This window comes from Polypterus senegalus, chromosome 7 (genome assembly GCF_016835505.1).
Source record: "Polypterus senegalus isolate Bchr_013 chromosome 7, ASM1683550v1, whole genome shotgun sequence".
Classification (NCBI taxonomy): Eukaryota; Metazoa; Chordata; class Cladistia; order Polypteriformes; family Polypteridae; genus Polypterus; species Polypterus senegalus.
Window position 1 is genome coordinate 56,217,201 of NC_053160.1, and position 576,716 is coordinate 56,793,916.

General features: G+C 38.6%; 2 protein-coding genes across 2 annotated transcripts in view; one reads left to right on the top strand and one right to left on the bottom strand.

The window, feature by feature from the left end:
• The first annotated feature begins 56,754 nt into the window (after positions 1-56,754).
• On the top strand, positions 56,755-367,877 carry adamts6 (ADAM metallopeptidase with thrombospondin type 1 motif, 6). The gene is made up of 25 exons (XM_039758682.1): positions 56,755-57,229; positions 89,687-90,090; positions 90,880-91,244; positions 93,464-93,635; positions 99,120-99,331; positions 99,922-100,005; positions 105,854-105,999; positions 193,165-193,208; positions 200,460-200,565; positions 223,088-223,234; positions 242,703-242,844; positions 254,652-254,759; positions 270,566-270,711; positions 284,143-284,206; positions 301,545-301,647; positions 304,794-304,927; positions 311,426-311,549; positions 313,750-313,830; positions 324,631-324,794; positions 326,780-326,918; positions 335,307-335,436; positions 347,255-347,459; positions 349,795-349,971; positions 354,848-355,004; positions 364,085-367,877. Exons 2-25 carry the CDS (start codon positions 89,994-89,996, stop codon positions 364,192-364,194), a joined length of 3,357 nt encoding a protein of 1,118 aa, XP_039614616.1. The 5' UTR covers positions 56,755-57,229; positions 89,687-89,993; the 3' UTR covers positions 364,195-367,877.
• A 200,191-nt stretch (positions 367,878-568,068) lies between these two features.
• cwc27 (CWC27 spliceosome associated cyclophilin) overlaps positions 568,069-576,716 on the bottom strand; it is a 232,162-nt gene continuing 223,514 nt past the window's right edge. Inside the window, exon 14 of the mRNA XM_039758683.1 lies at positions 568,069-572,278. Within this exon, the coding sequence (XP_039614617.1) occupies positions 572,116-572,278 (163 nt within the window). The 3' untranslated portion in view covers positions 568,069-572,115. The remainder of the gene's footprint in view (positions 572,279-576,716) is intronic.

Consider the following 576,716-nt stretch of genomic DNA (forward strand, 5'->3'; position numbering starts at 1 on the left):
GTGCCTGTGGCTTTCTGAAAACCAACTTTTTTTGTTTCAAGTACAGTATTATGTTTGTCTGTAAATAAAAAAATAAAAAATGGTTTTATTTGTAAATTTATTTGTAACATTATTTAGAATGTTCCCATCATGTCACATTTAAGAACTAAATTAAGAAAAAAATTAAAATTTAACAAATTGCACAATTTGCTCATCTTCAATATTGTTCTAAATCAATTTAACATGAACATATTTAGTTAATCTAATAATTTAAATATATGTAAAGAAAATAACTTTTATTCATTGACATACATTGAACTTCTCAAGTTTTTGTCATTTTTGAATTTCCTTGATCCAAAACTTTGTTTGGTGGCCCATTGTGTACTTGTACATTGTTTTTGCTGTGTCCCAATGAATCATCCAGCGGTAGACTGCCATGAAACTAATATCCCAAAGTTCCTGGTTCCTTCTTTCCAGAAGATTTTAAGGTGAAAATTGACATGTGAATCCAAAAAGTGAACTTTAAGATACATGTTGCAACCATTTACTTTACTTTATTTCTTCTTCATACTTTCCCACTTCTATGTGGGGTCAATGTACTTGATCAACCTTCTCCAACCAGCTTGATCCTGCACCTCCTTCTCAGTCAGACTCCTTTCCTTTAAATCTTTTTTTACTTTATCCATCCACTTCTGCTTTGGCCTCCCTCACTTTCTTTTCCCTTGTACGCCCATTCCCATCACTCTTTTGCCTACATATTCACTCTCTTTCCTCATCACATGCCAATACCACTTCAGCCTACTCTTAATGTATTTTATTACATATCTCTCTCACTTTTGTTGCACCTATGATTGTCTCATTTCTTATTCTATCCTTTTTGTAACTCCACACATCCACCTCAACATTCTCATTTCTGCTACATTTAACTTCTTCTCCTGCACTTTCTTTAATGCCCATGTCTCAGCTCCATACATCATTGCTGGTTTTACTATTGTCTTAAGGAGAAGGGGAAAGTTTTTTAATTCATTTGATCACACAGTCCTCCTGATAATTTCTTCCAATTGTTTTCTCCCACCCTGTATTGTATGTTATGGGTTATCTGTTCATTTTATATTTCATTTTGGGCTACCACTGATCCTAGATATTGGAATCCTGATCATCATTAAACCTCATATATTCTGTATATTTCCTATTGATCTTCAGTCCATTATATTCCAAAGCCCTTCCCCATTCTTACAACTTTCCCTCCACTTCATCTTTTCTGGTGCCTCACAACACTATGTCATCAGCAAAAAGCATGCACCGGGGATTGATCTTTTATCCTATGACTCAACACCTCCATAACCAGGTCAAAGAGGTAAGAACTTAGACAAGAACCCTGCTGCACACCTACTTTAACTGGTATTTTGTCTGTTACCCAAACGTTGCTTTTAACCGAGTTGTCACACCCTCATAAATATCCTGGACAATACTCACATATTTCTCTGGTTCTTCTTTCTCTCTTATTTACCACCAGATCTCTTGATGTGCCACTCTAGCATAAGCCTTCACCAAATAAATAAACACCATATGCCAACCATTTTGTTTTTCTCTGTGCTCCTCTATGAGCTACCTTAATGCAAAGACGGCATCAGTTGTTCCTCTCCCTGGCATAAAACCAAATGACTCTCCGTTTATGGTGGTCTCTTCCCAAAGCCTTCCCTATCTATCTATCTATCTATCTATCTATCTATCTATCTATCTATCTATCTATCTATCTATCTATCTATCTATCTATCTATCTATCTATTCCCAAATTTTCATTTCATAAGATTTATCCCACTGTAGTTTACACAATCTTGAATATTACCCTTCTCCTTATAAATGTGTACAATCACCCTGTTCCTCCACTCCTCTGATATTCTCTCCTGTTTATAGATCTTCTGCATTAGATCTTACAACACATCCACTCCCTCCTCTCCTAAACCCTTCCACATTTTTCCTGTTAAATCATCTGGCATGTAAACTGGCAGCACCCAGCATCAAAGCAGTGCTACTGTTCCTGTGTGGTTTCCCTTTCTTTTTTAGATCCACATCCCTGATGCGGCTTTATAAATACACTGAAATTAACCGCATATTGTTTATTAGTTTAATGCATCTGATTGTAATTAACCTGTAACGATATAATGGTCCACAGAATGGTCAAACTATTCTAAATACCATAGCTGCTTTATCGTTGTTACTCTCACTGTGCCTTCTTCTTCTTCATTCATCTGTTCCTGTTAGGGATTGCTACAGCAGATTATCTTTTTCCATATTACTCTCACTGCACCACTCGGAGTATGTATATCACTGTATCTGAGTGGGGAATCACAGCTGTACAACAGCTGATTGGAAAGAGAATTATTGGTATACAGCATCAAGCACACGCTACCTCAGCCATGCTATCTATTGAACTGCTCTCACATGGCAAATGCTTCAGAGCCTTTCCTGTTCGGAACTAGCGGTTCAGAAACAGTTTCATCCCAAAAACTATAAATGCAATCAATCAAGTGCTCCTTGTAGAACTGTTTGTACTTATTAGTACAATCACCTCACTGTAAACTTGCGATCCAGTTATAATATTGCACAACCTGAGCAACTTTATAAAACGCGTATTTACATATGATGATGATGTTATTTTTAAGATGAAATGCAGCAAAATATGTTTATTATATTATACAGATAAAACTTTAACTTAATTTAAATAATCTATATTGTTAATAATTAAACATATGAGGACACGGTATCGTAGCGCTAGCAAGGAGCTGGCGCTCTGTTCACGGATTGTTCCTGCCTCACACTGTATTCTTGCTGGGGCTGACTGAAGAATCAGCGTTTTAAGCTTACAGAAGGCTTAATGTCTATTACAGAGTTGATTGTGTGGCGATTGGGTATTTGGAGAAAGAAAAGTAAGGACAGGAATTGGGGGTTAGTATGTTTGAAATAAACAGTACTGCTGCAATAAATTATTTCGTCGAAGATCGCATACGGCACAGCAAGCATCTTGCGTGAGGCATGAACAATCACTGCGCCACCATGTTCCCATGTTTAATAACATGCTTTAAGTCCTATCATCACGAAAATTATATCAAGTATACATCTCAGTATTTTAATTATTCAGAGAACTGTAATATTACAAATGTAATGGATTCTGTGTCCTGTCGGAGGAAGAGAAAACCCGTTTAAGAAGCACATAGTGATTCACACACATAGAGCACATAGAAGATCAAATACAAAACAAAGCATTTAACATGCTACTTTAGTAACGATGGGATTTGAGAAACTAGTACATTAAATGATTTTGAGATGAAGTTTATGATGTTCTACTTTAATGACAAAATAAACTATATGTGATTAAAGTGGAAATTTCAAGATTAAAGTTGACATTTCGTGCTTTTTCCCCACTGTATTTTTTTCCTCTGTACCCTAATAAGCTTTCATATGACACTCAGATTGTGGGCTACGACTCGCCTTTTCACGGTGACTTTGATATCTGACAGCTTCTTTTTTATTTCGAGCACTGTGTGACTTTATGAACTTGAGCTTTCGAGTTTCTCTGACATTCAGTGTCACTCGATCAACTTCCTTTTGTTGTTTATACCACTGTTTAAACTCAGTATGGTTTTCCTTGCCTCCACTTGGTATTTGCTGAAATTCTTCTATTTCCCCCGTGCTTTTGCCATTGCCTTTTCACAGAATGCTTATCTTAAGGGCTATTTATATTTATTTGCATATTCAAAGAGGCATAATTCTGGGAGGAGTTTGGGGAGTGGCAGCATGCGCGTGCATGTGCATTACTTTTCACGCTGACCGGGATTTATGGAGCGGAAGAACATGGAAGTTGGCGAATGCACAGATCTATGCATCTGGATTTTTTTGTGCGTGCAAACATTTCCTCTGTTGTCCTTAAGTCATGTTTTAGTGTGAATTCTACACACGGCATTATGCATGAGGCCCATGGTCTTGTTGCCTTTCCATTTTTCTATGTTTTTTCACAATTTCTTTATAATCTGTATGTTTATCGTTACCTAAAAACCTGGAATTTTTCGTTCCAGGTCGTTTTTGCACCAGCAAATTATGCATCAGAAATTACTTTTCTAATATGAAAAATGTTCATAATTTTAGCATCAGACAAACCTGGAAACTTTTGACACAAATACGTCAAACGGACTCAGCCTTTTAACAAAGCACTTTATTACACCAAGCTTAGATAAGCAGCAGTGGTTGTAGCACTTTATCTGGATCCATCAAGCTAGGCTGTGTGATGTTTTTGCCACCAAGTTGTTGCTTTTTTCTACTTTGTCATTTCTTGTGAACACATTGTACAATCTTGGCTCTGCTGTGTCACTCACAGAGAAAACATGGGAATTTTGCTGACCCAGTAAGATACACAGAACCTTTAGGGTTCCACATATGAAACAAATGTGCTTATTTTATAAACCTATAATGGACTTTAAAAAGAAAAAAAAACTTTAGCTTTAAACATAGTTTATTTGAATTTAATATTTTCTAATATAAAAAACTATCATTAAAATAAAACATTGATATTAAATTGATTAAAATGTAAAAACAATAAAAAAAACTTTAACTGACAGGCAAAAAATGTGTTTTTGATAAAATACTATGTGATAGAGAAAAATGATGCTATCAGTTTGTCTTGTTTAGAATTCTAACATGATGGAATGTAATGGTACATTGAGGTCCTTCTGGCCTTTTTCCTAAGAAGTTCTGGCCTTCCAGCTGTGTGAGAAGTGACCCACCCCCTTCTTGCAGCCCTCTTTTAACACAGTTAGTGTGTTCATCCTTTTTTAATGCATTTTCTAAGGAGAAAAATAAAAATAAAGTACATATTAAATATTATAAACATTTATATTTAAATGTGAACAATGTAGTGCTTATACATGCAAATTAAAATGTTTCTGCTACTTAAACTACAGGCTATTTAAAGATGAAATATACATAATTTCTGTGTTCTTTGTTCTGTTTTAAAAAGTCTATGAAAACACAATCACTTTCAAAGAATATTACTGTTTTATGAGTTTTACATTAGTAGTGTGCCCTGTAGTTTCAATTTAATGTACTTTAAAAATTGTTTATGAAACTAACATTTTAAAATTAAATTCATGATTCAAATATTTTCACATACGGGCTCACAGATAGAACATAAAAAGAAATGCAAGTGTAATTAGCTCCAGATTGTGCAAATTATAAGAAAGGACTAACAAAAAAGGAAGTTATATTAAAATAATCAAGCTGTTAAACAATAAGCTAGAAGACAGTGTATTTTTACAATAAGGCTAAGACATTATGTGCAATTAGCAATAGTAGAAATATAATACAGTATATATATATATATATATATATATATATATATATATATATATATATATATATATATATATATATATATATAAACTGCTCATAAAATTAAAGGAACACTTTGAAAACACATCAGATCTCAATGGGAAAAGAAATCCTCCTGGATATCTATACTGATATATACTGGGTAATGTGTTAGGAACGAAAGGATGCCACATCGTTTAATGGAAATGAAAATGATCAACCTACAGAGCCCTGAATTCAAAGACGCCCCAAAAATCAGAGTGAAAAAATGATGTGGCAGGCTAGTCCATTTTGCCAAAATTTAATTGCAGCAACTCAAAATTGTACAGCACTTTGTATGGCCCCTGTGTTCTTGTATACATGCCTGACAACATCGGTGCATGCTTCTAATGAGATGACAGATGGTGTTGTGGGGGATCTCCTCCCAGATCTGGACCAGGGCATCACTGAGCTCCTGGACAGTCTGAGGTGCAACCTGGTGGCATTGGATGGACCAAAACATAATGTCCCAGAGGTGTTCTATTGGATTTAGGTCAGGAAAGTGTGGTGGCCAGTCAATGGTATCAATTCCTTCATCCTCCAGGAACTGCCTGCATACTCTCACCACATGAGGCCAGGAATTGTCGTGCACCAGGAGCCACTGTACCAGCATAGGGTCTGACAATGGGTCCAAGGATTTCATCCTGATACCTGATGGCAGCCAAGGTGCCTTTGTCAAGCCTGTAGCGGTCTGTGTGGCCCTCCATGGATATGCCTCCCCAGACAATCATTAACCCACCACCAAAATGCTCATGCTGAATGATGTTACAGGCAGCATAATGTTCTCCATGGCTTCTCCAGACTCTTTCACTTTTCAGGGTGAACCTGCACTCATCTGTAAAAAGCACAGGGCACCAGTGGTGCATCTGCCAATTCTGGTATTCTATGGCAAATGCCAATCGAGCTGCATGCTGCTGGGCAGTGAGCTCAGGGCCCATTAGAGGACATGGGGCCCTTGGGTCACCCTCATAAAATCTTTCTGGTTGTTTGGTCAGAGACATTCACACCAGTGGCCTGCTGGAGGTCATTTTGTAGGGCTCTGGCAGTGCTCATCCTGTTCCTCCTTGCCCAAAGGAGCAGATACTGGTCCTGCTGATGGGTTATGGACCTTCTATGGCCCTCTCCAGCTCTCCTAGAGTAACTGCTTGTCTCCTAGAATCTCCTCCATGCCCTTGAGACTGTGCAGGGAGATACAGCAAACCTTCTGGCAATGACACGTATTGATGTGCCATCCTGGAGAAGTTGGACTACCTGTGCAACCTCTGTAGGGTCCAGGTATCGCCTCATGCTACCAGTAGTGACATTGACTGTAGCCAAATGCAAAACTAGTGAAGAAACAGTCAGAAAAGATGAGGAGGGAAAAATGTCAGTGGCCTCCACCTGTTAAACCATTCCTGTTTTGGGGGTCATCTCATTGTTGCCACTCTAGTGCATCTGTTGTTAATTTCATTAACACCACAGCAGCTGAAACTGATTAACAACCCCCTCTGCTACTTAACTGACCAGATTAATATCCCAGAAGTTTCATTGACTTTATGCTATACTCTGATTAAAAAGTGTTCCTTTAATTATTTTGAGCAGTATATATATATATATATATATACTAGCAAAATACCCGCGCTTCGCATCGGAGAAGTAGTGTGTTAAAGAAGCAATGAAAAGAAAAGGAAACATTTTGAAAATAACGTAACATGATTGTCAATGTAATTGTTTTGTCACTGTTGTGAGTGATGAGTGTTGTTGTCATATATATATATATATTTACACACACATACATAAACATATATATATATACATATCTATACATATACACACATATATATATATACATATATATATCTACATATATACACATACATATACACACACACATAAATACATATATATATACATACATACACACACAAATACATATATATATACATACATACACACACACATATATAAACATATATATACATATACATACATATCTACATATATACACACACAGCTATTTCGTATCAGTGCAATACGCTGCTTGTTAAAACGGATAACTCCCGCTCTTACGTGCAAGTCTCGTGGATATTATGAACTATCGTATTTGTTCAAGTTCTATTTAAATTTTAAATAGAAGGAATTTTTATTTAGTCGACAGAAATATCTTTGGTAGGAATGGTAAAAACAGACAGGAATATTATTCGTGAATAAATCAACTCAAACCTTAAACAACTTATAATATTTTGCTCTCCATAAAAATTTATCCTGTCTAAATTATACAAGTTAGAAATAAAGTAAGCGTTAAAAGAACAAACATTCAAATTTCTTTACTCTTATGTAATTTTATATAAAAAATAAACTTAGATTTTAAATATCCCAAAAGATTTTGCTCTCCATAAAAATATATCCTGTCAAAATTATACAAATTCAAATATGAACATGCTGCATAACAAAACCTAGAAATATAAATGAAATGTGTTCTTTTCAGCAATAACAAATCAAATCATTCAGTTGTCTTTGCTCATATGTCATTTTAGAGCTGGACGCCTGGCATCTTTTTTTGGCCACAAGTTCGTTTCTGTTTGGTGTGAGGTTCTGTGTTGTGGAGATTCTCAGGATGGATTGCAGGTGCTCATCAGTGAGGCGTCTCCTGTGTGCTGTTTTGTTAGTCTTTATCACTGAGAAGAGCTTCTCACACAGATATGTGCTGCCAAACATGTATAAGGTTCGAGCCGCATGTAGACGGACTTTTTTTGTTCTTCGAAGTCACCAAAGCGCCGTGCAAACTCAGTGCGCTCAGTTTATCAGCAAAGTGCGTATTTGGGAACACCGTAGTGACGACTTGGTTTAACATTACTTGGCAACAGGGAAAGTGAGGCAAGGTGCACTGGTGCATTTGTGTCTCCCATAAAAGCAGCTTCACTTGAAATCACTTTGTGATTGTGCACGGGTAAAAACGTCCGCTGAAGTGTCAGATTCTTATTTAATTATGCTGCTTTCTGTATCTTCTGCAATGCATTCAGGTTAACCTGATGTTTTGTCTCATAGTGCCGTCTTAGATTAAATTCTGTAATTACTGCCACATTAGCTCCACAAATGAGACACACGGGTTTAGTAAACATATACTCAGCCTCCCATCGGTTTTAAAGGCTCTATTTTCAGAATCAACTTTTCTCTTCAGCATCTTGTGAGCTAGCTTCGCAATAACTTGATTAACTCGGTAAGTGTTCGGCAAGGCAGCTGAAGCGCTGCATTATGGGATCTGTAGTTTATTGTGTTACCAGCGCTTCATATACCCGGGCTTTAATAACAATAATACAGTATATAAAATGATCTCGCGGGCCGGATATAATTACACGCCGGGCCGGATGTGGCCCGCGGCCCTTGAGTTTGACACATATGGACTAAATAGAACTTGAAAAGATATTTTTTCAAATGTGATCGCGCAATTCAGATAGAGTTGACGCGCACTACAGCCTGCATGCCTCAATAAGTCATCCTTCCTCGCTCTTACTTTTTACCGTTCATCTAATGAATACACTGAGTATGGCTTTACCAAAACAATCATTGATGGCGAATAAAGTATCCATTATTCGAGTATGTAGATCGGGTTATATATATATACATATATATATATATTGTAACAACCCGGCAGCAAGCGCTGGCGGAGTGACGCCTCATGGGTAATTTATGTAAATAGTTTGCGGGGAAATTATGGGTAATTTATAAAAAGCTTATTGTATGTCGGAATTTACGTATTGTCATTTGTGTTGTAAATAATGGTGTGTTTGTATTTAATTGGTTGGGTGGGTTTGGGTTATCGCCGTCCGGGGGTTATTTATTTTGTAAAAAGTACCAATTTATTGAAATGTGTCTTCGTGCTTGACCTTGGCAATGGCCGCGCAATAATGTTGAGCTTTTGTTTCTGACTATCTTCTGTAATAAAAGATACAACAGGACAGCGCTGTTTATTTGCTAAGATGTTATCTAAGCAAACTACCGAGACACTCGGAGTCGTGCGGTGTATGGGGCACGAGTGTTCTCTTTCTTAAAGAGCTGGGTGCAGTTGCGTGCATGACGCTGGCAAGCCGCTAGCCGACAGCTTCGGAGAGGTGCACGGCAGAGTTCGGCTCGAAATCTTAAAAGACTCCTCCACGGGTCGCTACATTGGTGTCAGAAGTGGGAGACCAGGCTGTTAAGAAGACGCCGTCATGGAACAGAGTCTTGAAGAAATAGAGCGTGCCATCTCGAAAATAGCGTTATGTTGGAGCGCCTGATCAGCAGAACTGCACGGAGAAAAAGGACAAACTGGCCTGAGGGTGCCAGTATTCCCCGGACAGTGTTGCGATCTTCTAGGCACGGCCGGAATGAACCTGTAGCTGCCGCAACGACACCCCAAATCACCAGTCGGCCGGTCCTCCCCACACGGTCACCCGCTAAGCTGCCACGATACAGCGGGTTGGCGCCCTAGAGCCATACCTTGCACAAGTGGATCTGGCTGCTCTTCACAATGGTTGGAGCTGCGAGGAAGCTGCAACACACTTGGCCCTTGCCTTGGAGGGTCCCGCACTTCAGGTACTCATCGACCTGCCGCCTGAGGAGTGTCGTGATCTTCAGGCCCTCACCGATGCTCTCACCCGTCGTTTGGACAGAGAACCTCAGCGGAACACAACAGGGAGGAGCTGACAAACCGACATCGGCGTGAAGGTGAGAGTGTGGGAGCATTTGCAGCTGACATCAGGGTCTATGTACGGAAAGGTTACCCTACTTTCTCGACAGCAGCAAGGGAAGAACTCAGTGTTCATGCTTTCCTGCGGGCCTTACACCAGAGCGTCTCCGTCAGCACGTCTGTCTGCTGTCGCCCAGACATTTGAGTGAGGCACTACGGGAGGCTGAACGGGCTGAAGAGGTACTACAGCTTGGGTCTCCGGCACGTCAATCATCACGCCCAAGCCGCTAACGAGCAGTTGGCGAGTGGTAGAAAGGGACCAACCTGAGGGTGTGGAGGTCAGTCGCCCAGCCATCATCATCCCTCCGCAATGACTGCCCTAAAGTGGGGCTGTGGGTTTTCAGGTGGACTGTACCTAGACTGCATTATAGACGGACGGCCATGCAGTGCCTTAGTGGACACGGGGTCCACTATTTGTCTATTACAGAGAGGAGTGTTGCCGAAACAGCTGGTCCTCTTCCAAAGACTGGACTCCTTCTAACATCGAACTGCGCGCGTTACGGGTGAACGGACAAAAATGCCGGAAAGAAACTATTGACTGTAGTAGTAGGGACGAGCCAGACCAGCCACGAATTCTGGCTCATGGACATTAAAGACAAATGCATAATTGGGTTAGACTTGCTGGCCCACTGGGGAGCATGTGTTGATGTGTCCAGGGCCATCCTCCGTAGGTAATGAGACTGTGTCGCTCCAATCGGGCTGGAATCATCCTGGAAGGGCTGTTAGCTTGGATTTGCCTGGACACCACGGCTCACCGGCTCCCGACCGTTGTTCGGAAGATGCAGGGACTGAAGAGACCCCCAGGAGAGTATTGCAGCTCAGACCAGTGCTCCCCAACGGTTTTCCTCACACGACCACCCATCCACTGAGACGGTTGCTGCTGTGGAAGAATTGGGCCATCGAAGTGGTGAACAGCTGAGCACGCCACAGCAGGAGCAACTCCAGAAAGTATTGAACGACTTTGTGGACATTTTGCGGCTCGAGAAGAGGACTGCACCAGAACCTCGTTAGTCAAACACCACATTGACACTGGCCACGCCGCCCCCATTCGGTTGCGCCCCCACAGATTGCCTCTTGCAAAACGCCAAGCTGCCGAAGAATTGATTCGCGAGATGGTAACCAACGACATCATTGAGCCTTCTGACAGTCCTGGGCGCACCCATGGTCATGGTGCGGAAGAAAACGGGGGGTTGGCGCCCTTGTGTGGACTTTCGTAAATTAAATGCAGTCACTCGAAAAGACTCTTACCCATTGCCTCGCATCGATGATGCATTGGACTATGTGGCTGGATCCCGTTGGTTCAGCACTTTGGACTTGCGCAGTGGATATTGGCAGGTAGAACTGGCAGCAGAGGACCGACCCAAAACTGCATTCACCATCGGACAAGGGCTGTGGCAGTTTAAGGTAATGCCGTTTGGACTTTGTAATGCGCCGGCCACGTTTGAAAGACTAATGGAGCGGGTCCTAAAGACATTCCCCGAACCCGTTGTGTGGTCTATTTAGATGACCTGCTGATTCATGCCAGAGACTTTGACCAGGCGGTGCACAATTTAAGGGAGGTCCTGACCGCCATTCGTAGCGCCGGGTTGCGGTTAAACCCTGAGAAATGCAATCTTCTCGCCCGACAGACTCAGTTTCTAGGGCACGTAATCAGCGAGTGGGGTGGCTACAGACCCGCGAAGGTGACTGCCGTGAGCAACTGGCCCCACCAGCCAATATCACTGAACTGCGGAGCTTTTTGGGTTTAGCCTCCTACTACCGAAGATTCGTAAAAAACTTTGCGACCATTGCCAGCCCTTTGCACCGACTAACGAGTAAGGGCCAACAGTTTGGGTGGACGGAGGATTGCACAGCCGCCTTCCAACAGTTAAAGGCTGCCCTCGTCAGCGCGCCGGTCCTGGCGTACCCTGACCCCAACCAACCTTTTGTGGTGGACACTGACGCTAGCAATGTGGGGATTGGGGCGTGCTCTCACAGAAGGGGAGGCTGGAGAAAGAGTGATAGCTTATTACAGCTGCAGCCTCAGTCGACGGAGAGGAATTACTGTGTCACTCGGCGGGAACTGTTGGCAGTGATCCTAGCGGTGCGGCACTTTCGGCCCTACCTATTGGGCACTAGGTTCACACTGCGGACTGACCATGCTAGCCTCACCTGGATGTTGAATTTCAGGCAACCAGAGGGCCAGGTGGCAAGGTGGATGGAGATTCTACAAGAATATGACTTTGAGATACAGCACCGACCGGGACGGCAGCATGCCAACGCTGATGCCCTCTCCAGGCGTCCATGCCTCAGCAATGAATGTCGATATTGCGCCGACAGGAAGAAAGGGGGCTGGGGCCATCGTCCGCATCCGCAAGGATAGATGACACTGTTGGAGTAGGGGAGCCGTACACTATTGACCAATTTAGGCAGTTACAGGCGAGCGATCAAGCACTAGAAAAGGTAAAGGGCTGGTTGGAGACACAAGAACGTCCCGACTGGCAAACCGTGTCGTCACAGGGGCCTGAACTCAAAATACTCCACTCTCAGTTGGGCAACTTGGAGTTGCACGATGGCGTATCTACAGGCGGTGGCACGCACCGGGGAGGAATTGACCGGCTACAACTACTGGTTCCCCAGGCTTTGCGCGCGAGGTCCTCCGATGGGTCCACGGAGCGGCTGGATCCGGACATTACGGGAACGCTAAGACAGTGCGTCGACTACGGCAGCGGTTTTATTGGCCCGGGTGTCGGCAAGACGCAGAGCTACACGTCCACTGCTGTGACGTCTGCACTGCACAAAAAGGACCTGGTCAACGTTCTCACGCGCCATTGCAGCGATACCTGGTCGGGCACCCATGGAGAGAATTGGCGTGGACATACTGGGTCCTTTTCCTGTAACGGAAGCGGAAATCGCTACGTTTTGGTAGCAATGGACTACTTTACCAAATGGCCAGAGGCGTATGCAGTTCGGATCAGAGTGCCCCACAGCTGCCCAAAACTCGTGGATGAAATGTTCACTCGATTTGGAGTTCGGACGAGCTCCACAGCGATCAGGGCGGAACTTTGAGAGCCGTTTGTTCAGAGAGGTGTGTCAGCGACTGGGGTGAAAAGACCGGACCACCCCTTCACCCACAAAGTGATGGATTGGTCGGCGATTTAATCGCACCCTGGCCACTCAACTGGCAATTCTGACCAGTCAACACCAGCGGGACTGGGACCAACATCTGCCTTTGGTCCTATGGGCATATCGGACAGCAGTGCAGGAGTCGAGCCAATGCACGCCAGCGGGCTGATGTTTGGAAGGGAACTTCGCGCGCCGGTGGATTTAGTGTTTGGCTCACCCCCTGAGCCTGAGATTATTGGTGGGCCCGAAATGGATTATTTTAGACGGCTAAAAGAGCGGCTGGACACCGTTCATCGACTGGCCAGGGAGGCCCTGGAGGGAGCTGGAGCACGCCAAAACGGGCTTATGACTCGCGGGCTCATGGCCCGGCGCTGAAGCCAGGGGACAAAGTGTGGGTATTTTGCCCGCAGCGGAAACGGGATTGTCCCCAAAACTAGCCCACCATTGGCAAGGACCGGGAGAAATATTGGACAAAATATCGGAGGTAGTTTTCCGAGTCGAATGCCTGGGCGAGGCAGGCGGGTGGTGCTGCACAAGGACCGTTTAGCACCATACCACCCACTGGCCCCAGAGCAACAACAACTCGAAAATATAAGCGGTTCTCCACCCTCCACCCCCGGCACCGAGTCAGACAGTGACAGGACTGAGCCCGACACCAGTGATGGCACCTCCGGCAGGACAAAGCGTGTCCGTCGGCGGCCAGGACATTTACGTGATTTTATCTGTGATGAGTAGGGTTGTGGGGACACTAACCCTCTTAGGAGGGGCTGTGTAACAACCCGGCAGCAAGCGGCGGAGTGACGCCTCATGGGTAATTTATGTAAATAGTTTGCGGGAAATTATGGGTAATTTATAAAAAGCTTATTGTATGTCGGAATTTACGTATTGTCATTTGTGTTGTAAATAATGGTGTGTTTGTATTTAATTGGTTGGGTGGGTTTGGGTTATCGCCGTCCGGGGGTATTTATTTTGTAAAAGTACCAATTTATTGAAATGTGTCTTCGTGCTTGACCTTGGCAATGGCGCAATAATGTTGAGCTTTTGTTTCTGACTATCTTCTGTAATAAAAGATACAACAGGACAGAGCTGTTTATTTGCTAAGATGTTATCTAAGCAAACTACCGAGACACTCGGAGTCGTGCGGTGTATGGGGCACGAGTGTTCTCTTTCTTAAAGAGCTGGGTGCAGTTGCGTGCATGACGCTGGCAAGCCGCTAGCCGACAGCCGGAGAGGTGCACGGCAGAGTTCGCTCGAAATCTTAAAAGACTCCTCCACGGGTCGCTACAATATATATATATATACCCGCGTATCAGGCGGAGAAGTAGTGTGTTAAAAAAGCTATGAAAAGAAAAGGGAACATTTTAAAAATACGTAACATGACTGTCAATATACAGTATTTGTTTTGTGAGTGTTACTGAGTGTTGCTGTCATCAAGGATTTGATTATCATTATTTCTTTCAATCAGGTTCGTATTTGTAGGATGTGTTGTGTTCAAGTTACATTCCGTGTTTGTCAATCGTTGTAAAGATGACAGGTTTCATTCATCGATTCGTTTCTTACTGCATCAATAAACAGCTCGTCTTCTTTATCTGAGACCTGACACACTGCATGCACGGGTTTTTTACACTGTCTTCCTTTAGCGGGACATTGACTTTTCCAACGTGTGCTTTGTTTTGGATTTATGAATATGCTTGTATGTATGAGGCGCTTCATATTTTTTGCTGCCTTTTCAATTGTGTAATTCGGTTTTTGTTCAGCTCTTTGGAACTGTTGCTTTTATCTGTGCACTCGTCAGTTCACGTGAGCCTTCGGTGTACATGCATCGAAGTTTCCCAGCTGTGCTGGTGCCATCTCGTGCTATGTCCATGGCTGTATTTAATGTTACCTTAGTCCTGGCACTTAAAACTTTCTCTCGCAGTTTTGCTGAGTTTGTACCAAACACCACCCTGACCATCTCATTAACCCGTGAATATTTAGTGAGAGTTTGCTATTGGATTGCCGCGGACGGACGGCTTTATATGGGCAGGCACTAAATTACAAACGCCAGCGGCAGCCTGTCTATGAACTTAATTTAAAGTGTAGGTTTACATCGTGCTTTGTTTCGTAGCAGAAGTCATGAATATGGTTGTATATGTCACTTTCGCGCTTCTTATTGTTTCGCTGCCTTCTCAATTATATAATGCATGTTTTCTTCAGCGCTTTTTTTAGGTCTTCCTGGTTTTCTATGTACTGCGTGATTACGTGGGAGGCGTGATGATGTCACACGAAACTCCGCCCCACGGCGTTGAAGCTCATCTCCATTACAGTAAATGGAGAAAAACTGCTTCCAGTTATGACCATTACGCGTAGAATTTCGATATAAAACCTGCCCAACTTTTGTAAGGAAGCTGTAAGGAATGAACCTGCCAAATTTCAGCCTTCCACCCACACGGGAAGTTGGAGAATTAGTGATGAGTCAGTGAGTGAGTGAGTGAGTGAGTGAGTGAGTGAGTGAGTGAGGGCTTTGCCTTTATTAGTATAGATATATATATATATATATATATATATACGTCCGTCGAATAAACACACTCAGGAGCCGCTTGTCGGGAAGTCTTCCAAATGCCGACTGGCTTTTTATTCAATATGCCATGATATAAACGGTGCCCTACAACCGCCCGTTGTCTGGGTCACGGGGACACCTCCAAAATAACAAAAGACTAATCACCTTTGTCCTATCTACCTCTTTAAAAAACAGTTACTTCCCTTCTTTACACCTTATGCTGTTCTCCTCACTTTCTCCAGCCTCTCCAGCTCACACTTCCGGCCACACCACCTCTTTTTATCACGCCCCATTAATTAACCCGGATACCTGTCACTCATCATCTCTAGGAAGGTGCCCCAAGCCCTTACAAACAGGGTTCCCCCAAGACTCCACCCCAACACTGCTTCCCTTCCCTTCCCTATTAGCCCATGCAAAGGCAAGACACGTCACAATATACATATATATATATATATATATATATATACACAAACATTATAGCAGTAGCGGTATGAATCTGATAGGACAATTTTATTATGTTTAATTTTAGGACAGTAAAATAGCTTAGTTAAATATAGCATACTTACCTACTGTGAGATGCAGTGTGTGGCCAAAGCACTGCAACCTGGTCCACTTGTTAAGGGATGCAATTTTCACCATGTTTACTGTGTTGTCTGTTGTTATACAGAATAGACGTCTTTCTTCTAGATGCCAAGCAGCCAATGCTTCTCTCAAATCTGTTGTGATGTTCTGGCTTGTATAATCCTGCGGGAAAAATGCTGTTTGCAAACAGCGACTGTTTAGTTGGAAGTCCCCATTAATAAAGTGGATGGTCAGACTTAAGTAGGGCTTTATTGTGTGGCTGGATCACAAAGCTGTTGTTGCTGCAAAATATTCCACTTTTTATAGCTCTGATTGATATGATAGATAGATTGATTGATCTGATTAATTCCCATATAGCTCTGGGATGACAACATGAGAAAAATAGTTGTGTGATGGTATTACATATCACTTGGGGAGTGACTGGACCGTCTTTTTAAACCCTTATTGGTAATTGTTGTAATTGGTACCGAGTCTTTTGTGAGGTCAAATGTTATTGCATCAGCGATATCTATCTGCTGTTTAGAAACCCTCTCCTATGGTGTAACACTGGCAAACATGTCTGCAATAGTTTTTTTGCTTTGGGTGGCATTCAGATCTGGTTTTTCACTTGTCATATAGAGTTGTGTCATTCCTATTTAAATTATCAAACAAATTATTTGCATTGCCTTGTGTTGTGGCAACGATTGCAAGGCATTGTCGACAAAGTACCTGTTTTTGGTCTACATCATCCTTTCTGTAGCCAAAATAATTCTATATGACTGACGTTGCATTTCTGTTTACTGAACAAACAAATCTTCCTTTCCCGTGTTTTTGTCCTGTTCATCACTCATTTTCATGTCCGTTGCGCTCAATGACTACCGGGGCCTGCTTTGTATAATCGAGAACGATTGTGTTAGTTCTCTGTTCATGCATAGCCTTCATGACACTCATTACCCAGCTCCATGTATCCAAAAATCCATAATCGTAGTAAATTATGGTACATCACACACATGTGTTTAGTAGATAAGTTGGGAAATTAGAACCATTGTATCAAGCAGCAAAAAAGTTGTATCATGACTTACTGTATTTATTTATTTATTTTATTTGCTTTACTTGACAATACATGTCCTGATGCAAGTATCTGTATGTGACTTGCTTTTTATTCTTTCAATTCTGTTCGCATACAAAGCGCTTAGTAAATTAGATACATACCAGTATGTATGTGTTACTTGTTTCTACAAGTTATTCTTGTGAGCTGAATTTGCAAAAAATAAATAAATAAATTGCACGTCCTGCGATGCAGCTATTGTTCATGCACACATCACAAGGATGATGCTGAAATGATATATATGTGCAGACCAACTCTGTATTGTCTCTATTTTTATTCAATTTTTTTGTGTATTCATTTTTAATTGACAGTATACTGAAAATGCGTAACTATCATTCTTGTACTTAGTCTCATTATACTCTAATTTTTTCTTTAAATAGATAAATTGCTATAATGTTTCTTTTACATAACTGCTGTATATTTTAGTATTTCTTAGCCAATAACTTAACAAATATTTGCAATACTTGAGTGTTGTGGATGCGGCCTGGACACAGACAGGCGGACATGTTGTTAAAATACCACCACACATTTATTTACAATATTTACAAATATAATAATGGTCACTTAGACCCAATCTAAAGTCCATAAAGTGCACAAACCCCAAAATGACACTCAGTCCTAGCCACAATGCCTTCTTCTCGGGCCGCCTCCACTCTCTTCTGCCTTGTCCTCCTTCCACCCGACTCTAGCGCTGAATGAATGGAGACGGCCCCTTTTAAACAGTCCCCGGATGAGCCCCAGGTGTTCCCGGCATTCCTCCTCTGGCGACGACCCAGCGGCAGCTCTCCGGGCTCCGTCCTAATTCTTCTCCCAGCACTTCCTGGTGTGGCGGAAGTGCTGGGGTAACAGGTCCCCAAGGCATTGGGGCGCCTCCTGGCGGTGACCATGGGCCCCTACAGGGTGGGGCTTCCATGCCCTGTACCCGTGGCCCCCAGAGCAACCAGGAAGGCGGCCCCCATGTGATCCAGGGTGGGCTTAGACCCACATCCGGTCCCTCATGGCGTCCCGGCCGGGTCGTTGCCCCGGCATCCTTGACAGTGTATTTATCTCTAAGTACAGTAATCTCTGCATACATCTACATATATCTCTAATCTCTACATTAATCTCTAAATACAGTATATAAAATTTAGATATGATTTTTAAATACCAAGATTTTATTTTATACACTCAATAATTAAGAGTGCTCATGTGAATTACCTAACTTGAGTGATAATTAGTTGTAATAATGTGTAATATACAGTATGTTAGTAATTTGGAAATGTGTTGTATCACTACCTAGTGGAAAAATGTAATCATGTTAGTAAAATTTTGGTAATTGTTATGTAAATGACTGGCAGGGTGGCTTGTCTGTTTAGCTCAATGACATGTCAGAGGATGGAGACGTTGAAGTGTTTGATGTTGGCCTCAATTGGAGAGACATGTTTGGACAGGGAGAGAAGAAAGAGAAAGCCAGTCTCATTTATTTTATTTAATATCCACGCATTTTCTTTGTAGTCTTACTGGTTATGGGCTCAGTATCTGAAATACCCCGTTATTTTAAGCCAAGACAGCTTAAGAAGGCAACTTCCTCTTTTATCATGAATACAAAAGAAAAAAAAGGCACATCGTAGCGTACTGACCCAGGCTCAAAAATGATAGGATTGGCCAGACATTTTACTCCAGCTATAGTAAGAAGACTTGAGTGGTGGAAATATGGATTCATGAAGCAAACTTGTGCATAGTTACTGAGGTAAATTTTGATTAAGATTTTGATTTTGATTGGCGCTACATTTAGTTTTCGGGAGTCATAATGAAACTAAAATAATCTTGGATAAAATATATAAAAGAACTTGGAATGACCAGCAATTTTAAAGTAAGAGTTCTCTTTTTCATCCCGAATGTAAACATTCATAAATTTGTAATCATGGCAGATTTTAATTGTATATTAAATACTGCCTTAGGTAGATCATCTCCAGCTCTAACCTTATTCACATTTTATACAGAACCTTAAATTTCTTTATACATATTTAAGACAATATTTATAATTTTCTTCTGTGCAGCGCAACTATTCACAAAGTACATACTTTTAAAAAGTAAGGCAGCACTAGGAAAGGAATCTTTCAATAACAATCTTGCATAAAGAAAATAAATCCTTCGTTGACAATCCTCGTCTGTAAATATTTTTTTTTAAACATACTCAAATTGAGATGCTATCTATGTGCAATGCTGCAAGGCATCAGCTTTGCTTGATAACATGTTTTGGGACTGCTCTACCCTCAGACTATACTGCTGAATTTGATTATGTTATGAAATATTGTATTTCTTATTATATGTTCAATTGTTCTGTACCATACTTACTGTAAGTGAATTTGTATAAGCTTAATAAAAGGGAAAATACATTTTGCCTGGTTTTATAATTTTCATTTGGTGTATTATGATTGTAAGTGCTCTGACTCTGTACTTGATTATGGCTACAGCAAGATCATGTATAATGCTATCTGCTAATATTATTAGGTTAGTGTCACATCTTCTCCTGATTAAAATACTATATATATAGGCTGAAGCTTTAAATAAAATAGCAAAAGACTTGGTAATGCTGTTCCCAGAATATACCAGATGTTTTCACCCTGCAAGTGATGTGTCACTGCTGCATATAAGGGCATCTTCAGAGGCTTGAACTTGTTAGGCACAAAATAAGAGCAGAGGTACTGAGATATGTTACCATTGGCTATTTTGTACTGTATGTAAAGTTCAGATTGTATTTTTCAGTGGAAAAGGAGGTATGCAGGATTAACTTTTCTATTTTATCAAATTGAATTTGCATAGCCTGCCCTTTTTCATTCATTCATTTTCCAACTCTTATCCAAGACTGGGTTGTGGGGACAACAATCTTGGCAATAAGGACCATATGTCCCTTTCTCCAGCCACACTTGCCAACTCATATTATGGGATCCCAAGGTGTTCCCAGGTGATCTGGGAGATATAATTCTCCTAGTGAGCTCTTGGTCTTCACTGGGGACTTCTCCTAACTGGTTGTGCCCATAAAACCTCTGCAGGGAAGAGTCCAGGGGACATTCCTATCAGATGACTGAACCATCATATTTGACTCCTCTTGATGTGGAGGATCAGCAGCTTGACTTCGAATTTCTCCCAGATGTCTGTGCTTTCCACCGTATCTCTAATGGAGAGCCCAGCCAACCTGAGGAGAAAGCTCATTTTGGCCAATTGTACCTGCAACCTCTTTCTTTCAGACTGTACTTAAAACTTATGACCATAGGTGAGGGCAGTGACATAAATCGACTGGTAAATCAAAACTTTGTCTTCTGACTCAAATCCTTCTTCATCACTATGGATCAGTATTGCACTTGTTTAACTGTGCCTACCACTCCGTTCCATCTGTTGATCTTGCCATCCCTTCACTTGTGAACAAGACTCCAAGGTACTTAAACTCTTCTGCTTGAAGCACTAACACACCTCCCACTTGGAAAGACTAGTCCACCTTTTTCCCACTGAAGACCATGGCCTCAGATTTGCAGGTGCTGATCCTCACCCTTGCCACTTCACACTCATTTGCAAACCACCCAATGCATGCTGGAGGTCACAGCATCTTGAAGCCAACAATACCATGTCATTTGCAAGAAGCAGTGACATAGTTCTAGGGCCACTGAACTGGACACTTTGCCCTCCCCGTGGGAGATCACTAATAGAATAGGATACAAAACACAGCCCTGGCAAAGTCCCACTGTTCACTGAAAAATGTTTTGATGTTTTTCTAAGTATACAACACAGCTCTCACTGTGATTATACAGGAACCAAATAGCTCTTGTTAATGGCTTTGGAACTCTATAATTTCCCAGCACCCACTACACAGAATCCCTCAATGAACATACTGTATGCTTTCTCTCTATGTCCTCAAAACACATAGAACAACTGGGCATACTCACATACCCCCTCAAGTATCCTCATGACGGCAAAGAGCTGGTCCTCTACTCCACTGTTCCACTGGCTAAACAGATATCCACATGGTTCCTTCTGGATCTAAGGTTCCACAACTGGGCGGAGTTTATTTTCCACTACACTTGCATAAATTTTCCCTTGGAGGCTGAGGATTGTGATCTCCAGTGCCCCTTTTTAAAAATGCCACTCCAGGAGCACATTGAAAAGTTGTGTCAGTTGATTTGCCCAAACAATGTCCAGAGCCTTCAGCACGTCTGAGTGCATCTCATCCATCACAAAGGCAGCACTCTTGTTCTCCAGGACCAACTCTAACATGGCATCCACCAGGAAGGGGCTCAGTAAGAAGCCCACTCCCTATCAGCATCTTTCTTCCTCGGCAATTCAAGAGTAAAGGCAAGTCCCTCCTCTTTCTAGAGTTTCAGTTCCAGAACTAAGAGAGTGTGTGAATGTGAGCCCAACTATATCTAGTAAATATATCTCCACCCCAGCCACCAGCTCCGGCTACTTCCCTTCAAGAGAGGTGACATTTCCACTTTCTCCATGGGAAGTAGTGTAAAGATGGCAGTTATTATTCTAGACAGCATGGTGGTTAGCCCTATTGCCCAAATGCCCAGTGATTGTCTATGAGTACTTCTCAAGTTCTTTCTATAATTTTATTGGTCATTTCTTCAGATGCTCTGGTTCTTCTCCCACATCTGAAAGTAGTAAATGCAGGGTTAATTGGAGACTCATACATGTACCTAATGTATGAAATTAATAATAAATAATAATAATAATACATTTTATTTATATAGCACCTTTCCCATGCGCAAGGTACTTCACAGAGTTTAAGAAAGAACGGCAGGGTATACAGTATATAGCATTGTGCAAACCAAATAAATAAATAAAGTACAGAAAGATAGTTAATTAAAAAAAAATTCAGACAACATAATTGATGGTCTAGCACACACACACAGGTTACATGAGCATCTTGATAGAGAGGTAAACTGAGAGAAGGGTAATAAAGTCAGGCAGAGCTAAAAGCCTTCCTGAACAGATGAGTTTTGAGTTGTTTTTTAAAAGAATTCATGGAGTCAGCTGACCTGATTAATTTCGGTAGGTCATTCCAGAGTCTGGGCTATACAGCTGAAGGCCCTGTCACCCATGGAGTGTAGATTAGTGTGGGGCACAACAAGATTGCCAGAATCAGAGGACCTTAGTGGGCGGGCAGGCACATAGTGATGGAGAAGGTCACTGATGTAGTTTGGTGCAAGGTTATTTAAGGCTTTGTAGGTTATTAGTAGGATTTTATATTCAATTCTGTAAGACACAGTGAAGTGAAGTCAGCCAGTGAAGGTGGAGCAGGATGGGTGTGATGTGCTCGCTGTTGCTGGTTTGTGTAAGGACTCTTGCAGCCGAGTTTTGATAAGCTGGAGCTGTGATATACGATTAGAACGGGCACCTGCCAGCAACGAGTTACAATAATTGATGCGGGATGTGATAAAAGCATGGACAAGTTTCTCAGCATTAGAAAAGGAGAGGAAGGAGTGAACACAGAATATGTTACGGAAGTGAAAGTAAGAAAGTTTCTTAATGTGATTTATGTTGGCGAAATAAGAAGGGCAGGAATCAAAAATGACACCAAGATTCTTTGCAGTAGAGGCAGGTCTGATGAGATCACCGCCAAGATGGACTGGGAAGGAGCTCATTTTATTAAGTTGCATTTTAGTCCCAATTTGCAGGAGTTCAGTTTTGTTGCAATTTAATTTTAAAGAGTTCTGCTCCATCCAGGTTTTAATTTCACTAAGGCAGGTTGTGAGCTGAGAAAGCTCTGATGAAGTTCCACTTTTAACATTGAAGTAGAGTTGAGTATCATCTGCATAAAAATGATAGCCCAGTCCATAGCTACAAATAATATGGCCAAGGGGAAGCATATAAATACAGAAGAGAAGAGGGCCGAGGACAGAGCCCTGAGGAACTCCTTGTGTGACTGGCGCTGTGCTGAACCTGCTGTTGCCAAAACTAACAAACTCTTGCCTATCAGTCAGATAGGACTTAAACCACTGGAGGGCAGTGCCAGAGATACCCAGCATGTTGTCCACTCTAGACAGTAGAATGTCATGTCTGATAGTGTCAAATGCTGCACTGAGGTCTAACAGAATTAATATGCTGGTTTGTCCAGAGTCTGCTGCCATAAGCAAATCACTGGTTACCCGTAGCAGAGCAGTTTCACAGCTGTGCTGCGCCCTGAAACCAGACTGAAAGGGTTCCATCAAATTATTAGAAGTTAAGCAGCTCAAGAACTTTTGACAGAAAAGGTAAGTGGGAAATAGGCTGAAAATTGTTAAGATTATCAGCATCAAGACCAGACTTTTTTAACATTGGGGTTACAGAAGCGATTTTAAAAGTGAGTGGCACAGAGCCAGTGTCAAGGGATGAGTTTATTATTGTTGTAATAGTCGGGATTATGGCATGAAGGCAGGATTTAAGTAGTGTGGTGGGGATGGGGTCCAGTGCACAAGTAGTCGGCCTCATCTTACAAAGCAGGTCATTAACAAAAGCAGACTGGTGAGAACTTAGAGAAGGAGCTGGATGGAGTGGGAAAACTGGGAGAAATATAAAAAAATGATGTATTTATGTTAGTTGAATTATTTAGATCTTTAATTTTGTTACGGAAAAAGTGGAGGAATTTCTCACAGACTTCAGTAGAAGAGGTAGTTGGGCCAGATGCGGGTTCGAATAGTTTATTAACTACAGAGAACAAAACCCTTGGGTTGTCATGGCCACTTTCTATTATTCTGCCTTAATGGGTGTTCTTGGCAGCAGTTAGTGCTTCTCTGTAAGCTCTTTGGTGGTCAGAGAAAGCTTGGATGTGCACGGTGAGGCCACACTTACGTGACATTCTCTCAAGACGTCGGCCAGCTGCTTTCATAGATCACAATTCTGAGTTATACCAAGGAGCTGAACACTTAAAGGAAACCTCCTTATGTTTTAAAGGAGCTGTTTTATCTAATGCTGAATGAAGGGCTGTGTTATAGTGGTCAACAAGACTATCTAGTGTTGATGGAATAGGTGAAGACAGTAAAAGATCAGAAATGGATCCAGAAAGGATAGAGGGGCAGATATTTTTAAGGTTTCTATAAGAAATTTGTCATTTACAGGTAAGAGGAGGGAGAGGTAATGAGACAGTGAAAAGTACTGCTTTATGGTCAGAGAGTCCCAAATCAGTGCTGTAAGTGTTAGTCCAGATGTACAGATCAGATCCAATATATGACTACCAGAGTGGGTGGGAAAATCAACATGTTGTGTCAAGTCAAAACCATCCAGTAGGGATAGGAATTAATTTCTCAGTTTAGATGTGGGGATGTCAATATGGATGTTGAAATCACCAAGAAGAATGACTCTCTGGGAAAAGGAACTTAAGTGGGTTAATAGTTCAGTCAGTTCAGATGAGAAGGATCCATTATATTTTGGAGGACTATAAAGAACAATGAGTAAGACAGGACCTGATTCCGTTATTAGTTTAAGAGCCAGACACTCGAAAGACAATGGACAATCAATTGAGATTCTTTTGATGTGTAAATCCACTCTGACGATTACTGCAAGTCCACTGCCTTGTCTTGAGCTACGAGGCTCTGTGAGGAAAGTGTAACCAGGAGGTGTCGCCTCTGTGAGAGACATAAATTCATTCGGTTTTTGCCAAGTCTCCGTTAAACACAGTACTGTATATCAAATTTGGTGTCAATGATGAATTCTGACAGCACCAATGCCTTGCCATTAGCAGATCTCGAATTAAACAATGCAATATTAGTTGATGAGACTTCTTTTTGCACAGAGCCGTGACCGGAGTTTATTTTCACATACTGTAAATTCGGCACACTGACACTTCTATTTCCAGAGCCGTGAGTAGGATGGCGTATTCCTGAGCAAATGCTGCCTGTGATCTTTTCATTCAGGTCGGTGGTGGCGACCTGATCCGCAATGTATATATTTCGGGCTCCGCAAAATACCGGTGTCTTTTAGGATATTTCATTCAGACCATTTGCTCTGGACAAACTGTTTAATATGAAGGAGCTTGTCGCGAGATTATTTTAGCATGATACTGAGCAATACTTATCTGATAGCAGTGGAGAAGCAGCACAGCACAGCGGAGCCGGTGGGATTGGCAGGTGCGGTAGCGTAGATGAGTGGCGATAGCAAAGCAGCGTAAAGCATAGCAGGAGGAGGTAGCAGGATTTGGAGGTTCCAACATACAGCCACAAACAAGTAACGCTGGATGTTACAGGCGTGATCACCCCAGAACCACAAGCCAGGTGGGTGTGAACATCAGATCAGTACTACTGTTGAATCTGTTCTGTCACTTGAAGACCAAATGTGCACTTGACCTTCCAAATACGAGTTTCAGAACTGCATTATATAGATTCAACATAACCTTTCTACACTTGGAGTATGTTTACAGAGAAACATAACCCATCCTCATCTGAACACTGCTTTAAAATATCAGCTTGTAGACAATGATGAGTCCAATGTGACTTTAATATTTCTCAGACAACATACAATTTTACAGTAATTTGTGCTTAGTGTTATCATTTTGCATTTAATTACACTAATACTAACTTGTCACATTTGACAAATTACTGCATTAATGAGTTGTATTCATCTACATAAAAACATTATATCTATTATACAGTATAATAGATATCTTATATGCAGGTTAGTGCGAAGATGACTGTCGTGAATCATACATCGGGGAAACCAAACAACCACTGGCGAAGCGGATGGCACAACACAGAAGAGCTACCTCGTCAGGCCAGGACTCTGCAGTCTATTTACATCTACAGGACAGTGGTCACTCTTTCAGTGATGAAGATGTGCACATCCTGGACAGGGAGGAACGCTGGTTTGAGTGAGGAGTCAAGGAGGCCATTTTCGTGAAAAAGGAACAACCATCTCTGAACCAAGGAGGGGGCCTAAGGGTACATCTTTCACCATCTTACAATTCGGTGATTGCAGCCATTCCCCAACTCTCTATGAATGGTACTCATGGCCATTGATCAATGGACAATTTGCGTATCATTGATCACACGGCCCATTGTTAGTTAATGGTGCTAGTTCGATCATTAGGCCAAGGTACTGTTTATAAGGTTGGAGAAACCTGCAGTCAACTGAGACTGAGGAAGTCACTTAGATGAGTGATGAAACATATCGGAAAAAAACTATGTCCAGATGAACAGAATCAACTTTCTAGAATTTCCTTACCTGGATTATTGAGCATACATTGAGACATTATATCTATTAGTCAAAAAAATTAAATACTACGAGGAAATTTGAGAAATTTCAATATTTCATATGTATATCAATCATTCTTTTAGTTTTTACAATATGTAAAGAAGTAGAAAGGAAACAAAAGAAGGGCTGGGGCTCCAAAAGGCACCACATTTAATGTTCAAGTTGTTAAATACAAAAATAGTGAATTTCTTAAAGAAATACAGTATGTCACGAGTGATGTTGTGTTGCCTTTGGCAGCCTATAAATGACTTCTATAAACAGAACAGTTCCATACTAGTGAGAGGTCTTGTCAACAATAAATGCTGGTTTCCTGTAGAGTAGTGGTGAAATAGTGGAGGAAGCAGAAAGGGAGCAGCTGGCACTGTTTAGACAGGAAGTGATGTCAGTATTCTTCCGGGGAGTCCCACTCTAAAGGAAACAAAAATTGCATTAGTGGCAGTGGTACACCTAAAACCTTCCCTGTATTTTAATTTGAACCCAGACCCATGAGACATTTTCAGTGCTTGTGTGTGAAAAGTACTGTATTAATTAAATTACTTAAGCATTATATACCCTTTTTCTTTCTTAGTGCTGTAAAGACTATGGACTTTAGGGGGTACTTGAGAATTGTCCCTGAACCTAAATGATTAGAAAAAGAATTAAAGTAAAAACAAAATGAATGAATAACAGCAACTGGAAAAATAAATAGTACAAAGGATTAAAACTACCATAACTAAACAACAAAGGTACCTAACTACCTTGTGGGCTTGTCTGTTTGCCCACTGTTGAACACTTTCCTCGGCTAATGTATGACAAATCACCCATTATTCCAATGCTCTGGCCTTTCTTCCTTTCATCATTTGAACCATTGCCCAATAGCTATCTCCCAATTCCAAGCTCACCAGTAGAGTGGCTGTAAGTGACTTTTTAAGTTTAGGACCAGGAAGTCTCCTAGCTAACACTTCAGGTACTTCAAAAGCCTAGGAACACCCTTCTAGTGACACCAGGTGTTCCTGCAAGTTTCTTGTACCATAACATTAACTTGGAAGTTCTCCCCAGTACTTTTGTGTGGATGAATTCCTCTGTCCTTAAGTAGAAATGGGAAGAATTCCAGTATTAATAAAACTACAAATTAAACAAGTTTATTATGTGATTTTATAAGTTTGAGAAAAGAACACTTCTAATCAAATTGCAAACACAAGAAACAACAGCTTAGCTTAAAACTAAGATGAATCTCTTATAGGCCATGGGAAATGCTTCCAAAACACCAAATATGCATCAAAACACTGAGACAATTTGCTGCTTGTTGTGCTTGTGTCATTTATAAATGCACTCGTGAGGATTGCAGGTCTCACTCACATATCGCAATCTTCTTTTCAGTGTTAATGACTTTTGCCTCCTTGTTATCTCCTCTGCACACTGTCTCTTTTAACATCCTCCAAGAGTGTAACTTCCCATCATTCATCAAATCAATACTTAGGAGTCCCCATCCAACTCCTGTTATCACCCCAGTGGTGTTCCTCATACAGGCTTTCCCAGTTGCCTCATGCCATTGGAAACATTGGGTTACCTGATAATCGTAACACTTGTATTTCAAGCAGTTGCATCATGGAGTGCCCATCACCTAGACTGGGGTGGGCAAAGTCAGTCCTGGAGGGCCGCAGTGGCTGCAGGTTTTTGTTTCAACCCAGTTGCTTAATTAGGAAGCAATTCTTGCCAATAATTTAATTTCTTGGCTTGTTAGTGCTTTAACTCTGCTGCGTCAGGTAATTCTCATATCCTAGATTTTCTTCCCCTTTCTAAGGATATCATCCAAATGATTTGAAGGCTAAAATGGATGAGCAATTCTCAGTCCTTCACTTTGTTTTTTCTTCTCTTTCATTCCAAGCATTTAATTAAACCCAATAGTGCATGATAAATACACACAGCTGTAAATGGTAACAAGCTAAATGGAGGAACGCTTGATGCTAATTGCTAATTAGGAACAATTAAGAACCAAGAATACAGCTATTTAAGACTAAAATAAGCAATAAGGGTTCAAAATCTTAGTGAGCGAGACAACTAAAGTGAAGTAGAACTGTTACTTGACCAATAATTGCTTCTTATTAAGCAATTGGGGTGGAACAACAACCTCCACCCCCTGTGGCCCTCCTGGAATGACTTTGCCCACTCCTGACCTAGACAGTGCACCTTAGAAAGCCATGGAATGCTTCAAGTAACTTTACTGTCAATCAGGTAGATGAATCCACCCCCCACCCCCCATCTGTAAGTGCTTTGTCCTCTACAAGTAAACAAGAGCAATAAGCACTTTTGTCTGCATGGCCGCTAAAGTATCCATTGAGAAAAGGAATTTATATAAGCTACTGAGTACTGTAATATTTTGTACTCAATACAAAAAGAAGATCTGAAATGAAGACATACCTAACAAGTACAAATCATTTTTCGTTCATAATATTATTATGATTTTAGTAAGTAGAGTCTGTGGTGAAGTGCATTAAGGTGTTCATGGCAGTGTGTGATTTTACAAATAAACACAGTGCAGCAGTCCAGGATGAGTGGGTGTGGGCAATAAAGCTGAGTGGCTCCAGGGTGTTGATTGGGTAATTAGCTGATTGCACATTCACATGCAGAACTACATCCCTCATTAGTGTTCTGTGGGTCATCATCAGGACACCTACACCCAAATGGTATAAAAAGGCTGAGAAAGAACAGGGAAAATGAAAAAAAATGAAAAGAAAGACTAGATATTAGATCTATAGAAATTAAGGGAAGTGCTGGTGTTACTGAGAAGAAGATATGTGGGTCAGGAAAGAACGACCTTGCAGAGCAGGAGTGCCTAACCATTCCAAGAGGATGCAGAGGGATAGTGGTGGGGACACAATCTGGTAAAGGTTAATGACGCTTGCCAGAGGGTGTCTTGCACTGTTGAGCAGACCTTAAGGGTGAGCAGAGGAGACGTAAAGATGGATGGATGTACTGAGGTTCAGGACTAATCCTTATGTTTTAGCTATCGATTTGAATCTTTTTATTGATATTATTTAGTAATGTTTTTTTATCTCCAAAAGGGCACTGGATTTTATTGGATCATTTATTTATTTATTTATTTAGTTTGCTTTGAACACTGTTGGGAATAAAAAGCACAGAGCATTTGAACCAGCATATGTTTGTTTGAGTTCTCATTCCACTAGTCCATCTTGGTGCATGACTATCAATGACCTAGGTTCAAAGAGGAGCATGCCAGCTGCAGGCAACACAGGCATTACAGAGATATGTCATTTCTGCACATTAGGATCCCAGATAGAGGACAAGTGATATAGTATAGACTGCCTGGCCCTTAAAATGCAAAATAGGGACAAGGGTTGTAAGGACACCAAAGGTCTGAAAGGCAAACTGTAGAGGTTTAGTCCCAGGAATTCCCTAGGTCAACCCTGGCTCCAGAATTAGTTCACAAAGTTTTTCCTGTAAGTATTTGTCTTGCTAGGACTACATTCTGGGCATTATGCCTTTGAGAATGACATTGGGGAGAAAGACTTGTCAGGTGCTCAACTGGCAGAAGTTAGTGAGGCCCGATTTTAGAAGTGAAGAAAGTAAGAAGGAAGTATGAATGACAGAAACCTTACCTATAGTCAGTCAATAAGTAGTTAGGTATGTATTTTCTTTTTTTGCCTTGTTCCTCCTTATTTATTACTCCTTCGTTCTATTATTAATTTAATTAATAAACCACATTTTATTTATTTTTGATTTCACTGGTGTTTTCTGGGTTTGGAATTAACTCGTGAGCACCCATCTCTGGTCACACCCACAATAAACAAAGATTCATATACCAACACTAAATATACCAAATACCTTTTCTGAACATTTCAGAACCTCACAGTACTCAAACTGAAATACGTATAAAACTATTTGTAAACAGATTTCTATTAATTATTTGAAAGTAATTAAGAAGAAATGTTTTTAAAGATAAATTGTAAATATTCTTTGAGTGATTGCTACCTGCCTAGCTGACGATGGATTGTTTTTGCAGAGTGGAAAGCATTACCTTTCAACTTCCTTAAGACCTGGCTTCGATTTTTGCTTTTGGTGTTTAAAATTGTTTGAATTGTGGATTATTGGTTTAAAATTTATTTTGTTACAGTTTTTTGTTAACTAATCCCAGATCTTAGTTGGAGTTTTTCTTAATTTTGAATTTATTAGTTTGGATTTTTTTGTAAAATTATTCTATTTACAGTATTCCTGAGAGGGGAAAAGTCATAACAGTAGCAATCCTCTGTAGTTAATGTAGTCTCCTGAGCAGCTTAAAATAATGAGACAATTGTATTTATGTGCTTTGTGAATTTTACCATCTTAGTTTTTAATTACTGTACCTGGAGTAGTTAGTGAAGTTCAGTCTCTGGTCAGTTTCTAGGCACGTTAAAGGATCTTTGCTTCAGCTGAAGCTGCTAGGTACAGTAGATCAAATTGACTGGTAATTAGAGGTATTTAGCATTCCAATACTAGTAAAGTATTTAAGGAGTGGCAAAGAAAAAGCACAAAAACAAAGTCAAAATTAATGAATCAAAAAACAATACATATACCTACTCTTTAACAAAAGCATGTATTAAATCAATGAATTTGAGGATTTTAGTTTTCTCAGCTACTAAAACACCTTTCAACAAAAATACTAAATTTATTTACAAAATGGACTGAATCTGTTGTAAAAATGAGGAATATTCTGGGAGTGAATATCTAAGTATACCAACATTCTAACTAGGCCTTATACTTTTTCTTCTTCTTTAAGCTGCTCCTGTTAGGGGTCGCCAGAGCGGATCATCTACTTCCATATCTTTCTGTCTTCTGCATCTTCTTCTGTTGCACCATCACCTGCATGTCCTCTCTCACCACATCCATAAACCTTCTCTTAGGCCTTCCTGTTTTTCTCTTGCCTGGCTGCTCTATCCTTAGCATCCTTCTCCCAATATACTCAGCATCTCTCCTCTGCACATGTCCAAACCAATGCAATCTCGCCTCTCTGACTTTGTCTCCCAACTGTCCAACTTGAGCTGACCCTCTAATGTACTCATTTCTAATCCTAACCATCCTCGTCACACCCAGTGGAAATCTTAGCATCTTTAACTCTGCTACCTCCAGCTCTGTCTCCTGCTTTCTGGTCAGTGCCACCATCTCCAGCCCATATAACATGGCTGGTCTCACTACTGTCCTGTAGACCCCTTTCATGCTTGCTGATACCCGTCTGTCACAAAATACTCCTGACACTCTTCTCCACCCATTCCACCCTGCCTGCACTCTCTTTTTCACCTCTCTTCCACAATCCCCATTACTCTGTACTGTTGATCGCAAGTATTTAAACTCATCCATCTTCGCCAACTCTACTCTCTGCATCCTCATCATTCCAGTGAACTTCCTCTCATTCACACACATGTATTCTGTCTTGTACATACTGACCTTCATTCCTCTCCTCTCTAGAGCATATCTCCACCTCTCCAGGGTCTCCTCAACCTCCTCCCTACTATCGCTACAGATCACCATGTCCTCAACAAACATCATAGTCTACGGGTACTCCTGTCCATCACCATTGCAAATAAGAAAAGGCTCAGAGCTGATCCCTGATGTAATCCCACCTCCAACTTGAATGCATTCATCACTCCTACCGCAGATCTCTCCACGGTCACACTTCCCTCATACATATCCTGTACAACTCTTGCGTACTTCTCTGACACTTCTGACTTCCTCATACAATATCACAGCTCCTCTCGAGGCACCCTGCCATATGCTTATTACAGGTCCACAAAGACGCAATGCAACTCCTTCTGGCATTCTCTAAAGTTCTCTAGCATCCTCAGAGCAAACATTGCATCTAGGGTGCCCTTTCTTGGCATGAAACCATACTGCTGCTCACTAATCATCACCTCACTTCTTAATCTAGTTTCCACTACTCTTTCCCATAACTTCATGCTGTGGCTCATCAATTTTATTCCCCTGTTACTGCACATCCCCCTTATTCCTAAAAATTGACACCAGTACACTTCATCTCCACTCCTCAGGCATCCTCTCACTTTCCAAGATTCCATAAAACAATCTGGTTAAAAACTCCACTGCCATCTCTCCTAAACACCTCCATGCTTCCATAGGTATGTCATCTGGACCAACGGCCTCTCCATTCTTTGTCTTATTCATAGCTGTCCTTACTTCCTCCTTGCTAATCCGTTCTTCATTCACTATCTCCACATCATCCATCCTCTTCTCTCTGTCATTCTTTTCATGCATCAGTCTCTCAAAGTACTCTTTCCATCTGCTCAACACACTCCTTTCGTTTGTGAGTACGTTTCCATCTTTATCCTTTATCACCCTAACCTGCTACACATCTTTGTTAGCTTGGTCCCTCTGTCTAGCCAATCAGTACAGGTCATTTTCTCCCTCCTTAGTGTCCAGCCTCTCATACAACTCATCATACACCTTTTCATGAGCCTTCTTCACCTCTCTGTTCACCGTGCACCTTATCTCCTTGTACACGTGTCTACTTTCTGCATCTCTCTGACTATCCCACTTCTTTGCCATCCTCTTCCTCTGTATACTCTACTGTATTTCTTCATTCCACCACCAGGTTTCCTTTTCCTCCTTCCTCTTTCAAGATGACACGCCAAGCACCCTTCTTGCTGTCACCCTTACTACATCTGCTGTAGTTTCCCATCTGTCTGGTAACTCTTCACTGCCACCCAGTGCCTGTCTCACCTTCTCCCTAAACTCAGCCTTGCAGTCTTCCTTTTTCAACTTCCACCATTTGATCATTGGCTCTGCCCTCACTCTCTTCCTCTTCTTGAGCTCCAATGTCATCTTACGGACCACCATCTTTTGCTGCTTAACTACACTTTCCCCTGCCACCACTTTGCAGTCTTCACTCTTCTGCATAGGATCTAATCTACCTGTGTGCATCTTCCTCCACTCTTGTATGTAAACCTATGTTCCTCCCTCTTCTTAAAATAAGCATTCACGACAGCCATGTTCATCCTTTTGGCAAATCCGCTCCAATCACCACCTTTTGTCCCTTGGGTATACTGTTCACCACTTCATCCAACTCACTCCAAAAATCTTCTTTCTCACCCATTGCACACTCAACTTGCGGTGCATATGCACTAACAAAATTCATCATTACACCTCAAATTTCCAGCTTCATAATCATTACATTCAGAATAACTCCTACTCCATTTCTCCACCCATCCACACCATAATAGAACAATTTGAATCCACCTCCAATCCACCTGGCCTTACTCCCCTTCCATTTAGTCTCTTGCACGCACAATATATCAACCTTCCTTCTCTCCATCATATCTGCTAACTCTCTCCCCTTACCAGTCATACTGCCAACATTCAAAGTTCCTACCCTCAGTTCCACTCTCTTTACTTTCCTCCTCTTCTCCTGCCTCCAGACACATCTCTCCCCCACCTTCTTCTCCTTCTTCATTCGGCCAACAGCACAATTTTCACCAGCACCCTGTTGGCTAACAATACTGGTGGCGGTCGTTGTTAACCTGGAGCTCAACCAATCCGGTATGGAAATTTGTACTGTTGTCTGCATATTGATTTGGCAAAATTTTACACCGGATGCCCTTCCTGACATAACCGTCCCCATTTATCCGGGCTTGGGATCGGCACGAAGAAACACACTGGCTTGTGCATCCCCTGTGGCTGGGTTAAATACAAAAAACAAAACAAAACAGACTGATCCAAATAAACAAATATTTAGATAAAACTACAAAATCTAAAATTTCATATTTAAAAGTTTTACTCTTTAATTTTGTGCCCACTAGAAGCAAAATACAGGACCTAAAGGCAATAGTAATGGGTACAAATTATATAAGTGGACTAGTTAAATGTCAATATTAAAGTGTTTGGTGAACCTATAATAGTGGCTATACCTCTTTAAAGTAAAACAGATAATTTGTGACAGAAGGTGTTACACTACATGTCAAAAAATATTTAGGCTCAAAAAATTAACATAGAAGAATGTAGCTTGTCATAATAACTGTTAGTAATGAATACGCCCAGAGATTTGAGTTTGCTACAGGTCAGAAAATTCTGGTAATATATTATTTAATCAAATAAGATGCACAAAATCAAAAAGATGTAACAGTGATGAGAAATCACAACATTTTAAATCTAACTTGATAATACAGAGGAGAAAACTAATAATTCAAATAACAAGTGACTACCCTCTGACCTAACTCCTCTCAAGCCCAATTTGGGCAGCATCTCTCTAGATCTCATCTGTTTTCTAACAATGAAGAGAGTAAGAACAAATATGTGAAAGAAAACATTTTTACTATCAATAAGAAATGGTGTACAGTCAGAGGCATTTTGATTAATCCCAAAATAAATATATTGCAAAATTAATTGACTTGAAAACACAAAATGAATAGTCTAAATGAATAAATGAAGATATTGTTAAAAGCTCATCACTTTACAGAATAACTACAGAATCATTAAAAAGAGCAGGGATACCTATAGAACCAGATAGATAGTGTCACACACGGAACGCTTTACAGTCTCAAATAATGTTATTTGTCAGCCAGGCCAAGTGTTGGCACCTTCACATTCTGATTCTCTCTCCTCTTGTTCCTCTGCAGTTCAGCCGGAGACTCTATCTCCTAATGACATTGTCTAGAATACAGGCTTGTGAATTGTAGGGTAAGACAGAGCACTGTCTACGGTCAGATATAGGTGGCCTAAACTACTAAACACCCTCCCCAATTTTCTCGCCCAGCCAATCTGCAGACAGGCATTTAAAAACATGGACGCCCTCATTGATATTATAGAAAGGTATAGAGTGGCAGCCCAGCTCAAGTGTTCAGAAAAGCCTAAGTGCCAAAGTTTTTCATCCCTTCAGAGCCTATACTTATGGAAGCCATGGTCCATCCCAGGAAGAAGTGAACATCCACCCTCGCTGTTTCAAGTGCAGGGTGGGTGAGCATACCATCAAATTGAACTGCAGTTGGACTTGAGGTGACAGTTACTGTGCTAACGCTAACCCCTTATCTTTTCCTTGGACAGGAGTGATGGTAGTAAACAAGTATAAGGTTACCGCATTAATAGACGCTGGCAGCGACATTTCCTTTGTCGCTCGTCGTTATGTGTTACTGCAACAATGGCTTAAGGGGCAGACCAGTTTAACCTGCATTCATTGGGAGATACAGTGGTGTCATTCTGCCCCCTGTATCACCAATTTTGACAACTCCATAAGGATCTTACAGGTGGTGGTGATTCGAAATCCACCCTTTCCTGCGATCTTGGGTAGAGACTGATCAGAAAGTAAAAGTGGTTTCACACAAACCACAAAGGTACAATAATATAACACAAACAAAGACAATCAAATCGTTGGGCCTAGTAATGGAGATAATCTACCCCAAACTGTCTCCATGCTGTGTACACAGCCGGCAACAAAGAGTCACGTGACTTCCCACTGTGACGCAGTGGAAGTTGGACCGGATCCTCTGACACCTGGGCCGTCAACATCACAGATGGATGCTCCACCCTCTGAGGTCAGTCTGGATCCTCTTAACACCCTACAGTTTCAGTTTAGGCAAACACTGGTGTCCTTTAAACAGGAACAGTGGAAGGATGATTCCCTTAACTTTGACAAAAATGCAGTAGTCTTAGTAAATGTTCCACGTACCTTACATCCTATGCCATCGGGACCCCACTTTGTTATAGAAAATGATTTATTATACTGGGTAGCTGAGCATGAGGGGGAGGTGAGGTCACTATTACTAGTACCACAGACATTTCAGCAGCAGGTCTGTGAACTTGGACACATACACCTCCTAGGTGCCCATCTGAGAACCAACAAAACACTGGAGAGAATCAAGCTTCAATTTTATTGGCCAGGAATTCAAGAGGAGGTCCAACGTTTCTGTGCTTCATGTCCGAAGTGTCCGTTACGTCAGATACCCAAGAAGGACCGTGCTGCATTGGTTCCCCTTTCCCTAATGGACATCCCATTTGAATGCATAAGGGCCAACATCCTCGTTGATTATGCTACCCACTATTCCGAGGCTATCCCCTTAAGAGTAGCCAATTCAAAAACTATTGCTCAGGAGCTGGTAGGTGTCTTTGCGCGAGTTGGCATCCCTAAAGAAGTCTTAATGGATCAAGAGATGCTTTTTACCTCTGAGACATTCAGGGAAGTTGCCAAGTTCCTCAAAATTAAACACTTAAAGACTGCAATATACCATCCTCAAACTGATGGTCTTGTAAAGAGGTGTAATCAGACTCCAAAAAATATTATGTAAGGTGGTCAGATAGGATGGGAGGAACTGGGATCAGCTCTTCCCCCTCATACTTTTTGCCTATTGGGAAGAGCCTCAAGCCTCCTTGGACTTCTCTTCTTTTGAGTTACTATATGGACGTCAACCTTGAGGAATATTGGACATTCTAAAAGAAGTAGTGGAGGAACAGGTCCTCCCTTTCACTAACATTCTGGAGTATATTGTACAATTATGTGATAGATTTGCAAAATTTAGACCAATATTAAAAGAGAATATGGAAAAGGCTCAAGCAGCGCAGGCCTGATGTTATGATTGTGGGACAGTACTTTGGGAGTTCCACCCTGGAGGCCCTTTCATGGTACTTGTGCTTACCTCGCACTCTAAATTAATGGCCCATTGCCAGGGCCCATACATAGTCAATGAGTCTTTTTCACTTCTTAACTATCTAGTGAAACAACCAAATTGTGTACTGAGTGAACGAAAATATCACATCGACCTGCTGAAGCCGTGTAGGTACAGGGAGCCTGATCCTTACTCCGGCCAGCCCCGTTCTCTTTTTGCTTATAAAAATGACCATAACTTCAGCCCTAATTTGACACCCAAACAGAAACAGGCACTCAAAGCAGTAATCCTGTTCATTCCTGAGGTGGTAAGCGAGAAACATGGTCGGCCCTCACTGATTGAACATGATATCATAATGGACCCCAGGGTAATCATTCGGGAGTGGCCATACTACCTCTTGGAGGCAAAACATGATGAAGTGGAGCTTGAGATCAAATGTATGCTGGAAGCAGTTGTAATTGCTGAAAGTCATAGTGGTCCAGCCCAATTGTATTGGTTCTTAAGCATGATGGAAGTTGGACATTCTACAGTGAATTCTGCTGCCTTAATCAAAGCTCCCAATTTGGGGGTTGGCTGTTTCACCTGATCCTCTCTCCAATTGTTCCTCTGCAGCTCAGGTTAAGACCCTAACTTCCAATGACTCCACCACCAGCCTACCCACTGTTGACTCAACTTCCGTCAACCCCCCAGATGATGTCATTTCTGGTGCCCAGGATCCATCTTTCTACCACATCAGTTCCTGTTCCGACTGACCTGACTCCACCTCTTCCTCTTATCCACCATATTTATAGCCCAGACTCAACCTGTTAGTCAGTTCAGGTGTGAACTCTGCTTCTGTAAAAACATGTTTCTTTTATTTTTCTGATTTTTCAGTATATGGTGTTGCCATTCCCAAACCATTTCTGTCTGCTGTTTATTTTTTACCATGATAGATAAGTAGATAGTTTATTGATCCCGAATACTGTAAATTACAACCCGGAACTGAAAGAGAAACTAAATTAAATGTTCAGTTTATTAAGGTAAACTGCAAACAAAAAATACAATTGCAAAAGACAGTTTCACAGGCCAAAGAAATTAAATTCATTTAGTTTAACACAAATATTCAAAACTGTCAGAGCCAGCAGTAAAGCTGGTGAAGTAGAATACTCTGAATTAAACAATGAATCACATACTTGTGGATAATAGTAAAAAATAAAGCGAAATGCATTCAGGACAGAAAACAATAATCTAAAACAAGCTTGTGTGCAGTTTACTAAAGCCTTGATATATTTTAATATGTTTCTGCATGTCATATTGGTACAAGATTAGCTAATTAAACGAGCTTACTGGGTTTATGATCTCCTCTTCTGTGTCATACTTATATTCTTATGCTTCTAAAGAAATCTGATATTTTACAAGGGTGTTCCAGACTGTGAAGCTTATGCAGTTTAAGTATCCTAGAAAACCAAGACAGAATTACAATTGCCATTGTATTCTTTCAGAAAATGCTTGAAATTGAATACTGTGACCAAGACCTAATCGTTACATTTCTTTACTTCCAGTGAGAAGAGAATATCCTTTGTTGTGCAAAAGAAAAAAAGGAAACACTGACATACAATATGAAATCAGAAGAAATAGAATATTCCCAAACCACAACACAAGCTTGGAATATAAACATGCCTCTTTTAAAGGTATACAACAGCTACTTATATATCAGTTATGCATTATTGTTTCATTTTTGTTGATAAAAGCAATGCTTAATAAACCCTGAAGATGCTGAGATTTTTGTGAAAAGATACAATACTGTATACATTGCTTTCTGAAGTAAGCACTGTTGCAGTTACATGACATGACAGTATTTTATAAAATACTGTTTACTAATCAGACAAAAAATGTATAAGGTTGTATAGCCTTGTACTTCCCTTTAAACCATTTACTTATTCATAAACTTTTTATCCTTTACTTATTACACTATGTTAATATGTTAATATTCTATATTACATAGAATGCTGAACTATAATCTTAAATTTATGTACAGTATATGCTATGTGATCCTTTTATGACAGTATAGTAAAATATGCAAATAATGAAGGTGTCTATTTAAACTATAATAACCATAAATGAATTTATCATAATATTTAAGAAATTCAGTACAAGTTTCCAACTATTGTATTATTATTTTTTTTTTTTTTTGTGTTATTTGTGTCATGATTTGGGATTTCGCTGTCATCCAAAATAAGGTGTGCCTACTCAATCCCACTGTAATTGGCAAAATATTACAGGCTACATCTACACTTCATTTATACTGTATTTCTTTCATAATTAACAAATTTAATAAGTAAGAAATAATTTTTGAATAGAAAAACAAAAAGATGAGCAAAAAAGCAATTACTTGATTATTTACCAAACAGGAGAAAGCCTTGCCTAGAACAGAATTTTATTTAAAAATAACAAGAATGAAGGTATCTAGGAAGAAAATAAACACAAAAACACCCTGAGAAACAGCTGCACTTTTTGCAAACACTAATATGGAAACTAAAAATTAAGGAAACATAAATAATACCAAATACTTAAGAAATTCTTAAAGAATAACAGAATGTAAAGTACAGTATCTTACAAATAACATTACATTTAGTGAAACATAAGGAATGTAAAAACCAGAGCACACAAAACCATGAACTGCTAAAACTACAAAAACAGGCAAGGTACAAAGGCTAAATTACTCATAAAGGATAATAGCAAATTCTTGTGGAAAGCCACCTGGCATTGGTCTCCCTTGCACTGTGAAGACAGTGCCTCTGAAGTAATTGTCTTGTCATCAGTTAAGATAAGGCCACCTGGGAAAGACCCAGAACAAAAGGCCTAAAAGTTATAGTGGGAAGTACACAAAAAAAGGGCAGAAAGATGCCGGTGTTTTTCACCACACCATGGCAATTCATTTCTTTCTTGTTAATGTATGGATTGTGTTTGCCATTCATTGATTGAGGGAGGCACAGTGGTAGCGCTGCTGCCTCAAAGTAAAGTGATAAGGGTTTGCATCCCAGTTCCTCCCTGCTTGAAGTTTGCATGTTCTGCCTTCTGCCGTGGATTTCCTCCGGGTGCTCCAGTTTCCTTCCGCAGTACAAAGACTTGCAGGTTAGATGGATTGGCATCCCTGGCCTGGCACTAGTGTGTGGGTGGGTGTGCTCACCCTATGATGTACTGGTGCCCTGTCCAAGGGTTATTCCTGCTTTGCTCCCAATGCTGGCTGGGGTAGGTTCCAGCCTTGTATGAGCCTGCCCAGTAGATAGATAGATAAATACTTTATTAATCCTAAGGGGAAATTCACATAATCCAGCAGCAGTAAACTGATACAAAAAACAATATTAAATTAAATAGTAATAAAAATACATGTAAAAGCAGACAATAACTTTGAATAATGTTAGCATTTACTCCCCCGGATTGGAGCTGAAGAGTCGCATAGTGTGGGGGAGGAACGATCTCCTCAGTCTGTCACTGAAGCTACTCCTCTGTCTGGAGATGACACTGTTAAGTGGATGCAGTGAATTCTCCATGATTGACAGGAGTTTGCTTATTGCCCGTCGCTCTGCCACAGATCGAAGGGGTTAGAAAATGACATGACGTTAATTGATTGAATTATTTTAATTACTCTTTAAAAAGTTTTTAAATCTGTGTTTTAGACAAGAGCGAAGAGGGTTTCTCTCAAGCTTTAGATCACTTTAGAAAACATGGAGTTAGTTAGGTTTAGCATTTTCCTCATCTATGGATGTATGCTCGAGGGATGTGTAGCATGTTATGGGGGATATTCCACTTTTATTTATCCTTTGTCCAGTCTGTTTGCATTCTTTTAATTCCATTGTTCTGAGGACAAGCTACACAATATTATTGATCATTAGAAGAGTATTTAAAGCTATTGGCAAAAAAAGTTTCGCTTTCTTTGCATTGTACTATTGACTAGTGTATTAAAGGGCTGAATCATGTCTCAAAATGACATGCTGGTCTCATTCATTACAGAAAGCTGATACCCATATTTGCAAGAGACCCGCTTATACACATAGCGCAATCTAAGAATGAAGAGTTAATTGGCAGCAAACATCTTCCACTGAATCCACTGTATCTGTTAAATCCAAAACAGAGATACTGATATAAAAGTCACTTGTCTCGTACAGTATTAACAGGTGCCTTCATATCAAGGTAATCTCAACTGAGGGGCTGTATTAGACGGATTTGATTTTGTGTAACACAAATGGCCCAGTTGGTGTGACAATGCAATTTTATACTTTTTTTTTTCTTCTTTTCCTTCTCATAAATGTATACTTGTTGTAGATTTCAAATGCAATCTTAATATAACCATGGATTGCTCTTCAGTGTAATTCTCTGCTTCTAATTTTGCTCTATTAATTTAAAATACATGATTCTTTCTTGTGATACTAACTCCATCCTTGTGTACAAAATAAAGTGTGCAGTTTTGTTGTTTTTATACCTCATGCAATTCCTGTCTTTAGTAATACTTTGAACATAGCATCTGTTTGTGAATTGATCTGTCCCATGCTGCAGTATATCTGTGCTGTATGCTCTAGTTTTCAGTTTATTAACTTCAATGCGTTTTTACATCTGGTTCCATCTTTTTGGAGCAAAGTGTAATTTAAATGAAATGTGCTATTTGCTATTACCTAACACCTGCCATGTCAGAGCTGCAGCAAACATTACAAAGGCTTTGACTTGCTTGGCTTGTGTGTAGACAAACAGTTTGGACTCGGGCAAGCATATGTGTATTGAGATAAGCTATTTCAATATAGGTAAAATATATACTTGTACTTATTGAGAGAATTCTCAAAAGTGCATGTGAGAAGGTTGAAATTTACATATAATGATAATTTTAATGCTAGAAAGCTCATGATCAGTCATAATCATTTCTTTAAATTTCCAAAATGTTCCATAATATAAAAGTAGTCCAATAAAAGTTCAACACTATTAAAAGTCTATAGCCTTACTCATGGCACTGTTGTAATTTGCACCAATAACAAAGGAATGCAATAAAGAGCAAAATCAGACCTTAATCTTTAATGTAATAAGAAACTAAACAAACCAAATTACTTGCACAAGGAATGCAGGGGAATTTCTCTTTTTATTATCCTTAACAAGTAATGAGTGTCCCCAGGTGCTGACCATAAACAGGGGAAGCTTTGGGCTGCAGCTCTTAAAAAGAGAGAACAGTTGCAATCCAGACAAAGAAGGAGGGACAATGGGTGCAGCCCAGGCCAGTTTCTGACAGCCAAGAGCTTGCTGTGGGCTGAAGGGTGTTATTTGTTCCAGTGAGTATGGGGAGTTGAAAGGGAATGCATGTCTTATTGGAGAATATTTAGTGAAATATCCTCTTTTTTTAATTCAAACATTTATTGATGTCTCACAGGCCACAATATCTTTACACTATAACTATAGGGTGGTCCAGATCTAATTATGCAATTTTCATTACGCTATAACTTATTAAATTTATTACATAGACAATCACCCGAAAAATCCCGGACCATCAAGAAGTGTGCGAACTGACGACATGAAGAATCGTCTTCGTGCTGATCTGGAATCGTCCCCGTATAAATCAAAGTCATCCAGACGATCTGGATCTGCATAATTAAATCTGGACCACCCTGTATAAAAAACATATATGCATATTATATGTGATTTGAATGCTTTGAATCTTTGCTTTTATTAACAGATACTGTAGAATTAAAACTTCTATAGAGTATGATAAGAGGGTGTGTGGAAGAAAAATAGACGGACTGATGAAATTCTATCAAATAATTGAGAAATTTTGATAAGATTCCTACTTTATTGTCCTTACTTTTCTCTGTGAATACAGATTCCTAGGGTTTAGATGTTTATCTAAGTAACTGAACGGCACTCATTTTAGGGAATCAAATTATTGCAATTTATTGGTAAACATGAGTATTATAGACTTAGGATAAGCAACATATGTAATTGGCTTTTTTTTATGTCTGTTCAGTTACATCTTTGCATCACCTACAATTCTAATTGCAGACAGAAAATGTTGATGAAGGGCTAGAATGTAGAAGATTTTCACTAAGATTAGAACAGGAAAACTTCAAAGCTATAATGCTGACATCAAAAGAATACCTTACTGAAATTGTAGATTAGGGTCAATGAAAATAAGTGCAGATAAAGGTCCAGGCCCATTATCCTGGATCTCTAAACATTATGTAGAGAGAGCAATGCTCAAGTAAAGACATACAAATACAAGAGTAGGAAAAGCAGAAAAGTATCATTTTCAAAATGGTCAGAGAATGAGGACACTTCGCTGGTCATAATGTACAGCATGGACTTACCCAGACCCTCAGAAAAAAAATGGTGCTCTCAAGAGGCAGAAGACATGAATCCATCTCCAATGACATCCCAAGGTTTTTGTATCAACAACCTAACCTATTTATCTTTTCGTGTACAGTAATTTACTATCTGCTTATGTAGCAACATAAAAGACCAGGTGCAAGACCAATGAGAGACAAACACAAAGCTTGTTTAATGCTTGTTTCCTGAGGTTTCTTGATTTCAGAAGCTTTTTCGTTTGGCACTTTTCTTTGAAACTTCCATGTGAAATCAGTCAATTTACCTTTTCTTGTTCAAATTAATAAATTCATTTTGAATCTCTACTCCAAAGCTTAAAACATTAGAACTTTTCTTGGCACAGTTATTTCTGTGCGTGTTACACAATACCAATTAAAACATGAGAAGGCAAATCTTTGGCTGGCACTTTACTAACTCCTGAAGTTCTTATTCATCTTGTCCCAAATCAATGTTAAAGATACCAGGCTTTATGGTCTTATCTGATGCTATGTGGAATGGCATTTTTATTTCTTCAGATTGAACTAAAAAATTTTGCTTTGAGGTGGAGTGCACTTGTTACTTTTCTGAGGTGTAGAATAGTTTCCCTTGTCTCACTTTAGATGGCTGGCTCTTTGTTGTGTCTTGTGGAACTTTGTATAGAATGTGTGACTCTTAAGGGGTCATTGAGACTCAGTCACTGGTTTCAGTCACTGGCACTTATGTGGAGCTTAGAATAACTGGTCTTATGGCTAATGGTCCTCAAGGGAATTCAGAGGAATTTCTGGCAGTGTCCAAACCCAAGAGCGTTCAGGAGAGAGAGTGCTTACAGTCAGCCCTAGATAGAGTGAGACACCTGAGCCCATATAAAAAGACATAAATGTTTTATGGGAAAGTGTAGCTTGTGTCGGTTCATTCAGACACCACTTGTAGGTACAGGTCAATGTCTGCTTGTAGGTGCCTGCTCTACCCATCAGAACAAGAAAGGGTTTAGCTTTGGATTATAGTCTTAAAACGAGTGTCCCTCCAATCGCTTCTTGGTCTGGCAAAGTATGCAGAGAAATTCATTCATCTTGGATTCACAGAGCTAACTATTCAGATACAATTCAGGGTAAACAGATGTTGGCTAAGGCTGTTGGTGCACAAGAATGTTAGTTCAGCTAGCAACTCAAATAATTATCAATTTGGAATGCAGATTGAGATATGGGGGGAAGGTACAGCTGTCTTTCTACGTCTATCACGTCTCTTCTTTCAGCATGGGGGTTTATGCTTTCAAAGGATAACAAAAAATGATAACAAAAATGACACCTTTATTAAACAAAATACTAAAAGGAAGGATGAAAACATGGTGAACAAGAAGTACAAAATAAAAAGAAGTAAAACAAAATCACACTCCCCCCTCTGGGCCCTCCTGATATAGCTAATGAGGATCCTTGAGGATTCTACCATGACAGGAACCAACTACCAGTAGTATTCATATCAAATTAGCATTTTTCAATTTACCATTTGAGAGCAAGTCAAAGAAATTATCTCACGCAAATGAAAGTTACAACAGTTGCCATGGAAAGGCAACAACAAAACCACACTCAAAAAGGGAATGGTTGAACAGGTGGTAGACACAGATAATTTCTCTCTCCTTATCCTTCCTGACTGATTCTTCTCTAGTTTTGAGTTTTGCTAGTGTCCTTGTCACTACTGTTAACAAAATATCTGTAGCTGATTCAGGTTGCACAGGTAGTCTGGCTCCTTCAGTATGGCACATCCATACATACTGTCACAACAAGGTTTACTGTGTCTCCCAGCACAGTCTCAAGAGCATGGAGGAGGTACCAGGAGATGGGCCATTACATGAGGAGAGCTGAACAGGGCCATAAAAGGGCATCCACCCAGCAGCAGGACCGGTATCTGCTCCTTTGCTCATCCTACAAAATGACCTCCAGCTGGTTACTAGTGTGAATCTTTCTCACCAGACTTTCAGAAACAGACTCCATGAGGGTGGCATGAGAGCCTGATCTCCTCTACTGGGACCTGTGCTCACAGCTCATCACCATTCAGCTTGATTGGCATTCACCAGAGAATAAACAATTGGCAGCTCCGCCATTGGCACCCCATTCTTCTCACAGACGAGAGCAGGTTCACACTGAGCACATATGACAGACTTGAAAGAGTCTGGAGACACCATGGTGAACATTATGTAGCCTGCAGCATCATCCAGCATGACCATTTTGGTGGTGGCTCAGTGATGGTCTGTGTTTAAGTGTTCCCTTAATTTTTTTGAGCAGTGTATTAATAATCATAACACCTACTAACTCCCAGGCTGCTCCTCTAACAACACTGACCTAACTGCCTAAAGGAAGCAAACATGAAGAAAGCTTGAGACATAGATAAAAGCAAAGATGAAGAAATTAAAAATATGGAAAATGAGTAAGGTTGAAAACTAATGGAAAAAGAATTTAAATCACTTCAAAAAGGTGCAGCTAAAAAAATAAGCAAGCAAAAAAAGTGCAGTGATTTAATTTTTTTATCCTTATATTTTAGGCATCTACTGTTCCAAGCAGAAGGCTGGTGCACTTTTAACCCTCATATACTTTCAGATGTGACTCATTGCATGTCAAAACTGGACCTTGTTAGTAATATTGTTTTAGCTTTCACATAGACAGCATAACATGTTGTTTTTTAAAAAATATTCTACAATGTGTTTCAGGCTCTTAAAAGAAGCCCTTTCCAGCTAATTATATAGGATTTTCATATTTTCCGCAAATCACCAAATTAGACTCAATTTCAGCTTATTGCACATCATGAATTTTGCAACACTGTTTTAAGAAAAGGTCCTCAAAGCCTAGTGCCATATACAGTATATGCAGTGTCTGTGGAACAGAAGGAAACAATATTGGGCAGCAGCTCAGGGTTGTGTAAAGTTCAGTGTACTGTATTTTAAATTAAAAAAATTAATGCAAGTCCAGTTTTTATTATGCTTTCCTATAATTCTTGTCTAAAGTGTTTGTCAAGATATGTTCAACCTAACTTCTCCCTCTCACATTATAGCTTAGTTTTACATGCCATAAATGATAAATTATCTTAGTAATGGTGAGAAACATAGATGAATTGGAAAATTATTTGTTTGCAGCAATCATTCTTCAAAAGAACTACATTTTAATGTACACATAAACTAAAGGAAAATTTGTGTCTCATTCCTTATCAAAACACATTGAGGAGATGTAGTCTGTAGAAGGTTCTGTTCCATTAACTTCTGGTTATATACCTGGTGTCAGATTTATAAAACTTTTGTATGTACTGTAAGAAACTTGACACAGAGTCATGGAAAGGTTTGGTGCAGCCACCCATATAATTGATTTCCTGGCTGCAAAGTCACAAAAATGAATATCGCACTGATGTGCACAACACTGAGTCCAGAACAGAACTGAGGGAATAGGGAAAAGGTGGAGGCTTTTAAAGGGGGAGACAGGAAGTGAGATCATAGGGGTCGGGCTCATGAAGGTCTTCAGCGATTGGTTCGAGCCCAGACGAGACATCACAGGGGCCGGAGCCGGCAAGGTCTCCTTCCATAGGCTCAGTCCCAGAAGTGACATCAAGAGAGCCAAGTGGAATCTCCCATGAATGGTCCACAGGAAAGGGAGAAAAAGAGTCAGTGCACTCTGCCACATTTGGGATGACTCGGAACTGCCCTTACTCAAGCCCTTTAGCTGCCTCCCATGCGCACATGTGTGACAGTACATAAATATGCACAGACAATTTTCCACAGAAAAGTTGGGATTTATAAAAAAACACTTGATGGGACCCATCCAAATGCAACAATCTTGAGAAAATAGAAAATGACAGCACCCTTGATCAAATCGGGAAATGCTGCCAAACCAGCTAATTGACAGCTTACACATATAATAATTCATTTCAATGAGCCATTGAAAAAATATTAAACCTCAAAAATGATGACCATGATGTACAGACTCTTTTTTAGTTTCCTTTTAAGAGGGCAAATGCTGCATATTTGCACTGAAGAACATTTTTGTTTTTTTCATCAGTTTATATAGCCTACCTGTTGTCACTTCATAGGATTACAAACCAAAGCACAGTAAAAACATAGGCATGATTCACTCCCTGAATACAGAAAGCTATAAATATAATGCCCTATAGCCTATTTATAGCCTAATAGCTTGACACAATATGGCTTGTTTGGCACTGCTTGAACACTATGCAAATAGTTGCATATGAAGGGAATGAGCTTTTAGGGACTGGTCTGATTTTTTTGCCCATGATGATGACTGGCTTTTGGACCACTCTTGACTTTCAGGAGCCATTTTCTTGGAAATTTGTGTTGAGTTGGTCCCAACATTGGAAAGACTGTCCTGAAATTTTACTCAACCTGTTTACATCCATGCTTTAAGAATGGCTGGCTTTATGTTGACATGAAGCTACCAGTGGGAACTGGCCACAGGCCAGGAATGTATCAGCCAAGCTTAAACTCCATGATTCCCACTGTGGTGGGAGCCAAAAACTGACTGATAAGGTGCTCCATTCTGTTCCCGTATGGTTTAATTATGCATGTCAACATAAAAAGGAAATTTGCAGCTGTCTCTGATTTTCCTATTCGTGCCAACTGACAGCACTCATTGCAAAAACGATTGATTGAAACAGTAATTATGTCATTACATGTGCCAGGTGATAGTGGCTACTTTCTCACATGCTGGCACCCTTCGCCTTTCCCCGGTCCCAGAGTGCAGAGGAGAGGTTCTACTGTATATTGGAGGACACCATAGGACTCCTCAAATGCAGGTGCCCGTAGCTGAATGCATCAGGTAGAAGGATGTTCTAGGTAGAAGATCTGCAGCATTGTTATTGCATATGTATGAGTTTCATTAGAATAGTCCATATTTGGTTGCTTCAGGGTGGTAACTTTGTGGGGTTCGAAATATGTTCACGTTTGGACACCTACAAGATGATTACAATTTATAAAGGGTAAATTACAGAGAAAAGTGTGTACAGCAAGTTTCATGACTAAATGCATTATTTTACTTTTTGGTAAAATGTGAAAAAAAAATTTACTATTAATAATAATGGACTATTCAGGCGCTAGGGTCACAATCATATAATATAGGTTGTATAGTATGCCATATTTATGTCTGATCCAACTTATAATAATTGTGCAGTGACATCTCCAGATTACCTTTTGCTACTAATTTAGAATCAATTACAAATTAAAATTGTCGCCAAGTCCTTTCTTAGAGGATACCTGAAGCCCTAGATGTACAATTCTCATCAGCATTTTAACTTAATGGGAAATTGTCTTTTTTGCTGATGAGGGAGTGAGCCAATCAGTCTGTCAATTTTGCATTTCATATATATTTGATCATTATTTGATAACATTAGGTATGCCCCGCTCCCACCAAGAAATATTTAGTTAAGATTTATATCTATGAGTCATCTTAAGAACATAATTTCATAAAGATGTATTAATATTTAAAAAAAAATACAATTCAATCCTGAGCTTGCAGATGCTGAGTTTAAAAGGTGTATAAGGACACCTTAGCTGGCATCTGCAGTGGACGCACTATGTTACTCAAGTAAGTTACTCAAGTTACTAAGTCTCAAATGACGGGTACTTTTTGCTCATTTATTAAGGCCACAATTAATGTAAATATGTTAATAACCAGCGAATGCCAGGTGAGTGGTCTAATCCTAGGTGCATGTGGACAATAATGGACTATAATTGTCAGAATGACCATATATAGACAAACAAACTTAAAAAAGCAATGTTTTATGTCATTTAAACACTGTTAGTGTATTTGTGTACTTTTTTGTCATTTCAAAATTTTAAATATGTTAATGTAAGTGAGGCATATTTCATATTGTAAATTTATATTAAGAACAATATTTAACATGGTATGTGATGTATACGTCGATTATCCACAACATTAAACCCACCTGGCTAATATTGTGTAGGTTTCACTTGTGCCATCAAAACACTTCTGATCTGTCAAGACTTCTGAAGGTGTCCTGTGTTATCTGGTACCAAGACCTTACTGGCAGGTCCTTTATGTCCCATATGTTGTAAATTGGGGCCTCCATGGATTGGAGTTGTATTTCCAGCACATACCACAGACTCTTGATTGGGCTGATATTTTGTGATTTTGGAGGCCAAGTCAACACCATGACCTCTTCGTGATGTTCCTCAAACCACTCCTGAAATTTTTTTTTCAGTGTGGCAGGGCACATTATGCTGCTGAAAGTGACCACTGCCATCAGGGAATTCTGCTGCCATGAAGGGGTGTACATGTTCTGTAATGATTTTTAGGTAAATGGTACATGTCAAAGTAACACTCACAAGATTGTCAGGACCCATGTTTTCCCATTAGAATATTGTCCAGAGCATCTAATTTCCTCTGCCAAATTGCATTCTTCCCATAATGCATTCTGCTGTCTATTCTCCAGGTAAATGACGTATATGCACCTGGCCTTCACTTGATCTAAAAGAACACATGATTCATCAGAACAGACAATCTTCTTCCATTGCACCATGGTCCAGTGTTGAGGCTCACACCCCCATTTTAGGTGTTTTTGGTGGTGGATAGAGGTCATCATCAACTAGTCTGTAACTACACAGCCCTGTCTGTAGCAGATGTCGATGTACAGTGTGTTCTGACACCTCTCTCTCATGGCCAGTATTAGGTTATTCAGCAAGTTGTGCTACAGTAGCTCTTTTGTGGGTTCAGACCAGCTGGGCTATCATTTGCTCTCCATCTGTGTCAATGAGCCTTGCACACCCATTACCTTGTCACTAGTTCACCCTTTGTCATTCCTGGGACAATTTTTGGTAGGTACTAATACTGCATATGGGAACACCCCATAGGACCTGCCATTTTAGAGATGCTCTGACCCAGCTGTCTAGCCACCACAATTTGGTCCTAGTCAAAGCAGCTCACATCCTTACGCTTGTTCATTTTTCCTGCTTCCAACACATCACTTTCAAGAATTAACTGTTCACTTGCTGTCTAATATATTCCACTCCTTCACACCCCTTTCCACCCCTTGACACCTCTTTTACAGTTGTGATTTTAAAAAATACAATTGTTTTTTATGATCCGTCTGCTAATGAATATAAACCACAAATTACACACACTCCTATATGAAACTGGATTTATAAAACAAGCAGCTGTTTGCTAAATAAAAATAGTAAAGCTTAAATTAAATCAACAAAACTTAATGCTACCACAAGCTCTCTTCAATTAGAATGTCAAACACACTTGCTAAATGAAGAACAATGAAGCTTGCTTACCTGTAAATATGGACAGTATGCATTACACAATATAATATACTCTGTACGAAAGGCATGCTCTTGTAACTACTTTACTGTAGATTAACAAAATATTCATATATATGCTTAATTAAGTTCACTCATAAACACATCCACAGGTACAGACTCACAGGGATAATTTAGAATGGTCAATTAACCTAACACATATGTCTTTGGAGTGTGGAGAAAAAGACATGTAGATGTGATGAGACTCTGCAAACTCCTCACAAGACTATCACTCTAAATTAATAAATTAAAATATTCATGTTTTATATACAGTAGAACTACAGGTAACATAACAATTTGGAAGCCTGATCTTTCTAAAACATTTGCATCAAAAACTACTAGCTGTGATTTAATGGAATTTGAATAACATACTTGGTACTGTAAGAATGCAGAATAAACCCCTTGTGGTCACAGCATTAGTAAAACGTTTAGGACTTGAAAACTTCCACCTTTCCCTTTTTCCAAGGATTCAATTGCTTTGCTGAAAAAAATAACTCACATACAGGTTTTTACATAGCCAGTACTGAATATAATATTTATAGGATATTATTGTTCCAAATGTATTTTACAGTTGTTATTGTTAAATCTTTGATAAACCAATAAAGGTTAAAGCCAAATGGTTTCAAAAATAAAGACCAGTGTATAATTTACTTTTTTTCTTAAACTGTAGGGACTATTGTACTTTAATAACTAATAACTCAAATAATACCTGAGATAACACAATCTTTATAAGGAAATTTATGGGTGCTTTACACCCAAGTCAGAACACAGAAACTGACATCCCTAATCTATATTCATCATATTATCTGTTGCCACAGTGATTAAGTATTTACCTAAAAGCTCTTCTTTTAACACTGTTTACCATAGTATTCTACTACACATGTCTCAGAATTTAGCTGGATGGCACTGACTTATTTCCATTTGCCATTGTAGTGTCTCCCAGGCTATAGAGCTGGGAACACTTTTTTTTCTTTTAATATGTAGCTGTTAAGAGATGCTGTTTGGAAGCAAAATACTTCATTTACTCTTTATTATGATGAATTTGACAATTATACAAAATTATATCTGTGTAGTTGTGTTTTCAAATAGATACATTCCTGAAGTGAGGCACAGGATGAGTGAAAATGTATTGTCCGCAAATTTAGAAAAATCAAGGTTTTAGTGTGAGGTAATTGTGCAGATGGTAAAGCAATACTGACATGTCTTCATGGGCTTGAACACTAGTTTGCTAAAATCCACCTGAAGTTTAGGGTTACTCTATTAATCTATGACACTAAATTTACCTTTGTTGATCACATTACCATACTATCTAAAACGTTTGTTTTTCCAGATAAGAAATATGACAAAATTAAAGCAGTTTCTTAATATACAGTATCTTGAAAAGCTACAAGTGGAATTTACTTATTGTATTACTTTTAAATTAGAGTTTTCAAATTTAGATTTACTAATATGAAGGTTATATAAAACACAACAACAAGGATCATATAACTAAAACTAAGCAGTACTGGCCTTAGAGTTAGGTCTAGTTGCCATTTTAAAAATGTGTATTTGACATAGAAAGGTATTAATGGCAGGCCCCCTCTGACCACGCATAACTTATTAATAATTGACTATAGTCCAAAGTGTACATTGTAATCTCCTGCTTACAATTCCAGGAATAGCTAAACATATTTCAAAAGGCAGAACTTTTAGCTTTATTGCCCTGAAATTCTTGAATTATTTACCCATTAGCATTAGGGAAGCCCCATCCACCTCAATGTTAATATGAAGGATGTAAAATCCCTGCCTTATGAGACTATTCAGTAATTGGGTTAGGGTTAGGGTTGCATGTTGATGGCCCATTACTACATCTTGCCCAATTTTCCTTACTCTTTCTCTTCCCTATACCCTACTAAGAAAATATATGTCATTTCCCCAATTAAACCATTATCAGACTTTTGTGAGTATTCTGATGATGACTAATTGACTGAACTTTGAGAGTTAGAATCTGGGGCTAGCATCTGAATTTGTTGATGATTGTATTAATTTTATTCTAAAATAATGCCGTACTCTGTCTATTTCTGTATATATAATGCTTGTTTCTGCCATGTCTACTGTATTTTTAGCAGTGTATATGAAGGTGGGTCTATTAGTGGAGGTGTACTCTTTCAAAATAAAGTTTAGCTTACTGTAGTATAATTTAACACAGAGTGTATTAGAAATTTTAATTTACAAATGAGGATATGTTTGGTAGGTGCAACTGTAAATAGAGTCCATCTAGTCAAAATAAAATGAATGGAATGTCTCTAAGGACTCTATTGAAGTCATACAATACTGAAGGTTTCCTCAAGTTTGAAGAAAATCTTTATTTAGATACTACCTGAAATTATTTATAGTAAAAATGACATAAAAGTAATTTTAATATGCACAACATCAAGTGGACAGCACTGTGGAGCAGTTAGAAGACTAGGGTTTATGTCCCGTGTACTCCCTTAATGAAGTCTGCATGTTCTCCCGATACTTGTGTGGGCTTCCTCTGTGTGCTCCAGTTTCCTCCCACAGTCCAGAGACATGCATGTTATGTGAACTGCCAATCCTAAATTGTCCCTATTGTGTGCTTGGTGTGTGGCTGCGTGTGTGTGTTTGCCCTGCAGTGGACTGGCGCCCTGTCCAGGGCTTGTTTCTCGTCTTGGGCCCTAAGCTCGCTGGGTTAGGCTCCAGCAGACCCTCGCAACCATATTCAGGACTAAGCGAGTTAGAAAATGACTGACTGAAAATATCACGTTTGAAATTTAATAATAATAGTACATTTTATTTATTTGTAGGTGCCTTTCTAAACACTCAAGGACATTAAACAATAGACAAAACAGATTATAAACAAAAGTAAAGTACAGACGTTAAAATCAGACAGAGCAATTGTAATCAAAGAGAAAAAGCAGTTTTAAACAAATGAGTTTTAAGTTTAGATTTGAAAAGTGAAAATGACTCAATATTTCTAAGCTCAGGTGGTAGTGAGTTCCAAAGCTGGGGATCAGAGCAACTGAATGCTCTTCTCCCCATAGTGGTAAGACGGACGAAGGGGACAGTCAAGTGGATGGAGGAAGAGGATCTAAGGGTACGGCAGGAAATGGCAACATGGAGGAGGTCGGAGAAATATGGAGGGGCAAGGTTATGTATAGCCTTAAAAGTTAGTAGGAGAATTTTGAATTGAATTCAGAACTGAACTGGAAGCCAATGAAGCTGCTGCAAAACGGGAGTGATATGGTGAATGGAGGGGGTTCTAGTAATGATGCGGGCAGCTGAAATTTGGACCAATTGAAGCTTATAAATTTAGGAAAATTGACTAATCCCTAAAATATATATTTATACCAGTTCAAAAATGAAAGAAGGAAGGTTCTTTCAAACTTTTTTATCTTTTTACTTGTGATGATGCTTTTAAACATCTACCTTTTCCCATTTACTGAACCCATTCATCTAATTTTGAATCTCTTAATCAGTTTTCACTTTTGCAGAGGCTACATCAACCACCCCCAGTCTATAATGGAGGAGAAACATATCCAGACTCGCTCACAAAAAGGCCAGTTTAGATTTGTTAATTAACCTAAACTAAATGTTTATTTGATATGAAATGGAAAACGGGGAAAATAACCCACATGGACACTATAGGTAAACACAAATACCTGTAGGATGTTTTTCGGGGATGGTACATATTCGAACGAAACCTGAAATTATTAAAATCATAGATTGGCGATTGCCTTTTTTTGCGTTATATTAGCCACAAGATGGCGCACGGCGAACAAGTAATAAAAAAATCAGATTATACTGCTAAATAAGCTCCTGTTATATAAAAAATAAATTGCAATTTAATGTATTTATTATTTTTTTATGTGCCAGATTAGAGTTAATTCAGATATATCGCTGAAACATTTTAAATGCTTTGTCGGATGAGAAGATAAATAATCTAAATGCGTTGTCTAGCGAACAAGATAAGGTTGGCTAAATTGTTCAATGAAAAATAAAGATGTTTCATCTAAGTCTTTTCTTGGCATTCCTTTAAATTGTTTAATTATTTGAAATATTCATTGGCTACCCTACATTTAATTTTAGGTGATATTTATTGTCAAAACAGAAACTTCTTCACATTTTCGAAAAACTTGGTTTGATTTGTTGTCCCGGTAGTGTCCGTCTGGCATTTTCACATTAACTTCAACTGTTGATTTTTTCCCGCATCCCACGGATGTGGCTGCTCACGTATCCTGTAACAGAGAGTCGTTCAGTATAAGAACCCCATGTTCGAGTTAACCAGCATTAAGAATGAATCCCGTTACGCAACTCTGGGGCGCAGAGTACAGTAGTTAGTATCAGTCTGGTTCAGTTCCTGATTTTGGTGGCCTCTCTGTGACGTTGACCTGTTCTTGGTTTCACCTGGAGTTGTTTCCACCAAAGTAGTGTTTTGACGATTTTTGGCAACACAAAATTAAATCGTCGTGACCAAGTGTGCCCTTCTTTGGAGTAATGTCTCTTTCCGGACTGGAAAATTCAGGCCCATAAATAGGAAAAGTTGGTCGTGTTAATGAGGCTGTTAATGAAAAGTCGAAAAATATGTGGCAGTTAAAAATACCACATGTGGAATGTATTTGCTAATATATAGACCGGGGTATTTTATCCTCCAATACTACATTTCCATCCATTCTTCCCTCCGTCCATACTGTATACTTTAAAATAAGCTCGGTCCAAATGATGGTGTTGGATTTGTTTAGCGGAGGTTTTGGATGAAGCATAACCCGTCAGCATCGGGCGCAAAGTAGGGACCAATAACAGGAAATGACTTTATTGTTCATGCACATACCAATAAAAAGGAATAAGATAAAACGCACGCTTTTTTAAAATGAAGAGGATTTCATTAACTAATGACATTTAAACAGCAAACAACTGTTTTCGTCCATTTAAAACTTAAGTTGTTTCTTGAAATTCAGGTCAGAAAAGATTATTAGTGCAAATAAAGGGGCATGTCCGGGTGAAGCCGGACCCCGGGTAGCCCACAGTTAAAAGGCAAGTGGGCTTCATCTTTAAATTATTTTCCAAGGAATGTAATCACCCAAATCCTCTTTAAATCTAACCGAACAAAGAAAAAACACGATCGCCATCAATCTTCTTAAAGGATAAGCAACACTGTGTTGTAAGTGTAAAGCCGGACAATGAATTTGAAGTGCCTACTGTAATTGACAAGACAGCACGTTTTTTTTAATGCGATGTGACATAATGTCACATTGTTTTCTGACGAGCGACATAAATGCTGGTTTTATGTTCATCTGATTGATTTTACTGCATGAATGCCATTCTGAGTATAATCTCACGTCACGTTCCCGTGGGTCTCTTGCATACACTCTTCCTATAACACTATAACATTTTAGTTTCTATGTACAAATGAAAGAGAAAGGAAAATATCTAACTCTATGGCAACTAGTAGTTTTATTCGAAACGTTTGGTGCATTTTGCCGTGCTGTCTGGGCGCACAGAATGGCAATGAGCGCTGGGTCACGCAACACCGGACGCACACAGCTGAAATAGTAGAGCTGGCAGCTCTGAATACGATGAAAGAGATCACCGCTGCTTGATTTGGACAGTTTTATTTCTTTGGCTACGCGAGCGACAGTATCCCCTGGTGAACTTCAGAACGTTTCGATACAATATGAACTGCCGAGTGTTGGCTCAGGAAGGATGGACACTCGTTACGGGGAATCACATTCGATCTATCGTAGTTAACTTGTGTCTATCTGAATGATTTTTTTTTACCCTGTTTGTACCCCCGATCCCCCCTCCCCTTCACGTGACTCTATGTATGAACATGCGCAAATCACAGACATAGGCAGAGGGATAGCTAACTTCATGACGTCAGTTTGTACCTCCCTGCCAAATCTCTGCAGCGCTAAACTTGGCTATAGGCCGGTACGATAATGAAGGCGGCCGCGGCACTGTCTTGCATGCTTTCTTACAATGTACTTTAATACTGTATTAAAGTTTGGGGTAATTCTTTTTTTTTCCAAGGACAAGACTATACAAGCGACTTACTTTGTGATGGTTGTCTATTTTTTGATTCTGAAACTCAGCTTCTAGTTATTAAGGGAGGGAGGAAAACAATATTAAAATAATCTGATTCAATTTATTACTGAACTGATGGAATTACATTGCTGCCAAGATATCAACTCATGTCTATAGACCCATCTGTCTCCCTGCCGTCCCCATTTTTTTCTGGGGAAAAAAGCAAATTTCTGAATTCCTCAGGTCTGCATCAAATTTACCCTGATAAATTTAAGACGAGAGGAGTAAAAAGGGAAGAAAAGCAGTGAAACGGTTCGGGACCTCATATGCTGACAGACCCCATTGTCTGTGGACGTCTACAGTGCAAGTCGTGACAATGAAGATGAAAGCGGTAACTGAGTTTTCTTCTGCAGTATTTATTTGCCCGTAAACGACTCTCGTGCATGTCTGTCTGTTGTAATGCACTGTACATTTTTAACAAAGCAGTAGTCTGTAGAACATACGACGTGCCAAGACAAGCTGGCCTTCGAGATATATGAATTGACAAGTGTCCGTTTGCAAGTTTCGTTTGGTTTGCTCGACTCTCATTTTGATTTTAGAAAGAGGTGTATGCCTTATAACTGTGATGACGATAGCCAGTTTAAACAGAATTGTATTGGCAGTTTGCTTTAATAAACCTGTAAGTACTGCATCCAAAATTCGCACTGAAGCATAGTTTTCCATTCATTGAGTCTGATCAACAGAGTGCTACCGATGTAACCTATAGCTGATAACCTCTAGATTTTTTTTAACCTGTTAATGGGCTACCGTCGCTCTTTTTCCAGTCCTAATGCTGATCGGGACTTGATGTAAATGTGGTCTGAGTGAATATCCTTTAATTAATGGTTTAGAGAACAACTTGACTGGGTTTTGAGATTCCTCTTCTTTTTCTTCTTCTTGGTATTATTATTATTATTATATTTCAGCTAACGCTCTGTACCATTCTGATTATGTATGGCTAGCTGGTTTTGTGTGCTATAAAAAGAGAACCGAAAGATGCACTCCCAGTCTCTCGCTTTTTGTGGGACTGCAAAGACACTTGTTTTTATTTGACTTGCCGGTGTTATGCTTTTGGGCTCCTTGCCAACTGTCTGGGTCACACTCCTTTTTATCCAAATAGATTTAGCGCAGCTGTCTGGAAGCGGACTGTTGGATAACTTCAGTGTAACCAAACCAGAGAGTGTGTGTTTTCTGCTGCTGCTTCTTCTTATTTGACCACAACTTAATGCAGTACAACAATGCACAGTTTTTGATACCCAACGCCACAAGTGTGCAGTATATTTTCAGCCGTGGGAGACGTTAAAAAGGGTCTCTCGTTTCCGAGCCTTGTGTGACAGGAAACGTGGTTTCCTCGATTAATAACCGCATTTATCTGTCTACACGCAAAGTTCCTGGAAATTTGCACAGTAAGCGAAATCTGCACCGTGCTCCCGGGGTAAAGCCCGTGCATATGCGATGGTGAAGTTGCATTATTTTTCCAAGTACACTTGCTGTAGTCCGGATTTCACCCGAAGTCTCTTTGACGATGAAGCACCCACCTGGAGCTATCTTGTCTAGACATCCGTGCGCACTAGTGCTGCTGTAAACGTAAAGTAAAAAAACAAACACATCTGACAGCTGCATGGCCAGCGTGCAGGAGAAACATCGTGAGACTGACCATCCGCGCTGTGTTTCTCATTCTGATAATACGAATCGTAGCTACAACTTGAATAGAGGGGCACTGCTTATGTCTGCTTGGAAAAAAGAAATAGTGTGGTTTTCCCATCCACTGAAAAGTGGTGAAACTAAGGTGGTGCATTTATGTGGAAAAATGCAGACAATATATATTATTTAAATACAGCCACGTGAAAAGATGCTGGCAGTCCATTTAATTCCAATAATATTTCGAAATGAGATCATCCTAATTTCATCTGACATCCAACACATAACAGTTATTTACTTTGGCTTGTGTTTTTAAATGAATAATAACAGCATGCGAAAGCCACGAGTGAAAAGTAAGTACACACTTACTACTTCATATGAATTAAGTTTAATTAGAGAGAAATTTTGTTATTCAATGACAGATGATTAGTTGGTAATCAGGAAGTGTTTCAATAAAAGCAGAACCTTTCTTCTGAGGCATTCCAGTTTCTGATAATGTGTCTGCTGTGCAAATGTGTGTGATCATTATACTGTTGCACTAACAGTTTCAGCCAAGTCTGAATACAGATGAAGTCACATTTTCCTCTTGAAAAAGGGGGACTCAAAGATTACGAGGCGTTCATGTAATTTGGCTGCAAAAGTACCCCAGACCATCTCCTTTCCACTACTGGGTTTGACAGATGCTATGAAATTCGTTTGGTACCCTGTTTTTAGTTTTTGCCAAATATTGTCTTGTAAATATCAACTCTACTCTTGTCTTGTCAGTTCACAGGACACTGCACCAAAAGTCTTGTGGTCAGTTTAGTGTAACAGACTTTCTACTTATCACCCTTCCCAGAAAGCTGTACTTGCTCAGTGATTCTCTGATGAAACAGTCATATACATAAATTGTAATATTTACAAAGCTGACACAAGGCTGTAGATCTTTAGATGTAGCTTTTGAGCCTTTGTGATCTTCTTTAAGATCATACGATTTGATTTTTGGGTGAGTTTTTTGTGATATCCATTCCTGGAAGGTTATCAACCCTTCAAGTTTCCCCATTCGTAAGTAGTCAATCACACGGTAACATTATGAACTTCAAATTGTTTGACAATGGCTTTATAACTCTTCCCAAACTAATAAGCAACAACAGTTAGTACTTTACAGTGGTAGCAGATGTCCTTTGTCCATGGTACCACAAACTTCAACAGGGAAGAAGAATGGTTAGATAGGAGAGCAAGTTTTTTTTAAAGTGTTGGGGAGAGAGAGAGAGATGACTGCATTGGAAGAACAGCAGACGGGGAAGAAGCAGGAAGGAGTGGAACTGAAATAAAACCTTTTATTGTCTACAAGAAAGTCAAATGTAGTGTTCCATGGTGTTAGCTTTAGAGCTCATCCACATGGCTCGAACAAGGAAATCTTTTAGGAATGTAGTAGTTAGGCTGCAGTCTAATTGCTATGTAGTAAATACATAAAAATACCTTAGTTACAAAGGACCACATTGAACATTCTGAGTGATGTTGCAGTGGTGTTCTCTTGCCAGTGTTCATTACTATATTGTTAAGGTTCTTGAACTTCTAAAGTTGAATGTTGCAATTACATTAGTCCAAACACTACTTAAGATGTCATATACGGCTATAGCATCTTAATAAAGCAAAATGTGAACTGTGCCACAAGAGTTGACGATGAGAAAAGATGCTGCTGTGTTGGTGCAAAATATGGGTTAAGACTTTAAACTGAATTATAATAACCAAATTGTTAGTTATTGTGAGCAGGCTGCAACAGATTAGCACAAATATGAAGGTAAAAGACATTGTAGCAACAGACAGACAGACTGATATCATTTAAATTGGGGTGGACTCTGTGCGTGCAGAAGCAGCTATGCTCTGTTATGGTCTTTTCCATGAAAACTGCACTGGTTTATTAGTATGCTTTATTAGAGGCATTTTGTCACCTGGTGGTGAAGTCTTAGAGGACTTAAGAGAAAAGTTTGGCATTTTTTCAAGTTGAAGTTATTTCTTCACACTCAAGGTGTATATTCATTTGCCACGTAAAACTGTGTTCTAAAGAAAAGTGTTTTTTATAAATTCTATAAACGCCTTGTCTGTTCTTGCAACTTACAATGGAACTGAAGGATAGATACACAGGTCCATTGGTGAATACAAAAGTCTTAAAACTTACCAAATACACCGACTTTTCAAGCCAAAAATGTTCCATAGTGTTGATCCACATTTTTGGCAAAGAATGTTTTAAGAAGGGAAAAAGCAAAAAGCAAACCACTGTTGTGAGATTCTTCCATTTTAAAAGAAGAATACGTGTACGTGTTCATTTGCCAACTACCCTACTAGTATTTCTCTGTGGCACTGTTTTAGTTCCATTGTAACTGCTCTCGCTGCCGCCTGCTTGACCCCAGGGCTGTGGATGCACGTCAGAAAGTAATCGCCAAGCACCTGTAACTGACATTATTGAATGGTGATGCACAAATATGAATTGATGCCTCTGTTCTGTAAACAAATAGGCAATTGTAACTGAGACAGCCACATTAACGATCCCTTTTATTCTTTCACTATATGGAAGCTTATTTCTTTATGCCAAAAGATTATCTACTGCTGCTAGATTAACAATGCATGCACTTGCTTCAGGCAGAGAGAATATTGTGCAGGCATGTAGTATATAATCAAATGAAACCCAGGAATCCATTCATCTGTCCTTCCATCTTCCTAACCTGCTTATCCAGGGCAGGGCCATGTTTCAGACACAAGGCAGGGACAATTCCTAGTTCCAGTCCATTGCGGGGTGAACACACAGACACACACGGGCCATCTTAGCAATGACAATCCACCTAACTTTCATGTGTTTGAACTATGAGAGGAATCCAGAGAATCTGAGGAAAACATGCAACCCTTGCACACTCAGACTCCAGTGTCCTTCACTACAAGAAAGCAGTGCTACTTTGCTGGCCAATCATATTATTATTAATTGCTGTCCTCAATATATTCATTCCATTACTTTATTAAAATAGAGTAGCTTGTCTCCGATGCTACGTCCTGTTGACTTGCAGCGAAGAGTAGTCACTGGCAAAGACAATCTTACGCCTCAGCCCTGAGGAAAAGCAGCCACGTGGGCACCAAACGAAACACTGGCTCGATCAGTTGAGGGATGCCATATGCAAAGTCAACACGACGTTGAGGATTCACTAGATCGCAAAAAGTGGAAAGCAATGTGCTGAAAAGTGGAAGATGAATGCTAGGAAGAAATTAATCTAGTCATATTTTTTTTCTCTGCTATAAGCATAATAATAATATTAATAATAATAATTAATTCATCTTCCTAACCTGCTTATCCAAGGTAGGGATGCTGGGTAGCTGGAGTCTATTCCAGCAAGCATTTGGTGCAAGACATGTTCAAAATCTGGGCAGAATGGCAGTCCTTCACAGGGTGAACACACAGACACGCACACACACACACGGGCAACTTTAGCAATGCCAATTCACTATTATATTATTTGAACACACATCTGTTTGTTGTTATAAGCCATGGAAGACCATAACTACTGTAGAAACAGAATTACACCAGTAAATGTAGGATTATAAACAGAGATGAAAGAATGAAGGAAGAAAGGGCTGAAATGTCAATTTTATGCACCGTTCCATTATCTATCCAGCAAAAAAACATCATTAAAGTACAATGCATTTGAAGGTGTGATGAAACAGGTTGTTTAACAATGCAATGATCATCCATCCATTATCCAACTCGCTATATCTTAACAACAGGGTCACGGGGGCCTGCCCGAGCCAATCCCAGCCAATAGAGGGCGCAAGGCAGGAAAAAACCCCAGGCAGGGCGCTAGCCTACACACACCCACACATTTTAGAATTGCCAATGCACCTAACCCACATGTCTTTGGACTGTGGAAGGAAACCGGAGTACCACTGTAGCGCCCTGCAATGATCATGCTATGACATAACTTGGTATGCAAGGGTTTATGTGAGTGATCATTATGTGTGTGTAAATTTTAAAAACTACTACTACTATACAAAATGGACTAACATACTGTATCTGAATTGTTGAAATATCAAGTTTTTTGTTCAGATATGACTGGTGCCTTGAAGACCCTTCGACTAATGCAGACCATACTTTGAGAGCCACTACTCTTGCAGACAGACATTTTCCAAATTGTTGTCTTCAGATTTTCAGAGAATATATGGTAGCATCCTGGCTGAGAGACTTTTATGTATGGTGAGGGCATATATATTATATTATATTATATATATATATATATATATATATATATATATATATATATATATATATATACAGTGGTGTGAAAACTATTTTCCCCTTCCTGATTTCTTATTCTTTTGCATGTTTGTCACACAAAATGTTTCTGATCATCAAACACATTTAACCATTAGTCAAATATAACACAAGTAAACACAAAATGCAGTTTTTAAATGATGGTTTTTATTATTTAGGGAGAAAAAAAAATCCAAACCTACATGGCCCTGTGTGAAAAAGTAATTGCCCCCTGAACCTAATAACTGGTTGGGCCACCCTTAGCAGCAATAACTGCAATCAAGCGCTTGCGATAACTTGCAGAGTCTTTTACAGCGCTCTGGAGGAATTTTGGCCCCCTCATCTTTGCAGAATTGTTGTAATTCAGCTTTATTTGAGGGTTTTCTAGCATGAACCGCCTTTTTAAGGTCATGCCATAGCATCTCAATTGGATTCAGGTCAGGACTTTGATTAGGCCACTCCAAAGTCTTCATTTTGTTTTTCTTCAGCCATTCAGAGGTGGATTTGCTGGTGTGTTTCATTGTCCTGTTGCAGCACCCAAGATCGCTTCAGCTTGAGTTGACGAACAGATGGCCGGACATTCTCCTTCAGGATTTTTTGGTAGACAGTAGAATTCATGGTTCCATCTATCACAGCAAGCCTTCCAGGTCCTGAAGCAGCAAAACAACCCCAGACCATCACACTACCACCACCATATTTTACTGTTGGTATGAAGTTCTTTTTCTGAAATGCTGTGTTCCTTTTACGCCAGATGTAACGGGACATTTGCCTTCCAAAAAGTTCAACTTTTGTCTCATCAGTCCACAAGGTATTTTCCCCAAAAGTCTTGGGAATCATTGAGATGTTTCTTAGCAAAATTGAGACGAGCCCTAATGTTCTTTTTGCTTAACAGTGGTTTGCGTCTTGGAAGTCTGACACGCAGGCCGTTTTGCCCAGTCTCTTTCTTATGGTGGAGTCGTGAACACTGACCTTAATTGAGGCAAGTGAGGCCTGCAGTTCTTTAGACGTTGTCCTGGGGTCTTTTGTGACCTCTCGGATGAGTCGTCTCTGGGCTCTTGGGGTAATTTTGGTCGGCCGGCCACTCCTGGGAAGGTTCACCACTGTTCCATGTTTTTGCCATTTGTGGATAATGGCTCTCACTGTGGTTCGCTGGAGTCCTAAAGCTTTAGAAATGGCTTTATAACCTTTACCAGACTGACAGATCTCAATTACTTCTGCTCTCATTTGTTCCTGAATTTCTTTGGATCTTGGCATGATGTCTACCTTTTGAGGTAATTTTGGTCTACTTCTCTGTGTCAGGCAGCTCCTATTTAAGTGATTTCTTGATTTAAACAGGTGTGGCAGTAATCAGGCCTGGGGGTGGCTACGGAAATTGAACTCAGGTGTGATACACCACAGTTAGGTTATTTTTAACAAGGTGGCAATTACTTTTCACACAGGGCCATGTAGGTTTGGATTTTTTCTCCTAAATAATAAAACCATCATTTAAAAACTGCATTTTGTGTTTACTTGTGTTATATTTGACTAATGGTTAAATGTGTTTGATGATCAGAAACATTTTGTGTGACAAACATGCAAAAGAATAAGAAATCAGGAAGGAGGCAAATAGTTTTTCACACCACTGTATATATATATATATATATATATATATAGGGCATATATAATATATATATATACAGTATATATATATTGTGTATGGTATGAGCAGCATGGAGAACTGTGTGTAAGTGAATGGTTTGACAATGGCAAGAGAAAATGGAAGGTAAGGGGAATTTCAGTGGAGTGGAAGTGGGGTTTACGAGCAAAAGTTTGGAAAAAGGGAAACAGAGTATTTAGGACATCTCTGTTGGCCATAACATTGAGAGGTATATAGTTGGTTGTAAATTGTTCCTGTTTAATTTCCTAGTATATTTGCTTTGCATTCGCTTGTTTAAGAAACCATTTCTTGCAACCACTTCTTTGTCCTGTTGTGCCTTCCTTCCAAACATCGTATGTTGGGGGGGTGGTTACTACAATACTCTTGACATGACAGTATTCAGTCAGGGCATCGTAAAAAAAAAAATAGCAAAAGTGTCTGCAGGTGACAATTACCTGAAAGACTTGCTGATACTGCTTAAGCAAACATATAATATAAATTCCAAAATTACATAAATAAACCCTGCAGTTTTTTATTATTCTTCTACCATAAACATTTTTTTGAACTCTAATGATTATTTTTAGGTTAATTTTTCTAACAAGCAATAAGCACCTACTATTGTCATCATGTCTACAGTATCTGTATCAAACTGCTCTGTTCCCAGTGGCCATTTTTTGTCATACTTTTTCTTCAAGGAAATTTGTTGGGGAAGTCCATTCTTCTTCTAGAGTGTGCTGTATAAATTTTTGAGTTTTGCAAAAAATGCCATTTAAAAGCATTGGCAAATATTTCTAATTGCCCACCTTATAACAGAGCAGCATTCTGTGCAGCCTCAATGTATTATTAATTTACTGCTTTACGTTTACATTGACAAAGGTGGCAACTTGTATATCTATATATATAATTCACTAAGGCAAGACACCCATGGAAAGGCAAGACACCCATGGAAAGCATGCCGGAAGGGGCGTGGATTCACTAAGCTGCCGACAAGTAAGACACCTATGGCGCACACAGGAAGGAGCAACGCCCACCAACTCCAAGACCATTGGATACGACGACAACTCGCAGGGCCACGCCCACCAACTCGGACGCGACGACACAGAAAAAATGGTGTCATTTATGTTTGTCTGTCGTAGAGTCCACATGCACTTCTGAGCCACGTTGACTGTTCATAGAGGCATGTTTCTCACAGAGGTGAATCGCCATATGCAGCGTGTAAAATGGTTTGCGAGGGGTATCCCATGGGCTCCTTAAAACAATCCTTTAAAACTGAGGTTAGAACACAATGAAGGAAGCAGTCTTTAAAAACCAATAAGCCCTGTGCCTCTGTTTCATTACCGTCTCACCTGCTTCACCAATACAGGCCCTGCAGCAGTCGAAACGCTCTCTCAGCAACTGGCCTTCTCTGTGCCTGACTGGTTCACACAGAGGCACCACATGACCAGGCGGTGTGTATGCTTCGAGAACGAGGGTGGACGCGGCAGGACTATCTAAGAAGAGGCATGTTTGTCACGGATGTAAATCGCTGTATGCGGTATGTAAAACAGTTTGTTTGTCGCAGATGTGAATCGTTGTATGCAGCGTGTAAAACAGTTTTCTAGGGGTTTCCCATGGTCTTAGACTTGGTGGCCGGGTCTCTGTCAGTTGCTCTTGCGACCGGGCACATGACAAGGCAGTATGTATGCTTCGATTGCGAGGGTGGACGCGACAGGACCATCTAATAAAAATCATGTCGTGGATGTGAATCGCTGTATGCGGTGTGTAAAACAGTTTGTTTGTCACAGATGGGAATCGCTGTATGCGGCGTGTAAAACAGTTTGTTTGTCACAGAAGTGAATCGCTGTATGCGGTGTGTAAACCAGTTTGTTTGTCGCAGATTTGAATCACTGTATGCGGCGTGTAGAACAGTTTGCGAGGGGTATCCCATGGTCTTACAGTTGGTGGGCGGGTCTCTGTTAGTTGCTCTTGCGAGCGGGCACATGACCAGACAGTGTGTATGCTTTGAGAGCATGGGTGGATGCGACAGCACCATCTAAGAAGAATCATATTTGTCGCGAATGTGAATTGCTGTATGCAGCGTGTAAAACAATTTGTCGCGAATGTGAGTCGCTGTATGCAACGTGTAATAAACGTTGTATTGTATGTTGCCCTCTCCAAAGTTTCATCTTTTCATTCACCTACAGTCGTATACACAATGAAGTAAGCAGTCTTTCAGTTACGACGCATGAGTGCGTGCACCATAGCAAACTGTTTTACACGCTACATACAGCAATTTGCATCCGTGACAAACATGCGTCTTCTTAGATGCTCCTGCACTTTGTACACACCCCCCTCCCACCTCGCTACTACCGTGGTCGGGTGTCTTGGTGGATTATACATAGAAAGGCAGCCAAAACCGAACAGAACAATGAAAAGTCTACGTGAGTCACAGTTGTATCTGGACTGTGCAAAGACGACAACGACTCGAGTGATGAGTTGGAGGTGGGCACATGAGCAGGCAGTGCATACTGAACGAGAAATCAGCAGATTAGCATGACAGAGGGAGCGGAATGGATGTCCTTCTCCTCTCCTCCTGTTCCACCCTCCACGCCTGAGCGCCGCACGGACGATTGTGTGTTGGTTCGTTCCGTGCATTGTTACAATGTTGCTTTTCTTGCTGATTTATTACATTACCGATTTTTCAAATGTTAATTTTCTCCCTGTGCTTAAAAATCATTAAAAAAAAAACGGCCTGATTATACGCCGCAGGTTGGCTAGTTTTATGTATTTTTCGCTTTCACTCAGAACAAATCTCAGTGCAAGTTACTGAAGTGCCAGCAGAGTTGCTTGTATGGTAAGGAACACAGTGTCACCTCAGCAATTTGTGTAACATTCTGCTACATTAACTCACCTTACGCCTTGTTTCAATTCATACCAGATAAGATAAATGTAAATTAATTGAAGAGGAATGAACCTCCCAGACTGTGTAACTGTAATTTGTTTTGCATGCAATGTATAAACATGTACTCAATTTTTAAAATACAATATGCACTGTTTCTGTATAGCGCTCTTCACTAAGTGCAGGAAAAGACTGCCGTGGCAAATTTTCAAGTAAAATTTGTAAAATACAAGTATAGATTATACAAATTACTGAATACAGAATTAGTACATATAAAGATTCAGTTCTAATAAAACACATCGAAAACAAAGTGGAAACTGATTATCATAACAAAAATATCTCTCCATTGATTACAGTAGTCTCCTGCTTAAGTACGCAACTTGAACCAGCGAAGTTTGTGCGTACTTAGCTGCCACTCCCAAATAGCTTGCATTTTGCTACGATGTCAAAGAAACCAAACAGCGAGCATCTCAATGAGTTTCAACGCTGCGAAATCATCTCGAAGCTAAGCAAAATTGGTATTGGAAGATGTTGAAGAGCATTTGGAGTCAGTGAAAATTGTTGAAACAGTGATGGATGATGATGATGACGACGTTGATCCTCAAGACCTGAATGCCGGTTTAGAAAGTGGAGTTGTATTTCAGGGGTTCGAATCCCTTTACAAGCAGGTTCCCGACATCGAGGATCAGCTGCTCTGAAGTTCAAATTGAAGTTGAAGATACATTCGATGATCTTAAGAAATCGTTTCAATCATTTCAGAGCAAGATCCGGGCTGTCTCCCTCAAAGCCAAACGCAAGAAACTTCAAAACCTTCGCCAAATGACGATTCATGACATGTTTAACTAATAAGTCTTGAACCCAGAATTTTAGGGAAAAATATGCGTACATATCCGGGATGTGTACTTAAACAGGAGGCTACTGTAATTGTTAAACTATGGCCAGTTGATAATTTTTCTGAACACAGATACAACATAAATGTTACTTATTAGAGAGAATGTCATTATTTTACTAAGTTGGAATCACTATTAGTGTTATTGAATCAGCTTGCTATCTAGGCATTATCTTTGATACTAGCATGCTGTTTAGAGCAAAACTATTCAAAACCTGTTTTTCCTCTTATAAATGTTAGAAAATTAAGGTGTTTTCTAAATATGCAGGATACTGAGAAATGAATGCATGCATGTATTTCTAGCATGATTGACTACTACAATGTAGTGTTCACTGACTGTTCATATCATTCTTTATATAGCTTTCAGTTAATGCAGAATGCTGCTGCAAGAATTATTAGAAGAACCAGCAAGTATGAAAACATAACTCCAGTTCTTAAGTAATTACACTGGCTCTCAGTTAAGGAGATTTCAAAATCCTCCTTTTAACATATCAAGCAGTGTTTCCTAACATTTGAACTGTGGTTGCACATTTTTTGTAACCAAAAACACCCCAAGGCAAATCACTGTTCTACTGTCCACAAACATGTTATATCTGATACATGTGCTCAACTGTCCAGACTTCCAGACAGGTCAGTTAAAAAACAGCTCCAAGATCAGCATTCGCAGACACCGCAACTCCTTCATCCTTTAGCCCGCAACTTGTATGCCCACTATCAAGCAGCCCCGTGAGACTTGCTGACAACCACACACTCAGGCAGAGGCTCTGGGAGATGCATCCAAAGTGCTCTAAGTGCCGTGTCTGCAACATACCAGTCGCAAAGCTGCTTTTATGCCAGCTTCTCCAGGTAGTCCTGTGGTCCTCAGACAGGTCTTGACCACCTTAGGAGCTTGTTCCTCTCAGGCTCAGACCCAGGAGCACTACACTGTTATTTCCTCGGCACACCTGGGTAGTTCTCACGGTACACCACTGGTTGAAAAACACTGATATAAAACCGTAAATATTCAAGGCCCTGCTTACTTGTCTGAATTTATCATTACTTACAAACCAGAGTGCACATTAAGATCTCAACATGACAGCCTTCTTATAATTCCAAAGATTAACAAAGAAACAGTGGGAAGTTGATCTTATAGCTACAGGGCCCCGAAGGTGTGGAATTGTCTACCTGAGCTTTTAAATCAAGACGGGAGACTCACTAATTTAGTTTAGCATACCCTGACTAGAGATGCTGATTAGCTGTGCATACTGCATCTATGGTGTTAATCTTTAGTACTAAAATATAAGTAATACGATATTTGTAAACTGATACTAGCACTCTTCTATTACGTTTCTCTTCTTGGTAACCTCATGTGGCACTTGGTACCGCTTCCATGTTTATTGCCTACCTATGGAAAAGTCATCTCAGATAAAGGAGAACTGGAACCACTGGGTTGAAAAGTTCTTTTATCAGATTGGCCGGCCCAGCACTAACTGGCCTGTAGCAGGGAGGTGGCTAGTTGGCCGAGGTCTCCAGGACTCTGACTGTGTCTGGCTTGTCTCTGACTCCTTTTCTACAATCTGGCTGTGGTCCTAGAATTAACTGAGTACAGATATTGTTGTTTTTATTAATGTTAAATAGTTTCTACCTTCTTTTTGAGGCATCCTTATATGTGATAGTTCTGCATTTAGTGAGTGGTATAATCTATTTATGCATTTTGCCTTGAGGCACTCTGCACCTGCACTTTGTGAGGATTGCTGTGAAGAACATCCCCTCCACTCCCATTCAGTAATTGGTCAGTAGATTCAAGATGTCAAGGGTACTGGTATTTTCAGGCACATCAGCATAGGCTTATAGTTTCCCAGAGTCCGCTCTACTCACTTCCTCACTGTCTGCAGTAGCCCTTGTTTTGAGAAATACTCAATAAATAAAGAACGGTCTTGAGCCATCATTACAAATGAAATTAAAACATGGATGTCGTTTATTTACACAAACTGATGGATTCCTGTGTGCCCTTTAGTTAATGAAATTTGGCAGACTGAAGAAATCTAAAAGAAAGCTTTGTTTAATCAGCTAAGGTTCATTTTCTTGTAATGACTAGAAGGTTTTTCAATTACACCAATCAGCATACAGATAAATATTATATTGTGGAAACACCCCTCTGCCATCAAGTATTATGTAAATTCCCAACTTAATTAATTATTTATAGTTATTGGTAAATACCTGGATAAAGGAAATAACACTTCTTATAGGTAAACTGTTACCAGATAACAAAATTAAAGTTAAATATTATATATGATCTCATTTTCTAATTTAAATGTACTGGCACAAATGGAGACAGGATGTCCTACTTTAACAAGCAGGCACATTGAAGCATTTTTTTTTCTTTTCTCTTACATTCTAGAGCCCTCAGGCTTCACTTGCTTCCTGCCAGAGACTTCCTTCTGACCAACATCTCACACTCTGCTTCTCCTGCTGGTTTTCAGACACTTTGAAATCTTTTCTCTTCCATTTCTTATTTCCTCCCCTCTCTCCTTGGAGTCAGAACCTTAATACAGCAGAGTAGTCACTGCGCTACCAACACCAAGAGCCGTCAATGAGGAATCTCTCAACTGCACATTCATACTTAAATAACTAATGCCCCCCTCATTAATCGCTCTGAGGCAGCTCATCGTCAAACCCTTGCCTCACTTACACTACTGGTCCAAGTTGCCACTGTCCCACTAAAAACTGCAACTGCCACTGTCACAGGGTTGTTTTGCCCAAGGGTCATGTGTATCCATTGTCTCAGATTAAAACAAAAGGCATGGGTGGTTATGTCCAAAAGAATCCTCCTACTAGCTTATTTTTTTTTATTAAATTGACAGTATTCTTCATCTTGGTGTCAATTGTCAAGCCATTAGCTTGATTACAGTTAAACATAATTATTCTCTGGTTTTGATTTCATCTCACTTTGATCACATTACAGTATTCATGAACCTGGATCTGAGATGTATATACAGTTTGATTTGTGTTCAAGGGGAGAGGAATGGAAATTGCATTTATTGCAACTTCTCGTTATTATGAATATTAAGTAATGTCTCATTGATTGGCTAATGCATTGGTGGCCTTATAGTTGTTTGTTAACAATATATATTGAGATGTATTAGGTCATTTGGGTACTGGTTTATATCAAAGATATATCCATCTTTTTCCAAACTGGGAGCTTCGCCCCCTGCTCACTTTCACTCGCCAACCCCCATGTTTGGTTTTCCGGATAAACACTTTTAAGATTTTTTTTTTCTTTGAATTGTTGCTATTTCATTGGTTTCACTTTTATTTCAGAACTTCTGTAAAAACAATACTTGGAATCTTTCAAGTCCCAATATGCTGAATCTTTTAGATGAGGTCAGTGAGACATGTGTGTAATGACTTTGTACCATAATTCAGGACTGGTTTCTCTGTTTGGAGTTTTAGCACAGACAAAACGATCTACATCATCAGCAGTTAATCATTTTTTTTGCAAAGTAACCAATAAATGCATGTGAGGTAAACTCCGTTTTTGAAATTCTCTGACTTCAACTTCAAAGCCTTACAATATTTACATACTTTGACATATCCCCTCTGTCCATATATTCGATCTCTATTTGCCTTTTCATTTTTTCTCCAAGTAATAATTTCTCTTTTTTTGCACTAATACGATGTTTACTTTCTTTGTTTTGACACTGTCGTTTTTTTCTGCTTTCATATTCTGTAACTTGCTCTGCATGTGTTTCGCGCCTACGTTTTTTTTTAGTTTTTTGAATTCCAGTTTTCATTATCTCTAACCTGCTCTGCATGTGTTTGGTCCCCTTGTTTTTTAACCTCTTTATGACGTTTTACTTTGTTTCCTACTGTCTGTTATTTCTGACCTCGCTTTGCCCTACATTTTTTTTCAATGACACCTGGTCCGTGACGATTATTTTCCTTTTTAGAGTAATAATTTCTGTTTGTTTGCACTACTGCGATCTTTACTTTCTTTTTTTATACTTTCTAATTTTACTACTTTCATATCCTTTAACTTTCTCCACATGTGTATCACGCCAACGTTTTTTTTTTTGAGCCTTTCGAATTCCACTGCTTTCATAATCTCTAACCTGCTCTGCATGTGTTTAGCACCAGCGTTTGTGAACATCTTTATGAAGTTCTACTTTGTCTTTTACTCTTTGTCTTTTAATTCTGCGCCCGATTGGACGTGCTTTTTTTAATTCCACTTGTTCTGGCCTGATAATTACTTTCCTTATTTTCTGAATTTGCACCTAGATTATTCTTTTTTTTTTTTTACTTTTTTTTTCTCTCCAACGCTTTTGAGTCTCTTTTCTCTGTGCTGCTTTCTTCTTCACTTAGACGTTCATGTTTCATTTATAATGAATTGTTCTTATATGCTTTATATGCACTGAGAGCCCTGGATCTGTGTATGCTCAGAGATTTTACACAACTGAGTGTTTTGCTGCCCGTGGTCTTATTCTATATTGGTTTTAAGTAGGGTGTGTCTTGCAAGAATCTCATTTTCTACGTCATCGTGAGACGGTCCTGGGTCAATCTCTTGGCACAAAGTCTCATGTTTAAGGTCCCTGCGAGACGCTCCGTGGCCAATCTCTTTTGTCTCGCGGGTCTTTTAAGTGTCTTCCGTGATCTTAACGTGAAGATCATGTCTTGTATCCCGTCTTTCTCTCCCAGGATTTTTTTTATAATACAGAGATATGAAAATTCATGTAAAGTACAGCAGGTTAAGTTAGAGCAGAGTTTCTTAAACTTTGGTTGCAAGTTGCTGCTATATGAGAATAGGTCATGTATGGATCGATTGACTTTGCTCCGCTTTGAAAAGGGTCTGTAAGATACTAAGAAGGGCAAGATTGGGTTACAAGATTAAAAAAGTTAAAGAAACCCTGAGTAAGAGCTATCCTGATTAAGACAGAATAAATTGTTTGTTATTAATCTTTGGTGTAGTGCTTGGGCTATTGTATTAATAATTCTGGATTAGAGATGAATCATGATAACATCTTAAATTCAAAATCACCTAATGGTTTAAAACAGATGCAGATTTTTTTTTTTGTATTTACAAATTATTATAGACAATTTATAGAGAATTTCAGCTCTCTGATTATCTCCATATTCAATCTGACAAGTAAGTCCAATAAAAGGTTTTTTTAGCCTGATGACACTCGGGAGACATTCAGTAACTTGAAATGAAAATTTACATTGTTAGCCAGCTATTGCTTTACCCTTTAAGGCTCAAGATGATGCTACAAGTATCGGCGTTTTATCTCAACACATTCCAAACACGAATGAGATGCACCCTTAAGCATACTTTTCAACACAAGAACATAAGAAGTTTGAAAAACGAGAGGAGACCATTCTGTCCATAAAGTCTGTTTGTTTAGCCAATAACTAAGCTGCCCCAAAATAGCTCCAAGGAAGTTGTCATCCTCTGTGCGAAAGTATGATGCTGGGGACTATGAAGTGCTAGCAGGAAAATTACCAATTGTTGGAGTGGCTTCATTGATTAGAGGGTTCTGCACAACCAATTTATTATTTTCACAGATTGCAAGAATTTAACGTATTTAAAGGCAGCCGAAAGGTTAAATACACTCCAACTGTGTTGGTCACTCTGTAATTTTTCTATTACTTTTCATCCTGGTTTGAGTAATGTAACTGCAAACTCTTTTTTAGAGTATATGAACCTAAAGATGTAACTGTAGAACCAAAAATATTATTAATTTAGATAAAATTGTAGAATGGTGAAATGTGAATTGCCAAACAACATTCAGGGTTCCTTTCAGACTGCATAATGTTTGTGTCTGCTTCCAGTGAAGACACCTATGCAAAGATTATTTGAACAGATTACTGGGAATGTTCTAAACTGGGGACATTCCTATCCTTTATAATGGCATCTTGTTATTACTAAGAGTTTAGATATTTTAGGTGGCCAGCAGATGTCATAGGACATTAAAGAATTTGTTATGGCAGTAGACCTGCTCCCAACCATCCCCACCCCCACCACTAGACTTGGATGATTGCATCCGTCAGACTCCCTCTCCTCCATAATCATGGAATTTATCATGGATCTACTACAATCAAACGATCCAACTATCATTTTAGTTATAGATGGTCATTTTTTTAAAGCTCCTCGTTTATAACTATTTTTGGCTTCATGTGTTACCAAGATCTATTTTGTTAGATTGAGGTCCTTAATTTATCTAAAAGTTTTCACAAGATTTTTGTACTAAAATTGGTATTAAGGTCATAATCATTTAGGCTGTCATCATTATTGTAACGGTCAATCTGAAAGAGTCAGTCAAGATGTAGAAAAGTTCTTGTGATGTACTGTTGATGTTTTTCTAATCAGACTGGTTCGATATTATTGCTCTTGCTGAATTTTTTCATAGCATCATCTATAGTCTTTTACCTAAAATGTCTCCATTTGAGCACCAAGTTTGGTTTCCTGCTTCCAGTTTTTCCTTTTTCCACTTTTTTTGCAATATCAATTCTTTTGGAATACTTGAAAAGATTACACACTAGTTGGGTAAAAATGTGGGAGCATTTATTGATGCTTTGGGCCTGTGTCAAACATAGGGCTGACATAAATAGGGAAAGGTCACTGAAGTTTAAGTTTAGACAGAAGGTGCATACTCAAGACATCAACTTTTTTCCCAATAAATCAAACCCTATCCCATTAATAAACACATTGGCCCTGTGACTTATCATCAAGCATTACCTTCAAATTTTAGAATTTACCTTTGTTTTCACATTTCAAACCAAAAAACTGGTACATATACTCAAGAAAATATTCAGACATCAAAACACCTCATTTGCCTGAAGGGGAAGGTTGATGGTGAACAAGAATATGAATTTTAGGAAGTTCTTGACTTAAAAAGGGGTTCTTCTTCATCGGCTTGGGTATGATTCCGAGGAACATATGTGAGTACAAGCGCAACACTTGCATACCGCTCAACTTCTGAGGTATAAAACTTTTGTCTGTTAATGATTTTTGTGTTGTGGTAGGTCATGAGCTGCCATCACTGTCAGACAAGAAAATAAAAATCCTTTCCAGCTAGTGAGATACACACAAATTCTTTGATTGTTGTCTGTGGTTGTCAGTAAACTTAAAAAGGTAAAAAATCTCCTAAAAGTGGTTTCTCAGGTACGGAGCTTTGAAAATGCAGGTGCCTCCTTCATGCTTTCTTGTGTTCTTGTAAATTTTTAATACTGAATATTTTTGTGTCTTCAGTCATAATCTAGTCTTAGATAAAGAGCATATGAGGAAATAAACAGCACTGTTTAAAAATGATGTCATTTACTCAATAAATAAAGTTGTCCACCATCAACTGATGTTGCGTGTAAAAGTAATTCTCCCCTAGTTAAATGAACCCTATTAAGGGGACAGTTACTCAGTTAACTGAACATAGGCAGTCTTGTTCAATGTAAATTTTACTTATTATGTCCCTTACAATCATAGTCAGTTTGCCTGATTTAATTAGCACATAATGCCACAATCAAAATAATTTCCTGAAGAAATCAGAAAGAAATATTGTTAATATCAATCAGTGTGGAAAGTAAACAAAGCCGTTTTCAAGGAGCTGGAATTCTACTGAATCACAGTGACAGCTATATTCTCCATATTATTTTTGGTATTTCGTCATTATTTATTTTTGTCAGTATTTTGAGGTAGCTTAAGCCCTTTTGTTAAATTCAATTATGTTTTTTTAACCCAAAATAGTAAATTCTGGCATTTTTTTATAAGAGACATATTTAAGAAATATTCTTGCTGCAATGGCATATTTGTTTGCTGTGAACACTTCCATTTTCTGACAGTTACATTGCAACTTTCCATTGTAACCTTACCAAGAGACACCCAGGTGCGTGCCATGTGTGTCACCATTGGAGTGAGCATATAAAAGTTAGCATGTCCAGTTCTGCACTATCCAAGATTACAATCATTTTTTGTGTCAGCAAGCTGTTCTTTAACATATATATAGACTTAGATTTCCTGGGTAGTGTTATAGGCTCGAAATAAAGGTTAGATTTCAGGTTTCAAACTTGGCATGTTATTAGACTATGTCTCGTGTCCTGGTCCTATTACAAAATTATCACTATCTCACTCAGAGTCAGAAAAAACATATGGAAAACACTTAAGACAGTAATGAATCTTCCCAGGAGTGTCTGGTCAGGCACACAGGATTCAGAAAAAAACATCAAAAGAACTGCAGATTAGTGTTCATGGCTCAACAATCAAAACGATCCAGAGCACAAATAGGCTTCTTTGGAGAGTATCAAGGCAGAAACCAATGCTAACCAATAAGAAAATAATTGTCTCATTTGTCAGAAAGCATCTGGATAATCTGAAGTGTTTTGGGAGAATGATCTATGGACAGATGAGACAAAAGTTAAACACTTCAGATGACAAGAGACCCATTGTACCTGGCATAGAGCAAACACAATATTACACAATAAGAACATGTTAAACATGGTGGCAGTAGTGTGATGGTGGGTGGATGCTTTGATGCCTCGGGATTTGGTTGACTTGTTATAACTGAAGAAACCATGACTTCTGCTCTCTATCAGGAAATTCTTATGGAGGATCCCAGCTAATTCATCCATAAGCTGAAGTATTGCTAGGTTGAGTAGCAATAGAACGATCCAAGAACTCAAAAATAAGTTCATATCAGAATAGTTAATTGCTAAAAGAAACAGATTGTCCTAGTTTGTACTGCCTGCAATGGAAAATATTGAGGTGTTTTTGAAATAAGACAAGAAATGAAATGCAGCTGAAAATCAGTAATCTAGAAACCAAAATCAAAATGTTAAGCCTAAATTGTTGCCAGGAAAACAAAGCAGAGAATTGCTAGCCAGAACTTCAAAAAAAAAAAAACAATGAAAAAGAGCTCTGGCAATTTTGGGTGAATCCACAATCTTGGATCACCAGGAAGTGCATGATGCAGGGCTTTATACTTTTGCAACTGTGAACTCACATGCTGCATATTTCCGGTTGCCCTCCCAAAGCAATGTGGTAGCAACCATAAACAAAATTCCCAAAATGACAGCATTTGTAACAAACAAAACACCATGACTTATTTTTAACAATATTAAAACAACAACTAACAATAAACAATAGAAGATTCTCCAGCATAAAAAAATGTCCCACTACCCCACAAGGAGCAAACGAAGACATGTCAAAAATTTCCAAATCAAACCATATCGTAGCATAATGAAAGCCCATACCTAAGCCTAGTAGAGATGTTGTGGCAGGGCTGCAAACAAACAAGTCCTACCTGCGTAATCCATTACAGGTTCAGGAGTTGCCAGAGCCCATCCCACCATCATCTATCGCAAGGTGAAAACCTACTAAGAAGGAAACACCTGTCTAGTCTTGTAGGGCCCACTAACATACTCACACTCATATGGGCACATTTTGAATAACCTGATAACTTAACATGGCTGTCTTTAGGATGTGGGATAAATTTAATTGAAAAGACAGTGTATTTACACTGTACCTGTTCACCCTGAGTATTCTACAACAACCAGAGAGAGATGCAGTTTGTTAAGGGTATGGTTTCAAATAGCACCACCATCACATATTTTCATTTGCTGTGTGCATTCAGGAGAGAACTGATTAGGATTAATTAATTGTCATGTCCTTGTGAACAGTGGTGTTTCACCAATAGGGCCAGTGTGGCCGAGCCACACTATATGCCGTGTTTAGCAAGTAAAAAGCTTTCTTTGGTAATCTAGCTTTTTAAAATCTCTATGACAACCCACAGCATTGCCTTTTGAACTCATTTTTTTTCAATTTCCCATCATATGCTTAATATAATTTCATGCTTAGAACAATCACTATTTGTGTTGTTTCCGTGTTGTTTTTTGTGCTGGACACCTGTTTCGAACTTGTTAGGCTGTTTCTTTAGGCCTTGTTGTTTTCCAGGTTTACTTTTCGGTGTGTATGTGTACTTGGGCAACTTGAACTTAATTTTTTAGTCATGAGGCTTAAAGGCTAGAGCGTCTTTTACATGGTTGTTAAATGAGGACTACTTTTCATTTTTAAAATCAAGCCTTTGCATTTCTGGCTTGAGCTTTTTCCAGTCAAGGATGTGCATTTTTTTTTTGACAGCTAATTTTCATCTAGCATGCAAACTAAGTATAGCTTGCTGTTATGGTGTTTTATTTAAAAATTTTGTTCTGCATTGTTTGTTTTTATCTTAGTAGTTTCCCAAAAAACACTCAAAATCATTTTACCGATTTTTTGCAAGTTATTTAAATAAGTTTGCCTAGTGAGTTAATAATAATAGTGAAGAGGAAACACTTAAAGATTGTTACAGTGTAACAATGAAGAACATCTTAGTACATTCAATTGTTTCTTTTGTAAAAAATGCACAGTACTTTATATAAATTAGAGGTGCTTAGGGGAGCATTATGCATTTTGGCCTATAAGAGACCAAGGAAGCATAGCTGGGCAAAAGAAAAATGACTTAGTTATGACTTTTAACGTATTTGATCAGTCATAAGTTATATTGTCTCATATTCTTATGTGTATTACAGGTAGAAAGAGGTAGTGTACCTTGCTCTGCTTTCTCTTTGACAACATTAATTTACTCTCACAGTGAACCAGATTTTTGTGAAAGCCTGTGTTTTCAAGTGCCTCATTCATCTGAAGGCTGCGGTTTGTGTATGTGTATAGGAACACTGCATGAGTCATAAGAACTTTATGCTTTGTAAATACTCCATTAGCAAAAAAGTAAAAATATGGCTAAGATATAAAAAACAGCACAGGGTACAAAGGTGTATATACCACCCAGAAACTGTTTTTATTTTTTAATGTAGAAATCTACATTTTTGGCTAATTTCACAGCCCACACTTGTTTCAAAGAAGCTCAGAGATCTGGAGTCAGATTTATAAAACTTGCATGTGCACAAAAAGAGTCTTGAAATGTGCATTCACAGCTTTCCACACAGAAGTCAGGATTTATAAAAGGAAACTGGAAAGGAAAACTTGCGTATGTTTATGGCAAACTCTGACCCATCTGTACACAACATTTTGGGAAATAGGGAAATGTAGCCAAACCAAGTAAATAACAACTCGCTGGTATAGCAAGTATAAAAACAGCTTGGTGATATTAATTTGCATTGATGTAAGAGACATATTAAACCTCAAATAATTAATATGATGTACCAACTCTATTTTAGTACTTTGTATTTCGTTTTTGCCCTGAAGAACTTTTTTGTTTTTTTGTCAATTTATACAGTATTGGCTACCTGTTGTCACTTGCAAGTATTATAAACCAAAGCGCAGTAAAAACACAGGTGTGATTCACTCCCAGCATACAGAAAGCTATGATGTCCTATAGCCTATTCATAGCCTAATGGCTTCTTTGGCATTGCCTGAAGACTATCCAAACAGGCATATTTGAACGGAACAAGCTTCTAGGGACAGGTCTGAATTTTCTGATCATGATGACAACTGACTTATGAGCCAGTTTAGACTTTCAAGAGCCATTCTCTTGAACTATGTACTGAGGTGAGCCTGGCATTAGAAAGGCAGGCTACTCAAAATCAGGCTATAATTGTTCATGTGCAGATTTTTACAACGGTTGGCTTGCTGGCAAAATGCACCTACCACATGGAACTGGCTAACAGGTCAGGAATATCTCAGCCAAGCCTCAATTCCATCATGCCCACTGTGCTAGAAGCCATAAATGACTGATGAAGTGCTACATTCAGTTTCCATATGGTCTGGTTGCATACGTCAACATAAAATGGAAATCTGCAGCAGTGTCCAGTTTTCCTCAAGTAAATGGAGCAGTTGACAGCATTTACATTGCAGTAAGGGCTCCTAGTAAGAATAATGCTGCTTTTGTTAACTATAAGCAGTTATTTTCCATTACTGCGCAAGTCATCTGTGATGCCAAGATGAGACTGACAAATGTTGTGGCTCAGTGGATCGTGATTAATTTATTTTGAGGCTAAGTAGTGTTGATTAGATGATTTGTGGCTGGTGCTGTATGTTATGGCCGGCTTGTTGGTAAGGTAACTAGATGAAGCCTCAATGTTTCATATCGCCTATACAACCTAGGTGGGGCCATGGCAAAATGGGGAGCAAAAAATAGTATGATTTTGTTATTTTAGAAAGTTGTAAATAATAAAGCATTTTTCTACTTCACCTTGTATTTTAATAATATCATTGTTACTTCGTTAGTGCCAATTATACCTATTAATAAACATGTTTATACCTATTAATAAACGTGTTTTTGAAATGCTACTCAAAGCCTACAGTAGATGTACACATGTTGCATTGTGGCATTAAAGCAGTTCAGAGCAGACTAGACATAGTGCGTCGGATGCTAAAACATACGTACCAATGGACTGTTTTTTAAAAAGGAAACATTCCAATGAAAACCTTACTTGTAGTTCTGCTCTAAATTCATAAAATGAGTCATATTCTAAAGCAAAATCTAAATCTAGAAACTATGAAGCTTCATACATAGAGTTCAGATTTGTACTGGTTAAGGAAAAAGGCGGACATGATTACCCCAAATGCATTCTTCTGTCAAACAAATGTTCAAAGTCGTCTACATTGAAAGCACATCTAGAACAAAAGCATTCAGCTGATGTTGGGAAACATGTTGAATTTTTCCAAAGGAAAACAGCAATGCTTGAAACAAGTGAACATTTTTATACAGCAAGCAACGGTTTTTCAGAGAGGGCACTGCAGGTGTCTTTTTTGGTGTCATATCGCATTGCCCGTGCAAAGAAAGCTCACACAGTTGGGGGAGATCTGATATTACTAGTGACTAAAGGCATAATTCGAGGAATTGCTTGGTGAGGAATCTGCCCATAAAATTGACACTGCCCCTTTGTCAGACAACACTGTGTGTAGGTGAATATCTGACATGGCTGAGGATGTAGCAGACCAATTACTGAAGCAGGTAAAAAAGCAGTCCTAAGTTTGTGTTTCAGTTTAACGAAAGCACAGATGTAGCTAATGCAGCACGGCTTATTGCCTGCGTCAGATTATTTGGAGATGAGAAGTTTGTTCAGGAACGTTTATTCTGCAGAGAAATTCTGGGGAAGACAACAGGTTGGGACATTTTAAAAATTTTGGATGCGTTCATGCAGGCTAATTTAATTGACTGGTTTGGGATGGTGCCGCTGCATGATAGATAAGCATAGTGGAGCTGTTGTGTTAATAAAGCCCAGAGCTGCAGATGCTGTGGATACACACTACATGCTTCACATAGAAGCACTAAACAGTTAGAGGATAAATTGCAACATGTGCTGCAAAACGTTGTTAAATTTGTAGATGGTACCCTTAAACACAGGCTGTTTGCCAAACTGTGCAGTGACATGGGCGCCAGTTTTGAAAGCCTTCTGCTGCATTCTCAGGTTGCAGGGCAGTTTTATGACGAGTGTTTGATTTGTGTGAATTTCCCTGATATGAGAACTCCCAGTTTGCTAGCGTTTTTGACAACCAATCATGGGTTCTGAAGCTTGTGTATTTCACTGACATATTTTATCTTTTAAATACCTTGAGTCAGAGCATGGAGGGCCGCAATTACAGAATACTTAATTTGCAAGATAAAGTTTGTGCATTTATACGAAAAATTGGACTTGGGGAGAAAAAGCTGAGCGAAGGAAATACTGTAATGTTTCCACTCCTTCACCAGGAGCTTGGAACATCCAATGTGCCTGCAGATATAGTCCTGCCTATAATATTGTCACATCTGACCACCTTGAAGTAATACTTTAGTGACCATTTCCCAGACCTGGACAATCATCATTTAAACTGAATCAGAAATCCATTTGAGTCCAGAACTGAAGAGGATTGTCTGGAATTGAGGAATTAATTGAAATAGCCAATGATGGAAAATTTTGAAATGCAATTCTCTGCCATTCCAGTAAGAATTTTGTAGCAATTTCAGAAATGAATACCCAGTATTGAGCTGAAAGACCATTTGCAATAACAAACCGGTGCATTGAAAGTACAGAAAAACAAAAACAGAGCACTTCTAAATGTGTGTGAGATTGTCCCTAGGTCAGCTGCAATCCAGAGTGGACAAACTGTGCAAAAACGTCAAAGCGCAAAAGTCTCACTAGGCGTACGGTGAGTTGACTTTGCTTTTTATAAGCAGTAATTTTTTTTCCTTAGTAAAAGTGCCTTGTTTTGTTTAGTTTTGTTACATGCACTTAACAGGTAGTAGGGCCAGTACAGCAGTTTATTATAGACTTGTGTGATATGTCATTTTTTGAATGGAGATAGGTAGGGGGTCCTCAACCTAAGGTAAGTCTCTTAGGTGGGCCTTGGCATGAAAACGTTTGGGAACCCCAGCCTAAACTATTCATTGTAGCAGCAATCATGTCATTACATGTGCCATGTGCTAGTGGCCACCTCTCAGACACTGATGCATTATGCCCAGAGTGGAGCACTGTATATGACTCCTCCCTTCAAATTGCATATGTATGAAGGTTATTAGCATAGTCCATATATGGTTGTTACATGGTGACAACTAGGCAGGACTTGAGGTACGTTCACATATGCACATTTACAAGATAATTATGATTTATAAAGGGCAAATTGTATAGAAATGTGAGTAGGCCAGGTTTTAAAAATCAGATTTTTTTTTTGCCATATACATTTTTCTGTTTTTTGGGCGTACACATATTTTCACATCTGACTCCACTCAAAGTTCTATAAATGAGACCCAGTGATGCAGAAAGAAAAGGTAAATAGAAAATAATTTTTAAAACTAATTTCTTGCACTGAGCTTTTTCACTGAGTGCAGGCCCAATGAAAATACAAGAATAGATGATACTAATTACTAAATACAGAACTGGTACACATACCAGAAACTGATTAGTCTGTTCATCAATTAATCAATTAAATATGACCAATTTTTCAATTGTTTACTGATGTAATGCTTGCCAGCAAATACTTGACTACATAATGGGCAGTCCCCAAGGTTTGTGTTTGTGTAGTCTGCATGCACTTTCTGTGTTATTGCATTTTTTACTTTTTCACCTCAAAGCCATTTGATTCTATACTTCAGTTATTGCTATTTCAGTTTAAGCAGTTCATAGCCAAAATGTGTTCCTGGGCAGAAAGTGTTTATGAGCTTCTCAGTTTACTTAATGTTTAATCATTAACATACTGTAGGGGTATTCAATTCCAGTTTTTGAATCATATGTATTTTACTCCCCGTAAACAGTTTTTTAGGTCTTGGCCCAATCCATATTGCAAATTCTGTTCACTAAATGTTTCTGGCACATTTCTTCCCATATTTTGCAGCTGTCCTTCTTTGTCTCCTTATTGGTCCTTTGACACCAGTTCTCTCTTGTCTGTTCAGTTCTCCCCTTCTTTCCTCAGATCTTTTTTTCTTTTTTCATTCTTCTCTCTCATCGACATTCAGCAAAGGTTCCTCTTTCTAGGCACTATTGCTGCGAAGCTGGCTTTTGGCTCCCACAGGAGAATGTTGGCTTTGAGTACTGGAAATCATCCTTTTATAACTTAATTCTTCTTGAACTTGCAGTCACAAAAATTAATGGCTCCTCCAGTGTTAATATTAAGAAATGGCAATCTGCAGCAGATCGAATACACAGCTGGATATCTCAAAACAGGTGCGTTGTAAAGAAAATTATCTAGAGCAAGTGTCAGTGAATAAGGGAAGACTGTCCTGGATAAAAATAATCTGATCATGTTAAAATAGAACTTATAAATTGTAATTTATAAAAATAGAATTATAGTTACTTTCATTAATACATTTTTATGAATCATTACAATGGTTCTATAGTTTAAACTTTATTTTTGGTACTGCGAAAGTGTCTACTAGTAATAAATAAATGATTTTGTAAACATTTAAATAATAAAAGCTTGCATAAATTCTTTCAATATTACAAAGTAGCTAGACACTTGTTTTAAAGACAACAATTTATGAACAAAAAATTTGTATGTGGTTACTAAAGCAATAGTAATTGGTCTTGATATAAAAAAGTGGGTTTCTTAACATGAAAATTGTATTTCAGTCAGTCAGTCATTTTCTAACGCACTTAGCCCTGTATTTCTGAACAATAAATAATACTTTATTAGCCATATGTTAAATCATTTGTAATGTTTAAAAACACATGACCTAATAAGTGAATTATGAGTTACTGACATTTATAACAATTTAGATATACACTACATGTACTAATAACCTATTAAGCATTATATGATGTCTGTGCATTTTTTATTAATGAAAATTATTAGCAATGATTACCAATTCTCATTTCAAGAGTTTTTTTCTAATAATTTGGTAATTACTTTTTTTCCAAAGGAAATGTAGAGCCCTCACAGTTTTAGGAGTGCTTTTTAATGCATATTACACACTAGCAAAATACCTGCGCTTCGCAGCGGAGAAGTAGTGTGTTAAAGAAGTTATGAAAAAGAAAAGGAAACATTTTAAAAATAACATAACCTGATTGTCAATATAATTGTTTTGTGACTGTTATGAGTGTTTCTGTCATCAAGGATTTGATTATCATTATTTCTTTCAATCAGGTTCGTATTTGGTTACATTCCGTGTTTGTCAACCGTTGTAAACATAACAGGTTTCATTCATCAAAGTGTTCACTACCTAAATCGGTATTCGTGAATCTAAGATGTTTAACAGACATTCTCGGTATTAAGTTGTGGATTTGCCTGCGAATATTTAGCGGCAGCGTGTCTATGATCTTAATTTAAACTTAAGCTTTACACCTTGCTTTCCTATTGATATGTCTACAAAGGTTTGTTCAGTTTCAGAGGGTTGTTCCTTTCTTACTGCATCAATAAACAGCTCGTCTTCCTCTTTATCTGAGACATCACACACTGCATGCATGGTTTACCTTTCCCAGTCCTGCAAACTTTAGCGAAGTGGTTCAATTTACCACATTTTTTACACTGTCTTCCTTTAGCTGGACATTGACTTTTTCCACCCTGTGCTTTGTTTCCGCAGTAGCTGCACTTATGAATATGCTTGCATGCATCACTCGCTTCATAATCTTTTGCTGCCTTCTCAATTGTGCAATGCCTTTTTTTTCAGCCCTCTTTGGAGCTCTTGCTTGTTGTCTGCGTACTGCGTTCACAGTCAGTTCTCGTGAGCCGCTCGGAGTACATGCATCGAAGGTTCTCAGCTGTGCTTGTGCTATCTCGTGCGATCTTGTGATCTCCATGGCTTTATTTAATGTTAGCTCAGAACCTGCAGTTAAAAGTTTCTGTCGCAGTTTCGCTGAGTTTGTGCCAAACACTATTCTATCCCTGACCATCTCATCTTCGTTTGCAAAAGCACAGTCCTTCACCAGCAATTTTAACTCTGTTACAAAGTGATCAAAAGTCTCGTTTATACCCTGCGTCTTCTCATTAAACTTGTATCTCGCGAATATCGCATTCATCCTAGGCATGACAAAAGCCTCAAAACGGTCATAATAAGTGGGTGAGAGTCCATGTGTTAAAAATGTCTTTTCCTTTTTCCCCAGTCCACAGGAGCAGGTAGCTGCATTTCTCACTCTCGTCTTTGCCTTTTAGCGGGCCAGAAAACATGAGCTCCATGTGCTGTCAGAACTTTTTCCCTTCTCCCGGCAGGTTAAGATAATCCCAGTCAATTCGTGGCGAGGGAACTCCAACAAAATCCATGACTGTCCTCTATTCTGACACCATGTCTTGTTTTCACAAATTGTGAAAAATGAAATGATGGCGAGACTTTCTTTTAAAGTATGCAGGGGAACTTTATTTATTACAGCTCTTACATTCTCGGCATCCGTGCTCTAAATTAACTTCCATAATAGTAACCTTGAGGTCCCTTTTTCTGGTGCCTTCCTGATGACATAGGTGCTTAAACCATGCCTGATAATAATACATTTCAATGACATATAAATATTACAGTGATCACCTCGATAGACATCTCACCACCCAAATCGCTACTCGTGAATCGAAGATGTTTAACAGGCATTCCCGGTATTAACTTTTTGATTTGCCTGTGAATATTTAGCGGCAGCGTGTCTATTGGATTGCTGCTGACGGACAGCCTTATATGGGCAGGCACTAAATTATGTGGGAGGCGTGGGTATGGGGGACGCAATACAGTCAGGCAGCCAACTACGTGGGAGGCGTGGTGATGGGGAACGCAACTCCGCCTCACATGGCGACCGAGCTGCAGGCTATGGCCGTATATATGTACGTAAGTAGGATTCAGTTATGACCGTTACACGTAGAATTTCGAAATGAAACCTTACCTTTTGTAAGTAAGCTGTAAGGAATGAGCCTGACAAATTTCAGGCTTCTACCTACACGGGAAGTTGGAGAATTAATGATGAGTGAGTGAGTCAGTCAGTCATTCAGTCAGGGCTTTGCCTTTTATTGGTATAGATAGATAAAGGCTATTTTTTATGGTGTTAACAAATGAGTTTAGTGAATTTTGATTTTGTTTTAGACTGAGATATTTCAAAAAGAGGCATCAAGTATTTTTAAAAGCACTTTAATGAGTTTTCAAAATTTTTTAGTGGATTTCCCGAACTTTGACAATACAGCCTTTTGGCATGCTTATAATTATGACAGCTAATTTATTCAGTACCTAAAGTTGAATGTCAAAAGAGCATAGAAAGGAAGGTGAAAAAATAACAGTGACTTTACGGTCATTGTCAGCACATACACCCTCACTGTAGTTTAAAATGGTTAATTACTTAACAGCTCTGGAGGTGAGACGTACAGATTTTGCCATTGCATTTGCATTATGCTAACTTGGTACCAGCTGGGCTTGAATTAAATTTGAATTATACTACAGAGGCTAATGTTTCATCCTAGACATCTGAGTTTTCACCTTGTCTATTAATTTAAGAGCATGTAAAATCAAAATTGTTGTTCCGTGATCTGTTCATTCCACATGTCTTTACAATAGCCAGTAAAGCCATTTTAAGAAAACATTTCTGGCCTAGTCTCCTTTTTTGTATATTTTTCTATAAGTCTATAAGCTCCTTTCAACCTTTTGTTCCAAGTGCCTTTATGCATTTTCTGAAAATATATTGTTCTCCTTACATGTTGTTCATCTTTATCCTTTATTCCTAATCATATTAATCTTTTTGTAAGCCTGGTCCTTTTTTAGCAGTAGCATCTTCATTTTCTGCATTATATTTTTGTATTCTACATTTGCTATTCTTGTTGTGAACAATGAATTGTAGTCTTACCGTCTTCCTTTCATGTCTTCTGGATCTGTCAGTATCACTTCATTCTCGTCATTAGCACTTACATTTTTAAAGATTGTATTTTACCGGTATTTTACTTCACTTCTGAAATGCCTCCTGGATTAGGACATTCTGTTTCTCACAAACACACTCTGTTTTTCTTCATATACTGTATATTCTTTTTCATCTACTACATTTCTGCCTACTTTAATCAAAAATGATTTGTCTGAGGTGATTCATTTTTCACTTTCCTGATAACTAATCTCTTGTTTACCATCTTTATGTAGTGATCTTGGAAAGTTGTGCTTCTTCCTATATTTTCAATTATTTTTTACCCATGTTTTTTGCCATGTGCATGCCAGTGCTCATCCTTTCTATTTTTTGTTATTTACTTAAAGAATATTTTTCGCCTATACACTTTCTTTTTCCAATGTGATTTTATATGCTGAAGTTCTTGCATGAATAAACCTAATACTTCTCGTGTAATATTCTTAATCTTTTTCTCTCTTAAGACTTTCCTTCACCATGCTTGTTCTTGCACTCCACATTTAATTCTCATTCTGTAGAAACTTTGTGTAGTGACATCCCTAGAGGTGTTGTTTCTTGCACCATAGAATGTAATGTCCTAAGATTCCTATGGTGCTTGTTTATGTTGTTAATGTTATTTATTTTACTTGTGCATTCCATGCCTTTTGTTCTTAGAAGGCAGCTGTGGTCCTTTCCTATTGTTTTCTACAGCAGCTGTGTAAAGACTTTGATTCCTTTATCTACCACTTTCCTCTCCTGGTAGAGTCATTGGCTCACTTGAATTCCTGTGTTCTTTCTTCTCTCTACAAAACTAGGTTTCTTCTTTTTTGTTTGCTGCAATAATGAAAAAAGTTATCTAATACCAATTCCTCATGAAAAAAAACAAGGTAATTATACACCTTATCACAGTAGGCTGGGGGACAGACCCAGCCGGGACACCTGGAAGGATCGGGAGGTGGCTTATATGTCCCCCGGGTCACAAGGGGGCAACCGCTCTGGATCTTGAGGGGACCATGGGAGAGGAGCAAGGAGGCTCAAGCCCATTGGGGTCCGTGGCCATTGCCAGGGGGCGCCCCAAGCCTCAGAGAGCCCTGGAAACGTTGACTTCCGCCACACCTGGGAAGATGGAGGATCTTCTAGGGACGCCCGGAGTGCTTCTGGGTGCAACAAGAGCAGCGCTTCCACCTCACCAGGAAGTGCTGCCAGAAGGATGTCATCAGGCACCTGGAGCACCTCCGGGTGGAAATAAAATGGGCCGCCTCCCTACAATCAGGGAGTGAGAGTCGGGAGTGGGAGCAGGATGAACCTCCCGTGGAGAGAGGAAAGGCAGTCCAAGGACATTGGGGAAGAGGCCCGTGTTAGTGGAGTGTTTGGTGCAGGGCCACTGTGTGTTGTGCGAAGTAAAGAACTGTGAATTAACGTGTGCTTTTGATAAAGATGTGGCCTTAGTCTGATGGTGTCTCACAACCTGTTATTGGCACAGACCAAAACCTTAATATGGCTTCTTTAGGTAATGGAGAAATAAATCTACTTTATCTTCTACTAGTAGTTATGTTCAGCTTCACAGCTGGGATTTCTGAAATTGTGAGAGAAAGACTTTTGCTTATGTATAAAAGAGTTTTTTTAGTTAATTAATTTAATTCCATCAAAGTTAAATTTGAAAGGAATGTTATATGTATATAATGTTGTATGTATATTTATATATATAAATATGTTTAAGTTTTCTACCACATGCAAAGACATTAATGAGCTCCCTTTTTATTTTACATTTGTATCTTAAAAAGGAGTATATAGGAGTTAAGACATATTGCATATCCTCATGTATTCTCCTGGAAAATACTAAACAGTAAAAATAGCACAATATAACAAATAAGTGTTTTCCTAATGTCTTTTCCCTGATTTTTCCAGTAAATCATCACACAGGCTGAGTTGAAACTTAGTCTGGAAACCTGTGGTATAAAGCAAGAACAAACCCTGGATGGGATGCAAGCCCATTTTTCAAACTCAGTCATATTCATATTCATTCTCATAGCAACTCATACTTGGCCAATATAATGTTACTGGTTAATATAAGAGGCACATCCTTAGGAAGTGGGAAGAAATTGGAATATGCTGAGAAAAACCCGAACAGACAAAGGGGGAATCCTAAATATAATGTCTTTGGTTTAATTTTGATAGTCATATAATATTAACTTTGATGTGCAGGAAACCAATTTTATTTTATAGCATGCGGTCTTCAATAATGTCATTGATTGTATGAAGACAATATATTTTTCTTTTTCAAAGGTGCATAAATGGATAAGCAAAAACAGACCTCCAGTGTAGAACTACTGCTTTGCCTTTATTTGAAGAAATTTTCTGGAGCAATGCTTGCTTTCTACAGCAAGGAAATGAATCCAAATGCAGAAGAAATCAGAAACTCCTAGGAGGGACCACTTTGAAATTAAATTGGACAACGTGGATAATAAGCAGAAGAATACTCTGAAAGAAGTGTCCAAAAAGGCACATTATAATGCAATATTCGAGAAAAGAAAGTTGTTAGCTGTTTAGCTCAATGCTAACCCCCCTACCCCCGGTAGACTGTTTCTAAATTATGGAAATTTTGTGGAAGACGTTGACTTGGATGTTGAGCCTTGTCATGGCTGCTTCTGAATTTCAAAGCAACAACAGAATTTCTCATATTTCACAAGGTATGTTTTTTACTTAGGTATTTCAATATATCTATAAAGTGTAACAAACAAAATATATGTATTGTCAAACCTTTTTAATGCAATTCATGGCTGTGTGATATATAAAAATATATATAGAGAGATACTGTATATATGCTGTACACACATACAGTATACATACATTCATGCACACACAGTTATAATGATGTCTAAAATGTCATGGCATCTTTGTCACAAGAGTAGCATATCGCAGGGGGGCTGTGCTAAAAATTAAGAACGCTTGTCACAATAGTTAGGATTTTTGAAGACAGGCTTACTACCACTCGGCATATCCACCTTGTATTTACTCCGTGTATCTGCTGTTATGTGAATAGTAAGTACACTAACAGCTGTATGGTTTTAAATATCACAATATAACTAATCATCTTGTCCCTGCCAAGTCCTAAAAGTAGGTAAAACTAGCCTCAGGTGAAAAATACCACATAACAGACTTTATTTTGTCATTTTGTATTTAACAGCTGAATGGCTGACAATTATTTAAAGATATGTCAAACCATAGAACTGAGAGAAAGTAAACTTAATTTCACATACATTTATATATATGTATTTGTGCCAGTACCACATTAGTGTTTTTTTTAATTTACTTTAATATCCAGTGTGTTTTTTTCTCTTATTAAAAAACATCCTACTGTCCTTCATTATACTGCCCTCCCTTTTTTGAAGATCTGACTAATGTTACTAGTGCTTGTGTCGTCCTGTTTTTCTCTTTCATGCATACTTCTTGGACGTATTCAACTTGTCAACACAAAGAGGAATTCCTTTCGTACCTTGAGCACTACCAGCTCACGGTTCCTATGCAAGTGGATCAAAATGGAGACTTCATGAGCTATACTGTGAAACACAACAGACACTTGCGACGGAAGAGAAGTATAGATCCTGTTGACCAAGATATCTCAGAATCTAGGTTGTTTTACAAACTCTCTGCCTATGGAAGGCACTTTTATTTAAATCTGACACTGAACACTCATTTGGTGTCTAAACATTTTACTGTAGAATATTGGGATAAAGATGGACCAGAATGGAGACATGATTTTATAGATTATTGCCATTATATTGGATACCTTCAGGATCAACATAGCACAACAAATGTAGCTTTAAGTAATTGTAATGGCTTGGTGAGTAGTATTGTCTTTTTCATTCTTCATGGCAGATGATTTTTTTATTTTAACTTTAGCAATTTTGAAAAAAACTTAAACAGCAGTAGTGATTAAGCATTACACAGTCTTTAAACAGACGAGAGTTTTCCTTGATTTTTGATGCATGGCGTGTGGAGAGGGATATGGCATGCTTACTCTCTGCTAGAAACACTTGTTTTGAAAGAGCATACTCTTGCTTTAGAATGAGAATGTCCATTCACTGCCACCCATCCATTGTGGGTCCATAAAGAGTCGTATACTTCCTCTTAAAAATGACTATTTACACCTTAAGGTGGTGCAATCAAATACATTGTTTGAGTAACAAGTAAGCCTAGCCAGTACATATTTTGGTTAATTTATGTGGGTACCTGAGGACCTAGGGAAACTGAGACAACATGCAGCTCTAAATAGACAGTGATCAGTGCGGTTGAACGAAGTGTGAGCTAGAAGCAGTTACCACAATGCATTAAAGGTGCCCTTTATTATGTTGTTCTTATTAATTTGGAAAATAATCTTCACACAGGACAACTTACAAAATTCAATCTCAAGTAGCATACACTGAATGATTGTCATGAAAGTACAAAGTTAACAGATTCTGTAATAGAGAGCATTAAGCCTATTACTATATTTAGTCCTAATTTGGCAATATAACAAAAGAGTCAGGGAAATAATAAATATCCTAAAAAGAGAAGAGGGGTACAAATGATGAGGAAACTTGAGATGCTTCATATAGATCAGGGGTTCTCAAACTCGATCCTGGGGGACCCCCTGTGGCTGCAGGTTTTTGTTCCTACCAGCCCCTGTTTTTAATTGGACTCCTGGGCTAATTAAGTGAACTGTTGTTTCCCAGATTCCCTGTTTTGGGAACAATAAACAAATTAGAAAACTAAGTTTGGTAAAAAAAAAAAAAAAAGTATTAAAATGTACTAAGCAGTTATATGTGTTTTTTTTTCTTTTTAACAGTATTTTCATCTTGATTGTCGTTGTACTTTTCTAGGTGTTCTAATTGTTTAATTAATCCGTTATTTACTACTTTGTGGGGCTGACGCTAAAGTAGTTGCAGCCTTTCATTTCATGATTGAGTGTTGTTTGCTTGGGTTTCTGCTCAGCTTATTTTTAATTGTCATTATTAAGATTCAATGAAGGGAGCAAACTGCACAGAGAAAGGGCGAAATGTAATAAAAAGAGAGTTACGCATTTAAATCCATAGCAAAAACAGAAACATTTCTAAGTTTCTTATAAATGTAAAAATCACGCTGCTGTGCTTTTCTGAATGTAGAATTAAAGATCAATAATACCAGCTAATTAAATGAGATCAGTGCTATCAGATGTTGTCACTGGTTGGAACAAAAACCTGCAGCCACAGGGGGTCCCCCAGGACCGAGTTTGAGAACCCCTGATATGGATGTTTGTTATCAGGAGTTTTCTGTGTAATAGCTAACTGTTAAATATGGTGGCCATTTGAAAGGACACTTTTAGTGACACATATGTTCTGCATTTTGAAGTCTGCTTCTATATCCCCTAAGCTGGACATAAAGTATAGAGACTGACATTTACAGTTATTTTGCTGTATTACGGTACATATAAATATATTTAGAAACCTGTATTTATTATCCTATCAGAGCAGGTAAAATAAATATAAAAACAGCAAGGTTCTGTACAAAATATTATAGAACTGAAAAATGTTAAGGTTCACTAATCTTGTTTAGCTTACTGGATGGTTAACCTAATAATTCCCCCATCCCCTTATCTAAAGGTGATTATCTCATTACAGAGAGCATCTGGGAGCATCACAAACAAGTCAAGTTAGAATTTCAAGTCAACCTAATCGACTTGTTTTGGGATGTAGGAGGAAAGGCACAAAAAACAAAGAACAGGCTACCTCAACATAGCCACTCACTGGGCTCTAACCTGTTTTTTTGAAGTGTGAATCCAAAGCTCTAGCCACTGTGCCACCATTCTGTATGAAACAGTTCAAACAAAACCTGTTGTAGGATTAAATACATAATGTCCAACGACTAATCTTTGTTTACAAATGTCTTAAATATGTGGCAAAGTTAACAAACATTTTATCATTAATATTAATACAAATGCAACAAGTATTTTATTGTTTCTATTTCCCTGTTTTGATTATATTGTACTTATCCCCAACAGCTTTTTTCATTTTTTATTTATTTATTTTTTTTTTTTTTACCAAGCATGGTGTTATTACAACAGAAGAAGAACAGTACTTTATTGAGCCACTGAAGAATATAGGATCACAGAATGCCAGTAGTTTAAGATTTGAAGAAGGACAGCCACATGTTATTTATAAAAAATCTTCTGTCCCATACCAATTGAAGAATGATGAATCCAACTGTGGAGTTACAGGTAACTGAAATATTTTGGACTATGAAAGTTTTTTATTTCCAAAAAATGGTAAGACACTATACAAATGGAAGTTTTTGCAAAATTCCAACCACAGAATTGAATTCCTCTATAAAAAAGAAGAGAAGTTACTAATTCTTACTTGCATTTCATTATGGACTGATTTGACTGTTTAGATGGAGAAATGCTTTTGCATGAGCACTGCATCATATGGCACTTGCATAATATAACACATAATGAATATCTAAGACATAGAGCTTCACAAGTTAATGACACGGTTATCATCAACATTATATTCCACTTTCCTAGTGAGGGTCATGGTGGCAACACACCAGGGCAGACTAACTAGGTAACTTTATTCACAACAAATGTCCTCCACGCTTTCTTTGAGTAAGAGATATAATCTCTCTAGCACGCCTGTGAAGTCCTCTACTAATGGATGTAACTCATACACATCTCAAGGCAGGCACTGAGGGAGCATCCTAACTCCGTGCTCAAACCACCCCAATTGGTTACTCTTCATCCAGAGAACAAATATTTATTTAAATAGCACATTTTCATACAAATTAGAATGAAGAAGCAGACTGAATTCTAAATCAACATAAAAATGCTGCTCCAGTTTGTTGGTCAATCTCACAATTAACTCTACACTCACTTGTAAAGGAGACTGTGCTTGTATTCCACAAAACAATGAACACAAAGCATCCCTGTAATATCAAGTGAAACCACAGAGTTTTTCATTCACTGCACTGACCTGATACCTTATGCACATCTTGTGAGAGTTGCCTGGGAGCATTAGAACAACATGCCCAAACCACTTCAACTAGCTTGTCCTGATCCAGAGAAGCAGTGGCTTTACCTGCATGGTCTTCCCTTCCCTTATTTTGTTAAGCTTCTCACTGCATTGTCAGTTTAATCATTGTGATCATCACTGGTTTACAACCATTTTGGGGGTGTATGTAAGTTGGCTGGTTGTCCCCATTTTTTTCCCTCTACCACCCATGGCCTTGGGGCCTCATTAATAAACCTTGTATATGCACAAAAAGAGGCTTGAAAAGCATGGACACAAATTCCCACATAAACAGTAGGATTTATAAAAGAAAACTTGACTGGGGAACATGAGTATATTTATGGCAACTCTGACCCATGCATGTGCAACATTTCAGACAAAATGGGATAAAGCAGGGAAATGCAGCCAAACCAGCTAAATGATGACTTATGTGTATAATAATTCATTTCACTGAGCCGTTATCATAATGTGCTTTGACTCTGGAAATATATTACACCTCAAAAACACTGACTAAGATACACAGACTATATTTTTGTTCCCTTTTAATGCTGTGTATTTTATTCTATCGTAAATTTATATTGACTACCTGTTGTCACATCTCAGGGAACTGGCCAACAAGTCGAGGAATATCTCCAACAAGCCTCACTGTGTCATGCCTGCTGTGCTAAAAACCATTAACCAACCAGCGAGGCACTACATCCAGTTTTCATATGGTGTGGGTGCACATACATGAAACATAACATAAATAGTTATTTTCGACATTGTCAGGTACTCCTAACGTAATCAGAGCACTTTACTGCACTCGTATTACAGTAATGGCATTTTGTGAGAATGAAGCTGCTTTAGTTAACCATAAGCAATTCCATTCTGTTAATGCACAAGTCATCCAAGATGTGACTGGCAAACACTGTGTCTCATTTGCCTAGATCAAATAATGATTCATTTATTTTGAGTAAAGGCAGTTTGATAGACATGATGGTACTGTACATTTTAGCTAGCTTGTTGGTAAGGTAACTGGCTGAACCCCCAGTGTTTCATATGGCTTATCATACTCATTTTAATAGAATTAAATGTGTCAGGTGATAGTCGCTACCTGCTCAGACTTTCCCAGATCCTTAGATTGCAGAGGAAAGGCGCTGTAATGCTGCACATGATCTTGCGCTCTCAGTTGTGGAGCACAGCCAGATATCTTGAATACAGGTGGCGGAATCTTGATGCTGCTGGTAGCTGCTGTACAAGCTAATGAAGTTCTGCAGCATTGTGACTGCATAATTGTGAGGTTGATTATCATGCTACATATATGGATGCTTAAGGGCGGCATTGGGTGTGTATTCACGTACACATATTTACAAGGTGATTGTGATTTATAAATGATAAATTGCATAGAAATGTGTGTAAGCCAGGCTTTATAAATCTGAATTTTTTTGGCGTATGCTTTTTCTTGTTTTTTTGGTTTGCACATATTTTCATTCAGTTTTATAAAAGTTTTATGAATGATAACTCCGAGCATCCTTTGGGTGAGATGCATTCTTCATGTTTCATGTTGCCACCTCTACATATCTGCTTCAGCCTTTAGGAGTCAAATAAGAGAAGAACTGGGAGACTTCAAATATTGGAGCAACTAAATGTCAACCACCACTAACACACAAAGATAGATTTCCACCAAAATTGTTCTGGCAGCCCAAACCTTCTTTAGACTTTAGAATGTTTGGAAGACATTAGCTCTGTAAACTAGCATCAAGTCAAAGATTTATAGGTCCAGTGTACACCTCAGTTCACGACCATAATTCGTTCCAAAACTCTGGTCGTGAACCGAAGCAATTTCCTCCATAGGATTGTATGTAAATACAATTAATCCGTTCTAGACCATACGAACTATATGTAAATATATATATATATTAAGTTCTTAAGCACAAATATAGTTAATTAAACCATAGAATGCACAGCGTAATAGTAAACTAAATGTAAAAACATTGAATAACACTGAGAAAACCTTGAACAACAGAGAAAACTAACACTGCAATAGCTCGCGCTATAGCGCTACCAACCGCTGGCTAAAAACACTTTTTTTAGTTTTAAGCACAGGAAAAAAATGAACATTTGAAAAAATCCGTAATTTAATAAACCACCAAGAAAAGTAACATTGCAACAATGCACGCTATGAACCGATCGCTGTAAACAGAAATGAAAACAAAAACAAGCCCAGTGCATTCTTTAACTGCCTTCTCTATCTTATGCGTCCAGCTCTCTCTCGCGCACTGCCTGTGTGTGTTTCACTCAGTCGAGCTGCCTCTGTGTGTGTGTGTCTCTCTCTCTCGGCCTGCCTGTGTGTCTCTCTGTCGCACTGGTTGTGTGTATGTGTCTCTCTCGAGCTGCTTCTGTGTGTGTGTGTGTGTGTCTCTCGAGCTGCTTCTGTGTGTGTGTGTGTGTCTGTCACACACTGTCTGTGTGTGTGTGTCTCTCTCTCACGCTACCTGTGTGTGTCTCTCTCTCATGCTGCCTGTGTGTGTCTCTCTCTTGCACGCCTGTGTGTGTGTGTGTCTCTCTCGTGTGTGTCGCGCTCTCACGCTCTCTTTTTCTCTTGCTCGCTGCACAGGAAATGCACAGGGAAAGACTGAACACGTACAAACCGAAAGGGAAACTGGCTTGTTCGTATACCGAGTGTGTGGTCGTGAATTGAGGCAAAAGTTTGGCGAACTTTTTGTTTGTAAACTGATTTGTACGTGTACCGAGATGTTCGTGAACCGAGGTTCCACTGTATTCTTAATCCTCCTCTATGCAGCTGCAACATGGAGAACTAACAACTAATTTAGAATGTTTGAAGGATGGTGTTTGTGAAAAATCCTCAGAATCTGCTAGGAACAGCATGTCATGCAGATGAACAATTATGAACAGAATTATCAATGTAATGAAGCAGGAATGCAGTAGGTGGAGAGGCGATGTACTGTATGGATGGACTAGAACAGACACCCATATGTTGCTCTCAGATGGACACCATCAGAAAAGAGAAAGTGAGTGAGGCCATTGAGCACATGAAGGAGAACAGTTAAGGAAGAAAATAAAGTGTTGAGCAAAACCTGGAATCAAATCAGCTTTCTTGTTCAAGATCATGAGGGCTGGAGAAGAGTTGTTGGGGCCTTATGTTCTAAAAGGACCAGAAAGGATTAATATTAATAATAAATTGCATTCTGCACACCTCTCACATATTTTCAACAAACAAAGGTTGTGATTGCCTCCTTCAGACAGCCTTTCACACTACTATATGTTTCATTCACCCACTTTGGACAGCCCATGCAATGTATACTGCACATGCACACCCATCTTTTCCATGCCTCCTATCCCATTCTCTGCTTTCACTTAGAATTGATACCTGATGCATTCTCACCTTCACTTGAAACATTCACTAGCCCCATCGGCTGTCCTGAATTAATTTCATGCTATCTCATACATTGACATCACTGCATCAATGACACATCAAATATCTCAGTGTATATACTGCACCACTTCCCAAAGCATCCTGTCAAAATGCCTTCTCCGTATCTTCTTCAAATTTTGTCAGGCAAGTATAGTTTCATTATTTTCACCTGTCAAATAGCTGTACTTGCTACACAATAGATATCTCAGAAATTAAAGAAAAATCTACATTTTGATTCTTTTTTCAAGCACTCACTCAGTCATCTTTATCACTTCTCCAAATGTGCAACAGCTTAAAATGACCCATACTCCAGTGACTCATCCTTTTTTTTGACTGCAACTTGAATTGTATCACTTTTCCAATCATCAGGAAGTCTCCATTCACATAGTGCTGCACAGGTCTGACAACCATTCAACTTCTGGACCCTACACTGTCTTAAGCATTTCCATCACATGTCCAGTTGGACCTGCTGCTTTACCCGTCTCTAACTTCTCAGGTACTTATGTGACTTACATTTTTTAAAAGGTTTCCAGTGATCACCTTCACATTTTTTACAATTTTCCAATACTCAGTCCTCTTCAAAAATAATTCACTGTACTCCTTTCACTACCAGGTTCAAATGTCACTAACTACTTTTACTCTTTCTTAATCCTCTTGATCCTTACAGCTATTTCCATTACATTACCAAACTCTAAATTCCCTCATCACTGTCATATCAAAGTTAAGGCCTCTGTAGACTGCCTCATAACCATCAGCACTGAGATCAATATACCCATTCGGAGCGACACTCAATACAATCAAATCCCTAAGTCAGCCATTTGTTACCCACATCAACCTTTTCCAGAACTTTCTCCTTGACTCTTCTGCTGACTTGTGGGTCATATATTTGACATAGTAAATTACAATACTTATCAGTCATTTGCCAGCAGTCATCTTAATAACAGAAACACAATCACACATTCTCTTCATTTCCACCACTTTTTTTGCTCATTTTTCTGTCATAATTTTCATTCAGGATTTTCAAAAAATTTGAAATATCAGATATTCAAATTATTTTATGCAATGGCATTGAGAAAGATTTACTTTCCGATGAATCTTACCATACTAAAATATTAGTGTTGTTACACATAAAAAATGTAATGATACGTGTTTACTAATGGCTACATTTTATCTTAATAGACTGTCTTTAGTGGAATTTGTGAATATTAAAACATAATACAGAATATGGCAATCAATTAAATGAATGTGACATCTTCAGTTGTTACCCTTTGATTCTTTGTAGATCTTACAAGACATCCAGATCCACTGTGGATGAAACAACATTCAACCAATACCATTTCTTCAACGTTCAACTCTTCCAGTTTGTTCCGTCGCCATAAGAGATCAGTTAGTTCAGAGCGCTTTGTGGAAACTTTAGTTGTTGCTGACAAAATGATGGTTGGGTACCATGGCCGCAAGGACATTGAACACTACATTTTATCTGTAATGAATATTGTAAGTTTGATCTCCACTTTTCTAGAAATGAAAAACGTAGATAAGTCTAATAGAGTTATTGTCCTCTAGTAAAACAGCAAGTGCAAGTATAAGCAAAGATAGTCCTGTTAAATTTTCAAGAAACGTCTGTAAATGTGCAAAGCATGTTAATGCAAAAATATTGCACAGAATGTTTTGTTATTTGCTGGACTTAACTGCAGTTGCTGTTAATAGTAACTAAAGAGTCTCTTTTATTTCCACTCACTTGAACATTGTTTGCAGACTTGATTGAGGTATTAATATATTTGTCCATCATTTGCTCCTCAACCTCTTGAAATGGAAGAGAAGGTTTTCAGGAAATATGAAATAAATCTGGTTATAAACCGAGAAATTAATATAGTTGTGTTAAGAGCTAAAAATAGTGGATCAAAATTTAAATATTATGACGTATTATGCATAAGGTAAACAAGTGTTATGCATTTAAAACATTATTTTAAAACATTTAAAGTACATTCATAGTATGCATCTGATTTGCCTTTTATTAAGAAGAACTTACATGCATGATTTATTTTGTCTGACTTTATTTTTTTTTCTTATTTTCTGGAGGTCAGGTTGCCAAACTTTACCATGATTCCAGTCTAGGAAATGTTGTGAACATTATAGTGACTCGCCTGATAATTCTAACAGAGGACCAGGTAACTGAAGTGTTTTATTTTTGTTTAATTTTATATTCCATACAGTAAACCATAGTAACACTACCCTCATATTTTAAAGCATTAGATTATCTTTTTGAATGTGGGCACAAAAATTGCAGCACTTAATATTTTGTTTGAAAATTGCTATTTTGGATAACTGCTGACTAAAGATAAATTACTTCAAGCATTAACTATATTTAGCATTTAATTGTTGTTACATTTTATTGATTATTGTGCTCTATTTTCTTATAATTAAATAGCCTAAAGGAAATCATTAGACATTAGTGCAAATCTATTTACTGCTTTTACATTTTTGAACAGCTTATCATCCTGGTGATTAAAGGCAAAATATTAATTTTAAAGTAGCTATTTATTGTTTGTTCATTTTTATTTTCAGACTTTCAAAAAAATACTTTTTTGAAATTAATAGGTTTTGGATTCTTGTTGTAGCTGTTATGCTCAGCACTAAGCTCTATCTTTAAGAACGTGTGTCTTGATTTTTAAATCTGAAGCATATGTCTTAAGAAAATTCTCTATGTAAATCAGTTTGAACTCAATGGAACATACTCAATAATATTTGTAAAAATAATATATTAATTTGATTTTTTTATCCAGTGTTCTTAATCTGGATGTTTAAATGGGACAGCTTGTTATGTTTCTTTGGAAATAAAATCTACGATTTTGTAGGCATTATGAACATTCTTTGTCCTTGTAATTCTGTCCTTGTATGTACTGAAACAAAAATATCAAAGACAGCATCAGGGTGTTGGGATGCCAAAGTGGAAGCTCCATTTAATAATTAAAGAAGGTTTAATTGCTGGAAAGTACAACAAAAAATGGATGGACCATTGATCCTTCATAATGTTTTTGTTTCTACATCTTTTGGAAGATTGATACTCTGTGGATCAAAGTCTGAAGTGAACCCATACTTCTGATTCCACCATGGTTTATATAGGGGCCAGGGAGGAAGGTGCAAAGTTTCCATCTTCAGGGCAGAAGTGATGCCACAAATTCTTCCTCAGCTAGGAGTAACAACATCGAAATGGTTAGGACTGTGTTTTACCTTAATCCTCTCTGTCTGGAGAGGGATATGATTCATTAACAGGGTAAACTCCTATCTTAACAAGCAATACCTCAGTTGGTTCACTACCCATTTAATAGCAAGGGCTACCTTCTCCAATGTCTCATACCTGGTTTCCTGGTCCAGCAGTTTCTGACTGAGATACATGACAGGATACTCAGGCAAATTTTGAGACCTGGTTCAAGCACTTGAAGTTATTACAGAAACACCACAACACATTTGATTTTGGGACAAGAACAGTTGCTTTCCTGTGTAATACAAAGATCATATTTGGCCTCCAGGAGGCAGTTTGGCAATTCTCTTGCTATAAACAGGGACTTTGTGACAGTTTAATGGGTAGTAAATTTAGTTAGTCTTGGCTGGATGTTGACTACTTCGGGAACATTAGCCAGGATCACCTTTAGGTTGTGCATTTGGTTTGGGATTAAGTTATTTCCTGAGTCAAATGGTTCCTCAACTATAAAGAAAGTGAATCATCTTGCGATGCTTTCATGGTTTAAAAAGGTTTACATGATATGTTCACAATGAAGGTCAATGATTAGACTGTTTGATTATGTAATCAGCAAGACCCCAACTATCTTCAACCTCACAGAGACCCTGGGAGTGTGCTAGGAATATCAAATGAGAGGTGGGAATTGGGATCATTACATGTTTTCATGACTGAAACTCTGGATGACAGAATCTCCTTCATACAAATGAGCTTGGAAGATGAACTTTTTAAAAATGCTTGCATAGTCCTGGACATATCTTTTTTAATTGATCTTGTAATCGAGGTATGTGTTCTAATTTCTTAACTGGGGCTGTCATTTTGGATTCCCAGCCATGCAGCAGTTCCAACAGTGAAAACCAGGTGGATGCTTGTGGTAGCTCCCAATAGGCAAACAGAATGTGAGGAAGTAGCTGGTCCCAATCTTTTTCTTAACAACTTCTGCAACATCTGTTTGGCTGTTTCTTTGAATGTCTCAGATGTAAAGGGTGTACCTTGGTCCATGAGGGCTTCTTTAATGATGCCAACATACATGAAAGCACCTAGTAATTCTAAAAGGCAAAGAGACAAAATTCTTAGAATTGGCCAATCTCAATAGAATGGCTTCAAGATATCAGGTAGCATAATTAAGTAAGACTTGTGTACTTTCACAGATGATTCAAGCAGTCCGATAATGTCAGATCCAAACTTCTTGAACAGCACATCTACAATAAGTAAGAACACCAAAGGAACCTGTTTCTGCTGCGAGGTGGAGCTGGCACCCTGACCATTAGAACTATAGTTTAATGCATCCTAAGGTCTTCTCATTTCTTAAGTGTTTGTTGAGAAGATGAGCATGAACTAACTAACAAGCTTCTTCTTGATGTGGTTTAGGTACAACAACAACAACAACAACATTTATTTATATAGCACATTTTCATACAAACAGTAGCTCAAAGTGCTTTACATATTAAAGAATAGAAAAATGAAAGACACAATTATAAAACAAAATAAATCAACATTAATTAACATCGAATAAGAGTAAGGTTCAATGGCCAGGGGGGACAGAAAAACAAAAACTCCAGACGGCTGGAGAAAAAATAAAATCTGTTGGGATTCCAGACCATGAGACCGCCCAGTCCCCTCTGGGCATTCTACCTAACATAAATGAAACAGTCCTCTTTGGATTTAGGATTCTTACGGAAGGGCTTGATGATGATGATGATGGTCACGTAGACTTCTGCCTTTTAATCCGTCCATCATTGTTGGTGCATCATGAAGCTTTGAGTAGGTGGTGGTGGCGCAGGCGCAGCCATCAGCAGGCTTTCTCCAGTGTAATGTCAACTGTCGTAAAATGGAGTTTTCACCAAAGGCAGAATAGGTGTGAGCCATTCAAAATGAGCTAAAAAGCAGGTCAGCATCTTGACTAACCTGCCAAAAAGAGTCTCACCTAAACTATGCTAGACCCCATAGTCTACTTGCTGGCTTCAGTCCAAGCAGGATCTAAGAATAAGGGGCTAAGAAATGTCTACAAAAAGCCCCTCAAGAGGAAGGATAACCATCACCCCCCTGTTTAAGAAAAAAAATGGGTAACAGAGAATATTTATAAAGTGAATGTTTATTTAATAAAATCAGAAAAAAGGCCCAATACTCCATCCAGAAGAATAACCCAAGGAAAGAAGGCAATATTATAAAAAAGCAGTCAATCCAAAAAGAAAAAGCAATACTTACAGGACATCACAATAAAATATGTCCTTCTCAGCTGACTTAAATAGCCTGAGGTAAGGCTCAGGAGTAGTGATTTCAGAGTGGCCCCACCTCCTGGGGTACCACCCACAAAATACAAGGGAAATACGAGAAGAAGATTTCACACATAGAAAACACAGTAAGATGTAAATAGAACACTATTAATACAAAATAAATATTTACAAAAAGACATAAAAAGAGCATAAATAGAGACCAGGGAACTCCCCCTAGCACACACACACTACCACTTGATATAATATGCAGTGTTGGCCTGACATCTATATCAGGCAGCGGCTGTGCGATGAGAGGTGGAGTCCATCAAAGCGTCAGTCATTCTGACATCACACTGGATAGCCACATCCATTGTAGTCACTTTATCCATGCAACACTCAGTACCTGAAGGCAGAGTGGCTTTGAATATTCTGGAGACACCCACTACTTGGTTTTGGCTTTTTGGCTGGATCAGTTGTGGTATGGTGATACTACTTTTATGAAACCAGTTTCACCCCAGCATAACTATGTATGGAGATGCCGGAAGACCTATAACCACAGGTGCTTGGTCTGACATTGAAATGAAAATCTCTCATCTGGTTGAACTGTTGAGTGGAGTCTGTTGCAGCCAGGGTTTTCTTCACTCCTCTATGTGTTTTTGTTCCCAATCAGCTCCTCCATTTTATTCCACAGACTTCTTAGTCTGTCCATGGACACATAAAGAGAATCTATGTGGTAATCATAGGCAGTAGCACCCACAATTACTACTGTTTTTTCTACTGGCTTCAGCCAATGAGTTAATTGCCTTAAAATGTTCAATGCTTGGGTACGGGTAGGCTTCTCATTATTGAAGTGCCAGTTGTGCCATTTCTGTGCTGTATGGAATAATAAGCAGACAGGTGCTCATCCAAATCGTAGTATGCTTTTTGTGGTTCACCTGATAAGAATAGAACCAGAATGTGTGCCCATTCTTCTGGCAGCCAGTGATGGAGAATTGTTGTGTGCTTAAATTTAACCAGATATTCTTCTATATCATCTTGTCTGAGTGGTACAAGTACTTGTCAGGGTCAATGGTTTTTTCTGTCCATAGGGTCACCTCTGTGCCCCATCTTGCTTCAACCTCAGCAACTTAATAAAGAGATCAAACAGTGACAGGGTGTTGAGGGTGCCAAGGTAGATGGCCCATTCAATAAGTAAAAAAAAAAACAGGTTTCTTTGCAGGAGAGTACAAAAAAATGGATGGACCATTGATCCTACAGAATCTTGGCTTTTCTGTGTCTATAGGAAGGTGTGTTTTCTATGGCATCAGGGTCAGAAATAAACACCAACTTATGGTTGCAATTTTGGTTTATCCAGAGCCTGGAGTGGAAGGGACAGAGGTTCCATCTGATGAGTGGAAATTATGTCACTGCTCGGCCAACATAGAAGTGGTTAGTGACTATGTTTCACCCTTATCCTTCCTTGTCAGTGTTAGCTACCCAAGGGTTAAAAAGCTGCTCCCATGGCTTTTGCATGCGACAATACACATTTGTTTTATAATCTGGGGACATGGCAGTTCTCTGTGTGGTTAATTGGTTCTCTACATGCAAAATACTACTTTAAAAAATTCATTTTTACCATTTTGCTGGATTTTACCTGAATCAATTATTGCAGTTTAGGGTCACAAGAGGCCAGATAGCAGCATGATAACATAGTGGGTAGCACGTCACCTCATTTATCCAGTGCTCTAGGTTTGAATTCTGTGCTTTATTGTTATCTGTGTGGAGTTTATGTGTTCTTTTTATGTCTGTGTGGATTTTCTCCCGGGTATTATGGTTTTCCTTACACAATTCGATAATTGGCTTTATTTGAGTGGTGTGTTGGTGTATAAATGAGTGGGTTCTATAATTGACTGGTGCCCTGTCCAGTGCTGTTTCCAACCATGCATCCATCGTTGCAGTATTAAAAGGGTTTATGTTATACCATTTCAATGCAGCTGTAGACTTAGTCTACTCATATGCATTTATGTTGATACAATTTGACAGTGAGAGATGTTTTTCAGGACATGTTTAATGCTTTAGAGAACATAAAGTTGAGTGATTTATGTGTTATTAATACTTAAAAGTTCTAGCATTGTGCAACCATGAACTTTTACAGATTAAAAAAAATGATGGATAGAAAATAGTATTACTTAAAGGTTTTTAAAGTATTGGAGCCATCATTAACTGTAGTATAGTTTGTACATTTGAGTATAATGTCAGTCTGTTTCATTTGATATATCATTAGCTGAGTAGATCATTAAAATGGTTAATATATTTATGGACAGAAGTGTAATGAATAAATGGAGATTATATAAGACTATCTATCTAAAGGTAATTCATTAGACTAAACAAGGTAAGGTGATTTCCTTCAAAAAGCTTCTTGGCCTTTTATGGCCTACTCAAACATTGTTCAAGTACAAGCACTTTATTGTGCCACATTAAATTATTAGGGCAAAGATTAGGGCAAAATATAGCCTATTTTTAACATGGCAAAGCTTTGTAACTAACCCTAACATCTTACCTTGTCTGTATATTTTGTTACAGCCAAACCTGGAGATAAACCATCATGCAGACAAATCCCTTGACAGCTTCTGCAAGTGGCAGAAATCTATCCTCTCTCATCAAAGTGATGGAAACACCATTCCAGAAAATGGGATTGCTCACCATGATAATGCTGTTTTAATTACTAGGTAGGACAAGTTCTTCATTATGAATGTTTTAAATATTGAGGAATTTTGTATAGTGAACAGTTGGTATTATGAAATCCGTTTGTTTTGTATTTAAAAGCTGTCTTATTTTCATTTTAAACGAGTTTGCCTTAAGTTTGTGTGTCGCTAAAAACACTTGGTTCCTTTTAAATGTGTACTTAAAGTTTTCAAGTCAGGTGAATGTTACATGTAGGAGACAAAGATAGAATTGTGCTATATTTATTTTGAACTAGCAGGACTACCCGGTGTTGCCTGGGAATCTATAACCGGTGAATTTCCAAAATGGGAGAAACAGAATATAGAAATAGAACAAACAGTTTTCTGATTTACATTTTATTGCAAGAGGTAATATAAGTACTCATTCCAGAGCCTTTGGATACACCATATTTTTTGTTTTCCATTGCGGTGGGAAAATGAACAAATTCTGAGGATCACCCACTCTAGAACATGCCACGTAGAGTTGTCCGCGTGAAAAGCATTGATTTTCGGAATTTCGGTATTCTTGGTATGAAAACATCTGTATGTCTTGTGCAACGTGTCATGATAGTTGCTTCAATAACATTTGGATAGAGAGTCTTGACACAAAGGGGAGTGGTATTAGACAGTAAGGAGCGTCTGTGTTGAACTGTGCTGCTATCTAACGGACATTGGCGATGGTAACTACAGAGAGAAGTGACATACAACCGCTGCTGCGTGTGTGGAAAATGGCGGGGGAAGGATGCTGTCTTTTTAAGGCGAGTCTCTGTTCAAACTTGTACCCGCCGTTGTCTGGGAGTCTATAACTGGTGAATTTCCCAAATGAAAGAAACAGAACATAGAAATAGAAGAAACAGTTTTCTGATTGACAGTTTATTGTAAGTTCCTTCACTGTGGATTCTGTGTGCTGTGGCGTTTCAGATGCTCTTGAAATAGACCTTCATGTGGAACTGGAGTGGACCTTCCAATTCTATGTGTTTTTTTCGGTGGCATGGGTATATTAGTGAAAAGCAGGACAATTTTATAATGTGTTACATAGTATTACGTACGGAATAAGCAGCACAGTGAGATGAATTTACGTTATTTACAATACGTCGGAAAGCGAACAAGTAGCACCAGTCACTGAGAAGGAGCAACACTGAAATTGTACTGTCAGTCGGAAAGCAAGGAAATAGAACCACAAATACGAAAGACCAGTGAGAAAGAGTAGCACTGAAACTGTACTAGGAAAAATGGCAGGGATAGGTGCTCTGTTTGTAAGGAGCGTCAGTGTTGAACCGTGATGCCATGTAACAGACGTTGGCGATGATAAGTACAGAGAGAAAAGTCATACAATCGCTGCTGCATTCGGGGAAAATTGTGGGGGATGGATGCGGTCTATTTAAGGGGAGTCTGTGTTCAAACGTGCATTTCTATAACGGACTTTGGCGAATGAAATACAGCACTATCAGTGCGTGTGGGAGTGTGAAGTGCAGAAATGTGGGTGTGTCAGCTAGTCACACTTTCTGGGTCGTTCACGTTTTACATCTATGCGCAGTTCCTCTTCACCCGATCAAAATAGCCGGCCTTCTCATACTTGGACACTTCTGCCATCTCTTGGCAATTTAAAGAAACATGGGTAAAGAGCGACACACAGAGACCAAAACTACCGCTAGATGGCACTGCAGTGAAGTTCTATTACAATGTTCGGCGATCTTAAGTATGGGGACGTGTGCTGAATGTTGTGTCGGTGAAAAGGTGCCCTGCGGTTCACCACGAACATTTTTCCGAACCAAACATACCCCATGACCTTCTCCTGGTCACAAAGGAGCCCCATGCCTTGTTTGGTGGCGATTGGATGCCCGGTGCAGATTTGTATGGCGGACAAACAAACATAGACACACGTAGATTCTGCTTTATGTATTAGAATGTACTGTGGATGAGTACTGCATTAGCTTTCAATAGTAAAAATGATTTGGTTATTGTTGAAGATTGATTTTATTTATTACATTGATGTTTAATGGTACTTTACTACTTATGTGTTCTGTTCACCATTTTTATTTGAATTTCTGAGCAAACCTGTCCTTACACAGGCCTTGTAAGTAAACAAATCTTTATTTAATGATTTAGACTTTATTGTAATTGGTGTTTCTCATTCACCAATTCCGTTTTAAGATTATAGTGGCAGATGGGAACTGTACTGTAAATTACCAAGTTAGCATATTACAAGTGCCCGTTCAAAGATTTCAACACACCAGCTACAAACAATTTCTTGCTCTTTCTTTTTTGATACCAGTTGTCCATTGTTGTTTTATCGCCTGTTTTAGCTGCAAGGGTTGTTTGAGTGGCACAGATTTACTACTGTCTCATGTATCTCTTCATTCTAAAAAGCAATAGGTATATGACATGTTTAAGTGGTTGTGCTAAGGCTATTGTGAACCATCTGAAGGCTTTATCCCCTGAATTATTTGATTTAATTGTGTTTCACCATGCAGACTACCATATGCCATATAGAAATTTTCCCAGTCTAACTTTATTTTCCAACTGTCTAACTTTGGCTGGGACTTTGTGATTTGTTAGAAGGCAAGTTAACCTTTACTGAATCTGTTAAAATCTGTTTAAATAATCGGCAATTGATTCAAGTCACATTTATAAAAAAAATTAAATGTCTTTGATAAATATGTTAACAAAGATATTTAAAATGTTCATATTTTGAACCTACATGGAATAAACCATGAATGGAAACACATTTTATTATGGGGTAAAATATCGATAGCTGTCATTTGATCTGAATAGTTTTGCATAAAAAGGATTATAACATGCTTTAAAACAAATTTTACACATCAGTTTCCTATCAAGATCTGAAAAAACTGAAATTAACAGTGGCCCAGAAAAATGAAAGGTAAAAATTAACTGGAGGGAAGAAGTGGTTCTTAAGTAAGAACACATGGTTCTTGACATTGAAAAAATTAAAAATAACTTACAGTCAGTATATAAAGAATCACTTGTTTTGTTTCTGCATTGTATTTAATAAACTGTACATTCTACTTTTAAAATATTATTTAAAGCTGTAGGCAATTGCTTTTCTTTGGAACTGTTGTAATTTTAAGCACACAGCTAACTTGTTGAATGCCTGAGGCGGTAGGTATGATTTGCATCGTAAACAGAACTGATCAGATTATTAAACTGTTTTCACACGGTTAGTGCCAAAGATGAGAAACTTGAATTGCTAGAGTTAATTCCCCTAGATGTTACTAATAAGCCATAGTTCTGTGATCAGGCTCAAGGTTAACTAAGTTATGTTAACTAAGATTAATTAGGGTTATGTAATGTGCAGACAGGTTCTTTTTCAGAGAGCTCTACATTAGGAGTATGCTTTTCGAAGGAAACAGGCCTCTGCAGACCTATAAATACCAAAGTAAAAGCTTTTGTCTGATTTTTTTTTGTTGCCCTGGACTTTATATGTTAGTGATATAGCTTCTTCAAGTTAACAGATTTATTAGACATCTGCTAAAAAGTATAGTGACCAAGTATACAAATGTTAAATGTACTGCTGTTGGTTTTAAGTGTATCTTGGTGTATCTGGCAGGGGCTTACGTAGATTTTTACAGCAAGCACTTATTACAGCATAGTAGGAAACAGAGAAAACAGATACAAATAATATAGTACATTTTATCAAAACCTGTTAAGAGAAACATGCACATGGGAAATATAGTATGTTTAAACATTGAGGAGGCAGACATTTACTGTATTATACATCATAAAAAAATCTGCTTTTAGAAAAAAGTAAAAAAAAACAAAACTAATGTATTTAAAAAAGTAAAGACAAAGTCCATTTGTTCAGTTGTGACATTTCTATCTTTCGTGTTTTTTGCTGCCACTATTATTTTCAGATCTATCAGACCTTGATATGATAGTGTAGTGTGGGATTTGTTTTAAAGCACATTGTGATTCTGTTTAAGCAAAACTAACTCAAATCACACAGCCGTCATGAATATTTTGCCACTGTGATAAAACATATTTTAAACCTACATGAAATAAAAACATGACATAAGTATTTTAAATACCTTTGTTGACATATTTATTAAAATCATTTCATTTTTTATAAATGTGACTTGAATCAATTGTGACAATTATTCCAAAAAATTTAGCAGAATCTGTAATGGTTAACTTGCCTTCTAAGAAACCACAAAGTCCCAGCCAGGGTTAGATGGTTGGATGATAGAGTTAAACTGGGAAAGCTTCTGTATGGTAAATGGTAGTCTGCAAGCAATTTGTAGCTAATCACAGAGGATAATGAATCCAGTGACGTTTTAGTGCTTGCCAAGAAATAGCACAAGTTGGCTGCTCTTTTTTAGTCTTCTCTTTTTGCTTCTTCATACTAAAAAGCATATGTAGGATAGTCTCTTTAAACAGTAGCAGCCAACAGGTGTCTTTGGTTTATTATTGCAAAGTAAGGAATCTACCAGTTAGTTTTTACTGCGTTCTTTTGGAATGTTTCCTAATATTTTCTGTGGCTGGGTTCCATCCATTACTAGACCATTATTGTCTTAACAGTCTGTGCTGCCACTGTTTTTCACCATAATCACAAATTTACTGATTTGCCACAGGCTTCCTCATGGGTTTATCAGGACTGAGTATGCTTTTCCATGTGTAGTTATATTTCAGGATATTTGAAACCACAACTAAATTTTGTGAACCACATAATATCTTCTTTCTTTTGAACAACATTTGAGCTGAATTTTTATCTCATAATCTATAGAGAAGAGGAAAAAAGTCATGTTGGATTTTAGTAGTAGTAGTAGTATTGTCATTAATGCAGAATATAATTTAGAACTCTGTTTCTCAGCAAGCAGGAAATACCCAAAAAACTGGGTATTGTCTGTCTCACTGCTACGTTTCAAGTGACTGTGCAAGTTATCATGTTTAAGCTTCAGTAAAAAACCTTGCCAGACAAATGAACAATAGAGCCTCACATTTTTTAGGGAAGTCACCCCAGGTTCTCTGACAGTTATTTGATGAAAAATGCTTGCATTTTTGATTAAATTACATAATTTACCTAGTTATATCTGGTGCTAGCACCAGTAACTTTGTCACCAGTTTGGTTTTGGCTATCTATCCATTCTTTGACTATTCTTTTTCTAGTACAGTAATGGACACAAAGCAGAAAGCAGCTCTTGATGAAGTACCAGTGCACTGCAGGATTCACACACACACATTCACTGATACCAGGCCAGTTTAGGACTATAGGAGGAAACAACTATCGAATCTACACAGGAAGCACACCAATATCCAATCGCTGTGAGGCAGCAGTACTATCACTATGCTTGCCAGCAGGTCATCATTTTTTTTTCAAATGCAAGTACTGTTCTTAAAAATGTGAAAAAATTTAATAGCTTTATTTCTGCAGGATCTGTTAACACTAGAATTCCTGAAGCCTATGAAAAAACTCGTAATCCCGGCCCACCTTAAATCCCTTCACACCTCTCCATCAGTGTCTTTTGTTTTGTAAATGCATCAGTCAGCACAAGCAGCAAGCAGCCTTCTATCCCATGTCACGCCTTGACGGAACTCAGCTCTCCTAGTACATACACTGTCAGCACGGCGCTGATGAATTGCTTGCATACTGAAGTGACTTTAGCTGCAGGTGGAAGCCCCATTTTACTTATGGTGCCAAGCAGTGTTGCGTTGTATTACAGCAGTCTATTAGCCGGCGAAAGCACTGTTTAGAAGCTGTCTATTGTTATGGTCCTGCCTTTGTCCAGTCTGATAGTGGTCACGGGACATCATATCTTTGCTGGTACAACAAATAGTTCTGAACAGGCATCAGTCACAGCACTGCTCTTGTGAAAAGAATGGAGATAAATGCCATCAACTCAGAGAGGGAGAGGCAAGTTCGTTGTACCACATGAACGTCACTGAGAGAATAAAACTGAATAATAAAAACAAGCGCTAACTTTTACAAGTAGCCAAAATTTACACTGGGTGTTACAGACTCAAATCAAATGTATGTTTTTATTATATTGTAGAAATAATAATAGCAATAGCAGCTCACTACTCAAAATGTGGCGCGCCCAGTCTCGAACCCGGGACCTTCGGTTATAGGGCAGCAGTCCTTATAATACCAGTCCTTTGAACTTGAGCTTTTAACTCATTGACAGCCACATGTAAATCTAATGCTTTTTTTTCTTTGCTTATATTCTTGAATAAAAGCGCACGTGTTTATATGATATTTGGACAGTATTGTCTTCACACATTATACACTTAGTGTAACATGGAAAATGTTTCTGCTTTCGGTATGTGTTCAGCATTTCTCACATTTCCCTTTCGTCCTATGCTTACCCAGATATTTGTAGACACGGAACACACGTGAAATGCATGTATTCCAAATAATGATATACTGTATTATTTACCCTGTACAACTCCAGGAACCTTGCACACAGATAAGGAGCCTTGGCTTGAGCTGGGGGAGTTGAGTTCCGTCAAGGTGGGGGATGGGACAGCAGGCTGCTTGCTGCTTGTGCTGATTGACGCATTTACAAAACAAAAGTCGCTGATGGAGAGGTGTGAAGGGATTTAAGGGGGGGGGGCGGGGTTACGAGTTTTTTTGTAGGGTCATTGTAGTGTTAAAAATAAAAATTGCAATTCCACTTTTGTGATAGTTTTGTTCAATACAATTAAGTCATATTATGTTGTAGATTCTTTTATTTCTGGTAGAAAAAAGACACTTAATCTCGAGAAACAGTTTGTTTTAGCTTGCACAATTTAAATATTCTGGCAAGTACAAGGAAAAATTGCAGTGGTCACTGGGAGTAGGTGCATCATTGCTATAAGTTCCTTAAATGGTCAGTTTTTACTGAATATTAAATAAAGCTATTGTTTTAAAATTCATACTGTTATGATTTGGGTTCTCCCTAATTTTTTCTTTGGGTTTTTGTGCATCTTGCTCTCCAGTAACATCTGAGAGTGTGTGGTTCATTATTTCATCAATTTGGCTGTATAAAGGACACCACTGTGCACTTTCTGATTATCCAAGTGTAGCAGTAGGGGGCACTATCGCTCCCTTGAACCCTCAGGTACCATGCCAAACACCAGGTAAAAGTCCAATACTTGACTTTATTAAATTGCCACAGTGCACAAAGCACCCTCTCCTCCACTATACTCATTAAATAACCACAAATAACAATAATAAACAATCCTCCACTCCCAGACGCGTTGCCACCCTTCCACCCAGCTCAGCTCCCCGTCTGGGAGCTCCCACAGTCCTTTATACTCCCTGACCCGGAGCTGTTCCTGCCCAACAGTCCACAAGTCCTTATTCCTTCCAGGTCAGGGTAAATAGTCCTTATCTTTACCCTGGAAGCACGTAGTTTCTTCCTGTCACTGGATTATGACGCACTTCCCGGTTATAGGGCATAAATGAGTCCATTGGCCTCCCGACAGTGACTCCCAGTGGTCCCCAAGGTATCCAGCAGGGCTGTGCATAAAAACTACATAGTCCATGAGGCCCTGCTGGAATTCCGGGCCTGTCCATGCTGTCGGAAGAGCTCCTCCTGGCGGCCTGGGGGTGAGGGTCGGAATATGAAGCCGGCTATCCATCATACCAAGTTTGTAGATTCAATTTCATAACCTCTAGTGTATGTGTATTTATTTAGTGATTTATGGTAACAGCTTTTTGCTAAGAATTTTCTAACTATAACTTGTGTTTACTAATTTTGATTTGATGAGTGTTTGGTCTGTTATTTTCGCAAATACTTTGTGTACATTTCTCTATTACATGTCATCTTCTCGTCTCATGTTGTTTGATACTGTGTTACTCGCATGCATACAAATCAACTTATGTCATAAGGAAGACCTATTGCTTATGTTAGCATGAGCTTTTGTTGCCTTTTAGGCAGGAGCCATGGTGCTTTCATTTATAAGAAGATAGTTGTTGTCCACTTATGCTGGTAATTAATAGAAGTAGTGCAACACATTTCATGGAGCATTCATTCCATGAGAAAATAATAGCAAAATTGTGTTATCAGCATCTTAATTAACCAACTACGGAAATTATTTCTAGCTGACACAAGCTCAAACAGATAAATTCTATCTTTGCGTATCTGTGTATTATTTAGTACTAAATCACTAGAGTTATTCCAGAATTACATTTAATTTAATTTACACATTGCCCATGCCTGTTTTTCCTCTGTATTACTTCTTTATATTATTGGTAAAGAACTTATCATTGTTTACTTTTACTGAACTCTTGTTTACTGATGATTAGTTTTTCTCAAGCAAAATATTATATGCTTTTTTACCATTGCTTGGTGCACCAAAATTCTGTGTTCCTCAACACAAAGTTTTTAGTTTTTTGTCAATGGGTGAATATTGTGTTTTGCATCATTTTAGGATGGAATTGGTTAAAGGTCACATTTATTAGGTCATTTGCCTGTAGAATTGGGCAAATTACAGTCCAAATCATTCATTTATTTTAATTTTGATTTTCCTAGATAGGTTCTCAAGAAACACATTGAGCTGGGAAAACCGTGGTAACTTAACCCTAACAATACTTTGTAGCTCCTCCTTTGGAATTCCTAAGCAATCAAAGGTCAGTAGAGATATGTAAACCTTCTGGGTCCACTCTGGGAATACTACCAGTGTGCCATGCTGATATATATCCAATGTGCTGTGCCCTGAGTCATCCGAAGTACAGTACATGCCCAAATTGCATCTAATGGTTTGTCCTTTTCCTAAGAAGCGATGGTTCTATTCTGAGGTTCACTTTTGTAGCTGAGTTTCTGTTATACAGAGCACTAGGAAAGGCTAAAAGGGAATAAAGGTAACCATGAGAAGAAATGTTATAAAACTAGCTTGAAATTCATTACCAAAAAGACTGTCCTATCTTTCACCCTCCAGAAACAAAACCCCAACATTTAAGACTTTCAGCAGATGCCTGAAATACAATACTGTGAAAGAAAAACTTAAATGCTAACTAGACACTTGCACAAAAATTTTTATATTTTTAATCCACAAGTTTGTATGACCAAGAAGTCCACTCTTTTCATCTCATCATGATTATGAAGTCTAGTAACGTTGCAGCAAATTCAACTTCAAATGGTGACACCAATTGAAGTACTATTTTTAAACGGAATCCTAGGTAAAACATAATGAACAAAATTGATTCAGCGACCAAGAGTGGGATGTACGTTCTTACAAAGTGAAACATGAAAAAAACATTCTAAAAGGCACAGTTCATACCAGCTTCTCAACCTATCACAAAACGTGAGTCCAGAAACACTATACAGGAATCTCATTTTAGTCCCTTGTATTAGTGATCATATTCTTTCAGTCAACACTCAGAGTCTGTGACCATTGATGAGGATGGGGATGAAAATTTTCCTAAAAGTAGAAAGCTTCCTCTAAAGGGTTACCTTATACTTTACTGCAGTGGTCTGGTATGATGCCTGCAAAACCTCTGCCACTACACCAATCTTTTGTTTGGTCTAACAGCCCAGGGTAATTGAACTCCTCCACTTATTGCTCACTCCATACCTGCAGGAAACGAGCTGCTCTTCTTAAAAAGAGGATTATGATCTCAGATGTAGAGGTACTAAATTCTCTTTCCAGATGCAGCATACTGAACTGCAAACCATTCCAGTATTTGTCAAAGGTCACAGTCTGATGAGTCTAACATTACAACATATTTTACAAACAGAAGAGATCCAGCTGTTAATTTCTAAACTTGATGCTTTCAGTTGCAGCCTGTTATCTTGTCTGTGAAAATCACAAACAGGACAGGAGTCAAGACGCTTCATTATGGGAGTCCCACCGTAAATACAAGGACTGAATGGCACACAGCAGCTGCCCTGTAACCCCCTGATATTGTAACAGCTTCCTTAAAAAGCAAAGTATTTTGGAAATAGGTGGAAGTGTTGACAAACCACAAGAGTAAGTAAAAGAACCAGAAGGTGAATGTTTGTCTTTCAATGTAGCTGTGGTCGAAACAAGAATTCAGAAAGAATAAATGTCTTAAGCAGAATCACTAAACAAATTTCAAACTCAAAAGGGATGTAGCCGCAAGTATTAATACTGAGGAGAATTATTGGCAAATGTACCCAGTGGTATACAGTCTTGGATGCTGCACAGCACATGCATTAGCTTATAAAGTGTTGTGTACGTGTTGAAATGTGGCGCAACCTTTTTTGTCTTCACGTTTGCACCTGGTACCCTTCACCTCCATTTTAAAGCACATGAGCAAGCTAGGTGTTTTTTTTTTAATTTATAAAAAATACTTAATTTTAGAACACAATTTCATGTGGCAAATTATTATATGCCATAATTGTGAAGAAATAATTTTATCTTGAAAAATACCAAACAACGCATAAAAGAAAAATGTTCAACCCAGGTCAATGCTGTTTATAAATTTGTTTTGTTTGTGGGACACATTGACCTTCTTGTATTCATGTGGTGTTTTCTCTAACTTTCTAAATAGTGTGGGTTAGTTTAATAGGTAAATGTGCATTGCTCTGAGGGGCATGTTATAACCATGTAGAGAAGTGGCAACTATTTATATTTAAGCAGGATGTGTTGCTGCTTACTTATCTCTAAAATGAAAAAGTCAGTATTGATACGTTTAGTAACTAATGGGTTATGCCAGTTATTTAAAACTAAAAGGAAATATGCAATTAATGAAAATGTAATCATTCTGTTAACTAAAATAAAATGACAAAATGTCTGAAAAGTAGAACTAAATGTAAACGAGAAAATCAAAATGAAGTTGAAACTATTTTTTGTAATTTTAATTTTGATTTTCACCACAGTAGTCTTTGTGCATAATATACATGCAAGTTTTTAGTAACTGGTATATTTATTATATTAAACCACTCGGTCACAAATTTGGTTAGGAATCAGCATTGATTCATGTACTTGTGTAAGTACCCCTCGCTTTTAGCATGTGAATCTTTGGATTTCACTGGTCATTTCTTCCATCAGTCAGCTTTCCTTGTTAGAATTAAAAGTGAGTAACTTTTCAATGACTTATTCTGTGGATTTCATTGGCCACAATTGACGATCAGAAACAGAGGGCACGTTGTCAGGGAATGGCAGGCAACCTCCACTAAACTTGAATGAAAAGGTTTCTAAATTAAAACATGCAACACACTACTTTGGAAGATACAGCTAAACAGTTTGAAAGTTAAAGTCATGGATTAGTTTTAAAGGTTGAATAGCCACCATGCTTCAATTTCAGTCAGCATTTAGACTGAAAAAAAAATGCCAAAGATTGTAGATTTTTCAGCAATTTAACCTTACTTTGCATAGATTTTACTTGCTTGTTGAAAGTGTCTTCAGAGTGACAGGTCATGGAGATGCATTGCATGCAGTTAATGTTATCAACCAAGCCAGCATTACATGTTTATGTTGAGTTTTAATCAGGTTATAAGTACTGACGTTTCAGCATGGGTGGTGTGTTGTAGAGCTTCACTGATAGCAAATGGACTGCAATAATTTTATTATATTAAGAATGCTGCAGCATTGCAACATTTTCAACAGGGGATCCTGAAGTACATCATCCCGCTTAGAATATATGATAACAAGAGTGATGTTCAAAATACAGTTTGCTCTATTGAAATAAAGCAAACATTCATTGTCTAACATTGCTATGCTTAGCATATGGCTCATCAGCAGTAAAGCACTAGAACTATTTGATCCATTGCAGACTGCAATGTTGATATGTCATGCAAAAATGAAAAAAAAGAAAAAACCTTCAGGAGTCTGCATATCTAAGTGAGGTGCCTGTTTACTTGGCATTGCTGCGGAGTTCAGGCTGGGATTGTTGGATTTGAACAGAAAACAAATAGCCATTAAATGGTTGATGTCATCCAGCACTCGCTTGGCTGTAAAACTAATAATGAAATCTGCTCTAATCCTATTCATTGTTCCTTATCATTCTGGGTGACTGAAACATCTATATTTATATCCCTATATAATTATATCAAATTTGTGTTATTTGTTTAAGGCTTTCTTTTTTCCTGTTTGTTTCTTAATCTAATTCTGAACTTTGACTTTCAAATATTTATTAATGTTTGATATTAGTTTGCATCCTGTGCTATTAATATCATTATTGCTTTTATTTTTACTGTAAACTTCTATTTATTTGTGAAGCACCTTAAGCATATGAAAGGTGATACAGAAATTGAAATGTGTTATTATTATTACATAGCATCATGAGCTTGGGTTTGCTTACTAAGCTGGACAGTATCAGCATTAATTTTACATGTTCTCCTCATGTGTATGTGGACAGAGTGGGTGTAACTTCAGATATTGTTTCATAGCTGAATATTCATTAAGTAGTCATTAAGCACTCTCAATTCCACAATCTGTTTATTCTACATGTCGTGTTAAATTACATCCTCCCAGTTTAGACTCACATGGAGCTACCTAGGTTTTGCATATTGCTTATTATATGAATGATCTGAGATGTTGTTATAACAGATGTTCAGTATATAATGTAAATGTTTTGTATATAGAAATGCACTATATACATGGACAAACTTTCATTTCTATCCATCTATCCATTATCCAACTGACTATATCCTAACTAGAGGGTAACAGGGTCACACAGGGTGCAAGGCAGGAAACAAACCCCCGGCAGGGCGCCAGCCCACCACAGGGCACACACACACACCAAGCACACACCACCTAACCTGCATGTCTTTGGACTGGGGGAGGAAACCCACACAGACACGGGGAGAACATGCAAACTCCACACAGGGAGGACCCGGGAACTGCAAGGCAGCAGCGCTACCCACTGTGCCACCGTGCCGCCCCTTTCATTTCTATTTCTGTTATTATTGTTATTAAATCAGTTCAAATAGTGACTTCAATAGTATCTCAAGGAATAAGCAAAGTAAGAATTCCATGAAAAAAATCAAAAATAAATATAACAGAAGAGTGTGTGATCTTTCTGCTCACAAAGGGGATTTCAAAAATAAAAAAAAATGTTTTTGAAATTAAATAAATATTTGCTTAAACTTGTTGCAGGTTAAAGTAGCAAATGACATTAGAGCACACTTCTTATTTGATTCTTGCATTTTTTTAAGTATACTGGAGGTCTTCAACTGTCACATTATCTAAAAAAAATGTAATTCTTTTACAAATAGTAAAATTGTATGTAATAAGTTGAGGATCCGAGCAGCTAGACCACGCCAAGGGACACCCATGTAACACCTTGCTGCGGCAGACAGAGGGTTGTTTCTGGTGGGACTGGACCGCGTGTCACCCTGGGGGGTTGCCAACCGGGATCATGAGCTGTTTTGTTATGTGTTGGGTACGGCAATGCGCTATATCAATGCATGCCCCCCCAGCCTGTACTTTGATGCCACAGGGGTCAAAAGAATCTTTAGTAAAACTGATAATTTTGATTCTTAAAGAAGACAAGGTCTTTTTGAAAACAGTGTTACTAAAATATGAATTCCTCATGTAGTGTCTAAAAATTGTTATATTGTAATTGCTTCTGTAAAGCTTTATTCAAGGGTATAACATAAAGGTGTATTGATTATTTGAAAATTCATTTAAGATGCAGAGTTGGAACATGTTTAGCTGAATAGCTAATTGTATGAGGTCTGTTGCTTGAAAACAGATACAACAACAACAACATTTATTTATATAGCACATTTTCATACAAATAATGTAGCTCAAAGTGCTTTACATGATGAAGAAAAGAGAAATAAAAGACAAAGTAAGAATTAAAATAAGACAACACTAATTAACATAGAATAAGAGTAAGGTCCGATGGCCAGGGAGGACAAAAAAAACCCCAAAAACAATCCTCCAGACGGCTGGAGAGAAAAAATAAAATCTGCAGGGGTTCCAGGCCATGAGACCGCCCAGTCCCCTCTGGGCATTCTACCTAACATAAATGAAATAGTCCTCTTTATATTTAGGAATCTCATGGAAGGACTTGATGATGATGGTCATGTAGACTTCTGGCTTTTAATCCATCAATGTAGGACATCACGGTGCTTTAATTAGGTGGTGATGGCACAGGTTGCCACCACAGAAAACTGGGAAAAGAAACAGAAGAGAGAGTAGGGATTAGTACGGATTTTAGAGCCACCATGAATAGTTATGATAAAGAATTGAGTATGCAGAGCATCGGGATTAAATTAAAATGAAGTTATGTGAAGGCCATGTTAAAGTAATGAGTTTTTAGCAGTTTTCTTAAGTGCTCCACTGTATTAGCCTGGCAAATTCCTATTGGCAGGCTATTCCAGATTTTAGGTGCATAACAGCAGAAGGCCGCCTCACCACTTCTTTTAAGTTTAGCTCTTGGAATTATAAGGAGACACTCATTTGAGGATCTAAGGTTACGATTTGGAATATAACGTGTCAGGCATTCCGATATATAAGATGGAGCGAGATTATTTAAGGCTTTGTAAACCTTGAAAAGATTTCTTGCCTATTGGTTTGGTAAGCCTTTGTCAACTTAGAAGTTTCTCATTATTTGGACACTTTCATGGCAACTGGCTCTTGCTCTTTCACAGCTCATCTATTAGAGCATGAGTATGCGCGTGTATCAGTATGTAAGGTGCTGGGTATCTGGGTACTCTCAGCTGCAAGTTTAATAAAAGGCGTTTGCTGTTATGACTTTAGGGTTTTTGTCATATATGTAAAGAGAAACTTGGCCCACAGTTTAATTGTTTTCAGCTATAGTGCTTAATCAGAAATACTTATGCTAATTCATTCTGGATTTTCCTACCTACAAAGTTACAAGCTGTAATAACTTCCCAATCACAGGTATATAGCCGCAATTTACTTACTCTTTTGTCCAGTTCCTGTCTTCTCATTCCCACTAAGGGATTTCACTGCACATGTAGAAGAAGAAGAAGAAGGAAAGATAAAAGAGCAAGATTTTTTTATGCATCTCACTGTCCTTTATTTAAGGTGCACATGATATTTAACCCAAGCCTAACAATGTCACAGGCTACTTTTCACTACTAAGGTCTGGTACTAGATTATTCCTTAGAGTAGAAGAGTCACTCCATCCTTTTGTTGTGGACCATATACTAGGCAACAGATGTTTTGCTACAGATCTGGAGTTGAATCCAAGTTTAGCTCATTTACAGAGAGCAGGTAGAAAGTGCTAAAACACTAAATTAGACAGGAAGGTGTGGGCGTCTTGCCAGTGGTTTATTGAATGCACATATGCCCAGTCTTTTGGATGATACATTTGGGTTGTCTACCAAGGTTGGCAATGTTGACTTTTAGCTATTCTTTTCTCAGACCAAGGTAATAAATAGTACAAACCAAAGTTATTCTAAGTGCCCAAATATACCAGTAACAGTGGCATTCCCCTGTGGTTAATACTGCCTGAGAGATGCAGAGGTATTTTTCTGTTCTGTTCTGTGTTATGATCATCTCCTGAAAAGAAAAGACCAAAATCATTGAAAATGTTTGCCCACACAAAACTCAATGCATGTGTTGATTTAAAATAAAAATCAAAATTAAAAAATACAAAAATAGAAAATTCAAGATTTATTAAGAGAACTGCAATAAAGTAAACTACAGTCTCAGTCCACAATCTTTAGATCAGGAACACAGAAGTACCCCAAAAAGGTCAAAAACATCACAAACGTAACACAGAGCAAACAAAGAGAACTGAAGAGCAAAGTTACAAAGAACTAATGCCACAGGAAAGTAGCTGAGGTAGCAGGTATTTAGATAGGGTTCTTCGGTAATGGCTGATTCAATACCTAAGAGTCCTAAATGACTAAAAGTACAGTAAGGAAATGAAGACAAAGAGACAAAGCAAGGTAAAATGTAAACTAAGTTCAAATAGGGTTTCCGGGATTAATTAAAAAAATAATGAAAGCAACAAAAAAATTAAAATAATATTGCTTTGGCTGAAATGATTGTTCTGCAAGCAGATACAGAATTATTAGACCACAAGGGCCAGGTATAAGGACCAGGAGATGACATTGTGTACCAAAAACTAGCAGGTTCAAAAGCCATTCCTTCTGAATATGTCTGAAACACCAGTACCAAATGGTATACCAAACCTTTTTGTCAGAAATACACGAGCACTAAATCAAAATCATAAGACTAAAGAATTGTAAATGCAATAAAGTAAATGCAAAGATAATAAGTTTTCATATTTATCCACAACCTCGGATGTCCATTAGCAAACCGTGCCATCTTAAAAACTGTTGCCTTGATGACGTCATCATGCGTGACTTCGGGAGCTACATCCCTAGAAAGAGACTGCTGAGTTGCAGCAACGGAGCCACATAACAGAGGTAATCACAAGGAACAAACTGACAGTTTGACAGTAATAAACACAAAATAATAATAAAATGCAATCAAAAGATACAATCCAAACGATATTAAATTTGAATTCCCTAAAGTTTCAAAATTGGGAAAAAAATTATATAAAGTACAGGAAAATTGATTTCCTTATAAAAAATTGTAACAAATCTTAACAGAGGGCTTTTATAGCAACACATAGCCCCCTAGTGATAGGAGAATTACTATGTTTCGCTTTTAAGTAAGATGGTACAACAGCTGCCCAAGAGATTCAATGCTTTAAAGGCTAAAAATCTGCTCAGTAGTTTATTTACCCTAGGAACCTGATCCTGATAAATTCTCTTCATTCCATAAACCCTTTGGCTTTTGAGTTGGGAAATGAGTTAAGGAAAAGGCTAACTGATAAGAAGAAAAAAGGCTAGATTCTAGCGCTTTGACAATGTTTGAGAGGTTGGCAATTGACTGAGCCTCCCCATCTGGTAGACTGGATGCCAAAACATGTGGAAGTAGTGTCAGACCTACTTAGTTTAATTCCTTGAATAGCTGTCATTTTTTTAATTGTGGAAAGTTTTTTTACTTAACAAAATCAAATATGGAAATCTGTTACCCTTAGGGCTATGTTTTTAAAAGAAATAAAAACTGGATAAACACTAGTTGTCTGCAGGGGAACGGCAAATAAAACAAAGGATTATGCACATAACATGAAGGTTGAATGCAAGTTTAAATATTTTTTATAATTACTGTATATGGACTAATGAAGCAGGACTTACTCATTTTACAATTGATAATAGAAGGTGAATGAAAACAGCTGTTTGCTTCAGACATCTTATGAATCGCATTACAGTTGTGCTTAGCTTCTGTGTGGGAAAAGTAATTAAATCAAAGGGATTGCAACTATGAATCAGCTAGAGCTGAAAATGCCTTAGACCTCTGAAAACTGAAATGAAATATGAAAAGTGGAAAATATGTTTGCCTATTGCATACCTGTATTTAGTAATACCCATATTTTTTGTCAAAATTGGGTGTTACTTATACTGTATTGTAAGATTGAGGTTATAAAAGGTTTTGAGAATCATCTCAAATATCTTTAACAAGCTTATGGCCCATCTTTACCTTACAAAATCGTGACATCCTAGATATACTTTACAGTTTAGACTATTTTTATCTGGTCGCCAGTGTCATTACCAGTTACCTCTTTCATAATGACTGCATCCTTATGCAAATTCCACCACTGAAAAACAAGTGGTCCTTGATTCCAAGGATTGGTATTTGGAAGTGCTTTTGTTCTGAGTTAGCAGAAATTACTAAAGTATGTGGCGAGTTAAACAGAACACATGTAACCAAACCGAATATTTCATTTTATTTGATAACTGAATATTGATGTCCTATTTAGGGTTTTAGATGTGTAGCAAGGCTGTGAAAGCTGTAAAAGATATACAGTGTGGAAGTGTGTCCACACAGCAACTTTTTGTGTCTCTTCTGCATACTCCTACATGGGTCAACAAGTATTACAACTACTCCTTCTCTCAATTGAGCTGCAACAGTTTACTATTTCCCTTGGGCTAAACATTTAGCATACTTCAGAAAAGTTGAGCAAAGCTGGTTTCTTACCACTTAACTATGTCTGCATCTCAGTCTAATTTATATTTAACATTCCTTTTCCCTGCATACAAACTATTGTCAATGCCTTTTCAATTATTGTCCCGGATTTCACTGTACTATAGTGTTTTATTTTTACCAAAAAAAATCACATCTAAAGTGTCTCAAACCTGAAAATTTAAATTAGAACCTAATTTTCTGTTTATCCAGAAGTGGCTGATGTTCACTGTTTAGATATGTGAGGTGCTTTATATGCCTTAGTTCTTCTGTTTGAAGACTTGTTTATTCATAACAAAGTACTTCAGTATTCATATAAATGAATATGTCCAACCAGATACCTTGTGTTTAACAGGCTTTTAAATATCACTCTCTGCCTTTTTTATTAAGGTGATGAAAAGGCATGATCAGCAATTCTTCTCTTGAATACCAGTTAAATAGACAAAGGCAGGAAAATGGAAGGGTGGCCATATTTTATTGTTTTATTTTATAAATTGAATTACCATAAATGAATTACAGGTCCTACAGACATACATTCAGTTTTATTCATTTATAGTGCAAAAATCAAAGGATTTAATGCAAGGTAACCAATTCCGAATATTGAGGAATCAACCACATCCTAGCACTAGGGGTTCTCGTAAAGTTTCTTTGCAACCTTTGTTGATTTTCGTAAAGAGTTTGACTTATTTGATTGAGCTGCCCTGTAGGACATTTGTGGGATCCTTTCAAAGTTGGTGAATATCATGGCTTGCCTGTCCACTGGTACTGTGAGTGCTGTGCAGAGTGCTGGCAGAACCTCTGTGTTTTTCCTAGTTGATTCTGATGTTCGTCAGGGGTGTGTTTTTGCTCCTACTCTGTTCAATGCTTGTATGGACTGGGTGTTGGGCAAGGTCATGGGGTCCAGCGGCTGTGGGGCATCAGTTGGTGAAGAAAGATTCTCTGATCTTGACTTTGCTGATGATGCTGTATTCTTCGTGGAGTCAATGGAGGCTGTGAGCGACACTCTCGAGAGACAGCGAGGAATCTAAAGAGTGTCTGGGCTTGCAAGTGTCCTGGATAAAAACCAAGATCCAGGCCTTTAATGACCTCTTAGGCACAACCATCAGTAGTATGTCTGTCTGCGGATAGAGTGTCGACCCTGTTTGAGAGGCTTACTTACCTCTACAGTGACATTCATGTCTCTGGTGACTCTTCCTATGAAGTCAGTAGATGGATTGGGAGAACATGGGGAGTCATGAGGTCGCTGTAAAGGGATATGTGGCGCTCTCGATATCTATGCAAAAGGACGAAGGTCTAAGCCTTTAGAGTCCTGGTGCTTCCTGTCTTGCTATTTGGTTGTGAGACATGGATGCAATCCAGTGACCTGAGATGAAGACTGGTCTCCTTTGGTCCTGTGTCTCTTTGGAGAATCCTTTGGTACCCCTGGTTTGACTTTGAGTCGAATGAACAGTTGTTCATAGAGTTCAGAATGAGGCACATTACCTGCATTGTGAGGGAGTGGCAGTTATGGCACTATGGCCATGTGACACGATTCCCTGAGGGCAATCCAGCTCACAGGATCCTCATTGTTGATGACCTGCGTGGCTGGACCAGGCCAAGTGGATACCCACATAACACCTGGCTGTGGCAGATAGGGTGGGACTGGACCGTGTGTCTGCCTGGGGGGGTTACCAACCAGGATTCCGAGCTGTTTTGTCATGTGATGGTTGCGGCAAAGTGCTGTACCAGTGCATGTTCCCCAACTTGACCTAACAAATTCTCAATTCTAATTTAAGTTTTTCATTTATTGCTTTGTTGCCCCTCTGTTTCAGATGTAACTTGCTGTTGTGTTTCTATGCCACACCACGATTTTAGCCAAGCCAAACCTTTTGATCTCCTCAATCTTACCTCAACTAGCCCAGGCCACAGGCAGAACTTCGGAGAAGACTACTTTGTCAATTCTGCTCCTCAACCTGGCACCTAACTCTTTAAATGTGGATTGCAGAACTGATAAACTACCTTTTGTTTCAACAAGGAAAATGACAACACACCTGCACTGAGCAAGAACCCATCAACCCCTCCAGGGAAGTTTCCAACACACCATGCAGGACTCTCTGTCTCTGGATGAAACCTGCGCTTCAATCACTCTAATGATTAATGATAAATGATTGGACAATGACTTTGAAGTGGCCCATTGAGGCTCCTTATGTCTGCCTACCACCTCTACCAATTTCTTGAAAGTTCCTTAACACCAGAGTGCATGTCAGGAACTACATTACCACACCCCATCCAGTACAACACCATGAACTGTTGGAATTACAGCAGTCTTCTGGTCAATCTAGATGACGTCTTCTAGCAAATTAAATGCCCAAGTCAGAGCACATTCTTTATTGTACACTTCATATTATACTTTCTCCAGGTAGTATGTCCACTTTTATTCTCTTTACAATACTTTCAAGCACTCTTTTAGTTAAATAATTTAGCTTGGGACCATACACTAGGGGTGGAGTGGTGGCTCTGAGGCTAGGGATCTGAGGCTAGGGCTAGGGATCCCATAAATGCCAGAAGCGACTCTACTCCATTGGGCCCTTGAGCAAGGCCTTAACCTGCAATTGTTCAGTCCTGGGTATGGCGTTAAACTGCATCCAGCCCTGCAAGCAGGTCCTCCAACTTACAGGGAAACCTTGGGGGTTGGTGGCAGGATTTATTGCCTTGCAAATTGTTCTTCTGATATTATAGGATTCTATGTTAGTCGATACACATGATATATGTAAACAAAGTCCCAATTCTGTCAGTAAACTTTGCTGGTCGGGATGCCATTTTTGTCACCAGGCACAAGCATGCATATTGTGAAACAGGATGTGAATGCTTGGAATTTGTAAGTCTATTACCGCCAATGTGAGTGGACGATAAAGGCATCCAGTGATAATGGTCATGGCTTTAATTGTAAATCTTTTGTTGTTGAATACTGCGGGCATTAAATAAATTTCAGCTTTCACAGACGAAGGTGCAAAATTGTCATAAAACTGTCTTTGTGTCATTTGTAAAGATACATCTTCTGTTTAATTTTATTTATTAAGCTTGAAAAAATTAAGACAGGTGCTTTTAAAATTTAGTTTAATATTAAAGTTGATCAATTGATACTGCAACCTGTTCAATGTCATTGACAATTCTTTTTCAAAGCATGAGGGCAAGTAGTTTAAATTTTCTCCTCAGTCTTGCTTTGAACTGATACTTCTATAGCTACTTTATATAAAAACAAAAATAGACTGCATGTTTTTATAGTTAGAAATGAATATTGCAGTGAACTGGAGCTTGTAAAACCTCTTGTGCTTTTGAACAAAAGACCTTCCCAATTGGAGCTGACAGACCAGAATGATTTTGTTAAGTTCCTGTAATGGCTCCACTTGCATAAAGAAAACTAATAGATTTTGAGTTAGGTTTACATTTCTGTAATTAGTTCCATTTACTTTTTAAAAAAAAATAAGGAAATAAAGTCCTCTTCTGTATTATGTGGAATGGTTCTGAAAAAGGAAAGGATTAAAATGCTGTTGCAAGCAGACAAGTAAACCTGAATAAAAAGAATGACACTAATTTATTTTTGAAAGTGAAAAAATACAGTAAATTAAAATATAGTTGTTTTTATATATCTGTCTTACAGCTGCCTTCTGTATAAATGTTTTTGGACACTTTCGTATTACCCATTTGTGAAGCTAACAAGCTAAGTAAAATTGTGCCATTTCACATTATTAAACTATGTTTACAGCATTATATAATACTTATCCAATAAATTCCTAATTAAATAGTATTTGCCATATGAGGCATGGAAAAGAAGTCTTAATTGATTTTTTTTCCCCTAATACTAATAAACCAGACATTTTCCAATATTGGTACTTTTAGAGTTCTTTTGAATGTTTCTTAAATCATGTCAAAGGTTGCAAGGAATTATCTGTATTTCACAACCAATATGGTTTCATATTAAACTGCTTTTTCGTTTGTGGGTTGAAATAAAATAGTACCTAAATTGTTACAAAATGAAGTTTATATTTTGTTTGGACTGTTGTTTAATTCATCTTTGTTTTAATGTTAAATGAAGAATGTTTAGTTCCTATTTTGACTACTGGATTGTTTTAACCTGAATTTTCTGTTAACACAGACATTAAAAGCACCGTTTCCACTGAATCAATAGATTCTTAAATGGTCTTGTTTAGTTTTAATATTCCTGTTTTGCAGTAATCAATTTTTGTTTTTACTGTAGACCTAGAGTTTAAACATAAGAGTAAAGAAAATGAAGAGAGAAACACAAAATAAATCAAAAGTCAAATAAAAGAGAACAGTTATGGAATCTTTCTGGTATCAAAGTTCAGAGCTGTGATCTCTCTCTCTGAGTTTGTTCTGCCTTTTGATCAGTTAGGGCTAATTTTTGGTTCAGCTTCCTATTGTTTTCAGCAATGTTTGCAAATGCATGGCTTCCTGACCACTAGTGCATGTCAGTGTTTGTACTTTTCAGCAGCTGGCTCTTGTGTAATCATTCACAATTATAAGGGTTAAATTCAGAACAAATCTCTTCTAGGAAAAAGAACACTCTGAATAGTGCATCTGTTTAAAAACATCCACCCATTTAACCGATAATTTTAGGAATCAATTTTCTTATATACATGGACATGGAAAACAAACAGTAACAGCACTGGACAAAAAGCAGAATTGGATTTCAGACTATTGTAAGATAACTTTCACATAAGCCCATGCCTGCACCAGGTCAATTTAGTTTAGCTAATCAACCTAAGAGCATATTTCGCATTTGTGAGAAAAAACTCATACACTAATATGCATGGAGCATTCAAAGAACACAGTTGACTCCTCTTCTGTACCTAAGGCTTCTGGATTAGGGTCTGTTGTTTCCTGTGGACCTATAAAAGAAAGAGTGCATTCAGAAAATATGAAACTAATTCATTTTATTACAGAGCACAGAAATATATTAAGTTAAGTTTTGAATGAGATATCATCATACAGTATTCTTTGGCACTTTAATCTGGTACAGAAGTTTTGAAAATGCCTTTTAACCTCAGCACCTTTCACAAATAACTTCTTTCTTAAAATTCGGAAGAAAAAAAGCAAAAAAAAAAAAACAAAAAAAACAAACATAATGTGATGTGTCCAACACTTTCAAAAATTGTTATAGAAGAGACTAAAAAACTAGAGGTATTTTGTTAATGTAATGATTCTGTTATTTTTTTATTTTCCAGCAATGTCCTTAAATAAAAGGTTTTTAATCTGTATAGAGCTTAAATTCAGAGCCGTGAAGAAAATACTATATCATGCTGAACTACAACCAGGAACCATCCTTGTATAGTTACTTATGCATATTGATTCACACCCATCCTTACTCACTTTCTATTGGTTCACACAACATCATTGGACAGATCCTAAAATAGCCAGAGAAATCCCTTGCAGTTGGAGTTATCAAATATTTTTGGAAATAAGTCCAACTAGTTTAATAATCAACAGAAACTTATTTCATTTAGAGCAAAAAGAAATAAAAATCCATATCTTGCCAGCATTAGTGTCTCTCATTCATGGCCTAGAGAAAATAAAGATTTCTCAGAACACGTCTAATGTAATATCGTGAATAATGGGCCTGTGCGCTTTGCAGCCTTATTGAAGGTTTATTTTTTCTAATGGTAATTCAAGCAAATATATTGCTAATTTAAACTTCTTTTTTCTCCTTGCCATTTCTTTTATTTCAGCAATATTTTTCTCATAAAAGATATTTAATGCAGTACTGCCACTTTCTTTAGCTGATTCTGCTGACTCTATTCAACTTTCTGTGCAGTGGCACAAGAATTGTTTGATTGAAATGTGTGTCATTAACAAGGACAGGAAGTACCACCTAAGGATGTCTGGAGACAATATTTAAAAAGTTATGTGGTCCTTTTTAGAATTTGTTTGAGGCTAATAGCTGCAGTGGCTTGGGGTTTGTTACAAAGTTAATGATTATAAAGTCTCTAGACCTTTATGCTCTTAGGAATGTCGCTTTAGAAAAGACTTCAGTCATGTGGGTCATTGCTTTGCTTTTACTAACCTTGACACAGTGATATTTATGGGACAGCTTGACATTTATTACTTTGCGGCTTGAAGAAAAAGCACCTTGAGTGTCTCTTTACCAATCATTTCTCTTTCCTTTTCTACAAATCCCTAACAAAAGTATGCAATTTCATGGTCTACAAAGCTCCCAAAAACTTGCTGCCAGGCTTTTTTTTCTTTGATTTATTTTTCACACTAGTACTTTTCTTAGGGCTTCTGGAGAAAGTTTTGTCAAAGCCTAATACAAGTTAAAAAGGGAACAAAAATCTGAACAATTTAAGGTTTACATTTTAAACCAGTCTTTATAATAGAGTGGCACTGTGATAGGATGTGATGCCTTACAGTTCTTGGAACTTAACAGTAGCCTTGACCACATTTGTAAGCTCTGTCACCCTCTGTGCGGGATTTCTCCTGGTACATTGGTTTACAGTATATCTTTCCTATACACTAACCTGTTTTCGGGAGGTGTGCCAGGCACAGCCACTGAGAGAAGTCAGAGACACAGACAGAGGATATGCCAGAGGGATTATATCTCTCAGCTGGCCTGGGAGTGTTTGCAAATTCACTGTTATTTGGAAGCATTGCTGAGGATAGTGTGGACTATTTTGTGTTTTATTAGAATAAATGATAAAATGAAGTGAATGACTGCCTTTTCTGCCATAAACTGTGCATACTGTGTGTCTTTTGACATTTGTAACTTTGTTAATATGAGAATATACATTTTAATTTCTTGTATTTTGTTTCTAATATGAATTATAATTTTGATGGACAAGGTTTTCCATTTCAGATTTCATTTGCAGGGCCTATGCTTATAAATAAATGTAAGTTCTATTGTTTCCAAGTGAAGGTTGAGCTGTGTCCAATGTAGGGATCTTTCTCCTTACTTACCTCTTACTTTTACTTCTAAAATCTATTATGATTACTATGTCGTCTTATGTCAGTATGCTGGAGATAGCCAGCTTCAAGTTCTTGGGATGTCGCATCAGCTTCTTCTTACAGGTTCAATTGTAAGCAGAGCAGTTGAAATGTTAGTGCATGCAGATAAAAATATCTAGTTTCCAATGACTGAAAACCAATCAGACTACAGACCTGGGTGGTGCAGTATAAGCTGGCTAATTTAATAACTTTCTTTATTATAATCAGTAGAATTTCAGTGGCTCTTAATATTTTTAAGTCTTTTTGACATTTCTGAAAACCTGCCCATTCTTCATTGAACCATAATCCTGTAAGACTTCATGGTTCCACCTTTTCATTAAGTTACATTGCAATAAAAATAAAAAGAACAAAGCATATTTCATTAACATTACACAGCTTAGCCCTTTTATAAGGTTGTACATTTTGATTTACTGCATGTTCAGGTTATGACAATATACTGTTGCATATCTTTTGCTTTACAGGTACAGACTTTTTTTATTCTATTCAATTATTGAGTGACAAGCCTATATGCATCATTGACAATTAATGGCCAATTATCTCATATATATATATATATATATATATATATATATATATATTTCTCTTCTGGTTCGTCCTGCTTCCACTTCAAAATCGGTCCCGCCCACACGCAGCCGACACAGTGCATTTCTCGATTCCTATTCACCCTCTTCCACAGATAATTCAATCTCCTAGCCACGGACCATACTGTTTTAAAATACACTGGCAAATTTATCACCAAATCTCCCCACTATACGCTAACACTTCTACCTCTCCAGGATATAGACAGTTGTATGTTGTTGACACAGTGCAAGCTTCTGAAGTACGCTTACAAAATAAAGAAAACTCTGCATGCAGTGAAAATGTACTTCTCCAGCTAGATTCCATGCTCAGAACCATCAATCCCTTCGCTAAATCATACAAACACATGCATGAAATTGCTCAGTCCAATCCAACAGCATCTGTACGAATAGTTTTCATGGAAAACCCAGGGCAGGATTTACAATGATACAATGCCCCTACATGTCACACAGATGTTGCAGCGATTTTCGTCAGAGAAGATGGCAAATCCCCTTCCGAAAGGGATATTTGCATCTATCCCAGAGGCAACTCCTGTAAACAGATTTCCACGCTCAATATGAATTGCGATCCTATGGTTTACCCACTTTTATTCCCTTACGGAGACATTGGCTGGCAAAAAAGTGTTTTAATTGGAAATAATGTATACAGATCAATTTACTGTTTTATTGCTTTAGTCTTATTAATTTTGTTTCACATTACTGAAAAATTAATAATCTAGTAACTCCATGATAATTTTTTGTGAAGGCCAGTTCAAATTTTTTCCCAAATCAAAATATAAAATTTTCCGTCAGATGAAATGTAGTGTAAAGTCACCTGGAAATGTTTGAAGAATATCTTCGTCAAGAAGAGAAAGAAAATGCTTAAAATGTTTCTTAAATTATACAGTATCTGAGATTTATGGAGTTCAGATCATTGTCAGTAATGACTCCACAATGATCACAGAAGGGGATATAGCTCTCATATATGAGATTCTTGGCTCAAGTGTAAAGTGTATTGAAAATTGTTAAACACCAAATAGGAAACTGTTTTGTTTTGTTTTGTTAGTATATTATTTTGACTTATCTGTCAAATTTCAAGCACAGAAATCAATATGGAACACACTAAACATGTCTTGAGCTTGGCTCACATGTACCAACAAGAGGTATCCACATTGAAAGACATGTATGTGAGAATTTATAAGGCTATTTATAAGACTATAACTTAGGGCCAAACTATGATAAGAACCTTTCAAACGTTTTTCTTTCAGACATAGATATAGTCAATAAGCATTGACTGTTCAAGGTTAAAGGTCAACAGCTCAGCCAAGGAACATTATATACCTTTGTGTGCAATACCAACTCATTATTGTGGGAAAACCTCAGATATACAGACTCAGCATGCTACCTTGTTTCATAAATATGGGACTAGCAATGCATAGTATTGTCAAATCAAATGACTCAGGTGACATTTAGAGGCAGAGAAGAGGTGTTTGCATTAATAGCTCTATTTTACCAAAAAAAATGGGCGAGTAGGTTTATAGTTTATAGTTAAGTTTATAAGTAAGTTTATAGTTAACAAATCAATATGTGATAATAATGCTTACACTTTGAGAGGATTTAAGCATTTACTACAATAAAACCCATTGTTCATTATTTTAAAATATAGTGGTAACTTATTTAGCAAGTGCTTGTGTTGCTGCATATTATCAATTACTACATATTACCACTCCTGTAGAAGAGAGAGAGAGAGGTTGGGAGCATGCACTGATACAGCGTGTTGCCACACCCAGTACACATCGAACCACCTCAGGATCACAAGTAGGACCCCAATGCAGCCGTGCAACGGGTGACACCTCAGCACCACACTAGTTTGGATGGAATGGAACAGCTTGAGGGTTTTTAAAGTGGCTGGAGTGCCAGTCCTGCTGCCAACCCCTGAATTTTCCTTTGCAAGTTGGAGGACCTGCTTGCAGGGTTGGATGTAGGTTAACTTCATACCCAGGATGAACCAATTGCAGGTTAAAGGCCTTGCTCAGGAGCCTAACAGAGTGGAATCACTTCTGGCATTTATGGGTTTCAAACTGGCAACCTTCCGATTGGTAGAAAAGATCCCTAGCCTCAGAGCCACCACTCCAGTAGACTGGAGGTTTTAATTCTTCTTCCAGTATGATGAGTTAACTTCAAAAAATATGTTATGTAATATACTATGTGGCACCCAGCCGGGGGGGAGCCCGGCCGGGACGCCCAGGAGGTCCAGAGGAGGGCTTGTACCTCCAGAGGAGGGGCGTCTGTCCTGGTTACGTTGGCCTCAGGTAGAGGGCATGGAAGCCCAGCCCTGTTGGGGCCCGTGGCCACTGCCAGGCGGCGCCCCGCTACCTGAACAGCCCTTTAGCTGCCTCCCATGCGCACGTGTGTGACAACTATTAAAATGAAATAATAATTAGTGTTATTTACAAAGGAATATTCATTCAATGAATAGCATTTTACAATATTTTCAAAGTTTTAGCTATTGTGTAATGTATATGGCCATTTACTGTATATGACTCAATAATATTTCTGAATGAAGTAGCAATTCCAGGAATACTGGGCTAAAATGCCTCCATAGTGACACGGAAGACTGATACTGAATTATAGGAAATAAATTTCTTTTTGGTGCTGCCTGCTTCTCCAAGTTAAAGAAACCATTCAAATGTATTAGGTATAAGAAATTCCAAAAGTGTTCCTAATGTTGGAACATTAAGTTAACTTAAAATTTACCATGGCATAGTTGATTCTAATTGTTTGCCCTCTGTTTCTTTTTTTTTCCTATTTGTTAGAAAGTTGTCATTAGGTATCCTTGTGTTTAATGAAATGTCTAGTTGTGATAAAGAAGCAAATCAATGAACAAGAAAGCAAAAATGTCCTTTCTTTAAAGATGACCCTTCACTCTGTTTCAGTGCTCCTGATGAGACTGTCATCATAGTCAGTATAGTTTTATGTGACTTCAAGACATTCTCCTGTAGAATCTACTGGAAACAATACCTATTTTTAAAGACGTTAAATAATAAATGGCCTGTTCTTGTCTAGGTTGCTGTAATGTTCTAATGAGTTTCTGAAATGAATTAGACTGCTGTCTGTAAGCAATACTTTCTTCCCAATTACAAAATTATAGCTTCTGCATATCAGTCAATCAATCAATCAATCACTTATTCTTCATCTTCTTTCACTTTGTCCAATGTTTGTCTGTTTTTCTTTCAAAATGCTCATTTCTTTAATTTACAAAAATTTTTCTTTAGTTCAGTTTAACTGTCATGATTTTAAGCTTACAGTTTGAAGGAGTGGTAATGTTCTTATACTTCATTGTAAATGCAGGCCAGACTCTTTATTGCTCTGTTGTGAGAGAGTGTGGTTTTGCAGTATGTGAGTCTGATTGGCACTGTACGCTTGGTTGGTTTCAGCCTTATGTTTGATGCTGTAACAATCTGTAATAGTAAAACAAGTTCAGAAAATGGATACACTGAATGTAAGTAGATGACTGACAGAATTATAAGATACATGTAGATACCACAGATTCTGTTTTGATTCTGCACAAGTGTTTACTTTTAATGACAAGTGGAAGTTCAATAGAAATCCTTTTTAAAAGGGAATTTAGTCCAATAAAGCACCAAGTTCAGTTTTTTTTAAGAAAGTGTGATGAATAAAAAAGTAAACCTTTATATTGTGCTTACTATGGAAGGTACTATATAAGAATATGTTAATTGTTGATTTGTATTTATTTAGTTCATTATATTATCCATTGTAATTTACAGATTACAGTGACTTACACAAGGAGCTTTAAATCTAGCTCAGTTCATCGGACAATTTCTTGAATGCCTTGGTTTCTACAGTAGCCCCCAGTAGATGAGCTAACTCAATACCAATGTGCATAAAGTATCTGTTTAAAAAGGATATTTGGTGGTAGGACGTCACTTCAGTTCATCTCCAACTGCTTGTTTTGATGTCAGTCATTGTGCTAACATTCCAGTGTGGATAGACCAGCCCAATCAAATTACTAACAACAGTCCCCAGGTACTTAGAGGAATAGCCAGACTCCCCTAGGCTAGCCAGCATGTCAAGGGTATACCCTGTTCAGCTTGTAGTTTGTACCCACAATCCCTTCCTTTCAATCAGTACATTGATCTTTTGAACAAACGAAAGGATTAGAACATAGAATGACATGTGAACTAATTTGGTTTTCTAAATCATTCGCAAATCTGCCTTCAGAAACCAATTCAATGGTCAATGTCATGATTTCCTTTACCCTTACTTATGATCAAGAACCAGAGATATATGTGTCAGAAAGCAAGCCACTCTTTCACATTGATGACTATGTCCTTAAATTTTGAGGTGCTAATTCTCATTCTGGCTACATCATCCTAGCAGAATCAAACTGCTTTATTTTGTCCCAGAGATAAATGTCTGATGTTGCCAAATGGATGGTCTTATCAGCAAACTGCAGAGATCCTGCTCAGTAGTCCCCAGGTTCTTCAAGCTTTGTCTGTGGCTTGATATTCTGACTATAAATATCCTGACCAGGAGATGGAACAAGACAAGCACAAGTTTTACTTACTTTTAACTTTTACATGTATTTGCTTAGCAGATGCTTTTATAAAAAAAAGACATAGAAGAGGTTAACATAATTGAGTAAACATCAGTCTGGGTGACAGGACAAAGTTAAAAAAATGGATTGGATTTTCATAAGTGAAGAATTCAGAACAAAATACAAGATAGTTACAAAAACCTAACCATTAACATCAGTTGGATAGAAATTTACTAAACTAGACTTTCTAAACACATTATGAGTGTCAGAATTACTAATGGATTTGGGCAGCTCATTCCACCAGCTAGGAGCTACACCTGAAAAGAATCTGGAACAAAATTTGATGGTATGCAAAGGTGGTATCACCAGATGCAGTTCATCAGCAGATATGAGTGGTCAAGCAGGACCATAGGACCTCACACCTATGTCCCTATATGTAAATGCTGGCCCATTTCCTGCTCTGTAGGCAAGCACCAAAGATTTGAACTGCTACAGGTAGCGGTTGTAGTGATGAAAAGAGGAATAACATGTGCCCTCCTCAGTTGGTTGAACACCCGACGTGCCACTGGATTTTGAATCATCTGCAATGGCTTAGTGACACATGCTGGTTCTTCTGTCAGCTCAGAGTCGCAGTAATCCAGATGTGACAAGAACAAAGCCTGGACACAGATTTGTGCTGAATACTCTGTCATATACAGATACTTGCTGAAATTGTATAGGCCAAATCCAAGAGACCATAGCAACATGGTTCCAGAAAGATAGCTGGTTATCAATCACTACCTCAAGGTTTCATACCATTTTGGTGGGTGTTCACGATAATGAGCTAAGCTGACCAGAGATGGGGCGCTGAATTGCAGACAAGCTGGGATAAAAAGAGGGTCAGTCTTTACCAGGTTGGGCTATGCTATTCCTTCATCCAGGTTGCAATGTCAGTGCAGCATGCAGAGATTCTAGCTGATACTCTTTGGTCCTCTGGAGGAAGCAACAGGCACAACTGTGTATTATCTGCATAGCACTGATAAGAGTATATCATGGGACTCAATGACACGACTTAGTGTGGAGGTATATAGAGAGAAGAAAAGAGAGCCAGGCACTGAACCAGGACACACAGTAGGATCTCTCCAAGAGGTTGGACTCAAACCACCTGAGGGAAGGCAAGTGATGTAGAGGTCAGAGAGACTAGCAAAGAGAATCTGGTGGCTGACCATGTTGAAGGAAGAGGAGAGATCTAAACAGATGAGGACAGATGACATTTTGATAGCTCTGGCCTGTCATAACATGTTAACAGTGGTAAGGAGATCCATCTTAGTAGAATGACCCTTGTTGTATCCTGACTGATTAAGATCAAACAGTCTGTTCAGTAGAAGATTGGAAGAGACAGCATGTTCCAGTATTTTGGATAGAACATAGAGAAGAAAGACTCTCATCTGTAATTACCTGCTTCAGATGGGTCGAGAGTGGGCTTTTTGGGAAAAGGAGTTATAAGGGCCTGTTTAAACAATGTAGTAAAATTGTTTGTGCTGAGTGATGTGTTGATGATGTGTGTAATTGGAGAGTTTAGTGAGGGAAAGATAGTCTGGAGAAGATGGGGTTAAGTGGACAGGTAGTGGGGCAACTATAGAGAAGGTTGAAAACCACCTTCTTGCTTCTCAAATACAGGAACTGAATGGAACACAGTAGTTAAGGGGTAGATAGGTATTAGCTTTCCTAAAGTTTATAAATAAGATGTTAGAAATGGCAACCTCTCTTTATCCATTAAATATCACTGACAAGGTGTTGGCCCACTGTTCCATGGACAGGATAGAATTCATTTTATTTTTCTTAGATCTGAGATTTAATCATTGAATGGAATCTCCATTCTGCTAAATTGTCACCGTTTGAATATGGTAATCCTACCGTAAATAGAATGCTACCCCAATCAAGCATTTTCAAGACACCAAGACATGTTAATCAAGACACCCCCATTGTACTGCAAGGAGATGTAAAGAGAGTTCACTATGGCAGGGAATGTCTAATATGAATATGAGCCAGGAACTGACTTTAATTGATTAGTTAAACAAAATAAGCTGCACAGAAAACCTTCAGAAATGTATACACAATCTTGCATACTGAGTAGCACAAAGTACCAAGTGACATCATCAACTTGCAAAACCATAACCTGTAACAACCGACCATTACATGGTAACACTGGTGCTATAAAATAGCAGCTTCTGCAAAAACCAAAATGGTGATGTGAAGAACAAAAACAACATATCATTACATTAATAAGGTTTAAGTCAGAAGATATAAATATAATACTATTAAATTAGAATTCTTCTGCATTCAATATTACTATAAAAAAATGAAACTTAATTACTGCAGCATATTTTAAAGAAAATAGCCCAATTTCAATTAATCAGTTTTCCTTCCACCGATTAATGACATGCCCGTTGAGGTCTACATTACTCAACCCTTCCAAAGAGAAGCCTATTTGACATCCTGCTATTCTGTTTAAGAATAGACATGGCATATTTAAAGAATAACCGACCAGAATATGAAATGTAAATTAATAAAATGGTCAAAGTTTCTAACCACAGAATCAATGAAGCTTGATATCTAAAACAAATCACAAATCTAAATTACAGTGATACCTCACACTTCGAACTATTCTAACTTTAAATGTTCCAGAGTTCGAATGCCATCAAGAGCCTGGTACACTAATCACTAATTAAAACTGCACAAGACCTTCATGTTGATTATCAGAAAAACAAGCAAGGCCATGGCTTTGACCTTTATACAGCTGAAATGCTGATGTCACCGGCTGCACACCTTCAGTCCTCTGTGTATAGCAATGTGGTAGCAACTGCACGAGAAACAAACCACAAAATTGGGGGACCCATTAAAACAAAAAAAAAAATGACACAACAGAATTTATGAAAATGGCACAGCTCCTCAATTTCAAACTCAAAATTACAAATTGCCTGAAGAAGGGGCCTGAGTTGCCTCGAAAGCTTGCATATTGTAATCTTTTTAGTTAGCCAATAAAAAGTGTCATTTTGCTTGGCTTTTCTCTAAAGTAAAAATAGTTGTCAGTCGCATATTTAGAACTAACTCAAATCTCAAATGGGAAGAAAAAGACAAATAAAAAAAACAAAGAAGACGTTAGGAAACATTAAAAACAAATTCAGATCACAACACCTGCCCACCCTATCTGTTATATCAGATTGTTCTCCAGACCTCTTTGAGGTTTGCCTGAAAATCATTTTTCCTGATTTTTCACTTTGGCCACAGCAACTTTTGCCTCATTTTTGCTGGCTAAGCACCTCTAATACTAATTAGAGATCCACCAAATTACAGTTTATTCACCAAATCATGCCCCTACAGAAAACTATTCCATTCTGCTTATGAGTAATGAAGTCTCACAATAACAAAATATAGTCACTAGCATAGCAAAATGCCTGTTTATTAAAATGGGGTTAATGGTACAAAGGTAAGTCTGTCCATTTTGATTGTGTCATGTTCACTAAGTTTGCCTTGCATCCTTTTTTTTATACACCTTGTTGCCATTTTTATTGGACATTCTAGCCCTTGAATCTCTCTTTATTTGTGCTTCTTGTTTCCTTTCTTTGTTGCACATTTCAGTCCTCCTGTGGATCCCAGATGACATTACATCTGGGCAAGGGTCACGGTAGCTTAATAGATGGCTGCCTCAACACTTTATATATATATATATTGTGGAAGACTGCCGGCTTCCGAGGCTGGTCCGCACCCCCAGGCCGACAGGAGGAGCTCTCCAGACAGCGGGATCGTGCTCCGAGGTCCAGCAGGGCCTTATGGACTCTGTGGTGTTTATACACAGCCCTGCTGGATACCTTGGGCGCCACCAGGAGTCGCTGTGGGGGGACTTATGGGCTCTGTTGTGCCTTATGACCCGGGAGTACGTCACGGTCACGTGACAGGAAGGTATGGCGTGCTCCCGGGTTGAAGTAATGGACTGATTGCCCTGACCCGGAAGGAATAAGGAACTGTGGACTGCTGGGACAGGAACACCTCCGGGTCAGGGGCTATAAAAGGACGCTGCCTCAGTCCAGACACTGAGCTGTGCTGGGTGGGAGAGGAGCAAAGTGTCTGGGCGAGGAGGAGAGGTTATTGTGTTTATTAGAGTGTGTTTATTTGTAGTTAATGAGTAGTGTGGAAGGTGCTTGGTGCACTGAAAGAAAATAAAAAGAGTCTTGGACTGTTACCTGGTCTCGGGAGTCGTACCTGAGGGTTCGAGGGTGCACTACTGCCCCCTACTGCCACAATATATATATATACAGAGAGAGAGAGAGAGAGAGAGAGAGAGAGAGAGAGAGAGAGAGTTCTGTTCTGCCCAAGCTTGTTAAAGAATGGAAGAGAGAGTGAGAGTTCAGCAAGAAGCTATGACTCCTTAAAGGAGTTACTCGAGAGGGGTTCCCAATTTTTAAAAAATCAGCCGACAAAATCTTTTGTTTTCAATAAAAGAGAACTCAACTTTTCTTCCCAGTACCTTAATGATATCTGTACTCAGCAATTGTGAATTTCCCCTTGGGATTAATAAAGTATCTATCTATCTATCTATCTATCTATCTATCTATCTATCTATCTATCTATCTATCTATCTATCTATCTATCTATCTATCTATCTATCTAAAAACAAACATGTATTATGGCTGTTAATATTGGCTACACTTTTTAGCAGCATCAAAAAATAAAACTTTTAATCTATATACATACAAAAACACTATGCAGCCCCCTGCATTATTCTGAAAAACTATTATATGTAGATTAAAATAGTTTAATAATAAATGGATGGACAGACGTATCTGTAAATCAGCAAGAAATGAGCACAAACTAATATGAAATAAACAGTGAACTCTCTTTACTATAAGCTGCCAAGCCAGACAAGATAAAATGTAATTGTTCTGTCAGGAAGGGCTAGACAAGCAGTGTCTGTGAGTTATTACTAAGTGTATTTCTGTATATGGTATATCAGAAAATTTCCATAGCACATGAGCATTGCAAATTACTTGTGACTTTTTTCAAGCAAAAAAACAAAAACCTTATCTAATTAAGTTAGTACTGACTCTCTGCCACCATCTGCTGGAAGAACAATGGTCTGCAATGAGTAAACTAAGGAGGGGCATACATACCACTGCTAGAAGCAGCACTGCTGCGGTTGCTGTGAGCCATTTGTACAAGTTTTACTATTTAGCAACTCACAAAAACTCTGGCTCCTTCCATAGCCGAGAAATGATGTTTGTCAGCTGGCATCACACCAAAACCGCCAACTATTACCTTCCAGGCAAAGACCCTATAACTGCAAAATGTTGCTTCTTCAGGCTTCAAGTTTCACTAGACTGTGTGGGTCCTTTGGCCACCTTGCATGTGGCTGATTTCATAAGTAGATCCTAGTATCCATTTTTTTGTGAGAATAAACTTTGTTTATTGAGAAGCATAATACAAGTTTTATTTTAGATTGCTTTTTGTCTACTCTTCCTTAAATCAGTTTGCCATTGGTAACACTACCACAAACTAGTGTAGGATCGATACTAAATGTTTCACTGCTACCAATACCAGCTTTCACATCTCAGTACTGGTACCAAAATAATCCCTAAGTAAATAATGAATAAATCCACCTGTCCTCCCTTCCCTTCCCTCCCTCACCTGGCTTCTAGCTGCTTTTTTCCCCCAGCCCACACATGCATGCACCTCCTGGCTCCACCACACACCACTTGCCGGAGATTAGAAGCAATCCAACTCCCATACCATCCCCCAGTTCTGCCTTGACCACCTTAGGAAACTGAGTATGTTAAGGATATTATAAGGAAGACAGGGTTTCCCCCTTATAATTTCAAGATTGCTGATACACAAGTATTTTAACAATGGGGAAGAGGTGATGGAGGGGTTAAAGTTTTATCCTCCTTTGAATTTTAAGACTGCAGATATATGCATATTATAATGAGGGCACATGGGAAGTGGAATTCCGACTGCAATCATACAGAAATACTACACCGGGGAGCCTGGGGTTCAAGGTGCCAGTACATTACCACTTTAACATAGTAATGTTTTAAAAAGTGGATGCTTTGGTACTTTTTTTAGTAATGTTATACCACACAAAACTACTACAAACACAAGGTTCCCAATGACACAACTTGCTGTAAGACTAAATATCAAATAAGAAAGATGATAATAAAAGAGGATACTTAACTTTTTGTTGATTTTTATCAAGGATTCAAAATGTACACTATAATTTCTGATGAAATTGAATGAAAGCAAGAACAATCCATATGATTAAATTAAATATTTAATAAATGCAAAAACTGTGTTTTATGAAACCGGTTGAGCTGAAAACCTCCTGGGCTTTATTACACACTTTGTAGTTTGTGATGTTTGAGAATTTAATTTAATTGTTTATTTCTGATATATCAGAGATTTCCTTTTTATTTTCTCATGTCGTCTCCTTATTCTTTCTGCTGCTCCCATTAGGGGTCGCCACAGCGGATCATCCTGTTCCATATTTTTCTGTCCTCTGCATCTTGTTCTGTCACACCATCACCTGCATGTCCTCTCTCACCACATCCATAAATCTTCTCTTAGGCCTTCCTCTTTTCCTCTTCCCTTGTAGCTCTATCCTTAGCATCCTTCTCCCAATATACTCAGCATCTCTCCTGTGCACATGTCCAAATCAACGCAATCTCGCCTCTCTGACTTTGCCTCCCAACCGTCCAACTTGAGCTGACCCTCTAATGTACTCATTTCTAATCTTATCCATCCTCGTCACACTCAGTGCAAATCTTAGCATCTTTAACTCTGCCACCTCCAGCTCTGTCACCTGCTTTCTGGTCAGTGCCACTGTCTCCAACCCATATAACATAGCTGGTCTCACTACCGTCCAGTAGACCTTCCCTTTCACTCTTGCTGGCACCAAAAACAGTATAATGCTGGCATAGTAATGTTTTAAAAAATGGATGCTTTGGTACTTTTTTTAGTAATGTTATACCACACATCACTACTACAAACACAAGGTTTCCAATGGCACAACTTGCTGAAAGGCTAAATATCAAATAATAAAGATGATAAAAAAAGCAGGATACTTAACTTTTTTGTTGATTTTTATCAAGGATTCAAAATACAGTATACACATTTCTGATGAAACTGAATGAAAGCAAGAACAATCCATATGATTACATTAAATATTTAATAAAAGCAAGAACTGTGTTTTATGAAACTGGTTGAGCTGAAAATCTCTTGGGCTGTATTACACTCTGTAGTTTGAGATGTTTGAGAATTTAAGTTGTCTCATTTAGACATTTCTGCATTTTTTGTACTGGCAGGTTAAGTGACCCAGTGCCACACAGTGAGTTGTTTGTTGAGTTTGGGACTGGTGTCCTTGTTTTGCAGTGAATAACATGATTATGATCGATTGTTTCAATCCCTTTTTGAATTTCAAGCAGCGCACCAACACAAGAATGACAAGGGAGGTGGTACTGGACTGGGGGTTGGGAGTTCCCTGGTGCATTACCAAAGGGAGAAAGGAATGATAACAGCTGCACTGCACAAAAACTGCAACCTGGGAGGGAGTGTGAAAGGAGCAGTTCAAAAATGCTGCACAGCACGCTTAGAAGGAACATAGCTTGTGATAATCTGTTGGTACTAGTTTGTTTTCAGCCACCATCACTGCCAGACCTATGTGCATTACTCATTCGCTATTTTTGCTTATTGTGTGCATTCAATGATCTTTTAATCAAAACACAACATCATAGATAGAGACTGCAAGCCTGTTGTTGTTTGCTGTTGCTATTGTTTAATAGCTGATATAGATATTCTGCTGAGGTTACTGTGTACAAAATTATCTCAAATACATATCTCTTTATGCATATGCAAATATTCAAAAATCCTAAAATAGGTAAAATCTGAAAAAGTCTGTCATATATAATTTGGATAAGGGATACTCAGGATGTAGTAAATTGTTTGTATTTTATCTATTGACAAAACAAACATTTCAATAGAGAAGAATAGAATTTGCAAATAACTAAAATTAGCTTTTGATTTGTTGACCTGGAATACTTAAATGATTCACAATTTCTGGATTATTTTCCTTATCTGGGCAGCATGGTGGCGCAGTGGTAGCGCTGCTGCCTCACAGTTAGGAAACCCGGCTTCGCTTCCCGGGTCCTCCCTGCATGGAGTTTGCATGTTCTCCCCGTGTCTGCGTAGGTTTCGTCGGGGTGCTCCGGTGTCCTCCCACAGTCCAAAGACATGCTGGTTAGGTGGATTGGCGATTCTAAATTGGCCCGTGTGTGTGCTTGGTGTTTGTGTGTGTCCAGCGATGGGTTGGCACCCTGCCCAGGATTGGTTCCTGCCTTGTGCCCTGTGTTGGCTGGGATTGGCTCCAGCAGACCCCCGTGACCCTGTGTTTGGATTCAGCGGGTTGGAAAATGGATGGATGGATTTTCCTTATCTAGTTTATATAGCTAAATCAATGATATTATCAGTTAATGTAAACATTCAGAATATAGGGCATATACAGTACTGTATAATATTTGTAAAAATATGACCAAAAAGAAACAAACTGTTTTTGAATATAGTCGTCAGTAGTAGTTCACTTCTGGGTTAATTTGATTAATTTTAAGCAGCACAGTTGTTATTTTAGGTCTCAAGGTATATTTATGGCAATGCTGTAAGTGGGTAGTTATATTCAACAGTTATCCTTATTAAGTGGATTAGGGGTGCAGGACCTCCGCTAATGTGAAAATCTATGAGTATGTTTTGGGCCCATGATTACTGTATATTCTTAGATTACTGCACTAAATAAGATCCAAAAAGTTGTGAGAAACTTGAGATAAAATGATCTCTGTGCAAGGAAATCACGTTTATGAGTCTGGCTGCTGAGACTATGATGTGTGGCGTACCCCAGAAATTCAGCAATTCGTTAGTGAACTGTAACTTTTTACAAAATGAAACTTATAATAAAATTGTGCGTATATTTATGATAAAAAAACTATGAAATTATTAATATTACAGATACAAAAGATATCCAACAAAACACTAAGCACAAAACAATAAATATTCATGATATAGTAGAGTTTTGGAGATGCAGATGATGGCAGAGTAGTTATGAAGTCCCCTGTGAACAGCCTCCAGGAAGTGATATAAAATTTTGTTCTACCATGATGTTGATGTTAAGTGAAGATTTGTAGAAGTAGGGAGCACTCACCAGGCAAAGACATTTTCCAATTCATGTAAAAATCTCACGGACAAGTTGGCTCATGACAAGCACATAAATCCAGAGAAAACTGTAATCTGATGGGTGTTAATTGTAATCCATCTATGAAGTGAAGTTTTGAAACAAAAAGACACCACTGATTGCAATCCTGATGGCTTCTTATGTCTCTCTTTTAAAATTTGTTGCTATGTGAAGCCTGAAATTGTAGTATATCTAACTTTAAAAAAAAACAGTTCATTATTACCGACATTAGAGAAGTATAAAGATGTCTAATATTATATAAATATACTATTTATTTGCTTTGGGTCAGTGTTTTTATACATTTAAAATTGTTTATTTCTGATATATCAGAGATTTCCTTTTTATTTTCTCATGTCGTCTCCTCCTTCTTTCTGCTGCTCCCATTAGGGGTTGCCATAGCGGATCATTTTCTTCCATATCTTTCTGTCCTCTGCATCTTGTTCTGTTACACCCATCACCTGCATGTCCTCTTTAACCACATCCATAAATCTTCTCTTAGGCCTTCCTCTTTTCCTCTTGCCTGGCAGCTCTATCCTTAATATCCTTCTCCCTATATACCCAGCATCTCTCCTCTGCACATGTCCAAACCAACGCAATCCTGCCTCTCTGACTTTGTCTCCCAACTGTCCAACTTGAGCTGACCCTCTAATGTTCTCATTTCTAATCCTATCCATCCTTGTCACACCCAGTGCAAATCTTATCATCTTTAACTCTGCCACCTCCAGCTCTGTCTTCTGCTTTCTGGTCAGTGTCACCGTCTCCAACCCATAAAGCTGGTCTCACTACTGTCCTGTAGATCTTCCCTTTCACTCTTGCTGATACTCGTCTGTCACAAATCACTCCTGACACTCTTCTCCACCCATTCCACCCTGCCTGCACTCTCTTTTTCACCTCTTTTCCACAATCCTCATTACTTTGTACTGTTGATCCCAAGCATTTAAACTCATCCACCTTCGCCAACTCTACTCCCTGCATCCTCACCATTCCACTGACCTCCCCTTCATTTACACACATGTATTCTGTCTTGTTCCTACTGACCTTCATTCCTCTCCTCTCTAGAGCATATCTCCATTTCTCCAGGGTCTCCTCAACCTGCTCCCTATTATGGCTACAGATCACAATGTCATCAGCAAACATCATAGTCCACAGGGACTCCTGTCTAATCTCGTTTGTCAACCTGTCCATCATCATTGCAAATAAGAAAGGGCCCTAATGTAATCCCACCTCCACCTTGAATGCATCCGTCACTCCTACCGCAGACCTCACCACGGTCACACTTCCCTCGTACATATCCTTTACAACTGTTACGTACTTCTCTGCCACTCCCGACTTCTTCATACAATACCACAGCTCTTCTCAAGGCACCCTGTCATATGCTTTCTCCAGGTCCACAAAGACGCAGTTCAACTCCTGAGCTGCTCTATATTTCTCCATCAACATCCTTAGAACAACGCATCTGTGGTGCTCTTTCTTGGCGTGAAACCATACTGCTGCTCATTAATCATCACCTCACTTCTTAACCTAGCTTCCACTGCTCTTTCCCATAACTTCATGCTGTGGCTCATCAATTTTAGTAATTGCCTTGACGAAAACAGGTACCTTAGCCAGGTACAAAATACATTGTATTCATTTCTATAAATAATAATATGAATGCCAAGGAATTCTAAACACATAAACAACTTACAAGAAAAGAAGGGCAAAGTGTGTCATATACAAGGAACCAAGAAATACGGAAAAGCACATTAAGACTGCAGCACAGAAACACAATAAAAACAAGCCAAGGTATTGATTGGTGGCCTCAACTTTGGCATAAAATTAATCAGAAAAGTACCCATCTCTCATATGTTTTATAAATAAAGATAACATTTGCTGCCAGCAGATTACCCTTAAAATCACAAAATTGTTTCTGCACCCACGTCCAACAAACCATACATTATGTCAAGTTCCTCCCAACACCTTTACCACAAACATCGCATAACCGTGCTCCCACCTATTCCACTTCTCCTGCCCCTTTCCCTCCAACTGTCATCTTTGTCTTTCCTGCATTTACTTTGAGGCATTTTGCTTTCAATCTATTTTTCCATTTCACATTGTCCTCCTTCAATTCTACTTCACTTTTCTCATCAAAGCAAGATCATCAACATCTGCCAGTCCATGCCAATCCTTCATGAGTGACTCTAGTCACCTCCCCCATCACTATCACAAGCAGATTAAGCAATGGACTCATAACAGATTGTAAGTGCAGACCCAATTTCTCCTCAAAACTATCACTATACCCATGTGCTGTTCTGACCACTATTTGAGCTTTCTTATACACTTACCATTCATCCACACCTTACTTTCATAATGCCCATCTCACCATCTCTCATGGAACCCTGTCAAATGCCTTCTGCAAATCACAAATGCATAATATAACTTCTTTTCTTTTGCCAAGTGTTTTTCCTCTATTCATCTGATAAAAAAGTCTCTCTGAATCTTTTCTCTACCACTCACTAAAACACTTTCATTACCTGCTCCAAAATGTTGATTGTTCAATACAATCCACACTCTAGTAGATTATCCTGTCCTTTGTAGACTAGAATAATTACACATGTTTTTTTTTTATTTTATTGATTTTATTGTAATCATTCCTTACAAATAGATCAATTTTTACAAAAAAAAATAGGACGGAAAACAAATCAACCCCCACCCCTGAGAAAGAGAACATGGCCAATAGACTAAAACTTAAAAATAGTAAAAATAAATAAATTGATGAGTTTATTAGGTGAATACCGACAAATGGAGAAGACAAAGAAATGGGGAGAGAACCTACTTTCCCAGTGCTTTATGAGCTTATTCTAAAATATCATTGATTAGATCCTGCCACGTTTTGAAAATGTTTTGCACAGATCCTCTAAATGAGAATTTGATTTTTTCAATTTCAAATAGCATAAAACATCAGTAACCCACTGACTTAGAAGATGAGAGTTAGGATTCTTCCAGTTTAGCAAAATAAGTCTGCGTGCCAAAAGTGTAGTGAAGGCAATCACAGTTTGTTTGTCCTTCTCCACTTTAAGCCCATCTGGAAGAACACCAGACACAGCTGTTAATGGGTTAGGAGGGATTGTGACACCAAGGCTGTCTGAAAGGCACTTCAAATTTTTGTCCAGAATGATGTTACTTTGGTGCATGCCCAAAACGTGTGACCCAGTGAAGCTGGAGCTTGATTGCAGCGTTCGTAGGTTGGATCTTGCCCTGAAAATATTTTGGACAATTTCAAACGAAACAGATGTGCTCGGTATATAATTTTAAGTTGAATAATTGCATGTTTTGCGCATATGGAGCTCAAATGAATTCTCTGCATTGCTACCTTACACTCCTTTTCTGATATGTTGAGTGAGAGATCCTTTAACCATTGTCCTCTTGGATCTTTGAAAGGGAGAGACTGTAAAATATTTTTATATATTGCAGAAATGCTGTCTAAGTCCTCGAGACTGAGCAATATTTTTTCCAGCATAGAGGAAGGTGTGAGATGGTGAAAATTGGTCATGTTCTGTTTGACAAATTTTCTGATTTGAAGATAGTTAAAGAAATGTGTTGTTGGAAAATTAAATTTGGAATGTAATTGTTCATAGGATACATATATTTTGTCTATATAAAGATCTCTAAGCAATTTAATCCCAAATGTTTTCCAGATGTCAAAAACTGCATATGTTTGTGAGGGTTGAAAAAGGTGGTTCTCATGCCGAGGTGCCACATGTAAAACATTCTCCATCTTGAAATTCTTTCTACATTGGTTCCATATTTTGAGTGAGTGAAGCACAATTGGGTTATTACTATATTGACGATAATTTGCATATATTGGGACACAAAGCAGGGAATTTAGAGAAGTACTGCAGGATTTTATTTCTATTGCGGACCAAGCCTGTGTATGTATGTTCATCTATTTGTGTCCAGATTTTTATAGCTTGTATGTTTGCTGCCCAGTAATAAAACTGAAAGTTAGGTAGAGCCATTCCACCTTCTGTCTTAGGTCTTTGTAGAGTCGCTCTTTGGATACATGGATGTTATAGGTTCCAAATAAATGAGGTTATGGTTGATTCTAATTGCTTAAAAAATGATTTATTGATGTATATTGGAATGTTTTGAAATAAAAAAGAAGCTTAGGAAGGATATTCATCTTAACAATGTTAATTCTTCCAGATAGAGTGAGATGAAGGATTGACCATCTATGGAAGTCTTGCTTAATTTTTTCCATAGAGACGGCGACATTTTGTTGATAAAGAGCTTTATGTTTACTTGTGATGTTTACCCCTAGGTATTTAAATTCATTCTAAGACCATAGATCTTTTGAAATTCTGTAAGTGCTGTTAAGACTGCAGGCACAGTATTTTGTGGGTCTGATATATACAAAACCATATCATCTGCATATAGAGAAATTTTCTGTTCCAGTCCTTCTCTGATAATCCCCTTTATCAGATAAGAATTTCGATAGTGAACTGCCAGTGGTTCAATGGAGATTGAAAAAAGTAGTTGTGACAAGGGGCATCCTTATTTGGTACCACGTTCTAGTTTAAAGTAGTCTGAGCAAATGTTGTTAATACAAACTGACGCTTCTGGATTGGTATACAGTAATCCCTCGTTTATTGCGGGAGATAGGTTCCAAGGCCTGCCACAATAACTGAATTTCCGCAAAGTAGGGACACCATATTTATTTAATTTTATTTAACGTGTATTTGGACGTTTTTAAACCCTCCCTGTACTGTTTACAACCCACCCTTTACTCTATTAATAACAGAGACAACTGTTAAGCAATATGAAATCTGTAGATAAGTTTACAGTTACTATATAGCGAAGTACACGTACCTATATATGACGTGATGATGGTGATGAATATGCTGTGCAGTAAAAATGAGGACGTTGAAGGTATTGATGACTTTTACTGCGCAGCCGATGACTGTATTTTATGTCTCTTCAGACAGCGGTGCCATTTCCTGGGGCACCTCTTCCACGGTTTCCGACGGTGTATCTGTAGTAGTAGTAGGAACTGGCTCTTTTTTGCGAGGCTGCAAAAACATTGTGATCGGCAGTTGCTGCCGCTGCTTCTTTTTCCAGTCGAAGAGCAGCTTGTAGGCGGTCATGACGTCGTCGACCTTGTTGCAAAATTGAACCGATCGAACCATATTGTCGTCCCATTCCTGTGATCGCTCTTGCAGATCCTTAGCCAGTCTGCAGCTACAGCTGCGAACGTTCTGCCTTCCTTCAACATATCCAGAAGTTTCACCTTCTCAGCGATCGTCATCATTCTTCATTGGCGTTTAGGCTCAGCACCTGCCTTGGAAGAAGGAGCACGTTTGGAAGCCATTGCAGCGGGTGAAAATTGAAGCGAAGTTCAACACAAAGAAACCACAAAAAAATCACACACAGTACAGTGTAAAGTAAAATGCTCGGCAAGAAAGCTTGAAGCAAAATGGCCGCGACAGAGAGACAAGGGGAGATGCTGTGGGATCTGGGCATCAGTCAAAGCACCAATCACGGGCCCAATTAGAAAGCGGGAAGCTGTGATTTGTCGTCTCCCTCCCATGTACCAATTACAGCCCGTTTACAACGCACTTAGTCACCAAACTTTTTTTGTTGTTCTTAGACTATGAAATACTACTACTATATTTAAAAACCCGCAAAGTCATGAATCTGCGAAAAGTGAACTGCAAAGTAGAGAGGGATTACTGTATAGTAGTTTGATCCATACACAAATATTTGCGCCAAACCCAAATTTCTGTAATGTAGTGAAAAAGTAGTTCTATTCAATCATATCAAATGCTTTTTCTGCATCCAACAATAATAATAACTCCAGGGTGTTTGACTTTGCAAGTGAATATATTACATTAAACAGGTGTCGGAGATTGGAAGCTAAGTGTCGGTCTTTAATAAATCCAGTTTGATCTTGTGATATTACCGAAGGCAGCACTTTCTCCATCCTTCTAACTAGGACTTTGGAGAGTATCTTAACATCATTATTCAGAAGTAAAATTGGTCTGTATGATGCACATTGTAATAAGTCCTTATTTTTTTTAGGAAAGATGGTGATTAATGCTTGGCGAAGAGTTTGAGGTAGAATTTGGTTGTCTCTAGCTTCTGTAAATGTTGCTAATAAGAGGGGAGCTAGCTGAGTGGAGAATTTCTTATAAAATTCTATAGGGTAGCCATCAGGGCCTGCTTCTTTCCCGCTCTGAAGTGACTTTATAGCATCTAGTAATCCTGATAGCACCAGAGGTTTATCCAGTTCCTCTGCAAATAAAGTATCTATTTGTGGTATCTGTAATGTATCCAGAAATGCATTAGATTGTGTTTTGTCATCTTTGAAATCAGTAGAATATAAGGATTTATAGTAGTCTCTGAATGTGTGCATTATATTTTGATGGTCAATGATGGTCACTTTACAGTTAAATAAGTTGCCCATGACAATCACATATCTCCCTTCAGGATCAGATACTACATACTGATGCTACAAATGAGACTGTTCTATGTATGTGAATTTCCACGCCTCTAGTTTTCTTTGTAAAGCTGGGATGGAACATTTGGCTTTTTGCAGCCGGGACTGATCTTTGCTTAATAAGTGGGTCTCCTGTAAAAATATTATTTTAGCATTTAGACCTGTTAGGTGAGAGAATACTTTCTTTCTCTTGTGGACGCTAGAGGCGCTGTTGCCCCGTTGAACCAACCAGACAGACGTCCAAGACACAGGTTTAAAACACCAAGAATAAATTCTTTAATAATTCTTTTCAAATATAGTGCACAAAGCATCTCACAGTCTACAATTCTCCAATAAGCAATAATAAAGCAATAATACACAATCCTCCAACTCCCAGCAGCTCCGTCACACTCCCACCAAACTCTGGCTCAATCTGCTGGGTTTCCCACAATCCTTTTTATAGTCCATCACCCGGAAGTATTCCTTCTCCTGGTCAAACACATTCTTCAGGTGTCCCAGAAGTACTGCGGGTTTCCAGTCTCGTGACTTTGAAGTACTTCCGGGTTAGCGTCACGGTAATATTCCCTGTGTCATTGGTGATCTCCCCCTGGCAGCACCCACGGCACCCCACAGGGCTGAAGGGACTGACTCCATGTCCCATACTGCCCTGCGGGAATCTGAGGAGCCATTTCTATCCAGGGGAGCTGCCATCTAGCGTCTCGGGGGATGTAGTGCCTTGAAAAGGTGGGTTTCTTCAGTTGATGGATGTCCTGGCTGGACTGAAACGCCAGCCGTCCATCACACTCTTTAATTCGTGATTCAGGCCTTTAACATTCCAGCTCACAAAGTTAGCTGTCCCATCATGGAGACATTGATTCTGAATTTTTTATGTCATTTTGTAGTCTTAACTGGAAGTGATACAGCTTTAACCTTAATTTCCAATTCTCCCATGAGTTATTGCCATACAGCCTATTGTTATGTTGGAAGTTATAATTGTAAGGGTTAAAAGGATAAATTAGATATAGCTTGCTCTCTTTCGCCCCAAAGAGTAAGATGGAGATGGCAGAGGGACATTATTGGCTTTAAGAACTGATCTTAGTTGATGTGAGAAAAAAGACAAAGAAAAGGTATTAGAGTAGAATGTAATTGACTGGAATTTCAAAACTATGAGCTTATTGACTGGAACATCTGTCTTTGGGAAATGTTAGTCATTAGGCCATGACTTGTCCAAGGAAGGAAAGATATAGGGCTGCTACCACACCACAGGACCCGATTTAAAAAAGAAAAGAAAAGAAAACTGAAAATTCCTTCTAGCACACAATCCCAAATATTTCTTGGCCCTGTGGCAAATCTCTAGTATATAGGAAATCAGATGATCTACTTCTGAGATGTGAGTCTTAAATTCAAAAAGAATAAAATGGAGAATTGAAAATTATCTGGAGGTATCTATGTTAAATTTGATAAGAAGCCTGATGACAAAGGAAAATCACAGTGTTACAGCAGCCAACAAATAAAAAAACTACACAGAACATTCTCAAGATGAAAAAGTATAATAAATAAATAAATAGATTAAAGTGAGCATCATAAAATAGCCAAAAAATAGTCTAGGTATAGGTTGTTTTATAACACCCATTGGCAGCTGATACAAAATGCCACCAATAGCACTATGCAGAGTAGTAAATGGTGATTTTGTAATGTTGCAAAAGCTGTAGCAAGAGACCCCATATTGAGCAAAGGCACATATGATATGTTTCTTTAATGGCTTAGTTAGTCAAATGATGAAGACCTGCATGGAGTGTTGCATTTCCTTCAAGTTTATATATCTTTAATGGAGACGTTGTATTAAAAACACTCAATTATTCCAAAGTTAAAGATCGTATGCTGGAATCCTTCCTTGTCACTTGGTTTAGATAAACAGATTGTGGAATCATGGCATTTTAAAGAGCTTGTCATTATTTAGAAATCTTCCAGAAAGAATGGAAGACTTGTGCAAAAAAGACAATAATATCCTTTGTGTTATCTGACACATATTTTGGATCAGAAAATTGAGAAAATGAATATCACGACTTTCTTTGAAGTGGCTGATGTGGTAAGGAAACCTTTCTGCAGAATAAGTACTACCAGAGGAAATAAGGTTGGACAGTGGTTAACTTTGCTATGTTCCTCAGGTATCATGTACTGACATCTTAAGATCTAATTGGCTGAAAAAAGACTAACATAACCCCAGGAATCTCAGCAGTGTCTTAAAACATAAGCTTTTGTAACCTAATTTGAGAGTAATCACACATCTTAACTATACTGTGTTTTACTATACTGTATCATCTTTAATGATCTGAATGAAAAAGGAAAACAAATATAGTAACATGAAATATAGCACCCAACTAATTACTATTATATTATTATAATGGAATGTTTTCTAATACACCTTGAATACACCGTATTGTTATCTTCCAGAGAATGAAGTTGCATTCTCAAGTGACTATGAAGTAATGTTCAAACTGGGGGAAATGGGGCATGCTATTTTTGTCAGGTGGAAAATGAACTTGTTGTAGTCTAGACTTTCAATGTAATTAAAATCAGGTAGCATGTGTGTTGATATTCTTGCTTCTTCGTATTTGTCTATAATGCTTTTTATTTCATCCATACAGTAGTACATCATACAGTGAAATGAAACAATGTTCCTCCAGGACCATGGTGCTACACAGAACACAGGACAACGAAGAATCCACAACACATAACATAAAGACTGTGAACGCTGGCCCGGACACAGACAGACGGACATCATAATTTCACCACACACCGTTTATTTACACTAATATTTACAAGTCTCTACCGTGCAATCACCCCCAGTGCCTCCAGCACCGATCCCCCAAAGTCCAGGCCACACAGTCCTTTTCTGGCCGCCTCCTGTCCTCTCGCCAGCTTCGTTTTCCTTCCTCCTGACTCTCGCGCCGACTGCTGGGAGGCGGCCCCTTTTATGGGAACCCGGATGGGCTCCAGCTGCTTCCCTTGCACTCCTCCGCAGACACGCCCTTGTGTGGCGGAAGTGCCGGGTGTCACCTGTCGTCTTCCCCCCAGCACTTCCTGGTGTGGCGGAAGTGCTGGGCTCCAGGGTTGTTCAGGCAGCGGGGTGCCGCCTGGCGGTGGCCACGGGCCCCTACAAGGCTGGGCTTCCATGCCCCCTACCCGAGGCCACCAACGTAACCAGGGCGGGCACCCCCTCGTGGTCTGGTGGAGGTACAGGCCCTCCTCTGGTCCTCCTGGGCGTCCCGGCCGGGCTCCTGCCTCGGCCGGATGTGGCAGATGATGGTCTGGACGTGGGGCGCCGCCTGGCGGTGGCCATGGGCCCCTACAGGGCTGGGCTTCCATGCCCCCTGCCCAAAGCCACCAGCGAAACCAGGACGGACGCCCCCTCGCGGTCTGGAGGAGGTACAAGCCCTCCTCTGGTCCTCCTTGGCGTCGGGTGCCACAAGACACATAGTTTATAACAAGGTGCATGTGAGTCAAATGTGCAAACATGTGCAACATTGCAGAACACAACGCATGCAGTATATCAGATATCAGATATGTGTCTTTTTGTTTAGAGTACATTGTGCAAATAGATCAAAATGAATAAAATTAAAGTAGCACTCAACCAACTAATCTTTTTTTATAAAAAAATGTATAGTGTGCACAATTGCACAATTTACACAAATACTATTATCCTTAGTTAAGGGACATACAGTGTGTGTAAGAGGTTATAGTATGGAAGGCCATTAAACACCATTTTTGTACTATTTCTTTATGTTATTTTAAATTGAAATGCATTCAATGACTGAAACTGAGTAAGCTAGAGGAAATAATTTCACACTCATCAGTGTTTTGTGACTTTAGTAGTTTTTCCAAATAGTTAGGCAAAAACTTTTAAACAATGGTGAATTGGTGGACTAAAATGTTGGTGTACACATTTGTCATTTTGCGTTTTTAATAGTAAGTTTCATAAGGATTTCAAAGTAATATTCCCTGGGGTGTTTGTGGTTTCTTAAACATGATTGCCAGATAAAGTACATCAAGAATATGGAAATAATTCAGATTTGCCAAAGACCTCTGGAGTTTTTCCATACACAGCAAGGAAGTTTGTTGAAATTAACTAAAAAGCCAAAAACGTGCCTTGAGGAGATGAAATTATGGTCTTATCTCATTGCATGGTAACAGCGATGTCTTAACAGCTTTACAAATTGCTTCCTCTGATAATAAAAATGTTTTCAACTTTTCTATTGTGGGTGACAGTTCCGAATAATTTTCCTTACTAAGAAAATCTGACACTCAGGGCTTCAACCAAAATCTTTTTTTAATTTAAATTTTTTTTTTTTTAATTAAAAAATTAAAAATTCAACCAAAATCTGACTTTAGGTAAAGGGCACCAGAGTGAATAAATAACACTTTTTTTGATGCAATTGCATATAATGCATGAAGCACCTATTGTAAAAGCCCATGTTAATCTGTCTGACTGCATAAAATAAACTTGGTCCCCCTGGTCCAGTTTTGATGAAATGTGGCACACTTATGCTACAGAGAAATTCTGTTTGATTTCAACCAGGAATTAGTTTGCAGTTTCAATTTTGCCTTGAGAGTGGTGGCTTCAACTTGTACATTAAGTATTTTCCTCTTTTACTTGTCTGATAACTGCTGAGATGCCTATGTATGTTAGTCAGACACCGCAAAGAGCATGCACATGTGCAAACAGTTCACACTGCAGAACCCTTCTCCTGCTACGTTAGGTAAGTTAACTAATAGAATATGGAAAAAGTCACTTCTCTAAAAACAAATGGAAGGAGAAAGCAATTACGTTCACATACACTATATAAGAATGAATTACCGGTAAATGTTGTAAACCTGCAGCTAAATATTGTTTGAACTAACTAATAACACAGGAAAGGTGCAGCTATCCTAACTGATATAAACACAGAATGGGTTTAAAAAAGAACAGTAGTGTCGGGGGTGAGTGGCTTCAGTGGCTTAAGCCTCTGATCTCTGGTACCCAGCCCTTGATTTTTCAGTCACAGATATAAACAATCAATATGTAAATAATCACAACAACCCTTGATCTTCTTGCCTATCGTGTACCATTCATATACCCATTATATAATAAATCAGTTCCTTTCCAAGTTCTTACTTGTTTATATACTATTAATGAATGACCAGTATTAATAGCTAAATGGGGAACTTATTTCAGTTCTTTTCTCCTTTCATAGGGTAATATTTGAAACTGCTTTTATGCTAGTATTGGTAATTTTGTATTATTAGATATTTTGTAATTGATAATTCAATCAATCAATCAATCAACATTTATTTATATAGCACATATTCATACAAAAAATGTAGCTCAAAGTGCTTTACAAAATGAATAGAAAAATAGAAGACAATAAAAAATAAACATAAGTCAACATTAATTAACATAGAATAAGTAAGGTCCGATGGCCAGGGTGGACAGAAAAAACAAAAAAAAAACTCCAAAAGCTGGAGAAAAAAAAAAATCTGTAGGGATTCCAGACCACGAGACCGTCCAGTCCCCTCTGGGCAATCTACCTAACATAAATCAAACAGTCCTCTTTGTATTTAGCGTTTTCATTGAAGGACCTGATGATGATGGTCATGTAGACTTCTGGCTTTCAGTCCATCAATGTTGGTGCATCATGATGCTTTGAGTAGGTGGAGGTGGCGCAGGCCGCCACCACAAAGAAACCGGAAAAAGAAACAGAAGAGAGAGTTGGGGTCAATACGGATTTTAGAGCCACTATGAATAGTTATTGTGAAGAATTGAACATACAGAGTATCAGTATTAAGTTAAAGTGAAGTTATGAGAAGGCCATGTTAAAGTAATGTGTTTTCAGCAGTGTTTTAAAGTGCTCTACTGTATTTGCCTGGCGAATTCCTATTGGCAGACTATTCCAGATTTTAGGTGCATAACAGCAGAAGGCCGCCTCACCACTTCTTTTAAGTTTAGCTTTTAGAATTATAAGGAGACACTCATTTGAAGATCTAAGGTTACGATTTGGAATATAACATGTCAGGCATTCCGATATATAAGATGGAGCGAGATTATTTAAGGCTTTATAAACCATAAGCAGTATTTTAAAGTCAATCCTGAATGACACAGGCAACCAGTGTAGTGACATCAAAACTGGAGAAATGTGTTCGGATTTTCTTTTCCCAGTTAGGATTCTAGCAGCTGCATTCTGCACTCGTTGCAAATGATTTATGTCTTTTTTGGGTAGTCCTGAGAGGAGTGCGTTACAGTAATCTAGTCGACTGAAAACAAAAGCGTGAACTAATTTCTCAGCATCTTTCAGTGATATAAGAGGTCTAACTTTACTTATGTTTCTTAGGTGAAAAAATGCTGTCCTAATGATCTGATTAATATGTGATTTAAAATTCAGATTACAGTCAACGGTTACCCCTAAGTTTTTTACTTCCGTCTTAACTTTCAATCCTAGTGCATCAAGTTTATTTCTGATAACCTCATTGAATCCATTACTGCCAATTACTAAGATTTCAGTTTTCTCTTTATTTAAGTTGAGAAAATTACTATTCATCCATTCAGAAAAACCAGTAAGACATTGTGTTAGTGTATCGAAATTATTATGAATTTCTATTCTATTGGGTATACTTTCAAAAATGTGATGTTTATGAAAATTGAACAACAATTAGTCATAAACCCTCCACCTCTAACACACATCAGTTGATGACATGTTCACATCACTTGAATTAGAATATGCTATATATGAACTCTATTGAGCTAACAGAAGCCAATTTGAACTTTGTTTTTAACTCCATTGTAAAAAACGCATATTTAACGTAGTCTAGTAAACACATGTATTTGCACTTTATTATTGCAATTCCTTTGAATATGACTCTTTGTTACAAAATTATTTAATAAACAAAAATGTAATTAACTGACACTTGGATGAAATAAAAATTGTGAAATGATCCAACTTTCATATTGGTTAATTTAGTTGTCAAGCACGCATAAATGTTACACCATGCGTACATTGTTAAACTTGTATACTTACGTCATTTATGGAATAAATTTAATACCAACTGTCAAAATTTAGGAAAGCATTTCCCTCTTATACCTAATAAGTGATGATACCATTGCACCGCCTACAGCAACAATTACTACCACCAAACACTGTCTATTATTCAATACCAGTCTTTTACATCATTATTAAGGACTTTTAGCCTACTCTTCTTTGCAGACTGCATACATTCAGAAACATTGAGCAGGCTTTTGTGAATTAAATAATTGTTTCAGGTCTTGCCACAGGATTTCTCTTTTGTTAGGTGTGGACTTTGAGTAGGCCCAGTCTGAAATATGTATTATTATTTTTTTCAGCCCTTCTGTTGGTGTTTTGGACCATTGTCTTGCTATATTACTCAGGTACACATCAGTTAACAGACAGATAACCAAACATTCACCTTAAGAATTTTCTAATATAGAGCAGAATTCATGGCTCCTTTAATTATGCTTTATTTTCTAGGTTCTGCATAAGCAAAGCATCCTAAGCACTATCACTATTACCACCGAATAATAAGTATAATGTTCTTGGTGTGTGGATGTGTTTGTGTGTGTCCTGTGGTGGGTTGGCACCCTGCCCAGGATTGGTTCCTGCTTTCTGCCTTGTGTTGGCTGGGATTGCCTCCAGCAGACCCCCATGACCCTGTGTTCGGATTCAGCGGGTTGGAAAATGGATGGATGGATCGATGGATGGATGTTCTTATTTTGGAATGTTGTCTTTGCATTATGCTAGACATAACAGGACCCAACCCATATCACCCCAAAAAATTGAATTTTCTCTCATTTTTCCAGAAGAATCAAAAGGCTTGTTGATCACCAAGTGTCTTTTTTATTACTTTATTATAGTATCATGCACACTTTTCTTTCCTACAGCAAGTACCCTGTAGATCTTTGGATTTTTTTGGGCACTTTGTAACTTCCTGGATAATTTTTATACTGTAGTACCATTAGAGCAATTTTGGCAGGCAGACCATACTTGAAAATATTCATATCTGTTCCAGGCATTTTCACACAGTGGTTTGGTGGAGATTCAGCATTAGATATGGCTTATAGTCCTTTCCAGACTATTAGATATCAGCATAGTTTTTCAGCTCTCTTTAGGAATTTCTCTTGATGGTGGCCTTATGTGCCTGTTGAACCTTTGTGCTGGCAAATTCACTATGATAGTAAGGGTGAAAATCACTGTGGTTTATATTAGACTAGCTATAATTAACCCTAGCTGTGTACAATCGGCTTACTATAATTATACCATTTACTGGTTGATTTAACTAAGAACTTTACTTTTTCATACTGTGTCATTTGGTGTTGGATAATGTGGTTCATTAGAGAAAGAAATTATTTAAACAATTTTTATTTGGATGCTCAAGTCCCTGCGGTGGGTTGGCACCCTGCCTGGGATTAGTTCCTGCCTTGTGCCCTGTGTTGGCTGGGATTGGCTCCAGCAGACCCCCGTGACCCTGTGTTCGGATTCAGCAGGTTGGAAAATGGATGGATGGATACTCAAGTCCTGATTGTTGAATGCTTCATTTTGGTTGAAGAAATAAAAACACATTCATTGTCAAAGTTTTCAAAAGCAGGGCAAATTTCATATACCATATAATTTCGGTTGCTTATGAAGTAAGACACCACACCAGACATAGAAACAGAAGAAATCAAGTTGTCTAGGGAGTCCCTGTTAAATATAGCAAGTGATGTTGACAGAAGCCAGGAACAGACACTGCTCTGATAAAGATTTAATCTAAATTGGGGGAGTGGGTGATTTACACTACATGATCATCCCAGTGAAGTGGATAGTTCCTCACATTTAGCCTGAGGTGTTTATATTTTCTCAGCTAGAATAGTAGCCTTTTACTCCAAAGTTATCCAAGGGTCATTCACTTTTAATATATTTGAATGGATTCCAAATCCTTGGGTTAGAACAAGACAAAAACAAAGTCTTTCTAGGACTCTGCTGTTGTTTTAAATTTTTCATATGTAAGGAACATTTAAAGAGCAGTATTCAGAGGCCTGACTGTTATTGAAAAGAGGAGTCAGTTTGGGGTCACTAACTTGGATAGTACTAAAAGGTTTAGTCTCTGGACTGCACCTCTTCTTGTTTAGTGAAATTTCATTTGTGTGTTCGCTGTGACACTAACTTAATAGATGAAGTTCTATACCTAATGAAACCTTTATCTTCTGCATTATAATGGTTATTGTGTAGGGCTGAAAAAAAAGACCTTTGAATGTTTGAATGCTTCCAGTTTGGAAACTCCTTCATTTCAAAAGTTATTTGAGTGTTTCAGCAACTGAACAAGGTAGACTTTATTTCTATAGATTAATGCCCAAAGTTACAGAAATCATTTATCTACTGTGAAATAAAGCGCTATATAGGCGCCCGACCCAGCACAGATTCACACTGAGGCATGTCTCAAACCCAAAAGGCTTTTATTTTTCTTCACCTGTGGGGCACGTCTTCCCCGTGAACCCCACAAGCAATACACAGTCCCAAGCACAGTAACACAAACCTTTCTTCTGACACCACCACTCCTCCCAGGCAACCTCATCCTCTTCTTCCCGATTCTGGCCCTGAGTGGTCGTTGCTGGCCCTTTTTATAGCTCACCCGGAAGTGCTCCAGGTGCTCGATCAACTGCATCTGATTGCACCTCCGGGCAGAGCTGTAGAGTTCCATGCAGCACCCCCTGGCAGCCACCCCAACTCCCAACTGGTTTGTTGAGGACTCATCTCCCATGGAGCCCTGCAGGAGGTTGAGGCATCACTGCCGGCCAGGGAGGCTGCCACCAAGCGTCCCGGGGGAGGTATTGAGTTGCTCATGGTTGCTCCCCCGGAACATACGTATGCAGCAGGGCATCCCAGCCACCTGCCACACTACCTTGGATCTTTAACAGAGCTGGTAAGAACTAGAAATCAATTTATGTACATACACGTATTGTCTGAAGAGTCATCAAAAAGTGATTAGGTTATTTTTCTTTAGGAAATTCAGATGTAAATCAAAATAAATATAACAAATAAAACGAATCACAGTTTTTTAGGATGCTGTGTTTTGTGGCAATTAATGCAAACCATCCAGTTAAAATTAAGTTACTGTAATCAATCATTTTATAAAGATTAAAAGCTTTCAAGCTTATCTGATTATGTTTTCCATTAGCAAGAATACCGCTCCTTAAAAGCACAACCTTTGATACATTTGAAATTTCTCTTCCTTCTTTTCTTCCTGTAATTGATTTATAACTCCATAGCTATAAAAAATATATGTCCATGCCTCTTCAATATCTGCACATAAAAAAACAAACAATACGTCATTCAAAAACATTTTGACCTTGGTTTATAGAACTTGGGCTGAAGTATATGGTATGTTATCCTCATAAACTGTGAAATTTTAGTAGTTTTTTTTATAAAGGAACAGAAACTGACTAAATTGGTTTAAAATAAATGTAGTATTTTATTAATTGTTTATGGTGAGACCAACCACATATATTCTATTAAAAGGGTTGCTTTACTACTATCATCTCACCATAAAGAAATGAAAAATAGTAACTTATACACTAAATAAAAGAAAAGTAATACTACACAGGAGCCATTACCGTGGTTTAAGCCTAGAAGATGAAAAAAAAAACAAAACAATATTGCATTCTAGTTATATGTGTATAGTTGAGGGTCATTATTGTCACCTGTACAGAATACAGAGGCCAATTAAAGCAAGTGACATCAGACACATATTAATTCCTACTGAGTGGAATTCTTCTCAGTCTTTGCTCTGTACTTAAATGTGAACACTATTAAAATGAAATTAACAAAATATTTAACATTTTAGTCTATGTTTAAGTAAACAGAAATCCATACACTTTACTGTCTTGGTTTGTTTGTCGTTACTATCATGAATTACATCGATTACTTATCTACTGTATAATTTGTGTCTCTCTTTTGCACTCTCGCACAAGATTTACTGGATATCGTTTCCATTCTCAGCTGTCCACTAAAACTGCCACTCTGATCTGTGATCCCTGCATTTTCACACTTCTGGCTTCACCTCACATGGCTCACTTCTGGTCAGAGGCAAACTCATCAAAACCACTTATTTCTCTCAATTCTCTGAACAGATCCAAGCCAACAGTTTTCCTGTGATCGTTGTTGGCCATGTACCCAAGCAGTTGGATTAAAGCATAATAGGGGATCTCATATGTTCTGCTCTTGATCCTCGATCTCTTCGCTCACATTCTCACTCACACACAAACACACACACACACCCACACACACACATACTACACAAATTCTCAGAATAGTTCCACTCCAATACATTTCTCTCCATAGTCATAGTAAATGTGGACCTGTTTCACACTCTCTGTAATTTTCCCCATTTGAAGTAACCAAGACTTTTGTTTGATCCATTGCTAACCCCTTTCCGTGATTTCAAAACCCACAAACTGAACTCAATCAATGTGAAATTCACATATCTCTAATTTTATAAACCAACAATTGACTCTCAGACATTTCAGTGTATCAAGAACATGTTGAATGCCAGTTTTTGAATCTTCAGGAAAAGCGAAATGTCATCAATACAAATCACATAATGCCCAAGCCCTGAGTTATTCTGTATTTGTAATGGTCATTACTGGTGTTAAATGCAGTTTTCCATTTATCCCCATCCCTTCTTCTAATCAAACCATATGCCCATCTTAAATCCAGTTTAAAAAATGATGGATGAAATAAGTGTAAGGGGGTAGTTGTTCTTTACCGTAATTTGGTTTCACTCTCCACGGTCAATACATGGCATTAACCATCCATCCTTTTTCTTTTATTTATTTAAATTATATTTTGATTTTAATTTTAATTAGAAGCAGATAACATTCCATAAAATTAAGTCAAACTTAACAAGACAATCAAACAAAGCAAAATTCAGTTCCCTCCCAAGAGAAAGAGAGGAGATCTAGCATCCAGAGCTACTCTATAAAAAAAAAAAAACAAGAAAGGAACAGTACCCTCTTCCCTGAATTGGAAGCTTATTCTAAAATGTTATTAGATGCTGCCATGTTTTAAAAAAAGTTTTGAACAGGTCCTCTAAGTAAGAATTTGATTTTTTTCCAGTTTCAAATAGATCAGTTACCTACTGACTTAAAAGTGGTGTGGTGGGATTCTTCCAGGAAAGCAAGATAAGTGTATGTGCTATTAGTGTAGTAAAGACTATTACAATTTGTTTTTTTTCTTCTCCACTTTAAGCCCATCTTGGAGTACACCAAACACAGCTGTTAATGGGTTACGAGTGATTATGACACTAAAGCTGTCTGATAGGGATGCAAAGATTTTTGTCCAAAATGTTGTTAATTTGGTGCAGACCAAGAACATGTAGCCCAGTGGGGCTGGAGCTAGATTGCAACGTTCACAGGTTGAATCTTGCCCTGAAAACATTTTGGACAATTTTAAACAAGATAAATGCGCTTGATAAATGATGTTAAGTTTAATGATTGAGTGCTTTGCACATATGGAACAAGAGTGTATTCTGTGCAGGGCTCTCTTCCACTCCTTTTCTGAAATATGAAATAACAGATCCTTTCCCCAGTGTACTTTTGAGTCTTTGAAAGGAATGGACTGATTATATTTTTAGAAATTGTAGCGATGCCATCTGAGTGTTCAAGACTGATCAGTATTTCTTCTGGAATATAACAAGGTGGGAAGTGAGGAAGATTGGGTAGGTTCTGTTTAGCAAAGTTTCTAGCTTGAAAGCAGTGGAAGAATTGTGTTGATGAGATGTTGAATTTAAAATGAAATTGTTCACAGGATGCAAAGACATTATCTATGTTCAAGTCTCTAAGTGTTTTAATCCCAGAGATTTTCCAGACATTAAAAAGTGTATACGTTTGAAAGGGTTTGAAAAAGGTGGTTGTTATGTAGAGGTGCAAAAGGTCTTCAACATTGGTTCCATATTCTGAGAGAATGAAGGGCATTTCGATTATTAGTGTATTGACAGTAATTTGCCTTTACCGGGGCACAGAACAGGGAATATAAAGAAGTACTGCAAGATTTTATTTCTGTTGCAGACCAGGCTTGTGTATATTCATCGATTTGTGTCAATGTCCAGTTCTTTATAGCTTGTATATTTGCCACTCAGTAATAGAGCTGAAAGTTCGGTAGTGCCATGCCCCTTTCTGCTTTAGGTTATTTTAGAGTCATTCTTTGGATGTGTGCATGTTTCGAATTTCAAATAAATGAAGGTATGATTGAGTCCAATTTCTTAATAAATGATTTCTTAATGTATATGGGAATGGTTTGAAATAGGAAGAAAATCTTGGCAAGGATGGCTATCTTAACAATGTTGATTCTCTCTGCTAATGTAAGATGAAGGGTAGACCACCTATTCACGTCTTGTTTAAATTTTTCCATGCAGGCAGCAAAATTTTGATGAAAAAGAGCTTTGTATTTGCTCGTAATATTTACCCCTAGATATTTAAACTGATCTGCTAAAATAAAAGGGAAGGTATGTAGTTCGACATGTGAGCTAGAGAATTCACTAGAAAGAACACATTTTTATTCAAACTGATTTTGTGTCCAGATATCTCTTGAAAATCTGCTAATGCTTTTAGGACTGCTGGCACAGAATTTTGTGGGTCAGATATTACCATATCATCTGCATATAGTGATATTTTCTGTTCAAGTCCTTCTCTGAGAATCCCCTTTGTCTCTGATGAATGTTTAAAGTACACAGCCAGTTGGTCAATGGCAATTGCAAAGAGTGTCCTTGTCGAAAGTCCATCCTTTTTCTTAACAAAGAAAAAGCCTGCCCCCATGGGACTGCAAAAGGCAGCAATAAATCCATTCTTGCGAATGTTCTTTAATATATTCCTCCATAGTATGACTTTCTAGACAGGTTAATGGATAGATTTTTGAGTATGGGAAGGGGTACATTAGGTAAAAGATCAATGGCACAATCATATCGATGTAGAGGGGGGTTCTTTTGAAACACTTGCTAAAAATATTGTGTAAATCAGAATAATCTTTTGACAGAAGGTTAATTTGTGCAGCAATAGTAGAGGTCAGCACCTGCATGTCAAGACATTCCTCCTTACATTTCATGCCCCAATACTTAATTTCTTTGTTTTCCCAGTCCATTATGGGATTATGTTTTCTTAACCACAGAAGACCCAGAATAAGCTGAGAGTTGGAGGATGGAATAACAAAAAGGTCAATACCTCTTTGTGAAATAACCCCACTTGAAAGCATATAGGTGGAGACCCATTACCAGTCGCTTTCCTGTCCACCAAAACAACCCATGGTTTAAGTTTGAAGGGAAAAGGACTGAATTCCAGATCCTTTAACAAAGAGGCCCTAATAATATCCTCTGCTGCTCTACAAGAGCAGATGCCTTAACATTGTTCATGAATTTTGGCCCCATAAATATGTATTCACAGAAAGGTTGGTTACCTAAATTTGCTCTTCCAGTACTAAATGAGAGATTTGACTTTCCCCACATTTCCCTGTCTATTAATTTTCTATCTAAATTCTTCATTTTGTTTTCTAGTAATAATACACTTTGTTTCAAGCAATGTTTCCCCTTTCCCTGTAACTGTGTTTGCTCTTTGATTAAAAAATGGTTGATCAAATATCTTTTCATAGAGGTCATAGGTGATTTCTGAAACTTTAACATTAACTTCCCCCTTTAATTCTTTTAAATGAAAAAACTCCTGTTCTTTCTAAGGGTAATGGTTATCTGAGATTATGTATTGTATGTATAAAGGGCAGTCAGTTAAGAAAACAGAAGTGAGGCACAGGAGAAAGAACAGAGTCAAGGCAAAGAGACGGTCAAAACCAAAACTCAAAAAAGAGTAAAGCAGAGGCAAATCATGAAGCAAAAATCAGGGTCTAAAGGCAGAGCTTTCTTTCAATAACTAGTATTCAAAATAACAAGTAAAGTGAGTTGCCGGGTTTTGTCCAATCACAGATACAAAATGTCCTTTGCGATAACTTTGTAACCGCTGACCAACTATCCCGGTGCAAAGGTAATGCCCCTTACAACCAGGACCTACATTATGACAACTGAAATAACAAAATGGCCATGCTACAGTCAAAACAGAATGGCATCAGAAAGGACATTAAAAAAAATCTATTTCTAAACAAAGGCTCCAATCAAGAAAATGACTACAGAAGTAATTTCCCTGAGTGCATAAACACCAGTAACGAAACTTAGATGATTTTTATAGCCTCAGAAAAGGCCAGAAAATATTGAAAATAAACTATTCATAACAACACATGCCTATGTTGTAAAATATTTAAAAAATAAAAATGTAATATCTGTTTCTTTAATGGAGCAAATAAATAACAGAAAATGCTTAAACTTTTAAATTAGTTAACTAAGTTGCACCCAAATGATATGTTTTGCTTATATTTTGTAACTTCATAAAATAAGAAACTGCTTATTTTGTCACAGTTAAAATATTTAGACAAACAAACTTACAGTAAAGACAAAAAATGAATTATTGCCAATGGTAATTTTATTGTTTAACATGATGATGACTGACTTATAAGCTGATTTAGGTGTCCTAGTGTCATCTATTTCGATAGTGTGCTGAATTGGAGCCTACATTACAGGGACCATCATGTGGAAGAATCGCAATCCCTGTTCCATTACAGGTTTTAAACGGCTGAATTTAAAACATGGATGGATGGATGGATGGATGGACAGACATCAGAATGTGACTGGCACAACACTGAAAAACAGAATTTTGTGTTCACTTCATTGCCCTGCCTCATGTAGGTGCTAAAATGGCAACATGAAAAAAGACCGCTTTACAGACTTACTGATGGTTGAAACTTTAAGCCAGTTTCAACTTTTGTATAAGAAATGGTTTATGCATGTTTCAATGCGTAAGGAAGTTTTATGCACAAGGCCCCTGTTTTTTACTTACTTGGCTATTTTGAGGAGTTATGTCAAAATATGAGCAATTCTATTTTATATTGTATTTCCCGCTAACCTCTTGTGTAAATGAATAACAACAACTAAAATAACAAAACAAAAATTACAGTCTTTGTTGTAACAGTCCTCAGTCCACCCAATCAACACTTTTTTTTGGTCCTTTATTTCTTCTTAGACTTTGTGATGTCTGCATTAAGTGGATGTCTGGTTTCATTGGTTAGACCCAAAGTAACTTCTGGATGGGAAGGTTAAACTTTAAGTGTTCTCTGAGGCATGCTCATGACAGGGTCAACATTTTCCTTGCTTCCTGCCTCTTATAGAATTTCAAAAGGATTTTACACAGATCCAAGACAGATTCATTAAGGTAATTTTAATCATATCAAGTTTAATTAGTGATATTTCTGTATTACAATGTGGCTGTATGCTAACTAGACACCTTTTCAGAAATGGGAGGACATGTCGTGGGTGTTCAGCCCTTTGACGTTACTTTAATTGGTGGATAAAGATGAGTTAAAGAAAAGTAGTATGGTGCACTGCCCAGTCAAGCATGGCTGTTAGCATGATTAGGTGCAGAAAAGAACAAGCTAAAATGAGCAGATAAAAATCTTTGAGAGCTTTTAAATATCTTTCCCCTGCCATACCATGATTAACATCTCATTAATGTTGCATATTATCATAGTAGTGGCCAAGGGGAACTTGCAGGCAAAAGGAGAGGTTGTATTGGGGCTTCACTTAAATCCTGACACCGACTGTGTTCCAGCAAAATGTGGTAATGTTAAAGTACAGTTAAAGTATCAGATATACAGTACAACCTGTGATTTTACCTTAGGATTCTTTTGGGTATAGTTCACTAAAATAATAAGTTGACCAAGAGCAAAATCTGTAACGTCTGATGGTAGCAGACTAATCTTGTTCTTTGCTCTTTGTATACATTTCAGTGAAGCCAGACAGTGTTGCTAGTGCTGTACTTAACTTTACAGGCATTCTTAATGAACTATCAAAGAGCAACTGTTGCAATCTGGCAAGAGAGCTCTAGTCCTTCAGTGAGATGTCTGACAAAATTTAGATGGGTTTTGTTATAGACATTATCTGGGAGCAAGACAGAAAAAGGTCAGCTAGTTCTATTACTTCTTATCAAAGAAGCATTGCATTAGATGTAAAAAAAATAGGAGCTGTCCGTCATGACTTGTTAAGCCATTAAGTGCGTATGGAGCCTTGATGCTCCAATCTCAACTGCATTGACATGTGTGGGAAAAAAAATATTTTCACTAAGATGGCATTAAATTGCTCTACTTGGCCACTTGAATGAGATCTAAAAAGCACAGTGATTGTATTTTCACAACTAATAATTTGCATGTGCATTGGTATATCTCAGATTCAAAATTGGGGCCTTTACCACTATGTTAGACATAGGAAGCTCCATAATGGCACATCCACTCAGTGGTAAACATTTTAACAATTTTGTAACCTGATCATTTTATTAAAATGATCTTTGTTAAATTCTATACACAATATCTATAATACATGATTATTTTGTAGTATCACTCATGAGACTCTTTCCATTTTGCTCTAAAGAAAGCATTTCTCATTGATGCTTTGGCTTCTTTGTGGGTCATGCTTTAGATACACAGTTAGTACATGTTCAGTATCAAAGTTTTACATAATTCTTCATTATTTATTAGTAATAACTTGCCTGTAAAATATCACAGGAGGATACCAATTGTAATGTACAACCTTATCCAGTGACTCTGCTAGACATTGGTGGTTGGGCTGTTCTATGAAAGTTCCAGCTATGCAGGTTCCCATTTCCCTTCTTACATCATTTCCTCACTAGAACAATGTCAGTGTCTAGCACCTGGGTGGCACACAGCTGTTCAAAGGAACTGAGCTTCTTCAATCTTGGAAGTAGGATGCTTCCATATTTTCATCCTACTATGTCCCATTTAGCCTTTCTGGCTTCAAAGACCCCACATTGACACATTTCTGTAGGCAGACTGTCTCAGAGTCATCTTCTGACTAGCTCTTGCTCAACTCGCACTGTACATTTTGATGGAATACTTTCTCCTAACCCTAAACCTAACCCTAATTTCATGGTATCTATGTATCCTTATTTGAAGCAGTTGTCTCCAGCACTATCTGACACCCTATTACTTTCTTTGTCAATGAAAAATTCCACTTCCTGTGTCCAATACCTGAAGATGTACATTTAATTCAGTCCCAGTATAAGTTATTAAACCACTTCAAATAGTTGTTCTGAATCCATAAGAGCAGCATCAATGCTCCAAGGGTGTTGTGAAATATTGAGCTGAATCCACTGTCACAGAGTGTGAGCCCAGCAACTGTGTTTAGAAGCTTCATTTATCTTCTCATTGCCAAAGTTGAGGAATTGGCATTTGGCCTCACCTGTAAAACAAATGCTTTATTCAAGAACATGAATTCCAGTTTACCCTTCCCTGTCTGGTACAATACCCACAGAACATCTGCTGCTACTCTTTTATTTGACCAGTCTCATGATTTCCCATTTATTGCATTTACTCAATTGTAATATACACAATTTTTCACATTTTCTTGTCTTTAAAAACAGAATACATCTTATAATCAAACAGGGCAAGTTGTATATGTTCACTGGGTGCTCACTTCAGTAGATTTCATCATGATGTAAGACTGAAACAAGTTTATGCAGAAAAGCATAGAGGAAGTTCTGCAGGGCTATGATTCTGTTCAAAATGTGAATTATAACCAGTCAGATGTTCTGCAATCATGAAGTGTGTGTCTATATATATGTGCCTGCTGATTGTTAGGATCCAGCTGGCACAAAAAAAAGCTAAAAAAGCACCCAATTTGTATGTAGTGACTTATGAGATCCAAACTATATTTTGTTATTGCTAAGTAACCCCTACCACTAAACCAAACAGGGAAATGTGAATGGGAACCCTATTAATTATCCTGCAAGCATCTTCTTCTGCCCTTCAGCCCTATGAAAGTGAAGCTGGCCTTAATGTTGTCTTGCTTCAACCAGAATAACACAAATAAATGTGGGTTAGAGGAAAGCAGAGGACAACAAAAACACTCATGAACACATACAGTATAGAAATATCATTATGAAGATAAGTGAGTTCCATGAAAAGAGCATTAAAAAGCTGACAGCTTATGAGTTGCAAATTACCTGTTTTATATACAGTATCATCTCTTGTTTACGCCACACACACTTGTTGTGCACCACTGAGCATTTGTCCATGTAATCTCACAGAATCCACAAAATCTGTAGTGATTTAAGCAAACATAAGAGGTAGCAGGTTAGTGCCCACAGCACATAATGGTTAACAATAAATAAACAAATGAAATTAACAAATGTAAATAAAGCACTTGCCGCCGTTTGGGAAACTTAACGCTTGGTAGATAACTAGAATTAGATGTGCTTGCACTGCAAATGAGTCATAAATAGAAAGAACACCCTAGCATGTCCAGTAAGAATGTTTTTAAATCTTGTCTTTACAAATTATTGTGTAGTTTTTACCAATGGGTTTAGAAACATTCCTTGTTAGTTTTGATATGTGAAATTTTTGACTTTATGATTACTGATGTCTATCCTATGTTTGCAAGGCTAAAATTCTCAATAGGCAAGATTATAGTCAGTGTTAGATGAGAAATGGCAAAGTGAATGGCTCCTTTCTTTCCTTTAAGATGAATTTGAAAGTAAATTTTCTAAATGGTGCCCATTTTGGAGTAAACCCCACCACTGCCTTGTGTGCCCATAGCTTCTAGCCGGAGAAAATAGCATATGGATGACTTCTGTCTGCTGTTACCAAGTTTTCCTCCTTGCAGAGAACATGCATTCTACACTTATATAAAAAGTAACATTGCATGCATAGTAACGTAAAATAAAATTATTGTAAACATTCATGTCTCCCAAGACAAATACATAAATATTATGGAGATATATCAAAATTGTACTTCTGGGAGCTGTGAAAGTTTGGAATTCCGGAGCAAAACTTGGATTAAAAAGACTGCTAATAGGAGCGACTGATCACTCTTTTAAAGTCCTGTGTATCATGGTTCTTCTCTTTTCCCAGCTGTGTCAGTAAATAGCCACTTCATATGACTAGTTATAACAAGGAAAGTTTAAATGTATAGGTTAACATAGTTCATGAATAGAAGCTCTAATATAGAATACAATACTTTGTGACATGTTACATGTAGGCTTCAATTAAAAGTTATTTTTGTCTTCCATAAAACATTTACACTGTGGTCCCTTCCATGTCTGACGCGCTGTTCATTATCTCTTTATCTGATTATTGCAGCTCTATCTTCAAAGCAAAAAGCATCAATTAAATAAGCAAGGCCAAAGTACTTAATCTTTACGCAGACTAATAACAGCACATCTGGCTAGACTATACTGGCTTTTTGTCTTTTTTGAAATGACATCAATACTAGTTGTTTACCTTCAACTCTCTAAACACTTGTAACTTTAGAACTAGACCAGATTTACAACTAGATTTACTGCATTACTCTCATCCATGTTTGCACTACCAACTTTCAGAAACTCTCTCCTTAATATTTTTTTTTTAAATTTAGGCTAAAGGCAAACTTTTTTCTATCTTCTTACATCTTGCCCGAAGAAGGGGCCTGAGTTGCCTTGAAAGCTTGCATAGTGTAATCTTTTTAGTTAGCCGATAAAAGGTGTCATTTTGCTTGGCTTTTCTCTACATTCATAATGGCTAACACGGTACAACACCCTAATACTACTTTCTATCTTCTTATAAAACTGATATTTCCATAGTAAAAAAATATATTATTTTCTTTATGTTATATTCTGCTATTTTATTTTCTTTACTATTCAGAAAAATGAATTAAGAAATGTTTGAGGAAATATGAGGCCATTACCTCCCAGAAGGATACAAATATTTTCTACTAAAATATAATGAATTCATTTTTTACTAAACTATATGTTTTTTCACCCAGAAAAAAACTTCATTAAAAAATCATTCTCTAATCTTTGTGTTTTCTTGTGTAATAGCATTTAAATATATACAGTATGTGCAGGTGTTAAAATCAATATATGTTGAGCATTAACTTAATAGACAAGGAAAATTAAATTAAGATTATAGAGCAAACTTTATACAGACTACAAGACATCCTGCCCATTCTAAAAAAAAGCAAAAATAGGTAAAAATTCACCTTTGAGAATGATACAGTAAGTGTCCAGTATAGAAAGTCAAGGGTACAATGGATTGATCCTACAGTAGAAAGTGAATGGCCTCGAGGGGCCAGTGAAAATTCTGACCTTAATCTTATCAAGAATTTGTGTTTGAGCTTAACCTTTACATTTCGTAATCAGTGATCAAACAACTTGAAAGAGTTTATGCCAATGTGCCAGGAGATATGATCAGAAACTGATACACAGACAAACTGACACTTATATTAATGTGGATTTAGCAAAATCATATACAGCAGTTAATAGCAGGTTTTCAATCAGGTCATGTTAAAGGTCCAGAGTTTCTTCTACTTAGCAAAGCAATTTTTTAAAATAATACAAACACTCATTTCCTTATTTCTCATTACTCTGTTAAGTACTCAAGTATACCCTGTATATCATAGCCAGAAGTGGCCTGACATACTTTGTTTCTGCTGTCTTATTATTATGAATGTAAGGGGCAGAATTCTGGTTCCTGGTATTGACCTCCTTGGGCTAGACAGACACTGGAGCTTCAGGCTCCCTTCTGGGATGTGGTCTTACTGAGACAATTCTGGTCTTTTCAAAAGAGATAAAAGCATGCTGTGTGGTTTCTTGTCCTTGTCTGTTTCTTTTATGGTTTTACATATACTTGCAACTTTGTCTTCATGTGTGTCATTTTTAATTTTAAATGATTTGCTACTTGACTAATTTCACCAGTATTAAAATTTAATTTGACCTTATTATAACAGTTTCTGTGCAAACTAAATTTCACGTTAATTAAAATTCTCCCAAGCCTCATAAAAATGTCTCCTCCCTTCCTAAATTAGAAAACAGAATTCTTTTCTGGCTCATCAGCTGGTACACCTAGGATGTAGCAAAAAGATTTTCAGGGATTCTGGTTCTGGGTCAAGTCAGCTGATTAGCAAAGGTGAACAGATGTCAGTAGGTGATTTTGTTGTTTAGTGCTTTTAACAAAAGTAGGGCTAGATATTCATATAGGAAGAAACAAAGGCAAAACCTAAATCATTTAGAGGTCTTGATTTTGAATGAATCAAAAGAGATATACAAACTGACTATGTAAATAAACGTCAAACAATTAATTATTGCATCTTATGCAGTAGATTGTAGACAAAATTAAAAACCTACAGGACACTTTGCCTTGTATTTCGTGGAAAGTAGGGTGAAATGAGACATTTTATTGGCTAAATAAATACATTAAAAATGGAAGCTTTCGAGGCAGCTAAAGCCCCTTCATCTGGCAAGGTGTAACAAAGAAACTGAAAAATACTCTCGTTTATAATGGGAAAGCAATTCTATTTCGTGGTTAGCTGAGAAATACTGTATATGCATATGTGTGTAGAATCTCAGGTGAGAAAAAATACGTTTCCATACTGTAGTAGGGAGTTGTGTGTGCCATCACACTGCCGGCAGTGCCTATCACACTGTAATAAAGTTACATTGATCCCATCAAGGTGTAGAGAGAGGTGAGGTAGGGGACACTGTTCTTCTGTCATGTTGGAAATATTCAGATTGTGGAGGTGACAAACAGACAAAGTCACTCTCCTGAATCTAGCCAAAGCACTTTCCTGTGCAGCCTTTAAATCTGTCTCTGTAAAAAATAGGTGTAATGAATTGTAAGAAAATAAGTGGAGACAAAATAAAGTGCTTGTGACCACCCTGTGTGAGACAAAAGAAATGGAAGTTTGTTGAAAAACATATAATGAAAGGATACAATGCTATGTATATGTGCCTGCTGATCCTGATTACTTGTCGGATTTAAAGAGTATCCATTAGGGAAGCCCTGTCCTCTTCAAGCACGGGTTCAAAACTGACTTCCAACTTCCTGTCGGATTATCTCTTAAATACCCATCAGGGCAGACCTAATGGACGTTAGTGACAGCAGAGATCCTCGTTTGTTTTGTCCTCCAGTCTGCAGATGAAAGAGGAGAAGGTGTAAATGACCTTACAACCCCACCCTGGGTAACAACCATTCTTCTTTCGTTAGAGTCTTGTAGGTACTTACAATGTAGTCGTGTGCAACAATATGTATACAGTATGTAGACCTATATATATTGTTGCATTTGGGATTCTGAGTGCACAATAAACAGCCAGGAGGATTTCTACAGATTTTATTGTTGAGAAACAGAATTGGAGCCTTTATTAAACAAACAGCAAACTCAACAACTTCTTTAGTTGTTCTACTACAGTGATGGATTGTTCAGATTAGAGAAATTTGAAGGCGTCTTCCCTGAGGATGTAAAGTTGAAGGGAGACAGGAGCAGTAGTGCTGTTCACCAGCTGAAAGACAGAATAAACCAGCCAGGAAAATAAAAACATTATTGAGTAAGTTGCTTTCAGTCACTTTGAGATTTTTGAGTTCACTGGCTGAGCTGCAGTTATCTGCAGTTGATCCTCCGTAGCTAAACAGTTATATGTTCTCAGTACTTGAAACAGCTCTAGATGATGCAAGTGCAGCCTGATCAGTGGTAATATTTATTCAAATGAGACATTAACAATAAGGTGGCAAGACACCTAGCCTGAAGAACCCATAGCTTGTCTTTTACTTTCACTTCCATGTTCATTTATACAGCCACGTTTCTGTCTTTTTCTATTTACATTCCAGTTAACTCTCCATATACTTCTTAACCCCCTTGTATTCTTCTTACTGTTCCTTCTCTTTCTCAAACATGAGCTGCTACTCCTAGCTAGGAGTATGTGTACAACACTTCATAACTGCTGCTTCTTGTGTCGTACCGGGGGTACGACACATTTTTATCCTAGTCAGATTTTGAATGTAATTCCTAGGTGTAATTCTGAGGCACTTGATAAATGTGGGCACAGATCTGTGTTTCACTGAGAATTTATAGCTAAACTTGAATAAGACTTTTGACTTACAATTCACATGCAACCTGACAAAGTTTGAGCAGTTTTCCAAAAAAGAACTGAGGAAAATTGTAGTATCCATATGTACAAAGCTGATAGAGACCTGAGCACACAGATACAGTCCTGTAATTTCTCCCAAAGATGGATCTATTGAATACTAACTTTAATGGGGTGAATTCTTGTGTTGTCAATTATTTTGTGTTTTACATTTATACCACTTTTTAGAGATCTGTTTTCACTTTGACATTAACCAGTCTGTTACTGTTGATCAGTGTCAAAAAAAACACATTACTCTAAATGCATTGTGATTCAGTGTTGTATAATAATAAAATGTGAAAACTTCCAAGGGCATGACTACTTTTTATAATCTCTCAATCTGAATGTGATATCATTTTCAGCCTAAAGCCACTGTGTTGCTGAACCTAGCTATTGCAAGTTACTGGAATAGGTATTTTTTATTTTACAAGATTTGTTTTACAGTTACATTAGAAGAAATACATACTTATAAAGATTTACCTGACACACCTTTTCCTTAAGTAACAACAATACCCTGAAGTAAACATGCTAATACATTCTCTAGCTTTTGCTGTAGCTATGAGGTTACAAGTAGTTTTAGCCTCAGAACAGTATCTACAAAGAAGCAATGAAAACTAGTTTCTGTTGCCTCAAAGACTATATGCATTCTTGAATGAATTCTTTAGGGGTTAAAGAGAAATTTCATTGGGAAATGAAAGAGAAGGAGTGTGAGATTTGTGTTCTGTTCAGTTTTGCCTCCTGAGATTTTTTCCTGGATTTCTAACATGGTAGCAAATTGTCATCTCTTCAGTCTCAGTTTTAATTTCAGGAACAAAAAAAGTCTCATGGCGCGAGATTTGGCAAATACAGCAGGTGTGAAGTCGTAATCCCATTGTTTTTGGCCAGCCTTTTGAACAACACATTAAATGCACTATCCTGGTGCTGTGATGTGTCGAGGTGCGCTGTCATGGTGCAAACTGCCGTTTTGTATGCACGCCTGCTCCAGATGTTTTTTCCTGATGCTTATCTGCATAAATCTTAACAGTTTAGTGTAATGTTGCTGATTAACAGTCTGTATGCAATACCTAGTGGTTTAGTTGATAACTACAACTTACTCTCAGGTCCGTTTCCCCTATACATGTAGGCTTTACACCAATATAGATATGAGTGTCATCTGCCTCACAATGATAAACCAAACCTTGTTTCTTTATGATTTTCCTTAATGGTAACATATAGATGCTAAACCGATTAGGCTTTAGAACTGAATTCTGGACAACAACATGGTATACTGAGGCAAAGTGAAATTTATTATTAACCATAACAACAAACTTAGAATTGACAGATAAAAAGTACTTAAATCAGTCAAGCACTGTACCAGGTTACCCAAGCCACTTGCAATGCCGTCAATTAAAAGGTCTGGACAGACCATGTCAAAAGCAGTACTGAGGTCAAGTAACACCAAGATGTTGAATGCCTCTGAATCAGCTAAAATAAGGAGGTCATTCATAACTCCGACTAGGACAATTTCAGTGCCATGTCCAATTTTGAAGTGGAGTATGTCCAATAAATTATGAAGAAAGTGATGACTTGGTAATTGAGCAGAGACATTCAAGTTTCTTAGCATGAAGTGGAATGCTGGTGATTGTTCTACAGTTGGATAGATCACTCACACCTTCCCCTGGCTTTTTGGGGATTGGTGTGATAGCAGCAATTTTTAGTTCAGGGCGAGCTAGTGCAGTTGTTGGAGAGGTGATAATGGGACAAATGACAAAAAAAAACCCTATTTTTAAGGACAGAATGGGGGTTTGTCAAGAACACAGATGGTTGTCTTCATTATTAACACCAAATTAACATTTACAGTACTAAAACTTGAGAAAACAATAGGAAGACGGCTAATGGGATAAATATCAACTGGATTAGAGTAAGAGGCACTGGAATGAGAAGGATTGTTGTGGTTTGTTTTGTTAAAAATACCTGAAAAACATTACACTATTTAAACGAAACATATACTGGGTAATTAACCAGGTTAATAGTTTACGAGTTGTATTAAGTAAAATTTTAGGGTTGCCAGAAGTGTCATTAATAACTTGGGAATTTTATGATGGTCTGGCAGCTTTGAGAGGGTTGTTATATTCTAACTGATGTTGTTCAAATTATTGTGTATGATGAGTAAGACATGACTTTTAATATAGACATTTACAGTTAGTTGCCTTCCTGTACCTTTTAAGTGCACAGATTTCAGTTTTTAGGCATGAAAACTGTAAAATTTCATTATGTTTTCATATTTTCCTGAATGTAATACATATTTCTATGCATTTTTGTAGGTAAAACATATGTTTTTCATTTTAAGAAATAATTTGGTGAAATCAGTTTTCTTATTGAGAGTTGTTGTGTAGAAATTTATACCGTCTTTAGTTTTATTTTACCACAATGCCATTTTGTGATCTCATTTCTAGCATGTAAGCAGAAGTTGCTAGGAAACATACCTAGACTGCAATGGTTTAAAAGTGTTTAAAAATGGTTCAATGTTTGTGGCTAACTCGGTGCTCTCTGTGCATCTTATTTCAAGTGATTTTTTGACATACAACTTTTTTTTGTTTTCTGACTACAAATTTTGGCTAACCCTTTGGCTAGGCAAAAAGATCTGTTTAATTCTTTGGTTTCAAGTCCCACTTTGTCTGATAACATTTAATTTCCTGATTGTTCTATGTTCTTTCAGTCTTTTCATCTTGCTTGTGGCAGAAGAAGAACTCAGTTGAAATTTATTTTTGCCATGCCAAAGATAAAAAGAGCAATGCCACCTTTTCTTACATGCTATACTTCAAAAGGTTGTGATTATGTGAACTCTTACCATGGACATACATAATAAATTGTAGCAACAGATTCTGGGCAAAAATTTTGTTTTCAGATCTCTTTTTTGATGGCTTTATAATCTAGGTTTCATTTGTTTGGCTGCTGGTAAGAAGGCATAGTGGCTTTAAGTAATGCTAATTTGCAGAGAAACTTTGTTTAGAAGAGTTTCAGTTGTAAATTAGACATCTCTAGGAAGCGTATGACTTTATGAGGGTGTGGGAAGCCTGAGCCTACCTCAGTAGCATCAATATTAAGACAGGTACAAATCCATGCATGGGACACCAAAATAAGTGCTAGCTTCTCAATAATAATGATGGGGGTGGGGGCTAAAATTATAGGTTACAAAATAAATAATAATTAATTTTGGATACATTCAACAGCCTAATATTGCCCATGGTTATTGCTTGAGTTTATAGGTTTATAGTGTCATTATTAGATAGATAGATAGATAGATAGATAGATAGATAGATAGATAGCTAGATAGATAGATAGATAGATAGATAGATAGATAGATAGATAGATAGATAGATAGATAGAGCTTTATTTATCCCCAAGGAAAATCTGGCTTTTTACAGAAACTTGAAAAATAAATAAATAAACACTATGGTTATAACTCCCATCAGAATGACTAAAAATAAAAAATAAAAAGAAAGAAAATCTTCTGACTTGGCAGTGAGGCATTATGCAGGCATATTGCCTTTGGTATAGATGTGCTCTAATAGAATTTCTTGACACACTACTGCAAAATAATTAGTTGGCTGAAAGTACTCAGTGTTAGTTTGTGAGAGAGAGGATGTGGCAGCATTGCTCATAATAGCACTCAGTATTGTTTCTATTCTCTCCTTTAATATTACTTCCAGAGGGTCCAGACTGCAATCTGTAATTGAGCCTGCCCTTTTGTTTATCTTGATGACTCAGTGGGCCTTTGCTAAAGTGATATACTCACCCAGCACCCCACAGCTTAGAAAATTGTACTGGTCATCACACAGTAGTAGAAAATGTGAAGGAGGTCACTAACTATGTTAAAGGAGAGCAGTTTCCTAAGAAAAAAGATCCCACTCTGCTCTTTCTTATATACTTCTTCTATGTTGTGAGACATGTCCACCCTGTTATTGATGTGAACCCCCAAGTATTTGTAGGAGTGGACTACCTCTACATCCACTCCCTGAATAGTGACATAGTGGCTCCACAGTGATTCCATGAGGGTGATCTGGTTTGCAGGATCCTCATTGTTGAGGACCCATGTGGCTAGACCAGGGCAAGCTGATGCCCACGTAACGCCTGGCTGTGGCAGATAGATGGTCATTTCCAGAGGGTGGGACCGGACCGTGTGTCTGCCTGGGGGGTGGCATACCGGGATCCTGAGTGGTTTCATCATGTGGTGGGTGTGCCAATGCACTCTACCAGTGCATGCTCCCCAACCTGACCTGATCTGATCCTCCATCCTTGTTATCTATCACTTATGAAAAATTGTTAACACATCTTGCATTAGCTTCTGGCATGCTAAAATGTTCTCTGTTGTTGGCTTCTAATTTGGAGAACCACCCTGACATTGAGCATTGAGCACAGGCTCCCAAAAAGCCAATTAATATGATGGTTCCAGAAAGAATCTTTATTTATTTAGATCTATATCTGGTAACATAATGAATACATGATAACAGATTTGTGAAATACCAATGGGTTTATTATTTTTGAAGGACTTTTGCTGCATAAAATAACATAGGCTAGGTTTAGTTTTCTTGATCTGTTAGTATTGTGCTAGGTAACCTAATACAATTTCTGTTTTGTCCATATATTAGGAGCCTTTTTAAAGCACAAGGAACCATTTTCACATGCACAGAATCATTCCCAGATTTAAGTGGTTCTTTGTCAAACAATGGTGCTGTGAGTAACCACACAGCCCACTAAAATGGCATTAATGCCATAAAAGTGAAGGCGGCTACCTATGCTGCCTAATGGACTGACCAGCTCTGTCCCATTGGTACTTTTATTATGGTTCTTCGATCAGGGGTGTCTCTGGATGTACAGCCAAAGGATAGTCCTTGCCTTGCACCCATGGATGAATGCAATACCATTGTTGCTTTGTTTGTGACTGTTGTGCATCCGGAGGGTGAATGCTATTTACTTTTTCAAGATGACATTCCCACTGTTAGGTTTAATTTATTTAATTTATTCCTGTTAATTTCACACATTCACCTTTTGATGTTTATTTCTTGCAGTTATGCAAACTAAGTACTGATATGGCCAAAGGCAGGATTCTGTCTCGGAGCTATAAAGCAGTAAGGCAGTATTTCTATCACTATGCCACCATGCCACCCAACAGTAAAAAAGAAAGTATTGGTATCATTTTATTACAAATTTTATTTTGCTATTTTTATAAGTTCACATGCAGTATATGACAAAAGGTAATTTAAGGAATGCAGTGGGATTTGAGTCTGCTTTGCAGATAGCTTTTAAAACTGGTTCTGCATCAAACAGTATTGACTACAATATTGTAGATTTGTAAAATCACTGAAAATCTGGTATTTAAATCTGTGATATTGCATTGGATCAGTTTCTCTTGAGGTGTACCTCAAGCTCCAACAAAAAAAAAAAAAAATGAATATTTAATTATAATCAAGAATGACTTTCAGCAGGTCTATTTAACTGTTCTTATAACTTTAGGTCTGTCAAAGTTACTAAAATGTACCAATCAAAGTAATATTTAAGTTCACCTATATAAATTCTTAATAACAAAAAAGGATGGGGCTTATTGAGTTTGGCAGACACTTACTTTAAACAGCTGGATGTTCATTTGAAATTTAAACAATGAGGGGCGCGGGAGGAAGACTGTTTGGTCCTTAGTTATTATAGATATTATAGAAATACTTTAGTATTTCACTACAACTGTCTATTTTAATTACCAATGAATAATAAAACACAGTAAAAAGTAAAAGTTAAAAAGCAGAAATAAAAAAGTTAAATTTAATTAAAAGTAAATAAAAAATTTAATTACATTAACACCTCATCAAAAACAATATTATGAATTACTTTATCTTCTAACTTGTATTTTATAAATGTTGCTTTTTTTGCATTTCTGTTCGCATATTGTTTGGGATATTGTTCTCTTTCTCGTTTATTGGATAATTCTCTTTGTTCTTGATTTTTGTTATATGCAGCTCTTTTTCGTTCATTTTCTTTTTTTCGATGTTCATAATCAACTCTTGTCACTGTTTTTCTATCCTAATCTAAAAGCTGATGTTCTTGAATGCATAATTTGCTTTTCTGCCTTGCCATTATAACCAACTACATTGATGGCCGAGATGAATAATGTGAGGCTCTTCATTGGAAAAGGCAGGCACTGCATTCAGAGCTCAACCTCTTAACAACTAAAGAAACCGAACAACTCATTTTTAAATCAAGACATCATTATTATGAACACAGAGAGAAAGCTAATAGGCTCTTAGTTCAACAAATCCACAAGCAAGAAGTTCGCAATGCAATCCCAGCAATCACCAACACGAACAGAGATAAAATCATTGCCCAACAAAATATAATGCACACATTCAGACACTACTATAAATCCTTATATTCTACTGAGTTTAAAGAAGACAACACACAATCTAATGCATTTCTAGATACATTACAGATAGCACAAATAGATACTTTTAGTGCAGAGGAATTGGATAATCCTTTGGTGCTGTCAGAATTACTAGATGCTATAAAGTCACTTCAAAGAGGGAAAGCAGCAGGCCCTGATGACTGCCCTATAGAATTTTATAAGAAATTCTCCACTCTACTAGCTCCCCTGTTATTAGCAACATTTACAGAAGCTAGAGACAATCAAATTCTACCTCAAACTTTTCGCCAAGCATTAATCACTGTCTTTCCTAAACAAAATAAGGGCTTATTACAATGTGCATCATACAGACCAATTTCACTTCTGAATAATGATGTTAAGATACTCTCCAAAGTCTTAGCTAGAAGGATGGAGAAAGTGCTGCCTTCGGTAATATCACAAGATCAAACTGGATTTATTAAAGGCCAACACTTAGCTTCAAATCTTCGATGCCTGTTTGATGTAATATATTCACCAGCAAAGTCAAACACCGCAGAGATATTATTATCGTTGGATGCAGAAAAAGCATTTGATATGATTGAATGGAACTACCTTTTTACTACATTAGAGAAATTAGGGGTTGGCCCGAATATTTGTGCATGGATCAAACTACTGTATACCGATGCAGAAGCTTCAGTTTGTATTAACAACATTTGTTCAGACTACTTTAAACTAGAATATGGTACCAGACAAGGATGCCCCTTGTCACCACTGTTATTTGCAATCGCCACTGAACCACTGGAAGTTCACTGTCGAAATGCTTATCAGATAATGAGGATTATCAGAGAAGGACTTGAACAGAAAATTTCTCTACGATATGGTACTGTATATATCAGACCCACAAAATACTGTGCTTGCAGTCTTAACAGCACTTACAGAATTTCAAAAGATCTCTAATCTCAGGATTAATTTGAATAAAAGTGTGCTCTTTCCAGTGAATTCTCAAGCATACAATATCAGATTGGACACCTTCCCTTTTATCATTGCAGATCAGTTTAAATATCTAGGGGTAAATATCACAAGTAAACACAAAGCTCTTTATCAACAAAATTTTGCCATCTGTATGGAAAAAATTAAGCAAGACTTGCATAGATGGTCAACCCTTCATCTCACTCTAGCTGGAAGAATTAACATTGTTAAGATGAATATCCTTCCAAAGCTTCTCTTTTTATTTCAAAACATTCCAATGCATATAAATAAATAATTTTTTAAGCAATTAGATTCAACCATAACCTCATTTATTTGTAATTCAAAACATCCATGTAGAAAGAGCGACACTACAAAGACCTAAGGCAGAAGGTGGCATGGCTTTACCCAACTTTCAGTTTTATTACTGGCCAGCAAACATACAAGCTATAAAAACCTGGACACAAATTGATGAACATACACAGGCTTGGTCAGCAGTAGAAATAAAATTCTGCAGTACTTCTCTATATTCCCTTCTTTTTGTCCCAATACATGCAAATTATCACCAATATACTAATAACCCAATTGTGCTTCACTCACTCTTAATATGGAACCAATGTAGAAAGAATTTCAAGATGGAGAATGTTTTACATGTGGCACCTCTGCATGGGTACCACCTTTTTTAACCCTTGCAAACATATGCAGTTTTTAATATCTGGAAAACATTTGGGATTAAATTGCTTAGAGATCTTTATATAGACAATATCTTTACATCCTATGAACAATTACATTCCAAATTTAACTTTCCAGCAACACACTTCTTTCACTATCTTCAAATTAGAAACTTTGTCAAACAGAACCTGCCCGATTTCCCTCATCTTGCACCTTCCTCCATGCTGGAAAAAATATTGCTTAGTTTGGAGGACTCAGACACCATTTCTGCAATATATAAAATTATTTTACAGTCCCTCCTTTTCAAAGATCCAAGATGACAATGGGAAAAAGATATTTCACTCAACATATCAGAAAAGGAGTAGAAGGTAACAATGCAAAGAATTCACTCCAGTATGCGCAATGAATACAAAATTATATATTGAGCACATCTGTCTTGCTTAAAACTGTCCAAAATGTTTCCAGGGCAAGATCCAACCTGCAAACGCTGCAATCAAGTCCCAGCCTCACTGGGTCACATGTTTTGGGCCTGTGCCAAATGAACATCATTCTGGACAAAAATCTTTAAGTGTCTTTCAGACAGCCTTGGTGTCCCAATCCCTCCTAACTCATCAACAGCTCTGTTTGGTGTTGTTCCAGATGGGCTTAAAGTGGAGAAGGACAAACAAACTGTAATTGCATTCGCTGCACTTTTGGCACGCAGACGTATTTTGCTAAACTGGAAGAATCCTAACTCTCCTCCTTTAAGTCAGTGGGTAACTAATGTTTTATACTATTTGAAATTGGAAAAAATTAAATTCTCACTTAGAGGATCTGTGCAAAACTTTTTCAAAACCTAGCAGGATCTAATCAATAATATTTTAGAATAAGCTCTTAAAGCACTGAGGAAATAATTTTCTTTGCATTTATTTATTTATTTATTTATTTATTTGCCTTTTAAACTCATCAATTTATGTATTTTGACCAGCTTTAAGTTTTACTCCGTTGGCCATGCTCTCTTTCTCAGGGGTGGGGTTTGGGTTGTTTTGTTTTCAATCCTATATTTTGCAAAAATTGATCTATCTGTATGGAATAATTATAATAAAATCCAAATAAATTTAAAAAAGGATGAATAATGCTAACACGACGGAAAACGTTTAATATAATTTAATAGAGAGATAATAGTCATTATTGACATCAATATGTATACAAGATAAAATCAAATGAAACTCATTGACTCATAATTTTAATTTTTTTTTAAATTTTATGTACACACATTTCTTTTTTACTTTAACAACTCAAGAAAATCAGCATATTAATCTGAAATAGACATTTTCCTACAAATGTAAGGAAAACTGTGGATATCTTAGTTAATTTTACCTCAACGCTAATGTATTATTTCAAATGAACCATCCAGCAATGCTGATTGTTGGTGTTTGAAGACGCACTTGCTATCTTAGAGAAAGTAGTATGACAACAGTTTTGGAGCATTTTAATGTGTGAAAACATTCTGGAAACACCAGAGACTGCTCTGTGGGTCATGAGTACAAAGTATGGAACACTGGTTTAGTTTAAATCAGGGCAGCAAGGAGCCAGAACATATTGACTCAGCAACATTTACAATGCCAGACTGTAGCTGGGAAAATTTAAAATTGTTAATTAACCTGACAGCATGATTTAGCTAGTGGGAAGAAATGATAATTCTTGCAGGAAATCCACACAAAACTCACTGCAGAAAGGTGCCTCAACTCATTTTAACCAGGACCTTAAGCTCTGTGATTTAGCATCAGTATTTTATGTGACTTTGTGTCTTTTCTGTTACATACAGGAATCCGCACTAAAAACACTTTTAACTAACATTCTTCACTTTCAATTTAAATGTACTAAACATTAAAACATGAATAATTGCAGCTATTCAATTCATACATAAAGTTATAAAGTGATTTTAATGAACTAACATATTAAACTCAGTTGCAAATCAGTTGTATCCTTTTAACATGCACATACATACTGTATGTGATAAATAAAAAAAGAAAATGAGAGCTTGTCCTTAGGCAGCCTTTTAATTGTTTATTTTTATAGAGATAAAGATACTGTTAATAAGCAGTACTCCAAAATCAGCCAGTTTCTGTTTATTAAGAACACAATTCTGTAAAGTAAAACAACACTGCATAGTACACAGGGCTCATTTTTCTTTTCTTGTTGTCATGTGGTTTACCTTTTGCAGATGTCTATTACAAGAGCAGTCATGGAAAATCAATTAATATGTTGTTGGAAAAGTATAATATGATGATGGATTACAGAATGGATTACAGAATCTGATCTTGTTCTTTTTCTGGAACTAGCATGGTCTTTTTCTTATTTAATGTGTAATTTAGGGTGTATGGTACAGTATATCATCAATGCGTTCTGTTGCAGTAATATGTATAGTAAATCCTTTTAAGATGTCCTCTTTTAGCAATTCTTTGTGCATAAGAGTAATATCTTAAGCAGGTTATTTAATGTGGTACAAATGGAATTTTGATTGAGTTACTTTATAAAATCTTAGTTTTATTAGCTTGCATAAAGTTTTTGCAGGTTAATGTAAATGTGTTTCTTAACATTTATATTCATATGCTTAGCAGACACTTTTATCCAAAGTGGCTTTCAAAAGAGGTCAACATAATCGAATACATCAGTCTGGGGGACTGTTTGGGAACAAGTGTCTGGTTATAATTAACACCTTATTTTTGACTTGTAATTTAAAAGAACCTGTTTTTTTTTTTTTCATTTGAATAACAGGAACAAATTGAAAATCTACCTGAGACATTTGTTGTGCATTTTATTATTTTATGCTAATAAAGCTGTATCCTAGTATATTGTAAAAGCAATTAACTGTTAACTCGTGTTTAAACATCCTTATTTGTGTTAGGACATTATTTATAGTATTTTATTTCAACTTTTGAATTAAACAGTGAAGTATTTGAATATCACTTTTTGAACCTAGTAAACTGACATTTTCAGAGTCATTGTACCATACCTAGCATATTTGTGTTTAGAGAACACTGGACATGCTCTGCCATGCTTGCATGCTTACAGCACTTGCATATTCACTGTACTGGATGACTCTGCCAGAAGCCGACAGAAAAGACAGTAGAAACTCAACAGAAAACTACTGGATGGTATCAGAAAGAGGTAAAGACCAGTTGAAAGGGTTCCCTAGAACTGGGAACTTGATATTTAAGGTCTTTGTATACATTTTAAAGTTGTGTAAAGTTGTCATTCAAAGTTAATCGGCCCTTCATAGATGTGTCCTGCTCTTGTTAGCAGGCCCTGAAACATACTGCTGGAAACAACACATATTTACTACACTATTGTATGTCATGCAGCCGGGAACTGTCAACCTTTTTTTTTCTTGGTTGGACATTGAAGCAAGAAATTCACTATACCGTTTACTACTACTACTGCTATTGCTATCACTAATACAAATAGTAATTTATTTAAAATATAAATCACATTATAGTAAGTAAACACAATTCAATCAAAAATATAGTCATCACTACATTCCAAACATTTTTGATTAATATTAAATTTAGTTAAACTTAACACCCTTCCCCTTTTTATAGAATAATGTTATTTCATCTAGTTTTACTCCAAATAATGCAATTTAAGGATGAGTAGTCGACACAGATCCAAAGCTAACAGAAACTTTGTTTCACTCACTCCACAATACCAGAAAGGGACACACAGAATAAATTGCTGGTTTGGTGTGATTCTAGATAAACAGGTTCATGTGCATTTATCCATATTTAAGTGTCTCATTTAGTTTACAAGACAAAACTGTAACTGGTGGATTATAAAGTCACGAGATATAAAGGAAAAAAAAAACATTTGTGCCTTAGCTTCCAGAATAATGCAGTACAACACTTGGACATAACTTTACAAATTGCCTCTTTTCAACTGACATTCCAACAAGATGGACTTTTAGTAAAGCATTGGTCTGGTTTGGAGCACTATGACATAATTTTCTTGTAAAATAGAAATGACATTTTACAGTTAAGCGTTAACTCATGTCAGGTAGGGGTGTCTTGTAGCGCCTTGTATTCTGATAGAAGTGTGCTACAGTGTTTAAAACATATTAGTTTCTTACAGTTCTTAATTATGTTACTTACAGGTACCATGAAAGCTCAGTAGTTCAGTTGAACTGGGTTGAATACATTTATTTCCCACCAGTTAATGTCAGCTAATTTTGCCAGCTAATAGCTATGGGATGCAGGCAGTCTATAGTCAATACATATAGATGTGTTTTATCTTTATACTAGCTGGCCGCAGCCGCTCCACCTGAGTAGTATTGAAACAGGACAAACTTTAAAAAATCAATAAGCAAACAGGTATCACTAGCTAAGTGGAGGCAAGGTGCACTCCAAAACGTGGCAAGAGGTACACCGACTCGAATGTAGGCTGGTGCGTGATTGAGGACGGCCCTGCCTGTCTCCCCACTCCTGACATCACGCTTTCCCCTCTCCTCAGCCCACAGCCTCTGTCTCGGATTAGCGAGAATAAATCACTCCTGCAAGCGAACTATGATACTTAGTGCGATGAGAGAAGTCACAAAATCACCTAGAATGTTCAAGCAAATTATAGAAAAAAACCCAATCTAAATCCGTTAAGTAGGACAGACATATAGACAGACAGACAGACATTGGATTATATATATATATATATTGTCACGCTTGGGTCACAGATTTGCACAGACACACAGAAGGTCGTAGAAAAAAAGAAGGATTTTTATTCAGACACCGCAAACACATGAGCTTAAACGTGCTCCATGACAAGTCAGATATAACAGTTCCGCTAGGAGCAGAGAGAGATAAAAGCAAACAATCAATTCCCAAACTGACAGGCGCTGCGCAAGGCTTATAAGTCGGCGGAGTACCGCGTGAGGCTTGTATTACGCGTTATAGTGCAAGGATAAGGAGCAATGTGTAGTCAGTGTTTCAGGGTTTGTGGTTTTCCCAGGGGCGTCTGTCTCTATTTGGGGTGCGATCAGCCCTCCAGCTCACAATATATATATATATATATATACTAGCAAAATACCCGCGCTTCGCAGCGGAGAAGTAGTGTGTTAAAGAAGCAATGAAAAGAAAAGGAAACATTTTGAAAATAACGTAACCTGATTGTCAATGTAATTGTTTTGTCACTGTTGTGAGTGATGAGTGTTGTTGTCATATATATATATATTTACACACACACACATAAACATATATATATATATACATATCTATACATATACACATATATACATACATATATATCTACATATATACACACACATATATACACACATATACATACATACACACACATATATACACACAAATACATATATATACATATACATACATATCTACATATATACACACACAGCTATTTCAGTATCAGTGCAATACGCTGTTTGTTAAAACGGTTGACTCCCGCTTTTACGTGCAATAACAAATCAAATCATTCAGTTGTCTTTGCTCATATGTCATTTTAGAGCTGGACGCCTGGCATCTTTTTTTGGCCACAGGTTCGTTTCTGTTTGCTGTGAGGTTCTGTGTTGTGGAGATTCTCAGGATGGATTGCAGGTGCTCATCAGTGAGGTGACTCCTGTGTGCTGTTTTGTTAGTCTTTATCACTGAGAAGAGCTTCTCACACAGATATGTGCTGCCAAACATGCACAAGGTTCGAGCCGCATGTAGACGGACTTTTTTTGTTCATCAAAGTCACCAAAGCACCGTGCAAACTCAGTGCGCTCAGTTTATCAGCAAAGTGCGTATTTGGGAACACCGTAGTGACGACTTGGTTTAACAGTACTTGGCAACAGGGAAAGTGGGGCAAGGTGAACTGGTGCATTTGTGTCTCCCATAAAAGCAGCTTCACTTGAAATCACTTTGTGATTGTGCACGGTTTAAAACGTCCGCTGAAGTGTCAGATTCTTATTTAATTATGCTGTTTTCTGTATCTTCTGAATTGCATTCAGGTTACCCTGATGCAAGGCAGCTGAAGCGCTGCATTATGGGATCTGTAGTTTATTGTGTTACCAGCGCTTCATATACCCGGGCTTTAATAACAATAATACAGTATATAAAATGATCTCGCGGGCGGATATAATTACACGCCGGGCGGATGTGGCCCGCGCCCTTGAGTTTGACACATATGGACTAAATAGAACTTGAAAAGATATGTTTTTCAAATGTGATCGCGCAATTCAGATAGAGTTGACGCACTACAGCCTGCATGCCTCAATGAGTCATCCTCCCCTCGCTCTTACTTTTTTACCGTTCATCTAATGAATACACTGAGTATGGCTTTACCAAAACAATCATTGATGGCGAATAAAGTATCCATTATTCGAGTATGTAGAGCGGGATATATATATACATATATATATATATACCCGCGTATCGCAGCGGAGAAGTAGTGTGTTAAAAAAAGGTAGAAAAAGAAAAGGGAACATTTTAAAAATAACGTAACATGACTGTCAATATACAGTATTTGTTTTGTGAGTGTTACTGAGTGTTGCTGTCATCAAGGATTTGATTATCATTATTTCTTTCAATCAGGTTCGTATTTGTAGGATGTGTTGTGTTCAAGTTACATTCCGTGTTTGTCAATCGTTGTAAAGATGACAGGTTTCATTCATCGATTCGTTTCTTACTGCATCAATAAACAGCTCATCTTCTTCTTTATCTGAGACCTGACACACTGCATGCACGGGTTTTTTTTACACTGTCTTCCTTTAGTGGGACATTGACTTTTTCCAACGTGTGCTTTGTTTCCGCAGTAACTGGATTTATGAATATGCTTATCAGGCGCTTCATATTTTTGCTGCCTTTTCAATTGTGTAATTCGGTTTTGTTCAGCTCTTTGGAACTGTTGCCTTTTATCTGTGCACTGCGTCAGTTCACGTGAGCCTCGGTGTACATGCATCGAAGGTTCCCAGCTGTGCTGTGCCATCTCGTGCTATGTCCGTGGCTGTATTTAATGTTACCTTAGTCCTGGCACTTAAAACTTTCTCTCGCAGTTTCGCTGAGTTTGTGTCAAACACCACCCTGACCATCTCATCTTCCTCTCCATAAGCACAGTCCTTCACCCGTGAATATTTACCCGTGGCAGTTTGCTATTGGATTGCCGCTGACGGACGGCCTTATATGGGCAGGCACTAAATTACAAACGCCAGCGCAGCCTGTCTATGAACTTAATTTAAAGTGTAGGTTTACATCGTGCTTTGTTTCAGTAGCAGAACTCATGAATATGGTTGTATATGTCACTCGCTTTCTTATTGTTTCGCTGCCTTCTCAATTATATAATGCATGTTTTCTTAAGCGCTTTTTTGAGCTCTTCCTGGTTTTCTATGTACTGCGTGATTACGTGGGAGGCGTGATGATGTCACACGAAACTCCGCCCCACGGCGTTGAAGCTCATCTCCATTACAGTAAATGGAGAAAAACTGCTTCCAGTTATGACCATTACGCGTAGAATTTCGATATAAAACCTGCCCAACTTTTGTAAGGAAGCTGTAAGGAATGAACCTGCCAAATTTCAGCCTTCCACCCACACGGGAAGTTGGAGAATTAGTGATGAGTCAGTGAGTGAGTGAGTGAGTGAGTGAGTGAGGGCTTTGCCTTTTATTAGTATAGATATATATATATATATATATATATATATATATATATATATATATATATATATATACACAGTATATAAAGATTGTTCTTTCTGTAGTGGAACAATTAATAAATAAACTTGGTAAAATAAATGGTTTACACCAGGGCTGTTGAGCAGTGATAGAGTTTATTCTCTACTCTGTCAAGGTAAGCATTTTATTTTTCAGCTTCCAAGGCTCACTATGACATTAGCCCGCTACTATTTGATTTCACATTTGCACCATTGTCATTATTTCTTATAGTTTCATCTTGTAGGCCAAATTAAAGACTTTAAGATGCCCAAGTGTGTGTGTGTCTATTTTATTGAAATCATGCTCTTTTGACTAGATACACACTCTTTGCTCTGCCTTTTTGCATTGTAGAAGCAGTGAAGACGGTAATGGACAGAGCTCTCTGGCAGTTTTGCTTGTCATGCCTTAATTTTGTGCTACACTCTCTATAAAGAAATACAGTAGTTTAGAAAATCATTTTAAAGTTTTTTTATTACTGTTATTAAATAAGACATAGTGAAGGAACATTTGATAGTAGCTCAGCTCTGGAGAGTTTTGCATGCTCCTCTGGCATGTGCATCTCATAGTCACAACTGTAGACGCCATTTATTCCCTCTTGGAATGCTGCAAAACAGTGCAGATGTAACACAGAGTGTTGCCACCAAACACTTTGATGTTAGGTTTGTGGTGTAAGCTCTAAGCAAGAATGTATGCCTCCAGGTCAGGCATACCCTTAAAATTCTATGATAAGACCAGAAGTAGACTCTGTCCTCCCTTTGTGGGCATGAAACATACATCTTCACACATGTGAAATTTCAGTACTTTACGGTATATGTACTACATGTCCCCATAATTTTAAATAATATATATAGCAAATGTTAAATATGATTTTCAGATGATTCTCCTTCAGTTGAACTGCAGTCTTAAGAACTGCGTATGCAGCCAAAATTCTGTACTGCCATACGGTTTTACTTTGTTACAGCTAATTGTGTACTGAAATTTTTATCAGTGTGAGCAAAATAATACTTGATTTTGAAAGTTTTTAAAAAATTGCTTAAAGAACAGAATGTTTACTTGTATCAGCTGAAAAGCAATAAATACATTTTATTACTGCTGAAATGTTATTGGTATGCACGTATTATTACAGGAAACAGTCCATGATGGTAACCATTAGATGCCCTCTAGGTATCTCAATGTAATGTCTTTAGAACCCCAATAAAAAGTTTACTTGAAACTGAGATTAAAAAGATACTGTTGAATGTTCCAAAATCCCCCTCCCTTTTTCCTTTTTCTGGCAGGTGTCCTGTTGGCCTCCGGCCTCACAGAACTGCCAGGGTACTTTACAGTTTATAGTGAAAGAATGGAAATGGGGCCACTCCCTCTCACTGCACATAATGATAAAGATCAGGGATTGACAGCATGAGGTGTAAAGAACATGAGTAAAGATTATTAAGTCTGTAGGGGATGAATGGCCTCCTCATGTGCTAATATTTTGTTTAAATAAATTTCTCTTCTCTTTCCCTTATTTACCATTCTGACATACATACTTAATGTACACCTCCAGTAATTCCACATTACTTATCCTAGTCTTTCTGATGACTTATCCAAATGTTTATTATATTGTTTTTTTGTCTGCCTCTGTCTACTGTTCTTTTTTTTTTTCTAGTTTGTGGTATTGCTTTTTTATTGTGTTGATTGTTTTATATACCACTCTGTGGTCATAGTCACTTTGATTGCTTTGGTTGATTGATAATTTTATTTTTTGCTCTTTTTCCTACAGATATGACATCTGCACATACAAAAATAAACCCTGTGGAACTCTAGGTAAATAGTTAATTTAACAAAAAAGATGCACGTTTTGTTCAAAAATATTTCATTAGGGGGGCACACATATATTGCACGAGCTATACAAGTATTAAAATGGTTTTTGTTCTTTTCCATGCATTCTCTTCTACCATTTCTTTTTTGTTAACTCATTCCAGGCTTCTGGAAGTATTACCTTCAAACTTGCCAGTTAATTTGAGATTGTTAACAAAACTAAACTTTAGAAGAAATAAGCTTTATGATGCAGCCTTTTTAATGTCCCTGGGTCCCTGAATTGCCATTTTCGTATATATGTTGCCCTCTAACACTCAATCCATGTTTCTGTGGGCTACACTGCAGACATCTTAGTATATCCAAATTCGCTGTGAACTCTGGGCAACCTGTTCTTAACAGTGACTACTTATTTAACGCAGTGTTACTTTTAATTTTGAATTATCTCCTTCATACTTGCAGATTAATGCAGTGGTCTGGCGCCCTGCCCAGGGTATTTTCCTGCCTTGCGCCCTGTGTTGGCTGGGATTGGCTCCAGCAGACCCCATGACCCTATAGTTAGGATGTAGCGGGATGGATTGATACTTGCAGATTAATAGACTTTTATATACAATGCCTATAAAAATTGCTCAACCCCTGGAAAAATCTTTTTCTGTTGATCAGTGTCAAAAAGCCAAATTAAATCCACTGTGATTCAATGTTGCTTAAAAATAAAAGGGGTGAATACTTTTTATAGACACTGTGGAACAGAATTTTCTCGTGATTTTAAGCATTTTTGTTACAAATACAACTTTTTACATTTCTTGAATTGATGTTTTGCATTTTCCAAAACTATCTTGTTTATGTACTATAGAGACGCTGTTAAAAAACAGCCTAGAGATAAATGAGCAATATGAAAATCTGAAAAAACAGTACAAATCACTACGAGTCTCCTTAAAACAATGAAGGTATAGGAGGCATACAAGATGGACGAGTGGCCTGGCCAGGAGTTCAGAAGATCCCTTACCTGAACAGGAGGCCCCAAAAAATGGACAGGTATCTCAACCACATATGGACTTTATACCTTCCCTGGCCACTACTGAAGAAGACAGGGATGGACTGTCCCTGGGAGATACTTATTCCCTCTAGGTGCTAAATGGCAGCAGTCCTCCATATTGGCGTCCACAGGAATCAGCAGGGAATGCCGGGAGGTGTAGTCCGGTAGCACAGCCCTGCTGGTGTCTCTGGTACTGCAAGGAGGTGCTGCAGGGAGAAGTGTTCCTTAAAATATCTGACTTCCATATGACCCAGAAGTGCTTCCATCGGGGCACCGAAAGTACTCCCGGGTCCTTAATAAAAGAGACCACACTCCATAACCCAGGCAAGTCACAGCTGGGAGGACGTGGAGCAACACTGGACTGGAGGAAGTTGGTGCGGTGTTGAGAAAAGAAAGAGTATTGTGAAAAGAGAGAAGCTGTTATTTGTGCTCGTGTTTTGCAAACTTGGAAATAATTTTGGTTAATAAACCTTCCATTTGAGCCCGGGACTCTTTGTTCAGGGTTTGGGGCTCACTGATGGCCAGGTTTCTATCACAGAAGGAAATAATATCTCTTGAAGGAATGCTGTCTTCATCAGGTTTATATTTCCACATATTAACACCATTTTAGAGAAATGTATTTAATCATCAGTTTCCTATTTTTACATGTTTCTGCTTTGCCCACATCAAATTATTTTGAACCTTGACATTTCAACAGGCTTTCCTCAACTTACTGCCAGCTTTAGAGTCATCCATCCATCCATTTTCCAACCCGCTGAATCCGAACACAGGGTCACGGGGGTCTGCTGGAGCCAATCCCAGCCAACACAGGGCACAAGGCAGGAACCAATCCCGGGCAGGGTGCCAACCCACCGCAGGCTTTAGAGTCATATCATCTCATATTCTTATTGTTACATTACTAGTTTGCTAGCTAATTCCGCTCATGCAAATCATATATGTGACATTCTTAAATTAACAATGAGTTAGAGATGTATTTTACAAAATACAGGGGATGTGTTTAAAAGCAGTATCTAAAGAACTAAATTACTGTTTAAGTGAATAAAAGGAATGTCTGAAAATGCAATATTGCCTATGGGATGCCATTGTAACAGCCAAGTTCTTTTGAACTAGTTTTCAAAATCTTACTAATAAATTTAATGGATAAGTTTGTTATTTTTTATTGCTAGATGTTTCTTCACTATCTTGGTATATATTTACAGTATTTGCCACATGAAATTATGTTCTTAAGTGAAGCATTTTTTATGAATTTTAAAAAATACTAAGCCTGTTCTTGGGGTTTAAATTGGAGAGGATAGGGTCAAGGTCCATACATGAAAACAAAATCCTTAAAACTTACCATCCATTTTTCAAAGAAAATTTTAATAAATAATGACTTGTGTCCTGAGATTGCTCACATACTGCAAAACAGCATATCCATGTCATATTAGGACGGAAAAAAAAGCAAAATATAAAACATTTTGCTAAATTCATTGGTTTTCAAAGGAGACTAACCTCACCTCAGTCATCACCTACGTCTGTGGCAACCTTTCAACCCAAGGGGTGCGGTTTAACGTTATCTCCAGGTGTTTAGATGTGAATTGCTGTCTCTGTTCTGTAAACAACTAGACAAACATCACTCAAAAAAGTCACACTTACAGTCACTCACAGTCTTTCACTGCGTGTGATAAAAAGAATTAAATGTTGGTTCAAAATTGCTGTAAATTGAAATTCTGAACTAACTCATTATATTATGTGCTTGAGTAAATGTATACCAGAAAGAAACAGTAAAACTTACTAGTTATGTTTACTCACTCAAAAACATAGTTTTCCGTTGCATTATTTCCATACCTCAGCAAGTGTGACTTTGAATCATCTATAAAATTTGGTAATTGGTTTGTGGCACTTAGGACTATTTCATTGTGGTTTGGCTCTGTTGCATAATCAGCCTTTTTTATATTCTCAGTATTTTTTGTTGTATATGCGCACAACACACCACAGAAAGTGCATAATGCTGAGTGTTGATTGGCACTGTGAACTTAGTACAGTATTGGCATGCAGCTAGCCTCGACTCTTTCAAAAATCTAAGGCTTTTGTAAAAAATGCAATGCAATGTAATTACTGATACAGTATATGCATGACTGACCAGCAGGCATCATCCTGCTACTTGCTGTGAATCTTGCTCCATAGCTTATACAGGGTGGTCCAGATCTAATTATGCAATTTTCATTACGCTATAACTTGTTATGTTTATTACATAGAGAATTCACAAAAAATTATTTTTGTTGCCAATAGATGGCAGCACCTGCCCTGCATTCCAAAATGGCGGGGAGATGGCTGTCAGTTGAACAGCAATTCTTTTGTCTTGTATTGTTTCCCTGCATTGCATTAAAGTTGCATAATTAGATCTGGACAACCCTATATAATATAAAATAAAAAAACAGAAAGTAGATTGCATTTAGGAACAAAATCTTCATATGTTTTGAGTGTGCATGTGTTATTATACCACTGTGTCTGTAGTATGTGTGCCAGTATTCTGTATAACAAAATAGGATTTGACTACACGTGGCATAAAAAAATTATATGATTTGAGTATGCATGTGTCACTAGTTCTGGCGTGCGTTTTGAATCATGGCAGATCTGTACGCAAATCAAATGATTTCAGGGCACACTGACAGGTCTGCTGCTTTATCAGATACTCTGCAGTTTTTTGTGCAAAGGATCATTTGTTATAAGCCATGGCAGAAAGTAAGAACTAAAGATTTAGAACTGCAGGGACAAAGTAGAATAATATACAGCCTGAAGCCACAGAAATTCCGTGAATTGGGGGTGTGCCTGTGGAAAATATCAAAATTCTAATCATGACGGTCACTGCGAGCAGGCAAGCAAACAGGAAACATATCCTTACCTCAAGAAAATAGTACCAAGATTATCTGATAACATATACCTTTCAGTTTATTTTTCTTGCTACACCCATACCTTGGAAACATGGAGGTCAGAAATTTGTGAATTGAAACTTTTGCTGCTTTAAAGTGAACATATTCCACTTTAGTTTTAAGGCTTTTCTTTTTACATTTGCACCCAGCCCCATCACTTCCATTTCAAAATGAAAAAACAACTTAATTTTTACATTTTTTTAAATTTCTGTTTAGAACACATTATTGTGGGGCAAATTAATATATACCATTATTGTGAAAAAAATATTTTCAATTCAAAAAGTGAGACATATCCTTTAGACAAACAATAAATAGAGCAATTTTAAACACAAAAGTGTCTCGCTTTTATATTCTGAAATTGGCATTTTAATATATATCACTTTGCTAATACTTTTCTGTCGACTTCTTTGCAATTATCTTAATTGTTAATTGTTAATTAACACATCCTTTGGCCAGAATTTTTTCTGAAATGAAAACTTGTTGCATTTAAACCACTGCTGGAGGTTTGTCATATCTTGAGCCTATCTCACCAGCACCAGTGTTCATTTGTCCCAACGCTCACACTTTGTCTTCCATGAGCTGGTACAAAAAGATCTTTGGTGTCTTCCATGTCTTTTTTTTTAATTTAGGTATGTTTTGTCCTTTGTGTACACAGCTGACTTATTCACCCTCCCAAAGTCCCAAACACCCAACTGCTTCCCTGACATCTACAATCAACCTTAGATATGGTGTTGAAATTTACCTTTGCATACATTGAAGAACTAAAATTAAGAAAACAAAACAAGCAGCAGTCCAAACTCACCTCTCTTCCCATTTTCCTAATACGTAACATCAGACAGATAGCTGGATCATCATGTAAAATTATTTTTAGGCTAAATTTATGCACGATAAAATTAAAGGAAAATTGCGTTTCCATCATTCTATAAAATAATATTATTAATGTCTTTTACATTCTGCAAATTATCTTCATGAACCTTTTTCATATGCTGCACAATCTCATTCACAGCTGATTGATATTGGCTCCAGAGAGCCTCAAACCACAGGGACAGTAAAAGAAACCACACATTAAATGAATAAAGTAAAGAATTTTACTCTTTAAAACACCTCTTCACAATCCTCCCAGTAATAAGCCACACTTTTAAAATGAATAATAAACTGCCAATTCTTCTTTACCTCCATTGGGTTTTCATCCACTGCCTCCCAACTCTGACTTGTCCTTCTGTGGCAGCAGACTTCCTTTTATACTTGACCCATGAATGCTTCCGATGCCATTCCACATCTTCCGGTAAGCACTTTCGGGCCATAATGAAAGTACGGAGGTCCTCCCCTGACAGCACTTTCTGTTGGAACATAGGGAACCTGACAGGGCTGCTCTTCGGGGATCCATATCCCAAGCACCTCTATGGGTGCCCCAACTGGGTTCCCATATAAGGACCACTGCCACCTTACATATGGGGGATGGAACATCTCTTGAATCTCAGCTTCTGTTGGTCTGTCGCTTATCTCCTGTCAGCCGGAAACAAAGTTATTTCTTGGCTTCGCTGGCCAATTTGTCGTCGTTTTGGCCTCCCATCTGTGCAGTGTATTTTCCCCGTCTCATCCACGATGCCTGTTCTCCTACCTACAATACATACATATATATATATATATATATATATATATATATATATATATATATATATATATATATATATATATATATATATATATATATATATATATATGTATATATATATATGTATGTATGTGTGTGTGTGTGTGTATATATATATATATATATATATGTGTGTATGTGTATATAGGCACTTTGTGCATCACAATTCACAGCTATCAGCTTTAAGTAGCATTGCCCATTAAATGCGACACCATGACATATATTGCAAGTTTTCACACTGTCATTTAAGTCACATTTTTAGGAGAATTAGGAGAATATATCCAGAAAATGCAACCACTTGGATATATTAAAGTTTCTGTATAAATAAATAAATAATTTAGGCAAATACAGCATTTTTTCAGTATTACTTTTCATAAATAGTACAGCTTAAAAATTAATAGTGTCAATAAGTGTGCCACCATGCAATCCAATAAATTTTAATTATTTAAATCATACATTTGAATACTAATAAAATCAGTGTTTTTTTGCATCATTGTTAAAAAATAAATTATGACATTGCTACAGATTTGAATACTATAAAATCTTGGATTAGAATCAGAATGAACTGTTTTGGCAAAAATTGTGTCACTTGGCAAGGGCTGTGTTCAACCTACCCAAAATGACAAAAATCTTACCAGTGAAACTCCCCAGATGATTTTCTTTAGGTTTTTGGTATGTTACAAGTATATGTGTTTTTTTTTTTATTATTATTATTTTTGCATGTGCTTCCTGGTACAAAGAAGATTGTGGTAAAAATATGCACCTGGTACATAAAGACAAGGTATTGGATGAAATACCATAGCAAGAAAAAAGTGATATTTTCTTTCATAAAGCTAACCATTTCAACTTTTGCATACTGGAAACTGAGTGATGCAATATTTTTTAACTAGAAAGGAAACAGTAATAAACAATTTACATAAACACAGTAGCATTTTTCATGAAAGAAAAATGTTAAATGAAATCCATTCTGCATCATCTATGGCAACATGCTGTGCTTTTAAAAGCAAGAATAACCTAAATTCCTTCCTGCCGCTCCCTGGAGTATAATAAATGTTTAGCTGGTCCTTTTTTTTTTGCAGTGGAGCTTCACCTCCACATAGCGTACAAAGACATTATTGTTTTTACTATTGATATATATAATGTATATGACACAGATTCACACAATGTGTATTTGTTTTCTTTTTCCAGAACCCAGTCTTCTCTGGTTAGGTTTGGTAGCAATAAGTGATACTTCTTATCATTATTACCTTTATGCTTTTCAGACTTTAGACACAGAAATAACAACATAAAAACATGCGTAGGTACTACTCCATTTAGACATACTTGTAGGGAAAAATGGGAAAAAAAATGTTTTCTTTAATTCCCAACTCTAGCTCAAGTTACTAGGTGGTCCCCAGCTACCAGAAGTAAAATTTATAAATCTAACCCCTAGTCTAGACATTTTCCAGCTACGGCTGTAGTTCAAAAAAATATGAACGTCTAGCCTGCAAAGTGAAATTTCCCCCAGTGATTTTGCAAATGACTCTGAAAGTTAACCTTTTGCCAACAACTGCTTCTAAGCAGGAAGGTTTTAGAAAAAGAATTTAGGCATATATAACTGAAGCTTTAAAATTGAAACACCTTAGCTTGACCCTTTGTGTCTTTTTCTGTTTATACAGGCTTGGCCTCTGTGGCAGGAATGTGTGAGCCTGAGAGAAGCTGTAGTATTAATGAAGACATTGGGCTGGGCTCAGCTTTCACAATTGCTCATGAAATCGGTCACAAGTGAGTAAGAAAAAATAATGTTCATTTAGATGCATATATTTATTGAATGGAATTTTCATTATGATTGTGGCTTGGTTCTGAGTGTTGAAATTGTATAGAATCAATAATTTGTGATGGTGCTCATCATGAAATGTGGCATATAAAGTAGTAACAGATGGGAAGACATTCAGCGGTTGAAATAATTCAGTGAAAGAATGATCTTTTATTCTTCTTCTAAGTTTATCTGAACTGAAATAGTAATTGTTGTTAGAAAGCATGACTTTACAAAATATAAAAGTTGCCGAATTTAAATCCAGAGATAAATTTGATGCATTCAGTATAAGATACTGAGCTAGTATGTTGTGCTGTAATTGTGTTAAATTAAAAGATTTGTATATCACAACACTTTATAATATAATTAATGTCATCAGTGAACATTTTTACACATAATTTAGCTATGTTTTTATTTTAGGTTATATATTTATGTTTCATTTGTAATATTTATTTATTTATTTTCAAGCTTATTAAGCAGTCTCAAAAAGTAAGATGTCAGCAGTTACAGTATAACAACTTAAGTAAAGCGGACTACTCTAATTAAAAGCAAGACATAAAAAGTGATAATTAAAGTTGTCACATACTGGATTTTAAAGAATTACTTGAGTTTAAAGAAACATGATAGAGATTAATCAAATATACAAGACTAAGGTGAGTTTGTTTACATTACATAAAGCATACTGTTTGTGACATGCTAACATGTAACATTGAATTTTGTTTTTAAAAACTCTGAACTTTTTAGACAAATTGTAGTGTTACAGTGATAGGTGCATTCAGTAAAAGTTTCTTCCCAAAGAAGTTTAAAGACATACACAATGGATATAATATTATCATACATAAATAACACATATTTCTTTGAGGAGCAAAAGCTGTATTTAGGCAGCTTTACAGATCTGCTTTCACAGAAGAATGAAAAGAAGTCTGTTACGCAAAATGTTACCTTGGAAAAGCTTGATATTGCTTGATAAGTATGTTTTTGAGTTAAAACCTAATATCCTTTATTATAGACTTCCCAATTTATATTTTTTTCTGACATTTCAATTAAAAACAACCAGTGATAGAATTCTACTGCTATTGTATATTGTTGGAACTTACCGTATATATTACTGGACGTTGTATTTTACATTGTCCAGCACAATGGGTTTCATTGCAGATAAAAACAAACGTGCTGAAACAGTAAGCTAAAGGTATGTATTTCAAACAGTAAAAAATTATTGAAGAGTAAAATAAGATTTTGAATAAAGTGTCAAACATCTGAAATAATGTCATATTTTACTTAGTCATAATATTTATATATTTACTATATTTGCTACCACTGTTGTCAGGGATGCTTTGTAGTTTTTTTATACAGTACTTCCAATTCTTCTTCTTTCGGCTGCTCCTGTTAGGGTTCATCACAGCAGATCATCTTTCTCCATATCCTCCTGTCTAAACTGAGCTGACCCTCTAATGTCCTCATTTCTAATCCTGTCCATCCTTGATACACCCAATGCAAATCTTAACATCTTTAACTCTGCGCCTCCAACTCTGCCTCCTGTTTTTTGGTCAGTGCCACCGTCTCCAACTCATATAACAAAGCTGGTCTCACTACTGTCCTGTAGACCTTCCCTTTCACTCTTTCTGACACCAGTCTGTCACAAATCACTCCTGACACTCTTCTCCACCCTGCCTGCACTCTCTTCTTCACCTCTCTTCCACACACCTCGTTACTCTGTTTTGTTGATCCCAGGTATTTAAACTCATCCACCTTTACCAACTCTACTCCCTGCATGCTCCCCATTCCTCTGACCTCTCTGTCATTCACACACATGTATTCTGTCTTGTTCCTACTAAGCTTCATTGCTCTCCTCTCTAGACCCTATCTCCACCTCTTCAGGGTCTCCTCAACCTGCTCCCTACTCTTGCTACAGATCACAATGATGTCATCAGCAAACATTGTATTCCATGGGGACTCCTGTCTAATCTCATCTATCAACCTGTCCATCACCATTGCAAATAAGAAAGGGAACAGAGCCAGTCCCTTATGTAATCCTACCTCCACCTTGAATGTATCTTTCACTCCTACAGCAGACCTACCACTGTCACACTTTCCTCATACATATCTCTTCTATACTTCTGCATTCCCCCACCAGGTTTCCTTTTCTTCCTTCCTCCGTCCAGATGTCATGCCAAGCACCCTTTTTGCTGTCACCATTACTACTTCTGCGGTAGTTGCTTAGGTATCTAGTAACTCTTCATTGGCACCCAGTGCCTGTCTTGCTTCCTCCCTGAACTCAACCTTGCAGTCTTCCCTTTTCAATTTTCTCCAAAACAACATAAAGTCAAGTGTTGAATATCCATAACGTCCCACTGTCCACCATGCTACATGGTAATGTATTCCATATGTCTGTAGATCTCTGTGTGAAGAAAAAGGTCTAAACATTTATGTGAAATTTATCCTTAACAAGTTTCCAACTATGTCTTCATGTTCTTGTAAAATTCATTCAAAAGTAGCAGCTTCAATCCAATGTAATAATTCCTTTTATAATTTTAAACATTTCAGTCATTTCATTTTTTAATCATCTATTTGCTTAAACTGAAAAGATTAAAGGTTCAATTCCTTCAATCTTTTCTCATAACTCATACCCTGCAGTCCTGGAATCAGCCTAGTTGCTGTTCTCTGGACTTTTACTAGTACTGTTATGTTTTTTATAGCCAAGAGATAAAACATGCATGTAGTACTCCAAGTGAGGCATCACTAATGCACTATAAAGCTTAAGCATAACCTCCATTGGGTTGTACTCTACACATTGTGCTATATACAGAAGCCTAACATTCTCTTTGCCTTCTTAATGATTTCTAAACACTATCTGTAAGTTGACAGTGACAAGTTCACTACGACTCCTAAATCCTTCGTGTAAGGTGTATTTTAAATTTTCAGACCTCCCATTGTATATTCATACCTAACATTTTTACTTCCTACATGCGATACCTTAAATTTACTTACATGAAATTTCATCTGCCACAAATCTGTATTCTATTCAGATCCCTTTTTATTGATTCAATGGACTCTAGATTATCTGCCAATCTACTTAGCTTGGTGTCATCTGTAAACTTACTCAGCTTGTTTTTTATATTCCTATACAGATCTTTTACAGTATATATATTTGATATAGCAGCAGCCCTATCACAGATAATTAAGGGACAGTACTGTTAACATCACCCAATTCTGATAAGGTTCCTTGCACCATAATGCTCTGTTTGTTGTACTTCAGTCAATTCAGCACTCATGTATACACTGCACCCTGGACTCCTACTTATTTCAGTTTGATGCCCAGTTTATTATGTGGGATCTTATCAAATGCTTTTTAAAAAATCAAGATAAAATATGCACCACTCTGCTCATATCTTTTTGTTGCTACCTCATAGCCTTCTAACATATTAGTAAAACAAGATCCTAAATATCAGAACCCATGCTGTCTGTTCCCTTAAACTCCTGTTTTTGCCATGCGCTGCACAAACTTCTCCTTATTAATTCCTTTCATTAATTTACTTGTGATGCATGTTAAGCACATTCGCCTATAGTGACTAGGATCTGCCTGACTGCGCTTTTTATATAATAGAATAATATTTGCTATTTTCAAGTGGTGTTTTCCCAGTGTGCAGTGACTTTTGAAAAATATATACCAAGGGTTTTCATATGCATTTACTAAACTCCTTAACAACTCAAAGTTAAATGTTATTTGGTTCTGGTGATTTGTTATATTTAAGCTTATTTAACCTAAAGCAGTTCTTCTCCCGCTATAATTTCCAAATCACCAAGTACCTCCATAGTAGTCCCTGTTGCTGCCGGTAGATTATCCACTTCCTCATGTGTGAAAACTTCAGAAAAATGCAAACATGAAAGAAACAATTTAATGCAACTCAGACACATCACGTGACCAGCAATATGTCATTTTGGGGGTAGCAAAATATTGGCAGCCATTAGAAATAAGCATACAAATTTGTAGTGATATTGCAGTTTTAATAGAAGCAATTAATAATATTTTCCTGGCACGTAGTACATAGCTATCTATAGTATACTGTCTCTTACTGTGAATTTTCATAAATAATGGAATAACAATTTCTCAAGACACTGCAGAAGCATCTCAGTTTCCAATGACCCTGAAACAAGTGTTTTAGTCTATTTTATATACATTTTTAGCCACTTTATTAGGAACACTTATTAAACTTACTGAAGGACCCCCTTTTTCTCTAAAACAATCTGAATTCTTTCAGGCATTGATTGAACAAGGTACTGGAAGCATTCTTTGCTGATTTTGATTAACTGTGGTTTGACAGTATTTCTAAATTACTGGAGAATTTTCAGCTACACATTCATGCTGAAAACCTCCCTATTTATTTCAAGCTGCTGGAGTACACTTAAATTTCCGTTGTACTTTTTCTGAAGGAAGGAAACAGTGGAATAATTGCATTTAAAAATCAGAAGATGGAAAATATGAAAGAAAACAGAGAGGATCAGATGAAGTGGGTTATTCAAGGTCACACAGTATCAGTGGCATGATCTGAGTCCACAATCTATCTAATCCTACCGTTTGACTCACGTCACCAGTGTTTGATAGACAATTAGCAGAATTTGTATTTTAATTCAGCAGTTTTCATCTAGTTTGTTGAACAATGTGTATTTCCTCTTCATACCATATAATATTTCAGCATTTACAAAATTTACATTTTATCGTTATGGTACACTAAGGATCTTTTCTGTTTTTTGCCTTGATAGTCAGTAGAAGGCTTTCACAATGCAATAAATTAAGGAAACTTTGCTGGAAAAACTTAAAAATAAAATAAGAAATGAATTGTTTATTACTAAAAAAGTTCCCCTCTTTGACTGTTATTTGAAGAATATATGGATGACTTTGTTGGAATAATGATTTAGGATTATACTTAGTAAAAACTGGATTATATCCTCCAATGGATAAACATTTAAAAGTTTTGCTTTCATTCTCCACATCAATTTAACATTCATTTCTGCAGTATGTAAAGTATTATTTGAAAAATGCACATCTGTATCCATCTAAAGGGAATGAGGATACTTTGAGATCATCCTAAATTAATAACTTCTTATGTTCTTGTCACATAATTTACCATATAAAAATATTTTCGTTTGGTTTCCATGTTGATTTTGCATAGAATTCACCTAAAGAAGAAATATGACATTGAGCATGGGCCTTGAGCATACGGTGGACTGACAGCAGAAAGATGATCTCAGAGGAAATTACAGTTCTACACCCAGGTGGAAGCAAGCATGAAAGGGGAGTTGGATTATTACTTGACAAAGAAACAGTAAACTCACTAATCTCATGGGAACCAATAAATGATAGAATAATAACAGCATGACAAAGTATATTAAAGTAACATTGGTACAGGTCTATGCACCCACTAACACAGCAGCAGATGAAGACAAAGACACATTCTTTGAAACTTTGCAAGGAATCCTAGAGGAGGTACCTACCCAGGATGCACGCGTTGTCATGGGAGACATCAATGTGTAGACTGGATCTAATCGAAGGGGATGGAAAGACGTAATTGGAGCATATGCAAAAGTTTGTATATCAGCTAAGCTTATGTAGTACAAACAGCTTGAAAATTGATGGCATACTGTTCAAGCATAAGATGATAAACAAATTTACATGAAGGTCACGTAATGGCACAGTCACAAGCCAGATCGACCACATCTGTTTCTCCAAAAGGTGGGCATTTGCATTAAGAGATGTACCTGATATAGCATCTGATCACTATTTGGTAATAGTACAAATGAAACTGAAACTAAACACAATTCAAGAAACAAGGAAATTCACAAAGCCTGTAGTAGAAATACTACTACAGGATGAGGTGAAAAAGGAATTCACACTAGAACTGACAAATCGCTTCCAGGAAGTAGAGAAAACCACAGCCTCTTCATGTTCTTCTCTGTCATACTGCCTCCCCAACACACGGCAGCGAAGAAGAAAAGAAGAAGACACTGGCAACAACTGTCTGGTAGAACAAAGACAAAATTTCACTGCATGCGCTGAATGATGTGAGTCCTCTGAGGAAAAACAGCCTGCTCTGTACCTTTCTTTAGAGGACATCTGTGTTCACATTGTGGAAGTTGACCTGGACACAGACAGGCGGACATGTTGTTTTCAAACCACCACACGTTTATTTACAATATTTACAAGAATAGTTCTGGTCACACAGACCCAGTTAAATGGTCACACAGACCCAGTCACGTGCACAAACCCCAATTCACAGTCCTGGCCTCACAATGCCTTTCTTCGGGCCGCCTCCACACCTCCTCTGTGCTTCGTCCTTCCTCCTCCCGACTCCAGCCTTGAATGAATGGAGACAGCCCCTTTTATATGGTTCCTGGATGAGCACCAGGTGTTCCCGGCATTCCTCCTCTGGCCACGCCCCAGCGTGGCGGAAGTGCCGGCTGTCCTCCCGGCTGCTCTCCGGGCGCCGTCCTAAATCTTCAGGAAGTGCTGGGGTAACAGGTCCCCAAGGCATTGGGTCGCCTCCTGGTGGTGACCACGGGCCCCTACAGGGTGGAGCTTCCATGCCCTGTACCCGTGGCCCCCAGATCAACCCGGAAGGCAACCCCCACGTGATCCAGGGTGGGCACAGACCCACATCCGGTCCCTCATGACGTCCCACCGGGTCATGGCCCCTGGCATCCCTGACAACATATAAGTTCAGTCTGTCATCAAGGTGGACACCTAGATATTTATAAGTCTGCCCCACCACAATGTCCTCCCCATGGATGTTAACAGGCAGAAATGGGAGCTTAGACCTGCAGAAATCCACAATCATCCCCTTGGTATTCGTTGTGTTCAGAATCAGGCATTTCTTATTTCTCCAGGCACTGAAAGGTCCACTCAGATCCTTATTTTCCCTTTCCTGCCCATTTCTTACGCATGCTGCAATTGCTTCTGAATTTGACAAAAGTCTGACATATTTAAAAGTCTGCTGTGTATAATGTGAACAGGAATGGGGCCAGAACAGTACTTTGTGGGGACCAAACATTGCTCACTATTGTCCCGCAGACATGGATCCTCAGTTTCACAAACTACAGTCGTCCAGTCAGGTAGTTATGAATCATGGAGGTGAAGGTGGAATCCACACCCATCCTCTCCAGTTTATCTTTAAGAATGGAGGACTGGATAATATTAAATGCACTTGAAAAATCAAAAAACATAATCATTACATAACTACCTAGTTTATCCTAAAGGAGTGGGTCTGGTGTAGCATGTAGAGGCCTGCATCCTCAACACCAGTGTGCTCCTGGTATGCAAACGGTAGGGGGTTGAGTGCATGGTCTGAGGCAAAGCAGGCAGACTCAGGTTGAACAATATCTGTAGAGGCTCAGCAGGTTTATATACACACTCTTTCAGCAGTCAGGGACACACACCATCCAGACCATCTGCCTTTCCAGGGCATAGCCTGCTCAACTGCATCCTCACCTTATCTGGGACCCAGTGTAGCAGATGTTGCAGCAATGACATCAGGGGTGCAGCAACGTTGAGTAGCAAAATATGCCTCTGTAATGATGAGAGAGGGAACAGATGACCTATTCTGTTACAATGAGTCAGTGCTGGACACCATGTCAAACGTGTTGTGAAACAGGTTAAATTTGTTGGCCTTGTCTTTATCACCTGTTGTTGCCTGGCTTCTCATCTGTTTATAGCCAGTAATGGTCTTCATTCCTCTCCATACCTCTTTGATGTGTGTTGAAGCCTCACCTACAATTTTTCTTTATAGTCCATTTTTCCCTGCTTTAAGCTCCCCTTCAGGTTTTGCTGTGCCAGCTTAAGCTTCTCCCTATCACCAGCCATGAATACTTCCTTTTTTTGGTTGAGGAGTTTCTTGATGTTACTTGCAATCCAAGGTTTATTGTTAGAGAAGCACAGAACAGTTTTTTTTGGTACAACAATATCCATGCGAAATTCATGTACACCAAAACGGTCTGAGCTTAGAACATTATGAAGGCATATGATCTAGTGGGGGCCACTTAACGAGATTGTTTAAAATTTAGGTCTAATTTTGAATAATTTTCTGTTTTAAACAAAATATGAATATGAGGAATGTGCAATTTTTAGCTCAGCTATATCGCATGCTTTACACAAGAAGAATGTATTTTTGGATGGCTAAATTCCATTCTTTATCTAAAATTCTAATTGAAAGGTCCCTTTCCCATCATTGACTAAGATTATCTAGAGATATATACCTTGATATTTGTCCTTAGAGTCTAAAAATACTACTTTTATCTTCATCAAATCTAGTCAGATTATATATCAATGAAATAGTGTGTTGCTGGAAGATTATATTTAAGATAAATTGCAGTTGTTCAAATAACATGTATAGGTTGTCTATATATTGGAAAAGAAAAAGGACAACTGTGAGAATAGTTGAGGTGCAAAGAGATAACCTCATTTATCCCATTGTTTGGCTAAGAAAATGTTTAGCAAAAAAAAAAAAATCCGACGTGCTTTGGTCCATGGTGGTCTTTAGCTGATGTCATTATTTTCTTCTCGATATATTTTAATGCATTTGAATGGAGAAAGCAGGAGTATGGGTGGGGCCAGAGGCAAGTCCACTGCTTCTCTTCTGGGTACTTGTCTTCAACAACAACAACATTTATTTGTATAGCACGTTTTCATACAAATGATGTAGCTCAAAGTGCTTTGCAAGATGAAGAACGAAAAAAAGAATAAATATAAAAATTAAGCAATACTAATTAACAAAGAATAAAGTAAGGTCCGAAGGCCATGGAGGACAGAAAAAATGGAAAAAAACCAAAATCTGCAGGGCTTCCAAGGCCATAAGACCACCCAGCCCCCACTAGGCATTCTACCTAACATAAATGATCTCAATCAGTTCTCGTGGTTTTCAGGCTTCACATGAAAGAATTAGACGATGATGGTCATGTGGACCTCTGGCCTTCAACACATCAATGTAGGGACTGCACAGTGCTTTGATCAGATGGAGGTGCCGATCATAGAAAACTGGAAAGAGAACAGCAGAGAAAGTAGGGGTTACTACTGATTTTGGAGCCATGAAAAAAAATGATAATTAAATGCATATACAAAATATTAGAGTTACACTAAAATGAAGTTATGAAAAAAGCCATGTTAAAGTAATGGGTTTTTAGCAGTTTTTTAAAGCGCTCCAACATATTAGCCTGGCAAATTTCTATCGGTAAACTATTCCAGATTTTAGGTGCATAACAGCAGAAGGCCGCCTCCCTTCACTTCTTTTAAGTTTAGCTCTTGGAATAATAAGCAGACATTCATTTGAAGATCTAAGGTTATGATTTGGAGTGTAAGGTGAAAGGCATTCCAAAATATAGGACACAGTGAGATTATTTAAGGTTTTGTAAACCATAAGCAGTATTTTAAAGTCAATTCTGAATGACACGGGTAGCCAATGTAGTGACATCAAAAGTGGAGAGATGTGCTTTGATTTTCTTTTGCTAGTTAAGGTTCTGGCAGCTGCATTCTGCGCTAGTTGCAATCGGTTGATGTATTTTATGGGAAGTCCTGAGAGGAGTGTGTTGGAGTAACCCATGGCGACTAAAAACAAAAGCGTGAACTAATTTATCAGAATCTTGCAAAGTTATAAGGGTTCTAATTTTTGGTATATTTCTTAATTGGAAAAAATGCTGTCCTAGTAATCTGATTAATGTGTGCTTTAAAAATCTGGTCAGAGTCAATAATTACCCCTAAATTCTTTACCTCTGTCTTAACTTTCAAGCCTAATGGATCAAGTTTATTTCTAATACCCTCATTATATCCATTTAAGACCATTTCACATCTAAGCATTTCCATTTTTCATTCTTTAATCAGATATCTTTAAACATATATCTTTAAATCTTCACATTCCTAGTGCCTTTCATAGACGCAATACTGTATAGGTTAAGAAAGGACAGAATATGTAAATTATGATACACTGGAGACGCTGATAACAACATCTCTGCCTTAAAATATGTCTAGAGTGGACAGTTTGGTGAACAATTTCTTGTAATGTAAAGGGAAAACAAAGATTTTGCTTCATGAACACTTCTGGGCTTACCGTATGAATTCTGGGCTGCAGATCACAAAACTAAACTTTATATTTTCCTATTATGTACCCTTTTATTGCAATCACTTGTTTTTGTGATTTCCCGTCATATTCAAAGTCTACTAAAATGTTGCTTAGAACTTGAGCTAGTTTGTTTAGTCCAGGTTTGCCTGGGCATGCACTTAGTGCCGGTTGTACAAAATTCAATGGATATGCTAAGGCTTAGGCATTCTTGGGCAAGCTTAGTTGGGACATTTAGATGCTGGCAGGATAACCTGTAACAGCAGTTGCATACACAGATGCTTTAGATTATGTTGATATCAGTTTGTATATATGCAGAAGCACATGTTCTAGAGACATAGCATGGTCTGGAAACTTATCATTTATTGTCTAGAGTACAATTTATTATAGGCAGATATGTATTGCCAATGTTGAAACAACCACAATACATTCTGTTACATTTCTAGGAACTACACATGGGAAGCCTGAAAGACGCAATATGACTAAACTTGCTAAGAAAGTATATGAGCTCTATATCGGCTTTGAAATTATTGATCAAGAGAAACTGTGGTCTCCTTACATTTGTTATGTAACATCTGCTGTTGATCTGAGAGCTTGGCCAAGAGGTACTAAGAAGTTAATACCATTTCTATTCCTGATGATATAGTGAGAATACATGCTGTAGATCACATGACAGACTGTTAATTCTGTCTGACCAATGCCTCTGTCTACTAAAAATAAAAAAAAATCTATTGAATATTCATTATGCTTTGAGCCATCTGACAAATACTGCCAGTACTGAAGCCATCAGAGACTTGGAGAGTAATGAGGAAGTCGCATTGTTCATGGAAATTGACAATGATCCAGCTTTTGAACTTGTTATGTTTAGTGAGCCTCATCTGATAACAGTGAGAATTAAATGACGTGACCAGGGACTTCAAAAGAAAAAGTAGACTAACTTGGTTCAATACTGCAATGATAGTGTTTGCTGTCACCAGATATGAATATTTCTGTCTGTTGGAGCCACAAAGAAGATTTGACAATTTTAAGACATTTGCCAACCTCTGTTTCTGCACTGACATTGATGCACTGTTTATGGCTTTAGGTTGTAAGCATGACTCACAACAATAGAGGTTTTTTATTGATGCATCACTGTTAAGCCTGAATGCTATATTGTTAAACAATGGCAATATCCATGCTTTAGTACTCTTTGGCTGTGCAGTACACATGAAGGAAACCTATAAAAACATGGACCAGTTGTTGAAACATTTACAGTACAACAGCTACGACTGGAACATCTTTGGTAATCTATAAATAGTTGCACTGCTACTAGAAATAAAATCTGCAGCTCATATATACCATTTGCAAATATCACTCTAAAAAATGTAATTGTATTAAAGAAAACGGGCAATTCCATAAACATATGGTTCTAGGCAGAAAGTGTGGTACATAAATCACTTCTTGACCCAACAAAAATATTTTGCCATCTCTTCATATAAAATTTAGACTGATGAAAAATTTTGAGAAACTAATGAACAAGGAAGGTGAAGTATTTTAATATTTGGGACAAAAAACATTCAAGGATGTTGTTGAGAATTTTCCTGGCAACCTCAAAGCACCAAACTATGTCCAAATGGTTAACAGTTTACTTCAAGCATATACGACAAAGTGCGGCATGATTCATACACTAAAGATTCGTTTTCTTCATTCATACTTAGACTTCTTCCCAGCTGAAGTTGTGTCAGCCAGTAAACAAACATGGTAAAAAGTTTCACTACGTTAATGCAACAATGCAAAAGCAGTACCCGGGGTAAGTGGAATCTAGCAATCCTGGCCTACTATTGTTAGACATTAAAAAGAGAAGCATCAGATGCTGAGTACAAATGAAAATCAGCAACAGAGCATTTTAGCTCAATTGAACTAATGCAATGTGTCAGCATCATTAAGGGATTAAACACACCAAATTCAATAAACGTTTCTGTTTTTCCAAATTCCTCTGTGATATCGCCAATATGAAATTATATTTGTGTTCGTCTTGAAGCTGTCTATCATAATTACCAAATATTTTTTCAGGAAGCAAATCTTTTGAAAACAAAATATTTAGTGAAGCACAGAGCAAAGCATACAGAGAGATTGCATGGCTAGTCAAGTGCATGTGGTTTCATTTATTTCTACCTCCCTGAACAGTCTTAGTGTATGTGTTTTTGCAACCCAGTAATGGCAGTGAATATTAGTGATGTGCCACCTTGTGCTTCCAGTCACAGCAAATAAAACTTTTTACATGTGGCCACTTTGCATATTAAATTAAGCTAAAATTTATGGGTTTTTTTCGGGAAACCAGGTTAACAAATTTGAAATTTCTATGCAAGTCATGTGGCCACATAAATTCTTTACAAGTTACAGCTAAGCATTTCATAGTCTGCACATGTCTGCTGCACTCTCATATACTGTACATATGTTTTCCTCACACATGCATCTTGCAGCCACAGGTAGAAAATGGTGGAAGTATCCACAAAGATACATTTCCTGAAGCAAATGCTTGGGTGAGATCATTATTTTTTCTCCTGGGAATGATGCTATATAAATAAAACATATTATTATGATTATTATTAAATGTATATTAATGAGATGAATGTACAGTGCTAAAGGCTCAGCAGTAATCTCTGGAGAAGCGTAACCTCCATACTTGCTTTCGGATTCATGGCAGCCATTGATGTTTACGGTAATCTTTTTATTTGAGGCATATCTTTCACATGTAAATGGGTTTTTTTTAAGAAAAACATGTTTCTACCTTAACTGTGGGAACTCACTTTATCCTGGTTTTGTGTGTGTATGTAAAATAACTCATTGAAAGATGTTTTATGAAAATGATGCACAAGGTACACCTTGAAATGGGCATGTTGAAAAACACACAAATGTCCAATTTTGTTATGTTACATGGCTGGCTATTTTCCAGTCTGATTAGCTCGTCAATGGAGCAGAGCTGTGGGTGTCTGCAGCTTAACTCTTTTAGAACCACAACTGTCCCTGACTGGCTGAAAATCGATGGAAACATTGTGTATTGTGATGGAGCCTTTAACTGAAAATTAATTGGTTAACTTTTGGGTTACTTAATATTTAACCTTTCACATTCTTTGCTGTATAGGTGTGCAGGTAGAGGAGGATCTTATTTAAATAACATGTAGTATTGTCTTACATATTTGTAATTTGTGCATTAAGAGCAGATGTTGTCACATCATTTTAGACTTCGCAATGCCAAAATGGGTTTGAAGCTTTCAAAAACCAGCCAACAAGCAGGCCTAGAATTTAACTAATCTGCATAGAAGAGGCTCATCTTAACTCAGCCAGGCCCTAAATACTACTGGCTGACTTCAGCCAGAGCACTCCTTAAAACTGAGGAATGTGAAGAACAACACAAAATTTAAACAATTCTACCAAAAAGACTGTAAGAAGGACAATAACCATCAACTCCCAGCTTGTGTATGCAAGAGCATCAAAGGATATTTATTAGCAAATATATAAATAAACTGAAAATTGCTCAATATAGAAAAAAGAGACAAAGGGATTTGACTAAAAGGCAACCCTTCAGCAAACAAGTTCCAATACACAATCCATAGGCAGAATCCAAGAAAATCACAAAAACAGTAAATCCAAACAGAAATAGCAATATTCACAGATACTCCAAATAAACAAATTGATCTCCAAATCCTAAGCTTTTTCAACTGACTTAAATAGCCTGAGGAAAGGGCTCAGGAATGGTGACATCATGGTGGCTCCACTTACTGGGGGAACCACCCAAAAATTGCAAGGAATATAAGTAAACTTAAAGAGACATTACACAATTTAAGAATGATAAACAAAATTGACAGAAATAGCATAAACTTATAAAAGATGATGATTCAAAGGCAACGTAAACAGCAATAAAGCAAACTGAAACGTACTGTAAATGGATACTGTAACAGATAAGGGAACACTAGTGTCAACATCCTTCCATTTAGGAAATAAAAGAAAAACCTGTAAAAAAAAAAGATAGTTTTTGTATTATTTTAAAATGCATGTGTTTAAATATATAGTAAGGTGTTTGACAAGTCAAAATAAGTTAATTTCACAGCATTGAGGATAGTTATGTTAAATGATCTGTTTGCAGAGCTTTTCTTTGGGTGAAAAGGGTGAAATATTGTGTATTACCTGTGTCAGCTATGTCTATTTATATGTGGCCATCTAGCTTGATTCTTAATTGTAGGAAGGCATGGATTAACTTGAGTATTGTGTTTTGCAACATTTCTATGTCTTTGCCACTGGAGGACAAACTTTTTAATTTCCAATAAAAACATGTCAATTTGAATAAAAAAATGTTAATTTGAAGTTCTTCCTATCTTTACTGATCCTAGAGTACAAAACAAGGTGTCAGTTTCTTTTGTTTTGTCTAGTGTAGGCTTCTATTCTGATGAAATAGGGAAAAACTAAAGCATGCTGAAATTAGAGTATCCAACAGATTTTTGGTTTCAAGCAACATAGCACATGGTAAGCCAGCAGACAGGCCAAAATTGTTGTGAAGTGTTCAGTTCAACTGATTAATTCACATTATGAACTATTCAACTATGTTTCAATAATATTATTACTACAAAAGAAAACAAGATGAGACTAACAAAATGCAAAAAAGGAAATGGCTTCTTAATTCTTATTCAACAAATTAATATTAAATTAAATCCAGAATATCTCTAAGGTGTAACTTTTAAGTCAACTGCTAGGTAACTTGTTACCATCTGTCTTCAAATTGTCATGTGCTTACTAATTTTCAGTTGCACACTATTATCCTTCTTGAATAACCTCTTTTAAAGTAAACACCATAAATGTTGGAGAGAAAAAGCATGTGCCCGACTTCACAATAAGAGAAGAAAGTACAGATCTTATCTGCCTTTGATTATCATGGGAAATGTAAGATTGCTGGAGAATAAAATGGATGAGTTCTCAATGCTGATCAGGAGCCAAAGGGAATACAAACTAAGCAGTCTCATGTGCTTCACTGAAATGTGGCTTAGCCCAGGAACTCTGGACTCCATGGTTGCATTTGATAGATTTAAAATCGTGCAGGGGGACAGAAGAAGGAGGGAAAGCAGAAAGAAGAAAGGAGGCGGACTTGCCCGTTTTGTGAATGAAAAATGGTGCAAATCCTGACACATTACAATTAAAGCACAGTTATGTGACTTGAATGTTGAGCTGCTTACAATCATATTATATGCCGAGAGAGTTTTTATGCTGGCAGTTTACCTCCCTGTAATGGCAGACGCAGCAATCGCAGCAGACACGGTATATTCTGTAATAAGCAAACTCTCTAGTGACTCTCTCAGTGTTTTCATAACAATTTCTGGAGACTTCAAATATGTTTCACTTTCCTCCACCCTCACCAGTTTTTACCAGTTTGTGGACTGCACGATAAGAGAAAACAGGACCCAGCACTGTGTTAAAGACTATGTATAACTCTGTTACTTTGCCACATTTTGATTCGACCATAATTTGGTACAGCTCATACCTCTATATAAACCCACTATCCAACGTTTGCCAGCTACTACCAGGACCATGCGGCATGGACAAGTGAGGTTGAGGAATCTCTGAAAGAGGCCTTTGAAAACACTGATTGAGATATGCTTTGTGAGTCACACAGCCGGGACACTGAGGGATTGAAATGCTGAATCACAGATTACATCAAATTTTCTGTGGATAACACAGTCCCCTCAAAGATAGTGTGGTCTTTTCCCAACAACAAGCCATGGATCACAAGAGAACCTAAAGCCCTACTTAATAAGAAGAAGAGAGCCTTCAAGTCTGTAGATTAGTGTGAAATCAAATGAGTGCAGTCACAACTGAAGTAGCAGCTTCATCGGGGGAAGAGCCCACAACAGAGACAACCTTGAGCACAAGTCATAAAAAGCAACATGAGTAAGTGTCCAATTAGTGGCTCCAAACAGGCTGATAAACATACAGAGGAAGGGAACAAGAACAGAATTGAACCAGTTCTTCAATAGGTTTGACTCATTATTGTCAGTCCAGCCCTCCCCCAACACTGCTAGCTTCTGTGTGTAAGCTAAGGAGGTTCTGGAATCCCAGCTGTCATCTGAACCCTGCACGACCTACAATGGCATAACAACAGTGGTCTTTAGCCCCCCTCCACTCCCTGGATGGTATGTCTCTGTTGATCAAATTAGGAGAGAGCTGGAAAAACTGTGCATAAACAAGGCTTCAGGGGTTGATGGAATCAGCCCCAGGGTGCTGAAAACCTGTGCCAGCCAGCACTGTGGGTCTTTCAGCACCAGTTCTCCCTTTCCTTAAATTTGCAGAAGGCTCCCTAGCTGTGTCCCAGTGCCAAAGAAAGGACATTCCAGTAATCAGAGCTTCAGAGCAGTTGCCCTTACTTCGTACATCATGAAGACATTTGAGGGGCTGGTTCTAAAACAGAACATCTGGATCCACTGCAGTTTGCCTATCAGGCACAAGTAGGTGTGGAGGATACTCTGATGTGGACGCTCCACAGATCATACTCCCACTTGGCCAAAGCTGACACCATAGTCAGGATTATGTTTTTTGACTTTTCAGTGCTTTTAACACCATTCCTCATCATTGACGGGGGAAAAAGCTCAAGGCTTTGAATCTTAATGCTCCAAGTGTTTCCTGGATCATGGGCTACCTGACCAACAGACAGCAGTTTGTGAGGCTCAGAGACTTTGTGTCAGCAATAGTGGTGTGTAATACTGGAGCACCTCAGGGAACTGTCCTGTCTCCCTTCCTGTTTACCCTCAACACAACAGACATCCAGCACAATACCAGCGCTTGCCATCAACAGAAATTTTCAGCTGACTCATCTATTATAGGTTGTATTCATAATGGAGATGAGTCAGAGTGCAGGAAAGTCATGGAGGACTTTGTCTTGTGGTGTAAGGACAACAACCTGCAAATCAACATCAACAAGACAAAAGAACTGGTGGTGGACTTCTGATGTGCCAAGAAGCCTCTGAGACCAGTCCCCATTTTAGGAGGAGGATGTGGAAGTGGTGCAGAGCTACAAGTACCTAGGTGTTCACATAAACAAAAACTAGACTGGTCTGACAACACAGTGACACAATACAAGAAGGGCCGGAGCAGACTGTACTTGCTAGTGAGACTCGGGTCTTTTGATGTATGCAGCAAGCTGCGGGAAATGTTCTACCAGTTCATGGTAGCCAGCATGGTGTTCTATGCTGCAGTCTCCTAGGGAAGTAATTTGAGCATGAAAGAAGCACAATGGCTGAACAAATTTATCAGGGAAAGCCTGCTCCATTTCAGGGCAAACCCTGGACACACTGGAAGCTGTTGTGGAAAAGATGATGGTGGGAAAATTGGATTTCATCATGAAAAATCCCCTCCAGGAGGCACTCGGTTGAAGCTAAAAAGCACCTCTGAGGGTCTTTTCTGCCCACTGTAATATATACAGTAAAAAACGTATTTTGTATGAAGTATAAATATTTTAAGTGTGGCAGAAATGAAATGTATACACATTACATGTTATAGTATTAGAAATGTTTTGTATTTCATCTTTTTCTTTGTGCATTTAAACATTGTGTTCACAACTGACTGTACTGGTAAAGACTGGATTTTCTAGTTAAAAATGATGGGGGAAATATGCAGATGATCCTTGTCTCCTCTAAAAAGTGATTTTATTTATTGTGTAAATGTGTGTAATTTCATGGGCGGCACATGACAGTAGTAGTCAACCTCAATTATCCAATGTTTCATTGTGACGCTGCCTCACAATGCAGGTAAATGTGCCTCATTCAGGACACTATGAGCAACCGTTCATTCGACACAAAGTCAAACCAACGGTTCCCAAGGATTTTCTGGAGAGACACAGTACCGAAGGAGTCCAGTCTTCGTCTCAGGTCACTGGATAGCATCCATGTCTCACATCCATACTTTTTGCACAGATATCAGGAGCGCCACACACCCCTTTCCAGCAACCTCCTGACCTTCCAATGTCTCCCAATCCATCTACTGACTTCATAGGAAGAGTCACCAGAGACATGAATGTCACTGCCAAGGTAAGTAAACCTCTCGACAAGGTTGACACTCTCTCTGCAAACAGACACACTGCTGATGGCTGTGCCCAAGAGGTCATTAAAAGCCTGGATCTTGGTTTTTATTCAGGACACTCGGAAGCCCAGACACTCAAACTCCTCGCTCAGTCTCTTGAGTGCCCCGATCAGAGTCTCCATTGACTCCGCAAAGATCACAGCATCGTCAGCAAAGTCAAGATCCATGAATCTTTCTTCACCAACAGATGCCCTACAGCCGCTGGACCCCACGACCTTGCCCAACACCCATTCCATACAAGCATTGAACAGAGTAGGAGCAAGAACACACTCCTGATGAACCCCAGAATTAACTGGGAAAAACGCAGAGGTTCTGCCTCCATTCTGCACAGCACTCACAGTACCAATGTACAGGCCGGCTATGATATCCAGCAACCTCGAGGGGATCCCGCAAACCCTCAGGATGTCCCACAGGGCAGCTCAATCAACTGAGTTGAACACTTTACAAAATCGGCAAAGGCAGCAAAGAAACTCTGGCGATATTCGCGTTTGCGCTCCATGAGAACCCTTAGGTAGACTTCTTAGGCATGAAGCCAGACTGTTCCGGTTGATGGTAGGTGAGTAAGTGAACACGGATCCTATTGAGGACGACCCCAGCAAGGACCTTACCCGGCACCGAGCGCAGTGTTATCCCCCTGTAGTTGCTGCAATCCAGGTGATCACTCTTCTCTTTCCAGGTAGGGATGACAAGTCCCGTTTTCCAATCAGTTGGGATGATGCCAGTCTCCCAAATGGAAGCAAAGATTACTTGCAATGCCAGGAGGTGCAGCCTAACCACCTGCCTGGAGAAGTTCACCCTGGATACCACAGATCCCTGCTGCGTTTCCTTCCCTCAGCTGGTTCACCACCTGTGCAATCTCAGTGAGACTGGGTGGTTCACAGCTAATTGGGGGTACTTAGGTGTCCTCATAAATCAAAAAGACATGCAGACTAGCTCTATTTGAGCACTTATTATAGACAACAGTGGCATGATGGTGCATTAGGCAGTGTTGTCAGTGTCATTGGTTGGAATCTTGCACATGGTTATTGTTCTGTTTTTCCTGTGTCTGAGTGGGTTTTCCTCTGGGTACTCCATATTTTCTCCCACATCTCCAAATTATTTGGTGGTTAGGTTAATTATCGATTCCAAATTGATTCTGTTGTATGTGAATCTAATTGTGGATTTTCCTGCGAATCGGCTTTGTGATGTCTGTTTCCTGCTTTGCATAGACTGGCCCACTGCAACCGTGAACTGGATTAAGAAGGTCTGAAAATGTTATGGTGTTTTTGGTCCAGCTCTTCCACATGCTAATTTTCTGTGAGTGAGTACAGACTATGTACAAAGTAGTGAATATTTACAGAGAAAGAAAAATATACATGGGATAGCTGGCTGGATAATATTTGCATGCTGACACTCTGTACTTTCCAAAGATTCTTTCATTCATGCAGTTTCCCTAGTTAGGGTTGTCTTTATCTGGAGGCTACTATAGCTAGCAGTGGGAACAAAGCCTAAACTAGCTCCAGATGTAATGCTATTTCATCATTTGGCACTTTCATACTCACACTAACAATGAGTCACCAATCAACCTAATTTAGATTTCCTGAAACATATAGCAATACTCCACTGCACCAAAGGGCTAACTAGGCTAGTTTTTCATAAATTTCACTTATTTAAAATAACTAGAGAATTTTTTTGCTAAAGCTGAACTTCAGAATATGGTTTATCATTAAATTCAAAATAATCTTTGAAAATAAAGAAGAAAACATTTTTAGAACATGTTGAGTACTGTAAACTTCAAAATAGTACTGTCTTTTTCGCTAGCAAGTTCTATTATTCATATGGTATATAGTGTCACTGTGTCTCTGGCTTAGACAATGTTTTTCATACACCTGCACATGAACAAAAATCCAGTGGTATTCTGGGCAGTTCCTCTTACTTTCCGCGCGAAAAGCACTGTATTGCATTGTTTTGCTGGCTGGTGCATGGATCCAGATGCTGGTGATGTCGGATAAAGTATATAATAAATGTCATCTTTCTTCTTCATTACCATACAGTAATTGCTAAGTTGTAATGTCTGAAACATCTTCATATTTGACATTAAAGCCTAACCTTCAGTTATCTTTTCCTTCACAAATTCAGTTGCTTCCTGGACATTGCTGCTTGGGATTCTTGCATGTTTTCTAAAAGCTTATCTTGTCCTAATTTAAAGAATGCAACAGTTGAGACCAACTGTACATATAGAATTTAAATGTATGCTCAGCTTGCCTATTCTTGAAATGTAGATCATCTTGGTATACTCAAACAATATAAATTAACAAGGATTACTTTGTGTGGTAACTGAGGAATTTCTTGATAAGCCTTTTTAGTGCCTAATCTACACAAAATTCTTCTTGTAAGCCTTTTCCTAAATTCTGTTACACATATTAAAATACTAGCTGTGGACCCGTACTCCATATTCCTTCTTGAGGACTACATAAAGGCAAGTTTTTTCCTTTCCGTTGATCTTTGGTATTCTATTCCACACCACTAGTTTAAATGAGATGCATTCACATTTGACACATCCATCTGCCAGGTGCTACATATTTATGATGATGCAGGGTCATGGAATATCTTTTTTTTAATAAATCCATAGTAAGGGTTTGAACTAAGCATTTTTGATTATTCTTTATTTCTTCACTATTTGCAATATGAGAAAGTATACCTGTTCCAAATGTAATGATTTAGATATAGTAAATTCTCTGTTGCAGTTTGCTTCTGTTCTTACTTCTTTGCCAGAGAAACCAACTGTGTTAATTTAGTTCAGTTCTCGGCATAATAAATTAAGAAAAACTGCTAGCAAGATGTCATGCATGTCTTAATTCCCTATATTTATACTGTACATAATTCTCAAAACACGATAGGTATTATGTAGGGAATTAGTGTGCAGGGTGTTATGTCAATATAAGTATTCCTATAGATGCTCAGACATTGCCATCTTCCCATATCGGAGCATGTTGTTAATGACGGTGGATGTTTAACATGCACATTTAACTGTTGGGCATACAGTCCACCGCCTTCCTGACAGCATAATGCTTCAAGAGCAGTTGCCAAAAAGTGTCATAAAATGTGCCCAGGAGCATCTAGGAGGTGCTGTGACTTTGACATTACTTCTAAACCTGAAAGAGGCTCATGCCTGAGGTTCATATGTCTAAAACGTAACAACAAGAAATAGAAAACAGAGTTACGATATCATGCTTCAATTGAAAGAAATGTTTGCTTGATCTAACAAATAATTTTTTTCTAACCTTTTGTTTCTGTTTTGCTCATCTGTTATTTTTGGATTTTTTGTGTGTTTTTTGGGAGTAGATAATTTCAGATATAACAGCCTTCATTGCATATGTGCCTCTAGGGCCATCACAGTCACTGAAAGGCAGCACAATGCTGATTTTTTGTATAGTTGTAGGTGTTTTGAATATTAGAGTTTTAATTACCAATGCCACGTTGATTACCATAGCCAGTAAAACAAATGCAGAGAATATAAGTATACTGAAGTTGAAAAATATTTATATTTTTGATGTTTTGACTGTACATATTTACTATTTGTAGAATTTATATTTTTGCATTTTTATGTACTTTTAATACATGTTATGTAATGTTTGTTTCCCTATCCATGTGTTTGGAATTTTCTCTGTAAATTAGGAAATTCTAGGAATATGTTCTAGATGAAAAGCGTTTTTCCTATGGTGTTTTAAACAATCATTAACCTAATTATGAAAAGCACGAAAAGGAAAATTTCTTTTCTAGTGAAACATGGGGTCCATTGAAAACCCTTTCAATTCCCACACAATGATTTATATTTTGGTTTAACCCCATTCTCACTTGTCTGCAACTTTTGACGCGACCATGCAGTAGCCTATAATCATGACTTTCGACAGCTAGTCATCAGGCCAGTAATTACAGCCCTGTATTGCCTCTGGAGAATTGGGCTGCATAGGCAGCCACTGACCTTTATCCTTTTGCAGCTGCAAACAGCTGTTCTGTCTGAGTGGGAGCCTTATCTCTCACTTTGTTTTAGCATTTCTAAAAGAAGGGGTTAAAAAAAACAATGACCATTCCCGTAATCAAAAGAATGTAGAGCATTGTGTAATGGTATGCAAGAATGTATTTTACTGCATTTCATGTAAAAAGACTTATAAAATATAGAAATTTGTATATAGAGGAGTATTTAATGACATTTGTTACTCGTTTTCCAACTAAATTGAAGGAATGATACATTCATGCTCTGTAGCTCCACTGGGAGAGTAATGTTGTCCTTTGCTTATCCTGACAGTTTTGGCATGAACCACGATGGAATTGGAAACTCCTGTGGGACTAAAGGTCACGAAGCAGCAAAACTGATGGCGGCTCATATTACAGCTAATACCAATCCCTTTTCCTGGTCAGCCTGCAGCAAAGACTATATTACCAGTTTCCTTGAGTAAGTTGGAATTTAACGAAGTGTATGTAGAAAGTGTATGTGCAAGAGATCTGTCATCAATGACTCTGATTTTCTAACATTGTTTATTTGTATGAAATAATTTAATTTATCGGTGTAGCTGAACTGGATAGCTTCCACTGCTAGCAAACTGTTTTTTCTCTTGTGTTTTTAATCAGGCTACAAATGGTTAATACCTTCATCTCCTAAAAGAGGAGAATACACTGCTATTTTTGCAAAAATGTAACTAATGTACAGCATTAAATTCACTGTTAATCCAAGTAGAAAACCAAAATCATATTCATTGGTCAAGTGGTCCGAGATCAAAAAATAGATCACATTTACTATCCGCTTTAATTAACAGCTAGCTGTGCTATCCATCTAAGATGAATTGAAGTCTAAGTGATCAACGTAGACCATGTGTTTTTTATTTGATACATGGGTTGTCCATTTAGTCATTCGGTTCATTTTGTCTCATTTAATAATATGTACCCAATTCCTTTCCCTTGTGGTGCCCATGTCTTCTTTTGATAGACCTGCCCATTTTTGTTTCCTCCTCTTGTCATCACTCTTATTGTCAAAATATTTTGCAGGGAAAATGTAGCAATGGTTGCTACTCTATTGGCCTGATTTATAGACTCGATCTTAGTAGTGTCGGGGCTTTGGTTTTCTTACATGCACATCAGATTATCGTTATTTTCACTCATCCATTGGCCACCATGTGAAGTTATTAATCATTAGTATTACAGCTATAAACCTTGTTCACGTTCCTGAAGCGGGTGCAAGAAAGTTGCTACCATGCTGCTGTTGTCAGCATAAAACAAAATAAGCAAGTAAGAACAATTTTGTTATTTTTAGACCCTGTTTTTTTATCATCATTTTTGATTTTTTTGGACCCATCTACATATATTGTCTATTTTTAATTTTTTCTTCCTAACCTTAGCAACAAGACTGACACACAGATACACAGACACTTGTACTTTTATTAAGTTGATTATTATTTCTGTCTGGCAGTTACTGTCTGTTGGATGTATTCAGCATTAATGTTTGTGAGGCACCACTTTTGGAATGTACTGTATTTTGTTGTGCATGTAGTAATAAAATGAACTGCATTTTTCCGTACCCAAAGATGGTGCATCACAAACATTCGCATTGCTTTTACGACACTCATACAAAATGGCATATAACAGAGACTTAACAACCAGACAGACACACACGTACACAGACACTTGTCCTTTTATTAAGGTGGGTATTAGAGGGAATGAAAACCAAATAAAACTAAAGTCCTGTGACGTCTGTTTGTTACCAATAATAACATAACATTCTCAAACCTGTTTAATCCAGTTTAAGGTTGTAGGGGACCAGCACTTGGCACATGGCAGAAGGCAACCCTGGACTGGGTGCCAGTCCATCACAAGGCCCTCTCATGCAAACACTGATAAAAATTTGGAGTCCTCAATTAACCAAAGATGCACATCTTCAAGAATGTGAAGGCAGACCAAAATATCACCAATGGAGAGATGAGGAAAATGCGCAAACTACAAAGGGAGAGCGTTTAGGCATGTGAATTGAAATAGCTGCACTAACCACTGCACTACAAAAAATTCTTTTTCTAGGTTACTAAAAAGCTGAAAGATATGTTTCACATGGGTTAAAATAAAAACAGAATAGGTTACAATATAAACCTGCTTTTTATTTTACATACTGCCTTGTATACAGTTACTGCCTACAGTATGTTTTTTGCTTCAACGGATTTAGTGAAGGCCGGCATCATTGTGTATGAATCAATATAAAAAATGCAAAGGTTGTTCCCAATCTGAAAAAAGGAGAAGTGTATAAATAACTAATCTAATCTAATGTAATCTAATCTTATTCTCTGATGCTAACTCCTTCATATATGACACATAAATTAGTTATTACAGTTTTTTTTTTAAATTTTCTTCTTCTAATTGGATTTAATATATTAACTAGTCAATCGTAACTTTATAAAATGTTTTTATTAGCAATATAGCATGATACCTAGTTTGGTAAATAATAGGACTGCAGGCACATAGTTGTATCAAAAGACAGGTCAAAATCAACCAAAGGCTAAGAAGAGAGAGGATTAGAACAATTTTAATGAAAACAAGCCATTTTGTGTAACAAAGCTTACCAGTCCTGTCCTCCATCCAGTTTGCCCAAAATAACATCAAGTTGAGTTTTGAAGGTCCCAAAAGTACTACTTTCCACCACACTAACTGCTAATTTATTCCATGTGTCTATGGCTCCCTATATGAAGAGAAACCTTCTAATATTTGGGTGAGATTTACTCTTAACACATTTCCTACTCTGACCCCTTGTTCTTGTTGAAGAACTCATCTTAAATCAACAGCTGGTATCCATTGTATAAATTCCTTTCATAATCTTAAAAACTTCTGTAACATGTAATTCTGGAATCAGCCTGGTTACTCTTTTCCATATCCTTTTTGGCACAATGGGTTTTGGTAGGACTGCCGTGATGTTAAAAGCAGGGGGTGTATATTTCCTTCAGAAATAACACAAGTAACATAAAAACATTCTTTCTTAAGAACAAAGCATAAAATTGAAAAACAAAAGTTACTTTTCTGAGCAATTAAGTTTGTTTTTCTAAACCAGAAGGCTTATTCGTAATCACTGTCAGGTAAGAATTGTAAGGTGTTTTTCTACAATACAACCAACGCCAAAGTCGAAATGAAATAACAAGAGTCAAAAACAGACTTTCTAAGATCACTTATTTACTGATTGAGTCCATATCTCGAAGGAGTATGCACTGCTGCATTGTGATCTGAAAGGTAAACCCTAGCAACAGGCCAGATCCCACAGCAATCACTACCTACCTGTAGCAGTTTTTAAAATGGTAATTTGGTAAAGTTAAAGTTAAATGTAAAACTTTCTCAAGCAAAAAAATTAAATTTGATCTCGTATATGAAAATAAAGCTCCAGAATGAAACTTTTAAAGCATAAAATTCTCACAAACTAAAAAAAAATAAGAGATTTTGTAAACGGTCAAATTGGGTTTCCCAATTCTCTAAAGAGCCTTCTTCTAGTAGCCCCACCATTAAACAAGGTATTCTATGTACCAAGGACTGTCCTTTACTATAGTCTAAGATTCACTGAAGTTCGAAGTCAGCTTCTCTGTCTACCCGCACTGGAGCAAGCAGTTAGAATCTATAAATGCAGATGAGTATGTACTGGTTTCAAATTTGAGACATAAAAGACTTGGTGTATTTTAAAATGATCTGGTAAAGCCAACCAATGAGAGACTTGCTTAATCTTTTCTACAATGGTATAAGGGCAGATAAAATGTGGTGCAAAGATAATGAAATGAACCTTAAGACTAATGCCTTTAGTGACACACTATACTTTGTCCCTTGTACAATAATGTAATAATTTCTTTCATTAATTTAACTGTGACACACATTAAGCTATAGTAACCGGATCCATCTGATCACTGTTTTTTTTTTTTATAATAGGACAATATTTTCTAGCTTGTAGTCATTAGGAAATTCCCCAGTGCACAGTGATTTTCAAAAGTGAGTATCAAGAGCTTTTGTATGTACTCATTAATGTACATACATTAACCTCCTTAATTATTCTAGGATGGCTGGCAGTCCCAGTAACTGCTTGAAGGTTATCGACTTCTTTGCTGTTGAGAACTTCAAATAAATGCAAGTTCTGTTTATTCGCTATTTCAGTCTCTGTACATGTTTTTTTTTTTTCATCAAAGAATTTAAATATGTTATTGTTATGTACTTTGTGCTAGAGTGCTTCCATTAAAAGTTGTTAGTTTTATATTGTTATTTGTGATCCCATTTTTCTTGTCTTAGAAGTTGCCATCTTGGTGCTTTTTGCATCTTTCATTGTGATGGCAATATTTCCTATGATTTATGAGGAGTGCGTGACAGGTGACATCATCAGCATGACAATATAAAGGTCGTGGTATACATTCCAAAATTATTCAAGATTGGATAACATGTATTATCTTTTTGTGATTCTTGGTGTAAGAATTAAGCTCTGATTTTTTGACTTTGGGTTAGTGTTTCTGGTCTGCATGTTGCCCTCCAGTTGTTTTTTGACAACGTCTTTTATTATAGTCCTTCCTCATAAGTTTTTTTACTGATTCAGCTTTTCAATTAGTGTATTGGCTTTTCTGCAACATTTCACTCCAAGTGCCTTTTAGGTATTAAAATATTGTTTTTAACCTTTACTCTTATTCTGTTATAAACCCTACAGTTAGCACTTGAGTTATTAGTTTTATACTGTACATCTTACATAGCTGCCTTTTCCTTTGCAGCATCCTTTTTATTACCTTAAATATTCTCTGCGGAGTATTCCCTAATTCCTTAATCTCCACTGCCTCTCAACTGTCTCCACACTTAAAAGCTAACCAAATTAATCTTTTTTAGGTTTTACCACATTTGCTTAAAATTTGCCCTACTAAAGTTAATCTTAAGAGTTTTAGGTTTTACATATACACTCTTAATTAAACACTTTGAAATGCGTTATATTACAGTCATTTGATCCTAATGGTTCAATCACATCTACCCCTGAATTCTATTCTGACCATTACAAAATACTAAACCTCGATAGTCTTTGTTAGACCCTTTTGTTTGTGTTTTAATAGTCTCTCATTATGTTTAAAATGTCCTGCTCTTATATTCCACTATTTGTAAAGTTAGCCCAGTCAAAATGTGTGTAATGTTGCCCTTTGACTATAACATCTCCATGCAAACTTGCTTTTTTAATATTATTAAAATGATGTACATTGAAACAGTTGTCTACCTTGGGGTAAACTAACTCCCAGTATAATGTTGCTATCCCTAATGTTTAATCATCCAATTGGAGACATGTGTATTCAAATTTAGCTTCAATAAATGGCAACCAAATGTGTAACTATCTATGTTATACTTATTCACATATCAGTTATTTAGCCATGATTCTGTTATTTCTATAATATCATAGTTATGTTCATACACATTCAATCCCAACTCATTAGCTTTGTTTTTGCTACTCATAGCATTGAAGCAAACAATATATCAAAAATTACTCATTTTACTTTGGCTCTTTGTTCCCACTGGGGCACATTGCTCTCATTAATGTATACTATTTTACATCAGTTTATTTTACAAAACAGAACTGAGTGAGGATATGTAAAAGAATATGCCATATGATTGACGAACATCCTGCTCAAGGCAAGTTCCTGTATTGTGGATTTTGCTACTCTGAAAAAGTGAATACAGAAAATGAGTATAAAGATAATGAATCTATTGTGTTAACTTGTAAAGTACAGGGTGAGCCAAAATGAAGTACCACATTTCTCAAGGTTATTGCGTGAGGTAGAGGCAGGCGAGTGGGTTGGGGGGGGTCCTTTGATAGGCGATCCCTTGTAGTTTCCAGTCAGCAACATGCCTTGGTCCGGAGTGCACTGTGCTTTTGCTGTCGAACCATTCTTCAAAAACAACAAATCCATAATCACTACACAATACACCTTCTGAACTCACTTCACCATTCATCCTAACGGTGACTTCCCAAATTGGAAAACAATTCTTCAGTGGGTGGCTAAATTTAGACAGACAGATACAACATTAAACAGAAAATCTCCAGGTCGTCCTTGGACTGTATGAACACCTGAAAACATCCAAGCTGTAAGGGCATCAATTTTGCAGTCTCCTAGACGTTCAGGGTGCAAATAAGCTTCTACCTTAGGCACTTCCAACACATCTCTGAGTAGGATTTTGCATGAGGACCTTAACGTCCATCTGTGCAAAGTGATTGTAGTGCAGGAACTCACTGAGAGAGACTGGGAGCACCATAGAGAGTTGTATGCGAACATTCTGCAAACCATTCATTGAGATGCCATCATCATGTGCACTGACAAGGCACAATTCCATTTGAATGGCTGTGTAAATAAGCAAAATGTTCTCTATTGGGCTGACACCAACCATCATGAACTTCATCAGAGACCCCTGCACAGTGAGTGTATTACAGTTTGGTGCACCGTTGGAGAATTTGGCATTGTAGACACTTACTTTATTGACGAGGGGGAAGCAACGGTCACTGTCACTTCAGAACATTACATTGAAATTCTAGAGAAATTTATGCAGCCCCAACTGGAGGAAATGAATGTGGTGGATGCCTGGTTTCAACAGGATGGAGCAACAGCTCATATGGTGACGAGATCCATGCAAGATTTGCTTGAGATATTTCTGGGGAAGCTAGTCTCCCTGTGTGGTGGTATCGGGTGGCCTTCACGTTCGCCTGATCTTGCTTCGTGCAATTTCTTCTTGTGGGGCTATCTCAAGATGAAGGTATACACACACTGACCTCAAAACCTTGAAGCCCTCAAGGATGCTATTGCCCACAAAGTCGACGCTATTCCCCTTGAAATGTCCGAACGAGTCATGTGAGCGTTCTGAAATCATCTTGAACAGTGTTTCGCTAATGATGGCCACCACCCTGAAGATATCATTTTTAAAACACAGTGAAAAAAATCTATTTTGTATACCTTTTTTATGTTGTAAATAAATCTATTTTATCTTGTAGCGTTTTTGTAGAATAAACATTTGAAATGTGGCACTTCTTTATTTGGCTCACCCTCTATTTAGACACTACCTAAACAGAAGGGAGAGCAAACACTAAAATACCAAAAAAAATGCCATTTAAGACTGGAAAATTGTAGCACTAACCAAATGTTTTGAAAATAATTTAAATTCAGAGAACTGCAAAGTGCTGTTGATAGGTCTTAAGAACAAATTATAAATACAATTAGTTGTTTTCGGTTTATATTGATTCAACATGCTCGTCCTTCTATCAGACCTAATAAAAAAGAATGCAAAGTATATCAGTTGGGGTATATTATGCTCACTGTTTGTAATAAAATAATGAGACCAATTTCAAATTATTTTTTGCAGTTCTGGATTGTATAAAAAGATATATGTAAGCTGGAATCATCTAGTGAAAACCAAATAGGTGTTCAAGACACGACTATAGTAAATATCATACTCTGCTACTTACAAAATTACCATGTGGTTAACTTCTGTGTTTGAAGTTCAGTTATTTAAAATGTTCAAAGATGTTAGAAATTTAGTTTAGCAGAATAAATGTTGATTTTCCTTTAATTCCTCAAATGAATTCCTTTGGAACCAGCGCTTTTTAAACTTAAGTCATCCAGGATGGGTCTTGGTTAATAAGCAACTGTGAAATTCATTGACTGCCTTTGCCGTTGAATCTGCCAACAGTTCCAAAATTAAAAAAATATATATTTTTTTAGAGTAGATTCACTCACTTATTGCAGGTCTGTGGCATTTACATAATATGAATAATAATATATTCTAAGGCGGCATGGTGGCACAGTGGGTGTCTGCGTGGGTTTCCTCCCGGTACTCCGATTTCCTCCCACAGTCCAAAGACATGCAGGTTAGGTGCATTGGCGATTCTAAATTGTCCCTAGTGTGTGTGCTTGGTGTGTGCCCTGCGGTGGGTTGGCACCCTGCCACGGGGTTTGTTTCCTGCCTAGCGCCCTGTGTTGGCTGGGATTGGCTCCAGCAGACCCCTGTTACCTTGTAGTTAGGATATAGCGGGTTGGATAATGGATGAATGGATAATAATTTCTAAAAATGGCAATATATAAACTATAATTCTTTGTATAAGACCAGATGCACATGAGTATACAGTATATAAGCCAGGGGTTCCAGCATGTGGCATAAGGGCTACATGTGGCCTGCATTACTTGAACATCTAGCCGGACATGGTCCTAGAAGTTACTGGCACAAAATCATTTGTAGTAGCCATTCATCATGCTTATGCTTAGCCGATACTTAACCAAATTATATGAAAAGGCTCATAATCCTCTCATAATTTATGTGTCTTTCAAATCAACTTCTTAAAATATTTTACAATGCTTTATGAGTGCTTCTAAGGCTGGCGACACACTGCATTACTTCTAATCAGACAGCATGTCAAACTGAATGACTGCAGTTTCTGGATGTCATCATCTCCTTTTTTCAAGGATCTGATTACATGATTAGCAAAAGCAGAGTACGATGGATTACATCACTGTATTTTAATTTTTCAGCCCAATTTCAAAGTATTGCATTTCAGCACTTTTCAAAAGTATTGTGAGCTCACTGAATTTTGGCAGCCAATTTTTGTACAGCCTGACAGTGTCAGAGCCCGTACAAATAGTTTCCATGTACATTATGATGATTTCAATCTCACCGCATTTTTTTTTTTCATTTTACATTTTATTGTTGTACGAGAAACACAAGATATTAGACAGAAAAGACTCTCTTCTTGTTATCTATTTTCCTTTTTTTCTAGCAGCCACATTGTATGCATTGTACTTCTGGGTGATCATAGGTTGTCAGCTTTTGAAAACATATGAGCCTGCCCATCATACTTATGACACAATAATCAAGCAGGTTTTATTTTGGATGACTGTCAGACTGGTATAGCTGGTCATGGTAGGGCAAGGCAACTGTCACCAACTCACTCAAATCATGCAAATGAAGTCTATGACTGAAAATCACGTGAAGAATTGTTTAGAGCGATGCAGGCCTTAGTGTCTGTTTTTCAATTGAATACCAAGACCAGTAAATGATAATAACAGACAGTTAGGAGGTGGGATGTGCAAAAGGGGAGGGCTGATGGAAATCCAGAGGCTCTAAATTGTAAATTTGTGATTTAGAAGATTAAAAGATTAAAGCTGCACACAAAATAAGTGTTAGTGCAATAAAGATGGGAATTTGGTTTCCTGCCACTCATTCTTCATATCTGGTGACAATGGCATAGGAAACCCTTGATACATAGTTTGTGAGCATATTTTCTCTGCAGTTTGCCAGAGTTACTCAGATTTTTGCGAATGTCTCATAGACAGGAGTCTGCAATCTGAACTTCATTGTGCTGTCACTCATGTGTCCTCTGACTATAAAGAATTATTTCTTCAAGACAACATCAGAAATCTCACTAATATAAGCATTTGTTGTTTGTCAAAAGTTAACAGTTTTTTTTAGAAATATGTTAAAGCAAATTCTAAAGGGTCTTTTTAACTGTTATTTAAAAAATGATGGCTCAGAGATTGATTTTGCTCTTGCTAATTATAAAGAGGTGTTGTAATTTCTCTTTTTTTATTGTGTACACCTAACATTAAGTATTCTTTCTAAGGAAACATATTGATTTCTAATTATGTGATGACAAGAGCTGCAGCCCTCAGTAAATAAAAATAAAGGTTGAAAAATACTGATGCAGGGTAATTAGTTTTTGTTTCTACTATTCAGAAGTGGCAGTAACACACTTAATTACATGCTCTTAAACACCTGATTTTGATGGCTATTGTGCATAATACTTATTAATGTTAATTTTGTTAACCCATGATAGTCTTAAGTTCTATGAAATGGTCCACATATGTGAATTAATTGTTTTAGTTTATACAGTAGAGGCATATTGTTTAGAGTTTCTGGCCAGTAGGTATTAAAACAAGGATTCAGTTGTCCACTTGTTTAGCTGCAAAGTTTGCATATTCTCTATTTTTTCACATTAATCTTCTTGAGGTTTTGAAATATTCCTCATATATGCCAAAGATTAACATTTTATTAATTGATCTTTATTTTATTTACCACTGTTAACAGCATGCACAGTGATAGACTTATAATATGCAGCAATCAGATTATGCCATTCAATTGACCAAAATGTTATTAGTATCAGTGTATGCTGCGACATATTGGTGTCTCATCAAGGTTTGGTTCCTGTTCTGCTCCTGTTGATTTGGAATAAGCCCTGGTTCCCCACAACACCTTAATAGAAAAAGTAAATTCAAGGAATGATTTGATGGTTGAATTATTTAGTTATTTTTTGATGACCATGTCCTTTGAAGTTACCTATACTATGTATGAGTCAGTGATAAAAACACACCTTGTTAATATCTAATTTTTTTTCACCTGTTGCAATAACAGGATGAATAAATATGACAATTGTATGTACATATCAACTGAACGTGTATCCATAGGAAAAATGCCTTTCTTCAGGTGACGCTTAGTACTGATCTTAGGGAAAAACAATACATAATTCTTCTAAATTCTAGTGCAGCCAATCAAATACAGTCTTCAGTCTCCACTCTGTCCTATTAAAATAAAACCTGTTATTGGCCCATCTTCACTAGTTAAAAACTACATAACTTGAATTGCTGCAGCTATAAAGGTTTTAATACATTGTTGCATTTTACTGAATTCTAGATAATTTACATATCATATCACTTATATGGTCGAAAAGAAAAAAAAGCAAAATACACTCTTCTTTTTCCAAGGTCTTGACTATTTTTCATTGCAGACATTTTTTAATAGATTTAAATGGTGGAAAATAGTCTATATTTTAAAAAAATTGTTTCATATTAGTACTTCTGAAACCTTTAAAAGAACAAAATCCTGTTTTCATACAAGGGTAAATCTAAAAGGAAAGGCAATTTGAAAATTACAATGTAATGACAGCAGATAGAAGCCGATGTGATAGAACATGTTTGTGATGGCTTATGGTTGTTGTATTTTGTCAGCTTCTATCTATAGTGGTTACCATGTACAGTGAACCCTCGTTTATCGCGGTTAATCCGTTCCAGACTCTACCGTGATAAATGAATTTTCGCGAAGTAGGATTCTTTATTTATAAATCAAATATTTTCGCAGTTAGAGTATAGAAAACCTGTTTACGACCTTCTAAATACGTTTTTTAACATTATTAGAGCCCTCTAGACATGAAACAACACCCTTTAGTCACCATTACACTCGTATTACTCAATATATTAGACAAAATAAGAGAAAATAAGACATATTAGACGTTACAAATATCATATTACTAGGCACTCGCCTTTTAAGGTGACCGACTTTTATCTTCAATTATTGTGCGCTCCATGTGTACATCAGGCATGTAAGTGTAGAGAATGAGAACATCAAAGTGTCCATTCATAACATCTTTTTTTATCCCCTCAAGTGCCTGTCCAAAGTCGTACAATGTCAGCCCGAATCTGTACCGCTAAAGACGGAGTTTAATGCACTAAATAAGCTATAGATGAGAATAAGCAAGCACCATCTCCCCTGATATTTACTATGCGGTGAGGCATTTGTACTCCATCAACATTAATTATTTCCAGAGACATAATTTTTTCTATTTTTCCAGCGCATCGCACAAAAAGCAAGGGAACGATGAGAGCACCAGAACTCTGCTCACATCGCGTCGCTCGTACCTCAAGCCGCAAGTAGTAAGTCTGTAATAAGCGGAATACCACTACGCTTTGCACTCATGGGACGGAAGGACAATCCCGAGCGCTTTTCTATAGTAGATTATTGTACTGTACATTTAATTGCACACAACCACTAACCTATGAAGGCACGACCTCAGTAGGAGAGTCTTCAGAGGTGGTGCAGTATCTTCAGCAGGTGCATTGTTGTCTTCTTCCGCTAAAGAAGTACTAGGAGTAGGCAGTGGGTGTCTGAGTGCGCGGCTGAAGTACATCTTGATAGGCAGTTGCTGGCGCTGTCTTTTCACATGCGTGAGGAGGCTTTTGTAGGGTATTGCCATCTTTAATCATATACAAGAGTTTCACCTTCTTCTGGATAGTAAGCATCTTCCTCCGGCGCTTAGTTTTATTGTCAGAAGGCTTAGAAAAAGCAGCACGTTTAGGAGCCATCGTAGGGCTTAGATAAAAATTCTCAGAAAGCGCATGCGTAGTGACGTAAGCGTGTATGAGAAAAAAATCGCGACAGAGTGAAGCCGCGAAAGTCGAAGCGCGATATAGCGAGGGATTACTGTAATTTTCAAATTGGCTTTACTTTTTGATTAACCTTTGTATGTAAATGATGAAAGGTAAGGATATCAGTAGGATAGATATACACAACAAAAGCAGCCACTTTACTAATACTAAAAAAATAATAAAAATGGAAACCACTAGAGAATTTTTTTCATGCAAATTTTCAGAGGTAAACAGCTTAGAAGATGGTAATGCCTGGTGTATTAAATCTCTGCTACATACATTGGATCTGAAATCAAAGATTAGAAGGAGGACACTGATAATAAAATATATAACTTGTGTAATTATATGTCTGCTGTTACAAAAAATGTTTCTAGAGCCTTATTCAATATAAATGGCATCAGAGGAACAAAGCAGTAAATACAAAGGCAAAGGGTTGGAGCAGGCATCCAATTTATTGGCACAACTACCTAGTCTTTTGAATAAAGACCAGGGTTCAGCATTGCTGAGAATTCATATGTAAAAAATATTTTGGGGTAGTATTTTGTAGTAATGTCCAATGCCTGACAGGACTGTAGAGTTTTAAGTCATTCGGTAAATTAAGGCAAGAGTTTACTTTGAGAAAGGTGCAAAGTTAAGACGTTAAGGTTTGGTATAGTTAGTGCTACTGTATTGTGTAGTAAAGTCCATAAATTCACTCCACCCATTTCTTTCTCTTTTTATTGACAAAACATCATCTGTTATAATGTTTATACCTGTGGATGTATTTGAAATCATGAATGTTGAAAACATTGGCTGCCTTTGTGAATTTATATCTGTTGCCCAGATTGATACTGTATTTGAGCTACAGTGATCACCAAAATTTGCTCTGAGTGGTAAGCTGGTTTATATGCACCAGACACTGCCCTCCAGGTGATATTTTATTCCCACAGGAGTCTATGTTTTCTCCTCCTTTGCTGCCACATAGTCTTAAACAGATTATCTTAAATAAGTAAATATATATTAGCTTTCTGCTATGTCTTTGGCACTAACCAAAGCTGGTAACAGTAGGGAATGGGTGGGGGGAGAGGGTATATTTCAGGATGTGAATTGACCAATAAATCAAAACCTTTCAATGACAACTTGATACTCACTTCACTGCACAGTACAGCACCTGCAAAATTGTTGTAGCAGTGCTGATATTTAGGCAGTCTTGTGTACCCTTACTACCCTTACCTTACCTGTAAACAGTCATTCACATGCAGACACCATCTTTTCCTAGGAGATGGCAATGACCTCAGATTTGGAGGTGCTGCCTCTCATCCCAACAAGTAACACTCATCTGCAAGTGCTGGATCTCACAATTCAGATACATTTAAGAGGAAAAAAGCAGCAATGATCCAACCTTTAGATAACCAAGCTGAAACCTTGGTTTCTCTTTAATATACTGTCCTTAACATTTCAAATAGGGACAAGACAAGACAAAAACCTTAAAACCAGAGAGTTATGTGCCCTGTGGTACTTAGCGGGGTATTGTTGGTTCTTCAGTTCTAGCTAAACACTGAAATATTAGTTTATTACTATTTGGAATGCTGTCACTTAGGATTTGTCTCTATTTAGTATACAAATCACATCATTCATTGATACAGCATCTGCAAACAAAAACCATTGTACTTCTGACTATCATCATGCAGAGTAGTCATGTTTTGTGACATATTATTGCCCTGGAAGGCTGTATGTGAAAGACTGCTGCAGCTCTACTTTTTCTATCCTGTCAAAATAGTAATCCCCTTTAAAGTGTGCACTGATCAAGGGGGTCACCTGTTGGCCCCTGCACATTCCTGTTGGGAACTAAAGTCCCCTTAGAGGACTGCCAAAGGTTTATCTTAATAATGGGCTTCTTTATTGAATAACAGGAAACAACATCAACACACTTTTAAAGTATAACAAGGCTTCAATTTCCCATTTTTGTTGGTCACTGGAAACAACAAAACAGCAAATAAGTACTGGGGACAAGATGTGTATTTGCCTTACGCTGTTCTCAACCATGTTCCATGGGTTGGAAGGAGGATCAAAATAATTTCAACTCATAGCGTAACATTGTCTGTAACATCTGAGAAAAGTTACTATCAATAAAATGCAGTTTCATTAGAGGGTAACAATGGTGCAATTTTAAATAAATTGCTTCAATTTGTTCCTGTATAGGAAAAATAGTTACTGCAAAAGAGAGGTTATTTAAAATGCTTGTAATTTGTTAGTTAAGAAATAATAGGAATATAAATGGCCTTTTTTTTTCAATAAAGTAGATATAAGGAAACTTAATTTATCACAAGGTATAACCCTTTCAAACACTGACAGTAATCTGATTTTCTGAGCCTCTAAGGATTTACTTCACTTTTCCCATCTTACACAGTCTGTGTGACTACCTTCCTAACCAGGTAGCTCCTAAGTGATTTTAAAAAGAGTATCAAAATTCATAATGCAATAAATGAAAACAAACAAACAAGCAAAAGGCACAAGAATGCCAAAACAAAAAAAGAAATATTTTCAAAAAACTATATGTAAAGTTTACCAAAAAGAAGACTAATTGTTTTGAAAAAGTGGAATGAGCAAAATCATCAAGCTATTCTTATTCCTTAGATAACTATTTCTCCTATATTTTCAAGTTATATTATCATCATAATGTCACATAACTCAGTACATTATCCATCCATCCATTATTTAACCTGCTATATCCTAACTACAGGGTCGTGGGGGTCTGCTGGAGCCAATCCCAGCCAACACAGGGCACAAGGCAGGAAACAAACCCCGGGCAGGGCGCTAGCCCACTGCAGGGTGCACACACACACACACACACACGCACACACACACACCAAGCACACACTGGGGACAATTTAGGATCACCAATGCACTTAACCTGCATGTCTTTGGACTGTGGGAGGAAACCCACACAGACATGGGGAGAACATGTAAACTCCACGCAGGAAGGACCTGGAAAGCAAACCCGGGTGTCCTAACTGCGAGGCAGCAGCGCTACCCACTGTGCCACCATTCTGCCGCTCAGTACACTAGGCACGTAAATGTACTAGCATGACTTAATGGTATCCCTTATACCCTGTAGCCTTAGAAGAAACAAAAATGTGAGCCAGGTAAATTGTTCTCAAAATCAAAAAAATAAATGAAAAATATATGTAAAAACAGAGTAAAAACATGCTCAACACAAACTGAAAACAACAGGGTTTATAAAATGCATGCTGAAGTGTAAAAGGAAACTGCTTTCACAGAAGTGGATTGAACTCTTGGGAATATTAACTTATCAGACACTTCACAGAGCATGAAAGATCCACTTTGGCGATTAGGAAGGCTTTATATTGCCTCCCATCCTTCAGATGGCAATTTGTGAGGTTCATCTTAACAGATTACTACACAGTTTGAATTCTTAATCTTGTTCAGTTTCTCATTCTTACAATGATACAATATTTTAAGCAATACAATAGCAGAAATGCATGTCAAATTTTTGCATTAAATTGTTAGAGGATGTCTTATTTTCTGTTCTGTATATAGTCAAGCTCATTTTGAAAGTTATACAGTAAGAAATATATGGTATAATTCCTAACAATTATTAACATAAACTATTGGAGGTACAGTGCCAATAAAAATTATTCACACCCTTGGACATTTTGGCATTTTAAAGTTATACAACATTTATTCACATTGAATTTAATTTGTCTTTTTTGACATTGAAATACAGAAAAAAACTCTTTAATGTCAAAGAAAAAACAAATCTGTCTGTGCAAAGTGATTTAATTAACTACAGAAATTAAGCACAAAATAATCGATTGAATAAGTATTCAGATCAGTATTTGGTAAATGCAGTTTTGGCAACCTTTAGTCTGTATATTCAGGTCTCTATGAACGTTTGCAAATTTAGACGTAATTTTTCCCCATTCTTCTTTTCAAGACTGCTCAAGCTTTGTCAAGTTTCATGGGGATTTTAGTAAACAGCCTTTTTCAAGTCCAGCAACAAATTCTCAATTGGATTGAGATCTGGGCTCTGGCCGGGCCACCATTAACATTTTTGTTTTTAAGTTATTCCTGTGTAGCTTTGGTTTTATGTTTGGGTTGTTTTCTTGCTAGAAAACAGCTCTTCTCCCAACTTGCAGGTTTTTAAGTGACTGAATATGTCCTCCTAGGATTTCTCTGTATTTTGTTGCATTCATTTTATCCTTCTACTCTCACAAGCCTGCCAGGGCCTACTACAGAGAAGCATCCCCACAGCATGATTTTGCCACTATTATGCTTCATGGTGGAGATGTGTTTTTGTTAATGTGCAATGTTTTGCGTACGCCAAACATGCTATTTAGTTTAATAGCCAGAAACCTCAGTTTTGGACTCATCTGACCATAGAACCTCCTTCCAGCTGACTTCAGAGTCTCCTGTGTGCCTTCTAGTAAATTCTAGATGAGATGTCAAATGCATTTTGGTTTTCTACTCTGCAATATACCCGTGACTTGTGAAGCACCCAGGTGACTTTTATTTGGTCCTAGGTTCACAACTGAATTATACTGCATAGGGCTTTGCGTATTTTTAATAATCATTTCACCAGGAAAAAAAACAGCCCAAATATTTGGTTTCGAGTTTTCCGGTTGCTGTAAATTCCTCTAAGATATGTGTTTTATTCATAAGAGCAGCTGTTCATGTGAACACTGGAAGGTATATTTATCTGTGAAAAACAGCAATCTGTTCTTAAAGTTTAGCTCTCAGTGTTCAGGTTACCCAAAGTTGCAATTTTTCCTTAACTGACTACTAGTTCATTTCCATCATTGGTGAAGGCAAGTGATAATTTTGACTAAAATTCAAATTTAAGTAATACTTTAATGGTTGCCAATATGTTTCAAATCAAATAAGAAAAGATGACATGATAAATGATCATCAGAATATGCTTGAGTGTTCTGTTTGATACATTTTCTCATTTAATCAATGTGAACATTGACCTCGAATTCATACAACCACATTAATAATTTTCTTTATAAAATTTAAATGCAGAATTCATACTAAAATATCTATGTCAATAAGAGTCATGTGCTGTATTTTAAATACTGTATTCTCTTTATAAAAATGTATGATAAAAGTATGACCCTGTATTCGGATTCAGCGGGTTAGAAAATGGATGGATGGATAGATGATAAAAGTTACTTAAACAGATTTAGATTGTTTGCTTTGCCATAAGTGGCTGTTATATCTGCTATATTAACTGAAACTAAAGAAAGAAATGTCTTCAGTAGTTTTTTTAGTTAATTAAAGGACACCCAATGCAAGTTGTATTGTTTAAAGTTTTGCATTATGAGACATTTTCACATATCCTCACTATTTGAAAGATCTAATCTTTTATATAGATATAGTAGTTTAAATAGATACATTTTTTTTAGAACTTTCTGCTTGGTGAAAAGGTTGTTTTATTTAAATAGATGCCAACTTTTCCAGACATACCTATGTGAACACTTCAGAAGTACTTAACGGGACAAATCATTTCGTGTTTGCATAACAAATAAAATTGTAAAAAAATCTGAACAAATCGCTGAGATTCTAAAGCTATAGTAGGCTCAGTAGGCAAACTTCTGAATTAACAAAAAGTGGAAAAATGAATTTCTAAGACATGTCACTATTATTATGAGCACAGTGAAGAGGGCTGGCAAGGATTTATTTAAATTAATTAATATACAAAAGAAAATTTTAAGTGTGGAATGCTGTTGTTAGAGATTATTAACACAGTTGGACCCAAATGTAGTGAACATAAAAAATAACCTGTAATTAAAACAGTAAACATAAAGAAATAAGTCATATATTCATATATTATATGTCTCTACACACATTGGAGTATAATGAGGGAGATTTATATCTGAATGAATTTCTTGATAAAATTAAAATTCCAAAGCTTTACTTGCTGCTCACAGAAAAGGCCGTGTAACCAGTTTATCAATATCGAAGATGCTTTAAATACAGTACATCAATAAATACATTTAAATACATTGCAAAGTGGGACAGCTTACAGTCCAGCTGGTTATGCTTAGGATTTTAAAAATCATTTTCTGTTAAATTATCACTTTTAATACTAAGTATGTTTGAGGAAGCTTGAGAAGATAACTTGCTACTTCAAACTCAATACCAGAAATCAATCATTGTCCTTCCAAACAAGAATAAAGATTGGAGAAATTACGTCATTCTATAATATGATAAGATCAAACTGTTTTTTAAAGGTAGACAGATACCTGTCAGATGTATGATGATCGTGTGATGTAGTATATATGCCTCTTTAGTATCTGACCTTCCAGAGGTCTTGCTATTCATAATCTAAACTCTACATCAATTTCTGTAATGCATGGAGACATGCAGCTAAAAATTGTGCTTATTGTGCACATTTCAAGATTAACATTATCCACAATACATCAGTGGTTGAACCCTAACTGTGAATGATGATATAAAGCTCCAGCCTCTATAGGTCATATGTTTGGGAATTGTCCTGAATTGAGGCTATTCAGGGGGAAACTATTCACATGTTTTCCAGATGCTGTCAGAGTTACTATTAATCCTAACCTTTTAATGGCAAGTTTGGAGTAACACTGCATATGATAGATTATGTAATGATAAATTCATTGTTATTTCCTTGTCTACTTTGCTTCCTTCACACTTTACTTGCACATCAAATTATTTTGCTCAATTGGAAGAAGCCTAAACTATCTGACGTAATTTAATGGAAAACTGATTTATAATTCTATCTTAAACTAGAAAAAAAATTCTTGTCGCAAAATTTATGTTTTGAAATAAGTCTACCTGACCACTTCCTCATTTATTTCTTTCCCACTGTTTTAATAGATATATGCAAATAGGCCTTTGTTCATATATAGTACAGGCCAAAAGTTTGGACACACCTCCTCATTCAATGTGTTTTCTTTATTTTCATGACCATTTACATTGGTGGATTCTCACTGAAAGCATCAAAACTATGAATGAACACATGTGGAGTTATGTACTTAACAAAAAAAGGTGAAATAACTGAAAACATGTTTTATATTCTAGTTTCTTCAAAATAGCCACCCTTTGCTCTGATTACTGCTTTGCACACTCTTGGCATTCTCTCGATGAGCTTCAACAGGTAGTCACCTGAAATGGTTTAATTTACATTAATTAATTATAACTCCAGATGTGTTCATTCATAGTTTTGATGCCTTCAGTGAGAATCTACCAATGTAAATGGTCATGAAAATAAAGAAAACACATTGAATGAGGAGGTGTGCCCAAACTTTTGGCCTGTACTGTACATCTCAAAACTGATTAGTGATGTGACTTTAAGAGTTGGTTATGATTTAATGCATCTTAACTCATTTGAAAATATTGATTAACTATATTTTTGAAAGGATTGTGTTTTGTACATTTTAATGTGATTTTAAGCTCAATAAAATAAAACAAATGCCCAATTCAAGTCTAAAATGGTGAACTTTCACTTTTTCTTAAATTAGTGAAACATCTTATTGAAATTTTCTTGATAGTTAATAAACACAGAAATAACATTTAAGGAATACTGAGGAGAATTGATTTTTTTTTGTATGTGATGAACTAATCCATGTTTGTGGAGCCAGGTAGGTTTTCATATCAACTATCGACCTGAAATTGTACTTTGTTCATTATTTTTAAAATGTTGCAAAAAATATTATTTGGATTTTTTGTTGTTGTTTTTGACAGTTCAGGTCGTGGGACATGCTTAGACAATGAACCACCAAAGCGGGACTTCTTCTACCCTACTATAGCTCCAGGGCAAGTCTATGATGCTGATGAACAGTGTAGGTTCCAGTATGGGGCAACGTCTCGACAATGTAAATATGGGGTAAGCAGTTTGAAATCCTCATAATTTGATCATTTTGTCAAAGTACTCTTTACAACAATCACTGAGCCTGTCAGTGTCTGTGAGATGCTTAGTAAAGGCTCATAAAGTGCCTATTGCAGACTGAGCCTTTGCTTATTGCCCTTTCACTCTGAATAATAGGTGTTTAATGCTCATAATAATCATATGGGAACCTATTCTTCATGTAGTTACATCTAATAACATGGTGCTTCGTACTTGTAGAATCTTTATAGGAGGATAAGTTTGACATTGTGAAAAGAATACATTTTATGTACTTATTCTCTAGATAGTCTGCATAGAAGGCTGAATATTCCTCTTTCTCCATAAATTAAACTTCTAAATTGCTTAGTGGCCATAAACTCTAGATTGATGGCTGTGCTTCTGATGCTTAGTGTCTTTAAACTTTATATACAAGGTATAGTATTGGATGTTTATTGCTCATATAGTCTGCAGAGGAGTCTGAACCTCAGATGTGTAGTACCTGTACAACACACATATTACCTGATGTCTTGTAATTAGGACCAAGGCATTCATGTAATAGGTGGAGCATAAGGAAAGTAGTACCCAATGTGACCACAATGAGGTTCATGTAGGAGCCTGACCTACATGTCAGTGCACTGGGATCTGTCGGGTCTATACCAGAGATTTGGTCTAAGGTGACGAAAAGGGGAGTCATGAACTTAGGGTCCAAAAGGGTTTCTTAGCAGGCTACACCCAAGGTGCCAAGTGGCCCCAGAGATCATGTAAGAGACTGTGCTTCAAGTGGTAATTAGAGTAACAATGGAGACCATGTAGATCTATAACCTACCAGACTGTATACGGTTTAATATAGTTTGCACAAGAGATTTATATGAGGCCTGATCTCAAAAAGTTTGCACACTTTGCATTTATGAACCATATAAAGAAGGATACAAACATCTACACCCAGTTTTTAAAACAGTGGATTCTTTTGACCTCCTGCAATATCATCAGTAAAATAAGATAATAAAGTTATGCAAACTGCATATACTATTGAGCAGTTTTCAAATTTCCATCACTGTCAGTATTATGCTATGATCTCATGCTCCATTATTCCTTTGCTTCTGCTTCAGCACAAACTGTTACAATTTTGATTTAACATAGCTATAATTAAAGTTACTTACATTCTTTTTTATTATTTAAACACTAGAACTGAGTGTTATGTCATGAATTTGAAGTCAGCCACTGCAATTATTTAAGAAGCAAATGGATTGAATAACAGTTAGCTGTTAGATGTTTACTAACAATAAACAGTTAAGTGATAGAAATTGTCTTGGTATGCTTTTAAAAATTTCTTACACGGTTTACAAATATTTGATGTAACATAAGTTATAGGAAAGCAGAATATAATCTTCAGCTACATGCTTTATTTATTTTTTCCTGAAAACTGTGTGAGAGTACACTTTTGTACAGGTTACATCAGCCAGCAATCTGACTATTTTGTGTTTATGGGTGCCACAGGCTGTCCCTTTATATTTTAATATATATTTTCATTAATAATCATTTCATTAACACAATATTAAAACGTCATACTACTCATCAAATGTATAATATTAATATTTACAACTTTTATTTCAAAATCAATACAGAGAAAAGAAACAAATTTTACCCCCACCCAACAGGAAGAAAAAAAGAAGATATCTTCCTAAATATAATAAAACAGTTAATAACACAAGGGAGTAAATCGCAGGCCCCACATACATAATAATAATAATAATAATAATAATAATAATAATAATAATAATAATAATGAATTCTTCCATGTTTTAAAAAGTTTTGGACATATCATCTAAAAGAGAATTTGATATTTTCTAATTTCAGATAAAACATATTGCTTACCCTTTGAGTTATAGATGGTGGGTTGGGATTCCTTCAGTCTTTACACCAAATATTACCGTTAATGGATTAGGAATGATTGTGACACTAAGGCTGTCTGAGAAGTATGCAATTATGTTAAATTAGTACATTCCCAGAACATAAGGCCTAGTGATGCCGGAGCTTGATGGCAACACAAGATAAATGTGATTAATGAAAGACCTTTAGTTAAGTTATGGAAAGTTTGTTGCTTATAGAACTAGAGTGTGTTTTATGTATGGAGTTCCTCTCCTTTTCTGAGATGGCAATTGAAATTGAAAGGCCTCTTTCCCACCGTTCCCCTTGATTTTTGAAGACATTTTTTTATATGCAACCTGAGTCTTCAACAGGACTAACCAGTATGGCCTCTTGGATAAATACGGATGCGAGATGTAGAAAGTTGGGTTTCTTTTAACAAAACTTCTAATTTGAATATACAAACTACTTCAGTTTAGATTATAATTGTTCATAAAATGCAAATATTTTATCTATTCATTGAAAAAGATGTATATATTTACTTGTAAGTCATTATCATCGGATATTTAAACTGTTTTTAATATTATGAATAGTTATCTAATGTAGTATAATATCCTACAGATTTCACTGGGAAATTTTCAATCCAAAAGTCTTATGAAATTCTCCCCACATATTTAAGACTAACTAGCCTTGTTATCGACCTAAAATGGGTTTAAATCTAAGTAATCACTGCAGACCTCAGCATTAACATTTGCAGTGCACTATGCAATACATATATCTCTGTTATCTGCCATTTGGAATGAGATTCATAAAAGCAGTGTTAATAATTGTGATTCCCCATCTATTGAAATGACAAATTAAATGTGTTTTATTACTAAATATGTTTGTGATGCTGTATCTCTTTCAGAGACATAGACAAAGTAACTGGATGGATGCATAGACAGACACATAGACACTTGTCCTTTTATTAAGGTGAATGCTATAGATGATTGTGGGTCTGATATATAAAGCACCATATCATCTACATATAGTGATAATTTTTTTTAGTTCTTTCCTGATAATCCTCATTATCCCTGGATTCTTACTGGAATGAAAAGCCTATGGCTCAATGGCAAGTTCGAAAAGCATTGGGGATATTGGGAACCCTTGTCAAGTACCTCATTCTAATTTGAAGTATTCAGAGTTTATGTTATTAATATGGACTAAGCCTTCTTAACTAGTATAAAGTAAATTAATTCATGCATATATGGAGCCAAACATAAATCTGTGCAGTTTAATAGATAATCCCTTTTGACTCTATCAAAGGCATTTTCTGTCTCCAAAGATAGTACGGCTTCAGGTGAGTCTGATTTTCTTGGTGAGTATATTACTTAAAGCAGTCGTCAAAGATTTGAGTTTAAGTGTCTGCCTTTAATAAGTATAGTTTGGTCTTGGGACATTACTGAAAGAAGCATTTCTTCAATTCTTCTAGCTAAGAGTTTTGGTAGTATCATAATATCATTATTCAGGAGTGACACTTGCCTGTATGCACATTGTAGTAATTTTTTTTTTCTTTGGGAAAAAGGGTATTAATGCTTGGAGGAATGTTTGGGCTGGAGTTTTATTTCCTGTTGTTCCTATAAATGCTGTTAATAATAACAAAGACAACTTACAGTGGCATGCAAAAGTTTGGACACCCTTCCTTAAATATGTTACTGTGAATAGTTAAGTGAGCAGAAGATGAACTGGTCACCAAAAGGCAAAAAAATTCGAGGAAACATTTCTATAATATTTCAAGCAAGATTACATTTATATTTCCATCATTCACAGGTACAACATACCAAACAAATGAAAAGGGCCTGAAACAAAAGTTTGGGCACCTGACATGGTCAGTACTTAGTAACACAACCCTGTGTCAAGCTGTGGTATTTGTATTTTATCGAAAACTCAGTAGCTTGTATCTCAGCTTCTTTAGACTGAAAGGAATATAAAGAATTTCTTAAATGTGTCAGTTTCTGCTTTTGCTCCCTTATTTTACTTCCTGTTTTGTGGGCAATTTCTAATATTGCAATTTTCTGTTTATTGATTTGTTGAGGTAGAATCATATTAACCTTCTCTCTGTGTAAGGATGTTACAATTTAAATATAACTTGTTCAGTTTCCCTTGTTATCAGGCATTAAATTCTGACTATAAGGCCAGGCTTTTCTTATAGAGAGGAAATATTTCAAATGTATAATGTGATCTAGAACCTCTGTAATCATTTTGGATGACTTCATGGAGTCTCTAGTTTGTTTTTATGAGAAACATATGGAAGCATTTATCCTCTTAAAACAGCCTTTATCATTTCCTTAACCTCTGAGGACGCATTGGTCTATAAAAAGTAATTGATTTGATTGGAAATGAATTCAATAAAGATGTCATCTGCTAATGGTTGGGGTTTAAGTTGCCAGTTATGAGTTAAGTATGTATCAGATAGTGATATTAGCCAAAAAATAATAGGAGAGTGGTGAGAAATGATGATAGCACCGTACTTACAAGATTTGATAGTGGGCAAGAAATTATTATCAATGAAGAAATGATAATTTCTTGAGTAACTATGATGTACAGGTAAGAAGAAGGTACTGTATACAGTAATCCCTCCTCGATCGCGGGGGTTGCGTTCCAGAACCCCCCGCGATAGATGAAAATCCGTGAAGTAGAAGCCATATGTTTGTATGGTTATTTTTATATATTTTAAGCCATTATAAACTCTACCACACTGTTAACATTATTAGAGCCATGAGATAACACCCTTTAGTCAAAAGTTTAAACTGTGCTCCATGACAAGACAGAGATGACAGTTCTTTCTCACAATTAAAAAGAATGCAAACATATCTTCTCTTCAAAGGAGCGCCGTCAGGAGCGGAGAATGTCACAGAGAGAGAGAGAGAGATAAAAGCAAGCAATCAAAAAATCAATACATGCTTTTAAGTATGCCAAAGTACCGCGATAAAGCAGCATTTTGTAGAGGAGCGTCCGTATCCTCTAGGCAAACAGCATCTGTGCAAACAGCCCCTCTGCTCACACCCCCTCCGTCAGGCGCAGAGAATGTCAGAGAGGGTGAGAGAGAGAGAAAAGCAAACATCAAGCACCGTGCGGGAAGCATATCTTATATCATTGAGGAGTTTTAGTTAATATGTAATACATGCTCTGATTGGGTAGCTTCTAAGCCATCCGCCAATAGCGTCCCTTGTATGAAATCACATAGGCAAACAAACTGAGGAAGCATGTACCATAAATTAAAAGACCCATTGTCAGCAGAAATCCGCGAACCAGTGAAAAATCCGTGATATATATTTAGATGTGCTTACATTTAAAATCTGCGATAGAGTGAAGTGAACTATCCAATTTTGTTTGCAGTTATAGATATTATAGTTGCTGTAGTTGAGGACCTGTTCATGTCTAGATTTAAAAAACAATTAAAATTTTCAGTCAGTATAATTTTATGAGTACTTATATTAGGAACCAGTACAAATCCATTTTGCATAAATTTTCTGTCATTCACATTTGGTGCATATATATTTATCAGAATTACGTTATAGTTCATTAAGTTCCACACTACCATGACATAGCACCCTTCAGAACTGAATACCACATATGTTGCTACAAGTGGGTTTGTTTTATGAATTAAAATTCCCACACCTATTATTTTCAAAATATAGCTGTAATGAAAGATTTGGTCTATTTAGTCTCTTTTTAGTGGAAACTTACTTGTTATGTGAATCTCCTGTAAAAACCCCAACTTTGCCTTTACGCCTGTGAGATGGGATATTACTGTTTTTCTCTTTAGCTCATGATTGAGACCTTTAATGTTCAAGCTTACAAAATTCCATAATTCATCAGAGATTTACTTCTTCTAAAAGTTAGGGGACATTTTTGATCTTAAGTCAAAGCAGGGATTATTTCAGATTTCAGTTTTAACACTAATTTCAAATATGTATTGCTAGGTGTTGCAGTTAGTAAGCTAGCACATAAATTGTCACAAGTGTGAGAGTTAAAGAAATGCAGAAATAAAAACTTGTTGTCTTTCCGGTTTCCTCCCTCCCCCAGTTTGCCTTTACACGTAAGGCTAAAATCAAAAATCACAGGAAGTGTCACATATTAAAGATATCTCTTGGTTTAAATGAACATGAAATAATGTCAGATGTTTCATTTTATTTTTTTACTCCTGGTTACATGTAAATATTTTCAAAATGCATAGTGATCTTACCTGTGCATACTGGAAGAAGTAATTGTAGTAGCTAAAGTTTTTGGAAGACCACTTTCTTTGCATTCATATGGTATTTTTTTATTTCAATGGCCTGCTCCTCCAGTAGCCTAATAGTAAAATTATAGCCTTACAAAAAATAGTAACACTTTCAGTTCACAAGCTGCAATGGAATAGTTTCTGTTAAAAATCTGCAACAAAGCATAAGAAAAAGGTAGAAAACATGCCAAAAAAGTATAGTGTAAACAGAGTTAAAATAGACCAGTAGAAATAAATTGATTTTATGGGGGCAGAGAGAACATTCCTGCAATACGGTGAAAAAATATTGATGGAGTACAGTATATAGATTCCGTAACTATTACTTATCAAGTCTTTACAAAATGCAGCCAGCATTTACCATCAGTTTTAATTCATTTAGTGTATTTTTCTCCATTTTGTGTGTGATTTGAATAGGTACTTTGACACCTCATCTCTTTTAAAAGCATTGTCACTTTACATTACGTATTTAGCAGTTATTAAATTAATAAAACAAAGTCAGAAATGGCATTCCATTAGCTGAATTAGATGCAATAATTATATCTATCAATTATAGCAGCAATGTTTGCTGTGTTTGCAGAATTTAAGGAAACATACTGGGTATGTACTTGGACTTGTACAATAAAGAATATTTGTATAGGCTCTGCCAAGTTTTGCTTTATTGTTTACGAGTTTTGTTTGGAAGTATTAATGGGATCTTGTGGATTCCCCCCCGTCTTGTCTTAATTTCATTAATTTTGAACAATTTAGGGACCTGGATGGAAATCTAAAATTCTTATTGTTAAGAGTGGTCATCAACTCCACAATCTCATTCTTGAGACCCACAGCAAGTTACAGTGGTAAAAGGTTTTTTTACACTTTGGCTTTCTTCCTCTGGAATGCAATATTCTTGGATGAGTAAGCGAATAGTGACTTTATAAAAGCCTTAGGGCAAGTACATAGGAAGACACAACTGCATTAACACAGTAGGATAGTTCTCCAGCATGCAAAAGTAAGCACACTGCTTCTTTTATGTGGTGAACAACAACTGTCAGATATTATTTTAAGGATCATGGTAATTCACCCATCTATTATCTGTATGTGCTTTGTCCAATTCAGGGTCGTGGGGTAACATCCTGTTCCAGCTGCATCAGATTCAAGACTGGAATTAAGCCCCTGAGATGGACAACAGTACATCCTTGGCGCAGTCATAGCCACCCACATTCACTTCAACAATCACATCTTTGGGATTTTGGACAATACCTGGGAGTAACTAGAGAACAATTCATGCAGGACATTGAGGATTTACAAACTCCACAAATACATTGAAGGGGCCTGGTATATGAACCCACTTTTCAAAAGCTGTGAAACTACCCATTATCCAAACCGTTTTATATAATTTACAATAATAAGCAGTAAATTCACCATTGATCCCTCAGCTCTCATCCGTGTGTCCTTAGGCAAAGAAACAAGCCTTCCCAACTAACTTGAACCCAAGCAAGGAACAATAGAGGATCAGCTGGGTTTTGTTTCATTTTTTTTGTTTTATTAAATATTTTTAGTTCTCCCATGTAGTAATGCCTAAATGTCAATATCTTCTGTTTCAGAGCTAATAAGGTAAAGTAGATTTGATAAACTATCATCATAGTATGTACCATAAAGAATCCAATTTAAAAACATATTCATCAGTGAGAAGAGTCCAAATGTTAATATCTTTAGTAAAACTATGGCCTTTATCTGAGCTGAAGTATTAAACACTGAAGTATATAAGAGTAAAATCAAAAGTGTCTACACTCACATGTATCTGTAAATATACACTACTTATGTATGTATTCTATGCAAATATATGTAATAACGGTTAGAAAAGGTACCATGGTCAACGTTCAGGTGTGTTTGAGGACTTATTTAACTGATTTGAATGTTGGAGAGCATTTCTTAATTACTTCATGAAAAAAGTCAATTGTCACACTTCTGTTTATTAAATATTTATGTAACAGTGTAAATACAAGTGATAATAGTATATAATTACATTCATTAGCAGACTACATTAAATACATGCATTTTAACAGCACTTTACAATATTATGCAGTTAGAAAATGTACCCCAAACAAGCTTGTCATGGCTCAATAGCTTTCTTAAACAGCAGAGTCCAATTCAAGAGATATAAAAATGTCATCGTTTGATGTGCTGTAGTTAGTTGTTGGTTGAGGAGGCTCTGTGGCTAAAAGTAGTTCAAAGTTCATTTCAACGTTTTTGAAATAAGCACCCAATGAAGAGATAAAATCTCTGTTGAAGTCCCAATGTAAAATTGTTGGCTGCTTTGGACCGTGATAGAGAGCAGGTGTAGAACTTTGCAGATAAATTATAGTGCAAGATCATTATAGTGTGTTTTGGGTTCACCGACAAAAGCGCGATTGACATATGAGCGCCGACAAAACTGCGACAGTCAAATGAGCGGCGACAAACTCGCTAACTGGTTTTCGACAAATGCGCGCCTACAAAATCGCCACAACAAAATCGTGAGAGAGGCCAAGAGAGTGGGACTACATATGCAGGGCGTGATTTTAAGGACTATCTGCGTGCCGTGTCTCATAATATTGACTTCTAAAATAAACATTATTATATATGCTTTAAACTAGTAATTCATATTTAATGAAACTTTCGTGATTTTGTCGGCGCGATTTTGACACCGCGTTTAAATCTGCGCTATTTTATCGGCGCTCATATGTATATCGCGCAAATGTCGGGTCACTGTGTTTTGAGTTTAATGTGAATATATATTTCATTACTCTTTGTTTACAGAGTGGCGCTTACATAATTCCTTTTCTCTTACATTTTTTTTCCAGTTAACTTGCCTCTAGTCGCAGCACAAGTGAGCTGTTGTACAAAAAATGCAGTTTGTACACTCCCCTGCGTTTTACAGAAATTTTACTAACTTGTATTGGGGATCCAGTTTGCCATCAGGAGCAGCTGTTGGACAAATAAAAAGGGAAAATATATAAAGTATACACATCAAAGTAACCCCTCTCAAGAGATACATTTGAAATAGTAAACTAATGCATAATTGAAGATGCACAGAATGCATACAAAGTGACAATATAATAGCAGTTGTCACAACTACTGCCTTTTAGCTCTTCAGACACTCAGCTTGGATTCCTTCCTGGTCACTCATGAGTGAAGTGTACATATTCTTCTAGTTTCTCTGTTTCCCTTGAATTGGGCTAAGTAGGTTTTGGAAATGGATGGATTGATTTTTAAAAAATACATAATGTGAAAAATGTTCAATGCTTTTGGTTACAAGTCACAACTAAAAATCATGTGATGATCAAGCTAGAGATAAATGTATTTTTTTTCTAGGGTAACAATAATGTTTACTGTGAATATATAACCCATGCATTTCACACTCATCATTCACGCAGTGTCTAATGCCACACATCAATCTGTGTGTGAAAATTATAATCTGGAAACAAGTTTATTTTTCTCTACCAATCATTTAATAAACTCCCATAGGTATTATTTAGAAAGAAGAATGTTTCAGGCTATTGAATTCTTTTTCCGTCAAATGATATTTTTAACAAAGCAAAAATATTGTTACTTATTGTTTAGTTAAGTACCATTTATTAAAAACAAATCATAGGTCAGCCAAAAACTGACCAGTATATAACACATGTAATACATGTAACATAAATGTTAAGATACGTTTGCTAGACGAAATTAACAGTATATTCTAGATACTGCATAAATACATGTGTATTTGTATTGGGTTTAACACATGTGCACATAAACCTGGAAATAAAATTGCTAATGATAAAATACATCATTATACATTATGAGGCTGCTAAACATATTGTTTAGATTAACTGGCTGTTTGGCTGATGAATACTTGTATTTTTTAGTTTTGTGCCTGAAATATAAATCTTTTTCAGTGTCAGAAACGTATTAAAGTTACAGAAGAAACACCAATCTCTTTGGTTGATTTCTACATGTGCAGGTGGCTCCTAATTTACAGGTGTCTTTTTACCTCAATCCTTTGTGAGAATACCTGCATAAATATCAAAGCAATAATTAGCTGCCTAAACAAGAACCTTTTTTTTACAATTCTTAAAATGTTGTAATTTAGTAGTAAACAGCACTAAGCATTTTCTCTCCTTTAAATTTTGTGGTTGAATCTTTTTGCATTTCTTACATAAGTGTAAGACTGCACAGCAACAAATCTAAAAACTCATTTGGAATTCTCTTTTTGTCTTTAATTTCAAGGAAGCTAGAATCTGCTAGTGTAAATACATCTGTTAAGTATTTTCATGCTAATTTTATATATCATTATAAGTGCAACATGTGCATAGTCTGATTTTCATTTACTTATGTTTTTGCAATAATTTTATTTGAAATAGTTCAAATTGCACTATTTCAAATTACTGTACATATTTAGCAATCATTTATTGAATGCAGCAGACTATTTTTGTACTAGATTGGTAATTGAATTTTTAATACTTGGATCTGTGTTGTTTGCCACTGTGGTATTTTACTATATTATTCTTACATTACTAAAAATTGTTTTTATGGTGCTGACAGTCTAGCCAATGTTAAGCCAAAGCTAAGAAGATTATTTGCTTGAAAAAATATATTGAGTTCCAGAGCTTTACTGCCTCGTGCTGTAACTCCTTGGACTGGTTTTCATTCCTTGCCAAACATAGAATGTGTGGTGTGTGTATGGCCTCCCTGTGGCTATGCTGGTTTTCTCAGGAAACTCTGGTATATCCTTGTGTTAGTATAACTGGAGACTTTATATTGGAGTGATGTAATCTTGGTGAGTTCATGCACTTTGATTAGACAACCAAGTATTTCACTGAGGGTTCTTTCTTGTCTTATGATAAAGGCTTCCTGTAAAGGTTCTCACCCCAAAAAAATTGTGATATAGAGTAAATAACAGTTTTAGAATTCTGGTGCATATGTAGTACACTAAATTAAATATAAAATGTGAAGAGTTTAGCCATACATCGCTAAGAATATTAGCACAGTATACTTATACTGTGATCAGATAAAATAGAGCACTTTAATTGAAAACAAACCATCCATGGTTATCCAGAAACATTTTAAATTTACTGACATTTCACATTGCCATTTGGCCATAATTCATAAAATGTAGACATAGTGGGCTTCATATAGACTGAAACATAATTAAATTAATTAAAAAAACAAGCAAAAATTTATTTCAAACAGGAGGACCAACTCTCCTGGATAACTTGGTAAGTAAACATGTGATTCATTTAATTTTACAAATTTTAGCCAATCAAAGGTCTGAACTACTCTTAGGTTGCTTAAAAGAATCTTGTATGCTCATCTGTTTTAAGCTTAACTAGAAACAATATAGGAGAATTTTGAAAAATCAAAACTCTATCTATCTATCTATCTATCTATCTATCTATCTATCTATCTATCTATCTATCTATCTATCTATCTATCTATCTATCTATCTATCTAATCATATCTTCTAGTTATGTTTTTATTGGATGACAGAAGATTTAATGGTAAACTTTATTCTCTGGGTGTTGGAAGCTTGTGTTCCAGATACTGACACAGAATACCTTTTTAGAGTTAAGTGAAAATGTTGTCATATTATATTTTCCTCAGTTAAATTTCTCCTCACCTTTCACTTTTTCAGTATCTATTCTGATCAACTTGCTTTTGCCTTACTTCCTAGGAAGTGTGTAGAGAGCTCTGGTGTCTCAGCAAAAGTAACCGCTGTGTCACCAACAGCATCCCTGCTGCAGAGGGAACTTTGTGCCAGACTGGAAGCATAGAAAAAGGGGTAAGAAATCCTCAAAGACTGATTGTAATATATGTTTCACTTTGAAAGTGCTTAAGAGGATTTTGGTCATTTGTGAATAAACCATATTTTTGTGAATTGTTTTTAATTTCTATAAACACTGCTGGATTAGGTTTCATTTGTTTGATGTGCTACATTGTGTTCAAATATTACAGATACAGTGAACATTTTGACAGTGGTGTGTAGTCAAGCTCAAAAAGTTTAGTCAATAATTTGCTATCACCACAGCATACTGTATTTCCAATACTGAATTTCAAGGTTTAGTTCAAAGTACACCTTTTCAAAGTAGTACAGCTGCTTTCATTATACATTTGATTAAGTTGTAGTTACGAAGAAGTATATCTAGTAGTATATTTTCATTAGGCCACATTTTTAGAAAATTAAACTGAAGTGTGTTGAGTATATAGTCAATACTGTTAAGTCAAGAACATTCTCATTATTTGTCCATGCTCTACAGTTTTGCTCAACAGATTGAACTGCTGTGAAATGATAACTAAAAGCTAATTTGGTTTTAAAAAGAAAATAATTTCTTACAGTATTAATATGAAAAAAAGCTTTGCAATTCTGGTAACTGTACAGGTATTGTAAGGTCTGCTTTAAATAATATGAGTATGCTTCTGGTGGTCTTTTCTGCCCACTGCTATCAGTGCTTCCACCTGATGTAATCATTAAGTTTATTTATTTATTTATCAATCAATTAATTGATTTGGACATATTATCGGTCTGGTGAGTCTGTATTCTTGTTTTTTTTCTAATTGAATATAATCTAATCCAAAATAATCTAATCTAAATACAATAAGAATACAAATAATTTTATTTTTATATCATTAGCAATATATTATGTTTCAATACTTCAAACTGTATCATTTTCAGAATTATACCTGTGCTAAGGTGACTGATGCGAGTAAACTGACCTGTAGTGTAGAACATTACCGGAACTGCTGCTCTTTTCTTCTTGGAGCAGGACTGAGAGTTGGAAACAGGTTGCTGGTGCAGTAAAAGAATATGGTCTGCTGCTGAGTCTTTTCAGAGCAGACTAGACATGACATTTTCTGCTAGAACCTGAGTTTTTCTCTTCAGGTACAGACGGGAATTGGCAGAGAGTGAGGAGGGGAATCTAAGGTATTACAGCAATGGAGCTGTTGATCTAGTAAGTGGGAAGTTGTCATGGTCTTCATCTGGGAATGGTGATGTGTCAGTGGGGCCTGAGAGGATCGTTGGGCGCTATTGATGGAGGATTGTTTTTATTGCTTTTAAATGTTATTGAATTTTTTAGTGCTCTATTTTTCTTAAGGTTATTTTATCTATGAACTATGGCATCACTGGTCTTAAGGATTATTTATTATTGAACAGGAACTGCACTGCACTTATTTATTTATAGGACACTGCTTGGATTTGTAATAAACTGCACGATGCACTTATGTACCAAACCTTGCTTGTTTATCTGTCTTCATTGCATTAGTCTGTCCAGGACATTACTATCAATGTCCTGGTTTTAAGAAGAAGCCAAGGATGCGGGCATCCTGGCACATCACAATACCTTAAAAACAAAATGAATTTGCTGCTGGATTGAGATATTTACATTTTCTTTTTAGGAAATAAAACCCACTGATTCTCCATCTTGTTGTCTCTTAATTATGGAAAACTATTTACAATATATGTTTTGAACCTCAGAGAGTTTGGCAAAATATCCTCCTGCAGAAATCTCATAAACTCACTGACACCAGACTAAATTCATATACAGTATATTCTTATATAATACACTACCGTGGCTGTTCGTTTGTCTGTCTAGGATTTTAAATCACCTGTAGCTCGCAAACCGTTTCACCTATTGACTTGAAATTTGGTACACATATACTATGTGACGTCTACTATCCGCTTTCGGGGTGATTATTTTTATTACTCTTTTCATTTTTATAATATTTTATTGTGGAATCAACACTCGGCAACACACAGCAGGCCGGCGTATGGGCGCCGTTCTCATTCCCTACCACCTTCGCTAATCATTCTTGAGGCAGATTGAAGACTTAAGTGCCAGCTTAAGTGAAAAATTAAACAAAACGTACTAAGTAATTGCAACACAAAAAACGAACTTAATCAGTTTTAATGCGAAAAGATGCAGATGAAAGCAGTGGGCTGCTAGTGTGGAGAAAAGAGCTGTTCAGGGAGCAGCAAGTGCATCAACCTCTGATCAAACGAATGCTAAACATACAGAGAAAGAGTATGAAAACTAGGAATGCTCAAGTCAAGTGTATGTGTAAGTCATATGTTATTGTGCAGTACATCGCTACTGGTATATATATATATATATATATATATATATATATATATATATATATATATATATATATATATATATCTATCTCAGTACAGGCCAAAAGTTTGGACACACCTCCTCATTCAATGTGTTTTCTTTATTTTCATGACCATTTACAGCGCTCCATTACTCTCCTTCTTGCTCAAATAGCCCTTACACAGCCTGGAGGTGTGTTTGGGGTCATTGTCCTGTTGAAAAATAAACGATCGTCCAACTAACCTGACTTCTGCACAACACAACTGCTGGTCCCAACCCCATTGATAAAGCACGAAATTCCACTAAATAACCCTGATAAGGAACACCTGTGAAGTGAAAACCATTTCAGGTGACGACTACCTGTTGAAGCTCATCGAGAGAACGCCAAGAGTGTGCAAAGCAGTAATCAGAGCAAAGGGTGGCTATTTTGAAGAAACTAGAATATAAAACATATTTTCAGTTATTTCACCTTTTTTTGTTAAGTACATATGTACTTAACTCCACATGAGTTAATTTATTGTTTTGATGCCTTCAGTCATGAAAATAAAGAAAACACATTGAATGAGGAGGTGTGTCCAAACTTTTGGCCTGTACTGTGTATATATATATATATATATATATATATATATATATATATATATATATATATATATTGTGGAAAGCGTAGACACAGACACAGACTGACCGACACCAGAATGTCCAAAACACACTTCTTTATTTATATTTACCGTACCACAATGCCTTCAATCACTAACTCTCTCCACTGTCGTCTTCTTCTTCGTCTTCTTCTTCTTCTTTCTCTTTCTCTTTCTCTTTCTCTCTTTTGACCTCCTCTCTCCTCCTCACAAGCTTCATCTCCTTCCTCCCAACTCTGGCTCGTTTACTGGACGGAGGCTTCCCCTTTTATTATGACCCGGATGAGCCCCAGGTGCTCCCCTTGACGTCACCTCCTGGTGTGGCGGAAGTGTCAGGAAAGCACCTGGAAGCACTCCGGGTGTCCTCGGAATTACTTCTGGCAGCACTTCCTGGTGTGGCGGAAGTGCTGCCATCCAGGCTTCTCTAATTGTGCAGCCGCCCCCTGGCGGTGGCCACGTTCTCTCATACAGAGCATCCCAGCTCCGTCCCTGTGCCCCCAAATAGTGCCGGAGAGCTGCTCTCTCGTGGCTGAGGAGAAGTATTGTCCAACTCTGGGACTATCCAGGGCAGTGTCCCCGGTCATCTGTGACAATATATATATATATATATATATATATATATATATATATATATATATATATATATATATATATATATATATATATATATATATATATATATATATATATACAAATACATTATTTTAATAATTCACAGAAGATTGATTTCATAATCATCATCATTTTCTTTCTGTTTTTTTTCTAATTAGGGTCTTAGTAGCAATGCACCCAGCTTTGTTGACCAGGCCTCGCAATCCTCAGTAATTTTCACAACTCTTTTCTGGGGAATGGCCTTGTATATCTCCCTTGGGTGGTGCAAGGTAGCATTCTAACTACTGTACATGATCAAAGTACCTAAGCTGATACGTCATGATCTGGAGAAGCAACAGTTCTACTATCAGGTTCTCTCATTCATGCTTGTCACCGTGCCACAGAGGCTGAGCCCAGAAACTTTGTATAAGAATGTCATTTCTGCCACTTATTATCCCAACGTCATTCTTTCATCTGGTATACAGGGTGTGTGACCATAGATAAAAATGGCAATATAGACTGACCAGTAATTGGAAAGCTTTTTCTGCAGACTAAGCCCCTGCTTCACCCTCACAGTTTGATACAATGGTCTTAAAACTGTTGCTACCTCACAGATTCTTAGGTCAACAAGAATGCATACATAACACTATTTTCACAAGATTGTTTTTCCAAGTCCACAAAACACATATAAAATGGGATTGACATATGCACAGGACTTCTAAAGTATCTGCATGGACAAAAACAGGACAGAATTGACATTCTACTTATCTTTGCTCTAAAAGTTAGTAATCTGTGTTCAAAGTAGTCGTGTATGCAACTAAATGAATATAAAATAATATCAGTGTGCGATATTCAGTCTTACCCATTTTCTTTATGTAGAAAGGAGGATGTTGAGGTTCTTCCTTAAAATATTCAGGAGTAAAAATGAGATGAAAGCCCTTTGGATAATAATGGTGGTAAAGGGTATTTGCATGGTTATGAGTTTCTTAGATTGATGACACTACTTAAAATATGGAATTTTACCTTTTTAAATGTTGCAATATACTGTACAGTATATGTAGTCATCTTGAAAAAAGTATTACGTTTTTCCTTTTACAATGTGTTTGACTCAAAAACAGCAGTGTTAGAAGGATCTGCCAACTTCTTTGTATCCATCAAGTGTATAATCAGATTACCCAACTCTTAATACTAAAAGCACAGTACATCTTTTCAAATTGGTACAGATGCTTTCATTATACAGTGGGTTGAGTTTTAGTTAAGAAGAAGTTTATCTAGTTGGTTTAGGCAGACTGAATGGCTTAGTGACAAGAGATCAGTACTCGAAACCTTTAAATTCCAAGCTCGTTTTGTGACCCACAGACATTTCTTTAATGTCCTTGATTTCCAGTTACAAAATAGAAGTTGTATGTTATTTAAGGGCTTCAACAAAATAAATGCTATTATTTTATAGTCTGAAATGTATGTACAGTAGGTGCATGGTGCTTTGTCTTGTGCCTTGTGCTGCTAGAATTGGCTCTGGTCCTTCGTGACCCTGAATTGGATTAAACAGGTTTAATATTGCAGTGTTATGTTTTGCTAAATGTGTTATAGATAGATGAAAAAAGTGTTAGACAAGAAAGACAAAAGTAAGAAAATAGTAAATAAAAATGTTATTCTTCTTTCATGATTTCTTTTCTTTTTTATTGTACATTGCATGATTTCAAACAAAATTTATAATGGCAACAATAGTATTATTAAGTATCATACTAGTCAAGTAAAGTACGTTTCCAAGATAATTTCCATAAAATGAAAATTAAACTTCTAAAAACAAGAACCATCTAGAAATGCCAGACACGCTTCATTAATCTAGATATCATTAGTTTTTTAGCCTTACATAACAAGAACCAAGTCAATAACAGTAGTTTGATAAAATGCCAATGCTGCAGCTTTTCTGCACCTCTGCTCAGGATAAACAGGTTTTGAAAATGGATGAATGAATGGACAATAATAATATGTGTTTTTTCTAAATTATGTCTGTTTTACTGGCAGTAGGTCTTGGAGAATAAGAGCACAAAGCATGTTGAAATAAATGGGTGGGAGGCAACCATGTTGTTTATGTTGTTTAGGTGCAAAAAACAAAATCTTCCACACTGTCCACAATAATCCACACAATATGTTTATTACATTTCTGTTATCTGTTTCTCTTAACATTTAACACTTCTGCCAATTGCAGAGGCTGAAAAAGGACAGGAAATGATCTGTGGGTTGTTTGGGAGGGGACATGCTAATGAGGTTTAGGAACAGAAGACTGATGATGGAAAAAATATAGAATGTTTGATTAAACATAAGGTGCTATTCCCCAAACGGTAGCAAAACACAAAAAACAAGGGTAAATAAAAGACAGCATCAACAGCAGGTGAAAACACTCTAACACTGGAGAAAAGTAGTAGTTAGCTTGGCTTTTATTGCTGATATATCTTCTTCAGAACAGACAGTTGTTAAAGCACAGGAAGGCAGCACATCATCAGCAGCAGCACAATAAGGCATAATTCCATACTTTCCTAGTGTTATGATTTTCCCAGGGTTGCAGTCCTTTATGAATTTGTTTCTCTGTTTACTTTATGATTTTGTTATTTTTCAGGTGTTATTTTCATTTTTATGGTATTGTGTTTAAAGTATTGATTAATCTTTTCCTTAATTTATGTAAAATTGTATTTAATTATTATTTTTAATTATTTAATTAATGAAAATTATATTTACATGCATTATCTGATGTTTCATATGTCCCTTGTGTTTTGTGGGAAGAAGTGGGGTCACCCTGACATTACCATTCTTGACACTTCCCTCTAAATTTTTAAGCCAGGGAAAGAGTAATGCTAATGAGTACTGTATAAAATATTTGTGGAGTCATTGTGTTGTTTTTCTTATTGAATTGACTGGTTTAGATCATTCTTTTGTTCTGTGTCTTGGAATTCTGACTTGGATCACACTTTGGGACTTGTTCACTTAGGAGTGCCTTTTAGGCAACTCCTTTTCGCTCATTTGGAACCTTTTGTTATATGTTTCTTTACTAAGAAATATTTCCAGTAGTGAAGATTATTTAGTAAAGTGTTTTCTCAGTCCAGAGGGTATCTACGGTTTTCACTTTCCATTGACAGGCACTTTGAGATTTTGGGACATTTAAAGCATTTTTGAAGCCAAACCTCATTTAGACCTACATAGGCTGAAACTAAGCTATTTGGAGTGAGGCCGATTCTAGGCAGGCAGATGAGGCGTGGCCTGGCTTGTGGAGCCTTTAGGAGGCTAGGAGAAGTCCTAATCAGGGTGTGATTCCATCGCACAGCTGACTAATGCACACAGCTATACTTACACAGGATAATTATGAATTTGCAATCAACTTAACTAGCATATTTTTGGGGGTTGAAGGGATGAAAGCCCAAACTGACTTTAGGATATTGTCCTGGCATAGGATTCATATTTAAGATGCTATATCTGTGAGGTAGGTGGTTACCCACCTTGTAACCTATGAAAGTCACATGTCATATAAAATCAAACTGGCCATTTTGTTTTAATATAAAACAAAGAAAATGGAGTTGAAATCAATCGTTTCATTTTGATGTCTTCTGAGGTTTGCTGGTTCTGCAGTATTCAAATAATTAAAACATATATATTATACATTTGTATAATCTGAACACTACTATTTTTTTAACAGAAGACTTTAATGTTTCAAACAATTAAACACACAGACATTGCAACTCATATTATTGACTAAGTTCAAGGTAAATACAAACTTCACACTTTTAGCATTTTTACTATATATATACTTTGTTAAATAAATAATAGAACCAATAATGGTCTCAGCATTTCTATTTCCATGCTCATTACAAAATGTCAACTTTCTTACATATCTAAAAGCAGCAGACTTCCCCTGATTATTTGTAGAAAACATGAACAAATAATGGTTTTAGAACAGGGGTGCCCACACTTTTTTGGCTTGTGAGCTACTTTTAAAATGACCAGGTCAAAATGATCTACCTACATTAAAAATGCTATTCGTAGGCTGAGTCCCGACCTGAATTGTGTGGTTGGTTACCTACCAGGTATCTGCTTCTTGTAACTGAAGAGGGCACCGTGACGGATGTTTGCCTAATGACAGACCAACCACAAGCATTACCTGGTAGGTAGCCACCCACACAATTCAGGTCGGGACTCAGACTATGAATGCAATGAATGTAATTACTCCGGACCTACAGGCTGTCAAATAAAAACAAACCACATGCCGTGGCACAATGTAAAAGGGCTTCATCCCTGATGCTGATGTCTGAGGTTCGATCCCCGAGAGGGGAGCAGTAGAGTGTGTACGCCTGATGAGCCCAAATGAGGGTGAAACACGTGTTGCGTACTCTTTGCATTATTTGACAGTAAAACTATGCAATATATATATATATATATATACTATATATATATATACTGTATATATACAGTAATCCCTCACTATATCGCGCTTCGACTTTCGCGGATTCAGTCTATCGCGTATTTTAAATGTAAGCATATCTAAATATATATCACGGATTTTACGCTGGTTTGCGGATTTCTGCGGACAATGGGTCTTTTAATTTATGCTACACGCTTCCTCAGTTTGTTTGCCCAGTTGATTTCATACAAGGGACGCTATTGGCGGATGGCTTAGAAGCTACCCAATCAGAGCATGTATTACATATTAACTAAAACTCCTCAATGATATAAGATATGCTTCCCGCGCGGTGCTTGATGTTTGCTTTTCTCTTTCTCTCACCCTCTCTGACATTCTTTGCGCCTGACGGAGGAGGTGTGAGCAGAGGGGCTGTTTGCCTAGAGGATACTGATGCTCCTCTACAAAATGCCGCTTTATCACGGTGCTTTGGCATACTTAAAAGCACGTATTGATTTTTTGATTGTTTGCTTTTATCTCTCTCTCTCTCTCTGAAATTCTCTGCTCCTGAAGAGAAGAAGATCTATTTGCATTCTTTTAATTGTGAGAAAGAACTGTCATCTCTGTCTTGTCATGGAGCACAGTTTAAACTTTTGACTAAAGGGTGTTATTTCATGTCTAGCGGGCTCTAATAACATTAACCGTGTGGGAGAGTTTATAAGGGCTTAAAATATATAAAAATAACCATACAAACATATGGTTTCTACTTCGCGGATTTTCATCTATCGTGGGGGGTTATGGAACCAACTCCCGCGATCGAGGAGGGATTACTATATATATATATATATATATATATATATATATATATATATATATATATATATATATATCTCGTTACATTTACTTGAGTAACGTTTTAAAAAAATTATACTTCTAAGAGTAGTTTTACTGCACCATACTTTTTACTTTTACTTGAGTACATTTGTGAAGAAGAAACGCTACTCTTACTCCACTACATTGGGCAACACTCGAATCGTTACTTTTTTTCCATTAAATAAAGTCTGACAGACAATTTTCAGTCTTCTCTGTGTACTGTATGCTGTCAAGTTGCACACACGCCTTCCACTGTGTCTCCAGCTCTGACGCGAGGTTTTGGATGTTCCCCAAATCAAGGCGGTGTAGCTTTGAGGACAGATGTTGCATTTTTCATTTGAAAGCATTAACTGAGCTAATCATATTGACCATGGTTTTCTCTTTTCCTTGTGCTTTAAATTAAGCTCATTTAACATGTTGGTCAGATCGGAAAAAAAATGCCAAGTCTAGTGGCCATTGATTGTTATTAAGTTGCTTGTATTCTGCAGGTTTAATGACAAGGAGAAACTCCTTTTTCTATGGCCAGGGGTCTTGAAATCTCAGCAGGAATTTCTCCCTAGCCATCTGTCTCAACGAAGGCATCTTTTATCACCTGTCCATCTTGGAAGGACTTCTTATGCTTAATGATTGAGTGACTCACCCGGAACGATACTTCGGTGTGTCTGCCTTTGCTTTTGAATTCAGCCGAGTGAAAAATGATGGCTGTCCGATTAACTGCGATTTTAGTTCCCTGTCCTTTCTCTTTCTCAGATCGCTTTTCGGAAGGAAGTCAGTTTCATAGTTTTTATGAACAGTTCGAAAGTGCCTTTTCACATTTTCCTTCTTAGGAATAGCAATGATAGATTGACAGATCAGACAAACGCACTTCGATTGTTACATTGTGAGAGAAAAAAAATCCTCTTCCAATTCCACATCCAGCCCATACCCTCCCCAAACCCCCAACAATTTTTTTTTTAAATCCCTTCTTTAGTCGATATAAATTGGAAGGCTAACTAGATCACTTAGATATTTGATCGTGCATGCGGGATGACCAGTGTGTTAGAAGAAAAGAGATCTCAGACTGGCCGCCCTGTATGTCAATCAAGTGGCAAATGCCATAGGGAGGATATATGATAGATTAACATTTAAAAAAAAATTTTTGAATGAAACCCGGTCTACCTGCACTAACCTTTCCGATCTACCAGTCAATTGCAATCAACGTATTGGGCACCCCTGTTTTAGAACTTCCACAAAATACCTGCTAAAGGGGAAGATGTGTCAAAAACCCCAACTATTTGCAAACAGTGTCACAAACAATACTTATAAAAGATTTATTATTACAAAAATGCTCTGTGTGTACATGAAGCTCCATAGAGCACACAATGCCAGCAAGTCGTGATAAACAACCAAAGGCAAAGTAAAAAAACAGCAAAATGGTGAAGAATCCAGACAAATTCACAAAGCATAGTAGAACACAAGAAAACTCACTATCTCCCTAGTGTATTCAAAATGAGCGATGGGGAACTGTGGAAGACCTTCTGGATTTATCGGTTGGTGGGCAGTTCCTGGTGGTGATTGGCCACACCTCTTGAGGGACACCCACAAAATACATGGAGCACACATACATAGACAAAAACAAAAATAAATATAATGTGCTCATAATCAGCATAAATAAAAGAATCAAGAAAGAACAAAAGAGATGTAAAACATGAAATAGTGCCCCGGCGAGAAGGAGGAGCCCAGGCAAAGATATAACATATAAATGGTAAAAGTCTGTGTTATGTACATAATATTTGGTTTTACTACACTAAATTGATGAAATTATTGAAATTGTTTAATTGTTGTTTTAAAAGTTTTATTTTAAATGGTAATTAAGATACATTTATTTTAAAAGATAAATTTATTATTTTAAAAACATATGGCATCTTTCCATTCTCTATTGCAAAATCAGTTTTAAATATTTCCAGAAGTGCCTTGAGATTGATGGGATTGTTCGAGGATGGATGCATTCCAAACATTTAATTAAAGCACTTGTGAAAAAATAAATTGGCTGTAAATTTTTCTAAATCTATGTAGCAATATACTATGATGGGAAAATGAAATTAAGGGAATTAATGCAGAATGAAAGTGATATGGTGGTATCAGCAGTAGAAAGAATTTTTAAATATGCATAGTATGGGAGTAAAAAAGTCACTAAAGCAGATATTCCCAGTGTTCACTCATGCACAATGGATTTGTACAAACAATAAGATTGGGTCATCAGTTCATGTTTCTGCACTCTCAAGTTAGAGGGACAAATTCAACAAAGATTATTAGGCATTGTAAGCTGACAATGTGATGTCTAACTGCATACCATGAAATCCTTTGAACAGCTGTCATAGTTTATTAATGTTCACTATTTGACTTTATTCATAGGCAGTGTCCATATTTACTACCCAATCCAGTGTTCATACTACAAGTTCAGCTGATGTTAAAAATGTAGTTGGAGTGCTACAGCCACTTGCTTGGCTCAAATAAACCCACCTTTGAGATCTTTGGTGTGTGGTGCTATTATTAATAATGATTGTGATTGGAGAGCCTTATACTGAACAGTTGTCCAAGCAAATCATAGTACTCTGTGATGCAGTAGTTTATTTATTGAAAGGATATAGTCTTATCCCTTCCATTATAGGTCATTATAGGTTATAGACCTGCAAACATAAATGTATGATTTCAGTTTTAAATATATGAATAAATGTACTTCACTGTAAATGACTGCATTATATATTATCTACATAAATGTATAATATCTTAAACAGGTACGTTGTGTGATATTCATAGCCAAAAGGGTCTCTAGTAAAAAAGAATTCCCATTTTAAAATTTTATGTTTAAAACTGCTGGTCTTTTGCTAGAATAATGCAAATGGGGTCATTTGGAAACTGCACTGTTGCATACTGCCTCTTGATATTTATTTATAATAAAAATTCCAAAGCTTACAGAAATTCCTCCAAATATTTTGCATTACTCTAAATTTACATTGTTTAATACTGACTTTTTTCTTTTTCCTGAGAGTATGTTTTTGTTCTGAAGGAGATTTTATTTCAGGAAATTAAATAAAAACACCTGTATTATTGAATTAATGATTTATTACAGCCTCTGTAATTTGTTATTCATTCACTGTATTTTAGCATATACAGTATTTATTATTATAAAGTAACCTATTTTTTGTAAACTTTTATCCCATGTTTTCAAATCACATCTATATATTGCAAGCACTTCACTCTGTTTTCAGTTTTCTGGGTGTATTTCCTTAAAGATGTATGGTTTTATGTATATTTGCACTAAATAAACACATGGTATAAAACAAGAAATACAAATGTGCTTAAAAAAATGCAGTTGGTTTGTTGAATAAACAGTAGGTGCCTCTAATGCCTTTTTGGAAAGATATTATTCAGAGTAGCCCTATTCCCCACACTGGATGCTGATCATCTGTTAGTGAGACAAATTAGGGTGCATTATACAGACTGGGTGTTGTGACCCTAGGGTAAACTGGAGTCAGAATGCCCAGAACAACAAAGAATGCAAAAAAAGAATCAATAATATACCTTGCATTTTGATACTGTATCAGAGTTCAAAGCTGTGTCACTCAGTCAAATTTTTACCACCCAAAACCATTTCTCTTTACACTGAACCCTCTGAAAATAGAGCTACACCCAGATGTTTCTCCACATCTGCAATAATGTAAAGGGAGATAGATATCCAGAATATGTATGATGGTTGAAGGAATGGTAGAAAGAATGACAATATACTATACACACTTGTTATAGCACATAAATACTACAGCAGGCCTATTACAATTAATTCAATAGCCAAATATGTCAGTCAGTCAGTCATTTTCCAACCCACTATATCCTAACACAAGGTCACGAGGGTCTGTTGAAGCCAAATCCCAGCCAACACAGAGCGCAAGGCAAGAACAAATCCCCTGGCAGGGCGCCAGCCCACCGTAGTAGTCAAATATGTGTTTTTATTAAATAAAATAATAATATTGTGGTATTTTCTTCTTTGTCATAGAACCAGAGAGTAGTGATATGTTGCATGTTGATTGGATATGAAATTAAGAATTGCATTTTATTCTGGACTATTACCACATTTACTGAAGATTCATATTTACCAAACATACCAAATTCAAATTTCAAATGCCAAAGACTACTGGTACTTTCATTCTCAAAATGTCTCCCTCTTTCTTTACGTTTATCCCAATGTTTTGGTAACCTTCTATGAAATTACAGTGGTCGAAATGAAAATTAGTGCATTATTTCAGTCTTTATTGTATTGATTTCAAGGTGCCTCTTATTAGTTATTCGATTTTGTTTTTTCATATGGCTGTTTATTAGTGCAGAATAAGTCAACTGAAGTAAACTGACTATAACAGCGGTAATTTCTTGTAACTATTCTAGTTCTTTCACTAAAGACCATTACTATGGTTTTGAAAACCCAAAGGAAAACATCTTTTACTGTTTACTGATTATACACACACACATACACACTCTGAAGTCTTTTAGGATCCCACCCCCTCCCTCAGGGATGAGTCGGCGAAGCATTACTGCTGCGTCTGTGGAGGACTACTTGTCCGTTGCCGAAGCAACCGCAGGTTGGCAGCGCAGCATGTCTGCGGAGGACTGCTTGTCTGTCACCGAGGCAACCGCAGGTTTGCAGCACATCAGAATAGTGCCGCGGAAAAATTGCGAGCCGATTGTGCTCGTGTTATAAGAGCCTGTCGCCAATGGGTGATGCAAGGAACATTATAGGAGAGTGATAGCTCCCGCTGCAATAAATAACCTTGCAGTTCTTGTTTGAAGTTGAATAAAGATGGTTTTGCTGAAGTACTGAGACTCAGCCTTGTGTTTTGGGGTGTAAGACAGTGACTCACTCGTCACATGGTACCACAAGTGGGGTCTTGCACCAATGGAACCTCAAAAGGCATATCATATCCCAATACCAGCAGAGCAAAATGAGGCTCCTGTGGGTACTCTGGTCTTCGAGCTTCCCAGGGATGTGCTGGTGAAAATGGCTCCCTCGGACGAACCAGAGTGTTTCCTTTTCTGCTTTGAGTGCACAGCAACTTTGATGTGCTGGGACAGGGGAGCCTGGCTGGCTATCGTGGCCCCGTTTTTAACTGGGGAGGCCCTACAAGTCGTGCAAAACCTCTTTCCCAAAAAGCTTGATGATTATGACTTCCTGAAGCAACAGATCCTCCTCCGCACGGCTGTCAGTCCAGTGGCCAAGGGGCACCAGTTTCATCTGTAGCATATTGATCCAGACCACCCCATACAAGAACAGGTCCAAAGATTAGTGGACCTGATTTAAAGCTGGATCCACAGAGACACTTTAAAGCACATTGTGGAGAACCTGGCAATTGATGCAGTACTGTCAGGGACAGATGAGAGCCTTTATGATGAAATGCTATGGAACAACGTCCACTCGCTGCTGGATCTGACCTGCAGACTGGAGGGCGCACAAACCACCTGGAAAAAATAGGGCTACCCAGGCTTGACACCGATTTCGATCCAGCCAACACAGACTTCCAGGTTTGCTGGTACCACAAGTAAAAGACGCCATCGTGGGGACACCATAGTGTGGATAGAACACAGCTGCTTTCGCTGTGATCAACCGGGATATCTGGTTAGGGAGTGCCACCTGTGCAGACCATGTCCATCGGCCTGGCCTATATATTCGGCTCGCAAGTCTCCCCAAGATGTTAAAGGAGGACAATTTTAAGGTCTCTATTACTGCATTTCTTTTTTCTTTGGCTTTGAAAAGGACAGTCCGTAAAGTTTTTGCTGGTTTGTGATCCCAGATTTGGGCAGGGAGTATGCTATACTTTTTGACATGCCACAGTGATAAGGGAGGGTGTGGCAAGTGCGATGGGGGACCACGTTGGAGTCAACTGTTTGCTGAGGTCTGGTATGCATTGTTTAATAAATGTCTTGGGGTAGCCATTTGATATGAACAGATGAAAAAGATAACACATTTTATTCTTTTTGTTGGGACTCCAGACTCTTCCACAATTGAGAGATATACTATAGTACTAGACTTATTTTGTCAGCATTAGCACGTGTACATGACATACTGAACAGTACTACCAGCTCACAGAGATTAGACCCAGTGTGATTTACCAGTTTATAGTTGAAGGTTTATATATTCTTCACATGTTTTCACCTTCTTCTGGAGCTCTGATTTTCACTCATATTACTAAGATAGGCTATTATGTTACTTTGTGAATCTAAATTATTAGATGTGATTAGAATTATTAGTAGAAAACTGGAAAACATTTAATAAAACAATAGTTCTATGTCTTCTGGCGAGTGTTTAACTCATAATTTCTTACACTATTAATATATGCCACATTTATTTAGATAATGGATATAATCATAATGACTGTTTTGTATTGTTGTTTTAAGCATGTATAGAGCATAATACTGAGATTTCAATTTTAAACATTTATACTGTTTCTAGTATCTCCCAACTTTTCTCCTCAACAGAATGTTTCTGAAACTGTGGCACGTCGTAAAATAATTGTCTGATATTCTTTTAAATTGTTGTATTAATAATATATTAGTCATGGTCAGAGCAGCATGATTGTTTACTTCTGTAACACTTGAAATCAATTGATTACATTAGCATTATATAATAATGCTTATAAAACTAAAAAAAAAAATACATTATTATTAGATGAATCCCATTCTAGTTGTTGTAGATGTGGTGTCTGCATATGTTTCTCGAGTGCTCTTTCCAAAGAATTTCTCTCCCAGTTCACATGTCAGACAATTGGCACTTAAAATTTACTGTCTGTGTTTATCTTGAGATGGCTTGATGCTCTGTCTGTTCCCAAGTCCTGATAGGAGAAGTTGTACCTCCTATGATCCTAAAATGGTTTAAGTGGGTTATGTAATATTTATATTTTAACAATGTTTTAAAGAAAATGTGATATTGAAATAGAAATGGTTTCCTTTTTCATCCATGCTTCCTCCCTCTCTCTTTCAGTGGTGCTATCAGGGAGAATGTGTTCCTTTTGGCACATGGCCTCAGAGTGTGGATGGTGGCTGGGGACCATGGTCACTATGGGGCGAGTGCAGCCGGACATGTGGGGGTGGAGTGTCATCCTCAATTAGACACTGTGACAGTCCAGCGTAAGTAATTAAAGTAAGCCAGAGCAAGAAATGTCCAATTTGAAACACGTTTTTCAAACTCTAGTTTAAATTTTTCCTTTCTTTTTTCACATTTGTATGTTTACAATAAATGATATTGTTTCCTTTTCAGCTGACTTTTTTCCCTAAAAGATATTGTTTTTCTAATGTAAATGAGCAGTACAGGGCATAAAACAGCCCATTCCATTGCTGGGACCATTCATGTCCACCTACATTCACACTTATAATGGACTAATTTGGATTATGATTCTGTTAAAAATTTCATACCGTTGTTATATAATAGTTTAATCCTTACTTTTTAACTTGGGTGGCCATACTGTATGTTATCACCAGATCACACATTTTACATTAATAACTCTGCCTTTTGCCTCTGTCAGTAGTTACCCTCTCTCATCAAATTATCAATCTCATCAAATTTACAAATTGTACAAAGGTCCTCAAAAAATAATTAATTAGACAGTTTATGATAAGTCTTTCTGAAATCAATGAATAGCATCTAAACATCATGCAATTAGCATTATATAAATACAATTATATATTTATATATTTATTTTTAACTTTTAAAAATAACATTAATGAGCTAAGGGCAGACTTTGACTATTAAGCCCACATTTTGTGTTTTTTATTTTATTAAGTGAAAAATGATCAGAGTAAGCACTCTTTATTCAAATATGTGTTAAATATTTAGCAATATGTCCACATTCCTAAAAACTATCTTTTGAATACTTTGAATATTTTAGTTTATCTAAGTGGTTTGGTTTGCAAGAGTGCTTAATCACTATGTGCAAGCCAAATAAAGTAAGTATATGATGTTATCTCCTATTGAAAGTTGTTTAATATTTTAGCAATTGCAGAAATCTTGCACAGTATAGTGGTTTAAGTGCAATAGTGATTGTGAAAAAGTCTGGCTTTTGTTGTATTGTATTAACTTATGAATATATAAGTAGGAATATGTTTTTTAGAAGTGCTTTGATGAACTCAGAAACATTTTGATTTAGTGTAAATCCTTTTTCATTAGGAATGCTTTTAACACGAAGTCACAAACTTGTCTAAGATGAAATACAGTAAATTGCTGAAGGACTTTAGATCATTTTTTCTAAAGGGTCTGAATTGCATAGGATACTAGCCCCTCAAAACCATCTTAACATGCATGTCCATAACTCACAAATACCATACTTCCATGGGAAGAAAGTGGAGTTCTTGGAGGAAACCTATATAAACTATTGGGTAGCACCCAGACTACACAAATAAGGTTTTAAGGCAAGCATTGAACAAGCTTTCACACAATTTGAAGCAGCAATGCTACATATCTCAATACTTTGCCATCACATAAATCTTGTTTACAAAGCACATCATGACCAGGTACTTTACAGTGCACCAAATAATACAGCTAAAATCAATCAGGAGGCAATTTACAATGCAAGGTTATAAAAATTCTAGATCAAGCATAATGAATGAGCATAAAAAATGAAAATGAAGAACTGTAAATAGGACTGATTTAAAAATGAACAACTCAGCAGTGTTAAAATTGCTAAATTAGGCTTGTAAAAATAAACACAAGCATAGTTGACTTAAAATATAAAAAAGATTTTTAAGAATGATTAGAATGTTAACTCTGTAAAAGCCCCAAGAAGTAACAGGCAGAGACTTCCAGAAAGTCCTAGTCACAGTTTTAAATGAGAGTTGCATAATATGATTCTGTTTCTCTGAAAGAGCTGATTTCAAAAGTTGATACAGATTGAACATTGATGGCATGTAGTTGGGATTGCTTTCATTTTAGCATCTCTCAATCGCACACAGATTTTTCTACTTTTTTAAGAAAAAAATGCGAATGTTGATATATTTGTTGCCTTTGGGCCAAGTCGGGGCCCTGACTACGGCTTCTTGTTTCTGTTTTAGTTGGTTTATACTTCCTGTAGGAACTCCATTGATAAAAAGATATGATGAACTTATCGTACAGTGATAAATTTGAAAGTACTGTATTTCCACATTCAAACTGGAATGGACTTTGACAATGTTACAGGTGTCAAAAAGATATTTTGACATAATCCTACAGCAGATTTATGATAACAAAGTTTAACATACTGTTGAATATGAGTCATTCTTCATAAACTGAGTGGTTGGCTCCACAATTGACAGTTCATTTTTGTTATGTTAAGAGTTTTAGGAAGTTAGGTGGCATCCATGAATTAGTGCCATTAGGAAAGGCAGCAAGTTTCTTGTCTATGGCTAGTGTGCATCCAGAAGTGATCATCATATTGATCAGAGTGTCATTGTCATAAGAGTGGTGAAGACATTTGCATTCAACTTAAGAGGTAGGTGCACCAGAATAATAATATGAGGTTTAAAAGGAGTGCCAGCTGATGTATGCTCAGTTGCGAAATAAGTCAATACCAAGTAAGAAGTAGATCTCCTTTCTTGAGGTTGCTGATGACACTGATGATGTCAATTAGAAAAAGATGAGATATGGATTCAACATCAACAGTAAGGGTAATGCTGTTCATAGGTTGAACTACAGTTACCTAGATGATGTAATGAGGTTGTAGTCCAGATTGAAAACTTTAAATATGTGATTTTCAGTCTTGAAAAAATAAAGTATTGTGTATTAGACAGGAAGCAAAGAAATTCAATTCAAGCTTGGTTTTAAAGAATAGTCAAAATTTGGCTTCTTCAGTACTCCAATAACTTTTGCAAGCTTTTGGACAGTGGAAACAAGCCAGATTGTAAAGTAAGATCAACTGTATATGTGTGTGATGACTGGAGTAACAGTCCACTTAGATTAGACAGCATTGTTAGATTTAAGATTCAGATAGCATAAGGTAGGAAAAAGTCATGACAACCATCAGATGAGAAATAGGTGAGACTGTTGCAATCCAGATAGATAGATAGATAGATAGATAGATAGATAGATAGATAGATAGATAGATAGATAGATAGATAGATAGATAGATAGATAGATAGATAGATAGATACTTTATTTACTGTGATACTGTGAAATAAAACAGAAAAGGAAGAGAAACAGCAATGAAAAGAGAGCAATGCAGAAAACATTGATTACCATGTGAACAAACAAGACAAAATACAATCATCTATACAACCATGAATAAACTGGATAAATTACATTGTTCATTTGAACACATTGTTATATGGGAATGCTAGAATTTTTGTCATGCAAGTATAAAGCTTCATTAAGTATTGCTGGTTTGAATATAGGATATCAAAAAAGAGGTATAACCTTGCAGTACGCACTGACAAAATTTGTTCATAAACTTGAACTGTGAGGCTTGCATATGATGTATGGATCATCACATTCTGCAGCAATAATCTTCATCACCTCGGTTTCATTAGGTCAGACTCCATTTAGTGGTAATCTGACAAGCTTTTGTTTAACCAATTTGCACTTTTTTCCTTTTTGTATACATGTATTTGTTTGTTTTTCACATTGGGAACTGTCCAATTACACAGCCTTATCTTGATAAACATAAAATGTTTCTTTTCTCAGACTTAGATCAGTTTAAAGTGAAATGTACTACCAGTGACCACCGGTGACAACTTCTTCTTCTTTCGGCTGCTCCTGTTAGGGGTCGCCACAGCGGATCATCTTCTTCCATATCTTTCTGTCTTCTGCATCTTGTTCTGTTACACCCATCACGTGTATGTCCTCCCTCACCACATCCATAAACCTTCACGTAGGCCTTCCTCTTTTCCTCTTCCCTGGCAGCTCTATCCTTAGCATCCTTCTCCCAGTATACCAGCATCTCTCCTCTGCAAACCAACGCAATCTCACCTCTCTGACTTTGTCTCCCAAGTGCCCAACTTGAGCTGACCCTCAAAGGTACTCATTTCTAATCTTATCCATCCTCGTCACACCCAGTGCAAATCTTAGCATCTTTAACTCTGCCACCTCCAGCTCTGTCTCCTGCTTTCTGGTTAGTGCCACCGTCTCCAACCCATATAACATACTGTAGCTGGTCTCACTACCGTCCTGTAGACCTTCCCTTTCACTCTTCCTGATACCCGTCTGTCACAAATTACTCCTGACACTCTTCTCCACCCATTCCACCCTGCCTGCACTCTCTTTTTCACCTCTCTTCCACAATCCCCTTTACTCTGTACTGTTGATCCCAAGTATTTAACCTCGTCCACCTTCGCCGACTCTACTCCCTGCATCCTCACTCTCATTTACACATACTGTATGTATTCTGTCTTGTTCCTACTGACCTTCATTCCTCTCCTCTCTAGATCATATCTCCTATCCCTAGTTGCCAAAAGGATGGACATGGCCATCACTCCTCGTCTCCACTGTTCCCTTCACCAACATGCCCATTGAAATCCGCTCCAATCACCACTTTCTGTCCCTTGTGTACATTGTTCATCACTTCATCCAACTCACTCCAAAAATCTTCTTTCTCGTGTTCCCTTTTCTTATTGCAAGCTCCCAATTTTGCTACAATTTCCATTTAATAAACATCTGGCTGTATGTCCTTTCACTTAAGGTAGATGAAAATGCTAAAATATAAACAAATTTAAACATAAAGCATCTGAGTTGCATTAATGAAAATGCGTTTCCCATTGTTCCACACACTACAGGGCTTCTTTTATGTGATATTGTTTAATCATTGATTTTTTATTTGCCTGCTTTAGTTGTTTGTTTGCAGCAACAAGTGATTAAGCAATGCGTTCTAATTGAACTATTTTCAAAGTTAAAAGAAATTTCCAGAAGTTAGAAAAAAGTCCTGTAACGTTTATACTAGGCTATAGATTAGACACTTTCATATTGTGCTATAGTCTCAGTGTTTTTAATTTGGGCAGATTGAATTTATGTGTTATAGTTTATCCACTATATTTTACATTATATAATGTAATGACTATCTTATAACTATGAACTCTGTACTCTGTAACTGGAACAATATGGGAGCTATTTTCCTTATATCCTGTAACTTGCTCTAGTCTGACAGTTTTACATATATTCTGTATGCTTCTGTTTTTGTTGATTTTGCCACCGATGACTAGTTACTGAAGATGCTTAAGCTTAAGCGTTTTTTTTAACTTCCCAGGAGTCTGAATTCAAATTCTAGGATTGTCATGGTCACATCTTCCTATGTATGTGTGGGTTTTTGTTTAGGTTCATGTGTTTTCGCCCTACGTCCCAAATACCACCTTAATTGGTAACTTATTATTTTTAATTGGTCCTGTTTCTGTTAAGCCCTGGATGTTGCTTATACCTGATGCTGTACTGGACATTACTGGGTTAGAAAATTGATTGATGGATCATTTCTTGTTGATAACAGACTTGATTCCTGCTTAAATGTTTAGTTTGTCAAAAAATAGGTTTGCTGTTTCTTTCTACTGAATGTTTGTTTGGTTTCTTGTTTCACCGTCGGTATTTTGCTTAATATTTACTGTATATGATTCCATTTCATTTTTGGATATATTAAACTTTATGTAATACCGCTAAGATTGTGTGACATCACTAGTTATTCTTTACAGAATAAACAAAAAAACAACAGTATCTAAACAAACTTTGCACTACGACAAACAACTTACCAAGTAAAAAGAATGCACTGGCAGACAGAAGGAAGAGATTTTTAAATATACAGGACATCTTTTAAAGAGTACATCTTAAGGAGAAGAAATCAAACTGCTACATTATTAAACTAAAGAAGGGTCAATATAACAGAGCAGAATCAATTAATGAATGTTGCATACAAGTTTACAGTATATTATAGCTGCTACACTTTAAAGTGTTTATACTGCAGTGAAAAGGTTAGTATGTCTACCCATAATGCTACATTTTATTTTTGGCAGGTATTAAAATATTCAAGTGTGAAACTTTTTCTCAAAATAATTGTTGCTTTGTTTGTGGTTCTGTGGGACAGATTGCACCAGAGGAATAGATATTAGCCTTCTTAAGAGTAGAGAGCTTTGAATACCATCTTTCATACCAGGTTTTTGAAGATGATAGGTACTGAGTATTTTATTTTTGTACAGATCTGTAGCCATAGGGTAAATATCTCATTAACAAGCCCCTCAACAAAACACATACATATTCCCTTTAGTAAAGACAGCTATGGAACCCGTTGAATATTCTCATGTCTCGAAAAAGATCCATCCATCCATTATCTAACCCACTATATCCTAACTACAGGGTCATGGGGGTCTGCTGGAGCCAATCCCAGCCAACACAGGGCACAAGGCAGGAAACAAACCCCGGCAGGGCACCAGCCCGCCGCAGGGCACACACACAACACAAACAACAATTTAGAATCGCCAATTCACCTAACCTGCGTGTCTTTGGACTGTGGGAGGAAACCAGAGCACCCAGAGGAAACCCATGCAGACACGGGGAGAACACGCAAACTCCATGCAGGGAGGACCCGGGAAGCAAACCCGGGTCTCCTAACTGCGAGGCAGCAGCATTACCACTGCGCCACCTATTCAAAAAAGATACTGCAGTAAAATTAGCCAGGGAAATAAGATTTCAAGGCAGCTGCATTCAGCTGCAAGGCAGCATTTAAAAGAAATTATGTTGGTTACACATCTGTAGTACTTTCACCTCCAGATAACCTGGCAATGTGTATACAATGATGTTGTTTCAAACCATGGATGTCTCTGTATGTGTCTTATGACATATATACTGGATTACAAATAATACTTACACATCTTGCAAACTTACGTGTTTATGAAGACTATGTTTAAGGACAAAATTAGTTAGTTGAGCTTAAAAGTGAAACTTTTATATTTGAATCATTGTTGCCGCAGTAGTAGCTTTAAATTTTTAGGAGTAGGTGTCTACCAACTTTGCACTTTCATTTGGAGTGATTTTAGTCCATTCCTCTTGGCAGATTTGCTCCAGCTCAATTTTCTACCATTTTCCAATTATGGCACAGGTTCTTTGATGCGGCTGCAGTGGAGACTTTGAAAGGTGGATCTTCTCTCAAACTTCACTTTTCTAGGAGGCTGAAACAAGCTCTGTTGTTTCCTTCAGCTCCATCAAGTTGCCCAATCTCTGATGATAAGAAGCTTTCCCAGAACATGTTGCTGCTGCCACTGTACATCACTGTAGGTATAGTGTTTCTTGGGACATGGACAGTGTTAGGTTTGTGACACACACAGCACTTTTAATTTTGATCAAAAAAGCTCAATCCTGGTCATATCTTTCTGAAAATTTAGCCGATTCACTGATGTACTTATTTGAATAATGATTTCATTCTTGCCACCCTTATGTTCAGTGCCACAGAGAGTTTAAAAATACTTGACTGATTTATCTTTACTCTTCTCTCAGCCAATGAACCCTGTAGGTACTTCTGGGTTATGGTTGGCCTTTCAGGGGCTTCCTCAGAAGTCTTTTTTTGCTTAACATTGAGTTCCGCCAAACATCCTTTTTTAGTCATTGTCTGGGTGGTGTAATTCAGATTCCATTTTTTGATTATTGAATTAACAATCCTCAAAGACTGACTAAAACACTTTGGCACTGTGTTTTGCTCTTTCTCTGATACAAGTACTTTTATCACTTTATCTTGACTTCATTTTATACCCTTGACATTACTGGAAATGCAATTATAACTTGTTATGCAAATTTCTTTCACACATGGAGGCTTAGGGCTTCCAGATTACACAGATCTATATACATACTTTAATCATTTACTTTTATTAGGATCACTGCTGACAAATAACTTTTATTCTTTATATATCTTCTTGAGCATGGGTTTGTAATAAATATATAGCTTCAAATAAAATATATACTGTAAGTATCTTCTGAAATCAGATCATATTTGGAAACCTTTGAAGAATCCGAATACTTTTGAATGGCGCTGTATAAATATATAACCCACATCCCAAGGTAAATTAAACAGGTTAAGTAATAGATGGACTGACGGAAGTATAATTATATAGTGTCACCACAGTACACCATGGGGGAAAGAAGAATAGAAAAGAGATTTAACAATTGATCCCAACAACTAACACAATGTATAAAATACAATATGAGCAACATATTGCAAAGCACATCTTGCACTTACATTGACACTGTTATTGATTTTTTTTTTAGTTTTCAGTTTTGGAAATAGATTATTCATATTTTAAACCAAATAGTTTTGTTTTACAAGATGGGCTGTGATTTACTGATCGATTAATTTTCTTTTGACTGGTGTCAAGTAGTACAAAAAAAATAGGCATATTCATCTTATGCCAGTTTAGAAGTGTCATCAAATACAGCCAACAAAATAAAACTGAGTGAAACAGTGACCATCAGTAGTTCAGGGTAATGAACTATTGGCCATAGTCCTTGAGGCACTCTATGTGGCTTGCATCCACCAGTCTTTTGTGGCTTACAAAGCCACCCTACACACTAAGTGATCGAATCGTAAATGTGGAAATGGCCTGTCATTCTCCTGTCTCTGATAATGTAGTTTTTCACCAGGCATTCTAATCATCAGATATGGCTTTACCCTTATCCTAGTGCCCTTATCATTTTTCCAGTACAATCCCTCATTCTGTTATGGCATCTTTTTGTTTAAAAACTAGGGGGCTCTGCCCCCTGCTCGCTTCGCTCGCCAACCCCGAGGTTTGGTCCTGTGGAAATACAATTAAAAGTGTTTTTTTTCATGGGAATTGTTACATATGCATTATGTTCACTTTTTATTTTAAAACCTCATAAAAAAACGACTTTGTCAAATGTTTGTCCTTGTGAGTTGTTAATTGTCATTGCAAAAGCTATTCTGATGGGAGTTTTAATACGAATGGCATATCAATATCTCCTTTTTGCCCAAACACCATTTCGAGTTCATTCAATAAAAATAAGAATTTCTGTTAAAACAATCTACTTATGAAAGTCAGAATATCCAGAGATGATGTAGCCTGTGGCATTGTTAACAAGAAGCTACAGATTTCTGGCCACTGCGGATTGCATGTCATTGTAATAAAGAAATCTGGCCGACCTATAGTTCTGGATTTTGCCATTGCATCACGATATAACTGTTGCAATTGTCTTAGACTACCTTGATATGATGATGGTAATATTACTGTTTTACCTATTTTGAAAATGTCTGAACTATTGATTTGAATTTTGAACGTTATCAATGAGACCTTGCATATGGTCCATTCTAAGTTTAGCTGATTCAATTTAATAAAGAAGAGACAATTAGCTGCTACTTTTACATACGCATTAATAATGTAATGTTGTGACAGACGTTGAGATGATAGAAATGGGTTACATACATGGGAACGTATCGCTAATCTTAACCTGAAATATTGTGATGGTATTATTCATTTTTTTGAATGTGTTTGTTTCATATTGTACGACCATCCTGTTTCGCCATCTGGGAAAGTGGGTTTATTATAAATGCTACAGTGATTTTACGGATTCATATAGAAATCCAAGAAAATGTCTTTGTCTTTGTTTTGCGGATAACTTTCGTGTAAAGTGCGATACTTTTGGATGTATGGATTTGTATCCATTATTGGCTGTATAAGTTCCAGCACATTGGGTCGTTTCACTTTTTCGATTCTATGTTGCATTGCTTCTCCCTGATCATAAATATACACCTGACCAAATTGTGTTTTTTTTTAAATTAAACTTGTCGTAGCTGTAATTGTTGTAGGAACACAGATACTCATATCGTATGGTACTTTTCCCTGAAGGCAGCATGAATTAAATGATGTACAAGTCTCCGACTTAAACTTTAAAGCCTTACAATATCTGCATACTTCCGACATATCACCTATGTGCATATATTCGATCTTGTTTTGCTGTTCCGTTATTTCACCTAGTAATAATTTGCAATCAGAATGCAATCTGTACTGTTATTTGTGACACTTTCAAATTGTAGTACTGTCATGTTTTTATGCTGCTCTGCATGTGTATTGTGCCAAGGTGTTTTTTGGAGCCTTTTGAATTCCACTGCTTTCATAATCTGTAACCTGCTTTGCATGTGTATGGCGCCAACGTTTTTGAACATCTTTATGAAGTTCTAATGTGTCTTTTACTATTTGTTGTTAATTTCTGACCCCGTTTGGACCTGCAAGGTTTTCAATTCCACTTGTTCCGGGCTGATTATTACTTTCCTTGCATAGGTCACCATCTCACGGGAACATGCTTCCAATGGATGTCAGTATGACGTGACTTGACCGTGTCGCGTGTCATCTTTAACTTATCAATTGTTTTAGAGCTGCTTTTTCTTCTTTGCTTTTTAGATGACCATGATCTTGTTTGACAATGTTTGTAAGTAGGGAATGACTTGCCATGGATGTCAGTATGATGTGAGTTGACCGTGACTTGACCGTGTCACGGGAAGTGAAGGTGTCTCTGCCTCTCTGAAGTGTCTCTCTGTCTCTCCGAAGATCACGTCTCGTCGCAAGATTTTCTTTTATAATAGAAAGAAATATGTCAGGCTAAACTACAAGTTAGGAAGGAATATGGCCCGGACACAGATAGCTGGACACCGATGGTTCACCTAACACATGTTTAATATGCATAATATTTACAAATAAGTGCAGCACACAACCCCAAACTCCCCCAAAAGTCCAGGCCTCACAATGCCTTTTGTCTCTCTATTCAGGCCGCCTCCTTTCCTCTCCTCCAAGACCTTGCCTCGTTCTCCCAACTCCAGCCATTGATTGGAGGGAGGTGGCCCCTTTTATCCCCACCCGGATGTGCTCCAGGTGCCTCCCAATTAGCTTCCGCCGGCACTACCCAGTGTGGCGGAAGTATCGGCTGCGCACCCAGAAGCACTCCGGGTGTCCCTGGTCTTCTTCCCCCCAGCACTTCCAGGTGTGGCGGAAATGCTGTGGGCCAGGGCTCCAAAGACATTGGGGCGCCCCCTGGCTGTGATCACGGTCCCCTATAGGGTTGTGCTTCCAAGCTCAGTTTGGAAGCTCAGTTCCGGTGGTCCCCAAAGCCACCAGGGTGGTCGCCCCCACATGGTCTGGGGGAGGCATAAGCCCTCCTCCTGTCCTCCGGGGTGTCCTGGCTGGGTACCACCCCCAGCCACCTGTGACAAGTGGCATGCAAAAGTTTGGGCTCCCTTGCTTAAAATGCCTTTTATTGTGAATAGTTAAGTGAGTCGAAAATGAACTGATCACCAAAAGGCATAAAGTTAACAAATTTCTTTTCAGCATTTTGTGCAAGATTAGTTTATTGTTTTGCTTTTGTACAATGAAAAAAAGATGTTATTTGAGGTCTCAGATAACTTTTACCAAGGCCTCAGACCTTAATTAGCTCCTTAGGGCTATGACTTCACAGTTGTCTTTAGGAAACCCCAGGTGATTCAAATTGCAAAGCTTTATAAATTCTCTGACTCCTCAAACCTTGTCCCAACAACCAGCAGCCATGGGTAACTTTAAGCAGCTGCCTAGCACTCCGAAAAATAAAATAATTGATACACACAATGTTGGAAAAGGCTACAAGAAGAAAGCAAAATGTTTACAGGCTGAAGAACTATGTTGGGTTGAATAGTCTATTCTTGTCATAGAATTTGTTCTTATACTCAACTTACAATGGTGTACAGTACTATTCAATTTATTATTAATAGCTCTAATTTCCCTCTTTAGCTGCTGTTTCTTATGGTTTCATTTTTGATCAAACCAATGACTTTAAAAATCTCTCTTAGATTCATAAAAACTGTAAAATATGTTGTTTTGTAGTCTACGTTTATAATCTGTTTTTCAACATTTTACTTTAATAGAGTGTATGGTATCATTAAAGGTATTATTACAAGTATTCCTTATTAAATATGCATTAAAGTGTTCAAAACATAAAGAAACCTAAAATTTACATGTAATAATGCAGTAAAACATACAGTGGGTACGGAAGGTATTCAGACCCCCTTCAATTTTTCACTCTTTATTATATTGCAGCCATTTGCTAAAATTAAATTATTTTTTTTCCTCATTAATGTACACATAGCACCCCATATTGACAGACAAAAAAAATAATTTTTGAAATTGTTGCAGATTTATTAAAAAAGAAAAAACTGAAATATCACATGGTCCTAAGTATTCAGACCCTTTGCAGATCCTCTCCGGTTCTGTCAGGTTGGATGGTAAACGTTGGTGGACAGCCATTTTTAGGTCTCTCCAGAGATGCTCAATTGGGTTTAAGTCAGGGCTCTGGTTGGGCCATTCAAGAACAGTCACAGAGTTGTTGTGAAGCCACTCCTTCGTTATTTTAGCTGTGTGCTTAGGGTCATTGTCTTGTTGAAAGGTAAACCTTCGGCCCAGTCTGAGGTCCTTAGCACTCTGGAGAAGGTTTTTGTCCAGGATATCCCTGTACTTGGCTGCATTCATCTTTCCCTCGATTGCAACCAGTCGTCCTGTCCCTGCAGTTGAAAAACACCCCCACAGCATGATGCTGCCACCGCCATGCTTCACTGTGGGAACTGCATTGGACAAGTAATGAGCAGTGCCTGGTTGTCTCCACACACTGAGGAGAGGCAAGACACATGACAGCCGCATGGAGTTTGCTAAAAGACACCTGAAGGACTCTGAGATGGTGAGAAATAAGATTCTCTGGTCTGATGAGACCAAGATAGAACTTTTTGGCATTAATTCTAAGCCGTATGTGTGGAGACAACCAGGCACTGCTCATCACTTGTCCAATACAGTCCCCACAGTGAAGCATGGTGGTGGCAGCATCATGCTGTGGGGGCAGAACTGGAAAGGGTCTGCAAGGAGGAATGGCAGAGGATCCCCAAATCCAGGTGTGAAAAACTTGTTGCATCTTTCCCCAAGAAGACTCATAGCTGTATTAGCTCAAAAGGGTGTTTCTACTAAATACTGAGCAAAGGGTCTGAATACTTAGGACCATGTGATATTTCAGTTTTTCTTTTTTAATAAATCTGCAACAATTTTAAAAATTCTTTTTTTGTCTGTCAATATGGGGTGCTGTGTGTACATTAATGAGGAAAAAAATTAATTTAAATGATTTTAGCAAATGGCTGCAATATAACAAAGAGTTAAAAATTGAAGGGGGTCTGAATACTTTCCGTACCCACTGTAGGTAGGTGAAATTCACAAGAAAGAGAAATAAAGTATTGACTTCAAAACATCGTCTATTTACTGAATCTGATTATAAAATGACAGTAATAAAATGTATTGGTGACCAGCACTGATTTGAAGGCAGGCATCCCGAATTTCCAATGACATTATAAAAAGTGCATGTTTATTTTGTAGACTACAATAACTTTTTTTCTCATTTTTCTCATTTTACTTTAACTCATAGACAAACATAGCTAATGATGAGCTGCTGTTAAATATAGTCAGGTAACTTTGTCTCAAATGTGCTACAGATGCTAGCCAGTGTTGGTTGAAGTAGTTGTGTGGATTTTACTTTGAAACTCTTTCTTTAAGTAGTGATATGGGGGGATTGGAGAAAGTACCTCATTAATCTCTCTTTTTTATTGTAATTTGTTTCAGGCCTTCTGGTGGAGGAAAGTACTGTCTTGGAGAGAGAAAACGTTACCGCTCCTGTAATACTGATGTGAGTCTAAGGCATACAGTCTACAATTTTTCTGGCTCTCTGGTTCACTGTGACAGATTTTGGGGAAGGCTAGGTAACATGCAAGTAACGAATCTAATTTTTGCCATTTATAAAGGACTTAATGAAATGTACCACAAAGGAAAGAGTGAAAGACATACTGTGAGTAGATGTTTGTGGCAAATCATCTATTGTAACGTGTTCATGCACTCAACAAGTAATTGTGTTTCAGAAGATAACATGATTTGGTTTTTGTTTGATACTTGATGTCATTCAGGGCTGGATTTAGTCTGTTTTTACAAACGGTAATGTGTTAGCAATTCTATTCTTACATCAGAGACTGCAGTTTCAGTAGATTTTTCCTTTAGCAAAGACTTAATATACAAGGAATACAACTGGTTTTTATATTCCTTGTGTTTGTTTCTGCACTTCCTGACAGAAAAACTCAAGGCAATCTGAAACAAGCTACCAATTCATATAGTTGAAGCGTAAACCCTGAAAACATTTTACATGTATCTGGATGAGATATTGGGACAAATTAGCTGTTAGCTCACCAAGTGAGCTTGATGATCTGAGTGGTGTTTGCTTGTTTGTCAAACTTAGTTTGTTCCTATGTCTGAACTTCTAAATTACTCAGTATACAGACTAATTTTTGCAGAGGCTAGACTCCTTTATAATACTATAATATTAAGACAGAAGAAATGTGATGCTCTGGGCAATGTCCTGACATTCACATGGCTGTTACTTTGACAAGTAACACCTTCCTAAAGATATTTGCGGACCATGTACACCCCTTCATGGTAACAGTATTCCCTGATGGCAGTGGCCTCAGTCAATAGGATAATGTGCCCTGCCCTACTACAAAAATTGTTTAGGAAGGGTTTGAAGAACATGATAAAGAGTTAAAGATGTTGAATTGGCCTCCAAATTCCCCAAATCTTAACCCAGTCATGCATCTGTGCATTCATCTACTGCTAATACCTAGGTGCCAGATACCACAAGATACCCGCAGAGGTCTTTTGGAGTGCATGTCTTGATGGGTCAGAGCTGTTTTGGTGATGCAACGGGGGACCTACACAATACTGTATTAGGCAGATGGGCCTAAATATATATATGGGCGGCATGGTGGCACAGTGGTAGTGCTGCTGCCTTGCAGTTAGGAGACTTGGGTTCGCTTCCCGGGTCCTCCCTGCGTGGAGTTTGCATGTTCTCCCCGTGTCTGCGTGGGTTTCCTCCGGGCGCTCCGGTTTCCTCCCACAATCCAAAGACATGCAGGTTAGGTGGATTGGCGATTCTAAATTGGCCGTAGTGTGTGCTTGGTGTGTGGGTGTGTTTGTGTGTGTCCGGCAGTGGGTTGGCACCCTGCCCAGGATTGGTTCCTGCCTTGTGCCCTGTGTTGGCTGGGATTGGCTCCAGCAGACCCCCGTGACCCTGTATTTGGATTCAGCGGGTTAGAAAATGGATGGATATATACATATAGAGCATGTGTGTGTATGTATGTATACATATACACATACTGTATGCAAAAAGTCATGACACATTAATTCGGCAAGTCTAAATAAATACTGTTTTTCCTGAACGTTTGATGTACTTAAAAGCTTTTGCATTTTTATAATATTTGTACATTGTCCACTTTGGAAACTATGTCATATTAGATTCTTAAATTTCATGATATGATTTAAATATCAGACTTCACAAACTAAAAAATATTTTTAAAAACTGCATAACTTTGATCAGTCACATTAATTGGCTATAATATTATTTGAATTCTTTTAACATGTTGAATTTAAGAGCAAAATACATTGGGAGTAGTATAAATGTTTGGGTTATTGAAGTTGAGGCTATCATTAATCTGCATTTAAAATGTGAATAATTTCATAGCAGGTTTACTTGCATCATTTTGTATTATGGTGTTGTGCTGTTAAACACATTGCTGTCAAGTTAGTTTCCACTCCTTTACCGTGTGAACCTGAGCAGGAGGTAACCTTTTCTGTTCTCCAGATGTACTGTGTTTATATAAATCTGAATCTTTGTTCATGGTTTTTGTAATTAATAATTTGTAAAGATTGCAATTATATTTTACCTGTTAACTTGTTACAGTCCTCTAAGCCTGCACTCGGTGAAGAGTGCTATTCAAAAAAAAAATGTTTTGAAGTGAATATGTAATATATATATACCTTGAAAAAAATTGTTCTTTAATTAAGTATTTCTAAAGTGAATTTGTACTAAGTTCATTGTATAAAGACACTATTTAAATATAATTGTTTTATTTGATTTATAGAAAAGTGTTGTATCATGTAGAATGAGTAGATATAGAATCAAGTGTGTGTATTCTAGACTAATTATACAAGCTGCTTTGGGAATCCTATTATTAAATTAAAAACAAAATAACACAGCCACATATAACAGACATTCAAATAGTAGTCTGATGCCTTAAACCTTGTAAGTTGTGGTAATGTTTGCTAACATACATAAACTAAAATCTTTCCAAACTCCTCTGTGAGGTGGAGAAAAAAGTGTTTCTAGTGTTTGGTTGCCTCCATTTTCATTGAAAGGAGCTACTCAAGGATATAAAGAAATGCAGCAGTACTGAATAATATTTATGATTTTCTTTTAAATTACTTTTAAAAATAAATTAAGGTTTTAAACCTATTTTAAAAGCTCTAGATGGGTATGCGTCAATGCTTCATTAAAACAAAGGTCATCAGTTAAACAATTATTTATTAAATATAATGCTTCTTGTAATGTGTTTAGGGATAATTTTTAATAGTAATAGTAATATTTTAGACCCAGTAATGTTGTAATGCATTACTCATCTGTTAGAACGTTCCACGATTTCATGACTCATGATCCAGGAAGTGTTATGACGCTGCTAATACCCTCACAGTCAAATGACTGTTTTGTTGGTTGCTGTTGGTTGGTGGCTCTCCTTTGGGGCTCAACTTCTAAAAATGATGGACCTTTGTACTCTTTTCAGAGTGCAGATCTGATTTTGTGTTCATTGAGTCCCATTGGTGGAATCTGCCAAAGCAGCACTGTCAGAACAAATCCAGTTACATAGCATTCATTTATAAGTTAACAAATTTATAAATGATTTTGAGAAATGTTGTGGAAAGTTAAAGCAAGTGACTCCTTTCACTACTGTGCAATCATTTCCCCTTTAAATCACTTTCAAATTGTGATGAATGCTACCATGAAAAGCAGCTTGTATATTTTTCTAAGGATTCTGCCATTATAGAGGGAGATAACTATCCCATTGTGCCAGCACATACAAAATCTGTCGAGGTGGGAGCCTTGGTTGCTCTTCTACACGCAGTATTCAAAAACTTGAGGGTTTGGCAAACCCAACTACTTTAGAAAGGCTGAGAGACGCTTCACATTTGAGTGTGTCCAAAGCTGTCTCGAAGGGAGGAAGGGGGAGTGTGAAGCAGGCCAACACACACAAATCTTACTTTTACTAATAATAAAATCTAAAATTAGTGGTAGAGTAGACACATTGTTCTTAGCTGGAGGAATGCCCATCCCACACTAAACTTGTCATCAGTTGTATGCTAAACGTGGAAAGTGGTATAACTAAACTAGCTGGGAAAAAAATACCCAGTGGAGAAGGGGAAAGCACAAACCAAGATAGGGCCGGATTATTTTATGTTGAATGTGAAACAAGAGAATGGAAGGAAGGAAAGAGATTCTAACGTGGCATTTGAAGGGTTTTTTGAAAGGTTTGTTGTAAAACCAAAAATCAAGAAGGAAGGACACAAATAGTGTTCTCAGTGTCAAGAATGCTAGTGAGATATCTGAAGGTACTGATAGCATTAGTGACAACTGTGCAGGCCAGTTAAGTGGCTGTTTCATCCAAATGCTCATCATCTAATTGCCATCTGCAGCTGCCACCACTGTACACAAGAATCATGCAGCAGTTGTCCCACAATAACACACAAACACATCCTGAGTCCTGAATGTACATCTTTAATGTGGTATTTGCCAGACACAATGCACATGACACCTTGCAGTAAGCACTTTTAGCATTAAGTGTTTACTATGTACCCTACATTTCAAGTGTAATACAACAACAACATGTATTTATAGAGCAAATTTTCATACAAACAATCTAGCTCAAAGTGCTTTACAATATGAAATAAATAGGAAATTAATATAAAACATAAACAAAAAAGATTAGGAAATAATATTATATAGTATGTAACAAAGAAATGGTCAGGAGGACAAGAAAAAACAAACAAAAAAAAATCTAGTTAGGCTGGAGATAAAAACAAATTTCATGTGAATAAAATCATGTGCTGCATAACTAATTACAACTATTATTGAAACATAGCCACAGCCATCAACACCAGCCACAACCCTATCATCAGGGCTAGTGCCACCATTAGGGCAAATTAGGCATTTGCCTAGGGCACAGATGGTAAAGGGAAGGATATCTCAGACCATGGTTTAGCTACTGATCAGTTGGTTGGCCTAGTGTGCAAAGTAACCTAGCTCTGGCACTGCCCATCATCATCATCATCTTTACCAACATCATAAGCTCTTGTAATGGCAATTGGTAGCTCTTCTGTACCTTCAGGTTAGTAAGACACAAAGGATTCAAAATTCCACTGATGATGTCACCATGGAGGTGAAAAGATAACTTTGCTGAACACATCTTTTCAAAGACTTATGCAATCAGTTACAATTCTCCAGCACGGGGAACAAATCATGAAATTAAGCAGAATGAGTTGCATCACTGCAATAAAGGTCAAGCTGGGCACTGTCCCTAAACATCCTATGTTTTCTTGTCTACAAAATTTAAATAAGTGGTACATTCACCACAGTAATTTAATGTATTGTTAGAGTGTAGATAGCAAACTGAACTTAAGTCATCCAGTTTTCCCAATTTTCTATGATATGTTCAGTGCAATTTTTTTTCTAGAAAAATGTTTATTTTGAGGTACTAGGGGGCTGTGGCCCCTGCTTGCTTTGCTCGCCCACCACCTACCATTCCTCCTGGGCACGCTTATCCAGCCAATTTGCATTTCTGCGTCTCGTGTTATCAAAGATATGGGGGAAGCTGAACGTATGCTGAGGAGATGCTGTCTTTCAGTTTTGCTTGTTGCGCTGCGCGTCGATCATTTAAAGCCTGTACAGCAGCTGCCCTTTTGTCTCACTGCCTTGTCTCACGTGACATTAAAGTGTCTCTTGCGGGATGTCAAATTGTCTTCCGAGAAGATCAAGTATCGTCTCCTTCCAAGATTTTTTTTTAATAATAGAGAGATATGAAATTTTCTTTGTGCCTGGTGGTACTAGCCTGCTTTATCGTTGCTTGGGCAACTTCTTGGGTTTCTAGGAGTGTTCTAGACATACTGTACCTTTTCTCCTGCGTTCATTTGTTCAGCCTGCATTTTTCAGTTATGCTTTGGTCTTGAAAACTAGAGCTTTTATAAATGACCTATTGTTTGATGTTTGAACACAATTCAAAAGATATGTAAACTTGCATATATTGTTATTTTGGAGGTGTCGTCATCATTTTCATGGTAGTTACTTTTGTACGATATGAATTAGCACTTTGCCCACTGAGCAAAAAAATGAAGATTTATTGTTAAACTTGGCAGGTCAGATTCCTACCGAATATGTGTCAGTTTCACTGTTCATGTCAATATCTGATGACCAATTCACATGGTTATTATTATTGCACGTTCCAAGCAATGGTTCAGTTTCAGTTTGCTCTGAAACCAGCTTTATGGGATTTTATTTGTTATGTTTTCAGCTGACGGTTCCACCCCACTCATGAATATTGATCCATAGAGTCACCATAAAGTGGGAGAATGCATTGAAATGTTAGAGTTATTTGCAGTATGATATTATTTAATCCACTAAATGGCAGCAGAATACTGTCTTGAGAGATATTTGGGCTTAACACTATAAAGCGAATCATTAAATATTACCCCCAAGTCTGACTCTGGCTTATCTGTACTTACACGGAATTCTAAGCCCAAGTCATACTCGTGGTTAATGTCAAAGACGTTATTGCTGTCATTTGGTGGTTATACTAGATAGATAGATAGATAGATAGATAGATAGATAGATAGATAGATAGATAGATAGATAGATAGATAGATAGATAGATAGATAGATAGATAGATAGATAGATACTTTATTAATCCCAAGGGGAAATTTACATACTCCAGCAGCAGCATACTGATAAAAACAATATTAAATTAAAGATTGATAACAATGAAAGTATAACAGACAGACAATGATTTTGTATAATATTAATGTTTACCCCCCCGGGTGGAATTGAACAGTCGCATAGTGTGGGGGAGTAATTATATCCTCAGTCTGTCAGTGGAGGAGGACAGTGACAGCAGTCTGTCGCTGAAGCTGCTCCTCTGTTTGGAGATGATCCTGTTCAGTGGATGCAGTGGATTTTCCATTATGGACAGGAGCTTGCACAGTGCCTGTCGCTCTGCCACGGATGTCAAACTGTCCAGCTCCATGCCTACAATAGAGCCTGCCTTCCTCACCAGTTTGTCCATGCGTGAGGCATAGCTCTTCTTTATGCTGCCTCCCTAGCACACCACCGCATAGAACAGGGTGCTCGCCACAACCGCCTGATAGAACATTTGCAGCATCTTATTGCAGATGTTGAAAGACGTCAGCCCTCTAAGGAAGTATAGTCGGCTCTGTCCTTTCTTACACAGCGCATCAGTGTTGGCAGTGCAGTCCAATTTATCATCCAGTTGCATTGCCAGGTATTTATAGGTCTGCACCCTCTGCACACAGTCACCTCTGATGATCACGGGGTGCATGAGGGGCCTGGTCCCCCTAAAATCCACCACCAGCTCCTTGGTTTTACCTGTGTTTAGTTGTAGGTGGTTTGAGTTGCACCATTTAACAAAGTCTTTGATTAGTTTCCTAATTATTCTATCCTTCACACCAGTCTCAGTTAAGCATACAGTGCGAGGCAGGACCAACCTTTAATTATTAACAATATAGATTATTTAAATGAAGATAAAGTTTCATCTGTATAATATAATAAACATATTTTGCTGCATTTCATCTTAAAAATGATATCGTCATCATATGTAAATACGCGCTTTATAAAGTGGCTCAGGTTGTGCAATATTATAACTGTATCACAAGTTTACAGTGAGGTGATTGTACTTATAAGTACAACAGTTCTACAAGGAGCACTTGATGGACTGATTGAGTGCGTTTAGAGCTCTTGGGATGAAACTCTTTCTGAACCGCGAGGTCCGTACAGGAAAGGCTTTGAAGCATTTGCTGTGTGAGCAGCAGTTCAAATAGGAAGCATGGCTAAGGCAGCGTATGCGTGATGCTGTATACCGATAATTCTCTTTCCGATTAGCTGCTCCGAGTGGTGCAGTGAAAGTAATATGGAAAAAGATGATCTGCTGTGGCAACACCTAACGTGAGCAGCTGAAAGAAGTAAAATAAAGCGCAGTGAGAGTAACAACACTAAAGCAGCTATGGTATTTAGAATAGTTTGACCATTCTGTGGACCATTATATTGTTACTGGTTAATTACAATCAGAACTTTAAACAGCATTAAACTAATAAACAATATGCGGTTAATTTCAGTGTATTTATAAAGCTGCGTCAGGAAAAGAAAGGATAACCACACAGGAACAGTAGGACTGCTTTGACACTGGGTGCCGCCAGTCTGCAAAACCGAGTGGAGAACTTGCGTACGACAGTGTATGAGGTACCCTGGAAATGTGCGTGGCTTTACGCCAAGTTTAGGTTTTATACATCGCGATTTGAACATGGAAACGTTCTTATGCAACATTTCTGAGCATACGCACCGTTTATACGTGAGGCCTCTGGTCTTTAAGTGCTTTATCATTTCTACCTTTTTTATCTCTCTCACTCACATTGTGATTTCTCAGCATAGCTTTGGCCCTTTTGAACTTTCTCACTCTATAATGAATCCTTAATCAACACTATTTTTTACACAAAATAGAAATTTCACTAAAATAAACCTAACCAGGTTTCTTCATCTTTCACTTATATCCATCTCTGAAGATACTGTCTGAATGAGGCTTTAGACATCTCTAGTCTATATAAAAAGTCATAAGGGAATAATGGTGAAAGGACCACTCAGATAAATTCTGGAAAAGAAATGGAATTTAGTCATTCATGAAAAATATTGTAATTCAGTATATGTCTAGCCAACAGTATCATAATTCATTTACAATTGTTCACATCAGACCTTTTTCAGGACTAGGCAAGAATGTATTAGTATATTTCTAAAATAAATATTATGGGCCTCTGCTCAACCTTATATTGTACTTGCTGTCGTACTTTTTATTGCGTAAAAATCCTTTTAGATGGGGCTGTGTAACTGTATACCCCTCTTTGTTGGGTGAGGGTTGATTGCAAATTTTCATTGAGTGACTTTAGAACATACTGTTGTACTTGTTATGTTTTATCACTTGATTGAGTTGCTAATTGAGTTGTGTTCTGTTATGAGGCGTTGTTTCTGAAATAAAATACAATTAAATTAAAAAATACTTTTAAAAGGCATCAATAAGTGGGGAATTTAAGGTCACTGAAATACACATACCCTCTTAATGGCTCTTTCAGATGGACCCTGCCCCATCTGATAGCATCAGGACTGTGTGGCACCACCAGAGTTTTTGATGCTAAAAATGCCACTGAATAGAATTAATGAAAAATAAATCCATAAATAAAATAAACCTAGATAGTTGCCCAAAGACCCCAAAATGAATTAAAATATATGAAAACTTATTTCTTCTTTGTTTTTCCATATGCTTATTGTATACTCTACTGCGAGACATTACCCGATCAGATCCTCTTCAACCCCTGTACTGTAATTCCTGAGATGACAGCTGTCATCCTTGAGTTTAGTCTTCTTCCGTAAACAGCAGCTAGTGATGAAGGGTGGCTGATGAATCAACATACTGTATACCTCAGCTGACTGAGCTGAATACATAAAGCACAACAGAAGAAAGTGATGTATTATGTTATAATAGTGACAGATCTTCAGAATTATCAGTGACAGCATTATAGATCCTGCTTCTAGTAATAATGAAGAATACAAAGATGATGATTTTGTTTTAACATTACACTGGGATGTTTACTGAAGGTGTGTTGTATGAGAGTGTTCTGCAGCTTTCAAAGCTGCATTTTCCTGGATCTCCAGAATGCAAGACAGATGTGCATTATATACAGTGCATCCAGAAAGTATTCAAAGTGCATTACTTTTTCCACATTTTGTTATGTTACAGCCTTATTCCAAAATGGATTAGATTAATTTTTTTCCTCAGAATTCTACACACAACACCCCATAATGACAATGTGAAAAAAGTTTACTTGAGATTTTTGCAAATGTATTAAAAATAAAAAAACTGAGAAATCACATGTACATAAGTATTCACAGCCTTTGCTCAATACTTTGTCGATGCACCTTTGGCAGCAATTACAGCCTCAAGTCTTTTTGAATATGATGCCACAAGCATGGCACACCTATCCTTGGCCAGTTTCGCCCATTCCTCTTTGCAGCACCTCTCAAGCTCCATCAGGTTGGATGGGAAGCATCGGTGCACAGCCATTTTAAGATCTTTCCAGAGATGTTCAATTGGATTCAAGTCTGGGCTCTGGCTGGGTCACTCATGGACATTCACAGAGTTGTCCTGAAGCCACTCCTTTGATATCTTGGCTATGTGCATAGGGTCGTTGTCCTGCTGAAAGATGAACCGTTGCACCAGTCTGAGTTCAAGAGCGCTCTGGAGCAGGTTTTCATTCAGGATGTCTCTGTGCATTGCTGCAGTCATCTTTCCCTTTATCCTGGCTAGTCTCCCAGTTCCTGCCGCTGAAAAACATCCCCACAGCATGATGCTGCCACCACCATGCTTCACTGTAGGGATGGTATTGGCCTGGTTATGAGCGGTGCCTGGTTTCCTCCAAAAGTGACGCCTGGCATTCACACCAAAGAGTTCAATCTTTGTCTCATCAGACCAGAGAATTTTGTTTCTTTGGTCTGAGAGTCCTTCCGGTGCCTTTTTGCAAACTCCAGGCGGGCTGCTATATGCCTTTTACTAAGGAATGGCTTCCGTCTGGCCACTCTACCATACAGGCCTGATTGGTGATTGGTTGTCCTTCTGGAAGGTTCTCCTCTCTCCACAGAGGACCTCTGGAACTCTGACAGAGTGACCATCGGGTTCTTGGTCACCTCCCTGACTAAGGCCCTTCTCCCTCGATCGCTCAGTTTAGATGGCCGGCCAGCTCTAGGAAGAGTCCTGGTGGTTTCGAACTTCTTCTACTTACGGATGATGGAGGCCACTGTGCTCATTGGGACCTTCAAAGAAGCAGAAATGTTTCTGTAACCTTCCCCAGTTTTGTGCCTCGAGACAATTCTTTTGACTTCATGCTTGGTTTGTGCTCTGACATGAACTGTCAACTGTGGGACCTTATATACTGTAGACAGGTGTGTGCCTTTCCAAATCATGTCCAATCAACTGAATTTACCACAGGTGGACTCCAATTAAGCTACAGAAACATCTCAAGGATGATCAGGGGAAACAGGATGCACCTGAGCTCAATTTTGAGCTTCATGGCAAAGGCTGCGAATACTTATGTACATGTGCTTTCTCAGTTTTTTTATTTTTAATAAATTTGCAAAAACCTCAAGTAAACTTTTTTCATGTTGTCATTATGGAGTGTTGTGTGTAGAAGTCTGAGGAAAAAAATTAATTTAATCCATTTTGGAATAAGGCTGTAACATAACAAAATGTGGAAAAAGTGATGCACTGTGAATACTTTTCGGATGCACTGTAGATGATCTCTTATAGAATTTCAGTCTGTTCACAATTGTAATTGTGGTTGAGCCCAAACGATGTGGACAGCAGTTGATCCAGCAGCACACATTAAAACCAAGTTACACAGTGCATATATGGTGTGAGGTCAGTTATCATAAGCTGCTGGTTTTCTTATCACTTGTATATTTGGAAGCCTGAACTTGAAATGTGCAGGTCAAGATACCCTTTACTTGAACATCTTCTGGACAGTAGATCACAAGTGATAAACGTTTCAGCTTACTTCTCAGATGTTTGCATTTTGCTGACAAGAACATACAGTTATTTTGTACAGTAGGGAGAAACATCTTAAGAAAAAAAAATTCTCTGACACACCAATAGAGAGATTCACTAGACTTTACATACTTGAATGGAATGTTATTTTTGATGGATCACTTAAATTTTGGAAATGTCGTTTGACAATAAAGTGTGTGGACGCTGGCCCGGACACAGACAGACGGACAACATAGTTTCACCCAACACACTGTTTATTTACAACTATATACAAATTATTTTCGTGCACTCACAACCCCAGTGCCTCCAGCACCGATTCCCCAATGTCCAGGCCACACAGTCCTGTGCCTCTCTTTCTCCTGGCCGCCTCCAGTCCTCACTCCAGCTCCGTCCTCTTCCACCCAACTTCTGCCAATGACTGGAGGGAGGCGGCCCCTTTTATAGGAACCCAGATGGGCTCCAGCTGCTTCCCGGCAATCAGTCCTAGCCACACCCCAGTGTGGCGGAAGTGCCGGCTGCGCACCCGAAGTGCTGGGCTCCAGGGTTCCTCAGGCACCTGGGCGCCGCCTGGCCCCCAACATAACCAGGATGGACGCCCCCTCGCGGTCTGGAGCCACATGGGATATTCCGGCATCGGGGCGCCGCCTGGCGGTGGCCACGGGTCCCTACAGGGCTGGGCTTCCAAGCCCTGTACCCGAGGCCCCCAACATAACCAGGACGGACGCCCCCTCGTGGTCTGGAGGAGGCACAAGTCCTCCTCTGGTCCTCCACAAGTGATAAGTGACTTGTGCAATTATTGAATCAGCAGTATGTCTTATGAACAATCTGTAAAGATCATTTATTTGATAGAAGTGTCTAGAATCTGTAAACTAATTAAAAACTAAACCTACTGATGGTTTTTTGTTTATTTTATTTTTTACCTTTATTCTTATTTTCAGTTTTTTCATGAGTTTTACCTACAAAGGTTAAACTACCTGATAATGTGAAAACAATTTGGTGCCAGAAAAATGTTTTAAATATGTTTCCACCTCAATCTCATTCTTTTTCTTTCACTCTCTGTCTATAAATTGATAGTATAACTAATTCACAATGGTTTGCTCATCACTACTCAAGGATGTGCAGGATAGGTTGATTGGTGTCAGTAACCTGGTCCAGTGTAAATGAGGCTGAATGTGTTTTATTTGTCGAAGGGCACGTTTTTCTGGGAAACAAAATATTTCAAAGATTGAAATAACAACCACATCTTTACACACTCTTCTTAAAACAGGAGAAGGAATAACAAAAAAACACTCAAACATTGCAGAAAAACTGCACTTAATTTGCCTTTTAATTTTGGTTTAACTTTTTAGAGCGGGCAGCAAGTCAAACATATTAATTGAATCAAAAATATGAAACGTTGGCCACAAGGAGTAACTGCCTGCCAAAAATGTTTTGATTTTTTGATGTATTACTCGTTTCTTTAGCGTACTAAGTAGGGTACTGTATATGGGGAGTGATAAACAAGTCACTTCCCTATAATTCCTATTGAAAATGACCTCCCTTCATTTTGCATTGATGAGATTTAATAAAGATTGTAATAGTGTCTTCTTTTGTTTTATGATGCAAACAAATTGTATGTAATTGAATTGAACTTACATAGTGTTCTTAAGTATTTTTCAGAATTCTGTCAAATGTCAAGTGTTCATTATCATTTGAGTAGTGCAAGATTTCACTAGATTTTAAAAGAGGAATGTAGATCTTTTTCTTGTTTTTTCATAACAGTGAACTGATACAGTACAACCCCTTGCACTTTATTTTGCCACTATATTTTTTTCAGTGCTTACATTTTAACTGGTATCATTGGTTCAAAAGAATATTATTTTTATAGTAGTAAATGTAAAATTCTTATTAAAAGTAGTGGAAATGTAAAAACAATAATCAAGATATTTATACAGAAAAAAATATTGCAGTTAATTTTTCAGTGTGCAGCAATAAACTCTTCCATATACTGTAACTGTGTACAGCTCATTATTGACACTTTAGATTTCACAAATTTGAATCTTATCCGTATATTATCAAGAAGTGTATATTATAATGCTACACAGTATCCGGAAATAAATGCAGTGTGCAACATTCAGAAATGAGTGGATTTAATATATACAGTAGATAATAATAAACACATACCAGATGCACCCATTTTGACAACCATCGTAAAGAATACAGATTTCAAGGTGTATAACTGTAAAACTGTGTTCACTTTCATACTTCATTTTTGCATGCAAGCATGTGTGCCATTTCTTCTTTCCCCTTTGTTTGGCCAAATTTATTTTTGGTGTTTATCATCACCAATTTTTACACACGGCCAAGCACACATTACTTTTTCTAGGGGAACCTCAAGAGCAAAAGCTACAGTAAAAGTTCTTGATAAAAAGATGTAAAGAAAACTAATTCCTAATGAAGACATAGTGTTTACTCAAAATATTGTGTAATAAGGAAATAGTTTATATTTAAATGTTATTAATTCAATAACGAGTTACATAAACGTAAAAGTGCAGTATGTATGTGACAACCTGCAAGTTGTACGCATACATAGGAGCAAGTATAAGCAAACAATTTATTTGTCCATCTTCTCATCCTTTTTTTCCACTTCCAGCCATAAGCGCTGTACACTCATTAAATATTACAACCTTCTTTGTTAGGCAAGGTGCCAAAAAAGTATGTTCTCCAATTCTCTCTTAATTTATCACATATTTTACTTTGAAATGTGTTATAGGTATCTTAACCTCAAATGACTGCTCCTTTTGATGGAACTACCATTTTTGCCTCAGCTCCATTCTAGCAGTGTAAAAATACCTCCAAGTATCTAGGATGGTCCTGCCAAAATTATTTTTAAGGAAATATTGGATTTAATAAAAACACTCAAGAGATCAACAAAGTCATTTTTATTCTAAAATATGTGATGTTTTCATTAGAAGAAATTTCATGTTGAGGTTTCATTTAGATACTTCATTGTCTATGAAAAACAAAAATGAAAGAAAGATTACTTGCTCATATTCATTTACTAAATTTAAGAGTTTTAGGCTGACTGAACAGCGACATTTTAATCGTGTAAACCTTTACATCATATTTTTTCTCATGTTTTATTACTAAGGTACCAAATCTTTGCAATCTTTACCAATATTTTATGGCTGTACAATTGATTGCAACTATCTTGTAACTTTGCTTGTACCCATATAGGTATCAGTCAGTAATTTCAGTCCTGTCCATTGTTTGTTAAGAATACAATTTAATGGAATACTCCACCCAAAAGTGATTTTTTAAATGTTTCTTACACAATGTACTTTTCAGTGGTGCCCAAGAAAACTTTTAATCCCATGATTTCATGCAAAATTGAGAGAAGAAAGTTTGTGATATAATAGAAGCCAATAGTGACTAATGCTATACAGCCTCAAACAATGTGAAAAACATCCATGATAAAAGAAAAAAAAAATCTCACGTTACTCATCATGGATCCTCCCTGCATGGAGCTTGCATGTTCTCCCCGTGTCTGCGTGGGTTTCCTCCCACAGTCCCACATGCAGGTTAGGTGCATTGGCGATTCTAAATTGTTCCTAGTGTGTGCTTGGTGTGTGGGTGTGTGCCCTGCGGTGGGCTGGCACCCTGCCTGGGGTTTGTTCCTGCCTTGTGCCCTGTGCTGGCTGGGATTGGCTCCAGCAGACCCCATGACCATGTGGTAGGATATAGTGGGTTGGAAAATGACTAACTGACTGTCTGACTGATTTTACTCATCATGCATGTACATTTCATTTATCTAGTCAGATGATCAAAAAGTGTAAAATGCATGCCTTTTTGCTAAAATATTGTTAAATATATACCTCTGAAATAATCAGTACACAGGAAACTAAAGTCTTATGGGAATCACTTTTTCAAATGAAGAAAGCTATCTTGGCCACCAACAAATGAGTTCAAAAAGTGAAATTACATTTTGTTTCTAAGGCACCACTACGAAGTACATGGAAAAACTAACATAAAGAATAGGATTTTTAGGTGGAATATTCCTCTGATATGACATTGTTTATACTCGTCACCATTTTAAACAACTGAAAGAAGAAGACCAGATAATACCGCATGATTTACTTACACAGGACTTACTTACTTACTTACTTTACTTAGCATATAGCTTTTATCAAACAAGAGGCTCTAATGTTTATCAGTGCCTATGGGCTCAACTTACAGCTGGTCTAAACACTCTATAAAGTTTTTTAATACTCTTTCCAGAGAGGAATGTGAAATGTATCATAGTCTTGAATTAACTAGTGTTATTATTAATTTATTATGATTTTTTTGCATGTATCTGAGAGTATTACAAACTCTGTCTTGGGAAAAAAGCTGTTGCTGCAGGTGTTCATTTCAACTAATTTCTTATTCATAGGCCAATTTCTTCCTTTAAATTACTTTTTTAATTAGGTTACCTCTCTAACCACATATTAATTTGTCAGCAATATTTTGCAGTCAGTGTTTTTATGAAATGTAGGAAAAATATATGTATGCTTTATGAAAAGAAGAAAATGAACACTTTTGGAGCATTTTGCTAAGATTTTGCTTTTTCCCTGCAATATTGATGAAATCAGCCCTGCAATGTACTGGTGTTCTGTCCATACAGGCTTTGCCTTTTAATTAAAAGAAAACTATATTAACAGGCATAACGATTAACATAAAGATGATGTTTAATAAATTAAAAAGTGTATTAATGCACACAGGCTGGTGATCACATCATCTTCACAGAATCTCTCCAAATTTAACCTTATGACTCTGTTAATAGTTGCATTGGCCTTTCAGAATTGTACAGCTTAATATGCTCAACATTACTGCAGTTACAAAATGAGGCAAAACAAACAAAAAAATACTTGAAACAGTATCAATGAATAAATGTCATTATAAGAAATATATCAATAGCTGAGCAGTATACAGTATCACTACATGTGATTAAACTAAGGACGGAGTGGTGGCTCTGAGGCTAAGGATCTGCGCTGGTATCCTGAAGGTTGCTGGTTTGAATCCCCGTCACTGCCAAAGGAGATCCTACTCTGTTGGGCCCTTGAGCAAGGCCCTTAACCTTCAATTGCTCCAGGGTGCTGTACAATGGCTGACCCTGTGCTCTGACCCCAAGGGGTATGCGAAAACTAACAAATTCCTAATACAAGAAATTGTATAAGGTGAAATAAACAACAACACTACCTGGTGGCACTTTGTAGTCTCATGTTTACTTTTAGACTTTTAGCCCATGTAGAGATTCTCTGGGTGGGGCTTTCTCTGGATATTCTGGTTTCCTCTCCATCCCAAAATTAAAGGTTATTTGGTGGCATTAAATTGGTTTGTGTATTAGTTTGCCCTATGATGGACCGACAGTTTGCCCAGCATTGATTCATGCATTAGTGCAAAAGCTGAATAGTTTACCATACCCTCTTCCTTGTACTGAATTAAACAAGAATAACAATCAATGTATAGAGGGATTAATTTGTGATTGGTGTATAAATAAACTGAGTTGAACTGTAGTGAATTGTTGGTTATATTTGTGGTGTATCAAGGAAAATTGATTGTTCTGGTTTTAGGACTGTGGGACAATTAACCTATACTGTACCTCAAAAAAAAAAACAGCTGAAAATGCTGTAATATACTGCGTCGTTGAAAAGGGGCTTTTTTTTTTTGCTAGTTGACCATTTTGTTGTCTGTTGCTGTTCTTCAGTGATTATACTATGTAAATGGAGTGAATTATGCAATTTAATGAAAAACATTATAACATGCTCTGCCTTATATTATAAATTATAATTATATAGTATTAATTATATTTTATTCATTACAATATTTGAAAAGGTCAAAGGTTATTTGTGCATTGTATACAATTAAAAGTAGACAGATACAGCTAAGAAAAACAATATGTCCTGATTTTGGACACTCAAAGCTGTTTCTAAAGTAATCGTTTGTTATAGAGAACAAGTAAAAGCTAGAGAATGTTTTTGTATTTTGACTAGCACTTTGGACATTTTGCCTGGAGTATTTCACTTAGTAAACAGAGTAAAGTGGAGTCTATGAATATTATTCTGATCATAACTTTAAATTCAGGAATTTAAAAACTTGAAGTTCAGTCTTACAAAACAAAAAAGAGTCTCCACTTAAATATTCACACAAAAACACTGAGACATGAGTGAGTCACCTCTTAAATCTGGAGTGGTCCTTCTGTCTTGAGAAACTGAAAAATAATAATCTCCAGCTCTCATTTGCTTTTTTTGTGGTTGTTTCAGTCTTGTCCAACAGGAGCTCGTGATTTTCGGGAAAAGCAGTGTGCAGATTTTGACAACATGCCTTTTCGTGGGAAGTATTACAACTGGAAACCATACACTGGAGGTAAGCGTGATGCTGAACTGCAACATACAACAGCAAAACTGTTTTTGTAATGCAGCAAGAATGTGATACAATTTTAATCAAAACCAAATATGTATTCCCATCTTTTAGTTTGATAAGCAGTACAGTTGCTCATTGGTTACATTTGCTGATTAGGGACCTGGTTTTGACACCTGACATTGTCTCAGTGGGTGTATAGTTTGCATTTTGCCCTTGCATTTGCCTAAGTCCTCACTAGATGCTGCATCTTAAAAACATGTTCCTGGTAGGAGACACCACACAGATATATGTGAATCAGTGTGTGCTCCTGTGGACCAACATCACCCCTTCAAGGGATAATTTCTGGCTTGCATCTGATTATGCCAAAGTAGCTGTAGCACAAATCACTGAAAAACATAATGCTGGTCATGAGTGGAAGATGTCATAACACACAGAGAATTACAGCTTACTGTGCGTGGGGCTACATAGCCACAGACCAGTCAACATGTCCATGCTAACAATTCTCCACTGCCAAAAGCTCCTACAATGGGCAGCTTAGTGTCAAAACTGGACCATGGAGTAATAAAGAAACTGGCTTGGTCCGATGAATTGTGTTTTCTTTTAGATAATGTGGATAGATTGGTGCATGTGCTTCGTTTACCTGGGGTAGAGATGGCAGCAGGATGCACAGTTGGAGGAAGGCAAGATGGTGGAAGCACTGTGATGCTCTGGAAAAAGTTCTGCTGGGAAATCTAGGGTCATGAATTCATGTCGGTGTTATTTTAACACATACTACCTACCTAAAGATTGTTGTAGACCACATACATTCCTTCTTGTTAACTGTATTCCCTCATGCCATTGCCCACTATCAGCGGAATAATGTGCCCAGCCACACTGCAAAAATTGCTCAGGAATGGTTTGTGAAACATGACAAAGAGTTCAGGGTGTTGAATTGGCCTCCAGATTCTCCAGATCTCAATCCAGTCAATCTGTATGTACTGAAAAAATAACTCTGATCTTTGGAGGTCCCACCTCACCACTTATAGGACTTAAATGATCTGCTACTAATGTTTTGGTGCAAGATACCACAGGACATCTTCAGAGGTCTTGAGGATTCTATGCTTTGATGGGCCAAAGTAGCACGAGGAGGACCTACACAATATTAGGCAGGTGGTTTTAATGTTGAGGTTGACCGGTGTAAATTTTATATATTATAATAAATACAATCAATATGTAATTTTATATATTAAGCCACTTTAATATAGAGTTTGTAGAAGTCTGTATAATTTGCAGTATTACTGCTTTGCACGTCAAAGTTCAACTCAGATGATATTAATGGATGTATTTGGTGTGATTTTATTATGAAAATATATCTGATATACCTACACCTGACCAAGAGCAGGAGATCCTGTTATTTTAAAATTATGTAAGCTAAATAATTTAATGAGCAAATAATACACATAAGCAGACTTGAAACTTGATGTTAAGCAAATACAGACAAGGAAATATTTTATAGATAATGCAGAAGGAGACAAAAGCAGAGCCCAGACCAAACCAAAGCAATTGCGAACTATTTAACATACTGCTTTCCTATTGGATATTTTTTTTTCCTCCTACATCTCCAAATAAATGTGTATTAAGTGGATTAGCACCTCTTTATCGGGTCTCATTGTGAATGAACAGGGGTGTGCATGTTTGTGTGCCCTACAATAGACTGGCACCCAGTCCAGAGTGTTTCCTGATTTGTACCCATTACATCTGAAGCAGACTCCAGCCACCCTTAAATAAACCTAACCTGTAGTAAGTGAGCAACTTATGACTACTAGTGGACATTCACAGGAGCCCAGAGCCAGTATGATCTCAAAGCAGTTAATTGACAGTTCAGAGAAAGAAATATACACATATAGACACAGTTTCTTAAGAATAAAATTCACCAGTGTACATCCTTAATGACTAAGATATATTATTATTTTTGGTACACTGGAGAAACTTGGGCAACACGGTGGTGCAGTGGTAGTGTTGCTGCCTCGCAGTTAGGAGACCTGGGTTCGCTTCCCAGGTCCTCCCTATGTGGAGTTTGCATGTTCTCCCCGTGTCTGTGTGGGTTTACTCCGGTTTCCTCCCAAAGACTTGCAGGTTAGGTGGATTGGCGATTCTAAATTGTCCCTGATGTGTGCTTGGTGTGTGTGTCCTGCAGTGGGTTTGTGCCCTGCCTGGAATTGGTTCCTGCCTTGCGCCCTGTGTTGGCTGGGATTGGCTTCAGCAGACCCCTGTGACCCTGTGTTCGGATTCAACTGGATGGATGGAGAAACTTATTTCAAAGTAATATAATGCATATCTTAATAAATGTTAAAATTAGACAGAGAGGAAGTTTGCTCTTGCTTTTATCAAGTCCAAAATACGGTTACAGTTCTTTATCTGCAGTTGTTTACATACAGGTGTGAGACGATTAAAAAGTGGACATATGCCTGGTATATTGAGCTTCTCTGCCTTACGTTCTGCAAGTCACATTCCTCCTTAGAATAAGGCTGTAGATTTGTGTGTTTCACTTTTACTCTGCAATAATTTGGGCTCATTTTTAGCTAAATGGTTTAGAGTGTGTGAACTGCATTTTGTATTGTGGGTGAAATCAGTACTTTCAAACAGACTAAACAAAGGACATGTTGTTAAGTATACACCAGCCAGTCTGTCTATTCCATTAATCTCTTTATGTCTCATTTTATGTGTTGCTTAGTCTTTCAGCTCAGACTTGAATTGCTTTGGATCAGATTTAGTAGAAAAGGAAAGGTTAGTTTGGGCTGCTTGATTTATGTGATGTGTTATCACTAGAAAATGAAAACGCAGTTATTTTTCTAGTTGATGTCATACGAAGGTTTATGCATAGCCACTCATGCAATCATTTTCATTCTTGTCAAGGTTATGCCATGTGTTGTACTGTAAGGCTTCTTTCTTTTCAACTTGCGATTTAGTTTTATTTGCAATTAGTCATAAGAAATGCAGCATTCTTACTTCCAATAAAAAAAGAAATGGTGTTAAACAAAACAGGAATGAAAAGAGAACAATATAAAATATTTAATATTTGCAATGTGCAACATGCAGTATAATACAAAGTATAATTAAAAGATTGCATGCAATATATATATATATATATTTGTGTTTTATTTATTTAGGTGGAGTTAAACCCTGTGCTTTAAACTGCCTGGCTGAAGGCTACAACTTCTACACAGAACGAGCTCCAGCTGTTATTGATGGAACACGCTGCCATGCTGACTCTCTAGATATCTGCATAAATGGAGAATGCAAGGTTAAAAACTAGATTACTAAAGTCTTTTTTTTTGGTACCTAGTCATGATAGTGATAATTGATGGTTTTTATTACACACTATATATATATATATACTGTATATACTATATTTATTTATATATACTATACTATATATACATTATATATACTATATATAATTGTAATATATATAAATATATATATTTATATGGAAATCATTCTGCAATCTGAAAATTTCATGGGTGGTTACATCCTTTTATGTGATCAGTTGCTGTACTTGTAAAACATTAGTAGTCATAGTGATATACTGAAGATACACCAGTGTTTAACTAGGGCCTTTTAAAGGATAGAAGATGACATTTGACTTAACCTAACTATCCAGCAGACCTAATTAGCCATAGTTCAGCTTAAGGTTGACAAGTATATTAAAACTGCTTCTCTGAAGGTTTTAGCGATACATCTTTAATCATACTTTTTTTTTTTTATTTTTACAAGACAGAATTGATTATTTGGTTTATATGCCTACATTACACCATCTAAGATTGTCAAGGTGGCTCTACAAAAATGGGATCGCTATATTACGGTGTTCTCTTAACCCACTGAGTTAATTATGCACCATTAAGTAAAGTAGTGAAGGCAGACAAGTAGGCTTCAAGATAAAATACCCTATTGTATATTGTAAGTGTAAAACTGACAATTCCACTTTGCAGTCAAAAGCCCTCATAGTCTATCAAGGTAAAGGGATTTTCTGTTAGTTCAGTTGGCTAAAAGGCCATCTGTGTCAGCTGGTCCATTTGTGCTATGTCCTGGATTCAACAGATCTACAACAACTAACTTCCAGGGATTTGTTTAATGCTGCAGGTGAAATTTAGCAAAGAAAAGTGCACAAGTGATGTCCCCACCTCCCAGTCAAATGCTCAAGGAGTCATGGGGATTAAGGAAGGTCTCCTTCAGTTCAACTGACCTGAAATCTTGACCTGAGTCTTGACTTTTGCCCCTTCATATTGAAAGGAACATGAAGCAAATCTAGAAAGAACAGAGATAACAATGATCAGTAGGATTTGTGGAGTGAGAAGAAGATGAATTCTGAGTTTAGAGAAAGACCTGCTGTGTATGCAGAATGTAGTTTGCTGAGAAAAAACAAGAAAAGATAGTTTGGGTATGTGAAAGGCAAATCATAATTGTGTGAAGAGGCACATGAGGATGGAATTGGCAGGGATGAGGCCAAGAGGGAGGCCAAAGAATTTGTGGTTGTAGTTGTCAGATGATTTCAAAAGAAGGGGTCTCAATTCAAAAGGTGCTAAAGAAAGTGCCAAAAAAAAAAAGATTTGCTGGGCAGTTGCCTTGTGTGACGCCACCCTAACCCAGACACAGACAGGCAGGACACAGGTTCAACACACAACACCCGATTTGTTTATAATAATAGTGCACAAACCATCGACACCGCAATACACAGTCCGTTCCCTTCCTTGCCACCAGTCTATCTGCCTCCACTCTTCCTCCGGCTTTGTCCACTCCTTCCTCTTGACTCTGGCCTCTGAATGGTGGGACTCGCCCCTTTTTATAGGGCACCTGGAAGGACTCCAGTTACCTTAACAAGCTTCTTATAGCCACACTTCCGGGTATGGTGGATGTGTGGTCAGATAAGGCCTAGGAAAGGTCCATGCATCCTCTGGTGGCGGACCTGCTGGAAACCAGGAGGACTGCCCTCTGCCGGCCCAGGGAAAACAATTTCCTAAAAATACTCTCTCCCCTGGTCCTTCCACACTCTGGGCATCCCTGCCAAGCAAGAGTTCCGGCCGCCCACCACACTTGCCAGAATGAAACTGGAAAATGGCTGTTAAATCAGTGATGATAATATGGAGAGCTTTCCCATGATTTATATGGGTGTTTAGTACACTGTAATGATCTTAGAAGAGTTGACTGGAGAAGGAAATGATATTAAGGAATCATGAAATTAAACACTAATGAGAGAAGGCAAAATCAGGAACAAGATTTCATCTGTATACCAGAAAATTTCAAAATATAAATAATCAAGTACAAAACAAGATCAATGGTAGAAAAGACAAAATGTTTTTCTTAAACTAAATTGTCTTAATCACCTCAAACAAAGTATAAAGTTGCTTGTATTTGCCACTGTACCACCACAAGAAAAAAAAATGATGTTGCCAGAGTAAATGTAAAATACTTGAAAATATTCAGAATCAAAGTGTACAAACACAAAATGCACCAAAACATATTATAGGATTTCACCAAGCCAGATTAAAACAGACATATCACCAGGATAGGGGAATATGGCATAAGATGCCTGCTGCATTGGTGATTTGTAAAACTACACTGAATTCGACTGTTAAATGTTGACAAAGTAACACCCAGCACCACAGGAGCTCTTAAATGTTGAGCTTATGCACCAGTGTATGAGGACTTTCCATGATGGCTATAGCTGTTATACAGCTAGTTTTGGAGATAGGGCTGTTTTCCACCTACACTCTTGTAAAATCTATGAAGGAAGAGAACCCACTGATTAAAAGAACTGTTGAATTGGTAGCTGTGTAAATGTAAAGCACCAAGGCAAATGCAGCTAAAACATGTTCAGGGTTTAATGTTTCATTTTTCCAAACTAGGATATTTTTACTTTCAATAATCAGCCGCACTGATTGACATGAAAATCCTTCAGTCAGTACTTTAATTCTAAGAAACTTTTCTGAATATCTAAAAGTAGACTGAGTGCTGTTACCTATTTGATCATCAGAACTGTTATGCCAGGATATTGTTAAAGGACTACAAATCTGAATTTAACACTGTCATCCCATCCCAGCTCACTGCTAAATTCCTGGATCTGGGGCTCGGCCCTTCATTGTGTAACTGAGTCTGGACTTCCTCACTGGCATGTGCATATTGGTGGAAAAACCTCATCCACCATCATCTTCAACACTGGCACCCCGCAGGGCAGCATGCTGAGTCTCCTGCTTTATTCTCTCTTTACCTATGACTGCGTGGCTATGTACAACTCTAATACCATCTTTAAATTTCCTGACCGCACTTCCATAATCAGTCTGATGAGCATAGACGACAAGACAGCTTACAGAGAGCAGGTCAGACTCCTGGTAGAATGGTGCCTGGATAACAACATCGCCTTCATCGTTAGCAAAACTAATGAACTGACTGCGGATTTCCGCAAGAAGGTGAGAGAGCACTGTCCCATTTACATCTGAGGGGAGGCTGTAAAACAGGTTAGCAGCTTCAGATTTCTTGGAGTGATCCTCACTGATGACCTTAAATGGTGAAGTCACATTACGGCAGTAGTTAAGGAAACCCAAGAAAGCCTGATGTCACTTACAACTCTGTGCAGATCCTATAGGTGTGCTATGGAATCCATCCTCACAGGATGCATTACATCCTGGTACAACAGCTGCTCAGTTCAGGTTCACAGAGTTCTGCAGCGTGTGGTGAAAGCATTACAGCATATCACAGGCACATAGCTCCCTGCAGTCCATAAAATCAACACCACACGGTACCTTAGGAAGGCAAACAATATCAGGTGGGACTCCAGCCATACTGCATTGTTACTTTTCTCCCTCCTTCTATCTGGGAAGCATCTAAAGTTCATCTGAACACGCACCTCCAGATTTTTACCCAACGGCAATTAGGCTCATGAATAATCAGCCATCTTGTCACCTCCACTGCTACTAGTACTGTACTGCTTGCTATCTTGCACACACATTTGCTGTCACTTTTTGTATTTATTCTTATTTTGTCTCTGGTGTTTGTTTTCTGTCTGTGGAGGCACATGCAAGTAAGCATTTCATTGTACATGGTACCTTGAGTCATTGAAATTGAATGCTTATGCATCATCATGTTCTTAATGGTGTCTGTTATGTTATCATCCTGCTCTTTTAGATCTCCTGGTTAATATAGTTTGAGTAAGCCAAGATGTACACCACAATCTCTTTATGTTCAGAAACACAAACTATAAAGCAAATAATAAAATGTGCATGCTTGTCAACTTAAAGCACACTAGGACTGCTGCAGTACAAGCAACAGCAGGATTCCTGTATTTATAGTAATGCTAACAGTATGCAGAATGACACAGGAAAAAGAAGAGTACAATTGCTTATATATTCACATAAGATATATTGGGCAAAAATTAGGTCATGATGATATGTGTATTAAATTGCATCAAAATATAAAATTTTGTGCTTTCACGTTGCATAAGGTATACCACACATCTTATAGTGCTCACTACACTTTCACTTTTCTTAATGTATTTTTCTTAACCATTACCAGTTAAACTATGGCAAATGTTTAAACAGTAGACTGAACTCAGTTTATAAATAAATCAGCTAGAAAGGTGTGCGTTGTTTATGCTTATTAGAAATGAGAGATGATGTTTGAAATGCTGTCTTAGGTACTTTATTCTGAAACTTTATGGAAGTGGACATGTAGAGTGAAACCTATCATCTACCAATTCATTAACATTTGAATAGTTTAAAACATATTTCCCAAAGATATTGTATTAGAGTGCTTTTGCTTGAATATTGTTACGATTACAATCATTCTTATCACTCTGGAATAAACCTTTAACAGCACATCATGCCTCTTATTCTTAATGGATGCAAACGTTCCTAGAGTTGCTTAATCAAAAGGATTACTTTTGTAGAGGTGGAGGTTCTATGAATTGTAAAGCAGCTAAAAAATAGTTATTTCCTGCACCTACATTTTTCTGTAATGTTGCATTTTTCTGTAGTGTTAAATACAAATATGTGATTTTCTTCCAGCAAATCACAATGTCTATGTCTGACACTTTACAGTATATTTTATATCAAACAGCAATCTTCTACTTATGACATGCTTTAGTTCATAGACAATCAGATATGCATCAAATATTTAAGCAAGGCTTTGGCAGATATGATTCTGACCAGACCTTGGGCATTATTATCAAATATGATAATGGCAGTAGCGTTAATGCTAGGAAGGAAAAAAATGAACAAGGTAGGGCTAGACTCCTCCAAATGAAATATTAATGTTAATTTTATGTACTAATATGTTAAAACACTGGTATATTGTATGCACTAAATGATTGGATGATTAATTTTAATTTTCCAAAAAGAAAAAGGCTGGGAGCTTTATTTGACATCCAACATGTGCACCAAAGTGTTACCATGGTGACCATATTTTGTTTAATCAAACAGAGAAGGGGGTGGGTGGGTGCAGTAATCAACATTTCACACATGATTATAAAGGGGTGAGTCTTTATTACTGATTCTAATTTAAAATTAGATTGATTTAAACTTCTTAGTTTTTATTTAACATCGTACTAAACTTTGTAAACAGTTTCAGGATTGATATTTCTCTTACATCATGACAAAAAAGGAAAAATAAGTGCTATTTTAAATTTGAAGTTTCAATTTTTTGACGGCTGCAATCAGTTGCAGTAAACATTTTTACATTTTGATCATTTTTAGAGCTGAAGTTTCAACACCATTAATGACTGTTTCTGTCTTAGTGTGAGCACATCACAATTTCTGAGCAATTTAGAAATTTTTGAAAGCTTTCTTTATCAATGAAGATGTACAATAAAGTCATTTGTATACAATTGTTATGGTTAACCATGTGTAATGCCATAATGCCCTCAAATGTGTCCCAGAGCATCATCTGTTTTACCTGGTTTCGCAATATGGTCTATCATTTTTGCTGACAAACTGTCTCCTTTAACATAAAAACAAAAGCGCCTATGTCCCTAGCACCTTTATTTGTTACTGACTTGAACGTCCAAACTCTTCTGATAATACATTTAGCTTTTCATTCATTGTGTCGAGGACAAAACACACGGATACTTGTCTGTAAATTTTCACTTCTGTTTGGCCACCTTTTGCACTTATAATCTGGTGTTAATTCGGAATTCAACTCTGTCTCGTTCTTGTAGCTGTCAACCAAGAGAGACAGTCATGCTTTTCTTAAAACAAACTGTTACATATTTTCTGGCAATGTCTACTATGTAGTATGCACAGTACCAAATTGCACTGCAGGTAGAGCCATCAACTTGTAGTGCATAGAATAAGCAAAATATATAGGCCTGTTTGTTTACATACTGTAGTCTTGAGTAATAAGAAAAACAAAATCCCTGATACTTTTACAAATTTTATAAAACACGGCTTAACAGATATTTTAAGTTTCAAAATAAGTATATGTCTGGAAAAAAGAAGACATCTGCTTACTGTGCTAATGTGTTAAAACGCTAATATACAGCCTCTGCTTCACTTGAGCATTTCCTTATTCTTATACTGTAGTTTCCTCTATAGGCTAAACAATTACCTTTATTGCAGTTAGCCTAATAATATGATCATTGGCAATATAATTATTAAATCATCATGCACTAAAAAGACAGTTGTTTGACTTCTTTATTAAGAATTAAATTAAACAACGGCCTTAACTCTTTTGTATTATTATTGACAACTGTTGTTTAATAGTCTGGTTTGAATGATTGCTGTGTAGTCTCCTAATATTTGATTCTCTTTAGCATGTAGGCTGTGATAACATCTTGGGCTCTGATGCAAAAGAAGATCGTTGCCGTGTATGTGGGGGTGATGGCAGCACGTGTGAAGCAATTGAAGGCCTCTTTAATGACTCTCTGCCGAGGGGAGGTAAGACTGCTGATTGTAAACAGGAAACCACTTCTGTCAGTAAAGCTTTTTTTCCTCCTACATTGCTTCACTGCCAACTGGGACAAGTTTTTAATTGCTGTTCAAAAGATATCTCCCTTTTTTGCCAAAGGGCAATTTAAAAAAAGGAAAGAAAAGAAACGAAAACCTTCCAACAACATATTATGTTTCTGGCTAAACCGTTTTCATAATAAGCCAGCACGAAGCCGTGCCAAAACATTTTAGAGCTTCATTTTTCATTTGTATTTTTCTTTTTGTTCAACAATGTCAGTGCTCAGGTGGGCATATTCATATCTAGAGACTTGTAGTCAAAGCAATTAATGTAAGATGATGTAGCAGTAATATTGACTCTATACATCTCTTAAATGAAATAGTGTGGGTTTTGATTGACAATGCCTTTAAATCTTTATGAAACATAACTGAACGAGCTGAGCAACACTGAAAATAATCTGGATAATATCTTTACAAGGTTTACTCAGTGAGTGATTTGCTTTAATACAAGTGTGTGGAGGAACATGCACTGATATGTTTTATGGGTAGTTTATATTAAGAAAAGCCCCAAAGTTGTAAACAATGTTTTCCAGTACTTAGGCCTATTCAATTTGTTTAAATAAAAATCAGTTCAAGTTTTATTTTTGTTGAATAGGCGTTATTAATTATTGTCATTATTTACATTACCTAGCCTCAATCATTGTTAGGTAGTATATATTTTAAATACATCACAGCACAACTAACAGTAAAATGGCATACTTTCAAGCAGTAATTTCTTAGGCTCAGTACTTATGTATTCCATGCATCCATTTTCTAACCCACTTATTTGGTTCATGGTTGAAGAGAGGAAAGGCAAGAATCAACTACTGATGCTGTGCTACACCATCTCAGAGTGCATTGACGTACACTCCCACACTCACAAATATTGAGCCAATTTGACTGTTCATTTAGCCTGTTAATCTTTTGGATGTTAGAGTAAAAATCTAGGTATATGGATATAGATTTATTTACACACAAAGAGAACATGCAGACTCCACAAAGACAATTCAAACCTGGTGTTTGGGTAGCACTACCACCTCTTACTGTTCCACTTTCTCTTTATCTTTTATGTGTTTGCAGCACTGCCTAATTAGGTTTAACCTCAAGCAAAGTAAAGAAAACAATTCAGCTACTGCATTTATGATCTTATTCTTAACACATTTATTTAAATGCATCGCAAATGTGTTCAGTCTATTCTGCGCAGCTCTTTTTGTAACCTGACTAGTTTTAAAGTTTAAAATGAACATGTGTTGTTTAATTCATTTTTGTCGCCACATATATCACTTGTATGTATGTCACTGCCGTGTAAGATTTTTAAGAATCATAATCATATCTGTAGTTTAAAGTTTCTGAAAAAGTGTCTTCCATCAGTAACTTAAATTTTGATGATTTTCTCATTTCTTTATTACTGCTACTTTTTCTTCCAAAAATAAAATGAGTTTGTAAATAAGTTTTCTTATAAAATGAATTGGAATTAACAGTTAAAATGCTCAAGGAGCTTAGGAAAAGTATGACTGCACCTTTAAACAAAACAGAACCTTTTCATTCCTTCATGCAAAATTTTAAAACTGTGTACTGAGTCAGAGAAATGCCTACAGTGAGTCAGAATAGCCCCATTGAAAGTGCTTTTCTTCAAATGTCCTGTTGGGCATGATTAACAAAAATTATATATATTTTAAATGATATGTTAAGTCTAAGTTCCCATCGAGTCAATGTCAATTAAATAAAAAAATAAAAAACAAGCTGTAGGATATCTGTCTAAAAAGTTGACTGACTCACAATAATTGCTTCTGGGTATTTGGAGGAACACAGTATTTCTTTATTCTGCTTGATTTGAAATAGACGTTGAATCAGTTTGCAGAGAGAATGTGCAATATATTTCTGATGTTTCACTTTCAGCGTATTAAGTAGCCTAGATACATGCTGTGCTAGTGAAATGTGCCCCACTTTAAGAAATGCTTGAATATACAGAAATACGGATTTACACAGTTATTTTTATTTCTGAGATGTAAACATATATGTCGTTCAATGTGCAGGTGTGTTCTACTTAATGTTGTTTCACAAAGTAGTGACAAATAGTTTACAAGAGCTCAGTCAGATCGAGTATGCTAATCCTACATTTTTTTTTAAATATTTACTGGTCTTTTTTTAGGTTATATGGAGGTGGTTCAGATTCCAAAAGGGTCTGTACATATTGAAATTAGAGAAGTGGCCATGTCAAAAAATTACATTGGTAAGTATTTAAGATAACGTCAGTTCACTGCCTGTGTCAATTGGTGCCCTAGGTCTATTTACACAAGACACCCACCCCCGTGCCTTTAATTTGCTCAAACTTTACTCATGTACTGTATATTGGAACCCTGTGCCATTAACTGTCCAATTTAATGCATAAACTCTCTAGACAGCAGTCTCTGTTTTCAGTCTTAAAAATAAATAATAATGCAACACTGAAATTGGAAAGAAATATTGCACACTAAATCAACTCAGCATGTTACAAATGTCGTTTTCATTATTTTTTATATATTGATTTATATATTTTAATGTAAATATAAATAATAGCAGGCTTTGAATTATATACCAGTTCTTGTGGCACTATCCCATATACTTTTGTTCATTTAAAGAAAACAGGAACATATGCATGCATTTTCTTAGAGAGAGTCTGAGAAAGTCACACCTTGAAAGCCACCCCTCCCTCTCATTGGGCTCTATTCTGATTAGCAGACAGCAGCAGTTGAGGGATGAGGAGCACAGGACAGTGAGAGAGGGGACAGGCTACAGCCTTAAACATGAGGGCCATTTGGATGCGATCATGCACATAAGTGAAATGGGGCATTCGTGCAACCCCCAACCATTTGCCTATGCCAGGAACTGCCTCTTCATCAATTAATACAAAGTATCCAAAATTAACTTCTATAAACATTAACAGATGTAGCCTTGAGGAATAACTTCTATATCTATTGAAGTGATTACAAGGTCATCAAATGTGTCACTATTACCATTGGTTTAAACACAAAGAAGCATTGGCATTTAAGCCCTGTTTGCCCTGAGACTAATTTTGTCATATGTTCATTTTTGAGCTTTGTTTTCTCCTTAATTTTGTGATGTGCTCTGCATAACCTTCCAGGAAAAATGCTATACTACATTAAAATGTTTTAAAAGTATTTATATCAAATTTTCAATAACAAAATTGAAAAATTCTCAAGGATTATTTTCACTTTTTTCATTCCTTTATATAATATTTAAAGATTTCAGAATTGCTGCTATAGTGGAAAAAAAATGAAAATGACAGATTCTTTTTAGAATTGGTACAAAGCCATTATGAAGTTGCAAATACAGTTGCTTATACAGTAATGACTTATATACAATTAAAATATTTTGATGGATTTATACAAAAGCGTAAATACATTTTTGGTCACAAAAATATAATGGATGATTGCAAAACACAAAGGATGAAATCAATAAAAACTATAGAGTTATAGGTTTGCAGGGTTATTATTGTCATCTGCATAGAATACAGTAAAATTCTTGTACTAATTAATGTGCTGATCAACATGCAACACATCGCCACTCTTGGGTGCCATGGGTGAGTATAACAGCTTTAGCTCAAACTTCTATCTCCCTTTCCTGAAAAATCTCAGAACATATTCGGAATTACCAGGCAAACAGCATAAGGAAATTTATATTGTACACGTTAGGGTGTACTTCTCTTTCAAATTAAGAAATTACAAAACTTAATTTTTGATACCCCCTCCACAAACTCTTGGTTTTCTGATCTGATTATCCATAATGCTTAATAAAACTTACAAATAAATAAATCAGTGCATGATTTTATTTAAAAATGTAATTCTTCAAAAAGAATTTCTTAAAATACATTGTAGAGAAAAGCCAAGCAAAATGACACCTTTTATTGGCTAACTAAAAAGATTATAATATGCAAGTTTTCAAGGCAACTCAGGCCCCTTATTCAGGCAAGATGTAATACAGAAACTGAAGTTCCCTGTGTTTATATCCACACAGTAGGACAAGAAACAACATTGGTAAATCTTTAAATGAAAAATCTTAAATGTAAAAAATTAATAGGTTCATTCAGGTGTGAACGCTGGCCCCAGCACAGACAGACGGACGACATATTTTGCTCCACACACTGTTTATTTACAATATATACAATTATATAAATGTCACGTGCACTCACACAACCCCAGTGCCTTCAGCACCGAATCCCCCAAGAGTCCAGGGCCCACAGTCACTGTGCCTTTCCTCTGGCCGCCTCCTGTCCTCTCTCCAGCTCCGTCTTCTGCCTCCCGACTTCCACCAAATGACTGGAGGAGGCGGCCCCTTAAATAATGCCCCGGATGAGCCCCAGGTGTTTCCGGCCTCTTCTCCTTAGCCACGCCCCAGCGTGGCGGAAGTGTCGGCTGCTTTCCTGGCGGCTCTCCGGGCGCCACACAAAGTCTTCCGGCTCTTCCTGGTGTGGCGGAAGTGCCGGGCTCCCGGGATAATTAGGCACGGGCGCCGCCTGGCGGTGGCCACGGGTCCCTACAGGGCTGGGCTTCCAAGCCCTGTACCCGAGGCCCCCTGCCTAACCAGGACGGACGCCCCACTCAGTCTGGAGGAGGTACACGCCCTCCTCCGGTCTTCAAGCGTCCGGCCGGGCTCCATCCCCGGCCAAAGACCACACAGGGTAAACCGGCATCGGGGCGCCGCCTGGCGATGTCCACGGGTCCCTACAGGGCTGGGCTTCCAAGCCCTGTACCCGTGGTCCCGTATATAACCAGGACGGACGCCCCCTCGCGGTCTGGAGGAGGCACAAGCCCTCCTCTCCTCCTCCTGGGCCGGGGACCACAGTGCCCCACCGCTAGCGAGGACACGTGGGTCCGAACGGCACAACCCGAAAGGGCAGCACGTCCCCAGCGAGGGTCCTACTATGTCCCCAGGGTCCAACACGGCACCCTGGGACATCTGTCTTCGCACCCCCGCCGGCGCAAACGCGCCCCAGTGGTCTGCACCGCTCTCGCCCCCGCTGTCCCCCCCAGCTGGGTCATCATAGGCCTCGCGGCGTGGAGCTCTCCCGCAGAGCAGCCCGTTTCAGGAGGGCAGGTCCCTGTCGACGTCGGCCTCAGCGCTCGTCGGGGCTTCGGGCCTGTAGGAAAGAGAAACAGAGGGCCAGAAGCACAGCCAGAACACTCGCCTCGAGCGCCCCGTCGGTCTCCGTACCAACCGTGCTCCTGCCCCCCTCCGACAGTCCCCAACTTGCCTGCTGAAGGCCTCCGCCGCCGGTTCCATGCCCATCCGCTCTTCGGCCGTGGCACCGCTCTTGCAGGCAGCTCGCCCAGCCGCCCAGGGGATCTCCTCTGTCCATCCAGAGAACGGCCCTTCTCCGGCGCGCCCAGTGCCGCGTCCTCTCCTATCGGAGGAATCGGCATTCACCCTTCGATTCCTCCTTCTTCTCTTGGACGCGCTGACGGTCTGGGTCTGAGCACAACGAAAGCTCAAATCCAGCCCCGTCTGCGTCCAGGCAGAGCGACAGGAGACAGCTGCGCGCGCTTGGAGCGCAGGGCGCTAGGACCCAGGGCACTCAGCAGCCCCGATCCTACCAGCCCTTGCGTGTTCCAACTCCCAGCCTCGCTAGCCGTCTGCCCCGCCCGCGTCCGCTGTTGGGAAGTTGCCTACTTGGAGCCGGTCGTCCGTGTCGGTCACGGCCATGTTCGCGAACCCCCACTTGCTTTACGGAGCGGCAACACTCACCACTCCCGCCGTGTTCTGCCTGCCTCCGGTTCCAGCGCCGCGCCGTTCCTCCGTCTTACGCGGTGTCTCCCTCGACGCGACCGCCTTCTCCATCAGCTGCTCACACTGAGCGGCGAGAACACGCAGCAACTCCTCAAACGACGGCTCGGCGGGCGAAGGATTCCTCCGAGGCACGCCCGAGCCGCTGGTGGATAGAGAGAGACAGGCGTCGGTGAGCTTACCTGCTGATCGGCTCCACGCGACGCCTGCCTCCTCTGGACCACTCCCTCTGGCCCAATCGGGTCCTTCTCTGACACGAGACTGGCATTCCTTGGGGCCACCTCTATCCAATCATCGGCGGGCACACAAGACACACCGGCCAATCCCGTGCCTGTCAGCGGGCGGGACCTCCGGCCCGCGGCCATCTTGCCTCCCCTGCTCCGAGTGCAGAGACGTGCCTCTTCGCCGCATTGTGGCTGCGGCGATTCCTTGAGCCGCAGCGGCTCCGACTCCGCAGCCTTCTCTGCTGCTGCCGACAGCCCACGGCCCGGCGCGCTCCTGCCACGGACGCAGATCCGGTTCGTCCCTGCCTGTGGAAAATAAAGTACAACCGACCCCGGAGGGCCGATTATTGCAGGGCAGGGCACTCACCTCCCGGATCCCGTCATGCGAGGCCCCCGCCTCGGTGTGGCCTTTTGCGTATCGATGCCGGCCTGGCTGTCCGTCCCGACAGCGCGACTTTCGGAGCCCGCTGCGCTCCGGCGATGTCGGGTCCTCCTCCGCACCCGGGGAAAGCCATTCCGCTGTCCGGTGGCGGTTTCTGGGCGCAACGCCCCGCGGTTGTGCACGGCGCTCCGCGGCCAGTGTGTGGGGTCCGCTGCTGCGCCGGGCCGTTCACAGAAATGTTTTGTTTTGATGCAGGTCCCCGCCTTGAACCAGGCGGAGCATCCTGCCGGCTACGCCACTGTGAACGCTGGCCCCAGCACAGACAGACGGACGACATATTTTGCTCCACACACTGTTTATTTACAATTATATAAATGTCACGTGCACTCACACAACCCCAGTGCCTTCAGCCCAGGGCCCACAGTCACTGTGCCTTTCCTCTGGCCGCCTCCTGTCCTCTCTCCAGCTCCGTCTTCTGCCTCCCGACTTCCACCAAATGACTGGAGGGAGGCGGCCCCTTAAATAATGCCCCGGATGAGCCCCAGGTGTTTCCGGCCTCTTCTCCTTAGCCACGCCCCAGCGTGGCGGAAGTGTCGGCTGCTTTCCTGGCGGCTCTCCGGGCGCCACACAAAGTCTTTCCCCCGGCACTTCCTGGTGTGGCGGAAGTGCCGGGCTCCCGGGATAATTAGGCACCGGGGCGCCGCCTGGCGGTGGCCACGGGTCCCTACAGGGCTGGGCTTCCAAGCCCTGTACCCGAGGCCCCCTGCCTAACCAGGACGGACGCCCCACTCAGTCTGGAGGAGGTACACGCCCTCCTCCGGTCTTCCAAGGCGTCCCGGCCGGGCTCCATCCCCGGCCAAAGACCACACAGGGTAAACCGGCATCGGGGCGCCGCCTGGCGGTGTCCACGGGTCCCTACAGGGCTGGGCTTCCAAGCCCTGTACCCGTGGTCCCGTATATAACCAGGACGGACGCCCCCTCGCGGTCTGGAGGAGGCACAAGCCCCACACAGGCTAAGATTAATTTAACAAGAGATAGAAGAACAAAGTATGGTCACAATCTTTGGATAAGATAACTGTCCAACAAAGTCCTTTGAAGTTTGTGATGAGTTTTTCAAAACATTATAGCTCTTGAGACAGGTTATCTGTGTCAGTCTGAGAGATGCAAACAGTCCTCATACCTGGCTATAAAACTCTTGTCTCTATTCAATCCATGTTGTAATGTGTTAAATTTTAACTTGGGTTTAACTTCCCATTCTTTTCTCTCTTGCTGTGTTTTCAAGTTGCCCATAAGCACTGTGACTTTAAAGTCCCTCTCACAGTGTCCATGGCTGTTGAAGTGGAACATCTGTGTTGTCACGTTTAATGTGGAATCTGTGCAAATTCATTCTCTGGCGAAGTGTTTGTCCAGTTTCTCCCACATAGAGTGCAGTATCAGGACATTTCATGCAGAGAATTAGGTACACAACATTAGATGATCTGCAGGAAAATGATCCCTTTATGTGATGTTCAAGTAGGCAGTGTGGTATAACTATATGGTCTGTATTGTAGATGTAGGCACACGTTTTACATCTTTTCTGTTGGCAGGGAGATGTGCCATTTTCTGACGGTTCATTTAGGGAACTTCAGACAATTAGTTGCTGAAGGTTTGGTGGTTGTCATCTCGTGTCTTCTCAGTAAACTTGTATCTGGCGAATACCGTCATTCGCCGTAGGCATGACAAACGGCAGCGGGAGTGTGTCTATAAACTTAATATAAACTTACGGTTCACGCTGTGCTTTGTTTCCGCGTATGCTTGTATTTATGAATACGCTTGTATGCATCACTTGCTTCATAATCTTTTTCTGCCTTCTCAATTGTAAAATGGCGTTTTTTGTTCAGCGCTGTTTGGAGGTCTTCCTTGTTCTCTACGTACTTACGTAGGAGGCGTGATGATGTCACACGAAACTCCACCCCCCACGGCCATCCAGCACAACTTCATTACATTATATGGAGAAAAATAGCTTCCAGTTATGACCATTACGCGTAGAATTTCGAAATGAAACCTGCCCAACTTTTGTAAGTAAGCTGTAAGGAATGAGCCTGCCAAATTTCAGCCTTCTACCCACACGGGAACTTGGAGAATTAGTGATGAGTCAGTAAGTGAGTCAGTCAGTCAGTGAGTGAGTGAGTTAGTCAGTCAGTCAGTCAGTCAGTGAGGGCTTTGCCTTTTATTAGTATAGATTTGAAGATAATGTAGCCACATAAGATAAAACTGGGTACATGTATATTCAGAGTATATAAAGTATAATCTTGGTTGCAAGTCTGGATAAATTTTTTGCTTTCCTTGTTTGCATTTTGTACTTTGTGGCATCCGGCCAGGGCTGGAGCCCGGCCGGGACGCCCAGGAGGACTGGAGGAGGGCTTGTGCCTCCTCCAGACCGTGAGGGGGCGTCCGCCCTGGTTATGTTGGGGGCCTCGGGTAAAGGGCTTGGAAGCCCAGCCCTGTAGGGACCCATGGCCACCGCCAGGTGGCGCCCCGGTGCCTGGATATCCCGGGAAGATCCTGGGGGGAAGACGACTGGGGACACTGGGAAGCAGCTGGAGCCCATCCGGGTTCCTATTTAAGGGGCCGCCTCCCTTCAGTCGATGGTGGATGTCGGGTGGAAGTGGACAGAGCTGGAGAGAGGACTGAAGGCGGCCAGGAAGGCACAGGAACTGTGAGGCCTGGACATTGGGGAATCGGTGCAAGAGGCACTGGGGTTTGTGGTGCACGTGACTTTATTAATTGTATATATTGTAAATAAACAGTGTGTTGGGTGCAAGAACGATGTCCGTCTGTGTGTGTCCATGCCAGCGTCCACAACTTACATATTAACAAATATCATTTAGCTTACCTTGAATAACAAGAAGAAGCAGAATTGAACTGGTGTAGCAAGGCTCCGTGCAAGTTGCTGAAGTAACATGTTCACTGCCAAGTGTGCAGCTCTGCTGCTGTTTCATTCATTTTTACTGGGAACTGTTTTACCATTAAGAACAGCTATTAGACATATACAAAAGGAAAATTTGCAAAATATATACATTGAAGTATATTTGAAACAAAAGTAAGAGTAATTAAAATTACAGATTGTTTCTCTGTTTAAACTAGACAATTTTAAAAATCTGCCAATGCTTTTTAAGTGGAAACTTTCCATATTTCAAGAAATGTACTGTGTGATCTATTTAAATATCTTATTGAAAAATTAACTTTCCTAATAAATTTCTTAGAAAAGTAAAAAATTATTTGGGAGCCAAGTTCTTTCATGTGGACATATAATAATAATAATAATAATAATAATAATAATAATAATAATAATAATAATAATAATGGGCGGCACAGTGGGTAGCGCTGTTGCCTTGCAGTTAGGAGACCCGGGTTCGCTTACCTGGTCCTCCCTGCGTGGAGTTTGCATGTTCTCCCTGTGTCTGCGTAGGTTTCCTCCCACTGTCCAAAGACATGCAGGTTAGGTGCATTGGCGATTCTAAATTGGCCCTAGTGTGTGCTTGGTGTGTGTGTGTGTGTACGCCCTGCCCAGGGTTTATATCCTGCCTTGTGCCCTGTGTTGGCTGGGATTGGATGGATAATAATAATAAAAGTTACATTTAATTAGCGCCTTTCACAAACCCAAGATTGCTTTATATACAAAGTAAAAGAAAATGGACATAAAACTCACCTAAAAATATGCAGATGTTTTTCAGTCAAACCATGCGTTCACAGTACCAACTCAGATGTATCATTTAATTCAAAATTTGACATATTTTTATTTTCACCCATGGAGAGAAACCTTTGTCCTCTTCATAAATTTCTACCTCATCCATCTTTATAAAATTGTATTTTAAAGGGTATACATTTTGATATTCATTAACTGGTATATAGACATTGTTTTCTGAAACCTGTATCTTTTAATATGAGCAAAGTACACAAAACCTACTTTAGAAGTAAACTGTCTGATATTACCAAAATGACAGCAGAGGTCTGAAGATCCATTGAGTCTACCAACTACAGTAATCCCTCGCTATATTGCGCTTCGACTTCGCGGATTTTAAATGTAAGCATATCTAAATATATATCACAGATTTTTCACTGGTTCACGGATTTGTGCGGACAATGGGTCCTCAGTTTCTTTGCCCAGTTGATTTCATACAAGGGATGCTATTGGCGGATGGCTTAGAAGCTACCCCATCAGAGCATGTATTACATATTAACTAAAACTCCTCGATGATATGAGATATGCTTTCCGTGCGGTGCTTGATTGTTTGCTTTTCTCAGTCTCTCACCTTCTCTGACATTCTCTGCGCCTGACGGAGGGGGTGTTTGCACAGAGGCTGTTTGCCTAGAGGATAAGGACGCTTCTCTACAAAATGGTGCTTTATCGCGGTGTTTCGGCATACTTAAAAGCACGTATTGATTTTTTGATTATTTGCTTTTATCTCGCTCTCTCTCTCTGACATTCTCTGCTCCTGACGGCGCTCCTTTGAAGAGAAGATATATTTGCATTCTTTTAATTGTGAGAAAGAACTGTCATCTCTGTCTTGTCATGGAGCACAGTTTAAACTTTTGACTAAAGGGTGTTATTTCATGTCTAGAGGGCTCTAATAATGTTAACAGTGTGGGAGAGTTTATAAGGGCTTAAAATATATAAAAATAACCATACAAACATATGGTTTCTACTTCGCGGATTTTCATCTATCGCGGGGTTCTGGAACGCAACCCCCGCGATCGAGGAGGGATTACTGTACTTCATAGCTTATTTCATGTTGTTTCGTTCTCTGTGGGAATAACATTTACCCTTAAAAAGTTTATATCTGTGTCCCAATATTTTTGTTGTAAACTGGTTTTACAGTGATGGCTTTGATCCACTATAATAACTCCCTTCATAATTCTGAACATTTTAATCATGTCACCTTTAATTTTCTGCTTGCTTAAACAAAAGGTTTAACTTCTTCATCCCTCACAATTCTGTCTTTTTTCTAATTTAGAAACCAAATTTTACATAGTACTCCAGACGAGGCCTCACTAGTGTTTTATATAGCTGAAGTATAACCTCCTTTGACATGTACTCCACACATCAGGCTATGTAAACAAACATTCCATTAGCCTCCTTAATATGTCGGCAGTAGAAACTGAAGTCTAGTCTGACTCCTAGTTCCTTCTCATAAAGAGCAATTTCAAGTTTCAAAACTCCCATTGTGTATTCGAATCAAACATTTCTATTTACTTTGTGTAAGACTTTACATTTACATATACTGTATTAATGGAATATTCCCCCCAAAGTACCATTTTCTTAGTGACCTGAAGATTTCTCTACCAGTCCTTCACTGTAAGTTTGTTTTGCATCTTTAATATCTCATCTTTGTCACTTACTAATTGGAGGAAAGTATATAAAATTATTTTATGCAAAAATATTTTAATTCATGACAGAACTCTTCCTTTTTGTCTCTCCTGGCTGTATGTGTTTGGTACAATAATTGTATTACTTTTGGCCTCCTTAGTGTTTTTCTAAGTGCTGAAGAGAACCACAACACATTAAGTCAAATATAAGTTAGTGAAACAGTAATTTTGTTTTTTCCTGAAATTCATCAGATCTACATTTAACATTTGCCTTTAAATGCTATTATAGTAAAGGAGCAGTTATTTTTATGTGTAATCATTTACAGCTGAAAATGCATATATGTTCCTCATTCAATTCTATCTAATCAATAAGTATCTATTACATTTTAATGTTAATAAATATTTTATTTAAAAGTTTGCACAATAGGGTATAATATTATAGAAGAAGATATTATACTATGTGTGTGTATGGATTATTCTTCAGGAACTTTTGTTTTCCTCTCACATCAAAAAATGTGGATGGAAAGGTAATTTATGACGCTCAGTTGCATATGTGAGTATGTGTGTGTGCATACGCGAACCATGTATTAAAAGTGGAACCCTATCCAGAGTTTTTCCTGTCTTATATCTAATGGTGTTAGAATAGACTTTGATTTCCACAACCCTAAGCTGCATCAGTGGGGTTGCAAATGGATGAAAAAATCTGTCCATTACGTTACATTATTGTAGATCTTTGGCTTTAGGTGCTAAATGTAAATTATTTTTTCCCTGTACATACAATGTATAATCTATTGTCGCTGTAATTTATGCTAATTTTAATTGAAAACCCATATGAACATAATGTTATCTCAGTCAAACTACTCACCATCGTGTACAACAGGAGTGATCATTTTTGCAATGTTAACAGCTTAAATGTAATTGAATGATTCCACGATGGCTTACAAGAATAATGGCTAAAGATTTAGTTAAATGGTTTACAACTCAGGCATTAGCAGATGGTTATAAAATCCAAATGTGAAACCCTTAAAGAGAACAGATTTGCAGAGATTGTGGATCACAATCATTAGAACAACAAAAAACACTAGACTTGTATTTGTTTTAATAGATCAGTTTTCAAACAGTGGTTTCACTCAAAATTCCTTTGACACAGCTTTAAAGATGAGGATGATGAAACCTCAATTAAATAGCAATGAATACATTTCTTAGTCTCAATGCTTGTGCATCTTTTTTAAAGACTATAATTGTGCGCTTTTTATATTATGGAACTGATGCTGCATGTTTCCAAATGTTGCAGCCTTAAAATCTGAAGAAGATGACTACTATATCAATGGTGCCTGGACCATCGATTGGCCAAGAAAATTTGATGTAGCTGGAACAGCTTTCCACTATAAGAGACCAACAGATGAACCAGAATCTTTGGAAGCTTTGGGTGCTACAACAGAAAATCTTGTTGTTATGGTAACACACTAGCCTTTTTTGGAATTCATTTTGTGTGTTTTGTCCTAGTTTATAAATTACTGTTCATAAAACTTAGTTTATGTAAAGAGGCATATCGTACAATTTGTGGACTCTATTGCAATGAATAGGGGGTGCTTCTTGAAAAAAGTCTTTACAGCAGAATCCTGATTTGTCACTCCAATACTTAACACTTTTTGGATGCTGTTGTTTACATAAAAAACCTCTTGTCTGAAGAAGCACACAATTTATTTAAGGTGCTCACAAGATAGCTAAAAGTGTCTTGATCCTGATTTTTGCCTTCTATCTGTTTTTTTAATTATTATCATTATTATTATTATTTTTTGACTGCTCAGATTAAGTTTGGTGATTGATTAAAATCTGTCTATTGTGAATGTGCCCCGCATGGAAAAAAAAAACAATTTAAAAAAGTTGTTAGACAGATGCTACTCTACGTCTTATCATTTCAGTGCAGAATAGCAAGGAAAACAAAAAAAGAAACAAAAGATCAGAGCTGTTGTTTTAAATGCATTTATCCCTACTGGTACACGAAGCCCAAATGTCAGAACACAGGGTTTGCGAGAGTGATATGCATGGTTTGGATGAAAAACATTTGTTAATAGAGCAGTGCAAATACTGTACTTTCTGAAAGGTTTTGATTCCATGATGTTTTTTTGCTAATCATACTTCTCTAAAAAATCAGATTGACAAGTTTCTGCTTGTAGCACTTTTTTTCTCGACAGCCCCTAGTAAAAGACTACATGGGTGTTCTCCTATATTTCAGATTCACCTCCCTCTCTGCTGAAGTCAGAAACTATTCAAGCAAGTGGTTAAATCCAAATCAAACCCACGCTGTGCCAGCTCAATTTGCTGCAGTTTAGAGGAAACCTGCTGTGTATTATTTCTAGCTTATAACAATGAAACATTTTGAGAACCCAATGTTGTTATAGACTGTGGTGGGCTGGCACCCTGCCCGGGGTTGTTTTCCTGCCTTGCTCCCTGTGTTGGCTGGGATTGGCTCCAGCAGACCCCGATGACTCTGTAGTTAGGATATAGCTGGTTGGATAATGGATGGATGAATGGATGTTGTTATTGATTTATTTCTATTATAGATCATATATTCTATTTCTGCCTGGTCTGGGGCAGTCAGTTTTCTCGGCATGTCATTATACATAGACACATGGTCATCTGCAATGGGAAGAGGTGGGTAAGGAGCACAAGAAGAAGAAGCTTTTCTGTCACACTTGTTCAATTTACTTACTGCTCTGTTTAGGACAATGGCAGCATTTTGACATTTTTCACTGATTATTTAAGCATGCCTGTTGCTTGATTTAGACAGTGCTTAGTAATTTGCCCTTTTTATCATGATGAATCTCTTTGTTGTGTACTAGCTAACTTATTTAGAATTTCTCGCATTCATCCGTCTGTTGTCTGTAAAGTCACGCAATGCAACACACCAGGTTTTTCACTGCACAAAATATGTTTCTCTATATTTAATAATTAAATATTTTTTTTTGCGGCTGACTTTGCAGAGGTCTGGCAAGGGGACCCTTTAGCCCTTCTGTGTTTATATACTATGTTATATAAAAAATATTGGTTATTTTGAAATGTAGAAGTTATGCTTTGACAAACTGTAGTGAGTTTTTAGTGAAGATACATTTTTTACTTAGAAAAGGGAAGAAATAAAAATGCAAGGACCTGCTGTTTCTGTGTCTGTTTTTGCTTTTATCTTTGCTCATCCTTACAATTTTGTTTGCCACAAAATGGTGTTAAATGTTATAGTAGCAGCACACATTGATATGTATAATATATTTTTCAAACAAATTGTAAATGATCATTTTCATGTTGAGTATTATCATTTTCATGTTGAGTATTATCATTTTCATGTTGAGTATTCAGTAGCATTTCTAGAAGTGGGTATAATGGTTTCACCAAAAATACTTCTTCTATTTATGAGGCAAATCATTTTTTCTGCGTGTCTTTTGCAGGTCCTACTTCAAGAACAGAATCTGGGAATTAAGTACAAATTTAATGTTCCAATCATTCGTACTGGTAGTGGAGACAATGAAGTAGGATTTGTTTGGCATCACATGCCCTGGTCTGAATGTTCTGCAACATGTGCTGGAGGTGAGTATTTTTAATATCTTGAAGGCTTATGCCTTCTTTCCATCAAGATCTGTTGACATGTACTTTTAGTCTTTCCTGATAACGTGATAATATTTCATGGTGATTGGTAAAATTCTGCTTGTATTCAAATAAGAAGTCAGTAGTTATTAAATCAGTCTGACGGAATGCAAAGTTTTCTGGTGGAGCTCCAGCTACAGTCACATAATTGTCACACAAGATGTGAAAGAGCTGCGGTGGGCTGGCGCCCTGCCCGGGGTTTATTTCCTGCCTTCAGCCTTGTGTTGGCTGGGATTGACTCCAGCAGAATCCCGTGACCCTGTAGTTAGGATATAGCGGGTTGGATGATGGATGGATGGATGGATGGATGGATAGATATGAAAGAGCATTGATTGTGAGTCTTGCCTAAACCAAAGTAGGAGTCTTCTATTTATATGAACTTTTAAACTTTTAAAAGTAGTCACTTTGCCATCTCATTGCAAACATAAGAACAGTAGCTCTAAAAAGCAGAAGTGTTACCATCTGCAAAAGCAGGGTCTTGAGAAAAGAAAATGGATTTTCAACAATCAATAACAACTGATAATAACTGCCAACCTCTTTAAATCAAATAACAAATTGTAGCTGCTCTTATAAGGGTATGATAGGCTAAATTAGTGGGTCTCCAGTATGTGTTCAAGTGCTGAGACCAGTGGGGCTACAGGAAAATGTGTTCAGCAGTTTGTGAGCCCTATAGCTAAGCCTTATATTTTATACAATAATTTTTTTATGTTCTTAAATGTTTTTGGATACTTCCATCTGTTATTGATGTATGCTCTGCAATGTACATATTTTTAAGTAAATGTGCAGCATTTATTTAAAGCTTTCTATTTGAGATTTGGAATTTTAAAGTCATCTTTCATTTACATTGAAGCCAATATACAGACTCAGAGTGTGGATTGTACTGCTGTACTGTACTTGAAAGTTCTAGTGATAATCCTTGTAGTAAAATTTCAAATTTGACCACAGACTAAAAACAGAACAATGTGAAAAGCCTGTGAGTATTAGATTGCAGCATTTAATTATGCTTGAAACAAATTAACAAGTTAACTCTTTATCATAGTGAGATAATACCTTAATTTTGAAATTTCTCAGATAGAAAAGTGACTCTTGGAAAGTCTGGTAATTTGAACCCTTAAGGATGTATTACTAGCAACAAACACCTAGGTTGTGTGCAAATTCAGCAACATTAATGTTCAGCTCCGCTGAGTTAGTAATGATAGATAGATAGATAGATAGATAGATAGATAGATAGATAGATAGATAGATAGATACTTTATTAATCCCAAGGTGAAATTCACATACTCCAGAAGCAGCATACTGATAAAGAACAATATTAAATTAAAGAGTGATAACAATGAAAGTATAACAGATGGACAATAATTTTGTATAATATTAACGTTTACCCCCCTGGGTGGAATTGAAGAGTCGCATAGTGTGGGGGAAGAACGATTTCCTCAGTTTGTCAGTGGAGCAGGACAGTGACAGCAGTCTGTCGCTGAAGCTGCTCCTCTGTCTGGAGATGATATGGTAACTATATATAGATGGAGATAATATGCTGTAACTGTCTTATTTAAATATAAATAGTCATCCTAAATGCAACCAGTTTTGAATTGAATTGAAGCATTTCAATATAAATGCAATAAAAAAAGCGTTGCCAGATCTCATCTACAGCTACAACTATCATTGCCATAGGTATGAAACTATATATTATGTTTTTGAATGATGTCTCCCAGACATAGCGTAGGAAATAGTTATGTTAAAGAGATCTGAGTGACCACTTCCATTGTCAGAACATAAAGATGGAGTGCTGTCATCATGTTTCTGAAAAGGATCTGATATGTGAACTATACCACAAAAGAACAGTGCCTGGCAGTTCTACATAATTTTGAAACCTGTATACTAGAATGGTATGGTAAATAGTGCGTACGCTGCACATAAAGCTAACAACATAATAACTGCAGTATGTCCTTTATTAGAAGATATGAGGTTTTTCTCCACTTATTTCTGAACTGTGATGACCGTGAAAATCCAGTTGAAGCTAACATTATTTATGGTGATATGATAGCCTGTAACTGTAACTATTTTTTTTTCAAATACTTGTGTATGTTCAGGCTGGCTAGATGCCACAATTATTTTTGATGTCCTGCTTGTTTGGCATGAATAACAACATATGTCCCAGATGTCCTTAGGTCTACGCTTGTGAAATGGCCTCTGGGCAGTGAAGAGTATTTATTTCGTTTTCAGTGAACTATTTTTATTGATATTTTGGTTTGCTTAGGCAGACATATGTTTGGCCAGAATATTCTGATAGTCAAGTTCATGCCATTATTAATCTTGTGAATCCCACAGCCAGTAATAGCAAACACACCTCACACTATCAGCTGTCCACTATCATATTTCATGGTGGTATGATGTTCTTTCTTTCTACGAATTCTGGCAAGAAAAAACTACTGATGTTACGAATGGTCTGACACTTAAAATTTGGTCTCTTTGGCCATAGAACCAGTTCCAGTTAAACGCCTAATAACATGTAGAAAACTCCAACCACCTCACTTTGTTACTTTTCAATTCAATCTATCAAAATAGATTTTTGGCATAGTTTTGCTGTCTAATTGTTGCCCTAGATGTAACTGGATATTGCAATTGTCTAACCTTGACTCATAGATTACCCCCCTGTTACGTTGGTCCCTGTGTGTGGGCAGATAATATAGTTGTATCCTCTTCCTGGAAAACTATTTTTTGTCTTCTTCTAATGAAAGAAAAAAGAAAAGCAGTTAAGAAAGTCTTAGAAAAGGACCTAAAAAGCTAGTGATATGGAATATGAAAACCCTGAGTCACAGTTTTGACTCTTGTGAATGACGTATCTGCTTGATTTGTAAGTACTGCTTATTACAGCCGTGAAGCGTCGTGTTGTGCTGTTTTACATTTTAACAGTCATGGGTTCAATCACAATATCCAGACACTACTTACTGCACATTTAACTATGTTCGTTTTCTAAGCAATGCTCCTCCAATTTGAATTTCTTAATTAAGTACTGTTGCACTACCTGCTCGAAGTTTTATGTGACAAAATCCCCACCCTCTTTGAATAAATGTCTCTGGCTGTCACTTTCATGGGGGACCGCTCTTTAATTGAATGTATTTGTATCGCGACATGCCACGCCATGCCACCGCTCACAGTTTCATCCAAAAACCCCATCCCCCCAACCAAACCCCATTGATCAAATGTCACTGAATCACAGCATGCAAACTTATACAAGGGGTCACTGTTTGATTAAAAGTACTTGTATTGTGCTATGCCATGCTGTTACTCACAGCTTCACTTTGGAACCCTCTGACCCCCAGATTTAATTTCACTGAATCATGCCGTGCAAACTTCGCTTTTCAATCCAGGTACTTGTATCTTATGTGCAAGGGGCCTAGCAGTGATTCAGTAAATGCCTTGGCTCAATGACTGGAAAAGTTACTTTTAACCACAATGGATTTACTCTGACCTTTATGAAGCATACCAGTAATAATGTTCAATATCCTTATTAAGAATTATATTAATTCCTAAGTGCAGTAAAAGCTTCTGGTTTCACACAGTTCTGTTTGTATAAAAAACATTGACTTCCTAAACTCATGCCTATGTAACAAATTATTTATCGTTTGCTAACATAAAAACGTTTATAGTAAGAGAAATTAAATTGTCATCTTGGATCTTGATACATGATGGTTATGTCCAGTGCCTTTACAATTAATGTATAGACAAGACTTCCAAGAGTCCTTAATAAATGGACCTTGAAAATCCTCACATCTAGAGTCTGATAGTTATATCTGAATGTGTTAAACCATGGCTATACCATTATTATTTGTTGCAATAGCTTACTCAGTTGGAAATGCCTGTTTCTGAAACTTGTGAGTATGGTTCAACTGAAATTGTTGCAGTTTTCAGTAACAATCTCTGGCATGTGTAGATCATGTTAAATTACCATACGTTTATGCTAGTTAAAAATAAAATTCTCTTATCTTCTCTTTTTATGTGTATACATCTTTTGAGTTTTTCCTGTTATGTTATTCTCTTACTACATTGCAGCAGTTAACAAGGAATCAAAATGTGGCAACTCACATATGAAAGCATTCTAAAGGAATTGTTTCTCTAGAATAATTCAGTTCTGTCCTGATTTCTGTAGATATTCATCTATTTAAGATCCTGGCTGCTTGTCCAGTTTTGAAACAATCAAACTGGAGACAAAAATCCAAATATGTTACATTTGCTATTGAACCCAGAATTAGTATTTATCTGCAATGCATTCAAATAGTTGTTCTGAAACAAAAAATGGTGGTCCCATCTGATTTATGTGTTGTATTATCTGGCACATTCCATATTTTCTTGAAACATTCCTGGGGGGCTATTGTGACTGCAGGTGTTTTTAATTAGAAGCTAGTTCTTACTTTTAATTAAGCATCAATTAATTATATAGTTCTGATTTATGAAACCACTAAAACCATTAGGCACATTAGGGTTGACACATCTGTTCCAGAATGTTAATTAAAGATTGTGTTGCACTGTGGCTCCTCTACATAATAAAAACCTTTTTCCACCCTCTCGAACATACACAGTTTTTAATGTTTAGAAAAAGAATAGGATTAAAACGTTTAGAGATTTGTATATAAATAATGTCTTTGCATCATATGAACAATCACACTCCAAATTTAGTCCACCATCAACACAATTTTTTTTTAACTCCAAATTAGAAACTTTTCCCAATTTTCCTCACCTCCCACCTATTTCTATTCCAGAAGAGATACTGATTAGTCTTGGGGACTCGGACAGTATTTCTATAATATATGAAAACATTTTAAAGTCCTTTCCTTTTAAAGGATCCAGAGTACAGTGGGAAAATGATCTCTTACTCGACATTTCAGAAACAGAGTGGAAGGCACCCACATACAGAATTCACTCTAGCTCCATACAGTGCATCCAGAAAGTATTCACAGTGCATCACTTTTTCCACATTTTGTTATGTTACAGCCTTATTCCAAAATGGATTACATTCATTTTTTTCCTCAGAATAATACACACAACACCACATAATGACAATGTGAAAAAGTTTACTTGAGGTTTTTGCAAATTTTTTAAAAATAAAAAAACTTCACATGTACATAAGTATTCACAGCCTTTGCTCAATACTTTGTCGATGCACCTTTGGCAGCAATTACAGCCTCAAGTCTTTTTGAATATGATGCCACAAGCTTCGAACATCTATCCTTGGCCAGTTTCACTCATTCCTTTTTGCAGCACCTCTAAAGCTCCATCAGGTTGGATGGGAAGCGTCGGTGCACAGCCATTTTAAGATCTCTCCAGAGATGTTCAATCGAATTCAAGTCTGGGCTCTGGCTGGGCCACTCAAGGACAGTTGTCCTGAAGCCACTCCTTTGATATCTTAGCTGTGTGCGTAGAGTCGTTGTCCTGCTGAAAGATGACCCGTCGCCCCAGTCGCAGCAGGTTTTCATCCAGGATGTCTCTGTACATTACTGCAGTCATCTTTCCCTTTATCCTGACTAGTCTCCCAGTTCCTGCTGCTGAAAAATATCCCCACAGCATGATGCTGCCACCACCATGCTTCACTGTAGGGATGGTATTGGCCTGGTGATGAGCGGTGCCTGGTTTCCTCCAAACGTGACGCCTGGCATTCACACCAAAGAGTTTAATCTTTGTCTCATCAGACCAGAGAATTTTGTTTCTCATGGTCTGAGAGTTCTTCAGGTGCCTTTTGGCAAACTCCAGGTGGGCTGCCATGTGCCTTTTACTAAGGAGTGGCTTCCGTCTGGCCACTCTACCATACAAGCCTGATTGGTGGATTGCTGTGGAGATGGTTGTTTTTCTGGAAGGTTCTCCTCTCTCCACAGAGGACCTCTGGAGCTCTGACAGAATGACCATTGGGTTCTTGGTCACCTCCCTTACTATGGCCCTTCTCCCCCGATCGCTCAGTTTAGATGGCTGGCCAGCTTTAGGAAGAGTCCTGGTGGTTTTGAACTTCTTCCACTTAAGGATGATGGAGGCCACTGTGCTCATTGGGACCTTCAAAGCAACAGACATTTTTCTGTAACCTTCCCCAGATTTGTGCCTCGAGACAATCCTGTCTCGGAGGTCTACAGACAATTCCTTTCACTTCATGCTTGGTTTGTGCTCTGACATGAACTGTCAACTGTGGGACCTTATATAGACAGGTGTGTGCCTTTCCAAATCATGTCCAATCAACTGAATTTACCACAGGTGGACTCCAATTAAGCTACAGAAACATCTCAAGGATGATCAGGGGAAACAGGATGCACCTGAGCTCAATTTTGTGCTTCATGGCAAAGGCTGTGAATACTTATGTACATGTGCTTTCTCAATTTTTTTATTTTTAATAAATTTGCAAAAATCTCAAGTAAACTTTTTTCACGTTGTCATTATGGGGTGTTGTGTGTAGAATTCTGAGGAAAAAAATGGATTTAATCCATTTTGGAATAAGGCTGTAACATAACAAAATGTGGAAAAAGTGATGCGCTGTGAATACTTTCTGGATGCACTGTATGTGCAAAACATTCAATAATTCAACTCATAATCTTTTATTGAGCACATCTGTCTAACTTAAAATTGTCCAAAATGTTTCCAGGGCAAGATCCAACCTGCAAACGTTGCAATCAAACTCCAGCTTCACTGGGCCACATGTTTTGGGCGTGTACCAAATTAACATCTTTCTGGACAAAATTTTTTAAAAGCCTATCAGACAACCTTGGTGTCACAATCACACCTAATCCATTAATAGCTGTGTTTGGTGTACTCCAAGAGGGGCTTAAAGTGGAGAAGGACAAACAAACTGTAATTGCCTTTACTTCACTATTAGCATGTAGACTTATCTTGCTCAACTAAAAGAATCCTAGCCCATTGGGTAACTGATGTTATATACTATTTGAAACTGGAAAAAATCTAATTCTCACCTAGATGATCTGTTCAAAATTTTTTTTAAACCTGACAGGGCCTAATCATTAACATTTTATAGTAAGCATTTATATTGGGGGAAAAGACTCCTTTCTCTGTTTACTACTCTGAATTTCTCATGGGTGGGGGTTGATTTAAATTTAGTTTTGTTAAGTTTTGAGTTGATTGTATGGAATGTTATATGTTCCTAATAAATTAAATAAAAGATAAAAAAGAATAAGATTTGTTGCAATGTACTTGTTTGTAAGCATGATTCAAGCCTGTGACTATTTTCTTGATGGTGAAGAGTTGAAGAATTACGTTGTCTTGTTTTTCATTCCAATCAAGTCCCTTTTCACTCACTAATAACCAAAAATGACAGTGTATTTTAAAGTAAATATATTTTAGGAATATTAAACTATGGCTGACATAACATGATCAACCAGCAGAAATTAACCTTTGGGAGATTACATACTTACACATAACAGCATAAGGTATTTAGATATGGAGGTGCAATATGAGTCACGAAGCCTCCAATCAGTCTCAAAATATAGAACTGATGAGTAAAAAAACTTCCTGAAAATATTTAATCAACTGATCTCAGCATTTTATATTAAACATATTTACTATATTTGCCTTCTTGGTCTGTCTCAGCATTAAATATATGTGATACACGTGTTCTTCCCTGATTTCTTCTAATGTAAGTAATTGCTTAAAACTTATTTACAGTTTTCCTCGCAAATGTTGTTAAAACTACAAAGTCGGTTCTTTAATAGATTGTGATAAGTATGACTACATGTTTTTACTTCAGTAACCTAGGCTGATTGTAAATAGACAAGCTGTGCCGGTCTGTTCTTATTAATAATTCTTTCACGTTATGTTCAGCACAGTTTCTGCATGTTGAGATTCAATGTAGTAAAAGAGAAATAATTGTTTAATGATAACTCAATAAGGTAATGTGCTTTGGAAGGCTGTAAATATTTTATTACATTTCAGACTCTTTTATTACTTAACTATAATTGAAACAGTAGACACTCAAATCAAAAAAGTCTCTTCAGCTTCTAGTAAAGTACAGTAATGCATAATGAAATAAAGTGTTACAGAGAAGGTGTTTTGAATGGCCAGAATCTGCTCCCACAGAAATTGGTGCAAGGCAAAATACAACCCTAAATGGAGGTATCAGCCTGTTGCACACATACACACATGACTAACTTGGAATTGACAGTTGTCTTCTACTTGTGTATCTTTGAAATGTTGAAGGAAGCCCAGGTGAATCTGCAATGCCATTTAGTACATCACTACACTGCTCAGCTGAAAATTAATTTTGGTTTATTTCAGTCGATCTTTTTTCTTCTGTTCATAAGAGATAAGAAAGATTTAAGCTTGTCTGTTTTCCCCTTACAGGTTCCCAAAAACAAGAGCTAGTGTGTAAAAGATTGGATGACAACTCAGTTGTGCAGAATAGCTATTGTGACCCAGACAGTAAACCCCCAGAAAACCAACGGACCTGCAATACTGAGCCCTGTCCGCCAGAGTAAGTTGTGAACATTTATCAGTTTTGTAACCGGCACTGGAGCACTTTTTTTTTTTTCTATATACCATATAGTGAACTTGGCATAATTTAAAATACATTTACTATATATTTCAGAAATACATTAGGGTACTTTTTTACAGGAATCCTTTGTATCTTTTAAAAAATAACTTTGGTAATCTCCCTACTGGCTAATTGCCAAACAAGTAAAACATTTTTCATCATTTCATGTGGTAATCTAAGCCTTGTTAATAAGTGTGACATCTAAAATATTTTGCCTCATTTTATGTCTGCTATGAATGTCAGCACACTTGTTGACTTTTCCCAGGCTTAATTCATTTTTTTCTTGTTTGGGTTTGGAACTATGCAGAAATAAGTTTCACTTTCATTTTTTACTTTTGTTTTGTTTTAAGATTTGTTATTTTATTTTATTGTTATGTTTTGAATTAGCCACAACACTGTTTTAATTTGTAGTGATTGCCACCATTTTGAGTATCTGTTGGTATAATGTGATTGTTTGTTGGGGGTGTGGCCTGAGAACCTGTGACACAGAATGTTATCAACGCAACCAGTTCCAGTGAGAAAGTCATTTGTCCAAATTTGTGGAAATTGTAAACTGCACTGAACTCGCAAGCAGATAGCAAACCTAATATAGACCTGGAATCAGGAGGTACTTGATAAATAATTTAACAGGCAAAGACCGATACTGGAAAGACAAAGATCTAATTAACAAAACCGTGATATGAAATCATAGTACAGTAGAAGAAACATAGCTAGGGTGTTAGTAATCAAATTAAGTCTCGTAAGAAAACCCAAAAGAAGGACATCATTTATAGTTAATGGACAGAAAATTATTTGAAACCAGAGATCTAAATTTAAAAGTCATAAGTAATAATGTAATTCAGTAATCCCTTATCGATCACGGGGGTTGCGTTCCAGAACCCCTCGCGAAAGGTGAAAATCCGCGAAGTAAAAACCATACGTTTATATTGTTATTTTTATATTGTGACACTTGGGTCACAGATTTGCACAGAAACACAGGAGGTGTTAGAGACAGGGACTTTATAACACTGCAAACAAACATTTGTCTCTTTTTCAAAAGTTTTAACTGTGCTCTATGACAAGACAGAGATGACAGTTCCGTCTCACAAACAGAATGCAAACATATCCTCCTCTTCAAAGGAGTGCGCGTCAGGAGCAGAGAATGTCAGAAAGAGTGAGACAGAGAGAGAAAAGCAAACGATCAAAAATCAATAGGGCTGTTCGTGCTTTTAAGTATGCAAAGCACCACCCGACAAAGTAGCCGCAATGTGAAGGCAGTCCTTCAGCATTTTTTAGAGGAGCGTCCGTATCCTCTAGGCCAGTGTGCAAACAGCCCCTCAGCTCACATCCCCTCCGTCAGGAGCAGAGAATGTCAGAGAGAGAGAGACAGAGAGGGAAAAGCAAACAATCAAAAATCAATAGGTGCTATCCGGGCTTTTAAGTATGCAAAGCACCGCGCAGGAAGCATATCGTATATCACTGAGTTGTTTTATTTAATACATAATACGTGCCATCCGCCAATAGCGTCCCTTGTATGAAATCAAACCAACTGAGGAAGCATGTACCGTAAATTAAAAGACCCATTGTCAGCAGAAATCCACGAACTAGTGAAAAATCAATGATATATACCTAGATATGCTTACTTATAAAATCCTCGATGGAGTGAAGCCGCGAAAGTCAAAGCGCGATATAGCGAGGGATCACTGTAAGGCAAAGTTTCCTGGTCATAACCAAAAAATCTGGATAACCAGGAAGTGTATGATGCTGGACTTTATGCCATCATGGTAATGATGCAATGTATCACACACACCTGGTCATTCTGCCTTGCAATAGTGTAATGACCAAGATGCCAAACCTCTCCTTATAGTGGTGCCTGCAAGAAAAAAAAAGTCACAACAGTAGAACACAAAATGATTTTAATGTGATTAAAAATGCATAGAAATTCAAAACAAATGTAACTACTAGGTTCCGTGTTCTTTAAAACCCCTTAAAAAAATATTTCACATATTTTAAAGAACAAGAAATAGATTTTAAAGAATAAACAAACACCATATTATGACATAGCCCCCCTTTCAGGTTTGCCCAGGTTTTCCAATTCTTCAATTAAAAAAAAAATCGGGTTTGCCAATTCCTCAATAGCTTGGGGATGTGCTGCTCAGACACAAGAGCTGTCCTCTAGACAATAACTTCACCAATGTATGAAGCATTCCTCATGGGTACTATGGCATCTAGAATACACAAACTTTAATACTTCATGCTCGTCACTTTCCTCCAGTTAAACTAGAGAAGGGATGGTTATGTTTTCGAGATGTTAAACAGTCTGACAGTTGACCCACCTTTTTCCAATTATACTAAAGTCCAATACATTTAAGAGGTAATTTCCAGGATGAAACTCTCAAGCCGATGTCTCATGTGAGTCATATTTTCTGTCCAACGAAAATCCCTGGAACCACCATGTTTTCAGTCCACCATCTTTAAGTTCTCAAGAACCTGATTCCAACTTAAAGTAACTTTAGTTCACACATGTGTTAGAACACACTTGGGACCAAAGAAGAAAATGAAGGAATTCAAAGAATTCATAGTCTTGGTATCAACATAGACATTCAAAGGGGCCCTGTGATGGTCCAGGTTGGCTCCAGCAGCCCCAATGTCCTTGATCCTGGATACTTTCTTTGACTGAGATGAACCAGTGCAATGAGGGCGTATAATCCAGTAACAAATGGTGCAATGTGCTTTGTGCTTTTATTTTGCAACAGTCAAACATGCAAAGTGTAAATCGTGCAGTGCAAAGTCTTCATCCTTAATAAATAATTAAACCCATAAATAATCTGTATTAAAAATAAGAGCTAATATGGAGGTTAAAAATATAAAAGTAAAATTAATGCATAAATAAAACAGGGTTAAAATAACTGTCAGGAACTGTCCTTTTAAAAACTCAGTTTTGAGCTATGGTGTTTCTTTCTCCACCATGTCCGTACTACTCATCCATCAGGGACTACTCAGCCCACAGTGACGCCTGCCATCAAGCACAGTCAACCTTCACATGGGCTTTTATCCCTGTCACTTCACTCAGTGGCCGATGTGATGCCCCAACCTTGACTTGGGTACCTCACCAACATCTCTTGGCATCTGGGACCCATGAGCCCTGCTCCATCTGCCACCGCCACAATGCCTTCAGGTGGGAGCCCACCTGGAGCAGGTGGTCACTGCTGCTCCTGGAATTCTCATCAGAAGCGACACTGTCTTTGTGAGCACAGGCCATGCACACCTTACGAGGCATTGCTTGCCTTCTTATTGCTGCACCAACTCAGCCATACCACCTGTCTTTTCCGTCTCTTTTGATGTAACCTCCATGCTTTCTTTCCTCAGTCATTCTTCTTTTATGCTTTTGTGGGAGCAGCACCTTAGTTACTATATGTGGAGCAGCTGTGGAGCAATTAAACAATTAGCACAGTTCCAACACCTTAAAGCATCAATTTTTTAAATTAAAGACTCACTCTGCCACAGACCCCTGTCATGACAGGGACATTTTTGGTACTTGGTACATTTTTGGTACTTAATAATAAACCACATTCCGTGCAAACTCTGGTGTAGGTAAAAGGTCTGTACATTCTGACTGAAAAGAATCAACAGTACATCAAACAAATTTCTTTAAGTCCAGATTCGTTTTCTCTGTTTGGAAACTGACACCCTAATAGTTACCCACCTCCTGATTCACTCTCTCTGTTTAGGTATTGATCTCTTGGTGGTAACCCAATATCAAATTCACCTCACAACTCATCTTTTTACAAAAGTACTTGAATCTACATGGCTAACCCTATGGTTTTATCCATTACTGAGCCATATAGGCTTGAGGTAATACTGGTGTGTGCTTTTCTTGCTTGGTTTCAATTTTATTAAGTCTAGAATAGAACTCTTCCATCTCAGGATCCCAGATGTTAACAACCCATGTTTCTCTATTGACTGCACAGGCAGTCAAGCAGACTTAAAATGGAACTTGAATCAAAGGAAGTATCAATAAATTATTTGACTGGCAAGGCTTGATATCAGGAAAACAAATTTCTAGTTAAAGCCCACAGCATTAAACAAACCTGTAGTAGAAGCAATGTAGCAAGAGGTCAGTAAAAAAATTAATTCTTGTAAGGGAAGCCAAAACAAGATACTGGATTTGTAGTCAATAGACAGAAACAAGATATGTTAACGTTGTTAAAAAATCATAGAAACAAAAAATTAATGTAAGCAATAGGTTCCAGGTTCTGTAAAACCACTAAAATGCTGTTTTATAAATTCTAGAGACTAAGAATAGTTGTAAAAAAATTAAACCAAAGGCCAGATCATAATATAGTATTTACCTCCTTAGTGTTGCATTTTTGGCTTGAAAAATTACATATTTATTAAATCTGGCTTTCTACTGTAAAATGTGCAAAACACTAAAAGTGCAAAGTCAGAAGTGTAGAAAGTATAATGATACAAACAATAATAATAATTATGACTTAAACCTCCTGCCTGTTTTCACGTAGAGGTTTTTGGTCACCCAGAGGGTGAAGGTCATTACTACCACATTGCATATTTATTAAATCTGATCTTTGTTCTGTAAAATGTGCAAAACAATAATAGTACAAAGTATATACCAGGAGTGGCCAACCCGCGGCTCCTGAACCGCATGCGGCTCTTTGCCTGGTTTCATGCAGCTCTTGCGTTCATATCGAAGTTTGTGTTTGCGTATTTTTTTTTAATGTTCGTGTTCGCTTTGCTTGAGTTCAATATGGTATTTTCGTCAAATGTGCATGTGCGTGAGATGAAAATACCGCAAAGTTTCCTAGTAGGGGCAAGATCATTTAAGTAAACAATTTGTGTCAAGTTTGCTCTCAAAATGGCAGGGAAAAAATGCAGAGCAAAACGAAAATCTGAAGATGAACACAGGACGTTTTTAACAGAGTGGGAGAGTTTATATTTTTTTGTTGAATGTAATGGAAAGCCATTCTGCCTTATATGTCAGGCGTCATTAGCGCATTTCAAAGCTTCAAGTCTTCAGCGCCACTTCAGCTCACTCCATGCTAACATCGACCAGGAATTTCCAAAGGTGACTGAACTTCGCAAGCATGAGTTGGTCACTTTGAAAACTCAGGCAGAAAAGCAGAAACAGTTTTTCTGAAAATTTACGAATCGTTCAGAGACCGTAACGCTCGCATCGTATCAACTGGCTTGGAACATTGCAAGGGCTAAAAAGCCATACAATGAAGGAGAGTTTGTTAAAAATTGCGTCAGTGATGTTGTTGAAATCTTGTCTCCTAAAAACAACAAACCAAAACGCATGGTATCAGACGTCCAACTGTCCCGCCAAACTGTTGAACACAGAATATCGGACATTAACATGGCTATTGAATCACAGTTGCACTCTGACCTTCAAGCATGTGAGTATTTTAGTGTCACATTGGATGAGAGTTGTGACATACAAGACAAGCCTCAGTTGGCAATATTTGCACGGTGTGTGTCAAACGATTGTGTGATCAAAGAAGAACTCCTTGATATTGTGCCATTAAAAGACAGAACCCCTGGCATAGATGTGAAAGAAACAATGATGGCTGTATTTGTGAAAGCAAATTTGCCCATACCGAAACTAACTGCAATAGCCACGGATGGAGCGCCAGCCATGATCGGATCTGTGAACGGGCTTGTGGGGCTGTGCAAAGCTGACCAAAGATTTCCCGAGTTTTGGAATTTCCACTGCATCATCCACAGGGAGCAACTCGTGTCTAAATCATTGAATTTAGACAACATCATGAAGCCTATGATGGAAATCGTCAGCTATATCCGCACACATGCACTTAACCACAGGCATTTCAAGAATCTCATCGCTGAGCTGGACCAATGGCTTCCAGGTGACCTGCCGCTGCACTGCACTGTGAGGTGACTGTCAAAAGGCCAAGTACTCTCTTGCTTCTTTGAGCTTTTGGATGCTGTGAAACTGTTAATGGAGGAGGACAAGGACTATCCCGAGCTCTCTGACCTCAAGTGGATTATGGATCTGGCCTTTTTGGTCAACATGCTGTGTCACTTGGACAGACTGAACCTGACCCTGCAGGGTAAGTTAAAAATGCTGCCTGACCTGGTGCAAAGTGTGTCTGTGTTTGTCAACAGACTGAATGTTTAACGCATTTTCCCACTCTTCTAAAAGCCAGCGGGCAAGTCACCAGCGCCGCCCTGAATAAGCAAAGAGCCAGATATGCAACACTGGTTGAAAACCTGCACGAAAGCTTTGTGACCAGGTTCTGTGATCTACAACTGAAAAGGCCACAGATTACGTTCCTCGTCGACTCATTTAATGCATAGACTGACTGTTTGAAAGCCCCGCTAGTCACAGATGAGGCTGCGGTTGAGTTGGAGATGATCAATCTTTGTGAGGAGGACCAATTGAAACCTGCTTTAAGGGAAGGGACCATTGAGTTCTGGAAAAGTGTGCCAATGGAAAAATACCCCAATGTCAAACAGGCTGCGCTTAAGATACTGTCAATGTTTGGTTCAACATACATATCTGCGAGTCTGTGTTTTCTACCCTGAAACACGTGAAATCAAAGCATCGATCTGTTCTGACTGACACCCATGTGAAAGAATTGCTTCGAGTGGCAACAACGGAATACAAGCCAGATTTGAAGAGGATTGTTCAAGGCAAGGAATGCCAGAAGTCCCACTAAGCAACATGCATAGTAAAAGAAAAACGCTATTGTAAATTATTATATTTTTGTTTGTGGACTTGGTTGAACTAAGAGTTTGTGTGTGTGAGACAGTGCACACAATGTTCATTGTTGAAAATGATTGGCCTGTGGTTTTAGTACTGTAGGAGTCAATTTCTGTCATTATCATGTTGGTGTGTGACATTTACAATAAATCTGGCTGAGCAGAGGTGTGTGTGCGTGTGTGTGTGTGTGTGGAAGGGATGGGTGATGTTCATGTGCGCCCATGTGTATGATGTGGCTCTTTGCGGTAACACAGTAAAAAATGTGGCTCTTGGTCTCTGACTGGTTGGCCACCCCTGGTATATACTGTCAATATATGTGGTTTGTGTGGTATATCTTGAAGCACAGAAGAAACACATAATCAAACGTCAAAGTCAGGACAATAGTAGTGTGATTCCTTCTGGATTTCCATTCCAGACTGATCAGCTTTTGAACAACACAATGCACATGTGCAATTGACATGAGCTTCACTTTCAAGTTCAGCAGAATCACTTTCAATTTCACTGTCCATTTTATTTTCACTACCTGAAGACAGATTCACTTTGTCCTCATTACTCATATCATTATCAAGAGTGTGCAACACCTGGGCTGCTGAAAAAGGTTTCTTATGAGGCTAGGAGAAGACGTGTCTGTATCGTTGCATGGGTAACACTCAGACCTGTCACTTACACAAGACACACCTATATTGCTTCCTGAACAACTCTCGGCCCTAACATTGTTGGCAGTTTTATGGCCCAAGTAATCGTCGGGTCTAATGCTTACGTGAGACGCTTCTATTTAGTTGCCCGAGTGACGCTTGGGACTTACGCTTTTAGCACTGTTTTTACAGCTTGAGTGACGCTCGGGTCTAATGCTAAGGAGGTTAATACTTTAATTAGTGATTCTTGATATAAAATAGTTTTTCATACTTACAGTTAGGTTCTTGAAATTTTGGTTTTTGCATTGGGTTTTGAAGCAGAATCATTATGTTTTTCTGCTTATGAATTCTGCTTATGTGTTGGTTAATGTTTTCACTTGCTAGTCCTTCTGTATCACCCTGGTCCCTGTTGATTTTTATTCTGTGACAGAATGGTGTTGTGCTGTCAGGATATCTACTTATAGGTACAAAAAGAAAATGTATACAACTTATCTCATCCAGCACTTCCAGCTCTGTTACTGCTGTTGGCTCCATAAGTAATATTGCATTTACTTTATAGAGATGCCAGCTATAAGTGATGTAAGTGAAATTACATTGTACAAAGTAATGGGCTCTAAGTGATAAACCATAATTATTGGCAGATTTATATAGCATCCTATCAATCAGGCAACGTTATTAAGTTTTTTGTTTTATAAATTCTCTTCACATCTGTGAAGTAAAAGCACTTGTGCTGTCTTTATTTATTCACTTCCAACTGAAACATTCCAGCAGTACTTTACATTTAAGTTTATTGTATGTTTGTGATTAAAAGCATATATAGTACTGTAAACTTACCAATGGTGAACAGTATGAATTTTTGTTTGTACGGTATAATTTATTAATCTTCCTGTTGTATGTCTGTCCTTGTTCATTTTGAAAAGTTAAGCATTTCAAAACTTCATTTATTTGGTTTATTAGTGACCCAAGAGGGTTTTGGACAGCTGTTCACAAAATTTCCTGTGTGCATTTGTTTTTATGGAAATAAAATAAACTTCTTTGCTCTGGATAAATACTGTATATGTATTGACACACTGCCAAATCCTCCCCATTTCTTTTAGAATTGTTTTAAGTAGTGTTGCAGGATTTGCCTCAGTTACCCATGTGCAGCTTCATGCACTGATTTACTTCTAGCAAAAAACTAAGGCAGGTGGTTCATATTCCTCGATAGCTTTGGACTGATCCTTTTTTAAACCCAATTGAAATTCCAAGAGTTTTCTGAAACTCAATTATTACTAGTTGGGTATATAAATTATTGTGCAAAGTGATATATGAGTTTTGAATTTTGCTGAATAAATAAGCCTATTAAACAAAAATGAAGACTCTCAAAAGATCTTGAAAAAAAAATGCCTGCTGCTGCTGATACATCACCATGCAAGTGCATGAGCCAGTCGTCTAATATCAGCTTGTTAGGAAGGGTTATCGTGCACAGCAGTAATCAACACAAAAGAATTCAACGTATGTAAAATTCATACACATTTAATACTGCATGTATTTAATAATAATAATACATTACATTTATATAGCGCTTTTTTATCAGTTACTCAAAGCGCTCAGCAATTGCAGGTTAAGGGCCTTGCTGATTTAGAGGTAAATTGAATCTGCCCAGTTTAGGGTAACAGGGAGCCAGTGATTATTACAGCAACAGAGAGTGTAAGGCAAGAAGCAAATGTGGTGGACAATGATCAGGGGTTCAATCACACGCCAAGGCAGAAAACAGAGCACTACTTGCAATACAGCAACAGAAGTCTATTATTAAAATTTAGTTTTAATTCAGTTATTTGGTAAAGATATTTTGAAATAGTATGATCTGTTGGTACATTGGCCAGTGTTCACCCAGGAGCTCAAATTGGGAATGAAAAAATGGCAAATAACTTTTCAAATGGTTTAGGAGCATTCTGGCCTAACTTTAAAGCACTACAAAGACACTTGGGTGTAAATGGGCTCGTAAGGAATTAGGCATACATTTATTTTTTTTTCTTTTGTTATGTTTTTAATAACATTTAATTCTGAATAAGTCCTCTTGTGGCAACATCATTTTGTGCCTTTGTTGTGCATGGATGCCACGTTGTTGCTAGACAAGATTACTGCACCAGTATAATGATCAGGGTTGTGTACTTCCTAGTTTTCCGAGTTTTTGGATTTTTCTTTATAAATCTAGTGTGCTGTTTGTTATAACTATTCCTGATTATTCTGGTTTCTTAGACTTTGACTTATGTCTTTTTGTTTGATTTGGTTTATGTGATAATTTTACCCTTGCACCATCAGTACTATTGCCTGATTGATTAGCTGGTGGTTTCCCGCCCCTCTTTTTAAGGTAAAACTTTATGCTCTCTGCTGATTTGAGACTGAGGCAATATCAGCTTAAGTATGAAAATTTTGAAAATAGTTTCATAACCATGTAATGCTCCTGTTGGAGCAGGATTTTTTTTGTTGACAAAAAGGATTGGAGGGTTACATCCTTGTGTTGATTAAAGAAAATTAAATGATGCATTTGTGAAAAATAAGTATCCAGATTCCATCTTCTCATCACTATTTAATCAGTTTACTGGAATTACTATGTTTGAAAATTGAATTCAATACTACAAGTGTACATTACAAATATTGTGTAATGCCATATGATTTACCTGGTTGGTTTTAAGTGATTTGAAAATTACATTTTTAGTGGACACATTTATTTTTCATTTTTATTCGTTTCATTCAAAATAGGTTCCCCTGTGTTGTCATATTGTGTCTTTGTTTTGCATGGATACCAGGTGGTTGTTAGGCAGAACAATCGGGAATGTGTAACACCAGATATCATTACTGTGGCATTATAGCGTCACACACTTTCTTGTTGTCCAAGTTGAGGGATTTTTTTTTATATAAATCTTAGTGTGCTGCTTGTTATGATCATTCTTGATTTTGTGGTTATGGCCATTTCTTGGCTTTAATTTGGTTTTGTTAACGTTATAATCTCCTGACTTTCGATCCTCTCACTATGTCCATGCTTACTGTGGATTTTCTATCACATCTTGGGCTTTGTTAAAAACAAATTTTAGAGTTTCTGACAATGAGCTTACCTTGTTTTCCCCATCACTTTCCATTTCCTGGTCTTTAAATAAAACTTTCCAAAGGCTGCTCTTTTCTGCTCATTCCCCACATTAGCATGATTTGTCACTTAATATAGTAAGTTAATTTCTATGATGAAGAAATTAATTTGGCAGTGCTCCATGCATTTTTTAGATATTCATCATTCGACTGGAGAGTAACTGAGTTAAATAGAGTAGCATAGCCCTTTAACCCCTGTTGATATCTATGTATGTGACAGGTCCCTTTTGGCTGTGAGTGAGAAGTTCAGGGTCTCTGTAGCATGTGACATCTGTGTCAGAGAAAACAGATTTACTTAATTTGCTGTTAATATTTGACCAGGCATGGTCTAAAATGGCAGTACATATTGCCACTAAGATCACCATCACTTATAGCTTATATGTGGCCCTCTAAAGATTAAATCATTTTTTCAGTTCCGTGGGATACATATGATCTTACAATCCCATATCCACTGATACATATGAGCTTTTCATGTACACTCATTTCGACCCAGCATTGTTTCAGTAGGCAGACATCAATAAGTATAGTGTTGCTCTCAGTTGTCGTGTTTAGAAGCCAGATGAGCACATTTTATGCCGCTTTTCTAATTTCTGTCTTTCACCATATTTACTTTTAAATTTGCATTTTTTGCAGTAATATTACTTTGTTTAAAGGAATCCATTACATTTTAAAGCACATTTTTTCATCTTTTTACACATGTACTTTGTGAGCACATTTTACTGTTTTGCACTGCATTTTTCAAAGGATCAATTTTTTTTAAAAAGGATTTCAGTACAAAGGTGTTTTATAGATAATTTTTAAGTTAGTTAATACAGGCAGATATCCAGTCTGTCTGTATGTATAGTCAAAATGTGAAGAAAGCTCTAGAAAACAAAATGTAGGGCCAGCATAGTTAACTTTCTGTGTTTCTGAAACATTTGGCTTATGCTAGAGCCACTGCCATGTTGCAAAGCTCAAATATCCATCTGCATGTATGCTAATTTCTCCAGGTTGTTGTTTAAACCATTGTGTCTCCAAACATGAACCTTTGTTATGACCTCTGTCTGCCTAGGATTTATCTTTGTAAAAATTGTTTGTCGCTGGATAGCCTTTCTTTGAGGTCATTGCATGTTCTCATAGAGCCATGTCAGTCAGGAATGCAGCTATTAACAAATGACACAAATGCAAAGTGATTGAAAGATTATATAAAACAATAGTTTACAAATTACTTTTATTTTTGAAACATTATTGTGTTTGCTTACCTGCCCATTTCATCCAATTGCCTTGAAATATTATACAGGTGGTTTATCGGTGACTGGACAGAATGCAGCAAAACATGTGATGGGGGAACACGCTCTAGAACTGTACTTTGTATCAGAAGAATTGGGCCAGCAGAAGAGGAAACTTTAGAAGACAGTCACTGCCTGACGCATCGACCAATAGAAAAAGAGGCTTGCAACAATCAGTCTTGTCCACCTCAGTGGGTAGCCTTGGACTGGTCAGAGGTAAAGTCAAAACTGCACAAATTATATCTGTAAGTTAAGCATTAACAGTTTTAGAAAAGGACACATGGTATTTTTAACAAGATTGAGCATTGTAGTTATGATATAATCAATCACTGTATAAACTTGCACTATGAAAGGTTTGCGTTAAAAAATAATGTGATATTCTTTCTTGTGCTGTGGTTTATAGTAGATTAATTATGTAGAGAGTTAAAAATCAAGGCAGAGAAAAGGAGAGTACAAGGAAAAGTCAGCATTCAAAGGTTTAAATATGAACATATTCAGTAAGGACTTATATGTTGAATCGCTAGCAAATTCTTAAATCTGGTCTAGTGTTTACTTGCACTCAGAGCAAACATGAGCATTTTTTCTTCCTTGTCAACATGTGTGTGAAGCAAATATAGCATGTTTGCCAGAAGCAAGGCAAATTCAGCCACCTCAAACCTTTTTTACAAAGTAAGAGGCCCTTGTGCTTGTTCAGACAGCTCCTGTGCACACAATCATAATCTGGTTTACAGCTGGCTATCTGTGACTTTCCCACTGAACTTTCTGATGGATTATTCCATGCATCTTTTACAATTACAGCCAGTATGTTTGCCTTGGTTTTACAAAGAAAAGCATTGGGACTATACTTGATCCTTTCTTTGATAAAAAAAGATTTAGAAAATAGATCAAATATACTTCAAATAATGTCAATCGAGTGTTGCATGTGAAAATGCATCGCCCAAATTATACTGCTAGACTAGTGTATAAAAGGCGAGTGCATACTGTATATACTTATAGGCAAGAAAAGGTAGAACAAATGATGATCATCAAAAATGTTAACTTTGTTTAATGCAAAGTTTACTTTATCTATTTTATTTTTATTTTATTTTATTTATTTCTCCTAAATTGTACTCTTTGTTATATACAGTACTACTAAGCAGAAATCCATTTGCTCACTTTATAGCATTGCTAATTACAAGCATTTTACCAGTTACAAACACTAGGTGCTGTGTCTTCCAGTAGAGTGAAGGATGTAGCCCTTACATCACCACTCTTTCTGCACCTGTGGTGACCTTAAACTCCTCTACACCAATTTTATGTATATCTCTGTGGTTTGGTTAAAAAGGCCGATTGTTGGTGGAGAATGATCACTGGTGTCCTAATTTTGTATGCCTTTACTGATTTTATACTTAATGAGTTTCAACAAATCAAATTGCATGCAATTAATTTTGCTATTCCAGTATTACCAACATAATGTTAATTTAATACACAATGCCTCAATTTATGATGTAAGAACAATGGAAGTGCTCATTACTGTGTAAAAGTTTATAACACCATAGAAGAATGCTTTGAATTCATCAGTCTTCTCTAAGGCTAATTGTCTTCACACAATGAAATTTTAACACCATAGTAACTCTCCAAGATATGGAAGTTTTTCTTAACTATCATACAGAGTGATAAGAAATCCACAATACTGTATATCCAAAAGAACCATAGAAGCATCTTGAGACCTCTGTAACCAGTGCCTACATTCTTGAGACATCAGCTGTAAAATAAACCTCAAACAAAGTATTTATGCTTTTGTTAAACTTGCAAGAGGACTTCTGGGTAATCTTAATCAACTTAAAAGTAGCATGATAGCCTTTCATAATTTTAAACAATTTTATTCAAAATTTAGGATGAAACATAAATATAAAAGTATTTTTAATCCACTCAATGTTTCGACACTAGGTTCCAGCCTCCAGCCACTCCAAATCATGTTATGCTAGTCTAAGAATGTTATTTTTTAACATAAGCTGGTATTATGCTTTTAACAGAAAGAAATGGAAGAGACAAATAAATATTAATTGGATTTATAGAGTCCCAATCTATAATATAATGAATTCCTATTGTTTCTGGGAGTATACAGTATGAACAATGGAAAATGGTACAAACCAAAACCCACTCACATTGTCTTGGGTGAAATACTACTGTATTTCTTTTTCACAAGCAGGTTCATTGTAGAAATAGATATATTTGGAATCCAGTAGATGCCCACTCAATTTGTAAAGATATACTTGTTTTAAAAAGTTCTATTGCATCGTGCTTGTTCAATGCATTGTGATGTTCCCTGTAAAAGGCACATGGTATATCAATCATAACTTTCATGTAGGACATTATCATGAGAAACTCAAAACCTTCCTATTTGAAATAAGTCATAGTTACTGAAACATTAAAAGTTTTCTGGAAATTACTGCCACTGCTTTTAGTTAAAATTGTGTATGCTAATGTGTTGTTGCTTTTAATAATTGTTCTATTGTTTATTCAGTATTGTGTCAATAATAAACCTTGTGTTTTATTTTTCATCGCCAAGTGTACACCAAAATGTGGTCAAGGTTTTAAGCATCGCATTGTCCTGTGCAAAAGTAGTGACCTCAGCAAGAACTTTCCACTTAACCAGTGTCCAGAGGGTAGTAAACCACCTGTGAGGATTCGTTGTACACTTGGCCGTTGTCCACCTCCTCGTTGGGTTACTGGAGAATGGGGTTTGGTAAGTCAATATTTTTAGGCTGAAATTAATATTAAATTCCAGTCTGTTTATTACATTTATTGAATAAAAATTATAAAGCAAAATGATATACTATTTTTAACAAGTATTCTGTATAATTTTGTATCTGCCTAATATATTAGGAAATATTTAATTCATATTTAATAGGCATAATGTGTACTTTATTGATTTTTATTTTTTATTCAAGATTTTTTTGAGAATATAGTACAATACATTATCATTGAATCAATCATCAATAAAAATGTTTTGGACCTGGAAATACATAGTATATCTCAGAGAAAATATTTGCTGCTGAGTATTTAAACATGCTTAGAGGCTGTTCAGTCATTGTTTAAGTTTATATTTAAGTGTCGTGTAGTATAGTGAAAATGTGGGATTAGGCACCCAGACTTGTAAAATATTTCAAGCAAGTAAGAGATATTGGCCCAAAAGACAAATATGACAAATTTACAGTGGGGACTGCAGGGTTGGTAGTGTATTATTATTTTTGATTCACTGTGTGTAAAAAAAGTTCTTGATTGGAATAAATTCTTCTACCTGTTTAAATATTCTGTATATTTTAAGGCAAGATTGACTATTAGACATTCTTTGTAAATCAGAGAGATAATGTATCAACATCATAAAGATTGTTGATGTAGAAGATATAAGTGCTTAGGGGTTACAAAGTTCATGAATATGTCTACGAAACAAAGTATTTAAGAGTTGACACTGCTCTTGATCACACTTAACCTGATAACACTGTCTGAATTCTTGCCTTAATCCTGGCTCTAATGAGTGACAGAACAGTGAAACAAAGACCCCAAGAAGACTTATGGTGTCCCACCTTTGTGTGAGGAAGAACATGGATGTTCTTTCTCCAAAGGGAACACCGACATCATGCCCTTACTATTTGTGAAGTAACTTGGAAAAGGTACTGCCTAATGAAATGGAAAGAGAGCAGCATAAACCCCAGTGCTATTATGGGTCCTGACCATTAGACATATTCAGGTACACTAAGAAGAAGAAGAAGATTAAGCATTATCATGGCTAAATAAAGGCAGGCTTTTGATTTTAAATATCAATGGAGAAATTGTTGCTATTGATTGTTGGCACCCATTAAGAGAATAAGCTAATATCATTGATACAGTTCTCGAGGTGGTGCTTATGAGAAACCACAAATGGTGTTTTGGGTATAGAGTTGCACCTGCAGTGGTACATTGTGTGAAGTTTTGGGAAGAGGATCAAAAATTCATTCATTGAATTTAAAGGGAAACAAGTTGTACTATTCATGTGAAACAAATGATTGGAACAGGTATGGTATCTGTCACACTACACAGATTTTCTAGTGATTTTCAGTCAAAGATTATTTTACCGTGGTGAGAATGATGACAAAGAGAAATGAGGAGCCATGATCATCTGTCAAGGCTATACAATTATATCTATTTAATATCTACATTCTGGAAAGAGTATTGTAGATCACAGGCTGGAGCTTAATACACAACGCACAAGTAAGATGTATGGAAATTAACACTAAGCAGCAATAAAATCCAAAGAGAAGGTGAAAGGTCAGGAACATGAAATCAGCAAATGAAGAATCACTAAAGTACCGAATGGCTTTCTCAAAAGTTAGAATGTAAAATAATAATGTGAAGAAGGAAAACATAGTTTCTCTTATTATTGCCTAATTCCTTTCTCATCACATAACTGTAACCCATTTTTTATTGCCAAGTAGCAGCTGAAGACAGGTCTGTCAAGGAAAAAGTACTGCAGATGTGAAAGGAGCCAATAGTGCAGCCCAGTCGACATACTAACATAAAGGCTAAACATTTTAATTTCTGTATATGGTCGGTCACTTCAGATATTGATGTGCAGCGGAAGGAAGGAAGGAGTAGTATTAAACTCAGTTTGCTTTTTATAACTGCTATCAATTATGTACCTCTCTTAAATATTTAATTTCACTTTCACAAATCCATGTTTTTTACCAAGAGCAAAACGTGTGGTAAACACATTTAGTTTCATTAGATAGACAGATAAATAGATAGATAGATACTTTATTAATCCCAAGGGGAAATTCACATACTCCAGCAGCAGCATACTGATAAAAAACAATATTAACAATAAATTAAAGAGTGAGAAAAATGCAGGTATAACAGACAATAACTTGTATAATATTAACCTTTACCCCCCCCCAGGTGGAATTGAAGAGTCGCATAGTGTGGGGGAGGAACGATCTCCTCAGTCTGTCAGTGGAGCAGGACGGTGACAGCAGTCCATCGCTGAAGCTGCTTCTCTGTCTGAAAATGATAATGTTTAGTGGATGCAGTGAATTCTCCGTGATTGACAGGAGCCTGCTCAGCACCCGTCTCTCTGCCACAGATGTCAAACTGTCCAGCTCCATGCCTACAATAGAGTCTGCCTTCCTCACCAGTATGTCCAGGCGTGAGGCATCCCTCTTCTTTATGCTGCCTCCCCAGCACACCACCGTGTAGAAGAGGGCGCCTGCCACAACCTGATAGAAAGATGTTGAAGGACGCCAGCCTTCTAAGAAAGTATAGTCGGCTCTGTCCTCTCTTATGCAGAGCATCAGTATTGGCAGTCCAGTCCAGTCTAAATATAAACTATAAAAGGTTGTTAAAGGAGGTGAATGATTTAATTGAAAATTAAACAGTAATGGGTCACTTTATATTACAACATTTCTTTCTTACTTAAAGGTATTTGGTAGATTTTCTATAATTTATTGGCAGCAAATTATTATTAAATGTTTTTTTTAATCTAACGTGAATTGTTGATGAACTATTTCATGTTCACGTCGATGGTTCACAGTTCACACCCACCATTAACGTAACTACATTTACTTTTATTTGCTTGGCAGAGGCTATTATCCAAAGCAACTTACAACAGAGGTAAACATAATTGAGCAACATTAGGCTGGGACCTTTTGTCTAGCAAGTGTAACTGGAACAGGTAACAAAAGTTGATTGCCGCACATGAAAAGAAGTAATAACTAATAATATACAATCATAGATTATAATCGATAAGACAATTAAAATTAAACAACAAATAACCAACAATATAAAAGATCACAGAGCACAGTTTTTGTTTTCCTTTGATCAATTAGACATATATTCACACAACAGATGGGTCTTCAATTAATTCTTAAATAAATTGAGGGAGTCAGCAGCACGGATGGAGGCGGGAAGCTCTTTCCACCAACTGGGAACTATACAGGAAAAGAGTCTGGATTAAGACTTGATACCACGCAGAAATGGCATCAGCAGATGTTGTTCACTGGCAGACCTCAGTGGGTGAGATGGAGAGTAACACACAAGATTATGGAGGTGGGGCTGCAGACATCATTGTGTGGGTAGAATGGTGAACTGGAAAAGTTGGCAGAGGATTGGGCAATTTAGAGATGTTGTATAAAATTTGGGTTGCAGGTGCACCTCTTCCTTTACTCATCTATAGGGCAAGGTATGGAAAGAACAACAGGACTGTGGATGTCACAGACTGAAGTTTTGGATCACAGTAGAATTGGGAAATCTGACATCAGATTGGGAAGCATGGTGAAAAGAGTATAATACATTTTATCCTGGATTTGTCCTGTGGTTCTGGTACTGGACAGACTAAGATGTGCCTGGTCTTCAGGCTTTGCACAATTTTGCTTAGCCGTTAACATATCTTTTATCCAAAATTTTTTCAATAAAATGTTATTATGGTTAAGAATGTGCATTGCTTCTTTCTGATATGCTTCTAACCACTAGAACCGGACAAGAAGTGTGGTGTGGTCTAAAGTTTTGTCATGTACTGTGGTTAAGGATTCAACCTTGAAATACCATAATTGTTTATAGCATTCTGTCAGAACTAGTTGAAGATTTTTCAACTTATAACTAGAATGCAATTAAACTCACAGAGAATCTGCCAATAAACATTTGGACATAATTTTTTTGAAATCATCAATCCACCTAAAGTTTTTTTTAGGATAAGTTATTTTCTGAGTTTTCATGCAGGTAGTATAGTGTAGCGAGGCACTAAAGTTTGAACCACGAGATTGCTAGTTCACATTCAACCAGTTTGACACATCATTTAGTAAACTTTCAGTGGTTTCAGCCAACAATGTATAGTAATTACTAACAAGCAAAACCACAAAAAATTAGGGTTAGGGTTAGGGTATTCAAAATTACTTGTATCTGGCAAAAAGCTGAGTTCTCATATTTAGCATTTTTACAGGTTTGCATTTGCTTTGATCCTTTAATCATTTTAAGAATGATTTTTTACATAAAAAAGAATATTTGGTTTTGTTATTTGTTTTGGTGTGTTGGGCTGAGATTGGCTCCAGCAGACCCCCGTGACCCTGTAGTTAGGATATAGCGGATTGGATAATGGATGGATGGATTTTTGTTTTGGAATGTAGTTTCATTATACATTATAAATTATTTATCAGCCTTGCATTTAACAGTAGCCTTTCTCAAATTTATTGTTCACCTTCTTTTTATGGAAATAAAGAACTTTGGTTTATGTTTATATAAAATTGTAGCATAAAGCCATTCAAAATAATGTAGATTAGATTGCTTTGATTGAACAGCTTCTAATAGCTCATCAAAATATTGTAAGTTACGGTATAATTAGTTATTAGTTACAGTATAGTTATTTTCATCATTTTAATCATTACATCTTGCCTGAAGAAGGGGCCTGATTTGCCTTGAAGGCTTGCATATTGTAATCTATTTAATTGGCCAATAAAAAGTGTCATTTTGCTTGACTTCTCACTACAAATAAATAATAAAATTAAAAAATGATACATATTGATACATATTGTACATTATGTATATGTGTATTTTCTCATACAGTACTTTTCAAAGTAATATTCATATCTTCACAGTGCTCAGCACAGTGTGGATTGGGTCAACAGATGCGCACTGTACAGTGCCTCTCCTATACTGGACAAACCTCAAATGAATGTGCTGAAAATCTTCGCCCATTGACAATGCAGCAGTGTGAGAGCAAATGTGATGCCACTCCTATCTCCAACACAGAAGGTAGGAACAAGAAATTTAAATACATTATTACGTTGGAATGCTAGTATATCAATCATGGAGGTGCTTTGGTGAAAGTGGAAAAACATGCTTTTCTAGCTTCATAATTTGGAAAATACTTCCCTGTGAATTAACTAACCTGTCATGAAACTTGTGTTATGCTATTAGAAATTAGGTATGGGTCACACTGTGGTCATTTTCGACACAACATATTAAAAACCTAAAAATGTGCATTATGTTGTCAAGAAAACAATAATAAATTCTTTATTTATGGTCCCATATTGAACCTTAATTAAGCTTTTCTACAGTTTATGAATACTCAGTTTTTAGCACACTATGTTTCATTTTTGAATTTTTTATGGTAATATGTTTTTTAATCTGAGTAAAAAATATTTCACTAGCGCACTCAACAATGTTTAAAATTCTACAGAAAACATAAGCATTGAGCCACTATATATTCTATACTCGAAAGGCTAAAATATAAAAATGACTACTGTTTCGTTATTGTCTCAATCTGGAATATCTCAATTTTGGGTTAATAATCAGAACTATGTCTTTTTCAATAATTCATAAATAAAAATCTTTATTGCTGCATTTATACTTTGCTTTTGGATATTTAAAGAAAACATTCAGCAACACTTCTAATGACTATTGAAAAAATTATTTAGGACAGATACTGAAAGTTTCAGAAGTCTGAAAAGTTGAACAGCCTTTAAAGATATAAAAAAATTCACAAGTATTTTGGCTTACCATAGAATGAAAAATAAAATTAACATTTAGAAATCTCTTGAAATAATTTCCTGATCATTTGGAATATCTAAAATGTATTTTAGATACTTTTAAAGGAACAGAGAGCTCTTTTAATATAGCTAGAAATACATTTTTGATACTTCAAACTGGTCTGGTTGTTATTTCAAGATATATTGAATATAATAAAGATATCTCAAAATACACTTTTAGGTAGCTTCACATTGTTTCACATATTAGATAACTAAAATACATTAGATATCCCAAATACATATATTGATTTCTTAAAATAGGTTTTTCCTCTATATAAGAAATAAAAATATATTTCAAGATATCTAAAATTTGTTCAATTCAGGTTATTTTAAATACATTGTAAAATATCTTGAAAATAACAGGAAATTATTTTGAGATGTCTAAAATAAAGGATGAGTCAAAATTATGTTAACATTTGAATGGCAGAAACAATTTATTCACAAAACATACTTCATATGTGCAAGATGATTTACAGGAATGTCTCAACCTTTTTGCCATCATGTTCAACAACAACAACAACATTTATTTATATAGCACATTTTTATACAAACAGTAGCTCAAAGTGCTTTACATATTAAAGAATAGAAAAATGAAAGACACAATTATAAAACAAAATAAATCAACATTAATTAACATCGAATAAGAGTAAGGTTCAATGGCCAGGGGACAGAAAAAACAAAAACTCCAGACGGCTGGAGAAAAATAATAAAAAAAAAAACACACAACAACCAACGAGCAACAGTACCATTTAAAGCCCGGACACACATTTCGCAGAGAATAGATGATACCATAGTCCTCATTCTGTCCTTCAGGTCATTGATATCATTTTCTGCTACACATGCTCTCCTTCACCATACACCATAACCAGAAATCACAGGGTGTCAAATCAGGGGAGTGTGGAGGCCATGGCACTAGTCTACCGCAACTTATCCATCGGCCTGGAAAGGTGTGGTTGAGATAAAAATAATCCATTAGTGTTAACATAATTTTCACACACACTGTATAATTACATTTATCTGAAAATTCTTCCAGGTATATACAAATAACTTCTTGTTCATTTTGAAATAATGGAAATCATTTAAAGTCATTTCAAATTACCGGTACTTATGTTACATTTTGCAATATCTTGCAATGGACAGAATATTCTACAGATAAAAAAAGAAATTACAACATAAAGTGATTTTGAAATACCTCTAAGTCAGTTTCATATATCTTGAAATTTACAGAAGGTCAATGTGATACATTTCAAAATGCATTTCAAATATCTTAGTATTTACTGTAAATATCTGAAAATACAAAAGAAATTAAAGAGATGTCTGAAAAAATGAACTGCACTTTAGGTAATCTGAAATAATGTTTGAGATGTTATATCTCTAAATGTTAATTTGTCTTGCCATACAGACATTTAATCTCTTAAATTGCCATTTATATCGTGCCATGATGCAAAAATGTTTACATTGTTAACTGTACAATGCATTTAGTATTTTAATATCAATAGTTTGTTATCTTAGAAAGCTGTCATTATTGGCCTTTTCATGTGTATGCATTAAAAAATTACTTGACAGTGTAAAAATAACATAAATATTGCATTCATGCTGGTCAAATGCGCCATGAAAGCATTTAGAGGACCCACACTCACAAAGGATTTGTCATTTATCCTCACCAAATCCTGAACTATTCCCAAAGACTTGCTGGCAAGTTTACAAACAATACGTGAATTTCTTTTACTAGGTCTGAAAAACCAATTCAAATAAGTACCATTTTCTTTTGATCTAACCGTTATCCTCCTATTTACCACTACAGAGATATCTTTCTTTGCAGCATCTCTACTTGTTGAGATTAACCAACTGCTGGAGAGTCAGATCATGAACCATGCATGGGTAAAACACCAAAGTAAAATCCATCCATCCATCCATTATCCAACCCGCTATATCCTAACTACAGGGTCATGGGGGTGTGCTGGAGCCAATCCCAGCCAACACAGGGCACAAGGCAGGAAACAAACCCGGGCCGAGCGACAACCCACTGCAGGGTGCACACACACACAACAAGCACACGCTAGGGACAATTTAGAATTGCCAATACACCTAACCTGCATGTGTTTGGACTTTGGGAGGAAACCGGAGCACCTGGAGGAAACCAAAGAAAATCTCATTCTACAAATCATACATGCCATATTCAATGCTGCAACAGGTCCTTCTAGACACTTGTGAAATGTTATAGTTGAGCTTGAAATACACTCTCTTGACAGAGGTAGTCCTGTTTGTGTTAACAACCAATCTCCTGACACCTCACTGAAAACTTTAGTTGCCTGAAAGCCAGGAATTGCAGCTGAGGTGAGGTTCTTTAAAACTGGAAGAAAAGTCTTTTAATACAAGAGATTTCACATTTTCAGTGACGAGGCCATAAATCTAATTGACATCCCAACTTCGACTATTTCTCTTTAATTTCCACTTTCAGGCTCCATATAACTTTCTTTCTTTCATTTTACTATTGAATTTACCATGAAAACCTAAACCCAAAAAGTTATAGGTATGATACAAACCGTTTTTTGTTGCAGACCTTACTTCTGCTTCCTTAACTTTTGTTTTTTGAGTAAAACATATATGAATGTTATGTGCGTAGTGCTACGTGATCCCTGATGACAGCTTTACATTTTCTCTACTCTTTAACAACTTACTAAGAAGTTTCTAAGACTTCACCAGATCCACCAAATCCATTCATGTAGTTTCATCCTACCTTTCTTTCTTGTGTTAAAAATATTTGCATCTAAAAGTAGAATGTATTTTATTGCCCTCTAATGGGGAGGAGGGTACCCTAGCTTCCGTGTAACTTTGTAATGGCCCTTTGTATATATGATGTAGTAATCATCACTTTTAAGAAGCTTTTATATAATAGTCTGAAAAAGTTTTTCTTTTTGTATTATTTTAGGCAGCTCTTCTTAGAAGCTCTCTGTGGGAGAGTTTTGTGTTACTGAGGATTAGGGACTTCTGTAGATTGCAATCAGATGATCAGGATAATTTCTTTAAGAACCCCAAATTGGAAGCAGCTGTATCAGTTTTTTCTTTAAAAGCCTGAGGTGGTGACACAAGCTTTTGAAAAGCATAACATGCTTTCACTCATGCAGACTTCAAATAATCAAGCTTATTTGGCTTTATATCAATATAAAGTAAGACCATACCCCGCTTCTTTATGATGATCAGAATTAACTACATTTGAACAGAACACAGTTCGATTATAGTAGGTTCAATTAATCAGTGTGCTATGTTTAAATTATTGATTCCTTGAAGCCATGTTGTAGGTGTTTATTTCAAGGCTTTTGAGCTATTAATATATTTTGACAGTAACAGAGGATTCCTTAGTGCACCTTTTACTTATTGATGGAATTTATACTATATACACTTTGACTTTTCTACTGTTTTACTAGGTTACTTGTCCAAATGCTAGTTAAATGCAGATTCCCATAATTGGTAGTAATTGGCTAGATGGTTAGCTGTTCCTAAAATCACTATCAGTTTGCAGAAATGAGCTGTAGATGTAAGCTTGGTTTTCATTTTTAATTTTTTGTACTTTAACACTTGTGTATATAAGATGTATATCTTAGACAGTACTAAGTCTATAAGTAAAACACAACTTACAAATTTTACAAACACAATAGTACAGATTAGAATAAAAATACAGTAAAAAAAAAAAGTCAAAATAATTAACATACATTCTCCTCTGACGGACTAAGAATTTGAAATCCATTTATTCTTTGGAGAAGACTTCATGAGGACTGTATATAGGTCTTCAAATACCTCAAAGTCATTGATAAAACGGATCTAACACAGTTCTTTTTATGAAATAGTAATTCATGTAATCTTGTACAAGTAGATATATTAGAAAATCTTGGAATGTTTGTTGAGCCACTGCAGAATCCTTTAACAGTGTGTCTGTAAGTTTTTCAAGAAATTAAGTGAGTTTGATAAGGACTGAATTGTTGATTTTTAGGAGGCCTAGTTGATATATGATGAAAGTGATAATTGCAAAAAGGCTGCCTTTACAATTCAAGGAAAAACACTACCAGCTATTATATAGAAACAATTATGAACACAAACTCTACAGAAAAAAAGTGAATTAAAAGAAAATGACAAAACAAATATAAAAATTTTAAGCTATGGAAAATATACAAGTATTTCTAAATTTGTTATGAATGTAGATCTCACATTGTTGGACTATTCCTAATGCATAAGAGATAAGAGAAGGAAAAAAGATCAACTAATTAAAGATCAAATAAAGATATAAAGCCACAGATTGAACTTGAATCCACTGTAGTAGAGTATACTGTGATACTGCAAATATTGGAATGAAATGTGCAGTGTTTTTTTTTCCTGTTTCCTGTTTTGTTTATACTGTGTACAGCATAATATTTGTTATACATGTGGAAAAAGCCACAATATTAATAAACATTCAAACCTTCTAAGCTGAATCAGTTCTCAAATTGATGTAAATACTCTAATGTGAGCTTCAGGATATTTTACCATATAATGGCACAGTTAAGTATGTGTTAGTAGCAAAAATGGGATAGATAATGCTGAATCCACATATCTTGTTTTACACAGTTATTTTAAACAACAGATGTTGTTTTAAAGCACGGAAGAAAGAAAACAAGTTTTCTGTGTGTACAGGTGTTGCAGTTTAAGTTAAAAATGAAATATTAAATATTTACATTTAATACAGAGTAGCAATGAGACAGATTTTATTTGTAATGTATACACTTCTTTTTAAGTCCACTTTTGCATTTATTTTACACTCACATAAAGGATTATTAGGAACACCATACTAATACGGTGTTTGACCCCCTTTCGCCTTCAGAACTGCCTTAATTCTACGTGGCATTGATTCAACAAGGTGCTGAAAGCATTCTTTAGAAATGTTGGCCCATATTGATAGGATAGCATCTTGCAGTTGATGGAGATTTGTGGGATGCACATCCAGGGCACGAAGCTCCTGTTCCACCACATCCCAAAGATGCTCTATTGGGTTGAGATCTGGTGACTGTGGGGGCCATTTTAGTACAGTGAACTCATTGTCATGTTCAAGAAACCAATTTGAAATGATTCGAGCTTTGTGACATGGTGCATTATCCTGCTGGAAGTAGCCATCAGAGGATGGGTACATGGTGGTCATGAAGGGATGGACATGGTCAGAAACAATGCTCAGGTAGCCCGTGGCATTTAAACGATGCCCAATTGGCACTAAGGGGCCTAAAGTGTGCCAAGAAAACATCCCCCACACCATTACACCACCACCACCAGCCTGCACAGTGGTAACAAGGCATGATGGATCCATGTTCTCATTCTGTTTACGCCAAATTCTGACTCTACCATTTGAATGTCTTAACAGAAATCGAGACTCATCAGACCAGGCAACATTTTTCCAGTCTTCAACTGTCCAATTTTGGTGAGCTTGTGCAAATTGTAGCCTCTTTTTCCTATTTGTAGTCGAGATGAGTGGTACCCGGAGGGGTCTTCTGCTGTTGTAGTTCATCCGCCTCAAGGTTGTGCGTGTTGTGGCTTCACAAATGCTTTGCTGCATACCTCGGTTGTAACGAGTGGTTATTTCAGTCAAAGTTGCTCTTCTATCAGCTTGAATCAGTCAGCCCATTCTCCTCTGACCTCTAGCATCAACAAGGCATTTTCGCCCACAGGACTGCCGCATACTGGATGTTTTTCCCTTTTCACACCATTCTTTGTAAACCCTAGAAATGGTTGTGCGTGAAAATCCCAGTAACTGAGCAGATTGTGAAATACTCAGATCGGCCCGTCTGGCACCAACAACCATGCCACACTCAAAATTGCTTAAATCGCCTTTCTTTCCCATTCTGACATTCAGTTTGGAGTTCAGGAGATTGTCTTGACCAGGACCACACCCCTAAATGCATTGAAGCAACTGCCATGTGATTGGTTGATTAGATAATTGCATTAATGAGAAATTGAACAGGTGTTCCTAATAATCCTTTAGGTGAGCGTTTGTGCACATTGCATTCACTTTGGTCAATGCAGAATTTGATATTTATAGACAATCTTGCTTGATCAACTTGTGCCTTGCAAGACAGGCCAATTGTTAAATGAATGATGTAGCATGTATTTCTTCTGCATTATTTTTACTTATACGTTTCAATAGAATGGAAGTCAAGTTTCAATAACATTTAACCAATTCTAATTTTTATAAGTCTTAGCTTTTTTTTGTCATTTGTATTATCAGGGTACTCTGAACAAGCTGCTATAATACCAGTCTCGTGATGAAATTAGTTTTGAGAATTTAATGATAATTGCATTTATGTAAAGAATTTATTATATTTGATTTCCAAATTAGCATCTTCTTTCTCTTGCAAATTACAAAGACCAATTACAAGTTAAAAGCCAACATTGGGTAGTGTACCTACTCTGAGATTCCATCATGTTGAGCCAATTCACCTTTCAGTACTAAAAATAATTTCTGTAAAATATCCACTTCAAATCAACATTTTTCTTTAAAGTAAACGTCCAATTGTTATATGCAATTACTGTATGCAGTGTGGTTCAGTTCTACCTCCTCCTTCTAGAACTTTTATATAATCTATATCCTGCAGTCCATTGTACATACTGTAGAATGATATGCTTTAATAATGCATTTAATGTAATGTAATAATTAGTGGTGGCTCTGAGGCTAGGGATCAGCACTGGCAAGCGGAAGGTTGCCGGTTCGAGTCCCATAAATGCCAAAAAGGGACTCTGCTCTATTGAGCACTTGAGCAAGGCTCTTAACCTGCAATTGCTGAGCACTTTGAGTAGTGAGAAAAGCACTATATAAATGCAAAGAATTATTATTATTAATCCAGAAACAGATTAATTTACAGATTATGTTACTTGGCAATATCTTTGCATTTATTGTACTGTGTAAAGTGTAGTTTTTTGGACAGATAAACAAAAAGGCACACACTCAGAAAGTCTTGTAAAATTAACAATAATTTAGTTGACTTTTTAATGCCTGTGGCTGCCTAAAATGCAAATATTAGACAAAAGAATATGACATAATTTATTTAGACTATCAAAAAGACTTTGATAAAGTGTAACACCAAAGATCAATTCTGAAACTAGAAGCTATTGACATTATAGTAGCTTTAAAAATGAATTTCAAGAAGCTTAACTGAAGAATGATACACTTGAGTTAAGGTCATCATTGTACTCCCTCAGGTTCCTGTCCTTTGTCCATTATTTTATTACTAATGGCATAGATTCAAGTATATTTAGCAACCGTGTGAAAATCACAATTGATATTAAAACTGAACTAGAGGGATAGCAAGTACCAAGGAGACTGTGAAAACAATTCAAAAATGCAAATACTTGGCAAATGCAGTTAAATGCAGAAATGTGCAAAGTTCTTTATGTAAGGGAAAAGGAGAGGAAGTTACAAATACAAAGTGAGAGAAACTGTCTTGCAGGAAGCAATCTCTGAAAGGGATTTTAGTGTTTACTTTGAAACAACATTCTCAACAGCTAGACAATTGTTAGGTGACATTGGAAAAAGTGTCGGACAAAAATTAAGGGATGTTGTGCTCAATAATTTTATTGCACTACTCTGGTCACAACGATACATCGAACACATCATTTGAAGCTGTGCAAAGGAGGGCAACCAAGTGCATCTGAGAAAGAAGTGGCAAGTCCTACTCTGACAGCTTCAAAGAATTAAAACTATTGTATACTTGAGCAGAGAGGACTACATGGATTACTGATCCACATCTTTAGAAAGGTAACAATAAAAAAATGTCTTTCAGTTAAATAACTAGTAAAGTACCTGAAGATACTGGAAAAATTCAAGGGAAAGTGTATTTCAGACAGAAGACAGGAAGCACTTCTTCGCATGAAGAGGAAAAACTACTAAGCTGTATAATTGAAGCAGAATTCTTGACAACTTTTAAAACGTATCTGAATGCAACACAGGGACGGTTTAGCTATTATCTAACCTAAGAAGCTTGTTTGTCAGACTCTTATTTTCCTATGTGTTTTTTAAGTAGTTAAGAATTTAATACACTGTAATGTATACCATATTTAATTTGTAAAATATTTCAACATTATGAATATGTTTAAATAAAACATAGAAAGTTTAGTAACAACATCATGAAAATACAGGGAGCACCCTGGATTTCTATGTTCTTGTACTTCAATGCAAAGTGGATAACAGCAGCAGCAAATCCCACTAAAATTAAATATATGTTCTATTTTTTGCACGCCTACTAATCTTTCCTTTTTTATTTTCTTCTGTTTGTTTCTTTCCTCTAGAATGCAAAGATGTGAATAAAGTAGCTTACTGCCCACTGGTGCTGAAGTTTAAATTTTGCAGCCGAACCTACTTTAGGCAGATGTGTTGTAAAACCTGTCAAGGCCACTGAACCACAGACATAAGGAGAGACAGAGAAACTGTATGCGACATCCTCATCATTTTCATTACTATTATTAAAACCAGAGAAAATGACAGCAAACTCTGAATATGCTTTTTATCCTGTGGAAGTTTCAACCACTGGTCAGCACCTGCTGATGAGATTTCAACTTTATTTTACTTCTGTGAAGTGGGAATTTAGATTTTTCTGTTTTTTTAATCCAAAGTGCTGGACACATCACATTGAGAAGGTATGCAAAAGAAAATGAACATCTATATCACAATACAAGCAACCAATAAATGTACAGTATTTCTTTTTTTAAATTGTTACCAACAGCATGGTGATATGTTGTGCATGGAACAGGTTTGATTGTAGATCTCACTAATGCATACATTTCCACTGTTTGTATGTATATGCATGCATACATGTGTATCTAAAGTAACTCTGCCTGTGGGCTATGAGATATATATATATATATAAATATATATATATATATATACACACACACACACACACACACAGTATTGTATATTTGTATGGTGCTATATCAACATATATTTCCCTCAGTACAGGAAATCTGCCTTTCCCGCAGTTGAGTTTAAAGGTAGAAACAACCAAATTACTCAGTTTTTCTTTTGGTGGACAGCTGTGTAACAGTGTGATCAAAGGCCTAGAAGACAATTCTGTGTGTTGCAGGAAGTTGAAATTGTATAAAGTTATTAACCATGACATTCCATCCACTTTCCAATTTACCACTTTTGCAATGAAATCTGTAAGGAAAAGTAATGTGTAAAGTGAAAAGAAAGCAGTAGTTATATAGTATGTACTTGGACTGTATTTTTTTATTATGGCTCACTGTTTTATTTGGCATGCCCAAACACAAATGCTTATATCAGAACATGCATAACAACTCTCATCATTTGTTAATGCAGGTCCCTACTGTTTAGTGGAGACAAAAGAAATAAGTGAATAACTTACATATGGAAAACAGCCTACAAAAGTGGGTGGATCTTGCTGTTATAGGCAGTCCAATTGTGCGTTAGCATAATGAATGCCCATGGCTAGAATTACAGTATGTCACAATGGATTTCCTTCTGTTAATGTCAAAACTTTTAAAGTCATTCTAACTGTACTGCTTTTTGAATAGGAGACCGCCATGCTAGATCCACACTGAAAACCAAAGGTATAGATAGACTTCCTGTGTGTTTACATAGGACACATTATAGATGAATATTGAAATTTAAAAAGGCAAAAATAAAAAAAAAAAACTCAGAAGACAAAATTCTAAAAGACAATAGGTTGGATCATGTCAATAAAGAGAAAAGAAGTAAAATAAAAAAAATGGAATGCTATGGTGAAAATCAAAATGAAACAAGACACTTGCACATAATTTTTAATTGCAAAACTGCAATGTAATGTATGTACATATGCATATATATATATATATAACTATACTGTAGTTTAAAAATCATTAACAAAGAACAATCATATTGTAATATTTGTGAAACTGAAGTCCTTGTTCCTGCATAAAAAGGTGATTGAAGATAATAAATCACACCACAAATGAAAATAAATTAACATAAAAAGAATGCTTATTGGAAATGAAATGATTTGAAACAGGTACTTGGTGAATGTGCATTTATTGTTAAGATGTGCCTTTTTTTGTGCAATGTTAGTAAGAATAAAAATTGCAGAAGTAATGGCACTTTAAAACATAAAGTTCCTGAGTATACATGAGTTACAGTATGTATACCAAAGGCTAATAATCATAATTTGAATAGTTATTGTTTTGAGGCATCTTCTAAAAATTAAAACTGTCAATAATAAAAATGCAATTTCTTTCAGCATCAAATGTGAATAAGAAAGGATATGAAATCCTGTCTCAAGAAAGGGATACAAGTATTTTTGTGTATGTATACCTAGTGTTAAAGTGCTGACATTTCAGAAGTTTACAGCATTTCGGCTCACAATTAAGAAACTTTGTCCATAAATGCATTTTATTGTAGACTTACTGTCAGCAATTTAAAGCTGCTGATCCAGCTGATGCTGGATCACTGAATCAGGATCTTGACCATGCAGACTAATGCATCATATATGAAAATTGAAATATGTACCTAGTGAACAATATGCTGACATTGGTGTGGTTCTACAACTGTGCAATTACTGTTCATTACACATTATAATAATTGTTTATGTTGTATTTTACTAAAATATTTAAATTGTCAATGTCAAGAAATGTCATCATCATTCTTCTTTGTTAACTTACTTCATTGTAGATTAGGATATTGTGAAGGGCACATCTCTGATGTTTGAGCCCCTTTGTATGCCTCTGTGTTTATCAACTCAATTCTTGTGTCTCATTGTCCAAATTATGTGCATACTCACTCTTTTGCTGCTACCTCTTGAAAGCTTGTTTTATTGTGGAACCTTGTAATTATAACAGGAGCAGAGCCGCTGGCATTGGTATATCCAATGTATGCTTCATGGTGCTCAATATAAATTGCTGATTTCAACAGCACGTTTAATTTTCTAAATAAGACAAAGTTGGTAGAATTGGTTGAAATATAGGGTTATTGAATTCCAGGACTTATTATTTCTTATTAGTTTTTAAAATTTACAGAAATGTGTCTCCAGGCATATGGGGTTCGTCGCTCCATTTGTCAAAAAAATGACAGGCTTCTATTACCTCATAGTTGGTATTGATATAGTAATGGCCTGATTCCATTTTTTTCTTGTCTCTTTGAATGGTGCTATCACAGATATCATGAACTTGCCCTTAGAGGTAACTCAACATAGAACTGGACACATGTTGATTATAAATGGGACCGAATGCACATAGAAGGGACCATTTCTCATAAATTTAATTTTACATTCAGAATGATTTGTTATTGCTGCTGCTGCTTTGAAGTCACAGTAAAAATCTCTGCAATATCTTTTGATTAGTGGCTTAGTATTCAAGCAACAATGGACATTGTGGACCAGTTCAAGATACAAGCTAAGACCCCCTTATACACACAAAGCTTGCATAAGGCTTCAATAGCAATTTCCTTGGTGTGTAACTATGAAGCCTGGGAAGAGGGCCTTTCTCCAAATTTTCATGTGGATGTGCATTTATGGTTGTGCATCCAGTTATTGACTTAACTTCATGAATGTGTCAAAAGATACCCTTACTTTACGGTACAAAAATACTTTTGTATTATTGTGATTAATTCTTTGTATTTTATATTCAGTATTAATGTTAATACACACTGTTACTAAATATTTTTTCCATGTGTAAATTATATGCTAATTTATTGCAATGTTTTATGAAATATGTATTTCACTGCAGACAAATGGAGTTTAGGGTAGCTAATGCAGTGACTTTCACAAAGACCTGTTTTAACATAGTCTAAATAGAACCACAAAAAATTCAGTTTGTTATATATTGTTTATATTTAATTTGTCTCATTATTAATGAATGGTGGTATTTAAAAGTCTGAAAAGCCCTAATTTAACAAATTAAGAGTGGTCGCATTTGTCACTGTTTTTTTTTTCAGTAAACTAAACAGAATCCAGAATGGTTCACAAATTAAATAATGGAACTGTAGATGTTATGCATGATATGTTTTATCAGTAGTGTATATATTTACTCCATGTATATATACTACAAGTAAATACAAATGTGTTTTAAGGTATGGAATATGAATGATGGTCAAAAATACAAACATTTCAATACAAAAAATAAAGTCATTTTTCTTGTGGAAAATTTGAAATCATATACCTCCTCTAATTTTATTACTCTACAGTATTAAAATCATTGCAGAAGCACCACAGCTCAATGGGCTGCATCAGGGACTTCTACTTGCCTCAGTGACAGACATCTTCTGTATCTCAAGGTCAACTTCAGACACAAAACACAGAGTGCAAGAGTGAGCAGTTGATCCCGCTCCTTCCTGTCTGGTTTTATGCTCCATAATATCTGCTTTAATATTCAATTGAAATATTTCACCAGTAGGATCCATTTAGGGGATGATAGATGGATGTTTTACAGTGTTTGTTTCTAAACAGATTCAGTATCAGTTTAAAGGTTTCTAACATAAATTGAATTATTTGTTCCATAAATATTTTTTTGGTGATTCATCTGCATGCAAACACAGATCCTATGCAGTGGTTTAAAACATTACTTACCCCAACATGTTAGCTGGCATAACTAAACAGACTAGCAGTATGAGGAGCAAGCTAACACAACTTCCAAACTGGCTGCTAATTTACAGGTTTAGCACAATGTCATTTTCCAGACTTCTGCTATTCAAAGTGCCAGCTCAAAGACAAACTACCTGTTTGTATATAGATTGCTAAATAAAGCAAGCATTCTTGGAACAGATAAGTCATTCATTCACACATTTTCCCACTCATGGGACAATGGACATGTCAGATACTCTTTCACAAAGTTGCAAGTATTTCACATCTTTGCGTGGAGAATATTTCCATTGATTTTGATAAAGACGAGAGGCCTCTAACTCTGGTGTCACATTCTTTGACTTTTGAGTATGAGATGGAACCACCAGAAATGCAAATAGAGTCGATCTCTCTGCTGTGTGATGCGACGCTGAAGCAAAATTTCACTCAGTAAAATGGATGAATACTATACATCACTGAATGAGCCCAAGTTTTGCTGCAATTGATGGTGCAACACAAAAGATGCTGGTGCACTTTGGATCTACTTCCATGCGTGAGGAAACATTCTGGTTGATGGACTTCAGCAAATGATATAACAGAGCACATGTGAGTGATCACCACTTGAGCGCTGATTTACAGACTCTCACAACACAGACTATGATGGAATTTGATTACAGTATCTGGCAGAAAGAGGAGATGAGCTGCATGGCCCTCATTAACTGGTGAGTTTTTTTTTAAATCATGTTTATTTATGTCTTAAAGTAATAAGTCTATATTTATATACATCCTAGGCTATCTTTAACACCAGGCTGAAGTAGCCTGATATACAGTTTCAGATCTTTTCGTGGCCCTTGGAGTTAAAAAATTTGCCCACGCTTGACAAGAGTTGTAGAAATGTATGAGAGAATTTAGCTTGGTATTTTAGGGACAAGGTTCTTCTGTGTTCATGTATTAAGTACTATGACCAAAGTGGATCTACGAAATGCATACATTTTGTGGAGAGGGAGGTTAATAGAGCACAACATTCAGCATCACCTCTAAGGTTTGGCTCTATGGCCTGACAAACACCCCAATGATTTTTTTGTTAATGACGTTTTTAGTGACATTCTGGAAATGCATGGCCTGGTTTATGGTGGCAGGGTTCCCATTATAAACACATTAAAAACATAAGACTAAGACAAAATAATCTGGTAAATTAGAGAAATACAAGTTTCTTTGTGTTGGTTTATGGGGTATTACATTTGTAGGAAAGGTCTTTGCATGGACCAAAGTAAGGTACAGGCTTCTTATATAAGTAAAGCAGATCAAATGTAATGTTTTTTGATTTTGCAAATTATTATCAGTTTTCAAATTCTTTGCTGTTAGGAAAAAGAGAATGTATCCAAGCTACTGGGCAAAACGTATAGTTCACTTCACAAGACTTTCAGTTTTGGGTTCCATCACTTTTTGTCTATCTGGAGTTTATCTTGTTTTTGCAATTCTTTTTTTTTAAATGTTTATAGTATTATTCATTTTGAAGTTGTCATATATTTATCACTGGCTATTTTGTATTGTTGTGTGAATGACTGTTGCTATATTGTTTATCATTGCAAGGTGCTACTGATGGTCTCATGAATTGCATCGGCTAATGTCTTTTATCATGGCACTGTGCTTATAAAACAGTGGTAGAGGTAGAGAAGAAGAATTTAGTTTAAGGACCTTTCTACTCTATTTTCTCAACTTCCAGTTTTGCACTTCAGATTTTAGATTTTTTCTGTGACATTTATGAAAGGTCATATTTCTTTATGCAACTGTTTGGGGCAATGAATCATGTAGATTCTGATATATGCAATAATGGCATGTTTATTGAGGTGATCATTAAGCTGCATTATGTCTGCCTTCTCTAGAATTTTACTTAGGAAAGGCAGGTTAGAAATAGGTATAAAATTTTCAAAAGCAGAAGAGACAAGATTATTTTTCTTAGTAGGGGTTTAACTACAGCAGCCTTAAAATAGTCTGGTGAGACCCCCATATCTAATGATTAGTTTACTATGTCAAGAATACTATCAATTAGCACACCCGATACTTCTTTGAAAAAACTTGTTGGTATTGGGTCGAGTATGCAGGTGGAGTGGTCAGTTGAGAAATTATTTTATATAAATCAGGTAAATCTATCCTGGTGAAAGAATTTAATTTGTTTATAATAAGAGGATCAGTATTAGGGAGATGTACTATAGCAGGCATGTCAAACACGCGGCCCGGGAGCCGCATGTGGTCCTCAACAGAAATCTGTGTGGCCCGCATGACAGATCCTAGTTAGCACTAAACTTGTACAAAATGATTACAATCGTTTGTGATTGAATCATTCTGCATCTTCGGTGTTACTTATTGACTTTTCTTACTTCCGCCTTCTGACAAAGCACGTTTTTCCATGGCATTGCGGTACGGGAACCGTCATCTGCCAGTATAGTTGCAGCTGCGGCGTCAGCTCCTTGATACCCTAGGCATGACACTTACCACGAGCCTTCACCAAAGTTAATGAGCCGCAATGTTGCAACTGAAGTGCTAGGCTGCAGCAGCCTGGCAAGCTACACTACTGTCTGGACTGCTGAGAACCGACCATTACGAGTAGTAATAGCTCGTATATTTTTACGTTTTTTTGCTCTAGTTTTATGTAATTTTTTGTTAGTATTGTAACAAACAGTTAGTGCAGACTACAGCTGAAGATCTGAAGTGGACACAAGACATTGGTGAGTTCTTTATTAACAAATTGTTGTGATTTTGAGTTTGTAAAATTAGTGTAGTTCAGGGGGCTTTTTGCATATCAGCTTATTTTACAATATAAACTTTGCACTGTTTACGTCACAATTCTCTTACAATGTTGAGAATGTGCCTGAGAATATCCAAATGGAATTGATTGAACTGCAGTCAGATTCTATTCTGAAGGCAAAATGCAACAAAGTTGTTGTGCCAGGCTTGTATGCTTACCTGCCACCCTCGTATGTGCAGATCCATAAGTTGGCATCGAGAGTACTGCCTATGTTCGGAAGCACTTACCTTTGTGAGCAATTGTTTTCGTTAATGAAAGCTACCAAAACCCTGCATGACTCAAGACTTACTGTCGAGCACCTTTCATCCCTCATAAAAGTTGCAGCTGCACAAGATTTCAAGCCTGATATTGATGAACTGGTTACTAACAAGAGATGCCAAGTGTCGGGACAAAAGAAATAGATCTCAGACTGTAAGACTCCTATATAAGGATGTAGCTAATAGGCTAAGACTCTATTTGTACGCTGTTGTACGGAGATTGTATGGAAATAATTTGCTTTTCTTTAAACTTTGAGTGTTACATTTTTTAAAGTTTTCAGTACTGGAAAGAAAGCTACAGTAACTTTGTATAATAGTATAATAGTATTTGTTACAGTGCGGCCTGCTGATGCACGTATGGCAGTTGAAGCGGCCCACCAATGGTAGTGAGTTTGACATGCCTGTACTATAGTATTTCTAATATCATTAATTTTTTGATTATAAAATACAGGAAAAGCCTCACAAGTTTCACTGGAAGTATTTTGGAGGTATTCCATTGAGTGACCTGGGTTTAGCAAACGATCAATCGTAGAGAATAAGACTCTGGGATTACTAGCATTGTTATTTATAATTCTAGAGAAATAACAGCGCCTCTCAAGATGGACTATGTTGTTGTATTCTGTTATTTTAACCTTCAATATCTTAAAAGGCAGCCCTGGCATCTCTTGTCTGTCCAAGACTGCAGATAAAGCACAACTCTTGATTTGTGATTTTTTGTTTGTGTTCTTGAAAGGCTTCTTTAAGTTAATGATCTTTTGCTCTGTTCTTTTGAACAATTTCTGAATTACATGCTGGTTTTGTCGACATTGTTTTCTTTTTGATCCTTTAGTTATGATTGTAGCTTTGTTTTATTATATGGCTCTTCTCCTGATCCATCCCTTTCCCATGTTAGTTACTATCTTTTAACACAACAGTTTAACTTTCTGATTGACTATTTGTTTACTATTCTTTTTGTGTATGTTTATGATTCAGATTCTATTACATCATCCCTTTCATTTCTTCAGCTTTGTTGGAAATTCATTAAAACCTTGTTTGTTTTTCTTGGAATAATTTTTTTATAAAAAATGAATCCTTATTTTTTAGTTTTGTGTGTTTTTGCGTTTCATGGCCACTGCTATTTTGTGTTTCTAGATTGCATGGCTGCCTCCATTTTGTGTGGCTAGTTGCTATGATATTGTATGGTTTCTAAGCACATAATGTACATGCCATTATGGCAGCCAAGATATATAGTTCAAGATGGCCAATCGCAATATATAATAATATAAAAATTGTATAAGCTATATTTAAAAATAATAACACAATTAAAACTATGAAAGAAACAAAATCCAAAAGAAGGGAAACAGTAATAACAGATCAAATGGCCTTAATTTTATCCATTGCAAAATTATGGGACCTACACTTAGACAAATTACTTGACTATTTACATGAAAACAATACAATAAAAACAGCCAGCATGGGTTTTTGAGAAGTATCTTTTACGAAATATGTAAGACTTTTGGAAAGGGCACTTGCAATAGTAAAAAAAAAGGAAAGCATATGGTTTAACTCACTTAGACTTTCAGAATGCCTTTGGCACAGCTCAGCCCCAAAGATTTATTGTGACTATAGAAGCCATTGGCATCTACATGGTACTGTTTAGGAAAGGTTAGAATTAGGGAACACTCAGCTATAGCACCACCCAGCAACGTCTGGTGTCCCTGCATCCTGTGCCTTCACTTGTATCTTATTGGCAGAGTGTCAGGCAACCCTGATACATGCTGGTTCATCTGCCCTCGTCCAGGGTCAACAAAACACATTTCCATCTACATAACACTTCTTTACTTTCCTTGAAGGTATCCTGATATCAAGTACATTCCACACACCCACAGGGGATTGTACCCATAATGGTGCTTGTACTGTCATTGCAATATATGCCTCTCCCATACCTGTTCTAACACAGATGTATACTGGCAAGCCTCAAGAGCAAAAGCAGATAATGGACAGGAAGGAGATATCTTTGTCTAAGTACAAGTATAAGTACAAGACAGAGCCAAGAACCATATTATCATGTAACAAAGCCCCCTGCACAAAGCAAAATTAAACTAATATTAATTCGAAACCAAGCTAATAAGAAGAGCTTGCAAATAGTTATAGCTGATATCCACAAGCTTTAATTCAGAGTCCCACAAGGTACCAGATTAAATGGCAGCTTATTCATGGCATTATGGTAAATGTTCATCTGCCCACATGCATACCACTCATGCATAATGAGTCATTTTGGCCATTCCCCCCATATACGCATGGGAAGTTCATAGCTTTTAATCGCCCAAAAACTGTGATTTTCATGCAGTGTTGTAAAGTTGATCACAGCACAATGTACTGGCTTGTGAGGTTGATCTTGGTCTTAATCAACAGGTTGTGCCACAATACACAACACGTAATTCGTGAATTGGAACAAACAGGGCACAGCAGGATCAAAATTGGCCTTCAAGTCTTTCTCACGGCAGGCAAAGATGTAGCCCTGCACCTCAGTGCACCTGGCTTGACAGGAAATGCATGGCCATGCACCCTGCTGACATGTAATGTATCTGACGCAACACTTTGCCGAGCAATCGTGCCACAGGTCTGACACAAAGAGAACACTATAACAGTCACCTTGGTGGAGTCACCAGGGTGCTGTGTTTCTTGAGCGGTGTATATGCCACTTGCTCTCACATGTATTCATGTGACATACCTGACATGAAAAGAAACCGACAGGGGCCGATAATGACTTGCATTACCAGCTCATCGTTTTCATTTCACACGTAAGTGTGACACTCCTAAACCCCAACAAAGTCCTGACTGATTTTTAGCTCATGTAAAAAGTAACAATATCCTTAGAGTGAAACTGGTTCCTGTATCTCTTCATGGCCACATACATAAATGCTCCCTGGGAAATGCATTGCACAGCATACCAATGAGGAGAAGAAGACCAGTGCCATCTGGCGACCATCAACTACAACATATGCAGTTAATCGCAAGACAAAGACACAACACCATGCCACGATGAAAATCAAGACCAACCACCAATGCTCACTATTACACCAAGTAGGGGAAACACTTCTTGAACTTACATGACACTTCCACATCTCAAACAACTCCGACATCTCAACAACACAAAACACACCAGGCTGCAATTATTACTGATGAGGCTTTCATGCTTTCAAAACTAGCTAGTTAATAAACATAATATGATACACTTCTCAGCGCAAAGTAGGCATCCATTTTCACACTGCTATTCTAATCTATAAAGCAGTCTTGTAAACTTTCTTTCTGGTGTGTACTTTGACTTACATGCTTTCACATCACCTAATATGTTTCTTGTCAGACTTTTTCCTTGACCGATGATTACATTCTGTCATTACTTCCTACTTTTGTGTTTGATGATCTTTCCTTTTTTTGAATAAAACATTTTTTTTTTCATTTTATGACCTCTGACGTCCTTTTGTACCCCCTTTTATTTGGGGACAATAGGTTTGCATGTTGCACTAGTCTAACATAACACAGTCTAATATAACTAAACTGTGCGTGCTGCTTGGTGGTCTTTCAACCGCTTTGCTGTACGGATGGTTGTCAGAACTACTGAAGAGACTTTTCTCTTTTACTTATTGTTTTACATTATATTTACTAAATGGTGTTTTGCAATTGCAAAAGCTGGGAAAAGATTATTCGAAAATTAGTCCAAGATAGAACTGTGCAAGGGATGGGCCCACACGGCATCAACTAGAGAGACAGAAACCCACACAAGGGATTGTGGTACACTTTAGTATGATAGAGTGGTTTAAGAAGGGCACAGGGAGATGCACTTTAACACAGAAACAGGAATATCTGGAGAGTTAGTTCTCTGTGTGTCTGTGGTGGGTTTCCTACAGGTGCTGTGGTCTTCTTCCTAAAGACATGCAGGTTAAGCTAGTTGGTGATACTAAACTGACCCTGCAGTGGACTGGCACCCCGTCTAGGGCTCTTTCCTGACTTGTACCCAGAGTTACCAGGAGAGGCTGCAGTCCTCATGTGACCCTGTATTGGGTTAGAGAATGTTATGCAACAACTGCAGCCTCCCAAACTCAAAATGTTTTCTCACACAGAAGAAAGAACAAAAGCAACCCTCATTGGGGAACCAAATCGTTTCAACCACATACACAGTAGCTTAGTAAGCTAAACAGAACTTTATCAAATGATATCACTTTATAGAGATTTAAGACAAACACACACGAGTTGCAGGTGACCTCAGATGTAATATCCTGATCACCTGTATGTGACCAATGGGTGTGTCTTATAAAGGGTGTGGTTTCTAAATGGGTGTGGCTTTAGATTTGGCATGTATTTGTTCCTTCCATTTGTTCTCAGCCTTTTCATCATAAAGGTAGCAGCTGTCACCACTGCCTGCAACAATCAAATGGAAAAACTAAGTCTTCGAAATGCATGTTTTACGTGGAATCACTGATGCAACTGGATGTTTCATCTAAAGCCACTTCCCCATGTCTGGAAATTAGCCAGCATTATGCAGTCATGTAAAGCAGATGACAGCAGCAAATGAGGTAGGATTCCTTTTCACGTTTTGCACTTAAGATCTAAAAGAAGCAAACACATGCTCATTTATGCAGAACATTGCATTTCAAAGTTAGGGAGCTTCTCAGGTTTTATCTTCTCTATTAAACATTACTGTACTTTGCAACCAAGTGTTTTGTGAGTCAGTAGACAGGACACTATTGAGCACTGAGATCCTTTTGTGCCAAACGACATGTTACACATCCGTGACATCGAGATGAGAGAAGAAGAGACACTTCAGTATGTTATCTATAAAGCAATGTGACACTTATCATTGTGGCCGTCTCCAGACTTCGGAGGTGGGAGAGATTCCTGGCATCATTTAAGGGTTAGGGTTGAGTGTGTTGCAGTTTTCTGATTTTAATTGTAAGCTCTTTGACACACTTGGAGTCTTTTCAGTAGATTAGTCCTGTTCCATGTTGCACTGCTTCCTGGCTGAAGTGCTGTTGTTATCTTGTGGTCAGACAGACAGAATGTTTTACTTTGTAGCTGCTTTTATGGTTATAAAGAATTTTTACCTTTTTTAAACTAAATTTAGTGAACATGCTATACATGAGCACCAATCTACAGTTGATAATTTACATATTAACTTAGCTGTTACTAATAAAAAGTGTCTGTATCATGCCATGAAACTTATCAGTAAAATTGATACAGGGCTGTATCAATTCCAGAAGAAGGGGATAACCCTGTGTAAAAAGAGAGAAGCAGAGCAAAAGATTGGTTGGGGAACTCCAGATACTCTGTTTAATTATTTTAATAAGCAGAGGTTGTTTTCAATTCCATCAATAAAATCATAAAATGGGTGACTCTGCCATCTGGTGTATTGCCATCTAGGCACTTCTGATCCTTGAATGAACCTGCACATCCAGGTTTGCCTCAGCTAATTTAGCCATCAGGGCAGAAGGGGTGAGACTTCTGGGCTTATCCAGGAAGTGATGTCACTGCTCCTTTCATGCCTCATCTTCTGCTCTACAGAAGGAAAAGAGAACATGTGACTAACCGACTTACACTGCCCCCTTGTGGCGGGTTCCTTAATTTCTTGTGGCTGTGAAGGTAATCCTCTATGTGTACATCCTGGACACCTGGATGGGAAAATGTTGGACTTTTTGATGTACACATTTCTTAAATACATCAAATGCCAGTTCTTGGATGATACTTTCAGAGTATAAAATAAGGACAAAAGTCACTAAGGAACTGCATTACTTTTACATTTAATTTACAAGAATAGCCAAAAAATGTAAAAATATATATATAGGAGATCATGATCAGAACATTGAGTGAACTTTGAGTGTGTTCTCATTAGTTTGAGTTTCAGGTATTTTGACATAGTGGCTTTGGAGTTTGAGCCCCGACGTTGTGGGTTCAAATCCTGCTCTTGACACTGTGTGACCTGCCTGTGCTCCAATTGGAAAAACAAACAAAGGAAATGTAAAACAATTGTATTTCATGTGTTGTAAATCATCTTGGATAAAGGCATCAGCCAAATACATAAATATCCTCTTTAATAAAACCCCTGTGTACGTCCAGGTGTCCGTGTGTGTGTCTTCTGGTGAAGTGCGCATGCGTGGGGTTTACATGGCACGTGTTCAGTCTCTTCCTGTGCATTTCCTGTGTGCAGAGAGAGAGAGACATACACAGGTGCGTGTGCGCGAGAGACAGACAGACAGACACACAGGCCTGCACGAGAGACAGACAGACACGCACGCACGCACGCACGCGAGACAGACATGCACACACGCGCGAAAGACGGGAACGCACACACACAGGCCCGCGACAGACACATACGCATGCAGGCCCGCGACAGAGACAGACACACACACACAGGCGCACGCGTGCATTGTTGCAATGTTACTTTTCTTGGTTGTTTATTAAATTACGGATTTTTCAAATGTTCATTTTTTTCCCTTGTGCTTAAAACTCATTAAAAAAAGTGCTTTTGGCGAGCGGGTCGTAAGGCAATAGCGCGAACTCTTGCAGTGTTAGTTTTCTCTGTTGTTCAAGGTTTTCTTAGTGTTATTCAATGTTTTTACATTTAGTTTACTATTACGCTGTGCATTCAATGGTATACTTAACTATATTTGTGCTTAAAAACTTATATTTTTATTTTAATATATTTAAAATATATATATTTTAAAATATATATTTATATACAGTTCATACGGTCTGGAACGGATTAATTGTATTTACATACAATCCTATGGGGGAAATTACTTCGGTTCACAACCAAATCGGGTTACAACCAGAGTTTTGGAATGAATTATGGTCGTGAACCAAGGTTCCACTTTATTACTGTCAGACAAAATGAGACATTTTACGGAAATTCAAACCAGTATTACTGAGAGAGAAAATTAAAGGCACACAATACAGTGACGCATATTACAGCCACATACAACTTCCCTTGCCATTTAATATAGACTGTTCCTACTAATGTTTATGCACTACTGTTCTAGCGCCTGTTATTGTAACGGGCTTAATGTCTAGCTATAAATAAATATAAACAAGTTAAAAATATAAGAGTTGCCTGGTGTTCACATTTATGTTGGGTGGTCTGCTAAACATTTTTCACAAAGATTTTCTTCAGTTGTTTGTCAATTTTCTACAACATTTCCTTCCAGCTCCCTATGCCTCCTGTTTTCATTTGTTACTTAATAATTTTGTCAGTTATAGAATTTTACCGATTCTCCTTTGTGAACCCGCAGTCTTGCTGGACTGACTATAGGCCAACACTTAGAAAGGAAGTTGTACCAGCAGAGAAAGATAGCTCTGTTAAAATTGTGTCTGAGAAGAAAGAGGAGTCCAAGCAAATGGCATCACAATGCAGCATGGTGGTTGAAACTGAGGAGGAGAGACACCTGAAGACACCTTCAGGCCTGTCCTGGAAATCAAGTCAAGACAGATGGCCTGGAGATAACAGGGGTCACTAAGATCCAAAAGGGGACTGCCCTTCAGGAGGATATTAAAAAATGGGAGCAATGGAAGGACAGGCTGTGTAGAATGTCAAAAAAAAGCACAAGATTGTCAGAAAGACGTTATCATTAGGTGAACAGAAGCCAAACTTGTGCATTCTGTTAACTGGCATAAGAGGAGACACTAAACTAAAATGAGAGGAGTTCAAAAAGTGAGCATATGTTTGAATGGTCTTGTTCCTTGGTGGCTATTCCCTAGCAGTCTCACCAAGTTTCACCCGATTGTGCAATGAGTGTCAGTGAGATTACAAATCAGGGTCTGTGCACCCTCTCCATCTTCACTCAGAGTGCTGCTCTATGGTGGACTTATCAGGGTAAAATGACAGCTTGAGTGCCTTTGTCTGCTCCTCTGTAATGGTGCAATAACAAGACTTCTTTTATATCACAGAAACCATTCAAATTCCAGGCAGATGGAGAGCAGGCCGGGGATGCAGTCCATCGGAGCAGCAGCAACAGCAGCTCAAACCACAATGAAACCATTGCAGTCAGAATAAGGGAGAAGCAGAGAACTTCTCCACATTGCCAGAAGTCAGCCTTGCTGATATTGTGAGCACAGAGGGTAACACTTGAGCATTCATATTGGGTGTGTGTATATTCCCTGCTTTTGGCTCTCCTCTCTGTTTCTTTTTTTTGGGTTAGGGTTGAATTCTTTTGTTTTTTTCTTTGTTTCTTTGGTGTTTTTTCTAGGTTGATTTTGAAGCAATTTATTCTTCAGTTCTGCAAATGTATTTACTTTATTGTGCATTAAATTACTTTCTTGAAATAAATTAAAAAAAAGAATTGAGGGACTGCGGTGGGCTGGCGCCCTGCCTTGGGTTTGTTTCCTGCCTTGCGTCCTGTGTTGGCTGGGATTGGCTCCAGCAGACCTCCATGACCCTGTGTTAGGATATAATGGGTTGGATAATGGATGGATGGATGAATTGAGGGAGGGTTAAATGCAGCCAAAAACAGAGAGTTCCGTAAAGAGAAGTTGCTTCAGAGTGCACACCACTTCATACTGGGTTGGCAGCTCAACTTTCAGAACAACAAAGACCCAAAATATACAGCAAAGACAACGCTGGACTGGTGACGAGACCAGCCTCTGACTGTCCTTGAGTGACGCAGGCTTAAACCCCACAGAACATCTGTGGAGAGACCTGAAGATGGCAGTTTACAGACACTTCTCATCCCACCTGAAAGGGTCTACCAAGAAGAATGAGATAAGCTGCTCAGATCCAAGTGTGCAAAGCTTGTAGAGACTTACCCTAAGAACAAGGGACTTCTACAAAGTACTGAATTAAGGGTCTGAATTACTTATATGAATGAGAGATTTCAGTTTTTGATTTTAAATAAGATTGCAAACCTTTCTGAAAATGTGTTTTCACTTTGTCTTTATGGGCTATTGTTAGTAGAATGATGGGCATGAAACGCAAATTTATCCATTTAAAAATATATCTGCAACACAGTAGAGTGTACAGAAAGTGAAGGGGCCTGAACACTTCTTGATATTGAAGGTCAATCAAATGCAGATAATAGCAATAATTGAAAAGTAAACTGACTTTATACAGCCAGTCCCATGTCTAAGTTTCAACGTCTCAGATCCTCTTAAAAATGTGCGACTAAAGAAACTCCCTGACATGTAAAGTGTAGCTGGCACCACCTTCGAGCTGCCTCGTGTTAACAGGCTACTTCATTGCCAGATTTCTGTTTTGCTTCATGGACAAGTGAGTTGATAACAATGTGTTCCAAATGATCCTGGAACCTTTTTCCTCCTGTAAATTATAGGGCATGTGTCAAGAGGCCTTCCAGCGGGCCAGTTCATGCACGACAACGCCAAGTGTGAGGCTTACACAACCATCCTTCTGGGACTCCTTTATCATTCTTATCTTTATCACTGTGAAAGTTCCATTAATTCAAATCTAGAACATCTTTATTTTCTCAATAGCAAAGCAATTACTTCTTATCAATTTATTTATAGTTTGGACTTTCATTTTTGCAAATGCCTTTACTAAGGAGTGCGAGATTCTTGTGGAATTGGATCATTCTTCAGTTCTCCCCACTTTTTTCATTCCATTTGCTGAAAAGCCAACTTTCTCCTCATGGCTACAGCAGAATCCCATTCAGAGCCACAGAAGAGCCCCCTGTGCCCACCAGACTTTCACACCTCTCCCAATTCTTTGTCATCTCATGTCATATGGGTGTTGATGGTGCCCTCATACATGGCAGGTGGGGCATCCCTGAAACAGCCAATGAAATGTCTGCCTGTGCTCTCTTTACAGGTTTGGTATGCTCTGAAAATATTCAAGGGGACAAACATGAGGGCTAAGGACATTTCTCAGGACAGCTAGCATGTGACACTGCTTATGTGCTGAAGAACTTTTAGTCACTTCAGTAAAATACACACTGTGCTAGTGGTGACAATTTTTATAACTATTTCATATGTGTATTTATATTAAGGAGCTGTGGGTGTTTTTTTATATAAATAGGAAAGTATATAAACAGGCATTGCTTTAAGCAAATTCTACCTTAGTGAGTCCTGATCATTGGCCAGTCAGTTTAGGAATTAAAATCTTCGGATTTCAGCAAATGTTTGGCAAAGGAATCCCAAATGAATATAACTGGAGTGCATGGGGAGCACCAACTTCTTTTTGACATTCAAAATATAATATAAGTGTGGTGGGCCATGGTGACAGCTTCAGGTACTTGAATTTGGTACCCTAAATGTGTGAGGTATGAAGTGGCGGCCAGTTGAGTTTAGCCTGCTCCCAGTCCTGCCAGAATAAGTTCTGGCTGCTGGCACCCTGCATCAGAAATGCTAAGTTTAGAAAATGATGGCATAAACATCTGACTTTTCACATGCGAAAGTGACAAACGATGCCATCGACATCAATGTGTAAGTCAATCAATCAAAGCAGAGTGTTAACATTTACAGTGCACCATCTATTGGAATGTATTTTATAATGCATGTAGTAAAAAAATGCATTGCATTTGTCATTCCAACAGATGGCATATTACCGGCATTTGCACTGCTTTCAAAAATCTTACAGCAGGTGGCACATAACACAGATTGGATGGGCACACAGGCATGTGTCCTTTTTTAAGGTGAATAAACTATATATTCACTGTATGTATAGATAGATAGACACACACAATCACCTGAACACACACCAGAATGACTAAAAAGGAAGACAATTTTAAAAAGAAAGTACAGTTCTGACTTGGTTGTCACAGTCACAGTAAGGTATTATGCAGATGTATTGTACTTGATATAAATGACCCCAGCAGCATTTCTTGACATGTCTACTTATTAATAATTTGTTCACTGAAAGTCCTCAGTGTTAGTGTGTCAGAGAGAAGAGGATGTGGAGCATTGTTCATAATGACACTCCGTTTTGTTTTAATTCTCTTCTTCACTACTGCCTTTAGAGGGTCCAGAGTGCATCCAGTAACTAAACCTGACCTTTTTTATTAGCTTGTTGATTTGTTGGGCCTCTCTTGAACTGATGTTACCAGCCCAACACACCACAGCAACAGAATACCACACTGGCCATCACAGAGTTATAGAAGATGTGAAGGATGTCACTTCCCACATTAAAGGAATGCAGTCTTCTAAGGAAAAATAGCCAACTCAGCCCTTCTTATACAATTCCTGTGTTTTCCAAGACCATTCCAACTTCTCATTAATGTGGACCCCCAAGTACTTGTTGGAGTGGACCACCTCTGTGCCCACACCCTAATTGGTGACCAGGATGTTCCACAGCCGGCGGTTCAGTCCGGCCGGGACGTCCCTGAAAAAGAAGAATAGAGGAAGGCAGCCTTTTCAGGGCACTGCCTCTACTGGGACGCTAGGTGGATGGAGTCAATTTCCTCAGCCCTGTTGGGTGCAGTGGGTGTCACCAGGGGGAGCTCACAAAGAAACTGGGGACTCCTGTTGTTACTACAACCCGGAAGTACTTCAGAGTCACGAGGACGGAAGCCCCAGTACTTCCGGGCTACTTGAGGACAGATGATGTGGTGTTTGACCCAGAAGAAGAGAAGGAACACTTCTGGGTCATGGAATATTTAAAGGACTGGTGAAAACCCAGCAAAGAGAGCCGGAGTTGGGTGGTAGAGTGATGGAGCTGCTGGGAGAAGTGGAGGATTATTGTGATTATTGATTATTATTCATTGTATAATTATTGGAGAATTGTGGCGAGTGCGGTGCTTTGTGCACTGCATCTGAAGAAAAATATTAAAATTCTTCTTGGTGCTTTTTACAAGTGTGTCTTGGACGTCTGTCTGGTGGGTTTCATGGGGCAACAGCGACCCCTAGCGTTCACACCAGGCATAAAGGCTCTTTGGTGCGGCAAAAGTCAATAACCACTTCCGTGGTTTTTCTGATCATAAGATGAATTCTCTTTGTCTCGGGAAACAAAGAAAAATTAGAAAAAAATAGGAGAGCACCACCTCTACGTCCACTCCCTGAATAGTGAACAGACTCAAACTTCTCCAACTGACTCCTATACTCTGTCTCATCCCCATTATCATAACATTTGAGAATTTCTGCAAGTGACATGAAAAGGAGACAGGACTGTTCCTTGTGGTGCTCCAGTGTTGCTCACATCCATGTTAGAAGCACAGTCCTTGGGTCTTACAAACTGTGGTCTGCTCAGCAGATGGTCCATTATGTAGGACACCACAGGCTTATCTACCTATATATTCAGGGATGGCTGAAATGTATTGAAAGCACTGGAGAAATCCAAAAAACCTAATCCTCACAGCGTTGCCAGCTTTGTCCAGATGAGAGTAAGCATCATGGAGCAGACCAATCATTGCATCTTCCACTCCAATCTTTGTCCGATATGCAGACTGTAGTGGGTCCAGATGGTCTACCACAAGAGTCCAGGATCAGTCGTTCAAAAATCTTAATGAAGTGCCACTGGTCTGTAGTCATTAGGTGAGGAGGCGTCTGCCTTCTTTGGAACAGGAACAATAGAATATTAGAATAAATTAGATGAGAACAGATCCTAACCACTTAAGCTGGACCAGTGGAGGGCCTGGTCATTGGGAGAATATGGCAGTGTATATTTCTTATGTGGGAGTGCTGCGGCCAGCTTGTTGCTGAATTAGTAGCTGACGAGAACTTCAGAGGGACAAACAGTTCATAACTGAAAATGAAAAGAGGAAAATCCTAATTCTTTTATTGATCTTACAGATCTGAGTCAGGCACTTAAAAAATAATCGCGATGTCTGAAATATTCTGCTGTCACATTTATCAACATGGACTGCTTATCAGAAGCAAGTGTCTGAGTCTGTCTTTGCGTTTACCTGCTGTCTGTGCCCAGTTCACAGGTTCTGCCTGCTTTCTCCTTTTGTTAAAAAGCATGGTTGAATATCCATCTTTTGAATATTCCTATATTTTTATCGAGTTGGTTTAGCTGCGGTGGGCTGGCACCCTGCCCAGGATTGGTTCCTGCCTTGTGCCCTGTGTTGGCTGGGATTGGCTCCAGCAGACCCCCGTGACCCTGTATTCGGATTCAGCGGGTTAGAAAATGGATGGATGGATGGAGTTGGTTTAGTTTCCCACCAGTTGGAAGATGATGTCAAGTCCGGGCCTTGTCACCCACCTCTCCTGCCTCTGCCTTTTCCACTCCGTCATCATATGCTCAAAAGATAGCCAGCGAGCTGGCCTCCCTTTAATATTTGTGTATGATGGTAATGGCACGCAGCTGCTCAGCTCTGTCTGAGACAAAGCAAAAGCAGAACGTCTGTCATTCTTAAGTGGTGCCTGTTTGAGAAGGACAAGTAGATGACTTGCATGCCTCGGCAGAAGTTCAAATGTACACAGGGTTAGTCTGGCGTGAAGTGAATTGTGGGCACTCAAAAGCTGCCTTAATGGCTGCAGGAACAGATGTGAACTTTCTCAATGTACAGAGTAGACGCCCAAGATGGTAGCAATTTTGATGTATACTGATTTGCATGGTTTCTAAACAAAAGCAAAAATAAATAAAAAAACAACCTGAGACGTATTTTATGTATTCAGAAGTAGCAGCCCCAGTTGTATGAATTATTTTACTGACGCTGTCTGTAAGTAAATGGTCAATAAATCGTTTCCAGATTTCAGAATACCTATTAGCTGCATTTAGCGATATTCCACATATTTTCTGCAAATGTTTTACACTATTTGACCTAAACACTCAATCTGGTCTCCTTTTCTGCAGCTCTCACGCTGCACTGCGTTCACTCCTCAGCCGTGATTATCCTGAGACACGGAGCCCATCAAAGTGTTTCCAGGACACCCTCTTCTTGACTCATTTCACATCTGTATGCCAGCATCTGCCTCCCAAACTCCTCTGAATCAGCCGACAAGCTATTATTTTGTTCATAAAACAAGTTGCAGAAGCAGATTATTAGGTGTTTACCACCAGAAAAAGTGAGTAAGTATCCTTCTCGTTCAGAGGTCTTGGCTTCTTTTCCAAGTGTGCTATCAATCGTTGACCCCCAGTGACTGGAAAAACTGAGTGGAGCCGAACACAAACTGACGCTGTTAGCTCGGCCTGTCGGCCTTGTGTTCCAATGAAGCTTCCTGGTAAAGGCGTCGAGACAACCGTAGGAGGGGGTGGCATCAGCATGACTTAGCTTTGATCACATTTGTTATCAGTGCTTGGTGCTGTTACAGTACATAGTGTATGAGAACACTTGAAGTGAAGAAGAAACAAATGGAGACAGCAGTGCTGATGAACACAAAAGGAGTGCAGGAAGTGAGTAATTCAATGAAACTGTCAGTTAAACACAATTAATCCTAATATTAATCGTGGTCTATACAGGTATTATTCAATTACAACGTCAGTATGTGTTGGAGAACGTCTGGGCAGGACTAGGCACACAACATAAAGCGAGGCTGGACCAGGCCAAAATACTCAGGAGGTAGTTAGGACACCATCTAGAACTCCCAGCTGCAGCCATCAGAGGTGACCTACAAAACTGAATCTCCATTTGGTTAACCAGCAGGAGACAAAGACTACAAATGAGAGGAGTAAGGACATCCGTAGACTCCCTTAGGAGTCTGTCTTTGAACAATTACTTTGTCTGATTTATCTTAATAAATGACAGATTCTGGTATAGTCAGTAAACTTGTGAAAATCACAGATGACACTAAAATTGGAGAGATGGCAGACACTGAGAAGACAGCAAAAAACTTTCAAAAAGACCTGGATAACCTTCAGAACTGGTCAAACACCTGGAAAATGCGAAATGCTAAACGTATGGAAAAGGAACATCAATTATAAATACAAGATGGAGGACACTGTCATGTAGGAAGCAACCTCTGAAAAGGATTTAGGGGTATCTGTTGACACAACATTTTCATCATCTAAACAATATGGAGATGTTAATAAAAAGGCGAATAAAATGTTATATCGTAAAAACTGTTAAATATAAACCAAGGGGTGTTATGCTTAAATTATATCATGCTCTAGTGAGGCCACATTTAGAGTATCAGGTGCAGTTTTGGTCACCACACTACAAGAAAGACATAGCAGTACTGGAAGCTGTGCAGAAGGGAGCATCCCAGGATTTAAAGACATGTCTGTCATGGTAAGATTCATAATATGTTGCCTACTGGCAATGGTTTTGTTTTGAAAGGTATTGTACTCCATTTTGGTCCAAAACTCCATTTTGATTCTCATTATTAGGTCTACTTCCTGTGTTTCTAGGGGTGTGGCCTTTGAGGTTGTGACTCGTGTATAAGGATGCAACAGAATAAGAGGGTGACTTTGAGCTCATTTCCTTATCAAATCTGTGAATGCCAAAACTCTTTAAGGAAGTACAATAAGCCTTGTTAACTCTGTTACTTTTGGTTTTGACCTTTTTTGCTCTTTCGACTTTGATTCCTGGTTCTCGAGTTGAGCTATGGTTTAATTTTGCTATTATCCTGTTGTTTGTTTTGTTTTGTTTTGTTTTCTCACACGGAGCCTGTTCTGGTCGGGGTCTAAAGCTTTTCTGTCAGTGTGCTGATCAAACAATGGCCTATTGTGACAGATTCAGAGAATTAAACATGTTTAGCTTCAAACAGGCTGTGTGGGGACCTAATCCAAGTCTGCATAATCCTCGAAGGCACTGATGAAGTAAATCCAGCAAAGTTCTTTCATCTTAAAGGACATCAGTGGAGATTAAGACAACGTGCATTTCAGACCGAAGCCAGGAAGCACTTCTTTACACAAAGACTTGTGGGACTCTGAAACAAACCGCCAAGACATGGAGTTGAAGCAGGGTTCTCGACAACCTTTAAGAAGAATCTGAATTAGATGAATGGACAGCTTAGCTATAAGTTAAACAAACGGGCTTGATGGACTGAAAGGTCGCCTCTCGTTTGTCAAATTTCTTATGTTCTTACGTCTGTTCATATATTGTAAATTTTTGCCACTTTGACTACAAATTCTCTTTTCTCCCTGACTACAATTTAGGTTGGTCATTTTGCCCGTTCCTTGTACTAATTCCGTTACTGATCTCATCACTCCATCTCTGTCCTGTTTCACAACTGGTGAATTTTAGATTCCTATCGTGCCAGTTACGGCCTTATGGCTTGCCTTCACCAGCTGTCAATGCTGAACCCAGTTCTCAGAATAAAGCAGCTGCATTGCGCAGTTAGCACAGAAACCGTTTAGTTTGGAACCCTGAGATTGGGGCGCGGGGGGCTATCAAGCAATAAAACTAAAAATAAGAGTCAAATCAAGACACAATGTGCCCTCTTTCTCAATACCTCACAGCTGTATAGTTTAGAATATTTTCTTCCATGTGACATATATTACAAATTATTCATTTCTTTTGCCACCTTGCAAGGGTTGTGTCATTAGGGGTACATATGCCTCACAGATGTTGACCACTTTGCTTTGAAAGCAGATATTAGAAAGTGAAACCACATGTCACCTCATATGATGGCAAAGCCAAAACTTAGAATATAAATGCTGGAACATACAGTTTGAACCAGGCATGGGGTTGGAGCTCCTTAGCAAGCACCTTGTCGATGGTAGGCTCATCTATTATGGGTGGGCTCAGATTACTAGAGTTGTATGCACTCACCACATGGGCTCGCCATTTTCATGATGGTGTGTTGCTACTGAGACTTGTTCATTTTCACCTTGGCCTTAGCTAGACTAATGGCAAAACACTGCATTTTTTGTGTTTGAACTACACATAAGCCATTGTGAACGTGTTGTATATATCAGCTTCAATATGTTGTGATTACCGTGTAATTTTTAAATTGCGTTTACTTTTTGCTTTCCCCTCATGTGTATAACACAAAGCTAACAATATTCAAATATAGCTCCTTGCAATGGTTTGTAAAAATGTGGCTCAATAAACTGGTGTTGAAAGAAAACCGCACGGCCCCTCTGACCCAGACCTGGTTGGAGTTGAGGCGGTATTACAAAAGCAATGCCTCTTCTGTAGCTTTTCCATTTTGGACATTACTACTGCAGGCTCATCAGCAATACAGGCCAATACTTGTAAGAACTTTCCTTCTTCACTAAGATTACTGTGATGCCAATGATCATTTGTACGTTTAATTGGAATGAACTTTCTCACAGTTTTCTTTTCACTTGTTGTTTTTGAATTTTTTCGATCAGATCAGCTGAGGAGGCCTCATTTCAGTCTACCAGGTCCTTGTTTCTCCATCCAGACACGTTTCACTTTGGTTTTCTTAAAGGAGTACTTGTGTCCTAAGTACCACCGGCTTAGATCTGAGATGGAGTGAGAGATAGAGAACATTGTGATTGAAAGGAATGGCTTGCTTGATCAGAATCTGAGTGACAAATTCTTACTTGATTTGACACCATACATGAGCCCAGAGTTGTTCATTGGTGTACCTCGTTCCAGACTATCTGAAGCCAAAGGCCAGTGGCTGAGTTTCTATGAATATCTTTTTTGTATATACAGGTGTGAAGAGAACCGTCAATTGATCATCATTTGGTGGTGAGTTGTGGGTCGAGAGGATGGACAGAGTCACACATGTTAGTGATGCTGCTCTGCGAATGCTTGAAGGCTCAAGTTATCCTAAAGCGAAGACATTCGCAATTCCTGGATGAACTTTTTCTTACCCTTGTATGAAACCTAGGACGTTAAGCATCAAATAATTCAGTTCAAGCTTTCACTAGAAGTAGGGTTTGGAAAGAGGAGCTTAAAGACAGAGAATAACTGTGGTGGCCTAAAGGAGATTTTTCAAGAAATATGCAATGTTTCTGCAAATCTGACATCAAAATACCCAGGGTTACTCTTAGCAAGGACCCAGCAATAATCACTTTGGGAAACCCTGTACTTGGCGGCCATGTTCTCTTTGGACCATACTTGCCAATATCAGTGTCGGGTTCTGCTTGGTTTTGCAGGCTTCTTCCATTATTCTCGAGTCTTTTTTGTGCTTGTACTATACTCCATAAATGATTTTGTTTAGTGTTTGTTTGGGTTTTGCATTTACACCATAGCAAATTCATAATAATCCATGTTTATTTTTTCTTTTTATTTAAATGGATTCAAACAGTCCTTCACTTGCTAGCCCTTGAGTATGCTCAAGTCATTCTCATTTTCTTTATCCTGTGTTTATTGTTCATTTCTTCTTTAGGTTTTAATACAGGGGTCATCATAAAGAATTGCTCTGCGGCCAGATTCTGAGAGAACAAGCACACACAAGCACCTCACACACTTTAACAGAAACACTTGCTCATCCAAGCAGCGAATCATTCGTGTCGCATACACGTTAGCTCAGCTGCAACTGTCAGAATTAAGCAATCGTCAAGCCTTTGTGACTCTGAATTCGTTCAGCTGTCAGTAGAATTCCAAAGGAGCAAACTCAGCCATTTAAATTTAATATTGTGAATTATGTTAAGAGGTTTAATATCACTTATGTATTTTATTAATTTGGTTTCTTTGTGTATATGCTGCCTTTGTTCTGTGCCTCATATTTTGTGGGTGGTCTCTCAAAAGCCAGGACCACTTGCCAGTCACCACCAGGAACTGCCCTACATCTGGACGGTCTCCCACAGTTCTTGGCGATTCATTTCAAATGTGCTTGGAAGTTTGGTGAGTGCTTCTTTGTATAAATCTATGCTTTTGGTGATTCCTGGGATTTTTGCCTTTATTGCTCCATTTTTGACCGTTCTTTGAATGTCTTTATTGGGACTAGTTTGCTTTTAATTGCCTTTTGTTTTACAGGCAACTCCTTTTTGCCTTTTGTGTTTTGCTTCACTTTTGAGGAAGAACATGTTTTTGTGAAGTGTTTTTGGGACTACCCAAAAGTCCATAACACCAATCTTGTCCTTTTTATTGATTAGCCATGAAGTAACATTCATAGCTAGGCATCAAAAAGTGTTAGCTTACAAACATGCCTCTGTCAAAATATCTTAAGAGAAACATTGTTACAGAGAACTGTCATTTTGATGACATATTAACAGAAAGTATGTCTCTATAATTTCTTTGAAAGAATGCGTTATAGGCATTCCATTGGAGATTGCTAGTGATAAATTGATGAATCGGTGAAACAGGAACCTCTGTCAGGTGCAGCTACTGCACGACGCATTCACTTCTTGGCAGAGAATATCCAACGGTGTCCATCAGGCTGGTCAGATATCCATAGTCAATGATGAATTAACAAAAAGCACAAAGTGGACGCTCAAGTGTGTGTTTACGTCTAACATTTTGACAGAGCAGATTTCTGCCAGGAAAAGCAAGCACTTGAGGATGGAGCTTTTGAGCCACTTGTGTCCCACTCAACCTGCTTCAAGGTGATGACTTTATGACTGAAGTGGCATACATGGAGTGATTTTTAAACTTTTTTATTCATTCTCCTTGGTACCTTGAGTACCATGTTAACATGAATTCAGCACCTGCTTCCTTCAAACTTTCTGCTGATTTTATAAATGCCTAACATTTGCAGATCCTTCATCATTTTAATATACCTGAAAAAATGTGTTGGAGGAGTTGTGCCTACGGGTCGCTAACTTATGGTGTCAGTTTTAAGGTTTTCAAAAATAATGTAAGCTGATCTTTATGGTTTTTTTGTTAGTTGTTGTGTAGATTTGTACCGTCATGAGTTATCACTGGTGCACATGCATTTACAAGATGTCAAAGAGAAAATTATCAAAAAAGAAAAACAAATAAAATTAGGCAATAATATTAAATAATAAGTAATAAAGAAAAAAACAAGTCTATATGATCTTAAAAACAGATACATATCAAGTAGAAGAGTAGTGTGTTTATATACAATCTCATGATGTACAAAATGTCTGTAAAGATGAGCCCTGTGATAAGGTCAGATGACAGGAATGACATTCAAAACCAAAAAACTCCAATATCTGCAGGGGTTCCAAGGCCAAAAGGCCACCACCCCCCACTGGGCATTCTGCTAGACATACTGCAAATGTTCTTAATTCATTCATCTTTCTTTCCAGGCTTCATATAAAATGATTTGATGAAGTTGGTCTTGTGGACAGCTGGGGCAGCTAAGGCTTTAAACTTGTATGTCAAATTTCAGGTGAGATAAAATAATTTTAGAAACAAGGCCCGACATGTCTGCTTTCTTGATGTGTCTGCAATGCTCCCAAGTCACTGAATGATTGTTAGAGTAAAACTGAAAAGTGAAGTGACTGGTCTCAAAATGCACCGGTGGGTGTCTGGGCCTTATGAGCTTTTCCCCTTCTTTCTTCTGTCTGTCTCTTTGAGTCCAAATCAGCATGGCTTTTGATTTCCCTGCATTAGTGTATATTATATTATAGCACATATAATTTCCCCTTGGGATTAATAAAGTATCTATCTATCTATCTATCTATCTATCTATCTATCTATCTATCTATCTATCTATCTATCTATCTATCTATCTATCTATCTATCTATCTATCTATCTATCTAGTGCTTGGACTGTACTGCCAGGAGTTTCAAAGAAGGATTACCCTCGTGGATTCTCTTGTCACACTTTAAGAACCTGATACTGTAAGTCAGTTTTCAATGACGAGTTTTTAGCTGTGCACATCACCTTCTAAGACGTTTGTTGTTTGTTTATCAAACTACTGGAGTTTATCTAAAATATGCAATGATTATTTAATTGTTTGATTTATTATACCAATTTCATTTGACAACAAATTATTTCACACGTTTTGCCTCCTGTAAAAGTTTTGGTGATTTTCATAGACCGCTTCAAGCTGAACACAAATATAATTTTAGATTGAATATATCACATAGGAATTCACAGAAACATGAAATTAACTTTTATTTAATCTAGAGTGTTTAACCACTTAATGATTCCAACGCATTTGTTCGTTTAGTTGAGCTACAAAATGTTTTTTTGCTGATTTTCATTTGTACTGAGCATCTGATGTTTCTTGTTTCATTGTCCAACAATACTTGGCCAGCATTGATGGCTTCCACTTGCCCTTGTACTGTAATGTCGCGGTGAAACCTTTCACCATGTTCGTCACTGACTGACTAGCAGGGATAAGTCCACGTATGTATGCAGAAAATTAATCCTTAGTATCATGTTGTACTTCATGGTTTTATTTGCTTGATGTCATTCCCTTGGACGCAGTTGAATATAAATTCTCAACATCATGCTTGCATACTGTCCATGTAACATTTTCCATCCCCACTAGCAGATTTTCGAAACTTTCATCACTGATGATGTGTCTGATTTGTGGAACAACAAAAATACCTTCCTTAATGTGGTCATCAGTTATTTGTGGAACCATTTGTCTCAATAGTCGAAATCCTTCACCTTCGTTGCCCCACCTTCCTTTCTACATCTATAACCTTAGGCATTTAGACAGAGTAAAAGGACAAGCGGGAGTTAAGTTACAACTGTTAATAATGTATTATTGATAATACTGATAAATTAATAATAATGAAGCAAAGTACATGTGCATATTGCCAACTGTACAACTTGAAAAATGCTAGATGAGTAGTTTCAGGTGGCTTACAGAATTGTACTTACTCAAATGTCTTTGGTCAAATCAAATAATTTCTAGTCAGCTTTCTTCAGGACAGGCCACATGTCTGCCAATTTATCCTCCTCATTATGTTCTCTTCATGGCCATGGTGTAAGACAGAGAGAGAGAGGGGTAAAGCGACCAAATTTATACATTCCTGTCCAAATCCTTAGGCCAATAAGGGTAGTGGTACAGAATGGCCTCTGATAAAAAACCATCCGCACTACTTCAGACCAATGGGTACACACACTGCCTTTTCACACCTGCCCTCAGGTAATGGATACCCTTTGTTTAGTTGAAGCTTGTAGGTAGTTTTTTTGGCCTTCCTACAGGGTTTGGCTTATAAGAATGTCCTGCACAGAATCCAGAACCCTGCAATACATTTCACATCCTGAGTCAGTCATAAACCCTCGGGAAGGTTGGTTAGTTAGTTAGACATCAAAGCACTACTGCACTAGTCAATGAAATAAAACATGCATTTTGAAACACTAACATTAAATTTGCATTGTCTGACTTACAAATGAATACAGTATATACAAATTATTTATCAACTTTATGCAAAACATCACTTAACCACAAGCACTTTCACAACATTTTTCATCAGTCCAAGCAAAAACACCTTTGTTGGGTCAACAAGTGGTTTATGCGCCACTCTTCTCTGCCCTGGAAGCAAACGCTTACAGAGTGTCCGATTTTTCGTAATGTAATGAAGTTGCTCAGCATGACTGTCCCCTGTTTGCAGATGAAACAACAACACTTGGCGTAGCCAAGCTGCACGCCCAGTAACATTTTTAGACCACCACACAGATTCCAGTTGTTCATGTTTATGTAAACTTATAATATGAAAGGAAATTGTAAAAAAATAGGAGATTGAAAAAAATGGTGTGTGATGGGAAAATTTAAAAGTAGAAGGGAAATCTTTTGTCCGTTGTTTTGTGGAGTTGCCGCACCCCGGTTTTTCTATGTCAACTAATGTCCATAAGTGTGGGCGGTTGTATGAATTAACAATGAATACATTCAGTGCTTGTCTGGGAAATCTTTTTTTAATTAATCATAAATGTTAAAAATAAGAACAGGGTCTCTGCAGAGGAAATATGCTATCAGCCCTGGATGGAAGAATAGATTTTCTAAAGCATGTAAGATTAAAATCAAGATGTCAAGTCTTCCCCAGTGTGCTGTTGGCTGAATTGTGTCTGTGATGCTTTTCTTTTTCTCAGCATACTGCATTTAGCATACAGTATATAGTGACATGAAATGTGATGTCAGTCAAGCAAGCAGTAGATCAGATTTCTTACCAGCGGGGAATTCTCAAACCAAAGCTTTTAGCTTGGCGGCTTGAAATTAACAATAGAAATGTCGAAACTGAAAACCCTTCCCAGCGCTTGCTTTATGAATGGCTCTGGTTTTATTTTTGCAATCTGATATGTGTGCCCACACCTCTGATAAAGTAATCATAAAATGGCACATTGTGAAACTGAAGTCTTTTTTAATGTAAACTAGACAAGACAAATGGAACGGAGTATCCGTAAGCCAAATCTCTTTTTAACTTTAGGTACACCTGAGAGACATTTAAAATTGTGAAAACATGTAAAAGAAATGGATAGTGCCTTATTAAAAAGAAGACTTGTCTTGGTTTATTCAGGAAATATCCTAGAACTCTTACCAACCTGCTTTTCACATCATGGATCGTGCTGAAGGAAGGAGAGCGCAATCGATCTTGATTTCACATGGAGCATTCTGTTGCCAGAAAAGTGATCTCCAAAGAATTGCTTCATTTTAAGAGCAAGAAAAGAGCCATCCTTGCCGTGTCTAACATGTGCAGACGTAAAGCACCTGCCAGGAGGAGACGTTCGAGATAAATGGGTAACAACAACTGGCCTTGTCGAGTTGGCAGCGTCGAGATGTGCAGAGCGTTACAATCACCAGTTCAGTAATTCAGATGCTGCCGAGTGCTCAGTGCTGGTGTACAGCTGAGTAGTCAGTGTGTAAAGAAATGAACACCTCAAACATGAAAGTGCCAATGAAAAAACCCTCATGTGCCCAGTCGCTGTGCACACTGTCTGTGAGTAGGGGAGAAAATAAGGACAAGGAAAAGAGAAGCTGGAGAAACTCCTGACTACACAATAGTGAGTTCCGGACATTTAGCAGGGAATTTTTGTGTTTGAACAAAATATACAATTTATAATATGTGAGGGATAACTCAGTAGATAAGAATGGTTGCAGACCTCCATCATGCCAACTTACTACTTCATATGACTAATAAATGTGTTCACAATTCTTAGTGTGCCCCAAAGTCACTGTGGCTCCACACTACCATTATTTCCTTGAAGTGTGCATTTAGTTTGTGACAGATTTATGTTTATTATTTTGCATGCCTGTGTCTGTTTTGCTTGTTTCAGACTTTTGTTGCATTCTGAAATTAAATTAATCAGGAATACTTATTAAATAAATTATACTCTGAGTCCTTTATCATTTGCCTCATCCCCGGAGCTCCTATGAGTCCGAATAACTAACAACCACAAGGAATCAGCATTATGTTCTCGGGAGGCTGTCTTTGTCACTACCCGATCTGAACTTTGTTGAAGGAGCATAACATACCTACTCCAGCAGTGAAGACACAACATACAATGAATCTATGCAGAACAACTAAGTACTCTCACCATTTTCTCATTTCAGTCAACTAAAGGTCCCTAAAATGAAAACACTGTTTTGTTTTGTTTTTTTTAATGTATGCAGGGTGCAAGTCTGGCTAGAGTAAAAATCAGGCTGTAACGTTACACATGCGTTTATACACCGTAAACTATTCCCACAAGTGTGAAACAGTGCCATAAAGTGTGATGTGAAATGCAGACAGATCGCACAGATCGGGTGGTGACATCCCCATCCAAAATGTCTGCTGCAGCTTAGTGATGTCACACAAAATATCTTGGGATGCTGGGAGAAAAAAAGTTTGCCTAAGTCTGTCGCACAGAAATTTTCAGGGATAAATTCAGTGAAACAAGGTCACCGTCAAACCAGCAAATTTGCTATGAAAAACATTTTGGCGAATTTCGAAAATCAAAAGATGACTGCATGAATGGAGTGACGTTTAGGTCAAAGAGAGGGGGATTTGAACAGCAGATGTTTTCTAATTTCAAGTGCTGCTTGGAGGAAAAGCTACACCAAAGAAGGAATATAAAATGTAAAAATGAAACTCAAATGATGTTTTGCAGATAGTTTCTGAAAATTCTCTGTATTTAAGTATGGTCAAGAAGAACAAACAAATCAAAGTTCAGACGTTACACAGAAAATACAGTATGATGTCACATTCACATGTGCAGACCTAAAAAGAGCTCATCATTGGCGCAGCTCAGGAGAAATACAAAGTCAATCGAACTTTATGTGCTTTTTACAGAAGTTCCATAAATAAATAGATAGATAATAATAATTCTTTGCATTTATATAGCGCTTTTCTCACTACTCAAAGTGCTCAGCAATTGCAGGTTAAGGGCCTTGCTAAAGGGCCCAACAGATAAGAGTCCCTATTGGCATTTATGGGATTCAAACCAGCAACCATCTGATTGCCAGTGCAGATCCCTAGCCTCAGAGCCACCACTACTGCCTAGATTGGGGTGTCAAATTCCGGGCCTGGTGGGCCACGGTGGCTGCTGGTTTTCATTCTAACCCTTTTCCTAATCAGTGACCAGTTTTCACTGCTAATTAACTTCTTTCTCCCTTCAATTTAATAGCTCTGTTTTTAAGGATTCAGTTCTCTTAACTGATTGATTTTTTACATTAAATGACAGCCAAACAGAAATGAGACATGAAATGAGCCAACAGATGAGCAGATAAACTGGGGCTGCAAACTCCAACCAATTTCACTCCAATGAGAAGCCGATTCTTGCTGTTAACTAAACTCGTTATTTAATTCATGGCTTGTTGCTGCTCTCATTCTGCCACAGCACCATCAAAATATTTTGGTGACCTGACAGATCAGCCTTATGAGACCTTCTCTTTTCTTTATTTTCAGACATTGTGTGATGGGCACAGGTGAACTGGTCATGTAGCAGCTTGTTTTGTGTCTCACTATTATTTGGCTGCTAATTAAGGAAAAAAAAAACAACAAAGGGGTCCGAGTCAACTTAATTAAAATTAAGGCAAAAGAAGTTAATTACCAGCAAAAACTGTTCACTAATGAAGAAGATGGTTAGAATGAAAACCTGCAGCCACTGCGGCCCTCCAGGACCGGAGTTCGACACCTGTGGCCCTAGATAGATAGATATACACACACTATAATTTGAACACACACCAACATGACTAAAAGGTAGACAAAAGACAGAAAAGTTCTGACTTGGCTGTCACAGTCAATGTGAGGCATTATGCAGAGGTATTGCTGTTGGTATAAAGGACCCCCAGTGGTCTTTCTTGACACACTTCTGCTGATTGATTTGTTTGCTGAAAGTCCTTGTGTTAATGTGTCAAAGAGAGGATATGCAGCATGGTTCATCATGGCACTCTGTTTTGTTTTTATTCACTTCTTCCCTGTTACCTCCAGGGGGTCCAGAGTGCGTCCCATAACATAAAGAAAGGAAATAATGAACCTCTCAATGACTAGAAAATGCCTACATCCTGCCAAAATTTGTGATAAAGTGACAGAGGCTGGGTCAGGAAGCACTGACCACTGCGCCACTCTGCTGCCGCATTGCCACACTATCCCTGTTTCAGCTCCCACCTTAAAAAGGTCCCACACGGTGCAATCAGCTGAGGTAAAAAAGACAACAACTCCTTGTTTCCTTGTTTTGTGTCTGACGCAATGCAGAAGTTCTGATTTGGAGCCATGGTTATTTTCTGGACTCCTCATTAGACAATAATGGCAATGGGCTTCGGGCCATGGGCCCACAATTAGGCTGTGTCACTCACTGATTTACAAATGCCTACTGGATCTGATGACAAAGCATTCAGACCACCAGAAAAAACCCTGATTAGCGTTTAAAGTTTAAGTACAGAGCTGCGGTGTATTCAGAAGATCATCCTCAATTACCGCCAGTGATGTCAGGCTCCATTTCTGATTGTTGCAGAGTGTTTTTTTTTTTTATTCTTTTATAAAGCCAGGCAATGCCATCCCCGTGAAAGGAGTTTTTTTTCCTTGCATCATTAATCTAATCACTTTTCGGCTTGCTCGGATGGAAACACCAGTGCTCTGTTTTGCATTTCAGTTCTCTTTCTCCCATGTGTTTGGGATTTAATTCTAACATGCATAAGTAGCCTATTTATCATGTGGGCTGCTTAAAGCCATTTCCTCTCCTGGATGTGAAGTCCAGACATAAGACACAGCAGACATGAGCGAGAGGATCAAGTCAATTATGATAGGGAAAGATAAAAAATGAAGGAGTCTCTGCTCTTCATATTTTCACTGAAACAACATCCCATTTAGTGTCTAATAGATTTTGATCATGTGAAAACATTGCAGGAGGGGCTTTCTAGTGGCCCCCTCTCTATGAGGCTGGGCTGCCAGACTGAATGCTAATGACTCCTGGTTACTTTGACCGAAAGGCCTGCAGCGATAACAGGATTTGTCTTTCCCTCTAATGCTTCTAAACCATGACATTGCTCTTTACTGAATGGAGCAAAGTGTGCCTGTACCAGAAGGATCAATGACTGTTATCATCTATCTTTCCACTTTGAGAACCTGCTTTACTTTTTACATGGACACAGGCTGAAGCCAGAGCCTGTCCCAGGAGCTTTTAGGAAAAAAGATAGGAAACAGAAGTGGATAGAACACCAGACCCGCTCGCGGTCACACTGCCGCCATACAGCCTAACATGTTCATTTTTGAGATTCAGCCATCCAGCCATATGGAGATTGTAGAAACTTCACACAACAGTAAGGAGGCCAGGAGTTGAACCCGGATCCCAGGAGATTTGTGAGTGCATCACTTATAGTGCAATGCAGAGTCACTTGGAGAACCTGTGCACCCTAGAATAACATGGATGAACATCGAGTGTCTCAGGGCATATAAAGAACATTGCCTACCTGGACAGGCTAATGGAGCTACACCACTTCAGTCCTGATTGGAGAAGGCTGTGTAAGGACTAAATTCAGGTCTTTAAAGTTCTAAAGGGCATCGGCAAAGTTAATCAGCCGATCATCAAACAGTGAATCACATGCTGGAGGACACTGCTGTAAAGTCAGTAGAAGTGCACTGAAAACTTCATTAGTCAAAGACCAAACCACCAAATCATGCTGTTGAACTGGAAACCCTCATGACTTCTAAAAGTACTTGGAAGAGAAGGGGAACAGCTTAACTATTGAGCTTGGATGCTTCTCTTGTTTCTCAATCTTCTTATGACCACAAATGTAAAAAAAATCAAAATTCATTTATCTGCGACGCAAAATAAGCTTCTGTTATATCTCAGCCAGGATTCCTTCTCTTGTTTCATGATGAAATAGGACTTCTTTAATTTGGAGTGCTTTCTTGTTACAGGTAATTCCATTTTTCATTTGTGCTCCATATTTATTCCTCACTTTTTTTATAAAGGTTCTACAAGGCCCTCTTAGTGTCTGATTGAGGATTTGAAGGGATATCTCCCTCTACTGGACATTTTTGGAAATGCTTTCGGGCATTGATATAGCAGAACGAGCAACATTCTTTCAGTTTAAAGGGGAATCACATACTTGAGAACATCAGAGGAAATTAAGACTGAAGGCCGAGAGCACTTCTTCATGAAAAGAGTTGTGGGACTCTGGAACAAACTACTGAGGCGTGTAGTTGAAGCAGAAACCTTGACAACCTTTAAGAAGAATGTGGATGTGATATTGGGACAGCTTAACTATATAAATGAGCTTGATGGAGTGAAGGGTCTCCTCTGGTTTGCCAGTTTTTTTATGTTCCTTATGTTTTTGGAACTTACATACTTTGGAACTCCTAATTCATGACAGCTGCTGAGTCACCTGACTAAAATAAAGGAAACAACACCACGGGCCCAATGTATAAACAGTGGGTATGCACAAAATGTTGCGTAAGAATGACTCCGCTTTCAAATCGCGATGTATAAAACCTAAACTTGGCGTAAAACCACGCACATTTTGACGGTACTTCATACCCTGGCATACGCAAGTTCTTCACTCGGTGGCACCAGCACCCAGTGTCAAAGCAGTGCTACTGTTCCTGTGTGGTTATCCTTTTTTTTCAGATCCACATCTCTGACGCTGCTTTATAAATACACTGAAATTAACCGCATATTGTTTATTAGTTTAATGCATCTGATTGTAATTAACCAGTAACAATATAATGGTCCACAGAATGGTTTAACTATTCCAAATACCATAACTGCTTTAGCAGTTGCTTTGTTGCTCTCACTGCACTTTCTTCTTCTTCTTCTATTTCTTCTTTTTCTTTCAGCTGCTCCCATTTGGAGTTGCCACAGCGGATCATCTTTTTCCATATTACTCTCACTGCACCACTCAGAGTATTTATATCACTGTATCTGAGTGGGGAATCAAAGATCTACAGAATCTGAGAAAGAGAATTATCGATATACAGCATCAAGCACACGCTGCCTCAGCCATGTTGTCTCTTGAACTGCTTTCACACGGCAAACATTTCAAAGCCTTTCCTGTATGGACCTCGCGGTTCAGAAACAGTTTCATCCCAAGAACTATAAACGCACTCGATCAAGTGCTCCTTGTAGATCTGTTTGTACTTATAAGTAGAATCATCTCACTGTAAACTTGCACTACAGTTATAATATTGCACAACCTGAGACACTTTATAAAACACATATTTACATATGATGACGATATCATTTTTAAGATGAAATGCAGCAAAATGTTTATTATATTATACAGATAAAACTTTAACTTCATTTAAATAATCTATTTTGGAGCAATCCCAGGCAACACAGGGCGCAAGGCAGGAAACAAACCCCGGGCAGGACGCCAGCCCACCTCAGTAATCTATATTGTTAATAATTAAACATGCCAGGACATGGTGCCACAGCACTAGCTTGGAGCTTGCGCTCCGTGCACGGATTATTATTGCCTCGCGCTGTATTCTTGCTTGTGTTGGTGCGACACTGGATTGATAGATGGATAGAATAATTAAACACGTACTACGAAGATATTTCAATGTTCCTTTAAAGTTTTGAAGAATCGGTGTTCTAAGCTTACAGATGGCTTAACGTCTATAACAGAGCTGATTGTGTCGCGAATGGGTATTTGGAGAAAGAAAAGTAAGGACAGGAATTGGGGGTTAGTACGTTTGAAAGAGACAGTACTTCTGCAATAAAGTATTTCATTGAAGGTCGCACATGGCACAGCAAGCATCTTGCGTGAGACATGAACAATCACTATGCCACCGTGTTCCCATATTTAATAACATGCTTTAACTCCTATCATCATGAAGATTATATCATGTATACATCTCAGTATTTTAATTATTCAGAGAACTGTAATATCATAAATGTAATGCAATCTGTGTCCTGTTGGAGGAAGAGAAAGCCCGGAAGCACGTAGTGATTCACACACATAGAGCACATTGAAGATCAAATACAAAACAAAGCATTTAACGTGCTACTTTAGTTACGATGGGATTTGAGAAACTAGTAAATTTAACGATTTTAAAATGAAGTTTATGATGTTCTACTTTAATGACAAAATAAACTACATGATTAAAGTGGAAATTTGGAGATTAAAGTTGACATTTCGTGCTTTTTCCCCACTGTGTGCCTATTTTTTTTCCTCTGTACCCTAATAAGCTTTCATATGACACTCAGACGGTGGGCTATGACTCGCCTTTTCACGGCGACTTGATATCTGACAACTTATTTTTTATTTCACTGTGCGGCTTTGTGAACTTGAGCTTTCGAGTTTCTCCGACACTCTGTCACTTGATCAGCTTCCTTTACTTGTTTATACCACTGTTTAAACCAACAAATAGTACATTTTTCTTTGCCTCCACTCGGTATTCGCTGAAATTCATATATTTTCCCCCGTGCTTTCCCCTTTGTCTTTTCACAGAAGGCTGAGTTTAAGGGCTATTTATATTGATTTGCATATTCAAAGAGGGGTAATTCTGGGAGGAGTTGGAGAGGGACAGCAGGCGCGTGCACGTGCGTTACTTTTCACGCTGACTGGGATTTATGTAGTGGAAGAACGTGGAAGTTTGCGTATGCACAAATTTATGCCTCTGGATTTTTCTGTGCGTATCCAGATTCCCGCTTTTGTGCTTACGCCATGTTATATTGTGAGTTCTACACACAGCGTTATACATGAGGCCCCGGTACTAAAATTTGGATAGGCCCAATCACTGGTCCAGCAGAGTGCTGCCCAACCCTAATTAGCCAGCATGAGTACCTGCCTATTTTAACTGGTTCCTAACTGTGACCCGACATTTGCGCGATAGACATATGCGCGCCAACAAAAAACGCGCCGTCAATATCGCGCCAACAAAATGAAAATGAAAATTTTTCATTAAATATGAATTACTAGTTTAAAGAATATATAATAATGTTTATTTTAGAAGTCAGTATTATGAGACGCGGCATGTAATCAGCATGGCACGCAGATAGTCCTTAAGATCACGCCCTGCATATGCAGGAAGAATTGCAGCAAGGGTGTCCCACTCTCTTGGCCTCTCTCGTGATTTTGTTGTGGCGATTTTGTCGGCGCACATTTGTCAAAAACAAGTTAGCGGGTTTGTCGGTGCTCATTTGTCCGTCACGGTTTTGTCGGGGCGCATATGACTATCACGCTTTTGTCGGTGAACCCTCCTAACAGCTACAATACTGACCGAAAAAAAATCAAAGAAAGAAATTAAACACAATTAAACATGTAAAAGTACAGACAAAAAGGAGCCAACAGTGAGCACAAAGCAGAGATTTAGTGAGCGCACAGAGTCCGGCTATTCTGTAAAGATCACAAGAGTTAATGAAATTAACTTTCATGCAGGCCACTGTTTATATTCGGGGAAAACAGCGGCCATGACCATATGATTGCATACACCTTTTGACAGAAGACCACGCCGCACCCAACCCACTATGTTACCACAACCCTATTATTTCAAGATGTGGTGGAACTCTGGACAAATGTTAAAATACCAGCCAAATGACATTAACAACTTATAAAAACCAGTAAATTACTGAAGGTGACCGAATCGCAGTTACATCATGTCTCCCTCATCACTTCCTCCTGAACACTCGTAGTGAGTTCTGTTTCAGGAGCAGGGCACTCGCTGAGCACACAGGCCTTGGCCATTCTTGAGAAGATGAAAGCAGACGGGTGCATGGATGTGGTAAGAACTCATAGACAAAACTGTACGCAACAAATTAGATGAAGACATCCAAGGAAAAAATGGATAAGGATTTCTAAGACTATTAGAAAAGCAAAAGATCAAGATCATTTGATTAGAACGACACAACATAAAACTCCCCTGGCAGTTCCTACTACCCCCTGAACCCCTGAAACATCTTTTACCCTTGAAAGAAACTGGCCTACTGAATCACTTTTATGTCTTGTGGGTACAACAATATCACAGTTTTTCCAGTCTGGTACAGAGTACTTTCACCTATTGGGCTGGAGACTCACAAGTGTCCTACTGCCAGTCCCCTGTCTCATTTTGCCACCCCATGCAACCCCTTATCAGTCAGAAGGTGTTCCCAAGTTGTTCAAACATTGGAGAGTGTGCAGGGAAACATGACCCACTAACAGTCATGCCTTAGTTCAGCTTTACTAATGCTGGCACACATATTTCCAGTTTTCAACTCTTCACTTTGGGTGATCACAGGAGTGTCACCTGGTGTGGTCTTCTGCTGCTGTTCCACATCCAGAGATGCTCTTTTGCCCATCACTGCTGTAAAGCTTGCTGAATTGTGGCAACATTTTTCTCTTAGTACAAATGAACCCAGTAAGACATCTTTTCAGAGTTTGAGATATCTATCTGTTTTTGCTAAATTATGATAAATGTGTTCAGTATTGAGGTAGGGTAGCTCTGTGAAAAATTGTGTTGCATGCTGAAGAGCAGACACAAGTAAGAATTTTACTGTAGTCTGTTATACGTAGCCATAATAACAATATAAACCTATAATGAGGCACACAAGGACGGGCATATTCTCACCTACTGGTCCTTGGTCACCCTTTCATGTCTTCTGTAGTAGTTAGCCCTCCTATGTGCTACCTTGGTGGTGCGCTTACCTTGCCTGCTGGGCAATTTTAAACGAAAGACATGGAAAGACGCAGACTCTCCATCATAGGTGTGACCTCAAGCACATGTTTCATGGTCCGGGGGGCCAGGAGTGTGTCATAGGACTAGGATTAAAACCATTCCATAGAGCTCTGGAGGAAATGTGCCACCCCAGAGATACCAAACCAAGTCATCTAGGCCAGGCAGTTTGGCAGTGAAAGCTCCAGCTCGAGAAAGCCGGATTCCCTGTCAGACACCTACATGAGCGCAGGGAGAGCGTTCAATCTGGACGGTAAGGACACGTCAGCTGAATTCGAGCCTGAGGTTTAACATCACCATGTCCCCCATAAACCTAATGGTGGCTTAGTCACTGTCTCCTGCGGGCTGTTTTTGTTGTCTCCATAGTTTTCCCCTCTGTTGAGTATCTGATCTCATCCGCCTTTCTTTTGTATTTCTAACTCTGCCTTCATTTCTTAAGCCAATTCTGTAAAATATTGTGAACTATTGTGCCTGTGATTGGCAAGTCATCGAGCAGCAGCAACTGCTAATGCGCTGATTTCACATTTGGGTTAAGCTGCCTCCCAAGGGTCAAGCCCTGGATTTTCCAATATCCTGAAATTCTTTCAAGCACTACACAAGCCTCTCCGGCAGGAGCCAAACGCCCCGCTCTGACACGCTTCACATTGCTTAACGCTCATCCCAGCGGTGCTCTGGCTTTTTTATTTATTTTTTTTGTTTCTTTTTTAACCGTTTGTATAGACGTTGTGCAGACTGCCAGGTATGATCACTCACTTGTGGTCAAAGCAAAGGGAAGGCCGGATGCCAACACCGAGGGCTCGAACGAACAAAACCACCCCGAGGACCTAACGTTAGGCAAATGGGATGGGAAATGGCAGGGAAACACTGCTATCATATCTTAGATCAGAGAATTCTTCACTGGCCAGAGCAAATTCAGTCTCACACTTCTCTTCTGATGTGATAAGGAGAGTAGTGTAATCACAGCCCGGGCACAGCGGGAGGCACACACTCGGGGCCTTTTATGTAATTTTAGGCGGACCACAGGTAAGAGCTTGCAGTATATCAATAGCTGTTTGGGCACATTTTGTAATGTGAGGAATGAACTTGGGCTTGAAGAGATTTGACAAGGTCAAGGGAAATTCAGATGCAAGACGGAACATGAGTTAAAGGTAGTATTTCAAATATCGTTTGAAGGAAGGGCTGTGAGTGAGCAGAAGAGAGTCACAAATATAAATCTAGGCGCATTTCTCAGTCAAGTCTCTGCCACTCTGATTTAAGCGCTGAAGGTCAAAGACAGGCAGCCTGATTTCCTTCTATTTCTGCAGCCTGCCAGATGAGTGCAGATGTTTGGGTGCCGCGTTGCTCAGACGGCTCCCACTTGCCCCACTTAGTCACATGCAGCTTCAGTCTCCGTCACAGTCGTCGTGATGGCAACAGCAGGTGCAACCCTGCCGTTTAGGCAGGCCAGGACTTTGGCTTAGGTTGCGTATGAACAAAACAGCAGACAAAATCAGCCCAAAATAACCCAACCGTGAAAGGAAACCAAATTTAAATGCTACAGCCACATGGGCACTTGTAGGCATTCAGTCTTTTTAGGTAAATTGGGTAAAGCAGCGCTGGTCTTCAGAAAATAAGCAGGGCGTTTAGTCTTCAGTTTTATTGTCACACCTCAGTCAAGGTTATTTTTTATACAGTGCCTAAAAAATTGTTCACCCCCGGGAAGTTTTCGCATTTTATTTCTATACAACATTGAATTACACTGGACTTAGTTTGGCTTTTTATACACATATCAACAGAAAATTGTCAAAGTGAAAAGAGATCTCTGCATAATGGTCTAAATTAATTAAAAATATAAAACAAAAAATAAGATCACCGCCTTATTATATTAGTATTTAGTAGTTACACCTTTGGCGGCCATGACAGCCTCGAGTCTGAGTGTACAGGTCTCTCCTCTTTAGCTTTGCACATCTGGACACTGAGTTTTTTTTCCCATCCTCCTTTGCAGAACTGCTCAAGCTCTGTCAGGTCGCATGGAGATTGTGAGTGGACAGCCCTTTTCAAGACCAGCCTCAAATTCTCAGACTCGGACTCAGCCATTCCCAGACATTCACATGGTTGTTTTCTGACTATTCCTGTGTGGTTTGGGGCTTTAAATTTGGTGTTGCTCTATTGTGTGAAAAAGCAAATCTTCTCTTAAGGTGCAGGTTTCCACGATTTCTCTTGTTTTGCTGCCCTCATTTTACCCTCCACCCTCCCCAACCTTTCAGGGCCCAATGCTGAGATGCGTTCCCACTAGATGATGTTGCCACCGCTGGAGATGGAGTGCTTTTGAACATGGAGTTTAGTCTGCTGGCCTAAAAGCTCAGTTTCAGTCTCCTCAGACCACAGAACCTTCTTCCAACTGATTTTCCGTGTGCCTTCTGACAAACTCCTTTGTGTTTTTTGACACTGGTTTTCTGGTTGCCATTCTCCCATAAAGATGTGAACGGTAACACAGGTGTTGTCTGCACAGTCTCTCTGATCTCATCCACTGTAACCTGTGACTACTAAAGAGTTCTCACCAGTTTCTTGGTGGCTCCCTCACTGGTCGTCTTCTTTCACAATCATTCAGTGTTTGTGGACGGCCTGCTCTAGCAGATTTGCAGCTGTGCCACACTCTTTCCTTTTCTTTATGTCTGACTTAACTGGACTGTTAGGGATACTCATTGGCTTTGATACTTTCTTGTCTCCATTCCCTCACCTGTCCTTTGCAGTCACCTTTTTCTGCAGTTGCTCCTTTTGTCTTCATCATGTAGGTTCAGCCACCATCTTGACTCGACACAAGGTGGACATACAATTGCATTTAGACTGCAGCCAATGGAAATCCCAGGCAGGATGCTAGAATACAAAATAACTAAAAAGTCAGATCAATGACACATCCTACTTCTGTTAAGATCTTCTGGCAGATTTGGTCCACAAAGGTTTCCTTGGCCATCAATGCAAACAATACAGGGTGAGTGACAATTTTTAAAACGTATTATTTTTGATGGAGTCCCTCCTAAGTGAATTCACAGTTTGTACCTAATTCCATAAGTCTGGAGGTCAGCACAGTGAAGCCCATTTTAGAGCTACTGTCTCAGATTGAATGTCTTCTGCAGCTGTGTGTGTTGTTTCCACATTATCTCCCAGTGTCTGCCGGGGTTTTTCGCCTACATTCCCACAGGTTTATTGGCTATTGGCAGTTCCACACTGAATCTCAGGTAGAAGAAGAAGGTCTGAAGGAAAAGGGCTTGACTGGTGAGGAGGTGTAGGACTGGGCTGTTTGAAGATGGTTGATCAGGCACATCAACCCCACATGGAAGTGTAAAAGATGAACAAGAAAACACCTTTAGACATGGCGGTAAGAGGTATGTATCCACTGTCCCTGCCTGAATGGGGTGGTGACAGCAGGTTGCTATAACCCCAGGCGCTAGGAGCAGCTTGACGTGTCTAGATATAAAGATGGTCATGGGGCAGATTGTGCCTGCAAGGGACACAAATCCCACTACTGTCTACCTGGTGACAGCTGGGGTGGCAGTGATTGACTAATCATGAAATATTGAAAGGTAAGAATTCTTAGTCAAAGGGGATGTGGCTTTCATTTTTTATTTACACTACTGGTTTTTCTTGCCATGTTCATGCTTGCAGTAAGTCGTTTTTTCAGATGATTACAGATATGAGGGAAGGATACTGGTGTCATTGTGGCTATTTTTCACGTTTTTTACTTTTTCGACTCCCCATTTCAGTCTCACAAAGATGAACCTTCTTGTTATCCCAACTTGTCTGTCTCTTCTGCACCCCATTGCTACTACCCACCAAGTCTGTACACAACCTTGGGGTTGATAATCGATAACCAGCTGTCCTTCAGGTATCATGTTGCTATGGTCTGTCACTCTTGCAGATTCAGTCTTATGTAACATCTGCATGGTCAGACCGTCTCTGACAGAGAATGAAGCACAACTCCTGGCCCAGGCTTTTGGCTTGTCATGTGTGGACTAGTGCAACTCTCTGTTGGCAGGAGCACCAGCATGTGTCACTAAGAACCTACAGATGATTCCAAATGTAGCTGCAAATCTGGTGTTCAACCAGCCAAGGTGGGCACATGTCACTCTTCTTTTCAGATCACTACTGTTGTGGCCGTATTAAGTTTAGATCCATGATGCTTGATGACAAGTAGTCAATGGGTCCATACATATGAATATGGGGACACTTGAGAGGTCCTCTGCTCCTTCTTGGCCACCCAGATCTGCTGATGAATGGCGTCTGGTGATACCACATCTACATGGCATAAAATCTCAATCCGGATTCTTGTCATGTGTAGCTCATAGTGTGTGGAACGAGCTATCCACTTCTACTTGAAATTTTGCGTTTAAGAAGCGTTTGAAGACTTTCTTGGTTGGTGAACTTCTGTCCAACGGATTTTAGCGGATTACCAACATGTTTTTGTAACCTAGAAGTTGTAACTCGCTTGTATTTTGTTCTGAGCGCTTCACTTGTGGTAATCAGTTTTATAGCCTTGTCCTGCATCACGTGTTCCCAAATAGACCCCCAGAGTGATGTTTACTTGAATATATTGAACTCTTTTGTAAGTCACTTTGGATAAAAGCATCTGCCAAGCAAATAAATGTAAATAAACTTGATCCCATGCCATTGAGAAAGTGCTGCGACTAAAGACCTTATCTCAGAAAGTGTGGGGATAATGTGTTTGACATCCCTCATGGCCTTGGATATCATCATGTTGAGGGAGACGACAGCAGTGCAACTTGTAATTGTGATAGCAGACGACAACAGAGGCTCTGTTTGCATGCGCATATCTTAGCCAAGAAAAGAAAAACAAAAAAACGCCACAGAGCGGGTGGGGATGTGGAGCTCAAATAAACAACAGCACATTTCTCCATTGTTAATTGTACGGGCTGTCACTTTGTTTAGAAAACTGTTTTTGTAATCATGTTAGAAGAAAACATTCAGGAAACATAAGAAGTCTAACGGTACAAAGCATTTGTTGATTCAATGTGGCGAGCCTCTGCATATTCTGGGATGTTTTTCTAGTGCAGACAGTGCCGGCACCTCGCTCCCTGGGCGGTCAGCATTCCTGCTGCTCAGGAGTCTAACACAAAATGCAAGTAGATGCTAATTAGAAATGGAGGCACACTTGCTTGTACACTAATTCCTGAAGTGCAGATAGCATGACCACCGTCTGAGTGCTGACAGAGGATGTGTCTGATCCAAACAACGTGGAAACTTCATTATGCTCTTCACAGTGGCTTTTTCAACTCCTCGTCGGTGTCCAGAATTTCAGCAGAGATGTAAAGGGAACTCATCAGCTCTCTCTTTGACATCCGCCATGAACTGAAGATATGACACTTTGCGAGTTGTAAACATTAAAAAACTAAAATTTTTTCCGGATTTTACTGTGAGCAGAGATGCTTATGACTTAATAATTTATATCCGATTTACATACAGCATAACATGGGAACACATGAGTGTGAAGCTGGTAAACCAAATCCCATTACTCTGCAGAGGTACATCTTTCTGCTTTGAGAAGAACATTCATTGAATTCAACTGCTTTGATAAATCTTGTTTGTCCTGACACCTTCAATAGGCTGAGAACACCCTTTAAAATTTAAAGACATCCACCACGATCAGCTTGCTATGGTTTCTGTAAACTAAGGCCTCGTTTATACTTCACGCTCAGAATGCGTATGCACCCGCATCATGGCTGCCAGACGTTCCCAGCGTTCATTTGACGCGTCCTCTGAGCAGGTCCTCAGAAATTAACACGACGCGTGCACGAGTTGCAGTACCATCAAAAATTCAGGGAGCGCAGTGTGCTAAAAGTTGGAATGTGACATTAGAGTCTCTGGTTACTATCTACATGTGACAGAAAGCCGCTTTGCGGATCCTACGAGATCGGTGTGCACACTTTGATGTTTGATGAATGGTTCGATGTGGTGAAGCAAAATGGCGACATACAAATGCATTCGTGGTGCTTTTATACTCAAGCATCGCATATTCCTGATTGTAATGTCACGATACATTTTAAAAGTCTCACATACAGTCTTCTGTGCCGTCCTTTTTTCTAGGGCTTCCTCCAGTCCTAACAGCAGTGGTAAACAGCAATAGATTGCCACACTGAGCACTTTAAATGTATGATATTCCAACTCTCTGCACATTTAGAATCTTTAGATGTATACTTGATTTCACTTTCATGATGAAATGCATTAAAGTATGTATGTCACATTTCACAGATAAATCATTAATTTCGTTTAAATAATGAATACTGTTAATAATTACACACATGGGGGTGACACGGTGGCAGAGCATTAGCACTGCTGTCTCGCAGGGAGTCACGTCGCTGGTATTCTCTGCCTGGAGTTTGCATGTTTTCCTGCTGAGTTTCCACAGTGTGCTCCAGTTTCCTTCCAAAGATATGCAGTTTTGGTGACACTAAAATGACACCAGTGTATGTATGTGCTTGTATTCACCTTGCGATAAGTTGATGACTCGTCTAGGGATTGTGTCTGCCTCATGCCCAATGCTGGCTGGAATGGTCACATCACTGGATTTAATCATTAAACATCTTTTTCAGAGATATTGCGGTAAGGTGTCATCGGAATTTAATGGCTGTTCCAGGCAATTCACAACACAGTGAAGCCAAACCTGTTCTCACCGTGATGATATCTTGCACTGCCACCTGGTGAATTTGTTCAGATTTATGTAAAGTACGCGCGTACGTATAAACAGTAAAACACTTGTGTAGCAGGAGCGTCCACTGCAGCATGCGTCGCGATGCATTGTGTGAAGTATAAACCCGGCCTTACTGTCTAAATCACGGGTGACCTGGAGAACTGCAGTGGCTGCAGGTTTTCATTCTAACCATCTTCTTAATTAGTGACCAGTTTTTCCTGCTAATTAACTTCTTTTGCTTTAGTTTTAATTAACTTGACTTGGACTTCTTAGTGTGACCAGCTAACCACAGTATCTGAAAATAAAGAAAGGTGAAGGCCTCAGTAAGGTTAATCTGCTCAGGTCACCAAAACATTTTGACAATGTGCTTAGAAAAACCAGAACATTCACAGTTTTGGAAATGTCTGCTGTGGCAGAATAAGAACAGCAACAAGCTAAATTAAATAATGGGTTTAATTACCAGAAAGAATTAGCTTCTCATTAAGAAAGTGGTTAGAGTGAAATTGGACTGGAGTTTGATGTTCCAGTTTAACTGGTCATTAGTTGGCTTGTTTCATGTCTCATTTCTTGTTGGCTGCTATTTAATGGAGAAAATATCAATTTAGAGGACTGAATCCTTAAAAACAGGGCTATTAGAATGAAGAGAAAATATGTTAATTAACAATGTAAACTGGTCACTGATTAGGTAAAGGGACAGAATGAAAACCTGCAGCCACTGTGGTCCTCCAGGCCTGGAGTTCAATGCCCCTGGTCTAAATACATCACAGTGTGAAAAGTCAACTATAGTCTACTAATCCAGTGTTTAAGGTGGTTTCAAATAAACACAAACCACAATACACCCACTTCACGCTCGTCATGATGTCTCTTTCTCATTGTCCTCCCTTCTGAGAGAAAGTCCACAAACTGCACCAATAAACCAAGTAAAGCCTTGTGGTTTTAAACCCTCGTCCTTGTAGGTGCACTCTTAAAAAGTAATGGTTCTTTAATGGCAACGTATGGCTCCACTACCAGTCCCTTCTAATTAGCCCCGCCTCTTTACCCCCACCCCCCATTACTTCTCCAGAGAATCAGGGAAGTTACTGCAGTGCCTCGCTGGAAGGATTTTCAGTTCTTCTTGTTTCATTTGACCTCTCTCTCTCGGCTGCATTTACACCTTCTGTGTTCCTAAAGTGTTCCTGGATGTTTTTCTTTTAACTTTCCTTGTCTCCAGCAGATTCATCACAGACAAATTGTGTGCCCATGACAGTGCAGGTAGACCACTCATTGTAATGTACTACTCTTAATGTTTGGAATGATCTTTATTTATACAGTCACACTATACTTTAGTATTATTGCATAATAGGGGGCTTTGCCCCCTCCTCGCTTCGCTTGCCAACCCCTTCACCCCCCAGCCAGCGCTACAAGCCGTTGTGAGGAGCGGTGCTGAACGCACCCCAAGGAGACGCAGCCTCCCCTCCGAAACCCCTCTTAAATGGTGATACAAGTTAACAGTTGTTTTTTTTACCTCCTCTTTGCTCGATCAGCTGCTGGCTTGCTGCTCCTGCCATGCTATGTGATCTGCATTTCGTGTGGCGCTGCGATCATTTTGAAGCCTGTACAGCACCTACTTGTCCCCCAGACATCCTCAAACACTATGCTATCTTGTTTTTCTGTTCTGTTATTTCACAGAGTAATATTTTCCGTTTGTTTCCACTAATGTGATCTTTACTCTCATTTTTTGAGACTTTCAAATTTCCCTACTTCCATTATCTCTAACCTGCTCTGCATGTGTATCACGGGACTTGCTTCCAAAGGTTGTAAGTATGTGACTTGACCGTCTTGTGGGACGTGAAGGTGTCTCTCTGTCTCTCTTCCAAAGATCATGTATCATCATTTTTTTTTTTTTATAATAGAAAGATATTTTTTTATTTAAGTAGTGATTCCTGTACATTTGACTAAAATGACAAGCAGCTTTATTTGTTGTTATGTTTAGCTCACTCCTTTACAGATTTAAATTTTTGCAGTTGAATAACTTTGTCATGGCCGAGCAGCATTGCTTCATGTTTCTCAATAACATGACTGTATAAATAAAGATCATTCCAGACATTAACAGTAGTACATTACAATGAATGTTCTACCTACACAGCCATGGGCGCATAACAGTTTGATTCTATGATTTTTTTGTCTGATGAATCTGCTGGAGACAAGGAAAGTTAAAAGAACAACATCCAGGAACACTTTAGGAACACAGAAAGCCAAAGAGAAGTTGAATTAAACAAGAAGAACCGATAATCCTGCCAGCGAGGCATCTGCAAAGTTGGTTCTTTGTGCTTTGAAAAACGTCATAATATATAATAAAGAAAACTGAAATCTGTAATGCATGGTAGGCTACCTGGTAACAGATCAAGAAAACCTGCACTCAGCCCGTGTTACTGTCCTTTTAAAATCAGGAGCCTTTAGTATTTCACAAATCTTGTATTGTCTGTTCATGGCTATTTACTGTAAGGAGCCTGTTACAGATCTAACAGCTACAGCAAATGTTCTACCAGTCCAGTGTGGTGGTCTCCGGGGGAAGCAGCTTGAGCACAAAAGAAGCACAATGCCTGAACAAACTTATCAGCCTGTGCCATCACAGGGTTGAACCCTGGACAGACTGGAGGATGTTTTGGAAAAGAGAGTGGTTCCAAAATTGGATGCCATCATAAAAAATCCCCTCCGGGGGGCACTTTTAGCCACAGGCTCATTCCACCAGTGTGCTAAGATGCACCTCTGGGGGTCTTTTCTGCCCACTACTACCAGGCATTTCAATGCTTCCTCCCAGGGCACTCTCTAAGTTTATTTTGAAATACCATTTTGAAATATCTGAACAATATACACTTATTTCTTTCTATTTACATATTGAGTGATTGGCTGTATTATTTGTCCTGTGAGTCTGTATCCTTGTATGTATGTCTCTGCTGCTATATGCATGTGAATTTCCCCTTGGGATTAATAACTTTTATCTAATCTAATCTCATAAATTGAGGCACTTTCATGTGGATGGACCTTTTGGCAACCAAAAGCAGTCCCCCTATGGCATTGCTGTGCAGAACCACTCTGGCACCTTTATTTTTAAGTGTACTTGCTTGATCTGCATTAGTGTGCCAGTACAGAACACATTCAAAATAATCTGAGATGCAGCCCCTATAACGCTATAAGCCCTCAACGCACAGACAAGTTGTCTAGCGGGTTGCGTGAGCTCTGCTTCCTAAAGGGCTGTCTGGCAATTTTATAAGCATAGACTGACATTGGAAGAAACAAGAAAATGAAGCTCTGTGCCAGATGTCTCGTGTGTCTTTCCAGATGCAGCGCTCAGACGCACACTCCCGAGATATACAGGGCTCATTTACGTCACCTTTAACTTATTAAGCCACTCTGTAAACTTTAGGATGTAACATCCAGTGGTGTTTTATTGCTAATTGTAAATGTCATTTATTTTGGCTGTTAGAAGCCAGTAACTGCATGCTAAAGAGTTATGATCAGATTTTATAAATGAAGTATAAAAGAGATACTGACACTTTGCAGTGCACCCTGCACGGACTGAACTAGAACCATAAGCGATTCATTTTTTCTTTTTTGCCTCTTAAACATGAATAAAGTTTGCCAATAGCTGCTTCCTTCGCTTGTCGCTTTGTACTCCTTCCGTTGTTTCCGTTCAGTGGGTCTAGAGAGGCGCAGCTTCAAGGACTCGAGGTTTGTTTCCAGACTTGCTGGTTTCCTCTCAAACTACAAACACCTGCTGCTTCGGTAAATGAATTATTCCACTTTCCCCAACTTCCTTATCCCCTGTGGGGCAGGTTCAATTGGAAGGGTTGCCAAGACTACAGAATGATGGGAAGGTATTTGTGCTACACCATTTATTTTGTATAAATTCTGGGCTAAGGGTAGAGCCGGTGAACTAATACTGCATATGTCCTCCAAAAGATTTTAAACGTTCTGTGAAAAAGGTGAAAATGCTTTGCAGATACAGGAAAATCACTCTGCGGTAAAGTTTATTTCACATTAGTGAGAATGATCCTCTGCTTGGTATCAATCCACCTGAATCTCAGGGGTAAAGGGGATAAGCGAGCAAAAGATCAGCCGCTGTTGTACATTCAAAATCAGAAATAAAAGAACACAAATAATTGTAATGAGGAGTTCAGGTACTGTAAAGTGCAAGGAAATCCACAACAAGCAAACGTTCTCCTTGTTGATGCTTCAGACTGAACACAACGGCACTGGCACACATATGTGGCCATGTGTGACAGACATCTTCAAGTGGAGGCTTTTCAGCTCAGAATAAAAACAAAAGAGATTAAGAAGATGACCCTTAAGCAAATAACCCCAGTGGAGCCATTTTAACTCATAACAATGGTAAAAGATGTGTTTTAAACTCTGTTAATTTCTAAGAAGTTGGTGTGAGTGACTTCACACAACAAAGACGAGGCACTGCATGGATTGTGGCAGTCTGCCTGTGCAGGTACATGTAGGATATGAATTGAGAAGAGCCCCCGGTCTTGAAGTTTTGGACTTGCTGTTTGATTGGTAATGCAGCTGAAACTTCTTTCTTTGCAATACGAGACTTTTCTCTTTGTGTTAAATTAGGAGCAGATGACTCATTAGATTTCACATTATCTTGGTTTCTCTACAGACTTTATATATTTTCCCCCATTTCTCAACATCATTCTCATGTCTTTCTAATTGTATTCTTCCATTGTTCTCATTGTATTCTATGTCCTTAAGATGTGGGGATGAGGAGATACGTTGAGAAATCAATGGATCTGCTGCTGAGATTGCACTTCCACCTTTCATTATTCCACAATCGTGCTCTGATTATTGGAGGCCTTCTAATTTTCCTTGTTATCAGTGTGGAACTTTAGTTTAATGACCCAGGACCTGAGCTATTCCTCTCTCTAAGATCTGGGTGTCCCATCCCATCCCGTCCACTACCTGCTTTCGCGGTTTGAAGCTGAGGCCTGGGCTCAGGTCAACTGGAGTCCCACACTCTTCTGCCCTTCCAATTCAACCTCTGTGATCATTTGCTTTAAGTCTTTCTTCTAAACCCAAACCTCTGCAAAACTTCCCACAAAACACCATATCTAGCTGGCTAATGGACCTTACCCTGTCCTTACCATTATGCTAGAGTACTATCTCTCAGAATGTCACAGATTCTTCCAAAAATTCCAAATCACCAGCACACACAGTTTAAATTTGTACTCTAATTCCTGGATATGACATTTCCTCTGTTTTGCCCCCTTAAAGTTCCTGCCTCCACATGTCCTGGGAATGTCCTCAAGCTACAGCGTTCTGGCGCTATGTGGGACTCTTTCTTTCTTCATTTCTCTGTCCCCCTTACGTTCTCATCCTTCTGGACATTTCTTCTCTTTCTCCCAGTAGAGACTTTTAATGTTGGCTACCATTGCAGCTAAGTTTCTTTTATTATTTCACTGGAAATCCCGTGGCCTGTAAATCTTCACTTTGTAACCTCATCCTCCTTGAACTTTCTGTGTCTCTTCCAGCTCTGCCATTGAAAACTGGCATGCTGCTCAGTCAGTCGAAAGCTGCCTACAAGTTTCTCCATGAAGCCGTGTCTTCTTTCCACCTTTCCCTGTTTTTATTTTTTTTTGTTCTCTTTACTCTCTCCTGTTTGGTGTGTGTGTGTGTTTGGATGTGCATTTGCATGTGTGTGTGTGTGTGTTTGTCTACCTGTTGACTTTTTATGCGTTCCTGTATGAATACCTGCCTCTGAAATTAGGGGTGGGAAGACTATTCATCATTTATTATTGGATTTTTTAATAATGTACTCTTTTTCTTTTTATCAATAAAAAATAGATAAAAAAAGTCTGATGACAAAAGATTATAAATAAATAAAAGATAAAAAAAACTTAAGTTGTCATAATGACCCCCTCAATTGCTGCCAGTAGTCAAAAAACAACAAAATAAAACAAAACACCAAAACCCACCTTGGACAACAAACCTTCAACTCGGCTTAACCTCAGAGTAAAACTGAATGGGCACCTGTGGTAAAGATCAGCATCTTTTTAAATAAATAATCATGTCTTGGTAGGAGGGGACATGGTAGCGTGGCGAGAGTGCTTTCTGGGTGCGAGAGCCCTATACTAAGTGCACAAGTGTGGGATCGTTGGTGACACTAATTGGTGCCAGGAGCTGCAAATCGACACAGCTGTGCCACGTCCCCATTTTAAAAGGGGAAGCGAGACTGTGAGAGAAGGGAAAGATCGAAAAAGAAAAGACAGAGGTTAAAAGAAGAAAGAAAGAAAGAAGGCAGGAGGCAGAAGGAGCGAGCTAAAGAGAGCAGACTCGAAGGAGAGAAAGCAAGCAGCTGGGAAGTAAGCCCCAAAGCGGAGTGTGTAGCCGACGCTCGGGGAGCCGGTTGGATTGGGTCACTGCAATGAGGAGTAGGAGTGACGGCTCGCTGTGGAAGACCGGGAAGACTTGAGAGGAGAGCCCCAGTGTGAGCGCCTTGGCCATCGGGGACCCAAGCTGAGGTCCAGAGAGGGAGCCTTTCCAGAGCCATGGCACGGTAGGGACCCGGACCTGAGGAAGGTCAGAGGAGTCTGCTGTTAGTGCAACTCTTCTGCTGCTAGGCCCTTATGGGATAAGTAGTGGAACTGCCAGTGAGAAAGAAAGCACCTGGGTTTTTAGTAAAAACAGTTTCCTCCAGCTGATTTTAACCTCATTTTTAATAGATTTATATATCTTATCTATCTAAAAAAAAAAATGTGAATTTCCGCTTGGGATTAATAAAGTATCTATCTATCTATCTATCTATCTATCTATCTATCTATCTATCTATCTATCTATCTATCTATCTGTCTATCCATTTATTGTGATTTTAACCTCCACAGATTCACCTTTTTATGGATTATTTATTTATTATTGATATGGGAGCACTGCACCCTTTGTATACTTGTTTTAAATTGTTTTTAATAAAAGCACTGAACACTTTGCACCTTCCCCTTGCTTCATGTGGTGTCCTCATTTGTACAGCTCATCCCGGTCATGACTATCCACGGTGTCGGGTTCAAGAAACTCCCAAATGAGAAGCGGGAGCATGGAGCCGGACCTGCACCGTCACCACACCTCCTTGGTGCAGCCTTTTATGCCCCATTTCTGCTCTTGCTCAGGTTCATTTTCACATTGACATTAACATATATTTGCTTAGCAGACAGTTTTAACCACAGCGACTTACAAAAGAGATCAACCTAATTGAGTAAACCTCACTTTGGGGGACTGTTGGGTAACAAATGTTACAGAACAAGGTTGCAAAATTGATCATTGTGCATAGTTCAGAACAAAAGTACAAGCTAGTTACAACTTCTAGGTTACAAAACATAACAGCTAATATCAGTTAGACAGAAATTCACAAACAAAAAAGTCCACAGACGCTTCTTAAATGCAATGAGGGAGTCAGAATTTCAAGTAGAAGTGGATAGCTCATTCCACCAGCTACGAGCTACACATGAAAAGAGTCTAGAATGAAACATGATGCCACACAGAGGTGGCATCACCAGAGGCCATTCATCAGCAGACCTGAGGGGTTGAGAAGGAGCATAGGACCTTGCAAGTATTTCCATATACATAGGTGTGGACCCACTGATTACTCTGTAGGCAAGCATCAAGGATTTGAACTTAATACGTGTTGCAACAGGAAGACAATGTAGTGATCTGAAAAGAAGGGCAACATTTGCCCACCTCAGCTGCTTGAACATCAAATGTGCTGCAGTATTTTGACTCATCTGCAGTGGCTTGGTGAAACATGTCAGTACTGAAGATCAAAACCAATACCTGGACAAGGAGTTTTGTTGCATACTCTGTATGATTCAGTCTGATTTCATGGATATTGATTGGAGTGAATCTGCAAGACTAAGAGACTGTAGAAGCACAGTCCCTGAAGGATAGCTGGTCGTCGATCACCACCCAAAGGCTGCGTACAGGCTTGGTGGGTGTGAGCAATAATAAGCCTTGCTAAACAAAAATGGGGTGCTGAATTGATTAGCTAACAAGAATGTCCGTCTTAACCAGGTTGAGCTGGAGATGCTGTTGCATTATCAGTCAGACACGCAGAAATTCTAGGGGTGATTCTATGGAGTGTATGTCAGGTACAGGTGTGTATGATTGGTATAGCACTTATAAGGAAAAACCAAAATGATGGACTACTGAGGAGGTATATGGAGAGAAGAGGAGAGGGCCCCGCACCTCACCTTGGGGCTCCCCCATGCTTGCCTGATGTACCTTTGACACCTCTCCTTACCAAGGTAGGACTCAAACACCTGAAGGCAGTCCCAGTGATGCCATGCTCAGAGAGGATGCAAGGAGGATGTGATGGCCAACCTAGCAGGAGTAGGACAGATGACATATTGACAATGGTAAATAGAGACACGTCCATGGAATGGCCATTGTTGAAACTGACTGATTAGTTTCCATGTAATCCAAGCTCTCGAAAGCCCTAATATCTCTGCTACTTGCCTGTCCCATTGAACGCAAAGCTCTGTCCTGCATGTCACAGGCCTGGTACTCAGAAAAGCTGCATATTGTCGGCCATAGATGTTCGAATGCTGGGGAAGACAACAATGCAGTCTAAGTCAGTCCACTAAAATCACCAAAGATGAGGTTTTTAGCTAATTTGGCAGAATCCATTCAGCTAAATAGTTATGATAATAGTTCAGCTAAATAAGCTATTTGCCTACATTGTGCCAGTTCTGTCCTTTGCATGTCTTTGCCAGCGAATCAACCACAGAAGTGGGGATTTATTTCTGATATTCTGTGCTTGCCATTTGTTGCTTGAACTCTTGCACACTTTTTAAATTGAATAACTGGCTTTTTTTCCTTGCTCCAATATTTTCCTCCAGCTATACAGGTAGATAAATCATTTTCAGCTTATAGGGACCACCATCATGCTGACTAAGCTGAATGTTTCAGTAACATTCCAGTCTTTAGGCAGCTTGAGGCAACCCTCTAAATGGTGTGCAGTATGTGTCAGAGGAAAGCTGTCCTTTGGCAATCCTAATGACAAATGAAAGCATCTGACAAGCCAGGATATTCTTCATCTGCTTATCAGACCAGAGGAATTGTTGCTGAGGGAAGAAAAACTTCAAACGATAAGGTTGCCCACAACCACATTACCTAATGTGTTTTAAAAAAAAACATTTTAGCATTTAGAAATGCATACCAGCGCCACATGATGCATCTGTAAAAAATATTTCAGTTTTGGAAGTAAAAACCATAAGCTGTGGAGGAGTGAGAGAAAATGGAAACAATACATTGAGATTATTGCAGATGCTGGCACGCGATAGCTTGGCTGTTCCAGGATGTTCATTATGGATATTCTGTTAGTTGACCTCTCAGATAAACGTGAACTTGAACTTTATTGCCAAGCAACGTGCTCGTTGGAATTTTTCTTGGTGTTACATCCATACACGTTCCAGAAGTAAATTCAGTTTACAGTACAATATGTAACACACAATCCCATTATAGCAATATATAAAACAGTCTGACAATGCAGAAGAGTCTAATAACGTATCAAGCAAGTATTTCTACACCAAACATTACTGAGGTTGGATGGAAGAGTTTGGAGATCAGGAAGAGGTAGAGGTGAAGCTGAGACTATGTTCAACCAGAGTGTCCACAGTAGGAAAGAATCTCTTAATGTGTCTGGTAGGTGTGCCTTTAGTGAGTAGTAATGTTACTGTGACGGAGATAACTGAAAGTGGGTGCCTGTGGATTTTGATCATATTTCCAGTGCATTTCCTGCCCTGTGATGTATCCCATTACAAGCCTACAGTCTTTTCTGCTGTGCGAATGACATACTGCAGATTTTGTTCTGAGTGAGCAGATGCACTGCCATGCTAGACAGTTATGGAGAAAGAAGGGGTACTTTCAGGGACAGCTCTATAAAAGTGGACCACCACTGACTGTTTAAGTTGGTGCTGAGCTTTATTGATGAGAGATGTTGTACTTACATCCCAGTTCAGACTCGGACAGATGTACAGACAGAAACTGAAGTGATTCCACACTGTTAGCAGTGACTCCTTTTATAACCAGGGTTAAGATTTATAAAGATTGTGTATGCACAAAAAGAAGCCCAAAATGTGCATAGGCAGATTTCCATGCAAACGCTGGGATGTATAAAACAAAATGTGACAGAGGAACATGCATATATTTACAGCAACTCTGATTCAATCGTACAGAACATTTTAGAGAAACTGGGAAATCACACCTTTGATAAAGAAGGGAAATGCAACCAAATCAGCTAAATGATGACTCATGTGTGTAATAATTCATATCGCGATTAGAATGTGTGTTGACGTAACAAAACATATTAAAACTTATGATGCACAGACTGTATTTTAGTCCCTTTTAGGAGGGCCGATTCTACGTATTTGCACCGAAGAACGTTATTTTGGTTTTTTGTCAGGTTAAATTGACTACCTGTTGTCTATTCTCGGGAAGGTGGCTGACAGGTCAGTGTCACTCCATCATACCTGCTGTGCTGGAAGCCATTAAGTGACCTGTGAGCCACTACACCCGGTTTTTGCATGATGTGGGTGCACAAATGAATGTATGTATGTTAATAATAGGATTTTGCCAACATAAAAAGGCAGTTTGCAGCAGTGCCTGGTCCTCCTAAAGTAATCAGAGCACTTTACTGGACTCATATTACAATAAGGGCATCTATTGAGATCAGAAGCTGCTTTTGTTAACTATAAGCAGTAGAATTCCATTAATGCACAAACTGTCTGTGATGCTAAGATGAGACTGACAGAAATTGTGTCTCAATGGCCGGGGTCAACCTATGATTTATTTATTTTGAGGCAAAGTAGATTTGGCAGACATGATGGTGGCTGGCTAATAAGTAAGGTAACTGGCAGAATTGGGGCGGAATTGTGACTCTGAGGCTAGGGATCTGCGCTGGCAATAGGAAGGCTGCCAGTTTGAATCCCGTGAACACCAGAAGTGACTCTACTCCGTTTGGCCCTTGAGCAAGGCCATTAACCTGAAATTGCTTCGTCCTGGGTATGACATTAACCTGCATCCAGCTCTGCAAGCACTCCAGCCACCATATAAAATGGATCCCAATCCAGAAGGTTCGTTGTGTGGCAGGTGTGGCAACACGTTCTCAGCACATGCTCCCAATCTATTCTCTCTGGCTGGGCCCTTCATTTGGCCTGTACTACTCAATGTAATAGCTGTCACATCATTACTTGTACCAGGTGATAGCAGCTACACGCTCAGATGCTGGTACCTCACATCTTTCTGACCCCCAGAGTGCAGAGGAAAGGTGTAACAATGCTATCTTGGCACACTCTTGCTCTTGTGTAGCACAACACAATGCATCAAGAGGAGAGCTGCTCTACCAGACAATGCCATTCTGCAGCATTGTGATTGCACATGAATGAGGTTCATTAGTATAGTCCATGAATGGTTTCAGGGTGGCAACTGGGCAAAGTTTGAGCCGTTGTTCTCATTTGCCCGTTTACAAGATGATTGGGATTTATAAAGGTAAATGGAGCAGAAATGTGTGAACGGCAAGTTTTAAGAATCAGATTTTTTGGCATACACATTTTCCTATTTCTTGCTGTAAGCATATATTCACTCTCAATTCTACAAATGTGGAGTAGAAGTTGAGGAGTGCCTAATAAATTCCACAACTATTTCCACTGAGTATTCAAACTGAAATTAGCTTTCACAACCTGATGACTGTTTCTCAAACAGGTCCTGAGACATGTGGAATAGACCAAATTCATATTGAGATGTTTTTCAAAAGAGGCTCTGGATTGTGTTGAATGCTGAGCTAAAATCCACAAATAAGATTCTGGCATAAACACCTAGATTGTTGAATATAGTGAAGAACCATGTTTACTATATCTTCAATTGAGTAAACTGGAGATAATCTGTGACAGACTAGAGATTTAGAAGAATAAGATGTTCAAATGTCTTAAATATTAGAGAGGTCAATGCAACTGGCCTGTAATCAATAAGACAGGAAATCTTTTCCTTCTTGGACATAAAGATGATTGTTGATTCTTTGAAACAGTTACATATTTTGCACTGAGCCAAAGACTGATTGAAAATGTCTGCAAGCACAGGTACTAACTGATCAGCACAGATTTTTGGTTGGGGGGTGACATGACATCAGAACAGACATCAGAAATGTGGTGGGCGGAGGAGGATTTGGATTCTAAAAGAGGTAAGTCTTGATTGGCGGAGGAGCGCTTCTTAAGTCAGCAACAGAAACTGTTGGGTTAGGATTCTTCCAGTTGAGCAAGATAAGACTATGTGCTAGTAAGTAAAGTAAAGGCAATTAGAGCTTGTTTGTTCTTCTCCAATTTAAGCCCATCTGGAAGTACCCCAACACAGCTTTCAATGGATAAGGAGTGATTGTGACACCAAGGCTGTCTGACAGGCATTGAAAGATTTTTGTCCAAAATGTTGTTAGTTTGGTGCACACCCAGAACATGTAGGCCAGTGAGGCTGGAGCTAGATTGCAATGTGCACAAGCTGAAACTTGCCTGGGGAACATTTTGTACAATTTTAAACAAGATAAATGCACTCGATAAAAGACTGTAAGATGAATGATTGAGTGCTTTGCACATACAGAGCTAGAGTGTATACCAGGGGTGCCCAATACGTCGATTGCGATCGACCGGTAGATGAGAAAGGTAGTGCAGGTAGATCGTGTTGCATTCAAAAAAAAAATTTTTTTTAACTGTTAGTCTATCATATATCCTCCCTATGGCATTTGCCACTTGATTGACATGCAGGACGGCCAGTCCAAGATCTCTTTTCTTCTAACACACTGGTCATCCTGCATCCACGATCAAACATGTGAGCTACTGCAAAACTCCAGCTAAGTGATCTAGTCAGCCTTCCAATTTATACTGACTGAAGAAGGGATTAAAAAAAAATTGTTGGTTATGGGCTGGATGTGGAATTGGAAAAGGATTTTTTTCTCTCACAATGTCACAATCGAAGTGCGTTTGTCTGATCTGTTAATCTATCATTGCTATTCCAAAGAAGGAAAATATGGAAAGGCACTTTCGAGTTGTTCATTAAAACTACGGAACTGACTTCCTCCCGAAAAGCGATCTGAGAAAGAGAAAGGACAGGGAACTAAAATCTCAGTTAATCGGACAGCCGTCATTTTTCACTCGACTGAATTCAAAAGCAAAGGCAGATACACCGAAGCATCGTTCCAGGTGAGTCACTCCATCATTAAGTATAAGAAGTTCTTCCAAGATAGAGGGATGATAAAAGATGGCTTTGTTGAGGCAGATGGCTAGGGAGAAATTCCTGTTGAGATTTCAAGACCCCTGGCCAGAGAAAAAGGAGTTTCTCCTTGTCATTAAACATGCAGAATACAAGCAACTTAATAACGATCAATGGCCGCTAGACTTGGCATTTTTTCCCCGATTTGACCAACATGTCGAATGAGCTTAATTTACAGCAAACCAAAAGGAAATAGAAAACCATGGTCAATATGATTAGCTCAGTTAATGCTTTCAAATGAAAAATGCAACATCTGTCCTCAAAGCTGCACAACCTTGATTTGGAGAACATCCAAAACCTCGTGTCAGAGCTGAAGACGCAATGGAAGGCGTGTGCGCAACTTGACAGCATACGCTACAGAGCAGATTGAAAATTGGCTGTCAGACTTTATCTAATGGAAAAAAAGTAACGATTCGAGTGTTGCCCAATGTAGTGGAGTAAGAGTAGCGTTTCTTCTTCACAAATGTACTCAAGTAAAAGTAAAAAGTATGGTGCAGTAAAACTACTCTTAGAAGTACATTTTTTTTTTTTTAAAGTTACTCAAGTAAATGTAACGGAGTAAATGTAACTTGTTACTACCCACCTCTGATTACTCAGTGTGTATATATATATATTGTGACAGATAGGGGCGCTATCGTCCCCTTGAACCCTCGGACTAGACGCCAGACACCAGATAAAAGTCTAATAATTATTTTATAATAATAATGTACACAAAGCACCCTCCACTCCACAGTTCTCATAAATAATAAACAAAATCACAATAACAATAATCCTCCTCCCTCCCAGACGTGTTTCCACCCTGACATCGAGCTCAGCTCGTCCGTCTGGGATTTCCCACAATCCTTTATAGTCCTTGACCCAGAAGTGCTAGGAAATCACATGGACTGAGGGTTAGGAAGCACTTCCAGGTCAGATTAAAAACTCTTCTTTTTCATCCTGGAAGCACGTCATTTCCTCTGTCCATGTGACTAGGACGTACTTCAGGGTTGTAGGGCAAATATAAGTCTTTGAGCCTCCCTGCATCATCCCCTTGCAGCCCCCATGGTATCTTGCAGGGCTGTGAAGGAAAACTCCAATATCCATGATGCCCTGCTGGAAATAATCAATTCTTGAGTAACAATGATGTACGGATGAGAAAAAGGAGCATGCTCTTATGTCAGGATTTAAAAAAACTCCATGGATTGGTCTGATAAATTCTGATCCATTACAAACTGTGTAATTATTTTTGCAGTATTATATGATATCGCCATTGTAGATGAGGATCTATCCAGATCTGGATTTAAAACACAATTAAAGTCTCCAACCATTATAATTTGACATTTAGAATAGTTCTGTGTGTGAAGATTCCCACGCCCCTGGTTTTCTTTGTACAGCTGGAGTGAAAGGTTTGGCCAGACCACTGTCTTTGCAACTGAAACTGGTTCTTACTTAGTAAGTGGGTCTCCTGTAAAAATACTATCTTGATATTTAGACTTGTTAAGTGCATGAGTACTTTCTTTCTCTTTAATTCATGATTGAGACCCTTGACATTCCAGTTAACAAAGTTCATTATTTGGTCATAGAAATTTTGTTTCTGAACATTTGTTGACATTCTGTAGTCTTAGTTTAAGGTAGCACATTGTTACATAAGAATGCAAAGTGTCTAATGACAAACTGGCTGCACTGAAAGATAGATATACTGTAGATGGAACAGGATCAGAACTGAAGGTCTTCCTGAAAAACGGGAACGTCCAAACCCAGTGAAATTCATAGCTGAACTATTCTCTAAAATAACTGGAGAGGACTTTAAATTGGAGATTGAGATCTAATTTGCCTACCGTATACATGGATCGAATGCCTCCAAACTGAAAAGCCTAATTGTCTATTTTGACATACTACAGGTCAAACAAAACTGCATGTCCCTTTTTAGACAGAAAGACAAGATTATATTTGAAAACAACTGCATTCGTATTTTCAGATACAGCCTCTTGTATCCTGTCAAACTGAAAGTGGTTATTGAAGATCAATTTTACATTTTTAGTTCTCTTTACGAAACAGATAAAGGGCTAAGAAGACTGATCCCAACACTTTTTTGAAACACATGACCATTAGTTACCATGTGTTACACCTGTCACAAAACTCCCAATGAGACATAGCAAGGTTTGGGGCAGCCAGCCGTATAATTTGGTATCCTGGCTGCAAAACGTCTTTTAAATGATAGCACTGCTGTGCTCAAAACCGAGTCCAATACAGAACTGAGAGAATAGGGAAAAGGTGCAGGCTTTTAAAGGGGAAGACAGGAAGTGAGATCATAGGGGTCAGGCTCATGAAGGTCTTCAACCATTGGTTCGAGCCCAGACGTGACATCACAGGGGCCGGAGCCGGCAAGGTTTCCTTCCATAGGCTCTGTCCCGGAAGTGGCGTCAAGAGAGCCAGGTGGAATCTCCCGTGAATGGTCTGCAGGCAAGGGAGAAAAAGAGTCAGTGCACTCTGCCACATCCCAGTATGTCTCGGAACTGTCCTTACTCAAGCTCTTTAGCTGCCTCCCACATGTGACACACCGTAATTTGGCAAGGCAAAGAAGATTCTATTTGAAGCTTGCATACTGGACCATTTGTAATGTGACATTTTTTTGCCATAAGTTTATGTTATATTTTATTTGTTTTACTTTATTTTATCCTTTGTCTTTCATTAATTATATGCAGATTTTGACTACTTATGGCTGCATCTTGGCTAATTGGTTACCAAAAACTAAACAGCAATTGACAGTATGTTTAAGCTTAAGTTATTATACTAGCAAAATACCTGCGCTTCGCAGCGGCGAAGTACTGCCTTAAAATTTTTATTAAGAAGAAAATTTTAAACTGAGGGAAAATATACCAATAATTATTTGTTAAGGATCTCTTTGTATACCACAATTTTAGTTCGGCCCTCCGGTTGTAATATGACCAAGCTGTGCGCTGAGCTTACTCTTAAGTCTGCAATGTACAGTTGGCCATGTGAAATTTTATTTTATTATATTCCCATATTTTAGTTGTAACTTGAGTAATTATGTTTTGTTTTTGTTTTTATTTTTATTTTATTTTTTTCTGCACTGGAAAATTGCACCTAAAACTTTTGTTGTACAATGTCTCATTGCTACAATGACAATAAAGATTTTGATTTGATTGATTGATTGATTGATTGATTGATTGATTGATAACATCACGGTGCTCACCTGGCATACTGAGGTGGTGAAATCAGACATGGGAGTAAAAAGTCTGTTATTGAAGGCAAAATCCATTTTGCATTGAATGTCTTATTTGCCACAGATCGACACTAAACAACATTTATGAATAAAACAGTTAGTAATATCATGTTGCCTTACTTGGACGCCATCTTTTTTTTCTATTCATCGACCGGTCTTTTCAATTTCAAGCCATTTTTTAAAATTCAGCTGTAGTGACAGCCAAAAACAAATGCTTACCATGGAACCACAATTTCAGCAGTTGCATTGACACCTTTGGGTGGCTTTTCTTTTCCAGCTCTTTTTGTTGTCAAGCTTCACATCATGCTGACTAGCTAACATCTTGTCTCTTTCTCAACTGGAACATTGGAGTGCTGGAAGAACAAAAGAATCAGATTGTAGCTCTTTAATGAATTAATAGCAGTTGCAGGCCACTCAGATTCACATCGCTGTTAAACAGTTATTTATTTATTTAATTAAGGACCTCCAGAAGCACACCCACCCTTGACCCAGCTCACACACAGAGACAGGCAACAAGAGAATCAAATGACCAAGAATGTATTATATAAATAACAGATGCAAAAATAGCAATTGAACAAATAATGTGGATGAAAAACCCTATCTGAATAGTGGCAACGATGATGACTGATTAACTATAACAGAAACAAAAGAAGCCCAACAGAACCCTAGACACAAACTAATTATGGATGAACAAACACTCATGACAAAGTCCAAACACAGTCCAGCTCCAGATGCAGATGAAGGTGAAAATGAACTGAGGGCCCAAGTGAACAGCTTTCGACACACAATGTAAAGTTTTGTCCTACTGTGATGCAGACTACATGAAGAATTGCAGGTATTGGGAGTGCTTCACAAACGCAGACATTTTCCAACCCAGACCAGAACACACAAACATCAGGCACAAGACACAAACACAAATCCAGAAATAACTGTAATCCTCGTAGTGGCTGTTATTGTAATCCAGTTGTGGTGTGAAATGACAAAACCAAAAGACACAAGGAGCTTACAGACCTCTTTTTAAATCCCGCACCTCATCTTTCTCCTTCCAGCAATTCCTGTGGTGACGATGGGAGTGCGCAGTAGTATGCACTCCTTTTGGGGCTACTGGGAACTGCAGTTCATTCTAAGTAGCTCTGCTACAAATCATTAAAGTGATGTTGACTCAATCAATAAAGCAGATAGCTTTTTGGCTACTGTACCTAAATGCACAGTGGCATGTGTCTCACAGTTTACTTGTGAATGAGAAGGCCTCATGGCTTATGTGGTCTCCATCAGGTCTTCTTAAAGAGCTATTTTTAAAGTGCAACTAAAATAAACACTTGGCAGCTCTGCACCTACACAAAGCAGATCATCCCCTGGCAACTTTCTTCTTTTTTTCCATTTATTCCTAGTCCATTGATGAACCAAATTCAACCATTCTTAAATTTTTGGAACTTATTGGGGATTACCAGCAATGGGTGCCGAAGCAATCAGTCAGTTGTAAATAGGTGGATGCTTGGTGGCACTGTTGCCCACTTTTTTCACAACAGACAGAAGCAGGACACAGGTTAATAGCTCTCAGAAGACTTTTAATCTTTTTTCTTCTTCTGTACTATTGCTTCCAAAGCTACACAGCCACAATAAGCACAATAACTAAGCACAATAAATAAACACAAATCTCTCCTCCACTCCTCCCAGAAAGCTCTGTCCACTACCTCCCAACTCCGGCACGCTTCCTGGGTCTCCATCAGTCCTTTATATAGTCCTTGACCAGAAAATGCTTCTGTTCTTACTCCCACATGACTTGCCAGCACTTCCGGGTCAGATGGAGAATCTCAAGTCTTTAATCAGCCTGGAAGTACTGTGGGGCTTCCGTCCTCATGACCACAGCACCCAGCAGGGCTGAGAAGTCCAAGTCCCAGCATCCCCAGTGGGAATCCGGGGCACCACTACACTCCTGGGGAGCTGTCATCTAGCATTCCTGAAAAGCTGCCTTCCCCCATCCTTTCACTTCAGGGGCCAGTTAATGTTACATCTAACATGGAACACTATCAAAGTGAAAACTATCAGAAAGAATTTTACAAAGCATTTGGTTTGATTTGAGTATATTGGTTGTGTATCAACACAGGCCACATTGCGCTTCCAAATGTGGCCTAACGATGTAGAGAGCTCTCTGATTGTTGTGAACTAGGAGTCCCAAAAACACTTCAAAGTGTCTGCTAGAGGAGGATATTACAGTCAAACCCCGAGCAAACCCCAGGCAAACACCGAGCCTTGTAAATAAAAAGATTTATTCTTTACAAAACTGCATGTAACAAGAAAGAAGGAGCACAAAAGGCATACAAAAGATTTGCTTGTAACACCAAAGGCGATCCAAATCAAACAAGCTCCAATACAGAATTGTCAAAATACAGAGCAAAGGGTCAAAAATGCAATTAATCAGATAAACACAAGTAACCTCACCACTCCCAGACACATTCGAAATGAACTGCCAGGAACTGTGGAAGATCCTCTGCATTTATAAGGTGGAGGGCAATGATTGGCCAGTGGTCCTGCCTCTTGAAGGACCACCCACAAAACACATGGAACATAACAAAGACAGCTCGTATACATTGACAAAACCAAAAATAAAGAGAGATACACATAAATTAAGGACTCAAAAATGAATAAAAGAGACAAAAAACAAGAATTTTAACCTCAGCCAGGGGATGAACTCTGTGTGAGACATGACGCAGCTAAATGAAGTGATCCTTATGGCAGAACTTCAGTTTTGTAGTTTTGCTGACTGATGGGTCATTACACAGAATGCTCAAAGGGCAAAGGTAGACATTTTTAAGGCAAACCCAACACTACTGTATAACACTACCTTTTGTGTACCAGGTACTGGAGAGTCACTTACACTGTAATTTTAGTTTCATTAGAACTTGTTATTTTGCAAAATTATTCTTATTAGTTACAAGCTGCTGCAGTCCCGATTGGCCTGATGTTTAAACCTAAATACAGAAGCTTCATCTAATTGGAATGAACTCCGTAAAGTCTGACTGCAGTCCACAATACCACCGACGTCACCTGCACCAAAGGGCGTCACTCTCAACATTGCCATTCCATGGCGTTTGTTGTGTGTACGAAAAACATGCATAGCATTTATTTTCTAACAGATGGTGTATACAACCAACACTATAGCCTAATGAAGGAAATTTAAATAAAAAAAACAATAGTTTAATAGACACGAATAAGATTAGCACTCCATCAATCATTCTTTTTTATAGCATATGTTTTTCCTATTTAAATTTTGTTTCATTAAGTTATAGTGACAGTGTGTCTGTTTGATGCAATTACATAGCATTTGCCCTGGGATTCTCAAAAGTAGTGCTAATATTTGTGATTCGCCAAAAGTTGGCATTAAAAATGCATTAGTTTTATTACTACATACATTACAAAATACATCCCATTACCACATGCCATAGGCCATGCACTTCAGAACAGGTCATCCACCTAAGCTAAGCATGTTCGAACTCGGCCAGTACTTAGATGGAGAACATCTAAGAAAAGATTGGGTTGCTGCTGGAAGATGTATTGGCATGACCAGCAGAGGACACCTACCCTGTGGTCTGTGTGTGGATCCTAATGCCCCAGTGTAGTGATGGGGACACTGGGCTGTAAAACTGACGCTGTCCTTCGGATGTGACATAAAACCGGGGTCCTGACTCTCTGTGGTCATTAAAGATCCCTGGGCATCCTTCATAAACAGTAAGGTGTATCCTGATGTCCAGCCTAAATTACCCACCATGGCCTAGTCATTCTGGCCCCTTAATCATAACTTGCTTCTCATTGGCTATCTCTCTCACCACTTCACCACTGATGTTAGCTAAAGTGTGGTGAGCATACTGGTGCAAAAATGGCTGCCATCACATCATCCAGGTGGGTGCAACACATTGGTGGCTTTTAATGTAAAGAATTACTATTATTATTAGATGGCACAACACAAACATTAGTGCTCAATACACCCAACAGACAGAGTGTTACTGCTGGAGGGCAGAAATCGCCCTGTTATAATATTTATAAAGAAAGTTCAGATGAAAGTCTAATGTGAAGTGCACACTTAGGCTTGGAAATGACTTAGCATCCTAACAACAGTCAATATAAAAGAAGAGGAACCACCAACAATCAGACATAAAAAAATCAACAATAATATCTCAAAAACGGAACTCCAGAGAGTTAAACTGACAATGTGCAAATAGTCATAGTGTTTTTCAAGATCTTTGCAGCGAGAACTTGGTTGCCATTTAGATGACTTTAAAATCGTGTATTACTTGTTTCCACTTGAGTGTTTAAAAAGTCTTCAGTGGTATAAACATCAGAAGAACATGAAATAAAACAGTGCTTTCTATTTCCTTTTGCATTTATTCTAGCTTCTTTAACAAAGGCGCTATATAGGCGCCTGACCCGACACAAAAAGACACGGAGGCACAAAAACTTTCTTTTTCTTCACGTGTGGGTGCACGTCTTCCCCGTGACCCACAGGCAATACACAGTCCCAAAGCACAAACACAATACCGCAACACACTTTTCTTCCACTACCACCACTCCTCCACAAGCGTAGTCCTCCTCCTCCCGACTCCTCGAGTGGTGGTGGCTGGCCCTTTTTATAACCCACCCGGAAGTGTTCCAGGTGCTTGACCACCTGGTCTTAATTGCACCTCCGGGTGGGGCTGAAGATTCGTCCAGCCAGGCTGCTGAGTCCATGCAGCTCCCCCTAGCAACCATCCGAGCCCCCAACCAGGCTGTGGAGGACTCCATCTCCCATGGAGCCCTGCGGGTGGTTGGGGAATTACCGTCAGCCATGGAGACTGCCACCAAGCGTCCCGGGGGAGGTACTGGACTGCCCATGGTGGCTCCCCCGGAACATAAGCAGCAGGGGTGTCCCTGCCGGGCATGGGACCCGGCTGTCCTTCACACTTCTTTCATGTATATTTTAGGTCACTCTCTCTTGAATGCCCCCCAAACTAGGGTTGTTTCACTGAACGCTGTTCGGATGAACTCTGACCACCATGACCTTAAACTTAATTAAACAGGTTATATAAAGGATGGATGAATTATTTTGTTACAGCCAACATACCATAAAAGATCGTTGCCAATTATTCTTATGCCTTGCTTTGTCAATGTGTACACAGCAGACTGACCTACCAGAAACTCCAGGGGTCCGACTCCCCATATTTGAAGTTCATTTTTGTGGCACTGATTAAAGCAGTCATGTGCCTTTAGTCCCCTTGGCACCAGTCACCAGTGTCTCACACAGCACATTTGACTTCTTCATTGATGTCCCTCTTTCCTTAATTCCTCTCTGGCCCCTTGCCTTGCTGCTCAGCCCATCTCTACTTACAGTACGTTCTTCTTGTAAAACATACATGACACCCAATATTTATGGTAAAGTGAAAATTTTGTGTGGGGAAATTCAAAAAAGGGGGGCTCAGTCTGGCCCTGACATTAAATACAAAGGTAACGCTGTAACCAAAGCCGAAGGACAAAGAAGAATCAACCTTCATATGACAGGTGTTATTGCAAACCAAAAGAAACCCAATAACCAAAAAGAATGGCCCATGAAGCCAACCTTCTTTAGCCAGCAAGTCTTTTCTGTGATAAAACAAAGTGCAGACACTTATGGTGGACACGGCTCACTCATTCATTTAAAGATGGGGCTGTGACCCAGCTGGCCATGCCCTTGACGTCACACACACCAACCCACCAAGGTCACACTTCCTAGGTAGCATCATAACAATAGCACCGGTGGTGAAAACACGGTCAGAAAAGGCACAAAATAAATCGAGGTGAGGCAAAGTCTCAGGAATTATTGTGAGTGATGGAAAAGACAGGGAAATTTGTATCATGTGAACCAAAAAAAAACATTATTAGTCCGAGCAAAAGAGTCAAAACCAGGAAATCAAACTAATGAGCAAACAAGGCACTGGGGCAACAAGGAATTGAAAAGAATTCATAAAACTGTAACAAACTGGGCACTTGGTCTCCTTGAGCAGGAAAGTAATTAACGCGAACTGAAGGACGTTTACTCCTTGTGCCGTATTTACATCAGAAACTTGCTGAAGTGACAGTGCGGCAAACCTCAATCGTGTGACCCATCAATTGACACACATAATAAATAAACAAAAAAACATAAAAGATACAAATGAATGTGTACCATGACATACATATAAAACAAAACAACACAACTGTGCAATTCCTGACAGCTGGACGTTCTAGTATGGGCAGTCCCTCAGGTCACCTTGAGCTCCCTTCCTCTACCAGCCTCACCTCCCTGCTCCCTGACCCTCCTCTCAGGTGTTGAACGATACAAGTGGCATTCACAATCTACGGTATTTAGAAGTTTCACATAAGCATGTCCAGTGCTCACTGCTTTACCAACAACCATCTTATTAGGTACAGTCAGAAGAGACAGAGAGAGATGAAGGAAAAGCAGAACTCCTACAAGGTTTGCAGGTGAAGACTGGGCAAGCTCTGCTAAGGTCTCTCAAGGAGCCTATATGCTCTGTTTGGAGTTCCTTTACATAATGACCTCTTTTTCTCGGAGGAATGTCTAAATATAAACTGTTCCAACAAGTTTGTAATCTTAATGAAGCTATTACAAAATCTATGAAATGATTGCATTTTGGGAATATGTAATCTGCATATTAATTTTTCTGAAATGATCAAAAGTTTAGGCTGAGATTGCCGCTGTTGGGGTACAACTGCCATGGAGCTGCTCACCACATGACTACATGAATCAGTAATTGACTTACACTAGCAACCAAAATTCAAAACAAAAGGTAAAAGAAAACTTGAACACATAAAACACAAAGTTTACAAGCACACACCAGGAAATTCACAAAATATCAGCAGTGATGTTGTCAAAAGAACAGATGAAACAATAAGAGACGCTTATGGGTTAATCCTGTACACCTGGTTTATTGTTATCTCTCAAGGGTTTGAAGGCTTTTTTGTAGAGTCCTTCAGTTACTCTGGTCAACAATGGACGCCATCTTGGCAGTCATAGCTGTTTTTGTGCTGTGGAGACTAGGATAGGTGGAGTGTAGGGTGGATTGTTATCCTGTTTCTGGGTTAAGCTTGTTGCGGCAAACGTGAATTGACATGCGTTCCCTAAATCTTGCTCCATATTCTGTGAATGCCAGTGCTAACACTCTCTCCATGTCACTTCATCATCACAGTATCCTCCTGATCACGTAGAATTTGTCTCAACAATCCTAAGGAATTAAATATGTCTAAAGCTGTTCTGCTACAAATGATACTTATAATCATTTAAGGCACTGAAAAATAAATATACTGTTAACTATTTGTACACATGGAGGACACTGACTTGTGTGTGGCTGATAAAGCGACCACAACTGATCCCATAATCAATGTACCTACTTCGGTTATCAAGACTGACAGACTAAAGATGAGGCCTAATCTGTTTAACCACAACAGAAAACGTCAGTAAGCCACTTTCCAAAAATGCACTTTTAAGGGTTACTGATAGAGTTAACTTAAAAGGCTGGTGCTGCTTGTGCGGTTGGTGTGGGACAACAGCCGATTCTGCACTCGCCATACTACTCTACTTCTACTTCTGCTACTATGACACATTTTTCCCATTTGATTGTGTTTCTGGAGATAATAACTAATGCCCATATCTTCTTTCCTTCCAAACAGACTTGATCTTTACCTTTTCACCACTTTCGAAAGCAGTTTTGAGATTTTCTTGCTAAGTTTAATTTGACTGCAATGGAAATGTAGAGAGATGCAAATTTAACACGACACAATCCTACCAAACAGCTTTTACTGCACGCTGATTGAGGCTCTCATTTCTGATGCACCTCAGCGTATTTAGTAAGGTCATCACAAAGGGGTCAGTGATGCTGACTGGAGCTTTTTATGACTTTTCATTTTATTTTTTTCCCACGTCGTTTTGAATTTTCAACTTCCCCGAAATTGAAAGCACCAAGTAAATCAAAGAAAAGAAATCCATTTAAATGTATGGACATTTGTGGTTGGAAAACATTCAGGTAAAACACACACACGTCTGGAGTTACCACTTGTGAACAAAATGTGCAAGTTGGATTAAATTCACCTTTTTGGTAAACTTCATTATATTGGACCCCTGGTCTCTTTTTCCACCCTTAAGCAGCGGTTGTTTATTCATCCATTGGTGTGGCCGTTCACATTCTACCCACGGAAATCTAGTTCCAGTCTGGTCAATAAAATGGATAACAAACAGTGGTTACTGATTTCATTAACGTTGCTTTCTAGTTTGGAAACCCAAGACAACTTCTCTTCAAATGTACCTGTCACCATTGCATGTATTTATAGACGGCTGGCTTATGGCGAACTGTCCATCTTCACAACACTCTTTAATTCAGAAGGCCTTGAAGCTCTGATGGTTTTAACTGCACCACTTCAGTCAGACAGCCTACAAGGCCCTATATGGAAGGGGTTAGGATTAGGCTTAGGGTTAGGGGTAGGGTTAGCTCCAGTTAACAGAAATGTTCATTTGAATTTCAGAAACCTCTTCAACCATGTTTTTATTGACTACACAGAGTCTTCTCTGGATAGAGTTAACATTGCAATCAAAGAAGCCTTTGCTTTTTCAAATTTATCTGCTGTTAGCAGTATTTTATATCAGTTTTACTGTCTTGTTAGGTTCAACATATATTCATAAGGGCAAATGTGTTTGGAGATTTCTCAAGTAAGGAAGACAGAAGTTTTGAGGTGAGGTGGTTCTATTCACCAATCAGAGCAGCGGAGTGTGGCAACGTGTTACATGTTGATTAGCACATGCAAGTAAGAATTTCATTGTTCTCCGTACATTTGATAATAATGGCCGTCTAAATGTATAAAGTGTGTGGTTTAATGCCTAGTGTGGCTGCCTCACAGCTCCAGTGATCTAAGCCTGATTCCTGGCCTAGACATGGTCTGTGTCACGTTTGAACAATGTTCCTCATTGATTCTTAAAGTATCCTGACTTCCTCCCACATCCTAAACACATAAATTCTAGGACAAGAAACAAACCACATTAAAGTAGCCAGGCGTGCGTGCGTGAGTGCGTACGTGTGAGAGAGTGTTTATGAGTGTGCCCTGCAATGGACTGGCATTTTATTCGCTGTTTCCCAGCCGTTTCTGGGCTCCATTTACACGGAGTGTGTCATGACTTAGATTTATGCTATGAGCGCTAATCCATCACCACCTGGCTGTCCGCACTTAACTACAGTCCAGTCTTGTTATGAGCTGCATATCTGACCCGGCTGCCCTCCACGTGAAGTCGTTTCCAGGTCATTCCATTAATGTGTTAGGTGTTAAGAATTCAGGAAACTGCTCGAGACGTTTGTGTAGGATGGGGTGAGGGGCAGCTTTGTCTCTCGGACTCTTTGTATTTGGTCCTGCATTTTAGTGGATATCAACCACTAAAGAATGTTGGGCTAAGTGTACCACCAAGCCCCCTATAAGAGCTCACCTACATCAATGCTGCAGTCTCAACTGTGGGATTTTCTCCCGCCCAGGCTGTCCTACCTACACCTCTGCCCCTGAAGCCTCATTTGCAGCCAATGCACCCGCTCGACAGGCTAGCGTCTTAGCTGAATACTTAAATTTTGCTTGGATATGCAGGTGGAGATTAATACATTTTGACTGATAATTTCTACTTCTTCTTATTATAGGCTCCGTGAAGAACAGACAAGCAAACAAAATAAAATGTAAGAAAATGATCTAAATTTAGTGAAATAAGAAAGACAGCGTGCACCTTTTAAAATATCAGGTTCAGCAAGAATATACTGTAAAGAAAAGCACTTGGCAAGCCACAAATCCCTGAGTAATGTAACTTCCATGTGTTCCCCTTAATAAAAGCACCAGTGAACCAAACTGGCTCTGCTACTAAATAATCAGCTCAGACAGCTCTCAATAAGTGAATGTTCACTTTGTGTTTGGTAAATACCGTATCGGGGCCAATTTCACCCAGCCGGTATGGCCATACAAAGTTAAGAAATGAAAAAGGACCCTTCAGCCTGTGTCCGCAACTCATTCCCAGAGTTAACACAAAAGGCTCGGCCTCCAAACTTGCTCCGCTCCAGCTGACAAGGCTCGTTTTGGGAAAAGCAAGTTTCTGTTCTGTTTGTTGAATGAGTTTTTGAAGTTCTCATAAATTAAGTAATATACAGGCTTCATGTGTTTCTTTGGATTGAAAACTTTCATTTGATTGAAATTAAATTTCACATTTAATTCATATGTAACATTGTTGCTGGGGATTTTGTATTGGCTTGTGTTGCTCCCTCTTTATATGCAACGACAAGAAAACTCCACATACGAGGTGTGGCAGAAAAGTAATGAGACTGATTTTTTATTTACCAAAGTTTTTCTTTTTTTCAAACATCAATGTTATCCCCTTCAAAGTAGTTCCCTTGGGCAGCGACACACCGATGGAGACGTTGTTCCCACTGTTGGTAGCAGCGCTGGAAGTCTTCAACCGGTATGGTCTTCAGCATGTCCGTTACACTCTTTTGGATGTTTTCTAAAGTCCCGAAATGACGTCCTTTGAGGACATTTTTCAGTTTAGGAAAAAGGAAAAAGTCACACGGACTGAGATCAGGTGAATAAGGGGAACCACAGGAATGCCTTTTGAGGTCAAAAATTCTGTTATGGAGAGGGCAGTTTTTCGGCACCATTTTGGCACAGACCTTTCGCATGTGCAAATGTTCAGTCAAAATTTGATGAACGGTAAATCTGTTCAAATTTAATTGTTCACTCAACATTCTTAATGTTAAACGACGGTCTGATCTCACAAGAGTGTTCACACGTTCGATGTTTTCATTGGTTTTTGAAGTTGAAGTCCTCCCTGAACGGTGTTCATCTTCAACGTGTTTTCTGCCTTCCAAAAATGATTTGTGCCAGCGAAAAACTTGAGCTCGGGATAAAGAATGTTCCCCATAGGCCTGTTTTAACTTTTCAAACGTCACACTTGCCATTTAATGGCACAACGTTGCTCCAAATTCCGCTGTTCCATTTTGCGTGACGCACAACCAAAAACACAACTTCGCTAATAGCAGTCACAAAAATCACGTAGTTAACGGAAGGAGTTGAAACTCGCACTGAGCTATGGGAGGGTACTGATACACATGCTCTATCAAGGACAACAGCGCAGTGTTGCCAGATCGCTTGCAGTGTTGCCAGTCTCATTACTTTTCTGCCACACCTCGTAATGGTCATGTCAGACGTGTCCAAAAGGTTTGTCCCTTATGGCGAAGTCACTTTGACAAAAGACCATGTCATATTCGATGACTTTATCCGCCGAATTTCTCTCGTAGCCTTCATTCACATAATCTTAGTGAGTCAGTTGCGCTCCAATGAAAGACAGTTGTGCAGTCTGACATACCCAGCGGCTCCCCCTGACAAAACCAAACAGTCTTGATATTGGTGGGCTTTGATTGCATGAGAGCATGGATGCCTATAATGAAGCCGTGAGGAATAAGGCAGGTGGGTGTTTTGGACTTCATAAACTAAAGACAAGATTGTCTGTCTGATGCCTCATGTTTTACATACTACGACAGAATGGAAAAAATTGTGAAGAGAATGCAGCTAAACTCACCATACTTGTTAACCTCCCATACAGTGCCAGCTCCATCAGGCAGTATGTTATTGGTTGTCAGAAAAAGTCGGTACATACTCACATAATTTAAGATGCCTATCGGATTTCAGTCATTTAAATTGACATGGTCCAGCGATGAGATCAACAACTGCAGTTGGCAAATCTGACAAATGCTCACATAATGTGACATCGGTTTCACACCTCTTTCTTTTTGCCTGCAGCCCTGAAGATGCGCCAGAAGACAATATCAGGCTCCGCCCTCTGCTCCTCCCATTCTGGCCCTTCCAATGTGAAAGACCTGAAAATTGGCAAATAGATGTCACTTTGTGCTAATCTGCCTGCAAAAATGATGCTCTTGCAACTGTTAATCCCTCACAGCTATTGAAATGGGGGCCCAGCGGGTACTCCAACCCCTTACTATTTCACCCTCTATTTTTTCCTGTATTCCAATCTGAATTATTGCGCTTTTACTCTACACTATATTTAGTCCATGAACTGCATGGCAGCGTTGAACAGGTGTGAGTTATGCATGAAGCAGGGCTCAATCAAACCTTTTGTTCCACCAAGAAAGCTGTTTTACGATGGAAATGTCGTGAGATGATGAGGTGGCCTTCTTTTGAGTGACAGTGGTAATAACTGAGAGAGGTGATAACCCAAGAAGGGAGAGGAACAGACAAGTTCTTCACTTTGTTGTCATCTTATTTGTATCACCAAACACAAAGTGATAGTGCAAACCAAATGAATTAAATATCTGTTGAGGTCTTTGGTGATACTGCCTGCCATATTTTGTCTCATAGTGTGTATCTGACCTGAATGGACTGCAATTGTAGTTCAGCGATCTTTTAGCACTAAGGTTGGAGTTGGAGCCAGGCCATTTGGCAAGACATTAGGAGCTTTCGATGGCAGCCCTTCAGAATTAAGATACTTCAAAGTCATGTTTTCATCCCAGTGTTGACTGTGGGTAATTGTCACATCCCAAAAATTCATTGACGCATTATCTGAACTGCTTATTCCCAGCTCTCGGAGAGGCAGAGGGTATGCTGGTTACATTGGAGACAAGTCAGCAGTGAAGAACAGATGCAGATTTGGTATCGAGTCAAAAACTAGCAAGCCTGGAATGAGGGACTTTGTGATATCTGCCATTCAGTCTCTCTGGTAGTTTTGTTTTGTACTTCCTGTGTTCAGCATTTGTAGATGCATTTTTGTATTTCTAGAGGATAGTTTAAAAGATTTTTATACTTCAGACAAGGTTTTTAGGCTTTTGCACAAGTTACTGTTTCAACACAATTTCTTGGATTTGTAGTGATGATTCAGGTGCTCTTTTTGTCTTCGTCTTTCTCTTACTCTTCCCCCTCTATTCTTCTTGCTGGATTGTCGCTGACATTTCAGAATACATTTCACCCCTAGATGCTAATGGCCTACTTTCTAGATCTCATTGTATTGCCGGGAGGACCATACGGCTCAAGGGCTGGTTTGAATCTTCACATGAATTTTGGAGCATTAGTCGAGATTATGTTAATCGCTTAAACATCCATCCATCAGTCAATCCGTTCATCTCTTCATCCATTATGTGAATCCGCTTCATCCTGAGCAAGGTCGTGGCATCACTTAAACAGTCAAGAATAAATGCTTTTGTCAGCGGAAGGTTTATTTAAAGTTCACTGGTGCATCTTGGTGCGAGGCATGTTTGAATTATCTGCTGCTTTGCTTGAGCAGAGTTTAAAGAAGACGGCCGAGCCGAGATCTCGCTCACTATGCCTGTAATCTATCTAATGATTTACGCGTTTCTGCTCTTTCTCCTAGGTTATTTATACCTCCTGCGGCAGACTTCTAAAATTTCTTCCACAGCTGGCCTAGGAGCCACTGGGATAGACCTTATCAAACATCTCGAGCGGCAAAGGAGAACTGCATAAGAATAATTGGTCTGTGCAACAGAGAGATCTTTCTTTCACCTTGTGACTGGAAACACTGCTTCAGCAATTCACGCAAACCGACAGCGGAATGAGGCCATGTGCCGCACCACTAATTGATTTGAAACCAGAAGCTGCTACAAACATTTCCTCTGAAGCAGTGTAATAGCATATGTTTAGCAATATTTGAAAAGCAGACACCCGAAATTAGTTCTACAGCTGCTGCTGCTGTCTCCACAGTAGGACCGGTCTTATCAGGGAGCTGCAATACGCATCTTCTCGGCTCCACAGATGCTGGAAAACGTATTTCTAAGAGGAGAGGGTAGACTATGTTCTCTCCAGAGGGCTGAGGTTTTCTTTCACAACATATTACCCAGATACATTTAGAGAGTTCTTTGTGCATAGCCCCCTGAACTGGCAATGCGAGACCCTCATTCTCAAGCTGTTTTACCAAACCAATACCAATGATCTAAGCAAAGATGTACTTCCTCATAAATGGGGGTGTTGGGAAAGAAGCATTGAAGGACTGCGATTCGCATTTTCAGCAGTGATCATGATGGTGGGATGCAGCAGCGTCCATGCTAGATCAGGGAGCTTAGAGAAAAAAGCTCTTCGATAACACAGTCTGTTTTGCTTTTAGAAACTTGCTTTCTTTAACCCCCCAGGGGGTTAAATGATTGAAATTACAGTGGGCAACTGACTTCAAATGATTTTGCATTGTTGTTCTAAAGTTTTGGTAGGTGGCCAAATTCAAATCAGTAGGTTCAATTTAGTTTAATTTATCCTCCTATACTTCAGTTCCCTTCAGATTGCAGTGCAAAGGTAATTGTTTAAAATTACAATAAAAAGTAAACAATGTTTTATTAAAGGTCAAATATAAATCCAGCATACAGTGTATCTAGATAATAGCATACATACGTACGTATGGAATTGTGTTTCATTTATATTCCAAGTCATGAAACTACTGGGATGGCAGCGATTCAGGCATTTAACACAATAGAAGAATAAACATCCAATCCAAACTTCAGTAAAATGTCAGAAAAAAATAAGAAATAAGAAAGGTATATAAAAAAAGGTATATAAAAGAAAATCTGAGCACACACCAATAAGAAAGTTCTGAACATTTGTATCTTCAAGGCATATGCAGCCTTATGTCAATGCAAAAGGATTCATCGTAATAGGTGCTGTGCTCCTGTTAGGAAGTGAAAAGACTTTTTCTGTATCTGAATTCAGGCACCATGAGTTGTTAAGAAGCACATGGCAGTCCGATTCTAGTCCAGTTTCTCTTTTATCGCCAGCAGACATCATTTGTTCCATCTTCTTGATACGAGTTGTGAGCATGTTACTTTACTTCTTCCAGGTGAGGCCTAAATACTGTAAAAATGATTGCTTGAATGTGCCTCTTGATCCTTCATATCCTGGCCCAGTTTGTGTGTTCTACTGTGTATTCCTTTTATATCATTCCTAAGTTTGATACTTAGTAACTTTAGCCTCCTCTATGCAATCTTCTGCTCTGATGCCATGACATAGTCAGTTGGTGTCAAACGGGGTGTTTGTAATGGTTACTGAAGGAGACATGGCCCCCCTCAGTTTAGATTTGCCACTTGGAAGTGGCACAATTTCACCGCCAGCTTCACTGCCACATTCACGGGGGCCAGACAGGATGTTCCACTGGAAGGTCCCGGCTGATGGGTGTTTTCATCAGGTCTCCTTATGCTCGATCTGTGGCAGGTGGTGCTGCGAAGCTTAACACTGACTTTGACTTCAGACAGTCTTTAAGGTTTTTGTTTCTCTTTCTTTCTCTCCCTTTTGTTTCCTTTTCATGTTTTAAGTATTATTTGGGCAGTTCTACTTAAACTACTAAAATATCTCAAAATTACAAAAAAAGCAAAAAAAAAATACACATGTTTTGCAAGCAGAACATGGTCTTAGACATCCATAGCAGCAAAGTCCGACTCCAGAAGGCTAAATACCTGATCAAAAGCTGTCATGTCAAGTCACTAAGTATAAAGTGAGGATACTCACTTGTATGTGAACTTGTAGGGGTCAAGCTAGGACCTTCTATAATCTGTCTAGTGTGCTAAACACTATCATATTTAAGCAAATCCATCCATCCATCCATCCATCATCCAACCCGCTATATCCTAACTACAGGGTCACGGGGGTCTGCTAGAGCCAATCCCAGCCAACACAGGGCACAAGGCAGGAAACAAACCCCAGGCAGGACGCCAGCCCACCGCAGTATCTAAGCAAATCCTGATATGAAATTAACATTACCATTAACTTTCAAGGAATGGCTTTTAACAACAATCAATTTAAGTGTTTAAAGCCTTTCAGAGTCTCAAGATTTTAAATGTTGATAATGTACTGCAGAATGTAATTAATCTTGTAAAGTATATTAAAGTAAAGTAAACTAAGTCTATGAACAAGAGAAAAGCAACACTGCAAAAAGACTGGAGCCATTTGACTGCCACTCCTATCCATCATGATTGGCTGTTCTCATTAATTTTAATTCATCTTCTGTGTCCTCTTTGGGTGCAGCTCTTTTTGAGCTTCTCTATTGCTACAGCAACATTCCCATGATGCCCTGGGAGCACACGGTCCCTGACATCATCAGGGTCACGTTATCTAAACCATCACGTACAGACTCAATCTATCCAAGATAGGATTAAGAGAAACTTACATGTGATTTATTCTGTGCTTTTCTGGTTATTTGGTCTCCCAGCTTTGTTTTAACAGTTTTCGTTTTTTTCGGATGGTGTTAGGGGTTTGTTATAGTTCAGCATTGTGCTTTAGGTAATGATCTTTGCACAAAATTTTGATCACAGTTCAGGAATTGTGGATTTGAGTGTTGTGCATCATTTTTGTGTTTTCTTTAATACAGCAATCTCCACCACTAAAAATAAGAAGTGCATTATTAAAAGGTATTTTTTGTGTCTACTTTTTCCAAGTATCATTCACAATCAACTAGAAGTCAATACTCATGTTGATCCTGCTAGCAATGTATGCAGCAAAGTTAGCAATTTTAAAGCTTGGCTAAAGGCTGTGGCTGATATTGTTCTGCCATTCAATTCATCACTTTTACTGCTACTCTATTTAGATTTAATTCATCTCGCCATAGCTGGAGTTTAGGGGGCAGTCCTCCCAGTAGAATGCACAATGGTGCTAAGATAAATCTTCAATAAATGGTCTTTTTCAACAATAGCTTTTCGTTAAGATAACAGCTAATGTAATTAGTAATCAATGAATATAAATATGAAAGTCCATCACAACACAATGGCACAGTGGTAGCGCTGCTGCCTCACAATAAGAAGAGCAGGGTTTACACATTGGTGTGTGGGTGTGTATTTAAACTGCGATGGACTGGCACCATGTCCAGGGTTTGGACACTAACTGGGATAGGCTCTGGTGGACCCCCACGACCCTATTCAGGATTAAGTGGGGATTAAGTGTATGATTAACTACCCTAAGTAACTTTCTCTTACATGTTGCATATGCTTAAAATAGAGATGCATTCTGTCTGACTGCTATTACAGTTTTATTTCACTCTTTTAGATTTAGCTAGAGAGGATACTTCAACTTGAATGCTTTCTATTCAGCATGTTCCTCCTTTATATGGCAGACAGCTGCTCCTGTCAGCAAACAGATCCCCAGTAGTCAGACTGGAATGGCTGCAGATTTGTGCTTGCATGCTTGAGGCCTAATGTTCCACCAGAACAAAGAGTGGTGTGGTGGTCTGAACAGACCTCTGTAACCTGTGACTCACAATACCCTGACAATATGTTCCGGTGGAGCAGCCATGGGCTCCTCAGTACCTCCCCCGGGACGCTTGGTGGCAGCCTCCCTGGGTGACGCTGGTGCCTCAGTTTCCCGAAGGGCCCCATGGACGATGGAGTTCTCCCCAACCCTGTGGGGATCTGGGGTGGCAGCCAGGGGCTGCTGCATGGATCCTGGAGCCTTGCTGGACCCCTCTACAGCCCCACCTGGAAGTGCAATTAGCAACAGGTAATCAAGCACTTGGAGGACTTCTGGGTGGGCTATAAAAAGGGCAAGCAGCCACCACTCAGGAGCCAGAATCGGGAAGAAGAGGACAAGGTTGCCTGGGAGGAGTGATGGTGCCAAGGTGGAGTATTGTGTGTTTTGTGTAAGGGCTTGAGACTGTGTATTGCCTATGGGGTTCACGGAGAAGACGTGCCCCACAGGTGAAGAAAAATAAAAGATCCTTGTGCTTTTACACGTGCCTCAGTGTGAGTCTGTGTCGGGTCGGGAGCAATACAGCACCTTTTACCACTATATATATATATATATATATACTGTATATATTAATATATATATATATATATATATATATTGTCATAACCGGATGGAGGTGGTACCCAGCAGGGACACCTGAGAAGACAGGAGGAGGGCTGGTGCCTCCTCCAGACCTTGAGGGGCCGACCGCCCTGGAGGCCTCGGGTAAAGACCTGGGAAGCGCGACCCTGTAGAGACCCGGGGTTACCGCCGGGGGACCCCAATACCAGGAAGACCCTAGACTTCAGCACTTCCACCACACCCGGAAGTGCTGGGGGGAAGAGAAAATGGGGACACCCAGAGTGCTTTCAAGGAGACAGCCGGTACATCCGCCACACTGGGGCGTGTCGGTGGGAGATTGCCGGGAAAACACCTGGAGCACATCCCGGTGCTTATTTAAAGGGGCCGCCTCCCTGCAGAAGGAACAAGAGTCGGGTGGAAGAGTGACAAGGTCTGGAGAAGGCAGGAGGTGGCCTGAAGAAAAGAGAGAGAGAGAGAGAGAGAGAGAAGGCATTGGATTGGCCTGGACTGAGGGGTATTGGGGGGCTTGTGAGTACTGAACTGTATCAAATGATGAAAAATAAACGTGTGCTGGGTGACATGAGTGTGTCTGCCTGTCTGTGTCCAGGGCAATGTTCACAGTGACGCCCAACGTGGGGCCCTCTGTCTATTCCAAGACGGGGACCCCAAAATAAATATTTTGTGAACGGCCCGGAGCAGCAGACACCCCCGCACACGTTTCGAGGGTGCGAAGTGCTCACGGCTCCAAGAAGACGAAAAATCCCTCAGATTGCCACCGGAATGCGGTCGGATTCCTACCTGGTGCGGCAATATAGCAACAGGCATTGCAGGGGTGCAGCGGACTACTGTGTGGGTGCTGCCAGAGAAGACGTCCGGGACGACGTGCTGTATGTGAAGACCATGCTGGGGCAGGCACCTTGATTAGAAAGGATTCAGGACGTTAGGTCCCTGCTTGCTGACAGTCGGCCCGGGAGGGCAGATCGGATTTGGTATTTAGCAGGCAGGGGCTGCCCGGGTCCATACGGATGGCAGACACATGCCGATCCGCGGCGCTTTGTGGACACGACATCGGCAACAAGAGCCGCCACGGAGGAGACGCTACAACACGAAGAGCCGGAATGGCGTTGCACCAGGAGGAGAGGAGCCAAGATGGCCGTGGACCGGAAGTTCCTCCCTGAGACAGGCACAGGATTGGACGGTGTGTCTTGTGTGCCCGCCAATGACTGTATAGAGGCGGGACCAAGGAATGTCCATCTCATGCCAAGGAGAGACCCGATTGGGCTGGAGAAGCCTCACAGAAAGCAATTGGCGAAGACTGACAACCAGGTAGGTCAATCGTCGACTGACTTTCTGTGCTTGTCTATGATGCAGGTGCTAGGTGCCATCTGTGCTGAACTGCAGAATCTGAAGGAGACAGCGGGCACGTCAGTGACGTCAGAACGGCACAACACTGGAATCTTTAGACGGACTGGTACCGCGGAGACGGTGAGTAGAATCGACTCCGTACAGTATAAAGGAGAACCCACCGAACTCGGCCGTGATTCAAATGAACGGTATCAAGTAGGGGGTTATCCGACACTGCATGCGACAGTGAGTTCTGTGTGCGAGGGGAGGGGAGAGACAGTGAGAGGGTTGGCAGGACGCGGGCTGATGAGTGCCCTGGGTCCTAGCGCCCTACGCCCCAAGCCTGCAACAGTCTCCCGTTGCTCTATAGGGATGCAAACCAGACAGGATCTGTACCTTTCCCATAGGCAGACTCAAGTCATAATAGCGTCCCAGAATAAAAGGGGTAATCGAGGGGAGAGTGCCGTTTCCTCCGATAAGGAAGGTCGTACTCTGCGGTGGCAGGAAAAAGTCCCAGAGTCGGTGGGGGAGACGACAGAGAGAGCAGACCCGTCAGAGCCAATCAGATGGGCACGGAACCCACGGAGGGGGTGCCAAACAGGCAAGTGCAAGGGTGCCAGTCGGAGGGGGGAGTGCTGCCAGTGCATGGCACAGAGGGATGCCAGGGAAGGGTGTCCAGGCAGCGGCTCTGTCCCCTTGTTTCTGTTTGTTACAGGACCAGACCCTGGACAAGCAGAAGGGTCAGCTTCGTTGGGAACTTGCCCTCACAGGACGGGACGCTTCACTGAAGAATTCTTCGCTGGCGATGGGGCGGCCACACTACCGGCGGGGGCTATGGAGGCGCGAGCGGCTCGCTCCAAAAGGGCAAGAAAACCTCAGAGGGGGTGCCGACGTGGTACGTTCCAGGGTGCCGGCTTGGACCCTGGATACGTAGTAGGACCCACTTCGGGGAAAAATTGCCCTCACGGGACGTGTCGCTCCAACCGATGTATCTTCGCTGGTGGTGGGGCAGTGTCACAACCGGATGGAGGTGGTACCCAGCCGGGATGTCTGAGAAGACAGGAGGAGGGCTGGTGCCTCCTCCAGACTTCAAGGGGGCGACAGCCCTGTAGGCCTCGGGTAAAGAGCTGGGAAGCTCGACCCTGTAGGGACCCGGGGTTACCACCAGGGGGACCCCAATACCAGGAAGACCCTAGACCTCAGCACTTCCGAAACAACACCCGGAAGTGCTGGGGGGAAGAGAAAACGGGGACACCCGGAGTGCTTTCAAGGAGACAGCCGGCACTTCCGCCACACTGGGGCGTGTCGGTGGGAGATTGCCGGGAACACACCTGGAGCACATCCGGGTGCTTATTTAAACGGGCCGTCTCCCAGCAGAAGGAACAGGAGTCGGGTGGAAGAGTGACAAGGTTTGGAGAAGGCAGGAGGCGGCCTGAAGAAAAGAGAGAGAGAGAAGGCATTGGATTGGCCTGGACTGAGGGGTATTGGGGGGCTTGTGAGTACTGAACTGTATCAAATGATGAATAATAAATGTTCTCCCCGTGTCTGCGTGGGTTTCCTCTAGGTGCTTCGGTTTCCTCCCACAGTCCAAAGACATGCAAGTTAGGTGCATTGGCAATTCTAAATTGTCCCTAGTGTGTGCTTGGTGTGTGGGTGTGTGTGTGTACCCTGCGGTGGGCTGGCGCCATGCCCAGGGTTTGTTTCCTGCCTTGAGCCCTGTGTTGGTTGCATATAAAATCCAACATCTGTCTGTATGTCTGTCTCCTTTTCACGAGAGAACAACTTAACGGATTTAAATCGGGTTTTTTTTCTATAATTTGCTTGAACATTCTAGTTAATTTTGCAATTTCTCTCATCATGCAAAATATCATAGATTGCTTACGGTACTGATTTATTTGCGCAAATCTGACAGAGTGGCTGTGGGCCGAGAGGAGGGGTGGGGCCGTCCTCGCTCATGTGCCAGCCTCCGTTTGAGTCGCTCTACCTTTCGCCACGTGTTGGAGCGTACCTTGCCTCCACTTAGCTAGCGATAGCTACTGATACCTGTTTGTTCAAAAGACATTATCATTTACAGATTGTTAAGGAGTAACGTTTGACGCTTTTGAGGGAGAGATCACAGCTTCAGTGCATCCGGAAAGTATTCACAGTGCATTACTTTTTCCACATTTTGTTATGTTACAGCCTTATTCCAAAATGGATTGAATTCATTTTTTTCCTCAGAATTCTACACACAACACCCCATAATGACAACATGAAAAACATTTACTTGAGGTTTTTGCAAATTTATTAAAAATAAAAAAACATAGAAACCACATGTACATAAGTATTCACAGCCTTTGCTCAATATTTTGTCGATGCACCTTTGGCAGCAATTACAGCCTCAAGTCCTTTTAAATATATGATGTCACAAGCTTGGCACACCTATCCTTGGCCAGTTTTGCCCATTCCTCTTTGCAGCACCTCTCAAGCTCCATCAGGTTGGATGGGAAGCGTCGGCGCACAGCCATGTTAAGATCTCTCCAGAGATGTTCAATCGGATTCAAGTCTGGGCTTTGGCTGTGCCACTCAAGGACGTTCACAGAGTTGTCCTGAAGCCACTCCTTTGATATCTTGGCTTTGTGCTTTGGTCGTTGTCCTGCTGAAAGATGAACCGTCACCCCAGTCTGAGGTCAAGAGTGCTCTGGAGCAGGTTTTCATCCAGGATGTCTCTGTACATTGCTGCAGTCATCTTTCCCTTTATCCTGACTAGTCTCCCAGTTCCTACTGTTAAAAAAAACATCCTCACAGCATGATGCTGCCACCACCATGCTTCACTGTAGGGATGGTATTGGCCTGGTGATGAGCAGTGCCTGGTTTCCTCCAAATGTGACGCCTGGCATTCACACCAAAGAGTTCAATCTTTGTCTCATTAGACCAGAGAATTTTGTTTCTCATGGTCTGAGAGTCCTTCAGGTGCCTTTTGGCAAACTCCAGGCGGGCTGCCATGTGCCTTTTACTAAGGAGTGACTTCCGTCTGGCCACTCTACCATACAGGCCTGATTGGTGGATTGCTGCAGAGATGGTTGTCCTTCTGGAAGGTTCTTCTCTCTCCACAGAAGACCTCTGGAACTCTGACAGAGTGACCATCGGGTTCTTGGTTACCTCCCTGACTAAGGCCCTTCACCCCCGATTGCACAGTTTAGATGGCCGGGCAGCTCTAGGAAGAGTCCTGGTGGCTTCGAACTTCTTCCACTTATGGATGATGGAGGCCACTGTGCTTATTGGGACCTTGAAAGCAGCAGAAATTTTTCTGTATCCTTCCCCAGATTTGTGCCTCGAGGCAATCCTGTCTCGGAGGTCTACAGACAATTCCTTTGACTTCATGCTTGGTTTGTGCTCTGACATGAACTGTCAACTGTGGGACCTTATATAGACAGGTGTGTGCTTTTCCAAATCAGGTCCAATCAAGTGAATTTACCACAGGTGGACTCCAATGAAGCTGCAGAAACATCTCTAAGATGATCAGGGGAAACAGGATGCACCTGAGCCCAATTTTGAGCTTAATGGCAAAGGCTATGAATACTTATGTACATGTGCTTTCTCAATTTTTTTATTTTTAATAAACCTGCAAAAATCTCAAGTAATCTTTTTTCACGTTGTCTTTATGGGGTGTTGTGTGTAGAATTCTGAAGAAAAAAATGAATTTAATCAGTTTTGGAATAAGGCTGTAACATAACAAAATGTGGAAAAAGTGATGCACTGTGAATACTTTTTCCGGATGCACTGTATGTGTGTTTTAGAGGGTAGCTGCTGATTGCTAGAGATTTCACAGCCACGTGCTTTTCTCCCCACATGGGGGATGCTTTCTCATCAGAGCTGAACATGATCAGATACAGTGGTAATGTTTGACACTGAAGCGTACCCACCTTCCGCTTGGCCAGAGTTACATTTATTACATTTTTTAAATTTATTTTTAAACTTTGTCCTGTTTCACTACTACGTGGGCACAGCTAGTAGTTAATAAACAGAAATGTCCCTTTGATGAAATAAATAACAAATTAGAAAGCCTGAAATTTTCAAAAAATGTAACCCAATTCCAGAATGGACCTGAATGTTATGTCATGTGCACATTTTCTAACTTGTTTTAAAAAAACACAAGTACTTATTTTGACAGAATTATAATAAGTAGGCAGACAAACTTTAAAAAAAGAAACAATATTCTCTGTCATTTAAATATTGTTATTGGTGCTTGTGTACTTTCGTAATTGTGGAGTTTTAAACGTGTTAATGGAAGTGGGATTCAGTTTATATTATAACTTTTTATTACAAACAATTTATAATACAGGTGTGTGACCTAAGATAAGATGTAAAAATTTAACAGCATGGCTGTGACTCTAAAAGAAATGCAATTATTTTTTATGGCTCGTCTGGCACCCCCCAGCCTAAATGTCAAACTCCACCTATGCATTCAGTCCAAGTTAAAGACCCACTAATGCCCTGAATAAGCCCTAAAAATAACACTGCCACAACTTAACAGATATCATTTTTTAGATCCATACACAAATGTACTGTTATATGCAAAATAAACCTTTAAATGTTTACAAATACGAATGAGCAATTCACACAAAGTATCAATAATTGTTCCAACATAGTGCTTTCATTTTTGCAAGAAAGTGTAATTCCAGCTGGATCTGTGGTTTAGAGTACCTCAACAGAGTCCCAAATTAAATAAACAGCTTACCATCTTAAGCCCACCCTGGGTCAGATCCTTCCACTCATGTCAGCCATGTTCAAGTTTCAAAGGCTCGATCTTCTAACAGAAGGTAAGGCTCAGTGCATCCTTGCCTCCAACCCGTGAGTGTGTCTGCAAGGTCATGAGAGACTGTAGAGAATAAGGGCAACAGAGTCCACGGCACCTGGTAAGGACTAGGCCTCTATGTAAGAAACTTGCTTGTGGTTATTATTAATTACAAAAGTAGAATTGTCCACTTCAAGTGGACACCACCAGTTTCATTTTCAGCAATTTCCAACACCATAGTTATGTTCATCAGGATGCCCTTTTTAGAGGGCTGTCTGCAGGAATGTCATTTCTGTGTTAGATAAAATGGCCAGCATTAGACATGCCCACATCTAATTTGAAAAACACTGCCTGGTATGGGTGATGAAGGACATGTCTAGTAGTGAAGCAGTTTTCACAGGGCTGAATGTCTGGCCTGCTTCTGGTTTTAGTTTGAATTTCAAATTTCAGATAAAGTTGGAATTGAGGCAACAAGTGTATTAAAATTACAAATAAATCACCAGTAGTAATTAACAAAACCTACAAACCTTTGGACTTGTTTCATGGAAACTGGAATTGGCGAGTTTCCTAATTCAATTTCATTGTTAAGTGCCTGTTTGATAATTCACATTGAGAAACTGAGAATTTACAAGTCAGGACCTACCTGACATGAACAAATAAGGTGAGCACATCAGAATAGGCGTTCTGTAGACAGTTATGGAAAACCCCAACTACATCTCATTAAGAAAGAACGGGAAAGCTTTTGACAAAACTCAATGCTAGTACGTTTAAAGGACATTTTAAATGCAGCTTCTATTCTCCCGCTGCCTAATATGAATCTAATTAAAGGCATTCCTTAAACCCAATTTGGTGAAGAGGACATATTTCTTTTGTGAATTTAGCAGTGGAACGTTGAGTGAAAAGGGTCATTCTTATTATTTTGTTGAAATTCCTGATGTCTATACAGAAACATAATGTTCCATTAATCTTGGCCCAGAAGAAATAAAAACTGTGCCAAGAGGACTTTTAGAGGACTTAATGAACATTCGCTCAGCACCAAACAAAGGATATGATTGCTCCTTTGGCAATGGTGACAACATTTCTGTGGCACAGTCATAAGGCCAAGATGGAGGCAATTCTAGTGCATCATGTTCACTACAGCATCTTTAAACTCATCGCAACTAGCAGGTAACAACTGACACAAGCAACAGAATCAATCACTGAAACTTATACATCAAGCAAGGAGTGAAAATCAGGGATGACCCCTCTTCAGAATGTCAATGGCCCATTGGAAAGGTCTCCTGACCAGAACAGGAAGAAAAGCAGTCTGAGGGTTAATGCTTTTGAAAACATGAGGTTATATGTTAGAAATGAACTGATATTGCATCAGCAGACCCCAACAATCCCCAGTACGCCATTGAAAACTGGCAAATATGCAACCTGGGACATGGTAGCAGAAGCGGAGTGGTAGGCGTAAAGCATCTGTACATATTATTATTATTATTATATTATGCTGTAGAAATGATGAGCCCCACCCTCCTACAGGGCTTCAGATTAAATTACTGGAACTGCCCAGTAAATTACCAAGGCACTTTAAAATTCATCTTATCACAGGGCTATTCATGGGGTCAAGATTCAATTCAGGATGCAATGTCCCAGCTCAGATCACCTCATAATAAGTGGTAGCTGAGCCTTTTTGATGAGGAGAGAAAGCAATGGCTTCTTATCCTAGAAAGTCCCTAGTCATTCCTACCTATGATGATCTGGTTTCATATTTACTTTATTTCTTGAGGATGCCACCTTTTTTTTTTTTTTGCGGTATTGTTGTAATGGCTGCTATGGTGGTGCTGTAGAATCCCATTGTGCGAATCATTAGGGATCAAGGCTAGAAAAGTGAGCTCCATACTCTTCTTGGTATCTGAGATCAGATAACAAACTCTTTCTTGTTGGTGTTAATGTTCTTGATTGATGTACTCTTTTATAGAACCCTTGCTTGTTCTCTGACTTTAGTTTCCATTTTTGCCTCCCAGTTTTGGCCAAAGATAGGGCAGGCTTTGTATAATAAATCTCTCTATAACATTTCATCTTATGGTTGCATAATCTTTTATGGCTTGTTCCTGCACAGGCAAGAACCCTACTAGAACAGAGTAACATATATGGCAGTCTAGAGGAGAACTCACAAGATTTTGCTTCATTTAATCAGCCCTACAAGACCTAGGAATAAGAGCCTGCCTACAATAACTAGCTCTTGTGAGCAAAGAGAAATAATGACATCATGAGCTGCAATGAACAAAACAAGCATATGAGGGTGAAAGCTAATAGAAGCAAATGGAAGGATATGAGCAATGATAAAACAAAAAAAACTTTGACAACCATTGAACTTGAACTATCCATCCATCCATTTTCCAACCCGCTGAATCCTAACTACAGGGTCACGGGGGTCTGCTGGAGCCAATCCCAGCCAACACAGGGCACAAGGCAGGAATCAATCCCAGGCAGGGCGACAACCCACCGCAGACCAGAAATATCCCAAGTAAAAATAATGGTCAATATACACAGTGAACTTCAACAAAAGGGGAAATCCATTTAAAGTCAAACTAACAGGCAGAATATCAAGAACATGAAAAGATATAGACAAGCTCATGTCTACAGTGCTAAGCAATAAAAATATACAAATGTAAATCAAAAAGTAAAGGCAACTTGAAATTATGTGGTTACTGCAAAGGATAAAAGCTGACACAATACAACATGTTCATGATGGCTTATGGGTAGTCTGAGCAGGCACAGTGCATCACTCTGCCATTGGTTTAGTTAAAGCCAAAGTCAAATGACCAATGACGCTCTGCTAACGGATTGCACCATTGATGAACAACATACCACAGTGAGATTTCTTAAGGGCAGATGGAGAGAAAATTGCAGCAATTCACTGAAGGATGTCGTGCAGATCAGTTAGCTGTTTGGGTACCCATCTTGTGCAGGCTTTATGATACCCCAAGTCATCATGAACCGTGATATGTGCAGACCCATAGCTGATATCAACAACAGGAGACAACAGTCTTTTCCGATGAAGGCATTCACCATGTTGATGTGGGCTTGTGTGCGTGATGTTGATGGATGGATGACCTGATCAAGCTTCATTGGTTACACTTGTTCTCCCCACTTTAAACCTTTCTACACATTCATAAACTTTTTGAGTCCCACTGATTTCACTTACGTACTGAGCCAACATCTTTCAGTGAATTTCAGCAGGTTTCTCTCCCTCTGCCCAAAGAAATCTCGCTACAGCATGTTGTTCAGCTGTGGTGCAATCCTGCAGCAAAGTGTCCGTGTCCATTTGACCTTCAACTGGGGTAGCAGTCGAGGCTGCTCTGTGTGTGTTTGTAAGACCCATAAGCCACTGTGAACAGACTGTATTGCATCCAGTATGGTGCCTGCATAATTGTCAAATTGCCTTTACTTTTTGATTTCCCCTTGTAGTAAGAAATGGAGAAAAGGACCAGGATAAGAGACATAAACAGGAGGCAAGCAAAGATCGCACTAAAACCATTAGGTGAGTATGAAAAATCAGAAGATCAGACACAATTTGTTACCAATGTACAAAGACAACTTATCAAATTACACTACAAGAATCAAAGATTATTATCACAATGTAGGACTGAGATGTGACCTATAAGACAAGCTCTTATCGTGTCACCTCACAGGCCGTGCACCTCCAGGTCATTACGAGGAAAACCAGTAAAAACAGCAAATAGCAGTGAGCACCGGCAAACAAAAGAGCAATGAAACAATAAGATTAAACCTACACAGTTTGTACCAATGTGTTAAAACCAAAAACAGTGCAATAAATTGAAAAACCCAATTAGGAAGAGAAAAGTCTAAGAAAAACTGCTTGAAAAGACCAGAATTAATGAAGGGTGAAACACCAATGTAACAAATTCAAAGCATCCACTGTTAGAGATGGCCTTCCTTTAAGCCGAGAAAAGCAGAACCTGGTCCACCGACACGTAAATAACACCCAGTTAGTGCTACGGTACAAGACCATCAGGTCTCCCAATAGATGTTTATGACACACAATACGATGTGCCCACCCTCAACACCCCCATTGCTGACGTAAAAGACAATATCAGCATATCTAATCTAAAAAGGGGAAACAGGTAAGAAATTCCAGTTGTCTGTTCCTCCTTCGCAGTCATATTAGGGTCATACAGTTAGTTTTTTTCCAACATCCATTTTATTTGGAAATACCATCAAAATTTGTAGCATTTAAGATTTCTTTTCATTTACCCAAAGCCTCAAAATTTCCCGAGAGATTCAAAAGTGAATGCCCTTCATCTAATGAGTGATGTTCTTCACCAGATTACCTGTGTGTTTATAAGAAGTCAGCTACAGCAGATAACTTTTTACAACACCGTCCTGTTAAAGATGATTTATGGGTCTGTACGTCTGAAGTCTGTCCTCCTTTCTGTCTTTCTACAAACTTAACAGCACCTTCCATGTCCTACTGGTCTGCTCCTGCTTGGTTTTATTATTACAATCTGTTCTTTGTTGTCACAGAGCATATGCCACCATTCACAGATTGTTCAGGATCATTTAAAGGTGGTCCCCAAAATGATTACTGTCACACAAGGTTTTTAATGACTGTGCGTGCCTTCTGCACTTGGGCCTAGGAGTGTCTGTGATTGCAGATCTGCAATGCTGTCCCCCCATCACACTTCTTCAAATTCCTTGATTAATAAAGCAGTACCATCTTCGCGACTATTTTAAGCTCTCATATTTTGTTAATCCCTGGGTGGTGGATGAGGCGTCTTCAGAATCTTGCCGGTTAGACACATCTGAAATCTTATGATGCGCTGTGTTACATGTGGATCAGCGCATTTCACTGTCCGCATGATAAGAATGACCCCATTACGCCATATTCTGGGGGTGACACTTCAGCAAAACAAATGGACGGATACACTAGACATCTGAGCTGATTTGTAACATTTTTCACACTGAACGCCATGCCAAAGCGCTGCACATATGATATTTTTTCTGTTGATTTTATTTAAAAAAGTGATACTTTGCCGGAGTGGAGATTCGCTTTATAAATATACCGAATATATTTTTAAAAAATGTGGGTTATACTTATCAACATTATAAACTAAAATGTTGAAGAGGAAACCAGGCTTGAGTACTGCACCTTCTTCAAAATGCTCTACACATTATAAAATGACTGCTAAAGACATGTTAATTGGTCCATTTTTTTTCATTCTTGCATGCCTTTTTTAACATTAAAAGCATTTGCAGATGTTTCCTGTTAATAAAAAACACTTAATTGCATTCAAACAAGGCAGTGTCCAGTTATTTTTTTTACAGAAAAAGTGTAAGACCAGACGTTGCGGGAAAGAAAAACTATGTTAATGGTTAACTTTGAAAGAAATTTAAAAAGGAAATGTGTCTAACGCTAAAGGGACTGACAAGCTGACAAATGCATATTTTTGGAAAACAAAATTAAAAAGGTAATCATGCCTGATATTGACCGGCTAACCTCCGAGGCCAAGGAGATGTGTCCATCCATTTTTTTTTTGGTCTTCTTTTCTATTTCAGGGTCTGTCCCAGCAGCAGGAGCCATTCTTGGATGTGACATTCACTGCCCACCCACACCCACTCAGGCCAGGCCAGTTTAGAGTTTCAGATCCCCAACATGCGAGCAACAGGAAAGAAAATGTGGGCAAAATCACACACAGTGGGTGAGCAGGTCGGAAATGGAACACAGACCCCTGGAGCTGTGAGGCTGCTACTGACACAGAAAAGGCAATCAAGTTTTAAGGGGGTGACCAGGAGAGGAAACATGACAAAGCAGAAGGTGTCAACCAAATATCATCCTGTCGAACATCAATACTCAAGAGTCACAGTAAGAGAAACAAAAGCAAAAGTCAGGAAGATAGATTTTTCCCTTGATTATCTGCAGACCCGGATAGTGATGGATCTGATCAGCCGATTGTTATAGCAGCATGCTGATGACTTCAACCATGAAGCTTCTGGAATTGCATACCATGCCGACCATTGTATTTCAACAATGTATAAGAATATTTCAAAGACTTTACCCCTGAGGGCAGCACAGTGCTGCAGTGGTAGTGCAGTAAGGAGACCAGGGTTTGGGTCCCAGGTCCTTCCTATGTGCACTTTACAAGTTCTGCCCGTGTCTATGTGGCTTTCCTCCAGGTGCTCCTGTTTCCTCCCACAGTCCAAGGACATGCGGGTCAGTTGGACTGGTGATAGTGTGTGGTTGGAGTGTGTGTGTACGTATGTGTGTTTGCCCTGTGATGGACTGGCGCCATGTCCAGGATGTGTTACTGCCTTGTGCCGTATGCTTGCACCCCCCCAAAGCAACAGTGTTCAAGACTAAGCAGGTTAGAAAATGATATAACATGACTCTACCCCTCCAAATATTTTACCGATCATGTTTATCTCATTTAAAATTGTGCAAATTGTAGACAGCGCGAGACTCAACCTGCTCCAACATGACTAGGCTAGTTTTGGGGACACACTAACATGTTCACACACTTCTCAGACAGCGTCTGGTGTCACATCCACTCCTAGTCCTTTAACAGTGGCATTTGGTGTACTCCTCGGGGGGATTAAAGTGCATTGGGAGAAATCGATTGTAATGTCCTGTGCCACACGACTAGCAGGCAGACTGGAAGAATCCCAAGCCACCTTCTATAACGCTGGGGTAAGCGGCGTTCTACAGTGTATTATCTCAAATTAGAAAAAATCTAATTCTCTCTTATGTGACATGGTCAAAATATTTTTAAAACATAGCAATAATTAATTTAGATTATTTTAGAGCAGTCATTAAATAAATGTCTTATGTTGTTAATTTTTAAATCATATTTTTAAAAAGTTATATGAGGTTTTTTTTTGCTCATGTCTTTCTTCTTTTTCTCTTTTTCATGAATGGGGTTACTGTAAATCTTGTTGTATTTAGCTTTTCCCATTGTTTTTTGTTTCTTTCTATTTCTTCTTTGTTTTCTTTGTATTCTTTTTGCGGTACTGTATATACTCACGTACAAGTCAGGTCTTGAAACCCGAAAAATCGATCATAAAATCAGACCCCGAATTATACGCCTGTTCAAAAATGCGACCCTTACATTTTTTTTACATCTTCTTGCTTCCTCCAATCTCGCATCAGTTTCTCAGACACTGCAAATTTTGTTGCAGAAGCACAGTTGCCAATTTCTTTCACCACTTTAACAACTTTTAATTTAAAACCAGCTTTATATCTTCTTCTGATCTAACACTCCATTGTAGATAAGGGATGCTCTTATGATATGAGGGTGTGAGATACAAAAAACACAAAACAGTACAAACGTCACTTTGGAATTGTTTGGGTATTACCGTGTGGTTTCGTAAGCACAATACATAGAAAAAAAAAAGGCAGTGTGCTCCGTGGTTACTCTCTCTGGTGGGCGTTAGCATATCATAATCTCTTTCCGCATTCAACTTATACGACCGGAAATTATATGGTAAAATCAAGTCCCGACTTATCCGCGAGTATATAATATATAAGGTTTTATATGTTATCGTTACAAGTTTGATTGAGCAGCATGCTATTGTATTGTTCTGGGTTTTAAAAATAAAATATTAGAAAAAAAACAAAAAGACATACAAACCAGGCAAAACAAAAATTGCAAAATTGCAAAATTGCAAAAATGAATTCAGAAATCAGATAAAGTGCCTCAAAAACCCAAAGTGGGAGTAACCCGTTAATAAAACAAGGTCCAGAACCATAACAGCTCCCCACTAGGCCAGAGTGCCACCTTTTTTGAAATAAGATGATGAACTCAACAGTGGATGGAAAATATGGAGCATCCTTAAACCGTTATACATCTCTGCAGATTTTCTGACATATTCATCAGCTTAAATAAAAGGATTTTCAAACTAAAAACTGACGGTCTGGTGAATGAATGTGGCAGTCTGAGTGAGTGAGGGTGCAAAGCTATGGATTTTTGCCCTCTACCAGGGTTGGTTTCTGCTTTGTGTTCAGTGAGATTGCCTCTTCTGTCCTTTTTACAGTATGCACGATTTCTCTAATTTTTACTCCTCCACTTGCTTAAAGATATGTTTGTTAGGATTGCTGGTAATTTAATGTATCAGTGCTTCTTAAAATTGTGTACAATCCCCAGAAGCCCCGGCAGTATTATGCTATTGGACAGATTCAGAGGGGACAGGGGTTGCTGGGGAGAAGATTAATTAAGCAGGCTCTTTAACTCTTTTAGGGCTGTTTTTTTTCCAGAGCTAAATATTTTTTATAAAAAGCTGTTTTCTAAAAAGCACACAAAGCAATAGTTTCTCACATATGGCCACTCTCGCTGTGCGTTTGCTGTCTTTGACGTCATTGGCAGCATATGGGAGGTGGCAGTTGCAGTGCAATGCAATCTGTTTGGGCTTCTTGTCATTGTAAGTGGCAGTCTTACCAAGCGAATATTGCCGTTCAGCTAGTGACAATCACTTGCACCAAAATCGGAGTGTGACAAGTCACAGTCTAATTCAAAATAATAAAATGTATGCAAAACGTCATCCACTGAGTATTTTGCTTTGTGCATTCACTTCGCTCTGTCCTGAGATATCAGTGACATTTTCGCCATTGTATGCTTATTGTTACTCAAACACATGCAGGGATTGAATGCAGGGCCGGATTAAGAAGAAATTGGGCCTGATGCTGCATCGCAAAAAAGGCCTATTTTTTCTTGGCACTGGTGCATGTGCATTCGACACTCACTGTACATGCGCACTCAGACCGACCAAGGAGCCTTAATTGCTTGCGACGCAACCAGCCAGCCTTTATTGAACATGAATAATAATAACGACGTAGTATCGTAACAACTCGAGATTAACATCAAACTATGTAACATCAACATTCAATAGCAACTGTCTGAAAAGTGCACTTAATACAGAAAACCTAACAATGAAATACACAAAATTTCGCAATTCTCTTACGAAACAGAGTAGAAAAAAATGAATTTGCAGAGACATTGGGTCAAAGTGACTCAGTTCAGACTCTTGAGGGTAAAAATTTGTCCACGATTTAAATTTCATAATAGACCAGAATCCTGTCGAGGATTTTAAAAATTCTAAACATCCATGCCGGGCCCGCAGGCCGGCTTTTAGTTTTACCTTTACAGATAACCATTTAAATAGCCATCAATTTTTACTGTACAACTAACTTTCAAGGTGAAAAATTCACTACATGGAACTTACTGAACAATAATAAAGTGGCAAGAATCCCCAAGATATTGCAAATAAACGCAGCTAAATTACTAAGTAAACTGTTTAACGTAAAATTGATAGCATTAACTTGAAATCTTTGGTTAACAATAAACCCAACGACATTATAGCTACGTCACAGCGCAAAGAAAAATAGTAACTGTATAATAAGTAACGCTGTGTCCGAAAGTCGGACTCCAAATTTCATTCTAAGAATTATTTTGCGGTTAATATAGAAAAGGAAAACTGTTCAGCTCCCGGAAACTTCTCGTCTTTTTTCATCTGGGCCTATTTCAGGAATGGGCCTAATGCTGCAGCATCAATAGCATCCACCTTAATCCGGCCCTGATTGAATGTCAAGTCAATGCATAGAGAGTATAACTTTACTGTAACAGCAAGTTTTGTCGACGTTTACAGATGATTATTTCCCTCTGCCCCTGGATGTCAACTTTAGTCACCATCCTCTCTCAACCCCTTGTGTGGACATAGGTCGGCATCTGCCCAGAACAGTTAAAAAGGAGCCCAAGAGATGCCATGGGGATCGCGAACAACAGCCTGTATTTGTCGCTACGCATCACACACATTATTGGATTATAACTACTACGGATTACAGTTTCTTCTGGATGTATGTGCTGTCCTGTGCCTGATTGTCTGTGTGGTTTCGTCTTGGTTGGACTCGTCTTCATGTGGGAAGCACTTCCAATCATGGCAAATCTTCACTCTGCAATGGGGACCTGGTATGACAAAATGTTACATTTCCTTCTGAGGGTTGTTCTCAGGGATTTTCATTCCATACTCCATCGTCATCTGCTGCTGCACAACTGGACTGACTGTGTTAGACTTTATTGTTAGTGTTTAATGTGTTTTGTATATAAATTATTGCTATCGGAGAACTGGGGAGGGCTATTGTGTATGTGTTTCTGTGTAATATTTTTTTTCCGGTTCATTATTTAATATATTTTTTATTTATCGATACATAGAGCCATTTATCATTCTGTGTCTCTGTGCGTGAGTGTATTGTGTGTCAGGTCAAGGTTAGGTGTTTTCCTGGGGACCTTGTAATAAAATAAAAATATCACTGTTTTGGGAAAGTGTGAATCTTGGCCTCCTTGTGAATGCTACATCAGTATTAGTCTAACGTGTACAGTGATTTGCTGGCATCTCACCTGACTGTCTCCAGACAGTGTACAGAAGTGATCAGGAAAGCTAATAGACAGATAGGTTATACATCACAATAAATGGAGTACAAGTCAGGGGAGGACATGCTTAAGTTATACAGTGCACAAGTGAGGCCTCACCTGGAGTAGTCTCCATATTACAAAAAAATACATAGCAGCCCTGACAAAAGTTCAGATAAAGGTGACTAAGTTCACTCCAAGACGGAGTGGTGTGGATTTTCAGGAAACATTGAAGAAGTTGAACTTTTTTGTTTAAGCAAACAGAATATGAGGTGCAGTGATATACTTAAGTGTTTAAAATTATGAAGGGAATTCATACCGTGGTTCACAGTTGGTACTTTAAATTCTGCTTTCTGCAACAAGAACACCGGAATACATTTGGAAACTTGTTAAAGGCAGATGTCGCACAAACGTCTTTCTTTACACCTCAGGTGGCCTTAAGGGTGTGTGGGGCCTAGGGTTGACTAATCCCACGCAGGGTCAGTTATGTCAAGTGCTTTTACCGGAATGTGTGGACAGTATAAACTTATACACGAATTTAATAAAAATAATGTTAATATACACCGGATTTTGTCATTTTCATTTTTTGCAAGCTAACACGTGGACTTTTTCAAAATTTAACTGGAGAATATAACTTGACAAATATGCCTGAATGGGATATGCAGACCTCAAATGCGGGGCCCCCTTAGGTGCGGGGCCTAAGGCAGTTGCCCCACTTGCCACCCCCAAGCGCAGCTCTTGCTTCACACAAAGAACCACAAACATGTGGAACAATTTGCCAAGTAGTGTGGTAGAGAGTTGGACTTTACAGACCTTCTGATCTTGATTCACTGTTATTTCGGCCAATCTAGGTGACTAGGACAGATGAGATTGTTGGGGTGAATGGCCTGCTCATGTCACAAATTTTCTAATGTTCTATGATTGGTCCCTGTCTGTTGTTGCTTTGATTACTCTTTTGGGATTTTAAACTTTAATAAGATATATATTTTTTTTTTCTTATTTGGCATGGCTCGTCTTAATTTGTTTGATCATCTGAATCTGCAGACTACTTTGGTTTATATGACTCTCTGATTGTGACAGGATGTTACTCTACTTTCCACCACTCATTCTGAGCTGGTGACCACCTCTGAAAGGGGAATTTGTTTAATGTACATCCATCAGTAGGGACTGTACACTAACACGACCCTCATGAAATATGCAAAGCAAACATCAGAGCAGCCCCTCAGGGCAGTAAGTCATACCAATTTACTCACAAGGCCATTTCATGTCATCACTGATTTCAGCAATTGCTTTGGGTCCAACAGCCAAAGGGGTAGGTCCCTGTAAGGGTAACTTTCTATGCTTTATCGTTTCTATGTAACAAAGACTTTCCAAGATGGTAACTGTGAGCTCACATGACCAGCTGTATTTCTTCAAGTTTTTAGCCCTTTCCTTAACCGTATTATCCATACAAAGTCAGTCTTCCCCAAACAAGATACACTGTATATGGTGTGAGATGGACTATTCTATTCTGTTTATCTTGATTGATAGACCATGATGTAAAGCGGTTATACAATTGCGTTATGCAGTCTTTATAACGTTCATCCCTCCCATATTTGTTACCATTTATCACAGTGAGATCAGGCTGTTCGTATTTCAGTGTTCCCTTAGATCTGTTGAATAAAGGATGCACACTGAATCCAATGCAGACATTATCTTGGCTGTTATTTTGAAAGGAAATTCCCCAACAGTCCCCCAGTCTACGTGGGATGGGTGGACATACTGGAGACATCTCCCAGAAAACAAGTACTTATTATCTAGACTACTGTTTCTTTAATGGTGCCCTGCTAGATGGATTGGGGTTCTCCTCTACGTCTCAAAACAACTTCTTGAATCTAACTCTAGATGTCATTTCAAAGGACAATTTATTTTAAAATATACACCACAGTTAAGACACCAGATAAAACAGCAAGGCTGAATAAAGATAGTAATGTTTAAGTACTCGGACTAGATAGAATAAAACTGAGATCCGGTAGTCATTGAGGTCTGCCAGCCGGGAGTAGTTAGTTGTAAAAATAATAAGACAATTAGAATATATTTGTAAAATGAATGAGATAATGGCTTCACTGGATAAATAGCTGCTAATCACGAGGAATTCCACCTTGTGGGTTATCAGCTGATAAGAAAAGTTGAGCTAGAAACAGGGTGGCAGCTTATATCAGGAAGAATGTGAAAATGAGGAAAAGCAGAGAGCACAAAGTGATTGAGTGAAGTGTCATGAAGAACGTTAGGACTCCATGATATGGCTCTACATCTTCAAGGCTGTTATGCAAATAATGTAGCATGGAATCATGAAGATGGATTTCACCTGATAGACACAATAAAAAATGTAACTACTTTGAGACACAAATAGTATACTAAGTGAACAAACTAAACTATGTAATCAAACACAATTAAAGACAGAATGTAGCACTTTGTATATAACAGCAGTGACTGAATTTGCATTTGATTTTATTGTTTTCATATTACTGGTTCAGTTCTCAGCCTGTGAAGTTCCCACATTCTCCTGATGTACATTTGGATTACCTACCATATCCCAAAGATATTCACACTGGAGGAATTGGTGTCTCTAACACAGACCATTATAATGTGAGTGAGTGTGGTGGAGTAAAGCCACACCTGCGTCTGTTCTGGTCTTGCACTTAATGCTGATGGAATAGACCCGGATTCAATGGTCCTGTGAAGAGTAAAGTGAATTTGGAAAGTCGTTTGGTATCACAAGGTACCCACCAAGAATTAATGAGACTTAAAATGTTGCGTGATGATGTTTGAGGAGATAGAGTATTTTATGTATGTTGTGTCATTAGATTGCACCTGTAAATTTATTATTTGTTATTTCAAAATGGCATCTCAATATTCAAGGAATGTTCACTGTTAGCCCAAATGATCAAACTTTTCCTTGACGAATGGCTGTACAGCTAAATATTTCTCAATAACGATGTCACTGAAAATAGCAATGCAGTTGCCAGTGTCACAAAACTGGGTAGTGACAGAGAGCTGAGCCTGAAGCACCATTAAACAAATGTCCAAATATTCAGTGTGTTTACATGTGCTTCAATAACCCACTTATTCACAGAAACCTGATTTCTAAAATGCCATGTAAACCCTTATTCTGGTTAGAGAAATCAGGTTATTGGCCTCTGAGAAACCTGATTAACAGACGCAGATTTCTTCACCGATAAAATCTTATTATGCGTCCTTGTAAAGCCTTAATCTGGGTGCTGTTAAAGATTTTGTGGTCTGCACATGTCTGTTGCACACAATTTCACAGCCACAGGTAGAAGTGTCAATAAAATACGTTTCCAGAGGCAATCACATAAACTAAAATAATCTGTCTCACTGTTTCATAAAATCACCAAATTTACGTTGATGAGCTGAATATACAGTGTTAAACTGTACAACACAATCACGGGAACAGTAGTGTAACACAATAAAAGTAACAAGCGTTAAGAAGTCCGATTAGTTTTTAAAGTAATGAATAACCTAATGCCTATCTTATTGAAGCATAAATACCCATGTTATTATCCCAACAGCACTGGGTGTAAGTCAAGAAGCAGAGGTACGGGGTGCTTTACGCAGCTCAACCGCACAGCCAAGCAGAAAAGGGTCTGCTGGTAGCAATTCAGAAACAGAAACACAAAAATAAAGCATTAATTTGACTGAACATATTTATATAACACAAGAAAAGTATCACAGGCGTCATACTTATTTTCAGATTCACGGTGGACGATGATTATGTTTAACTCAAAGCGTTTTAACAAAGGAGAACTCCAGAATACCACTTGCCCATGTGATGCAGATATCTGCTTCAACTGGCTTATTCACCTTAACCTGGTTATGTGTGTGCATGTAAACACAATCAATGTTTAGTGATACAAAAGTGCAAGGGTGCTACCCTTAAATGTGTCATTTTTACATTTGGTTCATCTTATACACTCAAAGGAAAATTTGCATGCTTCATTGACCAGAGCCCCTGCAGTCTGAATAATCTACTTAAGCAAAACAAATGAGGAGAGTGAAAATCGATCATATGAAAACTCCATCCATTTTCTAATCTTGGAAACATTAAGTGCAAGACAGGAACCAGTTGTGGACAGGAGACCAGTCACATCAAAGCAAATAACCCAAAAAAAAAATGTAATGTTCAGCACCTTCCAAAAAATGCAAAACTAAAGCATCACTCTCACAACTCACCGTAGTAAAGTGTCTCTGATCAGGGAATGAAGGGAAACTAAAACCAAAAGCAATATGGATACTCAAAGAGCAAGAAAGAAAAGCCCTGCACTGAAGGAATATCTCACCCAAAATGTGTATCTGTTGTCTGATACTTTGTCGTGATGGGCAAGAAAAATTTTAATCCTGTGTTTTCAGGGAGAATGCAGATAACTAGGTTTCTGATGTAATGTGCTTCAATGTCAGCCAGTGAGACCAACACTGAACAACAGTAAACAACATTAAAACATCCAAGAGAAAATCTCAAGTCAATTGTGTCACACAAACCACATATCAGTTATACACTGAATTGAAGAACCATTATTATATTGTCAAGAGTCCTTCAGTTCAAAAGCTCAAATTTTCTTGAACGCACGTCACTTTCGTGTACCATTCTGATTTTCCAGAAGTGTTTTTTTAACAATATTATGGCAAAAGATGCACGCGTTTGGATGTCGCCAGCATACAACAACTGGATAACTGACATGTGATTAGCATTCATTTAATGCAGCTTCTACTTGGACAGACACAGGACATCTGTGGCAACAAGAAGTCACAGTGAAGAAAGTCTCCATTGCAAGTGCGCTGACCGCTGCGCTCCTATACAGGTTCACCCACCCAAACCCTCACAAGTTCTGCTCATCCTTTTAGCACACCCTTAAATCCAATCAGCATGTCTAGTAAATGTTTGTTACTTGATTACTACAAATGCAGCATTGTTATCTCTGTTCTCCATGAAAAACATGAGATTAAAAGTATACATCAGCAAAGGTGCAATTGCAGCAACTAATGTGCTGTTCTTTGCAATAATGAGGCACCAGTGCAAAATGTCATCCATTTTGAATCATATCTTATATATAAACGTCTACGCATGTGTGTCTGTCCGTCCTGGAAGTGAGAGGTGGAGTCGGAGTAAGGAATCCATCTCCGAGAATACACAAGCGAGTCCAGCATGTCGGAAAAATGAAGCCACAAAGAAAGAGTCACTCACTCAGCTGCTAATACAGAAGTGAGGCGAGCACATCAGAAAAATGAAACCTACTAAGAGAGAGATGGCCAGAGTAGTTCCTTTCAATTACCTGACATCTTTACATTTCAATTTTTTTTCTGACGATTTCAATAGTTTCTTGGACCCCCGAGGATTTTAGAGCACAGCTTACACAGCTAGTATCACTATAATAAAGTTAATGGAGCCTAGAAAATAAGTGATGCCACTTAGAGCATCAAGCTACAGCAGGACAGTACGACACAGCCAAAATGCACCGCGCCATGCCTCTTTTTTTTAATGGGGATCATTAGAGACATAAGAGGAAAATGCCACCCGATAATTCGAGCCTGACACTGGCAGGGTTTAAGCGGCACAGGGTAATACAAAAAAAAAAAAAAAACACTGATATAACGGATGCTTTTTATTTTTGGCGTGAATGCTGTAATAAAGGTCAACAAAATGCACACAGAGCTTTACATCATTAGCTTTGAATGTGAAAAACAGATGGTTGCAGGAGGTGAACTAGAAGACTGAACGAAGCGACTTTCATAATTTTTAAAAACCTACAACTTTATAGAAGTGAAAAGTTTAAAGGTCATAGCAAGCAAACTCTAAATGTACTTTCCAGTTTAAAAGTGAGGAAGAAAACCATTACTGAATGGCTGCAATTATGATGCCAAAACCTCTTTACTTGGCTTATCACAGCCTTAATGCCTTGAAAAACCTCAGTAAGCAGCTCACCCTCAGGCTACTGAACAAACTCGAGGCCAAAAGCCATAGCAAGCTCAGTAATATAATGTGGGTGCAGCTAATCTTGGCGGCAGTACCCTTATTTCCCAGCACAGTAGGGGATAATTCAAGGCCCTATTTCTAATTAGAAAACTCTTATTAAAGCCTTCACTTTCCCAAGACCACTAGAGAGGAACAATCTGCTCTTTACCAGGAACACCTGGTGCAACTTGGGGGAATTCTGCCCATACAACACCAGGAACTGATGGTATCACCAGGAAATGCTTACTGGGGGGCACCTGGAAGTGATAAGAGCCACAGCTTAAAGGGTCCTTCTTTGTTCAGTTAGTCTGTGATGGCTTAAACTTTTTGTTGTTATTATCCTCCTGTTTTATTTATTTTGTCCTGCATCTAGTTGTTCCTGTTTTTGTTCCTAGTATGGAGTTTTTTAGTCATTACTTGGGTTAGGAAGAGCTCTTGAGTGCCTGCTGAGGTCCACAAGTATATATTGTCACGCTTGGGTCACAAAGCACAGGAGGAGTCAGAAGGTTTTCCCCAGAGACAGAAACTTTATTCCAGATCAGGCGGAACAAAATCAAGTCTCTTTCAGGAGTGATCTGACCGCACAAGGTACAGCTGACAAACCGGCTGCTTCTGCTCCAACTCCTGGTCAAAAGAACAAAGTCTTCCTCTTTGAAGGGGCGGGGCAGCTCAGAAGCAACGACCGGAACAGAGGGAGTCTGGGAGAAGAGAGACAGGGCAGTAAGACACAAGGACAGCCGCTGCGCGGTCCTTTAAATGTTCTAAGCCCCGCTTGAGGAGCACATCTTGCAGCACGGCAGCAGGCTAGCAGCTGATCCCGCAAAGAGGAGGTGAAAGGCTGTGTTTGTGTTTGTTTCCCATTGTAACACTGTTTAAGAGGGGGTTTCGAAGGTGCGGCCATCAAATACTGTAGACAACAGACTATGAGTTGGGCATGTTTAATAGGGAGAATCATTAGGACCCCTGATATTTTTATAAACATTTAAACCACACACATAAAATATGGATATTCATAAAGAATCATTTTAAGACTATCATTAAACATACTACACGGTGTACTTGAAAACTTTTCGTGGAATTGAAAAACTAACCTTCTGCCTTCTAACCATAGCAGTTAGAGCTGAGCGAACAAGGAGGTGAAAAGTTCCTCTAAAAATGGACCTTCGTTTACACCGAATTAACGACTGACAGGGGTTGAGAAGTCATCACTTCAGAAATCATAGATACAGTCATGTGCTGACTTACAGCTCCAATTGGGACCGGCCATAAAGTGTACAGGTCATTACAAATTGACGCTCTGTGAGTCTGGTGTGGGCACACTTTTACTGTTGACACAGAAGCCCATCTTTGAGTCTTGCTGTCCACACGCCTGGTCTGTATAAGGTGGTGTTTCTCAACCACTGGGTCGAATTGACAATGGGTTGTGGGTTATCATTGTTCGCTTGCGAGTGTGTTGCGGTGGGTCACCCAAGCCAGTGTTTCTCAACCACTCGGCCATGACCCATATGCTACTGACCTGGGTCATAGGTGGCTATTGTTGGTTCATGAGTTGATTGTTGTGATGTTTTACCAAGTGGACCATCAATTGTGCTTGTTTCACCAAGCAGGTAGTTTGCAATTGATGTTAGCAAGTTGTCAATGAACTTAAAAAGTCAAAACTATGCCACAGTACCACAAAGGTTGAGAAACACTGGTGTTAGGGAAGGCGGTGTGGGCTGAATACATTAACCACATGGAGCAGCCCAGATCAAAACAATCCTTAAAGGGTCCTCCAAAAGGGTCAAAAAACATATGAGATCCTGTGAAATATTAATGATAATAACAAAGGATGCATCACTCCAGCTGTTTTGGCAATTTCTGGAACATTATTACCCTTCAGCCGTAAGTATGAATCAGCTTAGTTCGATCAGCTGACAATCGGCACAAGTCTATATTTTGATTTTGATCGAGAGATGGAAGTACATTTTACCAACACATAATTAACTTATTTCAGCTTTCTAAGCACAATCCAATTTAGAGGAAACCGGGTGAAACTTTATTCTAGTCTCATGTATTTTCCACTTCTCAAAACTCTTACAAAATATAATCATAACCATTTTAGAAAATGCGGTAGATTTAACAAGAGCATGCTTGCTTACATGTAGAAAACAAAACTGTTTTGAATTCATGACAGGAGTGATCTGAAAATACCCCTTACAAAAAGACTCTGCAGTATCAACTTCCAGACAGTGTTCAGAAGCCATTAAGATGGCAAACAAAATGTTAGGTTATACAGCACGATGTGTGGAATACAAGTCCAAGGAAGTTAAGTTTTATAATGCACTGGTGAGGCCTCATCTTGAGTACCGTGTGCAATTTTGGCCTCCAGGCTACAAAAAGAACATAGCAGCATTAAAAAAGGTCCAGAGAAGAGTGACTAGGCTGACTCAAGGGTTACAGGGGATGAATTATGAGGAAAGATTAAAAGAGCTGAGCCTTTTTAGCTTAAGCAAAAGAAGATTAAGAGGAGATGTGATTGAAGTGTTTAAACTTATGAAGGAAATTAATACAGTTGACCCCAGCTGTTAATTCCAAAATAAGTCAAAAACTCATTAAGGGCAAATTTTGAGGTTTTGTTAGACATCATTTCTTCATACAAAGACCCATAGACACACACAGAATAAAGTATTAATGTTGTGGACAGCAGGACTTCAGGGACTTTCAAAATTTGACTTCATGACATTTAGGACGTTCTAGGGGAATGGGATTAGTGAGCATGTTGGCCTGAACGGCCTGTTCTCATCACAAGTGTTCTAATATTTTAACAGCAGTGCACTCACTCTAAAGACCTTAGTCCAAAATGTCATTGTCAAAGTTCTCAGCCATCACTAACAAATGAATTGCCTAACAAGACAATAAAGAATGAATAATCGTAAATCCATAAGCTTGGGTGCTGAAGCTAGTACTCTGCTATTTTATTTTTTACCATGATGAAGTTGTGATGTCAAACACCATATGATGTGAATCATGTGGTCAGCAACCAAGTTTACATACCATAAATGACATAGCACTCTCTATGAGGAAAACATCACACAATGGTGTTGCTCATGACTAATGTAAATGGTGAATTCATAATGGCAAAAATAGCCACACAGTGATCAAAGGTATGAAATGAATACAAGAAAAAAAAACCAAAGACGATGACAGGAAGTGCCAGTGGTTTGAATCCATGTATGCACTCCATGAAATGGTGCAAAAACAAAAGACTGCCACTGTAGAACCTAATGGCTTAAGATGTACTTCAGACAGACTCCAGATGAAGATACATCATGAGCCGACACAATGCTTACTTGTTATGTATGAGCACAAAGAGTAAAGTATTCAGGACTAGAAAATGAAGGCAGGTTAGAAAACAAAATAAAAGTCAAAATCGTTTGGACAGAGAGGAGGTTGGGACAGTCGTTCTTTGAGCATGATACAGAACAAATGTGCCTATTGTGAGTACACCCTCAAATTCATTTTTCCCCCACATCAAGCAGCACTCAATATCCAGAAGTGAAAACAGGATATACATTTTTTTGTAAATTTGTTAAAATCAAAACAGCAAAAGTATTCAGACCCTTTGTTATGACATTTGAGATCTGGCTCAGGTACATCCCGTTCTACTGATCATTGCTGAGATGTTTCTACAGCTTGTTTGGAATCCACCTGTGGTCAATTCAATTGATTGGCCATAATGAAAGGCACACACCAGTCTATAGAAGGTCCCACATTTCACGATGTGTATCAGAACAAAAATCAAGCCATGAGGTTGAAGGACTTCCCTGCAGAGATTAGCGATGTAATTATGTTGACACACAGATCTGGGGAAGGCTACAACAAATTACTGCAGCATTGAAGGTTTCCAACACCACTGTTACCTTCGTAATCTTCAAATGAAAGAAATCTAGAGCAACCACAACTCTTTGTTGAGATGGGCAGACAGTCGAACTGAGCAATTGTGGGAGAAGGGCCAATACTAAAATAGGTGAAGATCAAGAACCTAAATGACACTCTGGCTGGTTCCAGAGAACCTGTGTGGAGATAGGACACACTTCCACAAGGAAAATCATCTCTGCAACCCACCAAACTGGGTTTTGTAACAAAGTGGACAGAAACGAGGCTGTTTTCAATAAAAAACACATGGAAGCCCACTTGGAGTTTCCAAAAAGGCACTTAAAAGACTCTCATACTGTGAGAAACAAGATTCTCTAGTCTGATGAAAGCAAGATTAGCATCATGTCTGGAGGGAATCTGACACTTCTCATCACCTGTGCAATACCATTCCAATTGTGAAGCATGGTGGTGGCAGCATCATGCTGTGGAGTTGTTTTTCAGGAGCAGGGAAAGTTGAATGGAATGGAAAGTACAGAGATATTCTACAAGAAAACCTGTTCCAGAGTGCTTTACACTTCAGACTGGACCATAGGTTCGACTTCTAACAGGACAATAACCCCAAGCACAAAGCTAAGAAAACACAGGAGTGGTCTTGAGACAACTCTGGAAATGTCCTTGAGTGGCTCAGCCATAGCCTGGGCTTGACCTGAAAACAGCTGCCCACCGATGGTCTCCTTCCAACCGGAGAGAGCTTGAGAGAAGAATGGCAAAAAATCCCCAAATCCAGGTGTGTGAAGCTTGTCAAGTCATACCCAAGAAAACTCCAGGCTGGAATCGCTGCCAAAGGGGCTTCAACTAAGTCCTGAGTAACATGTCTGAATACCTGAAACAATGTGACATTTGAGCTGTTTAATAAATTTGTAATAAAATATTTATAAAACCTTGTTTTTCATTGTCATTCTGGGTGGGGTATTAAGTGTTGTTTGTTGAGGGAAAAATGAATTTAAATGATTTTAGCACAAGGCTACAACATAACAAAATGTGAAAAAAGTGAAAGGGCCTGAATACTTTCTGATTCTGCTGTATTGTACACTTAAAGACACATATGCTTCAAGCTGCCATCTTCTACAAGACCTTCACAAGTGGGGTGAAAGCTCCACTCAGCCACACTTTAGCAGCTTTGAATTTGTGATACATCAAGCCGCACTGCTGTGAACTTTCTACAAACTACGTATTCCACAAAGATTTAAACATAAGCAAATAAAATAAATGAACAATCCTGCCAGCCAAATGCGAGGGTGAGGTCTGAAATGGCAGCTTAGACAATTCCAATCAAACTCTTTGTGTCAGAAAAACATGTGCATGAATTCAAAACAGTTAAAAAAGCAAAATAAAATATATAAGCAGATATCTGTCTTCAGTTTGCTTTTAATGTATTTTAATTTATATCTTTTAGCAGCCAAAATTACAGTATAGTCACGAGCCAAATTCAAAAGTAGGAATAATTTGCCTTGTCTGACCTTTCATATTACACATACTGCATGGAATAATTTGGCAGAGTGTATATTGTAGAGGGAAAGAGCGCCTGAAACCACAAGATGGGACATTTCCGCTCTAAGGCTAAAGCCACTTCATTTAAAATGCAAAAGACATTGACCTGCTGTACGTGAATATTAACATGTTGAAGAGTATGATTGCAGATCTAAGACAGCAATAGTTTATTACAATGTTGGATCTTGTATAATAGAAACTAAAATGTTCACTGTTCGGTGTCTTACCAGCATTTAAAACACAAGGGACAATTAAATGACATGCAGCATACATGGAGCAGCCATTTAATTAAGTACCCCCTTCTTCCTAAATTATCGATTGATGAATCTGTGACTGAATGTTAAATGCAAACAATGCTGTTAAAAGCAAACAGGCAGAGACTGAAGGATTGTGTGTGCATACCATGGAGAAAGAGAATAAGCAAGAGCAAAAAAGTGAACTGGCCTTCTCCATTGTAGTTGTATGACGTTGCCTGGACATCTGATAGGGAATGAAATAGTTTTTTTTCTTAAACTGCAGAATAGACAAAGCAATGTATGCTTGTTCAGCTCAGAATAAATCCGAGGGAAGGATGGCGCTGAAGCAGTTACCAAAGCCCACACAATAAACAGAAGAAACAAACAACCACAATGTCCCTCTGGGCCTTCTAAAGACAAAGTTAAATCGCCTGTCTACAGTATTGTTAAGATTGGTTTCTTTGTTTAATTTTCTGAGCGCCTCCATGAAATGTTTGGGCTAATTTATACCTTGTTTATAGGATTTTATACCCAAGGACTACATTTTTGACATTTATTTTGTGATCTAAGTCCTGCTTAGGTAGTTAATTATTTTTACTGTTGTGCCTCAATGCCACTTTCTTTTCTTGTGGATGTCGCCTTATTCTGACTATTCTGCCATGGTGATAAGTCCCAGAATTCCCTGGGGTCGTGCTATGTGGGATGCCATCGCCACAACCATATAAATATTGGTGTGTCCTTTATGTTGTATCCAAGATTGATTAAACCTTGTCAAAATACTTGCAATCATTCCTTTAGCGCTTCTGTTTTAAGACTTATTTTTCTGAACTCTCAACTACTATCCTTGTTTTGTCCTTTTTCTGATGAAAGGGTAGTTTGTTTTCTGGTTTTCAATCCTTGCATGTCTCTGGTTTACAGCTTTCACCTGGTCCTTTGCTATGACTATTAGACAGAACAAGAACGTCTGTCTTGTCGACCTCCCAGCTAAAGCTCTTTCCATCAGAACTGTGGTTTCCTTCCTTGCTCTTGTCAAGCTCTTATTTTTCTCACCTCCCAACTCTAAGTCCCATGCTAACTGAACCATTAATCCAAGGCCACAGTCCACTTCTGGGACAATCCCCTTAAATATTTATGGTTTCAGGAGTACACTCTGGATCCTCTAGGCCTGTTCTTTCAGGTGCATGGCAGCAGTACACTGGCAGGGCAAAAGGGCAAAAATGAAGAAACTGGATCAGGTGATGGAAAGCACAGGGTATAAATTCAAATGAATCCTTCAACTCAAAGTGCCAAATCAAAATTGTTAACTTAAAATTTGTTGTTGTTCCAACTTGTCTTAGGTCAAATACTTAATTAATCTGAATAAAATGAAGAACACACACGTTTAGAATTGCAGTCCACAAAATTGGACAGTGTTATCCACAAAGCTGACCTTTATATACTCACAATAATGATGTGACCATACACCCACAAAATGGTGGTGCCCAGAAAAAAAAGTAAAACTGAGTTAAGGGAAAATGTTAATCAAACATGAAATATAATAAACAGTAAAAAAAAGTATTTGGAAGAAAAAATACAAAAGTATATGAAAAGTATATAAAAAATGTATATCCTAATAGTAATGTTGCAGCCTCACATAAGGTACCAATTATACTTAATTTCAGTCTTCTACTTGAATGTGATATTTGGACAATGCAAGACTAGTAAAGAAATCCAATATGATCAACTTTTGTTGTGATTGTGTCTCTCTAGGCATTTCCACCATTCCACATGTAAGCATCACAGACTCCCAGGAGTATTACAGTGTCACTAGGTACCATATACTCAAAAAAGAAAAATCCACTCTCTTTAGATATGTTGAATACTCAGTGCATATGTTGAAACAGTAGTCAGAGCTTTCATCTCTGTATCTAAATTTGACACTGACCATGTTGTCTAATGGAACAAACACCCACCACACAGCGCCCAGCCATGAATTTGCAAATATCTCTATAGCAGCCCAGTTGGGGCAACTCTTAAGTAGGAGAGAGAGAGACAATCCGTGATTTATGGGTCTGCGTTTGAAGTCCATATTGTACATAGCAGGGAGTCTAATTTAATTTAGATGAAGCCATGCTTCCTCTTATGGAGGCTCAAGCTCCTTGCCTGCTATTATAGTATTGTGCCACATCTCAGGAGCCAGTTTCCATTGACATGGACAAGTATGTTCAGATCCATCCCACACATGTGTGTCTGGCATCATATCTGATCTTTTACATTGTAGGTGATGAGTCTAAAAACTACACCTTCAAATTTTTCCATGTGGGTTATGCAAGTCAGCTGGTCACTAGGAACTCCAAGACAAACACCATCCACATGTCATATATTTATAAGTGTACCTTGTTGTAAGTCAAATTAATTTAGTCAGGGGTCGGGTATGGGAAGAATTCCTTATCTGACACACACCACTTGAGCACAAAGGTCCAAAGCTCAAAAGATCACGATGGAACCACATCAACATTACAATATCTGTACATAGTAAGTATAAATATCATAACAGAAGACACCATGGGTCCAAATCAGTGTTACACTAATCAGAACAGCTCCAGGACTGACTCACTTCACCCCACCAGAAAGTACTGCACTTCAGTTTGCTACCTTGAGATCAAGGGCCTACTAAACTAAAAAATTATCCCATCCTCTTTGCAATGTTTGTAAAAAGTATAAATTGAGAGATGAACAATATGTGCACATAGTAGGCCAGCATAGATAGATAGATAGATAGATAGATAGATAGATAGATAGATAGATAGATAGATAGATAGATAGATAGATAGATAGATAGATAGATAGATAGATAGATAGATACTTTATTAATCCCAAGGGGAAATTCACATAATCCAGCAGCAGTATACTGATATAAAGAAACTATATTAAATTAAATAGTAATAAAAATGAAAAAATTTAAAAAAAAAAATAAATAAATAAAAATAAAATTAATGTTAGCATTTACTCCCTTGGGTGGAATTGAAGAGTCGCATAGTGTGGGGGAGGAACGATCTCCTCAGTCTGTCAGTGGAGCAGGACAGTGACAAAAGTCTGTCACTGAAGCTACTCCTCTGTCTGGAGATGACACTGTTAAGTGGATGCAGTGGATTCTTCATGATTGACAGGAGTTTGCTTAGTGCCCGTCGCTCTGCCACAGATGTTAAACTGTCCAACTTTAATCCTACAATGGAGCCTGCCTTCTTAACAAGTTTGTCCAGGCGTGAGGCGTCTTTCATCTTTATGCTGCCACCCCAGCACACCACCGTGTAGAAGAGGGCACTCGCCACAACCATCTGGTAGAACATCTGCAGCATCTTATTGTAGATGTTGAAGGACGCCAACTTTCTAAGAAAGTATAGTCGGCTCTGACCTTTCTTACATAGAGCATCAGTATTGGCAGTCCAGTCCAATTTGTCATCCAGCTGCACTCCCAGATATTTATAGGTCTGCACCCTCTGCACACAGTCACCTCTGATGATCACAGGGTCCATGAGGGGCCTGGGCCTCCTAAAATCCACCACCAGTTCCTTGGTCTTGTTGGTGTTAAGGTGTAAGTGGTTTGAGTCGCACCATTTAACAAAGTCTTTGATTAACTTTCTGTACTCCTCCTCCTGCCCACACCTGATGCAGCCCACAATAGCAGTGTCATCAGCGAACTTTTGCACGTGGCAGGACTCCGAGTCGTATTGGAAGTCTGATGTATATAGATTGAACAGGACCGGAGAAAGTACAGTCCCCTGCGGCGCCCCTGTATTGCTGAACACAATGTCAGACCTGCAGTTCCCAAGACGCACATACTGAGGTCTGTCTGTAAGATAGTCCAGGATCCATGCCACCAGGTGTGAGTCTACTCCCATCTCAGTCAGCTTGTCTCTAAGGAGCAGAGGTTGGATTGTGTTGAAGGTGCTAGAGAAGTCCAAAAACATAATTCTTACAGCACCACTGCCTCTGTCCAAGTGGAAGAGGGATCAGTGTAGCATATAGATGATGGCATCCTCCGCTCCCACCTTCTCCTGGTATGCGAACTGCAGAGGGTCGAGGGCGTGGCGGACCTGTGGCCTCAGGTGGTGAAGCAGCAGCCACTCCATGGTCTTCATCAGATGTGACGTCAGATCAACAGGCCGGAAGTCATTCAGCTCACTAGGACGTGATATCTTTGGGACAGGGGTGATACAAGATGTTTTCCAAAGCCTTGGGACTCTCCCCTGTTCCAGGCTCAGGTTGAAGATGTGCTGTAGAGGACTCCCCAGTTCCAACGCACATGCCTTCAGCAGTCGTGGCGATACACCATCTGGACCCGCTGCTTTGCTGGTACAAAGTCTTTTTAGCTCTCTGCTCACATGGGCTGCTGTAATTGTGGGTGGGGATGTCTCACCTATGCTGGTATCAGCAGAAGGATGGTTGGAGGATGCAGTACTCCGAGGTGAGAGTGGGTTAGGGTGATCAAACCTATTAAAGAAGTTGTTCATTTGGTTTGCTCTCTCCACGTCTGTCTCGATGGCGGCACCCCGCTTCGAGCTGCAGCCAGTGATAATCTTCATCCCATCCCACACTTCCTTCATGCTGTTGTTCTGCAACTTCTGCTCCAGCTTTCTCCTGTACTGCTCTTTTGCCGTCCTGAGCTGGACTCGGAGTTCCTTCTGCACGCTTGAACTCATGCTGATCACCGCCTTTAAAAGCCCTTTTCTTCTGGTTCAAAAGGCCCTTGATGTCACTTGTAACCCATGGCTTGTTGTTAGCATAGCAGCGTACTGTTCTTACTGGAACTACAATGTCCATACAGAAGTTGATGTAATCAGTTGTGCATTCAACAGCATCTTTTAATAAATACAATAATTACATGTTCTGCTATTGTAAAAATTAATATGGTCTGTGTTTACGATCTGATTCTTTCTGTGTCTACTGTCTGATTGTATCAATTAAATTAATTTGATTGACACAGAATTGAGAGTAGGTTATTTACTGAAATCACAGAACAGTTCATTCGATTTTTTTAGTAATTTCTTACTTAAGAAGTTTGTATGTTTGACATAATGAAGCAGTATCATATTGAGAATGTATTGATGGGATCAGCTGTTTAAGCATTCAGACATTTAAAAAAAAGAATAAACCTTGGCTTGGAAAGCAGATTTCTATAATGGCAGCGCCAAAACCTTTTGTTGATTATTTTATTTCCACACTCGGTAATTTGAAACACTGTATATCAAATTCCAATCTTTCATATGTGGTCATCACAAGGCTGGTCTCTCACATTCACTTGGCTGTTCATGCATTGCCTGTCTTCAGCAGGATCTCTGCCGTTTCTTTGTTAGGCCCATGTCACCATTATCCTCAGGTAGTGCCAGAAGTTTTAATCATCTATGGATGACAGGTAGACATGATGATTACTGTAAGCAGTGAATAAAAAAGGGAAAAGCGAGAGGAAAGACGGAAACTTAATGAAAAACCTAGCCCAAGTATAAAACCAAACAACCATCAAAACAAACATGAAAAGCAGACTATGAAACCAAAAATCTTAATTATACTGAACTTTGCCAAAATCCTAATGATGTAATCTAGAAACGAGCTTGTTCTGAATGAGTAGGAAAATTTTGCAGTAATAGAGAAGGAGCAAGACAAAAGAGTATTAAAAAAATGACACCAAATTCAAAACTAAAAATTAGAAAGCATGATCGACATACCTTAAATGAGCAAAACAAATTTCAAAGTTAAAGGTCCTAGCTGTATAAGAAGCATTGCTCTGTAAATAAGTAATTTTTCATGAAGAAGACTTGTTGTTTTTACCCAGAAACTTGAGCGTTTGCATGACTGCAATAACATCTTACAATTAAGACGACTTAACCTAATGGAAGCAGTGACATCGTGGCCAATGACATCGTAAAAGAAGTCACAAAAAGTCATTCTGATGACATCACCACCATAATGATAAACAGTAATTATTCAAAACATCGTGGTGAAGAGAGAGCTGAGCCAAAAGGTGAGGCTGTCGATTTAGCAGTTGATCTATGTTCCTACCCTCACCTATGGCCACGAGCTTTGGGTAGTGACCGAAAGAGCAAGATTGCAGATACAAGCGACCAAAATGAGTTTTCTCTGCAGGGTGGCTGGACTTTCCCTTAGCGATAGGGTGAGGAGTTCAGTTATCCGGGAGAGACTCGGAGTAGAGTCGCTGCTCCTCCGCATTGAGAGGAGTCAGTTGAGGAGGTTCTGGATATCTGGTCAGGATGCCCCTGGATGCCTCCCTTGGGGTGTTCTGGGCATGTCCAACTGGGAGAAGCCATGGGGCAGACCCAGGACATGCTGGAGGGATTATATCTCTCGGCTGGCCTGGGAACGCCTCAGGGTCCCCCCAGAGGAGCTGGAGGAGGTGGCCGGCGAGAGGGAGGTCTGGGCTTCCCTGCTTAGGCTGCTGCCCCCCTGACCCGACCTAGGATAAGCGGTGGACAATGGATGGATTTATGGATGGATGGATTGATTATTCAAAACCCAAAAATATTGTGTCTATCAAAAATTATGTAAGACAACATCTACAATTAATAACTCTAGGAATGGTTGGTCAGGAAAGGTATAGTGCTAACATAAACAAGTCACGTTGTGCTCCCATTTTATATTGGCGTAGTATAACAATGCACACAGGTAGCTAGCATAACAACACTAAACAACATGGCTTCAGCATTTCAAAAATAACCACAAAATGTGCATACCACACTAAAAACAAAACACAAAATGTCATTGCCCGAATAACAATCAAATTATATAACAAAGTGAAATGAACATTAAAAAAATTCAGAAATTAAACAATATGCTTTCAGAGTCACCACAACAAAGACGTATTATACCTGACACTTGTCTGAAGAAGAGTACGACTATTGAAAAATAAACCAAAGAAACAGATAACAGGTTGGGGCACCAGAGGTTACCTCATTAAATATCTGGTGATGAAATGGATGAAGAAAAAGAGCAAAAGATGATTATAAACATAACTACTTCCAAAAATAACAAAAAGCAGGTGAAGCCTTCTAAAATAACCCACAAAAGGCTTTACAGGCCAGGTCAGGCCTCCTTTGTCTGCCTGGAAAGGCATCACCCCAGTAGGGCTTAATCCAAGCTCCAGTGGCCAGCCTCGGCTTTGAAGCCTAAAAGAGAATTTTATCCTCAAAAACAAACTTAAACATCAAAAGCAAACAAGTAGGGGGTAACCATAAACATCTGCTTATGCACAAAAGAGTAATAAAGAATCTATATAAATCAAGGATTTAGGAATAAAATTGAAAAATGCAAGCAAAATGCTCCAGAGAGTAAAAACAGGCTAAAGGGTGTGAATCACAAAATAACAAGAAATCCGTTACAGAAGCAGTAATACTCACAAACTCCACCAAAAGCGAATGCTCAACTGCTTGATCCTGTACTATTTCTAAAGCTAGGAAGAGGACCCAGCAGCTGTGATATCATGGTGGCCCCGCCTCTTGGGGCCCCTCCCACAAGGAACAAGGAAATGAGACTTGTTAAAAAAACTACATAATTATAGCCCAAACAGAAAATACATGAAATCTATGTGAAAACAGCAAACTAACAATAAAATATATAAATACAAATTAATAAATAAGACAAGTGGTGCATTGGGCTTCTCAAAGCAAGATAAAGAAATTGTCTTTTCCATTCAGTTGTCAGGTCCAGAGTTAAGCTGGACTTCCTGTGGCAGTGGAACTTGTTAAGGATGAAGCAGAAGAAGTAAGGTAGAAAGTGACAATGGTTGTCTTCTGGGAAGTTCTCCTCCATTCTAGGGCAAATGGTAACTGTGTTAAAGGCTGTGTCACACCTAAATCCTTCCCCCTAAACATCTCAGTCAGACTCAAAACTACAGTTGTGCTTAAAAGTTTGTGAACCCTTTAGAATTTTCTATATTTCTGCATAAATATGACCTAAAACATCATCAGATTTTCACTCAAGTCCTAAAAGTAGATAAAGAGAAACCAGTTAAACAAATGAGACAAAAATATTATACTTGGTCATTTATTTATTAAGGAAAATGATCGAATATTACATATTTGTGAGTGGCAAAAGTATGTGAACCTTTGCTTTCAGTATCTGGTGTGACCCCCCTTTGCAGCAATAACTGCAACTAAACGTTTCTGGTAACTTTTGATCATTCCTGCACACCGGCTTGGAGGAAATTTAGCCCATTCCTCCTTACAGAACAGCTTCAAGTCTAGGATGTTGGTGGGTTTCCTCACATTAACTGCTCAATTCAGGTCCTTCCACAACATTTTGATTGGATTAAGGTCAGGACTTTGACTTGGCCATTCCAAGTCATTAACTTTATTCTTCTGTGACCATTCTTTGGTTGAACGACTTGTGTGCTTAGGGTCGTTGTCTTGCTGCATGACCCACCTTCTCTTGAGATTCAGTTCATGGACAGATGACCTGACATTTTCCTTTAGAATTCTCTGATATAATTCAGAATTCATTGTTCCATCAGTGAAGGCAAACCGTCCTGGCCCAGATGCAGAAAAACAGGCCCAAACCATGATACTACCACCATCATGTTTCACAGATGGGATAAGGTTCTTATGCTGGAATGCAGTGTTTTCCTTTCTCCAAACATAACACTTTTAATTTAAACCAAAATGTTCTATTTTGGTTTCATCCGTCCATAAAACATTCTTCCAATAGCCTTCTGGTTTGTCCACATGATCTTTAGTAAACTGCGAATGAGTAGTAATGTTTTTTTTGGAGAGCAGTGGCTTTCTCCTTGCAACCCTGCCATGCACACCATTGTTGTTCAGTGTTCTCCTGATGGTGGACTCCTGAACATGAACATTAGCCAATGTGAGAAAGGCCTTCAGTTGCTTAGAAGTTACCCTGGGGTCCTTTGTGACCTTGCTGACTATTACACGCCTTGTTCTTAGAGTGCTCTTTGTTGGTTGACCACTCCTGGGGAGGGTAACAATGGTCTTGAATTTCCTCCATTTGTACACAATCTGTCTGACTGTGGAGTCCAAACTCTTTAGAGATGGTTTTGTAACCTTTTCCAGCCTGATGAGCATCAACAACTCTTTCTCTGAGGTCTTTAGAAATCTCCTTTGTTTGTGCCATGATACACTTCCACAAACATGTGTTGTGAAGAGCAGACTTTGATAGATCCCTGTTCTTTAAATAACACAGGGTGCCCACTCACACCTGATTGGCATCCCATTGATTGAAAACACCTGACTCTAATTTCATCTTCAAACTAACTGCTAATCCTAGAGGTCCACATACTTTTGACACTCACAAATATGTAATATTCGATCATTTTTCTCAATAAATAAATGACCGAGTATAATATTTTTGTCTTGTTTAACTGGTTTCTCTTTATTTACTTTTAGGACTTAAGTGAAAATCTGATGATGTTTTAGGTGATATTTATGCAGAAATATAGAAAATTCTAAAGGGTTCACAAACTTTCAAGCACAACTGTATGCAGCACACCTGATGCTCACATGCTTGAGGCAGTAATAAGCTGGCAGAACAGGCGGTAAGATGGAGGAAGGCATGCATATGGTGAGGGAAAGGTTCACTGGACATTTCATAATAGAAGGGAAGAGGCAAAATGATGGGAATGAGGCAGAATTTTGGATGTGCCAGGATAGAATGCCATGAGAAGCATTGTTTTTTAGAACATAACAACAATCTAGATGAGAACAGGCCAATCAGCCTATCAAAGCTCACCAGTCCCATTAACTTAATTCTTTCAAAATAACATCAAGTCAAGTTTTGAAGGTCCCTAAAGTCCTACTGTCTACCACACTTCATGGTAGTGTCCAAGTGTCTATGGTCCTCTTTCTAAAGAAAAACTTCCTGATGTTTGTGCAAAATGTACCCTTAATAATTTTTCAATGGTGTCCCCCTGTGTTCTTGTCACATTTCTTTACATGGAATCACAGGTATACACAACATGTAAAGCAGTTGAAAACCTCATCATTCAATGTAGAGACACTTTACAGAAGATAATTGTAAATTATTCACCTTAATGACTCAGCCATCCAGACTCATTTTCATTTTATCCTCCCTTTTCTAGTTTAGAGAGGCCAGGGATCAGATTCTGTCCTTAAAGCAAGACAGGGATCCACCCAGACTAAGGTGCCAGTCCATCCTATCACCTAAATGCTAAGATATTTGAAAAAGTCCCTCAAGGCCTCACATTATAAACTATAAGACAATTAATTATTTGGCATCAAAGCCTTTGTGCCTAGAAGCTACAGCAATTCTGACATTCAGATTAAATCAGGTATAATTGTAACAGACTTTATTTTATTATATCCCTCATTGCTAACTAAACAGGATCATCTCCAGACAGAGGAACAGCTTCTGCGACAGACTGCTGTCACTGTTCTGCTCCACTGACATACTGAGGAGATCGTTCCTCCCTCACACTAAGCGACCCTTCAATTCCACCCAGGGGGGTAAACGTTAACATTATACAAAATTATTGTCTGTTATACCTGCCTCGCACTCTCCACCTTGCATTTTTTAACTTGTACTGCATTTTTATCTAATTAATATTGTTTTTATCAGTATGCTGCTGCTGGAGTATGTGAATTTCCCATTGGGATTAATAAAGTATCTATCTATCTATCTATCTATCTATCTATCTATCTATCTATCTATCTATCTATCTATCTATCTATCTATCTAACAGGATTCTTCAGATGTTCAATTGCAGTTGAAAATAGCCACAAGCTGCTAAGTCGCTTTGATTAGAGTCTCTGAGATGCGTCTGTTGGATTATCTGGTGTCTTGAAATTGCCTGGCATGAGGGAATACAGCGGGGTGTAGGTGACCCTTCCCGGGGTTTGCTTCTGTCTTCAGTCTGAAGCTGCAAAGGAAGAATTAGGTGGATGGATTTTTACAACTATTGCTTAGTAGAGAATTTACATGAGTTAGAATATGGATTAAGGATTTAAAGGGAGCATAGGACAGGATGGAATTTTGGTAAGGAGAGCACCTGCTGCTCTGTTAGGTTAATAGAGTGCAATACAAGTTCGATTAGATATGAAACTGTTTTGATAGTTAGAGGCCATAGACTACAGCTGAACACGGCTCAGCAAACAGCACTTACAGGAACAGGACTTGAGGGGCAGACGAGCTGTGAGTTCCTTTTCATAAGGAAATCCTCGGGTGAAGATTTGCCTACTTGTGAATTCAGTGACTTACCTAAAAAAAACAGGAGCTTTCCGTGAAGAAACAAATGAAAAAGCTACCCAAATTAATAACATTCTGAAGGTTTTTTCTGCAATGAGTAATGGTTAAAAAATCCCTGTAGGAGTTTTATAAGTGGTGATTGCTGAAAACCCCAGGTTTGTCTTTTTTTAGTTATCAATTGTCACTTTCAGAAGACAGAAGTTGAACATGTGGACTGGCAGCTGGACCACAGGTCACCCTGTCATTTTCTGTCATAAGCAGGAAGTTAGACCATGAAGAGTATTTGTCAGAACAGTTTTGGTGTAATAATTTTGGCTGGATCATATTTAAATTTTTTTGTATGTGTTCAGACATCTAAAAAATTAACGTTAGCTGACCTAGTTAATTATGTCTGCTAATAACTAGAGAAACATGCAAATTCACGTACCTTTTATGTCACAAATTACCTGCAGTTGAATTGATGAAAAACTGAGGTACTAATTGTTGCTCCTCCTGTTCTTCATTCTGAGATCAGTTTAAAATTATCTTCTGTCTCTCCTGTTATTAAGTCAAGTCTACGTAACCTTGGGGTTATTTTTGACCAGTCCCTGACACTTGATGAATATGTAAGGTCAGTCAGCCGCTTGTGTTTCTTTCATTTAAGAAATCTTTCAAAACTAAGAAATGTTGTTTCAAAATCAGAATTGGAAATGCTCGTTCATTCTGTTATTTCCTCACAGCTTGATTACTGTAATACTCTCTTTACCGGTTTGAGCAAGTCCTCTTTCTCATGCCTTCAGTTAGTTCAAAATGCAGCTGTCAGGCTCCTAACTCGTGCTAGCCGGAATGATCATATCACTCCCATTCTGTACACACTGCACTGGCTACCAGTGTTTTATAGAATTCATTTTAAAGTTTTGGTACTTACTTTAAGAGCTTTGCATGGACAAGTTCCTGAGTACCTAACCAGCCAGCTCCAACACCATACAGCTTGCCAGACTCTAAGATCTGGGCAACAGGGTCTTCTTGTTGTCCCACGCACTTGGCTAAAAACCTGTGGGGATCGTGCCTTTCAGTCTGTGGCACCAAGACTATGGAATAGCCTGTCTTGTGGTCTGCGTGGAGTCGAGTCTGTTGATTCTTTTCAAAAACAACTAAAAACATTTCTTTTTAAACAAGCTTTTAATCAGTGCTAAATAGTTCCAGTTTGTTTATTTATTGTTTTTATTGGTTTTGTTTATGTTTTGTTTCAACTGTTTGTATTTGTTCTGTATTTGCTGTTCAGCGCTCTGTGACCTTTTGTCTGTGAAGGGCGCTATATAAATAAACTACTACTACTACTACTACAAAAATCATACAAATGGGAGACTGTGCTTGGTCTGTCTCGACTGGCATCAGATCATTTTGGTATCTACTGACGTCATCATCTTCTGACAAAACATAGAAAAATCTAATTAAATACTCAGTAAAGTGAGAAGCTGCCCACATAAATCTACTGGCAATGAACTGCCCGAGTCGAAATGGCATCACCTCACGCTTAGAATTGAGTGGGTTTGAGGTGAAAAAGGAGAGGCCACAATAGCATGGAACACATCTGGTAGCAGTGCTAGCCACTGCGTGGCCAGGTGTTCGCTGGTCAGTGCCAGGCGTGACTCTACCCTTTCTTTCAAACAGGTTAATCGTACTGCTGGCTCCTTTTGGATAAAGGCAAAGGAGTAGAAGATGTCTCCCGTGGTGGCTTTTCAAATTTAGTGTAGACTAGCAAAATACCTGTGCTTCGCAGAGGAGAAGTAGTGTGTTAAAGAAGTTATAAAAAAGAAAAGGAAACATTTTAAAAATAACGTAACATGATTGCCCCTCCTTGAGCCGTCACCTTATCGTGGTGGAGGGGTTTGCGTGTCCCAATGATCCTAGGAGCTATGTTGTCCGGGCTTTATGCCTGGTAGAACCACCAAGGCAAACTGGTCCTAGGTGAGGGATGAGACAAAGAGCGGTTCAACACCTCCAATGAAGAATAAAACTTGGACGACGTTTTCCCTTGCCGGACGCTGGTCACGGGCCCCCTCTGGAGCCAGGCCTGGAGGTGGGGCTCGATGGCGGCGCCTGGTGGCGGGCCTGCACCCATGGGGCTCGGCCGGGCACAGCCGAAGAGGTAACGTGGGTCCTCCTCCCATGGGCTCACCACCTATGGGAGGGGCCAAGGAGGTTGGGTGCAGTGTGAGTTGGGTGGTGGCGAGGGGGACCTTGGCGGTCTGATCCTCGGCTACAGAAACTGGCTCTTGGGGCGTGGAATGTCACCTCTCTGAAGGGAAGGAGCCTGAGCTAGTGCGCGAGGTGAGAGGTTCGGCTAGATATAGTCGGACTCACCTCGGCGCACAGCTTGGACTCTGGAACCAATCTCCTTGAGAGGGGCTGGACTCTCTACCACTCTGGAGTTGCCCCCGGTGAGAGGCGCCGAGCAGGTGTGGGCATACTTATTGCCCCGACTTGGAGCCTGTGCATTGGGGTTTACCCGGTGGGCGAGAGGGTGGCCTCCCTCCGCTTCGGGTGGGGAAGGGTCCTGACTGTTGTTTGTGCGTATGCGCCAACAGCAGTTTGGAGTATCCACCCTTTTGGAGTCTCTGGAGGGTGCTAGAGGGCATACCTTCTGGGGATTCCCTCGTTTTGCTGGGAGACTTCAATGCTCACGTGGGCAATGACAGTGAGACCTGGAAGGGCGTGATTGGGAGGAATGGCCCCGATCTGAACCCGGCGGTGTTTTGTTATTGGACTTCTGTGCTCGTCACGGATTGTCCATAAAACACCATGTTCAAGCATAAGGGTGTTCATATGTGCACTTGGCACCAGGACACCCTAGGCCTCAGGTCGATGATCGACTTTGTGGTGTGTCGTGGACTTGCGGCCATATGTCTTGGACACTCGGGTGAAGAGAGGGCGAGCTGTCAACTGATCACCACCTGGTGGTGAGTTGGCTTCGATGGTGGGGAAGATGCGGTCAGACCTGGTAGGCCCAAGCGTGTTGTGAGGGTCTGCTGGGAGCGGCTGGCAGAGTCCCCTGTCAGAAGTAGCTTCAACTCCCACCTCGGCAGAACTTCAACCCGTCCCGAGGGAGGTGGGGACATTGAGTCGAATGGGCCATGTTCCGTGCCTCTATTGTTGAGGCGGCTGACCGGAGCTGTGGCCGCAAGGTGGTCGGTGCCTGTCGGGCGGCAATCCCCAACCCGTTGGTGGACACGGCGTGAGGGATGCCGTCAAGCTGAAGAAGGAGTCCTATAGGACTTTTTTGTCCTGTGGGTCTCTGGAGGCAGCTGATAGGTACCGGCAGGCCAAGCGGAACGGCTTCGGTTGTTGCTGAGGCAAAACTTCGGGCATGGGAGGAGTTTGGAGGCCATGGAGAGCGACTTTGGACGGCTTCGAGGAGATTCTGGTCCACCGTCCGGCGTCTCAGGAGGGAAGCAGTGCAGTGTCAACACCATATGGTGGGGATGGTGCGCTGCTGACCTCGACTCGGGCGTTATGGGTGGTGGGGAGTACTTCGAAGACCTCCTCAATCCCACTAACATGCCTTCCAATGAGGAAGCAGAGCCTGGGGACTCTGAGGTGGGCTCTCCCATCTCTGGGACTGAAGTCACCGAGGTGGTCAAAAACTCCTTGGTGGCAGGGCCCGGGGTGGATGAGATACCGGAGTTCCTTAAGGCTCTGGATGTTGTAGGACTGTCTTGGTTGACACGTCTCTGCAACATCGCATGGACATCGGGACAGTGCCTCTGGATTGGCAGACGGGGTGGTGGTCCCCTCTTTAAAAGGGGACGGAGGGTGTGTTCCAACTATAGAGGGATCACACTCCTCAGCCTCCCTGGAAAAGTCTATTCGGGGTTCTGGAGAGGAGGGTCCGTCGGATATTGAACCTCGGATTCAGGAGGAACAGTGTGGTTTTCGTCCTGGTCGCGGAACAGTGGACCAGCTCTTCACCCTTAGCAGAGTCCTGGAGGGTGCATGGGAGTTTGCCCACCGGTCTACATGTGTTTTGTGGACTTGGAAAAGGCATTGACCGTGTCCCTCGGGAATCCTGTGGGGGTGCTCGGGAGTATGGGGTACGGACCCCTGATAAGAGCTGTTCGGTCCCTGTACAACCGGTGTCAGAGCTTGGTCCGCATTGCGGCAGTAAGTCGAGCCCGTTTCCAGTGAGAGTTGGACTCCGCCAGGGCTGCCCTTTGTCACCGATTCTGTTCATAACTTTTATGGACAGAATTTTTAGGCAGCCAGGGTGTTGAAGGGGTCGGTTTGGTGGACTCAGGATTGGGTCACTGCTTTTGCAGATGATGTTGTCCTGTTTGCTTCATCAGGCCGTGATCTTCAGCTCTCTCTGGATGGTTCGCAGCTGAGTGTGAAGCGGCTGGGATGAGAATCAGCACCTCCAAATCCGAGACATGGTCCTCAGCGGAAAAGGGTGGAGTGCCCTCTCAGGGTTGGGAGAGAGATCCTGCCCCAAGTGGAGGAGTTCAAGTATCTCGGGGTCTTGTTCACGAGTGAGGGAAGAATGGAGCGTGAGATGACAGGCGGATCGGTGCGGCATCCGCAGTGATGCAGGCTCTGCATCGGTCTGTCGTGGTGAAAAGAGAGCTGAGCCGTAAGGCAAAGCTCTCAATTTACCAGTCGATCTACGTTCCTACCCTCACCTATGGTCATGAGCTATGGGTAGTGACCGAAAGAACGAGATCGCGAATACAAGCGGCTGAAATGAGTTTCCTCCGCAGGGTGTCTGGGCTTTCCCTTAAAGATAGGGTGAGAAGCTCAGTCATCCGGGAGGGGCTCAGAGTAGAGCCGCTGCTCCTCCGCATCGAGAGGAGTCAGATGAGGTGGCTCGGGCATCTGATCAGGATGCCTCCTGGACGCCTCCCTGGTGAGGTGTTCCGGCACGTCCAACCGGGAGGAGGCCCCGGGGAAGACCCAGGACACGCTGGAGGGACTATGTCTCCCGGCTGGCCTGGGAGCCTTTGGGATTCTCCCGGAAGAGCTGGAAGAAGTGGCCGGGGAGAGGGAAGTCTGGGCTTCTCTGCTTAAGCTGCTACCCCCATGACCCGACCTCGGATAAGCGGAAGAGGATGGATGGATGGATAACATGATTCTCAATGCAATTGTTTTGTCACTGTTATGAGTGTTGCTATCATCAGGGATTTGATTATCATTATTTCTTTCAATCTTTCTTTCTTTTCAATCTTTCAAATTGGAGGACATGTTGTTATGAAGTTACATTCCGCGTTTGTCAACCGTTGTAAAGATAACAGGTTTCATTCATCGAAGTGTTCACTACGCAAATTGGTACTTGTGAATCTAAGATGTTTAACAGGCATTCCCGGTATTAAGTTGTGGATTTGCCTGCAAATATTTAGTGGTAGTGTGTCTATGAACTTGTGGAATTGCCTGCAAGTATTTAGCGGCAGCGTCTTTATGACCTTGTGGGTTTGACTGCGAGTATTTAGCGGCAGCGTCTCTATGAACTTGTGGATTTGCCTGCGAGTATTTAGCGACAGTGTCTCTATGAACTTGTGGATTTGTCTGCGAGTATTTACCCGACAGCGTGTCTATTAACTTGTGGATTTTTCTGCGAGTATTTGGCGGTAGCGTCACGAAGTTGTTTCCGTCTAGCTGCATCAGAAAATGTACCACGATGTCTGACACGCCTCCTTTTTACTGTTAAAATAAAATTCCTACACAATAACTATAATCATAATAAACGAACAACAAAACAGCGGAGAAGCCGTGGATTAAATAAAAAGGTTGCAGTTATCAGCAGGGAGACATGAATACCGTGGTGAAGCAAGGAAGGGAATTAAGAGACCGGAGCGACTGACAGCGTTATATGGGCATGCAGCCAATTACGTGGGAGGCGTGGGGATGGGGGACGCAATATAGGCAGGCAGCCAACTACGTGGGAAGCATGGGAATGGGAGACGCAACTCCGCCTCACACAGCAACTGAGCTGCAGGCTATGGGACGTATATATGTACGTAAGTAGGATTCAGGAAGTAGAAACTAGAAATTCAGGGGAGCAAATCTTAAAAGACAAGTCAATTGAAATGTACAGAAAATGAGTTAATTATCAGCAAAAACAGGTTGCTAATTAAGAAAAGGTTTAGAATGTAAACCTGCAGCCACTGGGGACCTCCAGGACTGGAGTTAGGGACCCCCTGGTATATAGGACACTGCAGGGCCAATTAGTCCAGGCTCATGTGCAGAAACCGACTGATAGCACTCAGCACAAGGATAGTTAGAGAAAAGATTCTCTAAATAAAAGAATAGTCACCATTAGTAATGAAGTCCAGTGGATGTCTTCTATTACAACAAGCTTGAAGGAATCCACTGAGCATAATGTCATGCATGTGTGTCTGAGGATCACCATTCAAGCCTTTCCCAGGTACCACCCCGGGCAGAGGATGGGCAGAGGATGGCCAGTGCTATTAATAGTCTTGTCATTTTCTTTCTCCACAATCTCAAATAAAATGTCCAATGAGGGCGACTTACCCCACCCCTTCCGGTCCTGGGGCCTCATGTATAAATGGTGCATACGCACAGAAATGTTGCATAAGAACTTTCCCACGTTCAAATCGAGATGTATAAAACCTACACTTGGCGTAACGCCACGCACTTTTCCACGGTATCTCATACCTTGTCGTACGCAAGTTCTCCGCTCGGTTTTGCAGACATAAATACACTGAAACTAACCGCATATTGTCTATTAGTGTAACGCATCTGATTGTAATTAACTTGTAACAATATAATGGCCCAGGGAATAGCCATAGTATTCCAAATACCATAACTGCTTTAGCGTTGTTACTCTCACTTCTTCTTCTTCTTCTTCTTCTTCTTCTTCTTCTTTCAGCTCCTCCCGTTGGGAGTTGCCACAGCGGATCATCTTTTTCCATATTACTCTCACTGCACCACTCAGAGTATTTATATCACTATATCTGAGTGGGGAATCACAGCAGTAGCTGATCGGAAAGAGAATTATCGCATACAGCTTCAAGCACACGCTACCTCTGCCATGGCAAAACGTTTCAAAGCCTTTCCTGTATGGACCACGTGGTTCAGAAACAGTTTCATCCCAAGAACTATAAACGCACTCAATCAATTGCTCCTTGTAGAACTGTTTGTACTTATAAGTAAAATCACCTCACTGTAAACTTGCACTACAATTATAAAATCGCACAACCTGAGCCACTTTATAAAGTGCGTATTTACATATGATGACGATATCATTTTTAAGGTGAAATGCAGCAAAATATGTTTATAATATTATACAGATAAAACTTTAACTTCATTTAAATAATCTATATTCTTCACTGGGAGTGTCGTGAAGGATAGAATAATTAAACATGTACTACGAAGATATTTCAATGTTCCTTAAACGTTTTGAAGAATCGGCGCTCTAAGCTTACAGATGGCTTAACGTCTATTACAGAGCTGATTGTGTGGCGATCGGTTACTTGGAGAAAAAAAAGCAAGGACTGAAGTGACGGCTACGCCAATATATATTGAATATAAAACAGAAAGAGAAAATAACAACTCAGCTAAAAACGCAGTGACAAATTTCGGCAAAAGTTAAATTCTTGTGTCATGAGCACGAGGCGGCTATGCAGTGTCTGCAACGGACGTGGCCATCCACCGTGCATAAGCTACCTTATTGACATTGATTATTCCTCTGCCCAGTGCCACCAAAAGCCTAGAGCCGCCCCTGAGTACTGCTGCAATAAATTATTTAATCAAAGGTCGCACACAATCACTGCGCCGTGAAACTCATGTTTAATAACGTGCTTTAACTCCTATCATCATAAAAATGATATCACGCATACATCTCAGTATTTTAGTTATTCAGAGAGCTGTAATATCACAAATGTAATGGATTCTGTGTCCAGTTGGAGGAAGAGAGCCGGTTTAAGAAGCAAGAAGTGATTCACACACAGAGAGCACATAGAAGATCAAATACAAAACAAAGCATTTAACGTGCTACTTTAATTACGATGTGATTTGGGAAACTGGTTAATTTAATGATTTTAAGATGAAGTTTATGATTTTCTACTTTAATGACAAAATAAACTACGTGATTAAAGTGGAAATGTCGAGATTGAAGTTGACATTTCGTGCTTTTTCCCCACTGTGTGCCATTTTTCTCTGTACCCTAATAAGCTTTCATATGACACTCAGACAGTGGGCTTACAACTCGGCTTTTCATGGCGACTTTGATATGTGACTTCTTTTTTATTTCCGGCACTGTGCGACTTTGTGAACGTGAGCATTCAAGTTTCTCCAACACGCTATGTCACTCGATCAACTTCCTTTTGTTGATTATACCACGGTTTATTTGAACAAATAGTATGTTTTTCCTTTGCCTCCACTTGGTATTCGCTGAAATTCTTATATTTTCCCCCGTGCTTTTCCCATTGTCTTTTCACAGAAGGCTGAGCTTAAGGGCGATTTACATTCATTTGCATATTCAAAGAGGCGTAATTCTGGGAGGAGTTGGGGCGTTATATAAAGCGCGTGCACAAGCGTTACTTTTCACGCTGATCGGGATTTATGTAGCGGAAGAACGTGGAAGTTGGAGTGCGCACAGATTCCTGCATCTGGATTTTTCTGTGCGTAAGCACATTTTGGCTTTTGTGCTTACGCCATGTTATAGTGCGAGTTCTACGCACGGCGTTATACATGAGGCCCCTGGAGCTTCAAAAGGATGACCAACCAAAAGGAGGCATCATTACTTAGGAGCTGAAATGATGGAAGGAGCTCCGAATCAAGACAACCCATCGGCAGAGCTCTAAGACTTTGAAGTCACTGCACTACACGGCAGTTGCCATTTGTTGTCGTATTCACAATGTTGAGTGTTGATTTTTCTTGGGATATTATCAGAAAAGGAGGAGGACCATGTTCCATGTTGGCAACTTAAATATTCCTGCTTTGCTTTATGACTTCACTCAGGAGACCACATCACAATGTCTGTTCACCAAAACTGACTGACTGAAATAACAAAGCAGCATCTACAATAAGGTTTAGATTATACACTTTAGGAAGCACTTTGTTTTTAATAGTATCTAGAGGTCCCAAAATAATAAGCAGATTAAAATTCTGTGACAAACACATGTATATTTACCTTGAAAGAGAACGTTCTTATTTATACATTGATTTTAATAATTATCGAATCACTCCATTGGTAGCTGTTCAGGGTATACTAAGTTCAGAATATCTTATTTGCACAGCAAAGACACATCCAGAACACTCGTAAATTCACACAATAATAATAAAACACAGAAAAATATAGTTTTTGAATTATTCTGCTACATCTGCAAGTATCAAAACTTTTCTGTGTAATTAAGGACACTGAGCATATGATAGAAAATTGGAAATGAGTGAATTGCTTAAGAGGACAAGGCTGAGGGTTGCTATAAATAATTTAACAATAAGATGTATTATTGAGGGAAGGTTATTATTATTTTGTACAACATTTTTGATGCTCAATGCAGAAATGCCGGTGGTCTTTGTCAAAAACTGAAACAGATTTCGAAAGGGTCAGGGTAACATGCATCAATCCCAAAATCCTCTTTTACTGCATTGAGATTGTTTTCAGATTGCTCCTCTGAATTGTGTTAATAACAAATCCTCCACTCCTTCTATAATCTCAGGGAAGATGTAAAAATTACCAATAACATTTCATTCAAGGTACACCAAATCATAAAATACTTTAGATGTGTTTTCATTTTAATATGGGTGCCATGATGGCATTTTGGATGGCAGTACTGCTTCACGCATCCAGTGTCTCGCATTCAAACCATGCGCTCAGTCGATGGCTTGTATGGTTTGCACCTTCTCTCTTGTATTTGTGGGATCCTCAAAGAAGACTCTGGTTTTCCTCCTGCATCCCCAAGGACTGCTTGGTGGTCAACTCCAAATCGGCTCAGTGTGTATTTGAGTGCGTTCCAGTGGTGCCCTGTCCAGGGAGTGTTGCTGCTGGGGAAGTAGGTTGTGCCCCCAGTGACCGTGAATTGGATTAAGCCGAATCAAGAGAATGTTAAGTTACCTCCTTATATTGGACTTAAATTTTTAAATTTCCTACTTTGTGGTTTAATTTATTTCTTAAATATTTAGGTTTATTTCACACAAGCCTGAAGGAAGTTCTAATCAGCATTTTGGTAAACTGGCAGGAGAGAAACAGCTAAAAGAAAAACACTCCACGTGGTTCCTCGAGGGTCTTTCCTTGAACAGTTACGTTTTCTAATTTATACTCATGACTCAAATTCTGGTATAGTTAATAAAACTTGTGAAACTTGCAGATGACACTAAAATGGGAGGAATGACAGACACTAAGGAGGCAGCAAAAAGAATTCAAATTCTTGTTTCAATATTCAGCAATAATGGTCTGGCATTGATAGATTATTCCACCTGCTCTCATACCGCTTTTCCAACATTTGAATGTCCTGGTGAGACCAAGATTAGCAGGGAAGAAGTCCAAGTGTGAATGCAAACAATGGATCTTTAGCCATGTGTTGCACTTCTTTGTTTTGTATGTTTGAAGCATATTAACCAGTTGGGGAGAGTTGGAGGTGCCCGTAGATGTCAAGAAATTCTCAACAACATCCTTGAATGCCTTCCTCAGCCTCACTAGCAGATGTCTAAAATGCCCATCATTGATGGTGTATCTGATTTATGGACCAACAAAGATGCCTTCCTTAATGTTGGCAACGGTAATTTGTGATAACTATTGGAAACCTTCACCTTCTTGTTCATTGCTTTCAAAAATTTCTTCGTCAGTCCAAGTTGTACATGAAGATCAGGCAAAAAAATATCTTTGTTGGTTTGACAAGTGGACTATGAATGTGCCACACATTTCTTCTCTGGGCTGGATGTAATGAGACTCTTTAATATGGCTGTCTGACTTGGAGATGAAACAACAGTACTTGGTATATCTGAGTTGTGGTCCTAGTAGCAGCGCCACTACTTTTAGACCACCATGTTCCAGTTGTAGTTGTTATACTGTGTATGGTTATTTAGAATTTGACAGAAAATCTTAAAAATAGTCACTTGCAATAAAATGGTGCATGATAGGAAAATCTGGAGATTATTTTTGTTTATTACTAATTATTTAATTCAACCTAAGTAGAACATGGTGATGTGCGCCATGATGGTTTTTGTTGTATTGTATTTACCTCATTTTTTGACACCCAGTGCTTACCTACCTTTAAGGGGGTCTCTCTTTGAATTGTCATTTGCAAGATTTTTTCCATTTTTTTTCCCTACAAAGGTTTTAGTTTTGGGGGGTTAGTCAACACTGGGGTACAGATAAAAAAACAGGGTTTGTTAAAGCCCATTGACACATTCCTTGTGTGATTTTGGACTACACAAGAAATAAAATGTTGTTATTTTCGCAGCATTTTCACTTTGAGGTGGTACTAAAAATTTCCTTGCCAATGTGCCTTTCCAAGTGTTGGACCTGGTCCATTCATGGAGCCAACACGTTTAATGCCGTAGGACATTAAATCGGCACATTGTGACTCTGAACTGAACAAAGTTCATTTAGAAATAAATAATTTGTGATGCTAAAAAGATGGAGAAGCATTTCAGGAGATTATTTCTACAAGTGGTTAGCGCTGTTGCCTCACAGTTCTTGGAGTCCGGGTTTCATTCCCGGCTTGCTCATTGCCTGTCCTCCCAGTGAGGTTTGTCAGGTTCTTCCAGTTTCCACAAATATGCTAAACTGTCCAGGTTAACTGGGGACTTTAAAAGCAGCCCAGTTTGTCTATGTGTGTGTGTGCCGGACTGATAATCAGTTCAAGGATGTCTTCTGACTTCTTCTTGGTCTTCCGTTCATCGGATTCTTCTCCCACAAAGCCTTTCATGGAAAAGAATGGATGATTGCATTGTGTGAGCATTTCTTATTCAAAATTGTGATAAAAATATATATAAGCTTTCAGTCTGGTTTTGCCTGGTTTTGCTTTTTACTTACACTGAACATTGTTGTCAAAAATGTAATTAAAATCTTGCCATTTTAGTATTGTTTTTTTTGTCAAAATTCTTAATATGTAAAAATACCAAAGGTGCCGTGTTTAGTCTGGTGAAATGTCAGTTAAATTGACAGTGCTGAAAATAATCTGAAATCCATTTAATCCAATTCAAGGGATATGGGACCTATCCCAGGAGCATCATATGCAAGGCGGGAGCCCACCTTGGACATGGCAACAGTTGAGTTTCAGGGACCAAATAATTTAGCACTGTTGATTATCCAGGTCCACAGAGCAGAAAACCCACACAGACATGCGCAGAACGTGCAGCCTCCACGCAGGCAATGACAGCAAGGACGATGGATCTGTTAGGCCGCTGAGCCACTGTGCCTCCCGCATGGACAGATTCTATTAATCCATACCGACAATGGGAAGCAACATATTGTTTTTCTTGTCATCTAAATGAGGACAGTGGCAGACTTCTCTTTGGAAGCACCCAATACTTCGGGCCACTTGTCATTTTTAAGACAGCCTTGAAAGTAAGGGGCGAGCATTCATCTCCATCAGCCCAGAGCTGGGACTCATTCTAATGGACAGTTTAAACCTGCTTATCCAACCAGGCTGCAATCTGATACCCTTTTTCGAGATTCATATTTTACCTTTTTCAGCTACATGTCTTGCTCGTTTAATGCCACTGAATGAGATGTATTTTTTTCTCAGTGTGCGTCGTTGATCAAAATTTATTAGCAACCTTCAGCCTTTTCTTAAACAGATTGACCGATTGAGACATTTAAAAGTTTCAAAGAGCACCCTGTTGTGCCCGTCAAACCCCCCCCCTTTGCTGTATGGATTAAGTTCAGGCAGACCTTAAATGGAAATATTTTTATAGTCTCCAACTGCAAGGTTAGATAACAACCATCCAGAGTGTAATTTAATGCAAAATGTTCAGGCAGAAATAAACTATTTTTGAGGTTTCCTTTTTAGTGTTTAACCTTGGTTGAGGTTGTAGACTTTTGCTTAATTTATTATTTTGACTGGTTCTTTTTTATGCTTTAACGTTTTAGGGGAAATAGTATTCATTCTTGATCAGTCTCATTCAATTCCTTCGGCACGGGAGTTTTCATGTGCAGCCTGCTCTGCATTCCAAGTCTGGCAGAACTGGAGCCATTGATATCTGTTATTTTTAGAGATTCAATACCTGCCTCCAAATTCAGTTATTTTACAGGATCGGATTGCAGTTCGCTATGGCTGGCTGGCACATCTTGTTGGCTGCGGGTGCCACTGCTTTCATTTGAGTAATTTTAATGAGGAGCTTTAAAGAATTAGATGTCCTGCCAGCTTCATTCTAGCTTAAAAAATCAAGAGACAGGCAAAGCCCTGCCAACCCTTTCCCTGCTGGAGCTTTTATAGATTACTTCCTTCATAAGTAAATAAATTCATATTTGTAATAAACAGTTATGAAAGTACCATGGCAAGGGACCCCATGTCTCAAAAGCTGCACTTTAGAAAAGAAGCATAAGACATAAAGTTTTAGAAATGAATGTGCGGTACACCATCAAGAGTGATAAATGCAGAGCAGCCTCCTAGGATTTTAATGAGGGAGATGGGCAGAAGTGGAAAGGGAATAATCCACTAATGACTTCCTTCTGAAATTAACATGCTTATGATTGTCTCTTCAAATCCACAGGCACATCTGAGCCAGTTTGCCGCCTGCTCGCTAGATCAAAACTGTCAGAGTTTCATTTATGGCACATCATTTCAGCCCAGGACAGCCATGTCAGTCTTCATAGTCATCATGGCCATCGCTCCTTGGTTATTTATATTTGAACTCAAAAGACATAAAACTTTTCTCTGGTATTTTATTTTAATGTCCCATAATAAGGTACAAAAATAAATAAATAAAAACTTTGGGTTACATACCTAGAACTGTGGGTCCCTGTAAAAGTCATCATCTTCTTGTAGGAATGAGTAATTTTCCTTAAAATCAGTCCGTTACAAAATATTTGTCCCAAGGCTATAATCTAGTTTGACCACAACAGCCACTCCCTTGACAGGATGTCATATTTATAAGGGGAAGCAGCTATTTATTGAAATTTATTTTTTTCCTTGTGACAAAACATTTAATTGAAATTGAAAACCCAAGATGGTTGCAAAGGGCTTCTCTCTACATCAACAGCTGAAAATAGCAATCTGTGAGTGTCTTGGGTCAGCAGCACTGGACTTGACGGTGGATATGCCTTCGACATACGGTTTACCTGGCAGGAGGGCCTCTCCACGACCTCTAAATGCTGATTATGACTTTTTACGAACGCTGCATCCACGGCAAAGAATTTCATCGGGTTAACGTGTCCCTAATGTGTAAATTACGGGGGTTACACTTTATTTGGAACTGAACGGTGGGCTAAGACACTATAAAGTGGACAGCAGTCAAATCAACATACAAATGACTCCTTTTGTAATCGGGAGCAAGTCATAGTCCTGTAGCTGTGATTTGGATGAAGGATGAGCTAAATACATAATGGCAGAAGGGCCTGTAGTCCTGTGTATGTCACACAGAGTGAAGAACATTGAACTGTGGTCAACAAGGTTATCAGTTCAAACTCGTCTCTGACTCACTGAGTGGCTTAACCTGTGTAATGATCCTGAACACAGCACAAGGCTCAGTAACTTAACTTATTATTAAAATGTTTCTAGTGACTCTCGCCTTTGTTTTCTTTGTAATTTATTCTCTAGATTCATACTGCTTTTTGTACTGTGTGAAATTGTCTTCATGTCGGGTGCTGCAGCCAGTGGAGCTAACACTATTGGCCCTGCAGTGGTGTAGGTTTCTCCTTGGGTGTGTATGCATGTGTGCAACCTCAACTTTCCAGTTTAGCAATGAGATTTGGAATCTTCAGGCCCATGGCCCTTATTCTCAACTTTGAAATGAGGACCACCTCTTTTCTTTTTTAATTGCACTTTTGCACTTTTAGGTCAAGTGTTTCCCAAACATAGCTATGCAACGCAAACCAGTGAACTCCTATGAAAAGTCCAGTAGCATTTGCTCCCTTAGAGATGGCCACAGTAATTAAAAAATATATACATATTAGATTAATATCAGGAATGCACTGAGCACAAGGCTTTATACCGATGGGGCTAAGTGCCATCCTGATCTTCACTCTCCGCTGAGGAGGACTATCTGACGGTGCCAATTTTTCTCTGAAGACAAATGAACTTCTATCATGAATTTGAAAAGCCACCAATGAAGCCAACGCATGCTCCTTCTACTACGTGGGAAAGAATCCAACACTATGAGGCTCTTGTTTCAAAGAACCACTGAACCCTAGTGCAGGAAAAATAGGAATACAGTGAACCCTCGTTTATCACGGTTAATCCGTTCCAGACTCTACCGTGATAAATGAATTTTCGCGAAGTAGGATTCTTTATTTATAAATTGAATATTTTCATAGTTTGAGTATAGAAAACCTGTTTACGACCTTCTAAATACGTTTTTTAACATTATTAGAGCCCTCTAGACATGAAATAACACCCTTTAGTCATCATTACACTCGTATTACCCAATATATTAGTCAAAATAAGAGAAAATAAGACATATTAGACATTAAAAAATATCATATTACTAGGCGCACTCGCCTTTTAAGGCGACCGACTTTTATCCTCAATTTGTGTGCGCTTCATGTGTACATCAGGCATGTAAGTGTAGGGAATGAGAACATCAAAGTGCCCATTCATAACATCTCCCAAAAACCTAAGTTTTTTTTTATCCCCTCACGTGCCTGTCCAAAGTCGTACAATGTCAGCCCGAATCTGTACCGCTAAAGACAGAGTTTCATGCACTAAATAAGCTATAGATGAGAATAAGCAAGCACCATCTCCCCTGATATTTACTACGCGGTGAGGCATTTGTACTCCATCAACATAAATTATTTCCAGAGACATAATTTTGTCTATTTTTCCAGCGCATCGCGCACAAAAGCAAGGGAAAGATGGGAGCACCAGAACTCTGCTCACATCGTGTCGCTTCGTACCTCAAGCCACAAGTAGTAAGTCTGTGATAAGTGGAATACCGCTACGCTTTGCACTCACAGGACGGAAGGACAATCCCGAACGCTTTTCTATAGTAGATTATTGTACTGTACATTTAATTACACACACAGATCTTACACACAACCACTAACCTATGAAGGCACGACCTCAGTAGGAGAGTCTTCAGGTGGTGCAGTATCTTCAGCAGGTACGTTGTTGTCTTCTTCCACTGAAGGAGTACTAGGAGTAGGCAGTGGGTGTCTGGGTGCGCGGCTGAAGAACATCTTGATAGGCAGTTGCTGGCGCTGTCTTTTCATATGCGTGACGAGGCTTTTGTAGGGTATTGCCATCTTTGAACATATCCAAGAGTTTCACCTTCTCCTGGATAGTAAGCATCTTCCTCCGGCGCTTAGTTTTATTGTCAGAAGGCTTAGAAAAAGCAGCACATTTAGGAGCCATCGTAGGGCTTAGATAAAAATTCTCAGACAGCGCATGCGTAGTGATGTAAGCGTGTATGAGAAAAAAATCGAGATAGAGTGAAGCCACGAAAGTCGAAGCTTGATATAGCAAGGGATCACTGTATCTAAAATTTTTTCAAATGTTTGCCAGATTCGCATTGTCCAGCACACACCCGGTCAAACTTTAGTCAGAGCTGCTACCGGACAATCTCACAGTTTTGTATCTGAGTCGTACTGTATGCATAGTCTGCCTGTACAAGTCATGTCATTGTCTTCTTTCGTAGTTTGTCCTTTTTCACCTCAGAGTCATTCAGTTATAAACTTGAGATGTTACTGTTTCGATTTAAGCAACCCTTGGACAATATATTTTATTGGACAGCAACTGGTTGCAAGGCTCTCACTTTACTTAATTTTTTAAATCTGTTTTGATGCATTTTGTTAGATGATGATGATGTCAGAGGATGTCACAATGACCCATTGCTAACTAAAACACTGTTCGGTCAAGATGATTTTAGAAGACAGGCCACCAGGAAACGTTTGTCAGAAACTAACCAGGTCAAAGCTGGCAAATTAATCCTAAAACAAAACACCAAATCCTAAGTGAAAACCAGAAGTTCGGAGTCGAAGGCAGAAGCAAGACAACATAACCCTAACTGCATTTATTCTTAAAGTTACCCATCTAAGTCTTAAAAGAGTTACCCACAATCTTAAAAGAAGTTTCAACAGTACAGAGTTGAGGTGGATGACTTTGTGTTTTGGTTCAAAGATAATTGTCTGTGAGTCCACAAAACCAAACAACTAATTACTGATTTTCAATGCATTGTCGAGCTGCTGCGCCCAGTCAGTATTCAGTGAGTGGACGTGGAGGTGGTGCACCGCTACGAGTGCTTGGGGGGGTCCACATCAATCGATGTGTTTACATGCACTTTAATAACCCATTTATTCACACAACCCTGGTTTCTAAATGGAATGTAAACCCTTATTCTGGTTACAGAAGCTGGGCTGTTGGTCTCTGAGATACCAGAGAAACACAGGAAAATTTTCTCCACGAGTATCCGAGTTATGTTACCATGCAAATCCTTAACAGGGTAACAGTTAAAGGTTTTGCAGTTTGCAATCTGTTAGCCTGTGTATCTGTCAGCTTGACACACAGTGGCCAGGGCACATTCTGTGAATTATCAGCGGTTTACATCAAGGATGTAGAAAAGAGATGAACATTATTTTTTTCACAGTGTTTTATAAACAACAAGAAAATGATCACAGGCTCCAAGCTTATTTTCTGATTCACGGAAGTCGATGATGACATTTTGCTCGTTTTTTTTTTGAGCAGTTTAATGGCAAAGGAGAACTCCAGAAACATACGTACCAATGTAAACATGGATTTTTAAGAAAACAGATTTCTGTCTTAACTGAGTTACTCCCCTTATTGTGATTTTGTGTGTGCATGTAAACGCACTGAATGACAAATGTTACTGGACTCGGTACAAAGAGGAACTATATACGAAAGGGCAGAGCAGGCTCTTTTTTCTTAGGAGACTGTGCTGCTTTAATGTGGAGAGTCATATCCTTCACATCTTCTACAACTCTGTGATGACCAGTGTGATTTTATACGCTGTCGTGTAGTGTGCTGGACTGGTAACATCACTTCAAGAGAAGCCCACCCAATCAACAAGATTATTAAAAGGGCAAGCTCGGTTATGGGATGGACTTTTGGCCCCCTGGAGGAAGAAACAAACAAAAAAACAAAGCTGAGTGTCATTATGAACAATGCTGTACATCCTCTCTCTGACACACAAACACTTTCAGCTAACAAATCATTCAACAGAAGTTTGTCAAGAAACACAACTGGGGCTCCTTCATTCTTACAACAATATGCCTTTATAATTTCTCAGAATTTAATTTCTTATATTCTAAATCAGATTTTTTTTCTTCTTTTTTGTAATTCTTGTGTATGTTTTTGGCACTATTGTTTGTTATATCATTTCTAACATCAAGTTGAGCTTTGATGGTCCACAATGTCCAACTCTCTATCACAATACTTGATAATTCCTTGTATCTTTGGTTACTTATGTGAAGAAAAACTTTCTAATATTGTCATGAACTTTGCACTTTACAAGTTTCCATCTGTGTCCCCGTGTTTTTGTTGAAGACACAGTAACAGCCTGGATTAATTACCATCATAATTTTTAACACTTCAATCATGTCACCTTACTTAAGCTAGAAATGTTCATCTCTTTCATTCTTTCCTCACAGCTCACACATCTCCGCCATAGACTCGGCATCGTTGGAGAAGAACACCAGAACTGCACAGAGCACTCCAGGTGAGGCCTCATTTGTGTTTTATCAGCCTAACCTCCCCTGACTTCCACTCTGCAGCCTTAACAGGCTAGATGTGGCCGATCTCGTCTGATCTCAGAACAAGGCTTGGGTAATACGTGGATGGGAGGCGCACCCGTAGACATGTGCAGTAGGTTGACTGGCGATTCTAAATTAACACAGATTTTGTGTGTGGATTAGTGGGTGCCCTGTGTAGGTTGGGTCGGTGGGTGCCCTGTGTAGGTTTACTTCCCGCCTTTTACCCATTGCTGCCAAGATAGGTTCCAGAGACCCAAAAGTGGATTAAGTGGATTGGAAAATGCATTGTTAATTATGCTGAAGCATCTAATCATCTTGTTTTAGGAAAGGAAAGGTTTATTTAACATAAAAGTGTGATTATATCATGTTGTGGTTACCTTGGAATGCCTATGGAAAACTCAATGAAAATATATATCTTGAAATTATAATCACAGGCATAACACACAGAAACATGCGTGTTCTTCTTTTCTACCAACCGAATAAAAATATGTCAAATCTGAAACTAGTAGCACATAACAACCATTGCAGAAAATGTGTAACAATGATAGGCCAGGAATGTTCTAGATCTGCCCATCTGTTACCTTTACCCAACAACCAACTGGACATCAGAACTGTTGTGAGATGGGAGTGAAACAAAAAAGGTGCTCGGCCTATCTGAATGGTTCTCTGCGATTTTGCTAAACAGTATGCCCCAATCTTGGAAACCAAAAAACATCCCCAGTGTCACATGGAGCATCATCATTTGCTCATGTTGGAGAGGAACGTAAGCCATTAAAAAATGTATATTAACTAATAAAGTCAACATACTATCCATCCACCTACCCAGCCCTCTTATTCCAAGTCAACGGGATAAGCCTGAGCTTATTGAACAGTATCAGACACCAACCTAGGATTGTGTACCACACTATTTTAGATTGACATCTACTTATTTGGCCGACACCTTTATCCAAAGCAAGTTATAACATTTATGATACAATTGGTTACATTTCTTTAAGTTTTCCAATAGGAGCACAGGCAGGTCAAGTGACTTACTCATGGTCACACAGTATCAGTAGCGGGATTTGAACCCACAACTTCAGGGTTTGAAGTCCAAAGCCTTAACCACCACACCACACCACTGAATCATTCAGCACCTATGAAATGTCAAAAAAGAAGTAAAAAAGAGACCAAAATAGCAAAGCCAGTCAATTCAAATATCACACAGACTTAATGTGGTTTTCTGCCTCCAGCTTGGCTCAGAATACCGTCTGCTTTTAGTGTGCAACACCCATAAATGCGTGGTGGCATGTGGAGTAGGTGACAACAACACACTGTACTGGAGATGATGACAATCATGACTTGTTTTTAGAAGCTTGCAGGAAGATCAGTGCAGCCTGCAGTCCGGATGTGATCACTAGATGTCTTTAGAGATGCTGGAGGAGAAGGAGGCCAGGGAGACGTCGGTGTGGCGGAGTGAAGGAGAAATCACAGGGCATTAATTAGGAATTATTGAATTTATAATGAATTTATAATGACATTAAATAATTAATTTTATAATGAAAAATTGTTGAATTTTTATTCACCCATCTAAAATCAAACCTGCCTAATCCAATTCAGGGCTGCTGGGACTGGAGTCAACTGGTACCAAACATTTACATGACATCACTAAAACTGGTATTTGTCTCAACATGAATAAAACGCAGAGATGTCAAAATCTACTGCCCACAAGTGAAAAGCAGAGTATCATCTGTTTAGGTGGTCTGCAAGACAAAGTGAAGGCCTCCCTGCATCTCACCGGCTGGAGATACACCCACCGCTACACTCACTTTAAGGTTCACTAGTCAGTTTCGCTTTTGGACCAAGTTAAAATGCAGCCTGGGGCTACTGGGGCTTGTCCAACTGAGCTAGACTGGGAATGCAGTCAAAAAACTGGGTAACTGAGGCCAGAGGATGTGCAGCTTCTGTAAAAATCCAAATTTCTCCCTGGGGACAAATAAAGTTCTATCCATCTATTTCTAGAGTCTTTCACTTAAGAGTAGAAGAAGAATAGTCAGGAACACCAGCAAAATCAGCATTAGAAAACATTCTTCACATCACGGTATCATGTAACTTCCTTCATGTCATTAGAACTGAAGTATAATCAAAGTCATGATTACATAAATACGCATCAAGAGAAAAACAAGCACTAAAAATGAATCAACCATACGTTCCTAAGAGAGGATTCCATGCTGCACTTTCTTCTTTGCTTTTATCCTCTTGCGTGTGCTGTAATGCCAGTAACGTGTCGTGTCACACGTGCAAATCAGCAGATCATCTGAGGTGTGTACTACCACTCTGGGTCAAGAGGGAGCATTGGCGCTAACTATGTCCTCTTCTGTTCCCTCCACAGTACAGAGAAGATGCCCAGAGAGGGCATTTGACTCTGCCCTTCCAGTCCCCCAGCTGTGAATCCTGAGGACATCAGAAGGTGGCATCATTCTGTGGAAAAAGCACACCACAGGACGGCGGTCCTACCGGGTGAATAAGCATGACAACCTAATGGCTGCTTTTGAGTTTGTAAGCATTTTGTTCTGTTTTGTGCCACGTAATGTGCATTTTATTTGATTTTTTCCTTTTGAATAAATGGGGAACGACCAGGTTGGTGCCCTAACATTTCTCTTTTGGACTCGAAGTTTGTTATTCAACCACAGGAGCCACACCATGGGTGATGTCACCAGCCCTGTATAAAGCTGCAATTGGCTGATTTCATTTTTGAGACCCTTTTTTTTAGCGCTTTAAGTTCTGTTTTTACGTTTTTCATTCCAGCCCTACCTGAAATATTATTTTTCAATTCTCTGGTTCTGTTCCTCCTTTTTAACTGTAAGGCTTAGTTCACACTAACATGGATGTTTCTGAAAATTCATCTTTTTGTATTCATTTTGCCATTCCGCCCACACTAAGGAAAACATATTTCTGAAAACACTTTCTTAAGTGTATAAATCTGACAATGCCGCGTCTTGAGTTTTTCATAATCACTGATGTAAATGATCATGTGATCAGATAGTGACTTCAGCGTTCTTGGGTTAGCTCCCTTCGGGGTCTTATCTTTGCTGTAGGGACAGTCCTCTCCTAAACTCTCTACTTTAGCCGACCTGTGCTGCACCTTGAAACACTTTAATATTCTGCCGTATTTATTTTGGCAGGACTCCCAGTCTATATTTCCATGGCTTTGGCTACCTTATAATCATTTGTAACCTTTAAAAGCAGGCTGCCCAGACGAAGAAGTCTGGTTTAATGTTTTTTTCAGGTGCTCTTTGTTTTCCTTGTGCTTTCTGCATTTCAATTTACTTTGCATTTGCTCTGTAAACAAACATTGCTCTTGGCTGACAAACCACACATGCCTAATAGGAAAGATTTATGCATTTCTGAAAACACTACTGTGGACGGGAGGCTTTTAAAACGACAACGGTGTTTTCAGATTTCCCTGTGATGGTGCAGACTGAGCCTAAATGAGTGACAGACATCTGCTCATTTTCAATGGCACTGTTGAAAGTGTAATGCGGTGGTCTCATCACGATATTAGGAACAGGTCCTGGTGGTTACCTGTATGAACGGATGTAAGACAAATAGGAAGGATCTCATCAACAACAACAACAACATTTATTTATATAGCACATTTTCATACAAAAAAATGTAGCTCAAAGTGCTTTACAAAAAAAATCTCATGGTGTTCCCAGCTGTACTACTCGCCTGCCAGTCAGCCAATGTGAATGAGTAAGCAGAAGAATCCATTTACAAAACGAAAACATAAACGAATCAATTCTGCACTTAGTTCATACATTGCTCAGCCTTCAGTTTGCTCAGCGGTTCCTGGCTGGTCTTCCTTCTCTTTGGATTTTGTAAGTTCGCCCCGTTTTTATTGTCCAGGGAGTCTGCTTTTGCACCACTGTGGTCCAGTCCGAGTCCTGTGGTAGATGGATGTCCTGCCTAGCGTTGCTTCCGGCCTTAAAGCCTTTGGGTTAGGCAACCAATGGACCTGTTCAAGAGAAAGAGGTTTTAAAAAATGGATAGATGGATGAATCATTTTTTTGAAAATATTCCTATGCTACACTGCATAAAAAAGTCCTGTCATATTTTTAAAAAGACCTTAAATAATTACATTTCCATGTGGCTGGACTCTGCAATACCTTATTTGGTCACTGGAATACAGAATTCATACGCAGGCTGGCTAAGTCCTATCTCAGTGTGTGTCAGATCAAATCAAATCAGTTCTTCCATTTCTCTGTATTGAATGGATGCTTTTTAAAATTACTGTTCAAGCAAAAATGAAATGAACTTTAATATCCTTCGATGAGTGCAGCTGCATGCAAGTTTCTCCCTGTTAGATCGTATGTCCAACAGATTTAATTTTCAGAGGGAATGGAAAGACAAATTACAGAGCATGATGGCCCATTTTCAGAACTCTTGTAGGGTGTCTTCACACAACACTGTTTTCAGATGCTCAAGTGTGCCACGTTCATTACTTCTCTTTCCTGATTAAATAGCAATGGAAAAGGACGACACTCCAAAGCTTTTATTTATGGATTAATGGAATGTCACACTTACAAAGAATGACTTATTCATTTCCCGAGTGAATGAAATTCAAGCATGACATCCAGCCACTCATCATTGGCGGGGCCTGCGTGGAGAGGGTCCCAGTGTTCAGGTTTCTGGGCATTGAGCTGGAGGATGACCTGACCTGGAGCGCCAACACCAAGGAGTTGCTGAAGATGGCGGAGCAGAGACTGTATTTTCTGAGAATCTTCAGAAAGAACCATCTCCCCAAAAATCTGCTCCTTGCCTTTTATCACTGTTCCATCGAGAGTGTGCTCACGTACAGACTGTGTGGTGGTACGGCAGCTGCACTTCCTCAGATAGGAAAGCGGTCCACAGGTTCGGCAGGACAGTGGAGAGAACAACTGGTTGTACCCTCCGCACTCTGGGACAAATCTACACCTCCCGATGCTGCAAAAAGCAATAGACATTTCACAGGATTCAACACATCCCGGTCATTGCCTCTTCCAGGTTTTGCCATTGGGCAAGAGATTCAGAGCAATGAAAACCAGGACAAACCGCCTTAAAAACAGCTTTTATCCAAAAGTTATAATGACAATAAAGTATCTGTCTATCTATCTATCTCTAGATTAGAGCAGAGTCAACAGTACAGGATTCTAGAAGCTGTGTAACGTCCCACGACCATCAGAGATCAAGCAGTGCTGCGTTTTTTGTGCAATTTGTTTATTTACCAATATATTTTTCACTTCTCCCAAAACAGAAAAATCAAATTAAATAAATAAAGACCTTCTTTCTTCACAAGAGAGATCATTTTTTATTTCACAGTCCACCCAATTTCTTGATATTTTCAGATAAGAAATTAATTAAAGTTTTCTGATTGTTTACGAAAATTCTCAAGCTGGTTGCGCTCTTTAATGCCCTGTCGTTGAATCTCTTGTCATGAAGTCACTCACATTGAGGTTGCCACATTTTACACAACTGACGTTGTCAGCACATGGATGCAAATCCCAAGACCTGAGAAAGTGTTAGGTTGAGTTTCTTGACAGAATGACTCTGACGTTCATTCACACACGATTTCCACTCACTAAAATCTATCAAAGACGGCAAGTGTTTGACGACTCCAGCAATGCAGTCATTGATGGGGGATATAAGTATTTAAGTATTAGTAAGTATAATAATGCATATGATATTATAAACAATAGGGTGTAGCACAAATTATAAGACTAGAAGTTCTTTTGGTTGCTTTTCTATGAATTTTTTGTTTTAACTTTTATATATTTGCAGTAGCAACTAGTTTCAACTACAACAAAGAGGATGTGCTTTTAGTGCTTTGAGAAGCAGACCTCCAGCAGCTGAACCCTCGGCCCTGTGATGTCATTAAGGACCCTGTGGCTGGAGGTGTGAGGTGGCGGAGAGTCTTCACAAAGGGCAATGTGTGTGTGCAAATGCAGTAAATAAATACGTGTATTTTTAATGTTAGACTAAAAAAGCCTAATATTATAAATTAACAGGGGTATAACTTCAATAACAAAAAATAATTTATTATTTCTACTTTTGTACGTTAGTGGAAATCTCTTTAAAAGTAATAACATTGCATGTGCATTTAACCACTTAATATCTGAAAGAATGATAATACATTTTGATACATATACTATAATATTTCAATCTCACAGTCTTTAAAACTTGCCTTGATATGTTTAATGATTTAATATTTTCAAAGCAAGCGTTAAAGAAATGATCAGCAAATGCTGCTACAGATGCTATATAAAAAAAGAAAAATAGTCTTGTGGCAGACCCCTCTATAGGTGAACCAGCCTGCAGGACCCTAACAACGTTCGCCCAATCACAATCCATTTAAAGTAAGATTATTTTTAGATATTGAATTGTCATATTGTCTCTATTGTAGCAGCTCCGAAGATGGCAGGACTGAATGTCTGATTCACAACAGCCTGTCTTGGGAAGGTCAGATGATTCTGGGGTCCTGTAGTCTGGTGCAGGCACAGAGAGATCTGCCTCTGTAAGTTTACTGCCACACTCTTTTTTTTTGTATAGCATTAGACAATTGTTTGTTAAGTGCACGTTACAAAAAAAATTGCAAACTTAACAAGAAAAGTTTTATCTATATATATAATTCACTAATCCATGGCAAGCAAGATGCACGCACGACAGAGCCCTGCCCACCAACAATTTGAGCGAAAGCATTTGTCAAGAATGTTTCCATTAATCAAGAATACAGAATTCACTAAGCAGCCGACCAGGGCACGCAAGAAGTGGCACGCAAGACAGACGCCCACCGACAATTCACTAAGCAGCCAACCATGGCACGCAAGACAGGCCATAGGATACGCACGACACAGCCCCGCCCACCAACAATTCGAGCGAGAGTGAAAGCATTCGCCAAGAATGTTTTCATTAATCAAGAACGAAAGTCGAAGGTTCGAAGACGATCAGATACCGTTGTGGTTTTGACCACAGACACTGCTGACTGGTGATCCAGTGGCATTATTCCCATGACCCGCCGGGCAGCCAACTGAGAAACCAAAGTCTCTGGGTTCCGGGCGGGGAGTATGTTTGCAAAGCTGAAACTTAAGGGAATTGATGGAAGGGCACCACCAGGAGTGGAGCCTGCGACTTAATTTGACAACACAGGAAACCTCACCCGGCCCGGACACGGAGAGGATTGACAGATTGATAGCTTTATCTCGATTCTGTGGGTGCTGGTGCATGGCCATTCTTAGTTGATGGAGCAATTTGTTTAATTCTGATAATGAGCGAGACTCCCTCCTGCTAAACAGTTACGCGACCCCCGAGCAGTCGGCATCCAAAGTCTTAGAGGGACGCCATCCAGCCCCATCCCTCGCTCTGGGACGTGGGGGTGCGTCGGCGGTCCTCCAGTTTTCAGTCACAGACAATTGTATGTTGCTCTCTCTGAAGTTCCATCCTTTCATTCTCTTACAGTCGTATCCTCAAACCCACCCCATTTGGACAACTATGTCTTTCAGGAAGTGTTCACCCATCAATACATAATTATGCGGCGTATGCTGCGCCGCAGATTGGCTAGTACTGTATAATTCTATGATGGATATATTATACAATATGTATTTTAATTGTGTTATCACCTCCCAGAAATAATATGGTTTATTTAACAAGGTAGTGCTTTTAGATGTTAGATTTTAAATGCATACACAATGTAACTGCTACAGTACAAATGTAGGAATAATCAATGACCATTTGTTATTGAAGTTGTGGACTCATTAATTTAAGATATTCTGCCATTTTTAGCACAATGCGGCCACATTTATGTATTGATGATCAACACCTATATTTGTCTTTATAAGCACACATTGGCCTGTGCCAAGAATCTCCGCCTTACACCTCCAGCCACAGGCTCCCTGAATGACACCAGAAGAACCTGTAGCTGGGGCAGCCACAAAAGGGTTTGCTGCTGAAGGTCTCCAGCAAGACCCTGCTGCTTTGTGTTTGCTGCCTTAAGGCAGTCAAGCAAAAGGTCAAGAACCACACAGAGTGTTCTGGACTTTCCACAGCTAGGACATGGCTCTCAAACCATTGGGCACACTGCTGTACATGCAAGTAATGAAGATATTAACTAATTGGATGCCTTTGGGCATGAACACCACTTTAACATGTACTGATTATGGCCGGTCAGAATATTGGACAGACAGTAAAACTAGGGGTGTTCATCTTGTCCCCCCAAAATACTGTAAAACGTCAGCAGCATCAAGTAGAAGTAGGAAGTTTGAAGAACAGAGAAGAGTGAGGTTCAGGCCATTAGCCACATAAAAGAACTAAACTCACTTGCACATTTGTCAGGTTGTATGGTGTGATTGTTGCATTCATTTGCTTTGCTTCTGCTTCAGCCATATAAAGCCACCCAGGGTGTAGAGAATGGGAAACACAGAGTCGCAGTACAAGTCAACCCTGGGTGAAGCCAGACCATAGTCTCATGTGCAAGTTCATTGCTACTGTGTCTCCTTCCCAGACAAGTGACAGGAGGACAAGACCCAATGTGGAGGACATACAGTATACGTGGGTCTAATAATAAAGAATCAGAGCGTGGGAATAAACCAAACTATGTTTTAGGACAGGCTCAGCCCAAAACCCCTGCATGATGAAACACTCATGCTCATGCCATTTGTAATCTATCCAGAGTACATTTGGTACTGTCAAGAGATGGTTTCATGCAGCTCCACAGCCTAAACTTCTCACAATCAAGGTAGGGGCAGAAATGCATCAGGTTTACGTGCACCCAGTTGGATGAGACTTGGGTTTTAATTTGTCACAATCCGAATGCTGAGGCACATTTTATGTGCAACACTTCAGCTGCTGCAGGCAATTTTGAGCACCTCTTACGACCCTGAACTGGATTAAGAAGATCTGAGAATATATGTTTGAATATACAACTTGAATGTATGCTTTAAAGATAATTGCGTTTCTTTAATATTTTTATGAGTGCATGAGTATATTTTCAAATGTAAAAAAAGGAACTTTGAGTCTGTAATTAAAGTAAAAGCCTATTCTTTAAAAATCCTATTGACTTCACATCAACTCTATCAATGTACAGATGAAATACTTACTACTATAATCTTATACTGTAAGGGATTTCTATCTCTAAATCCTTCTTATGCTATAATTATGCTCTTCCTTTTATGTCCTCCGTCTCAGTGTCCTGTGGGATAAACTCAAACTGCTCACTTGAAGCAAATTCCTCACATTTTCATATTAGCTTCTTGGACTTACGCCTGCAAAGATCATGCCGCTTTATTTTCACTTTCTTAGATATTGAGTAAACGTGAAGGGTACAGGAGTTTGGGTTTATGGATACACACATTGACCATAGGGGGGTCAGCTACTTACAGCACACCAGGTAACATACCAGCATGGATCTTAGTAAGAGCAAACGTTTCATTGAATTCTTGGCTGAAAACCAACTATCCCAATGTGCCTTGCATGTGTACACACAAGTGGAAAAAGACTAAAAAATGAAAATACTCAAAATGGGCCTATTTAAAGAAAAGGGCCAAAGTCAATCAAAATGAACTTTTGTGGAGTTTAAGGAGAGAGAAGAGATTTCTCACCACAGCATGAGCAATAAAACGAAGACGTTGTGTTATTGCATTATTATTCATATAGTATTTATTCAAACTAGAAGAGATTGTGCTGTTGTCAAAGTTGTGGATGCTAGGGGTTGCTGTTCCCCCTTTGAACCCGTAAGACAGACGTCCCAAACACACCAAGAAGATTTTATTAATAATTTTCTTCTATAAAGTGCCCAAAGCACCTCCACTCCACTATACTTATAAACAATACAATAATAATGATCACAACATTAATTCTTCCACACCTCCCAGTAGCTCAGTCACCCTTCCTGCCAACGGCTTGGTCTGCTGGGGTTTCCCATAGTCCTTTTATACTTCGTGACCCAGAAGTATTTCTTCTCTGGGTCACTATCACATCTTCCTTTATTAATCGTCCCGGAAGTACTGCAGGCTTCCGTCCTCGTGACCCCGAAGCACTTCCAGGTTGACGTCCTCATAATATCCCCCTGGATCTTGGTGAGCTCCCCCTGGCGGCACCCACGTTACCCAACAGGGCTGAGGATACGGACTCCATGTCCCATGCTGCCCTGCGGGAATCTGAGGAGCCATTTCCATCCAGGGGAGCTGCCATCTAGCGTTCCGGGGGATGTAGTGTCTTGAAAAGGCTGGTTTTCTTGGTTGAGGGACGTCCCGGCCATCACAAAGTATAAACTCTAAAGCATGTTGATGCTACCCATTATGTTAGTAATATATTTCCAGCATAATGTACAAATATGCTTACTTTCAATTTGCATTTGAGGCCTAATTAGTACATATTTTATTTGTATAAATGCAATATTTAAAAGATAAAAAAATGTATATATTAGTAAAAGAGTCAGCCTGCCTGTGCCATAGGTCCAAGGACATGAAATCTGTCACACCATCTGTGGAGGCCACATGCATGCTTGAATGTGCAGGGTTTCAGTTTGGATTGAGACTTTTGGCAGTGCCAATACAGAATGAATGTTTATAAGGAGCTAGACAAGAAAAAAACAATACATAATACATACAAATAATAATCAGCAAGTTAAAATCATTAAAATAATCAAATTTAAATTACCGGTGACGTATTGATACTTCCTTCATTTTCTGTCATGTCCACTACTGAGTTTGTCTTCTTTCCTCTTTGCTTGGGATCACAATAAAATGTAAACAACCCATTAATTTGATCCTTTTAGTTTTGGTTAAAAACATAAGAACACAGTTAGTCCTAAACTTTCACGGGAGTTATGTTCCTAGAAATGACACAAAAGTCGAAAATGCTAAAATACATTCAACCTATGGGAAATAGGGGATAGGGTTCATGTGACCAACAAAAATTGTGCTCTTTTTCGACAGATTGCTCCCGATACACTTTTCTGCATAGAATTCTTTATAATAAAACATTAGCTTTGATAAAATGCTATATTCATAACACAGTAACCATGAAATGACCTATAAAATATAGCACACAAAATACAATCGGTAAAATACAAAAAAAAATTACTTCTTACTAGGGAATCCATTCCCGAACAGGTTCATCCATTCCCGGGAATTCGGGAATCCCACATGTCGGGCACAGTGCACGGGCATCTCACATGTGAATGGTTTTAGAACGACCGACACTTATTTTTAATAAAACTACTGCAATATGTTGACACCAATAAAAGACTAACCTTATCTACAAGCAGTTCATGCTGTCATATAAGTACATGTATCTAGTTCAGGGGTGCCCACACTTTTTCAGCTTGCGAGCTACTTTTAAAATGACCAGGTCAAAATGATCTACCTACATTAAAATTATATATTATATATATATATATATATATATATATATATATATATATCCATCCATTTCCTAACCCGCTGAATCCGAATAGGGTCACGGGGGTCTGCTGGAGCCAATCCCAGCCAACACAGGGCACAAGGCAGGAACCAATCCTGGGCAGGGTGCCAACCAACCGCAGGACACACACAAACACACCCACACACCAAGCACACACTAGGGCCAATTTAGAATTGCCAATCCACCTAACCTGCATGTCTTTGGATTGTGGGAGGAAACCGAGCGCCGGAGGAAACCCATGCAGACACGGGAGAACATGCAAACTCCACGCAGGGAGGACCCGGGAAGTGAACCCGGGTCTCCTAACTGCGAGGCAGCAGCGCTACCACTGCACCACCGTGTCGCCCATATATATATATATATATATATATATTATATATATATTATATATTATTATAAATATTGAATAGTTTTACTGTCAAATAAAGCAAAGAGTACGCGACACGTGTTTCGCGATACGGCGTGTGGTTTGTTTATTTAACAGCATGTAGATCGGTGTAATTACATTCATGGCATTCGTAGTCTGAATCACAATCTGATTGTATGGGTGCATGTGGGATGATCAGTGTGTTAGAAGGAAAGAGATCTCAGACTGGCCGCTCTGTATGTCAATTAAGTGGCAAATGCCATAGGGAGGATATATGATAGAATAATAAATTTTTTGAATGCAACGCGATCTACCTGATCAGATACTGATACACTTGTTCTAAACAATGCCTGCGCTTGCCGTTGCTCTGAAACACTGCAATTTCAGCTTTTACTGATGGATCCAGTTACTTGTCATCATTCTGTGATGGCAAGTTTCTTGGCACAGATAATGTGGATGCAACAGACTGATGCATTGCAATTTCAATATGCTCTTCAAAGCTGTTGTCTGACAGGCGTCAATGAAGTTTGCCCTGTCCCGGCATTCGTGAGCTGCCGAGTGCAGAGCAGACTCCTCCCAGTCCACTGTACTCAGTTTTAGTCGGAGCCAGGAGACTGACGACTACTGCTGGTTGACTGAATGAATTTGCAAAACACGACACCGTGGGCCAAAAAACCATGCCACTTAATTATTTTCAACTATAACTGTTATTTCTTGATCAATTTTTACACTTTTACACGCTATATATGCGAGCTTGGCTGTTCCCGGGAATTACAGCAGTTTCATTTTCGGGAATGCGGGAATGAAAAATGTCTGGGAATCCGGGAATGTATTCCCTATTTCTTACTAGTCATTCTCTAGAATTCTGTGACCTTTTGTGCTAACACCTCTGAACTGCTGGTGAGGTCTCAACATCACCTCCAGTGCTTGGTCTTTCATGGCTGGTATTGGAGATCATGAAGGATGCACCGGCTTGAAATAATCTGCCAGCGGACATCTACTTTGAGTGCTGCTTGAAATCCTTAAAGGTCTCGGTGTATAGGAGCAAAGCTGAGGTGAGCAGATGTTTAACCTTGAGCCTCCAATCAATAGCAGGACTGGTAGCGGCGAAGGCTCTAACCAGCTGGTCAATTCATTAACATCAAACTCTCAAGCAACATTCCGGCCTGAAGTTTATATAACACCTTTATTTTCTCACTAAGTCGCATTACTGATGTTGTATGCTTGGATGCTTGGGCTTAGCACCCGATCAACTTGCCCTTCTCTTTGGGGGTGTAATTGATAATTTATTATTAACTTGATAATTAAAAAAAAGAATGAAAATATGTAACAAATGCACAGGGAATTCTCTAGTCTACAACGGTAGGGTGAACAGGACTGGTGAAGCATCTAGTGAGACACTAGCCACTCCTCAAACTTGCTATCATTTTTTTCCTCTACTCTGCATAGCCATGGACCTCGTAAATGAAGCGATATCTGCTTGGTCGAGGCCAGGAGTCCTCTTTTTGGTTAAAGGAAAAAAGAAACTACATCTGAGCTGCAGAGAACCTTTGCGGAGATGGAGAAACCTCCAGAAGGTCAACCATTTCTGCAGAACTCCACCAATCCGGGCTTTAGGACAGAGTCACCAGAAAGAAGCTTCTACTCGGTAAAAGACAAATGAAAGCATGCTTGGAATTTGCACACAAAGGACCCTCAGACTGTGAGAATGAAGATTCTCTGGTCTGAAACCAGGCACTGCTCATCACCAGTGCAATGCTATTCCAAAGCTAAATATGGCGGTGGCAGCATCATGCTCTGGGGTTCTTTTTCAGTGGTAAGTCCTGGGAAACTACACAGGGTTGAGGAAAAGCTGAACAGAGCAAATCACAGAGAAATCCCTAATGAAAGCCTGCTCTGGACCTCAGACTGGGCGGACATATGACCTTCCAACATGGCAATGACCCTAAGCACAAACACAACACAGGATTGGTTTAGGGACAACTCTAGCAAAGTCCTTCAGGGGCCCATTGTACATCTCTGAGAAACCTGAAAATAACTCTGTGCCTATGGTTTCCATCCAGAGCTTGAGAAGATCTGCAGAGAAGAATAGCAGAAAATCCCCAAACCATGTGTGTGAAGCTTGTGGTGTCATACCCAAGAAGACTCCAGACCGTAATCACTGCCAAAGGGGCTTCAGCTCAGTACCAAGTAAAGACTCTGAATACTTATGTCAATGTCATATTTCATTTATTTTTAATAAATTTACAAAAAATACTTAAAATCTTGTTTTCACTTTCTCATTCTGGGGAAATTAGTGTTGCTTGCTGTGAGGGAATACTTTTAACACAAGGCCGCATCATAGTAAAATGTGAAAACAGTGATGGAGTTTGAATACTTACTGAGTTCACCGTACCCGAGACCACCAGAGAAAGTGTCCTGACTCTCCAAATGGACGCAGAGACTGCCCCAGAAGTGACTCCCGGTGGGGTATAAAGCTGCTTCAGCGATGGTATCTTGGGGAGATTGTGTGAAGTAAGACCATTACACTGGAAAGAAGGGAGAAAGTTTGTGGTTGAAAACGACAGAAAGAGAGGCAAACGGCACAAGGGTCTTGTAATACTGTTGGCTTGTTTTTCTCCTCTTTTATGTAGTTTGTTATAATCAATAACCCCACTTAATATTAATATTAATAATAATATATTACAGATGTGGTACCCCTCGACGGAATGAGAAGAACCCACAAATGTCTCTGAAATAACTTGAAATTGGCAAAACCAATTGGCACCCATCATTGTTTATTCTGGATTCAACAAAAATCTGACTTTTCTTCACAGTTTTGATTCAACAGGATATTTCAAAGAAGAACAGAAATGAAATATGAACCTAACATTTTGTAAACAAGTGATTCCTGAAGCTCTCAATGAGACCCCTGCACCTGTCAACAGGTACTTTGGCCCACTCTTCCTGAGCAAACTGCTCCAGCTGTGTCAGGTTTCAAGGGGGCCTTCTCCAGACTACACGTTTCAGTTCTTTCCACAGATGTTTGATAGGATTCAAATCAGGGCTCATTGAAGCCCACTTCAGAATAGTCCAATGGTCCAATGTTTTGTTCTTAGCCCTTCTTGGGTGCCTTTAGCTCTGTGTTTGGGGGTCTTTATTCTGTTGGACCTGTGACTGAGAGAGAGCTGTCTGACACTGGGCTGTATGTTTTGCTTCAGAATGTCTTGATAGTTTCACGATGTCATTGTTCCCTGCACAGACTCAAGAGCCCCAAAACGTAACTGAGCCTCCTTCATGTTTCACAGTAGGTATGGCATTCTTTTATCTGAACGCTTCAATTTTTTCATTTGTGGACATAGTGCTGATGTGACTTGCCAAAATGCTCCAGTTTTGTCTCATCTTTCCAAAGCACATTCTCTGTCAATATGCATTTTACCAAGTTCCAATCTGACTTTTTAACTTTTGCTTTCAGCAGTGGAGTCCTCCTGGGTCTTTTTCCACTTCTCTATGGAAGTTGTCCTTAGCTTTTTATCTACCATTCTCACTTCTGGCCATTCCGGGGTCAGTTTTCCTCCTCTTGGGGTCGTGTCCAAGGAGGTTGTCTACAGTCCCATGGATCTTAAACTTCTTAATATTTGCAACTGATATCATGGGAACATCAAGCTGCTTGGAGAGCTGGCCTTTGCCTTTAACCTGCTTGTCTATCATCTTCTTTCTCCTCAGGCAACTCTCTCCTTTGATTTCTCTGGTCCATATTCAGTGTGGGACACATGATGACACCAAACAGCAGAGTGAAAATGTTTCTCCACATCAATAGCCTGCATGGCTGATTGCACCATTGGAAGCGTTGGATACTAAATAAAGAAAACCGCTAGCTTGAAAAATCACTCTAATCCTATTATTATTCATGATCTTTTCTAGGGTTTCCAACAAATGTGTCTAGGCCATTTCAGAATATCTTTATAGAATAAGCTATACGTGATCACTTACATTGCTTCACTCGATGACATATCAAAGGCAAGCAGGTACACACGGGACAACTGCTTTTCCTGTAATCACTTTTCAGGAGGCACACAGCACTCTTTCAATGAGCTATCCAAGTCTGTACAATATTATTAGGTGGAGGACATTACAGGAATGCCCCACAGTTACTTTAAATAAAATCTGCTGGACTTGTCTGGCTTTCCCACAACGTCTAAGCGTCTGTTTCATCTGACTTGTCGCGCTGTCTCCATGTTGATACTGTAAAAATAAAAAGCGCAAAACCTAAAACAGAACGACTTTTCTTTCAAGACAACGTGCTATTAATACTAAACATGAAATACATGAAGACAGATTAAAAACACTCAAGAACGCTTATAAGTCATAAAGCCACAGCTCAGTTAATTTCCCGCTGCCGGTGATCTGATTTTAAACTCTTTGCACTCTAAGGACAAATTCATAAATGGAGTACAGCTACAAAAACACCTGATTATCGGCCGCCTTGTCTTTCCTTTGTGAGATTTGTGTATACAAAGTTAACTTGAAAGGTTTTGAAATAATGCAGAATCCTTGATATTCGTCCCTGTTTCATTTTTCAGTGTTTTATGAGCTGAAAAGCTGCCGTCTTTTTAGCTTGGACTGACACCATATCATGAGATTGTCAAACCCAGTTAGTCCAGTTCATGGCCAGAGGGCCCAGAGTCTATGCCAGTAGCCTCCAGTGGACAGGGTGGCTGTCTGCCACTTTGCTTGCTCAAAACAGCTGAAGTGGGACTGAACCCCCTCAAGACATTTTGGAACTCTGCTGATTTTATCTGACTTTATTAGAAACAATCTTTGGACTTCAGCAGATTAAAAATGAGATTAAATCTTCTTCCACGGAAAGGTACTAAATATGACATGTTAACCTACATACTTAAAAAGGCAATAAACGCTCACCAAAAAAAAGGTTCTCAGTCCACGTGTACCGCATTTTTTGAATTATGATGATGTCATCAATGCTTATGCCAAAACTATTATATTTTATAAACAAAACATTTTAAACCACAGCAAGCTAGCCTTGTATTGGCATGTCTGCACAAAACACATTTATGCGGTATGTTGAATAAATTAAAGCGGACAGATCTTGAAACCAGAAGGGAACAGTATTGGCACACCAGTTTGCTCAAGTTAAAAAAAAGGAAAAAAAAATCTAACTGCTTATTATCCAAATAAACATGGGATATAGTCTGAACCTAAATATAACATAAAACCATAATTCAAGACACTATTTATGCATTTGGCCCTACAGACTTGGACGTGTTTCAGCAAAAAAAAAAAAACTCCCTTAAGAAACATCATTTATTTAATAAACTGCACATATTTTATACATTTTGAGATGCAGTGAACAGCGGATGGGGCAGGCTGCCTATGTGGGTATTGGGTCATTTGCTAAAATGAAGATTTAACTGGAAGACTCTGAGCAGTTAATGACATTTTGGTTTTAAACTAATTTAATAAGAAAGGTTCAACATGCCTGCTTTAAGCCCAACCTTGAAATCTGCCATAAATAAAATCTGAGATGAGCTTTTTATTATAGCAAGAAAGGAAACCATTTTTTTTTCTCTAAAGGAAAGAAATAAGGCACAAATACTAAAAGTATTATTTTATCCCTTAATATAAATACATAACTGGAAGTCTGATTCAAAACAATTGAAAATTATGAAGCTCTCATTCTTGAAATATTTCTTCACGTTTCTCCATATTGTATTTGGAAGCATTTCTGCCGAGGTAATTACTCACTTTTGAAGTGAGCCACTTTCCTTCATTTATTTATCAGATTAATTTGGGTTGTCGGACACAGTCATAAACTTCATGCAGTGCCATTTATATTTTTTGTATTATTTTATTTTATTTTTAAAAATAAAACACATCAAAAATATACATTCCAATCACATAAAAAACACAAACACAATGGTGTGCTCTGAAGAGAATCCTTGAAGCTGAAATTCAGTGCCCACCCAAAAATTCTTCCCCTTTTGGTTTGATGGATTTTTTTTTTTTTTTTTGTCCCACAGAATTGCTTATATGTGTGTGTTTTGTTCTCTTAAATAAAATAATTTTCCAAAATGTGGAGTTGTTTTCTTTATAAAGTCAATTTCATGATTTCTGCACTATTTCAATTGCCTGTTTTTACTTTCGTTTTCAGTGTTATCATATGCAGGCTCATTCATTTTTGATATTTCCAATGGATTTCTGCCACCTACCAACATAATCAACTGAATAATTCTAGCATCACCCATCCCTGAGAAGCACTGCAATTCTGCCCCCCAAATCAAGGTCAGCCTCACATCAGATGACGTGACTGCAGAATCGGTGAGAGTCCTTGGCTGCCCTCGTATCCACTGTGAAAGGCGCTATATAGGCACCTGACCCGACAGAGACTGACAATGGAGGCACGTGTAGAAACAAACAAAAACATTTATTTTTCTTCAGCTGGGGGACATGTCTTCCTCGTGTTCCTCAGCCACAGCACAGTCCCACACAAGCACACCAAAAAAACGCAAACAAAATACTCTCAGGTACTTTTTCCTCCACTCCGCCCAGGCAGCTTCGTCCTCCTCCTCCTCCTGACTCTGGCGCACTGAGTAGTGGCCGCAGGTTCCCTTTATAGCCCACCCGGAAGTGCTTCAGGTGGCAATTAACCTAAATTAGGCTGCTCTTCCAGATGTGGCTGCATTAACACTCACAGGGGCTCAGGAAGCCTTGTAGCTCCCCCTGGCGGTGGCCATGGAATCCAACAGGGATGAGCTCCAAAGTCCCATGCCTGTGGCCCCAATGCAACCCAGGGGGGCTGCCATCAAGTGTTCTGGGGGATGTAGCGTATATCCCATGGCTGCTCCCTTGGATCCAGTGTCAAAGGGGCATCCTGGTGGGCATGGGTCCCGGCTGTCTGCCACACCACTAACATGACATTTCATTGTGGGCTAAATGAACTCTTTTAACTGTGCTTTCCTGCTCACGTCCACTGACTTCCACAGCATATTCTGTGATTACTCCATTTCTGTGGTGTGGTCCCATTGGTCGCCATGCTTGAGTACGAGTGGCACATGCAACTAGCTGAGTTCTGCACACATGGTGTAGCACTGCACAGTAAAAGGGGCAGACAGGGTCCTGGTAAACGTTTAGCTTTTATGATTTCGATCAGTTAGCTGGATGTCATTTTCCTGACATGATACCTCGGTTCTTTACTTGGTTAAGCTGTTTAAGTATTTTGCGCTTTGTTTTTGTAAGCTTGGCTCTTCATTGTGGCTCGTTCCTGTCACGTTTAGCCAGTGTATTGCTGTTGCATCCTATTTTTTAGTACAGTGGGGATTTCTAAGAATACGGAAGTCTGAGAAATGTTTGCATTTCACTGGCACATGAAGCGAGTCCTTGCGGGCTCATGGTGGGGCTCCTGAGTAGATCAGTGCTAGGGTCTCTTACTTGAAGTACACCATTGTAATTTCTTCCATCACAGCAAAAAGGTCTCAACAACACATCCGTTTCTTATTTATATCATCTCAAATGAGTTATGCTCACACGGTGCTTTAACTCAACAGTTACAAATAACATCATAAAGGTAGTGGAAGTCTTCAACCGGTATGGTCTTCAGCATGTCCGTTACACTCTTTTGGATGTTTTCTAAAGTCCAGAAATGACGGCCTTTGAGGACATTTTTCAGTTTAGGAAAAAGGAAAAAGTCACACGGACTGAGATCAGGTGAATAAGGGGGCTGGGGAACCACAGGAATGCGTTTTTTCGAGTGTCCTTCTGCTCAATTGTGAGGTTTTTCGGCACCATTTTGGCACAGACCTTTCGCATGTGCAAATGTTCAGTCAAAATTTGATGAACGGTAAATCTGTTCAAATTTAATTGTTCACTCAACATTCTTAATGTTAAACGACGGTCTGATCTCACAAGAGTGTTCACACGTTCGATGTTTTCATTGGTTTTCGAAGCTGAAGTCCTCCCTGAACGGTGTTCATCTTCAATGTGTTTTCTGCCTTCCAAAAATGATTTGTGCCAGCGAAAAACTTGAGCTCGGGATAAAGAATGTTCCCCATAGGCCTGTTTTAACTTTTCAAACGTCACACTTGCCGTTTAATGGCACAACGTTGCTCCAAATTCCGCTGTTCCATTTTGCGTGACGCACAACCAAAAACACAACTTCGCTAATAGCAGTCACAAAAATCACGTAGTTAACGGAAGGAGTTGAAACTCGCTCTGAGCTATGGGAGGGTACTGATACACGTGCTCTATCAAGGACAACAGCGCAGCGTTGCCAGATCGCTTGCAGTGTTGCCAGTCTCATTACTTTTCTGCCACACCTCGTAAATATATTTTTTTAAAGATTTTTAAGCACAAAATAGTTAATTATACCATATAATACACAGTGTAATAGTAAACTAAATGTAAAAACATTGAATAACACTGAGAAAACCTTAAACAGAGAAAACTAACATTGCAAGAGTTCACACTACAGCCTTACGAACCGCTCGCTGTAAACACTTTTTTTAACGAATTTTAAACGAATTTTTTTTTTTTGTTTGGCCGGCACTTGGGGCAGAAAGTAGTGGTCGCTCCTGCTGAGAGCTTGAGAGGAGCAGGAATGACCGGAAGGTGGTTGGCTCGCCACATAAGGCCGATGAAGGGAGTTGGAGTCGGAGGCTTGGGAGGCTGAAGTTCCAGTGTGAGCATCCTGGTCACTCGGGGGGACCCAAGTCTCGTTCTGGCGGAGACCTATGGAACCAGGGGCCGAAAGGCTTCCAGGCCAGAAGTAGGAGAAGGTCAGTTGCAGGTAGGGCAACTCCCCTGGTGTATGGCCTGGATGGGAGAAGCAGGGGAGCTGCCACCTAAAGAAGGCACCGGGTTTTAAAAGAGGTCAGTTTCCGGCCCTTATTATTGTTTTAACCTTTTTTTTAATGGATTTATTTATTGGATTTTAAACTCCACATTTCCACATGTTTTTATGGATTATTTATTTATTGACGTTTTGATGCTCTGCACTATTTATTTGGACACTTTTGTTTTTGGTTTTGACTGTTTTTAAAATCAAAGCACTTCTGCACTTTGCACCTTTCCCCTTGCTGCGTGTTGTGTTGTCCTCATTGTCCAGCTCATCTGGTTACATTACCGACGGTGTCGGGTTCAAGAGCTCCCAAAAGGGAGATGGGAGCATGGAGCTGAACCGGCATCATCATACTTTTATATTTTCAAGCCGGTGATGTCACATGACATACACTTTGGGTTGACCTTACCTAGCAACAGCATGGTATTTTCATGGTAGCTTGCGCTGTGCAAATACTGCTCAGTAACTGGGGTGCAATTTTCAGTCGTGTAATTGGACATGGGGTAGCGATGAGATCTGTGACTGCGATCCGCAAATCTGACATAGCCCCTGACGAAAAGTCTCGTAACATAACATCAGCTTAAGAAAAACAAAAGAGCTCTGTAGAAGAATGCCTTTCATTTTTAATAATGTTAAAGACACATTGAAACCAAAAAAATAAACTTAACCACTGTAATGCTCGACTTCTAAAACCCCTCCAAACAATCTTTCAAATATTTTTAGAGTGCAAGGAACCATTTAAAAAAAATTCAAACCAAAGGGAAGATCACAACCGTTTGTAGAGCCTGCAGCTCTTCCTGAGCTTTTTGCTTTGCTTCATTTTCCCTGCTATTCTGTAATTGTCCCTCTTTTAGTTAATTATTTTGTAATTGTCGTCCCTCGTTTAATTTGATGTAATAGTTTTTGATTTGTGTAGCACCTCCACCTAAGACAGGTGTGCTGTCATTAGGGGAGTCACCTGAGGCTGCACTGTCGTCTTGTATTTGCTGGGGCATTGGATTTCTTACTCTGTCGTTGGCAGCTGTTCCTCGAGAGTCTCTTTCTTTAAGTGTTGATCAAATAAGATAAAAGGGAAGGTTATCTGAATTGCAACGTGACTATGGAGAATTTATGTTGTTTTCTGCTTTCTAAACTTGCTTTTTTTCTCCCATGAATTACTGTTTTTTTCCTATGTGATATGCCGTTAATTTTTGCTTTTTTTCATTATACTTTTGGCTTACTTTATTAAACTTCTATTAATCACAGAAAATATTCTTACTTTGGTATTCTTTTGTTACAGAGGTTTTGTTTTCTGTCCTTAAATTCTCTATTTTCCATGTTTGCCTTAATTATTTTTTAGGCCTTCAGTGATTTTTCATTGACCTCATTTTGATCTCTTTTTGGTTTTTGGGGCTCTCTGTCTTTTATCTCAGTTTAAGCACATATCCGAGTATTTTCAAGTACTGAATAGGTGAGGTTTAGGAGAAGAGAATGGGGAATCAAAAGTTATGACTGACCAGACTAATTGTAGTAGGAAAAAAAAGCAACTCTTCACGTGCCAAGTGCTTCTTGCTTTAAGGGACTGGAAACATTTTGTGATTATAATAATTAAAACAGATAGCAAGGCTGGCCTTTAATTATATTACCTGGTTGTTTCCTGACATGAACGGTTCATTTTTAGGCCTGTAATCTTGTCTGCTTTTTGCACAACATGTTGGGGTGTATGATTTGGGTAAGCAGATACAGTATAGGATCCTATCAATGGTTGCTCTATGAAATTGCACTTCTCGGGGCTGGTTAAGCACGCACAGTTGATCATTTGTATCAGAGAAGTTACATTCTCATGGTAGCTTGGGCTGTGCACATAGTGCTCCCGTTTTCAATGATTCCACCCTAGCAGGAGGGGTGTCACTCTAAATGAACCATCATTTCCATTATTTTCAATTATTCAGGTGCAAATTGTAAAGGGTTCACCTAGTAGACACCTCCATGCAATATGACACAATGTTCAGGCCGATCAAAGATGTCTCATCAGCAAATGTTACCAGTTTTACAGTGAGGAGGATATAAAGGAGAGCAGGACTCGGTGCTCACAGTTAGGGACTTTCACTGACCACTATACCTGTATGGCACCTGTTCATCAAAATGTTCGAGACCCGAGACATATGGTACACTTCAATTCATATTGAAGGGTTTGCTTTGGAGATTTTCACACATTATTGTATTACATGCGGTACTAAAACCTACAATACAAGACCCTGGCATAAGTATCCAAGGAGTAGAAATGTTAAAAGACAAAATAAGGAGGCAAGTTTACTACAAAAATGAAGCTGTGGTCAAAAGGAGAAACTGTAATATCGATTTTCAAATGATTTCATTATCATGGAGGTCAGTACCGCTTATTTGTCACCATTAATCCATCAAATGGTTATCTTTTTAGGAACTGGGATAGCTGTGGATATTTTGAAACAGGCAGGAAGTTTACATTGAGCCAAGGATGTATTAAATAAGTCTACAAAGTTAGGCGTTATCTGTGCCAGCTGCTTTATGACATTCTTTAGTCAGAACAGCAAATGTGCACTATTATAGCCAAAAATGTATATCCATCATACCTACATAAGCTTGTTGAACATTCCATTCCAAAACCATGGACATTGATATGGAGTCCACCCCATCCTTTTTGCAGCTATAGCAGCCGCCACTCTTCTGGGAAGGCCATCCACATGAGTTTAGATTGTGCTGCCATCAAGTCCCAATCCAGGAGGTTCGTCGTGTGCTATCAGCGCCTGCTCCCAACCTGCGGGGATCTGTGCCTGCTCAGCCCAAAGAGCATTCGTGAGGTCAGGCACTGATGTCAGACGCAAACTCCTGGCTCACAATTGGCGTTCCAATTCACCCCAAAGGTGTTCAGTAGGGCTGAGGTCAGGGCTCTCTGCAGGCCACTCATGCTACACAACACCAAACTCATCAGATCTTGTCTTTATGGGCCTGGCTTTGCAAGTGCAGGTTGCATTTGCATTTACAGTATAGCCAGTAATTATCTGTAGACTTTTTTTAAGAGTCACAAGAGATAGGATGGAGGTTTGGGAGCCCTGAAGGGAAAACCCTGTTGCTGGTTTACAGGAGTGTTGGTTTGTTTTAGTTTTCTTTTTAGTAATATCTGAGGGACTCTACAGTATATTATTTTTATGACATTTATCCATCCATCCATTATCCAACCCGCTATATCCTAACTACAGGGTCACGGGGGTCTGCTGGAGCCAATCCCAGCCAACACAGGGCACAAGGCAGGAAACAAAGGCCGGGCAGGGTGCCAGCCCACCACAAGTCTCACACACACACACCAAGCACACAATAGGGACAATTTAGAATCGCCAATGCCCCTAACCTGCATGTCTTTGGACTGTGGGAGGAAACCGGAGCAGACACAGGAAAGCCACATAGACATGGGGAGAACATTCAAACTCCATGCAGGGAAGACCTGGGAAGTGAACCCAGGTCTCCTTAAAGCGAGGCAGCAGCGCTACCACTGCGCCACCCCTTCTATGGCATTTGGTTTAGTTAGTTTTAATGTTATTATGGTGATCATTTTGGTTGGATTTCTTTACAGTCAGTGTTCGTAGTGATAATGTCTGTTACTAGTCATGTGCTCAAATGTATACAGTATATATAGTATAGTGAATACATATAATACAACGTATTGTGGCGCGTGGCCCGGACACAGACAGGAGGAAATCATTTTTAAGCACCCACACACGTTTATTTACAGTTATTATTTACAAGGTGCACACACAACCCCCAAAACTCTCCCACAATGCCTCTCTCTTCTCTTCAGGCCGCCTCCACTCCTCTCCACCAAGACCTTGTCCTCTGCACTCCCGACTCCAGCCATCAAATGGAGGAAGGCGGCCCCTTTTATTCCCACCCGGACGTGCTCCAGGTGCCTCTTGATTATCTTCCACCGGCTCCCCAGTGTGGCAGAAATACCGGCTGCACACCTGGAAGCACTCCAAGCCTGGTCTTCTTCCCCCCAGCACTTCTGGGTGTGGCGGAAGCACTGAGGGCCAGGGCTCCAAAGGCATTGGGGCGCCCCCTGGTGGTGAGCACGGGCTCCTATAGGGTTGAGTTTCCAAGCTCAGTTCCCGTGGTCCTCAAAGCCACCAGGGCAGTCGCCCCCACGTGGTCTGGGGGAGGCATAAACCTTCCTCCGGGGCGCCCCGGCTGGGTGCCACCCACAGCCACCTGTGACAGTATATAATAATATATATAGTAATATATGTGGGACTCTATATCATTTGTATGGCATTTAGAACAGTTTTAATGTTATTATGGTGACCATTTTAGTTGGATTTCTTTTACAGTCAGTGTTCGCAGCAATAATTGTCTGTTACTAGTGTGAGACTTGCCCAGACATCACCAGTCGGAAACCACATCTTTATAAAGTTCACACGTTTATTTTTCATTAATAAACACAGTTCCACCATTACACACAATGCACTCAGCAATAATCACCACTCGTTGGATTTCTTTCTCTCAGTCCTTGGCCGCCTGTCTCCTCCAGAGGAGCTTCGTCCAGCTCCCACTCCCGACACTAGCTCCTGGACTGCTAGGAGGCAGCACCTTTTATTCCCGCCCGGATGCATTCCAGGTGGCTGGAAACGATCTTCCGGCAGCACTTCCTGGTGTGGCGGAAGTGCTGCCCTTTCCCCCGGAAGCACTCCCGGCGTTCCTGGCAGGTTCAGCCACCATCTTGCCTGGAGTGGCTGAAGTGACAATTCTTCTGGTCTGTTGAGACTTAAGGCGCCCCCTGGCGGTGGCCAAGGGTCCCAACAGGTTAAAATCTTTTTGTCCCTTTCCCGTGGTCCTCTTTTTATCCAGGGTGGTTGCCCTCTCTTGACCCGGAAGCTATTATTGTCACCGTCCGGTCCTTTTAGGCGTCCCGGCCGGGTAAGAATCCCAGCCATCTGTGACACTAGTCATGTGCTCAAATGTTGTGGAATTTGATATCATTATGCAATCTCTTTTACGATGCTGGAGCTGTAATATTCATATCCACAAATTGCATCAAACTATGAATATTTTTTTGCATAGAAGGTAGGAAAAAGCATTTTAGATCAGGAATCAAGGAATCTTATGACACGGATTAGTGGAATTTCGTTTTGCATGTTGATCATTTTTTTCTAACCTTTTCTGGTGCTTGATCTCTTCTGAATGTTTGTTCTTTGTATCTTTCTATTTTAATAGGCACGTCCATTTTCCTCTAATCCTTTTAAAGTGTTAAATGTCCATTTGAAAACTGCAATACAGTATTGAGTGAAAAGTGATGGAGAAAGTGCTTGTGGACGTGTACTAGTACAGCCTTCTACCGCAGTCTCGTTCTGTAGATGTGCAGTCCGGACATTTGATGTTAGCGAGTTTATATGTCTGGAGACAGGAAGGGGCAGTGGTTAAGACAGAGACAGGGCCTGCTCAGTTGTCCTCTTTTGGGTCCGGGACTGAGTCTGGAGAAATCTAAGAGTTGAGTGTTGACTCTGGCTCACGTTTGTCAGGAATTAAATGATTCTTTTGTTTGTTTGGCGTATATTTTTACTTTTTACTTGTGCACGGTGACGTGACTATGATATGATGATCATCTTTATTAAGGCTGAACTGCATTCACTTCAGAGCTTTGTTTTCAATAAAGAATAACCCAGAATAGGACTTCTAGATTCTTGAGTAATTTCTTTTCTGGTTTTGTAGTTTTGTTTCTTGCCTATCTTCTGATCATCCGTATGTTTTGCCCTTTGCTTGTAGTTTCTACTTGTGCTTACTTCAATGACAACCTGCAATGCTCTGCGTTTATTCTTTGTCTTTAAAAACAGCTTTTGGGCCAATTCTTCTACTTTAAAAGACATAACAACAGTCAATGCGCTTCTGTGACATGTCAGGTCACTTCCAGAGTGCCAAGAATTCCAGTTTCAGGAATGGGTTAATTTAAGTTTTGGAGCCACTATTCTTTCTGGCGGAGACCACCAAGTATATCCCATAAAGAATTGGACTGCTTAAGACACTAAAGCAGATGTAGTCCCACTGCTTTCAGGGACTGTGGGTTGTCACCCAATATATCTGAGGGCAACAATCAACCTCAAGACAGTAGCCAAAACGTCACTTATAAAAAATGTAATGTGATACAAGATGTGCCACCATCCCTATTGAGGAGAAGGCACACTGCCCTCCTAAAAATCTTCATTAGCCTTCCTCTCAATCTCCAAAGAGCTTCAGACATTGGCCCTTACTGGACGGGCTATCCCTAAGTGTCCTGGGAGAAACTAAGCCTGGTCATATTTATTGCCATTCCACCTGCAAAACGTATCACCCCCTAGTGGTGCAGTTTTCCTGCACTCCCAGTGAATCGATTTCTCTTTGCAGTCGGGTTTTGCTCGACACTGTCAAGGTTCCAGGCTACCCTTTCCCACCAGGGAACCCAACCAGAATATATACTGTTATATATATTTTAATACTAGTAAGTTAAAACTTTTAGTGCAGCTGTCTTAGGTCAACCACCCTACAACTTCACAGCAGTCAGCCTGCAAAGCATCACAGAAAAGGCAAACAAAGGCAGTTCTGGCAGAAATCCACAAAGCTCTGACAGCAGATTCATCACCAGCAATGACACATCTATGCCAAAGTACACCAAGAAGATAAGGAGAACAGGAATGATTTATTAATGGCCAAACAAAAGAATTGTTATACGTCTCTCATTCTCACAGGTTTGCCACACTTTTGTTGACTTGGCACATAACCTAATACTGTAAGATGGAATGCCCTTTGGAGAATTCCTGGTTGCAGAATCCCTTTAAACAAAACTCCACCCTCACAGTGAGCTGCACTCGTCTTCGTTGGTGCAAATGCCCAGCTCTCACATCCAGTATGTCCCGTTACATCTGCTAGGAAGGGCATTGGCATTGGGGCACTAAATGCAGGGTGTTTTTGTGACCATTTCTTTTTTTTATTATTAAAAATGTCAAAAGGAAAAAATCCAAATGGGGCCCCTTCATCCCATCCAATGTTCTGCGGTATACCACCAGGAACAGTAGTAGTGCCAACTAATCACACCAGTACACCCAACCATGGGAGCAAAAACTGCATTTCAGTGTGGAAGAAATGAATGGAAATGTAGTTTAAAAAAAGTAATTATAATAATAATAATAATAATTCTTTGCATTTATATAGTGCTTTTCTCACTACTCAAAGTGCTCAAACGCTAAACGGGCTCGTCCGAGATATGAACCCAGGACTTCTCGCAAAAATTATAAAAGGCTGACATCCAGGTCTTCATTTTAATCATTTCTGGGGTCTTCCATCTAGAAGAAATGAGAGTTTAACAGCTACTGCGCCCAAACAAAAGGTGCACAAACAAAGTGACGCCTGAAAGGTCTTGGAGTAGAAGAAATTGTGGCAATGGAGGAAAACGAAAGGATAACACTGAAGAAAGACAACAGGAGATAAGAGACCAGAAATCGAGAACACAAACAAAACCAATACATGTGCATAAATATTACGTGGGCAGAAGTGACATAGGGGACCTGAGCTTACAAGGGGAAAGATGGTTGGGGTCTGTAGGCTAAAATGTGGTATTTTTGAAAATGGCATCCCAGCAAAGAACGGAAGATAATGCGAGATCATGAAATCACTGAGTGATAGGGATAGAGAGTTATAACAAGCCTTACGTAACAACAAATAGAAAACTGAAACAGGCTTTCTGAGAGAAGAAAGGGAGCTAGTAAGAGAGTATACTAGGTATACATGACACCACAGGCCATAAATGCCGAACAAAGCTGCAATTAATGGGAAAAGGTGGAGGAAGGAAAGTCAAAGCGCAACTGAAGGCCAGAAGTCCCAAACAAACCACCCAGCACTGCATCCAGGCAGAGAGAAACCTACAAGTGAGACACGATTACTAAAGATGGGTGAGTGTTTAGGCCATTTGTGTACGTTGCCTACCTTCCTTTCAGTTTTATATCAGATTTGAGTGGCTTATGTCATAGGGGCCCCAGGTGACGTTTTGTAGTCATAAGAATCAAATGGGCACCTACAATAAAATGTAATTGAAAGCTAAATAGGAAATCAGGATGGGAGTGTTGAAGGATTTAACCAACTCTAACCTGACTTTAACACAGAAAACAAATGGTATAATTCTAAATCTGGAAGTGAGACACCTGCACGTCACTCATCCCAAATTAAGACAGTCTGTGTCTCCTGCCATCTGGAGACCACACAGCAAACCTAAAGGGGTCGGAGAGGGTAGAGGAATCATGAAGGTAAGTCTGGGAAGAACATTCATCTTCACAGTGGTCGGACGGAACTGAAAAGACATTGAGACATTTAACAATGACTGGCTTGAGGCTTTGATATCTACAAAGATGTGTTGAGAGTTTGAGCTTGGTGTGTCAATACCCAAATACTTGAACCAGTCAGTAATAAACGCAGGGCTTAAAGACTTCCAGTGACAGGTCAGATCTCTGCCTTATGGCTGTTTTGCATTCATTAAAATATTCACTGTCCTTCGAACCATGTTCTTAAATCAAAAGCAGTCATGATAAAAGGCAACATTGTGTCATTGTTTTGAATATATTTTAACTAATTACGAAATAATATTGTCGTAATAACCAGTGGTATAACAGCTAGAGCGAATGTTAACCAAGCTGCTGTTTGAGTGTCACTGTAAGCACGATTCAAAGTCTCCACTCGCGATGGCTGGGGAAGGCACTAGTGAAACAGAACGAGGTGTTAAAAATAAATGGGGATGAGCCTGATTGGCAAAAAAGTGGATGACGCCTTGGCACTGGTTGTCAGACATTAAATAAAGCCAATGCATGTTTCTCCACTATGTGCTCTAATAATCTACGATACGGTAAAGATAGAAGAAAAGTTACAGCATGACACAGATCAAATTAATAGTCCTTCTGTTCACGATTCCTAGTATTGCTACTTCCTCTTTGTCTACACTTGCATACAAGCAAAATATCACATTTATTGTCATTCGCATTAACTCAGCCAATCAATGACTTCTGTATCATCTCATCTCATCTCATCTCATCTTCACCTACTCAGAAAAAAGCATAGCTTAGGTCAGCTGCAGGGTTTTAGTTTACATGTGAAAAGAATGGGTGTCATGATTTTGCAATGAACATCAATGTTTTGATAGTCAGTTTTTGATTTCTGATCCATTTTGCTTACTTTATATTTTTCTGTTTTAGTTTATTTATTTTATCAATATGAGGGTTATTGCACCACATCACCAACTGGAAGTTTTGCCAATTCATATGTAATTTCCTGGCTGCAGCCATCTTGTTTGTAGACACCACGTCTGTTGCTACCACTTGACTGCCGTTGTCTCGACACATCATATGGCTGAGTGGATGGTATTTAAGATGGCATTTCAGTATACTTAGTGTCCAAGTTTATGGCAGAAATTCTAAACAAAACATTCTTTGTGGTTTGTGGTTTTTTAGGGAATGAATTTCAGAGAGCCAGTATTAACTTAGCTTGATAAATGACCACTCTTTTGTTTTCTCTGTTGTCAGTTCCATTTCTTGTCAAGTACCTTTCTTGTTTGGGCTGTGAAGCTCATAACAATGGGGATCTATTAGACTGTGCACTTCACTTACAAGTTTTGCTTCAGTTTGCAGTTGTTTTAAACACTTTATTGAATCTATTCTTAATGTTTCTGAAAGCTGTGCTGCCTTTTTCCTCTCCTTTTTGCGATAGGTTCGTTTCAATCTCGGGTTTTCAATGGATCTTGACGTTTTAGAGTTCCCTAAAACCGAAAACACTGATATCTCAGTGATGGGTGTGTGTCTGTCTGCATGTCACAGTTTCTTGAGGACGGTCTAGAGGTAAAATGGCTTTATGGAAAAATATCAAACACAAAATGTAAATTTTTATGAGAGGACGACTTAATGATTAGTTTCTGAGCCAAATTGTGTAAGAGAAAGAGGAACTGCAGAGGAACCCTCAAGTACTGCAATTCTGCAATTAATTATGAATTCTTCTCATTGATTGCTATTGTAAAGACCTACTTTATGATCAGAAAGATCAGCATCAGAGTAGTAAATAATTACTGAAATGTTATAGAATTGTTCGGGTAACTTGATTCCGAAAGTGCAAAGCCTACTGATACTCGTGTCCAAATTTGTATCTTCATAGCTATAACAAAAAAAGGATGCACTTCGAACTTTACAAATTTATTTAACAAAAGAATTTTGCAGTTTAATTTATCATTTTAGTTATAGCTCTAATAAAATATTAATTTGCAGTAGCAAAGGGCTGGAAATCTGCGTGTTGAAATGTGTTGTTTATTTATTTTTATTGATTTTATTGAAATCAGACAACATTCCATACAAATAGATCAATTTTACAAGAATAGGATTGAAAACAAATCAACCCTCACCCTTCAGAAAGAGAGCATTGGCAGCAGAATAAAACTTAAGTAAATAGGTAAATTAATAAGTAAGAATATAGATAAATGGAAACGAAAACAAACAAAAAAAGGAATAGGGAGAGAATCTCCTTCCTAGTGCTTTAAGAGATTGTTCTAAAATATTATTGATTAGATCCTGCCAGGTTCTGAAAAATGTTCTGCACAGATCCTCTAAATGAGAATTTGATTTTTTCAATTTCAAATAGCATAAAACATCGGTAACCCACTGACTTAGAAGAGGAGAGTTAGGATTCTTCCAGTTGAGCAAAATAAGTCTGTGTGCCAAAAGTGCAGTGAAGGCAATCATAGTTTGTTTGTCCTTCTGCACTTTACGCCCATCTGGAAGAACACCAAAATTGTTTATATTATAATATAAATGTTTAGGACAAATTCATTTATATCTTATTTCAGGTACTGTAGTTTTTTTATACACTCTGGTCTAAACTTTTCAACTGTAAATGTAAAGTTAAAATTAACCTTTTGGGGGAAGTCGAAAGAGGAGAGATAGGTGGAAACAGGAAGTGAGAAAAGTTGTTGTACGTTGTGTGTATTAAAAACTCTCCATCTTTATCAATCTTTACTTTATTAGTAACATTCGCCACGTAAGTTAGAAAGGAAATATTCTATTGGCATAGCAACGTAATTAATATGATTTGGTGAAGCTCGCATGAAATCCCATCAACAAGTTCCTGTTAATATAAGGATATCCGTTACTATATCTAGTGCTTTACAATGCAGCAACACAAAAGGCTGACCTTGTAATGCGCATCTACTCCGAAATGCTCAGTTGCTTTATAGTTTAGGTATTTTAGTGCCATTTGTCACAAGGACAATACCATTCTTATTGAAACGTTCAATCAGTAAAACAATCAAATATATAATAACAAAAAACGATTTAATGGAACAGATGGCAGCCAGTCGGCAATCTGAGCTCTGGCAGTGGGAGTCGTTTCCAGTTGTTTTCTTCACAGCAAAGCATGTGGCGTTGCTATCTTGGTGACTTATTGGCACCCCTGAGGTTTATGCTTCATAACCGATCATCTTCGCCATGTCTTCTTGCAGATAACACAGCTCTCCCTTCCGACCTTCATTACACTTGAGAGCGGTGGCCAAGTGAAGAATGGCAGGGCTTACTGAGCACTACAATGCTGCACACGCATTCCAGTGATAGACATCTTTGTATGCCTTCTCCTGACCTTGGCTTAGCTGGATATACGCTAGAGAGATATTTGCTGAAACACCACATGCTTTCAGTTGCATGGAAGAGTGCAAAAGCTTACATTACACTTTGTTAAAATGTCATTAGGGAAAGAAAACAACAAAAAAAAAAAGCTTCTCAGTGCATTTTTAAACTTTAGAGAAAGAATAAGCGCACAAGCAATGATGCTTTGTACAGATAAATGAGTTTCAGCAGTATGTGTGACAAAGGGTACCGTGAAGAGGTAAGAATTATGAAATGATAAAATAGCGGAAGAAGAGTTACAAGCATATTTTGTAAAAAGAGAAAAGATCAGGAAAAGGAATACTCTGCTTCATATCAGGTTCTCCCTTTTGACCAAGTTTTCGGCTCTGGTATGCTGACCTGCTTTTGTTATGTTTCATGCTGTGGTATTATGTTTAAATTTTCCAAATACTTTCACTAAAAAAAAACAAAAAAACAGAAGGAGCCAGCTTTACTACTTTGCCTTCTCCATTTATTGAGTAACTGGGAATCAAATGTCTATGAAAATAAACGGTCAGGGTACTAAATGCCTACTGCAATCTGCAATAGGAAGAGTGTGTCTACAGAATCGCAGTCTACTAGAGGCTTGCTGTGTCTCCTCCACTTTGAAGTGTTGTATTCAGGCCAGTTCAAGACAAAAAGCTGTCAGCGCCTCAGTTTTGCAAGTAGCTTTAAGGCAAACAAACCACTGAGATGGATTTTTGGAGGGCCTCTGCCTCTTTTCCCAATAAAAGTTTAGGCTGAACTTTGCCAATTTTAATCTGCATCATGAAAATGGTTACCAGAAAAAAGACTTACCATCTATTAAAGATGGAAATCTAGATGTGTTGTACTAAGGAGATCCTGCGGACACCCTCAGAAGATGCCTTTGCTTCCAATTGGAATGAATAAACCAGCAAAAGCAACTGGTGGAGGACATCCCCACCACTTCTTTCAAGGTATGCCATTTTTCTCGCCTTTTGTGAAGGTAGATTATTAACTGGAACACTGCCCTTCAGACTTCTACCCCCACATTGCTCTTAAAATACGGAGGAGAGCTTCAAATGACTGCATTAGGCAACGGCAGTTCAGAAAGACAGGTGGAATCAGGAGATGGGCCATGGTAAATAAACTAGCAAAAAACAAAACTAGGAATGCGAGAATCAAGCCCAAAATGTCAAGATTGGATATTAACTGGGCCAAAACAGACGTCAAAGATCTCAGTCAAAGGGACAGAAAAGAATTCAAATCTGGAGATCAAATTTAAACTCAAAGAAAAGAATGCTGCCTTGCGGTGGGCTGGCACCCTGCCCGGGGTTGTTTTCCTGCCTTGCTCCCTGTGTTGGCTGGGATTGGCTCCAGCAGACCCCCGTGACCCTGTAGTTAGGATATAGCGGGTTGGATAATGGATAGATGGATGGAAAAGAATGCTAGAATTCAAGGTCATATCCTTAAAAGTGGACAAACCTAAACTTTCATGCCTTTGACATGGTGATGTCATGCTATTGCTTGGCAATCAGGTCAAACAAAGATCACAAAATAGTGTCACATATATCAGAAAAAAAATGACATCACGGCAAAACATATTTAAATTTAAATTTAAGAAATTAAGAATCTGCTTAAATAAGAAAAGAACCCAGCCATTGTGTTCCTTGATTTCCCAAACATTCAAAATAATACCCAAGTTATTTTTAAATGCCAAAGAAACAACTGCAAAATAAAATACACTTCAGATTATGACAGGGGCTAGCAGTTGTCATGTGTGAGGTGAGTAAACCCAGTTAAGGAAGAATCCCGATTTCTTAAAAACCCCCATTGACATGCGTGAGTTCATTTATGGAGTTTATGGATGATATAAAATGTGCTAAGAAAAGATTAAACATCAGGCTGCTGTGAATCCAAAAAACCAACATGGAGCCTGTGCCCCCCGAGATTGTGCAGCTGAGCTTAGCACTGTACTGTAAGTTCATCTCATCAACATACATTTATCCATTTCTGAAATATTGAGACACATTATTTCAAACAGCAGAAGGAATAATACGATCACTCATCACTTGATCTGTGTGGCTGGTTTTATAAGTTTCTACCTGTGGCTGCTGGATGTGTGTGCGAAGCAAAGACATTGACAGGCTAACAGAGGGCACTGGACATGCACAGATTACAAAATACTTAACTGTAACCCGGTTAAGGGTTGATAGGACCACATAACTGGGTTTACTCGTGGAGAAATCTACATGTATTAACCAGTTTTTTCCAAGACGAATATCCTGGCTTCTCTAACTGAAATAAAGGTGCTCATGGCATTTGTGAATAACCGGGTTATTAAAGCACATGTAATCACACTCATTGTCTTTTTCTACCTCTAAATGTTTTCTGATAAATATAAAAAATGTCTCTAAATGTTTCTTAGGAATAGAAGCCTAAGGATGGATTTGGGGAAGTTTTAAAGCCTGGAGGGATCAATCAGACACAAGTGAAGGAGCTGGAAGTGAGAGATTAAGAAAGGAAAAAAAAAAAAAAAAAGGGGGAAGAAAAGAGGGGAGAGAGAAGCAGAGGTGTGTTTAAAAAGCCAGTAACAAAATAAGAGTCCAGCAGGTCAAAATAGCAGGTTGTCATAATCTGGATTTTGGACAAGTAACTGCAGTTTGTATTATTTTAATTATTATTTATTTTATCATTTTGTTAATGATGTCTCCTGACACTAATTTTGGCCAGCATTTGGCCTCATGGGGACCATCGTCCTGTGTATTGTTGATCTGATGATAGCCATACTGTTTATAGAAATAGTGGTGTTATTTAAGATGGCAGCGTGGTGTGCTCCCTATCCTAGCACTGGGATAAATTTCTGTGTGATGAAGATTTGCTTTCTAAAATAAATCTTTTCTTAGTGCCTGCGTTTGCTTGTTTTTAGATGAAAACTTTACTTCAGTGGGTGGCACGATAGTGCAGTGGTAGCGCTGCTGCCTCACAGTAAGGAGACATGGGTTCGCTTCCCGGGTCCTCCCTACATCGAGTTTGCATGTTCTCCCCGTGTCTGCGTGGGTTTCCTACCACAGTCAAAAGACATGCAGGTTAGGTGCATTGGCGATCCTAAATTGTCCCTAGTGTGTCCTTGGTGTTGAGTGTGTGTGCGCATATGCCCTGCGGTGGGCTGGCGCCCTGCCCGGGGTTTGTTTCCTGCCTTGCGCTCTGTGTTGGCTCCAGCAGACCCTTGTGACCCTTAGTTAGGGTTTAGCGGGTTGGATAATGACTGACAGACTGACGTTTACTTCCTATTTTTAAACTCTGGATCTCTTACCTTTTTGTGTATCGACAGTCCTGTCTAACATTTTTTACTCTGTCTTAAAAGCAATTCTCTTTCCAAAGAAAAACAACAGAGCTTGTATAGAAGAGAGAATTATGTTTATCATTAAATATGTGGGGGCGGCACGGTGGCGCAGTGGTAGCGCTGCTGCCTCGCAGTTAGGAGACCCGGGTTTGCTTCCCGGGTCCTCGCTGCGTGGACTTTGCATGTTCTCCCGTGTCTGCGTGGGTTTCCTCCGGGCGCTCCGGTTTCCTCCCACAATCCAAAGACATGCAGGTTAGGTGGATTGGCGATTCTAAATTGGCCCTGGTGTGTGCTTGGTGTGTTTGTGTGTGTCCTGCGGTGGGTTGGCACCCTGCCCAGGTTTGGTTCCTGCCTTGTGCCCTGTGTTGGCTGGGATTGGCTCCAGCAGACCCCCGTGACCCTGTATTCGGATTCAGCGGGTTAGAAAATGGATGGATTAAATATGTGGGAGAGGGCCTTCCTGACATGAAAAAGCAGTTCGGAGGACAGTTTCTTCTTTGCTTTTGGGTGTTGATGGTTTGGTGTTCCCTTTGCCATCGTTCACATTTTATAGCTGGACATTATATACATTTATTTTCCAGATCCCATTGTGCAGATCATGATGTGTATTAATGGTGTTACTTGTCAAGTTTGATCGACTGTACATTGCTGTTGTGATGGTGGGAAGTGCTCTTCACTGAGTGCAGGCTCATGGCGCTTTTGCCCATTTTGGATCAAGTCCTGGGTCTCCTCAACCCCACACTGTACCTCGGTGGGCCAGAGTAAGAGATGAGGTGCGATGTTTAAAAGTGACGACAACCAAAAAACACCTAAGGTCGAAACCTACCATCAGATAGTGTTATCTCCATGGTAAAGAATGGTGGTGTGGAATAACATATTTTGGGACTGATTTCCTGCCCTTTGACTTTGACAATTTTTCATTATTGAGGGAACCCTGAGTGATTTCTGATTATTATCACACTATTTTGAAAAAAGAAAATCAAAACCTCTATTATTTTCATAAGACATACTTATGAGCGTTTTGAATTTACTTCAGTCTCTTTATTCGGTGTCTTCTGATTCACCAGTAAGAAAAAACAATCACATATAATGAAACTTTTGACTCATCTTGATGTCTACTACTTTTTGGGTTACCCCCCATTTTTGGCCCTCTAGACCCCCAAAAATAGCCCTCATTTTTAGAACATTTTTGGATCCTATTCTGTGAAAGAAATAAAAAGTAAACCAATTTGTGTCTTCCACAAAAAAATGGAGAAGGACTTAAATTTTTGCACACCACATAAACCAACCTCATGGGTTCAGCCAAAAATGGGATTCAAGGGTTTAAAGTTACTTCTTTTCAGAAAACGTTGAAAAAATGGCAATTGGTAACATGGGAATATAGAGTTTCATGTTATGCTTTTTTTTGAGGTAACTGATCACAAAGTCAGTAATATTTTTGATAACTGATTCTTTACCAATGGTCCTTTCTCTCTAAGGGCCACTGCCAGATGGTTAAAATGACAAGATTTTAAACATAAGCATGTGGTGTATTGCTTTACGCTATTTCAAAGTCAGTGATTACAAATACTATTGTAATACAAATTATTGTACATGTATACAATATGTATATAAATTATTTTTGATCCTCTATGAACCTCTATCAGAGGATGAATAATAACAGACTTCTATTATAATCAAGAATATTTAGACTTTGAACATTTGAAATTGAAACACACATTAATATTTGATGCAACTATTTTTGTTTATGTACTTTCACCTCATAACGGAAATCATTACATTTCTCATGAACACCCCGAAATAGGGTAACTTATGCTAATTCAGACTTTTTTTTTTTTAAGAAAACATGTGTCCCGCAGTACAGCTGACCTTCCAATTTGGTAAATCAACAAAACATATATTGAAAAGAAACAATGGCATGCTTTCAAGCGGCTGACTCGAAGAAGCAATGCAAATAAAACCTGATGTGGGATGCTCGCACAAGTCAAGCAACAAACATGGAGCAGCTGGGGCATTTGTGCAATGATTAATGGGACAAAGTTCCTCAAAACAAAGTAGTCTGATTTATTCTAACTATAAGAAACTATTAAGTGTAGGTCAAGTTGTTTTACATAATGGTCTTTTAAATTAACATTTAATAACAAAGTTCATTTTTCCGTACATTCACTTGTTGTTTGGAATATCTTTACTAAATAGAAGAGTTCTGATACGTGTTTTTTTTATTAATTGTGCGTTTGTGTTATTTATCATTTATAAGCCATGAAAAATGCACATACTTTCAAGCAGAACTTACATTCTTAATGGAGAAGCGAGAGCAATGTCTGCTTAGTAGAAACCACAAAGAACTAGCAGCACACAATCAATCAAAACAATTCAATTTGACACCTGGTACACATACTAGAAGGCCTGACTAGACATGAACTCAGCGACTTCTCATCCTCACTACAATTAATTTTATTGCCAAGATTAACTGTAGCTTAACATCTGCCACAGTTTCCCAGTGTAGAGATCTTCTTGCAAACTTTGCTTCTGTATGACATTCCGCTAACAGGTGTTATAATTCTCTCTGCACAAAAATCTCAAAAAGCTGATAGGCCTCAAAAGAAAGCCAGGCCTGCACTCCCAGTATAAGCCTCTACACTCCCAAAGCATCTTTGCCCCAATATTGGGACAAAGTCTTTACTGTCCAAAATATCCACAAAAGGAGGAAGGGAAAACTATTAAAACCTCTGGCTTACAGAAAGTTCCTTTAATAATTAAATATCTATTCAAAATTATACAAAGGAGAATACATGCTGAACAAAAAAGGAAACACATCTATCTTAAAATCCAAGAACAGCACATAATAACAAAAGCCAGAAATTGATACACCGAGAAATGCAAACACAAATACAAACATGAAAGCTAAGGAAAAGGAGAAAAGCACAATGACTGTTCTGCATAAGGGAATAAAAAAAAATTAATCAAGCCAAACGTTCTTCTTGTCAAAGAGGGGGACTCAAAAATCAAAGAACAAAATTCAAAGTTGTTAGCCAGAAAACACAAGAGACTCAATCACAAACAGAAGTAAAAACGTCCACAAACTTGGACAACACCTGCAACTCTATAATGTCACGCACTGCACACCTTCAGTTCACCTTACCTGTCAAATGCCTAGGAACCAACACAACAAAGAGAACAAAACAGAGATGTGCATAGCAAAAGCAAAATACTCCAGCAGGAAAACTAGTTTGTTTTTAAGGTTGTGAAAAATATATTGACTTCTGAAATATAAGGTAACCCTAAAGGAAATGTACAGAAAAACTTACAAAAAACATAAAAACTAAACTCATAATTACAGTAAAACATAACAATTCTGTGGCAGCCATTTTAGGTGCCGCTTCCTTTTAAAAAGCACTAGAGGTGGTTGGCCAGCTGCCATATCAGGTGGCTTTGTTCCCCGTCCACCCCATTGGTTCATCATAAACATTACAGGAAGATACATTAATGAATAACCAATTATGCTTTACTCAAAACAAAAAAAATAATAAATAAATAACACACTATTCATAATGACAAGATTTGTGACATGATATATAAAAAAGAAATAACAAGGCACAAGTCTGGAGTTCTTGTGCACTCAGTACTCTCCCAAGTCTGACTGTTTAACAACGGGGAGTTGCTTGTCTATATGTGGTGCATACTACTGGGTACTGTTGCTTCATGGTGAAGAAGCCTGCAGCAATTCACTTTTAAACAGGACTGTTAAATAAAATACAGTCAGGTCCATAAATATTTGGGCAGTGACACAGTTTTCATAACTTTGGCTCTGTACGCCACCACAATGGATTAGATATAAAGCAATCATTATGTGTCTAGAATTTCAGCATTAATTTAAGGGCTTTACCAAAAATATCATATAAGCCATTTAGGAATGACAGTCGTTTTTCTGTATAGCATCCCCACCATTTTCAGGGGCTCAAAAGTATTTGGACAATTGACTGACAAGCTATTCCATAGCCAGTTGAGTGCAGGTCTGGACAACCACGGAAGACAACTGTGCTGATTGATTGCAGAATATTATCCTATTAACAACACTTACACAAACCAAGAACACTCTCTGGGAGGTAGGCCTATCATTGCCAAAGTCTACAATCAAGAGAAGACTTCATGAAAATAAAGACAGAGGGTTCACAGCAAAGTGCAGACCACTGGTAAATTCAAGCATAGGGAGGACAGATTAGATTTTACTAGAAAATATGTTTTTCAAAACCTGTCCAATTCTTGGACAAGTTTATTTGGACAAAGGAAACTAAGATCCATATATACCAGAGTGTTGGAAAGAGAAGAGTATGGAGAAGAGAAGAAATGGCTCCTGATGATCATGCATGGCTGCAAATGGAAGTAGGTCCCTAATGTTTATAGAAGGATGGATTCTGACGTATAAAGGGGCTCTACTATCTGCTAAGGTTCAGCCAAATTCTTAAAGACTAATAGGATGACACTTCACAGTACAGATGGACAATGAGCAAAAACATACTGTGACAGCAAACCAAGTGCTTTTCAAGGCAAATAAGTGGAATATTCTTCAATATCCAAGTCAATCAACTGACCTCAACCCAAATGGACATGCATTTCACTTACTGAAGACAAAACTGTTGGCAGAAAGTCCAACAAACAAGCAGCAACTGAAGACAGCTACTGTAAAGGTCTGGCAAAGCATCAGTAGGATGGAAACCCAGCACTTGGAGAAGGCCATGGATTCAGACTTCTGGCAGTTATTGACTGTAATGGATTTTGAACCAAGTAATGAAAATGATCATTATATTTATAATTATGTTATAATTTGTCCTAATACTTTTGAACCACTGAAAATAGACTGGCCATGGGTAAAAATGTCTGTGTTTTCTAAACAGCTCATACAATGTTTTTGTTAAAACCCTTGAATTAAAGCTGAAAGTCTACACTTTAAATCACATTTTCATTGCTTTGTCTGTTGTGGTGACACACAGAGCCAAAATTATGCAAATTGTGTCACTGTCCAAATACTTACGGACCTGACTGTAAGCTAGGTGAGACGGTTATGTAGCAGCTTAAGTTGATGCACTGTAGGTTATTGTCTTTGCTGTCCTTGAATTATTATTTTTCATATTTTCACATACTTTCTGTGATATGTGTAATCATGTACTGTCTTTTTAAATGTACCATCATTTTGTGTGTTTTTTTGGGTGGAGATCCCCGTGGCTCATTAGGTTAAGGCAGAGTAAGTTCAAATCAGAAGATCATTGTGTTTAAAAGAGTTTGTGAATACGGGTTTTACTTCAATTTTTTTCTGACTTTGTGATCTGTTTAATGGATTCTGGATTAGTGGTTTGTTGTTTGCATTCAAATTGCTTTTTTTAAACTCCTTTTTGCCTCTTCTGGGCAGTTTTGTTTTTGGTTAACAAACTCTTTATTTATAAAGATTCTTTATTTGCCTTTCTTTTTACAAACAGGAGGTTTATGGTCACCCTCTCTCCTATGGGGATTTTGATATATTTCGGGACTTTTTACGATATTTTACCATTTGGGGCCAACTACATCAGAAGCCAGCAGATAGCAGTTCTGAGTAAGCTGGACTGGGTGAGCCTTTACTGGAATGGCCAGTGAAGTTTCTGGCTTGCTTTGTGGCAGTGTTTTGGAGATGACCGCTACTACAAAAATACAAAAGACATAAACAACTTGCTTACTGGGAAAATTACCAAAAGATAAAGTAAGCAGAAATTAAAACAAGTATCTATATGTATGTATTTTAAATGTGTATGAAAGAAAAGAGAAAAAATTGTCAAAGTATATAATTCCAGCCTATATTTTAAACTAGCAAAATACCTGCGCTTTGCAGCGGCGAAGTACTGCCTTAAAATTTTTATTAAGAAGAAAATTAAACCTTTTTAAACTGAGGGAAAAATATACCAATAATTATTTGTTAAGGATCTCTTTGTATACCACATTGTGAGTTCGGCCCTCCAGTTGTAATATGACCAAGCTGTGCGCTGAGCTTACTCTTAAGCATGCAACGTACGGTTGGCCATGTGAACAGTAATCTTGTTTCAAATCTCACAGCTTGGATTGCTGCTGTCATAATCGGTTTGAATTTCATGGTTTGTTTCAATTACGACAGTATTTGCAAGACTTGTGTTGAAGAGACATTCGGCATCTGTCAAGCGTTGTAAGCACAAAACCGGTTTCATCGATAACTTCACATCCAGCTTTTGAGAGTTTAAACATTCATAAACATCAAAGTGTCCACTACTGAAATCGTCACCTGTGAGTCGAAGATGTTTAAGAGGCATTGGCAGTTGTCGAAAGGTGTAAAATATTTGGCCATTTCGGTACACTTGAAAGCGACAACCGAACAATTCACCGGCAGCCATCAACTAACATGCAGAACCATAGGTGAAGGGCTTAAGCATTTCACTCTTCTATAGTATAATTATCTCCTGTACCATCATCAGTCCACACCTTGAACCTGTTCCAGTCATTCAATACATAAGACTCAATGTTCCTCCAGATAGTGAGCCTGATATGGCCGTGCAATATGTAACAAAGAGAATGGAAAAGGTAGGTGCCATCTCCGGGCATGGAAACCACTTGGTAAGTGACAGTTCTTTGGTTGATGGTGATCACCTCGATAGACATGTTAATGCGGGTACGGTTGGAATGACAATGGAAATGGGTACCTGAACAATGTAAAGTAAGTCTAAAATACCTACACAATAACTATAATCGTAATAAACGAACAATAAAACAGCGGAGAAGCCGTGGATTAAATAAAAAGGCTGTAGTTATCAGCAGGGAGACATGAATCCCGTGGCGAAGCAAGGAAGGGAATGTAGAGACTGGAGCGACAGACGGCCTTATATAGGCAGGCAGCCAACAACATGGGAGGCGCTGGGATGGGGGACCCAACGCCGCCTCACACGGTGACCGAGCTGCAGGCTATGGACGTATATATGTACATAAGTAGGATTCAGTTAGTGTTGGGAACCCGCGTACCAAATTTCTTGAAGAAGGGCCCATAAGTAACAAAGACGGTTGAAAAGTTCAATATGGCGGCCGATAGTGGCATCATACCACCGAAATAAGTACGTACATTGGTTTTGGTTAGCGCAGGGAAGCCGCCTACCAAATTTCGTGAAGATGGGGCCATAAATAAGAAAGTTCAACATTGCGGACGTTGTCGACCGTTACACGTAGAATTTCGAAATGAAACCTGCTTAACTGTTGTAAGTAAGCTTTAAGGAATGAGCCTGCCAAATTTCAGCCTTCTACCTACACGGGAAGCTGGAGAATTAGTGACATTGAAAAGTTCAATATGGCGGCCGACAGTGGCATCATACCACTGAAATAAGTACGTACATCGGTTTTGGTTAGCGCAGGGAAACCGCCTACCAAATTTCGTGAAGATGGGGCCATAAATAAAGTTCAACATGGCGGACGTTGTCGACCGTTATCACCGTTACGTATAGAATTTCGAAATGAAACCTGCTTAACTTTTGTAAGTAAGCTGTAAGGAATCAACCTGCCAAATTTCAGCCTTCTACCTACACGGGAAGTTGGAGAATTAGTGATGAGTCAGTGAGTGAGTGAGTGAGTGAGGGCTTTGCCTTTTATTAGTATAGATAAAGTAAAAGCAGTTATTATAGAATAGACAGTAACAGACTTCTTTGATGTGTGGAGTGTGTGAGGTAAAGAAGTTTTCATTATTTCCACTTTGTAACATATGCTGTCTTTCTAGTTCTATTTTACTGATTTAATATTTTTTGTTTTTTTCTTCCAGCTAGTTTAAAGCCCCTCGGTGGATTTTCTTTAAGATTTACTCATTTATATATTGGCGAGGTGAGCTTTGCCTTTTGCTAAGTAGTTTTTTTCTAAAGCAATTATACATTTGTGGTAATTAACTTACGGTTATTTTTATCATTCATACAGCCGTAGGGAGCAGCCGAAAGAAGAAGAAGAAGATACAGCTTTCGTTTTTGGTCAATTGATTGATGGATCAACTATTATTAGTCCCTGTCCATATTTCATTGTTATTTCAAATAAGTTGTTGTTAGTTAATTCTTATATATTTTTCACTTATTCAGTGTTTTATGATATATATATATATTTTTTTAAAGTTCATTATTGGTTTGCTGCACCCCAAAGAAGAGGTTCTTCCTCGAAACGCTTCAGTCAGATCTACACATTGCATCACATACAGTATATAAGTTCTAAATCCAGTGACACTTCTTCTTATGTTATGCCTATCTACTGTAGGCCTCACGATATATTCTTTTTGATAACAATTGTATACAACTAGGGTTGATTGTTTTTTTCCAGTTGGCTCATACTATTTATTATTATTATCATTTTTCTATTGTTTGTTGTATGATTATATTGGCTTTGTGTGTATATATATATATACTGTATATATATATATATATATTTGTTGTATTTTTTGTTTTTGTACAGTATTTACAATAAATTCACTTATTTTTTTCTTGTATGGTCCATTGGCATGTGTAGAATATCAATTTTTGTTTTTTTTTGTTGTGTTTGCAGATTTGTTGTATTACACATGGGATATTAAATTTGGGTTTACAACTAGTTTGTGAGAACATTCTATTTTTCTGTATGTTGACTGCATTGTGTTTGCATCTTGTAAAAGTTTTTATATTATGCACAATACTTCATTCTGTAATAACTGCTTTTTCTTTATTTAAAACATAGAGTGGAATTATATATTTTGACAATTGTTCTCTTTTCTTTTATATGTATTTAAAATACATAGAGATACTTATTTCAGGTTCTGCTTAATATATATTTTAATATTTTGGAGACCTCCCATTCATTTCATTATATCTGAGACTCCAACTCACAACATAGACAAGTTCAAGACTAGACAACTGTCATCCCATTTTCTTTCTGTTCCTTCATCAATTCTGCCTCATATTATGGATAAAGTTGAATCAAACAAAACTAAACAATATGAGCCTACACTGAATGAATAGTGTTTATTTGCCCTTTCACTTACTCACTTTTTAATAGCTACCAGATTTTTTGCCTTAAAGATAACATATATTTATATTATTATTGATACTAGTCCGCGCAATACTAAAACATCCAACCTATACATAAAGAGTCTGGTCTTACCTTACACCCACTGGTATTGGTATAAAACCCCAGCCTCCCCATGGAATAGGATTAAGACAAATGGCAGGGAGGATAAACAGTGCTAAATAACATGTACTGTGCTATTGACATTATATTGATTAATATCATGATATTGATTAATTAGATGTGAAGTAGCCTGAATGGCTTCATTGGAAAAGCTTACCATTCTGTTTCACTGTAGGCAGCATATGTGTAAAAGAGAAACCCATGGTAAAAGTTATGGATTTTGCACAGCTAATAAAAAAAACCTATAAAGCTAAAGCCACCCTGACTCTTACAATCTGCATGCAACACACACAGATTTCACCCAACACTTGCTGCCAGAGTCGTCTGCACGTGGGGGAAGTGGCTTCGCTAATTAGGGATTTTCTGACTGACACCTGTTTTACATTTACATTGTCTTGGCCAACAAGTTCAAATGTGTAATATTAGCTTTTACACCAAGCCATATGAAATATTTGTTCTCAGATGTGCGCAAAATCTGTGCTTAATGACCTGGTGCCAAGTGGCGTGCTGTGTCCCGCTTTATTAAAGGCTTAATTTGTATACACCATACTAAATTCCAGGACCCTTTTACTATTTACAGAAAACTGGATTAGTACTGTAAATATGATAAGTGGATCGTTTAAGTTTGATGTGTTGCTACAGTATATGGGAGGAAGATTTCATTTTGTTTCTCGGGGGGCCACATGTACACATTAAATAATGACATTTTCCTTCTCTCACTGAAAAATACTTGGTTTTTGTAAGTCCTATTCGGTGATCCAGCCCTCAGATTTCATTTTTGTGGTTGGGAGAAGGGGCTTATGTTTTAACCTGGTGTGTACCATGTGGTGTCTTCTTGAGGTCCTAGTAGTTTAAAAAGCCATCAATAAGACTCCTAAGTATTAAATACATGTGCTAATTTTACGGTCGTCAATGCAGATGCGTCAGCTAATTGGAAAGAACCACGCACAGCAGGGTCATGAACCAGAAAAACTGGAGGTGTTATTTTGGAAAACTATTGTTTCTTCCAGAATCTATTGTTGTGATAAATACGGAGTACTGACTGACTGTTGTGAACTGTGCTCATTACTGGTAGCATCCAAGTTGATTTAATACATCTTTCTCCTGGCCAAACTTCACTTCAGTGCATGTACGAGGTACATGGATAATGCATTTCCTAAAACATATTGAACATACTTACAGACACAGTAAAACTCTCACGTAAAGGAATAGATTTGTATTGTTACTTATTTTTGTCTTACAGACAACATTTGAGTGTCACTCAAAAGCACCCACTAGAGATCACAACTGATGTATGTGGTATCTGATTGATACGGAAGTGCTGGACATAAATACTTACTATATTTACAGAGTAAAACTGTCATGTAAGGGAATACATATGTTATGGTTCTCAGCATTTATAAATACTTTATATAGATGTTGTGGACTTTATGGGCACTGGAGTCCAATTCCATACGATAGCCAGAAATGGTCAAAAAGAGGTTTTAATAACAAAAGAATTGAAAAATCAGAGCAAGGAATGAAAGATACTTACTGTAAAAGAAAGAAAATAACAAAGACTAGTCTCCTGGCCTTCATACACTCACTCACACACACAACATCTAATTACCCATAAGGCTGCCGCTCCACTTGCCCACTACCCTCGTCATTATACATACTTACCCTTCTCTCTCAGCACCTCGGGCCACCCTTGTTTCCCTCCACCTTTTGAGCCCTTGTCACCTGCTGCCTCCAAACTCTAAGCTTTTAGTGCATCAATGAAAAGGAACTTTTAAATCCTGAACCAGGAACACTTCAGGGAACCCTTCATATAAACTTCTCGGTTACCTGGCCGCCATTCACACATCTATTGGTGCCACTGAGCAATTCCTCTTAGAACACCAGGATTCCTGCTGCCTTTCCTTACTAATTGATTGTGACTGGTGAGGTCCTGTTTATTTGCCCTGTACTATACTGACTGAAATCCATAGTGTACTCTTTTGGCTTGGAAAACCTTTATGAGGTTAATAAGACCACTGATTTCTGATTAATGTTTTATATACTGTATACAGTGATGATGGAAAACGATGATATAATGTTCAAACCCATATACAGTATGATATGGGTTACAGCATTAATGGATTTGTGTTTTTGTATACTATGGTGACAGACTGCTGCCTCATCCAGGGTGGGTCCATGCCTTTTCTTCAATGTTGAGAGACACAGATGTATAGTTATATAGGTGCAGTACTTATAAAAAGTGTTCAACCTCCCCTAGAAGTTTTCACATTTTATTGTTATACAATTTTGAATTACAGTGGATGTCTTTTTTTTTTGATCAGCAGTTTCATAGTGAAAACAAATCTCTGCATAGTAGTATAAATTAATTGCAAATATAAAACAGAAAAGTATTTAAACCTGTGACACACCTAAATCATCACTGGTGCAGTCAATTGGCTTTAGAAGTCACATGATTTAATGTTGATCACTTATCTGAGGTTTCAATGGATTGTCATATATATGCACATGCATCTGGAAAGTCTAACTTGTGCTGAATCAGCATGGTGGCCTAAAATACACAATGAAGACAAAACAACACTCCAAGCAATTCTGTGAAAAGATAGTTGAAAAGTACAAGTCAGGGGGCATTTGGTAGAATGCCTAGACGGGGCTGGGCGGTCTCGTGGCCATCTGACCTTACTTTTATTCTATGTTATTTAGTATTGCCTAATTTTAGTTTCATATATATTTTGTCTTTTTTCTCTTTCTTCCTCCTATAAAGTACTTTGAGCTACATCATTTGTCTTTGTGGTGGCGGCCTGCGCCACCTCCACCTACTCAAAGCATCATGATGCACCAACATTGATGGACTGAAAGCCAGAAGTCTACGTGACCATCATCATCAGGTCCTTCGATGAAAACGCTAAATACAAAGAGGACTGTTTGATTTATGTTAGGTAGATTGCCCAGAGGGGGCTGGGCGGTCTCTTGGTCTGGAACCCCTACAGATTTTATTTTTTTCTCCAGCCTTTGGAGTTTTTTTGTTTTTTCTGTCCACCCTGGCCATCGGACCTTACTTATTCTATGTTAATTAATGTTGACTTATGTTTATCTTTTATTGTGTCTTCTATTTCTCTATTCATTTTGTAAAGCACTTTGAGCTACATTTTTTTTGTATGAATATGTGCTATATAAATAAATGTTGATTGATTGATGTAAATGTGCTATATCAGAGCTTTAACTAACAAAACGTTTTTTATCAACGATCTTATTAGTGATAAAAAAATAGATCTTATTGCACTAAATGAAACATGGCTGAATTCAGATGCCGCGTCAGTTTTAATCGAATCTGCGCCTCCGGATTACAGTTTTACTCATTCAAACCGCCAGGGAAAAAGGGGGGGCGGATTGGCTAACATTTACTCGAGCCGATTAAAATGTAAAGATGTCAGTTTTGGTAAGTTCAAGTCCTTTGAGTATCTCGCCGTTGTTATTCATGGAGATTCTCAAGTTCTAATACTATCCGTGTATAGACCTCCTAAATATAACGCGTCGTTTTTTGAGGAATTCTCTGACTTAATGTCAATTTTAATTACTAATTATGACACACTCCTAATAGTTGGCGACTTTAATTTTCATATAGATAATCAGTGTGATCTAAAAGTAAAAGAATTTATGAACCTCCTGGATTCTTTTGATTTGAGACAACTCATAAATCAGCCTACACATAAAGCAGGTCATACATTAGACTTAGTGATTACTAAAGGACTGAAAGTTGATATAAAACAGATCATTGATATTGGTCTATCAGACCATTTTCTTCTACTTTTTAATATAGAAATAATGATAAAAAACACTCATGAGAAGCATATTGTTAAAAAACGCTTCTTTGATTCGCAGCAGCTTTAAAACTTACAAACATTTTAAGCAATCAGTCCGTTTATAGTGCCAGCTATAATAGCGAGGACAATGTAAATAGTAAGGTGGAAAGATTTAATTCTAAAGTGAGAGCTGCTGTTGACATAGTTGCACCTGAAAAGACAGTGAAAAAATCTTCTAGCATTGTATACCATGGAAGACCCAAAGAGTGTCTGATTTAAAGAGAACATGCCGTAGAGCTGAGCGTCAATGGAGGAAGAGTAAACTTACTATCCACCACGAAATATTAAAAGTCAAAATAACAGAATACAATAACACTGTCCGTCTTGAGAGACGCTGCTATTTCTCTAATATTATAAATAACAATGCTAGTAATCCTAGAGTCTTATTTTCAACAATTGATCACCTACTAAACCCAGGTAGCTCAAAGGAATGCCTCCTAAGTGCTTCCAGTGAAACCTGTGAGGCTGTCGCTGTATTCTTCAATCAAAAATTAATGATATTAGAAATAACATAGTATATCTCCCCAACACTAAGGATCCCCTAAACCCCAACATCCTGTTATAAACAAATTAAACTCTTTCACTAGGATAGATTTACCTGATTTACAAAAATAATATCTCAATTAAAACCCTCCACCTCGCCCTTGACCCGATACCAACAAGGTTTTTCAAAGAAGTATCAGGCGTGCTAATTGATAATGTTCTTGACATAGTAAATTGTCACTAGATACTGGGGTCTTCCCAGACTGTCTTAAGACTGCTGTAGTTAAACCCCTACTTAAGAAACATAATCTTGACCCTCGCTCTTGAAAATTTTAGACCCATCTCTAACTTGCCCTTCTTAAGTAAAGTTCTAGAGAAGGCAGTCATTATGCAGTTAAATGACCACCTAAATAAACATGCTATTCTTGATAAATTTCAGTCAGGTTTTAGAACAAATCACAGCACAGAAACTGCACTCGTTAAAGTAGTAAATGACTTGCGGGTAAATGCAGACAGAGGCCATTTATCTGTTCTCATCCTCTTAGATCTGAGTGCTGCATTTGACACCATTGATCACAACATTCTTAGAAATCGCCTTAGTCAATGGGTGGGCCTCTCTGGCAGTGTCTTAAATTGGTTTGAATCCTACCTGACAGGGAGAAAATATTTTGTTAGTTGTGGGAATTACAACTGAAGACACATGATATCCAATATGGTGTTCCACAAGGCTCTATCCTGGGTCCGCTGTTATTCTCAATCTACATGCTTCCGTTAGGTCAGATTATCTCAGGGCACAACGTGAGCTACCACAGCTATGCTGATGACACACAGCTGTACTTATCAATAGCACCTGATGACCCGATTCTATTGATTCACTAACACAATGTCTGACTAGTATCTCAGAATGGATGAATAGTAATTTTCTCAAGTTAAATAAAGAGAAAACTGAAATTTTAGTGATCAGCAATAATGGATACAATGAGGCTATTAGAAATAAACTGGATACATTAGGATTAAAAGTCAAGACGGAGGTAAAAAGCTTAGGGGTGATTGTTGACTGTAATCTGAATTTTAAATCACATATTAATCAGATCATTAGGACAGCATTTTTCACTTAAGAAACATAAGTAAAGTTAGACCTCTTTATCACTGAAAGATGCTGAGAAATTAGTTCACGCGTTTGTTTTCAGTCGACTAGATTACTGTAACGCACTCCTCTCAGGACTACCCAAAAAGATATAAATCGTTTGCAACTAGTGCAGAATGCAGCTGCTAGAATCCTAACTAGGAAAAGAAAATCAGAACACATTACTCCAGTTTTGATGTCACTACACTGGTTACCTGTGTCATTCAGAATTGACTTTAAAATTCTGCTTATGGTTTATAAAGCCTTAAATAATCTCGCCCCATCTTATATATCGGAATGTCTGACACCTTATATTCCAAATCGTAACCTCAGATCCTCAAATGAGTGTCTCCTTAGAATTCCAAGAACAAAACTTAAAAGAAGTGGTGAGGCGGCCTTCTGCTGTTATGCACCTAAAATCTGGAATAGCCTGCCAATAGGAATTCGCCAGGCTGATACAGTAGAGCACTTTAAAACACTGCTGAAAACACATTACTTTAACATGGCCTTTTTATAACTTCATTTTAATCGTAATTTAACTTAATCCTGATACTCTGTATGTTCAATTCATCATAATAACTATTCATGGTGGCTCTAAAATCGGTACTGACCCCTACTCTCTTTTCTGTTTCTTTTTCCGGTTTCTTTGTGGTGGTGGCCTGCGCCACCTCCACCTACTCAAAGCTTCATGATGCTCCAACAATGATGGACGGATTAAAAGGAAGAAGTCTACGTGACCATCATCATCATCAAGCCCTTCCTGAGAATCCTAAAGCCAAAGAGGACTGTTTCATTTATGTTAGGTAGAATGCCCAGAGGGGACTGGGCGGTATCATGGTCTGGAATCCCTACAGATTTTATTTTTTCTCCAGCCGTCTGGAGTTTTTTTTGTTTTTTCTGTCCCCCCTGGCCATTGAACCTTACTCTTATTCGATGTTAATGTTGATTTATTTTTTATAATTATGTCTTTCATTTTTCTATTCTTTAATATGTAAAGCACTTTGAGCTACTGTTTGTATGAAAATGTGCTATATAAATAAATGTTGTTGTTGTTATATAAATAAATGTTGTTGTTGTTGTCCTGGTGCTTCCACAGCTGTAGCCATATGGGACAATTGCCAAATAGAAAACCACTGTTAAAAAATGCCCATGACATCTTGGCTACAGTTTGTCAGAAGGGACATGGGGGACTCTGAAGTCAGTTGGAAGACGTTCTACAGTCTTATGAGATTAAATCTGACCTTTATGGCCATCAGACGAAATGCCATGTGCAAAAGCACACAAGCATGATGGTGGCAGCATTGTGCTGTAGAGAGGCTTTTTTGCAGCAGACCCTGGAAGGCTTGTGAGGGAAGAGGGTAACATGAATGCAGCAAAATACAGACAGATCCTGGAAAAAAAACTGACACAGTCTGCAAAAAACCTGCACCTTGGGAGAAGATTTGTTTTCCAGCAAAACAACAACCCCATACATAAAGCCAAAGCTTCACTGGAACAGCTTAAAAACAACAATGTAAATGTTGGCCAATTGACTGGCCAAGTCAGAGTTCAGATCTCAGTCAAACTAAGACTTTGTGGCTGGACTTGATAAAGGCTGTTCACTCTGACAAAGCGTGAGCAATTTTGCAAAGAAGAATGTAGAAAAATTACAGTAAAGCTGACAGAGATCTGTGTATACAGACTCAAGGTTGGAATGGCTGCCAAAGATGCATCTACTAAATACTGACTTAAAGGAGGTGAATGCTTATGAGATCAATTGTTTTGTGTTTTATTAGTGTAATTAAAGATTTTTTCCTGTTGATCAATGTAAAAAAATAAATCCACTGTGATTCAGTGTTATATAATAATTATAATAATAGTATGAGTAATAATAATAAAAAAAAGAAGAAGGTGTGTGAACACTTACAAGGGGTGTGAAGAATTTTATAGGAATTGTATACATCTGCATGGCGGCACTGCAGTATAATTTACATATCCTTATGATATCAGGAGGAGGTGGTTGGCCAGTTGGCTTAGTCAGTTAAACCTGACTCTAGACTCCTTAAAGGTAAATTATCTTAAGGAATGCTCTTGACTGTTATTTTCTGTTCTGCTCTGCTGTTATAAAACTACCATATCTCAGTTATAAAGGACTTGATATTTTATGTTTATATTAATCAAATTAAAATATTTCTGTTTTACTTTGTGTTTAACATAGCTTGAGTATTCATGTGTGTTAACATTGTAAAATTTAGTAATTTACTATTATGGCATTACTGTATAGTCGTAAATCTCTGTAGTCACTTTGAGCCTGTACTCAGTGAGGAGCCCTGTATAGAAATAAAATGAACAGGAGCATCTATTTATTGCTAAGGCTTTTTCGCTTAGTATACCTTGACTTAATGTTTGGATACCCCTTATAATTCAGAGTTACCTGACTGTATGCTGATACTCTCCAGTCTCACTACAATTTTATCCTTTTTTGATTAAAGACCCCCTTAGTGCTGTCAGGCCAAGAAGTTAGACACCATGTGATAATAAGTCTGGAGAATAATTTAACACTAGGGGCTTAACCAAGTGTATGTGATTGTTACATTCAGCAACATCCATGTTCAGAGCACCTGAAAGAACATGTGAAGCAGTTAATGCCACTTTGAATTTGTTCTAGGACAGTTTCAGAACACAAAATTAAACATCAAACTTATATGAATGAGAAATTCCAGTGTTTAAAATGCATTAACAAAAATAAATGAGAGATTAGTGTGCAGAAATGTTGGTTTACATTTAAAAAGTCTGACTGAAATGGCTGTTCAACTTTAAGCTCTAATCCAAGTAATACAGAAAGAGACATGCACATCCTTCTCACCAAAATCAATGTAAGGCACCTCTTTATAAGACCAGTCTAAATGTGCTCACTTACCTAATGAATCAGATAGATTAATGGAACTCTAGGCCTTTAGCATTGGTACAGGGAAAAGAGACATTATATTCAACCAGTGCCAAAACTACAAACCAGTTTCTTTAAAAGCTATGAGAAAACTTCAGTATACTGTGTTTGCACATCATCTAATAAGACAGATCTTCGCCCACAATTGACCCAACCTCGTCAGCGGGGCCTTGCCTGAGATTACAAGAGCAACTGGTGACATCAAAGGATGAAGTCAGGTCATGAAGCCTGAAAGTTATCGGACTAGGAGACATAGTCAAAACAGAAAAACACCAGTAGCCAAAAAGTAAAAATAAACACAAGGAACAGATGATGACACAAAAATACCAGCTTCATGTTCTGCATTTGGCCTAATGGAGGGGTAATGGCTTGGAGGAATATTGTTGTTAGAATGTACTTGTTACATTCACCATTTTAACGATTGTTTGGGTTTTCTGGGGAAACCCACCAGATGCTACTGCACACAGTAAATTTATTGAAGAATTGGTTGATCACTTTCTATACTAATTAAGCAAACACACATAAAATGTGCTTATATTTTAAAAATTACATAGATTTACCTTGTGTATATATATTTATACACCCAAATAATAGTATTTTGGACATGTATTGACAATATGAGACATGGCAAGAGCTACAGAGCATTGCCCTTTGAAATGCAAACATTAAGAGAGAAACTAGAAAAAAAAAAGTATACCTTAGCTTAACTTGATTCCAGTCCAGTTTTTTCTATTGCCTCAGACTTGTCTTGAACTTGGGGGTATTTGTACTTGGACTTGTCTCTGCCTTGGCCGTTGGTTTCACCAAATATGGGTTTTGTTGTGAATTAGGCCAGCTGCCTTCTTTAAAGTTTTTTTTTTTTTTACCCTCTAAGCACCAGGCACATTTGTGTCAAGATTCCAACTGTACAGGTCTGAGCGCGTTCTGCTTAATATCTTTGTGCACTTTCACTTTTATTTGTTACTAGTTTGATTCATGTTTAAGAATGTCCTGATTAATTCTATTTAACTTTTACCATCTCCTGCTCTTAAGAAAGCTGCTCTCTTAAGCTGTCCCCAGAAACACAATAGCTTGATCTGTCCCTCTGCTGTAACAACAACTGAGGCTTTATTTGTTTCAAACAGCTGTAGCCACTGCAATCACAGCTTCGACTGGTTAAAAATGTATTTTGCTTTCATAGTATGAGTACTTACAACCAAACAATATTAGATGTGTTCAAAAACGTTCGGCTAACTACATACAAAGTTATTTTTCATATCTGTGTAGATTATTTGGCCATAAACTTTGTTGTTCTTTAAAAGAAAGTAATGATCCAAATAGCCTCAAGTTAGGTAGTTAAAAGATCTGCACTCCTCAGCACTGTATAGTCATTTTAATATTAACTTGTTTTCAGTTTGTAAATTAAAAGTAAATAGACAAGCTATTTGTTTATAATCCAAAAATATAAATGAAGTATTTTTTCTGTTTTTCAGTATTATGTTTGATAAACAAAACTCTCATTAAGTAATCACGTCTTACTTCTCAAGTGCAAATAAACATCTAGGGTACTGTAAAAGGACACCAAAAATTTTTGACATTTTATGGCTTATTATAAAGGAAAGTGTGGGCGGCATGGTGGTGCAGTGGGTAGTGCTGCTGCCTCGCAGTTAGGAGACCTGGGTTCGCTTCCCGGGTACTCCCGCGTGGAGTTTGCATGTTGTCCCTGTGTCTGTGTGGGTTTCCTCTGGGTACTCCGGTTTCCTCTCACAGTCCAAAGACATGCAGGCTAGGTGCATTGCAGATTCTAAATTGTCCCTAGTGTGTGCTTGGTGTGTGTGTATGTGTGTGTGCCCTGTGGTGGGCTGGTACCCTGACCTGGGTTTGTTTCCTGCCTTGCGCCCTGTGTTGGCTTGGATTGGCAGTAGTTAGGATATAGCGGGTTGGATAATGGATGGATAAATGAAAGTTCAACATAACATTTGGAAGAAAATATACTATCATACCATATCAATTTCTAAGCCAGTTAAATCCTAAGCAGGCTTGCGGGTCACTAGAGCCTATCCAGAAAGCATTGGGTGCAAAGCAGAAACAATCCCTGGACAGGGTACCAGTCCATTACACGGCAAACACACCCACATACACTACAAAGTCTGCAGTATTGTGTCTTCCTCACTTAATAATAATAATAATAATACATTTTATTTATTTATTTATAGGCGCTTTTCTAAACACTCAAGGCCACCAAACAATAGACAATGCTGAATGCTCTGCTCCCCATAGTGGTAAGACAGATGAAGGGAACAGTCAAGTGGATAGAGGAAGAGGATCTAAGGGTACGGGAGGAAATGGCAACATGGAGGAGGTCAGAAAGATATGGAGAGGAAAAGTTGTGGATAGCCTTAAAAGTTAGTAGGAGAATTTTGAATTGAATTTGGAACTGAACGGGAAGCCAATGAAGCTGCTGCAAAACGGGAGTTATATGGTGAATAGAGGGGGTTCTAGTAATGATGCCGTCAGCTGAATTCTGGACCAGTTGAAGCTTATAAAGGGATTTGCAAGAAAGACCAAAGAAAAGGGAATTGCAATAATCCAGACGAGAAGTGACAAGGCTATGAACAAGGATAGCACTGGTGTGGGGATTGAGGGAGGGGCGAATACGATTTATGTTATGCAAGTGGAAATATGCAGACCGGGAGATGTTACTGATGTGGGATTGAAAGAATAAAGTATTTTCAAGGATGACATCCATACTCTTAACCTGTGGGGTAGGGGAGACAGAAGAATTATCAATAACAAATGAAAAATGATTAGTTTTGGATAATGTTGATTTTGTACCAATGAGGAGAACCTCAGTTTTGTCACTATTTAATTTAAGAAAATTTGAAGAAAACCAAGATTTGATTTCTGCTATGCAATTAGTAAGTGAGGAGGTTAGAAAGGAAGCAGTAGGTTTGCTAGTGAGATAGAGCTGGGTGTCATCAGCATAACAGTGGAAGCTAATGTTATATTTACAAAAGATACTGCCAAGGGGAAGGAGGTAAATAATGAAAAGGAGGGGAAAAGTAACAGCGGTAGGTTTGGGATGTGAAAGTTTTAATCTGAACAAACTGAGTGCGGCCTGAGAGGTAGGATCTGAACCAATCTAGTGGAGTGTGGGTAATGCCAATCGAAGATAATCTATTGAGAAGATTAGTGTGACAAATTGTATCAAAGGCTGCACTCAGATCAAGGAGTATGAGAATAGTAATTAAACCAGAATCAGTTGCCATATGGAAGTCTCTAGTAATTTTTATATGCGCCGTTTCTGTATTGTGGAGGGGACGAAAACCAGACTGGAACTGTTCATACAAATTATTTTGCGATAAATGAGAATGAAGTTGAATAACCACTATTTTTTCAAGAATTTTGGGTAGATTAGAAATAGTATGAAAATTACTGAAATTAGTCTGATTGGCACCAGGTTTATTCAGTATTGGGGTTATTGAAGCAGTTTTAAAAGATGAAGGAACAGTACCAGTAGTGAGAGAAGAATGGATTAAAGCAGAGATAAGGGGGACCAGAGAGGGGAGGCAGGCTTTGACTAGAACTGTAGGGAGGGGGTCCAGTTGACAGGTAGATGGCTTAGATTTACAGAAAAGATCAGAGATTTCTGAGAAAGTAGGAAGCTGAAAAGAGGAAAATGAGTGAGTTGGTGGGTGAAATTCAGGAATCCGTACAGAGAGACTGATGAATCTTCTGGATTTTTTCATTAAAAAAGGACATAAGGGAATTGCAAAATTCATTTGAGTAAAGGTGAGAAGGTAAAGAATCCGGGGGTTGTGTAATATTGTTAAGTAGTGAAAACAATGACTTGGTGTTTCCTTCATTGGAAGAAATAATGAAAGTATAATAGTTAGATTTAGTTTGGGCAATACAGTCCTTGTAATAAAGTATACGGTTTCTGTACATCTTTGTGAACAAAGAGTCCAGTTTTTTTATATAACCGTTCAAGTTGAAAGTTCAGGCGTGAACCAGGGAACAGAAAAGGAGAAATAAACAGATCTAGTTTTTAATGGAGCGACAGAGTTAAGAATACCATTAAGTCCAGTGTTATAGTGTGAGAGCAATTCTTCAGGAGTGGATAAATGATCAATGTACATAAGGGAGTCAATACTAGAAGAAAGAGAGTCTAAGGTAATATTTTTAATATTACAGAAAGACATGAGGCGGGAAAGCTTAGTGTTAGAAACTGCAAGTTTAACATTGAATGAAATAAAGTGATCAGTTATGGGGAGTTCATCCACAGTCCAATCAAGCGGGGTAAATCCAGAACAGCAAATCAAATCCAAGATATGTCCTTTGGAATGAGTGGGAACATTAGTATGCTGCTTGAATCCGAAACTCTCAAGGCAGGATGTAAATAGGGACATTGATATTATCCATATGTATATTGAAATCCCCCAGAAATATTATGTTTGCTGAAACAGCAGATGAGTGTGTAAGGAAAACAGCAAAGTCGTTCAGAAATTCATTAGTTGGTTTAGGGGGCCGGTAAACAGTTGTAATAATAGTAGGAATAGGTCCATTTAATTGACATATAAGAGATTCAAAAGAACTGAAGGCAGGAACAGACAATGGCATGACTTTCCATTTCTCACAATACATTAACGTGAGACCTCCACCTCAGCCAGAGCCACGAGGTTGAGAGATGTAAACAAACCCCGGGGTGACTGGATTCGTTAAGTTGGAAAAAGTCATGGGGTTGTTGCTGTGTCACTGAGACAGAAAAAGTCAAACTTACGATTAGTGAGGAGATCGTGGATGAGAGGCCCCTTGCTCGTAAGTGAGCGGATGTTCAGCAGACTGAAGTTAACAACGGTGATAGCTGACCGGGCTAGGCTGGCTAACACACTGTGGTCAGCGACTCTGCCTAAATTACGTGGAGGACGTTGAGAACTGAACCAGATGGAGTTAGTGGCATAGTGGCATACTAGCAAACTTACCCACATCTCTTTTGCATCAGAGATTCTTTTTCTGATGATGACAATGGTATGTTCCCTGCCAGACAGATTGCAATTGTTTGTTAAACCACCACTAAAAGCCAAAGTTATGTGCTTTTTTCTACATACTGTAGTTTGAGTGTTTTATTCTCTGACTGTGATCTTGAGGTATCTTTCAGAACTGAGATAAACTATTTTACAGGGAGCATGTATCCACTGCAATATAAACACACTGTACATTTAGAGGGTTTGCCATTGAGCAATCAAGAATGGGGAGTTGCAGTTGTGATTTAACACGTCCCCAACATTGACTTCATTGAGTTTGTCATTACTTAATTCTTAGTCTTGAAACCATCTAAGTTAATTAATTTCTTAATTTCCTTTACATTGCACAACTCATGTACCACAATTTATCCCTATTGCAATGAAGATAATTTTTGATCTTCCAAACGGTGCTTTTACTTATTCAGGGTATCAAACTCACCTGTAACAAAGACATCCTTACCTGGTCATTTTGAAGTCTATGTATTGGTTCATCTTAACCCAGACATTCTGGGAACAGTTTAAAATGGAATACAAAAAGACAGTGGTTAGCTAAACCAAAAAAAAAAAAAAAAAAACCAAAAACACAAGAAAATAAAGTGAATGAAGAATCATGAAGTGGCACCATGGTGCTTTGGTGGATGAGCTGTTCATTAACAATGTTACAAAATACTAGCATACGTGCAAAGAAGACAAACCTAGCACATCCTCGACCACAGAATATGTACAGCTCTGACAGGGTTTAGTCTTAACCACAGAAAGCTGAGTGGGGACACAATCGAAGTCTTCAAAATTTTATAAAGCATTCATAAAATTAAGACAGAACAATCATTTAATTTAAATAGTGTATCACATAATCAGAGGAGCAACAAGTTATTTGCAGAGAGTATGCAAGATGTATTTTTGGGACCCCATTCTTCATGTATTTCATAAAGCAAAATATTCATAGGTGTCTTAAGCTGAATGTATACATGTTTTTAGAGCATCCCAAATGGTTGGTGGCTCTTACGCATTTCATACACTGCATTCCCTCTATTTGCGCCCCTGCACATACTGAGATCACCAAGGAAAATTAACACTAGAATTACCAAAGCCTATGAAAAACTCGTAAATCCAGCCCACCTTAAATCCCTTCGCACCTCTCCGTTAGCGTCTTTTGTCCTGTAAATGTGCCGATAAAGAAAAGCAACAAGAAACCTGCTATTCCATCCCCCCATCACTGCAGAAGGTGCACAAAGTTCTCCCAGCTCTTGCCTTGATTATCTGGGAATGAAGTGTTGGAGTTTAAGAGTGGAAATATCCATCCAACCATCCATCATCCAACCTGCTGAATCCTAACTACAGGGTCACGGGGGTCTGCTGGAGCCAATCCCAGCCAACAAAGGGCGCAAGGCAAGAATCAATCCCAAGCAGGACGCCAACCCACCGCAGGACACACACATGCATATCCACACACCAAGGACATTTTAGAATCGCCAATAATAGATTGTTATTTGAAACACATGCATCTCATGTTTGTTCAGTTTGTACAACAATCTGTGTAAACACATTGTTAAAACAGAAACTTTTTCATATTTTAGTAATATATGACAAAATGTAGGCATAAACTATATGATGTGTGAAGCCTGAAGTCCAAGGATCAAATAAACACTTTCACAAAAGGTTCAAGGATGATACAACAGCTTCCGTGGCGTAGCAGTAAGAATTGCTGATTTGTAATCAAGAGTCCCCTGGTTCGATTCTGCCTGCCTCCTACAGTGCATCCGGAAAGTATTCACAGCGCATCACTTTTTCCAAATTTTGTTATGTTACAGCCTTATTCCAAAATGGATTAAATTCATTTTTTTCCTCAGAATTCTACACACAACACCCCATAATGACAACGTGAAAAAAGTTTACTTGAGAAAGCACATGTACATAAGTATTCACAGCCTTTGCCATGAAGCTCAAAATTGAGCTCAGGTGCATCCCGTTTCCCCTGATCATCCTTGAGATGTTTCTGCAGCTTCATTGGAGTCCACCTGTGGTAAATTCAGTTGATTGGACATGATTTGGAAAGACACACACCTGTCTATAGAAGGTCCCACAGTTGACAGTTCATGTCAGAGCACAAACCAAGCATGAAGTCAAAGGAATTGTCTGTAGACCTCCGAGACAGGATTGTCTCGAGGCACAAATCTGGGAAAGGTTACAGAAAAATTTCTGCTGCTTTGAAGATCTCAATGAGCACAGTGACCTCCATCATCCGTAAGTGGAAGAAGTTCGAAACCACCAGGACTCTTCCTAGAGCTGGCCGGCCATCTAAACTGAGTGATCGGGGGAGAAGGGCCTTAGTCATGGAGGTGGCCAAGAACCCGATGGTCACTCTGTCAGAGCTCCAGAGGTCCTCTGTGGAGAGAGGAGAACCTTCTAGAAGGACAACCATCTCTACAGCAATCCACCAATCAGGCCTGTATGGTAGAGAGGCCAGACGGAAGCCACTCCTTAGTAAAAGGCACATGGCAGCCCGCCTGGAGTTTGCCAAAAGGAACCGGAAGGACAGTCAGACCATGAGAAACAAAATCCTCTGGTCTGATGAGAGAAAGATTGAACTCTTTGGTGTGAATGCCAGGCGTCACGTTTGGAGGAAACCAGGCACCGCTCATCACCAGGCCAATACCATCCCTACAGTGAAGCATGGTGGTGGCAACATCATGCTTTGGGGATGTTTTTCAGCGGCTGGAACTGGGAGACTAGTCAGGATAAAGGGAAAGATGACTGCAGCGACATCCTGGATGAAAACCTGCTCCAGAGCGCTCTTGACCTTAGACTGGGGCGACGGTTCATCTTTCAGCAGGACAACGACCCTAAGCACACAGCCAAGATATGAAAGGAGTGGCTTCAGGACAACTCTGTGAATGTCCTTGAGTGGCCCAGCCAGAGCCCAGACTTGAATCTGATTGAACATCTCTGGAGAGATCATAAAATGGCTGTGCACCGACACGTCCCATCCAACCTGATGGAGCTTGAGAGGTACTGCAAAGAGGAATGGGTGAAACTGGCCAAGGATAGGTGTGCCAAGCTTGTGGCATCATATTCAAAAAAACTTGAGGCTGTAATTGCTGCCAAAGGTGCATCGACAAAGTATTGAGCAAAGGCTGTGAATACTTATGTACATGTGATTTCTCAGTTTTTTTATTTTTAATAAATTTGCAAAAACCTCAAGTAAACTTTTTTCACGTTGTCATTATGGGGTGTTGTGTGTAGAATTCTGAGGAAAAAAATGAATTTAATCCATTTTGGACTATGGCTGTAACATAAAATGTGGAAAAAGTGATGCGCTGTGAATACTTTCCGGATCCACTGTATATTTACCTGTTTGAGTAGTGAGCTGTTCTTATTGTTAGTATTATACAGTAAACACATACAATTGATTTGCATCTGTAACAGCCGATGTACATTTATAGTACTTGTAAAACAGTTAGCGTTTTTTTTTTTCTACTTTTATTCTCTCAGTCATGATCACAATACAGACTGCCGCCCTAGGGATCTGATGCTGTTAGTTTTTATTTGAAACTGGAAATAACTGTAGATGTGAGTGGTGTTTTGAGACAATGGAACTTGTCATTCTCTGATTTGGATGGATAAAAGCTGACACACAAATGCTGGTGAATCTGCTTTATTCGTATCTCACTATCACTTGATTTTGTTTTTATTTATTATTATTGAGTGTTCCTGCTCACGCTGAATTAGTATGCACCTTATGGTCCACGATGTCAAAGCCGCACTGACAAAAAAAAAAAAACAGAGACATAGGTATATATGATATTTGGAATTATTGATTTTATGACCTGTATAGTACATTTCAGAAAACATTGTCCCCACATGTTGCTGTATTGTGGTGTTTCTTTTGTACTCCAGAACATGCACAGGAAAGAATAGTACAGAGAGGTCAGTTCAGCGCTATATGCAATGTCACAAAATTGACTACAGACAATCACAAAGGTTTGGGGTTGACACAAGTATAATATGATCCTGGCTGCAAAAGGTTTGAAAAAAGGTTGAGATGTTTACAAGACAGAGTCCAAAACAGAACTGCTCAGGTGGAGGTAAGATGGTGGTTTTAAGGGTTGGAAAAGGGAATGAGGTCATCCATGCCAGAACCGGTAGTGGCGTCTTCAGGACCAAAAGTGATGTCATCAGTGTCGCTGGAAGTGACATCTTCGGAACCAGAAGTGACGACATCAGTGGTGCCGGAACCAGAAATGACATGATCTGTGATGCTGGAACCCAATGGGATTTCCCAAGAATGGTCTGCAAGAGACTGAGAGAGTCAGTCAGCATACTCCGCCACCCCCTGGTCTGGCATAGTATTTCCGTTACTTAAGCCCTTTAGCTGCCTCCTAATCGCACGTGTGTGACAGCAATCATCAAATTCAAATGTTAACAGTTCACACACACATGCAAGGACCGTCCTTTCTACATTTACGACATGTGTACCTGTTGCAACATACACACTTCTCTCTATGCTGTGCTTTCTATTACACATCTGAAAGAGACAATATATGTGACATTTTGAAGAAATCATTTTATGACCTGAATAGTACCAATCAGAAAACATCATTGCACTAATGCAATATTATTTGAAAACAAACAGCGTCAGATCAGGTGTGAATTTATGCTGGTGCTGTTAGTTACAGTCAGGCCGGTGGACAGCGTGATCATGATTCAGAGAATAAAACTGAAAAAAGCTAACTTTTACAACTATCATAAATTTATACCCAATGTACCATATATTTGACTTTCTTTTTTGCCTGGTGCTGTGTTGAAGTCTTGCACCAGAAGAAGTAAGCTAATTCAGTGCAAGCTGGAAAACGCAGGTGTCCGATTGCTGTCTGCTTTAACAAGCTTGACCTGGTGGCGATCAATGCACATGTACTGTGTAAGGCATGTATGGGGTCCACTGAGAAAAGAAAAGTGTGCATGGCTCACCTTGCAGAGGAACTTTGTTGTCACATCTTACTAGAAAAGGCGATGGAATAAGAAAATGAGGATGCAACATCTACAAGCTTCTGTTCCAAGACAGCCGCTTTCCCCAGGAAAGTAAACTGAGTCAGTGGCAGGTGCCCTTTCAATGTAATAGGAACCAAAGCACAGAGAGAAGTGTGTACATTGCAACAGGTATACATGTTGTAAATGTAGGAAGGACGGTCCTTGCGTGTGTGTAAACTGTTAACATTTAAATTTGATGATTGCATATAGCGCTGAACTGACCTCTCTGTACTATTCTTTCCTCTGCATGCCCTGGAGTACAAAAGAAACAGCACCATACAGCAACATGTGGGGAATGGCAACATTGGGGTGGGGGAAAGAAAATGCCGCCAAAGATTACAACCGCAAGATGTTATGAGAATAAATATGAATAATGTTGCATACGTGCCACAATGTTTTCCGAAATGTACTATACAGGTCATAAAATGAATAATTCCATATATCATATATACCTATGTCTCTGTTTATTTTTGTCAGTGCGGCTTAATAGACCATAAGGTGCATACTAATTCAGCGTAAGCAGGCACATTCAGTGAACCTGAATAAAAAAAATCAAGTGACATTGAGATACGAAGAAGACAGATTAACCAGCGTTTGTATGTCAGCTTTTATCGATCCAGATCAGAGAATGTTCAGTTCCATTTTCTCAAAACACTACTTACATCTACAGTTATTCCCAGTTTCAAATAAAAACTAACAGCATCAGATCCCTGGGTGTGGGGGCGGTATTATATATCGTGATCGTGACTGAGAGAATAAAAGTGAAAAAAAAAAAAAACACCAACTTTTACAAGTACTATAAATGTAACATCGGCTGTTATGGATGCAATCCAAATGTATGTGTTTATTGTATAATATTAACAATAACAGCAGCTCACTACTCAAAACAGTAAATACAGGAGGCAGTCAGGATCGAACTGGGGACTCTTGATTACAAGTCAGCAATTCTTACCGCTACGTTAACAATGTGTTTACACATATTATTGTAGAAACGGAACATACATGAAATGCATGTGTTTCAAATAATGATCTATTAATTCCACTCTAAAACTCCAGCACTTCACTCCCAGATAATCAAGGCATGAGCTGGGAGAACTTTGTGCACATTCTGCGGTGGTGGGGGGATGGAATAGTAGGCTGCTTGCCTTTATCTGCACATTTACAGGACAAAAGACGCTGACAGAGAGGAGCGAAGGGATTTAAGGTGGGCCGTATTTACGAGTTTTTTGTATGCTTTGGTAATTCTAGTGTTAAGGCAACTGTATTCAAGAGATAGATTTTAAAATGGATCATGGGAAGTCACAAGATAAAGGTGGGGGCCCAGAAAGGATGAAACAGTGGGACAACTTAGCTATTTTTATCTGAATGAATTGGTGGACTGAATGGTCTCTTCTCGTTTGTCTAACAGCTCCACTCAGCAGCTGCTGCAGCACAAATTAAAAAAAAATGCAACAAAAAAATTTCTATGAAATAGTAAGCAGATAAAACAATTAGTATTGCAATTGTTTGATAATAGTGTTACGTTTTAATTTTTTGAAGAGGAGCAGAGATGTTTAAACAAGAGAGTGCTACCAACAGAAAGATGAATTTGTCATACAATTACTTTTTAATTAATGTGTACACATGTTCGGTAGATAAACCAATGGACTTTGACTGCACACTGTATACGCACAAATCATATGCATGTATAATAGTTCTTCATCCATCAGTTAGTCATGTTAATATTGTCCAAGATAATGAATAAAATAATTTGTTTAGAATATGTAAGAAAGAGCAGATAATAGAGAGAAATCCAGAGGACTTTGTTCCTGACGTGCTACTGTCAAACTCATATAGCATGATTTACACAATAACATACAGGCAGATATAAATGAGAGGCTAGCATGCCAGTCTTCATTAGTTTACATCTTGTAAATAATTTAAAAAATACAGTATTGAGCATTGTTATCTGTTCAAATGTCCCGGAACGCAAAATCAATTCCCAGGTGTAGTCAAACCAGAAATAGGTTTTAAGAATCAGCAAGGTACTATTTCCAGCTGCATCCTGGTTATGAGTTCAAGGGTTAAGAATGCAATTTGAAATCGCTGGGACCAAAAATTCCAGTGGCCACAGATATTCCTTCAAGCACCTGTTAGGCACGCTACCCATACAATAATACATATCATAAGACATGTAAAATATAACTAACTGATATGTTATCAATTATCAGACTTTTCCAATTAAACTATTTATTGACATTCAAAACCCTTCAACTAATATTAGGTTCATTGAGAATATGATTCCAGGGTATTCTTTATATGTCAGATAGTATTCTTCTATTTCGCAGAGAACTAGTCAATGCTTTTAAATACTGTCCTCTATTGCTCGCAGAGAATGTAACATCTTTTCAACAAGGACACACTCCAAACCTTTCCTAAAGGGTACCCCTGCCAGTAAACCTTTCTGGGCTCTTTAAACAAAGTTGACAACATTTTAAATAACTTTTCCTCAATCCAGCTATTTCAAACTGACTTGTTTGGAAAGACATGGTAAATCTGTGGGAACAGTGTAAGGTAATACAATTCAATAAAAAAGTACCCCTTTTGACTTTCCATAATGGCTGATTTTTCTTTTCATATTGAATGTTATCAGATGTTCATTTTTTTTTATCAAATCCAATCATCATTACCAATAACCAAACTGTGAAAAACTACTTACCAGAGTGTATTCTATCCAGCCAGGGTCTGATACGTGAATTCGTTATTAAACAGACATAAATAGGTTCATCCTTGGCCTATATGAATGCCAAAAATATCCTATAATATCATAATCTTCAGCTAAGGTAGATTTTCATCATTCAGATTTTAAAAGATATTCCTGAAAAGCACCATAACAATAATTTTGTGCCACTCAGGGTCTGTGAGTAATGTTCCAAGGTACTACAATGCCATAGTCAGATATTTATTGTAGCCTTGAAATACAGATGATATGGTACAAAACCAAGCCTGCCTCAGAATGGCTGTTGAGTAGCTTTAAATCATTTAGGTCTGACACCCATAATAAGATTCAAAAGAGTGCTATTCAAAAAAGGGATTTACCAGAGTGTAGCAGGCAAAAAACATTCATCTTGAAGAACAGCATGGAATCTCAAGTTAGCTGAAGTGCTGCTAGTTCTTCAAAACTTAAGGAATAGGAATTTTTATACGTGGTATTTCACACATTAAAATATTTTGGTCTGTCATGAAAACATGAATATTACTTTGAGAAGTGAGAAGAAATAATGTGGAACAGTCTATTGGAATTCAAAGAGTAAATGGAAATGTTGGACAACAGATGATGCAAAAACAAAGAAAAAGTTTCTAAATGGAAGCAGCTTGCAATGGGTGAATTGACCAAATTTCCTCCATAGTGATGTGAAAGACAAATCACTTAGGTAATGAAACACTTAATATTAGTACATGTCATAATATTTGTAAAACATAGTGCAGGAATATGCAAAGATATGAAATTTTGCACTGTCAAGGTTCGCCAAAATCTGCTCACCCTGTAGCTGCAAGAGTAAGAGCTCTGTTACATTAGCAGAGAGTATTTTGGAAAAAGGTACCCTGCCTAAAAGACAATGGAAAGTCAATGCGATAAGTACTTACTGTATTAAAAACCTATTACTTAGAAGAATGAAAAATCTAACAAAAGAATTACGTATTGGCTTCTTTAGTGCCCCACACAGTCATGGCATCATTAAGCAATGGATTAGATTACAATTTTTTTTCGACAGAATCGGATGAATTTCATCTAAAAAAAAAAATCAGCAACCCTTATCAGTTTTTGTGTGCATTTAACACATTTCTAAGCTTAATGTTCCCAATAGATAACATATTTGCCTCAATATAACTACTGTTCTAGTTGTGAAGGAGAACTTTTGTTACATGAATTTCTATGCAGTCATTTCAGGAAATATCATTCCATTTTCAAATGTATTTATTTAGTGCTGGGATTCAGGGTCTGTTCCAGCAGCATTGGACACAAGGCAGAATCCAATCTTGACTATGGCGTCAATACATTACAAGGCACACTCACAGTTAGAAACACAGTAATTTACATTGCCCAAATTTAGAGTTGTCAAAATATTAACATGTCTTTGGAATGTGTGATGAAAACTGTATTAACTCCATACTAGCAGTGCATGGGCTGTGATTTAAGCAAAGGACCCTGGAGCTGTAATACAGTAGCATCACTCAGTTCACAATTCTATCACCCCATTTTTGAAATTATTGAACATTATTTGCATATTATTACTATTGTACATTAAATGTATGCTCATTTGTAATGGGTGTATTCTCTGTGATTTAAAAAATGTATGTTAAGAGAACTGAAGTATTTTGTGCTAAAAAAAGCTTTGAGTCTTCATTATTTTGAAACAACAATAGTGAATATATGAAGGACCCTTTACCATCAGACAAAAACAAAGGTCAGTATACATTTTGGATTCAAGTTGAAAGAAAACATGCTACATAAGTTGTACTTTGCATATCACACAACTATAATTGCATTTTCCAGCTGCCGACAAAATTGCAGTTTGCAAACATTAAGAGATACTACTGTGCATCTTCCAGGTAAAATTACTTTGGTATTCATGCATTATGCTTGCTGTTTTTAAAAGAATGTGCTGCATTGTAATGTTGGCATAACACCATATGATTCATTAGTGTTAAATTGTTTCAAGGTTTTAAAGCTAATGGATTGTCGAAATTACCTAGAATAGTTAATTAGTAAAAAAAAACCTCTAAGAGAGTATTCCATATTTTCCCAACATTTTTCAAACTAAAAATTCTAATACCATGTCACAAAGTTCCAGAGACTATTGTGAGTGCCAACTCTGTAGTCAGTGCTGTAGTATCTGTAATATTTTCAATATGCCTAAGTAATAGTAATTAAAGACATTCAAAATGACATTTTTATTGGAAATCTTCATTTGTTAAATCATTTTGTATAGTTTTAAAATGTTTTCAATTAATTTTACATTTTCTAATCACTAAAGGGTTTCTCATGTCCAATTAAACTAAATGCATTTGACCATTTAACTCAGAAATATGACCAGACCAGAGGTTGAAGATGTACAAAAAACATTAAAATGTTGAAAAATATTTAGACATATATAAAATGTACCTGTAAATCAAAGTCTTCTCCCATTACTAACATGGATAAACCTTAATTATCCTATGCCAAAAAAATCTAAATTAGTTTACTGCTACTCAATTTAAGAAAATACATATCTTGTTCTACAGAATCCAGTCATTTTAGGACACAGCATTAAATAAATTAAAATAAATGCAGTCTGGCCACAAAGAAATTTCTAAGAAAGAACCTACTCTAAAATGTAAGTTCCGTTGAAGTTTGGCCCTGGGGGCTGTTTCAGTCAATAAGAACCAACAAACCTTTGGCTTGATGTCAGGAAGATCTATGAAGTCTTGAGGCTATTTAATTAAAAGTATAAACTTCTAAGAGAGCTGAGGTCTGCATCATTTTTGTTTCTTTAGTCCACAAAAAAGCTCCAGATAATTTGCACAAACAATAGATGGACAATTGCAGGCAAATATAATCAAAGCCACAGCTAATGGTTGCTGCGCTCCTACACATGTATAGCTTTAGCTCACTGCCGCTCTCTCTTCTCTCTCATTTTCTTCTTGCTCTCTTCTCTGCGCCTTTTGTTTACTGGGTTACGTGGGTCATAGATTTCAAATGTATCTTCATCTTGCACATTTGCATCTTTTACTTTTCTGGTTTGATCATCAAAATGAAGAACGTGGGACATCCTAAATGAAAAACAGAAGAATTTGAAAAATTTGCTAAACACTGCTGGGGGCAAAAAAAAAAAAGAACACAGAAAGCTTTGGGAATGTTAGCAGTAGTTTAGGGCAACTGCCACCAACAAAGGTTTATGAGAAAGCAGACCACACCTTAAGTGAAATGAAGTAACATGAGGTATTCATTGAAACATAAGCCAACATTTTTTCAAGTTTATTTATTAACCATTAATTTTAAATGTATACTGGATGTACAGGTGAGACATTAATAAGAAAGTTACCTTTCTCATAATTGGAACAGAAGAAAAAAAACAATAATGATTATCATGTACTTTGTTAACTTTTGAGTTTTATTTCCTTATTATCTAAGTACGTATCCATAAGAAATCTGCAAAAACTGATACACATTTATAAAGTAACTAATCAAATTATTTACCTTTCAAAATACAAGGTTTTAAGATCCATCAAACAACTTTTATTTATGAAGCTGAGTCAATGATATAGTGACAAATGCTTCACTTTGCAAGTAATCTGTGTAACCTGTTGAAAGTCGTACTTCAAGTTCAGCGATATTGTAAATGTACAATAAAGTGAATTTTCACATTTTTAGCAATTGTTCAGATCCTGATCTTTTTTTATTTTATCTGTTTAAAAATGTAACTTAAGTACAATGAGTTTTAACAGTTGCAAGTACATTCTAGACAAGGCTACAGTAAATGAAGAAAGAAGTCTTCTCTAAATTGTTACTGCAGCCAATAATCATGAAATCCATCTCTCTCATTTGAAAGGGAAGTCAAGGAAACAGCTGGAGAAAAGCCTGACAATCACCGCTGACAACTTAAAAATATTATGTGTCTAACTTTACAAGACAGGTATCATTACAAATAGTCCTTCTGAAGTAATGTAATGACACCTACTGGAAGAGTATACTACTGCACCAAGGGCCAAGAACAGCAATGTTATTTTTACACGTAATATTCGATACGGAATTGGTTTTTGTACTATATTAAAATAGCTTACCAATGAAGCTTTACAAAATGTGTAATTAAGTGGATACATTTGCAAGATGTTTGAGAAATGCATTTGAAATTATGTATGAAAAAAATGGAAATTTAATAACCAATGAGGCTTGAAAAATTGTTTAATCTGGAAAAGACAGAAAAAAATAACTTTCTAGGTAAAAAATTGTTTCCTTATAAATGCATGTGTGTATATGACAAAATATTTAAACACTTCCAAATGTATATTAAAGCTTTAAAGATGCATATACATTTTTAGCATTAAGCGTTCGTTCAAAAATAAAACAATGAATACTGCAGTGACTAAAATATGTCAGAAATTAGAAAAAGGATAATTTAAGTTAAAAGTAATCTAGATTTTTTTTTCAGCATGCAAGAATTTTGGTTCACTTTATTACAGAAAAAACATATCTCCTTCTCAAAGCTGCCACATTCACATACTGATTTCCCAGGAAAAATAAAAAGCAAGTGACTTTATTCAAATGGACAATGGACAGATTGACTCTTACAAAGCAGAAGGCCCATTACATCCATACACACAGCCTAAACAGAGCTCATCATAGTACTTTAAGCAGATGCAAGGAGGAATTTGTTTTGTTTTGTTTTTTTTTTAAAAAAACAATATTAACAGAATGGTGTAAAGAAGTCATGGGATAAAAAAGACATCAGAGAAAGACAGATTTCAAAAACAAAGTAAACTATAAATGTACAAAATATGTATGTAATTAATATAATATCAAAGTCATAGATAAAATGGGGTGGCACGGTGGGTAGCACTGCTGCCTCGCAGTTAGGGGACCCGGGTTCGCTTCCCTGGTCCTCCCTGCATGGAGTTTGCATGTTCTCCCCGTGACTGCATGGGTTTCCTCTGGGTACTCCCGTTTCCTTCCACAGTCCAAAGACATGCAGGTTAGGTGCACTGGCGATCCTAAATTGTCCCTAGTGTGTGCTTGGTGTGTGGGTGTGTATATGAGTGCCCTGTGGTGGGCTGGCACCCTGCCCGGGGTTTGTTTCCTGCCTTGCGCCCTGTGTTGGCTGGGATTGGCTCCAGCAGACCCCCGTGGCCCTGTGGTTGGGATATAGCGGGTTAGATAATGGATGGATGGATAAAATGTAAGGGAAGAATACAAAGAACAGTTTTCATATAACCATAAGTTAGCTCCATTCATGCAGCCAAGACTCATGAAGATAGTATGATGAAATACAACCAGTTTCAAATAAAGCAAAGAAAATTTGTCTGGGGTTTAAGAGAAAAATGTATCGGAAACATCAGCAGCTGCCTTCTTCAATCTGCTTAAGAACTATAAGTGACTGAAAAATCTCTTTCATAGAAAATGCGATACAACATAAAAGCAAAAAGCTAAAGTGGAGTAGATAAATAATAAGCAAGTGCAGACCACTCAAAGTCTGGACTTATGGTAAGGTTTGAAGCTGTTACTATCTAAGACCACCTGACCAGAAAATGAACGAAAATGTAAACACATGATGATGACCCAACACCATGAACTGCAATATCTAAAATATAAATATTATAGAAGCTTGACATTTGTGCTTCCATCCTTAATTGATATTACAGTCATACACCAAGACACCAAACCACATTTCACATATACTGAAAATAAATAAGTTTATACAAGCAGGAGATATGATAGTAGACCTGATGGCTACAAATAATAAATACCAGAGACAGCAGAAACAATATTTGACAAGTGTCAGTTAGTAAGAAACAAAAACAACTTTGTGATTATTGCTATGTGTCCCTAAATTAGAATGCAAACACCATACAATATTTGATCAGATCTGTAACGTAATTGCAATCTTATCACTCAACACTAGTCAGCTGGCAATTAGTGATTTTATAGTAAAGACCATAACTGACACATTCTGAGTTGAAAACAAAAAATATGTTTTAGAAAGTAGAGCAGGTTTAGCTCTTGACATCTGTTCAGGCTGTCACTTCTCCTCTAATTAAAAGAAACAAAATGTTTCATGTGACCGACACGGCAATTGTTTTTCATTAACTGAAGCCATTTACTGCCTGTATGATTGAGCACTGCATATCCAACCATCCATCTGTTTTTGAACTTTCTCATCTGTTAAAAAGCCCAATAGTCTATGCTAAATCCAACTATGGCACAACATAGAAGGCATCTTGAAGTTACTATTATAACAATTATAATATTTTAGAAGTATAGCTGAAGTTTGCAAAAAATGTAACTTATACATTAACTCACTAATCTAATACTCACATCTTTGGAATGTGAGAGGAAATCAAATGACCCTGAGAAATTCCAAGCAAATAAGGGGGAGAAGGTTGAATCTACCTATAGAGAGTGATCAGGCTACAATAAGAATCCATAACTTAGGAGATGTAATATCCGACAAGCACATATATTAACAATTTAAATTGTACATAAAGTTAGAAGTCATTTGGGGAATGATATATACTCTAAAAAAACACCAAGAAAACTACAGTAAAACAAATAGTGTTTCAGTTACAAAATATAATTTATAGCTATTTTCTCATACAATTGCTAAAAAAATGATAGATTTCCATTTTAGAAGAGAATCTGGTCTTTAACACTTTATATTTTTTTAGCTTTCATATATTTCACAAATGCATTTATTTATAATTGTGTTGCCCTATTGTAACACCAAAAAAGTAGGTCCTGTGAAAAGCCACTTTGACCAAATTACAGTCATCCTGAGCCTCAATTTACTTTAATCTATTCATAAAGGTTACAAATCACAAGGCAGATACTAAACAAATAAATAAGGCATATAACCATGATAAAATGAGGAAAAACAATTTGCAGAAGTCAACATGGAAAAAAAGGTAGTAAGTAGCAAAAACTGCATCCAAAAGACAGTGTGAATTTCCAAAAAAAGATCAGAGGGGTTGATAGCTTTACCAGGATGGATGTCTGCTTTAATAGTAAGGAAAAAATGGTCCATGACCGTCACCATGTGTCTTGATTTACCCTTCATATCATCGAACCTTCCTACTTAAATAGCCAACTTAGATTCATTGAGCCATATAAGATCAGCCAAACAATACCAAATTAAGAAGAAAAAAAATGACAAATGCACCATCAGTGTACAGTAAGGAAGCATAGCAACATAATTCACAAACTCTCTTAAACCAATTTACTTTTGCAGGGAGGTGGAGCATATCCTCACAATGCTGAGCACAAGAAAGGAACCAGGCACTAGTCCTGGACAGGCTGCCAGTTCATTGTAGGGTCAACTTAAGCATACAAAGGATAAATTCATACCAGCTCACTTACCCTGCATGTCTTGGGGCACACACGAGAAAAACTGAACTATACAGACATAGGCAGAAGATGCAAATTTGACAAAGGCAATATGCAGGTGAAAATCTGATTCCAGAGGACTGGGTCTACAGGAACAAAACATATATCTTCACC

Coding starts and splice junctions, on each gene's coding strand:
- adamts6 (XM_039758682.1), top strand. CDS start 89,994: ATGGAAATTTTGTGGAAGACGTTGACTTGGATGTTGAGCCTTGTCATG. Junction 90,091..90,879: donor AATTTCTCATATTTCACAAG/GTATGTTTTTTA, acceptor GTCAACACAAAG/AGGAATTCCTTTCGTACCTT. Junction 313,831..324,630: donor CATGTCAAAAAATTACATTG/GTAAGTATTTAA, acceptor CAAATGTTGCAG/CCTTAAAATCTGAAGAAGAT.